General features: G+C 41.6%; 4 protein-coding genes and 1 long non-coding RNA gene across 13 annotated transcripts in view; 2 read left to right on the top strand and 3 right to left on the bottom strand.

The window, feature by feature from the left end:
- Positions 1-21,231: 21,231 nt before the first annotated feature.
- LOC126475338 (ubiquitin-conjugating enzyme E2 variant 2) lies at positions 21,232-79,828 on the bottom strand. The gene is made up of 4 exons (XM_050103137.1): positions 79,596-79,828; positions 71,796-71,938; positions 22,955-23,080; positions 21,232-22,680 (listed from the first exon to the last, which is right to left on the bottom strand). The coding sequence occupies exons 1-4, from the start codon at positions 79,618-79,620 to the stop codon at positions 22,540-22,542; spliced, it is 435 nt and encodes a 144-aa protein (XP_049959094.1). The 5' UTR covers positions 79,621-79,828; the 3' UTR covers positions 21,232-22,539.
- A 2,811-nt stretch (positions 79,829-82,639) lies between these two features.
- LOC126475339 (protein arginine N-methyltransferase 7-like) lies at positions 82,640-221,325 on the top strand. Of its 2 annotated transcripts, XM_050103138.1 has the most exons (9): positions 82,640-82,966; positions 110,083-110,232; positions 144,344-144,565; positions 168,408-168,637; positions 190,459-190,782; positions 206,903-207,245; positions 215,959-216,195; positions 216,290-216,447; positions 220,724-221,325. In XM_050103138.1, exons 1-9 carry the CDS (start codon positions 82,778-82,780, stop codon positions 220,980-220,982), a joined length of 2,112 nt encoding a protein of 703 aa, XP_049959095.1. In that variant the 5' UTR covers positions 82,640-82,777; the 3' UTR covers positions 220,983-221,325. The 2 variants fall into 2 exon arrangements, with proteins under 2 accessions (XP_049959095.1, XP_049959096.1); XM_050103139.1 differs by lacking the exon at positions 110,083-110,232.
- Positions 221,326-221,961: 636 nt separating this feature from the next.
- LOC126475340 (15-hydroxyprostaglandin dehydrogenase [NAD(+)]-like) lies at positions 221,962-320,322 on the bottom strand. 4 transcript variants are annotated; one of them, XR_007586705.1, is made up of 7 exons: positions 320,149-320,322; positions 319,810-319,933; positions 307,919-308,025; positions 286,359-286,532; positions 278,793-278,947; positions 222,169-222,382; positions 221,962-222,071 (listed from the first exon to the last, which is right to left on the bottom strand). XR_007586705.1 is itself a non-coding variant. In XM_050103142.1 (6 exons), the coding sequence occupies exons 1-6, from the start codon at positions 320,239-320,241 to the stop codon at positions 222,277-222,279; spliced, it is 759 nt and encodes a 252-aa protein (XP_049959099.1). In that variant the 5' UTR covers positions 320,242-320,322; the 3' UTR covers positions 222,033-222,276. The 4 variants fall into 4 exon arrangements, 2 of the variants coding, with proteins under 2 accessions (XP_049959099.1, XP_049959097.1); XR_007586706.1 differs by lacking the exons at positions 221,962-222,071; positions 222,169-222,382 and adding exons at positions 238,852-238,891; positions 239,045-239,136; XM_050103142.1 differs by having other exon boundaries at positions 222,033-222,382.
- Positions 320,323-320,934: 612 nt separating this feature from the next.
- LOC126475341 (WASH complex subunit 3-like) lies at positions 320,935-351,793 on the top strand. 5 transcript variants are annotated; one of them, XM_050103143.1, is made up of 4 exons: positions 320,935-321,184; positions 346,923-347,024; positions 348,437-348,484; positions 351,601-351,793. In XM_050103143.1, exons 2-4 carry the CDS (start codon positions 346,967-346,969, stop codon positions 351,786-351,788), a joined length of 294 nt encoding a protein of 97 aa, XP_049959100.1. In that variant the 5' UTR covers positions 320,935-321,184; positions 346,923-346,966; the 3' UTR covers positions 351,789-351,793. The 5 variants fall into 5 exon arrangements, 4 of the variants coding, with proteins under 4 accessions (XP_049959100.1, XP_049959102.1, XP_049959103.1 ...); XM_050103145.1 differs by lacking the exon at positions 348,437-348,484 and adding an exon at positions 347,117-347,155 and having other exon boundaries at positions 320,936-321,184; XR_007586707.1 differs by having other exon boundaries at positions 320,941-321,184; positions 348,418-348,484.
- Positions 351,794-506,898: 155,105 nt separating this feature from the next.
- Positions 506,899-576,716, bottom strand: part of LOC126474043 (uncharacterized) — a 223,932-nt gene continuing 154,114 nt past the window's right edge. Inside the window, exon 3 of the long non-coding RNA XR_007586561.1 lies at positions 506,899-507,636. This is a non-coding gene — a long non-coding RNA (uncharacterized LOC126474043). The remainder of the gene's footprint in view (positions 507,637-576,716) is intronic.

Here is a 576,716-nt window from a genome sequence, read left to right on the forward strand (position 1 = left end):
CCATCTAATCTTCAGCATTCTTCTGTAGCACCACATTTCGAAAGCTTCTATTCCCTTCTTGTCCAAACTATTTATCGTCCATGTTTCACTTCCATACATGGCTACACTCCATACAAATACTTTCAGGAACGACTTCCTGACACTTAAATCTATACTCGATGTTAACAAATTTCTTTTCCTCAGAAACGCTTTCCTTCCCATTGCCAGTCTACATTTTATATCCTCTCTACTTTGACCATCATCAGTTATTTTGCTCCCCAAATAGCTAAACTTCTTTACTACTTTAAGTGTCTCATTTCCTAATCTAATTCCCTCAGCATCACCTGACTTAATTTGACTACATTCCATTATCCTCGTTTTGCTTTTGTTGATGTTCATCTTATATCCTCCTTTCAAGACACTGTCCATTCCGTTCAACTGCTCTTCCAAGTCCTTTGCTGTCTCTGACAGAATTACAATGTCATCGGCGAACCTCAAAATTTTTCTTTCTTCTCCATGAATTTTAATACCTACTCCGAATTTTTCTTTTGTTTCCTTTACTGCTTGCTCAATATACAGATCGAATAACATCGGGGATAGGATACAACCCTGTTTAACTCCCTTCCCAACCAATGCTTCCCTTTCATGCCCCTCGACTCTTATAACTGCCATCTGGTTTCTGTACAAATTGTAAATAGCCTTTTGCTCCCTGTATTTTACCCCTGCCACCTTTAGAATTTGAAAGAAGAGTATTCCAGTCAACATTGTCAAAAACTTTCTCTAAATCTACAAATGCTAGAAACGTAGGTTTGCCTTTCCTTAATCCATTTTCTAAGATAAGTCGTAGGGTCAGTATTGCCTCACGTGTTCCAACATTTCTGCGGAATCCAAACTGATATTCGCAGAGGTCGGCTTCTACCAGTTTCTCCATTCGTCTGTGAAGAATTCGCGTTAGTATTTTTCAACTGTGACTTATTTAACTGATAGGTTGGTAATTTTCACATCTGTCAACACCTGCTTTCTTTGGGATTGGAATTATTATATTCTTCTTGAAGTCTGAGGGTATTTCGCCTGTCTCGTACGTCTTGCTCACCAGATGGTAGAGTTTTGTCATGACTGGCTCTCCCAAGGCTGTCAGTAGTTCTAATGGAATGTTGTCTACTCATGAGGCCTTGTTTCAACTCAGGTCTTTCAGTGCTCTGTCATCCACTTCATGCGGTATCGTATCTCCCATTTCATCTTCATCTACATCCTCTTCCATTTCCATAATACTGTCCTCAAGTACTTTGCCCTTGTATAGACCCTCTATATACTCCTTCCACCTTTCTGCTTTCCCTTCTTTGCTTAGAACTGGGTTTCCATCTGAGCTCTTGATATTCATACAAGTGGCTCTCTTTTCTCCAAAGGTCTCCTTAATTTTCCTGTAGGCAGTATTTATCTTACCCCTAGTGAGATAAGCCTCTACATTCTTACATTTTTCCTCTAGCCATCCCTGCTTAGCCATTTTGCACTTCCTGTCGATCTCATTTTTGAGATGTTTGTTTTCCTTTTTGCCTGCTTCATTTACTGCATTTTTATATTTTCTCCTTTCATCAATTAAATTAAATATTTCTTCTGTTACCCAAGGATTTCTACTAGCCCTCGTCTTTTTACCTACCTGACCCTCTGCTGCCTTCACTACTTCATCCCTCAGAGCTACCCATTCTTCTTCTACTGTATTTCTTTCCCCCATTCCTGTCAATTGTTCCCTTATGCTGTCCCTGAAACTCTGTACAACCTCTGGTTCTTTCAGTTTATCCAGGTCCCATCTCCTTAAATTCCCACCTTTTTGCAGTTTCTTCAGTTTTAATCTACAGTTCATAACGAACCCACAGTCACTTCATCCACTCTGCGTTCTTCGAAAAGTTAAGATCTCTCATCACACTTTTAGCAGTCCTCCTCCTCTCTCTCAGGACATGACACTGTCCCACCACAGAGGCAGATGTATATACTTAGGCCAGTATATTAAATCAAGTTAGAGATGCGTGCTTAGAGCTGAGGCACTGCACTGCTTGCGACAGCAATTGAAAGTGACAGATCATTATTTAACATTGGCAACAGCTAGTGGTAAGCAATGGTGGCCTATGTGACCCTAGACCAAGCAGCTCATGTGAGGCTGCAAAGGAAATTTCCATGAAGCCAAATGTGGGACTCATTACATACAAGCTGTGTGGTCGACCACCCCTTGATGTCATTGTCAGACTCTCTCGAAGGTACAGAGGACACAAGAGGCAGTATAAATAGGCCCCCCTCACCATACTGTAGAAGGGCAGTACCACCACTCGTCCGTTGGGTACAGACTTAGGAAAATCTGCACCAGCCTCAGCCGATGTAGGAGTTAGCCATCATAGAAAAGAGCCATCAGAATGTTCTTAACTGGGAACTTGTAGTTATTGCAGATAGGTTGGAAATGTCAGCAGTACAATCTTGAATTTTAGTACAGAACCGTCTTAGAACATTCTACCTTGTATCCCATGTTAGTATCCATTTCTGTGCTCTGCACCACCCAAAGCTTGCCTTTTCAGCAGTAGTCAGAGAAGCAGCAGGCAGCCCACAGTCACTTCATCCACTCTGCGTTCTTCGAAAAGGTAAGATCTCTCATCACACTTTTAGCAGTCCTCCTCCTCTCTCTCAGGACATGACGCTGTCCCACCACACAGGCAGATGTATGAATTTGGTATAAGATTGAAGCAAGGTAGAACATGTAATAGGTACTGCTTAGTAGCAAATATACCTATAGTCATTTGTCAAGGAATCTCATAACAATTTTGTTTTTCACTGATGTAACTGGAACTGTAGCACTGCACCTTCAAACTGCAATTTTTCTCCCTGTGTTAGCAGCCTCTGTCAAAGATTACTAATAAACAGGGTTATAAAAAGCATTTCCAAGTTTCTGAATGTTACCTGCCTATCACCAAAATAATAAATCTAACAAGTTCCCTGCTCCCACTCCAGCAGTAGAACAGCTTTGTATTCCGTCAACACATCCAATAGTGTCTTTCCCCCTTTCTCCTTTTCTCCTCCCCCAATCAAACCTCCCGATTGCACCTAGCTGCCCTACCCTATCCCCACCACATCCTTACAAGCTCCCAAAGGCACACTTTACTTATCCTGTTGTGCCTCCCCTCTCGAACTACCTCTTTATCTCCATCACCCATAGTGCTTCTCCCGTCAGGCACTACTGTTCACAGTCCAGCTTGCGGCCAGAGACAGTAGTTTTGTGTCTGTGTGTTTGTTTTGTCTATTTTAGAAAAAGGCCTTTTGGCCAAATGCTCAACTTGTATGGCAGTCATTTTGTTGTCTGTCTGCAACTCATCATTTCCTCTATATGATTAATAGCAATCCGTCCATTTCATAATATTGTTGTTATCCCCCTTGGATTTTCCATTGTTTGATTTTAACAATCACCCAAATTGTACTCTTTCAGTTAAATACATTGCAGACATCATGTACATACTGCAAATATGAAGAATTGGTATATTCACTGGTTACACACAGTTCTTCGATAATTTTAAGTTTTAATTGGTTCAAAATTGAACTTTTTTTTCCCTCCATCCTTTCCCTCTTCCACCTATGGCACAGAGCAGCTAATTTCTGTAGAAACAAAGCCTTTATCATATACTTTAATAACATTTCTGCACCTGGCATACCTAATCTATTTATTTGTTATTGTAGAGATTAAAAAGACTGCTTCAGTTGAAAAGTTTTTTTTTTTAAATTTGCAATGCTTAGACGACGGGCGGTTTTGGGATATTACATGGCCGTCATCAGGTGTGATACTGAAAATAAACCAAGAGACTTTTACATGCAACAGTACACAGGAGGAAACAAAAAAGAAATAGCCAAAGCTTTTTTAGAAAATGTGGTAAAACATAAGTCAGTGCCAAGGTGACAGCAGACAATACAACGGACAACTAAATGGGCAAAGTAGTACGGAATTAACACTGAGACATTTACATTTTGTGCTGTGACCTCAAGTGCTGCAATGGAGAGTATAGCATGTAGTGTGCCTTCAGCAAGCACTGAGCATGGAGTAGCGCAAACGAAGGAGGATATAAACCATTTAAAAAAATAGTAAACCAGATTGGCAAAAATATTGTCACCTATTGACTGGAAGAATAATGCAGGATCAACTAGCCAGGCCATTCACAATTTCAATTAGCAACTTACATGCAAAAGGAAGAAACATACCACAAAGCTGCATGAAAAGCATTAAGAGTACATTCCGAGTGATGAAGAAACATACTGAAACAGGAGCAGTACAGAACTGTAGTAAATCTCCTAACTGGAAGCCAGCAATTTGAAGTTTGTGAAGAAACTGTAGAACACAATGAAATATTTTCCAAGAGTCGCATGCAAATTTTAATTTAGTGGGGACGCATGTGGCATGGAATAACACATCAGTCATGAGCTAAAAGAACATACACATATGCCACTCCAATTAAAAGCAGTTTGCTGCTAGCCAAAATGGAAGGCAGCTAAACCTTAAAATTCCTGTCAAAAATCCCTATATTATTTAATAGCTAGCAGCAATAGCAATTAAGGAACACACTGAAAATAGGAACTATACAGCACGGTAATAAAACTGCTAACTAAAAACTGGTGACACAACAAGGCTGATGTAAAATAAGATGAGACATTTAAATTTACATCATGAATGATACGTAAAGTTTAATTTAGTGAGGACACATTCATGATCTAAATTTGTCTCAATGTCTTGTGTAAGGCTCGTTGAGGTGCTGACTTTTAGTTAGCAGTTTTATTTTCTTGCTGTATTGCTCCTGTTTTCAATGTGTCCCTTAATTGCTATTGCTGCAATCTATTACATATTATAGGGGTTTTTGACAGTGGGGACATTTTCCATTATGCATAGTAGCGAGATGCTTTCCAATAGGAGTGGTCTATGTGTATGTTCTTTTAGCTCATGACTATGGCACACTATTCCTTGTCACCATATGCATCACGATTCAATCAAAATTTGCATGCCACTCAAGGAAAAAATTTGTTGTGTTCTATGGTTTATGCATAAGCTTTAAGTCACTGGTTTCCAGTTAGGAGTTTACTGCAGTTCTGTACTGCCAGTGTTTTAATATGTTCCTTTACCTCTCAGAATGTATTTCAAACACTTTTCATGTAACGTTTTAGCATGTTTTTCCCTTTTGCACATAAATCACTAATTCATATTGTGAATGGCTTGGCTAGTTGCTCCTGTATTATTCTTCCTGTCAACAGACAGCTGTACTTTTGACAGTCTGGTTTACCACTTTACTTCGTCTTTCATGTATGGTGTTCCATGCTTTGCGCTCGCTGTTGGTGCACCATGATCTATACTTTGTGGCGCTTGGGATTGCAGCACAAACTGTAAATGTACTGGTGTTCATTTCACACTTCTTTAATCATGCAGTCATCTGCTGTATTGTCTGGCGGGTTTGGCATTGACTTATGTTTTACCAGCCTTTCCCAGTCCTGGTTTCTAAAAATGCTATAAGGTACTTCTTTTTTTTTTCTCATGTGTAGTATGGCATGTTAACATTATTTGTTTCGGTCTCTTGTTTATCTTCAGTATCAAGCCCGATGATGGGCTTGTAATAGCCTGAGAGCAGCCGTGGTCTAAACATTGAAAAATAAGGAACTTCCAATTGGAGTGGTCTTTTAAACCTCTATATCATGGCCAGTTGCAGATGTTCCTCCAGCAGGATTGTTTCTATTTGTTATTGATTGCACTTTAAGTGTATTTTTTATAATTAATAAATTTAATCAGAGTAAATTTGTTTCTCATGTTCGATACTTTATTATAAATCCATCGCCACATGGTTTCCCAAAATGTACTGTACAAAGAGGCCATTTTGACTCCTCCGGGTACACCAGTGCTGCTTATTATTTCATAAACTGTTCATACGGTGGTCATTTAAAGCTGTACTGTACATATAGTTGATGTTTTCATCTGTGGCTGCAATTTTGGGGCATCCTTTGAGTGTTTTATCTTCATCCTCAAGAGAAGCACGATTGAAACTTTATTTGGCCACCAATTCATTAATTGCTGGAAATTAAGGAACAGACTTCCACAAACTTGACCCTACTTAGGATGAACTTCTGCTAGTGATAAACAATTCAAAATAATGACTTTTGTGTCTGCACAGAATTTCAATTTACCGTCTTGAACAAAATTCCAGTACAGCTATCTTAAGAAGCCGTAGCAAAAACTATGCCACAGATTAAGTTGACAACTGTCTTGTGTTATTTTTACAGCCTATACAAACATAACAAAATTTCTTTACTGTAAATATTCTCTCCGTTCCAGGGCTAAGGCTTTCCACTTTGACCTCATCATATGTGGTGCAAGGATTATGTGGCATGAGCCATCAGGCAATGAAAGAAGAAATGTTCAACACTAGAACACCAGGAGGAATTATTTGACCCTTCATGAGATTTATAAAAAAATCCACAACATGATTTAACACAATGTAACTGGATGGATAAAAAATCTACTCACCAAGAGGCGGCAGGAGAATACATATATGAAAACAGATATTACATATGCAAGCTTTCCTCCTCCTTTTGGCAGAAGGGTTGAAGGGGATGGAAGAGGAGTGAAGGAAAAGGGGTAGAGTTCGGAAAAGTCACTCAGCACCCCATGTCAGAGGAGACTTACTGGATGGGATGAGAAGGAAAGACTGATTGCTGGGGACTGCACAGGATAAGTTTTAAAACCTGGGAGCTCAAAGGTGGATGACAGGGTAATAAACAAGACAGAGATTACTGCTAAAACCTTGTGCACAAGTTAATAAGAGTGAAAAGCTAAGGGCATTGTATGTGATAAGAGGTGGGAGGGGGACAACAAAAAATAGACAGGTCAGAAGATTAAAGATGTAGAAAATTAAAATGGAATGAAGAAAGGTATAATTACTGCGAAAAAATGTTGAAATACAAGAAATTACTGTAAATTAAGGCCAGATGAGTGGTGAGAAGCAAGGACATATTGTAACACCACCAGTTTCCATCTGCAGAGTTCTCACCACCAACCGGGCCTTAATTTACATTAATTTCTTTTGTCTCAGTGGGACTGTACTTACTTATGATCATACTGTACATCGTCTATATCACCTGTGGACTTGTGGCTAGACAGAAACATTTATGGAGGTTTTGTACCATGGGTGGGGGGGGGGGGGGGGCGGGGGGGGGGGGTCTTGCAACACGCATTGGTATCCTCCTTCAAAAAACCTTAGTTGAATGTATATGAATCCTTTGATCAACTACACCTATACCATAATTTGTGGCATTGTAGAAAGTAACAGTTTCTGGTTTCTTCTTTCCTTCTTTGCTCACTGCTGTTTCACTATGTAGTGCACTGACATCCAGACCTCCCAATATCAGCCAGTCAGATCAGTACAAATCATTGTATATTGAAAGAACATCAACCAAAACTCTGATATAGTTTGTGCTATGTGCTGTTGAGCACGATAACACGCATAAATGTTAAGTATTAAGTAACATCTGACTTACGGAGCACAGGAAAATCATAACTGTGAGCATCCATTGTACAGCGCTCCCATTGGGGGAGTCGATAGAGCATTAGTTTATCATTCCAACAGTAATAATAATAATACTTCTGCACATATGATGGCAATTATTTATTTATTCTTCTCTTCCAGTTATTTATGTTTATTCTGTGAAACTCAAAATACTCTGTGGATTTGCTGCTTACAAATAAACAAAGAGAAAGGGTAATGCCAAGACATGTGGAATGACAAACTAACACTCCACCAACTTCTCCACGGGAGCTCTACACGACATAACTCACAGTTATGCTTTTACTGTTCCCCATTGTTCAGCTGTTATTAGTTACTGTTTACACATGTTCTCCTGGACAACAGCACGTAACGCAAGCTATATCAAAGTTTTGGTTGATACTCGTTCGATGTACAATGTTAGGCACGGATCTGCCTGATTGACTGACATCTGGAGGGTTGGGTGTGACAATAATGACACACTTATTCTTCTTCTCTTGGTATGCTGTCAGGTGCACTGTATCTTATCAGCAATTTTCATGATGATGATGAACTGTAAGTTAGAATTATTGTTATTCAGCTAGTGGATATTTTTCAGCTTCAAGAGATGAAGAACAACATAATTTCCCAATGGTTAGTTGTCTGGTCAGCCTTCCTTCTTAACAAGATATGGGAAAGCATTGTGAATGTACCTGGATGCCATATTTATAGCTATACAGAAACTACAGTCTTTGTGTGTTACCTTTTTTTTTTTTTTTTTTTTTTCATAAACTGGTTCTAATTGCACCTTGTAATTAGCTGCTCATAAACTGTAATATTCTTCTAATAATTTCTGGGTATGCAGCCGGAGTCGACGGGATCCGGCTGCATACCCGGAAATTATTAGAAGAAGAAATACACCGGGAAAATTTCAGAAGTCACAACTGTAATATTTTCACTAGGGCAGTCACAGTGGAGGCAGTTTCGCATTAACATGTTTCATATTTCAGAAAAAAAATGAGTTGAGCTCAGCATAACCTTTCATTGAAGTGGAGGAATCTGGTAAGTTTACTGAATCTCTCTCATGTCATTTTATCCTTGATGAAATTAAACCCATAAAAATGTGACAGAGGTCATCTGAGGTATCTTTAGAACACAAAGCACTTCTGGCCTACACAACAGCAAGCACTGTCTCCAGTTCCTTCAACTATATTGTTCCTTATTTCATTCAGAGCATTTGATTGTATATTTTTTATGATACACGGTACTGATTCATCAAAAAGAAGTCTTTTCTAAAGGCAACAGCATGAGTCATCCATTTGGCAGCAGGCACATGCCATGGGCCCTCCTCTCCTTCAGGGCATTCAAAGCAGCCCTTTTTCCAGGAGGCGGATTGTTTGCATTATCCCATTTCATTCCATCTCTAGCTGCCATCTTCACTATTGTGCCATTGAATCCTGAGACCGTTGTTGAAAGAACTGAGATGGCAAACATCTACTGAGTGTAACTACCTCTGTGTGTCTCTATCTTTATCAGTTGCCACTGTTAGAAAATAACCATCTGTATTCAACAAGTCACTTTCTAATTCAATGCCAGAGTCCTCCAGTATATGCAGAATCTCTTCATTACTAAGAAACCGTTGAAGAGACATAATTGAAAATGCCTTTAAAGGTTAAAAAAACATTAACTGATAAGGTAAATAACAGTGGCAATGGACAAAAATGGAAAAGTATCTGATAATACATATCTCATCAGAGTTAGAGGTCACTGACCAAACAAAATCCACCACCATTACCTCTGTACTTATGAGAATGGCAATATTATAAAATGAAGTAGTGCAAAGGGTCAATTGACTAGTCCTGCTGTTCTAGGTCTAATTCATGAAATTTCCACAAAATTGTGAAATTCCTAAAATTGCATTAAAATATTATAAAGAATAGGAGGTATGAGAAAAAGTAAAAAAGTTTTATGGACAAATGTTAAAAACTGAAATCATTATTGTGGAAACAGAAGTTGAAAGGTTTCTTGAACCCTTTTGCTGTTCCAAGGAACAACACATTGGCATTAATGGTCAGTATATCTGCCACGGGCATGGAGGACACAGAATTGATACACACTACTGTTGAGCGACTACTTAATGTGTAACTTGAGCTAGCTACATATCTTATATTGAGAAGGGAACCACAATATGCCTGTACCTACCTTACAAAATTATATATACAAACGTTTATTTGAAACAGTAGGAAGCCCAGATTGAAATATGAACAGTATTGTGAGAAAGGTAAGATTGCTGCTTGCTGTAAAGATGACGTATAGAGTTGCAGACATACACAACGGAAAGATTGTTACACCCTGAGCTTTACACCACAGCTTTATTCAGAAAAGAAAACACACACACACACACACACACACACACACACACACACACACACACACACACATATATATATATATATATATATACCTAAAAACAAAGATGATGTGACTTACCAAACGAAAGCGCTGGCACGTCGATAGACACACAAACAAACACAAACATACACACAAAATTCAAGCTTTCGCAACAAACTGTTGCCTCATCAGGAAAGAGGGAAGGAGAGGGAAAGACGAAAGGATGTGGGTTTTAAGGGAGAGGGTAAGGAGTCTGCAGACAAATTTGAAAATGCCTTTAAAGGTTTAAAATCCTTCCCTCTTGTGTCTGTATATGTGTGCGTGTGCGAGTGTATACCCGTCCTTTTTCCCCCCCTAAGGTAAGTCTTTCTGCTCCCGGGATTGGAATGACTCCTTACCCTCTCCCTTAAAACCCACTTCCTTTCGTCTTTCCCTCTCCTTCCCTCTTTCCTGACGAAGCAACCGTTTGTTGCGAAAGCTAGAATTTTGAGCGTACGTTTGTGTTTGTTTGTGTGTCTATCGACCTGCCAGCGCTTTCGTTCGGTAAGTCACATCATCTTTGTTTTTAGATATATTTTTCCCACGTGGAATGTTTCCCTCTATTATATATATATATCTATATAAGGAGAAAAATACATTCTGGGACACCCTCAGGGAGACTATTGAAAAAATCCCAAGAAGAAAGGAGCTGATTATCATGGGAGATCTGAATGGAAGGGTAGGAATTAGAGAATCCTGTAGAATAGTAGGAAAACATGGAGAAGACGAATATAATGACAACGGGGAACGATTGATTGCAATTTGTGAACAATTTGATCCAAAAATTACCAACACATTTTTCAAACATAAGGACATCCATAAATATACTTGGCAACAGAACACTAAAGAACTTCGTTCTATAATAGAGTATATTATCATTAGGCAAACAAGTAGTTTCAAGGCAGTAGACGTCAGATCTTATAGAGGAGCCCAGTGTGGATCAAACCACTATCTAGTAAAAATGAAGTCTTTCTGGCCATGGAAGAATGCAAGGAATGATACAAGTAATATAAATAAAATGAACCAAACTGAGAAAGATGAAAATTTATCTTTTAATATTGACAGCCTACAAGACGAAAGTATCAGAACACTCTTTGCGGCCAGGATGGAAAGGAAACTGGTTGAATCATTTGAAGGAAGTACTGAGGAAATATATAACTATATAAAAACTAATGTGAAAATCATAGCAACAGAGGTGTTGAGTAAAAAAGATAGCAACCAGAACCGTGCAGCAGAGTGGTGGTCAGAGGAACTAGAGGTCCTCGTTAGAGAAAAACGAAAAGCGTTCCTTCAGTGGTTGAATGATAAATCAGAAGAAACAAGATCAATATACAAGGAAAAGAAGAATGAAGTCATGAAAAAAATAAGGATGGCAAAAAATGAAGCATGGGAAAGAACATGTGCCAAGGTGAATAGCAAATTAGGATTTGGGAGAGCAAAAGAAGCATGGTCAGTATTAAAAGGGCTTCGACTGGATACTAAAAGCAAAACTAATCTCCAACTAATAACACAAAAGGAATGGGAAGAGTATTTCCAAAAATTATTCAATGAGGACAGAGAACAATATCTAGAAGAAGGAACAGCTGGAGAAAAAGGACATGAAGTTGATGAGATCCAGATTTTAGAAAGTGAAGTACTTCAGGCGTTGAGAACAGGAAAAAATGGTAAATCACCGGGACCAGGCAATATCAATCTGGAGTGTCTGAAATATGGGGGTGACAAAATTCTGAAAATGATAACACAGCTCTTCAACAAAATGATAAATGGAGATTCAGTACCCAACGAGATGAAGCTAGGTTACATTAATACAATATTTAAGAAAGGGGATCGCAAAATTTGTTCAAACTATCAAGGAATTTGTGTTACAAACACATTAATGAGAATTTTTGCAAAAGTAATTAAAAACAAACTGGAAAAAAAATTTTAGAACCCAAGAAGAACAATGTGGATTCACGGCTGAGAGATCATGTGTAGACCATATTTTCACATTAAGACAGATTTTGGAGAAACACAGGAAAAAATCAAAAAATATTGGATTAATTTTCATAGATTTAGAAAAAGCGTATGATACTGTTCCAAGAAAATTACTTTGGAGAGCACTACATATGGCAAACATAAACCCTTCCTTGATTAAAATAATACAACAGACGTATAAAGATAACATTTGCCAAGTGAAAGTTGGTAATAAACTTTCACAGAAATTTAGAACAAGCAAAGGCCTTTTACAGGGCTGTCTCATGTCACCATAATTATTTAAAATCTATATAGATATTAGTCTTAGAACATGGTCTCGTAAATGTAACAGTATGGGATTAGAAATAGGAGATGGAGTTTACCTGCATCATTTATTGTTTGCTGATGATCAAGTAGTCGTAGCACAAGATGGGGAGGATATTAACTATATGTGCAATCAACTAGCAGTAGCATACAAAACTTGGGGTTTGAAGATTAATTACCAAAAAACAGAATACATGACTAATGATTCAGATGAGCTATACATTGAAGGAAAGAAAATCAAAAAGATGAACACTTTTTTTATTTGGGATCCATTTTAGAAATGGAGGGAAAATCAGTCAGAAATCAATAAAAGAATTAGTAGCGGACGGAGGGTCATTGGGATGCTTAACTCAGTCTTATGGAGCAGGAATGTGATGAGCAGAACTAAAAAAATTAATATACAAATCCATATTAGAGAGTGTAGTTCTGTATGGAACGGAGACCTGGACAATTAACATGAAGCACATTAAAAAATTACAAGCTCTAGAGATGGACTTCTGGAGAAGATCGGCAAGAATCTCCAGGGAAGAAAAGATAAGAAACACCGAAATAATAAGGAGAATGGAAATAAAAGAAAGAATATATGACGTTATGGATAGGAAGAAATTACAGTGGTACGGGCATGTACAACGAATGGAGAAAACCAGAATACCAAAATTGATACTGGAGTGGGAACCGGAGTGGAGAAGAAGAAGAGGACGACCAATGACCACCTGGCTCCAAAATGTACAGCACACAATGAGGAGAATGGGTGCAGAGGAAGAGGACACACAAGATCGAAACACCTGGAGGAATGGCCAAACTTTCAGGAAACATTCCTCACACACAAAGAAAGAAAATATGTTATGTGGACATGTGTCCGGAAACACTTACTTTCCATGTTAGAGCTCATTTTATTACTTCTCTTCAAATCACATTGATCATGGAATGGAAACACACAGCAACAGAACGTACCAGCGTGACTTCAAACACATTGTTGCAGGAAATGTTCAAAATGTCCTCCGTTAGCGAGGATACATGCATCCACCCTCCGTCGCATGGAATCCCTGATGCAGCCCTGGAGAAAAGCGTATTGTATCACAGCCGTCCACAATACAAGCACGAAGTCTCTACATTTGGTACCGGGGTTGCGTAGACAAGAGTTTTCAAATGCCCCCATAAATTAAAGTCAAGAGGGCGAGGTCAGGAGAGCGTGGAGGCCATGGGATTGGTCCGCCTCTACCAATCCATCGGTCACCGAATCTGTTGTTGAGAAGCGTACGAACACTTCGACTGAAATGTGCAGGAGCTCCATCGTGCATGAACCACATGTTGTGTCGAACTTGTAAAGGCACATGTTCTAGCAGCACAGGTAGAGTATTCCGTATGAAATCATGATACCGTGCTACATTGAGCGTAGGTGGAAGAACATGGGGACCAATCAAGACATCACCAACAATGCCTGCCCAAACGTTCACAGAAAAATCTGTGTTGATGGCGTGATTGCACAATTGCGTGCGGATTCTCGTCAGCCCACACATGTTGATTGTAAAAATTTACAATTTGATCACGTTGGAATGAAGCCTCATCCGTAAAGAGAACATTTGCACTGAAATGAGGATTGACACAGTGTTGGATGAACCATTCGCATAAGTGTACCTGTGGAGGCCAATCAGCTGCTGATAGTGCCTGCACATGCTGTACATGGTACGGAAACAACTGGTTCTCCCGTAGCACTCTCCATACAGTGACGTGGTCAATGTTACCTTGTACTGCAGCAACTTCTCTGACGCTGACATTAGGGTTATTGTCAACTGCACGAAGAATTGCCTCGTCCATTGCAGGTGGCCTCGTCGTTCTAGGTCTTCCCCAGTCGCGATTCATAGGCTGGAATGTTCCGTGCTCCCTAACACGTCGATCAATTGATTCGAACGTCTTCCTGTTGGGACACCTTCGTTCTGGAAATCTGTCTCGATACAAATGTACTGCGCCACGGCTATTGCCCCATGCTAATCCATACATCAAATGGGCATCTGCCAACTCTGCATTTGTAAACACTGCACTGACTGCAAAACTACGTTCGTGATGAACACTAACCTGTTGATGCTAGTACTGTAGAGCAACGAGCCACATGTCAACACAAGCACCGAAGTCAACATTACCTTCCTTCAATTGGGTGAATCGAGGAAGTACAGTACATACTGACGAAACTAAAATGAGCTCTAACATGGAAATTAAGCGTTCTGCTTGTGTCTGTATATATGTGTGTGTGTGTGTGTGTGTGTGTGTGTGTGACTGTATACCTGTCCTTTTTTCCCCCTATGGTAAGTCTTTACGCTCCCAGGATTGGAATGACTCCTTACCCTCTCCCTTAAAACCCACATCCTTTCGTCTTTCCCTCTCCTTCCCTCTTTCCTGATGAAGCAACCGTGGGTTGCGAAAGCTTGAATTTTGTGTGTGTGTTTGTTTGTGTCTATCAACATACCAACGCTTTCGTTAAGAAGCTTGCTTTAAGAACACATGAAATCTACTTCCTGCCGGAACGTAACTATCATGTCGCATTGAACAAAAGCACAAAAGCAGTAATCCCGAGTGGGGTGAGGAAGGAGGAGGGATAGCAGGAAGTGGATGGAGGTGAGAGAGGAGAATTGTCTGGCAGAGTATGTAGGGACTAGATGGCAGCAGGATAAGGCTGCCAGGTGCAGTGTTGGGAGGCTGTGGGGGAAGGAGGGAGGGGGGATCAAAATTGGGGAGGAGCAGAGAAAGAGAAAAAAAAACCAGTATGTACACTGCCAGAGAGTAGCGCACAGTGAGGATGAGGGGACATGAATTTGGAGGAGGTGATAGGTCAGAGGGGGTGGAATGGTTGGGTGGAGAGTGTGGGGACAGTAGGTTGAGGTTGAGATAATTTTCAGAGCAGAGAATGTTTTGTAACGATAACTCTCACCTAGACAGTTCAGGAAAGCTGGTGGTGGAGGAGAGAACCAGATGGTCCACACCACTGAAATAAAGCATGTTATGTTCAGCTACATGTTGTGACACAGGGTTGTCCACTTTGCTCTTGGCCACACTTTGGCAGTGACTGTTCATCCTGGTGGCCAGCTGGTTGGTAGTCATACCTATAGAAAAAGTTGTGCAATGATTGTGGCAAAATTGGTACATGACATGGCTGCTTTCACATGTGGCCTAGCCTCTGATGGGCTAGGATAAGCCTGTGACAAGACAGGAATAGGAAATGATGAGAGGATGGATTGAACAGGTCTTGCAGCTGGGTCTTCCGCAGGGATGTGATCCTGTAGCAAGTGGTTGGGATTGGGAGTGGCACAGGGATGGACTAGGATGTTGTGGAGGTTGGTAGGTGATGGAATATCACTTTAGGAGGAATGACAAGGATTTTGAGCAGGGTGTCCCTTATTTCAGGGCATGACAATAGATAATCAAAGCTGTGATTTAGCTGTTCAAGTCGGGTAGGATATTGAGTGATGGAAGGGAATGCTTCTTTATAGCTGGTTCTTGGTAGTGATGGTGGGAGGATTAGGGGTACATGGGGTTATGGCGCAGAAACCCGTTTGCAGACTAGGGCTGGTGGTTAGTGCCTTTCTGTGAAGGCCTTTATGAGACCTTCAGCTTACTGGACAAGCGAATTTTCGTCACTGCAGATACGCAGCCCCTGGGTGGCAAGGCTGTAAGTGAGGGACTTTTTTTTGTGTGGAAGTGATGGTAGCTGTTGAAGTGCAGGTACTGTTTGTTGGTGGTTTGTGGGTTTAACGTGGACAATGGTGTGGATGGAGCCATCAGAAAGGAGGAACTCAATGTTCAGGAAGCTGGAACGCTGAATTGAGGTGGCCCACATGAAGTAGATGAGAGGGAAGGTGCTGAGGTTGTCAAGGAATGAGGATAGGCGTCTTGGCCCCGAGTGCAGATCATGAAGATAACATCAATTAACCTGAACCTAACTAGGGGTTTGGTGTTTTGGGGGACTAGAAAGGTCTGCTCTAAATGGCCCCATAAAGAGGTAGGCATAGGAGGGTGCCATGCAGTTGCCCATGGCTGTGCTGTGGATTTGTTTGTATATATGTTTTATCCTTATTCCTTCACAACTTTTAACATCTTCTCTCCCATCCACTCGGAGCTTCTCAACTCAGCATGCCACCTTCCTAGACATTCACCTCCTCCTTACACAACACAGGGACGGAGTACCTGCATTGACAAGAACTGCCTAGCCCAGTATGCTGAAGGTCTCACAAAAGCCTTCACAGACAGGCATTCCCCCAGACATAGTCCACACACAGATTTCCTGTGCACCCCCCCCCCCCCCTTCTGCCACAATCCCTCCACCATCCCCTTAGACCAGTCACAGCACCCCTTAATCACCCAATACCATATCGGACTGAAACAACTGCATCCCATCCTTTTGAGGGCTTTGATTACCTACAAGGTGTATCCCGAAAGTACGATTCCCAACGTTGTTTTCTTTAAAGTAGATGTGTTTAGCCAGGATAACTGTGCATATGCAACAGATCTACAACCTGACAATCAAATGCCAGCCTGACAGGCAGTACCCTGAAAATGGTATCTTTTATTTGTTTGTTCTCCCGCCGTCTGGGGTTCGGTCAGTGGTCTGAATCCTCAATGCACAAAACACAGTATCCACTGAAATTCATCGTCAACTCGGTCAGGTCTAAGGACAGATCATCATGAGCAAAAAGAGTGTGTGTTACTGGTGTAGGCTTTTTTCTAAAGGTCATGAAAGTATCCATGATTAAGAGTGCAGTGAGCCACTGTCCCTTATCAATGATCACCTGGTTGAGCTGGAGTGGCAGAGCATCCTGGAGAACTGTTACTTCACGATTAGGGAGATCGGCAGTCACTTTCCGTAGATATTGCAATCCTAGGTGCATGAAATAGTCACTAAGCACCTACTATTCAAGAAGTTGTGTGTCAGGTGGGTGCCTTAAAACCTGACACGTAAGTACAAAACAAAATGCTTTGGAGCAGCACGGTGATAAGCTTTTTTTTATTTTTATTTATTTTTTTTTTTTAATTACACGTCAAGTTCCATAGGAACAAATTGAGGAGCAAATCTCCTTGGTCACGGAACATGTCAGTACATGAAATTAAAACACAAAAGTAATAACAGATAAAAATAAAATGCTTATGATCCCGAAATAAGTCAAGCCATAAGTTTAAGTAAACGCAATCAACAATACAACAAGAATCAGCTTAATGTTTCGAGGAACTCTTCGACAGAAAAGAATGAGTGACCCATGAGGAAACTCTTCAGTTTCAATTCGAAAGGGCGTGGATTACTGCTAAGATTTTTGAATTCCAGTGGTAGCTTACTGAAAATGGAAGCAGCAGTATACTGCACACCTTTTTGCACAAGAGTTAAGGAAGTCCAAAGGAAATGCAGGTTTGATTTCTGCCAAGTATTAACTGAGTGAAAGATGCTTATTCTTGGGAATAAGCTAATATTGTTAACAGGAAATGACAGAAATAAATATATATATTGAGAGGCCAATGTCAAAATACTCAAACTCGTGAACAGGGGTCGACAAGAGGTTCAAGAACTTACACCACTTATTGCCCCTTTTTTTAGCCAAAAACATCCTTTTAGAATGGGAACAGTTACCCCAAAATATAATACCATACGACATAAGTGAATGAAAATAAGCAAAGTAGACTAATTTCGGTGTCGAACGATCACTCACTTCAGATACCGTTCGAATAGTAGAGTAGTAAAAAGGCAACATTAAATCTTTGAACAAGATCCTGAACATGGGCTTTGGTTGGTTGGTTTGGGGGATTAAAGGGACCAGACTGCCATGGTCATCGGTCCCGAACATGGGCTTTCCACGACAGTTTATTATCTATCTGAACACCTAGAAATTTGAACAGTTTAGTTTCACTAATCATATGTCCATTCTGTGAAATTAAAAAAGTCAGGTTTTGTTGAATTGCGTGTTAGAGTCTTACTGTGACTTAGCGTTAGTTTATTTTCTACAAGCCACGAACTGGTCATGAACTGCACTATTTGAAACTGAGCCAATGTTGCACACAACATCCTTTACTACCGAATTAGTGTCATCAGCGAACATAAATATTTTAGAGATACCCATAATCCTAGAGGGCACATAATTTATATACATTATGTGATCAAAAGTATCTGGACACCCCCAAAAATACGTTTTTCATATTATATGCATTGTGCTACCACCTACCGCCAGGTACTCCATATCAGTGACCTCAGTAGTCATTAGACATCGTGAGAGAGAGAATGGGGGCACTCTGCGAAACTCACAGACGTCGAATGTGGTCAGGTGATTGGGTGTCACTTGTGTCATACATCTGTACGTGAGATTTCCACACTCCTAAACATCCCTAGATCCACTGTTTCTGATGTGATAGTGAAGTGGAAATGTGAACGGACATGTACAGCACAAAAGCGTACAGGCCAACCGCGTATGTTGACTGGCAGAGACAGCCGACAGTTGAAGAGGGTTGTAATATGTAAAAGGTAGGCATCTATCCAGACCATCACACAGGAATTCAAAACTGCAACAGTATCCACTGCAAGTACTATGAGAGTTAGGCGGGAGGTGAGAAAACTTGGATTTCATGGTTGAGCTGCTGCTCATAAGCCACTCTTCACGCCAGTAAATGCCAAATGACGCCTTACTTGGTGTAAGGAGCGTAAACATTGGACATTGTGTGGAGAGACGAACCATGGTACACAACATGGCGATCCGAGGGCAGGCTGTGGGTGTGGCGAATGTACAGTGAACGTCACCTGCCAGCATCTGTAGTGCCAACAGTAACATTCGGAGATGGTGGTATTATGGCGTGGTCATGTTTTTCATGGAGGGGGCTTGCACCCCTTGTTGTTTTGCATGGCACTATCACAGCGCAGGCCTACATTGATGTTTTAAGCACTTTCTTGCTTCCCACTGTTGAAGAGCAATTAGGGGATGGGGACTGCATCTTTAAACACGATGGAGCACCTGTTCATAATGCACAGCCTGTGGCGGAGTGGTTACACGACAATAACATCCCTGTAATGGACTGGCCTGCACAGAGTCCTGACCTGAATCCTATAGAATACCTCTGGGATATTTTGGAACGCCGACCTCGTGCCAGGCCTCATCGACACCTCTCCTCAGTGCAGCACTCTATGATGAATGGATTGCCATTCCCCAAGAAATCTTTCAGCACCTGATGGAACATACGCCTACAAGAGTGGAAGCTGTCATCAAGGCTAAGGGTGGGCCAATACCATATAGAATTCCAGCATTACCAATGGAGGGCACCACGAACTTGTAAGTCATTTTCAGCCAGGTGTCCGGACACTTTTGATCACACAGGGTAAACAAGGAACATGAGTGGCCCCAACATTGATCCCTGGGGGCACCCCCCACTTGACTGTTTAGGAGTGTGGAAATCTCGTGTGGAGATGTATGAGACAAGTGACACCCAATCTCATGACCACACTCGAAGTCCCTGAGTTCCGAGGGGCACCCCATTCTGCTCTCTCACGATGTCTAATGGCTACTGAGGTCACTGATATGGAGTACCTGGCAATAGGTGGCAGCACAATGCATCTAATATGAAAAATGTATGTTTTGGGGTGTCCAGATACTTTTGATCACATAGTGTATACTCCATTTTGTTTGCTTCATTTGTATGTTATTAATATTAAATTCACTATCTCTTTTACTAGGCCTTGTGTTTCTGCCTATTTGACCCTTTGCTGCCATAACTATTTCTCTCTATCTCCCAACATTTTAAAATCCATCTGCCTTATACAAGACGACTGGTCATTCCTCCATCAACCCAATTAATACGTCTTTGCAAAAAGGCACAACCAGGACACACTACAGCTCAGACAACTACCAGAGGAGTTCACAAACTCATTTACTGCAGAACAATAAAAAATGTTTAGTTGAGAAGTATGAGGCTGCCATATCTGGAATGGGATACAGTGTTGCATCCAGCAGCCATTTTGGTAGTTTCACGATGTCGTCTCACGGATGAAATAACATACCACTAGCATAAAATAACCAGATTAGTGGATTTCTAAGTTGAGAGAGACACTAATTCTATGAGGAGAAACTGCACTGGTACTACAATATAACTATCACCTCTCCTTCTCCTTCTCTTGTGTCCCTGTGTGCAATATGCAACACTTCTGGCCTGCAACAAGGTGGTACTGCATTTCTGTTGCATTCACTTCTTCCTCTCCCTCCTAGCCATCAGTTGCACTTCCCTCCCAATCCCCATCTCCTGTGTCCTCTTGTAAACTCAACCTCATCCCAGCTGAGCTGATGCCTCAGTAACATGTTGTCATCCAGGGCAATGTAGCTCTGACAAGGGGAGGCCGCCAATTGTGAAATTCAGATTCGATTAATATTGCGCATAATAAAAGCTCATGGCCAGAGGTGTAATGTGGCAAAGCACCAAGATGCACTTCTCAGCTGTTGTCGAGAAAATCGACAGTTAAAAGAAACCGTTGCGGTGAAATACTCTCTACGATTCATAATTCTTTACAGCGTCGTGGCGCAGCAGTAAGCGCTCGGGTTCGTAATCCGAAGGTTGCCGGATCGAATCTCGCGCTATGCAACCTTTTTTTTAGTATTTGTTTTTTATAATTCAAATATATATATATATATGTATATATATATATATATATTTTACAAAAAACTAATAATAATAAAAAATTGCATGGCGCGGTTTCTTTTAACTGTCGATTTTCTCGACAACGGCTGAGAAGTACATCTTGGTGCTTTGCTGCTTTGCCACATTACACCTCTGGCCATGAGCTTTTATTATGCGCAGTATGAATCGAATCTGAATTTCACAATTGGCGGCCTCCCCTTGTGTGTGTGTGTGTGTGTGTGTGTGTGTGTGTGTGTGTGTGTGTGTGTGATGAGTTTCACACCCTTCAAGTTATCCCTTCTTATTGTTTCTCTCTTTCTTTCATTCTGATATTTTCTTGCAAGTAATAAAACAAAGTCAGCAATCAAAAGACAAGAAAAGTTTGAAGTATTTGCACAACTAGCTTACTTTAATGTAACAACGAAAACAATTACATTACTGAACAAGCAAAGGTGACAGATCACATAATGCAACTAGCTAGCTCTCCTTGAACCTTTAAACAAAATCTTCTGCCATGCTAATTTAAAGCAATAAAGAAATTGGAGAAGATTTACAATTTTAATAAAATGTCGTCTTCAGTTATCAGACACAGACTTATTCATTATGAAAATAAGTATTGCATTTGTATGGAAAACAACATTTTTATTTTCCTTCTTCCAATAGTGATGACACTGAGAACTTCATCAATTTTCATTCTACATACAAAAACCTTGCTGAAACAAAGTAGTGGGGCCATGCAAGTGTTTATTACATTCTTTAAAAGAAATAGCACAATAACCACAGTCACAACCTATTACAATTAAGAAAGGCTGTATTTATATTCTGCAGTGAGGAAATGAGCCTTACATATATCCGATAGAGTCCACTGGCATGCAATCATTCCTGTAACTATTACATTTCACAATTAACATAACAATTTTTACTTTGGAGTTAAAACAATTATAGCAGCCTGGTTTTTAACTACTATGCACATGAATCTCATTTGCCAAGAGAACAAAATGGTTAAGTGTAACAGTTTAACATTGAAGTTCAAGTCCACGTTCAACATATATTTATTTTTCAGTCATAGTTCAGCTGCAAAGCAACTGGTGACAATTCCAACAAATAAATCCATTCTTACTTGGAGTATGTGTACATATTTAAGACAGAGTATCAGAAATGTTATTCATATCTAATTATAATAAATCTAAGTACTATAAAAAAGGTGTCCTGATATTGCTGCATAATCAAATATAGAAAAGTAAACACGACAAGCCAGTGTATCACATAATACTTCCAAAGACTATAAAATTAACAGATCTCATTTCAATCTTGGACAGTAGGCCAGGCTTCACTTGCAACTGGAGATTGTGTGGGGATTTCTGAACTCTAAATGGGTTTAATCTCATTTACAGCAAAATTTAATGAGGTAAATAACACCAAGAAAAATATACGAAGGCCCAACACTTTCTTTTTTGTTTTGTTTTTTTTTTGTTTTTTACACAGAATTACAAACTTGCTAAGAAATATCAGCATTTCACAGTGCTCGCTATTCACTTATGCAACATCTTTACAGCAGTTCACATTCAACATACTGAAATAATGTAATGCAGGTTTCTTCTGGACTGGTGTGAACATTTAATATTATTAACATCACCCTTTTCTCCTCTCCATCCACAAAATACTTGCAGTTTGCCTTCACAGCAATAGCCATTTGCTAATACGAACTGCCCTCTGGAGGCTGTGATAGCTTCATGTTTTCCTTTAGTGTCATAATCCTGCGTAGCTCTTGAAGGACAGTCTTGATTGTATAATCTCGCTGCCAGCGAGCAAGCACAGGAACTGCTCTACTGTCAACCTACAAAATTTGATGCTGCAGCTTGATAACTTGATTTGGTGAAAATGACAATAATTCAAAAATTATGAGGTCACATTACAGACAGAACAGCAAGGAAATTGGTAACCAACAAAGCAAATTAAAAAGCAACATATTTACTCTGAACTCATTCCACAGAGGCCTCAAGTTCATTCACTTTGACATTTTTCATTCACCAGCACTACATTCTATAAAATCTGTCACATTAACAACTAAAAATTATGATTTATTTCATAAAAAATAAAGTGTTTCTTACCACACCATTCGTACTATTGACACAGGTCATATTTATTCTTGAAATAAACCTGGCACTAGGGCATTCGTCAGGATACCTCGCTCCACATTCAATTTTCAGGCTGTACATCCTGTTCTCATAAGGAGTCTGCAATTAAAAATATTGTATACGATTTAAAAACATAAGCAGTATTTAACATTGATGATAATAGCTGCAACAAAATTATGAGTTACAGATAGAAGAGCATGGTCTGGCATATAGTTATTTTCTATGTATAGCCTGGCCCATTCTTAATTACATTTCCTGCTGTTCACTAATAAGTAAAGTACATACAATTCTCCCATGTCATTCCTCACACAAGTAATATTTGGAAAATAGTGCTGCCATGAAAAACAAACAGTTATTAAAAACCAGAACACAGGAGTGTTGCTGAAACATAAGAGAACATACGAAAACGTCTCCCATTGTTTCTCACAGTTTACAGCAACATTTTACTGTATAAATCTACAATTTGACCTTTTCCTTAAAAGAAAGGAATGAATTACCCTATCGAGAAAGGTAATAGCAACCATATAACACAGTTTCCTTCCCGTCACACAAACCATGGACTTGCTGAGGTGGGGTGGCCTAAATGCCTCAATGATACAGATAGTCGTACCATAGGGGCAACCGCAATGGAGGGTTGTCTCTGGAAAGGCCAGACAAACATGTAGTTAATGAAGATGGGTAGCAGTGTTTTCAGTAGTTGCAGGCACTACGGTCTGGAGAATCTACTGATCAAACCTTGTAACATTAGCCAACAAGGAAACTACAGATATGATTTTTCCTGAGGACAGGCAGCTCTTGTGTATGGCTCAATGTTGATGATATCCCCTTGGGTAAAATATTCTGAGGATATCTAGGTAGGGACTACTCAGCAAGATATTGCCAACAGCAAAACAACTAGTATTCTGTGGGTCAGAGTGTGGAATTAAGTAGGCAGGTTAAAAAATTTAAAAAACAAAATGGATATGTTAAAGTTACACACAGTGGGAATTAGTGAACTCTGGTGTCAGGAAAAAGAAAGAGGACTTCTGGTCACCTGACTACAAAATCAAATAAATGCAATGTGGAAGTAGGTCTAATAACAAATAAGAAAATAAAAATCCACAGGGAATTCCATTAAAAAAAGGAACGTAAAAAAATAGGGACTGGAGGGAAAGAGACCTGGGACACTGGAAGGTTTCAAATTGACTGTATTACAGTAAAGGAGAGATTTTGAAACCAGATTTTAAACTGTAAGACATTTCCACAGGCACATACGGATGCTGACTATAATTTATCACAACTACCAGTTCAACTATTTTAGGTTTTTTTTCCTTTCTTTTCTTTTTGACTATTATGGTACCCATTCCTTCCTTGGCCTTCCTCAACCTCTTTTCCTGACTGGCTTAAAACTTGTTATCTGGAGAGGAAATCTTTTCTCATTCAATCCTTTCTCCTATTTTATTTAGGATATGAAATAAAGTAATACTTGTTTTGTAAATAAAACTGCCTTTTTTTGGTGCCAAATATTTCTATGCTTGCTGTGGAGTATGGCCACACAAACAAAATTGAAATACAGTAAGTTTATCCTTAATTTTCTAATATTGAAATCTATCGTTCTTGTGCATCCCTTTACTGCTCTTAGATAGGACATCCCTGTTGCTTCTATGACCCTTTTTGGCAGTTATTTTTAACCCACCATTCACATCTATAAGCAAGCATTGGAACTGCATTGGCTTGTAAAACTTCCATCTTGTTCCTTTCCCTTTTTTCACCTATTTATTGTTCCACATCTATTCCCAAAGAATCTTAAAAAGTCTTCATCATACTCATATATAACATCACAAAACAAGTAGTTAAAAAAGGTTGGTTTGCTCTATTATTCTACTGTTAATTACAAGTTTTGGCCTTACAGGATGTTCTCCTTTAAAACACATTGATTTTGTCTTCCTTTCTGAAAGCATCAAACTGTACGCTTTAAACCTTCTATAAGACATGTATTCCCCCTTGTAGGTCACCTACGAACAACAATTTCTTAATTAAACTGCTAAAAATCTCTTTTCCATTTCCAGATGCCATCATCTGATTAAATGTTAAAAAGTGTGGGTGAAATGCTCTATCCCTGTCTAGCTCCTTTGTTTGTGGTTATAGCCCATGTTAGAGTACCATTTACATCTAAAATTACAGCCCTGTTTTTGTAGATTATTTGAAACATACACTAGGTATTGTGGGTCTCCCCTTTTCCTCATAAAACTCCTCAGTTTTCTTCTATCAACATCATCGAAGGCCTGAATAAAATCAATGACTCTTAAATGGGTTTCCCTACTACTGTATACTTCGTTTTTTTATTATTTGTTTATTATAAATTCTGCATCTGTTGTCAACTTACACCTCTGAAATCTCATTTGTTCTTCACTTAATAAACTCACAGCTATAACCATTAATCTTGTGTATAATATTCTTTCATCAGCTTTGTGTGTGGTGTCCAGTGAGCTGATTTCTTCACAGTCCTCGCAATTGTTTGCTTGTGACCATGCTTGCAGAAAAGTTCCATTTCTCCAAAACATATTAAATAAATGTTGTAGCCTTTTCTAGTGGGGTGCCTCTATATTTTAGCAGTTCAGGATTTATCCTATCTACAGCAGTAGTTTTCCTATTCTTTGTGGAGTTGAGGGCTTCTCTTGCTCATCCATACATGTTTCATCTACACATCCTATTACAACTTCATCCTACAATTTATTGGTTATGAACTGTAAGTTAAAACCCAAGAAACTGCAAAAAGGCAGGAAATTAAGGAGATGGTATGTGGATAATGCGAAAGAACCAGAGATTATTGAGGTTTAAGAGGAAGTGTTAGTCAATGTTAGACAGAAAAAGGACAAGGGAATACAGCAGAAGTCAAATTAACCATTTAAGATTGAGAGATGAAACAGTGAAGGTGGCAGAGGATGAAATAGGTAGAAAAAAAGGCCTAACAGAAATCCTTTGATAACACAGGAGAAGTTGAATTTAATGGACAAAAGGACAAAATATAAAAGTGTAGCAAATGAATCAGGTGAAATAGAATACAGGTTTATAAAAAATGACACACGCAAAATGTACAATTTGGCTAAGAAAGAAAAGCCGTAGGGAAAATGTAAGATGGTGAAGCATGTTTAACTAGGGGGGAAGATACATACTACATACATGAAAATTAAAGAGGCCTTTGGAGAAAAGAGAAGCAACTGTATGAATATCAGGAGCTCAGATGGAAAACCAGTACTGAGCAGAGGAGGAAAAGCTGAAAGGTGGAAGAAATACACAGAAGGGCTCCACAAGAGAAAGGAACCTGAAGACAATGTTGCTGAATGAAGAAGATACTATGGGAAGAATTAGACTGAGCACCAAGAGATCTACGTCCAAAAAAGGCCCCTAGAGAAGATTATGTTCCCTCCGCATTATTGATATCTTTGGGAGTGCCTATAATGACAAAACTATTCCACCTGGTGTGCAAAATATGAGACAACTGAAATATCCTCAGACTTAAAGAAAAATGTAATAATTTCAATTCCAAAGAAGGCTGGTGCTGACAGGTGTGAATATTAACAGACATAAGGACTGTAAAGTGGCACAGGTCACACCAACATTCTAAACAGAAAAATGAGTAGTTAAAGACCCCTATCATTGACATCCATTAGCAGTAGGATTTTGGAACATACACTGAGTTCGAACATTATGAATACCTTGAATGGATGTGTCTATTGTCACACTGTCAGCATGGATTCAGAAAATGCTGTTATTGTGAAACACAACTAGCTCTTTATTCACATGAAGTAATGAGTGCTATCGGCATGGAAACTCAAATTGATTCCATATTTCTAGATTTCCAAAAAGCTTTTGACATCATTCCTCTATCAAATTGCGTGTCTATTGAGTTTTATTTCAGTTGTGTTATTGGGTTTGTGATTTCCTATCAGGAAGGCCACAGTACGTAGCAACCGACTAAAATTCATTGAGTGAACCAGAAGTGATATCTGACATTCCTACACAGGTTTTGCTCTTTAGGGAGCAAAACAACTAATGATTGTTATCACCAATCCCACACATTATTCAGTCTGTATACTGAGTAGGTGGTGAAGCAAACTAAGGAGGAACTAGTAAAGACAATAAAAAGTTTCGGGATAAGAAATTAAAACTTTGAGGTTTGACAGTAACATTGTAATTCTGCCAGAGACAGCAGAGGGCCAGGAAGATCAGACAAATGGAATTAATGCTTTGAAAAGATAACAAAAGTAACACAAGGGTAATGAGATACCAAAATTAGTGGACAAGTTTTGACATTAGAGTAATGAAAAAAGTGACAATGGCCAAAGTAGAGAAGATAGGAAATGAAGACCGCTCATAGCAAGACAAACATTTCTGGAGAAGAGAAATTTGGTAACAGTGAATATAAATTTAAATGCTACGAAGCTTTTCCTGATAACGTATTTGTCTGGAGTGCAGCCTTGTATTGAAGTGAAACGTACATGATAAACAGTTCAGACAAGAAACGAATAGAAGCTTTTGAGTTGTGGTGCTACAGAAAAGCTGATAATTACATGACCAAGTCTAATTATAGTACAAAAGTTCTGGGATGTACAATGCCAGGATTCCGGTTCAGCAAAGCTGCAGCTGCAAGATGTGCCATTGGATTATCAACTAAATTCTTGGCCACAGTTCAGCAGTGACTGTTCATTGTCGTGGACAACTGGTTGGTTGTCATACTGACATAAAAAGCAGTGCAGTGATTGCAGTAGATTTGGTATTTAACATGCTGCATTCACAGGTAGCTCTGCCTCTGACAGGGTAGGGTACGACAGTGATGACTGGAGTAGGAAGTGCTGGGTGGGTGAACTGAGCATGTCTTGCACCTAGGAGTTCTACAAGGATATGATAAATGTGGCAAGGGGTTGGGAGTGGCATAGAGATGCGACCAGGGTGTTGTGTACGTTGGGTGGTAAAGGAACATGCTTTAGGAGGAGGGGGAAGGATTTTGCATAGGATGTCCCTCATTTCAGGGCATGATGACAGATAATCAAAGCCCTTGCGAAGGATATGATTCAGTTTTTCCGGTCCACGGTGATACCTGGCGACGAGAGGGGTGCTCTGTTGTGTCTGATTCTTGAAGGTGGTGAAAGGATTAGGGGTGTGTGAGGTTCACGCACGGGTAATCTGTTTGCAGGCTAGGTTTGTGGGGTAGCACCAGTCTGTGAAGGCCCTCATGAGACCTTCTGCATATTGGGCAAGGGAGTTCACGTCACTGCAGGTACACCATCCATGGATATCCAAGCTGTATATGAGCAATTTTTTGTGTGGAGGGGATGACAGCCATTTAAATGCAGGTACTGTTTGTGGTTGGTGGTTTTAGTACTGTCAGAGATGTGGATGGTGCCATCAGAGAGTAGGAGGTCAACATCCAGGAAAGTGGCATATGGAGTTGAAAAGGACCACATGAAAATGTTGGGGGAAGAGGGTGATGAGGATGTGAAGGAATGAGGACAGGTGTCTTCGCCCTGTGTCCAGATCATGAAGCTACCATCAATAAACCTTGGATGCTAGGAAGGTTAGGTCTGATACACAGACATCTACAAGTGAGGGCACTCCAGCCTTAGGGCAGAACTCCTGTCCTCAGAACCAGCAGTGCATGGTTTTTATTTATTACATAAGTGTACTGTCTGCAAGAACGTGAAGAACTCATTTCTGATAAGAGTACAGTGGGTGGAAAAGTTAGTTCATTACAGCAGAAACATATTTAGTCAATTATGACACTCTCCCTCGGCAGTTACATTACATTTTAACTCTGCAAGCCACTGCCCATGTGTGGCAGTGAATAAATATTGCTCAGATAGTCCTTGTTTCTCATATTTTTCTTTAATGAATAATGTAAGAAACAATTATTTACCTGTACACTTCAGTCTAGACCCAAATTTATTTTATTCACATTGACATTGTGTAAGAGTAGAACTGCTCCATGACAACTAAGAATTTTCAGAAAAGACCATTTAAGTCACCAGTACCTTTTATTTAAATATTTTCCTACAATTTAGAATTTCTTTTCTAACTCTTTTGTTACTCTTGTTTGCTAAGAAATTCATTCAGGAAAGCGACATTCACCTACACTCATGATCATAAATTAAGGATAATTGCAGAATGTGGTGCCACACAATGTGGCACTACACAAAACTCGTGCTAATAGCATAGGCACGTAGGGAACACACACAACACAGATCTATAAGTCCATGGTATTGGTGATAAGTTGAGAAAACTGTCCCGAAACACATGCGCTACAAAACGCCCGTTTCCTGTGCATGTACCCTGACATCAATATGGGATATGATCACCATGCACATGTACACAGGCTGCACAACGGGTTGGCATACTCTGGATCAAGTGGTCGAGCAGCTGGTGGGGTATAGCCTCACATTCTTGCACCAGTGCCTGTTGGAGCTCCTGAAGTGTCCTAGGGGTTTGAAGACATGCAGCAATATGTCGACTGAGAGCATCCCAGATGTGCTCAATGGGGTTTAGGTCTTGAGAACAGGCAAGCCACTCCATTCACCTGATATCTTCTGTTTCACGGTACTCCTCCACGATGGCAGTTCGGTGGGGCCGTGCGTCGTCATCCATCAGGAGGAAGGTGGGACCCACTGCCCCCCTGAAAAGGCGGACATACTGGTGCAAAATGACATCCCGATACACCTGACCTGTTACAGTTCCTCTGTCAAAAGACATGCAGGGGTGTACATGCACCAATCATAATCCCACCCCACACCATCAAACCATGACCACCATAAAGGTCACTTTCAAGGACATTAAGGGGTTGGTATGTGGTTCACAACAGATGAAAACCCAGCGAGAATCACTCTTCAGACTATACCTGGACTCGCTTATGAACATAACCTGGGACCACTGTTCCAATGACCATGTACTGTGTTCTTGACACCAGGCTTTATGGGCTCTCCTGTGACCAGGGGTCAGTGGAATGCACCTTGCAGGTCTCTGGGTGAATAAACCATGCCTGTTCAGTTGTCTGTAGACTATGTGTCTGGAGACAACTGTTCCAGTGGCTGCGGTACAGTCCCGAGCAAGGCTACCTGCAGTACTCCGTCGCCGTCTGTGGACACTGATGGTGAGATATCAGTCTTCTTGTGGTGTTGTACACTGTGGACGTCCCATGCTGTAGTGCCTGGACACGTTTCCTGTCTGCTGGAATCGTTGCCATAATTTTGAGATCATACTCTGTGGCAAGACCAGCCTCCAGTCGCCCTAGTATTCTACCCCTCATAACGTCATCAATATGTGTTCTTTGAGCCATTTTCAGCACACAGTCACCATTAGCATGTCTGAAAACTTATGCACACTTACTCGCTGCACCATACGTATGTGGACTATTGCCAGCGCCACCGTGCGCCGACCGCAGGTCAAATGCACCGCATTGGTCATACCCCGAGGTGATTTAAACCCGCATCCAACCACCAGAGTGTTGTTTCACCATGTATCAGCAATATCCTTAATTTATGAGCATGAGTGTATGTAATCAAAGTTTCCTTCACTTTCCCAGTGCTGAATATGTAATGTATCATGAATGTCTTTAATATGTGGAACAATTAATAAGAAATGTTTGTAGATGTAGTAATGCACTCGCACAAAAATGAGGTAAAAACAATGTTTATTTCATGAAAAATATGCATTAAATGCAAGCAATAAGATGATTTTTCACTTGTAGTTTCACAATGTGCTTACAAAGGTTACCACTTTTTCCAGATATTACAATACCTCTCAAGCAAACAATGGGAAGTCCACAATGGAGTAATAACCATTTCCCTAAATTGCTTAAGACAAATGCCGGAATATTAGCTTTGAAAAAAAAAGGCACTATTAGTCTAGCCAGCATCATGTAAGAGCATACATCATGTAAGAACATAGGTGTGTGTGTGTGTGTGTGTGTGTGTGTGTGTGTGCGCGCGAGTGCTTCTTTAAAGAAGTGTATAAGGCGGGGAAGAATTGTGTAAACCAACACTGTAGGTTACAGAATGTGAATTATTACTCTGCAGCAGCGTGTGCGCTGATATGAAACTTCCTGGCAGATTAAAACTGTGTGCTGGACCGAGACTCTAACTTGGGACCATTGCCTTTCACGGGCAAGTGCTCTACCAACTGAGCTACCCAAGAAGTCTGTGAGTTCCGCGGTGTGCCCTATTCTGCTCTCTCATGATGTTTAATGACTACTGAGGCCGCTGATACGGTGTACCTGGCGATAGGCGGTAGCACAATGCACTTAATATGAAAAACATTTGTTTTTGGGGGTGTACGGATACTTTTGATCACATAGTGTTTTAGGTATTATTGTATGCAAGGTTTTTGGAACACGTGGCTCCTTCTTCTGGTATGCGGGTTGAAGGGGAAGGAAGAGGGGTGAAGGAAAAGGACTTGTGCGGTTTAGGAAAAGGGGCAGATTTGGAAAAGTTGTCCAGAACCCAGGGTCATGGGAGACGTGCCATACAGGATAAGAAGAAAATACTGATTGTCGGAGGCTGCACTAAACGAGATTTGAAAACCTGAGAGCTTAATATTGGAAGATGGGGTAATATTGATATTACCCTACCCAATCCATCTTGAAGCTCTATGGTAGCGCCAATATCACCCAGGTATTTGAATCATGTCTGGTGCAGCCCCCAATGTCAATATATATTCTTGGGGTCTTTTCCGAACTCTACCCCTTTTCCTAAACCTCACCAGTCATTTTCCTTCAGCCCTCTTCCTTCCCCTTCAAGCCTCATGATAGATGGAGCCATTGGTGTGAAAGCTTGCATACAGAAATACCTTTTATGTGTGCTCTTCTGCCGCCACTTGGAGACTAGATTTTTTTTTTTATCCAGTTACATTATATTTTCAAAAATTGATTATTTTCATTGGTGTATCAAGAATACAGTTAGCTATAATGCATCAGAATTTACAAGAAGCTATAAACAAGAAAATGTGAATTGACATTTTGTATTCGAGTGTGCAGTTTTATGTATTGTAATTTTATGGAGAGGGTTTTTCTTTGATATGTGATGTATGCATCATTAATTTTAATTTGAGGACACAATTTTAGATTTTAATCTTCTCTCATGACATTTATTATTATTTATAAACCATTTTCAATTACTTGTGCTTGGTAAATTAGTGAAACACATTTTAGGAGGAACTGGTTTAATTTAAATAATTAATTTCTGAGGAATTGAGGAACATTTGGTAAATATTTAAATCTGTTCTGCAAAATGAAATATTCATTTGCTAATGATTATGATTAAGGCAATACAGAATATAAGGTGCTTAAATAAACAATATTTTGTGCTGAGTCCGACATACATTCCAGAAAGTAATTTCATTCCTGCATCTGTATACTAACAGGAGTCTCATAACTAAAGGTACAGACACATTGCATGCAAATACTTATAAAAAAGGTAACTTAAAACACACCCACAAGAACCTAATGCCTGGAAAATATGGTGAAAAATGTAAAGCAAATAAAAATTCTGACACTGTGCAACCTAGTGAATGAAAACCTTCTTTCAGTTTGTTTTTAGATTAACACAATAAAGTGACATTACAAAATAAATTTCATGTTAGCTAAAAATGCATTTGGGAAAACTGCAATGACCTATTTTGGTAACTTAGAATGACTTCAGTGAACCTGGAATACATGTCATGAAAAAAGTAATTAAACTGGTATGCCTGTGGTCATATTTGGCTGAAACACATTTAAGTTACAGAAACAAGACTTCTTTAACCTTTCTTTAGTTGGCATTGCAGTATGACAGTCATCTTCAGTTTCTTCGTTGCAAAGGATCTCTATTTTCAGAGATGGATCTGTTTACCACAAAAAACATGTATTAGAGGTCACCTGATGATAGTTCAAATTGAGCATAGCCAGTACTAGTCGAAAGAGGGTGAAGTTGGAGGGAAAACTGTTCACATCGGACACTAAATAAATAAGCAAGCTTGAAAAATGCCAAACAGAAAAAAAGGGGCAAATAAAATCCACAATTTTCTGGCCTACAATATCTCAAAATGAATATATATTATACTTGGCTTGCTCATGATAGTTGGGTACAAGAGGACTTTTCATTAGCTTCTGAACATTACAATGGAAGCATACAAAATAAACTGCTATGAAACGTAGCACAGCTGGAAGACAGGCACGAAAGCAAGCAAGATTCCTTTAACCTGCTGGTTACCAGGCAAGCAAGGGCAGATTGAAACTGGAACATGTACTACACCTCTCACTGCTTCACCTTTGGGGAGGGGAGGGGGGGATGAGAGCTAATAAAAAGTTGCAGCACACAGCAATAATAAATACACCATATCAGTCAACAGTTGTGACATCTTTACATTTATAGAGAGTATGATTTGTAAAGTCATGTTTCCCATGAGCAAGTGAAGGAAGGCAAGTTAGAGTAGTCTCACTTGGATTGAGAGGGAGAAAGAACGAAACGAACTAAAAGTTCAAAGGAAAATGTGACATTTATGGTGCAAGGTGAGCAGATAGTGAAGATGAAATTAGTGTGGGTACACTGGAGAAGATTTTGTCATGTGAATTACTGTGCATTATAAAAGAAGAGAGTAAGGAGGAGAAGTAATACCTAATTCAGAGGCTTCGGGACGTTGTATTGGAATTAGTCAAAGACAATGACAAAAAATTGGCTGAAACATACTTTAAAAACTTCTAAAGAAAAGAATAAGTTGATTAATGACTTTTTAAAGATTATTTCATAAACAACAACAAAAAACTGTTGGAACAGAATAAAAAGATTGCTAATATTGAGGAAGTGACTGTCAAATATGCTTAAAAGACGGTGGAAAAAATAAACAAGTTTACAGTTGAAAAAGTAAAATTGTGTATTATTCTTGATAAACCAATCACAAAGAGACAGTCCTTGTTCAGCAAGGAAATCAGACTGAAACACAGAAAAAGCAATAACCCCTATACAAGTAGCTTTTATAGAAGAGGCGGAGTGCAGAAAGCTGGATTCGAAATGAACCAAAATGTAACACAGTATGAGAAAGGGATCCTAAATATAATACACAATACACAATCTGCTCTATAACTTAAATGAAACACAGTTCAAGAATTTGTGGTATAGAATATAAAAGTAGCGCAGGCAAAAGTAAACAACATTCAGCCTAAAGTAAGCGAAAACATTGGACATCCTTATCTTGTTGCTGAACAAGTGGAAATGATAACTGATGTAAAATTAAAAAACACTGCCTCATAGAGAAACAATTTTTCAGTAGTGAAACATAAAAAATGTGGTCCACACGGTACATGAAATGAAGAAATTCTGCTATCTTGGAAGCAAAGTAACGCATGGCAGATGAAGAAAGGACCACACAAAAAACAGGCTAGCACAGGGAAAGAGGGTATTTCTGGCCAACAGAAGACAGCCGGCATCAACTATATGCCTTAATTTCAGGAAGAAATTTCTGAGAATATACATTTGGAGCATAGTATTGTACGGATGAGATGCATGCACTGAAGGAAAACTGCAAAAGAAAAGAACTAAAGTGTTCAAGATATGGTGCTATAGAATAATGTAAGTTATTTTGAACTGATGATATAAGAGACGAAATGGTTTTCCAGAGAATACGTAACTAAATGAATATGCGGAAAACATTAACTAGAAGAAGGTATATGATGATACGACATGTGTTAAGACATTGGTACAAGAGGGAGCAACGGAGGCAAAAGCTGTGGGTAAAGACAAGGATTGGAATATATTCAATAAATGAAGACAGTGGGTGTACATGCTACTCATAGGGGATTGGGACACGAAAGGAAGAGCCTGCAGACTATTAATGAAGGTCCAGACATATAGGGGAGAGGGTTGAAGACTTCTTAAGTAATAGAACACTATAGTTGTCCTGCAGTGCCCCAGGAAAGTGTGATAAGATGACTCATTTACAATCGGGAGGACAGAGCAAGAGCAATCTGTGACTGTTTGCTGATGATGCTGTAGTACACGAGTACATTTTATTGTCGAGGGATTGTAGAAGGATGCAGGATGATTTAGAAACAATTTCTATCTGGTGTGATGAATGGCAGCTTGCTCTAAATGCAGAAAAAAATCAAGTTTATGCAGATGTGTATGAACAACAATCTTGTAATATTCAGATTCAGCATTAGTGGTGTGATGCTTGACACAGTCATGTTGATTAAATATTCAGGCATAACACTGCAAAGCAATATGAAATAAACGATCATGGAAGACCACTAGTAGTGTAGGTGAATGGTCAACTTAATTTATTGGTAGGTTTCTAGGAAACTGTAGCTCACCTATAAATGGGACCACATACCGTATTTACTCGAATCTAAACCGCACCTGAAATTTGAGACTCTAAATTCAAGGGGAGAGAAAAGTTTTAGGCCGCACCTCCAAATCGAAACAAAGTTGGTCCATTATAATATGAGACACAATTTAGGTCGAATGAATGACAATACAGCTACAGTAGTTTGGTTCAAGTCGTAAGCTTAGCAGTTAAGCTTTCCCAGGTAGCCAATGCGTCAGGCGTTCCGTCCGTATTTATACGGGTACCCTTTTTTTTCACGTGCTTCGTCTAATTTGAATAGATTGCTTATTTTTCTTTGATCTGATAAGTGTCGTTCTCTTTGTTATAGGTGTTTACACCACTCTAAGCTGAAAATGGATTACTGTACTGTGTCATGCGTTGTTTGTCGCATTCTGATAATGAGTGTTTACTGCCTGTCGCCACTCGCGACATGGCTTTGTTATGTGCATGCTACCGCCGCTTACAATAAAAAGAGAGAGAGAGAGAGAGAGAGAGAGAGAGAGAGAGAGAGAGAGAGAGAGAGAGAGAGGACTCGTCTCATTAGCAAAACAATGGCAACAGACTGCTATTTGTTGTTACTTACACTGCTGCTTTCTGTGATAATGATCAACAAGAACCAAATAATAGACTGCGTATGATAGAAGATGTTCTGAACAAGAGTTTAGCGAAAATTTTTCTCAGTTTGAAAATCTTTGCAGACAGAAATTAGAGTCATCTTAGATTTAAAAATGTAGTCAATTGCCGTGCTTCATTTCTGACAGTATCACTATTAGGCATAAGAATAATATGAATATAAACATGACATGATATGTCATGTTTGCTGATGCCTCACTCTAGTTTCGTTGTTTATTAGGCAGACAGGATTTAAATGAGATAGCAGCAAACACAAAAGAATACATGGCAAAATGTTTATATTCGTATTATTCTTATGGTGAAGAGAATACTGCATGTGATTCACAATTCATAAAACTCCCTATTAGCAACCATCTCTTCTCACAGGTAGGAAAAAATTCAGAACATAGAGTTTCCCATATTGACAAACAAACATACCAAACAGTCTTGCCAGTCGGATTTTCGTAGTACACTGAAATGCTGCTACATTCGAAGATGAACAATACGAATTTTGTATTTACTTCGTTGGATAATGTATGAAAATGCAGTGGTCGAAACTCGGGGCGGAGAAAAAAGCTCGTCTTCCACCTTTTTTTAAATTTATTTACTGACGCAGAAGTTTTGGCGCCAGTAATTACCTTTGTGCCTGCAAAGCATGCCTGTGTAGCGCTACATATATTCGACAGCAGAAGTTAGCTGTGGCGGCACCTACCAACATTTTACAGAACTTCTGCTTACTTTGCACTCGATTCTAAGCCGCAGGCGGTTTTTTGGATTACAAAAACCGGAAAAAAAGTGCGGCTTATATTCGAGTAAATACGGTAGACAATACTAGTACAACCCATTTAAGAGTACTGCTGGAGTATCTGGGACCCCCACCGGGTCAGATTAAAGGAAGACATTGAAACAATTAAATTCATTTCAGGGGCGTATTGCTAGATTTGTTATCAGCAGGTTTGATCAACACATTAGCACTATGGAGATGCTTTGAGAATTCAAATGGGAATCGCTGATGGAAAGACAACACTCTTTTCATGAAACACTATTGAACAAATTTTCAGAACAAGCATTTGCCACTGCCAATGCACATTTTCCATAAAGATCACAAAGAGAAGATATGAGATACTAGGACTCATACAGAAGCACATAGAAAGTTGTTTTTCCCTTGCATCATTTGCATGTGCGACAGGAAAGGAAATGATTAGTACTGGTACAAGGTACCCTCCGCCACACATAATATGGTGGCTTGCGGAGTATGTACGTAGATGCAGTTGTCTTAATCTGGAGGGCGTGTCTCCAGAAAAAATAACGGACGTAGGGTGCTTGCTCAGAGTGATTCACATGATATTCTAGGAGGGCTGGAGGGAAATGAAATACCTCCCATGGCCTGATCAGGCAAGAGAAGTGGTAAACTACATTACACAAATTCGTTGGCAGGCTTCAGTCCCTTGGGTTGGACGTGGACTGTGTGATTAGACTAGAATCATGTAAGAGGTAGTGACAGAAGCGCACATAGTGGGCAAGTGGCAGCATTCGCCATCCATTTAGAAGATAGATGTGAATGTTAAGGCATTACCCTTAATGGTGGAAATGTAAATGAAATGTGTGCAAATACATTTAGAAAGGAGTAGCAAGACTAGGTGGTCTGATCAAAGAGATGGAGGAATGAGCCACAGGAGAGGATGTACTGGTGGGCCGCATCAAAACAATCAAAAGCCTGGGAATATGAAGAGGTAGGGGGAAAAAAGGAAGAGGAAATGGAGGTGGGGGAGGGAGTAACTCCATAGTTGACAAAAAGTGGACATATAACCTGAAAATAGTGCAAAACTGTTTTCAATGGAAAATGAAATAAATGAACAACCTTAGATTAGGTAAAAATGGAAGAAACTTCACAAAAACAGAAGTAATACATGGAGAAAAGTGAACAGTAACAAAGAAATGCCAAAGGACATAAAGGAGGAGTGTGATAGTTGTTATTGTCAAATAAGGAAGTTTTCCCCAACAAACTAGGTCGATGATAAACATCTATTACAAGGAAGGTGGGAACTTTCCCTTTTGAACACAAAGACATCTACAAATCTTTCTCACCTTTTATACACATTCTTCTAGGAGCATTAATTATGACTTGGTCTGTTTCATTTACCACCTGGTCTTCTAATGATGTGGTTTGCTCATTGTAATATCAATGTGTCCGCTGAAATCACTGTATCCTTTAGTGCTGCTGACTTCTTCTGCACCCACTGTAATTCTATCTCCGCAACTTATTCTTAGCATGTTTCTTTAGAATGGCAACTGTTGTTGTTGTTGTTGTTGTGGTCTTCAGTCCTGTGACTGGTTTGATGCAGCTCTCCATGCCAACCTATCCCGTGCAAGCTCCTTCATCTCCCAGTACCTACTTCTGAATCTGCTTAGTGTATTCATCTCTTGGTCTCCCTCTACGATTTTTACCCTCTACGCTGCCCTCCAATGCTAAATCTGTGATCCCTTGATGCCTCAGGACATGTCCTACCAACCGATCCCTTCCTCTAGTCAAATTGTGCCACAAACTTCTCTTCTCCCCAATCCTATTCAATACCTCCTCATTAGTTACATGATCTACCCATCTAATCTTCAACATTCTTCTGTAGCACCACATTTCGAAAGCTTCTATTCTCTTCTTGTCCGAACTATTTATCGTCCATGTTTCACATCCATACATGGCTACACTCCATACAAATACTTTCAGAAACGACTTCCTGACACTTAAATCTATACTCGATGTTAACAAATTTCTCTTCTTCAGAAACGCTTACCTCGCCATAGCTAGTCTACATTTTATATCCTCGATACTTCGATCATCATTAGTTATTTTGCTCTCGAAATAGCAAAACTCATCTACAACTTTCAGCGTCTCATTTCCTAATCTAATTCCCTCAGTATCACCCGACTTAATTCGACTACATTCCATTATCATTGTTTTGCTTTTGTTGGTGTTCATCTTATATCCACCTTTCAAGACAGTGTCCATTCCGTTCAACTGCTCTTCCAAGTCCTTTGCTGTCTCTGACAGAATTACAATGTCATTGGTGAACCTCAAAGTTTTTATTTCTTCTCCATGGATTTTAATACCTACTCCAAATTTTTCTTTTGTTTCCTTTACTGCTTGCTCAATATACAGATCGAATAACATCGGGGAGAGGCTACAACCCTGTCTCACTCCCTCCCCAAACACTGTTTCCCTTTCATGTCCCTCGACTCTTATAACTGCCATCTGGTTTCTGTACAAATTGTAAATAGCCTTTCGCTCCCTGTATTTTACCCCTGCCACGTTTAGAATTTGAAAGAGAGTATTCCAGTCAACATTGTCAAAAGCTTTCTCTAAGTCTACAAATGCTAGAAACATAGGTTTGCCTTTCCTTAATCTATCTTCTAAGATAAGTCGTAAGGTCAGTATTGCCTCATGTGTTCCAACATTTCTACGAAATCCAAACTGATCTTCCCCGAGGTCGGCTTCTACCAGTTTTTCCATTCGTCTGTAAATAATTCGCGTTAGTATTTTGCAGCTGTGACTTATTAAACTTATAGTTTGGTAATTTTCACATCTGTCAACACCTGCTTTCTTTGGTATTGGAATTATTATATTCTTCTTGAAGTCTGAGGGTATTTTTCCTGTCTCGTACGTCTTGCTCACCAGATGGTAGAGTTTTGTCATGACTGGCTCTCCCAAGGCTGTCAGTAGTTCTAATGGAATGTTGTCTACTCCCGAGGCCTTGTTTCGACTCAGGTCTTTCAGTGCTCTGTCAAACTCTTCACGCAGTATCATATCTCCCATTTCATCTACATCCTCTTCCGTTTCCATAATATTGTCCTCAAGTACATTGCCCTTGTATAGACCCTCTATATACTCATTCCACCTTTCTGCTTTCCCCTGTTTGCTTAGAACTGGGTTTCCATCTGAGCTCTTTATATTCATCCAAGTGGCTCTCTTTTGTCCAAAGGTCTCATTAATTTTCCTGTAGGCTGTATCTATCTTACTCCTAGTGAGATAAGCCTCTACATCCTTACATTTGTCCTCTAGCCATGCCTGCTTAGCCATTTTGCACTTCCTGTCGATCTCATTTTTGAGACGTTTGTATTCCTTTTTGCCTGCTTCATTTACTGCATTTTTATATTTTCTCCTTTCATCAATTAAATTCAACATTTCTTCTGTTACTCAAGGATTTCTACTAGCCCTCGTCTTTTTACCTACTTGATCCTCTGCTGCCTTCACTATTTCATTCCTCAAAGCTACCCATTCTTCTTCTTCTTCTTCTGTATTTCTTTCCCCCATTCCTGTCAATTGTTCCCTTATGCCCTCCCTGAAACTCTGTACAACCTCTGGTTCAGTCAGTTTATCCAGGGCCCATCTCCTTAAATTCCCACCTTTTTGCAATTTCTTCAGTTTTAATCTACAGTTCATTACCAATAGATTGTGGTCAGCGTCCACATCTGCCCCTGGAAATGTCCTACAATTTAAAACCTGGTTCCTAAATCTCTGTCTTACCATTATATAATCTGTCTGATACCTTTTAGTATCTCCAGGATTCTTCCATGTATACATCCTTCTTTTATGATTCTTGAACCAAGTGTTAGCTATGATTAAGTTATGCTCTGTGCAAAATTCTACCAGACGGCTTCCCCTTTCATTTCTTACCCCCAATCCATATTCACCTACTATGTTTCCTTCTCTCCCTTTTCCCACTGTTGAATTCCAGTCACCCATGACTATTAAATTTTCGTCTCCCTTCACTACCTGAATAATTTCTTCCATCTCATCATACATTTCTTCAATTTCTTCGTCATCTGCAGAGCTAGTTGGCATATGAACTTGTACTACTGTAGTAGGCGTGGGCTTCGTGTCTATCTTGGCCACTATAATGCGTTCACTATGCTGTTTGTAGTAGCTTACCCGCACTCCTATTTTTTTATTCATTATTAAACCTACTCCTGCATTACCTCTATTTGATTTTGTGTTTATAACCCTGTAATCACCTGACCAAAAGTCTTGTTCCTCCTGCCACCGAACTTCACTAATTCCCAGTATATCCATTTCCCTTTTTAAATTTTCTAACCTACCTGCCCGATTAAGGGATCTGACATTCCACGCTCCGATCCATAGAATGCCAGTTTTCTTTCTCCTGATAACGACGTCCTCCTGAGTAGTCCCCGCCCGGAGATCCGAATGGGGGACTATTTTACCTCCGGAATATTTTACCCAAGAGGCCGCCATCATCATTTAACCATACAGTAAAGCTACATGCCCTCGGGAAAAATTACGGCTGTAGTTTCCCCTTGCTTTCAGCCGCTCGCAGTACCACAACAGCAAGGCCGTTTTGGTTAGTGTTACAAGGCCAGATCAGTCAATCATCCAGACTGTTGCCCCTGCAACTACTGAAAAGGCTGCTGCCCCTCTTCATGAACCACATGTTTGTCTGGCCTCTCAACAGATACCCCTCCATTGTGGTTGCACCTACGGTACGGCTATCTGTATCGTTGAGGCACGCAAGCCTCCCCACCAACGGCAAGGTCCATGGTTCATGGGGTAGAGGCAACTGCGGCACTATAATTATCTGCTACTGGCCAGATATGGTAAGATGTATTTTAGAATTAGAGTCTAGATAATGATTTCTCTTTTTAGAAAGAAGTAGATAATGCAGCATGTACACTGCCAAGTTCCAGTCTCTTTTCACTGTGTTGTTTATGTGGATATCAAATTTCAATTGCTGATGTCACTAAATATGAAATTTGTATCAAGTATGTAAACTCTTACTTGAAGTCAACAGGATTTATTTTAGCTTCTGGTTCTTCTAGGTCACTTAACAATTTTTGTGTGGTTTTGAGTAGTTCAGAATGCTTACTCATTTTGGTGCATCCCTCTTTTCTTAAGCCTTCTTTTTAAACAGATATTTTAAATTAAACAACAGCTACATGCCTGTACTTAATGCAAATCTGCTGTAGGCGCATGGAATACTTTTTATGCTGACACATTGTGACCTTTCTGGAGAAAAATGCTGCGTAGGAAATAGAACGCAATTTCACAAATAGTTATCTTGTTAAACTCAAGTCACTTTTTTGTCCATAAGATACAGAAGGCAGGATATTTGTAATCCAGAATGATGCTGTATTTGTGTTGACTTCTATAAGGCATTTGATACAGTTTCACTTTGTCATCTAATGAACAAAATATGAGCTATATAAATATTTCAAAATTTGTGTTTTACGTTTTTACCATTTTACAATGGTGGTACCTTTGAGTACTGTCTGGCCTTTTAATTACTTACTGATCACCAGTTCTCAGTACCACAATTTTCCTATGCAATGAATCAAACTGTATTAGAATATACTAAGGGAACAATTCAGGGTACATTAGGAAGGTAATTACATAGTTACTGAATGGATTTCAGCAAATATATTTTTATTTTCATTGCCGCTGAGGGTTTGATCTAGACTGAACTTTTCTTTTCCTACAGACCTAACATCTTCATATGTTCATTGCAAAAGTGGAAAAATACATTACTTTATTTCCTACTCTTATATCCTTTGGGACAAATTTCTTCCTTTTGTTGCATGTATTGAGTTCTGCCAGAACTTGCCCTGCAGCTGAGGTACTGATATGCTTTGCATTTGTCTGACCCACGAGTCCATTTGCAACATTTCCTACAATCTGGAAATGGATTCTTTCCATACAGATCACATTACAGTTCTTACATATTTTTCTCTACTTTTAGCCTTCCGGGAAAGTAAAGAAAAATTTATCATGGCAATGTCTTCCATTTTTGAATTGAAATGTCAGATAAATTTAGAACTACCCATCCTCCTAATGCGTAATTTTCAAATCCTCTCTCCAGTCCTTAATTTTTCCCTTAATAAATATCGAATGCAAGAATGCAGCCTTTCTGGCCTCCAATAGGCAGTTTCTAACTGCATTACACAGGTTTCATTGTAGTGTTTCATTGAATTTCTCCCTTTGAAGGAAATGACTCAGTTATTTACACTCCTCCTGTCTTCTGTAAACTTTGGTCTCAAGTACCTTTCTAAATTTGCTCAATCCTCCCCACCACCACCACCACCACCTACACTTTCAAATAAACTGATTTTGAGCTCCACTGGTGGACATGCTATCAAACCTGTTTCAATAACTGCTCCAAAACTTAACGCTTTTTCAAAAATCACGTAAAAACCTAAAGCTGCGAGAAGAAGGTATATGATGATACGACATGTGTTAGGACATTGGTACAAGAGGGAGCATCGCTTGCATCAGTTTCGTGGTCTTCATCATGATGCCTCCTTATGACCATTAGCATCAGGTAAACCTTCGAGAAGAGCTGCAACAATTTTGTTATTTGTCAGTATAGCCAATGCACGAAAAGTGATACTTTCCTGTGCAACAATAATGACAACAAAGAGAATTGTGCTGGCACTAAAAAGGAGCCTGACCTTAACGCTAGCAAAACGCAACAAAAAACATCAAAGAAATGATGAACTATGCTTCTTTAGCAGTACATGAAAATGTACACATGGCCAGATGATAATTTGAAGTACTACTTTGTATCAGTTCATTTCACAAATAAAAACTACAGAATTAACAAAAGATAACGTGCAGACAGCCACAACTAAAAGACATTTGCACATTAGCTTTCGGCCACGGCCCAAGTCAGAAAAGGAAACACTCACACAAACACACACACAACTGCCATCTTCAGCAGCTCAGACTAGAAAGCAACTGTCATGTAGAATGGAGATGCAATCTACAATGGGCACGGAAGGGAAAAGGATAGCAATGTACAGGTGATGGTAGGGGAGTGTGTGTGACAGTGTGCAGGGACTAGAGTGCCAACAGCGGCAGCTTTAGGAGGCTTTGGAACAGGAAGGTAGGGAAGGGGAGGAGACGGGGAGGAAGGGGGGGGGGAGGAAACAGGGAGCTAAAAGGGAGAGAAGCGAGGAAAGGCAGGCTGGTGTGCTAGTAGAGGGGGGGGGGGGGGGGGGGGGGGGGGAAACAGGGAGCTAAAAGGGAGAGAAGCGAGGAAAGGCAGGCTGGTGTGCTAGTAGAGGGTGCACACAAAGAGTGTGGGAGATGAGAATATGGAAATGTTCCAACCTGGAGTTTCCATGGTTTGAATTAGGGTCATTCCATGTCAGTTCAACCAGGGGCTCCAGCTCATAGTCTCAGATTTGACTGAAATCAGCACACTAATTCTACCATGTGTGGAACACTCGTGTATTAGTTTCCCCTGCCAATTAGTTCCAGAATTATAACTTGTGAAAGAAGGTGGTGTGACCCGGAAATTGCAACCCACATCTGGCAATCTATCTTCAGACCCAACTTCAGGTCTTAATAACTTTGAAACTATTCCACACAGTCCAGTGAAATTTTTACAACCCAGTAACATCCATTTAGAGAACACACTCCATGAATCAAAACACCAACAACATATTTCTGAAGGAAAATAAAAAATTCCAAAATGTGATTAAAAAATGTAATACATTAAAGGTACATGTTGTAGGTGCCCTCTATGCCAAATATAATTCACTCAAAAAGGGTATAAATTTTTTTGTGGTAAGCTTAATGTGGCCTAAACACACACAGAACTCATCATGCCCATATCAGTCACACAAACAGAGTTACAGGCACATGAAAATACAAAAATTTGAAAAATTACCTGGAAAACGTGGATTTTTGGAAGTAGCACAAAAGGGACAAGTGGTATCAAAGCCAAATTTCACAAACGGCATAAGTAGACCATAATGATACATATCTCAAAATTTCAGCATGTTATTGCAAGACATTTGTGTACAATGGAAGTTGACAAGACGTATTTGGTGATGTGGCCAATGTTTGAGAGGCAGCTTGTTTTTTCACATATGCCATGTCAGAGCGAATGTGGGCATGAAGTGCAATGGCATCATGAATTAAACAGTCACTAAAAACACACAGGTTCATGACAGACACATCACCTGATTCACCTCTATAGTAAATCACAAATGGCTGGAGAGTTGCTTAACTGTTGTCCCAATGATATCATTGGATGGCCTCTTGAATTATAAATGCATAATTTTCAGAAAAGTCTAGTATTACTATAATTTCATCTTGTTTCAAATTATCCTTACAAAATTGGAGATAAGCCAATTGTGCTGTTGCTGTGAAGCTGAGTGTGGTCTGTTTGTCTGGTTTTTGACAACACATTTCAACAAAATATTCCACTGTACTTTGCTTTGTTTCAAGACTTGTGCGATCCATGTGTGTCCATTGTTTATAAGAAACAAGTTCATTGTCATCCATAAGGAGTTCACCATACAGTTTGTTATTCATGTGTTCTGTAAGATTTGCCTTACCAGGACACTTTTCACACCCGTGTATCATGCACTGGTAGGAACTGATGTCACACAGTAGCATCTCCATTGCACCTTTGTAATCCAGACCAGAATCCTTTATAGCAGCAAACATCAGCTTAGCATTTTGATGGGTCTCACATACACAAACATTGTGTGTGCCCCTTGCACTTACAGGCACAACCCATTTTGGCCGAAGATTGAAAAAAGATGATAAACTTGGTATTGGGATACTTTTCCTTGACTTCTACATATAGTTCTGATATGTTGCATAACAACAGTCTTTTTTGCATCTGTACACGTACATTTCCCATTATCACCGTTACATAGTCATTTTTTCAGGCATTATTCGACTGTAGTCATTATTTTCATAAAACTCTGTTTTTTCATGTTAAGTCCCATGCACTGATTCACTTTCAATACTGATTTTATATCAATTTCTCTGCGGCTAAACTTCACTGTCTTCTTATGAATCCGAAATGGATCAAAACAACTTCTTTGTAGGAAAGAATCCTTATCCAGAAACACTTTCATATGATGATAAACACTGAAGTTTCCTGGAACTGTACTTCTTGTGCCCACAGGGTGAATCCCGGATCTCCATAGCAACATATCTTGGTCTGAATCATCCAGATCATGTAGTACAAAGTGAATGCCACATTTTGTTCCTTATTTTGTTTTATGACATTCAGATGCTTGTGCTCTACCAATACTGCAACTTGTTTGAACAAAAGCACCACTAGTACACTCTTCTGCCACCATACTGACATTCCACAACAGTACTGATCAGTCTGAACAATCTTAAAAACATGAGTAACTTGTAATTGTTGCTTGTTTCCTCTGTTGTTCCTGCCTAACAATGACTCATTCTGTCACTGAAAACTACCATTGTTTAGCTTTCTGTTGCCTAATGGTTTCCAACAATTGCTGCAGCTTTATCTGAAACAAGCTGCCTGCATCATCACTATTACTTGCTAAATTGTGTTAAAAGAAACGTAACCAAATACATCTCTGTCAACTTTCATTGTACACAAATGCCTTGCAATAACAAGTTGAAATTTTGCCACATATTATATTATGGTATACTTATGCAGTGTTTGAAATTTAGTTTGGATATCACTTGTCCATTTTGTGCTATCACACTTCGAAAATCCATGTTTTCCAGGTAATTTTTCAAATTTTTGCATTTTCATGTGCATGTAACTCTGTGTGACTGATATGGGCAAGATGAGTTCTGTGTGTGTTTAGGCCACATTAAGCTTACCACAAAAAAAATTTATACCCTTTTTGAGTGAATTACATTTAGCATAGAGGGCGCCTACAATATGTACCTTTTAACGTATTACATTTTTTAAATCACATTTTGGAATTTTTTATTTTCCTTCAGAAATATGTTGTTGGTGTTTTGATTCATGGAGTGTGTTCTCTAAATGGATGTTACTGGGTTGTAAAAATTTCACTGGACTGTGTGGAATAGTTCCAAAGCTATTAAGACCTGAAGTTGGGTCTGAAGATAGATTGCCAGATACGGGTTGCAATTGCCGGGTCGCACCACCTTCTTTCACAAGCCATAATTCTGCAACTAATTGGCAGGGGAACTTCAAATGTTGTACATGGGTGTTCCACACTTGGTAGCATTGGTGTGCTAAATTTCAGCGAAATCTGAGACTATCAGCTGGAACATTTTCTCAAATTGGTTGAATTGACATGCAATGACCCTTTAACAAAAGAGCTACATGAGATGTGAATGGAAGCTAACCTCCATCACATCTATGCTAGTAAGTACAAAAGTGGCTAACAACTGTATGACAGTAAACAAACCCCATAAGGTCTCTCTGGCTGTCACAGAAGATCACACATACTCTTTGAACACTGAATGAGATCTAAATGGTGGTGACGTGTATCCAGTTCAAAATAAATATGTACTTAAACACACCAACAGCCCAATACAAGGTCTGTTCAAAAAATTCTGTAACCTCTGTAATTACATGCGAATGATGTTTTTAGGTGAAATGAGGTTGGCATCCCTGCACACGCCTGTGTGTAATGTGTAACTGCTGGAAGTTTTATTACTGTATGCCTGTTAGTTTTTGTTCTGCCTGTATTGAGTACAGTGTCGTGTTGCAGCACAGTTTGCGGATTTCGGGATGACAGAGTTAGAGGAGCAATGCATCTGCATTAAATTTTGAGAGAAACTCAAGAAGACCTTCACAGAGACACACCAAATGATGCAGGAAGTCTACAGTGATGAGTGCTTAAGCTGTATTTGGTGTTACGAATGATTCACATGGTTTAAAAATGACCAGATGGAAGTTAAAAGATGACTACCTTTCAGGATGACCTTCAACTTCTACTGACAAAAGTTGTGGGTGCCAATCAAAGACTGACTGTCCGAGAGATTGCAGAAGAATGTAACATTCCACTTGGATCACGTCATGAAACCCTGACACAGCATCTTGGAATGCATCATGTTGCTCCCAAGTTCTTCCCATGGCTCATTAGTCAAGACCAGAAAGACTTCTGCCTCGCAATCTGTGAAGATCTTCTGGATTGTGAAAATGAGAACAAGATGTTCCTTAACACTTTGCCGTCCGCACATCTTGTACAAATTTATTCGCCTGGCACCGGCAGTGCTAATTCATCTACATCTACATCCACATGGATACTCTGCAAATCACATTTAAGTGCCCGGCAGAGGGTTCATAGAACCACCCTCACAATTCTCTATTATTCCAATCTCGTATAGCGTGCGGAAAGAATGAACACCCATATCTTTCCGTTCGAGCTCTGATTTCCCTTATTTTATCGTGGTGATCGTTCCTTCCTATGTAGGTCGGTGTCAACAAAATATTTTCGCATTCGGGGGAGAAAGTTGATGATTGAAATTTCGTGAGAAGATTCTCTCGCAATGAGAAACGCCTTTCTTTTAATGTTTTCCAGCCCAAATCTTGTATCATTTCTGTGGTACTGTCTCCCATATTTTGCGATAATACAAAACACGCTGCCTTTCTTTTAACTTTATCGATGTGCTCCGTCAGTCCTATCTGGTAAGGATCCCACACCGCGCAGCAGTATTCTAAAAGAGGACGGACAAGTGTAGTGTAGGGAGTCTCCTTAGTAGGTCTGTTACATTTTATAAGTGTCGGAAAAATGTAAAAATGATAATATTTGTCTGAATCGGTTGCGGGACATAGTTTTGCGAAATATAGGTGTGTCTATCAACTGATTCGTTGACCAATAATCATGGATCCTTGCTTTTTTTACAATTTCCATAAGGATAGCAAGCGCAAAACTATTTTCAGGTCCCATAACGTCCACAAATTTGGCATTTTTTAAATCCAGTTTCCTTCTATTGGAATTTTGACTGTAGTACTCGTTGGTTTTGTTGCTAATATATTCAAATAGACCATTCCCAATATATAATTCTACGATATCCTCGACATTCTGTATATCTTTGGGAAATATGTTTTAACCCAGAGATCCTCCAAATTTATTATTGGTCCTCGGCAAATCAAAGTCTGACCACTGTGCACCATGTTCTTCGTCTGATTCTACCGAATCAGTTGGCAGCCATAGTGTTTGCTAAATTCTTCTTGGACGTATTTCACTATCACCCTACGATTCTGCTTCACTTTTCATTTTTTTTATGCCCAATGTCATCTTCCCAATCAGCCAAGTCGTCAGGCATGTCAGATAAGACGTCCGCGCATTCATAGTAAATAATCCTACTGCCTCTTTTGTCCACCACTATGAAAGGGCACAAGTACTTATAAAAACAAAAAACTTGTTGAAAAGTGTAAACAAAACACCAACAGAATGCAAAAGTTACTGAAGCGCTGTTGCCGGCCACTGCGCGATACTATGCTCACAATACCACTGTGGTGTCGCTGGCCACAGGGCGATACTATGCAGATGACATCACTGTGGCATTGCCGGCCGTTGACCGCTATCTTGCGCACAACACCACTGTGGTGTCGCCGGACGGATTAGTGTTAAGAGAATCGCAACTGGTGATGAGACATGGGTTTACAGTTATGATGTTGAGGCCAAGGTTCAATCTTCACAATGGGTCGGGAAAGGTTCCAAAGTATGCTCATCAGCTCACGTCAAATGTCTGATTTTGAAGGATTAGTACACCAGAAATTCATGCCACAGGGACAAACTGTTAATCGATGGCACTATTGGGACATGTTGCGATGCCTGCGAAAAAATGTGAGAAATTGCCTGAAACATGACTGGACACTTCATGGCTCTTACATCATGATAACGCACCCCATACATGAGAAACCGCCTGAAATGTGGTGAAACAGTTCATGGCTCTTGCATCACAGTAATGCATCCATACATTCATCCCGGTTGATGTGCTGCTATTGCACAAAAAACGAAATCACTGTGCTGCCTCATCCTCCGTACTCTCCAGGCTTTTTCCTTTTATTATTATTTTTTTAAATTTCCAAAGCTGAAAACCCCGTCGAATGGATATAGATTTGCAACAATAGACAAGCTTAAAGAAAAGTCACAGATGGTGCTTCGCGTGATACAGCAAGACGTGTACAAAGACTGCTTTGGGAAGCAGAAATGGAAACAGGAGTGGTGTATCAATTGTGGAGGAGAGTATTTTGAAGGAGACCATGGACAATAAGGGAAAGGTGAATGCAAAAAATTTTGGAAAAAAAGTTCCTGAAATTTTTGAACAGACCTTGTATGTGGGAAATGTGTGTGCAATCAGAATAAATATGGATCAACAGAAATGGTACTTAAAACATACCAACAAGAAATGAAAGGTTATCCGATATTTCCTCAAACTAATCATGAATTGACCATGCTTATAAAATAAAAAAAATTCAATCTGAATGGAAGCGTATCAACACTTGTTATTCTTGTGTATCATGTTCTTTGTAAAGCAGGAAGTGGGGGATGACAACTGTTTCACAAGGCATCCTCCATCTTCCGGCTAGTTTTCGCCAAGAATAATGAAGATTCTGTTGTGATTTATTCTGATAAAGTGCTATAATTATACAATAATACTACATTTCTAGATGTGGAGGTGTTGGTGTAGATGTGAAGGTGTTGGTGTATAGCCTACTACTAACACTTCTCTTGATATTCCAACAGCGAAAGTACACCTGCTGTTAAAAGAAAGTCGAAAGTTGTACAGCATTATTGTATCCATTGTAGGTGACTACTGGTGTGTGTGTGTGTGTGTGTGTGTGTGTGTGTGTGTGTGTGTGTGTGTGTGTGAGAGAGAGAGAGAGAGAGAGAGAGAGAGAGAGAGAGAGAGAGAGTGTTGGGAGGTTGGGGTCAGGGGGGTCTCAATCTTGGTGCATGAACGCTGTTTCCCTCTCTCTTACACCACCAATGATATCAATGAGCTCAGCTTCACCATTCAACTGATAAACCATTATCATGAACAGTGTCATACACCTTCTCTCCATGCCTAACTGCAGGGAGGCTTGAAATATAATCCAGGACATTCTTCCCCTTACTGGCAGCATGAAATGGATGACTATACAGACCTTAATAAAATGTTGTTCCTCTCTGAATAAAGTCATTTGCATCTTACACACACATCTTTTCTGGTCTATTATGGGTAGTGTACGGTGAGCATGTCAAGTAGTTATTTGACAATGCTTCTTGCAACTTTTAATTTAGATAAGTTACTCCCCATTTTATTATTAACAAAAATTGAATTGAATCTCTGTGAAGATGGTAGTGCTTTACACCAACAGATGGTGCTTGTTGTATGAATGTTACTTGATGAATCATAGTGAACACATTCCCACAGTGGTTTGTCTGTTGCTGACTAGTGTTGCTGTGGGGGTGCACTTCTTCCAAGCAAATAATTTTCATAAATTTAACCCACCTATAATTGGCAACTTAATAAAATTTGTCAGCCAAGGTTTTTTCAATGTATTCTTATGTTTTCACCCAATGAAAGAACAAAAATAATTAATATTATCTCTAAATTTTAATTAGGGATATTAAGAAACAGTCTTCTAAGTTTAATTTCCTTCAATTTAACACTTTGGGCCCTGAGCCATAGCACATGAAGCTCTACCACAATGCCTAGCTGTTTTTAGCATATTTTAATATGCTACAACTCTTGCATGGTTTTTGTTATAGTAATGACATTACCCTTATTGAAAAGCCTGAACTTTCTAGTTTGAAGCTATGTATAATACTCTGTTCTTTTAATTAATATTTGCTTTCATGAAACTTTCAATTATAGCATTATTTTTGAAAAGATGAAAAATTGGTCAAGGATATATGCACTTAATGCTCAGAAGGAAAACTACATCATTTTAAACAAGAATTTCAAAAATTATTTATACTGCTTGATTTATATACAGTAACCTCCTTTGGCTTAATTTTAAGATGCAATTTTGGTCTTTGTATGATACATTTTGAAATACGGTCATTTGCACAATGCCACTTAGCATTCATTGCACTGGTAGCTTGTGTCTTTGCACCACACTTTCCCAGTAAGCTTTTTGCCTCTCAGAGAACACACTACACATTGTTTTTGCTTCTGTTTCTTGCCTATTTCTGTCTCAATCTTTTCCAGAAAATGGTTTCCAGTTGATAGTCTGGAGAGTCCCGATGTAGCAGGTTGTGGTTCGAGATCTCTGCTGTCTGCACAGATAGTTGTCATAAACTGTGATGTTGTGAGGCATTTTCCAGTTACCTTTGCGTACAATATACTTGAATTTATTATCACCATTAGTATTATGTGGAATGACAGCTTTCTCCACCACTTCATAGTTCGATGCTCAAAAGCCCCGTTTGATAGTCGTTGGTCTGTTAAGTCAACACCGAACTTGTTTTTATTATAGTCCACCACACAGATTGATTTTGACTTCTCCTGCCTCTCTTATCAATATACATCACAATCTCAGCAGCGTGCCTTGTACTTATCATGCGCACACATCTTTTGTCCTTCCAACAGAATGCCAAGATATTTCCTTTACACCTAAAAATTAGTTCACCTAGCTGAAGTCTCGGATCTTTTATAGCAGAAGGTAATCCCTGTCTAGAATTTTTTGTAGTTCACAAAAGAGCAATTTTTGCAGCTTCCAGTTCTGAAGCAAGGACTGGACCGGTGTAGAGCCTGTCTGTAAACAAAGTGTAACCTTTTCCTCAAAATGTACAGTTTTATACCATATTTATTTGGCTTCTGTGGGATGTACTGCTTGGAATACACATGACCACAAAATTTCCAAATGCCTTCATCAACTGTAATGTTTTGAGAGGGTATATATGCTTGCTGGAAATTAGCAGACGCCATATCCAGGAGGGGTCTCACCTTGTGCAGTGGGTCACAGCCAGCTTCTCCTTTTTTTTTCTTAACAACTGAATTGTCACTGATATGAAAGTTCCTCAAAATACAAAGAAACCTGTCGCAGTTCAGGATGTTTGGACAGAAATTACATGACACAACAGGATTTTTGGACCAGTGCTCTTGTATACGGGGTGTCACACTTACACACATATGGACAACAGTTGCCAGAAACTTTCTTATCTCTATGAGAGTAACTCCTTTCCACTTTGACAGCGAGTAGGTAGGAGAAAGGGAATTTGTGCTTCGTAATTTCCTTATGCTTTGTTGTGCATACAGATTAGTTTGCTGCTTTATATGATTCACCATACTGTCTGTAAATAAACACAAAAAGATGTCTAGAGGTGTGCTATTCTGGTATAAACTAGTAAGGTTGCACTTTCCAGAGTGTCCTGAGAATAGACAGACATTTGGCACATGATCAGTAGTCGTCCAGCCTTCCTCAGAATCGGTACGGCGTGACGTTTTCGGTCTCACACTCACCCTTGGTCACCCATGCACTTCAGGTGTGGTATCAGCAGCAACAATGGCAATACACGCTTCTGAAGAACTTGGGCGCTCGCTCTCCTCGTCTGAATACACCATAATAGCAGTATTTGCAAATAAAATCACTTACTATAGCAGTTACATATTGAAAGCCCTTTCAATTGAAGTCTGAATAAAAATATTGCATATCTTGTTATCTGCATTGTTTACATGAAGACTCAGAATCTTCTTCTTGAATATAGTCTATGTCGTCATGAGAATCAAGCAAATCATCATCCTCTGAAAAATCAACATCACTTTCTTCAAACTCACGAGCGATTTCATCTTCCGTCAAACCACACTTCGCCATGACGCACGTGTGGTAGAATATTTCTGCTCGTAAAGCCTCGCAAGGTTCTCCCCTGCCCAGACTTTCCTGCACCATCTAGCATCAAATACTTCAACTATAGCCTCTGCCATGCCTCCCAGACCATTGGGAGCCCTACGAACACGTAAAGGAAGAAAGGGGAAGATCAAGCACACACGCCCGAAAAATTACGGGCGTCGGATTTTCGGGCTGTTCAGGCACACCCGTATTTTTACGGGTGTTGTCTTGTAAGTGTTATTGGTTTACACACTGCTTAGTTGTTAATATTTAACTTTGTATACTGCTCTCTGCTTTTTTTAAGGGAGTCATTTAAGAATGGAGTAAAACGTGGACACGTTTTCCCCCAGAGTCAAGCCCTCCACGCCAGTGGAGTGTCTGACACCAAGATTGCTGAAACATTGGGGGTTGATCCAAAAACCTTTTGACTTTCTGTTAACAGAGGTTATGGTAATGTTAGTGATAGTAATGGAGTCGCATGACCAACTAAACTCACACCAAACATTAAAAACAAACTCAGACGTGTTGTAAAGGAAAAAATTGGGGTCAGTTGTCGGGCAGTTGCCACGTCTGAATTTCAGGCACTTGCTGAAAGAATACATCTGATGGTTTCTGCGATGTCAACTCTGATGGAAAAAGGAAAAGGATGCACATTTTGTTTACAAACAAGTCTACATTACAGTTTTATCCAAATTCCAACAATCAAAATGTCCAAGTCTGTACAAAAGAACCAGAGGAAATTTCTCCAGTTCACAAACAAAGGAAGAGTTATGACAGACTGAATATCTGTTATGGAAAAGAAGTGTTTTGAGATAACATGTTTTATATTTCACTGGCAGAACCTGTGGCAATGGAAAAACTTAAATGCTTGTGGTTGATGCAGTGGCTGCAAATGGTAATTATTATTTGGAAAGTACTGTTCTCATCTATGATCAAGACATACAGGAACATATGGTCTTCTTCCAATCTAGACAGTGCCGTTCCTATGAAAATAGAGCAACAGGTCACACAGTAGAAAACAGCGTATCTGGAAAGAACATTACTATTGTTTGGGATGAATGACCTGGAAACAGACGAGACCTACGCCCTACAGGGCACCTGGGCCACACTACTGTGTTCTGGAGAAACTGAACTCACATCATCCCTGAAGAAACCGCAATTGTGGCAGAGAGTTCTGTCAAACAAGATGAAGCATGTTTTAATAATCAGTGACACTATGCAATATACCAAAAAAGTGAACAGGTGACTGCCCAAATCATTCATTCAGGAGTAGAAATGTGGTTTTGTAAACAAAAAAAAAAACCCGGACCAGTGTTCTTACTTTAGAGTTATAAATTCCTACACGTTTTCTATAACATAAAACAAAAGTACTAATACTCTGCAAAAAGAAAGCAGCATAGGATTCGGTAATTTCTCTAAACTTGAGACCAATTAAATTGGTTTTGAATTTACGTGCAATTCAATATACCATAGATCTAAAGGGATTAACCACATAAAATGTAACGTAAAAATATACACTATGCGATCAAAGGTATCCGGACACCTGGCTGAAAATGACTTACAAGGTTGTGATGCCCGCCATCGGTAGTGCTGAAATTCAATATGGTGTTGGCCCACCCTTAGCCTTGATGACGGCTTCCATTCTCGCAGGCATACCTTCAATCAGGTGCTGGAAGGTTTCTTGTGGAATGGCAGCCCATTCTTCACGGAGTACTGCACTGAGGAGAAGTATCGCGGTCGGTCAGTGAGGCCTGGCACGAAGTCGGCATTCCAAAACATCCTAAAGGTATTCTATAGGATTCACGTCAGGACTCTCTGCAGGCCAGTTCATTACAGGGATGTTATTGTCATGCAACACCTTCTCCACAGCCCGTGCATTATGAACAGATGCTTGATCGTGTTGAAAGATGCAATCCCCATCCCCGAATTGCTCTTCAACAGTGGGAAGCAAGAAGGTGCTTAAAACATCAATGTAGGCCTATGCTGTGATAGTGCCACGTAAAACAACAAGGGGCACAAGTACCCCCCCTCCCCATGAAAAACACAACCACACCATACCATCACCGCCTTTGAATTTTACTGTTGGCACTACACACTTTGGCAGATGAAGACACCGGGCATTCGCCATAACCACACCCTGCCATCAGATCGCCACATTGTGTACCATGATTCATTACTACGCACAATGTTTTTCCACTGTTCAATTGTCCAATGTTTACGCCCCTTACACCAAGCGAGGCGTTGTTTGGCATTTACCGGCGTGATGTGTAGCTTATGAGCAGCCGCTCAACCATGACATCCAAGTTTTCTCACCTCCCGTCTGATGTAGTTTGGAATTCCTGTGTGATGATCTGAATAGATGTCCACTATTATACATTACGACCCTCTTCAACTGTTGGCAGTCTCTGTCAGTCAACAGACAAGGTCGGCCTGTACGCTTTTGTGCTGTATGTGTCCCTTCATGTTTCCAATTCACTATCACATCGAAAACAGTGGACCTAGGGATGTTTAGGAGTGTGGAAATCTCGCGTACAGACGTCCGACACAAGCGACACCCAAATGACCACGTTTGAAGTCCGTGAGGTTCCACAGTGTGCCCCATTCTGCTCTCACGCTATGTCTAATGATTATAGGTGGTAGCTCAATGCACCTAATATGAAAAATATATGTTTTGGGGGTGTCCAAATAGAGAGCTTCTGTGAAGTTTGGAAGGTAGGAGACGAGGTACTGGCAGAAGTAAGGCTGTGAGGACATGTCGTGAGTTGTGCTTGGGTAGCTCAGATGGCAGAGCACTTGCCCACGAAACGCAAAGGCCCCGAGTTCGAGTCTCGGTCCGGCACACAGTTTTCATCTGCCAGGAAGTTTGGAATTAATATTTTAGACCCTGATTTTCATTCATACTACCTGCCGTTAAGAAGCAGTCCATTTGTGAGACAAAGTGAGAAGGTATCTCTTGTCAGAAATTTTGGATTCTCAGTAATTGTAATTTTTTATGTTAAGCATCAAAACCTGAATAATTTACATTACACACACACACACACACACACACACACACACACACACACACACAGAGAGAGAGAGAGAGAGAGAGAGAGAGAGAGAGAGATTTCTATCTGTAAACCAGAGTCAGTTATGGTAGGTCGAATATTTGCGATTGAAAAGAGGGTTTTTGAGGTAAGATGTTCTACATCTACATCTACAAAGATACTTTGCAAGCCACTGTATGGCATGTGACGAAGTGTACCCTATGCTACTACTAGTCATCTCCTTTCCTGTTCCACTTACAAACAGAGTGAGGGAAAAACAACTGTCTATATGCCTCTGTGCGAGCTCTAATTTCTCATATATCTTAGTGGTCCTCACGTGCAATGTATGTTGGCAGCAGCAGAATCGTTCAGCTGTCAGCATCAAATAACGGTTCTCTGAATTTTCTCACATGTCCGTGGGTCTTGCCACCCACCTGGCCTTAATTTACATTAATTTCTTCTGTCTCGGCATTTCTTCACTTTAGCTACTCTTTGCTTCACTCCGTTTTAGTTTTCTACATCTTTCATTGTCTTTCCCATCTATTTTTCACTGCCCACCTCCCACCACTGTCCCGTACAATGCACTTAGCTTTTCACTCTTATTAACTCATGCATGATGTTTAAGCAGTAATCTCCGTATGCATATTAACCTGTCTTCCACCTCTGTAAGCTCTCAGGTTTTCAAATCCTGTCCGATGCAGTCCCCAACATCAGTCTTTCCTTCTCATCCTTACAGTAAGTCTCCTCTGACCATATGGTTCTGTGTGACTTTCCCGAAACCTACCCCTTTTCCTAGACCTCTCCAGTCCTTTTCCTTCACCCCTATTCCTTCCCCTTCAACCCTTCTGCCTGAAGAAGGAGCCACTGGCTCTGAAAGCTTGCCATTTACAACTGTCTTTTATGTGTGTGTTCTGCCGCTGCCTGGTGTGTAGATTTTTTTATCTATCCAATTAAATACACACATCAAAAATAGTATTGCATTACACCGGTTCCCAGAACTCCTAACGATAGAAATTGACCGTGTATATTGTATTACAGACACAGACCCTTTGACTGTTCACTTACGTCACTAAACCTGCCCAAAGATGTAAACAACTATACATGAATAGCACCTATTAGACGGAGTGGGTCTGACAGCCGATCAATTCCAGCCATTCCACCAGGAAGGAGGTACAAGGCTCATGTTGTCTGTAGTTGAACCATGCCCAGACAGTCAATACTGTGGTTTGATCGCACCTGCATTGTTACTTCGTGCCAGGAAGGACTCTCAACAACGGAAGTGTCCAGGCATTTTGGAATGAACCAAAGTGGTGATGTTCTGATATGGAGGAGATACAGAAAGACACGAACTGTCGGCGACATGCCTCACTCAGGCCGCCCAACGGATACTACTGCAGTGGATGATTTGTTGGTTAGTTTAAAAGACGGGGGAAGGGACCAAACTACAAGGTCATCGGTCCCTTGTTCCTAATAAAATAATTCCACAAATGTGAGAATAAAAGAGACGAGTCACATAACACAAAACGGAAAGAAAGGAAAGACCACAAGAACGAAGGAAAGGCAACAAACACTAAAAGGAACAAAAGAAGACAAGAAAACAACAGAGAGATGCAAGAAACAGTTAGATGAGAGTAAAACAAAGAAGCAGATTACAGTGGCTGGCCAACCATGAAAATAAAAAGGAAAAGCCAGGCACCATGCAACACATCAAAACCTCTACCCTAAAAGTACTAGGGTGGAGGACACAGAAGGACAAAGAACATGTACTAAAAGTAAGATTGAAAAATAAAACCCACCCTCACGGATGAAACATAAAACCAAATCAGCCAATGAGGCGTTGTCTGCTAAAATCAACGATAATGAGTCTGGCAACCGAAGGCAAAATCGCAAGGCAGCCGAAGGACAGAGCTGAAGAATATGTGCCACTGCAAACCAGGCACTGCAGTGACACTAAGGTGGGTCTTCACGGTGCAGGAGGTAGGTGTGGGTTGCCCAGACACGACCAATGCAGAGCTGGCAGAGAACCACGGAGTCCCTGCGAGAGGCCCTCATCGAGGACTTCCACAGATTTGTGGTCCCCTTAATGGCTTGCAGTTTGTTGTGCATACTGAGATTTTGCCATTCTGTCTCCCAAAGCTAAAAAAACCTCGTGGAGTAATAACAAACGGTGGTCAGTTGTGGGGATGCCGATCTCCAGAAGTGGTTTCCGTGCAGCCTGTTTGGCCGGCCTATCAGCAAGTTCATTTCCTGGGAGTCCGACGTGACCAGGGGTCCAGACGAACACCACTGAACGACTGGATCATTCCCGGACCTAGATGGACTCTTGGATGGACACTACCAAAGGATGACAACGGTAGCACTGGTCGATAGTTTTCAGGCTGCTCAAAGAGTCAGTACATAAAAGAAAAGACTCCCCAGGGTACGAACGGAGATACTGCAGTGCACGAGAAATGGACACCAGCTCTGCAGTGAATGCACTGCAGCCAACGGGTAAGGAATTCTGTCCAATATGGCCACCATGAACATATGCAAACCCATGTGACCATCACCCGTTCAGCCATCAGTGTAAACCACTTCAGAGCTCCGGAACAAGTCAAGGATTGAGAAGAAGTGACAGTGGAGAGCCGCAAAGTTAACGGAGTTCTTAGGGCCACGTGAAAAGTACAGATGAAGCTGCGGCCGAGGCGTACACCATGGAGGCGTAGGTGAACGGACCGTAAGTAGAGGTGGTAAAGGGAAGGAATCCAGTTCGGAGAGAAGGGACCACACACGAACCACAATTGTTAGCCCCGACCTGTGCCACTGATGCGGGAGATGGATTGCTGCGGGCGGGAAAAGGAGACGATAATTTGGATGCTCAGGAAAAGGCTGGGGGTAATTCTCCGCAACAAATGATTGAGCAAAGAGCTCAGCAAAGTGCTCGAGAATTGCATTTGCGTCAGTAGATAACACGCCATTTATGGTAACACGCCATTTATGGTAACACCGGGAAAGCCTGTTGGGGCCCGGTACCTGAAAAGACGTTTGATATTTGCTTAGACTTGGGAAGGTGGCGCATGACACCCAATGGTCGAAATGTGTTTCTCCCAACACTCCTGCTTCCATCGTTTGGTAAGTTGGCGAATGTGGGTGTGGAACCATTTAGAGGCTATGAGGTGCTCCAGGGAAGGGTGCCACTTATGCTGCTGTAGAGCTCGTCGACGTTCCTTAATTGCGTCAACGACTTCCGGCGACCACCAAGGGACTGCCTTACACCTCAGGCACCCTAAAAAGAGAGGGATAGCATTTTCTGCCGCAGCAAAAACTGTTGTACTCAACTGTTCAACCATCGCATCGATGTTATTGTGTGGGGAAGATTCAATGGTGACAGCAGAGGTGAAAGTTTCCCAGTCCGCCTTGCTTAAAGCACATCGGGAAGGTGTCCATGGGCATGACACTGGGGCAATGACAGGAAGATGGGGAAGTGGTCACTACCTCACAGGTCGTCATGTGCTCTCCAGTGGATAGGTGGGAGAAGCCCTGGGCTGCAAAGTGATAAATCAATGGCCGAGTAACTGCCATGAGCCACACTGAAGTGTGTGGCAGCCCCAGTGTTTAAGAGGCAGAGGTCGAACTGAGACAGTTAAGTTTCAACACCTCTGCCTTGGCCAGTAAGCATGGTACCACCCCATTAGGGGTTATGGGCATTAAAATCTCCCAAAAGTAGGAAAGGTTTAGGGAGTTGATCAATCAGTGCAGCTAATACATTCAAGGGCACTGCACCATCTGGAGGAAGACATACATTGCAGACAGTTATTCCCTGCACCATCCTTATTCTGACAGCCACAGCTTCAAAAGGGGTTTGAAGGGCCGCATATTCACTACAGACTGAGTTTAGGACATAAACGCAAACTATACCTGACACTCGATTATAGTAGCTACGGTTCCTGTAATATCCCTTATAGCTGCGGAGGGCAGGGGGCCACACTGCTGGGAACCAGGTTCCCTGGAAGGCAAGACAGATAGCAGTTGTGAAGCTTAACAGTTGCTGTAGCTCAGCTAGGCGGTGGAAAAAACCACTGCAATTCCACTGGAGGATGACGTCATCATGAGACTGGGAAGGCATGGAACATCAAATGAGGCAGTTTATGCCTCAGAGTCACCTGTTGCCACCGAATTACTGCCTGAGCAGTCTATATCCGTTGTGTCTCAGGGTCTGGCGAGATCCAAGTCCTCAGCGGATGCCAGAATCTCCACCCCATTCTCAGACGGAGAGCTTGTAGGTAGTGGTGGTGGTGGTGGTGGTGTGGGTGTCACCACAATTTCCTTGGTCTTAGGGAACTTCTTTTTGGATTTCTCTCGCTGCTCCTAGGGTTTCCCTGGCTGGAAGGACTTCATTGGCTCAGTCTCCAGGAATGAGGATGAGAGTGAAGCCCTACAACCAGCTGCTTTTGAGCTCTTCGGCCACTGGTGGGTGTCGTCTTTCCCACTAGCAGAAACCTGGGAAGGGAGTGACCCAAGGGACCCCTTCCTAGCGAGAGAAGCCGAACACGACTTACGCTTCGGCTTAGAAGTGGCGACAGGCATCCCCGATGGGTTGGGGGGGGGGGGGTGGTGGTGTTGCTCCTGAAGTACGTGGTGCAGTACAGAAATTCCCCCTACCATCAAGGGGGCAGGTGTAGTCTTCCGGCTCTGAAAGGCGACTGGGGTTGGCGAAGCTGATGGTGCCAGAACTGATGTAGCAGCGGCGTAAGACGATGTCATACGTACAGGATGCAGGTGTTCAAATTTTCTCTTAGCCTCAGTGTAGGTCAGTCGATCCAGGGTCTTGTGCTACATGATTTTCCTTTCTTTCTGGAGAATCCTGCAGCTTGGCAAGCAAGGCGAATGGTGCTCTCCGCAGTTGACACAGATGGGAGGTGGGGCAAATGGAGTATTGGGATGTGATGAGCGTCCGCAATCTCTGCATGTGATGCTGGAAGTACAGCAGGAAGACATATGCCAAACTTCCAGCACTTTAAGCAACGCATTGGGGAAGGGATATAGGGCTTTACATCACAACGGTAGACCATCACCTTGACCTTCTCGGGCAATGTATCACCCTCGAGGGCCAAGATGAAGGCTCCGGTGGCAACCTGATTATCCCTAGAACCCCGGTGGACAAGCCGGACGAAATGTCCACATCGCCGCTCTAAATTGGCACACAGCTGACTGCAAAAGAAGGTCCTGTGAAATATGATACCCTGGACCATATTTAAGCTCTTACGGGGCGTGATGGTTACAGAAGCATCCCCCAGCTTGTCAAAAGCGAGTAACGTCCGTGACTGGGCAGAGGATGCTGTTTCAATCAAGACTGACCCAGATCTCATTTTGGACAATCCCTCCACCTCTCCAAACTTGTCCTCTAAAAGTTCAACAAAAAACAGAGGCTTCATCACCATGAAAGATTCCCCATCAGCTCTCGAACATACAAGGTACCGGGTCTATCTGTGCATTGAATTGAGCTCATGAACGCTTATGAGACTGCCGGTGGTTGACCACCAGCAAGAGATGATGGATTATGCTTCATCGCGGGTCATCCGCTCTAATGCCACCCACTCCGACCAGGGACCCTCCCCACCGGCGCCACCCAGCCTCAGAAAAGGCCACCTGGCAGGATGGCCACTGCCGCGAGTCCTGATGCCCAAGGGGGATGGGCACCTACCACTTGGCATACGTGGGGAGTTAACAGTGCAGGCATTAGCAGAGCCATCCCTGTGTGGTCAGGGAGATACAACCAACAGGGTACATAGCAGCCCCACCACATCGGACTGGCTACCGTGCTGGACATCAGGTGCAAAGGAGTCCACGGTCATAGTCAACGCAGATAGCAACACTGCATAGTGCATGGTGGAAAACACACCCAGGAAGGTGGCCTCGCCAAAGAGATGGAGAATGAGCGAGACTGAAATGCGACAAGAAAGTGGGCTTAAGATCTCAATGCACGATGGACACGATGCACCTTGTAAGGCGCCCTTCCCCAATTGGCTCGCTCTTCGGGAAAATTTGGAAAAATGGATGTCAGACCCTACAGGGGACAATCACATAAAGGCCGAAACGTGTGAGACTCCTTTTAGTCATCTCTTACGACAGGCAGGAATACCTCAGGCCTATTTTAATCCCAGAACCCGCGGGGGGCGGTGGGGGGTGGGGGGGGGGGGGCAGTGGATGACTGCTACCTACAGATTATAGCTCGAAGGAACGCTGACAGCAATGCCACCATGTTGAATAATGCTTTTCATGCAAGCCACAGGATGTCATGTTATGACTCAAACTGTGCGCAATAAGCTGCATGATGTGCAACCTCACTCCCGACGTTCATGGCGAGGTCCATCTTTGTAACCACGACACCATGCAGTGCAATACAGATGGGCCCAAAAAAATGTTGAATGTGTCGCTCAGGATTGGCATCACATTCTCTTCACCGATGAGTGTCGCCTGTGCCTTCAACCAAACAATCGTCGGAGACGTGTTTGGAGGCGATCCAGTCAGGTTGAACACCTTAGACACACTGTCCAGCAGGTGCAGTGAGGTGGAGGTTCCTTGCTGTTTTGGGGTGACATGTGGGGCCGACATACACCACTGGTGGTCACAGAAGGTGCTGTAACTGCTGTACGATACGTGAATGCCATCCTCCGATCGACAGTGAAACCATATTGGCAGCATATTGGCGAGGAATTCATCTTCATGGATGACAATTCGCGCCCTCATTGTGCACACCTTGTGAATGACTTCCTTCAGGATAATGACACCGCTCGACTAGAGTTGTCAGCATGTTCTCCAGACATGAACCATATCAAACATGGCTGGGATAGATTGGAAAGGGCTGTTTATGGATGACATGACCCACCAACTACTCTGAGGGATCTACACCAAATTGCTGTTGAGGAGTGGAACAATCTGGACCAACAGTGCCTTGACGAACTTGTGGACAGTATGCCATGACGAATACAGGCACGCATCAATGCAAGAGGATGTGCTACTGGGTATTGGGGGTACCAGTGTGTACAGCAATCTGGACCGCCACCTCTGAAGCTCTGCTGTATGGTGGTACAACATGCAATGTGTGGTTTTCATGAGCAATAAAAAGGGCGGAAATGATGCTTATGTTGATCTCTATTGCAATTTTCTGTATAGGTTCCAGAACTCTCGGGACCAAGAAGACGCAAAACTTTTTTGATGTGTGTAATTTTGTCAGACGACTTCACTGTCACACTCAACTTTGACCTCAATAGAGACAATAATTTTGTTAACTGCAACGAAACACTAACCTTCCACTGGCCTCTAATCTGTTTTTCTGATGTAAGTCCATGACTCACTAAACATCTCAGAGCTTTCCACTTTTGGTTCTAAAGTTTAACTTTATTACTATTATTTAATTGGCATATTCAAGAAAAAAATTCTGTATATTCAGGGTAAATCACCTACACCTTGCACCACAGACATTGTGGAAATGAAAAGTGCTCCTGGTGGGCCGTTTTCACAGAACGGATTGGTAGTCAGGGGCTTACACTGTTAGCCAATCAACTGACTGTAATAATACTGAGAATGTGTACTTTTTGTGCAAACATACAATTTTTAAAATGGAACAGTCTTTCTGACATTAACTAACTAAATGTAGGATAAATTAAAACATCAGTGGTGTCTGTTGCAGGATTCTAGTGCGAGTCGTTTATGAGATATCGTTTTTTGAAAAGTTTCCACACCACCACTTGTTTGTGCCATTCAACCTGAGTAATTGCTGGTTATGGCGATGTTAAGATTGCTGGCAGTGTGCTTGTGCACTCCTTGAGAGCACTGAAATTTGCTAATCAGTTTGTGAGAGACAGTCTAAGCAGCAGGTCGTGAGTAGACGATGGGATTTACCAATGCAGGAAAAGCCGATATGCTCATGCTGTACAGAGAGTGTAGGAAGAATGTAGTTCATTCTTGTACAGTGCATGCAGCATGGAATCCCAATAGACGTCAACCATCTCAGCAATTATTTGTCAGCCTCTTCAGTCAGTGATGTGAAAGTAGTAGTGCAACACCTAGACAACGAAACAGAAAGAAACAAGTGATGACAGAAGAGGGGAAAATTTATGTTGTTCTTGCTGTTGCAGTTGATTTGCATGTTAGCTCCAGTGCAAATAAATGAGGAAGTAGCACGAGTCAGGCAAGTGCCCTACACATTCTTCACTGAAATAGATTCCATCCCTATTATCTCTCTCCATCAAGAGATACATGGAAAAGATTATGAGGATCATGTTAACTTCTGTACATGGGCATTACAAAACGATACTCCAGATGTATCCTGTATCTTGTTTAGTGATGAAGCCACATTTACCAACCATGGCCAGGTAAACTGCCAGAACATTCATTACTGGTCTGCTGACATTCCCCATTGCTTCGTCTAGAGGAAGTTCAGTGTCCATGGAGTATAAACATGTAGTATGGGATAATGAACCATCAGCTTGTAGGTCCATTTTTCATAGATGGAACACTGAACATGCCCAATTATCGCAGTCTGCAAACAAACCATCTTCCACGTATGCTAGGAGACATGCCTCTGCAGACCAGTAGGAACCTGTGGTACCAACATAGAGCACTAAGTACAACAGCATGTCTTCACAAATTGTTTCCACATCGTTTGACTGGATGCACAGGACCTGTACCTTGGCTGGCCCATTCAACTGATTTGTAGACTTTTTTCTGTGGGAAAAGCTGAAAGATGGTGTCTATAGGACATACCAACTACACCTGATGATATGGAACGATGCATTATTGCAGCCTGCTTGGACATCTCTGCACTGAAATGCTAGCAAGTGTGCAACAGTTGAATGCAGCTGGTCTGGATAAATCTCAGCTTAAATATGGAGATTTGGGCTTAGTCCAGCATCTCAGTAAATTGTGCAATATCTGTTGGCAAAAAGGCAAGTTCCAAGAGACTGGAGATGTGGCATTGCTGTTAAACTACCGAAGAAAGGAATTCCAGCCAAATGTACTAATTAGAGATGTATCACACTTCTTTCAATACTGGACTAAAAGTCTTTTGCCTCGTTCTGCTAACAAGAATACAAGACACAGCAGATTGTAGACTACGTAAAGAGCAGGCTGGCCTTCAAAGAGGGAGATCTTACTCTGAACTAACATTAGTTCTGCAAAATGTAATAGAGCAAAACACCTAAACTTCATTGATTAAAGAAAAAATTGTTTGATAGTGTGCACCAAGCATCGTTGTGTAACAATGCAAGCCTATATGGATTCCTGACCACCTCACTGATGTTTACAGAAACCTGCCTATAGAGCCGAGTTGCTGTGTAACAACAGATGATGGGAACATCCCTTACTTTAGTATTCTGACAAGCAGCAGACAAGGGTGCACTTTGTCACCATTCCTTTTCATAATATATCTACATCTATATCCATATTTGGTACAGGTCTCACACACTTTAGCATTTATTCTAGAGTGAATCACAAGTGATCTGTAAGCAATCTGCTTTGTAGACTGACTGCACTTCCCCAGTATTCTACTAATAAACCGAAATCTACTACTAGCATTATTCATGACTGAGGCTATAAAGTCATTCCATTTCACAACCCTAAAGGGCTAACCCAGGTATTTGTATGAGTTCGCTGATTCCAACTGTGAATCAATGACTTTTTGTTTTGTGAAGTGTACAATTTTACATTTCTGAACATTTAAAGTAAGCTGTCAATCTTTGCACCATTATGAAATCTTATCAAGATCTGAAGCTCCTTTCAGACAGTACTCCATTATAGATAATTACATCATCTGTGAAAATTGAGACTAGGATAGTAAGGTCATTAATATACAACATAGCAGGAAGGGTCACAACACCCTTTCCTGGGCACACCCAAAGTTAATTCTACATCTGATGATGACTCTCCATCCATGATAAAATGCTGTGTCTTTCCCACCAAAAAGTTCTCAATCCAGTCAAACTTCACTTGATACCCCATATGCTCTAACTTTTAACAATAAGCATTTATGTGGTACTGTGTCAAATGTTTTACAAAAAGCAAGAAATAAAGCATCTGCCTGACTGCCTTGATACAAAGCTTTCAGTTTTGTCACATGGTAAAAGTATGGGTTGGGTCTCACATGACTGATGTTTTTGGAATCCATGTTGGTTGGCATGGAGGAGATCATTCTGTTCAAGTTACCTCAAAAGTATTGAGCTAAGAATATGATCTATGATTCTACAACAAATCAATGTCAGGGAAATTGGATAGTAGTATTGTGGATCATTTCTAATGGGGTCAATTTACACCAAGTGGTCCAGCACTGGCTGCTTGACCATGTCAGAAAAATTTTATATTTGCTGGGTGAATTCCCCAATGTTTAGTGGTCACAAACATTTAAAAAAAAAATATTGTTTATTATTTTGAAATGGCAGCCATATTTGTTCCAGGCCGCATGTGTTTTTTCGTATTTGCAAGCATCTACGTTTTTTACAATTATTCAGTAGTGGATTGTTCTAAGCCTTTCAGATAAAATGCATTTAGTTCAACACACTCTGGGCTACAAATTATCATCATTATCACTTCTTCTTCTTTCTTGGCTCTACAGCTCATGATGAGCCTTGGCCTCTTCTACAATTTCCTTCCATCTCTCTCGGTCCTTTGCCAATACTCTCCAGTTTCTATAGCCTATCTTCCTAAGATCTTCAATTACTCCATCTGGCTCTTGGTCAACCACGTCCTCTCCGCCCTCCTGGCTTTCCTTGTAATATTCTTTTTGGTACTTCTGTATCATTCATGCGAGCCACATGTCCCGCCCACCTCAGTCTGGATGATTTCACTATCCTTCTGATGGGTTGGTCTTTGTATATGGTATACAAATCATGGTTGTATCCCCTCCTCCATCTTCCTCTTTCACAGATTGGGCCGATAATTCGTCTAAGTACCTTTCTTTCAAATGCATCCAGTGTTTCAATATCTTTAGTTGTTAATGCCCAGGCTTCAGAGGCATATGTAAGCACTAGTTGTATAAGTGATTTATACATAGTTAATTTCGTGGTATGAGTCAGGAGCCTTGAGGATAGAAGTCTTGTTAGGGCAAAATAGGCTCTGTTGGCCAGTATTATTCTCTGCTTAATTTCAAAGGAGATATCATTTAGATGTGTAACTGTCGAGCCCAGATACTTGAAATGTTCAACTCTCTCAAATGTATAATTGCCCATTGTTATTGCATTTGGCATATTTTCTCTATATGCTTTTCCAGCCGCCATATATTTTGTTTTTTGTTCATTAATAATTAACCCCATGTTCCTACTGGCCTGTTCAAGAGCTGTAAATGTCTCTTCCATTGCTTTTTGGGTTCTTGCTATTATATCTACGTCATCTACGTAGGCCAGTATTTGCACCGATTTATAGAAGATCGTTCCTCTGTTCAGAAGGTTTGCGTTTCTCATCACCTTCTCCAGGGCGGCATTAAAGAGAAGGCATGCCAATGCAGCCCCCTGTCGCACTTCATTTTTAATACCCAATTTGTTGGACATCATTCCTCCTATTCTTACACTACCTTGTGTTTCGCTCATTGTCATTCTCACCAGCCTTACCAACTTTCTACAGATTCCCAGTTCACCTAGAGCTTGATATAACTGCTCTGTATTTATGCTATCATAAGCTGCTTTGAAATCTATAAAGAGGTGATGCGTGCCAACTCTGTATTCATTTGTTTTTTTTCCAGGATTTGTCTTAAGGTGAATATTTGATCTATGGTTGACTTCCCAGGAAGGAATCCGCATTGGTACGACCCCGTCTCCCTCTGTATGATTGGGAGTATACTGTCGAATAGTATATTAGAGAGTATTTTATATCCCAAATTAAGCAGTGTGATCCCTCTGTAATTGCCACACTCCATCTTATCTCCTTTCTTATATATGGGACATATGATACCCTGTTTCCATTGTTGGGGCATTTTCTCCTCTTCCCACATTCTGGTGAGCATTTTCAGAAAGCTTCGTTCCAGCTCTCTGCCTCCTTGCTTAAACAGTTCTGCTGGAATACCATCTGTCCCTGCCACCTTGTTGTTTTTCAATTTCTTCATGGTAGTTTTCACTTCTTCTATATTTGGTGGGGTAGTGTTGTTGTCTGCGTCCTCTCCCCTATTTGTGTCTGTTTGGTTCTCTGATACAGTTATTCTAGGGTTGACGAGACTATCAAAATAATCATTATTACTTAGCTGAATGTATTCGTTTTGGAATAATGATCAAACGTTATTTCTCGCAGACCTTTTGTTGAATGTTTCTTATGTTTTTCAAAAGGGTCCATGCAAGACTGACCAAAAAGGCGATGAATTTTTTTTTTTAAGTATTTCATTTCATTTCATGGTACTTGCATGTTGATTTGACCTCTGGGCCGACTCGTAATTAGAATAACACTTTTTCTTCTTCACTGTAATCTTCGATTAAAGTAATGTCTTTAGGATACACTCCGTACACACTATTATGGCATGCTTCATTAATAATAACACCAACAGAACACTGAGACACCATTTTTCAACTGCACACTTCAAGAACTTCTAGCTAAATAAATGTTAGTAGACAATTGTTGGTGTAAGGGAGAAGACAACAATCTGACTTGTATAGGCTTGCAAATTAATTGTTAGCCTGCTGAAACAATTACCACAGCATTGTTTTTACAAATAATCATTAGCTAGTGTAATGTGGTGCGTTACATTATGCAATTGGTATACTTTATATACTTTATTTGATTAGCCTACCAGATATTGCAGATGTTAAAAATGTATTTTTGACTTGTGTTTGTAATCTTTTTTCCATGACTTCCAACTGAATCTCAAAATTGAAATTCATACTGAAGTTTGATGTCATAAAGGCCTATTAACTGTGAAATTTTCAGATTTTGATCTGGTCCCCCAGCAAAGATATTGCAGGTCACAAAATGGAAAAATTAAAAAAAAAATCCATTTTTTAAAATAGTGTATTTTTTAAAGTGTAAGCTGCTCACAACTGACACACTATAAAAAGTAACTATACTACACAGTGTAATAGCAAAAAAATATTAAAGCTGAGAAATTAATCTTTCTTTGGGAAACTACTGTTCAAAAATAGAGTTTTTTTTTTATTTGTGGCTGTTAACTTGAAACTATTAAAAATATATTAAAGAATACATCCAGGTAAGTGATAATGATGTTAATTTGTAGCCCAGAGTGTATTGAACTAAATGCATTTGTCAGCTGCGGTGACCATGCGGTTCTAGGCACTTCAGTCCGGAACCGCGTGACTGCTATGGTCGCAGGTTCGAATCCTGCTTCGGGCATGGATGTGTGTGATGTGCTTAGGTTAGTTAGGTTTAAATAGTTCTAAGTTCTAGGGGACTGATGGCCCAAGATGTTAAGTCCCATAGTGCTCGGAGCCATTTTTTTAAATGCATTTTATCTGAAAGGCTTAGGACAGTCCACTACTGAATAATTGTAAAAAATGTAGATGCTTGCAAATACAAAAAACACGCATGTGGCCTGGAACAAATATGGCCACCGTTTCAAAATAATGTATGTGTGTATATATGTTTGTGACTACTAAACATTGGGGAATTCACCCAGAAAATATATAATTTTTCTGAGATGGTCAAGCAACCAATTATTCTTTTCTTGGACCACTTGGTATGGATTGACCTACTACTCCTCTTGTAGCAGTGTAGAGTTCATAATAAGAAAAACTATTGACAACTCTAACATAGGCATACATTTGAATGACCAAGCTAGGCTTAAAGATGTGGATTTTGCTGATGACACTGTTCTTCTGGCGCAAACAGCACAAAGTTTACAATTAATGACAGCTAAGCTGCATGGAATGTCCAGTTCTGTAATGTTAAAAATAAAGAGTGATAAAACAAAAACAATCTAGATTGAAGTGGAAGTGATCTGCTCAAACTGTAATGTGTAAGATGGTACTACAAGATGCTGCCCTATTTCCATGTCTCGGCAGCCTTATCTGTACTAACGGGTACGTAGATCCAGACAACACAATAAAAACTGGGAGAACTTCTGCAGTCTTCCAACGAATCTGATCCATGTGATAGTCGGACTTTGTAAATATAAACCAACAGTTTCGGGTGCAGCCTAGTCCTCTCTTATCATCGTACCAATGGCCAAATATGCAAGTGAAACCAGGAAAATCAGCATGTGAGCTCAACATTTTTCACCGACGCTTGAAGTGAATTTTAAAGAACAACTTTTGCTACCACATTTCAAATTTTGACGAGCTGAGAAGAAGTGATTCATGCAGTCTGCATAAAATTCTTGCTGGAAGAAGGCTGAAGCTTGCAGGGCACATTATCTCATAAAAGATGGAAGAATCCACTAATCAGCACTGTTGGGAAACCAATGGATGGCTACAGAGGTAGACAAAGACTTTGTAACACCTGGAAACAAAAGTATCTTCACTGCATGGACATGAACTGGGAGGAAATTGATAACCTGGCAGCTGATTGAGTACACTGTAGAAAACTTGTTGCCCAGTATGCTGGATAGTATTCGAGGAACTAAGGCTAAGAAAGATTCACACATATGTGAATGACAGTCACTGAATGTTAATTGATCTACGTCTGTTTTGATGAATTTATCTGAAGTTGTGCAGTGTCTGTAATATTACTCTTCACTATCCCACAAATCAGCTTAAGTGGGTGACAGAGCAATTCTCTCCGCAACTCTACATTTGTAAAACTTTTCTGGTCATTCCAGTTATTAAAGCAAGAGGGTACAATACTCACCACATTCTTCTGGAGACAAATGTAGCTCACTCACATGTCTTCAGTGACATTTAAATACCAAAATCTACAATACGGTACTCATCTTGAAGAACAGAGAAATCACGGAATTCATCTCACAAAAGGAGTAACAATAGATTCTAACCTCCATGACATAATATATTTTAACCCCCATGATCCCACCAAACACTGACAAAGGAGATCGGAAGCCCTGGACCAAGCTGTCAACTGATGTTACTGGGAGACATCTGGTGATCACTGTCAGTACTACTGTGAGAGCAGTATGCTTAATCTATGTAACAATAATACTGATGATGACACATACAAATGACTAAACAGTCCCAAAGGAGAATAAAATGAGTTTACATGCAAGAATTGAATGAAATAATTGGAACACAACAAGAGTATTTCAAACACGGATTGGATATTAATATAAATTTCAGTAATTTGGTAATAAAACTCTCTAAGAGCCTTGTGTCATTATCAATGACAAAAACAAGCGATAAACAAAGTGTTCTTATTGAATAATCACTGCATAAACTATTCAGACCCTCTACTTACCCGTGGTGGACCAATTATCATTCCAGTCCAGTGAGTCAATGTCATATCATCATCATTTTCTAATCCCCAACTAATTGTTCCATCTCCCACACCTTTTTGTCCTTGTTCCAATTCCTCAAGAAGACGGAAGTTTCGAGGAACAACTGTAAATAGATGGCAAGCTTATTACCATAATTGTGACCTGCTGACTTCAGGTGAGTTCACAATCAAATCCTTTGGAAAACTTTAGTAGGATATAAACATTATTTAATAAAAATGTATAGGTGCTATTCAGCAAATTCTCAGTGCAAAATCAGTTCATTCGATGACACTGCACATATTTTTTTAGTATGTAGAAATACTTTAGCACAAGGGGGCAAAATCTTTTGTTTCATCTGCCTATCAACAATTTACATCATGTACAGAAATGTGGTTCCTCCTCTTCATGAATATAAATTCAATTTGTATTTGACAGTACGTCATTTCACACTGTTCAAGAAAATGTATAACTGGTACTCCCAAATAAGATTATTCCCTGATTCATGAGTGTCATAACTGGTGTAGCCAGTATCAATTCAGGCAAAATAATAATAATAATAATCTTGGATTCCAGATGTTATTGAATTTAACTTAAGTTAAAATTTAGGCCTAAGTAAGAAATCTCTATTTTTTACATTTGTCAAAAAACTTTCTAGCCCAAGCAACAGCCCGCCAAAGATAACACCTCGGCATCATTTGCCACATGTGATTTCCGGGAAAAACTTGAAACGCTGTATCTCAGAAACAGTTCTAGATTGTTTTTGTTTGAAAGCTAGCAACTTGACTATTTCAATCATGTCCTCGGGTTTGAAAATATGTGACAAAGTTCTCTCACTGTAGCCTTCTGATTTTTTTCTATATGAGAATAAACAAACAAATAACAAACCACAGAAAAAACACTTTTTTCATACATGTGATTGCCATTATCTTAAATTTACACAAATCATATACATTATAAAACATCAAAATGCAGTTAGTGTTGCTACAGTAATAACAAATTAAATGATCTTATGGCATTTATTGGCCGGGATATCCCCTTTGGGGTTCGGCCACCGTATTGCAAGTAGTTTTAGTTGATGCCACTTCGGTGACTTATGACATTCAGCACAATATGTTCTATTATGCTACCATATGATTTCCATACACCACACATCACGATATTTATTGAACACTATTTTGTCACTGGTTCCACCATTTTGTTTAACCACCCAATTAATTATTCACTGTGTACACTTCCCAGGAGTCACTGCACAGTTACCAACTCCATGACACAACACAAAAGCCGCCACCACCGTAAGTGCACTTTCATTGTACTACATTCCCTGAAAGGCTAACTTCCACTTTTAAACTGAACAGGTTTTACTAACAACTGAAAATTTTGCCATAGATTAAACCCATTTCCATTAATACTTTATCACATATAAACTCTTGTAAAATCAAAAGCTACTCTTATCTAACAGGAATTTTATTTCTTCTGAAAGATGAACAAGAAGCACATTTTTCAAACATATTAAACGATCCAGAATGGGACTTTCACTCTGCAGCGGAGTGTGCGCTGATATGAAACTTCCTGGCAGATTAAAACTGTGTGCTGGACCAAGACTCGAACTTGGGACCTTTGCCTTTCGTGGGCAAGTGCTCTACCAACTGAGCTACCCAAGGTAGGAGACGAGGTACTGGCAGAAGTAAAGCTGTGAGGACGGGGCATGAGTCGTGCTTGGGTAGCTCAGTTGGTAGAGTCCTTGCCTGCGAAAGGCAAAGGTCCCGAGTTGGAGTCTCGGTCCAGCACACAGTTTTAATCTGCCAGGAAGTTTCATATTAAATGATTCCAAAATATATGTGAAAGTTCAAAAACTTACTGGTCAGAAGTGTGAAACCTATGTGGATTCTGCTTAGAACTGAAAATAGCTAGTCAATGCACTAAAACTGTATTTAGTTGCATCAATATCTTCCTTAGATATTCGGAGAGTCTTTCCTCTTGCACCAACAAGAACTGACAAACACACAATTTTTAAGACCTTGCACCCACAATTTTTAAAATCTTGCAGACCAGAAGTGAGCACTGATGGCACTGTTGCTGTCTTGGAGCTTGAAACTTTTATCAATCAGCCAGTCCAGATGGTAACAAAGTTCAAAAAATTTCATTTAACTCTTTATTGATGTCTTTAATCTCTCCAAACCATCAGTCAGTCACAGTCACACAAAGTCCACAAACATCCCCTTTTGCACATTGTGAATCTCCATATTCTCCTACTGTTTCTGAGGTCCTGCCTGGAGAAATGAAATTTTACTCAATTTCATTCTTTAAAGTTCATGCAATATAAGTTGAATTTCTTTCACAGGGGTAGTTTGGTTGGACCACTTTTTGCTTTGCTGCTGACTGAATTCTTTTACTTCCTCTTTGGACAACAGGATGAGGGTTGTAGATGAATTCTGTACTGCAACTGTCACTACATTTACATGCAACACATCTTCCAAAAGATGAAAACAGAATTTTGAAAACAGTTTTTTGCTGTCACATTTACATTTTAAGGTCTGAGGTGGATTTGCTAGCCCTGTTAAATATGGCACCTGGAAAACGGGCATAATCACTATATCTCTCTAATCAAATGAGGTGTAAACAGCTTCAGTCTAAAATTTCTACTTATCCTCCATTGTATGAAATCCCTCCATATTACCCCAAAAAAAATTAAAAACAAGACGAAATCTGACAGCCCAAGCACATTTCAAAACCGGTTGAGTTTAGATGGCATGGAAAATCAACTGCGGAATTGGAGCAAAAACCAAGAACTATGAGTGTATTTCCAGAAACAACTTTGAAATGTTTACATGACTATCCAGAAGCGGTATTGGGAAATCGGTTTACAAAATCCAGTTTTGGGAGGCCTTTATAAACAAGGTGTGTATTTGGGCTGGAGAGATTATGTTTTGTAGCCTGCTTCAGCAGGCCCCTTCCTGTGAACAGCAGCACTGTCTACGTACTCCATTGGCACAATTCAAACAGTTGTTGACAATTTTTCAAGTAACTGGAAGCAGCATCAAAAATAATGACAATCTTATCTGCTTGTGACTGCAATTGTTGAAGAACAGCAATGCAAGTTCCAAGACATGTCCTGTGTCATAACTTTAACACTCATGATCTTGTTTTGAAAGTATGTCTTTCTTGCAAAACCTGAAACTTGGTTACTGCTCCAATGAAACCCTTGATATCTTGTGGAAAAATTACAGTTATCAGATCTCAGCAAATCCACAGTGAAGAACTAAACATAGTTCTTCAGCCCAACCACATCTGTTCATTTGCACACTGTGTCATTGTTGCAATTTCTTCTGATGTTCGTGAGTCCTCCCTCAGAGGGATGTTACTACATTCCTGAAACGAACAGGTCTCTTGCTTTAAATTATAGATTACTAATGACTTCACACAACCAACCAAGATGTCATACGACGTGTCCAAGGAAGTTATTCAAAGTTTTACCACATAAAGACCAAAATTTGCATAAAACATACATAAAGAAACATCTATATGTGAGAGTGGAACCACCCACTTAGGTTGTACTGCATGAACTTTGGATCTTCCAATGTGTAATATAGCATACTACTCCTTGTATATAGTAAGAGTTCTCTGATACTGTGGATCACATATCTTTTCACTTTCATCACTTTCTGTTCTTTAACTGTTATAGTGTTATTCTTGTATGCACTCTGGTTAGAACAGTCCAATTTATCTTCCAGGTAAAATTAAAGTGCAATTTGAACTTGTGTTTATTTTGTAGGATGACCATAACAGGGACCTGACCTTTCAAACACTCCCCCAAAGCTTCAGTAATTTCTCTGTGCTATCTTAATTACTTGACTGGAAATACGGAAGCGTCCGATCCCGCCCATCTGCTTTGACCCATGAAGTCACAAATATGGCGGAAACAAAAGCAAACACACACACTTTCCGCAAGAAGCCTATTGACACTAACGGGACAAGCGCGGGAAATGGGGTGTTTTGGGTGGGGGAAACTAAATATAAACAAATTTAGACACCTTGCGTAGCTAAAACGTGTAAGTGAAGACAGCCATGCATGAATACCCACCCACCTCCCCAGGGGTCGTAACCCCTGCAACCCATAGAAGATAAAGATGCTTCAGAAGCTGATTAGTGTTTTTTGTCTTTAAAAAAAAAAAAAAATCTCACAGGATAGAACGAACAGATCAGAAAAATAAATATAATAAACTAAAACAGAAGTTGCAGGAAGCAGATAATTAAAATAAGTAATAAGTGGGTAAAAAAAAAAAAAAACACCACACACACACTCAGGAGATAGAATGACCAGATCAGAAAAGTAAATAAAATAAGATAAAACAGAACTGGAGACAGCCACACTCAAACCAAACTCCGCGCCGTCATGACGTCACACACGACAACACCCTTACACGTCACGGGTCAAAGCCGACGCGTGGGATCGGTCGCTTCTGTCGAGCCACTTGACTTCACAGACCACAGCACCTTAACTGGAATAAAACTACCACAGATGACTGATTCAGGGAATGTAATTCTTCCTCTACAGATACTCTGTGAAAACATTTACAATACAGAAAGTTATTATTGGAACCATCTAGAGATCAAAACAAAGACTCTTGAAATGAGCAAACTTAATCCCAAACTGAAGAAAGTTGTTTTTTGCTAGTATTACACATCACTGTTTTATGGATATGCAGTGATACTCACAAAAACTTATAGGGAAAGAATTATCTGAATGGTCTCAGATTTCCTACAGGGCTCAGCCCTGCAATAAAGATATTTGCTATTAACAGCTAAAAAATAATCTAGCAATGAAATACTGCAACAAACAAATTGTCAATAAACAACTGCAACAAAGAAATTAGCAATGAACAAATGCAGTAGACAAATTAGCCATGAAACTTAGATTACACTATATTCAGCTTTCCTTCCATTGATGCAAAAATGAGATGGTCCTTGTGGGTGTGGAACATGTCAGAAATTATAACATAAAATCATAGATCATTTGAATATATACTCACTTAGCTGATCATTTGCCAGGAGACTGTCAAAATATGTCAATACATTACAACAAAATGGAACTGATATGTTACAGAACTAACACACTGTCAGAATGAAAGCACTTTATCGTTAACAAAATACTTAATCTTGACTGTTGTGATCAAATGCTGTCAAAACTTTAATCTAAAATGACATTTTTACTTAAGTTGGTCTAATAGTTCCTGTTAAGATATTCACCTATTGAGCAGGAGTTGTCTACCGAAAAGGCTTTCAAACACTGTTTAAACTGTGCTTTATCTGAAACCAAGTTTTTAATCATTGCTGGCAATTTATTGAAAATGTGTCTTCTGAATATTGGACACCTTTTTGTACCAAGGTAAGTAATTCTAGCCCTACATGTGGATTGTTGTTCTTCCTAGTACTGAGCAACTGGTGGGAAATAGACATATATTATTTGCAACAAACTTCGTTATGGAACAACTATACTGAGAAGTAATGGTTAGAATACCTGGTTCCTTAAACAGGTTTCTACAAGATGTTCTTGGATTTATACAGCAAATGAGCCTTTATTACACACTTTTGCACTCTCTATGGTATGCCCTTCCCAACTGAATATATTCTTGAGTTGTAACCCCAGAAATTTAACACTGTCAACATCTTCAATCTGCATGTCTTCATATGTTATACACATGCCAGAAGGATATCTTACAGGTTCTGAACTGCACATGGTAGGTCTTTTAAAACTTTAATGACAGTTTAATAGCTTTAAACTAATTATTAATACCGGTGAAAATTTGATTAGCAGCCAATTCTAAATCTGTACTAGACTTCCTACTTATTGCAATGTTTGTATGATCTGCAAACAAAACAAACTTAGATCTGGTAATGTAACAGACGAGAGGTCATTAATATACACAAGAACAAGCAATGTACCCAAGATGGAACGTTGAGGAACAATGCATGGAAATACTTCCCAATCAGATAAAGACTGATTGCATACTCCACAAGTATTACTGTTGGTTAGGTAAGATTCAAACCATTTTGCAGCACTACCAATGACACCATAACATTCGAATTAACTTATGAGAACACTGTGATTCACACAAAGGCTTAAAACAATAAAACGACAAAATCTATTACACTGAAAAGTGGGAGGTCTTTTTTTCAGGGCATGTGGTTTTTTAAAAAGGGAGGGAGGGAGGGAGGGGAGGGGAGGGAGGGAATGATGGAATTGGCATTTAAAACAGTTTTCTTTCTCAAATTAAAAATCAATCAGATGACTACAGCAAGAGAGGTTTCACACACACATCTCCAGGCTAAGGGCATAATTCTAATCATAATTTTTTTTTAAATGTAGAATTCTTGCAGAGATACAGCGTCTTCATATTTTTCCCAAAAATGGTGCCCAAGATGACATCTTTGGCAGCCTGTATCTCAGGTCAAGAATTTGTGTTTGTGTGTGCACATAGAGGGATGGTGGGAGGCAGTTTCTTGTTTTGTCCTAAATTGTAATGTATGTTAAATTCAATAACATCTGAGACTAAGAATGGATCCACCCTATCTGAATTGATATCTTCAAAAAGCATGTTATGTATTTTGTGTGTTATCTATTTTGAACTAATGATTTGTAATGTATTACCTAGGCAATTCCTACACCACCGTGCAATGGTCCTTGGATGAATAAAGATAACAATAACAACAATAATAATAATATGGGATATAGTAGTAAACATTTCAGTAAAAAGTAAATTACATACAATTGAAAACAAGGATGAAGCACACAGTGATCAGTAACACAAATATACGTAAAATTCATTTATTTTGCGATGCAGTTCTAACAAAAATAACTTCAACTGTATCTTAAGCAGTCGTCTAGTACATTTAAAACGAAACCGCGTCACCAATGTTACCCTTAATAAGGTAAATGAAAAACGCCGTGGGAATAAAAAATTGGATTTTTGTAATAAAAGTTAAATTTTATGGTTATGCATCCCAAGTTATTGCTTTACACATGAACATCAAATGAAGTTTCTGACTGCGAAATTACACTGCGTTGTAACTGAGCGTACTCCATTCTTACGCAATCATAGAAAGTATACAATTTCGCCTCTAGCAGATAGTAACTTCACATTATAAACTTTGAACTTGTTAGTTTTCAAACGACACTTCACACAGTCGGCCGGAATGTCACTGTCAGGATTAAGAGAGCACAAATAGGAAACAAGTTAATACCAAAATAACTCTCGTTACACACTTACAAACCTTTTATCAAGATAAATATATTTATTTGCAGTTTAGCCACTAATCGGCCAGGAGCTACCATTGATACACTCGATGAAGTACACCTTTTATCAATAAAACTATTGAAATAATGCAACAGTAAACTATTTGTACAGGTTAAATCGTATTTAACATTATCAGGCGTCACCGAGTCTGTGATTGTCAAAGCAGACACGGAAACATTACAACATGACAGTCAAACTCTGGAACAAATCTCTTAGCCTGGGAAGAAGTAGCACGATCATCTGCAACGAATGATGGTGGTTGCACGAAGTGAAACTTAACGTAGGGACTTTTCAATAACGATGCAGTGTGGCACTCTGCGTTAAGTGGATTAATCATGTGAATATTTAATACCGTTCTACGACATTTACGTAGAAATACCATAATTTTACGTTCATTTGGTATACGACGTGCTCTGTAGACACACACCGACAAGTTATATCAACGAATTATGTGAATTACAGTACAAAATAACACACTGTTCTTACCCACACCGCCTGTGGAAGTCGCCATTTTTCCAGCACAAATATAAATAGCTGAGAACCAAGTGTTCAAAATAAAATATAGTGCACTTAAATAACACTGGCTGAGAGTATTAGGAGACCTTCAAAAACTGTAACCTAAAAATCAATACATTCATACAATTTCTTAAACACCTAAAAATGAATACATCAACCCTCCTACACCCTATCTGCCAAAGATCATGTACACTACGGAATACAAAGATATTCATACACAACAAAACCTGAACAGGTCAGTGACGATAATGGTGTCATCTACTGGTAGGGACTTCAACAAACAAAGATCACATACAGCTGCGGAGCTATTGGCCGCAGTCTGAAACTCTGAGCTAGTGATGGGCTAAACTGCGATTTTCCGATATCAGTGATTTCTGTGAATGCTACTTTTCAGTATCTGTTATTCTTAACTGTGATTTGTCGCAGTTAAGAATCGCAGTTAAGGAACCTAAGTCGCGTATCCCTCCGCCACTGCTACTTCTGCTACTTCCGCGATTTCTGCGACTTCTGCTACTTCTGCGACTTCTGCTACTTCTGCGATTTCTGTGACTTCTGCTACTTCTGCGATTTCTGTGACTTCTGCTACTTCTGCGATTTCTGTGACTCGTGCGATTGCTGCGACGTACCACCGTATGAAAAAGTTACATCTGTCCACACAGAAAATTGCATCTCAACAAACCTGTCATTGGTAAGTATGTTTTACGTTTATTCTTCCGTTGGCTTTAATTTTGTATTAAAGAAACAACTGTGAAAATATTAATAGTGTAATTAATATGTAAGTAGCCGCACAGTACCGTAATAGTTCGTGTTTAGAAAATGAATTCTAACATATTGTTATGTTCATAGGTACCTGAACTACATTTCAGTCACTCAGTAAAGTGATAATTCAAAATATCATTGTCAACAGATCTGAAGAAATTGCCAGTCTTTAGACCGTTTTCGTAAGACGACAGGTTAGTTTCTAAGCGTTTTGATGGACTTAATTACTTCAGTGAGATCGTTCTTGCGAATGTGATATAGCAAATATTAGCAAATGTGATATAGCAAATATTAGCAATCTACTCTGTCAATTATATTGCTAGTAATTAGTGACAGCAAAAATTGTTTAATAATCCTTGTGTTTTTGCAGACGCAGTTCTGACTGATTACTGGTTGCTGTACATATCTATCCACATCAAGGCTGTTGAGAGAGACTCGTGAAGATTCAAGACAGCTCTTAGAGGATTTGCAGTTTAAAAGTGAAATAATTATGAAATAAGTGTATGACTGATTAAAGTGTTTTATTGAAGTTGTTGTGCGATTTTAAAGGAATAATAAATGTTAAATACATTGAGTGAATAATAAAAATCTCATTTTCCACATGTTAAGCCGTCCTATACCCGTAATTTTCCGCCACTTATTTATTGGTAAACACTTGTTGGAGAGTGACATGCCCCCCCCCCCCCTTTCTCCACAATCTTGGTGTGACACTGACCTGTAACATATCCCGAAGTCTACAATATGCATTTTGAGGCTGTTGATATGAAAGTGGGAAGTACAGATCTTCCAGTTAAATCAGGAATAGCTTAAGTGCATTACTTGAAAGTGACACAGGAAAAGCTTACTTATGTAGGGGGTAGTAGTGTCGGCAAAAAGTTCTTGTGTGTGAAGTTGCCATGTAGAACACCAGGTGTAAAACTTTTCTCCCGAGTCTTGAACTGTGAGGCATTCATATGACTGTTTTCATTTCTCTACACTTATACAGATGTCTGAGTTCTGCTGTGTTAACATTGCAAAGTCCTGTAGGCATGTGGAGTATTAACCAAAACTGTCATATTGGAAGCAGAATCAAACACATTTGTTACGTTACTCGATATTTTCAGGAGAAAAAGGCAATGTCGCTTCTTATTAATATAATACATTCAGAGTCACAGCAGTATTTGACCAACCATAACTGATGCTGAATGTGCATGTCGTCATATAATATGAAGAGCTTATTTCAATAGTGGTACAAGTCCATTACCTACACTTTTCTGTCTATAATGCTTCTGAAATTAGTGATCCAAACAAACATAAATAAAGGCTCATCTCTAGCAAGAAGCCATATGGTGAATATTTCTGGTATCTCAACTGCAGATTTTTCAGCACTCATTTAACTTTACGACTCTATATCTCAAAATTAACAAAAATGGACTTGTACCACTATTGAAATAACCCCTTCACATGCACACACAGCACATCGATCTCGTGAGGCACAAGGCTCTCATAACGTACATACGTCGGTCAACAGATGACACTAGGAGAAGTATGTTAACTGCGCTTTTTAGTTGCTACTTGCGACTCTTAGTTGCGATTTGTCACAGAAATCGCAGTTTGACTCGGTAGCGAATAGCGTAGTATGAACTTTGCTCAACAGATGGCTGTGCTAACTGCGCTTTTTAGTTGCTACTTGTGACTCTTAGTTGCGACTTGTCACGGAAATCGCAGTTAGACTCCATAGCGTATCGCAGAGATGGACGTAGTACGAACTTTGACCCACAGATGGCACTGTTAACCGCGCTTTTTAGTTGCTACTTGCGACTCTTAGTTGCGACTTGTCACGGAAATCGCAGTTAGACTCCATAGCGTACCGCAGAGATGGACGTAGTACGAACTTTGACCCACAGATGGCACTGTTAACCGCGCTTTCTAGTTGCTACTTGCGACTCTTAGTTGCGACTTGTCACGGAAATCGCAGTTAGACCCCATAGCGTACCGCAGAGATGGACGTAGTACGAACTTCGGCCAACAGATGCCACTGTTAACCGCGCTTTTTAGTTGCTACTTGCGACTCTTAGTTGCGACTTGTCACTGAAATCGCAGAAAGCAGTGCTAAATTCGACCAATAGATGGCTCACGTCTTTCAATGTGAAATACTACTTGCGACTGCTAACTGTGACTGAAATCGCAGTTAGATTCTGTAAAGTTGCTACTGTGATATCTGTGACTTCTCAGTCACTGTGATTTCTAACAGATACGCGATTTCCTGCCCACCACTACTCTGAGCGTCTGTAAGTGTAAACTGTAAACAGACGGTTGCCGGTGCGGAGTAGGCAACGTGAGCATGGATTTTGTTTGCTTCCTGACCCACATCGATACATAACACGATAGATTACATAACTTTCAAGATATTTATGTTTTTACGTTTCCTGTCAATATCACCGAAACTGTACGGCGGTAATAATCGAACAATGAGTGTATTTACCAAAAAGGTTAACCCAGTTACAGGAAAGGGCGAGTGGATATTTCACGACGAAAATTATGATTTTCACCAGGAAATAGCGCGTTCAGCATTTGCAGATATGCTCCACGATACTGAAAGGGTAAGATTTTATCTATTGTCACTGAAATGATTATCACCTATTTGTACATAGCCTATATAGAAGTCTAAAAGTAAGTCATGTAAGAGTTACTTAAAAATAGAAATTTAAAGAGATTTGCCTCAATCCTTTAAAATTCTTATATAACTACACACATCTAATTACTTTTTTGAAAGCAACATCTTATTATCTGAACACAAGAAAAACAGCTCAATAAGTAATCGATTTAATAAGAACTATTCATCTTCTACAGTCTTTGTTAATCTCATAAAAGCATTTGATCTTTTGAACCACTTCTCCCTTCATGAATCATGGAGGTTCATGACGTTGAAGTGGAGTGGCTTGCGTGCCTCACTGTAGGTGCAACCATGATGGAGGGGTATCTGTGGAGAGAACAGACTAGCCTCGTGAGGAGGAACAGTAGCATTTGGCTGATTGCAATCTGAATGATTGACTGATCTGGCCTTGTAACACTAGCCATTGTGGTTTTGCTCTGCTGTTCCTGCAGACTTATGGAAGTAAGGGGAAACATCAGACATTATTTTTACTGTGTGGCTTAATGATGAAGGCATCCTCCTGAATAAAATATTCCGAGGGTAAAATAGCCCCTATTCGGACCTTTAGGTGGGCATAACTCTGGAGTATGTCATCAAGAGAAACAAAACTGGCCTTCTGTGGGTTAATGTGTGTCATGTTGAATCCTTTCATCAGATAAATAGTAAAGTGAAATTAAACAAATGCTGTGGGATTTGGCGAAGTGAGGTGACAGCAAGAGCAAGACGTGATCAGAGAAATACAGGACTAAAATACAAAATCAGGTAATGCTGGAGAAGCCTAGGCCTAAAACTGGATAATAAAATGGGAATATGTCTAAGCTACTGTTAACAGCATAGTGACAACACTGTAGTTGCCAAATAGGCACAAAGGCAACTCTCACCACGGTAATAGGACCTTCAAGTTCTTCTGCTGTGGAATGCCACAGAAGTTGAAGAGACAGAAGAAATGTACAGTTTTATGAAAGAAATTATTCATTTAGTTAAGGGACACAAAAATTTAATTATGCTGTGGTACTGGAAAGGAAAGGAATAGAAGTAAGAATAGTGGGAGAACATGGACTCGAGGAAGGGAATCGAAGGGGAAGCCACCTAATCTCATTATTTTCAACATGTTTGCATAAATAATGGTATTTGATGTCAATGTGCTTGATATGTCTGTAATGTTCTGTGTTTTTAATCAGGCAAATAGCACTTTGATTGTCAACATGGAGTGTTGATGGTTTGTCTAACTGAAAACCAAGTTCACTGAGAAAACCATGCAACCAAACAACTTCAGTAGCAGCACCTGAAGCTGCTATGTATTCGGCCTCCATTGATGATCTGCCTACACATTTTTGCTGCTGTGACCACCATGTCAGAGGCCCATCTGCTAACAAGCTCACATAAACTGTTGTTGTCCGACGAGTGTCACAGTCACCAGCAAAGTCAGCATCTGAGTAGACCACCAGTCCAGTAGAGTCAGCTTTGTACTTTGTGGTCAGTTCCCTGGTCAACTGTAGATACTTCATAATCCTTTTAACAGCATGCCAATTATCGAGACCCAGATTATGTAAAAACCTACTCACTATGCTCACAGCAAACGTGATGTCTGGCCGTGAGACAGTTGCTGTAAACATTTAAGCTGCCAATAAGGTTTGCTTTCCATCTCCTTAACCTCATGGCAGGAGACCGCCCTCTGTGCAACATGGTTCCAACATCAAAAGGAGTGGAGTTGGTTTTGAATCATCCATGTTGAACTTCTGAAGTAAACAACTGATATATCTTTGCTGGCCTATATAGATGTATTTTGTAGAAGGGCTGTGTTCAATTTCCAATCCATCAGTGTGGGATCCGTACCAGATTGGGTTGACGGAGGAGATAGAGAAGATCCAAAGAAGAGCGGCGCGTTTCGTCACAGGGTTATTTGGTAACCGTGATAGCGTTACGGAGATGTTTAGCAAACTCAAGTGGCAGACCCTGCAAGAGAGGCGCTCTGCATCGCGGTGTAGCTTGCTCGCCAGGTTTCGAGAGGATGCGTTTCTGGATGAGGTATTGAGGTATTGCTTCCCCCTACTTATACCTCCCGAGGAGATCACAAATGTAAAATTAGAGAGATTCGAGCGCGTACGGAGGCTTTCAGACAGTCATTCTTCCCGCGAACCATACGCGACTGGAACAGAAAAGGGAGGTAATGACCATGGCATGTAAAGTGCCCTCCGCCACACACCGTTGGGTGGGTTGCGGAGTATAAATGTAGATGTAGACACAGAAGTATTTTCCATTGCCCACAGTAATTTCAAACATTGATCCTAGTGCTGTCAAAACATTTTCCAGTATTTTTGGAGACTTTCAAATAAGCAAGCCATCATCCACATAAAGTGCCAGGCAAAAATCAGTGTCATCTGTTAAAACGTGGAAAACACATTTGTCCACATTCAGTTGCACGAAACCAAACATTGTCAGAAACTGTACAATTTTTTGATTCCAACAATGTGGCAATTGTTTGAGTCCATATAGACTCTTCTTCAGTTTGCAAACATTATTTGGGCCTTCTGCAACAAAACCTTTTGGTTGCTCCATGTAAACTTCTTCTTTCAAACCCCGTTCAGGAATGCAGTCCTAACATCAAACTGCCTAATTTCCATATCTCATGAAGCTGCTATGGCTAATAAAACTCTGATTGAATCATATCGGACCACAGGAGAGAATGTCTCTTCATAATCAATGCCTTTTCGTTTGAATAACCTTTTGCACGTAATCTAGTTTTAAAGTGATCAGTTTTTCCCTCAGAATTCTGCTTCACATGATAAACCCACTTCTATGTAATGACTTGGCAGAAAATCCTAAGAAATTTTTGTCTTATGTCAAAGTGGTAGGTGGATCAAAACAAAATGTCCAGACACTCTGTGAAAAAATGGTACTGAAACAGAGGATGACAGGCTAAAGGCCGAAATACTAAATGTCTTTTTCCAAAGCTGTTTCACAGTGGAAGACTGCACTGTAGTTCCTTCTCTAGATTGTCGTACAGATGACAAAATGGTAGATATCAAAATAGACGGCAGAGGGATAGAGAAACAATTAAAATCCCTCAAAAGAGGAAAGGTCGCTGGACCTGATGGGATACCAGTTCGATTTTACACAGAGTACGCGAAGGAACTGCCCCCCTTCTTGCAGCGGTGTACCGTAGGTCTCTAGAAGAGCGTAGCGTTCCAAAGGATTGGAAAAGGGCACCGGTCATCCCCATTTTCAAGAAGGGACGTCGAACAGATGTGCTAACGTCGATCAGTTGTAGAATTTTGGAACATGTATTATGTTTGAGTATAATGACTTTTCTGGAGACTAGAAATCTACTCTGTAGGAATCAGCATGGGTTTCGAAAAAGATGGTCGTGTGAAACCCAGCTCGCGCTATTCGTCCATGAGACTCAGAGGGCCGTAGACACGGGTTCACAGGTGGATGCCGTGTGTCTTGACTTCCGCAAGGCGTTCGATACAGTTCCCCACAGTAGTTTAATTAACAAAGTAAGAGCATATGGACTATCAGACCAATTGTGTGATTGGATTGAAGAGTTCCTAGATAACAGAACGCAGCATGTCGATCTCAGTGGAGAGAAGTCTTCCGAAGTAAGAGTGATTTCAGGTGTGCCGCAGGGGAGTGTCATTGGACCGTTGCTATTCACAATATACATAAATGACCTTGTGGATGACATTGGAAGTTCACTGTGGCTTTTTGCAGATGATGCTGTGGTGTATCGAGAGGATGTAACAATGGAAAATTGTACTGAAATGCAGGAGGATCTGCAGCGAGTTGGCGCATGGTGCAGGGAATGGCAATTAAATCTCAATGTAGACAAGTGTAATGTGCTGCGAAAGATAGATCCCTTATCATTTAGCTACAAAATAGCAGGTCAGCAACTGGAAGCAGTTAATTCCATAAATTATCTGGGAGTACGCATTAGGAATGATTTAAAATGGAATGATCATATAAAGTTGATCCTAAGGAAATGCAATCTGAAAACAAAGGAAGTAGGTTACAGTACGCTTGTTCGCCCACTGCTTGAATACTGCTCAGCACTGTGGGATCCGTACCAGATAGGGTTGGTAGAAGAGAAAGAGAAGATCCAATGGAGAGCAGTGTGCTTCGTTACAGGATCATTTAGTAATCGCGAAAGCATTACGGAGATGATAGATAAACTCCAGTGGAAGACTCTGCAGGAGAGGCGCTCAGTAGCTCGGTAAGGGCTTTTGTTAAAGTTTCGAGAACATACCTTCTCCGAAGAGTCAAGCAGTATATTGCTCCCTCCTACGTATATCTTGCGAAGAGACCATGGGGATAAAATCAGAGAGATTAGAGCCCACGCAGAAGCATACCGACAATCCTTCTTTCCATGACCAATACGAGACTGGAATAGAAGGCAGAACCGATAGAGGTACTCAAGGTACCCTCCGCCACACACCGTCAGGTGGCTTGCGTAGTATGGATGTAAATGTAGATGTACATCTAACTGCCTTACGGTTGTGTGGTGATGGTACTAGATCCCAAGTTTTGTTCTTTTTCAGGGATGTCATTTTCTCTTCCGTTGCTTGTTTCCACCGTGATGACTCTTTCAATGCCATTGCTGCTTCAAAAGTTTGAGGTTCAAAGATAACGGCAGAGCAAGCTATATCTTGGTCCCGAAAATGAGCAGGTGCTTGCAGATTAGGCCGATCTCTCAAATACATCTTTTGATTTTCTTTCGTTTGTTCACCGGTATCATCCTCTTCAGATTCCTCTTGAACATTTTCTGCAGCGTGGTCTCCCAGGTAAAATTCAGTAATCTTTGTTCTGTGTTTAAGCTATGGGTTTGTTCTTCATTGAAAGAGACATTGCAGGAGACTATAATTTTCTTTGACTCCGATTGTAGAGGCGATAGATAGTTGGTACTATATCCATCATAGCCAACCATGATCAATTTCTTTGATTTAATATCCCATTTTGATCTAATTTTATCAGGAACATGTATGTATGCTGCTGATCCGAACTTCCTCACATGTCTCAAAGAAGGCAGTTTTCCAAACTATTTTTCGTTTGGCATAACATTGTCGTTTGCTTTACATGGTTGGTGATCTAAGATATATGTAGCACAGTTTACTGCTTCTGCCCACAATTCGTGAGACAAGTCAGTACTTAATAACATGCAATGGACCTGTTTAACATAGTGTGTGCACATTCAGCAATGGATCTGTTTTCTCGTTCAAATCGGCCATTCTGCTGTGGTGTATAGGGACTTGTTTTTTCATGTATTATACCATTTTGCTTGAAATAATATTCAAATTGCTTATTTATGAATTTGGTTCCATTGTCACTTCTAAGAACTTAGATATTGTTTCCAGTTTGTCTTTCAGTCAGTCTCTGAAATTCCAAAAACACAGGGAAAGTATTATGCTTAATTTTAAGAGAATACACAAACCTGTATGAAGTGCAATCATACTTGAAAACTATGTACAATTGTGCACCTCCAAGATACGGTTTTCTCACCCATCCACTCAAATCTACATGAATAAATTCACTAGGAACTTTCAATCTTGATTCAAAATTTTAATTAAAAGATTTTCTTTTCGTCTTGCCATACTAAAATGGTTCACAATGAAGATTTTCAACTTTCTTCATATTGAAACCAGGTATTAAGTTCAGATCAGCCACATTCTTGAGACCACTGAAATTACTGTGCCCAAGTCTCGCATGTCAGATCTAGGTGGAATTCAGGGAAGCAAGATTAGCCTGTAGTTTATATGGACGTTTAAACAACATTTGACAACACTGATTGTTCATCTTGATTCCTGTTGCAATTAGACATGAACTGTGAACTTCCATTCTCTTGTTGCCAAAAATAACTTTATTTCCTCTTTTTGTGACTGCTCCCACTGAAAATAAATTTTTCTTTAGCTTAGGAATATATAATGTGTTTTCCAAAGTGCGACATTGCCATTTGTCCTCAACTAATGACAATACTTCAATTGATCCAATGCCTTCTGCTTTGACGATAGAGTTGTCTCCAATTTGAACAAATGACTCCTCTCACTGAATTGGGTTAGATGTGTTGAACCACTCTTTGTGTGACATCATATATTTTGACTCAGCACTGTCAGCTAACCAAATGTTTTCGCAATCTGGAGCAAAAACATATGCATGTTCTGCATTCAAAGCATGGTGCTCAGACATATCAGTTTTCATATTAAGTTTTGCCAAAAGTTTTCTGCACTCAGATTTAAAATGTCCTTTTTTGTGACAGTAATAACATTCAATCTCTTTTCTACTGACCATGTTAGACGCACTGTTGTTACTGGTATTTAAGCTCAACCTGCGTGTTGTGTCTACATTAACTGTTGCGACGGTTGTTGAGCTTTCATCACATTGTAAAAGTTTTTGTTCTTCTTTCAATAACCTTAAAGTCAAATTATCGAACGTTTGTTGATCTTCAGCACACGAGTCCCAGGCAGTTGAAAAAACTGCAAACTTTGCTGGCAGACTTACCAAAATTTTTGCCATTTTGTCAGCTTCTGTAACAAGTTCCCCAATATCAGCTAACGCTTATGCCAGGGACGCAACTTGACTGATGTGTTGTGCAATTGTGTCTGTTGGAGACATTCTATAATAAACAAATTTCTGCTTCAAGGCCATTTTATTAACTGCGGATTGCTGTTCATGAATAGTCTTTAGTCTGGCCCACATTTCCACTGCATTTGTGCATGCCATAACATATTGCAATTGGTCAAATTCTATCGCAGTAGATAGAACGAGCATCGCCTTCACATTTAAGTCGTCCCAAGCGGTTTGACACTCACTAGCTTCATTTGGCCTCAGTTTCCCCTCAACAATATCAAGCACTTTTTCAGCACGAAAAGTATTTTGCAACTGATATTTCCACAACTGGAAATTTTTACCGTCAAATTTCTGGATACTGTAAGTTTTCGGTTTATCTATTTTCGTGTAGGCTGAATATAAATCTAACTCATAATATTCAGTTGAAAATGAAAACGAAGGGTAGCAATGAATTCACAGAACAGAAACAAATATCATGTGTATGCATTTGCCTGGGCCCATAACCTGATGTCTTTAATTGTGTTTGGCAGAAAATTACAGAACAAAATATGGTATATTGGAATAAAAATAACTTATTGCTCCTTTCTTTCACCAGAAACACACACTCACACACACATATATATATATATATATATATATATATATATATATATAAAATGGAAGGAAACATTCCACGTGGGAAAAATTATATATAAAAACAAAGGTGAGGTGACTTACCGAACGAAAGCGCTGGCAGGTCAATAGACACACAAACAAACACAAACATACACACAAAATTCTAGCTTTCGCAATCAACGGTTGCCTCATCAGGAAAGAGGGAAGAAGAGGGAAAGACGAAAGGATGTGGGTTTTAAGGGAGAGGGTAAGGAGTCATTCCAATCCCGGGAGCGGAAAGACTTACCTTAGGGGGAAAAAAGGACAGGTATACACTCGCACGCGCACACACACACACACACACACACACACACACACACACACACACACACACACACACACACACATATCCATCCACACATGCAGACACAAGCAGACATAGGTCTTTAAATATGTCTGCTTGTGTCTGCATGTGTGGATGGATATGTGTGTGTGTGCGCGAGTGTATACCTGTCCTTTTTTCCCCCTAAGGTAAGTCTTTCCGCTCCCGGGATTGGAATGACTCCTTACCCTCTCCCTTAAAACCCACATCCTTTCGTCTTTCCCTTTCCTTCCCTCTTTCCTGATGAGGCAACCGTTGGTTGCGAAAGCTAGAATTTTGTGTGTATGTTTGTGTTTGTTTGTGTGTCTATCGACCTGCCAGCGCTTTCGTTCGGTAAGTCACCTCATCTTATATAAAATAGAGGGAAACATTCCACGTGGGAAAAAATATATATAAAAACAAAGATGAGGTGACTTACCGAACGAAAGCGCTGGCAGGTCGATACACACACAAACATACACACAACTGAAGAAATTTCAAAAAATGTAGGACGCTCATAATTATTGAGATTCTTGAGAGAGCCAGCCATGAATAAACCATTCCCTCTGGTGTGCAAGGCATATGAAACAGTTGAAATGGCCTCGGACTTCAAGAGTAATGTAATAATTCCAATTGCAAAGAAGGCTGCTATGGTATGAAGGTGTTTGTTTGTTTGTGTGTCTATCGACCTGCCAGCGCTTTCGTTCGGTAAGTCACCTCATCTTTGTTTTTTTTATATATATATATATATATATATATATATATATATATATATGTGTGTGTGTGTGTTTATGGTGAAAGAAAGGAGCAATAAGTTACTTTTATTCCAATATACCATATTTTGTTCTGTAATTTTCTGCCAAATATATAATGAATATAAATATCTGGTGTACTCACAACATTTGGGGGGGGGGGGGGGCGGAAGCACCTCAATACAACAAGCTCACTGCTGTCAACAGGTTGTGTATGTTGAATAGATGTAGAGAGATGGAAGGTTCCAGGTTGTTTATGTAATGGTAAGGCAGAAATTTTTAAATGAGGTTTGTAACTGGGACAAGGGGAAATCCGGGATGGAATAATGATAGTGTCATTTGTAACCGTTCTGGGACAGATCTGGGCTCTGTTTGTAATTTGAAGTATGAACTGCAGATTACAACTGAAGAAATTTCAAAAAATGTAGGACGCTCATAATTATTGAGATTCTTGAGAGAGCCAGCCATGAATAAACCATTCCCTCTGGTGTGCAAGGTATATGAAACAGTTGAAATGCCCTCGGATTTCAAGAGTAATGTAATAATTCCAATTGCAAAGAAGGCTGCTACTGACAAGTGTGATAATACTGAACCATTAGTTTGATAAGCCATGGTTTGCAAAATATTGAAAGAAGCTAACCATGTAGATCAGTTTGGGTTCTGGAGCACACAAGCAATATTAATGGTATGAAGGTCCGCCCCCGGTAGCTGCGTGGTCAGAGCGACTGACTGTCAATCCTAAGGGCCCGGGTTCAATTCCCGGCTGGGTCGGAGATTTTCTCCGCTCAGGGACTGGGTGTTGTATTGTCCTAATCATCATCATTTCATCCCCATCGACGCGCAAGTCGCCGAAGTGGCGTTCAATCGAAAGACTTGCACCAGGCGAGCGGTCTCCCCGACGGGAGGCCCTCATCACACGACATTATTATTATAATGGTATGAACATAAGATAAAGAAAGGCAAACCTTCATTTATAGTATCAGTAGATTTAGAGAAGGCTTTTGACAGTGTTGACAGGAATACATTCTTAGAAATCTTGAACCTAACAGCATTAAAATACAGAGAGTGCATCATTATAATTTGAACAGAAAACAGACTGCAACTGTAAGAATTGAAAGACATGAAATGGAAGTGTTTATTGAGAAGGGAGTGGGACCATGTTGTACCCTACTGTCTGTGTTGGTTGATCTGTACATTGGGCACATGCTGAAGGAAACAAAGAAGAAATTTGGAACGGGAAGTAAAATTCTGGGAGGAGCAATAAAACTAGCACAATGACATGTCCTCGGTGCTCACCACCCACCTGTATTTATGTTAATTCCTTCCATATCAGCATTTTTTCGCAGTAACTACTCCTTTCTTCACTCAATTTTAGTTTTCTACATCTGTCATTTCCCGACCTGTCTGTTTTTTTGCTGTTCGCCCTGCTACCTCTGTTATATACAATGCACTTAGGTTTTCACTCTTATTAATTCATATACAATGCCACTGAGTCCAAAAGCTTGTAAAAGCTAAACCTTTTTGTGTCACTATTCTCCTGCCACCACTTGGTGAGTAGATTTTTTATCTATCCATTTCCATTGTTTTTGTTGTTATAATTCATGTTGTTGGATAAAGCAAAGCTCTTCATTCCAATCCTGATGGGCCAGTTGGGACCGACCAACTGCTGTGACATCCTCTGCCAATGGCATCACTGGATGCAGTATGGAGGAATGTGGGGTCAACACACAGCTCTTCCTGTCTTTTTAATCTTTATTGATCTTGGAGGCACTTCTTCTCATCCTATACAAGTTCTCCTACCAAAGAAAAATCCCTGGTAGTACTGGGAAGCAAACCTGGGTCCTCTGCATAGTAGCCAAACACACTGATCTCTCAGCTATGGCAGTCAGACTGCTGTTACATAATCTGGAAGCTTATTAAATAAGAGGTATTTGCAGTGGATGCCTCCACTCATATCTCTGCAACAAGAAGCAACTGACTAAACTCATATCCCAATAAGGAAGATAAGTTGATTTAGAGAAAGAATTAGTAACCTGTTGTATCTTACAGAGCTCCAATCTGGGTTCTCTCCTCTTCCTGCCCTAAATCAGTAACCTAAACAAAAATTTATCATTAACAATTCCTCTAGTGTTTGCTGGTGATACGAACCTGCTGTGCTGCAAAAAAATCACTCATTATAACTGCCCTAATTGATATCAGTGATAAGCTTCTGTATTGGTTCTATAACAGTAAACTATTTTTGAATGAGTAAAACTGCCTTCGTGGTGTTTAGCCTCTCACGGGGCAATGGAATCCACATAGAGATCATGTCTTTCCATAATGAAATAATAGAGCTGGTAAAAGAAATGAAGTTTTCTTTGAGTATAATGGAAATTCCAGGTAGGAATATCAACAATAATGGAAAACTGATAGATTGCTACTCACTGTAAGGATGACCTGTTGAATTGCAGGCTGGCACAACAAAGAGACTGTTACACATTATAGCTTTTAGCCAAAGCCTTCTTCAGCAAAGAAAACACACATACATTTGCACAAGCAAGCAGATTTCACACACACACACACACACACACACACACACACACACACACACACACACACACACACACGACTGTTACCACCAGCAGCTCCAACTGGGATGCAGCTGTCATGGGAGTAGCAATCTGGAGTGGTGAGGAGAAGGGGGAAGGACAGCAGGGTATGGGTGGGGGGGAGAGAAGTGCACTGTCTGGCAAGGCATGCAGGGATATAGAGACTGCCAAGTGCAGTGTAAATGAGGTAAAAAATGGGGAGCACGAAAGGAGAGGAGGAGAGAAGGGAGAATGTTGGGTGGGTACATTGGCAGGGGGCAGCATACAAAGAGGGTGAGGGAGTTTGAAAAGGGAGGAGTTGATTGGATGAGGGGGCCAGAAACTGTTTGGTGGAAGCTGCAGGGATAGTAGATCACCTTAGGTTGAGGACAGGATAATTCTGGGAGAAGAGGATGTGTTGTAAGAATAACTTCCATCTGCACAGTTCAGAAAAGCTGGTGGTGGAGGGCAGGGTCCTGACGGTCCGGGTTGTAAAGCAGCCACTGAAATCAAACATGTTATGTTCAGCTGTATTTTGTGCCACAGTTTGGTCTATTTTGCTCTAAGCCACAGTTTGGCAGTGGCCATTCAACCTGGTGGACAGCTGGATAGTAGTCATACCAATATAAAAAGCTATGCAGTGATTGCAGCAAAGCTGGTATATGACATGGCTGCTTTCACAGGTGGTTCAGCCTCTAATGAGCTAGGATAAGTCTGTGACAAGAGTGGAATAGGAAGTGCTGGTTGGATGAGTTGGGCAGGTCTTGCACCTGTCTCTTCCACTGGGAGTGGCATAGGGATAGAATAGGGTGTTGTGGAGGTCGGTTGGGTGACAGAACACGACTTTAGAAGGGATGGGAAGGACCTTGGGTAGGATGTGTCTCATTTCTGGGCATGATGATGCCCTGGCGACAGATATGTTTCAGCTTTTAGAGTCAGGTGGTGGTAATGAATGACAAAGGGGGCACTCTTTTGTAGCTGGTTCTTGGGGATGGTGGGACGGTTGGGAGTATGTGGGGAAATGGCACAGGAAATGTGTTTGCGTACTAGTTCTGGAGGATAGTGCCTGTCTGTGAAGGCCTTTGTGATACCTTCAACATACTGAGTGTTAAATGATCCTTGGATTGTCACCCATGGAGAGTGAATTGAGACATCAGGACAACAGTAGATTTGTTCAATGCATTTATTTATTCCAGCCTGGTGGAGGCATCCAGTTGCCTCTCATGTGAAACAATAGACATCTGGCATTGTTAACAGCAGAAAGAGTGGGGCCGAGCATGTGTCACTCAAATGCCGCTGTCAGTGAGGTCTCCAGCTGTGAAGGTGGTGACAGCGCAGTACTACAGCTGACAATGGCCGTGAACTTCCTCGAGCATGCGGGTGGCTCCCTCATGACTCAGGGCAGGCTGCCCTGTTTTGTGGAACAGTGGATCCTGTACTGCATACCGGGATGTTACTCCAGGTTTCATTGGCTTAGGGTGTAGGCTGTTGTGCTGAGGCAAGAATGATTTAGTATATGACTGGCTGATTGCTTACTTGCCCCAGACTATGTTCGTTTAGGGCTTAGGGCATGTGCTCTAAACACTTCTGTGGTGGCAAGTGAGGAAAGTCTTCCATCCTTCCACTAGTGTATTGCAGTGTCGGCTGTTGCTAGACAGTGCCCAGCTGGCTCTGCTTTGCAATGCCAGTCGATCATGTTTTGCTCTGCAATTCATGACCTGCAGTTGGCTCTGGTGTATTTTCTGACCAAATACAGTTGATATGTTACATTGCCCTCCTTTTTATCAGGATCCAGGCCCTCAGGTCAACCAAACTAGATTATTCTTTGCACTAGAGTTTCTGGTAACTGGCCCTTCTGGCCCTGCTTCACCTCTTAAGAATTATTCTAACAATTGGTTCCCTTAATCTTACACATTTCCAAAGGGCCCCCTGCTCTGCTTCTTAACTCAAACACCATGGAACTTACTTCATTAGTAGGCTTGCTGCACAATCACTTCTAACTCTCTATTTCCAACTTACAAGCTAAAATGAAGCAGTTATTCATAATACTGGTGCGTTCAGATTCCTTCTGCTGCTTTTATGCTTGGGTATCCAACCCACTGGAATCTGAACTATGGCTTGGTCCGAGCTTAGTCTTGTGCTTCGTCTGCTATGTACCAACACAAGGACTGTGCTCAGTATAATAAGTGCCATTGTTGTGGCTGACATGATAATAGTCTTTGTTCTCTCTTTCTGGTACTGATTTCCCTGATAAGAATTTACATGCTGCAATAAGGTTTCCAGGGAGACTCATCCCTTCTGTTGGTTCAGAAGCGCGTTTGTAGGCTGCATTAAGTCCAGCCCCAGACTTTGATTTAAGCCAGTTAGATTTGCAGTATGTAGCATTTCCATGGGCTTCTCCGGCCAATACAAATGAGGCTTCGAAATATTCAGATGAGTTACACCTGAAATTGTGGTGAGCAGGTACAAAGTAGGCCCCATTATCTCACACACTGTTCCATTTAATAAGAAACATCTCCCGTTCAATTCTTGCCTCTTTGCTGACCTAAGTTTCCAGTGCTCGAAACAACTAGCCACTACTACCATCTTGCCAAAGGTAAGAGTACAATCAATGCACCTTGACCTGCTGAGAGTACAATTCTGGCTCAGTCACATTCTCTTACGTCCTTTTTTTCCCCATTAGCAGTTTCACTGCACAGGAATCCTGCCGCTCTCATATGCTACCAGTTTCAACGTTACAACCACACTAGAATGTCCTGTTGAAACATTGCCAAACGTGTTCCCAGTGGTAGGGATGCACCAGAGGGTGACTGCCCTCCTCCTCCTCCTCCTCCTCCTCCTCCTCCTCCTCCCTGCTGTATCAATTGCAATGATGACCATGCAGCCTGCAATGATGACCATGCAGACTCATCCCGAGAATGTCCCATGTATCTTGATGAGCAGGCCGTCTGGGAGATCTGGGTGAAGGAAAAAGTGCCTTAACATGTCACTCACAAGTTGTTGGCTAGTCAAAAGGCCTGCATTTTACCACCTGGCACATACGGTGCTTTTCTTGCTACACCTTGCTCTATGAAGGACACAGCTATGGAGATTTGTGACCTCAAATTCAGCACAGTTGTAAAATCGCCCAGTGTCATGGTAGCATCCTAGTCTCCTCCTCCTCCAGCTGTGCAACAAGCCATCACGTCTTTGCCTCTGGTGCCAAAATCACCTGCTACACAACCAACAGGCTGGAAAGAACAGAAGGAATTTTCCCCACAAAGACTTCTTATGTCCCTCCAGCCATCAAGCATCTGAGACTTCATCTGTCAATTACAAAGCTTCTAAAAAATCATACAAAAACTAACGGTCTTCTCCTTCACCAACTCACAGGTCTTCAACAGTGTTGCCGCTTGATACTCTCACCTGGCTGACCTGCGTTTCGCCGGTGCGCACCGCCACCTATTTTTCTACCCTGGAATCTGCAAGCTGACCTAGTGAAAATGCTGTTCCCTCCGTAGATCTCATGGAACAGGATCCTCCAGCCTCTGCACCCTGTAGCAGTGAGTCTTTGATGGCCGACACTCAGCAGCTGCCGAAGTGACAACCCTTAATTTTTCCTTCCTCCCTTTACGCCATCAAGTGTCTGCTCTAATGGAATGTTTGCAGCATTAGATCTGAACAAGGAGGAATTACGACTGCTCTTGGAATTGCAGTGTTCACTTGTTTTCTGCCTCCAGGTAAAAGAATTGTCTCTTCACGACCGCTTTGACCTCTTGCATTTCATTCTGGTCTGCTTTGAGCTTCCCCCCCAAGGACAGCATGCCATCTCAATGTGGGAGTCATGCTGCTCATCCAGGATGACGTTCACAGTCAAATCATTTCACTGAACATCCTGCTGTAAGCTGTTGCATTCCGCATTTTCCTTCCTCGCTTCATCTTTTCTCTTTCTGCTGTCTACATACCTCCCTCATTTGGTGTCACTAGGGAAGACTTCCTCCAGCTTATTGGTCAACTCCCTCAACCCTTTCTGCTGCTCGGTGACTTTAATTCACACCGTACCCTCTGCGGCTCTTCCAGAACCTGTCCAAGAGGTGCCCTCTTGGCTGAATTTCTCAGTCAACTCAAACTCATCTGCCTTAACACTGGAGCACCCACATTCCTTTCAGACACTATGCACATCTATTCCCGTTTGGACCTCTTGTTCTGCATTGCCCAGCTTGCTCGCTGTCTTGAGTGGTCTGTTCTCTGTGACACATACTCAAGCGACCATTTCCTGTGTGCTATCTGTTTGATGACTCCTGCCCCACCTTCGTGTAAACCCAACTGGCAGCTTTCTAAGGCTGACTGGAGGCTTTACTCTTCCATGGTGATTTTTTGCTGAATAACGTTTCTCCAGTTGTGATGACCAGGTAGAATACCTTACAAACATTATCCTTACTGGTGCACAATGTTCCATTCCTCATACTTCATCTTGACTGCACCGCATCCCGGTCCTTTGGTGGCGTGAGGTATGACGCAATGCAATTCGCGCGCGGCGATGTGCTCTCCACTATTTTAACTCTCATCCTACAGTGACGAACTGTATTAGTTCACAAACAGTTGTGTGCACAACGTCGTTGCATTCTTCGGGACAGTAGACAAAGTAGCTGGATTTCATTTGCTAGTTCCGTTAACAGTTATACTCCCTCTTCCTTCATGTGGGCCAACCTCCAGCGGCTCACTGGGACCAAGGTCCACTACCAAATTTCCACCTGACTGTAGCAGATGATGTCATTGTGGGCACCATTGCTATCTCCAACACTTTACGCTGCTATTTTGCATAGATTTTGAGCTCTACCCTCTATCATTCTGCCTTTCTCCATCAGAAATAAGTGGACGAGGCTCGGGTGATACCCTTTTCTCAGAATTGTGAGTGCTACAATGCTGCTTTTACTATGAGGGAGGTAGATCATGCTCTCATTTCATCCAGACCTTCCACCCCAGGGTCCAGACACTGTTGACATTAAGATGATGTTGCAGCACCTTTCTTTTGTGGGCAAGCACTTTTTGCTTCATATGTACAATTGCATCTGGGCAGATGACTCGTTTCCCAGATGCTGACGTGAAGCCACTGTCATACCCATGTCAAAGCCTGGTAAGGACAAACACCTTCCTTCTAGCTACCGCCCGATTTCTCTCACCAACTGTGCTTGCAAGGTTCTCGCAATTTACTAATCACTGATTCTCGCAATTTACTAATCACTGCAAAATGTGTATTCCTAGCGCACCGTACTGCAGTTGACCATCTCGCCACTTTGTCAAGCCTTGTCGTGAACTGTTTTCTGTGGAAATACTAGACTGTGGTTGTGGTTTTTGATTTGGAGAAATCCTACACCACCTGCTGGTGGACTGGTATCCTCGATACTCTCTACATTTGGTGGTTCTGAGGCAGCGTGCCCTGTTTCCTTCAGAACACCTTTATCCAGGAAAGCAGGATGTCAGTGCTCTGTCCTGAGCGTCGTCCTCTTTGCTATAGCCATTAACCTACTATGGCCTGTCTCGTGCCAGGCATCTGTGGCTCCCTTTTCCTGAAGGATTTTGCGATCTATTGAAGTTCTCCATGCACTTGTCTCTTTGAGTGTGCAGTGTTACGTGGCTTTATGCTTAATTACAGACTTACTATTTTATCAGTTGATTTGTTTTCACCACGTAACGCCTGCTGTTTACGTCCTCCTTCGTTGCTGAGCGATGTATCACTTTTCATTCTGACGCCGCAACTCTTCCTTTCCTATATCTTTACAACTTTTTATCTATATAAATGATGAACTATTGGTTTTCCCGTTTAACAATTTTTTAATAACTGTGGAAGTATTACAGGCATCAGGCCCCACCTAATGTGTCACCCGCCTATACGTTTTACGTGAACCTTTCAAGACTCGATCAATCTGTTTACAAAGAGAAAGCAGAATATCTCTTCGTTTGACGTTGTCCAACAACGGCCTAGGAAGCTTGATGCCCTCGTGGCCCAGGCTCTTCCATGGCTCGTGGTAGTTTGCAGCATTCGTTTTATTCCTTGCCCACTTGCCGCTACGTCGAACTTTCGTGATGACCATTGGGCAACGTCTTCCATGTTACCTGCAACATAAATAAACTTTCTTCCCACAGTATTTCTGAAAACCCAAAAACAAACTTAAAGAACATAGTAATAATAACTGTTCTTACAATTATTCGTATAAGTCTTGGTCGATTTAATGAGGGGTGGGACAGGCCTAAGCCTTGTGACACCACAAGTGGTATCTTCAGCGATGTCTCGATTGTCTTTACTCATGGTGCACCGACAATAGCGTTCGGCTTTTCTACTGACAAAACTGTTTGTGTGAATTTGTGGTGGCACTATGGATTTCTTCCACCATCTTTACATATTGGGTCTGTTGTTTTTCCATTCGCTGAACCTATGAAATTTCTGGGGCTCATGCATGATATGAAACCACCTTGGTCCTCCCACATGTCGTATCTGGTGCTAATGCTTCTGGTAACCTCAGCAATGGTATTCTTGTTTGACACAAATTCACTCTCTGTGCTCACTGTATTCAATTCCACACATACTATTTCACGTCTATCTGGCTATGCCTCCAGGCATAATCCGTATCACTTCAGGAAGGGGGGGTTACCTTCGTAATCTCAGATGTTATTGAATTTAGCATATGTTAAAATTCAGGATTAAGTGAGAAACACACATTTTTTTTGTTTTCTCCAAAAAAGTCCTGCCCTGAGATACAGGTCTCTGAAGACGACACTGTGAACACCATTTTGAAGATGCAAATTTTGGAAATTTTAAAAAAATAAGAAGACTCTGTTTCAAAGTGAAGATGTTTCCAGTGATGACCTTTTGTGTTCCAAATGTTCTAGCACAGTAACAATAATGATAGTGTCTGAACAAGGTGAAGCCCCCCATGGTGCAGATGATGTAGATTTTGCATCAGTAAAGGAAGAATTAAATAGCCTGAATCAGTCAACTAGAGGTAGATGATAGTCCTGTTAAGAAACTGTGGTCAGTGAAGTCGAGTCGTAAGCTCTACGCACCAAGAAAGTGCAGAGAAATTACTAAAGATATGGATGAATACACTACAGCAAAACTGACCACATTCTTCAAACTAGAAATTCCATCTTCAGAAGAAAATGAACTGAAGCACTCTTGCAGCTCTTGCCTGGAATTTTTCACAAATATCAGTTCAGCTGTTGAATATTATGCATCCTACAGCGAAAAGGTGCAAGTTTTAACTATTATTCCAGAGACATTTTCAAAGAACACAATTTTGAACCACATTCCATCAGTATCAAAGTACATGGTAGACAAATCAAGAAATGTGAGGTCTGTAAAAGGAGTCTTTGGAAGGCCAGATCCCTATTTTGGTCATTCTGCAGAAGCAGCTCAAGTTCAGATAGTGCAGTCATTTTATCTGGAAGATAAATAGGAGTGTTCTCACCAGAGTGCCAACAAAAAGGCATTATAACTGTAATGGTTGGAGGTCAAAAAGTTGTGAAAGTGAAGAGGTGCATGGCTCAAAAGAATAAAAGAAACTTTTGCAGTTTATAAGAGCAACTACACAACTTCACATATTGGAAGATCAAAATTTTATGCAGTACGACCTAAGTAGGTAGTTCCACACCTACCTAGAGATGTCTGTTTATGTGTGTACTGCACGAATTTTGAACTTTGTGTGGTAACTTTGAAGACCTTACTCAAGCGTGTGACATATGACACCTTGGTTGGGCATGTGAAGTCATTAGATGTCTGTGACGTAAAGCGAGAGACTTCTTTATTTCAAGAATGTGGAGCCTGCCCTGGAGAGGGAGGACTGTTTTTACTGACACTTGGCCTGGAAGATGTAGCAGATAAGTCTGCAAAAATTATGTATGTGACATGGGAGGAAAATAAACTAATTAAGAAAACTGTTGCCTTTGACAGTTTCATCGATGAACTTGGTAAATGGTCAGTGAAAGCAGTAACACACCAGCATATGAAGAAATTGTAACAACACATTGCAGAAGTGAAAGGGTGTGTACAGGCAGAAGAACTATGTTTAGTGCTTCACTGTGATTTTGCTGAGAACTGGTCTGTAATCCTCCCACAAGAAGTACAAGGGTATCATTGGAGTAATGACCAGGTCTCAGTTTTTACAGGAGTGACATATTTTCAAAACAAGACCACAAGTGTTGCAGTTATAAGTGATGACACAGGACATGACTTACCACATGGTTTGCTAGCAGTGCACAAAATTCTTCAACTGCAGACAGGAGCAGAGAAGATCATCATTATTTCTGATGGCGCTCCTAGTCGATTTAAAAATCATTACCACCTGTTTGAATTGAGTAAGTCGCTTGTGCCAACTGACTGGGTATACAGTGCTACTGGTTATGGGAAGAGGCCTTATGGTGGTGTAGGGAGCCTGCTAAAACACCATGCTGCAAAACATAATCTTTCCAGACCAAATACTGCTGCAATTCAGAATGCTGAGGCTTTTACGAGAGTTGTGAAATCTTATGTGAGCAGAAAAAAAGAAGAATGATCCAAACGAACTACTTCTGTGAAAGGAATTCAGAAGACACATTTTTGGACTCAGAGTGATGGATGAACTCATATTGCACGCATTTTAAAGAGCAAGAAGCCCTCGGACGTTGGCGCGCCAGGTACATATAGTCTGCGGCCGCGAGCTCGCCTCCAGTTCACCACCGGCAATGGAGGGTGAAGCTTTGACAATGCCAGCCACTCGTGCTGGCGAAACGTCAGAAAAATCATTAGATGAACGTCGGCCGAAGAACCCGAGACAGAAGCCAATAGGCAGTTTGTCATAATATCCTATGACTGTAATATCAAGAGTCACTCCTGGAATTGGCTAATTCATACAAAAACCCGGGCATAACACTCTGTAGGGGTATGAAATGGAATGGTCACATAGGCTCAATCACAGGAAAAGTAGATGGTAGACTATTTATCGGTAGAATACCAGTTAAGTGCAGTCAGTCTACTAAGGAGATGTGGGACCTGTCCTAGAATGTTGCTCAGTGTGTGGGACCCACACCAAGTAGGGCAACTTATACAGAGAAGGGTGGCACGAATGGTCACAGGTTTGTTTAATCCATGGGACAGTGTCACAGAGATACCGAAGGAACTGAACTGGAAGACTCTTGAAGATAGATATAAACAATCCTGAGAAAGTCTATTAATAAAGTTTCAAGAATTGACTTTAAATGATGACTCTAAAAATATAATACAATTCCCTACATATCACTTACATAGGGATTGTGAGAATAAGATTACAGTAATTACAGTACACTCAGAGGCATTCAAACAGTTACTACATTCATCACTACAAACCGCTTGTTTCCAGTAAACTGCTGTCCAGTGGTGTCGCTCTTTACACAACCTCAAGCGTCACATAGCACTGACTAGAGAAATGTGTGGCACATGAAGAGCTGCTTGACCACTGCATGTCATTCTTTCTGACTCCCTACACACAATCATTGTAATAGCTGGACTGCTGGTAGACTTTGGAATTCATGAGTGAGTCTGCCCACTGATTTTATGCAATTTTATGCAACCATCCTTTGCAATGCTTGACAGTCCCTGTTCATCAGTTCTTGAGCTCTGCCTGGTCTTAGTTTAGCTCTGATTGTTGCTTTGCTTTTTCACTTCACAACCACTTCACCAACAGTTGACCCGGGCAGGTTTGGAAGGACAGAAATGTCCATGATGAATTTACTCAGGTGGCATCTAATGAGTAGCTCACTTTTGAAGTTGCTGAGCCCTCCTGACCAACCTGTTCTGCTGTTATTGCCTCTCTGCTGACAACACGATACTTTCTGCCTCTTTTTCTACTGTCAGGTCTGCGTTTTGTAACACATAGTGGTCAGTTCTGCATTACATAAAAATGCCCATATAATTTTGATCACTGCATTGCAAATAAATATTTGTTCACACACTTCAGAAGTCCTGCGGGATGCCCCTTCCAATTGAGTTTATTATGAAGTTGTAACGCCAGGAATTGACACTTTTAGTCTGTTGTATGTATCTGTCATATTTATTCAAATACTAAAAGGAAACTTTTTACAAGTTCTAAACTGTGTGTAGTATACTTTTTCAAAGTTTAGTGAGTATATTTTTTCAAAGTTTAGTGAGAGAGAATTGGCAAGGAACCATTCAGTAACATCCATGAACATTCCATTAACTGGGCTTTTAATAACTGTAATTTTTTTTGTTATTTATTGCAATGTTTGTTACACTTGAAATCTAAAGAAACTTGGCATCTGGCAATGTTACTGATGAAACATTAGTAATACACACAAGAAAGGATAGCTTAATACAGGGTTCTATCCTATGGACATCCTTTGTTTCTTGTAAAAGGGATATATTGTGAACCATGTTCAGCATTTCCTACTACACCATAATATTCTAATTTTTTTTTTTTATAAAAGTAACGTGATTTGCACAATGAAACATCTTTGATAGATAATAGAAGGTACCAGGAGCCTGTAATTTATTGCCTTACACATAAAGTACTTTGTTACTGGGGGACTTTAATATTAGAAACCGAACCGTGATTTTGACAATATACACTGTCCACTCACGTTAATATGACCACTTGTCAAAAGCCTGAATGAACACCTTTTGTAGAGTGGACATGCAAGAAGAGAGTCAGTTAAGTTGTAGAAGGGGATGTGGAGGTAGCCGACTCCAATGCTGTGGCCAGCTGCACGAGGTTTCTCGGTTGAGGCCCAATCGAGATGGTCCCACAGAATCTCGATTAGGTTTAAATCCAGTGAGTTTAGTGGCCAGAGGAGGATGGTAATCTCAACCTGGTGCTCTTTGAACCACGCACCTACACTGTGAACTGCGTGATAAGTTGATAAAGTGGCACTGTTCTGTCAGTAGATGCATTGTGCTGAGCTAAAAACAAATTGCATATAAGGTGGAAATGGTCCCTAAGGTTAGATGCATCATTGTATTGATCAATTAAGCCTTCCATAATGATGAGATCACAAAGGAAATGCCACGAAAACATTCCCTAGACAATAATGCTTCCTCCTCCGCCCTGGAGCCTTCTGACAATTGCTGCAGGGCCATATACATGCCGACGACCATCTGTCCAATGGCACATACGATGTAATTCATCTGAAGAGGCCACCTGTCGCCACTCAGTAGACAGTGAGTTGCAGTACAAGTGTGCAAATTCCAGCCTTTGTTGCCAGTGAACAGCACTCATTGTGGGTGCATGAACCAGGCACCTGCTGCGGAAGCCCATACTCGGCAACATTCACTGAAAGATCGTTGAGGAGATACTGTTGATAGCTGCTTGGTTCACATAGGTGGTCAGTTGCCCAACAGTTGCATGTCTATTTGTCCATATACATTACCACAGCTGTCATTCACTCCTTTCATCTATGACCCGTAGTGCACCACAGTTGCCTTAGTGCTGGTTTTGATTGTGCCATTTTGTCATATGCAGTATACTTTAACAGTAGCAGCATACAAACAGTTTACGAACTAAGCCATTTTGGAAATGCATCTACCATTGACCCAAAAGGCTATGATCATGACCTTTTGGATGTCATTTAAATTGGTCCATTTCTGCATTACAACGACTGCAATGTTTTCCATGTATCCTGATGCATGTTATATACCTTCCATTGCTAGTGCTGCCAACTGCTCTCTGCGAGTGGCTATTGCACACTGAAGTCAAACATAGGTGGTGATCACATTAGTCTGACTGGACAGTGTATGTCAGTAGTTTGCTGGTTAAAAATGCACTTGTGTATTACCTTCTCTAAAATTTTTGAGCAGTGTGTAAAAATTAAAATTGGATGGAAATTTGATGGTACTGTTTCATCCCATTTCTTATACAGAGCCTTAACTTTAGCATATTTCAGTAAATTGGGAAGTGTTCCAGGGATAAATAATTGTTCTGCAAATAATAAATATGTTACTAAACTTGTGTAAACACCCTTTAATTTACTTTGTTGATATGATACAGTAACTACTAGAGTTTTTCATTTTATATATTTTATGGTGAACATTACTTCTTGTGTAGTGAAGGCCATATTCATATTACTGAATATATTTGTAGTGGCTGACCTGAATTATCCCATGGCAGCAACAACTGAACTTTACAGCCCTATTTTTTCATTAACAGTTACAAAATATTTGTTAAAATGTTTTACACTACTGCACAAATTTGTTATTAATGTAGCAATTTTTCTTGTAGCTCCCATCCCATAGAATAGATGTTAACGTTAATATGTCAGTCATTGAAATAATTTTGTAAAATACGTATGTAGGTATCAGATGTTTTTTACACAGCACCTTTACTGTTTTCCATGTAGTCTTGCATATAAACTTAAGTCACTGTGGCTGAAAATCCACAGTGTTGTTGTTTTACTGCTCTTCCCACTTCACTGCCTCCAAATTTAGCACTTTTGTTCAATAAATTTGATTTGAATGCATCTTTTATACATACCCATTGGCCATACAACAGTCAGTAATACGTTTCATCATCATTATTATTATTATTATTATTATTGTTGTTGTTTTTGTTTTTGTGATTTGAAATCTTCAGCTTGTAGATTTCACATTTATATACACTGATCAGCCAAAACATTATGACCTTTGCTCACCGTTATGTTGGATTCTGCCTGACGGCTTTGTGGCCACGTGACACAGTAACAGAAGTATGTAATCAGAGAAGAGACAGATGTGGGATCACCCTAGTGAAGATAAGGGCTGCAAATGGGGAAATCCATTGAGATAAGTGTCTTTTACAAAGAGATTATTATTATTATTATTATTATTATTATTATTATTATTATTATTATTACACAGAACCTCTGAATGAGTATGCTGCTGTCATGAGTATCTGTGGAAAGAGGTAGTAGAACAGTGAAACTACTGCTAGGCGCTAAATGGCTGGACGGCCACGTCTCTTCACAGAAAATGGAGTTCAAAGGCTTGTCTTATCTTTAAAGTAGGATAGATGGTGATCTGTGGCATATGTGCCAAAAGAGCATAGTGCTGGGGCATGCAAAAGTGTTTCATAGCTCACCATTCATCATATATTGTTGAACATGGAACTCTGCAGCAGACCACCATACTTGTTCACATGTTGACCCAACGACATCATCAGTTATGACTGTAGTTGGCACGGGGGATTCGACCATCAATCAATGGAGATTTGTTGGCTCTTCAGGTGAATCTCATTTTTGCTACACTAGATCAACTGTTATCTACACAAATGTTGCCATCAAGGTGAACATTGGCTCAAAATGTGCAGCGCACCATGGATGCAGGCTGGTGGGAGCAGTATATGTTATGGAAGACATTTTGCTGCACTTGCGTGGATCTGGGGTTGTAATCGAAGACACGCTGGCAGCCGTGAACCACCTGCATCCCTTCATGCTTGATGTCTTCCCCAACAGTGATAACATCTTTCAGCAGCATAATTGTCTGTGTCTCGGAGCCAGGACCAAGCTACAGTGGTTTGAGCAGCATTATAGTGAACTCATATTAATGTCACCAAATTCGCCTGATGTGAATCCTATACAACCCATCTGGGTCACTATCAGGCGCCAGCACCATGTACGCAAGTCAGTGGCCAATTATTTATGTGAATTACATGACCTGTCCATAGACATCTAATGCCACATACTTCCAAAAACCTACCAACAAACTGTTGGATCCCTGATATGCAGAATCAATGATGTATTTCATTCCAAACATGGAAAAACAAGCTATGAATCAGGTGGTTATAATATTTTGGCTCATCAGTGTATAGGTCGATGACTTGTCAGATCAAATCAAATATTGGCATTGCTTCAAAAAATCATTTGTATGAGGTGAGATAGAAGCATTTAGCTACTTAACCCTAGCACCACTAAGCTCAGATCTGTCACATGGATGTCTGGGGGGGGGGGGGGCAGAAATTGTCCTCACATTCTTTTAACCCTTTTTTTTTTTTTTTTTTTTTTTTTTTTTTTTTTTTTTTTTTTTTTTTTTTTTTTAGATGAACTAGGGATTTCTTTACTAGGTTGAAAAACACTTTCCCACTTTCCATAGTTATCAGGAACATTATAACATATACAAAAACAATAAATAAAGTAATGAATATGAGAAATATTATTATATTTTATCATGAAACTAACACTTTCATATACATCAGACTTATATTAAGAAATCATGAAAGAACTTACAACAGCAAACCACTTCAAATAAGAACACAGAAAATCAAAGTCAGAAATTACAATTGAGTTTTTCCTTCCTACTCACTTTCACTTTCAATTTTACAACCTTTGCATATGATTGTTTTTGCAGAATGAGTGGAACACACATACTTGGGACACCTGCAACAAACTATAGACACTTTCATCATCTTGTCTTTTTCCTTTTTACAGTTTTTACTCTTCAAACATATGTGACATCTTTCTCTTGAATAAAATTCAACAGATTGAACAGTTGCAGTAATGCTGGGCAGTGTTTTCCCTAGAACACTTTCGTATTCTTTGTTCTCTCTTTCACAGCTGGCCTAAAGAGCTGTTGACCTAATTCTAGCAGATACAGACTTCTTACATTATGCTTCTTCTTATTCCAGTTTGGGTTGTTTATCATGAAAATTGTTCCAGCATTGAGACAGGCGATATATATCAACGTGCCTCATTTTACTGAATGATAACGCTATATCGCTGTCTATGCACCCTTTGGTTTCATTGTAGTAGAGACTGATGTGTCTCCCCCCCCCCCCCCCCCTCTGTCGACTCATCCCCCTTGTTATCATTGTGTTGTATGGAAAGAAGTAGGAGAATCTTGGTAGGTTTCAGTTTGGAGATGTATGAAACCAGGGTAACTGGTGCATTGCCTACTTTCGGATATGTGAATAAGAACTTATAGGAAAATAGCTTTCGACCTTGTGTCTTCTTTAGCTGTTCTGGTATGTGTTTTCTGTTACTCTTCAATGTTCCCACCAAAGTTAACTTGTCTTCATTGTAAAGCTCCTCGGCTAGGTCTATGTATAATAGCGATCTGTTGTTATGTTTCTTCCACTTCCTGCCATCAGATTCACAAAGCGTCTAACAACTGCCTTTGCACGCCGGTTCCTCGGCAGGCCGTTTATCCTTCCCTGCGTATACCTCCATTTTTAGAACGTACCGGGTGTGTGCACCTGATAACATCATAATCAATATGCCATACTTCCCATGCTTGTCTTTCATAAAGACATTAAAGGGACATCTTCCTCAAAATAGGGAGAGCATTTCATAGATTGTTAGATCTGTACTTGATATGTAGTATTTCACATACATTCAGTCAGCTTTGTCGAAAACTTCACGAAGGGGGCAAAACTTATCCTTCTTTCATCTCTTGGTTCTTGTTTCTTTATCATCAAATCTAATCAGGGACAGAAGTTCTCCACATCGAATACGACTCATTGTAGCTGTGCAGATATTCTTTCCCAGTACTTTCCCCCATAAGTTCTCAAGAGGCAGAGGTGTCCATGAGTATCAGAATGCCAATGAAGGCATACATTTCTTCTATGTTTGTAAGTTTTAAGTTCTTATTGTGAGCTTCTTGGTTTGTATAGACCATGATAATCTTCATTATTTGAGGAACTATAAACTTTTTGAAAGATTCTGACACACTAGAGGTCAAGCCTTCATGAGTCAAACTTCACGAAAATTCACTATATTTTGTACTGACCTGCGTACTTGCCTAGGAGGCGTAGTAATATATTCCCTACCAGTTTTGGCTATAACAATGATGCTGGAAGCAGCTGTGTCCTGTTCATCAGGGGATGAACTCTGTGAACTTCACTCATTTTCTGTTGCTGTGTCACAACTGTATCATCTTCTTCTGGTTTACTTTCATTACCTTCACTTGTTTCATTTATTATAGCCAACACCTCTTCATTTGTGAGAAACCTCTGATACTGACGAGACATTGTATTAGAACTGCTAGTGTAGTTGCAAAAACTACCCGCACTTAAATATAATAGACACATCTAAATAATTAAAAAAAGTTAAAAAAAAAAACCCATGACAGCACATACTCGAGATATTTTTCTATAACTACCTAATTCTTGCTTCTTCACTCCAACGAATCAATATGTTACACAAATAAAAGAAATACTGCAGGCAATTTTTGCCCCCACCCCCACCCCAGTGGTGCTAGGGTTAATTACTATTAACTTAACCAATTCACTTTGTTTATAACTTTTTTTTCATACAGAACCAGAAATACTATGAAGGAATAAAGTTGGCTGTTCAGAAAATGCACCGTCAGGGAAAGAAGGCAAATGTCCTAGATATTGGTACAGGAACTGGGCTGTTAGCAATGATGGCAGCGTCGTGTGGAGCTGACTCAGTTGTTGCATGTGAGGTATTAAATTACAGTATTTATTGCACATAAGAAACACAATTTCTTTGTTGTGATTTAGCTGTCTTACTGCAAAATATAAAATCATCAATTTAATTATTTTTTGTCATACTAATGTATGGTATGCATGTCCAACGTATAAGACTAGAAGAATGGTATAGAGGTATCAATAGAACGAAGTTCTGTTTCACTGATTATGATGCTCTTTAGTAGCACCTTTAGCAGGGAGATGACCATGTAAGACATAAATCACTATACAAGTTTCAGATTTAAGTTAATCTTTTGTGAATGTTTTAATGTATAGAGATGGCGCAACCTTACTATTTCTTGTGAGATCTGAAATTCATTTTCTACAGTTAAGTCTTTGAGAAGTTACCCTGATTGATGGCACGCTATTGAGAAATACTACTTGGAACTATTTTGTTTTACTGTGTGCATGACATCTTGTTCTTCATTTATTAATTGTCATATTTTACAGTAGAAGACTATGTCACATATTTATCTGCCCAAAGAACTTAATGTACCTGCTATTAGAGTAGAAGCTCAAAGCTTATTCAGCTCCCTTCCTTTCCTTCCAGTTTCCTCTATCCAGCTAACACTGGATCGGGAATGGTGTGGTTATTCGCCGGTTTCACGGAGGACCATACTGTTATATGGCTATTATTACAATGGGATCGCCACTCCCAAAGGTATTTTACACCTACTGCTAGCTCCTACTGTATGCACCTAGTGTAACTGCACAGTCAAATGTGACACTGTTGTTCAAATGTTTGCATATTGTGTATCTGAGGCGGTACGTGGGAGCTAGTTCAGTATTTACGTAGGTGGATGTAGAAAACACATCTGGTCTGGCCAACAGACCACCCTCCTTTTGTTAATCTGTGATGTGGATTCAAACCAGGGCCAATGTTCCGTGCCACTGTCTCCAAAATCCAAAAGCTGGGGATGAAGGCCAAATGGCCAAAGCAGTCTGCTGTGAAGCCATTGGTGCATGTGACCTTTTTGATGTCAGATGGATCTGATGATGATCATACCATTCCTTTTATGGTTGTTGACATCTACCTGAGGAAACCAGTGAGTTTCTCAAGTGGACCCCCCCCCCCCCCCCCCCCTCCATTGCCGTCTTGCTAGCACAGCAAAATGAGAAGGGTAAAGACAGACTAAAACGTCACCCTTAAAAATGGCTTCCATACATTAATGGTTTCAGAACACATGCGGCGGAACTGAAATGGCAAATACAGGAAGACCCTCTGTGCTTGTGTTTGCAGGAAATGCCCTTGTCATAAGAGGCTGTACACTCTATCGTGAGGATAAGTTGACTGGCGAAATAGTCAAGGGAGCGGTTGCTTTGTTTGTTAATAATGCGCACCACTTCTCTGCTCTCCACTAGCTACTAACCTGCAAGTGGTTGCAGCTGAGGTTCACGCATGTGAGAGGGCCACTGTTTGCTTGCTACATTTACCCCCACGTGATGTGACTGACTCCGAGGCTGTAGCAGGTCTCATAGAACAACTCACTCAACCATTTCCCCCACCTGCGAGGCTTCAGTGCATATCATACTGTGCGCGCGGGCTCTTCTTCCCGTGGTGGCACATTGGAGTGTGAATGTATAGTGCGAGAGAACTTACTGTCCTCCCCTTGTTTCCACTCACAATAACTAGACGGAACAAGTTGTCTGGTACAATTGTTTATTTCATTAAACGCTACAACTTGCACAGGCAGCGCGCCAACTGCGGCTCCTGGCTTAGCTGGAAGACATACACGCCCGTCCGCTACGGGGTCTCGCAGCTACCTGCCTGGCCGTTACAACGGCTAATCCTACCTGCACGCACAAAGGACATGGGCAATCCACTTCTGCACGTAGGTTGCAAATTCTTCCAACAGGGAGCAGACTATACTGGACAGTCTGACCTGTCCAGTTTGAAGCTGCCACTAGATGGCAGTTGGAGTGAGCAGCAGAGTCCAAACATACTCCCACTCTAAAATGAGTTTCTCATTTTACAAATAACCAGAATATTAACAAACAACAAAACCAAAACAAGTAAACAATAAAAATATGACTAGACACAATATCAATGCACATAAAACATGAATACATGAACATTTGGGATGCCCACATCACCAAAACACGACTGTCATGCTACGTGTGAAACACGATGGGTACTAACATGCAGGACACAAAACAATAAAGTATTAATATTATACTGCATAAAAACATGAAATCAATACTAACAGCAGTTAGTCCACAAGAAACATCCACAGCTTCCCAAGCTGATTTCATGAATTATGAGGTTATTCCAGTAAATGGCAGTTTGGCAGTGGCTCTGTATCATATACCACTACACAGATCTGAGGGATCACTTAAGTGATTCACTGCTTAGGTAGGGGACACAATTTTGCTATACGAGATGCATTCAAGTTCTAAGGCCTCCGATTTTTTTTCTCCGGACTGGAAAGAGATAGAAACATGCGCATTGTTTTAAAATGGGGCCGCGTTCATTGTCAATACGTCCCAGAGATGGCAGCACCGTACGGCAGATGGAATTTTACCGCCAGCGGCGAGAATGAGAACTGTTTTAAATACTTAAAATGGTGACGTTTTCCTTACTTGAACAGCGTGCAATCATTCGTTTTCTGAATTTGCGTGGTGTGAAACCAATTGAAATTCATCGACAGTTGAAGGAGACATGTGGTGATGGAGTTAGGGATGTGTCGAAAGTGCGTTCATGGCTGCGACAGTTTAATGAAGGCAGAACATCATGTGACAACAAACCGAAACAACCTCGGGCTCGCACAAGCCGGTCTGACGACATGATCGAGAAAGTAGAGAGAATTGTTTTGGGGGGTCGCCGAATGACTGTTGAACAGATCGCCTCCAGAGTTGGCATTTCTGTGGGTTCTGTGCACACAATCCTGCATGACGACCTGAAAATGCGAAAAGTGTCATCCAGGTGGGTGCCACGAATGCTGACGGACGACCGCATGGCTGCCTGTGTGGCATGTTGCCAAGCAATGTTGACGCGCAACGAGAGCATGAATGGGACTTTCTTTTCGTCGGTTGTGACAATGGATGAGATGTGGATGCCATTTTTCAATCCAGAAACAAAGCGCCAGTCAGCTCAATGGAAGCACACAGATTCACCGCCACCAAAAAAATTTCGGGTAACCGCCAGTGCTGAAAAAATGATGGTGTCCATTTTCTGGGACAGCAAGGGCGTAATCCTTATCCATTGCGTTCCAAAGGGCACTACGGTAACAGGTGCATCCTACAAAAATGTTTTGAAGAGCAAATTCCTTCCTGTACTGCAACAAAAACGTCCGGGAAGGGCTGCGCGTGTGCTGTTACACCAAGACAACGCACCCGCACATCGAGCTAACGTTACGCAGCAGTTTCTTCGTGATAACAACTTTGAAGTGATTCCTCATGCTTCCTACTCACCTGACCTGGCTCCTAGTGACTTTTGGCTTTTTCCAACAATGAAAGACACTCTCCATGGCCGCACATTCACCAGCCGTGCTGCTATTGCCTCAGTGATTTTCCAGTGGTCAAAACAGACTCCTAAAGAAGCCTTCGCCGCTGTCATGGAATCATGGTGTCAGAGTTGTGAAAAATGTGTATGTCTGCAGGGCGATTACGTTGAGAAGTAACGCCAGTTTCATGGATTTCGGGTGAGTAGTTAATTAGAACAAAAATCGGAGGCCTTAGAACTTGAATGCACCTCATAGGCCTCTTAATCTGCCCATTAGCAGTTTTTACCATTACCACACGCACACACTTATCAGAACCGGGAAACAGCTGGTCAATGACACCCAGCCTCCACACCAAGGGAGGCAAATTATCCTCCTTGACTAGCACATGATCGCCGATCTGGGGTTGCCATGCTCCTTCCGATGTCCATTTTTGCGTTGCTGCAGGTCATTTATGTATTCTGTGGACCACCGCTTCCAAAAGGACTGGTGCAACTGCTGCACAAGTTGCCATCAGTGCAACCTGTTGGCGGGAACCTCAAGGACAGAGGGTTCTGGATGAGCACAAAGGGGCTGTCTGATTAGGAAATGACCAGGAATGAGAGCAGCAGGAGAATCTAGGTCATCAGAGAGAAGACATAACGGCCTTGATTTCAAACATGCTTCTATCTGAATTAATACAGTAGTCAGTTCTTCAAATACCAGCACTGCATTGCCGATGACACGTTTGAGATGCGATTTCATGCATTTTATTCCTGCCTCCCAGAGTCCACCAAAGTGAGGGGCATGAGATGATTCCTCAGCATCAGCATTAGCGAGATGAGCCCTCCTCACATGTCTTGTTTGATTTAAATTATTGGCATTTACTTCCAAATCCCTTGAGGTGTTATCCCTGAACCTGATCAACTCAAGGGCCTGACATTTTGTTTCCAAAAAATCTATTAGTTGATTTAATGTGGTGAATGTTGACCCAGACATCTTTACCTCCCACTCAAGACGTTCTGTGGGTCGCATACTGGACAGAATCTCTTCCTAAAGAATAACTTCATGAAGTGGAACATCAGGTTTGAGAGCTTCTAAGGCCTTCAAATGGCTGCATACGTGATTAATTAGTTGCCTATAATCGCTCGCTGCGCCGTGGCCGACTGTAGGCAAGGCCAACAAAGCCTTAGCATGTCTGGCTGCAATTATTTTTGGGTTTTTATACCTCTGCGTAGTAAGTCCCCAGGCTATCGCTAGATTTCCTGCTGTGACAGGTATATGTTTCAAAAGGTCTTTAGCTTCACCTCGCAAAGACGAATTAAGGTAGTGAAGTTTTTGAACGTCATCGATTGAATTGTTATTCATGATGAGACTCAAAAACGTATCCCTGTATGATGACCACGCAAATTTGGCAAGTTAATAGCGGGTAGTTTCAAAGAACTGACACTGCCTGATGGATTCGAGCCCAAAGGCTGCGGAAGCTGGATGTACCTCTTCATTGAACCCTTGAGAGTGGATTCAACAAAGTCCCCACGAATCCTCGAATTCTGCCCTGTCCTTACTGTGATCTGCTGATTCATCTTCAATTTCCAGCCGTGTTTGAGACGACTCAAAATCAGTCCGAATCCGAATCAATCAATTTAATTTTGATTCCAACATTTCGATGCTGGTACTGTCTGCAGACTGCAGAAAGCTCGCTAAGCGCGCGAGAGCGGCCTTTGCTACACCTCCCTGCTTGACTAATTTTGTTTTCTCTGAGGGCTCCATTTTAGGACCAGGAAGATGATAGCAGGAAGCCAACAGTTGCACTTACCAGGCTGCAGCGGCAGTACGAGGCAGTACGGACTGGAACAGCAGCGGTGTCACGGGCACTGGCAGCTGGCGTGGTAGGCGCTACAGTCTCCGGCAGTGCGAAGTTTCGGCGGGAGCAGGAAGTGACGTCACCGATGATGCTGGCACCGACACGTTTCTGTGCCTCTCGGGTTTGAATTAGAGACACATTACATGTTCACAAATATGTCCCCGATCGCCGTTGTTAAGGCTGTTATTGTCGAAGTCCCGAACAGGCCTTGGGACTCGATAGCAGTCAACAACAAAACCGATAACGTGCGCAGCTCATACGTGGTTTTTTAGAAGTTCACAAATACCCGAAAACAAATCCGCACGAACGTAAATTCCGCGTGCTCACTATTCCGGCCCGGAGGACCAAAAAATGTGCGCGCGGGCTCTTCTTCCCGTGGTGGCACGTTGGAGTGTGAATGTATAGTGCGAGAGAACTTACTGTCCTCCCCTTGTTTCCACTCACAATAACTAGATGGAACAAGTTGTCTGGTATAATTGTTTATTACATTAAACGTTACAACTTGCACAGGCAGCGCGCCAACTGCGGCTCCTGGCTTAGCTGGAAGACATACACGCCCGTCCGCCACGGGGTCTCGCAGCTACCTGCCCGGCCGTTACAACGGCTAATCCTACCTGCACGCACAAAGGACCTGGGCGATCCACTTCTGCACGTAGGTTGCAAATTCTTCCAACAGGGAGCAGACTATACTGGACAGTCTGACCTGTCCAGTTTGAAGCTGCCACTAGATGGCAGTTGGAGTGAGCAGCAGAGTCCAAACACATACATTGTAGGCTTCGACCTCTGCTTGCCTTCAGGGTTGGATATCGGAATGTCTTATGACGTCTTAGGAGCTGTGCATCCTTAACAAAGGCACTCCAGCTCATTTCTGTGCTGCTGCTCGATCATTCTTAGCTATTGACCTCTCTCTCTGCTCTCCATCCCCTGTTGGCTCTGTTCAGTGGGAAGTCACTGACAACTTTCATTTTAGTGACCAGTTCCCACTTCACATACCTACTGGATGGAGCTCTCCCTGAATGGACACAGCCATGATGGATGGTCGGCAGAGCCAACTGGATGATGATCGGCCAGCGGGCTGTGTTTGAATGCCATGACAGCGTCCAGGAGTGGGTGGACCACACTGCGCTAGTCATCCTCCATGTTGTGGAGCTCTCCATCCGAAAGTTCTCTCCTCATCATCCTAGGAGGCTCCCTGTGCCTTGGTGGACTGATGAGTTCTGTACAGACATGCCGGTCAGACGTGCAGCTCTGCGATGGTTTAAGAGCCGTCCAATGGCGGAAAACCTCACAGCCTTCTGATTAGTGAGGGCAAAGGCCTGATGCATCATCAAGGAGAGCAAGAAAAGGTCATGGCAAATGTTCCTGGACTCTGTGAACTATTCCACCTTTTCTACTGCAGTATGGGAAGCCATCAGGAGGATTTCAGGTAAAGGCAGTTGATTACGTAAAGCAGCATTGTTGACTCGATGGTATCTCCAGACAACACTTGGAGACATTGCACAAACAATGGCAGAACATTTTGCGCTGACTGCTGCCACTGCCAGCCAGGATCCAGCGTTCTGTTGTTACCATTCAACCATGGAAACAGGTGAGCTGGACTTCAGGTTTAACAACTTGGAGTCCTACAATTGTCCATTCTCCATGTGGTAGCTGAATTGGGGTCTGTCTGCATATCATGATACTGTACTCAGTCACAACCAAATCCATTGCAGCATGCTTCGATATTTGTCAGCAGCATCAAAGGAAGTCCTCCTTGAATGTTCTAACCTTATATGACAGACAGGCAACTTTCCCAACTTGTGGAGGGAGGCAATTCTGATACCTCTTCTCAATCCAGGAAAGGTTTGCACATGTCCCAGTAGTTACCGGAGCATCACCTTAATGAGCTGTATAAGAAAGACGTTGGAGTGAATGGTTAACCATCATCTGGTTTGGATGTTGGAGACGGGGCAGTTCCTAAGTCGCTCACTGTGTAGATTCAGGAGATTTTGATTCACTGTTGACAACCTGAACTTGCTAGAGGTGACTGTTCAGCAGGCTTTTGTATGTAAACAGCATTGTGTAGGTATATTTTTTGATATCAGTGAGGCATACAACTTCAAGCTTTTGTGGTTACCACACCAGGAGAACCTGAAGGCATGGGCCCAGAAGGCACTGAACATCTTGAGGTGTCTTAAGTTACAGGTCTTGGGGAGTTGACAGGGTGCATCTGCTCCAGTTTTAAAGGGCTTTTGTTCAATCGCAGCTGGACTAAGGACACACAGCGTACAGGTCAGCGATTCATTCGTGCCTGAAAATCATTGACGCTGTACACCATGAGGGCATCAGGCTGTCCACGGCTGCGTACAAGACCAGCCCCTTACTTAATGTTTGTGCTGAGGCTGGTGAACCAATAACATTCAGCGACAGCTTCTCAGGGTACACCAGGCACGCCAGCTCCTAGCACTCCCACTTCCCTAGCATACCATACTGTGCCTTGTCCAGTTGTAGAACACCTTCATACAAATCATCCACAGGCAACGAGATCATTTGGGATCTGTGCAAAATGTGTGCTGGTGTCCCTTGAGGTGAGGCACATATAGGTTAAAATCTGGGATTTTAACCGACTGCCATCCAGGTTACTTCAGAGGTCTACAGTAATTTTAGATTTAGTGCAGTACAGGAGAGATTGCACTCTTGCTTCTGATTTTAATGTGATATTTCCTGGCATTATAAATGAGCACCGCAACTATTTATCTTTCTTAACAGATGGGTCTAAACAGGTGGACTTTGTTGCTTGCTCTGTTTTCCCAGACTGTGCCCTCAACATTCGGTTGCCCCCAGAGTTCACTGTATGTGATGCCGAACTATCTGCTATCTTGAGAGCACTGGAGCAAATTAGTTGTGCCATGCGTACTAAATTTCTCATCCGTTCTGACTCCCTCAGTGCCCTGCAGTCTATGCAATGCTTGTATCTGATAAAGTAGGTCAGGATATCCAGGCACCCTCCTCCAGCTACAGTGGCTGGGGAAGACGGTGTCCTTTTGCTGAGTGCCAGGGCATATGGGCATTGTGGGGATCAAAAGGGTGAATGTGGCAGCTAAGGAGACGTGTAACGATTCTCAGCTAGCTCAGTATGTAATCCCCCTGCATGCTATCACCTCGCTCTTAAGATACACAGTCATGCATCAATGGGATGCTGGGTGGCTGGAAGTGACAGACAATAAGTTCGCTCTAGTAAAGGTCACAGTGCGGCCGTGGCATACTTGCTTCCATCCACATCAATGGGATGAGGTCCTCCTTACTCATTTTCACCACAGCCCTACGATGCATGGCTTCTTGCTCCAGCGAGAGGACCCTCCAATGTGCAGTGCTTGTGGTGTACCGTTACTGTGTGCCACATTTTATTAGACTGTGTTTTATTTTCCGACCAGCGGGTCATGTTGGGTTTGATTACGGATCTGCTCCCTATTTTAAGTAACATTCAAACGAATGTTGTTAGAGTTTGAGTTTTGTGAATTGTCAAATATTTTTCCCAAGATTTTAGGGAGCAGGTTTTCATGTGGTAACAGGGTGGTTATCCCACCCATGTTTTTTGTTGGTGGTCAGCCAGTTACATTTCTCTGTGCCTATCTTTTAGCTCCTTTGTCATTTTACTCATGTTGTAATCTCATATATAGCTCTTTTTACTTTTTCTCTATTGTTTTAGCACATGTGAGATCAAGTGTTTGTATGGTCAGTTCGAGTGCATGAAATTTTATGCCAATTCATTTATTTTAAGGAGTGTAATGATAACCTTTCTGATGAGTGTGCATAAGCTCCAGCCACACACACACACACACACACACACACACACACACACACACACACACACAGACAGAGAGAGAGAGAGAGAGAGAGAGAGAGAGAGAGAAATAGCTGACAGGCTGAAGCTACAGTACTCACTCCGTTCTGGTGGAAAAGGCAGTTGAAATTCATTTGGCAAAGAATTTAATTAATAAAAGTATCTCTCTCAACCTGTACAAATCATGGAATCTCACACTTTCTTTAATAAATTGACAAAGGCATCATTACAGTGCAGCTAAATAATGATAGATCGACCCCCCTGTGGGTCCGGGGGTAAGAATAGGCCCATGGTATTCCTGCCTGTCATAAGAGGTGACTTAAAGGAGTCTCCAACATTTCAGCTTTAATGTGATGGTCCCCTAAGGGGTTTGACCTATACTTTTCAAAATTCTCTGTTAGTGCGTACCATTTGGGGAAGGATGCCTTAGGTGGTGTATCATAAATCCATCTTGCCTTCAGATCTGGCACACTCGATATCGTCATGGAGTTGGACTTGTACCGAGCTTCCGGCCACTTTGGCTGCAGTGTGCTCCAGGTGGCATACAATCCCTCCACTGTGTGCTTCCATCTTCGCCCTCATGATACAAATGGATATTTGACACCCGAAATCCAGCACGGTAGCCAATCTGTTGTGGTTGGGTCATCATGTACCCTCGTGGTGGTAGCCCCCTGACTACACAGGGATCGCACTGCTGATACCTGAGCTGCTACCTCCCCACATATGCCGAGGACTAGATGCCTATCTCTCTGGGGCATCGGGACCCCTGGCAAAGGCCATCCTGCCAGGTGGTCTTTGGTGTGGCTGGGTGGCGCCCGTGGGAAGAGTCGCTGGTCAGAGCGGGTGGCATCAGGGCGGATGACCCGCAATGAAGCGTGGTACATCATCTCTCACTGGTGGGCCTCCACCAGCAACTATTTATCTTTCTTATCAGATGGGTCTAAACAGGTGGACTTTGTTGCTTGCTCTGTTTTCCCAGACTGTGCCCTCAACATTCGGTTGCCCCCAGAGTTCACTGTATGTGATGCCGAACTATCTGCTATCTTGAGAGCACTGGAGCAAATTAGTTGTGCCATGCGTACTAAATTTCTCATCCGTTCTGACTCCCTCAGTGCCCTGCAGTCTATGCAATGCTTGTATCTGATAAAGTAGGTCAGGATATCCAGGCACCCTCCTCCAGCTACAGTGGCTGGGGAAGACGGTGTCCTTTTGCTGAGTGCCAGGGCATATGGGCATTGTGGGGATCAAAAGGGTGAATGTGGCAGCTAAGGAGACGTGTAACGATTCTCAGCTAGCTCAGTATGTAATCCCCCTGCATGCTATCACCTCGCTCTTAAGATACACAGTCATGCATCAATGGGATGCTGGGTGGCTGGAAGTGACAGACAATAAGTTCGCTCTAGTAAAGGTCACAGTGCGGCCGTGGCATACTTGCTTCCATCCACATCAATGGGATGAGGTCCTCCTTACTCATTTTCACCACAGCCCTACGATGCATGGCTTCTTGCTCCAGCGAGAGGACCCTCCAATGTGCAGTGCTTGTGGTGTACCGTTACTGTGTGCCACATTTTATTAGACTGTGTTTTATTTTCCGACCAGCGGGTCATGTTGGGTTTGATTACGGATCTGCTCCCTATTTTAAGTAACATTCAAACGAATGTTGTTAGAGTTTGAGTTTTGTGAATTGTCAAATATTTTTCCCAAGATTTTAGGGAGCAGGTTTTCATGTGGTAACAGGGTGGTTATCCCACCCATGTTTTTTGTTGGTGGTCAGCCAGTTACATTTCTCTGTGCCTATCTTTTAGCTCCTTTGTCATTTTACTCATGTTGTAATCTCATATATAGCTCTTTTTACTTTTTCTCTATTGTTTTAGCACATGTGAGATCAAGTGTTTGTATGGTCAGTTCGAGTGCATGAAATTTTATGCCAATTCATTTATTTTAAGGAGTGTAATGATAACCTTTCTGATGAGTGTGCATAAGCTCCAGCCACACACACACACACACACACACACACACACACACACACACACACACACACACACAGACAGAGAGAGAGAGAGAGAGAGAGAGAGAGAGAGAGAGAGAGAGAAATAGCTGACAGGCTGAAGCTACAGTACTCACTCCGTTCTGGTGGAAAAGGCAGTTGAAATTCATTTGGCAAAGAATTTAATTAATAAAAGTATCTCTCTCAACCTGTACAAATCATGGAATCTCACACTTTCTTTAATAAATTGACAAAGGCATCATTACAGTGCAGCTAAATAATGATAGATCGACCCCCCTGTGGGTCCGGGGGTAAGAATAGGCCCATGGTATTCCTGCCTGTCATAAGAGGTGACTTAAAGGAGTCTCCAACATTTCAGCTTTAATGTGATGGTCCCCTAAGGGGTTTGACCTATACTTTTCAAAATTCTCTGTTAGTGCGTACCATTTGGGGAAGGATGCCTTAGGTGGTGTATCATAAATCCATCTTGCCTTCAGATCTGGCACACTCGATATCGTCATGGAGTTGGACTTGTACCGAGCTTCCGGCCACTTTGGCTGCAGTGTGCTCCAGGTGGCATACAATCCCTCCACTGTGTGCTTCCATCTTCGCCCTCATGATACAAATGGATATTTGACACCCGAAATCCAGCACGGTAGCCAATCTGTTGTGGTTGGGTCATCATGTACCCTCGTGGTGGTAGCCCCCTGACTACACAGGGATCGCACTGCTGATACCTGAGCTGCTACCTCCCCACATATGCCGAGGACTAGATGCCTATCTCTCTGGGGCATCGGGACCCCTGGCAAAGGCCATCCTGCCAGGTGGTCTTTGGTGTGGCTGGGTGGCGCCCGTGGGAAGAGTCGCTGGTCAGAGCGGGTGGCATCAGGGCGGATGACCCGCAATGAAGCGTGGTACATCATCTCTCACTGGTGGGCCTCCACCAGCAGTCTCTAAGCGATCGAGGTCTAACCACAATGGCAAGAAATACAATCCAAGATCACTTACCTCCCTGGCCACTCCATGGGAGGAACGTATGGCTAAAGAAGGCAGTGAAGTTTATTCACCCCGGTACCTCGTCTGTACACGAGTTTATGGTGAATCATTTATGTCGACGAAGCCTCAGTTTTTTGTGGAGCATTTAGAGGACAAGTTCGGGGAGGTAGAGGGCTTGTCCAAATGCGCTCTGGGTCAGTTCTAATCAAAACAGCATCCTCCGCCCAGTCACGCAGGTTGCTCACTTGCGACAAGTTGGGGGATGTTTCAGTTACCATCACGCCCCATAAGAGTTTAAAGATGGTCCAGGGTATTATATACCACAGGGATCTTCTTTTGCAGTCAGATGATGAACTGCATGGCAACCTAGAACAACGAGGTGTTCACTTCATCTGGCGCGTCCATCGGGGTCTGAGGGATAATCAGGTAGCCTCCGGTGCCTTCATCTTGGCCTTCGAGGATGACGCCTTACCCGAAAAGGTCAAGCTGATGGTTTACCGCTGTGATGTGAAGCCATACATCCCTCCTCCGATGCGGTGTTTTAAATGCTGGAACTTTGGGCATATGTCATCCCGCTGTACCTCCGGTGTCGCGTGTCGAGATTGTGGACGGCCTTCACATCCCAATACTCCATGTGCCCCACCTCCCATCTGTGTTAACTGCAGAGAACACCATTCCCCTTGCTCTCCGGACTGTAGGATTTTCCAGAAAGAATGGAAGATAATGGAATATAAGACCCTGGACCGCCTGACCTACACTGAGGCTAAGTGGAAATATGAGAGACTCCATCCTGTGCCAATGACATCCATCTATGCCGCCGCTGCGACAATGGTTCTACCATCTCCCGCTTTGTCGCGTACATTTGGCTCTCTGATCCGTCAGAATCCACCTGCCCCCTTGATGGTGGGGGTACTTCACTCCCGTCGCTCCTGCTCCATCTATTTCTGGAGCAACACCCCCACAACCATGGGGGACATCAGTTCCCACTTCCCAGCCGAAGAAGACTTATGCTCCTCTCGCCAGGAAGGGGTCCCTTGGAGCCATCCCTTCGCAGGTTCTGACCAGTGGAAAATCAGACACCCGCCAGTGGCTGAAGCAACCACAGGTCGCTGGTCGTAGGGCTTCACAGTCCTCGTCCGTCCCTGAGACTGATCCAGTGAAGCCCTCCCAGCCAGAACCACCGAAGGCACACCACAAAAAGCAGAAAAAGAAGGCTCCCTAGAATCCAGACATTGCGGTGGCACCCATCCCACTGATCCTTACAAGCTCAGCATCTGAGGATGAGGTAGAGATTCTGACATCCGCTGAGGACCTAGATCTCGCCAGACCCTCGGATACAATGAATGTCACTCGCGTGGGTACTCAATTGGTGACCCAGCAGTGTAATCTGCCTCCTCAGTCCCTTCATGTCTTTCTCAGCCATGGACAATGTCATCCACCAGTGGAACTGCGGCGGTTTCTTCCACCACCTTGCTGAGCTCCGACAACTTCTCAGCCTTCACCCTTTCCTCTGCATTGCTCTTCAAGAAACTTGGTTTCCGGCAATGCGAACCCCCCCACCCCCCGCCCTCTGTGGCTATTGGGGTTATTATAGGAACCGGGCAGCTTATAAAAGGGTATCTGGTGACGTCTGCATCTACGTCCTTCACTCCCTTCACAGCGAGTCTATATCTACAAACACCTTTAGAGGCTGTCGCTGTTCAGGTGTGGATGCCTCAGCCTGTTACTGTCTGCAGTCTGTATTTTCCACTGGATGGTGATGTCCCACAGCATGTCCTGGCTGCGCTGATAGCCCAATTGCCGCCCCATTTTCTGTTACTGGGCGATTTCAACGCAACAGGCCGAGGCGCCACCGTTAAGCATGTATTGGCACAGCTCAACCTTACCATTTTACCATTTTAAATGATGGTGCTTTCACACATTTCAGTGTGACGCATGGCACGTACTCAGCCATCGACCTTTCGATCTGCAGCCCTAGCCTCTTACCATCTGTCCGATAGAGCGTGCACGACGACTTGTGCGGTAGTGACCACTTTCCAGTCTTTCTGTCACTGCTGCAGCATCACTCTTCTGGGTGCACCTGTAAATGGGCTATGAATAAGGCTGACTGGGACTTGTTCTCCTCCATTGTCACTATTGAGCCTCTTTCCAATGATGCCATTGATGCGGTGATTCACTCGGTCACCACCGGCATCTTTACTGCCGCAGAATCTGCCATTCGCTGTTCTTCTAGGTCCCCTCGGTGGAGGACTGTGCCTTGGTGGTCGCCTGAGATCGCTGAGATGATTAAAGATCGCAGGCGGGCACTCCAGCATCACAAGCAGCATCCCTCATTGGAACACCTCATCGCCTTTAAACGGCTCCGTGCGTGGGCCCGCCGCATCATTCGCCAACACAAGCAGGAGTGCTGGGAAAAGTATGTCTCCACTATTGGCCTCCATATCTCTCCATCGCAGGTTTGGGCAAAGATTAGGCGGCTCTATGGCTATCGGATCCCCATCAGTGTCCCTGCGCTTTCACTGAATGGAGCAGTTTGTACTGACTCCGACACAATTGCAAACTGCTTAGCAGAGCATTTTGCCCAGAGTTCCGCTTCTGCGAATTACCCACTGGCCTTCCACTCCATGAAAGAGCGGTTGGAACGACGGAGCCTTTCATTTCACACTCACCAGCCTGAATCCTGCAATGTTCTGTTCGGTGAGAAAGTGCCCTAGTCGCTTGCCCTGATACAGCTCCCGGGCCAGATCGCATCCACTGTCAGATGCCCAAACACCTGTCAGTGGGCTGCCAGCGATGCCTCCTAGACCTTTACAACCGTATCTGGGTTGGGGGTGAGTTCCCGTCGCAATGGCGGGAAAGCACTGTAATCCTCATTTTGAAACCTGTCAAGAATCCACTGGAGGTGGATAGCTACTGCCCCATTAGCCGCACCAATGTTCTTTGTAAGTTGCTCGAATGCATGGTGAGCCAGCGGTTCAGTTGGCTACTTCAGCCTTGGGGCCTTCTGGTTCCGTCTCAGGGTGGGTTCTGTAAGGGCCGCTCTGCCGCCAGTAATCTTGTGTGCCTGGAGTCTGCCATCCGTACGGCCTTTGCCCGCCATCTTCTTGGACATGATGAAGGCATAGGATACGACATGACAACATCACATCCTCTCTACGCTTCATGGTTGGGGTCTTCGGGGTCCACTCTCGATTTTCTTTCATAATTTTTTTGTCGCTTCGTTCCTTCCGCATGCAAGTTGCGGCCTCCCATAGTTCCTCCTGAGTTCAGGAGAATGGGGTCCCACAAGGATCTATCTTAAGTGTCTGCCTCTTTTTAATTGCAATAAATGGGCTCGCTGCGGCGGTGGGAATGTCTGTCTCAGCTTCCTTGAATGCTGACGACTTCTGCCTATACTATATCTCCACTGGCATTGCGGCTGCTGAACGGCAGCTGCAGGGCGCTATTCGCAAGGCACAGTCTTGGGCTGTAGCGCATGGCTTCCAGTTTTTGGCTACCAAGACCTGCGTTATGCATTTCTGCTGGCGACGCACTGTTCACCCTGAGCCATGGCTTTATATTGACGGCAAACCTCTTGCTTTGGTGGAGACACATCGATTTTTGGGTGTGGTTTTTGATGCCCGGTTGACTTGGCTCCCTCATATTTGGCAGCTTAAACTGATGTGTTGGCGGCATCTTAATGCTCTGCATTGCTTGAGCCACACCAGCTGAGTAGCCGATCGGTGTACCCTCTTACGGCTCTACCAGGCGTTAATTCAGTCCTGTCTGGATTATGGGAACCTGGCTTATGGCACTCCTCCTTGCGGGTCTCTCTCAAGGAGTCTGTTGTTCTCTGCCGACTGCGCATTGGGCACACCCGTATGACGCACAGCCACTTATTGCGCCATGAGGACCCACCTCTATGTCGCTGCGGATCCGCTTTGACGGTGGTCTGCATACTGTTGGCCTTTTCCCTTTTAACTGCGTTCAGGCAGACGTTTGTGTTGCCCGATAGGCTCCCTGCCTTTTTAACGGATGACACTGCCATGGTAGGCTTAGTTTTGTGTTTTATTCGGGCAGGGGGCGGGCTTTTCTCACTTGATCTAAGGTGTTTTTTTTTTTTTAGTCTGGCCTCGAGCCTACGATTTTAGACTGGGTTATTTTAGTGTGTTTCTTGGTGGTTGGCTTTTCCTTTTTGTATCTCTGATCGGCCAACCACTGTCACACTCCGTGTGATTTTAATTCCTTTTGTCTGGTCTCTGTCTGAGTCTGTCTTGTCCTGTGTCTTCTCTTGTAATCTCCATTGTTCGTTTTTATTCTTTGTGGGTCTTTGAAGTTTTTGGAAAAAGGGACCAGTGGCCCTAGCAGTCTGGTCCCTTCAATCCCACAAACCAACCAACCAATGATAGATCAATATCCCAGCATGGACCAACCATATATCTGCAGATTCAATTTATGCATACAGTTTTCTTGTGTTCAACATCCTAGCAATTGTATCTGTGATTTGAATGATATAATTAGCTCTGTAGCAAGTGCAGTAGCTTCAGCTTGACAGCTCACTCTCAAGATGGCTGAAAGGTAGACAGCCGCAATATTACAAGAAGAAGAAGAAGAAGAAGAAGAAGAAATAGAGTTCATGCAGCTGTGCTCTCGAAATTTAATGGATGAGTTATGGCTTCTTGAGAACACGAAGATGCACATAAAGTATCTCTTCAGGGAGCAAATGGTTTTAGATAAATTACAACATTTGTGAGCAAGATTATTCAGGTCTTTAAGCTGTTTATTGAGGTACTGTGGCCATAGCATAATTGCAAAATTTGACAGGTTAGTACATTTTATGAAATCAACTTCCATGTGTAAGATTTAAGAGAGGCCAGTTCTGCTATCGTTAAGGAAACAAGCTGGTTTACCCATCAAAAATTCGACAAGATCTCTGTGACATCCTACAACTCAAGGAAATGGATAGATGGTACAATAGGGGCCAAATCTGTTTGGGTTTGTCAGATGCTCTCAGTTAGACTGATTGCAAAGTTTCACAAACTTGGGGTAACTTCACAGCAAGAAACTGTTATGACTGCTGAATTTCTGAACTTTTCTCTTTTCCACCAGAAGTGGAAACCAAGTGGTGCAGTTCCTTAAAGGCCTTAAGGACATCCAAAAATCCATAAGAAAGATGTTCTTCTGTGACCAATAGGGAATAACATTGGCGCTCTAAATCACGATTGTGCTGAACACTTAGCTTCAGTATTAAGACTTGTACTGGCAAAATATGTTCATCTCCTGTGGAATTCTGTAGACGTCATTGGCAAACTTAAATCACTGAGATTGAACAGTTCCGATTTATTAGTTAACTTTGATGTGGTTTCCTTAGTCACCAAGGTCCAACTTTCGGAATCTGTCCATATTATTGCCATTTTTTATTTTTTATTTTATTTTTTTAATATAGAGTTTCAGGTTTATTCAAAGATATCCTGATCTCGACATACTTTTTATTTGATAATGAACGTTTTGAACAGAGTGACAATGTTTCCGTGACTGGTCCCTTGTCCACCCTCGGCAGCAAATCTGTTTACCTAGTACTCTGATGAAAAGATGCTGGAACCTTCTTGTTTGAAACCCGTAGTATTTTGAAGATATGTTGATATAGCATTTGTGGTGTGGCTCCATGGTGAATATAAATTACAAAACAATTTTAAACCACCTAAATTCCATCCATGCAAAAAATATAGTTTTCAATGGAAATTGATAAGGAGGAATGCCTTCCATTTTAGATATTATGGTTCATTGCAAAGATGATGGATATCATCTTGGGACTTGCAGTTAATTGGAAGCTAACTTACACAGTTTTATATTTACATGCAAATATGCGCCACCACACTTCTCATGCATTGAGTGCCTTCACAAGTTTGGTTCACAGAGCACATAGCACTGTTGATGAGAATAGTCCACAGTCCACAACAGATACATAAGGTGCTACAAATAAAACCTAAGGTAGGCGTAACAAAGAAGACAGAGATTTAAATGCATGGCCTTCCCACTATATATGGGAACCAACTGTTAAAAATAGACCAGATTCTCACTAAACACAAGTTAAAGTGATTTTTGAGCCCTCCACCAAAGACAGCAGGCTGGTATTTAGAAGATCCCCTACAGTGTGGCCTTTTCACACATTGGGCAGACGCATACAGTCCAAAAAATGCATTTAATACTGTAGATACACTGAGGTAATACACTCCAATAATTCGGGTGTGGCAGAGCACTGCATTGGCACGGTCACTCTATGCAATATGAAAATGTTGAAATTTTAGCGTTGACTTCATCTTTTCGGGACTTGTGGCGAAACAGGTAGTTGAAATTCTTTTGGCAAAGAGTTTAATTAACAGAGATAGCAGTTTTGCCCTGTAAAAATAATAGAATTCAGAATTTTCTTTTATAAACTCGCAAAGATATTGTTACAGGAAGCTGATAATGATACATCAGTATTCGTGCATGGGTTGACCACAGAGCCACAGATTGAATTTTGCTGCCAATCAACATCTCTGTCAGTTTGAAAATGAAAACACTCTAGTGTTGTTGCATCCTTGGGGGACTCGATGGTGAAAGAAACTGTGGGAATTCTTTTGACAAAGAATTTAATTAACAGAGACAGCAATTTCAGACTGGACAAATCCAGGATCCATAACTTTTTTTAACTCTCTCAGACCTAAATTTTTTACAGAATAATGAAAATTTTCCTGTATGTTCTAATGCTCTTAGGTGATTTTTTAATTATTTTAGATGCGAGATTTATACAAAAGTATGTACCCATTTTCAAAACATACTTTGTACACTTCGCTTCATTTTATGGACTAAACTAACTAATTACTAAATATTCTCAATTGTAATAAAAAGTAAAATATCATTCAGTAATAACCATGTAAAATAACGACACACATGAACATAGTCTCTGTCAGCTGAATACAGACTGCAAGCACGATGGGAGAGGCAACTGGGTGGTGAGGGTAAGGAGGAGACTGGGGTGGGCAGGGACAGGGATAGTTGGGTAAGGGGTAGGGGATGGCAAAGTGCTGCTTTTGGGAACATACAGGAACGAGGTGGAGAGAGGGTAGGGCAGCTTGGTGCAATTATGAGGTGGGGGGGGGGGGGGGGGTGGGAGGGTGGTGGTAATGGAAAAGGAGAGAAGTAGAAAGACAGAAAGACTGGGTGCATTTGTGGAATAGTGGAATAGAGGACTGGGTAGTGCTGGAGAGGGAACAGAAAAGGGGCTATTGCTTCTCTGTTCTTATTCCAGCACTACACAGCCCTCTATTCCACCAATGCACCTACAGTCTATTTACTTCTATCCTTTCCCATTACTCCCCCACCCCCCAACCCCCCTCCCCACACAGACTTCATCTAACATCCGAACTGCACCTAGCTGCCCTACCCTCTCTCCACCTTGTCCCTGTACACTCCCACAAGCAGAACTTCAACACCCCTACATACAGGCCAGCTGTTGTGGCCAAGTGGTTCTAGGCGCTTCAGTCCGGAACCGCACTGCTGCTACGATCACAGGTTCTACTACTGTCTCGGGCATGGATGTGTGTGATGTCCTTAGGTTAGTTAGGTTTAAATAGTTTCTAAGTCTAGGGGACTGTTGACCTCAGATGTTAAGTCCCATAGTGCTTAGAGCCATTTTTGAGCCCTACGTGCACACTGCTATCCCTCCCCCTCCCCACCACAGCCTCCTCCTTAACCCCACTACCAGGTTGCTTCTCCCATATGCACTGCTGCTCGCAGTCTGGATTCAGCTGCCAAAGACTGTGGTCATGTGTGTGTTAGTTGCATTTGTGTGTGTTTTCTAATTTTGACAAAGGCCTTATTGGCCAAAAACTCACTTTCTGATGGTCTTTTTGTTGTACCTATCTACGACTCAACAGTTCCACAGTATTGTGAGCAGCAACTATTGTTTTCTACATCTACATCTACATTGATACTCCGCAAGCCACCCAGCGGTGTGTGGCGGAGGGCACTTTACGTGCCACTGTCATTACCTCCCTTTCCTGTTCCAGTCGCGTATGGTTCGCGGGAAGAACGACTGTCTGAAAGCCTCCGTGCGCGCTCTAATCTCTCTAATTTTACATTCGTGATCTCCTCGGGAGGTATAAGTAGGGGGAAGCAATATATTCGATACCTCATCCAGAAACGCACCCTCTCGAAACCTGGCGAGCAAGCTACACCGCGATGCAGAGCGCCTCTCTTGCAGAGTCTGCCACTTGAGTTTATTAAACATCTCCGTAACGCTATCACGGTTACCAAATATCCCGGTGACGAAACACGCCGCTCTTCTTTGGATCTTCTCTGTCTCCTCCGTCAACCAGACCTGGTACGGATCCCACACTGATGAGCAATACTCAAGTATAGGTCGAACGAGTGTTTTGTAAGCCACCTCCTTTGTTGATGGACTACATTTTCTAAGCACTCTCCCAATGAATCTCAACCTGGTACCCGCCTTACCAACAATTAATTTTATATGATCATTCCACTTCAAATCGTTCCGCACGCATACTCCCAGATATTTTACAGACGTAATTGCTACCAGTGTTTGTTCCGCTATCATATAATCATACAATAAAGGATCCTTCTTTCTATGTATTCGCAATACATTACACTTGTCTATGTTAAGGGTCAGTTGCCACTCCCTGCACCAAGTGCCTATCCGCTGCAGATCTTCCTGCATTTCGCTACAATTTTCTAATGCTGCAACTTCTCTGTATACTACAGCATCATCCGCGAAAAGCCGCATGGAACTTCCGACACTATCTACTAAGTCATTTATATATATTGTGAAAAGCAATGGTCCCATAACACTCCCCTGTGGCACGCCAGAGGTTACTTTAACGTCTGTAGACGTCTCTCCATTGATAACAACATGCTGTGTTCTGTTTGCTAAAAACTCTTCAATCCAGCCACACAGCTGGTCTGATATTCCGTAGGCTCTTACTTTGTTTATCAGGCGACAGTGCGGAACTGTATCGAACGCCTTCCGGAAGTCAAGAAAAATAGCATCTACCTGGGAGCCTGTATCTAATATTTTCTGGGTCTCATGAACAAATAAGGCGAGTTGGGTCTCACACGATCGCTGTTTCCGGAATTCATGTTGATTCCTACATAGTAGATTCTGGGTTTCCAGAAATGACATGATACGCGAGCAAAAAACATGTTCTAAAATTCTACAAGAGATCGACGTAAGAGATATAGGTCTATAGTTTTGCGCATCTGCTCGACGACCCTTCTTGAAGACTGGGACTATCTGTGCTCTTTTCCAATCATTTGGAACCCTCCGTTCCTCTAGAGACTTGCGGTACACGGCTGTTAGAAGGGGGGCAAGTTCTTTCGCGTACTCTGTGTAGAATCGAATTGGTATCCCGTCAGGTCCAGTGGACTTTCCTCTATTGAGTGATTCCAGTTGCTTTTCTATTCCTTGGACACTTATTTCGATGTCAGCCATTTTTTCGTTTGTGCGAGGATTTAGAGAAGGAACTGCAGTGCGGTCTTCCTCTGTGAAACAGCTTTGGAAAAAGGTGTTTAGTATTTCAGCTTTACGCGTGTCATCCTCTGTTTCAATGCCATCATCATCCCGTAGTGTCTGCATATGCTGTTTCGAGCCACTTACTGATTTAACGTAAGACCAGAACTTCCTAGGATTTTCTGTCAAGTCGGTACATAGAATTTTACTTTCGAATTCAATGAACGCTTCACGCATAGCCCTTCTTACGCTAACTTTGACATCGTTTAGCTTCTGTTTGTCTGAGAGGTTTTGGCTGCGTTTAAACTTGGAGTGGAGCTCTCTTTGCTTTCGCAGTAGTTTCCTAACTTTGTTGTTGTACCATGGTGGGTTTTTCCCGTCCCTCACAGTTTTACTCGGCACGTACCTGTCTAAAACACATTTTACGATTGCCTTGAACTTTTTCCATAAACACTCAACATTGTCAGTGTCGGAACAGAAATTTTCGTTTTGATCTGTTAGGTAGTCTGAAATCTGCCTTCTATTACTCTTGCTAAACAGATAAACCTTCCTCCCTTTTTTTATATTCCTATTAACTTCCATATTCAGGGATGCTGCAACGGCCTTATGATCACTGATTCCCTGTTCTGTACATACAGAGTCGAAAAGTTCGGGTCTGTTTGTTATCAGTAGGTCCAAGATGTTATCTCCACGAGTCGGTTCTCTGTTTAATTGCTCGAGGTAATTTTCGGATAGTGCACTCAGTATAATGTCACTCGATGCTCTGTCCCTACCACCCGTCCTAAACATCTGAGTGTCCCAGTCTATATCTGGTAAATTGAAATCTCCACCTAAGACTATAACATGCTGAGAAAATTTATGTGAAATGTATTCCAAATTTTCTCTCAGTTGTTCTGCCACTAATGCTGCTGAGTCGGGAGGTCGGTAAAAGGAGCCAATTATTAACCTAGTTCGGTTGTTTAGTGTAACCTCCACCCATAATAATTCACAGGAACTATCCACTTCTACTTCACTACAGGATAAACTACTACTAACAGCGACGAACACTCCACCACCGGTTGCATGCAATCTATCCTTTCTAAACACCGTCTGTACCTTTGTAAAAATTTCGGCAGAATTTATCTCTGGCTTAAGCCAGCTTTCTGTACCGATAACGATTTCAGCTTCGGTGCTTTCTATCAGCGCTTGAAGTTCCGGTACTTTACCAACGCAGCTTCGACAGTTGACAATTACAATACCGATTGCTGCTTGGTCCCCACATGTCCTGACTTTGCCCCGCACCCGTTGAGGCTGTTGCCCTTTCTGTACTTGCCCAAGGCCATCTAACCTAAAAAACCGCCCAGCCCACGCCACACAACCCCTGCTACCCGTGTAGCCGCTTGTTGCGTGTAGTGGACTCCTGACCTATCCAGCGGAACCCGAAACCCCACCACCCTATGGCGCAAGTCGAGGAATCTGCAGCCCACATGGTCGCAGAACCGTCTCAGCCTCTGATTCAGACCCTCCACTCAGCTCTGTACCAAAGGTCCGCAGTCAGTCCTGTCGACGATGCTGCAGATGGTGAGCTCTGCTTTCATCCCGCTAGCGAGACTGGCAGTCTTCACCAAATCAGATAGCCGCCGGAAGCCAGAGAGGATTTCCTCCGATCCATAGCAACACACATCATTGGTGCCGACATGAGCGACCACCTGCAGATGGGTGCACCCTGTACCCTTCATGGCATCCAGAAGGACCCTTTCCACATCTGGAATGACTCCCCCCGGTATGCACACGGAGTGCACATTAAATTGTTACATTCCATCCTGGATTTTCCATTGTTTAGTTACAGTATTCAATTATACAGTATAATATAGTGAACCAACCATGTCTTTGTATTCTTGTGGTCACGAGCTATTGCACATTGCTACATTGACTTGCTGATATTTTCATAGTGATGCCCAGTACTCAGCAGCACTTGCACGTGATGAAAAGGTTTAACATTCACAGATTTCTACCTCAGGTTTCCATTGGGAAAATACTTCTGTTACAGCTAAGACACAATAAAAGTTAAGGATACAGGGTACTTGTCCGGCTCAATATTATGTAAAAATCAACACATTTCTTTCAGGCACTGTTTATAATGTATATGTTTTACAGATTTTTTGTTGATATCAGGTAATGCAACACACTTTCAAACAAATTAGAATCCTTTTGAATATTTTTTAACCTGTTTAGGGCTATTAAATAAAATTACAAAGAAACTGACAATTTTTTTTTTTTTTTTCCAAAATGCTTCCTCAAAATGAGGTACCATTTAATCCAATGTTATACATTTGAAGGAAACCAAATTTTTACCAGATATGCATGACATGGTGGCTGAGGTATTAGACCTATTTAATTCCACCTATTATGTATATTACAAGGATAAAAAATATCACATCTTACATTGTAATTTATATATTTATTTTCCTAATAAAATGTTATTTTTTCTATAATTTAGTTGATTCTGCAATAAAGCTTTGGTCTACTAAATAAGTATGGACTGTTGCAAGTTACAGAAAAAAATTAGAACAGTGCTTTATAAATTTTAGGAAATATATTTGTACCTTAATTCTGAAAAATACAACTTGCGAGAAATTGTGAATGAAGATATGAGTCCAATTAAACTGTGCCTCAGAACATTCCTGAAGCATAGTCTTCATCCTGCAGCATTTCTTCATCTACAAGCTTCCTCTAGGCATTCCTTTTAGCACTTCTTGCTTCTTGGATAACTTGAAGAGCAAATCTTTCAGCTTCATGCAACCGTTGTCTGTCACAAGCAAGCAGTTGATCTTCCATATTAGAGCCACATTTTATGCCTAAATTTCTCAGGACCAACCATCCTATCACTCGATCATTGAAACATATCATTGCATGTAGTACACCAACTTTGAATGTATTTAGTCCTACAAAAACATTCTTGGGTAATCTTTCCCTTATGCAATGGTTGAAACTTTCATTTGTATTCGGAGTGTCCCCAGGAATACATATACTAAGCAAAACAGGTTCACTCAGATCTCTAAAAGTTGGTTTTATTTCATTCATAACAGGCTCAGGAAGAGAATGCTTATGATGGTATATTTGACCATTTTCTTTTGCTTTTTGGTAACCACACCAAGAATCTGCTGCTTTAGGGCAAAGTCCGTGAACAGGGTGGTCGTCTGTGGTCAACTTATGAAAGTAGGTGGCCCATACAGCTTTTCTCATTGCTGTAACATCATTCAGAGGTGCAGTTTGTCTAATGGCCAGTCCATAATAACTCTGAAGGAGGTCTATTTCAGTTTCTGTCAATCCGCCTCGGCCAGACAGGGATTTTCCATTAGATAGCAAATTTCTTTTCATTTCTCTTTGTAGCTTCCTCAATCTAGCACCCATCCTCCTTTGCACATGTCCACAACACTCCAGTTTTGTCACCAAGGTATCACCATAAACATTGAACTCATTAATTTCGTTTAAAGCTTTAGAGTCCCCATCACCTAGGTACTTCGTATATCTAACATTATAAATGGGCACTGACCTGTGAAATATTTGTAGAGCTCCATCACACTCCCTATCTCCACTGTAACCATCATAATTCTTAGAACACTAATGTTCAATATGTTGTACAGTGTTACCATGGCAGGAGTGGCAGTATTTAGATAAGCACTCAACATCAACAACTTTCCCATTCTCCAGAGAATTAGCACTTACAACACCGTTCAAGGAAATGTCCTTGACATTGCCATGTCCCATCAAGTGCAACAGCAATGTCCTTGGTTCCACTTACAGTTACAGTTCCTTTTACTGCACGTTTCATAGATGCTTTAGACACAACTGCCGAGGCACCTAAAAGTATTTTTATGTACTTGCTGAACCTAATGGAAGGAAGAGGAAGGTCCACCAAACCACAAAAGGTTTGGGCAGCTTTTTTTCCTTTTCACATAATTAATGAGGAGGTACTGAATAGAATTAGAGAGAAGAGACATTTGTGGCACAACTTGACTAGAAGAAGGGATCGGTTGGTAGGGCATATTCTGAGACATCAAGGGATTACCAATTTAGTATTGGAGGGCAGCGCGGAGGGTAAAAATCGTAGCGGGAGACCAAGAGATGAGTACACTAAACAGATTCAGAAGGATGTAGGTTGCAGTAGGTATTGGGAGATGAAGAAGCTTGCACAGGATAGAGTAGCATGGAGAGCTGCATCAAACCAGTCTCTGGACTGAAGACCACAACAACATCATTTTGATTTAAGCAATATTTGTGCAGGAAGCCTTTAAGGATAGGGTTTGTAAGTTTTGTGAGGAGGAATATTGCAATGAATGCTTCACATAGATCCATGTTAAACCGACTTTTTTGGTTACTTTTGGACAAATCCCAGCTGTTGTTAGAAGTTGTTGTTGTGGTCCTTTCTTCTGCATTCCTGTGATATGGAACCTTGTCTTGACATGCTGTTCTACACTCCTGGAAATTGAAATAAGAACACCGTGAATTCATTGTCCCAGGAAGGGGAAACTTTATTGACACATTCCTGGGGTCAGATACATCACATGATCACACTGACAGAACCACAGGCACATAGACACAGGCAACAGAGCATGCACAATGTCGGCACTAGTACAGTGTATCTCCACCTTTCGCAGCAATGCAGGCTGCTATTCTCCCATGGAGACGATCGTAGAGATGCTGGATGTAGTCCTGTGGAACGGCTTGCCATGCCATTTCCACCTGGCGCCTCAGTTGGACCAGCGTTCGTGCTGGACGTGCAGACCGCGTGAGACGACGCTTCATCCAGTCCCAAACATGCTCAATGGGGGACAGATCCGGAGATCTTGCTGGCCAGGGTAGTTGACTTACACCTTCTAGAGCACGTTGGGTGGCACGGGATACATGCGGACGTGCATTGTCCTGTTGGAACAGCAAGTTCCCTTGCCGGTCTAGGAATGGTAGAACGATGGGTTCGATGACGGTTTGGATGTACCGTGCACTATTCAGTGTCCCCTCGACGATCACCAGTGGTGTACGGCCAGTGTAGGAGATCGCTCCCCACACCATGATGCCGGGTGTTGGCCCTGAGTACCTCGGTCGTATGCAGTCCTGATTGTGGCGCTCACCTGCACGGCACCAAACACGCATACGACCATCATTGGCACCAAGGCAGAAGCGACTCTCATCGCTGAAGACGACACGTCTCCATTCGTCCCTCCATTCACGCCTGTCGCGACACCACTGGAGGCGGGCTGCACGATGTTGGGGCGTGAGCGGAAGACGGCCTAACGGTGTGCGGGACCGTAGCCCAGCTTCATGGAGACGGTTGCGAATGGTCCTCGCCGATACCCCAGGAGCAACAGTGTCCCTAATTTGCTGGGAAGTGGCGGTGCGGTCCCCTACGGCACTGCGTAGGATCCTATGGTCTTGGCGTGCATCCGTGCGTCGCTGCGGTCCGGTCCCAGGTCGACGGGCACGTGCACCTTCCGCCGACCACTGGCGACAACATCGATGTACTGTGGAGACCTCACGCCCCACGTGTTGAGCAATTCGGCGGTACGTCCACCCGGCCTCCCGCATGCCCACTATACGCCCTCGCTCAAAGTCCGTCAACTGCACATACGGTTCACGTCCACGCTGTCGCGTCATGCTACCAGTGTTAAAGACTGTGATGGAGCTCCGTATGCCACGGCAAACTGGCTGACACTGACGGCGGCACTGCACAAATGCTGCGCAGCTAGTGCCATTCGACGGCCAACACCGCGGTTCCTGGTGTGTCCGCTGTGCCGTGCGTGTGATCATTGCTTGTACAGCCCTCTCGCAGTGTCCGGAGCAAGTATGGTGGGTCTGACACACCGGTGTCAATGTGTTCTTTTTTCCATTTCCAGGAGTGTATTTAAAACTTTTTCTTGCACGAAATGTTTTTCTCGCAAACTCAACAATATAAACAATTTCCGTCATATGTAAATGTTCCAGGATGGTCAGCTAACCACGAAACGACGTTTCTTTAAGTGGGCGGCATTGTGCTCAACACGTTACACACTACATGTTGTAAGAATGTTCAGTAAATAGAAAACTAAACTGAAACAATGGACATGCGACTAAAAGCTTACTGGTTTAATGTAATTGTTGCTGACGCGTACTTAACGGGGGGGGGTGGGGGGGCATTGACCCCGGCTGTCTGTTCCTGTTCCTCTTCTGTAATGTTTTCGCTTGGCAGTGGCCTCTCAGTTAGCAATTGCATGCAGTTCTAGGTCGTGGTCAGCCTGTGAGACATCAAAAGTAGATAGAGCTAGAGAGCAACCGTCTAATTTTTAAAATATTGTAAAAATAGAGCAAAAATATGCATCATCAATAGTTTTTAGTTAAAATATGTAATAACCAGTGAAAAGGAGCCAAATATGCGACATGCAAATGCATATGCAGGGTTTTTACGCTTCGGGAAATCCGGGAAAAACCAGGGAATTTTTTTATCTGGGAGAAAACTGGGGAAAACCTGGGAATTTTTTAGAATTTCAGGAATTTTTCATTGTTTTAGACTTCAGTTAAATTTTTGTAATTTTAACTGTTGAGAACTGATAAACAGCAAAATGTGTCAAAGGCTTTACGGAATACTTCATAACAATAAACCGCTGCCGACGAGTATGACGTCACATCTGTTTACATTAAGTTGAGTTGTGTATAGGCAGTACCTTCTCCCACTTTCGGATAAGTGTGGCTGTTAGCTGTATCAGCAGTAGCAACAAGCAACCAGAAAAAATTTTCCTGGCGCGCCCATGCTGCCAGGTTGCCGCATGCGCATAGCAGTCTGGGTTGGAAGGGGGACGGGGTTATTCTTCACATAGGTCGTGTAGGCGTTTAGTGATTTCGCTATTTCCTCTTTCTTTACACTTCAAACATCAAATGAAAATGTAATGGATTTCACATTATTAGTTTCAGTTTTCTGATTTTATTATTTCCACGTTTTTGGCAGTCAGTCGCCTTGCAGAACAATGAAGTTTGTTTTGTCAGTTTGTTTAATTAATGTGACTTTTATTATTTTTTTCCCCAGAGGCAGTCAGTTCATTAGAAACAATGTGCACCTTTTCATCTTCTGGCACATATGGCATTATGCCATAATAATGAACCAAACAGTACTGTGGTACCCCAAGAAAATTTGCATCCAGAAAAGAGCACTGAAATGTTAATATCAGGTTGGGACCTACTTCATTGTGATTCTGGACATATGAATGTGCACTTTAAGCTGAATTATAGATTTTAGTATGGTGTACAAAATTCCGATGTTCTTGGAGTACCCTGTTTCTTTTGTGACATCATAGAAAATCTCTTAATAACACATATGTATGAACATATGGGCTTCTCGCGTCATCGTAGCTGCCCACGACAGCAATGCCTGTTTTCTGGCACACTCTGGCAACTGCTGAAACAAAGCTATTTCTAACAGGTCGCGACAAAATATCGCGAATGGTGCTTTGAAAAGCGTTAGTTTCTAAGTAAATTTCATTTTATGTAAGATTAATTTGGTTAAAGTGTGCCGAGTGTACAGTGAATTTCTTAAATCACAGAGTGTTTGACTCTCATTTAAAACTTGACACATTGACGGCTAGCCACTTCGAAGAATTTTGAGCCCAGAAGACCACACATTAATGTCATTATTTAAAATTTTAATGGCACATTTGATGTTCCTTAAAGCGTAACACATGCAAAAATGCCACTATTTTATGTGAAAGCTTAGCTTTTCTTATGGCTTACTATGCTTCAAGACCAATATTATATGTGAAAGCCTAATTTTTCCTATTTGTGTGTTCACAGTGCTTAACAATGATGTTGCTATTGGCTGACTACGTCACATGTCCTACGCTCTCAATATCTGCTGTAATTGGGTGGCGAGATCATGTGACATGAGATATGACTGGCTTATAAAAGCACATTGCAGTCTCGATGTCAATGCTTTGGAAACTGAAGTCCTGGTATCTAAACTTTTGTAATAAGAATACAAAAAAAGTGCAGGGTATCATAATATGAAAATATGCTGCATAAATGTTGCTGCATATCACAGATCTTTCCAGTTCTTTTCTGAAGTTCCACGCTGCTGTACAAAACCTTTACCATTCAAAGTATTGATATTTTTGCAGCTCCAAGGGAAAGTATCCTGTCAGTTATCATGGAAAAAGTGCCATTTTTCCACCTTGGAAGAAGTGTATTTTCACATGGGAAAAAGTGCATTTTTAACTGAGAAACCCAGGAATTTCTTTTTCTCGTCCGTGTATATACTCTGATATGATCTGGTCTCCAATTATCATAATCATAAATTTTCTCATTTGCAGCCGATGGTATGACTGATATTATTTCAATTAGATTTGCCTTCTTTAAGGTTTTATCTCATTTAGAATTAATGAATATTTCTTACACTCTATTGTGAGGCTACATTTATTTTGCTAGAAAGGTAATGTCAGAATGTTTTAGCGGTGCTCAGAAATCAGTTCAGTTTCAGCACCTCCACTCAGGCACAGGTCAATAGAAAAACCTGAGCTGAAAGCCCATGACAGAGCTATAAGACAATACCCTTCACATTCACTGACAATACCTGTTTGACAATTACATATTAGAATACATTCTCTTTCTGTGCAGTTTTACATACCACTGGTATCATAAACCTTTGGTTTGAATTACATCTCAGTTATAAAGTAAATGGACAGAAAAAAAAAATCTACTTGTAAAGCCACAGCAGGAGAACACACGTATAAAAAAAGGTTTTACTTAGGCAAGCTTTTGGAGCCAGTGGCTCCTTTTTCTGACAGGAGGGCTGAAGGGAAAGGAAGAGAGGTGAATGGAAAGGACCTGGAGAGGTTGGGGAAAATAACAGTACAGCCCTTCTTAGCACATTTCAAGGAGCGAAAGTGCCCCCAGTGATAGTGTGTATGCAATAGGCAATAATCTGTTGTACGCAATCTGCTGGTATAAACACCTTCCAATGTTCTCAATTTATGTTGTTCCTTTAGAAAAAAATGTGGTTATACATCTTAGAACGCTCTGAAATTTTTCTGTTCTGTTCCTTAAGCGGTTCTTGTTTTAAACAATTCCACCTGGAGTTGTTGGCTTGTAACCTAGGCATACTTGTACACAGGTTGAGAAAGAAATGTCTATTTATCCTGGCGTGAAGGAGTAATATTTTAAAATCAGAGGATTTCTCCATCAATTCATTGTATTCAGGTAGACACGCGGGTAATCGTGATAAAGCATCAGCTAATCAAAATCAAGTGAGTCTCCATCGAGCTAGCCTGTCGTGTAATAGCTTAAAAGTTGTTAAGAAACTTCATGCTTGTTGCCGCAGAAGATGCCGACATGCTTGCCGTAAACAGTTAAGAAATTTCTTCAGTGCCCACACAACTGCTAATGCCTCCAACTCTGTTGTGTAGTATGATCTTTTACACTGTAATACAACTCAACTTTCAAAACCAATTACTTATTTTTCAGTATTGCCTTGATTGCCTTGTTTCTTCAAATTGGAAGAGACAAGCACTCAGACCATAAGACAATGCGCCTGTCGCTAGATAGAAATCCTTTAACAAAGTCTCACTGTTTGATAATTGGTCTAGTACGAGTGTTCGGAAAAAAGTCATAAGTCCTAGAAAGAACTTTTTTTTTTAAGGGGAAAGACAATTGCAAATCGAATCTGTTCTTCTCCAGATCAGGTACAATGCCAGTCGGTGATTCTACCAAATTTAGGCTTACAGAGATTTGCAGTGACTTCTGCTTCTGCATATTTCGTTAATACTCACTCTGTTAATTCTAAATGCTATTCCCAAGTAGTTACGGTAATTATAGTACTATCCTTTCCCATAGGTCTGGAACCAATATGGTGTCCAAAGCAGTAATGAATACTCCAGCACTTACATTTAACCTGAATGGTAGTACACGAAACCAGTGGATCTGACCTGTAAATATAAATACAGATACACAAGACTCTCACTAATCTGGCCCTCAGTAGTCCGGCCTCTCAGTAATCTTCTGCACATCCAAAAACACGTGCACAACGAAGTATCGTGGGCAACAGTACTTGGTGAAACAATGCTTTATATACTGTATTTGGAATTGCAGCTTTCTTTGCAGTTCAGAATCATGTCTTCTAAAAGGAAACTCATTATGCTAGACCTCGCAGAAACTTGAAATTTTAGATAAGTTAAATTTAGGTTCTTTGCAGAAAGCCATTGCTGCTGAGTTCAGTGTTGAATGAGCAACTATTTTTGACATCAAAAAGAAAGATGATGTTATTGGACAGTACTCAATATAAATGGATAGTGAGTTGGGAAAACGGAATGTTATGCGAAAGAGTGAGAATGAAGAACTGGATGTAGCTGTTTATAAATGGTTCATACAGCAATGCAGTAAAGGAATTCCATTCAGTGGCCCGATTATAAAGGAAAAAGCAGCTGCATTTAACAAACAACTTGGCGGTAGTAACTTCTTTGCAGCAAGCGAAAAAACGACATAGCATTCGACAGCTGACAGTCACTGGGGAATGTTGCTCAGCTAATGATAAGGATGCTGATGAATTTGTAAGCAAGATATGGAAGATAATATAGGAAGAAGATTTAACTGCTGATGCCTTGTATAATGCTGATGAAAGAGGTCTCTTTTAGAAGATGCTTCCTTCAAAAACATTAGCTGCCAAGAACGAGAAGGAAGCGTGTGGTTACAAGCAACAGAAAGAGCACGTAACATTAATGGTGTGTTGTAATGCAAATGGGAGTCATGAACTACCACTTATGGTGATTGAAAAATCCCAACATCCTCATTGTTTTCAACACAATGATGCAAATATTCTACCACTGCAGTATTGCGCTCAGAAGAAAGTGTGGATGGACAGACAAATATTCTCTTGGTGGTTCAATGAAACGTTTGTACCAGCAGTGAGAAAAGAGCTAAAGAAGAAAAAGTTTCCACTGAAAGCTATCTTTATAACTGACAATGCTCCCAGTCATCCTTCAGATGTTTCTCTAAAGTCCGATGGTATACATGTACAAGCACTCTTTCTCCCACCCAATGTGATAGCCGTAATTCAGCCCATGGACCAGGGAATTTTGGAATCAATTAAATGTCATTACCGACATTCACTTCTCGTCTCCTTGCTGAATGAAAGTGAAACCAACTCTACCGAAACTATACTGAAGGTGTGGAAAGCAATTAACATACATGATGTTGTTTTCCAAGCAGCCGAAGCATGGGATAAAGTGGAGAGTGCTACAGCAATGAAGAGCTGGAGAAAAGTGTGGCCATCCATTGATACCGAGTTGGATCCAGTAGTGAGTGACTTCCACCAGTATCTTGTCTCCTACCTTCCAAACTCTCCTGCGACTAGCACTCTTAGGTGAAAGGATATTGTGTGGACATGGCATAGCCACAGCCTGGGGGTTGTTTCCTGAATGAAATGACTCTGGAGCAGAGTCTCCACTGATATAAATTTGCAAAGGTCAGAGCTCAAGTCTCAGTCTGGCACACAGTTTTAATATGCCAGGAAGGTTCAAATTAGTGCACACTCCACTGCAGAGTGAAAATTTTATTCTGTGCTGTCCTTGCATATAGACTCAAAGATCAGCCAAACAACCACATTCTCTCCCCATTTCAAATGACATAATCTCCTCAAAAAGTGCCATCATTCTGGGGTCTCAGTTTCAACCCATCTGTGATCTGTCATTTCCGAAATATGTATGACTTTTCTGAATCCTCTCAGACGATTGTTCTTATGAATCTCATCTCGGAGTTTCCTAACCCGTAACTTTGTCTAGATCCATTATTCAGTCCAAAAGCCATGAAAGATTAACCTGTTTTACAGTGTATTAAGATCTACCCCTGTTATCATGGCATACTGAATAACATAGAGGACCCTGCCATTGTGCCTCAGTTGTGTGTGACCAGTTACTTGATGAGAATCTAATCTTCTTCACAACAAAACAAACAACAGTCACAAACGGCCACAATAACTGTCATAAAAAGATACTATGACTGGGAACGCAGATATTTTCATATTTGGATAAATGTGTACATAATTCCTGTTGGTATTTGGAGTTAAAACAGTCTGTCCCCCACCAGTCTGCATTGAACACTCAACACATACTATTGTGCTTGTAAGAACTAAAGACAGTGATTAATAGATTTTTGTTTGTTTGGCTTAAAATGGTATAGTCAGAGAACACATTCAATTGATTTAGGTGGACATTATTTTTTATTCACCTTATAGATAATCTGAATGTATAAGAAGATTCCTATAGCATAATACCATTGACAGTTGTGTAGAATACAGTGTAACAGTGTTGGTCAAATGTCTAATATTTTTTTTATATATGCTATTCTATTAGGAAAGAAGACATCAAAAAAGGTGTGCTGAAATCGCAACAGTGAAATAAAATTACTTAATAGGAAGAAAAGAATGAGAGTGAGAATGTGTGTGAGACATGTATGTGTTTGCAATTTTTAGTAATGTGTAGATCTATTATAGTAATTTTGTTTCTCTTTTTTTTTCAGGCCTTTATTCCAATGGCACACTGTGCAAAACGTGTGTTAAATGAAAATAATCTCTGTGACAAAATCAAACTGATTATGAAACGGTCCACAGACATAACAGTTGGAGCTAAAGGGGACATGGAAAACAGAGCAAACATATTGGTAACAGAAGTTTTTGACACTGAACTCATTGGAGAGGGTGCTCTTGGTACTTTCATACATGCACATGAACATCTTTTAGAGGTACTGATATTGCAAGCAATAATTTCAAAAATTGTCATATATGAAGGGAATCACTGATGAACATTGATTATAATGAACATTGGTGATAAGCTGAAACTGTGTGCTGGACTAGGTCCTGAACCTGAAGCCCAGCCTTTACTGGGCAATTTACTGCCAGTTGTATGGTTTCAGTCCACATCACAAACTGGCTCAGAGCTTCTGCTTGTCATGAAATGTTCATCATATCTTTCAAATGTAACAGAGTCTTTTACACAGTATAGTAGCACTAGCAAATCGAGGAGAAAGGACACTAAGAACATTTGAACCAAACTAAAGCCTCAGGAATGTCATTGAGTTGACAGCTTTTTACAGTTTGACAGAGTATATTCTTCAGTGAACATTTATGAGAAATGTAAAAACATACTTAACTTTAGAACTTTACCAATGCTGTGGTTAGGCTGAATTACACATGCTCTCTACAGTAAATGTGGGTCCAGTTGCATTTGTAGAAGAGGCACTCTGAAACTTTTAATGTATGGAGAAGAACCGGTGAGAAATTGAAGTTACATTTATTTCATGAGGCATGCTCACACAGCACGGTTGGTTACACGCGCCTGCAAAAGACAAGGATCTTCAATATTCACTGCTTGCTGTTTCAACATCCTGTCTTGTCAGCCACCTGGACAAAGTTTGGCTGTCAATTTACACAAGGCTCCATAAATCTTCCTTTCATTCAGTTTCTCTGCTGCTTCCCTCATACAGAGATTCTTCAACTTATAATGCTTTAACAAAATGTATATGTTAGTATTTTGCGACACCGATTTTCCAGTTTCAACAAATTACAAGGCGTGTATATGACTGTGTAGTCTGGCAAATAGTTTTAAGTTGTCACAAATGTTGATTAGAATATATTCTCTGCTAAAGAGTAGAACTTGTTTTCTGATTGTTGTAATATTCATCCTAGTGTCTCATTTTTAACAGTATGTGTGTTTGGGGGGGGGGGGGGGGTGGCAGGAGCACAAGAGAGGGGGAGAGGGAGAGGGAGAGAGAGAGAGAGAGAGAGAGAGAGAGAGAGAGAGAGAGAGGAGGAGATGACAAAGAAAATTTAAGGTTATGTAGATCTCATAGGAGTGTCCTCTTTATAATAAATAAAAAATTGAGGTTTTTGTTTGGGACTGGTTTCACAACCAGACAAGTTATTTTAATGAATAATAATTCTCCACAAGGTTTATCAATAAATGGAAAAATATTCTTTTTATTTTATTTCTGTTTGCATTACTGAACATCTTCAGTTGCAGAGTCATATTCAAATAGAAAATACATATTAGTGCAAAGTTTAAAAAACATAAACAACAAATGTTGTATTAAGGAAAAAAGCTCTTACTTATCCACAAGCCATGTGGATGGTTATGCTTTGTTCAGAAACAATGAACTAACCAGTTAACATTCACAGCAGTATAACTATAAGTAGTTAACCTAAGTTGTAATGAATGTTGTAATCAGTTTAAGTATAATTAGAGAACTATAAAGTTTTTAATTTGAAACAGCAACCAGCCATCAACTGCACATGGAAACTGATTTCAGTAAAGTAAAGGAACAATCAAACAATGCAAACTCCAGGTTGGAATATCAACAATATAAGGTCAAGTTAGATTGCTACTTACCGTAAAGATGGCACCTTAAGTTGCAGACGGGCACATCGAAAAGACACTTACACATTAGCCTTCAGCCACAGCTTATGTCAGAAAAAAAAAACACAAACACACATTCATTCACACACACACACACACACACACACACACACACACACACACACACACACACGACCACCATCTCTGGCAGCTTGGAACAGAATGCAGCTGTTACGTAAAATAGAAGTAGCAGCCTGGAAGGAGCGGGGAAGGGTAAGGGATAGCAGGGTACCGGTAGGGGGGGACAGAAGACCTCCAATGCTAAATTTGTGATCCCTTGATGCCTGAGAACATGTCCTACCAACCGGTCCCTTCTTATTGTCAAGTTGTGCCACAAGCTCCTCTTCTCCACAATTCTATTAAATACCTCCTCATTAGTTATGTGATCTAGCCATCTAATCTTCAGCATTCTTCGGTAGCACCACATTTCGAAAGCTTCTATTCTCTTCTTGTCCAAACTATTTATCGTCCATGTTTCACTTCCATACATGGTTACACTCCATACAAATACGTTCAGGAACGACTTCCTGACACTTAAATCTAAACTTGATGTTATCAAATTTCTCTTCTTCAGAAACGCTTTCCTTGCCATTGCCAGTCTACATTTTATATCCTCTCTACTTTGACCATCATCAGTTATTTTGCTCCCCAAATAACAAAACTCATTTACCACTTTAGGTGTCTCATTTCCTAATATAATTCCCTCAGCATCAGCCGACTTAATTCGGCCACATTCCATTATCCTCATTTTCCTTTTGTTGATGTTCATCTTATATCCTCCTTTCAAGACACTGTCCATTCCGTTCAACAGCTCTTCCAAGTCCTTTGCTGTCTCTGACAGAATTACAATGTCATCGGCGAACCTCAAAGTTTTTATTTCTTCTCCCTGGATTTTAATACCTACTCCAAATTTTTCTTTTGTTTCCTTTACTGCTTGCTCAATATACAGATTGAACAACATCGGGGATAGGATACAACCCTGTTTAACTCCCTTCCCAACCACTGCTTCCCTTTCATGCCCCTCGACTCTTATAACTGCCATCTGGTTTCTGTACAAATTGTAACTAGCCTTTCGCTCCCTGTATTTTACCCCTGCCACCTTTAGAGTTTGAAAGACTGAGAGAGAGTATTCCAGTCAACATTGTCAAAAGCTTTCTCTAAGTCTACAAATGCTAGAAATGTAGGTTTGCCTTTCCTTAATGCTTCTTCTAAGATAAGTCGTAAGGTCAGTATTGCCTCACGTGTTCCAAAATTTCTACGGAATCCAAACTGATCTTCCCCGACGTCGGCTTCTACCAGTTTTTCCATTCGTCTGTAAAGAATTCTTGTTAGTATTTTGCTGCTGTGACTTATTAAACTCATAGTTCAGTAATTTTCACATCTGTCAACACCTGCTTTCTTGCTCACCAGATGGTAGAGTTTTGTCAGGAATGGCTCTCCCAAGGCCGTCAATAGTTCTAATGGAATGTTGTCTACTCTCGGGGCCTTATTTCGACTCAGGTCTTTCAGTGCTCTGTCAAACTCTTCACACAGTATCGTATCTCCCATTTCATCTTCATCTACATCCTCTTCCATTTCCATAATATTGTCCTCAAGTACATCACCCTTGTATAGACTCTCTATATACTCCTTCCACCTTTCTGCTTTCCCCTCTTTGCTTAGAACTGGGTTTCCATCTGAGCTCTTGATATTCATACAAGTGGCTCTCTTTTCTCCAAAGGTCTCTTTAATTTTCCTGTAGGCAGTATCTATCTATCTTACCCCTAGTGATATATGCCTTTACATCCTTACATTTGTCCTCTAGCCATCCCTGCTTAGCCATTTTGCACTTCCTGTTGATCTCATTTTTGAGACGTTTGTATTCCCATTTGCCTGCTTCATTTACTGCATTTTTATATTTTCTCCTTTCATCAATTAAATTCAATATTTCTTCTGTTACCCAAGGATTTCTACTAGCCCTCATTGTTTTACCTGCTTGATCCTCTGCTGCCTTCACTATTTCTTCTTTCAAAGCTACCCATTCTTCTTCTACTGCATTTCTTTCCCCCATTCCTGTCAGTCGTTCTCTTATGCCCTCCCAGAAACTCTGTACAACCTCTGGTTTAATCAGTTTATCCAGGTCCCATCTCCTTAAATTCCGACCTTTTTGCAGTTTCTTCAGTTTTAATCTATAATTCATAACCAATAGATTGTGGTCAGAGTCCACATCTGCCCATGGAAATGTCCTACAATTTAAAACCTGGTTCCTAAATCTCTGTCTTACCATTATATAATCTATCTGATACCTTCTAGTATCCCCAGGATTCTTCCATGTATACAACCTTCTTCTATGATTCTCGAACCAAGTGCTAGCTATGATTAAGTTATGCTCTGTGCAAAATTCTACCAGACAGCTTCCTCTTTCATTTCTTATCCCCAACCCATATTCACCTACTATGTTTCCTTCTCTCCCTTTTCCTACTCTCGAATTCCAGTCACCCAGGACTATTAAATTTTCATCTCCTTTCACTACCTGAATAATTTATTTTACCTCATCATACATTTCATCAATTTCTTCATCATCTGTAGAGCTAGTTGGCATACAAACTTGTACTAATGTAGTAGGCATGGGCTTCGTGTCTATCTTGGCCACAATAATACGTTCACTATGCTGTATGTAGTAGCTTACCCACTTTCCTATTTTTTATTCATTATTAAACCTACTCCTGCAATACCCCTATTTGATTTTGTGTTTATAACCCTGTATTCACCTGACCAAAAGTCTTGTTCCTCCTGCCACCGAACTTCACTAATTCCCACTATATGTAACTTAAACCTATCCATTTCCCTTTTTAAATTTTCTAGACTACCTGCCCGATTAAGGGATCTGACATTCCACGCTCCGATCTGTAGAACGCCAGTTTTCGTTCTCCTGATAACGATGTCCTCTTGAGTAGTCCCCGCCCGGAGATCCGAATGGGGGACTATTTTATCTCCAGAAATTTTACCCATCATCATTTAACCATACAGTAAAGCTGCATGCCCTCGGGAAAAATTATTGCTGTAGTTTCCCCTTGCTTTCAGCTGTTCTCAGTACCAGCACAGCAAGGCCATTTTGGTTAGTGTTACAAGGCCAGATCAGTCAATCATCCAGACTGTTGCTCCTGCAACTACTGAAAAGCCTGCTGACCCTCTCCAGGAACCACACGTTTGTCTGGCCTCTCAACAGATACCCCTCCCTTGTGATTGCACCTACAGTATGGCCATCTGTATCGCTGAGGCACGCAAGCCTCCCCACCAATGGCAAGGTCTATGGTTCATGGGAACTATATGAAATAAAATCATCATAACATCTGAATGGTTTGCAGTAGCAAGTTCAAACTGCATGGTTGGCTGCAGGGCACAATCGGAATTGGTATGTGCTTGCGCACGTGCGTTGTTATTGTTGGCAATTTGCATGTGAAAATGTCACGCAGCATGCCTGAGCATAGAGCACTTGTGAAGACCTGCTATGTGAGCAGTAACAACCCAATTGCAGCTCACAGGAAGTTTGCGACTGAGTTCAGGCTGAAGACAACCGGCCCAAGTGTGCTAGCAATCAAGAATTTGATTCACAAGTTTGAGAGAATAGGTAGTGTTCTGATGACAGTGTTAGCAATGTCAGTCATCCAAAAAGGGGTGAAAAATGCCTGAAAACATCGAGGTGACACATCCTATGTTTCAAACCAGTCCCAGGGAATCAGTCAGACAAACTGCACCACAGGTGGTAATCAACCAGTAGACACCGCAACAACTTGTTGTTGAAGACCTGCATCTCGTCCCATACAAAATTCAAACCCATCAGTTATTAAGCCCCAGAATCACAGAACAGCAGTTGTGCTTCACCAACACTATTGTCCACAGAAGTGACAAACAGAACATTGATGTGAATATGGTTTGGTTTAGTGACAAAAGCCCACTTTCAGTTGGATGGGTCCATTAATCAGCAAAATTGGCACTTTTGGGGGACTGAGAGCCTGCATTTCACAGTTGAAAAGTCTCTTCATCCTCAACTGGTAACTCTGTGGTGTGCAATGTCTAGTCACGGAATAATCGATGAGGTATTCCATGATGGCATGGTGACTGCCGAACGGTACGTGCAGGTTTTGGAAGATGATTTCATCCCCATTGTCCAAATTAACCCCGATTTTGACAAGATGTGCTTCATGCAAGACAGAACTCTTTCCCATTGAAGCAAGAGATAGTTTGATGTCCTGGAGGAACACTTTCGGGACCGCATTCTGGGCTCTGGGGTACCCAGAGGTCACTGGAAGGGACCTCAATCAGCCACCATATTCTCTGGATCTGAGCACGTGAGAGACCTTATTGTCAGGCTATATTGAAGACAAGATGTACAGCAATACCTCAAAACCATTGCTGAGCTAAAAACAGACTTTTAGGAGGTTATTGACAGCATTGATGTTCCGACACTCAGCAGGTCATGCAGAATTTCACTATTCGTCTGTGTCACATCATCACCAACGATGGCAGACATATCGAACATGTCATAACCTGAATCTAAATATCTGCAGAGATGTTTATATGTTGAATAAAGTGTGTGCAGCCTGTAGTTTGTAACTAATTTAAGTATTTTTTCATATAGTTCAAAAATTGTCACCCTGTACATGACACTACTGTTTTCACAGGTGGTCTGCCTGGCCTCTGATGGTGTAAGATAGACCTGTGACAGGACTGGGATGGGAAGTGTTGGCTGAGAGGATTGGACAGGTCTGGCACAGGGATATGATCCCTGTGGCAAAGGGTTGGGGTTGGGAGTGGCATAGGGGTGAACTAGGATGTTGTAGAAATTGGGTGGCCAATGGAACTCAGCTTCAGGATTGGTGGGAAAAAATCTTGAGTAGGTTGTCCCTCATTTTGGGTCCCTGGCGAAGGGTGTGGTTCAGTTGTTCCAGTCCAGGGTGGTATTGGGTGGCAAAGGGAGGGTGGTGAGAAGACTGAGGATGCAAAGGGAAATGGCATGGAAGATCTGTTTGTGGACTAGGTCTGGGGGACAGTGCCTGACTGTGAGGACCTCGTTGAGACACTCAGCATACTGGGAATGGCAGCCGTTGAAATGCAGGTACTGTTTGTAGTTCGTGGGTTTAATACGGAAGAGGCATAGATGAAGTTGTCAGAGAGTAGGAGATCAATGCCCAGGAAGGAGGCATGCTGTGTTGAAGAGGACCAGTTGATGCGGATGAGAGAGGTGGTGTTGAGGTTGTGAATGAATGAAGGAATGGCACCTTGGCCCTGAATTCAGATCATGAAGATAACATGAATGAACCTGAACCAGTTCAGGATTTTGGCGTTTTTGGGAGGCTAGGAAGGTCTCCTTTAGATGGCCCATACACAGGTTGGCATAGGAGAGTGCCATTCGAGTGCCCATGGCTGTGCCACAGATTTGTCTGTATACCTTTCTTTTAAAGCAGAAGTAGTTATGAGTTAGGATAAAGTTAGTATAGTGGATCAGGAATGAGGTAGTGGGATTGAAGAATGAAGGACATTAGGGAAGATAGTGCTCAATCGCAGTGAAACTATAGGTATGAGGGAATTTGTCATGTAGGGACATGGCGCAACAGTGACTAGTAGGCATCCAGGAGGTAAAGGGGTGGGGATTGTCACGAGTTGATGAAGGAAGGGGTTGGTATTTTTGATGTGGCAGGCTATATTACAGCAGTTGATTGGAACTGTTGGTCAGTGAGGGCCGAAATTCTTTCAGTGGAGCAACAAAGCAGCATTCAGGATTGGTGAGTTTGTGGATTTTGAGGAGTCTGTATAAGACGGGTGTGCGAGATGCCATAGAGGTGAGGAGGGAGAAGGTTTCAGGGGAGAGATTTTGGGAAGGGCCCAAGACTTTAAGCAGTGATTGGAAGTTACATTGGACTTCTGAGATGGGATCACTCTGGTATAGTTTAAAGGTGGGTGAGTCAGATAATAACTTTCTGCCAGGTAGTCACTGTGATTCATAACAACAGTGGTGGAATCATTATCTGCAGTTAGGATGATTAGGAAAACGAGGTTGTCTAAATGTCGCTGTCCATATTAAACCCACCAACCACCAACAGTACCCTCATTTCAACAACTTTCATCGCTTCCACAACAAAAAATCGCTCCCATACAGCCTTACCATCTGGGGATGGCATATCTGCAGTCACAAGAACCACCTTGCCCATTATGCTGAGGGTCTCACTGAGAACTCATAGTTTGGTAATTTTCACATCTGTGAACACCTGCTTTCTTTGGGATTGGAATTATTATATTCTTCTTGAAGTCTGAGGGTATTTCGCCTGTCTCATACATCTTGATCACCAGATGGTAGAGTTTTGTCAGGAATGGCTCTCCCAAGGCTGTCAGTAGTTCTAATGGAATGTTGTCTACTCCCAGGGCCTTGTTTCGACCCAGGTCTTTCAGTGCTGTGTCAAACTCTCCAGGCAGTATCATATCTCCCATGTCATCTTCATATACATCCTCTTCCATTTCCATAATATTGTCCTCAAGTACATCGCCCTTGTATAGATCCTCTATATACTCCTTCCACCTTTCTGCTTTCCTCTCTTTGCTTAGAACTGGGTTTACATCTGAGCTCTTGATATTCATGCAAGTGGTTCTCTTTTCTCTGAAGGTCTCTTTAATTTTCCTGTAGGCAGTATCTTTCTTACCCCTAGTGATATATGCCACTACATCCTTACATTTGTCCTCTAGCCATCCCTACTCAGCCATTTTGCACTTCCTGTCGATCTCATTTTTGAGACGTTTGTATTCCCATTTGCCTGCTTCATTTACTGCATTTTTATATTTTCTCCTTTCATCAATTAAATTCAATATTTCTTCTGTTACCCAAGGATTTCTACTAGCCCTCGTCGTTTTACCTGCTTGATCCTCTGCTGCCTTTACTATTTCTTCTTTCAAAGCTACCCATTCTTCTTCTACTGTATTTCTTTCCCCCATTCCTGTCAGTCGTTCCCTTATGCCCTCTCTGAAACACTGTACAACCTCTGGTTTAGTTCTTTTATTCAGGTCCCATCTCCTTAAATTCCGACCTTTTTGCAGTTTCTTCAGTTTTAATCTACAGTCCATCACCTGACCAGAAATCCTGTATCTCCTGCCATCGAACTTAACTAATTCCCACTATATCTAACTTTAACATATCCATTTCCCTTTTCCAATTCTCTAACCTACCTGCTCAGTTAAGGGATCTGGCATTACACGCTCTGATCCATGAAATGCTTGTTTTATTTCTTCTGATAATGACACCCCCTGAGTAATAGCCTGGAGATCTGAACTGGGGACTACTTTACCTCCGGAATATTTTACCCAAGAGGATGCCATCATCATTTAACCACAAAGTAGAGCAGCATGCCCTCAGAAAAAATTACAGCTGTATTTTCCCCTTGCTTTCAGCTTTTCACGGTACTAGCACAGCAAGACCATTTTGGTTTATGTTACAAAGCCAGATCAGTCAATCATCCAGACTGTTGCCCTAGCAACTATTGAAAAGGCTGCTGCCCCTCTTCAGGAACCACATGTTTGTCTGGTGTCTCAAGAGATACCCCTCTGTTGTGGTTGCACCTACGGTACAGCTACCTGTATTGGTGAGGCACGGATGAGAGGGTACATGACGATATTTCAGTGATTACAAAACTGAGTCAGATCTACAAAGGACTTGGCAGTGTGAGCCCACTTATCAGTATAGGGTTGCACCTCTCTGTCCTCGGTGCACTGATTCAGTTGGGAAGAGCATTATAAAGATGATGTATCCTCGCTTAAGACAATATGGCTCAGAGCTGTTTTACTCGTCCTTGATGTACTGGCACTGTGACAGAGTTGGTATTCCCGTGGTCCTACATGTTCTGTAAGGGAGTGATCTCGTGGTCTTTCTGGTCATGGGAGTATCTCAGTATCACACAGACAATTCATAGAGACACATTCTACCTGTGGACGAACATTGTCCTATTGAAAAATGGCACCACGAGACTGTCGCATGAGAAGTAACAGATGAGAATGGAGGACGCTCGTGACATATCATTGTTCCATCAGAATTCCCTCTTTGACTATCAGCCATGAGCTGAAATCATACCTAATGTTTTCCCCCACCATGACACCAGGAGTAACACTGCTGTGTCTCTCCCAAACATTCGAAGAATATGACCTGTCCCCGCTGATGATGTCCTGGTCAAGGTTCCACAGCAAACAGCCATTTGTTTTGTAGGATTAATGGGATGGTAGTTCCCTGTTTGGCTGCTGCTAGTCTCCAATTGTTGGTTCATGATGACATGGAATGTAGAAAGGAGTTCATTACTTGTTCTCTGACGGCAGGCACAGACACGTAAGTGTTTCCACGGGCTTGGTGCACACTACGGTGACTCGTGTGGTAGTCAGAAGTGGTTGACTGGAACCTTGATGATAAGTATGGCTGCCCTCATGTTGCATCCAAATGCCCAACAACTCTAAATATTGCGTAATTCAACCATCTGGCCAAATAGAGACAACAAGAAGGCCCTTTCAAATGATGTCAGTTGCTGATAATACCATCTGTGTCTTCACAGTAATCATTCAACATCTTACACTGTTTACAACCATTATTCCCTACAAGGTTGGTAAGAACACTAACCCAGTCAGGTCTAATGCACTCTTATGGCTGTTGTACCTGTCATAAAGAATTGCGGCTCTTAATCATTTACATACCCATCAATTGTGTGCACGTGTGGGAAGTTACATTATCATCTGACCACGTATTCTGGGTGCTTCACTTATTTTATCTGGCAGTGTGCATTTCAATTGAAATTTTATGCTGAGACTCCATGTCATGTGGGAAGTAAAACTTAAAATAAACTGATAATCAATATGTACTCTAAATCATCCAAGAAGAAGACTGTAGGATATACTGTGGGTGAAATACTGCTATACATTAGAAGAATTCATGTAAGATGAACTTACAAATAAAAAAGGGTGTAACGTAGATTTGTTGACTAACAGTCTTCCATAAAAGAACTGCAATGTCTAGTCACATTAATGTGAACACCTGTCAAAAGCATGGAAGGTACCAACAGGGATGTGGTGTCATATTGGTTCCAATGACATGGGATCCGCTAAGTTTCTCAGTTGAGGATCCATGGCACAAACAGCCAATCTAGGTGGTTCCACAAATTCTTGACTGGGTTTAAAGCTGGGGAGTTTGGTGGCCGTGGGAGTATCTCCTTGTGCTCTTCAACCATGCACATACAATGTGAGATGTGTGACGTTTTGCATTGTCTTGCTGGTAGATGACGTCGTGCTGAGGAAAAACAAAATGCGTGTAGAGGTGGACACGGTCCTCAAGGATAAATGCATACTTCAGTTGGTCCATTGTGCCTTCCAGAATGACAAGATCACCCCAAAGAATTCCACAAAAACATTCCCTAGACTATGCTTCTTCATAGTTGCATGTTGTTTGCATTCAAACATTTCACGCCATACACACCACTGTTGACCTGCCTGATGGAGCATAAAACATGATTTATCTGAAAAAGCCACCTGTCGCCACTCAGTGGTTGTCCAGTTGCGGTGTTGGTGAGCAAAATCCAGCTTTCGTTGTCAATTAACAGCAGTCAGCATTTCATTGTCAGTGAACAGCAGTCAGCATGGGAGTGTGAGTCGGGCACCTGCCGCAGAGGCTCACATGCAGCAACATTCGCTGAACGGTCATTGAGGAGACATTGTTGGTTCATCTGGGTGGTCATTGCTCAACAGTTGCACATTTATTTGCCGGTACACATATCTGCACCCATCATTTCCCCCTGTCTTCTATAGCCTGTGGCGCAACACAGTTGCCAGTTTGGATGGCACCATTTTGCAATGCAAGGAACATTTGAATCATGGTGGTTTAAAAACCAAGCCATTTTAGAAATGCTTCTACCCTTGGCCCAAAAGCCAATGGCCCCCAGCGGGTTATGGGGTTAGAATTGGCCCGCAATATTCCTGCCTATTGTAAGAGGCTACTAAAAGGAGTCTCCAATGTTTCAGCTTTTCTGTGATGGTTGTCTCTCGGGTTTGACCTCCATCTTTTCCAAATTTTTGTTGATAGTGCAAGCCATTTGGGGAAGGATGCCTTACACGGTGTTTTTTGTTTGTCCATCATGCACCAAGATCTTGCATGCTACTTATTGTCATGTAGCGGGCTCTGCACCCAATGTCTTATGGATTGCCTACTTCTCGTCTCCTGTGCTGTCCCATCCTTCATAACTACAACAATTCTGGACCATTTCAGCACCTGAAATCCAGCACGGTAGCAAGTCCGTCATTGTGGGGTTGTCATGTACCCTCTTGGTGATATCTCCCTGAAAAGACAGGATTCGCACTGCTGATGCCAGCGCTGAGACCTCCCGGCTTATGCCAACAAGTAGGTGCCCATCCTTTATGGGGCACTAAGATTCCCAGCAATGGCCATCCCACCAGGTGGCCCATGCTGAGGCTGGGTGGCACCGGTGAGGAGAGCCCCTGGTCGGAGTGGGTGGCATCAGGGCGGATGACCTGCAATGAAACGGGTTAAATTGAATCAAGCTGGTGGTCGCTTGACCCCGGCTGTCTCAAACAGAATAAGGAATGGTTTTGGTGCTGTGACCTATGATTTCCGATCATTCCCCTCCCTGGCCACACCTTTGGAGGACTGTAGGGTGACCAGGTTTCGCAAGCTGTATTCGCCTCAGTACCAAGTTTGCAGCAGGACTGATGAAGCGACCTTTCAGGCAATGAAGCCACAGTTTTTTGTCGACCATCTTGAATATAGGTTTCGGGAAGTGGCAGCATTGTCCAAAATGAGCAGCGTGTCAATTTTGATCCAAGGAGCCTCCCCAGCCCAGTCGTGGGTGTTGCTCTCCTGTGACAAGCTGGGTGACATCCCTGTCACGATTACGCCCCATAAAAGCCTTAACATGGTCCAGGGTATTATTTTCCATTGTAGCCTCCTTTTGCAGTCAGATAAAGAGCTACATGCCAACTTAGAGCAACAGGGTGTCCACTTCGTCCTGCTCCATGCCCGAGCCCAATGCCTTATTCGCCGACAGAAGCAGGATTGCTGGAAAAGATATGTCTCCACCGTACACATCCATACCTCTCCATCGCAGGTTTGGATGAAGATTAAGCGACTCAATGGATATCAGACCCCCGTCAGCGTACTTGGGCTTTCCCCGAATGGAGCAGTCTGTACTGAATCAGACACGATTGCAGAACTCTTAGCAGGGCATTATGCTCAGAGTTCCACTTCTACGATTTACCCGCTGGCCTTCCGCTCCCTGAAAGAGCGGTTGGAACATCGGATCCTTTCATTCCATACTCGCCACCCTGAATTGTACAATGCTCCATTCAGTGAGTGGGAATTCCAAAGTGCCCTAGCTGCTTGCCCTGATACGGCTCCCGGGCCAGATTGCATCCACTATCAGATGCTCAAACTCTTCTCGGTGGACTGGCAGTGACACCACCTAGACCTTTTCAACCGTGTCTGGGTTGAGGGTGAGTTACCATCACTTTTCAACCGTATCTGGGTTGAGGGTGAGTTACCATCACAATGGCGGGAAAGCATTGTCATACCAGGGTTGAAACCTGGCAAGAACCCATTGGAAGTGGACAGCTACCACCTCATTAGCCTCACCAACATTCTGCGCAAGTTGCTTGAACGCATGGTGAGCCAGAGGTTGAGTTGGATACTTGAGTCTCGGGGCCATCCGGCTCTGGCTCAGGGTGGGATTCGGCACAAGGCCCGAAAGACTGAGTCCCTTCTGATGCCCTCTGCCAATGCTTTCTTTCCATCCTTGCCATGTTTCACAGCTCTGACGTAGTCTATACTGATGGTTTGATGGTTGCTGGTTGAATTGGTTGTGCTTTTAGTCTTGGGGATCGATCTGAATAATGCTCATTGCTGGATGACTGCAGTATTTTCACTGCAGAGCTGGTAGCCATCTCTTGAGCCCTAGAGTATATCCGCTAATGCTCAGGTGAGTCCTTCATTATCTGCAGTAACTCCCTGAGCAGTGTACGAGGTATCATCCATTGTTTTCCTTGTTCTTGTATGGTGATGGCTGTCCAGGAGTCCATCCATAATCTTGCCCGTTGCGGCCGCTCTGTGGTTTTTGTGTGGACCCCGGGTTATGTCGGCATCCCCGGTAATGAACTTGTTGACAGGCTGGCCGAACAGGCTATCAGTGAACCGGCCCTGGAGATTTGGCCTTTCGGAATGTGATCTCCAGTCAGTCTTGTAGCAGAAAGTCCTTGGTACCTGGGGTGATGAATGGCACACCCTACCTTCACCCAATAAACTTCGGGTAATCAAGGGGACTACAGGTTTGTGGCACTCCTCCATGTGAGCCTCCCGCAAGGACTCAGTTGTTCTCTACCAGCTATGCATTGGCCACACCTGGCTGGCGCACGGTCATTTACTGCGCCGTGAGAACCCACCTCTCTGTCGCTGTGGATCAGCATTGACAGTGGTCCACATCTTGTTGGACTGTCCGCTTTTAGCCGCACTCAGGCAGATGTTTGCACTGCGTGGTACGCTCCCTGAACTTTTAATGGATGTCGCTGCAATGGCAGGCTTAGTTTTCAGTTTTATTCAAGCAGGGGGCTTTTATTGCTGAATCTGAAGGTTTGTCTCTTTTGTGTGCTGAGTCTGGCCTTTGGCCTACGGTTTTCAATTGTGGTTTTTTAGTGTGTGTCTTGGTGGTTGCTTGCTTTTTCGCTTCCATGGTTGGCCAACCACTGTAAAACTCTGTGTGCTTTTAATTCCTATTTTCTGCTCTTTGATTGTGTCTTTCTTATTCTGTGCTGTCCCTTGTCCTCTCCATTGCTTGTTTTTATCCCTTGTGGATGTTTCATGGTCATGGAAAAAGGGACCTATGGCCTTTGAAGTCTGGTCTCTTCAACCCCACAAACCAACGAACCAACTGAAAGCCAATGATCATGGCCTTTTGGATGTGAGACGAACCGCTCCATTTCCATATTACTATGACGACTGTTCTGTTTCTCACATTCCCTTAACATGCTTTACATACCCTCTCCTGCCAGAGCTGCCACTTGTCTGTGAGTGGTTCTTGTACATTGACTTCAGACAAAGGCATTGGTCACATTAATGTGTCTGTACTATGTATTTTAGAGTTTGGTTACTGTTCCTGGAACTCCTAACATACTCAAAATGGTGAAGTTTTATCTTTTTTTTTTTCTCTCTCTGTCTCATGCGTATTAATAAAAAGATTTAAAAATTTACACATAGGCTAACAAATTATGGAGTAGCTGATTTTATGGGATATCAGAAAAATGTCAACCCCCCGCCCCGTAAACCATGGACTTTGTCGTTGGTGGGGAGGTTTGGGTGCCTCACTGACACAGGTAGCCATACTGTAGGTGCAACCACAATGGAGGGGGATCTGTTGAGAGGCCAGACAAACATGTGGTTCCTGAAGAGGGGCAGCAGCCTTTCCAGTAGTTGCAAGGGCAACAGTCTGGATGATTGACTGACCTGGCCTTGTAACATAAACCAAAGTCTGATCTGGCCTTGTAACATAACCCAAAGTGACTGTGGTGGTACTGTGAACAGTTGAAAGCAAGGGGCAGCTGTAATTTTTCCTGAGGGAAGGAGCAGCTCTACTGTATGGTTAAATGAGGATGGCATCCTCTTGGGTATAATCTTCTGGAAGTAAAATAGTCCCCCATTCAGATCTCTGGGCTACTACTCAGGAGGATGTCATTATCAGAAGAAATAAAACTGGCATTCCATGGATCAGAGCGTGTAATGTCAGATTCCGTAATTGGGCAGGTAGGTTAGAGAATTTGAAAAGGGAAATGGATGAATTCCCAAAGTTCGATGGCAAGAGAAACAACTTCTGTTCAGGTGAAAACAGGGTTATAAATATAAGAACCAAAAAGAGGTAATGCAGAAGTAGGTTTAATGATGAATAAAAAAGTAGGAATGCAGATAAGCTATTATGAACAGCATAGTGAAAGCATTATTGTATCCAAGATGCACATGAAGCTCACACCCACCACAGTACTACAAGTTTATATGCCGACTAGCTCCACAGATGAGGACGAGACTGAGGAAATGTATGATGAGATAAAAGAAATTATTCAGATAGTTAAGGGAGACGAAAATTTAATAGTCATGGGAGACGGGAATATGAAGAGGAAGCCGTCTGGTAGAATTTTGCACAGAGCAGAATTTAATCATAGCTAACACATGGTTTAACCCTTAACTACTATGGTCATTCACAGGAACACAATTACTATGGAAGGGTCTCACAGACCACATTTTTCTATTTTGTATATCAAACCAGAATTTAGCTGAATATATATAGTTTCTTGACTTCCAGTCATTCATTACACTTGTTAGAGGTGGCTTTTGTAGAAATTTGATTTTTTTTAAACACTGCGGTATTTTAAACACTTTAACAATTAAAACAAAGCGACATCTGGAGTATATTTTTATTTTATGAGTTACGAAAATAACAGCAAATAGTTAGCTCTCTACTCACACACAGATTTTCATCAGAGGAATTATATTACAAATTTGCAGTATAACTAGGTGGAAAAATCCGACATGACTTACGATAAATTGTGTGCGAAGTCAGCTTTCAGTTTACGACTCACTTTGCAATGTAGAGCGAATATTTCAGTCCATAAATCTATGAATGGAGAAACTTTGCCACCATTTTACTTCTAAAATTACAAGTAAAAACTAAATACTTGTTCTCATGTGCCACTGAATCATACTTTAGTCAATTTCCACCTGCAAACACTTCACGCAGACCTTCCTGTAACACTCCAAACAAATCAGAACACCACGCTGTTGACATGGATATCTTGTTTTCCTCTTCAGACGAGGAGGGCAAAAGGTGCACGTTTTTCGATTTTTGAATTCTTCTTTTGGTGTCTGAGGCTCATCTTGCAAGTGAAGACATCTCTCTCACATAACACACATTGCACGGAAGGCCCAGCTTTCCCCGCCACAGAGAAACAGTAGCATGCAATAAAAATGTGGCATGCAAACACTATGGTACGTCTGTGAGACCTTTCAAGGCTAATAATTATGAAACAAAGAGCACCAACAATGCAAGAATGCTGGCACGTGTAGCGTGACAGCCAATAGGAAGGTACATGGAAGAGTCCATTTGGCTTTGCAGGGGTGTGAGAAATATCTCGACACAAAAATCAGTAGCGGTCTGAGAGACGGTCGATAGTAGTTAAGGGTTAAGAATCATGAAAGAAAGTTGTATATGTGGGAGAGATCTGGAGACACCAGAAGGTTTCAGATTGATTATACATGGTGGTCCATTGATCGTGACTGGGACAAATATCTCACGAATAAGCGTCAAATGAAAAAACTACAAAGAACGAAACTTGTCTAGCTTGAAGGGGGAAACCAGACGGCTCTGTGGTTGGCCCGCTAGATGGTGCTGCCATAGGTCAAACGGATATCAACTGCGTTTTAAAAAAATAGGAACCCTCATTTTTGACCTGTGGCAGCGCCATCCAGCGGGCCAACCATAGCGCCATCTGGTTTCCCCCTTCAATCTAGACTAGTTTCGTTCTTTGTAGTTTTTTCGTTTGATGCTTATTTTGTGAGATATTTGGCCTGGTCACTATCAATGGACCACCCTGTATAATGGTAAGACAGAAATTTTGGAACCAGGTTTTAAATTGTAAGATATTTCTAAGCACAGATGTGGACTCTGACCGCAATTTATTGGTTATGGACTATAGATTAAAACTGAAGAAACTGCAAAAAGATAGGAATTTAAAGAAATGGGACCTGGATAAATTGAAAGAACTGGAGTTTGTAGAGAGTTTAAGAGGGAGCATTACAGAATGACTGACAAGACCAGGGGGAAAGGAATGCAGTAGATGAAGAATGGGTAGCTTCAAGAGTTGAAATGGTGAAGGCAGCAGTGTGTTAAATATGTAAAAAGATTAGGGGTGGTAGAAATCCTTGGATAACACAAAAGATGCTGAATTTAACTGATGAAAGAAGAAAATATATAAATGCAATCAATGAAGCAGGTGAAAGGGAATAAAAATGTCTTAAAAATGAGATTGACAGGAAGTGCAAAATGACTAAGAAGGAATGGCTAGAGGGCAGATGTAAGGAGGTAGAAGCACGCATCACTAGGATTAAGATAGATGCTGCCTACAGGGAAATTAGAGAGACCTTTGGAGAAAAGAGAACCACCCTTATGAATATCAGGAGCTCAGATGGAAAACCAGTCCTAAGCAAAGAAGGGAAAGCAGAAAAGAGGGACTATACAAGGGAGATGTACTTCAGGGCAATATTATGGAAATGAAAGTGGACATAGATGAAAATGAGATGGGAGATATGATGCTGCTTGAAGCATTTGACAAAGCACTGAGAGACTTAAGTTGAAACAAGGCCCCGGAAGTAGAGCACATTCTATTAGAGCTATTGCTAGCCTAGTCGAAATAAGGCCCAGGGAGTAGAACACATTCTGTTAGAGCTACTGCTAGCCTTGGGAGAGCCAGCCATGACAAAATCTTCCATCTGGTGAAAAAGATGTATGAGACAGGTGAAATACTTTCAGACTTAAAGATGAGCATAATAATTCTAATTCCAAAGGCAGAAGGTGTTGACCAGTGTGAAAATTACCGAACTATCAGTTTAATAAGTCATGATAGCAAAATCTGATAGAGATTTTTTACAGAATAATGGAAAAACTGGTAGAAGCCGACCTTGGGGAAGATCACTTTGGATTCTGGAGAAATGTACAAACACATGAGGCAATACTGACCCTATGACTTCTCATAGAAGATAAGTTAAGGAAAGGTAAAACTGCATTTATGGCATTTGTAGACTCACAGAAGGCTTTTGAGAGTGTTGACTGGAATACTCTCTTTCAAATTCTAAAGGTAGTAGGGGTGAAATACAGGGAGTAAGAGGCTATTTACAGTTTGTACAGAAACCAGATGGCAGTTATAAGGGTCGAGGGGCACGGATGGGAAACAATGGTTGAGAAGGGAGTGAGACAGTTTATAGCCTATCCCCAATTTTACTCAGTCTGTATATTGAGCAAGCAGTAAAGGAAACAAGACAAATTTGGAGTGTGAATTAATGTGCAGGGAGAAGAAATAAAAACTTTTCTGTTTGCCAATGGCATTGTAATTCTGTTAGAGACAGCAAAGTACTTGGAAGAACAGGTGAACAGAATGGACAGTGTTTTGAACGGAGGATATAAGATCAACATCAACAAAACTAAAACAAGGGTAATGGAATACAGTTGAATTAAATCAGATGTTCCCGAGGACATTAGATTAGGAAGCGAGACACTTAGAGTGATAGGTGAGTTTTGCTATTTGAGAAGCAGAATAACTGATGATGATCGAAACAGGGAGGATATAAAATGTAGACTGGCAATAGCAAGAAAAACATTTCTGAGGAAGAGAAATTTGTTAACACTGAGTGTAGATTTAAGTGTCAGGAAGTCCTTTCTGAAATTATTGGCAGTGGGTGTAGCTGTGTATGGAAGAGAAACATGGGCTATAAACAGTTCAGACAAAAAGAGAAGAAAAGCTTTTGAAATGTGGGTGCATCATGTAACTAATGAGGAGGTACTGAAAAGAATTGGGGAGAAGAGAAATTTATGATATAACCTGACTAGAGGAAGGGATCAGTTGGTAGAACACATTCTGAGAGATCAAGGGATCACCAATTTAGTACCGGAGGGAAGTGTGGGAGGTAAAAATCATAGAGTGAGTCAAGGAAATGAATACCGTGAGCTGATTCTGAAGGAAGTAGGTTGCAGTAGCTACTCGGAGATGAAGTGACTTGCACAGGATAGAGACTGAAGACTACAACAACAACATCAGAAGAATGAATTATGTTGTAAACATGGAAAAGCTCTGTACAAGGTGTTTGTCATCTTTGTAGAATGCTAACCAGAAGCAAATGCAAAAACTGTCATTTTCAGCACTATTCTGTCGCTGCAGATAAGGTGCCTGGATTGCACAAAAAAAGTAATAATCTTCAAACATCTGCCTACATGGCGCTTAACAGTAGGAAAACTGGGAGATTTGAAGTGCTGTTGGAACATTTATCCTCTCAACCACATTCGAAACAATCTAACCTACCTTATTCAAACAATGGAAAATCCAGGATGGAATGTAACAATACGAGAGAAAGAAAGTTGCTACTCACCATATAGCGGAGATGCTGAGCCGTGATAGGCACAACAAAAACATTCACACAATCATAGCTTACGGCCATTAAGGCCTTTGTCAGCATTAGACACACACACACACACACACACACACACACACACACACACACACACACACACACACACACACTCAAGCAAGTCCAACTTGCACACACATCTGCAGTCTCAGAGAACTGAAACTACACTGCGAACAGCAGCATCAGTGCATGATGGGAGTGTCGACTGGGTGGGGGTAAGGAGGAGGCTGTGTGAGGGAGGGGGAGGGGTAGTATGGTGGAAGTGGCAGTCAGTGAAGTGTTTTTAGATGGTGGGTAGGAGGGAAGGTGCGGAGGGGGGAGGGGGTAAGTAGCGGAAAGGAGAGAAATAAAAATAAAAGAAATTAAAAGACTGGGTGTGGCGGTGAAATGACGGCTGTGTAGTGCTGGAAATGGAACAGGGAGGGGGCTGGATGGGTGACGACAGTGACTAACGAAGATTGAGGCCAGGAGGGTTATGGGAATGTTGGATGTATTGCAGGGAAAGTTCCCACGTGCACAATTCAGAAAAGATGGTGTTGGTGGGAAGGATCCATATGGCACAGGCTGTGAAGCAGTCATTGAGATGAGGGATATCATGTCTGGCAGCGTGTTCAGCTACAGGGTGGTCTACTTGCATTTTGGCCAAAGTTTGTTGGTGGCCGTTCATGCAGACAGACAGCTTGTTCGTTGTCACGCCTACATAGAATGCAGCACAGTGGTTGCAGCTTATCTTGTAAATCACATGACTGGTTTCACAGGTAGCCCTGCCTTTGATGGGATAGGTGATGTTAGTGACCAGACTGGAGTAGGTGGTGGTAGGAGGATGTACGGGACAGGTTTTGCATCTAGGTCTGTTACAGGGATATGAGCCATGAGGTAAGGGATTGGGAGCAGGGGATGTGTAAGTATGGACAAGTATATTGTGTAGGTTCAGTGGATGGTGGAATACCACGGTAGGAGGAGTGGGAAGGATAGTGGGTAGGACATTTCTCATTTCAGGGCATGATTAGAGGTAATCGAAACCCTGGCAGAGAATGTAATTCAGTTGCTCCAGTCCCGGATGGTACTGAGTTACAAGGGGAATGTTCCTCTGTGGCCGGACTGTGGGACTTAGGGAGGTGGTGGGAGACTGGAAAGATAAGGCACGAGAGATTTGTTTTTGTACAAGGATGGGAGGATAATTACAGTCAGTGAAGGCTTCAGTGAGACCCTCGGTATATTAAGAGAGGGACTGCTCGTCACTTCAGATGCGACGACCACAGGTGGCTAGGCTGTACGGAAGGGACTTCTTGGTATGAAACGGGTGGCAGCTGTCGAAGTGGAGGTATTGCTGGTGGTTAGTAGGTTTGATATGGACGGAGGTACTGATGTAGCCATCTCTGAGGCGGAGGTCAACATCTAGGATGGTGGCTTGTTGGGTTGAGTACTACCAGGTGAAGCAAATGGGGGAGGTTCTGGAGGAATGTGAATACGGTGTCCTCACCTTCAATCCAGATAGCAAAGATGTCATCAGTGGATCTGAACCAGGTGAGGGGTTTAGGATTCTGGGTTTTTCGGAAGGATTCCTATAGATGGCTCATGAATAGGTTAGCATAGGATGGTGCCATGCGGGTGCCCATAGCCGTACCCCGGATTTGTTTGTAGGTAATGTCTTCAAAGTAGAAGTAATTGTGGGTGAGGATATAGTCGGTCATGGAGACTAGGAAGGAGGTTGTTGGTTTCGAATCCATAGGGCATCTGTAAAGTTAGTGTTCGATAGCAGTAAGGCCATGGGCATTATGAAATGTTAGTGTACAGGGAGGTGGCATCAGTAGTGACGAGCATGGCACCGTGTGGTAAAGGGAGAGGAACTGTGGAGAGTCAGTTGAGGAAATGGTTGGTATCTTTTATATAGGAGGATAGGTTCTGGGTAATAGGTTGAATGTGTTGGTCTACGAGAGCAGAGATTCTCTCAGTGGGGGCACAGTAACCGGCCACAATGGGGCATCCTGGGTGGTTGGGTTTATGGAAAGTGGGAGTGCAGGGAGTAGTAGGGGTAAGTAGAGAGATGGACTCTGGGGAGAGGTTCTGGGATGGGCCTAAGGATTTGAGTAGTGACTGGAGATCCTGCTGGATTGCTGGAATGGGATCACTGTGGCATGGTTTGTAGGAGGAAGCATCTGACAGCTGACGGAGTCATTCTGCCATGTAATCCTTGCGGTTCAAAACTACGGTGGTGGAGCCTTTGTCTACAGGTAGGATTATAAGATCGGGATCAGTTTTTCTGCAGATGTAAGGTTAGTATGCATGCTGAGGGATTTGGGGAATGATGGTGAGGCAAGGTTCGAGGATAAGAAATTCTGGAAAGTTAACAGGGGGTGGTTTGGAGGCAGTGGGGGTGGATCATGGTTGGATGGAGGAGTGAACTGAGTTAGGCAAGGTTCAATTTTGGTCTTTAGTTGAGTCTGATTGGTCGGGTTGGTGGCGAAAAAGTGTTTCCACTGTAGGGACCGGGAGAAGGAGAGGTCTTTAACTAGTCCTGCATGGTTGAATTTGGGAGTGGGGCAGAAGGTGAGGCCTTTGGAAAAGACTGATATTTTTGTGGGACTAAGGCTTCTGGAGGAAGGTTCATCACTGTGTTGCAGGTCTGTTTAGGATTTGAGTTCTGTGTGGTGGTGGGAGGGAGTTTCGGAGGGTGGGATAAGTGTAGTAGGTCTACAAGACAAGGTTTGTCAGCTATGAGGGGGTGTGGGGGAAGTTTGGAGGTTGTAGTAGAAGTGGTGGACAGTGGTGCTCTGAGGTGGGAGTAGGAACTGAGCAGGATGGAGAGCTTTTTGAGGTGGCGTTGTGCACATTGCTCAAGTTCCTGGAGGGCAAGAGTTTCAGTGTGTGTTATGGGTTCCAGGAATCTGGGGTTACATGGCAAGAGAATTTTGCAGATGGAGAGAAGGTACTGCAAGGAGGATCGGGCTTTGTTGATATGGTTTTGCAGGACTATGTTGGTGAGGGCTAAGGATTGGCGGAATCTGAACAGGTGGAGGTCAGATATGGGTAGTTTGATGGTAAGGCCATTAGGGGAGATTTCAAGAAAAGTTTCCTTATCCCTAGCCAGATCCCAGTCCCACATACTGTTCCTGCATTGTTACTTCGCTCATGAAATCCCCCCTAATGGGAGGATGTTTCTGCAGATGTGGAATGAAACAAAGTGTGATCCGTGAGGTGTTCGAACCTCATGAGCAAACAAAATGTGAACTGTGAGGTGTTCATCATAACTTCCAGCTTAGCGAGCTGCATAATCTTCATGATCTAATTTGTGAAACATCAGAATGTGGTATACTTTTTTCTTTAGCATAAAGTGTAAAATTTTCAAAATCGTTGGTTTTGCCACATCTAACACATTGCTTAAATGACGAGTTGATGCAATCGGTATGTTGTGCCATTTCTAATTTAATTGGCATCAGGTCAGTGCACATGGGAATTCAAGCAGATTGCCAGAGACAGTGTTTCCTCAAAGAAACAAACACAGCTTTTGCTCACCTAGCTTAAATTTATCACTTCCAAAGAAGGCACATTTTAACTGATAATGAGCATTTGAGGAAATGGTAACTCATGGAACCACCAATCTCTGTGCATTACTGCATGTTAGTGCTTACAAGTTCTTCAATACGAATGCACAATGATATAATTGACTAATGTCAATGCTAATTAAATTGGAAGGGGGAGCATGTCGAATTTTTTCTTAACAATTATTTCTCAGCACAACCTACCCTGATACACCCTTGAAGGCTTTTGAGACTTTCTGACCTCCCTGTACACATTAAGTCACAGATGATAGACTACAATTAAATTTCAGATATAATCACAATTAACATGATAAATAATTCCAATAGATAAACTACATCCATTAAATATATATTTCATTCTTTGGAAGCACTCATTAATCATTAATGTTTATTCATATTTCCAGAAAGACTGCATTGTAGTTCCATCATTGGCCATTATTTATGCACAAGTGGTTGAAAGTGATTTTGCAAATGGATGGAACAAGTTGAGTGACTGGTTCGAAAATGGCGTAAGCATACAAACACCTAAACGCCATGCTACCTGTCCAGGAGCTGCAGCTGTGCATGATATACAACTGAGCCAGTTTTCACAGAAAGAATTCACAACTATAGTTGCACCAACACGTGTATTGAGGTAAGACAGAGAAAGACAAAAGTCACCATAATTACTTAAAGGGATTTTATTGTTACATAATTATCCACATCAAGCTACTTATAAGATTGTGTGTTTCATAATCTGTGTAAGTTAACTTTATTGTGCAGTTGACTGTTACCTGTTTCATTTGGTGTTAAGGTATAAATGTGTTCTTTAGCGACCACAGATCTTGGCTTTCTAATTATGACTAATTATCTGAATTTAAAGTAAGTCTGACAATATTAATGATGGAAGAAAAGCATCTACTTTCCAGCCCCAACCATGAAACAGAAGTAACAAAAATAGGGATGACAGACCCATAGGTAGAAAACATGTTAACCTTCAAGTTTCATGGAAAGGTACATGAACAAAGAGTTAATTATTGTAATACGGGTTTTTGAAGTTGAATTCTCCCTCAGAAAACACTGCTATAGCACAGCCACACAGAGCTACATCCCCAGTGTGACACAGTTCGGCCAATAGAGATGTGAGGAAAATTCATGTTCAGCATAAAGGAAGTGGGGGTGGGGGTCGTGCAAAACACTTAAACTATCTGATGGAGTAAATTAAAACCAAATTAAATCTTGCTTTTATAAGTACAGGCAAGTATGTATAACTTCCAGAAGGTGGTATTCTAAGTCACATCCAGCTGTGAGAAACAGGCGACGAGGAAACTTTAATTCATTTAAGTCCTTGAAGAGTGAAGACTCCTGAGGATATGAAGAAGAATCAAGTGCTTATGAGAAGAGAAGTGTATTTTGTCTCAGGAGCACATGTAGTTCGTTGTCAGACTTGTAATCTGGATTAGTGAAGGCGGCAGAACAGAAAATGCAATGTATTATTTTGCAGAGCTAAATGATAGGTTGACTGTAGTTACTCTCTTTATTTTATCATGCAGACCATACTACATTTTTTCATAACATGAAACATTATGAAATTAGCCAAAAAAGTCATCAGTGATTCATTTCATACTTTGTGAATAGTGAGCAGAATGTCATTCTCCAGCATAATCAAATAGGAAACATGACTGAATCTGATGTAAAATGAAAGTATTTCAGGCTTCTATTCTAATTGCATTGGTTTTCTTAATATATGTCAGTGACCTACCAAAATGTTTATTTTTGCAAGTAACACGTCAGTGTGAAAAACATGAAATGGAAAGTAATTGATGGGCTAAATAGGGCAGTAGGTAACATTAATTCATGACTTATGAATGAGGAATATAACTGCAGCAAGCTCCATTCCATAGTCTCTGCCACTGAACTCTCATGATAAGGGAGTGCTAGTACCATAGCATGATTAAATAATCAATGCAGTTAAACATGTTATTTTCTTAGGATTGAAGACAGAAGAGAAGCTGCCTTGCACATCACACACTTGAGGAGCTTTTACAGAAGCTGAAAGCTGTCAGCTTCACTTATGAGAATGTTGTACAATATCATTGACTTAGAAATGCAAAAGACTGTTGATTTTTCTTATTTTTGCCCTGTTATTTCTTATGATAACCATGTTCTGTGGCAATTCTGTGCATTCGCAGTGACTATTTTTAACCCTGAAAAGAATTGTCAGGGCATTGTTCAAATGTCTTGAAAGTTTAACTCTGCCTTTTTTGTATGTATGTTCAATAATTGTATTTGTAATTAATAATATCTGGTGTAAGGAGTAATCCTCATTCTGCCAGAGGCATTATCAAAAAGGACAGACTGGACAGAGGTTCAGGGCACCCTTTTAACCTAGAATTGAGAAACTGCCCCTGAAAGGCAGAAGAATCAGCAATGATCAACAGCATGAGGATGCAGAAGACAGTGGAAACCACTGTCTGCAAGGGGCCCCAAAAAGGAATGTGACTATGAGAAAAAGATTGAATCACTAATGGAAGGGTAATGTCTTATGAGTGTGGAATGTTGGAAGTCAGAATACAACAGGAAAGCTAGAAAATCTGAAAAGAGAAATGCGAAGGTTCAATCTAGTTTTAGTGGGGACAGTGGAGTAAAATGGAAAGAAGATAAAGATTTGAGTTCAGATGAATATAGGAGAATATCAACAGCAGCAGAAACTAATGTAAGGGTGAAGGATTTGTCATGAATAAGTTGATAAGACAGAGAGAGAGAGAGAGAGAGAGATAGTTAATGTGAACAGTTCAGTGATAGCATTATTCGTATCAGAACTGACAGCAAACTAAAACCAACAACAATAGTTTAGTTGTACATGGCAACATCACAAAGCAGGAGATGCAAGTTAGAGGAAGAGTATAAGGTACTGAAAATAGTATGAGGTGCTGAGAACCATAAGGGCCCAAAAGCACATTCAGTCAGGCCCATTTGAAACTGAATATCTACATCTAGACTCTGCAAACCACTGTGAAGTGCATGGCAGACAGTAAGTCCCCTTGTACCAGTTATTAGGATATCTTTCCACTCCTTTAACATATGGCATGCAGGACGAATGGTTGTTCAAATGCTTCTGTGCGTGCTGTAATTATTCTAATATTGTCCATATGATCCATATGTGAGTGATATCCAGGGGTTTGTAGTATATTCCTAGAGTCATCATATAAAGCCAGTTCTTGAAACTTCGTTAGTAGATTTTCTCAGGATAGTTTACCTTTATTTTCAGGAGTCTTCCAGTTCAGTTTTTTCCGCATCTCTGTTGTGCTGTCCCACAGGTCAAACCTGTGACCTTTCGTGATGCCCTTCTCTGTATATGTTCAGTATCCCCTGTTAGTCCTATCTGGTACAAGTCCCACACATTTGAGCAATATTCTAGAAATGGTAGCATGAGTGATTTGTAAGCAATCTCCTTTGTAGACTAATTGCACTTTCCCAGTATTCTACGAATAACCAGAAGTCTACCACCTGCTACACCCACGACTGAGCCAGTGTGATCATTCCATTTCATATGCCCACAAGATGTTACACCCGGATGTTTGTATGAGTTGTCTGATTTGAACAGTGACTCATTGATATTATAGTTTTATGTTTTTTCATTTTGTGAAGTGTACAGTTTCACATTTTTGAACTTCAAATTTACATTTTTGAACTTGCCAATCTTTTCACCACTTTGAAATCTTATCAATATTTGACTGAATATTTACATAGCTTCTTTCAGAGAGTACTTCATTATAGGTAACTGCGCCATCTGAAAAAAGTCAGGTTACTATTAGTTATGTCCACAACATCAACAGCAAGGGTACCTACAAACTTCCATGGGGAACACTCAAAGTTGCTTCTGCATTTGATGATGACACTCTATTCAAGATAACGTGCTGTGTCCTTCCTACCAAAAAGTCTTCAGAAGAGTCACAAATTTCACTTGCTACCACATATGATCAATAAGTGTGGGTGTGGTACTAGTCAAATGCTTCTCTGAAATCAAGAAATACTGCATCTGCCTGACTTTGGTCCAAAGCCTTCAGTATGTCATGTGACTAAAGTGCAAGTTGGGTTTCACATGATTGATGTTTTCAGAATGCATGCCGGTTGGCATGGAGGAGATTCTGTTTGAGATATCTCATTATGTTTGAGTTCAGAATATGTTCTAAGATTCTCCAACAAATTGATGCCAAAGATACTGTATCTTAGTTTTATAGATGACTTCTACTATCCTTCTTGTAGACAGGTATGACCTGTGCTTTCTTCCAACTACTGGGCACTGGTGCCAACACCCTCCGTCCCCAAGGGATCTATGATAGATTATAGATTACAGTTAGAAGAGGGGCTAACTCAGCCACAACTTGATTGTAGAGAGAGATTCCGTCGGGCTCTGGAGCTTTGTTCAATTTTAACAATGTCAGTGCTACAAGGATTAAATTGGCACAATTCTCCTGTGTTTTCCTTGGTAAAGGAACACTTGAAAACAGAGTTAAGCATTCCAGCTTTCACTTTGCTACCTTCAATTTCAGTTCCTGTCTCATTCACAATGGACTGGACACTATCAGTTGACAATATTCTGCTGTGGTAGTCATTGAAGGCTTCACACATTGCTTTCTTGACAGCCAAATGTGTTTCATTCAGCATCTATTTATCTATAGACCTATGCTTTGTTTTGCACCTATTATGCAGTAGTCTCTGTTTGTTTAGAAGTTTCTTTACTGTGACTATATCATGGAGGGTCCCTTCCATTATGAACTATTCTACTGAGTACATATCTATCCAGTGCATGGTCAAGTATTCTTTTAAACTTGCACAATAGTTCCTCTACATGTTCCTGCCCTGTACTGAAAGTTTCAAGTACCTCATTGAGATATGACACAACTGATTTTTTTTATCTATTTTACTAAACTGATATATCTTTCTGCTTGTTTTAGTTTTCCTTTGTACATTGGTAATTATTGTTGCTGCAGTTGCGCCATGATCTCTTATACCAGTTTCAGTTTCAGAGAAGGCATTTAGTAATGTTCTGCAGGATGTCTTATCATGCCCACCACTAACAAAACTAATTTCCTCAGTGGATTATTATATGATTAAAGTCTCCATCAATCATGACAGTATGATTGGGGAACTGAGGTTGTCTCTAAAGTTTTTGGTTACATCAGCCTGTTGGACAATAGAAGAAACCAATTACCATTTTATCACCACCCCTGATACTGATTATTGCCCAAACAGTCTCACATGCAGCTTCAATTCCTTCCAGAGAAATTGGTGTGACAGCTTTTAATGAATGTTCATGTGTACAGTGTGGGCCTACATCACAGATAAACCTGACTCACAATAAGAGCAACAAATGCTGGAAGCATTCATACATACTACAATCTCAAAATGGATGACGGTGTGCTTGAGGTCCTTATGGTTCTCAGCACCTCATATAATTCAGTATGCAAAGGGATGTCAAGATTTGCAAGAGGTATTTACCGATGACATGTAGTGGTTCTAACAAAAGAGACAAGTGAAATGGTACCACAGGCATACTGATTTAAGAAACATGTTGAAAACTTACTGAATCATGGCATTCCAACAGCAGCGATAACACAGATGGGGGCCTCTGAACCATTAGAGGAAAAAAATTGGTAATGTACTAAAGACCCTCAAGAAAAACAAGGCTCCAGGAGATAGTGGTATCACAGCTGAGATTCTCTGTTTCGGATGTGAAACATTGTTGGATGCTTTGAAGCTGTTAATATCTACCATTTGGACAGCAGAAGTAATTGCTGCAGAATGGAAGGGAGCAATTATGTGTTTCATCTTCAAGAAGGATGATGCTGAGGGATTTCATTACTTGAAGCTGCATATAAAGTCTGAACAAAGCTGCTGCTAAACTGCATGAAACCATTAGCTGAAGCAGTTATTGGTCACTATCAATGTGGCTTTGTGCCTGGATGGTCAACTCCTGACCACCTTGAGGCAGCTGATAGAAAAATTTTACAAGTTTGACCAGGTATTGCACCTCATGTTCATTGATTTTTGATAAGCTTATGACAGCAATGACCGCTTCATGTTATGGAAAATGTTACGGGAGTTTCACATCCCATCGAAATACATCTGACTAATTGCAACTTGCTACTCTCAGTCAACTGGTCAAGTGCGGTTAGGCAGCCATCGCCACCATTCAGTATATGAAATGGATTGAGACAAGCCGACCCATTGGCACAAATACTGTTCAACTTGGCCTTACAAGAAGTAATCTGTGACACTCATTGAACAGCAGAAAAGGAGATAGTGGGAGCAGACACAATCCCGGAATTTGCTGCTGATGTAGGGAGTCTTGGTGACACCCTGGAGCAAGTATGCACTGACACTTCCCGATTTCTCTACACTGCAAAGAAAATTGGGATGGAGGTGAATGAGGATTGAACCAAATATCTCATTGTATCAAACCGTCAAGCTCTCCTTCCTTCTGTTCTGTTTGATGGGCGTACCCTTGAATAAGTTCAAGAATTCAAGTACCTGGCCCTTGTACTGACTTAAGTGAAGTGACAAAAGAAGTGCATCAGTGAATAGTAAATAACAATCACATTTTCTTTATGCTGAACAGTTTATTCAAGTTATGACTGATATCACAGAAGAACAAGATCCAACTGTACATGACACTAGTAGTGTAACCGGTACTTTTATGTGGTTGTGAAACCTCGGCGACATCAGCAACAGAAGCAGCAATGTGTTCGTGTGAGTGGAAGGTACTTTGAAATATCTATGGACCTGTCTACAGTACCATAGAGGATAAATGTGAATGAAGAACAAAAGAAGACCTATACCAGTGGTTTTGAAATCCACACATTGACTTAATATTAGGGCATAAGAGGCTAAAGTGGATGGACCACATCCTTCAAGCTGATAGATCCCTCCCATACTGAGTTCTCCATCCTCACCCTGCTGGGACCGAGCGAGGTAGTGCCGTGGCTAGCACATTGGACTCACATTCGGGAGGACGGTGGTTCAAACCCATTTCCAGTCATCCTGATATAGATTTTCCGTGATGTCCCTAAATCGCATCAGGCAACTGCCGGGATGGTTCCTGTGAAAGGAGATGGCCGGTTTCCTTCTCCATCCTTGACACAGTCCAAGCTTGTGTTCTGTCTCTTATACCTCGATGTCAATGAGATGTTAAACCCAATATTCATTTCTTCAACCTGCTGGAAAACAGCCAAGGGGATGTCCAAGGACACAATGAACAATGAAAGGATTGATATTAACAATCCTTACAAAAGTGGAGCTGACAGTGGTGGATGATGAAGCTAGAGACAGGTAACAGTAGATTATCATCTGCAATAAATACTTCCTCTATAAAACTGTCTGACCTCTTTTTTTTATTGTGCTTTTTGTAATGTGTTCTTTTATATTTTTTTTTATAGAATGATGTTTTGTCTCCCCTCATAGAGTGGTTAATTGATTTGTTTTTCCATTGTAGGTCTTAAAGGCATGTTGAGTGCAATAAATGATGATGTAAATGAAGATGGTAATCTAATAATTGTGGGTGAGTGGAACACTTTCGTAGGGGTAGGAATAGAAGACAGAGTTATTGGGTAATATGACCTCAGTAGTAAGACTGAGAGATGAGAGAGGCTAACTGAGTTCCGCAATCAATTTCAGCTAGGAATAGCAAATACAGTGATCAAGAATCACAGAAAGATGAGTTATTTCTGGAAAAGGTCTGGAGACACAGATATATTCCAGTTGTATTATGTGTTGCCAGATGCAGATTCTGAAATCAGACATTGGTTTGTAAGGGTTACCCAGGACCTGATGTAGACTCGGATCACAATTTAGTGAAGATGAGGAGTAGATTGAAGTTTAAGAGAATCATTAAGAAGAATCAAAGTGGAAAGAAGTAGGATACGGAGGTCCTGAGGAAGGATGATGCACATTTGAAGTTCTCTAAGGCTGTGGATACACATTAATGTGACCACCTGTCAAAAGCCTGAATAACAACCTTAACAACCTTCTGCAGCATGGACTGCTGCAAGATGTGCAGGAAGAGTGTCAATGTGGTTCTGGAAGGCACTGACAGGGATGCGGGGTCATGGCAGCTCCAGTGCTGTAGTCAGCTCTGTTGAGTATCCACGGCACTAATAGCTTGATCTTGGTGGTCCCACAGATTCTCGATTGGGATTAAATCTGGGGAGTTTGGTGGACAGGGCAGTACAGTAAACTCATCCTGGTGCTCTGTGAATTGTGCATTTACGCTGCTAGCACTGTACCATATCACACTGTCCTTCTGGTAGGTACTATTGTGTCAAGGAAAAACAAACTGCATGTAGGGGTGTACACAGTCCCCAAGGATAGATGCGTACTTATGTTGATCCACTGTGCCTTCCAGAATAATGCAATTACCCAGAGAATGCCACGAAAACATTCCCCAGACTGTAACAATCCCTCCACTGACCTGGACCATTACACCGATTGTTGCAGGGTGCTCGCTCTTAGACATTTCCTACTGTACATGCCAACAGCCATCCGACCAGTAGAGCATAAAAGATGATTCATCTGCAAAGGGCACCTGTCACCACTCCGTGGATGTCCAGTTGCAGTATTGGCATGCAAATTCCAGCCATCATTGCTGATGAACAGCTGTCAGCAAGGGTGCATGCACCAGGCAACTGCTGTGGAGATTCGTTTGCAGCAATGTTCGTAGAATGGCCATTGAGTAGACATTGTGGATAACCTCTTGCTTTATCTGGGCAACGAGTTGCTCAACAGTTGCATGCCTATTCACCCACACACATCTGCACAGCTGTCATTCGCCTCTGTCATCTATGACCCATGGTGCACCACAGATTGTCTCAGATAGCATTATTTTGCCATGCATTGTATACTTAAATGAAAGCAGCATGTGAACAGTTTACAAACATTCCTGTTTTGGAAATTCTTCCACCTTTTGTCCAAAAGCCATTGATTGTGCCCTTTTGGACATCAGATAAATTGCTCCATTTCCGCATTGTGATGACTGCACTGTTTTTCACATCCATTTTATATACCCTCCACTGCTTGTAAAGCCACCTGATGTCTGTGAGTGGTTATTGCACGTTGATGTGACGCATAAGTGGTGGTCACATGAATGTGAAAGGACTGTGTTCTTCGTTAATGAACACTAATCAGCAATTCAGTTAAAGAGGAATGGACGAAACTAAAAAGAACATTCACCAAAGTAGAATAGACAACTATAGGTACAAGGAAGGCAACCATAAATAAACCTCCAGCAACAGAAGAAATACTTCAAGTGATCAATGAAATGAGGTGGTACAGAAAAGTTTGAAAAAAGGCAAGAATATCACAACATAAGCGCTTATGATTTAAATAAATAGGAAATTCAGGAAAGCTAAGGCAAAATGGGTGCAGGGAAAAATGCAACAAAATTAAAAAAGAAATGCTTGACAGAAGGACTGATTCAACATGTAGAAAAGTTGAAACAACTTTATGTGAAATTGAAAACAGAGGCCTCTATATTAAGAGCGCAAGAGGAATTCCACTGTTAAGTGCAGAGCAGAAAGTGAATAGATGTAAAAAAACTGGCTGATGATGTGATAGAAGAAGTAGTGTGAATCAATATCGAAGACTTTGGAGATCCAGTATAAGTGTCAAAGTTTAACAGAGCTTTGGAAGATGTGCGGTCAAACAGGGTGAAAGGCACGGGCAACATGCCTTCGGCATTTCTAAAATCATTGGTGGGAAGTGGTTTTATTAACTGTTGAAGTTGGTGTGTAGATTCTATAATACTGGAGACATACCATCAGACTTTCCGAAAAAATGTCATCCTCACAGTCCCAAAGATAGCAATGGCAGATAAATGAAAGAAGTGCTGCACAGTCAGTTTAACAGCTTGCTAACAAGAAAAGTATACTGAAAATGGAATAGAAAATTGAGGATCTGTTAGATGATAATCAGCATGGCTTTAGAAAAGGGAAAATACCAGAAAGGTAGTTCTGATGATGCAGTTGATAATGAAAGCAAGATTCAAGAAAAATCAAGACACGTTCATGGGATTCATTGACCTAGAAAAAGGGTTCTACAATGTTCAACGTTGCAACATGTTTCAGGTTCTCGAGAAAATAAGTGCAAACTACAAGGAAATACACCTAATACTGAACCTAGGGGGAACAATATGAATGGAAGACCAAGAATGAAGCACCTGGATTAGATACATGTAAGACAGGGATGTAGTCTTTTACCCTTACTGTTCAATCTGTACATTGAAGAAGTAATGAAAAAAAGAAAAGAATGGTTCTGGAGTGGAATTAAAATTTAGGGTGAAAGGATATCAAAGGTAAGATCTGCTGATGATATTGCTTTACTCAGTGAAAGTGAGGAATAACTGCAGGACGAGTGAAATGCAATGAACAGAGTAATGAGCGAACACTAAGAATTGAGAGTAAACTGCATAAAGTCAAAAGTAATGAAGAGTAGCAAAAATGAGATTAACAATAAACTTAACATCAAAACTGGGTACCACAAAGTAGACTGCATTGAAGAAGTAATGAAAAAAAGAAAAGAATGGTTCTGGAGTGGAATTAAAATTTAGGGTGAAAGGATATCAAAGGTAAGATCTGCTGATGATATTGCTTTACTCAGTGAAAGTGAGGAATAACTGCAGGACGAGTGAAATGCAATGAACAGAGTAATGAGCAAACACTAAGAATTGAGAGTAAACTGCATAAAGTCAAAAGTAATGAAGAGTAGCAAAAATGAGATTAACAATAATCTTAACATCAAAACTGGGTACCACAAAGTAGACTGCATCAATTCTACCACTTCGGAAGCAAAATGACAGCTGAAGTAAGGAGGACATAAAAAGCAGGCTAGTACAAGCAAAGAGGGCATTCCTGGCCAGAACCTAATAGTATCAAGCTTCAGCCTTAATTTGACGAAGAAATTTCTGAGACAGTGCATTTTGAGCAAGCATTGTAAGGAGGTGAATCATGGACTGTGGGGAAACTGAAAGAGAAGAAAAACAAAATCTTTGAGATTTTGTGCTACAGAAGGATGTTGAAAATTAGATGAAGTAATAAGGTAACAACCAAGGACATTCTCTGTAATTGGTGAGGAGAGGAACAAGAAGAGGAGATAGGTTGACAGGACATGTGTTAAGATGTCAAGGAATAATTTCCATGTTACTTGAGAGAACTGTAAAAGGCAAAAACTGTCTTCTCCAGAAATACATGTAACCTGAAGACAACATAACAGCAATAACTACAAGCCCAGAAACATGCATGTCCAAAATTGCATGTCATACAGAGACTATACTCCCACAAAGTGGTAAAGCTATTGCTTACATCATAAAACATAATTAAAGAATAAAACTAGTACTTACCAAAATTTCACATTGGAAATCACCAGCTAGTGAGGCGATCTGATGTTTGTCAAATGAAAATATGCTGTCAGCGCACATCACTGTTTACACTATTAAGTATGCTGGTGCCTGTGATCAGTAGAAGTAAGAATAGTTAAAATCCAGAAATAAAACCAATTGAATAAAATGATAGGCCGTGATACAAGCTGCATGCTGACTGTTAGGAAATGAAGAGTGTGAACACCAGGAAAACAAGGCAGGTAATGTGTACGCTGAGGTTGATGTATGCTTGCAGCACAAACAGCCAATAAGCTACCACAGTTACCACAAAATTAAGAAATGCAGCAATGAGAAATAAAGGAACATAAAGGACACTATTGCAAAGTAAAATGTGCTGACATACATTAAAGCCCTTGTGAGACCACAAGTACATGATCATTTGAACAGTAATAAAGTTAATGCATAAACATGTTTTGAACATACATGACAATGAAAGAGACTAGGGTGTGGGTCATCATATAGTGAAAACCACACTGTAACTGTCTTCACAAAATATACAAAAGAGAAATGAACACTTTTGCACAAATAATGTATATTAGAATTTTGAGGGATGATCAACTGGCAAAGGCTACAGGCAAGCAAGATGCAGCTAGCCATTCAGTAAACTTCCATCCTTGAACTCTAGATATTTAAAGATGTCTAGTTCTTCCCGAAGATCGAACTTTGGGCCTCTGAATTCTCTGTGCAAAATAACTATCTTTTTCCAATTTTGGGGGGTATGGGTGTTTTTGTTCTGTACAGGAGATCCTTTCTTTATTTTATTTATCCTTTCATTGTAATTTGGTACTAGTTTTTACATGCTATTGTAGGCATTTGTTTTTTGTTTGTTTCTATTTTTTTTAACTTAAAATTAGCTCTTTATTTTTAAACTTTTTCTTTGTAATTTTTTAACCAATATTTTTTTTAAAATTTCTGTTTCTTGATTCTTAGATGTTTATCTTTAAATTTTTATCTCAAATCTTGAAATCTGTAATGACTCATTCCATCACATGGCCCCTTGGAACCAGAGAATAAAACATAAATCATGGTGGTACAATGTTGCTCCTGTAGAGGTGTCGTGGACCAAAGGAAAAGTGGAAGGGAAATGCCTGTAGAATAGAAAAATATAATGAAGATGATGAATGATGATCTTAAGAAAATACTCCCATTCACAGTGACACTTTATAGTCTAGTGCTGCAATTACAAATAAAAGCTAATTTCATCTATCTTAAGATGAAATTTCCTTTGTACTAGAGTGAGCTTGAGAAGGCAGAAATTGTAGGGGAAGACAGAGATCAAAATGTATAAAGAAGTAATTGCGTATGCTTGGTGTAAGTGCTCCTCTGAGATAAGGGATTGGCACAGGAGAAGAAATCATGACAGATTAGATCAGAAGAATGAAGATTACCTCCATGCCCTTAATGATTGAAGACAACCCAATGGCACAGATCAAGGCATCTGAAACAGCAAATTGTCTATTTTAGACCCTTCATTAGATTTCTACTCAGAGGACTGTTACTAGATTTGGGAAAGGTAAAGCAGATTGATTGTATGGTGAAGGTTATCCATATTTGACACTTCAATTAAGACATTTTTGAAATCTCATGATAGTTTCAAATCTGAAGAGAAAGACCTTGTTTGGTGCTGATATTGGAAATTATCCCCAAATTTTTCAAATGAAGTTAGTATAAAAATTTCTCAATATACATTCCATATCATTTCTGAATTAAGCCTTGAGGTTTTGAAAATATTTACCATATTTTTTTTCAGGAGCTCACCAACTGCTGGGACTGATGTATGGTACCGTGTCCCAGTAAGATGAAGCATGAGATAACATCTTTGCCTTTACAAAAGATGTTTTATGTTCTTTTGTAATGCTATGTTCTGATTTTCTTAGTTTTTTGCATGTGATATAATGTTTACGGGTAGTTCAGTGCCTCGACATGCTGCAGATAGTGTGCCCTATGGCACATGGAATGGTGGTCTGATGCAATGTTTACATAATTTTTTGTTTAAAATTCCTCCACAAAACGGATGAGATACCACTAGACTATCTTTATCTTTCCATTAATTATTTCCTTTTCAATTGTGATCATATGTATAAATTTTTGACAGTGCACTCCTAACAACTGCTTCTTTTCCTGCTGTGGTATTTTAAATACTGAACTGAGGAGGGTCACTCTTAAGCACAGGACTTGGATCCAAGCGGAGCAGTGTTCAACCCTCCCCTTTTAGACATCCAAGTTCAGCCTTCCCATTGTTTCCCAAAACTGATTAAGGTGAATACTAGGGTGACTTGTGGAAAACAGTCAATTTTATTTCTCTTTGTTTTCCTATTTGGACTGGTGTCCATATCTAGAGATCTAGTTCAGATTTTATACTGAAAAGTATAGTTGGTTCCCACCATACAGCAGAGATGCTGAGTAGCAGAAAGGTACAACAAAAAGAGTGTCTGAAAGTTAGCTTACAGCCAGCAAGGCCTCTGTCAAAAGTAGACAACATACGCACATGCACACACTATTGCAAACACAACACACACACATATGACCACAGTCTCTGGCAGCTAGAGCCACACTGCAAGCACCAGAGCATTATGGGAGAGGCAACCAGGCGGGTGTAACGAGGAGGCTGGGGCTGGGAGGTGGAGGGTCAGGGACAGTAAAGTGCTGCTAGGAGTGTTCAGGGACTAGATGGAGAGTGGGGCAGCTAGGTGCAGTTGGGAGGTTAGACAGAGGGTTGGGGGAGGGGGGGGGGGGGGAGGTTGCAGAAAAGAAGAGAAGTAAAAAGACTAGTTGCGTTGGTGGAATAGAGGCCTGTGTAGAGAGAGAAGCTCTTCAACAAGTCCTGCATGATTGAATTTGAGGTTGGGGCAAAAGGTGAGACCATTGGAAAGGACTGATACTTCTGTGAGGCTAAGGCTTTTGGAGGAAAGGTTCATGACTGTGTTTCGTGTCTGTTTATGATCTGGATTCTGTGTGCTGGTGGGAGGGAGTTTTGGAGGGTGGGGTAAGTGTAGTAGGTCCGGCCACAGAGGAGCATTCCCCTCCTGACTCATACCACCCAGGATTGGAGCAACTGAATCACATTCTCCACCAGGGTTTCAACTACCTCTTTTCGTGCCCTGACATGAGAAATGTCCTACCCACTATCCTTTCCACTCCTCCCACAGTGGTATTCTGCCGCCCACTGAACCGACACAGTATTCTCGCCAGCCCACACAACCCCTGTTCCCAGCTCATTGCCTCATGGCTCTTATCCTGGTAATAGACCGAGTGCAAGAACTGCCCCATTCATCCTCCATCATCAACTACTCCTGTCCTGTCACAAATATTAGTCTTTGGATCTACAAGCTAAGTTGCAAACACTGTGCTGCACTCTACGTGGGCATGACAATCAACAAGCTGTCCCCCCCAGGGGCTCAGCATTCATTTGCTGAGTACGGGCTTGGCGACCCCGGGGTCCTGAGCTGGGGACTGGTCGGCGCCGCCAGTCTCCTGTCACCGTAACCACCGGACATGCTTCAGCGACCACCGTATGGCGCGGCGGTGGAATGTTGTGTGCCGCGGGGAATGGTAATCTTGGCTTGACCGCCTGGATTGCGAGGAAGGCCAACCTCTATAAAAACCCCTCAATCTTCCGGTGTGCTCCACACCTATGAGATGAGATGCATGGCTGTTGAGGTGGAACAGTCGCAAGCGGGCAACCTCTGGGGCACCTGCCGCAACCCAGTTGTATAAGGCTTACTCAGGCACGCGGGGCTCTGTCTGAGTGGACCTTTAGTTCCCTAGCTGCTCATGGGACCGCAATGGACCCTTCGACCTCTACATTTCCCCCTACCAGTGGCTTGGGTGGGCCACTGGTAGGAAAACACACCCCATCGAAGAAGTGACTTCGTGCTGCGAGTCCTCCAGCGCCTAGTGTTGATCGAGATTTATCAGACTGTCGTAACAGAGCACTTGCTGATAATCAGAATGTGTTTTTGATTATTAAACGGAAGGAGGGTAGCTTTGAGAGGGTTTCTCCCTTTTACATCCACAAGGGTCTTGAGGGAATTGCAGGAACACTTAAATCTGTGAAGCGACTGCGCAATGGGACTCTCTTAGTTGAGACATCTAGTTCCCGTCAAGTCGCTTCTCTTCGGAAAGCAACCTGTCTCGGTGAGTACACTATCGAGACCGAGCTCCACTCCACTCTGAACTACAGTAAGGGTGTTGTGACATGTAGGGACTTGGTGGATATCCCCACAGACGAGTTAAAATCTGAATGGGCTGATGAAGGTATTGTTGACATGCAGCATATTATGAAACGAGTCGATGGGGACCTAGTCAAATCCGACTCGTTTATTCTCACTTTCAGTTGCCCACGACTCCCAGAGCATGTTAAAGCGGGGTTCTTACGTTTGCCAGTAAGGCCATATTTCCCCAACCCAATGCGCTGCTTTAAATGTCAGCGCTTTGGGCATACTACGTTGGGGTGCAATGGGATAGCGACTTGTGGTAAATGTGGTCAGCCTGCCCATGAAGGAGCTGATTGTTCATCGCCTGTGAAGTGCGTGAATTGCTCTGGGAGTCACCCTGTCTGGAGCCGGGTCTGCCCCATCTATCTCGACGAACGGAAGATACAGGAGATTAAAACATCTAAGCGCATCCCCTATGGTGAGGCCAAGAAGCTCTTTAAGGCCATGCAACCTCCTGTGTTTATTACATCTTTCGCTTCCGCTCTGAAAAAACCGGTACAAATGGCCACTGTTGCTACGCAAACGGAGGTTGCTAGTGTTAGCACTAATACCTGCGTTTGCCAGTGCACTTGTGCTGCTGCGGTTGTTTTGCAACCTGCGGCTCTCCCCGCAACGTCGGACAAGGCTGTGGTTGCTGACATTGGGGTACTTCCTCCCTCTCCCCATGTGGGGCCTTCTGCCCAGGCGAGTAATGCTCCAACTGTTGACAAGGCTCTGCATTCTAAGCCCCCCAAGACAAAGACGCCGAAGCTGAAGGTTTTGCCACCTGAGGAGACTAGTCAGGGTCGGTCCGATGACGAGGCCATCGTACTGTCTGACATCTCCCGTGGGTTGTCATCGGAGCTGATGCACATTGATGTCGACCGGGGGCGATCTTCTCGCCTCAGGAATAAATCTCCAGCCAGTATGGGCTCTCCTCCAAAGCACAGAGGCAGGGTGAGAGTTCAGCCCCCCTGATCCCTGGCTCCCATATTTCAGTGGAACCTGAATGGGTTCAGGACACATGTGGCCGAATTACAACTCCTTGTGCGAGAGTGCCCTTTGTGCTTATGTCTCCAAGAGACACATTTTCGGGCCACTGATGCTCCTTCTTTACGGGGCTATACTGTCTATCGGAAAGATGATCTGACGGGGGAAAGGGCAAAGGGTGGTGTTGCGGTTTTTGTCCGTGACATGCACCACTCATCTGAGCTCCCTCTCGTTACAGACTTGCAAGCAGTTGCAGTTGACCTTCTTGTGGGTCGGAGGCTCACAGTCTGTTCACTTTACTTACCACCTCAGGATGCAATAGACTCTGAGGCTCTCGCAGACCTTATTAGCCAACTCCCCCGCCCATTTCTTCTTCTGGGGGACTTCAATTCTCATAATGTCTTATGGGGCTCTTCGACTACTTGCCCCAGGGGTCGCATTCTGGAAAGCTTCATGATGTCTGAAGAACTGTGCATCTTCAACTCTGCTGCTCCCACTCATTTCTGTACAGCTTCTGGGTCGTCATCAGCTATTGACCTTTCCTTTTGCTCTCCAGCACCCGCGGATTCTGCTGTGTGGGAGGTCGCTGCTGACCTCCATTCTAGTGACCACTTCCCCCTTTGGATTCGCCTCCTGGATGAGGCTATGGCATTACCAGTGCCGCCCCGGTGGCACCTCTGCTGAGCTGACTGGACACTTTTCAGCCAACTGGCTGTTTTGGAACACCGTGCCAGCGTCCACGAACGGGTAGACCATGTTACAGCCGTGATCTCCCATGCTGCTGAATTGTCAATCCCACGGTCATCCGGTCATCCCAAGAGGCATCCTGTCCCTTGGTGGACCACTGAGTGCCGCTCAGCCATCCGAGCACGCCGTGCAGCTCTGCGCCGCTTCAAGTGCCGTCCCTCAGCTGACAATCTTGCGGCCTTTCGGGTGGCAAGGGCCAAAGCGCGGCGCGTGATTAAAGAGAGCAAACGACGGTCATGGCAATCGTTCTTGAACTCCATCTCCCGCTCCACTAATTCTACGAAAGTATGGGAAGCCATCAGGAGGATTTCCGGGAAACGCAGCCAACTACCTGTCACAGCATTGCTGCATCAGGGAAGTCTTCTCACGGCGCCGAGAGACATTGCCCAGACACTGGCCATGCATTTTGCTGCATCTACCACCACTATTAACTGTGATCCAGATTTCTGCCGCTACCGCACTGCCATCGAGAGGGGTCACTTGGAATTCAGGTCTCCAACTTCTGAGCCCTACAACTGCCCCTTAACAATGTGGGAACTGGATTCGGCACTGTCTGTGGATCATGATACTGCGCCTGGTCATGATCACATCTGGTACGGCATGCTGCAGCACTTGTTACTGCCTTCCAAGGAAGTTCTCCTGAATTGTTTTAATATGATATGGTTATCTGGCATGTACCCTGACTCGTGGCAGGAGGCGATTTTGATTCCCCTTCTCAAACTGGGGAAGGACCGAACGCATCCCAGTAGTTTTCGGAGTATTGCTTTGATGAGCTGTATCGGGAAGATGTTGGAACGCATGGTCAACCGTCGCCTGGTTTGGCTGCTCGAGACCAGGCAGCTCCTTAGCCTCTCTCAGTGTGGCTTTCGGAGATGTCGTTCAACTATAAACAACTTGACCCTGCTTGAGGCGGCCATCCAGCAGGCCTTCCTGCGTAACCAGCATTGTCTAGGTGTATTCTTTGACATTCATAAGGCGTATGACACTACTTGGCACCGCCATATCCTCAATCAGCTCCATGAGTGGGGCTTTCGTGGCCGTCTCCCCATCTTCATTCGGTCCTTTCTTTCCCACCGCCTCTTTCGATATAGGGTTGGTAATGTGCTATCTGATTTGTATGTGCAGGAGAATGGTGTTCCTCAGGGAAGCGTTTTAAGTGTCACCCTCTTTGCCGTCGCCATTAACAGTATCACTTCCACTATCAGGAGTCCTGCCCAATGCTCCTTGTTTGTGGACGATTTTGCTGTTTTCTGTTCTTCCTCCAGTCTTGTCACTGCTAGTCGGCAGTTGCAGCTTACGATACAGCGATTAGAAGCATGGACTGCAAAGATGGGTTTTACCTTTTCTGCAGACAAATGTGTGTGTGTGTTCATTTTAATCGTTCTCGACGTCTTTTTACCTCCCCTGAATTGCGTCTGAGGGACACCATTCTTCCTTTTAGCGATACTGTGCGGTTCCTGGGCCTCACTTTTGATTCCAAGTTGTCGTGGTTGCCTCACCTTAAAGACCTCAAGGTGCGGGCCCTGAAGGCACTGCAGATTTTGAAGTGTCTGAGTCATCGGTCCTGGGGAGCAGATCGGGCGCGTCTGCTGCAGTTTTATAGGGCTTTCGTCCGATCGCGTCTTGACTATGGTTGCACCGTGTATGGGTCAGCAAGGCCTTCGTATCTGAAGATTCTTGACGCAGTACACCATGAGGGTATCAGGCTGGCCACTGGTGCCTTCCGTACCAGTCCCATCCCCAGCCTGTGTGCTGAGGCAGGGGAACCGCCGCTCACCATCCGGTGGAAACTCCTCATGGTGCGACAGGTGTGTCAATTCCTTGCCTGTCCTACCTCCCCTGCGTACCCTACCGTTGCCCGACCGCCTATGGAACGTCTCTTTTCCAGTCGTCCCAGGGCAACGAGACCATTTGGGATTCGTGCCAAGCATTTGCTTGAGTCCCTTGGTGTGGAGCGTGTGGCCCCCCGACGACGAGGTTTTACTCGCCTGCCTCCCTGGTTGCTCCAGAGGCCCAGCATCCTTTTAGACTTGTCGGAGTACCGGAGGAGCTGCACTCCTGCATTTGTTTTTACCTCCTTATTTTATGATATTTTAAACCAGCATCCCAACTATGTACCAGTATTTACGGATGGCTCTAAACAGGGGGACTCTGTTGGTTGTGCTGTTGTTTTCCCTGATCGAGTCGTCAAGTTACGGCTTCCTGCAGCGTTTACCATCTTTGATGCCGAATTGTTTGCGATCTTGCGGGCTTTGGAGCAGATGAGGTGTGTTCCCAGTCTTAAGTTCCTCATCTGTTCTGACTCCCTGAGTGCCCTTCAGACCATGCAACACTTGTACCCAACGGATACGGTCGTTCAGAACATCCATGATGCCCTCCTCCACCTGCAACGGCAGGGGAAGGAGGTTTCCTTCTGCTGGGTGCCGGGGCACGTGGGTATTAGGGGAAACGAACTGGCGGATGTGGCTGCCAAAGATGCGTGTTCCCTCCCTCACGTTGTTGAAAGTGCCATCCCCCTCCATGCTGTTACCTCCCTCCTGCGTTTTCGCGTTATGCGTCAGTGGGAAGAGGAGTGGCTGGCAGTCGCTGAAAATAAGCTGCGTCTGGTCAAGGCCACCACGCGGCCATGGCGTACGTCCTACCAGTCATGCAGGCGGGATGAGGTTCTCCTCACTCGCCTCCGCATCAGGCACAGTCCCTTAATGCATGGTTTTTTACTCCGGCGGGAGGACCCCCCAATCTGCAGTTCTTGTGGCGTCCAGATCACTGTCTGCCACATTTTACTTGACTGTCTTTTACTCTCTGACCAGAGGGCAGTGGTTTCTTTGCCACCGGATTTGCCCTCTATTTTACAAGATGACGCAACGACTGTCGTTAAGGTCTTACAGTTTTGTGTCCTGTCCAATTTGTTGCCTCGGATTTTAGGGAGAGGGTTTTAATGTGCTGCTGGGTGACTGGCTCACCTAGGTTTTAGGTAAGAGGTCAGCCAGTCACGATTCCCTCCTTGTTTCCCTTCGGTTTCTGTTCTCTTTTCCTTGTGTTTCCTTTCCTTTTTAGTGTGTTCCTTCTCCTCTTGTTTTGCCTCTGTATGTGAGGATTTGGAACTGCGTCAGGTCTGTGTCTTTTAGCCGTTCTCCTTGTTCGCTGTTCGTCTTAGTCCCTTCACTGCATGTGTTCCCATTTTTATGCGTTTGGGCGCTGATGACCACGCTGTTTAGCGCCCGTAAACCTCAAACACACACACACACACACACACACACACACACACACACACACACACACACACAACAAGCTGTCTCTCTGCATGAATGGCCCCTGACAAACTGTGGCCAAGAAACAAGTGGACCACCCTGTTGCTGAGTAGGCCTCCCAACATGACATCCTTGATTTCAGTGACTGCTTCACAGTTTGTACCACCTGGATCCTTCCTACCAGCACCACATTTTCTGAATTGTGCATGTGGGACCTCTCCCTGCAATATATCCTGTGTTCCAATAACGTAGCCTCAACCTTTGTTAGTCATTGTCCATACCCATCCAGCCCCTTCCCTGTTCCCATTCCAGCACTACACATCACTCTATTCCACCAACACAACCAGTCTTTCTACTTCTCTCCTTTTCTGTGCAAGCCCCGCCCCCTTGCCCCGCCCCCCTCCCCCCTGCCTCCAGACTGTACCATTTAACCTCCTCACTCTCCACCTCATCCCTGCATGCTCTCAGCAGCACTTCACTGTCCCTAACGCCTACCATGCTATCCCTCTCCTTCCCCACCCCAAACTCCTCCTTACCCCCACCCGGTTGCCTCTCCCATAATGCCCTGCTGCTCGCAGTCTGGCTCTAGCTTCCAGAGGTTGTGGTCATCTGTGTGAGAGTTGTTTTTGCGTGTGTGTATGTTGTCTACTTTTGGCATAGGCCTTGTCGGCCGAAAGTTAACTTTGAGACAGTCTTTCTGTTGTGCCTTACTGGGACTCAGCATCTCTGCTATATGGTGAGCAGCAACCATCCTTTTTATTATATTGTTACATTCCATCCTGGATTTTCCATTGTTTAATTTTGAGGTTCTATGCTCTTATTTTCCTTGTTCTTCCTAGAGACTGATGAGTGAGAAACTGCTACTTGACACAATAATCACATATCACTGCCTGAAACTCACTTTCTGCAAGAAATCGAACCTCATATCTGTTTGAAAATCTGGAGATACATGTTCTCAACCAGTTCGCTCATGCTTATTCCTGTACAGGATTGCTTAACTTTGACAAGCCTGCCAGCCATATTCAAGTGACTGCTTGATGTCATCAGAGTTTTCTGATGACCACAACTCTAACAGGAGAGCTTCTTCTGTGATTTTCACCATGACATGTCACAATGGCCAAATGAAATTGATTCGCTAGGTTACCAAGTACAAGTATTTTTAAGTCAAGTGCAGGGTCAGAGAGCAGATATGTCATCTCTGATGTAGGCTATTTGGGAAATTATCTTGGTAAAAGTCATTATATAATTACAGTTAGAAGTGCAAGAAACATTTTGGACCACAATATCAATTATGCAATTGAAGGTGGCATCACAGTCATTGCAGGGAATGCTTCTCATTCGTGCAGTGTATTAATGCAGAAATGAGTCATTCAGAAGAGAGAAGTGGTCACATGCTTTCATTTAATTACATCTGAAAGCAATAGTAAATGACCTACCTGGCCATTGTGGTCAAATGCTGACAATTAAACTTGACAAGCAGTTAAGAAATATCATAAAAGAAAAATAACTACATCAGAAACATAAACAGAGACTTGGTGGCTTTTCCTTCTGCCCTTCTTTCTTTCTCATTCATCATGGGATCTATGGAACATGACGAATGACTGCAAAGCAATACAGCATGTAGTTGTCCTTAAACAAGAATGCTCCTGAAGAATAGAGAACGTACATAAGTCTAACAATATAATGAAAGTCACTAGTGGGAGCTTTACAATTTAAAAAATAGCTATATGTAACAAAGTTTATACTGCTACATGAAGTTGCTGGTGGTAGTTGTGTGTGTGTGTGTGTGTGTGTGTGTGTGTGTGTGTGTGTGTGTGTGTGTGTGTGTGTGTGTGTAATTTTTTTTTTCCCCCTACAGTTTTGATTGGTCAGGTCAGACACAACTCCATACTACAAGTTCCACCAAAGTGGAGGTGAAAGCTGAGGTTTCTGGTACAGCACAAATGGTATTCATGTGGTGGGAGTTACTTATGGACGATGAGGGCACAGTTAAACTCACTTGTGCTCCAGCATGGGCACATCCTGATGGTGTAAAGCAGCCTTGGCGGGACCACTGGATGCAAGCAGTATATTACTTGCCAAAGGAGTTAACTGTTACAAATGGGGAAACTCTGACACTGTACACTAGCCATGATGAGTTCTCCCTCTGGTTTGATCTATTACCATCTGCAGACACTATTAGGTAAGACCACATTTATATTAATACAGCAAATAAGTACACTTTGTTGCAGTTGCTACTGAACTACAACCAGTTTAATATATTTAATAAATTCTAATCAGTTGCAGATTGTAATTTCTTGTAGTTTTTTATGAACTTTGCTCCAGGCTGTAAAATTTACCAGCCAAAACTGAACAATTTCATCATGGTAGCTAATGATAATAGAGATTAGGTGTTATGCTTAAGGATAGTCCCTACTAATCCACTTCTAAAAGTGCTTTAGCTCATTAGCTACAAGCTGCTTCTGTTTGAAACAATTATGCTACCTCAGAGTAAAAGTTACATAAATACAGTACCTGAACTTAAATGCAATCTCTTTTTTTTTTAAAAAAAAAATCTGCATTATGCAAACACTATTTATTTGTTTCAACATGTATAAGACATTTTCTGTAGGTCAAATTTTATTTCTGTGTAGTATAATATGAAGTTTATAATCATTAACGTATTGTAGGCCTGAAAATTACAACATGAGCATTTTGTTTGGTTTGTTTCAATTGATCACCTCCCTTTTTGTTGTTGTTTGACAGCATGTCATCTGCAAAGTAGTCACAAGAAAAATTTTTTGTGCGTTTCTGAAGTACTGTTTTGTGGGTAGTGGTAATTTATGCTACTGTACTTAGTTCTTGTGTCATGTTGCATATCTATGGTGGATCTCTCTTTCTACTGCTATTGAGTACACTGTTTCCAAACTGTTGTTTACAACATTTTGCACACAACTTTACTTAGCACATGTTTTGAGCAGACGTTTCTGTCTCCATACTCATTGAGAGGTGCTATGTTGTTGACGCTGCTCTCCTGTTTATGATTGCCTTGTGTTTAATGTGGCACTAATTTTGAATGTTTCAAGAGAACTGTTATGAATAGTTCTCTCTCTCTCACCCCCCCCCCTCCCCTCACCCCCCCCCCCTCACCCCCCCTCTCTGCGGGTTCGGGGGTAAGAATAGGCCCGCGGTATTCCTGCCTGTCGTAAGAGGCAACTAAAAGGAGTCTCAAACATTTCGGCCTTAATGTGATGGTCCCCTAAAGGGTTTGACCACTACCTTTCAAAATTTTCTGTTAGTGCGTACCATTTGGGGAAGGACGCCTTACGTGTTGTATTATATATCCATCTTACCCTAAGATCTGGCACACCCAATATTGTCATGGAGTTGGCCTTACACCATGCTTCCAGCCACATCAGCTGCTGTGTGTTCCGGGCAGCATACATGCTCTCCATTATGAACTTCCATCTTTGCCCTCCTGGCATATATGGATATTCGACACCCGACATCCAGCACGGTAGCCAGTCCGTTGTGGTGGGGTCGTCATGTGCCCTCTTGGTGGTAGCCCCCTGACTACACAGGGATCGCACTGCTGATGCCTGAGCTGCTACCTCCCCACGTATGCCGAGGAGTAGATGCCTAACCCTCTGGGGCATCGGGACTCCCAGCAAAGGCCATCCTGCCAGGTGGTCTTTGCTGTGGCTGGGTGGCGCCCGCGGGGAGAGCCCCTGGTCGGAGTGGGTGGCATCAGGGCGGATGACCCGCAATGAAGCGTGGTACATCATCTCTCGCTGGTGGGCCTCCACCAGCAGTCTCTAAACGATTGAGGTCTAACCTCAACGGCAAGCAATTCAATCCAAGATCATTTCCCTTCCTGGTCACTCCATGGGAGGAACGCATGGCTAAAGACAGCACTGGAGATTATTCACCCCGGTACCTTGTCTGTACTCGGGTCGATGGTGAATCTTTTATGCAAACTAAGCCTCAGTTTTTTGTGGAGCATTTAGAGGACAAGTTCGGGGAGGTGGAGGGCTTGTCCAAAATGCGCTCTGGGCCGGTTCTCATCAAAACAGCATCCTCTGCCCAGTCACGGAGGTTGCTCACTTGTGACAAGTTGGGGGATGTTTCCGTCACCATCACTCCCCATAACAGTTTAAACATGATCCAGGGTATTATATTCCACAGGGATCTTCTTCTGCAGTCTGACGATGAACTACGCACCAACCTAGAACGACGAGGTGTTCACTTCGTCCGGCGCGTCCATCGGGGTCCGAGGGATAATCAGGTAGCCACCGGTGCCTTCATCTTGGCCTTTGAGGGTGATGTCTTACCCGAAAAGGTTAAGGTGATTGTTTACCGTTGTGATGTGAAGCCATATATCCCTCCTCCGATGCGGTGTTTTAAATGCTGGAAGTTCGGGTACATGGCATCTCGCTGTACTTCCAGCATCACGTGTCGGGATTGTGGACGTCCTTAGCACCCTGAGACTCCATGTGCCCCGCCTCATATCTGTGTTAACTGCGGAGAACACCATTCCCCCTGCTCGCCGGACTGTAGGATATTCCAGAAAGAAAGGAAGATAATGGAATATAAGACCCATGGACCGCCTGACCTACCCCGAGGCTAGACGGAAATACGAGCAGCTCCATCCTGTGGCAATGACGTCAACCTACGCCGCTACTGCAACGACGGTTCTCCCATCATCACGAATCGGCTCTAAGATCGGTCAGCATCCACCAGCCCCCTTGCTTGTGGGGGGCACTTCACAACCTGTTGCTCCTATTCCATCTACTTCAGGAGCAACACCCCCGCAACACTCGGGGACATCAGTTCCCCCTTCCCAGCCGGAGAAGCGTAAAACTTCTTCGGCTCCTCTCGCAAGGAAGGGGTCCCTTGGGGACCCCCCTTCGCAATTTCCGACCAGCAGCACAGCAGACACCCGCAATTGGCTCAAACAACCACCAGTCCCTGGTCGTAGGGCCTCACGGTCCTCGTCCGTCCCTGAGACTGACCCTGTGAAGCCCTCCAAGCCTGAACCACCAAAGGCACAACGCGAGAAACAGAAACGGAAGCAGAAAAAAGTCCCCAAGAATACCGACATCGCGGTGGCACCTGACACACCGCTTCCTACAAGCTCTGCGTCTGAGGACGAGGTGGAGATTCTGGCGTCCGCTGAGTACCTCGATCTCGCCGGTCCCTCAGACGCCGTGGATAGCGCTAGCACCGGTGCTCAATTGGAGGCAGCAGGTGACCCAGCGGTGTAATCTGCCTTCAAAGTCCCGTCACGCCTCTCTCAAACATGGCCAATAACATCCTCCAGTGGAACTGCGGCGGTTTCTTCCACCATCTAGCTGAGCTCTGACAACTTATCAGCCTTCATCCTTTTCTCTGCATTGCTCTGCAGGAAACTTGGTTTCCAGCAATGCGAACCCCCGCCCTCCATGGCTATCGGGGTTATTATAAGAACCGAGCAGCTTATGCAAGGGTGTCTGGTGGCGTCTGCATCTATGTCCTTAACTCTCTTCACAGCGAGTCTGTCCCTCTACAAATGGCTTTAGAGGCTGTCACTGTTAGGGTATGGACGCCACAGGCTATTACCGTGTGCAGTCTTTACCTTCCACCGGATGGTGATGTGACGCAGCATGAGCTGGCTGCGCTGCTGGCCCAATTGCCGCCACCTTTCTTGTTACTGGGCGATTTCAATGCCCACAACCCTCTATGGGGTGGGACTGTCTCCGATGACCGTGGTCGTGCCGTGGAGCATTTGTTGGCTCAGCTCGACCTTAGCCTCTTGAACACTGGTGCTCCCACGCATTTCAGTGTGGCCCATGGCTCGTTCACGGCCATCGATCTCTCTCTTTGCAGCCCCGGACATGTCCCATCCCTCCACTGGAGAGTGCATCCTGACTTGTGTGGTAGTGACCATTTTCTCATCTATTTGTCACTGCCCCAGTGTCATTCTTCTGGCCGCCTGCCCCACTGGGCTCTCCACAGGGCTGACTGGCCGGCTTTTACTTCCGCTGCAACCATCGAGTCGCCCCCACAGAGTGACGTTGACGAGGTGGTCCGTGTCTTAACCACGTCAATCATTTCGGCGGCAGAGGCTACCATCCCCCACTCTTCTGGACTCCCTCGGAGGAAGGCTGTACCCTGGTGGTCGCCAGAGATTGCTGAGGCTATTCGCGACCGTAGGCGGGCCCTCCAGCGTCATAAGCGGCACTCGTCTCTAGAGACCCTCATCGCCTTTAAGAGGCTCCGTGCCTTGGCCCGCCATCTTATTGCACAGCTTGAGCAGGAGTGCTGGGAGAGGTATGTCTCATCCTTGGGCTCCCGTGTCTCCCCCTTGCTCGTGTGGTCCCGGATCCGGCGGATTTATGGATACCAGACCCCTATGGGTGTCCCTGGGATCTCCTTGGACGGCGCTGTCTGCACAGACGCTGCCGCCATTGCTGATCGCCTTGCTGCACACTTTGCTAAGAGCTCTGCGACTGCAGCTTATCCCCCCGCCTTTCGCTCTCTAAAGGAGCGAGCCAAGCAGACGCCGTTATCATTCCACACGCGTCATTCTGAAAAATACAATGCTCCTTTCAGCGAGAGGGAATTCCTCGCTGCCCTCGCCGATTGCCCTGAAACGGCACCAGGACCAGACTGCATCCACGCACAGATGCTGAAGCATCTCTCCAGGGACTGCCAGAGACACATCCTCACAATCTTTAACCGCATTTGGAGCGAGGGCGTGTTCCCGTCGCAATGGCGAGAGGGTGTTATTGTCCCCATCTTGAAGCCCAGTGCAGACCCACTGGCGGTGGACAGCTATCGTCCCATTACCCTCACCAATGTTTTGCGCAAATTGCTCGAACGTATGGTGGGGCGGCGTTTGTGTTGGGTCCTTGAGTTGCGCGGTCTCCTCGCTCCATCCCAGGGTGGCTTCCGTCGGGGCCGGTCTGCAGCGGACAATTTGGTGCGGCTGGAATCTGCTATCCGTACGGCCTTTGCCCGACATCAGCATCTCGTTGCAGTATTTTTTGATCTGCGGAAGGCGTATGACACTACATGGAGGCATCGCATCCTTGCTACGTTGCATGAGTGGGGTCTTCGTGGTCGGCTCCCTGCTTTTCTGCAAACCTTTTTATTGCGCCGCTCTTTCCGGGTGCAAGTCGGTGCCACCTCTAGTTCCTCTTATACACAGGAAAATACAGTCCCGCAGGGCTCGGTGTTGAGTGTCTCCTTATTTCTAGTGGCCATTAATGGTCTGGCTGCAGCCGTGGGGTCGTCGGTGTCTCCTTCTTTGTATGCCGACGACTTCTGCATCTCCTTTAGCTCCACGACTATGGGAGTCGCCGAACGCAGGCTGCAAGTAGCCGTTGGCAAGGCAGCATCATGGACTCTGACTCATGGTTTTCAGTTCTCTGCGGCCAAGGCTCGAGTTATGCACTTCTGCAGGCGTCGGACGGTCCACCCTCATCCTGAACTTTACCTCAACGGCCACCTGCTTGAAGTGGTGGACACATGCCGCTTCTTAGGACTCGTTTTTGACACCCGGCTCACATGGGTTCCTCATATTACTCAGCTGAAGCAATAGTGCTGGCGGCACCTCAACGCCCTCCGCTGCCTGAGCCACACATCTTGGGGTGCGGATCGCTGCACGCTGTTGCGATTGTACAGGGCCCTTGTGCAGTCCAGGCTTGATTATGGGAGCCTGGCCTATGGGTCTGCGTCACCCTTCGTGTTGACGTTGTTAGACCCCATACACCACTGTGGGGTTCGGCTTGCAACTGGCGCTTTTCGTACGAGCCCCGTAGATAGTGTACTGGTGGAGGCCGGGGTTCCCCCGCTGCGGATTCGCCGCCATCGACTGCTCGCCAACTATGCTGTCCACGTGCATTGCTCGCCGGGCCATCCCAATTGTCGCCTGCTTTTCCCTGCCATGGTCCTCCATCTGCCCGAAAGGTGACCTAGGTCCGGGCTTTCCATAGCTGTCCGCGTCCAGTCCCTGCTGTCAGAACTGGGGTCATTCCCTCTTCTGCCTCCCTTCCGAGTCCATGCACCTACGCCTCCCTGGTGTTTGCCCCGGCCGTCCGTCCGTCTGGACTTGGCACAGGGAACCAAGGACTCGGTTCCGCCTGTGGCCCTCCGTCACCGTTTTCTTGCGCTCCTCGCCTCATTTTCGGGCTGTGAGACTATCTACACTGATGGTTCCCTGGTTGATGGTCGCACTGCCTACGGTTTTGCTCACGCTGCCCATGTTGAACAGCGCTCCTTGCCGGCTGGCTGCAGTATTTTCACTGCAGAGCTGGTGGCCATATTGCGCGCTCTTGAGCATATGCGTTCCAGCTCAGGTACGTCCATCGTCATCTGCAGTGACTCCCTGAGCAGCCTCCAGGCCATCGACCGCTGCTATACCTCTTCTCATCTGGTGTCCTCTATTCAGGAGTCTGTTTCCACCATTACCCGTTCTGGTCGTTCGGTGGTCTTTGTTTGGACGCCAGGTCACGTTGGCATCCCGGGGAACGAACGTGTTGACAGGCTGGCCAACGGGGCGATCGACGCCCCAGCTTTGGAGATTGGCCTCCCGGCTCGTGATCTGCAGTTGGTGTTGCGCCGTAAGGTGCTTGGGCTGTGGAATGCTGAGTGGCGTGGCCTGACATCCCTGAGTAAACTGCGAGCTGTTAAAGAGTCGACCGATGTATGGCAGTCCTCCCTGCAGGCTTCTTGCAGGGACTCTTGTCGTCCTGTGTCGGCTCCGCATCGGCCATACCTACCTGACGCACGGCCATCTTTTGCATCAGCAGGATCCCCCCCCCCTGTGTCGGTGTGGGTCCTGGCTGACGGTCGCCCACATTCTGTTGGAGTGACCCCGACTGCGCACCCTCCGGCAGTCTTTTAATCTCCCGGGCACTTTGCCTTTGGTTTTATGCGATGATGCCTCCATGGCTGACGACGTTTTAAATTTTATCCGTGGTAGTCCATTTTATCGTTCCATTTAGGGAGGTCCTGCACCTTTCCTTTTCTGTGTCTCTTGTCCTTGTGTCTCTCATATTTGGTTGCAGATTTTAGTGTGTAGTCGGCTGGTTGACTCTCTTCCCTTTTTTTGTTCTCGTGGTCAGTCAATCAGTCTCCGGCCATCTTCTTTTCTTCTGTTTCTTTCTGTCTGGTGTTCATCTGTACTCTTCTTGTCTGTAGTGTTTGTTGCTGCATTTGTGTTCTCTTAGTGCCTGGGGGGGAGTCTCCTTCCCCCTTTGGTTTTTTATCTGCTCCGCAAATTTTCGGCTCACCTGTTTTTGGAATGGGGGACTGATGACCTTCGCTGTTTAGTCCCCCTTAAACATTCCACCAACCACCGTGGGCGCGTGCACAGGTGTGTGTGTGTGTGTGTGTGTGTGTGTGTGTGTGTGTGTGTGTGTGTGTGCGCGTGTGTGCGCGCGCGCGTGCCTGTAAAATGAGAGAGAGAGAGAGAGAGAGAGAGAGAGCTGGAAAGTACTGTCACTTTTTAGGGTTGTGAGGTGTCGAGAGTATCTTGTTTTGAAATTTCTGCATGTTTGGCCAATGTAGACAGATTGGAATGAATGACAGGTTAACTGATAGATTCCAGTTTTGGGGAATTGTACTGTGGAAGTGTTTTTAGTGTTCAGATTTTTCTACACAGCATTGTTTGTGTGGAATATTTTTAGTCCTAATTTGGTTGTTTTTTTAAGTATGTTACCCACCCTGTGGGCATTCATTTTCCTGTATATTAAAATGTGCCATGCTGTGTTCTTTGTCAGATGTACCTGGTTCCGTGTGTTTGTCAAGTGTTTGTGTTCCTGGTTCTCTGTTGTGGCCAGTGTTTTTCAGGGTTTGCTCGTTTTTCATTTGCTTTTCAATTTTTTTATGCAGTTTCTGTAGTATTTGTGTGTTAGACCCTTTCTCTACGGCTATCAGGTGTATTGTAGTTGGTTGGTTGGTTTAAAAGGTGGGTGGGGGGGAGAGGGATCCAACTGCTTAGTCATCACTCCCTGTATTGTGTTTAGTTGCTGTGTGTAACCCTTTCTCTCTGGTTATCAGGTGTACTTTGTTTAGTTGCAGTGCATAGTTAAGTTTATCCAGTGGAGTTCTGTTGAGCCTGTGTATCATGTATCTGAAACTTGAGAGTTTGTGTGCCTAGGAGTGAATGGAAGAGTTGTGAATGGTTGTACTGGTGGCTGTATGTTTTCTGAATATTCCAAAATTATGATAGTTGTTAATTTTGTATGTAGTAATGTCTAAGAAATTAAGTTTCATTTCTACTTATAAACACTAAGAACACCTACACAGACAAATTCTCCAAAGCTGGAATTGGTCAATTAACCTGCAGTTCATGCCAATGTGCCTACATATCCCAAACATGCATAAATTTCAGAGCCTTAAAAGGTAACAGTACACACTCGTCTTTTGCAAATCATCTCATACAAGAAAACCACCATCCAAACAACATTGAGACTGAACTTAAGATCCTCAGAGAAAGCAATAGTCACTGTCAGAAATGCGCAGTAAAGGAGAACTATCACATACAAAAGGCAATAATACAAGGAAAATAAGGCTTGAATGAAAATACAACACTGTGCAACAAAATTCTATTTGGAACACTCGGTGAAGTACCGGGTGATCAAAAAGTCAGTATAAATTTGAAAACTGAATAAATCACGGAATAATGTAGATAGAGAGGTACAAATTGACACACATGCTTGGAATGACAGGGTGTTTTGTTAGAACAAAAAAAATACAAAAGCTCAAAAAATGTCCGACAGATGGCATTTGATCACGATACACCTGCGACTTCAGGCAACCCCAAAGCCAATAATTGCACGGACTGAGGTCTGGGTACCTGGGAGACCAAGCATTACAAAAGTGGCAGCTGAGCACACAATCATCACCAAACGACGCGTGCAAGAGATCTTTCATACGTCTAGAACCACTCCCCCCCCCCCCCCCCCCCAATAAAACCCCATGTCATTCCAAGCATGCGTGTCAATTTTTACCTCTCCATCTACATTATTCCGTGGTTTATTAAGTTTTAAAATTTATACTGACTTTTCGACCACCCGGTATACTAAGGTACTTCCCCACATAAAACATAATAATCAGCCAGTCCCAAATATCTAAAAACACCTGTTTTCTCAATCCCCCCCTCTTTCCAGCTCTCTCTCCTCATCATCATTTCACACACACACACACACACACACACACACACACACACACACACACCACACCACACCACACCACACCCACCGCTGTGGGCATTTTCATGTCACCCTCCTATCCCAACCTCTTTATAGCCCATCTAGAGGAAATCTTCATAGTATCTGGTTCAGGTTTATGAAGATATCTTCATGATCTGGACTCAGGCTCAAGATACACTTTCCTCATTCCTTCACAAACTCTACAACTTCTCTCCCGTCTTCTTCACTTGGTCCTCCTAAACCCAGCATGTCATCTTCCAGAAAGTTCCTCTCCTCTGATGACTTCATCCGCACACCTGTCTAGGTTAATCATGCCAACCACAACAGTACCTGCATTTCGAGAATGCGCCATCATTTACACATAAAAAAGCTCCCCCCTTACAGCCTGGCCATCTGAGGATGGTGTATCTGCAGTGACTGGAACTGCCTTGCCTAGTAAGCTGATAGTCTCGCAGAGGCCTCCTCCAACAGGCACTTTCCCCAGATCTAGTCCAAAAACAAAATGTTTGTGCCATATCCCCATACACCCCAAATCTTCCCACCAACCCCAAGAATCAGCTACAAAGAAGCACCCCCTTTGTCACCTGATACCTCCCCGGTCTGGAGCAACTGAACCAGTTACTTTGTCAGGGCTTTGACTATCTATCATCATGCCTTGACATGAGGGAAATCCTAACCAAGATTGTTCCCACCACACCTAAAGTGGTGTTCCATTGCCCAACCAACCTCCACAATATCCTTGTCCATCCCTATGCCATACCCAGTCTCAAATCCTTGCTGCAATGATCATAATCTTGTAGAAGATACAGGTGCAAGACTTGCCCAATCCACCCACCCAGCACTGCCTATCCAGTCCTGTCAAAGGCTTATCCTACACCGTCAGAGGCCGAGCCACCTGTGGAAGTAGCCTTGTCGTATAACAGCTCTGCTACAATCATTGCACAGCTTTTTGTATTGGTATGACTACCAACCAGGTGTCTTAGCGGTATGAATGGCCACTATGTAAGTATGGCCAAGCAAATCATGGATCATCCTGTGGCACAACATGCAGCTGAAAATAACATTCTTGATTCCAGTGGCCCAGGCCATCTGGATCCTCCCCTCCACCACCAGCTTTTCTGAACTGCGCAGGTGGGAATTATCCTCATAAAACATTCTCCACTCCCAGAATTATCCCAGCCTCAAAATATGGTAACCTACTGTCCTCACACACTTCATCCAACAGTTCTGCTCCATCTTACCTATCACTTCCTTCAAATTCACATCCCTTCACCCTCATTGTGTGCTGTCCTCTGCCAATGTACCCACTGTTTGTTTCCCTGTCTCTGTTCCTCTTCTTTCTCATTCCCCACCCCATACCCTCCTGGCACTTTGCCTGGCATCCACGTCCTGCTGCCATCTAGTCCGTGCACTCTCCACTCTACCCCCACCCATACCCTCCCATGTCTCCCCATTTGCCGCCCCAATCCAGATTGCTACTTTCATTCAATTTGAGGGATACTTTATGGCTGCAGTGGCTGGAGATAGTGGTCATTTGTATGTGAGGTTTGTGGGTGAGGTGTGCCTGCTTGTGGGAGTGTGTGTGTGTGTGTGTGTGTGTGTGTGTGTGTGTGTGTGTGTGTGTGTAAGAAGACTTTGGCTGAAAACTCAATGTGTAACAGTTGTTTTGTGGTGCCTGTCTTCAGCTCAAGACATTTGTCCTCACTTTACCCCAGAATATGTTGCCATAAAATACCAGTGAATAAAAATAAGGAAAGTCAACATTTTTACATTTTCATTTCCAAAATCTGATCTTATTCATGATGCAAGAGTTGCAGAGCTTAGACATTTAAGATCGCTAACATTTGACCTTCAGTTCAGGTTCTTATCAATCTAAACCTAAAAAATTGAGAATATTCTGTTTCATTTGTTGATTTAACATCATGCATTATTTCTGATTGTGTGGTGAGGCCTTGTGTAGTACTGATTTGCATGTATTGCTTTTTATTTAAATTAGTGAAGTTCATTTTCAAACAACCAGTTATTAACTTTTAAGAACACATTATTTACATTTTCACAGTTTGAAGTTACTCCATGAGGTGGCCTAGAAAAATAGAATGTCACCAGCATTCTAAATATCATAATTCCAGTGCTTTGTGATAGTTGCAAGAACAATGTGCAAATAGGAGATGGAAAGTGCAAATGGTATCAGGGTTGCCACAAGTTCTGGAAATCAGGGAATTTCAATCATGTCAGGGAAATCAGTGAAATATCAGCAGAATCTGGAAAAAAAAGCCCTGGAAAAATCTTGTCCTCGTCTTAGTAGATAAAATGGTTTGTTACTGAGATGTCATGCATGATCGCTGGCTGGGCGCAGCTGAGTACATGCGCCACATCCCTACTCCCTCATTCTTACTGCTTCTCCCATTCCTACCACTCCCCTCAGCTTGCAGTCAGCGCTGCCCCACTTCTTGCTAGTAGCATAGCAGCTGCTGATGAGAGGCAGGGAGGTGTGAGGAGTGATTTGTTTGGATCTGATCCTCAGAGATTGTTGACGCAGCAGCCGGAGACAGCAGTCATGTCCGCATGAGCTGTGTTTGAGTGATTGTGTGAATGTCTGTGTGCTCTTGTTTTCTGACAAACCTATGGCCAAAAATTTAGCTATGAGAGTGTGATTGTATTTTCGACATGCCTGTCCATGGTTCAGTGGTCATCTTTACGGTGAGTTGCTGTGTGTCCTCATTAGTATTGATTCTCAGAGTATTTGCGCAAGTTATTTGTTGCATGGATTGATCACTGTGGTCTCATTTCATCAACATGGTGTCTGTGACATGTGAATAGCTCCCCATGTAAGTGAACTTCCACGATGGGCCAAAATTGCAGGCCATTTCTGCAGGTATCTCTAATGGATCGGGCCAGCCAAACTGAAGCCAATTGTTTCCCACTAATGTGTCAGCCCTGCCCATCAGATTTTGTCTCACCAATCTGCCCGCAGGCTAGGTCTGTTTGTGTGTGGCATAATGCGGCAGATTTTCGTGGTTTATCCATGGACGCAGGACTGTTATGCTCCTCAGCAGGCCAGAGGCCAAGGGTAATGGATTTCAGGAATGGCAGCATTCTCACTGCAACTACATTGTACAGTGCAGTGTACATTTTATTTATTCTAGTACATTTTGGCTTCAAAAGTAGTTTATATATTAGAAAACAAGGACGATAAGAAAAAGAAAATTGTGGCAGCTGCTGGCAGTTTGTACACTATGTACTCATATATTTCTCGAAAGAAAAATCACACAGTACTGGTAAAATAATAGACATAATGCAGTAGGTAATAACCACAATAACGAACGTAGCATAACCAACATTTTATTGGTGGTCACCTATAGCATCGGTGTACGCAACTCTTCCCCACCTTATACACTTCTTTCAATGAGCCCACTTTTTTCTGAGGTTATTTCTGAAATCATGAAGGTATTTTGAAACTGTCTTGTGACTCCAAGGAAATGCGTGTTTTTGTCACCAGATGTGTTTCTTTTTATTGAAATAAAATAACAATAATATACCATTTGACTTCCTTTCACTATCTAAAAACAGTTGATTACAAAAACTGTTGATGTTAGTACTTAAGAGTTTTGCTAACACGGGGAGAAATACAGAAGTCCTTATACATTTTTTTCTCAACTTGCATCTTTACTTACCCTTGAGAACTTGAAATTTGTCAGGGAAAAATGCTAAAACGTCTGAAAATAAGGGAAATATCAGGGAATTTCACTTGGGGAAACCTGTGGCAACACTGAGTGTAGAACAAAGAAGAGAGCTGTGTAACAGGGTAGTTCCTTTTCCCCATTAATCTTTAGCACAGTCTTGAAGACCATAATGAAGCACATAAAGAAAATGGAAAAAGAAGATATAAAGCTCTTCTGTTTGTAGATGATGTCACTAGGCTGGAACTAAAATGGAGGTAGAGAGGAAATTTGATATGTAGAACACTACATTCAAAGAGATAGGGTTAACTGTGAGCATAAATCAGAGATTAGGATTATAAAAGAGTAGAGCACCCACTCGACGTGAGCTATTTTTCGGGGAAGAAGACGAAGAAAGCGAATAATTTTACATATTGTGGTAGTGCTGTGGCAATGTTCAGGCTCTGAGAAGGGTAACTAAAGAATCAAAATTCTTCAATGTAATAGGAATACATGTTTGGAATAAGTACATTCCTCAAAGAGCTAAAGAGATCATATTAAAAAAATTCCTTCTGCCCTTTGTGTTCTATAGTCTGTAGAGCTGTGTTGCAACTAATAGACACACAAGTCAACTACAAGCCTGTGAAATGAAATCCTTGAGGTCTGCTCTACAAAAGACAGTGAGAGACAGTATTAGAAATGACCACATAAGAGAGACTGGTAAGGGAAAATGGCCATGGAGGAATGCCAGAGTGCAGTGGGACTGAAGTGATTTGCATGGTATCACTGAACGATCACAGTGGCCCATGACAATCAATAACACGCATCCATACCACAGACATTAGCGATGTCTTGCTGAATCCATAGCAACAGGTGACAGGTGCTGAAGAAGTCATGCCCCTTCATTCAGCACAGCAACTCCTACGCATGGAGGCCAATATAGTCGAGTTTGGAAGGGCTCAGCCTCAGTTCGTGACCCATGCAGAAGCAGTCAACATCATCAAGTAAGGCTAAAGTGAGTAAAGGTGAGCAGATGACATTACAAAAACATGCAAAAGCAACATGGATATGAATAGTGAACGCTGTATCGAAAAGTTGAGAGGAGACTCATATCCAGGCAAGCAGTGTATGTGAAATTGTTGATGACACACACACACACACACACACACACACACACACACACACACACACCTGCATGCATGTGCTCATTTGTTTTTGCATATTTTCATTCAATAATGTCATATGGAATAATGTTCTGTAGTAACTCATCTGTAAGAAAAGAAAGTCTTCATTGCTCAAAAACATGCTGTCAGAATAGTATCTGATGATCACCTGTGATCATCTTGTAGGCATCTGTTTAAGGAGTTACTCATTTTGACTAGTATTTCACAGTATATTTATTCCCTTATGAAGCTTTTTGTAAGTTATACACTGCAGTTCAAAAGGAACAGTGATGTACAAATTACAATACCATAAGAAAGAATGACATCAGTGATGTCACATTGTCATCTTTAGCACAGAAAGGGGTGCACAATGCTGCAACAAAATTTTTTATCGCTTACCTGGTGATACATAGCAAAGTAAAATTTGAACATAAACTGAAAAAGTTTCTCCTTGACAACTCTTTCTATTCTGTAGAAGAATTTCTATTATTGTAACGTCTAAAAGATAATAGGAATTACTAACTCACATCTGTACCTTGTTAGTGATCAGCCTGTAAGCATATTTACAAAATAATTTGTGATGTGAATGACTCATTCCACATCAGTACAATTTGTCATGCACATGATCCGTGGAACATGAAACTCACTAACTGCGTAACCTGGGTGGAAAGGGGGCTATAATCAGCTTAGTTCGTGAATTTTTCCCATTTGGTCAATTTTAATAGAAGATGAAACAGTTTTTATTCCCTAATACAACTTGTAAGATTTCACTTTAAAACTGTATTAGGCTGCTTGTGCATTTAAATCATGCAGGAAGATCACATTACTTTTATTCTACGGGTACATTGTTTTTTTCTGTCTAATATAACTTCAGTAGGATAAAATGGCAACCAACAACATTGTGTAACCAACTAGTTTACCTGCAGACAACATAATTTTATGCGGACGTGAAGCATATCCACAATACTAAACAGCCAGATTACCTCTTTAATTTTGAAGACTTTTCTTAATTAATCAGGTAAGTTTGTGTTCCAGTGACACATTAAGTCTCAACTTTATGATAATAAATACAGGCCTAAGTAATGACTTAAAATTTATACCAAGTCTGAGATTTGGACGAGGGTCTCCTCCTCCCTAGGCGGATGCACTAACCACTGCATCACCCTGGCTATATTTGTTAAATTAAGAAGTGATATAAATTCTTACTTGATGGATATTATACTCATGGCAGAATCAGTAAGTACAACTTTTAAATTATAATTATTTGTTAGAACATCATCTACATAATACATTTTGCTTGAAAGATCTAAGTATCAAATTTTGTGATTCTCATCAAAATGTTTAAATTGCCCTCATAAAAAGAAACAGCTGTCCTCTTTCAAGTGTAAATCGTATTAAAAGTTTTCACCTTTTCGGTAACCAGTGTGGACCTGTTATGGGCTATCCGTTCAGTTGTTCCACTGGAAATGTGATGTGCAAAACACTATCTAAAGGATGAGCCAATCTTCAATCCGTAAATGGTATAAAATGTCAAGATTCAAAACAGTGGTTGAAATTAAAAATTCCTAGCTAAAATTGTAACCTCTTTTTGTTTCTTATAAACCAGGTGTTTGTAACATGACACTCAAACAGTTCTGTTATGCTTCCACAGGACACATGCATGACTCTGTCTCCTCGAGGAAACGACTTCTTTTAAATTAAATTGGCTTGCACCTCTGCATTTCCTTCCATCCCAGTTTACTTTTCCTGGATACAAGTATAATTTATGTAATTTGTTGTACTCTCATTATCACAACTGAGCAAGACAGTGCAGTTGTAAGACATTGGACTCACATTCAGCTTCGAATTCCTATCCAACCATCGAGATTTGGGTTTTCCGTGATTTCTCCGAATTGTTTAAGGTCAGTGCCAGAAGGCTCCCATGAAAAGGACACATCCAATTTCCTTCTCTGTCCTTCTTTAATCTGAGCTTTTGTTCCATGTGCAGTGACCACATTGTTGTTGAAATGTTAAGCCCTAAACTTCCTCACGTGACCTCGTAGTCAATTTTCATCATTTATGTTGTTAGCATTATTCTAAATTATTTCTGATTAATGTTAGAACAGTTCTTTCAGAAGAAAAATATTCCAGTTGTAAAATGTATTGGAAAGAAATGGTATGTATGTAGCTCATGTTCATCTACCATATTCTCTCCTTCATTAGTGCTGTTTGTGATAAATATTTATATATGCGGTCAACATAGTTTTCACTGTGAATCTTTTGTGCTGAGGCTTCAATTTATGTTTTATTTTTCTTTGTACTAGGCATGAAACAAATTCTTTACGTCCCATCTGTGATTGTGGTTTACACGTGATGGCCAGTCGAACCAGAATTGGCTGTATGAATGACAAATCTCGGCGTAGAAAGTTCATGTCCGCATTGAAATCTGCAGACATTGTCGACAAGATCTGTCTCTGCTTGAGTGATGGTTCCCTCCTGGGTCCTGTTGCAGCCAGCCTGGGAGCTAGACATGTTTATTGTGTTGAAACATACAATCTTGCACGACAGTTTCTGCATGATTATTGCATAAGCAACAATCTGGAAGATCGTGTGACCATAGTGGCATCATCAGAAGATTTGTTAAAAGTTGAAGGTCTTGCCAAGCAGGTATGTATTTCATTATGAACTGCAGATTTGTATATTTATTATTTACTATGTCTGTAGGCAGTACTTGGAAATTTCACACTCTGAAGGTAATTTATTCCGTCTACATATCACTTGATGTTTATGTCATTGTACTTGGAGAGTACTTATCCCTCTTTGTACATTCTGTAGGGGATAGACTTGTATTACCTGTCTTTGACTGTTATGGCATCCTGGCCCGGCGAGTCTGAAAGCCCGCCAGAAGGTGTGCACCTTGATGACGGCTGCCAGACAGCACTACTGTGATCTGCAAGTGTTGCTGTCCTGTTTCAGTGCTGGCTATGGAGACATGCCTGCTCTGCTGTCCTGTCAGTGCCCACTACTGCTGTTAAAAGCCAGCGTCGCAGCCACTCAGTCAATCAGTTGTGATTTCATTGCACTATTGTATTGATCTTGCTACACATTGATGTTTTGATTTGTGTTTGCTATGCCCTAGCCTTTTGGATCTTGGTCTGCTCATGAGTCTTGTTCATCCACCATCCCATCTCCATTGTATACCTTTCTCTCATTGTTGTCCACCTGTTTACTCTCTGATGGTTCACTGTTGCCAGTCGGCCAGTCTCCGGAGGCTCTTGAGTTGATTCTGGTCTTGTTCGATTCCGGTCACTATGATTGGCCATGAGATAAAAGCTTAGCAGTGTCCCACGGACACGACTTTTGGAACAGTAGCAGCAACAGCTGCACCTCCAGCAGCAGTGACTTACTCTATCATGGAATTTAGATTTTGTCAGATTATCTACAGGTTCAGGCGTCCCAATCCACATCAAGGTTTGTGGTCACTTTTCCAGACGGAGTACCACCCATCTGCAATTCCAACATTTAACAATGTCTAAGAGGAATGGGTAACATATACATATTTACAATGGCTGAACCGGCACTTGTTGATAGGGGTTCTAAATGAAGCTCTCCAGTGGTTGCTCTGCCTTTTATGGACTTTCCCAGAGACATTTTTTTTACTTAAGAAATTGGCTCCTTGAGGAGCTGTGTTTTTCTTACCACTTTTAGGAGACAAGGACAGAGTCGATGATTCTTTGATTTACTTATTATTTCAGTCGAGTAATGTATCACAGTAATATGCCAGTGCAAATATATTTAACACTGCCAATGGTGTACATAAATGCATATCCAACGTTGCCATTAGCTCTAGCTCTCTCATCATTAATGGCAAAGTTCACCAAGGGTGGAGGGACTGATGATTTTGCAGTATAGGCCTTTTCAAAACTACAATCATCATCATTTAGCAAAACTCTAAGGTGGAACTAGGATATGGAGTGGTGGTGCATGGTTGAGAGGCATTAAAAAAAAAAAATTATTTACACTTAATTCAACTGACAGTACATCCCCAAGGGTGTGCTCCCAGTTCCCATTCACAATCAGATCAATCATTTAAAGAAATACAGGATACAGTCCATCAACAATTAAAATACCAGCACAACTGAAAAAATCTCCAGTACTCCTCGCTGCTTAACCTTCAGCTTGAACAACTATATCAAGAATAATAGATTTATATCTTTAATGAATTTACTTTAAAATGAATGATAACTCTTTGAACTACCTTACAAATAAACTCAAATCATTCACTGAAAACAATCGGGTATCACGCGCTCTTGTTCCCACAGTTATCTCCAGCACAAAATACCAGAAACCCTCAAGTTGTTTTCACACTATAATAATTATTAACCACCAGAGGGAAGTATGCCAAAATTTACAATAATTAACATTAATGTTATCTGCACTGTCAACCAGTGCAATAAACAGAATGAGATTTTCACTCTGCAGCAGAATGTGCGCTGATATGAAACTTCCTGGCAGATTAAAACTGTGTGCCCGACCGAGACTCGAACTCGGGACCTTTGCCTTTCGCGGGCAAGTGCTCTACCATCTGAGCTACCGAAGCACAATTCACGCCCGGTACTCACAGCTTTACTTCTGCCAGTATCTCGTCTCCTACCTTCCAATCTTTACAGAAGCAGGAGATTGGAAGGTAGGAGACGAGATACTGGCAGAAGTAAAGCTGTGAGTACCGGGCGTGAGTTGTGCTTCGGTAGCTCAGATGGTAGAGCACTTGCCCACGAAAGGCAAAGGTCCTGAGTTCGAGTCTCGGTCGGGCAAAGTTTCAGTGCAATAAACAGTTTACAGAAATCTCCTATCTGCTGACCAATGACGAACAATACACTTTTGAATAGATCTTGTCTCTACTGCCAAGCAGGAAGTAAACACAGTTACATAAATTGTATGAGCACTGGCTCACAGCAAATTTACACAAATTCCAGGTCAATAATTGACACCACAATAACCATCTTCATAAAAAAAAATTAAAAAAAAATTGCAACTGAATAAGAAAATGGGTCCCCAAGACACACAAGAGATCTCTCATTACCCAAAGACTTCCTTATCACAAACTGAAGCTGATGGGTACCAGCTCAAAACTGTCTGTTGATAATAAGTCCAACCGGTGGGTCCAGCTATGCTGTGGCTCGATATGTGACAGATCCCTTGTGTGGCACAACTGCATACTAGTTGCCTGCTGTCTTAGAAGAGACTGCCACATCGACGGCTGTAAGCCGACCCCATAGCATTGCCAATCTTTGCAGTGGCACAGTATGTTATTCGCACAGTGTGCACAGTCCATGCTGAGAACAGCAATGGGAGTTTTGTTGAATCAAGCATGTGTTGTGAGGAGATAGTACCATCACAAAACTCAACTTACAGGGATAATATTTTCAGAATACTGAAGCACGTTGTATGAATTATATCTGCTATTAATTATAGAGCATCCGGCAGGGATGTCTTAAAAAAATTTGGCACTTAGATAACTGGTACACAAAATGTGTATCCAGTCAAGTGCTGTATCATTACTAGTTTTTTTCTTCCCCCCCCCCCCCCCCCCTCAAAAAATCGTGCCACAACATTAATGTATCTGTCGACAGTGCCCCTAAATGATAGCCAACAAAATATGTGTATTACCATATACTATAGATTAACTTCCAAAATAGGCAACATTCTTAAGAAAAGGATTAAGTAGCCTATGCACCAAGGGGACAGTAGGCAAGCTAGAATTTGGTTAACCACAAAGACTAGCAGCCCCTAATAAATTAAAATAGAGTTAATAAGATCAGCTGCAAAGAGTGTGGATCGTACTAGACAGGGAAAAACAACTAGATCAGTGTGTACTGAACAACAGAAGCTGGAATCAACAACAAAATGGATCCACCTTTTGCAGCATTGTCTGGAAACCAGACACAGTAATGCAGTAGAAATAGTAATACTCTGCTCTGGGCACAATGGGTCATGTGGTGCTGCTTGATTCCCAGTACTGCGAGTTTTTCAGGAAGGGTCTTGTGGTGCAGCTTGATTTTCAGTACTGCAAGCACGCCACAAGGCTCTTCCCGAGAAACTGCCGAGTGAACAGAGTTGTATAACTTCCACTCTTTCATACTTCCATACCTCAGTGACTGCCCAATCCACTTTTGTTAAGGTATGTCCCATTGTAAAAGGACTTTCTGGTAATTTCTATGATTGTATATGTATTATTTTGTATATGTAGTTTTAGCAGCTCATTGACCTGCTCATATTGTATAATGCACAGCTTGCTAGAGTGAGAGAGGTATGTGAGACAAACTTGGATCAGCAGGTTAATGACCCTGGGCTGGTACACCAGACATCCTGATCATGCTTTTTAGGCAGTTTTCTATGGCTAATTTAGACAGATGCTAAACTAGTTCCTAAATTTCTCCACAGAGAATGTGATACAGAAACAGTTCAAATGCAATAACACACGGAACAAAGTTGAAACAGTTCACATACAGGTGGTGTATATGACTTCCCTTACTTACGTTACCTAGACGATTGTGATCTCAGTAAGGGCATCATGGCACAAAGTTAAATAACAAAATAAAATTTGCTAAATCTTGAGGATGCAGTCCTCGGGTCAGATGGGATAAATCGTAGGGAAAAGAAGGAAGAAGTAGTATTGGCAATTAATTGATGTAATGGTTGGTTGTAAATTCATTTCTTTGTTCATGTTTGTACCAGTATGTATAGCATTAGACAGTGTTCTACTAACCTGAAAGATAAATCACAAAAATAAATAAGCTGTAAAAAAGGTGCAAAAATGTTGTTTTTCCAAGAAATAATCTTCATTAAGTGTCCACAGTGAATAATACCACGTAATTTTAGTTGGTTAGTAGAAAGCATTAAATTTTCTTGTTTTAATGCGTAGAATGAACACACCTCAATCAGTCTACTCTGATGTATAGTGTAATTTGCCAACAGCCATACCGCATTGGTAACACTTATTCTCATCCGATCACCAAAGTTAAGTGCTGTCAGTCTTGGGTAGCACTTGGATGGGTCACTGTCTGGGTGTGCTGAGTGCTGTTGCCAAGCAGGATGCACTCAGTCCTTGTGAGGCCAATTGAGGAGCTACTTGACTAAGAAGTAGCTGCACCGGTCACGAAAACTGACAATGGCCGGGAGAATGGTGCGCCTTCCCCCACCCCTCTGCCATATCTGCATCCAATCATATCTTAGGGCTGAGGATGACACAGCAGTCGGTCAGTACCATAGGGCCTAAAAGGCCTGTTTGGCCCCGTATGCACATTCAGTGACGCGTTAGGGTTAAAGATGACACGGTGGTCGGTCAGTACCACTGGGCTTACAGGGCCTCTTCAGACAGTGTTTGTTTTGTCCATATAGTGTAATGTAACAGCTCTGAATCTCATGTTAAAGTACACAGTACACAACTTTTAACGAATTACTCAATACGCAGCTTGGGTTTAGACCTCATTTCATAGCTGTTATTTAATTTTTTTATGGTAGAGTTGTAAATTATAGACCAATCAGTGTCATAAACAACATCCAAAATTTTAATAATTGGTAAATACATATTTCTGAGTTTATAATTAGATAAAACAAATGGTTAAATCTGAAGGAATACTAACTCTCTTTCTAGTGCAGTTATTTTCATACAAAATTATTGTTTTAAAGTTCCAAAGTTGAACACTAAAATAACAGGAATGTGTAATAATATATTACAAAGTACAAATTAACACACTGAACTAAAAAAATCATAATTGTTAAGTGAGGACATGTGTAAAAGTTAGTAGTTGAAATAATTATGTTATTTAGTAGAAAAATTGGGTGTTTTAGACATAATTCTTTGCCATTCATACTTTTATGAAATTTTCAATGAAAAACAATTTTTTAAGAACACAAACCATTAAACAATTGTTTTGCTATGGTAGAACATGCTCTTACACTTGAGGTTTTGTGAATTAGTAATTTTTCATTATAACTTTACAAAAATATCTGTTCTGATAATGAAAATGTAATGTAATTAGATGAATAAAAAAATCTACTCACCAAGTTTTGGCAAGAGAATGCACACGTAAAGCTATTTAAATCTGCAAGCTTCTGGAGCCACTGGATCCTCCTCCTCACAGTAGGGTTGAAGGGGGAGGAAGAGGGGTCACTCCTCTTTCTTCCCCTTCAACCCTTCTCCCAGAAGGAGGAGCCGCTGGCTCTGAGAGCTTGTGAAGTTAAATACCTTTATGTGTGTGTTCTCCTGCTGCCATTTGGTGAGTAGATTTTTCATCTATCTGGTTACATTTATATTTTCAAAAATTGATTATTTTCGTTGATGCATTCTAGTAACGAGATTGGCATAATGGATTGTTATGTTTCTATATAAGGGTGGTGCAAGACCAAATGTGGTGGTATTTTGTGTGTGAATGTGTGTGGGGCAAGGTTGGGGCTTAGATATTTTTGTTTGATATTTGAAATTATAATATCAAAGACTCAATGTGTATTTATCAGCAAAATGGAATCAGTTATCGTCAAAAATTGTGAATTTTTCTGTTGCATCATGAAAGAATAAATGAGACGAATAAGTACAAATATTGTCAGCAACATGTAGTTATCATCCAAAGCCTTCCTCAGGAAAGACAACATAGACACTTTGACAGGCAAGCACTCCTCACCCACACTAGACCAGCACTACTGGTAGCTCTGATCGTTCAGAACTGCTGGTGGTGGCGGCCGAGAGTGCGTGAGATGCGCTTGCCTGTGTAACGTGTCTATGTTTTCTTTGCTGAGGAAGGCTTTGGCTGATAACTACGTGTGTAACAGTCTTTTCACTGTGTCTGTCTTCAACTCAAGGTCGTCTTTACGATAAATAGAAATCTATCCTATTCCTAATGTTGTTATTCCAATGTAGAGTCTCCATTGTACAAAGATTGTCAGATTGTTAATTATGGTGAAGAACTTCGGATATGTTTATTTTTTTATGGAAGATATGTATTAATTGTACTTTTGTTCAAAAATATCCAATTAACATACAGCATGTGATCATATCTTGGGTTGTCGTACCAACAAAATCAGCTTCTAAATCATGACATGACCAATATTTTTGCAAAAGTTGAATAATTGTTTGTTGAAATTATCAGTGATATTAGAATAGAAAGATTACATAAATAATGGGCATACTGTAAATAAAACAAACATGCAGCTGCAAATCGGGTATAAATTGAAGGATGTGTAACATGAGATAAAAGAAGTACATGTGTTACAAATGTCCAGTTAAATTCTGCACCCTCCTGTACTAAGCTTGCATATTAAGTCACTTTAGTTTGGTCACTTAAATGAACCCTAGAAACTAAATCTTTACACCTTCAAGAAAGCAGGTGTGTGTGGTTTTTTTTGCTTTGGACATTTTCACGTCAATTATCTCAACTTCCTTTCATTCAGGCATAGTTTCATCACCTTATTAGCAGGCTTTGTGTGTCTGCTCTCTTCACTTCTGCATTCCCTCTATGCTCCATATTGTAGTGCCCATTCACAAATTCCTTAAAGCACGCATGGAAATGTCACATGTAGTCAGATTTTCCACAAAGCCACACATTAGTATAGCTTGCACAGAGATCAAGCTGTCATGACGTTAAGTGCTAAAAACAAGTCAGCAATTCCTGCTTTCTCTGTGACCGCAGGATTATACACCTTGGCAGTGAACAACATGAATGATTGGAGCAGGTGGGAAAGAAATTTCTATGAAAATAACTTCTTTTAGAGGACAAATACTCATTTCTAAATTAATTGAGTGAGTATAATTAACAATCATACTAGACCTTGTGCAACACAAATTAATAAAGCTTGACATGTTACGAAAAAAACTATTACTCTTTCTGATAGGTTATCAGCTACACTGAGATTCGATGCCCTGATATTCGAAGTTGCCAACACATCTTTTCTTCTTGGTCTCAGTAGCAAGCCTTTCTCAGCAGTATCGAGAATGTAGTTTTTAATTCCTGTTTTTTAATTTTCTCCACTATTTTATGTGATTTAGTCTCTTTTAATGTACAGCATATTTCATTTAATGCTGTATCACATTTGTTCATGTTGTGATAGATAATCTTTTTCCAATGTCAGAAAAAGGCAGCCTTATGTCATTAGTTAAAACACTCATGTGTCTTGTACACCAAGTTGCCATATTATACCTCCTTTCTTAGAATCACTTTCTCAGTCTGCTGCAGCACACAGCTGGTTGAAGTGTGCAGCTGCATGGCTTCTCACTGCTTGAAAGCACATGTCTCCATGAACTCTTCAGCTTCTGTTGACAGCATTAGCGTTAACATCGTATGTGCTGTCATGCACAGATACAAATTTGCCTCCAGTTTTGTACAGCATGCATCAGCAGATTGGGAGAAGCCAGGTGGGCAGCCCGCACAACTCTGTCAATTCTTATTATGTGCTAAAAGGAATATGTAAATAAGCACTAACCTTCTCCCCCAAATGCAGTTGATTCTGTCTCATTAGTTGATAAATAAGTTATCTTTTGTTTTACCACATGACAAAAATAAAAACTGTGCAAAGCAATTTTGTCTGTTTACTTTGTTCTTTTATTTTTGTGTTTTATATGACACAATCACATGAGCATTGTACTGTGCAATAACTGTTTTTGACCACCCAGTGGCTGTCTTCATATAGTTGATAGGTAAAAAGAAGAGATGAAGAATCATCTTAGAATTTATAAAGTCTCCCAAGTTTTATTTTTATAGTAGGTTCAAATATGGCTTGTTTAAAATCTACAGTCAAGCTCCTCACCAAGGCCTTGAGAGCCCATGGGATGTCGACCAGCTGCTTCCTCAGCCGACTACGATACAGAAGGGCATGCCACTCTCCCGGCCATTTTGCCAACTTTCCAGACCATGGAGCTACTACTTTCCATTAAAATAGCTGCTGAATTGCCATCACAGGGCTGAGTGCACCCCATACCAGCCCTCCCACCGAGGAAAAATCCTTGCAGTACTAGGAATTGAACCTGGGTTCTCCACGCGGCGGCCATCTAGGTATGCTGACCACTCAGCTACAGGGGTGGACAAACTCAATGAGCACCAAATAAATATAAATAGTTCATCATTTTTCGTTGTATGTACTGCTATTTTGCTTTTACCGGTTAAATAATACTAGCTATATTTAATTTTTTGGCATTACATTACAAGCAAACGGCTGTGGTGTTCATTCATATACAAGCATAGTCCTGTGGCACAGAAAAAAAAATATCCTTTCTTTCAAAGTTGCTCGCTGAAAAGGTGAAGAACCAATCTACTGAGTAAGTGTTTTTGCCTATTACTTTTATGAATTTATGTAATTTGAAATATGACCTTTTCTCATATTTTAGGTGACTATAGTGTTTGGTGAACCTGCCTTCTTTTCATCTATTCTCCCATGGCACAATATCTACTTTTGGTACCTGAAAAATGAATTGAATCAACTTATAGCTGACACAGCTAATATCATTCCATGCCAGGCCAGTATATGGGGAATGGCAATAGAATTTGACCACCTGTGGAAAATAAGATCACCTCTTCGTACGGTTGAAGGATTTTCAATGATTAAGTTTGATGAATTAATAGATGTAAGTGTTTCAGCCCTGTTAAGTCAATATGTTAAACAATAAAGTAAACTGTAACACAGTAGCAGTTTTATTGTACAATTTTGTTTTGTTGCAGGCTTCCAGAAACATTAGTGACAGTCAGATCGAAGCTCATCCCCTGTGGGAGTATCCTGGACGCCCTATAACTTGTCCATTCCATGTAACAAAATTTGATTTTGCACAAAAATCATTCAGCGATAATATTGAAAAATCCGGACAAATAAACTGTGAATGGTTTGTAATTTATTTACTCAACATTTGCAATTTTTCATTGTTTCTCATGAGGTGTAAAACACGTGTAATGAATATAATTAGCCTCCCCATGGTGTAATCAAACCTTGATATATCAAAGCTCTAGGGAAGGCCAAATTCATCTGATATATAAAAAGTTTTCAGTCCATGATTTTTTTTGTTACTGTACTGTGATTTCATCACATTTGTGTGTGATATAGACCTTTCTTTAGTTTTGGTAATGTAAAATCAAGGAATATTGTGAACCATATTGTTGATTTTTTCTGAAATAACAATTTATAAGCTTAAAATAAAATACCTTTGTTGCAAAAAAATTAAACTCAGTAAAAGAATATGTAGCATGTACATTTACAGAAATCATTGTGTTTAAAAGTAATCTGTAATTTTGGCTTGCTTTAAATCTTTGGTCACCTGTGAGTCAATTTCATTGTCTGGAATTGTGATTGCTGAGAATGGATTATCCTCTACCTCCTCACACTTCTCCATGTACACTCTGATGGTGCCAAGAACAGCTTTGGCCTGCCTGGACATCACTAGCAGTGCTTCTTTGACTTCCTCTTCGTCATTGTTGCCATCTTCTTTTTCGTTCGCTGTCTTTGTGGAGTCAACAGTCTTGACTTTTGTTAGTGATCCTGCTACTGCAACATCATTGTTCCCAGCCACGAAATCTTGAAAACGAATGTGAACGGTGTTGAAGTGAGTCACCACTTTCATCCATTCGGACTGACAGGGGGTGTCTCCTGTAGGTATTACATAAAATAAAAACTTTAATCAAAATCCCCATAAATCAGTGTCAGAATCAAGCTAAGATTGTACATGTTTAAGTATTAAACCCATCAGCTGCTCGTTTTCAGCTGTCATAAAAATCCACATTTTCAGAAGCAATTGATCATCATTTGCTTCTTCACATTTCCCCACATTTTCTCCAGTATCTCGTAGCATCTAAAATTGTGATAGTTGTAGTGTTGACATCATCAATATTGCAGACTGTCATTCAGACCAACTTCATACCTGTAGTTTTCTTTGCCATTTGATTATTCCTTGTTCTACGGGCTGCAATTTCGACGTAGTATTAGGTGGTAAAAACTGTACTGTCATGGATTTTAAAAAGAGGATAGCATTGTGTACACTGCAATTGTGCACAAACAACACTACTTTCCGTTTTCCTATCAAAATCCTTTAACCAGTTTTGAAAACACTTCTGAAGTCATCCACACTTTCTTATTCACAGTGTACTCCACAGGGAATGACTTACACGAATAAAAAAAACCTCATGTTTTTTTTAGGTTTTCTGATTATAAGTGGCTCGAGTGTTCTGTACCTGTCATATTTGGTGCTAACGTAATGGTAACACAATCTTTGCTTTGCTTGCCCCCGTGACATTTTCCTCCTCAGAGTGTCAAATTTTTGTCTGGAAGACATTTGTAAAAATGTCCAAGTTCATCTGCATTAAAAGCTTCATCCAGTTTGTAATCTTGAAGGATCCTTTGCAATTCTAACTTCCATTTATCTCAAATTTTGTTGTTTATACTGGCACTTTCCCCATTCACTTTTCACAAAACAATATGTGTCTTTTCCTGAAATTTTCTAACCACCCCTTACTCACATGAAACATATTGTGTGCCTTTTCTTTCAAAATAAGTCCACTGATGTTCACATTATTGTTCCTCTGTTGGCACTTAATGCTGTTCTAAATCAGGGAAGTCAGCCTTTCATTGTTGTTTCCGATCTGTCCCTTCATCTGTGGTAATCATGCGGTCTTCATTCTTGATTATTGTCGAGTGTCCTTGCCAGAATCCCAAAATCTGCAGCTCTGTCTTTATTTTTCTTCACTCCCACTTTCACTTCGTCAGTTGACTTTTGCTTTTCAGTGATTGTCAGTCTTTTCTGCATATAGTCCATGGTTGACACTTACAGCTCACACTTCCCTATTTGTGTGCACTTCAGTGTACAGAGGCACTATTTGAAAGACTTTGAAGTATAGAGATGACTTCAGTATAAAGAGTTTTTGTCCATTGAACTTCATGTATATAAGTAAAATCTGCCTTCTTGAGCTTTCCAAAAACTTTGATATAACAGCAGGTTTTCTTCAAAATATCAAGATTTTGGGCTTCCAAGGGAAGGGAAGTCTTTGACATATTGAGGTTTGACTGTATAAGTTGCTAGCACAGGTGATGCGAAAATACTTGAAATGGTATTTGGAGGAATATGTGGGTAGAAATAAGCTTCAAAGACTTGAGCTGTTGATAATTGAGTAAAGTAAGTAGTGTCCGTGATCATTAGATTGTATATCTGAGTCATGCTTTAAACTGCTCCATTATGTTAGGATAACAGATACTGTTCATGATAGGTGATCCTGTGGATGGCACTGTTAATCCAACATCCCTTTTGCTACACAAACAAAATATCTCACTATGACCATCCACGTTAATTATTCACATTGGAAGCATTATCCATAGCCAGAGAAAGCAAGCAGAGCAACATCCACTGAAAGTTTGTCCAGGACTGTAGTGCTGGATTCCCATGCTGTTCCAACGTTAATTGAAAATGAAAGCTACATTCATCCAGGATTTATTAAAGGGACTGTTGATTTATAATCAGTCTTTTTTAAAAATATCTTACTGATGATATTTTTACAGAAATAAGATTCATCAGTGGCACAGCCTGATTATAGTTTTGATGTGAAGCTGCTCCTTCTTTTTCTTTTTTAAAGCTGTATATATGTCACCTAATATGAATAAGAATTGAGCATGAGGCCTCTGCACTCTGCCTTCAGGGGGTTGTCATGGGTAAAGAGTAAACAGTGCATGCAGTGTTCATATCAGTTGAGCTTACAATTGAACTTATGTTGTTCGTTAATTGATCTCTTATTTTACTCCTGGCAGTCCTTGAATAATCTTCACAATATTTGAATTATGTGTCTGGTATTGCTTACTGTTGAGCTCTGAACAGGGTGTCTTTAAATGTAAGTTAAATATTGTTGGAACAAAATGTGACAATTGTGCTTGCAATGTCACAGTAAGTGGCAGTAATGGCAACGCAGTATGTTTTTTGCCAAATCTCTATTTCAGTGTTCAGGTAGATCATATTTTCAGCTGATTTGGGTGACATGATATAATATGCTGCCTTCTAAAAAAGAGGCTCAACAAGATGTGAATGTCATTCTTTGACCTATGTGATCACTCGGCATAACACCAGTGAGCCACATTTGGAATGCATTAGCCCAAGGACTGGAGTATCTACAAATATCTTCACTGAAAGAATAATGGAAAGTGTGTCAGGTATCGCTTGGAACTTTGATGAATGACTTGTTCCTTTACTGCCAGTGTTGTTGGGGACAAATTCCCACCATGTCTTGATGTAGTGCCATGCATCCTATCACACATTTATGTGAGATTACTGATAAAAGAGTTCTCCTGAAAATCCTGGTCAGGACCAGGGGACTAATATTATTTATAGTTTAATTTTGAGACAATATGTCGCACACCATTGTATGGAATCCATTATTGTGAATGTGGGCTTCATGCAACATAGTCCTGTACTTGGTAAATTCGATCATGTCTTTCATCTGTAGTAACAATGTAGTTGATGCAGTGTCAGTACTTCATCCATTTTCTTACAATCTCAGCAATTTTCAACAGAATAAAACAGCAGCAGAAGAACTGTAGGTGCACTTCATTGTTTTTGTTGATGTTGTTTGTGTATGGGGGCTGGGGGGTTGGCATGCGCACACATTTGATAGCCAAACAACAATAGGTGTGTGTAACACTCAAATCATCCTTTGTACAGTTTGTAGTTCTATGAGTTTACAACATTTTTCTTATCACCAACCAGGATTTTATTTTGTTGCAGCAACAACATATGCAGGGACTCTTTAATTTTTTTATTTTATTTTATTTGAAAAGTTAAGCCACTGTTGGGACATCTAGGATTACCGACACCATTCCGTGCAAACACCCCCCCCCCCCCACCCCCCACCCCTAATCAATAACATTGTCAGCTGTGATAGAAGTGTTCAATGCAGTATCCACTGATTTCTTTTTTTTTTCACACAGCACCAGTTCTCCATGTGTTTTGCAATTTTTTCAATGTTAGTGTATGCCATAACAGAGCCTGGTGTATGTATATTCCATTGTTATAGAAAAATGTGTTTCCAGTTTTTCCCTTTTGCAGTACTTGATATGTCAATGTTCATCTTTAATTCAAGCTACTATAAAACATATGAAACCAAACTACTTTCATTAATTAATTTTTATAGGTCTGGAACTTGCCATGGTATAGCCCTTTGGGTTGACTGGCATTTGGATGCACAAGAAGAAAATGTTATTTCAACAGGACCAGTGTGTGTACCCAAACCTGGAGAACAAGTGTCGTGGGATATTCATACAAGACAAGGCATTTATTTTATGCCAGTCCACAGAACAGTGAAAAAAACTGATGTTCTCTTCTATAAACTTAATTTTTATTCAAAATCTGGAGAAATGATATTCGATTTTCAGATAATGAGTGAAAAGTGAACTAAAGACTTATAGTCAGCACACATTCTTGAGCGAAGTTCCTGTATTGCAGCTCTTGTACGATGTTACTTGTTCTTAGTATATACAAACAAAAGCTGTTTCACAGCAAGCATGTGGACACACGCAAATACATACTCAGTTTAACACAGAAATTAAGAGCAAACTGATCTGCATATGTTACACGTCATCATTGTTAATAGTTTATATAATTAAATGTGAACTGAAATGTAATTACACTATCTGTTTTATATGTACATTACACATGTAGTATAAATCAGTGATATATTAATTAAAAAACTGTACCACCCACCTTTTTATACTTGCCGATATTTAGTTATTGATATTTATGACTGTGTAAATTAAAGTTATTTAATGACAATTGCCCTGTTTCATCATTGATGACATTATGTCTGTTTACTGCCTATTTCTTTTGGGTTCACATGTCTACAACTGGCAACATATCTGCAGTATGCAACACAATACATCCCTCATATATTACAATGAGCAGCTTATTTCCCACAGCATATATGATGCTTCCTTAGAGACTATAAGGGTCACTTCTGCTGGTAAGTATGATAAAACAGTTGGCAACTTGTATGCAGACTACAAGAAAAATAATTTATTATTATTTTGCAACAAAATACCAAAGGAAACTGTTAAAATTGGAATAATGGACTATCATCAGTAAGAAAAACTTTACTTACTCATTGCACTTTTACATTCTGTTTCAGCCTCTTGGAAAGGTTGCAAGTTAAATTACTTGTACAATATAACACACCCATCCTACTTATTCAAATACTATAAAATAACCTGCATAATATATACAAATGATACAAGTGAGTGTGTGGGTGTGTTTGAGGGAGGGGGAGAGACTGACCATAAGTAAGTATAAATTTGTAAATAATAATAATAATAATAATAATACAAAGCTTAAGGCAATGATGTAAATTTAGGAGACCTGATATCATCAGGTGAGGGAGCCACAGTGATTTTGCTGTATTATTTATTATAAATGTTAATGTTTTGATCACATTTTATAAGAACACTTAGACAGTAACTGGCTTCAGTTCACTAGCAATCACCTCAGATCTATGGAAACAAACAAAAATTGCCTTTCAGTTAACGTAAAAACCACCTCAAAATTTTTTTGGAAGTAGTATTAAAACATTATTAGCGCGTGACTTACAGAATTATCGGTCCTGCAAAGATGGTCTGTTCATCTGTTCACAATAATAATAACGGGCACATTCCTCAGAAATGTTCACCTTGGATCATGCTGTGCGCTAATGATGTTCTACTGGCTGCTGAAGCCAAGAACAACCCTTAGCAACCGGTCCAAGCTTGGAAGAACCACCTTGGAACATTTTGGGCTATGCCTCAGAATAAAGAAAACCATATACCTGTCAACAGATGCAAATAATATGGACTCAATCAAAACTGACAAATAGAAATCTGCCACTGCCAGTAAGTTGCTCGTTGCCTGAAATCACAAACTGTATTATCAAAGCATGGCTTAAATGGTGGACAATGACTGGTGTGCTTCTGGGCTGACTCAAGTTGAAAATATACTGCTCTGCAGTCCATTTAGTTCCCTTATACAATTCAGAATGCTGGCCTACAATAAAAGAAGTGGAGCAAGAATTTGCTGTAGTGGAAACAAAAATGCTTCAGTGGACATCAGGTGTTACACTTCTTGACTCTGTGATCAATTACAAAATATGCAGGTGGTACAGAGTGGCACCTTTCATTGAAATGAGAGAAAGCTTTCATGATAAGGATGTTTACTGAGAGCAAACTAAGATTCGACAGTAAAACACAGGTTTTTATTGAAAATCTGTGATAAATTACTTATCAAGAGACGGGGGTAATGAAAGCTAGGTATACTTCATATAGACCTCAAGATGCCAGGCCTCCACCCTAACCAACCACAAGATCCCATCAGGTGGATATGAGAGCCAACAGAGGGGAACCTGCTACATGGTGGGATAAATGTTGTGGAAGTAGAAGAAAGTAATTAATCTGAGTACATGATATCATCATCCTAACTTACCATATTTCTGCAGTAAATGTACATGGTCAAAGATGATATACAATTTCGCAAGCCTATATATTCTACATTAATGAACCCAGAAACTGGGGTAAATTACGCATAGGAGTATTTAGTGATCATTTTCAAAACCGCCAATTTCACATGGGTACACCCATGCACATAGCTCATACAACTTGAGGTACCGTTTACAGTTACATTTAGGATTACAGTTTACAGTTTCCTCTCACAAATGTTCAATGTGCAACAAACATACAGGCAATTGCCAAACTTCTCCCCCACATTTGCGAACATATCTGGAATTATTGCAGTCACTGGTGGTGCTATGCAGCTTTACAGTTCAGCCAAAGTTGTTGGAAGGGGAGCACATAGATAGCATCTTCCACAAAACCTTACACGCAAAACAACATATACACTATGTGATCAAAAGTATCCGGACACCTGGTTGAAAATGGCTTAAACGTTTGTGGCACCCTCCATTGGTAATGCTGGAATTCAATATGGTGTTGGCACACCCTTAGTCTTGATGGCAGCTTCCACTCTCGCAGGCATACGTTCAGTCAGGTGCTGGAAGGTTTCTAGGGAAATGGCAGCCCATTCTTCACGGAGTGCTGCAATGAGGTGAGGTATCGATGTCGGTCGGTGAGGCCTGGCACGAAGTCAGTGTTCCAAAACATCCCAAAGGTGTTCTATAGGATTCAGGTCAGGACTCTGTGCAGGCCAGTCCATTACATGGGTGTTATTGTCGTGTAACCACTCTGCCACAGGCCATGCATTAAGAACAGGTGCTCAATCATGTTGAAAGATGCAATTGCCGTCCCCGAATTGCTCTTCAACAGTGGGAAGCAAGAAGGTGCTTACAACATCAATGTAGGCCTGTGCTGTGATAGTGCCATGCAAAACAACAAGAGATGCCACCCCCCCTCCATGAAAAACACAACCACACCACTGCCACCAAATTTTACTGTTGGCACTACACACATTGGCAGATGACGTTCACCGGGGATTCACCATACCCATATCCTGCCATCGGATTACCACATTGTGTACCGTGATTTGTCAGTCCACACAATGTTTTTCCACTGTTCAATCATCCAATGTTTACACTCCTTACACCAAGCGAAGCATTGTTTGGCATTTACCGGCATGATGTGTGGCTTATGAGAAGTCACTTGACAAGTTTTCTAACCACCCTCCTAACTGTCATAGTACTTGCAGTGGATCCTGATGCAGTTTGGAATTCCTGTGTGATGATCTGGATAGGTATTTGCCTATTACACATTCGACCCTCTTCAACTGTCGGCGGTCTGTGTCAGTTAACAGATGAGGTCGGCCTGTCTGCTTTTGTGTTGTATGTGTCCCTTCATGTTTCCACTTTACCATCACATAGGAGACAGTGGACTCAGGGATTTTTAGTAGTGTGGAAATCTCTCGTACAGATGTTTGACACAAGTGGCACCCCAATCACCTGACCAGGTTCTAAGTCCGTGAGTTCCGCAGAGCACCAAATTCTGCTCTCACAATATCTAATGACTACTGAGGTCGCTGATATGGAGTACATGACAGTAGGTGGCAGCAAAATGGACCTAATATGAAAACCACATTTTTGGGGGCGTCCGGATACTTTTGATCACATATTGTACCATGAAGTCAGTTGACCATGAAGGCCAATGATGCAATGTGAGAGCTGCTCACTCCTTATGGCCAATCCATGTTCGAGGCAGCCCACTGTTGAGAAATGCTCTTGCACACAGGTCAGTGCAGTTGTGCTATGTCCTGTTGTAAAACAAAATTTTCAGTATGTTTTTATAATCGTGTAATGAGCTCACAAGCTAGCTGCACCAGGGAGACCATTAACAGCAACCACATGAACTGAAAACTTACGTATATAGCCTAGGTACACTTTATTTAGATGTGCAAGTTGGTGTCTTCATTCATGCAGAAAATATAGTTCTGTGAACTATTTGAAACACCCAGTACGTAGAATATCGAGAGATGTTCAATGTTAGTACAAGTGAAGTGATAATGTTCTGCTCTGTAGATTGGCAGTTGAATACAATGATTTATGTTTGTAAGTGCCTCACGTGCTCTATGGCAGTAAGAGCACTGGAATGATGGTCACAAACATGCAGAATTGATGATCACAGCTTTCAATGCCCTTGTGAAGGAATGATGTAGTGCCATATTCCTAAGTGCTATGCCCAAGGGTGAATAGAATGTTACTTCATAATCCCCACACGTATGGATAGAAGAGCAGAAATAAGGCTAGTGTAAAGAAAACCGATCTCCTACATATGTATCATACAAGGAAACTTCAAAAAGTTGCACATTATCATGGCAGGCCAAGTAACTGTTACTGAATATTGCACACTGCACTTCAAAGTTACACAAATACACGACTTTTTTTTGACATAGTCACCAAGTATCCTATAAACAATGGTTGGAACACTGTACCGATCATTCAATCCCTTGATGATGATGATGATAACCAACTTCTGTTTCACATAGCCATGCAAGAACTGTTATGTAAGTGTCCTCATTGTTGCAAAATCTCACCCTCCCCCAAATAAAAAGATATTCTTTCAGCTTGTCTAAAAGATTAAAATCTCATGGTGCAAGATCTGGACTGTATGCCTCACCCAGTTCTGTGAATCATGGTTAAATTATTGGCACCATTTCACTATGAATGGATGTGACATTGGATTTGGTCCATAAACTGCCAAGATTTAACAGAGAATCTATATTCAAATTATACTTTTGCTCACAAGAATCTTACTGTCCATTGTACTTCAGTTTCGAGTATATCTCCAATTTCCATGCAATTTCACTTGTGAACAGATGTACCTGTTACCCAAATGCATTAAAACTATGTCTGCAGGAAACCGGCATGTGTACACTTCACTGACAATGTTCTGTCTCTGTTGTGTGGGACAACATGTGTAATTTACTTTCTGGAGTTCCTACATACTTATGATGAAACAATGGAAAAGTATAATCCCTGAAATACATATAAAATCTTTCAGCCCCTAACATATTGTTATTAGCAGTTTGAGCACCAATAACTTACTAGTTGATGACTGAGTGCCTTAAAATAATTTCTGGCAGTTCAAGCCTATTCTATTTTTGTTTCTGAAAACAAATATGACATAGCACTTTGTATCCTGGAGCATTCACGAAATATGGAATGCTCACAATTTCCTCTTCACTGCCATCAGCATGTATTACAAGTACCGAGTGTAGTACAGTGGTCTTCTACTCACACCAAACAAATGATATAGTTCAGATGAAATCAGTGAATATGCTTTGTGCGTCACTGGATGTTGCAAGCAAGTTCTATGCATGCTGCTCGCTGTGAAGAAAAAGCCACACCCCCATTTATGGATCATCCTTTTCACTCATTCCACAAGAGTGTGAGCTCCTACACAATCACATCAGAAATGCTCCCACGAGTCTCATTCATGTTTTATGAAGAGTCTAGACATGCACTTTCACTTGCCAGCACTTTCATTTGCATGCTCTTATGTCTCCCCAAGGGTTCTGAATATTTTGTTGGATATGTTAACAGTATGAGGCTGCCTAAGTGTACTCACATTATGAGTGATAGTGTAAGTCCCTCGGTGTGACACTTATGTCTTTATAAAGTAATGTTTCCAGCAGGACCAGTTTCTAATACTCATGTTAACAGTGTTGCAGAGATGGTTCTCAAAGCACAAGCTCTTCTAAACTGACCTGTTTACCCTAGACATCAAGCCTTGCAAAAAGTAGTAAGTAAACAGCATGTGCACTTTTTTAAGCTTTATTTGGTACAATAGGACTAGAATTAACAATCAGTTACACAACAGGTACAATGTTTTAAATAATGAGAAAAATTTGGCTTCCTCTTGCAAAATAATTTGTCAAGCATCAAAAAAGCCTGGAATACAGTAATATTTTATCAAATTATTGTTCAGTGTTTTGGTACAGTCTGCTTCGAGACACAATTCGAAGTTTGCTCCTTTTCTTTTACTAGAAAACAGTCAAAACTGAATTTTAAAGCAAAGCATTGCTTATTTTGTGTAGGTAGCATGAATTGGTACTAGTTGCTTTGCTACAGTTTATACTTATCCAGAAATGTTTCATTCTGTTACAAGCTTGCTTTCTACATCAACTGCAATACAAGTGTCTCGCATCTGGTAACATCCAGAAATGTTTAGAGACATGATTATAAGACTTTCAAAATGCCATTCGACATACATTCCAATCTACATGGACAAAGCACCTAACAGTTCGCTACATTCATAAATTATATCTTAATTTACTGTAAAATCTTTACAAAACATATTTCAACTTTTGATATAAAAACATTGCATGGACTAGTCAGTTATCAAAACAACTGCTGAGTATATTACAAACAGAATAGAAAACGTTAAAAATGTATCTGTATACATAATACAGAGCCAGCAATATTTGTACTTACAAGACATAGCCCTATAATTACATTTTTGTATATTTTACTGTTGTTTGATACTTATAAAAAACCATCAAAGGCAATTTTTCCTCCAATATATAGTTAAAAAGAGTTTAAGTACATACTAGTGCATGATTATATGAAATACAACAAAAAAATTCCAAAGCAATTAATTTCCAGGAGTGTGCTAGTAGTTACAGTGTGATATCCATTATTACAAAAAGTTTAACCATGAAAGGTGTCTTCTGAGGTATTTCAAATCTCATATTTGTGGTTTATTTGAAGTTTAGTACAAAAGTTCATGTGCTTTTGTGAGAGCAGGATGGTTATTGATCCCTTATTAAATAAAAAGGCACACATTCATTTTGATATTATTAGTGCCCTGTGAGGCCTATAATCAACCAGGTCTACTAGGTTGTATTTATACAAAACTGAAATTGAAATAGTCAGGAAGTATAAAACTCAGCCACCATAAAAATATATCAAGAGTAACACAAGATTTTCATATGCTTCAGGTGCAACACGTTGCTTTTATTTATTTTTTTAATTTATCGAGACTGTTTACTTAAGAGAAAGGAGGATGTGTAAAAGAAAAGACTGGCTAAGAACTGCATTCTGATTTTACATATCAGATGTGAAAATCATTACACACTGATGTTTCCCATTATATTCAGTCTTCTCAGATGCAAATCTGATAAAATACTTCTATCAAACTAACTAATCATCCTTCTGATGAACACAATTGTATCTACATAAAAGAATTCTATGAATATTACTTATATAACTAAATGCAATGGAACTTAAAATTAAAACATTAAGTCACAGTAAAGCCTAGCCTAAAAGTTCACAATTAAAATTAAAGCACTGATATTTTTGTTGGCCTTTTGCCAATCAGTCATGCAAAGTGTTTAATAGATTTAGTATATATTTCATGCATTTTAACACTGAAAGCACTACTGACAACCATGTGCCATCTTCCTCCCCATGATTCTTTTTTCTTACAATAAAAGTTATCAATGTTTTATTATATGTAACATTGAATAGTTATATTGACAAGTAGATCAGCTAATTTGCCCCCAGGTTTGAAAGCTTTTGTGGTTCCCTCTCCTCTGGATGATAATTAGAAATTTTGAATCAGTTTACACGAAACAAAAATTACAGTTAGAAATATTTAACAGCACTTAAAATTATTACTAGTTAAATCTTATTCATGTTAGCTTTTCATGGTATATACACAAGTTACTCTCTCATAAAATTACTGTTCTTTGGGTTAAACTAGAAAACCAGTTAATAGTGTGCATCAAGCTGGTTGTTTTCATTGTACGTTTAGGTTAGATGGCCTTGGGCAAGTACAGAAAGGGCAACAGCCTCAACGGGTGCGGGGCAAAGTCAGGACATGCGGGGAACAAGCAGCAATCGGTATTCTAATTGTCAACTGTCGAAGCTGCGTTGGTAAAGTACCGGAACTTCAAGCGCTGATAGAAAGCACCGAAGCTGAAATTGTTATAGGTACAGAAAGCTGGCTTAAGCCAGAGATAAATTCTGCCGAAATTTTTACAAAGGTACAGACGGTGTTTAGAAAGGATAGATTGCATGCAACCGGTGGTGGAGTGTTCATCGCTGTTAGTAGTAGTTTATCCTGTAGTGAAGTAGAAGTGGATAGTTCCTGTGAATTATTATGGGTGGAGGTTACACTAAACAACTGAACTAGGTTAATAATTGGATCCTTTTACCGACCTCCTGACTCAGCAGCATTAGTGGCAGAACAACTGAGAGAAAATTTGGAATACATTTCACATAAATTTTCTCAGCATGTTATAGTCTTAGGTGGAGATTTCAATTTACCAGATATAGACTGGGACACTCAGATGTTTAGGACGGGTGGTAGGGACAGAGCATCGAGTGACATTATACTGAGTGCACTATCCGAAAATTACCTCGAGCAATTAAACAGAGAACCGACTCGTGGAGATAACATATTGGACCTACTGATAACAAACAGACCCGAACTTTTCGACTCTGTATGTACAGAACAGGGAATCAGTGATCATAAGGCCGTTGCAGCATCCCTGAATATGGAAGTTAATAGGAATATAAAAAAAGGGAGGAAGGTTTATCTGTTTAGCAAGAGTAATAGAAGGCAGATTTCAGACTACCTAACAGATCAAAACGAAAATTTCTGTTCCGACACTGACAATGTTGAGTGTTTATGGAAAAAGTTCAAGGCAATCGTAAAATGCGTTTTAGACAGGTACGTGCCGAGTAAAACTGTGAGGGACGGGAAAAACCCACCGTGGTACAACAACAAAGTTAGGAAACTACTGCGAAAGCAAAGAGAGCTCCACTCCAAGTTTAAACGCAGCCAAAACCTCTCAGACAAACAGAAGCTAAACGATGTCAAAGTTAGCGTAAGGAGGGCTATGCGTGAAGCGTTCATTGAATTCGAAAGTAAAATTCTATGTACCGACTTGACAGAAAATCCTAGGAAGTTCTGGTCTTACGTTAAATCAGTAAGTGGCTCGAAACAGCATATCCAGACACTCCGGGATGATGATGGCATTGAAACAGAGGATGACACGCGTAAAGCTGAAATACTAAACACCTTTTTCCAAAGCTGTTTCACAGAGGAAGACCGCACTGCAGTTCCTTCTCTAAATCCTCGCACAAATGAAAAAATGGCTGACATCGAAATAAGTGTCCAAGGAATAGAAAAGCAACTGGAATCACTCAATAGAGGAAAGTCCACTGGACCTGACGGGATACCAATTCGATTCTACACAGAGTACGCGAAAGAACTTGCCCCCCTTCTAACAGCCGTGTACCGCAAGTCTCTAGAGGAACAGAGGGTTCCAAATGATTGGAAAAGAGCACAGATAGTCCCAGTCTTCAAGAAGGGTCGTCGAGCAGATGCGCAAAACTATAGACCTATATCTCTTACGTCGATCTCTTGTAGAATTTTAGAACATGTTTTTTGCTCGCGTATCATGTCATTTCTGGAAACCCAGAATCTACTATGTAGGAATCAACATGGATTCCGGAAACAGCGATCGTGTGAGACCCAACTCGCCTTATTTGTTCATGAGACCCAGAAAATATTAGATACAGGCTCCCAGGTAGATGCTATTTTTCTTGACTTCCGGAAGGCGTTCGATACAGTTCCGCACTGTCGCCTGATAAACAAAGTAAGAGCCTACGGAATATCAGACCAGCTGTGTGGCTGGATTGAAGAGTTTTTAGCAAACAGAACACAGCATGTTGTTATCAATGGAGAGACGTCTACAGACGTTAAAGTAACCTCTGGCGTGCCACAGGGGAGTGTTATGGGACCATTGCTTTTCACAATATATATAAATGACTTACTAGATAGTGTCGGAAGTTCCATGCGGCTTTTCGCGGATGATGCTGTAGTATACAGAGAAGTTGCTGCATTAGAAAATTGTAGCGAAATACAGGAAGATCTGCAGCGGATAGGCACTTGGTGCAGGGAGTGGCAACTGACCCTTAACATAGACAAATGTAATGTATTGCGAATACATAGAAAGAAGGATCCTTTATTGTATGATTATATGATAGCGGAACAAACACTGGTAGCAGTTACTTCTGTAAAATATCTGGGAGTATGCGTACGGAACGATTTGAAGTGGAATGATCATATAAAACTAATTGTTGGTAAGGCGGGTACCAGGTTGAGATTCATTGGGAGAGTGCTTAGAAAATGTAGTCCATCAACAAAGGAGGTGGCTTACAAAACACTCGTTCGACCTATACTTGAGTATTGCTCATCAGTGTGGGATCCGTACCAGGTCGGGTTGACGGAGGAGATAGAGAAGATCCAAAGAAGAGCGGCGCGTTTCGTCACTGGGTTATTTGGTAACCGTGATAGCGTTACGGAGATGTTTAATAAACTCAAGTGGCAGACTCTGCAAGAGAGGCGCTCTGCATCGCGGTGTAGCTTGCTCGCCAGGTTTCGAGAGGGTGCGTTTCTGGATGAGGTATCGAATATATTGCTTCCCCCTACTTATACTTCCCGAGGAGATCACGAATGTAAAATTAGAGAGATTAGAGCGCGCACGGAGGCTTTCAGACAGTCGTTCTTCCCGCGAACCATACGCGACTGGAACAGGCAAGGGAGGTAATGACAGTGGCACGTAAAGTGCCCTCCGCCACACACCGTTGGGTGGCTTGCGGAGTATCAATGTAGATGTAGATGTAGATGTAGATGTACGTACAATATTTCGATGACCAACACAGCTGTCTATTTCAGGTGCTCTGCGTTTTACTGCTGTGTATACCTGCTGCCTGGACCAGTCTGGTTAAGAATCCAGGCAGGAAGCACACATAGCAACAAAGCTCCAAACACTGTGGTTGGACTCGTGGCAACAGGTATAAATAACAGCAAAACTCCCAGCACCTGAAGAAGACAGCAGGGTCTGTCTTTGAAATATTGTGGTTAGAATTAAAATAACAATTCAGCAGAACATCTGGAAGCACATGAGTAATCAATCATGCAGAGAAAACCTGAGGATTACAAATCTAGTAACATAATTTTGATAAAATTATGCAATGAATACTTTAATAAAAACATTTGGAAAAAAATCCTGATGTAAAATGTACAGAAAATAACCAAATTAGATGGAGAGTAAGTGAATTGTGTAGATCATGTTTGAGAATATGAGAGAACAAGAGAAAGAGAATTTAAGTTCATAAGGAAGCTATTTAGTAAGATATAGTGCCCTACCAATAACAAGATCACTAGATACAGAGCCCAAGTTTTTATAGAGGAAGAAAATTGTCTGTGTCCTATGGAAAAGCCATTTATCTTCGGAAACAACAGAAAATCAAAATTGTGATAGCTCATATCACCAGAATACAAGTATTGTGTTCTAACAACTGTGACAAATCTTTCGTTAACAGAAATACTATATTTGCTATTTGCTTCATTTTTATAGTTAGTTATTCTGCAAGGAAATACACAAATGAGATTGGACAGACACATTAAGAATAAACACCAAATGATGAGTTTTTCGGATGAGCATTTTCTTCCTTGGAATGAGAGAGACAAAAGACAACAGCCAAGAACACTGTGAAGGGTAATCTGTAACACTTATAAAGGCTGTGTGCACTGAAATAATGCAGTACCTAAATTCATTGCCAATGGATGATGAGAGATAGCATTAAGTAATAGTGCAAACACACACATAATGTTGCTCTTAAATAAACAGACAGAGGCTAACTTTTGATCAGAACTACACTAGTAAGCATGTCAAATTTAATATACAGTAACAATGCTGGTTCCCAGGTGTCTCTTAATTTGCTTGAGATGTTCCTCAGTGCTGATTTAAATTGTTTCTAGAATTTAGTTTTCTGTAATCGCATTCCTGAATTTTAAAATACACTTTCAATTAAACACAGAACCACCACCTGTTGTTACATGTGAAGAGAATGTTACAGTTGTTGCACAACATCTATTTATTACACTTGCATTCATGTGCAACATTCTAAAATTCCTATACTGGTCAAAAGAAAATGTCATATATGACCTAACATTCTCTGGTTGGAAGATATAGATGTTATGAATTATTTAGCTAGATAATTTGAAACACATACTAGTAAGAACACATCAGTTCATGTAATAAATGGTACAGTATCAGGAAGTTTACATTATTTCTGTCATTTAATATTCATTGACTTGGCTCTGAGCACTATGGGACTTAACATCTATGATCATCAGTCCTATTCATTGACTTGTGCACAACTTAGTTGACCTGTAATTCTCAATGTTATGGTGTATCAAGTTATCTGGAAAGAAGATTTTGTATCACCTTAGAGCCTTTCAATAAATCACATATGTGAGACACACAAATATCAGCAACATGTAAAAGAAAATATGACTCTGCCGAGGCCTGGTCTGGTCTGTTCTGTTGTACCACTCATTCAAAATTTTATGTACAAAGTCACTTAATACAATCAGATACATCAAAATATCACTTAACTGAATTTCAACCATTTTATAATACTGAAGGGACATACCACAGCTACAGACTTTGTGGTTTTATACAACTTTCCAAAACTATAGAAGCCAAAACCAACTCCTATACTTGAATGTTGGAAGACCTACCAGATGAAAATATTGCCTTAAAATGTACTTTTACAAAATTCTATGTGAAATACACAACTATATAAATTTTGAAAGAAATGAATGCACTTTCAACTTATGGTGAAAAAACAGCAAATCAGTGAAAGAGATACACACACCAATGGATAAAATATTAATGGAATAGCGAATATGATACTGAAAGGGGAGAGCACATGAACAACCTTCCCCTCCTGAAAGCACAATATGTGTCTTCAAGACAAATTACTAGAGTGCAGAAGTATATCTTAATTTAAAACCTGAGAAAATATAGTTATTTTTTAAATCCGCATCAGCATTATACTGCAAACAATGCACATTCCCATAAGTTATTTATTTTAATTTACTGTTTTCCACTTTAAAATTATAACATTTCTTTTTTTTTTCCACACAAATCAGTTATGTAATATCACATTTCACAAAACAAATAGTGGGTAGGTTTTACAAAATTTTATAGAAGCTGTCTTCTGTACATATGTGCTAATTTCAGATGAATCATTACAAGAGATTTTAAATAACTGGGAAGACCAATTAACCAAGTAAATCACATGAGTTTATGCAGTGGATTTATTGAACCACACACTCCATTCATTTTATTTGAAAATCTTGTCCAGTGTTCTTTTCTGTGCAGTTCTTGTTTCATTTTCATTCCTTGTCTTGGCATGAAACGATGAGAATATAAAGTTACAGTTTCAGCTGGAAATATATGTAATGAAGCATTGTTAAAGTTGAAGGAAAGTAGTCCTGCTTCTGATGGACAACCAGTATTTTTTTCTTTTGAGATATATAAGATGTTACAGAAGATATTAATCTACCCATCTTGCTTTACATAACACACATGCACAAATAACACTATAAATACAGGCTCAGAAAATAGTTTCCTCTCTCTTTGAAATATGTCATGCACAAAAACACCATAGTGGCTAATAAGAGAACTTGGTTCCACTACTAGCTCACAGACCTCGAAGGGTGAATATTATTATTAAAAAAAAAAGACCATTTTTTAATGCACAAGGGTGTAATTCTACACATGTCAGTTGGCAGTGCTACTTTTGGTAATTTATCTTTTATATCGGTGAAAAGTATAAAATTCAATTCTGAATACTTCTTTTCATAGCTGCCACCAGGCATTACAATCTCTCTATTGTGTTGTCTTTGATATGCATCAGCAAATGCTTCATAATGTGAACAGTGGGTACTGTGTACCACTACTGTTACAAATGACACACTATAACTCATTACTCTTATCATAAAAAATTCTTATTATGAAAGTTGCTAGTTAGAAAATCTTCAATAGACAACTGAAGGAGGACAATAATGTAAAAAGGATAGCTAGCTACTCACTATATAGAGGAGATGTTGAGTCGCAGACAGGCACAACAAAAAGACTGCTGAACAGGTAACCTTTCATTCAAAAGACCTTCTGAATTAGACAAAACACACACACACACACACACACACACACACACACATTCATGCAACACAACAAACACGCTTATGTCCACTGTCTGGCTGTCATCAACCAGACACAGTGGTCGTGTGTGTGTGTGTGTGTGTGTGTGTGTGTGTGTGTGTGTGTCTGTCTAATTCACAAGAAGGAATTCTGGTTGAAAGCTTACTTGTTTACCAGTCTTTCTGTTGTGTCTGCTTGTGACTCAACATCTCCACTATATGGTGAGCAGTAATCTATCTTTTTTATAATACTGTCATTATTCCATCCCGTCTTTTTCACTGATTGATTTAAACTGAAGGAAGTAGAGCATAACTATATTGTCAGGATGCTCATTATTCATTCAAGTCAGTGACTGTCATATAGATATCATTATTTTTAATCTCATCTTATTCCTGCATATTATTCGGCACTGCTTTGTTTATCAGTATCACTGTTTACACACTTATCTTAATAATTTCCAATTTTCTCCTCAATTTCCCTGTATCCCATGAGTTAAGTCGAATAAACTGATCTTTGTGCTGTTTTTAGGCATATCCTTGATCAGCAGCATATCACCTCAAAAACAGGCATTCCATTATAAAATACTACATATCAAATTTATTGTGTGTACTGCAAAATAAATATTTTAGTTGGGCTTACTTAAAGTTATGCCTAGTAAGATTGATGCTAGATACAATACAGTCAATGTAAAACTAATTTGGAAACACAAAAGATACCATGTATCTGTGAATCTAACAGAGAATTACAGATTTGCTACTTTCTTCTGGTATTCTGAATAAGACTTTTGAGATATTTAACAGTCCCTCTTATTCAGTATACTATTATTTATGTTTACATCTGCGACATGCAGCAGTCACAGATTAAGAACATTATAAGTCATACTAATGAACAAATGTAAGGGTTACTCTTTTTTTATTAAAACACAGTAACAATTCACACTTACACAAATACTAATGTGATACTGTGATAATGCTACATGGTCAACCTATGCATCAGAAAATTCTACCACCAAACAGAAATTAACCTAAAATTCAACATCAAGGATTTTAATTCTGAACATGCAACTTTTGGCATGTAAGTTAAAGAGGACCTGTACTTTCCAGTCTCATTATTTATACTTTCCTGTCACTGGATCAGTACAACAACCAAAACAATGTCTTCTCATACTCGGCAAGGTGAAGTGACTATTGGGCCATAGTGCAAACTAACTCTGACTCATGATTAGGTACAGTCACATTTCAATTCAAAGTAGCACATGATGTTACCTCACGGTGCAGGCATGAAAAGTGATTGCGAAAAATATTTTAATGGGAAGCCGTGACAACATGCTGTTAACTTCATAAATTTTATGAGAAGTGTGTGATAGCTCCGAGAAGGCATCAGAATGTAAAAGCAAATGTTGAAAAGAGAAAATTGAGCTAGTCATTCATGTGCAAATTACCGAAAGAGGGACACGATGTCAATTAGAGCAGGATTCAAGTATCTACCCCAAAGCAGAATACACAAAACGCATGAAATAAATGTTTCACTGATGATAAAGATAACTGCACTATTAGATAGAAAGTTCTGCAACATTATGAACAGGACAAGGAAATATCCTTTTTGCAAAAACTTCAAAACTTTTACTGCAAAGACTTTGGACTTGCAGGCTAGCAAAGAAACACTGAGTAAAAACTGTTCCATCTACAGGATTTGATCCCATAAGGTGGCAGAATTAACTATTCATATTGTATGGATGAGACTACACACTTGCAAACACAGCATACCATAATAGATTTTTATGAAAAATTTAGCACCAGAATTAAAAGCAGCCAGTGGTTTATTTAGATCAACTGTGGCTTCATTCCTACTACATTGTGACTTCTCTGTGACTGTAACAGGAATACTTACTTCATAGTATCAAATAAAACTGGACAGAAAAAAATTACAAATATTTGGAGACAATGACATCAAACTATAGGCACTAGTTAAGGAGCACCAATGTTCTCCTATTCATTCCATTGGAAAAATTTTCCAAGAAAATGATTCCTTCCTACTAGCGCCATACCATCTAGGCTTAAATCCTACTTCTGTCTTATGTCAATCACGACACTTCCTAACCTGAAAAAAATATTGGCTGATGCTTTTGCTGCTAATAAACAGACATTGTGTGTCATCTAGCATGGTACAAGCCTCTAGAGAGGACACTACTTCAGTGAATTGTGCATCAATTTCACTGCTTTTGTATGCAAGCAGCTTTTCAGTTGACCTCACAAGGTCAACAAGAGCTCCTTCCACCAGAGAAAAATTTGAGGTAATCAGCAGGACAAAAACTGGGACCTCAGCATTACTGGTCAAAAAGTGCCAATATCTATACCATGTGGTCAGTCTACTTTTGGTCTTGTGTCATTGCGTATCACTGTTGTGACATTAAGAGAATGTAAATGCCAAAAAAATACGTTATGGCTATTGGAGGACAGATACTTAGATGATTGAGGAAACTGAAATACAACAAAATCAGGTTGCACAGATCTGAACGAGAGCTGGCACTATCATCAGCAACTGAAACACATTAGTGACTTAAACAGCAAATGACAAAACAAGAGACATAACTGTGGAAACTTGCAATGTCACTGGAGATACCAGTGTTTCTCGAATGTAATGTGCTGCCCCCCTAGCCAAATAATACTCTACTCAAATTTCTTTGTATGCTTGCTTATCAGTTTAACAGGCTGACATATTTATGCAACCCCCCCCCCCCCCCTCTCTCTCTCTCTCTCTCTCTCTCTCTCTCTCTCTCTCTCTCTCTCTCAACAGGATGACCCCACCTCCTCCTCCACTGCAATAATTTTATACTCCTTCATTTTATACTCCATTTTATGACCCTTCCATTTTATGACCACCTTGCATTATTACTTTCTTTAGACATGTCTGACAGGTAAATCAGCCTTGGGAAATACAGTCAAGCTTTCACTTTAATGGCGTAGAAAGTGACTTAATAGGTTACAATTTACTGGGATTTGTGTATAAGCTAGAATTATCTTAAATGTAGCTCTTAATAATATTAATATCCTTTTCTGTAAAATTCAGTACTTTTGTAAACAATGCAGATAATTAGCAGCTGAACCATTACACTACACAAATTTGGACTAAAAAGATCATCATCAGAAGTTACTTCTAGCTTATTTATTTATTTATTTGTTTGTTTTCATAAAAGAGGACAGCAGCAGTACTAACAGTCTGAACACAAAGTGGCCTCTTACAGAAGAAAATATCGGTGACTTATTCGAGGTAAATTACATGTTTAAGCACTATCCCTTTGGCTCACTGAATAATCGGTAAGTCTTTCCTTCCCAAAATGGTCCAATGCATCAACAAAATTCCATGTTTACCCTTATATACTTCTAGCTCCCATCACATGTACACAGCAAGTTGGTAGATTGTAATCAAGTCCTCTCTTAACCAATATTGTTATCAATTCTAGAAAAAAGGTGAACAATCATTCTGTTCTTTCTTAAGTGTAACATACAGTGCATAAATATCAACAAATATACAAATGTTTAGGCCAAATTACATAATGTACATATGATAAATGTGACTTGAATGAAAAGCCACAAAAAGCCCATAAATCTGCAAAGCTCTGGAAGAAAATTGTGCATAATATTTGTAGTGTGTCAGATGCACTTCAACAGGCTACTTGTGCAATTAAACTTGTCATAACAGTAAAACCACTGTTTACTGGGTAGTAAAATGTATCTCCCGTGCTGGCTGGTTCTTCTCCACCATCCAAACAGAACCACTGGCTGCCTTCTGCAACAACTGTATCAGCTCCTTTGCCACATGTTCTGCCCTGCAGATTTTCACAAATATTATGTGAACATTATTAATATACACAATGTTAGAATGTTTCACAATGCAAATGTAAGATGTAATTGGCAGGTATATCACAATCTTCTCTTACAAATTGTGAAAGTACATGTAGTGTCCAGAAGATAATACTTACAAAGAAGAAGTTCATTGTAACAATATCTAAAATGAGAGAAAATAACTAGTAGGCAACTATGTGTATGCAACAGTATGCTCTTTCATTGAGACCTAGAACAAATGAAAGTGAAGATTTTTGATAACTAATTGGTAAATCAGGACGGACAAGTTACGAAGTGCCTATACCAAAATGAAAAACTAATTACTTGTTCAAAATGGGAAACAAAGTAGTTATGGAACACAGCCTATGAATTTTCTAGACTCAAAATTACAGTCATACACTACAATTGGACTAATGGGGACACATGACCCTCCCAAACAATATCCAACGAGCGTTACTTACAGACACTAGAAGTATTTTTAATAAAGGACACAGTAGCTAATTTGTTTCTTCTCCAGCCACACACAATTTTACTGCAATTGCACTGTGTGCAATGGACAAATAGACAGATATAAAAAAATGGAAACTGGAGTAACACTATCACACAGGTATGATAAGGCTAAATTACAAAGACATAGGGACATTATCTACAGACTAGAAAAGAAGGCAATGTGGAGGGCATTTCAGGGAAATAATCTGACAAATGTAAGAAACAAGAGCTAGAAATGGGCATAAGGAATCATTCGTGTGAATCTTTCACTTTTGGATTCCAATTCACCTGCTGTTTTGCCTTCAATGTATTTTTATTGCTTATTTTTCACATACTACTGTTCCATTCTTTCTTCCAGACCAAATTTTCAATATTCTTCATGTTCCATAATTATCTGACTCTCCCTTTCAACTGAAGTTTCTTCCAGGTACATGAGAAAAGCATGTTTGTTTTATCTAGGTGCCTCCAGTATCCATTTTCATCAGAGTCCAGAGGGTAACAATGTTCACTCCTTTCTTAGTTTCTCCATCTGCATTTTTCACACTTTTCTCTGTTTTACGAAGTCTGCTGATAGCGTTGAGACCCATTTCCTTATTCTAAACCAATATATTAGGTGTTGTGTTAAAACACACTTTAGTTCCAGAGGAATGTATGTACAACATTTTTAACCAACAGAAGAGAGTTTTCTAGGAGTCGGAATGCATATTGTACATCTATGTCTATGCATACTTATTTGACCTTTCATTTTCCACTTTTCTTTAATGTTTTCCCTCATTCCAATTTAGTCTCTATGAATCACATGTTAACAAACATGTTTTAGAGTGTGCTCATCAGCCTATTTCTTATGTTTGTCCTTTGTTTAATCTTCTCCAAGGAGATTTTTAGTTTATTCTCTCAGGCATTTCTATAAGATGGTTTATCTTTTACATTGCTAGGGGGAGGAGGGGGCTTTGGAACGGCAGAACTCCCACAGACAGGGCCACCAGGGTGGCGGGCAGTTGGGACATAGGGAATAGCTGTCTCTCCACAGGTTTTCAAATTGTGATCCCTTCAGCCACTTATGGAGGTGGAGGTCATACTGTGTTACAGGATGGGCGGAGGGAGGGAGAAAGATGTGGCTGGAAGAGAGCTGGTATCTGGTCTGAGGTGGAGGTAATGACAGGGCCACTGACTGCGAACTGCAGTTACGACTGGAGCTGTTGGGTTGGCAAGCCATGCGAACGTGTCCAGCCTCGATGTTGAACAGCTGACAATGCTTTGCTCCATCCTGTATGCCAACTGAACATGCACGCCCAGACACAGCAGCCTCATATGTAGGTAGGTGTGTATGCAGGATGCACCTGCTACTTAGGACATCGGAGTTCTACAAGGATGTGATGTGTCTGCTTGTGCAGAATTTTGGCTGGACTGATCCCACTGATGGGAACAGGCCTGATGAGCGAGGATCAATATGTCACAAGGAAGCTGTGCAAGACATCCGAGATTGATGACATCTACAAGACTTCCCACATCGACCAGTCTACACGTTGGTGGTGGGATGAAAAGTGACAGTGGTCATATGATCAAGGCCATTGTGGCTACAGAAGGTTTTGAACTCAGATAACAAACTGGGGCCATTGTCTGACACCAGGGTACAAGGTACCCTCTTCAATGGCACAAATCCTCTCACAGCACAGATGGTGGCAGGGGTGCATGCATATGACAGACATTCAGTTCAAGAGAGTGTCTACTACCAGCAACCACATAGAGCACCCTAGTGGTCTTGCAATATCGACATGGACAATCTTCCAAGGCTGGTCATGGTGGTTCCACAGTGAAACATGTTGAGCTGTGAACACTTAACTGTGGGAGCGGGCATGGCAGGAGCAGCACAGACTTTTAATGTAAGCATCAATGTCAGGCCAGTATAAAAGTACCGCCCCAAAGTGATGCATGGTGGAGCTGGAGGATGCAGCGGTGAAGTGTGGGTGGAATGACAACCCACAATGGTCCTCCACGGCTAACATTAAGGTGCTTTCTATGCACTGAGCCAGTATCACAGCGCAAAATAATTGTGGAAAAGTTATTTGACATGAGAGGAAACATGCTGACCAACACTTCTGGACTAATAACAAAACCTTGCATAACTGGGTCACAGAACAATGCCAAGGTGACCTTGTACACTGCCAGCAAGAATTTGCTCAAGGTGGTTTACAGCTGTTTCCTTTTGATTGAATTCCACATCGCAGACAAGACGGAGGCAGGGTAGGGCACCTGTGTTGGTATGTTGGGTGATGGGGCAAAAATATATTTCATAATGATACCCAATTAAAAACAACTGTATTGCTGCAAACTTTGTGCCTTCTTATCTCGTAGCTTGCCTTCTCTAGTAGCTTAGGCCGAGGGCTGAACAAGGAAATTAAGGGTTTGTGTTCAATCAACAGGAAACTTACTGCCATAAAAAAAAAGAAGCTTCTTAAATCATAAATGAATGCTGAAGCCTTCTCTTCAATCTGGGAACACATGAATAGCGCAGCATTTAAAATTTTGGAGACAAAGGCTATTGGGTGCTGTGAGCTATCTGACAACTTGTGTGACAAAATCACCACAATGTAATTCTGGGACACATCCATCGCCAGTGTCAGCGGCAGACCAGGTATGTAAGGCATCAGACATAAAGGTGACTTGAGACCATCTTTAAGGTGCTGAAAAGCCTGTGTGAATTCAATGCCCTCCTCATGTGGCTGATTCAAAGGGTGTGCCATCTGTGGCACGTTGAGAATAAATGTGGTGAAGTATGTTATTTTCCCTCGAAATGATTGCACCAGAAGGACTATCAACTGCTATCAAGCCTCTTCAAGCAATTGGATACACACATCCTTTAAACCAATTTATGAAAAATAGTGGCCCCCACCTAGTTTAGACAACTCCTCTAAGCGAGGCAGTGAGTAAGGATCAATGTCACAGTTTGAGTTAACTGTGGACTTAAAATCACCACAAATATGTAATGAGCTGTTCACTTTTTTAACGAACTCTATAGGCACTGCCCACTGACTGATGGAAAATGGGGATGTAACACCTTGGTAGAATGGGGAGATAATGCCTTGGTCCTGAAGCCATGCAAGTTATGCCTGAACAGCCACGTGAACTGTAAATGGAAGTGGTCAAACTCAGCAAAATTTAGCACAGCCAAAGGCTTCAAAGAAATATGACCCATAATGTTACACGCAAACCCCATCATTGGTTCGAAAATCTCCTCAGAAGACATCTACAGTCTGTCAAGATAGGAGAAAGATACTGTAGCAGGCACTAATTTAAGTTAGTTCCCTTGATTAAAGACAAGACTATGCTGGCACTTTGCTGGAACTCCACAGATTGAGCAAACAGCATCAAAGCCAAAGTGACTTTCTGCTGTGGTAATAAGGAAACTGCCAGTTCTGCAGTGTACCCATATTTACTGCAGCATTTTCCTCATGCTGCTGTTGAGCACATGGCCGTCAGGCAGGTCGCTGACAGATGACAGCCAGATGATCGCTCTTGCCATAGGTCCAGCTGTTTGCTGGAAGATGCAGGCTTCAACTGCCAGACAGGACTGAAGGTTTTTGATGTGTGTGATGTATGTTGCAGTGCTGAGGAGGGAGGGCATTTCAGACCTCCCCAAACATTACAGAAAAGACCATGCAATGCTGAGGAGGAAGCAGAATCATCAATGTACTTGAGTCTCTCATAAGAGGCTGGAGATCCAGAGGCCCATGAACTCGGGTGAGACTTAGAGCAAAAGTAGATGATGATGAGTTGGAATTGTCAGTTGACCAATGCTTACAATAGTGGCTAACAATCTGGGAAACCAGAGCATCATTTGTAAAAACCTGTTGAGCTTCCAAAGCAACTTTGAAAGATTTAAGCAATCTGAAGTGCTTCACCAAGATTAGGATCAGATTCAGCTAAAGCTTTTTTGGTGACCTTCCTGTCAGGAGTAAGCTACACAACCACATCTCAAATCAATGAATCCGCATAGGAGATCTAAAAAGTTCTGACACGTGAATTTGCACTTGCATGCACGACCCAGCAAGTCAGCAGCCCAAGCTGCGTATCACTGTCCATGTTGTTTATGACAGTCATTAATCTGGAGCCTAACCACAACAAACTGCCTCTGCTGAGCATAGTATTCAGGTAACAAGAGCACAGAGATCATTGCAAGACAATTCACTGGAGTCTGAGAGTGGTTTCAGTTTTTGCACCATTTCATATAAACAACTACTAGTAGACACTAGTAGACAAAACAAAAGCACTGTGCTGTCTACCATATATATATATATATATATATATATATATATATATATATATATATATATCTAAAAAGAAAGATGATGAAACTTACCAAACAAAAGCGCTGGCAGGTCGATAGACACACAAACAAACACAAACATACACACAAAATTCTAGCTTTCGCAACCAATGGTTGCCTCGTCAGGAAAGAGGGAAGGAGAAGGAAAGACAAAAGGATATGGGTTTTAAGGGAGAGGGTAAGGAGTCATTCCAATCCCGGGAGCGGAAAGACTTACCTTAGGGGGAAAAAAGGACAGGTATACACTCGCACACACACACATATCCATCCACACATACACAGACATAAGCAGACATTTGTAAAGGCAAAGAGTTTGGGCATTTTTTGGGCAGAGATGTCAGTCGGGGCGGATGTACAGAGGCAAAGATGAAGTTGAAAGACAGGTGAGGTATGAGCGGCGGCAAATTGAAATTAGAAATTAGCGGAGATTGAGGCCTGGCGGATAGCGAGAAGAAAGGATATGCTGAAGGGCAAGTTCCCATCTCTGGAGTTCTGACAGGTTGGTGTTAGTGGGAAGTATCCAGATAACCCGGACGGTGTAACACTGTGCCAAGATGTGCTGGCCGTGCACCAAGGCATGTTTAGCCACAGGGTGATCCTCATTACCAACAAACACTGTCTGCCTGTGTCCATTCATGCGAATGGACAGTTTCACAAAATCAGCAGAAACAAAGCTGATTAAAAAGGAGGAAATGCAAGAAAATTGACAGAAATCAATCTGATGTAAACTGCATTCACTCTCACCCATAATCACATGCACAATCACATCATGGAATAAACTGTTGAAAGTGTTCAGATGTTCTAAAACTGTTAAACAAAATGAAGTAAGACGACAGGAAAACTACAATTAATTGACATGAATATGTGGCTGGCTGAATACTTACATAAAAACATGGATTAGCCAGCCACCTTGACATTAAAACCATCACCCTAAATTTTAGAGAACAAGTTGGACAATTCACAAAATTTTACCACTCATATCACATTCATTTGGTGGTCAGCTAATACTTCAACAAATGTGCAGCTGCCCTTTGACTCAAAAGTAAAAACCAGTCTATTAAAATGTGGTGCACTGTGATTTGTATGCCACATGCACCACACACTGAAAGGTACTCTTGCCAGAGCAAGATGACGTATGTTGTATGGCTGTAACCCACAAATAAGGAGAACTGTGCAGGACCCCTTACCTTAGAAGTGATATTGTTTATGACTACAGCTAAGAGAGTAACAATTAATATGCTGCCCTGATGAATACTGTTTTCCTGCTCAAAACAATTCAAGAGCAAGTCACTAACTTGGGACTGAAAAAAGCACTTAGAGAGGAAGGACTGTGTGAAGATGGGGAGGTGGTCACAAAACCCCCATTGGTGGAGCTGCCCTAGAATACTCGGTCTGCAAGTAGTAACATATGCCTTACTTACACTGTGTTCAAAAGTATTCAAACACCCCCAAAAACATTGTTTTTCATATTAGATGCATTGTGCTGACACCTACTGTCATGTACTCCAGATCAGCGACCTCAGTAGTCATTAGATGTTGTGAGAGAGCAGAATGGGGCGCTATGCAGAACTCGTGAACTTCGAACGGTGGCCAGATGATTGGATGTAATTTGTGTCGTACGTCTGTATGTGAGATTTCCACACTCCTAAACATCCCTAGCTCCACTGTTTCCACTGTGATACTGAAGAGGCACGTGATACTAAAGGGGCACGTACAGCACAAAAGCGTACAGGCCGAGCTCGTCTGTTGACTGACAGAGACTGCCGGCAGTTGAAGAGGGTTGTAATGGGAGATAGGCAGACATCTATTCAGACCATTACACAGGAATTCCAAACTGCATCAGGATCCACTGCAAGTACTATGACAGCTAGGCAGAAGGTGAGAAAACTTGGATTTCATGGTCGAGCGACTGCTCATAAGCCACACATCATGCCTGTAAATGCCAAAACGACACCTCGCTTGGTATAAGGAGCGTAAACATTGGACAATTGAACAGTGGAAAAATGCTGTGTGGTGTGACAAATCACGGTACACAATGTGGCGGTCCGTTGGCAGGGTGTGGGTATGGTGAATGCCAGATGAACGTCATCTGCCAGCATGCGTAGTGTCAACAGTAAAATTCGGAGGCGGTGGTGTTGTGGTGTGGTTGTGTTTTCCATTGAGGAGGCTTGCATCACTTGTTGGTTTGAGTGGCACTATCACAGCACAACCCTACATTGATGTTTTAAGCACCTCCATGCTTCCCACTGTTGTAGAGCAATTCAGGGGTGGCGATTGCATCTTTCAACATGATCTATCACCTGTTCATAATGCACGGCCTGTGGCAGAGTGGTTAGACGATAATAACATCCATGTAATGGACTGACCTGCACAGAGTCCTGACCTGAATTCTACAGAACATCTTTGGGATGTTTTGGAATAGTGTACTGCATTTGGTCATGACCAGGTGCAGTATCACGAGCCTCAGACAGTGCCAAACCCAGCTCCCACATGGAGATTAGGCAGCTGTAAGACTCAGAATTGTTCGATCTAAACTCCAACTGCTGCCGCCCCCCCCCCCCCCTTCCCTCCCCCAGTCTCGTGGTAGCAGCGGAACACCTCTGCAGCTTTGCAAGAGCACTGACAAAGGCAGGTTTTAGATTAGTACTGACACCAGAAACCACAGTTTGTGTAGAGGCATCAACAGTTGGAACAGGCTTTTTACGGGCTGAAGCAAAAGATGTAGTACAAGCGGGAGGCTTCATGGCCTTATACTAAGTATCCCCGAAGTCTTCCTTAAGTGGCGAGCCTCCCGTATCTCACCCTGAGGGTGTGCAAGGTTGGCAGCCCATTCAAGTCTTGAATGCATATGTTCTGTGGACCTGCAGTGGTAGGGTGGGGGAGGTAGTGTTGCATGTACATTGCAGCTATTAGTTGTGTCATTGCCTAATTCTTGTGTAAGCTGAGTGTAGTGAAAACATTTACTATTACAGAGAAAGCACTTTTAGTGGAAGATGTCTTCCATGCAGGAGGAAACTTTACAGAGCATGTCAGGCGGCAATTTAGAGTGTGATTTCCTGCTTCGAGGTGTCCACATCATGACACTCTAAGTGATTTAATTCGCAAATTAGAGACAGCATGTTCAGTTCATGATGCATCATAAACTGGTTGGCCGAGAATTTTCACACTATGGAAGCTTGACGACATTTCGGACATCATGTTGTGGAGTCCAACAAAGTCAGTGAGGAGATTATTGCAAGAAGCTAAAGAGTCTCATACAACAGCACATCAGGCCAAATCCAAAGAACTGGGGATGTATCTGTATAAAATTACTGCTTTGCAACAATTAAATTGTATGGGCCATGTGAAACAAACAGCACATTGTGAATGGCTCCAGCAATTTGTTAACCAATATGGGGTTGGTGTTTTTCACTGATTAGGCTTGATTTCACCTATCTGCGTACATTATTTCCCAAAATTAATGAATTTTGTCATCAGAAAACCTACATGCCTTAAGAGAAATGCCATTACATGCAGATAAAATTCGCAGATCTTTTTTGATACTGCTGTCACATCTGATGTCTATCATTCCCAGATAATTTATCCATTTCTTGACCTGCTGAACAAAAATGAGCTGAATCATTCATTTTTCCAACAAGACGATGCTGCTGTTCATGCGGCTCACCCATTCCTATGACTTTTACATGAAATCTTTGGAGACACAGTAATTTCAAAAGGACTCTGGCCCCCATGGAGACACAGTAATTCCAAAAGGACTCTGGCCCCCACATTCACCGGACCTGTCTCTGCCCAACTATTTCCTTTGGGGTGCAGCTAAAACATTTGTATGTCAAAATAACCCAAAGACAATAGATGAACTGCAGACAGCGATAATTGATTATTGCATTCAATTACACGTGAAGCACTGCTACAGTGTTGAAATAGGCCTTCAAGAAAGAGGAAAACATTTCCAGCACCTACTGTGATAATGGTGAGTGCAGTGTATTTAATTGTAATTAATTAATTTCACTGTTTTAAGGGTAACAATGTTGAACCCAATCTTCTGAATAACTGCAGCCATTAGCAGTGAATCCCAGCCCCTACCTTATACAACGACATGAATGTGCTGCCAACCTTAGGCAAGGCACATGGAGCGCGCTGCTGTAGATCTTCTTGGCCTCACCAACAGGATGCGCTTTGTTGTTTTAATATCCTGCATCTTCTTTTCTTCAAGAGAGATGCTGCTGTCTCTACTCCAGATAGGGTGGTCCCCAGAGCAACTTAACATGTTCTGGAGGAAAGAAACAAATGATGCATCTCCGGGAGCTTTACCCCATTTACCCCTAGTGGATTCTCCCTTACATCCCAGTGAGTTTGCCAAAAGTGCTGGGACTTAAAACAGCGCATCTGGTTCGGGACATAGGGCCATGTGCTTAAGTGAAACCTGTCTTGAAAAGCTCTGGGAGTTTCATGCTATTGAAGGTACAGATAAAGGAGCTGGATTTTACCAAATCTCCATCCACCCTTTTCATGACGTTTTGCACATTGACAATACCTTCTGGAGACCACTCATCTTTCCATTCTTCTTTGGGAATATCTATAAGATCTCTACATGACAACGCCTTTGGTGTAGTTCAGTGTTTATGTAGTGCCACTTCAATTGCATATTCTCAAAGGCATTTGGCTTTCCAATGTTCATAGCTTGTTGGAAACTACAAGTTTCAACCAACAGTGCCCCATATTACAATCGTTTGACGGATTTCGAAGTTCTTTGAAGTTCAGCGATTCCCTCTAAACCTTTTTGGATGTAGAAAGGCAAAACTTTCTCAAAGGTTCCCTCTTTCTGTTTAGCTACTAACAATACATTCCAACTAGCAGAACTCTGAAAAATTTTTGAGCCTGGAGGACTGGCAACACAAGCTGTCTTGTTAGAGTGCCCTCCGCCACACACCGTTGGGTGGCTTGCGGAGTATCGATGTAGATGTAGATGTAGATGGTACCTGCCAGTGGCCCCTCCATTCTGCTGGGACGTGGAGGAGAAAATTTTTGAGGGTTCCATCTCAGTCCCAAGTGCAGCTACAGAAAAAATGGTCCATCCAAAGAGAGCTCTGTGTGTCTAGGTAAGCCTTATACAACTGAGGTACAGTAGTTTTCCCAGAGAGTGCCTCCTAAGGACTATTCTACCTCAACAGTTATGCACCTCATTGGCGTGCAGCATACCTTTGATTGAGGTGTTTCTTATAGAAGTTTCTACCATCACTGTGATCTGGGTGGTTCAACCAAGATCCCCATTCTCTGTTGCAAAAACATTCCACTGCCACAGAGCACAGCATGCCCAAAACTTATGGCGACAGGGCTTGCAGACTTACCAGCCCCAACTCAGAAACCTCAGTGTCACCAAGCCCATACCCAGCTAACATATGCTGAGCCCCTGGAGACCCGACTGACATATTTGTTGCTAATGAGACGAGAACTGGAGAAGAGTAGCCTACTGCTCTTGAGCTGCAAATTGCTGCTCTTGTAGCTGCTGCTACAATGACAGCTGTTGCTGCCACAGTTACTTAAACTTGGCATCCATATACAATATCCAGAAGTAAACATGTCACTAGAACTTGTTGCCACTAAAGTGTTTGCATGCGGCACGAATGCGTACTCAGGGTACAAAGCCATGGTGGTTGTGAGTGGAGTGCTGTATTAACACCAAGAACATAAGCCAAAAAGTCAATGATACAGATATTACAATGGTTTTTATTAAGGAGCCACCAAGATTGTTGCATTATCTGCCTGCTGAATCTCAGAGGCAAGGTCAGTCAGTTTCCTAAATCCTAAAGTGAATTTTAAGAAAAACTGTAATCCAATTTTTTATTTTATTTTCAAGAATCTCCTGTATATTAAGTCAATGAATTGAAATTTTATGCCAAGAGACAATATTCTTCTATTTTTTTCCTATGTTCCAATGGTACAGCTCCTAAACATTTTGCCTGATCTTAAGTTTTGTCATGTCTAAGCAAAGAATTTCCAGTTTTCAGAGTCTTCTTGGGACAAATAAAATTTATCTTAACATTCTTAAGATAATAACTGAATCACATATGGTACCTCTCCATACTTTGATCTTCATAATTTGCTTTTTTGTTGTTCTGAAGACTGCAATATGGTCAATCTGCTTCTCTCTGTTCAAGTTACTCAGAAGCCGAAAAGTCTTGTGGTGGTATATTGTTACTGATCATCATCTATTTCTTCTAGTACCTGGTCACTTCCTGTCAACCACTCCAGGAGCCATAATTTTCTTTCCTTTTCTTTCTAGCTTCATCCTCTTGTTTATGAAGTAATGAATGGGCCCAGCACTAATATAATTATGATACTTTGAGGTTTCAGTGTACCTTTTCAGTTACTTTGTTTATACTCTATGTGATATTTGGTGCCTATTGCTTTACGCAGATTTACAGTCAGAGCTGAAGATGAAAAGTTATCAGGCTGGTTATGAATTAGTTTGTTTTTTTACATAAACAATAAGATGTATTTTTATATCAACCACTTTTAAATTAACATCCCATCTCTAACATTTTTCTTGTGTGTAAATTCTGTCCCTGAAATGTGAGCCAGGAAAGTGTGCAAAATACTCCTCTATACCTGCAACAATATTTTCATTCAATTTGGAACATTTCCAGCCCCAAATTTTGTAAATGTAGGAACAGATGGAAGTTAAATGGGGTCAAAACTTGCTAACAGGGTGAACGTTCCTATAGAAATTACTGATATACTTCCATACAGTTTTCTCATTCATAAAATATGGTAAAGCTAATCACTCACACAAAGGAGACAGATGTGTGGTGCACACAAAAATGTAATGCGGAACAGCATTCACACCAGCTTTCACACTATTGCTCTTTTTGCAATGGATACTCACACAGATATCCAAATATAAACTCCTGCAGGCACAGCTAGAGTGGTTATCGATTACTGAGAGCAGCTGTCAATTATTGAGAGCTGCTGCCCGGTCAAATAGAGGTGGGGTAGGAGTTACAGAAAGAAGCAAGAAGGGGGCTGCAGGATAGTGTGAGGCAGATATTTCAACAGGTGTCTCAGGGGCTGCGCAACAAGACGACACAAGTTCAGAGGGTAGATAGTATGGAGGAGAGGGTATGGTGAGAGGAGAGGGGGACGGTGGAGAGGGAGAGGGGGAGGGAGAGGGGGAGGGGGGAGAGAGAGGGGGGTCACATTGGGGGGGGGGGGGAGTGGAAGTGGGAGCGAGAGTGGTGGGAGAAGGCAGTACAAAATTTGGACAAGGAAGGAGGTGTGGACAAAAGAGAGAAGGGTAAAGGTAACATAAAACAGTGGGAAGTTTGCAGAGGTTTATGCCAGGGGGTGGCAACAGTGCAGCATATGCTGGAGAGACAATTCCCACCTTCGTATTTTCGATAAATTTGTGCTGGAAGGGAGTATCCAAACGACCCGAATAGTGAAACAGCTGTGTAGGACATTTGTGTTGTGGTGTGCAACAGTTTTGGCAACTGGATGGTCAGGTCAGAGTTTGGTCATAGTTTGGCAGTGTCCATTTATGCGAGAAGACAGTTGGTTACTCGTAACGGCCACATAGAATGCTGTACAACAGTACAGTAATTGCTGCATTGGTGATGTGTAACATGGCCACTTTCACATTTGACCCTGTTTTTTATTGGGTAGAAGAGACCTGTGATGGGAGATAGTGGGTGATTGGATGGGAAGGCTCTTGCTCCTGGCTCAACCACAAGACAATGTGCCATGGGGCACATGACTGAGAGCCGGATTGGAGTAGGGATTCACAAGAACACTCTGTAGGTGGCTGTGCGGCAGAACACTACTTCGGGTGATGTGGGTATGTTTTTGTGTAGATATCTCTCACTCTAGGCTCAACAAGAGGTAGTCAAAGCACTGCTGAATGATTTAGTTGAGCTTTTCAAGGCCAGTGATTCTGGGTGATCAGAAGACTGATAACCAGTGGCTGATTAACAGGTTTATTGGTTTCAGAATAGGAAATGGCACAGGAGATCTGTTTATGGATGAGCTGTGCCATCTCATCTTGTGACAACAGCAAACCTTTTAACCAGCTGCCAACCAGCGCTACTCTGATCATCCTGGCCTTGAAAAGTTCAACCACTTCCTTCACTGGGGCTTCGACAAACTCTTGTCATACCCTGAGATGATGGATAATTCTATCAAAAATCCTAACCACATCACCCAAAGTAGTCTCCCACCCCCCATCCCTCCACACTACAGAATATCCTTGCCCATCCCTATTCCAAACATGCACCCCATGGACCATTCCCTTGTGGTGAAGCCAGGGCAAGACCTGTCCAATACACCCACTCACTAACTACTTCTGCAGTGCATCAAGGGCATTTCCTATCCTATCCTATAAAAGTAAAGGCCACATGTGAAAGCAGCCATATTGTGTATCAGCTAAGCTGCAATTACTGTACAGCATTTTATGTAATGACAAGTACCCAACTGTCTACTCGAATGAGAGCCCATACCAAACTGGAGCAATCAGCAAACTTGACCACTCAGTTGCCAAACATGTTGCACACCACAACATAAATGATTTCAGCAGCTGTTTCACTATGCAGGCCATTTGGATACTTATTTCCAGCACAAGCTTCTCTGAGCTATGCAGATGGAAATTCTCTCTCCAGGATATCCTACACTCTAGCAATACTCGTGGCCTAACCTCCACTAACTGTTTCCCACTGTCTCGACTCACTTTTTCCCTTCTTTCTTCTGTCCACACCTCTCCTTCCCTGTCCAGATCATATACTGCCTTCTCCTATCATTCTTCCTCCTCCCCTTATGTGAGCATTCTCTCTCTCTCTCTCTCTCTCTCCCCCCCCCCCCTCCCCCTTTCCACCTCTCTTCCTTTCTCTTTCCTCTCCTGTCTCCCTTCTTCATCTCCACCTTCCTCTCCCCCCCCCTCCCCCTTTCCACCTCTCTTCCTTTCTCTTTCCTCTCCTGTCTCCCTTCTTCATCTCCATCATCTCCACCTTCCTCTCCCCCCCCCCCCCCCTCTATACCCCTATGCACTCTACCCTCTGAAATCCTTTCATTTCGTTGTGCAGCCACTTAGTAATCCGTGAGAAGACCTGTCTTTCACTATCTCCCTACCCCCTTCTTGCCTCATGCATCTTTCCCTATCTGTTCCCCACCTCCAGCAGGCCAGGCAACTGCTCTCTATAATCAAAAAAACAATATTCAGTCTCTATGCAACTGCAGGAATGTGCATTTGGATGTATGCATGGCTGTGTCTGTGAATGTGTGTACTTTTATCAGAACAAGAGCAAGAGCTCAAAAGGTAGCGTGAATATTGTTTTCTGTCACATGTTTCCATGCGCCACACATAGGTCTGCTATAAGCGAGTTGTTGCCTTTCCCATACTTTACAAATTGTTCCATGCATGAATTTCAGTCTGCTCATTGGCAGACCATTTGTAGTGTCCTGATGACAGTTGATTGGTAATTTTACAATCAATCCTCTTCTCACATATTTTATCAGCCAGGCAGTACTGAAGACTTAAGTAGTAATTGGCAGTTATTGCTTCACACTTTAGTCAGCAGTCAATAAGGAAAATTCCTTTAAAATCACAAAACAAATAATTTCCCATTTCTGGTGTAAGAACACCAGTGTCCATCTACTGCTTTGATTACTGATTCATTTTTGGCTGAAGTGGTGGACCAATGTGGCATCCACAGAAACAAATCAGCACACTTATTTATTTATTTATCGTGCCAAAAGTATGTGTGTCTATAAATATATATATTAAGTGTTGACATAATTTTACACAAAAGAAGACCAAAAATTGGACACTTCAAGTGCATTTGGTGTAGCTCTCATAAGGTCTTGCATGGTGCAGGTGGTTGGTGATGAGGAACACTGAAGGAAATGGCTGTTAGTCTGCTCAATGCCACACTGGCACAGAACTGAGTCCACAGAAAAACCCCAAGTCCGCAGATTGGTCTTGCATCTCGTCGTGTTTGATTGTAACCTATTGACAGACCTCCTTATTGACCACTTCTCTGAATGTCCAGGGGGAAATTCTTCCTTTGGAGCCATCCATTCTCCCAAATACCAACATTTCTCCCATCATCGCGAGATCCTTGCCATATGTGGATTCTCGATGAGGGCCTCAGTAGTTGTCAAGAATCTCTCTCTCAATTTCAGCCTAGGGTGTGCGGGCTGACGACCATATAGTGGATGGGCTTCCTTCGTTGTGGCCTTACTTTTCTCATATCTCGCAGCTACCTCACGTCTGATTTCAGGAGGAGCTATGCCAGCGAGGCAATGGAGTTTGTCCACAGGAATAGGTCTTAAGCAACATGTGATAATCCGGCAAGACTCATTTAGAGCCACATCTACATTCCTGGCATGAATGGACTTGTACCATACCGAACATGCATATTCAGCAGTGGAATAAATAGAGCAAGTGCGCTTGAGCGCACAGTGCATGGATTAACACTCCATGATGTACCTGTCAATTTTCGCACTATGTTATTTCTCGCTGCCACTTTCTGTTTGGTGTTTAGGCAATGCTTTTTTTATGTTATCATCGATCCAGAGTTACTCCAAGATATTTGGGAGCGGGATAATGTTCAAGTATGATGCCTCTAACTCAGTTAGACCATTTTCAAAATGGTTCACACATTGTTTTTGCATTTACTTTTTGTCAGAATTTGGAAAATTTCATCCATATTGCGAAAAAATCTCTCACAGTTAATCTTTCTTCTAATATGCCATTCATCATCTATTTCTTACACATTTAATCAGCTTCAGGTTACCTTCCATTAGGAACGTGGATGCACTCAGCAACTGTGATCTGATTTATAAATTATAGAGTGCAGCAATCAGTCGTCCTTTTTTTGCAAGTATTATTTGGCAAATCCAGATTTCGGCTAGTGCCCATCAATTATCAATGCTAAAAAATTCAAGTAGTACATGATCAGGCGATACTACAAAACGTTTCAACTCGTGGAATAACCTATATGGCTTATACATTAGATTACATACCACTATTTTCTAGTGTCATTGCATGTCAGTTCCCTGTTGTTTGGGCGACAGTCAATTCTTTGAATACTACTGTATAATGAAGGTAGGTTGGGGGGGAGAACACTTCATTTGGCTGTATGGTGCCCTCTATATGAACTATGTAATATATAACACTCAAAGGAGAGCAGTTATGGTCTCTAGTAAAAGAATTTCAAATTTGCATAGGAATTACATAAAATAAAACATAAGTAAAATTATTTACATTGCTGTCTGACTTATTTCCACATTTTCCAGTAAACACAGAAAATATTAAAAAAAATTTTCAGGTTCTCTCCTTGCAAGTCAATTGTTTTGTTATTCTGTAAACACATGTAACATCAGATGGGTAAAACCTTTTCCAAAAATATATTTACAAGACACAAGGAGTCACATGCTATATGCTGCAACTATTATTAGAACTGATTTGATTTAAATGTTTTTGTCTTTTATACTATTTTTCTCTTTATTTGAACATAATGACGGGTATATTGTTCCTCTTATTTACTGAGTGGTTCGTAGATGGCACCAATTGTAAGCAAGATGGGTAGGTGGTGTGACTTGGCATTCCGTTACAGATGTAGACAGTACTAGTATCTGCGTCACTTCAAACAGATTTTAATTATAAATACAATAAAACCAATACACTGAATTGCTGTTATTAACAATGTACATGCATCTAAACTGATGTACCATGGAGAAAGTTCTGCAGGTTCAATGTTCTATAACCAATGTTCTATAACAACCATAGTACTCGTACAGTATTATGTTAATGGCTGCTACATAATGGCAAGACGGCAGGAGCTACTTCGTTCCTCCTGGGTCGAACCTTATACTGTTTCCTAGCAACAAGTTTTCAAACAATTCCCAGAACAGTGCATTTTTCATAACATTGACATGCATTGAGACTAGAAAATAGTGGTATGTATTCTAATGTATAAGCCATATGGGTTATCCCACAAGTTGTAACTTTTTATAGTATCACCTCACCACGTACTACTTGTATTTTTTTAGCATTGATAATGGCTAGGCACGAGCCAAAATCTGGATTTCCTAAATAAAACCTGCAAAAAAGGACAACTGATTGCTGCACTCTATGATTTACAAATCAGAACACAGTCACTGAGAGCACCCACATTCCTAATGGAAGGTAAATTGACGAAGATTTTGCCCAGCTGGGCCGGCATTGCATGTTACAGGTACAAGAAGCTCAAGATAAAACTGGCAGTCACCATCCAGCATATACCATTCAAAAAAATGTGCATTTCTAATAGCTCATGCCAAAGTACGTACAGTCACAGTTCAACAACAAGAATACAAACAGTTGAATGGCATGATGTAGGCAGAAATGTGAAGTGGTCATAATGAAAAATGAGATTAGGGCTTTGTTTTTGAAAAAACAAGTGATCAGTAATAACTTACATGGGTCACATTTTGAACTTGCCAATGTACTTTCGCCTTTAGCCTTCGACACAGTCATACATATGTTAGGAACATAGTGGATAACGCAGTACATAAAATAAAACAAAGACATCATCATAAGATTCTGAGCTTGGAAAATAGGGCAACAGTGAGTAATGAAGATTGTATATCAAAGTTCAACTAGTTCCCAAGAGTGTTGAATTTGACTAACATTGTTCTTGATCAGAGTGAAATGGAAATGCTTAGTAAGTGTTTGAAGTATAATGTAAATGGGAAAGTGGACCGCAGGGCTATAAAAGACATGGTAGTCCATACTAAGTATGCTACTGACTCATTGAGAATGCTAAAACTTTATCAGAATAAGATTAGTTTAGCGATTAATAATATTATTACAAATGAGATTAATAAACATCACCCCAATTCTATAAAGGAGGAGACAGTCGTTGAAAGTATCAATTCCAAGCTTTTCAAATAATAAACTCACTGAAAAGTAAAAGCTCTTACAGAATTGATGGCATTTCCAGCAAGGTACTTAAAGCTTGTTTCCCACAGATAAGTAGGATTCTCAGCCATGTATGTAATAGCTCTTTGGAGCAGGGTGTTTTCCCCGATAGACTGAAATATGCCATTGTAAAACCATTGCATAGAAAGGGGGATACGTCAGATGTCAACAACTACCGCCCAATCTCTCTCCTGACAGGTCTATCAAAAACTTTTGAGAAAGTGATGTATTCAAGAGTAGCCTCCCATATTTGTAAAAATAAAGTACTAACAAAATGTCAGTCAGGTTTTCAGAAAGGCTTTACAACAGGAAATGCTATATACGCTTTCACTCATCAAATATTAAATGCTCTGAATAACCGGACATCACCCATTGGTATTTTTTGTGATCTCTCAAAGACCTTTGATTGTGTAAATCATGGAATTCTTTTAGATAAGCTAAATCATTACGGTTTGAGGGGGGCAGTGCACAAATGGTTTAATTCATACTTAACTGGAAGAATGCAGAAAGTTGAAATAAGTGGTTCATGTAATGTTAAAACAACAGCTGATTCCTCAAACTGGGGGGGGGGGGGCTATCAAGTACAGGGTCCCACAGGGTTCGGTCTTAGGTCCTTTACTGTTCTTGATATACATTAATGACTTAACATTCCACATTGATGAAGATGCAAAGTTAGTTCTTTTTGCTGATGATACAAGTAGAGTAATATCATCCAAAAACCAAGAACTAAGTGGTGTAATTGTAAATGATGTTTTTCACAAAATTATTAAGTGGTTCTCAGCAAACGGACTCTCTTTAAATTTTGATAAAACACAGTATATACAGTTCCATACAGTAAATGGCACAACTCCAGTAATAAATATAGACTTTGAACAGAAGTCTGTAGTTAAGGCAGAATTTTCAAAATTTTTAGGTGTGTCCATTGATGAGAGGTTAAACTGGAAGCAACACATTGATGGTCTGCTGAAACGTCTGAGTTCAGCTACGTATGCTATTAGGGTTATTGCAAATTTTGGTGATAAGAATCTCAGTAAATTAGCTTACTATGCCTAATTTCATTCACTGCTTTCTTATGGCATCATATTCTGGGGTAATTCATTGTTGAGTAGAAAAGTATCCATTAATCAAAAACGTGTAATCAGAATAATTGCTGGAGCCCACCCACGGTCATCCTGCAGACATCTATTTAAGGATCTAGGGATCCTCAAGTATATATATTCACTTATGAAATTTGTTGTTAATAATCCAACCCAGCTCAAAAGTAATAGCAGTGTGCATAGCTATAACACCAGGAGAAAAGGATGATCTTCACTATGCAGGGTTAAATCTGACTTTGGCACAGAAAGGGGTAAATTATGCTGCCACAAAAGTCTTTGGTCACCTACCAAACAGCATCAAAAGCCTGACAGATAGCCAACTAACATTTAAAAATAAATTAAAAGAATTTCTAGATGACAACTCCTTCTACTCATTGGCTGAATTTTTAGATATAAATTAAGGGAAAGAAAAAACAACTTAAACATTAGTGTCATGCAATATTTTGTGTAATGTAATATCTTGTACAGACATCTTTTATTAACCTGACACGTTCCACATCATTACAAAGTGTCGTATTCATGATTTATGGAACAAGTATAAATCTAATCTAATCTAATCTGAAAGCGATGCCATAGTAACTATGGCAGACAAAGGGGGAACAACTGTGATCATTGCAAAAGATGTCTATATTGCTAAACTCTAAATTTCTCTGAAGATAATAATATTAAGAAAATCGATAAGGATGTAACGTCCGAAGCCCAGAAGAAATTGCTTGCTCAGTTAAAAGCCTTAGTGAGATAATATCAACAAGGGCGGTACAGAGGCTAAACGTTATGAACCCCGTCACCCACACTTAGGACACAAAGTTACGCAAAGAAGGCTATCCAATATGCCAGGTAGTGGATGTTAGTAGTAGTCCTTCCTACAAAGTTGCTGAAAAATGCCTATGGTTTCTTAAAACTCATTATACATTCTATAACCAATTTTCTATTAAAAATAGTTTCGAACTAATCAATAAAATTAGAAATACCCCACAATAATCAATGAAATGAAATTTGTTTCTCTTGATATTGTCAACTTACACACAAACATACCTATTGATAAAACTGTGAAGGTAATTCGGCGTAATTTAATGGAACAAAACAAGCTTTCCATGAGGGAAGCACATGAATTCATTGGGCTACTTACGATAATTTTGAAATTTAACTACTTTAAATTTAATGGAGACACTTATTCCCAACAAGGCAGTTTCAGTATGGGGAGCAATATATCTGGAACACTCGATGACATCTTTATCAATTATCTAGAAAATCGATTCTTTTCTGAAAATCCTTCATCGGCAGACAAAATTGTATACTACTTTAAGTATGTAAATGACACACTGCTGCTAATACAGTGTAATGATGATGTCATTAACACTATAGTAGCCACATTTAATAACTTGCATCAAACGATTAAATTTACATGAGAGAGATCTATCAATTCAGAATGAAAATAGCAGGCACACATTTGGTATCTTTCACAAAGAGACCTGTACTGACTGCATTGTGGATTTCACTTCAAACCACCCACTTCAACATAAATAGGCATTTTTCAATTTTGCTATAAATTGGTTGTTCAAAATTCCATTGTCAAAAGATGAACACGACGATGAAATGGCAACAATAAGGCACAATGCAAAAGTGAATAACTATCCACATGACTTTATAGGTACTATATATAAGAACATAGCTAATAAATAGAAAAATAAGATGACGCTTTACAATAATACAGCTTCTAAAGAAAATACTGAGTTTGTTAGTTTACCTCACTATGGAAAAATGAGTACAAGGATAGCAACTATCTTTAGAAAGGACAATGTGACAGTGTCTTTTGCAACAGGATGTATTTGCAACACACTGTATATACAAAGAACCTATCTCACACTTCTGGATTTCATAAAATTGATAACCCGGACTGTAGGGCCTGTTATGTTGACCAAACAGGAAGGAGGCTGGAAATTAGGTTTGGGGAACACGTCGCGTTGGGCAGAAAAGATACCATGGGGAAATCGAGTGTGGCTGCTCATATGCTTACAACGTAACATAAGTTGCCGACTTTGGCATCTAATGTGAGGCTGCTGCGTAAATGCGAGAAGGGCAGGTTTCTCGACCTCCTAGAAGAGCTGAAGATCTTTTGCCATCACAAGAATGCCAACTGCAACCTGATTAATGATCAGGTTGTTATGAAAATGCACTGTTCTGGGAATAGTTTGAAAACCTGTTGCGAGAAAACAATATAAGGTGTGACACAGGGGGAATGAAGTAGCTCCTGCTGTCACGCCATTATGTAGCAGCCATTAAAATACAATTGAACCTGCAGAACTTTCTCCATTGTAAGTTAGTTTAGATGCCTGTACATTGTTAATAACAGCAATTCAGTGTATTGGTTTTATTGTATTTATAATTAAAATTGTTTGAAGTGACACAGATACTAGTACTGTCTACATCTGTAACGGAATGCCAAGTCACACCAACTATCCATCTTGCTTACAATTGGTGCCATCTTCAAACCATTCAGCAAATAAGAGGAACAACATACCCATCATGATGTTTAAATAAAGAGAAAAATAGTATAAAAGACAAAAACATTTAAATCAAATCAATTCTAATAGTTGCAACATACAGCAGGTGCCTCCTTGTGTCTTGTAAATATATTTTTTAAAAAGGTTTTACCCATCTGACGTTACAAAAAAAAATGGCTCTGAGCACTATGGGACTCAACTGCTGAGGTCATTAGTCCCCTAGAACTCAGAACTAGTTAAACCTAACTAACCTAAGGACATCACAAACATCCATGCCCGAGGCAGGATTCGAACCTGCGACCGTAGCGGTCTTGCGGTTACAGACTGCAGCGCCTTTAACCGCACGGCCACTTCGGCCGGCTGACGTTACATATGTGTTTACAGAATAACAAAACAATTGACTCGCAAGAAGTGAACCTGAATTTTTTTTTTTTTTAATTTTCTGTGTTTACTGGAAAATGTGGAAATAAGTCAGACAGCAATGTAAATAATTTTACTTATTTTTTATTTTATGTAATTCCCATGCAAATTTGAAATTATTTTACTGGAGACCACAATTGCTCTCCTTTGAGTATTATACAGGGTGATTCAAAAAGAATACCACAACTTTAGGAATTTAAAACTGTGCAACGACAAAAGGCAGAGCTAAGCACTATCTGTTGGCGAATTAAGGGAGCTATAAAGTTTCATTTAGTTGTACATTTGTTCGCTTGAGGCGCTGTTGACTAGGCGTCAGCGTCAGTTGATGCTAAGATGGCGACCGCTCAACAGAAAGCTTTTTGTGTTATTGAGTATGGCAGAAGTGAATCGACGACAGTTGTTCAGCGTGCATTTCGAACGAAGTATGGTGTTAAACCTCCTGATAGGTGGTGTATTAAACGTTGGTATAAACAGTTTACAGAGAATGGGTGTTTGTGCAAAGGGAAAAGTTCTGGACGGCCGAGAACGAGTGATGAAAATGTAGCACGCATCCAGCAAGCATTTGTTCGCAGCCCAGGAAAATCGACTTGCAGAGCTAGCAGAGAGTTGCAAATTCCACAATCAACTGTATGGAGAGTCCTACGAAAAAGGTTAGTTATGAAACCTGAATGTCAACTACCCGAGGCGATGGATCGGCCGCCAGGCAGCCCGTGACAGAGCACTTCATCACTGGCCTCCAAGAAGCCCTGATCTTACCCCCTGTGATTTTTTCTTATGGGGGTATGTTAAGGATATGGTGTTTCGGCCACCTCTCCCAGCCACCATTGATGATTTGAAACGAGAAATAACAACAGCTATCCAAACTGTTACGCCTGATATGCTACAGAGAGTGTGGAAGAGTTGGAGTATCGGGTTGATATTGCTCGAGTGTCTGGAGGGGGCCATATTGAACATCTCTGAACTTGTTTTTGAGTGAAAAAAAAAACCTTTTTAAATACTCTTTGTAATGATGTATAACAGAAGGTTATATTATGTTTCTTTCATTAAATACACATTTTTAAAGTTGTGGTATTCTTTTTGAATCACCCTGTATGTTACATAGTTCATATAGAGGGTGTCATACAGCCAAATGAAGTGTTCTCCCCACAGCCTACCTCCATTATACAGTAGTATTCACAGAATTATGACTGTCGCCCAAACACCAGGGAACTGACACGCAATGACACTAGAAAATATTGGTATGTAATCTACTGTATAAGACACATAGGTTATGCCACGAGTTGAAACATTTTATAGTATAGCCTGATCATGTTCTTCTTGTATTTTTTAGCATTGATATTTGATGGGCACTAGCCGAACTCTGGATTTGCCAAATAAAACCTGCAAAAAAAGATGACTGATCGCTGCGCTTTATAATTTGTAAATTTAAGCAACAGTGGTCTGTGATAATGTTGTACACTATGTCAGTGTTTTCATTTATTAATTCAGTAATGTGAAATTTTTCACAAGGATCACCCTGAAGAGAAGTATAACCACATCTGAATTTGACAACCAGTCTCTTAAATACAGAAAATGAAGAAGCATTTTTGTTATAAACCTCTTCCCACCTCATATTAATTTCTGTTGATGTCAAACTATTTAACTCACAAATATTCATTTGAACAAAACATACACACAACTACTTTGAAAAGCTTGTTTGCAGATGAAAAGCTTTATAAACAGAACTTGTTTGCAGATGAAGTTGACACTTATCTTACATTATTGTGGAACATGTATAAATGTGATGAAAACAAGATTTCACTGATATCATTTCTATCTTTGTGCCTGTTAGAGCAATTTTCTCATTGCTCCTGTACTATAATCTCTTAAGATAAACTGTTACTATTCTTTTTGTGTGCTCTCAGAACAATTTGAGGTCAAGAACCATTGTGTTCACAGGCATATTACTCCAAAGATGATTTCTCCTGCAAACCAGTGTGAAGTGCATGATAGAGGGTACTACACATTGTACCGATTATTTGGGCTTCTTCCTGTTTCATTCACATATGAAGCACAAGGAGAATGATTGCTTAAACACCTCTGTATGCACTGTAACAAAATTATGAGAAGGAAAGTTGCTACTCACCACATAGCGGAGATGCCAAGTCACAGATAGGCACAACAAAAAGAGTTTCACACTAACAGCTTTCGGCCAATGGCCCTTGTCAACAATAGACACACACACACACACACACACACACACACATATATTCATGTAAATACAACTCACGCACACGACTGCAGTCTGAGACAACTGAAACAGTGGTGTTTCAGTTGCCTGAGCCTGCAATTTTGTGTGTGTGTGTGTGTGTGTGTGTGTGTGTGTGTGTGTGTGTGTGTGTGTATTGTTGAGAAAGACCATTGGCCGAAAGGTTTAAGTGTGAAACACTTTTTGGTGTGCCTATCTGTGACTCAGCATCTCCGCTATATGGTGAGTAGCTTTCTTTCTAATAATATTGTTACATTTCATTCTGAATTTTCCTCTGTATGCACTGTAATTTATCTAATCTTGTCTTCACAATATTACGTTATCAACACAGCCTAACCCTAGATGACATACTTAAAACATCTTCTTGAAACAAAGTTGGCTTTCATGGGACAGTTTTCGTCTACCCTCAATTATCTGAGAGTTCAGGTTCTTCAGCATTTCTATGATGCATTCCCATGGATTAAACAGACCTGTAGTCATTTTGCAGCACTTCCTTCTGTGTATTCAGTATCCCCTGTTAATTCTATTTGGTATGTATCCCATACACTTTCGCGACATTCCACAATGGGTCGCATGAGTCATTTATAAGCAACTTTCTTTGTAGACTGCATTTTATTAGTATTCTATCAATTAACTGAACTCTGCCACCTGCTTTACCTGCAACTGAGCCTTTGCTATCTTTCCATTTCATATTCCTACAAACCGTAATGCCCATTCATATGACTGATTCTAATTGTGACTTACTGATACTATAGTCATTTTTGTTTTGAGAAGTGCATAATTTTACATTTCTGAACATTTAAAGCTAGTTGCCAGTCTTTCCACCACTTCGAAATCTTATTGAGATCTCACTGAATAGTTATGCTGCTTTTTGGAGACAGTACTTCCGTACAGACTGAGTCACCTGCAAAAAGTTTGATATTATTAGTATTGTCTGCCAGGTCATTAAAAACCACTTGAACTGCAAAGGTCTCAACCTACTTTGTTGAGGAAGCTGAGAATTTAATTGTGATGAAGATAGGAGTTCAATAATAGGAAAGGAAGAGAAGAAAAAAATAGGAGAACATGGATTGTGGGGAAAGCAATGGAAGGAGAAGCTGCTAGGTAGAATTTTGCACAGAATACAATTTCATAATGCTAACAGTCTCAGGACTGAAGACCATAACAACAACAACACTTAGGGTTGTTTCTTTTTTTTTCTTTTTTTTTTTGGGGGGGGGGGGGGGCGGCTTGCACATATGGAAGGCAGCTGTTGAAATCAGAATGTTTCAGACAGATTTCATAACTGCAAGACAGATATTTCGAAAACAGATTTAAAGCAGCAAACCATTTTCAAAGGCAGGTGTGAATTCTGAGCACAGTTTATTTGTTACAAACTGTAGACTAAAACTGAAGAAATTGGAGATTGGCAATGAGACCTGGAAAATTTGAAAGAACAAGAGGCTCTCAAGGGTTTCCAAGGGAGCATTATGCAATGAAAGAGAAACGATAGACAGATTGTATACGATCCAGGACAACCAGAAGATCTGGGGAAAACCCAGGAATTTTTTTCTTCTGGGTGAAAACTGGGAAAAACCCAGGAATTTTTTTGAATTCTGGAAATTTTTCATTGTTTTAGTTTTCAGTTACATTCTTGTAATTTTCACTGGTAGGAACCAATACTCTAAGAAAGGATATTACTGTATCTCACTATTGCAAAATGGCTCTGAGCACTATGCGACTTAACTTCTAAGGTCATCAGTCGCCTAGAACTTAGAACTAATTAAACCAAACTAACCTAAGGACATCACACACATCCATGCCCGAGGCAGGATTCGAACCTGCGACCAGAGCGGTCGCTCGGCTCCAGACTGTAGTGCCTAGAACCGCACGGCCTCTCCGGCCGGCTCACTATTGCAGAATAATACTTCAGCAACAAAACGTGAAAAAAAAAAGCTTAAGTTGCAAAGGAGATGTGCCATATACAACAACAAAACACAGTGTTCCTACAAGCATCTGCCAGCAGCAGTGTCAGAGGCTTTAGGAAGACTATGCAATGCTTCATAACAACAAATTGGCGCCAATGAGCAGAATGTCACAAGTGTTTACATTAGATTCATTTGAGCAGTTGTGAGTGAGCTCATCTGCATTCGCAGTTAAGTCACGTGAGAGTAATACCTTCTCCAGCTTCTGGTTACAGAAAAGTGGCTGTTAGCTGTAGAAGCAGTAGCAGCAAGCAGCCATATGCTACCAGGAAAAATTTTACTGGCTCGCCCACGCTGCCAGATTTACATATGCACAACAGGACCAGATCTAGGGGGCAGGGGCAAACTGGGGCATCTGCCCAGGGCGGCAATTTCAGGGGAGGGGGAGGGGGTCAAATTCATATTCTTGAGGAAAAAACCTGGTTTCACAAAGCGTGTAGCATCCAGGGCATGTTGGTCTGTCAATTATTCATACGTTTTTGAAACAGATCCCTGTTGGTTTTTGAACAGTTCTGAACAAGTACTAAATTGATTTCTGAATGAATCATAAGAAGATTTTTGAATGTGTGCGCAGTGCACATGATGTCTCTGGCAGGGGACTCCCCGTCACATCTAGAAATAAACTTTCCTGCAGACAAAAGGGGACAGGGGCTGAGCCGAACGGATGAATGCCAATCGCTGTTATGTGGTTGACAGGGTTTGCAAATGATCAGTGTTGTTATAATTCCTAGCAAAATCCATAGATTCATACTACCAGAGTGGAAATAAATGACTCACAGGAGTAACAGGTAAGAAAGTTTACATATTGTCTTCTTGGTGAGAAATTTTGACACAACATTTTCGGCCAGATCACTACACTAATAAGGGCAAGTTGTACAGTCCCCAGCTAGCAGCCGCTTAAGTTCTATTCCGGGAGTGGTGCAGAAAACGCGTTGTACAAACACTAAATAATGCCTAACCAGAGAATAGACATGGGATAACTAAATCGGTGATTGTCGCAGGGTTAGTGAAGTTAACTGGAGACTAAGTTTTGATGCTGGCAGGAATAGTTACAGAATTAGTGAAGACAAGATTGATTGTTAGAACGAGGAAGGAGAAGAAATGGGGACATCATGCAAATTAAGGAAGAATATAAAAATTTCGTACTACTACTTTTTGATCTCATGCTTGAGAAACTGGAGTGTATGAATGAAATGTGAAACTATTTCCTAACACAAAGCTTTTTGCTGGTAGTTCTTCATGAATTATATTCTGTCATGCTATAAAAATGACCATTTATGCCAAACCAGTCTCGTTTATTTGGTGCTGCAATAAGAGGCAGGCCTATTTCATTTTATCTAGAAGGCAGTGACAAAATACAAGTAATCAGGTCAAGAAACCACACCAGTCTTGGGTATTGTTTGTATTAACAGCTTTTTCAGCATCAGACAACGAAATTTCATTTATGAAGCAAAATATTTGATGAACTTTGATGAGGCAATAAATTCTCTCCCAGAAAGGAAAGCACACCATGTAAAGGTGTAGCAAGATTAGAGAGAAAAAAATGCTAGGACTTAGGTTTGAAGGAATGTGTATTGTTGTGCTTGTCTCGTATTTACTGGTTTTATGTATCCTATATTTAATTTTATGTCACACTAAACAGCAAGTTATTAGCTAATAGGCAAAAAGAGTGAAACTTTTCTGAAGAGTTCTTGTTCTCCTGGTTACAAATAATCCCATCCAGTAATAACTACAAGTTTTTGTTTGTTCGTTAAAAAAAAAAAAATAATAATAATAATAATAATAATAATAGCAAGGGCAGGATGTCAAACAGGCAGGGAGCAGGAGGGCATGACAGGACATTTTAATTTCCACTGTCCTGAATATAGCTTGATGGCACCCATTACAAAATTATACGTTTTGAATTCCACAGAGTGAAATACAGTGACGTGCAATAGAAAAATGCTGTGTGAAGAGTCATGGCACTGCACTTTAGCAGACTTAAGACCAAATAACATCCCTTACACTTCCTCAAACACATATGTTTTATCAGACTCTTCAAAAAGATGTACACTACAAAATGAACATATTTTTGAAAAGGCAATTTTTTTAAACTTTTGGTGTCCTACCTAAAATGCTTTGGAGGGGGCACTATCTAATATTGCCCCAATTTGGAAAGATCATAGATCTGGAGCTGATCTACAGACCAATTTGAGTTGTAGTGGGGAGGTGGCTATTCTCCATGTGACCCGTCTTTATGTTTAGTGATTTTGCTACTTCCTCTTCGTATATTGCTCTCATGTCAAATGAAAACAAAACGAATTTCTGTGGCCAGGAGCTATCAAGTGAATTAAAATACATTCACATAATATTGGAATACAGAATGGACAGTGTCTTGAACGGAGGATATAAGATGAAGATCAACAAAAGCAAAACGAGGATAATGGAATGTAGCCGAATTAAGTCGGGTGATGCTGAGGGAATTAGATTAGGAAATGAGACACTTAAAGTAGTAAAGGAGTTTTGCTATTAGGGGAGCAAACTACCTGATGATGGTCGAAGTAGAGAAGATATAAAATGTTGACTGGCAATGGCAAGGAAAGTGTTTCTGAAGAAGAGAAATTTGTTAACATCAAGTATAGATTTAAGTGTCAGGAAGTCGTTTCTGAAAGTATTTGTATGGAGTGTAGCCATGTATGGAAGTGAAACATGGACGATAAATAGTTTGGAGAAGAAGAGAATAGAAGCTTTCGAAATGTGGTGCTACAGAAGAAAGCCGAAGACTAAATGGGTAGATCACGTAACTAATGAGGAGGTATTGACTAGAAATGGGGAGAAGAGAAATTTGTGGCACAACTTGACTAAAAGAAGGGATTGGTTGGTAGGACATGTTCTGAGGCATCAAGGGATCACCAATTTAGTATTGGAGGGCAGCGTGGAGGGTAAAAATCACAGAGGGAGGCCAAGAGATGAATACACTAAGCAGATTCAGATGGATGTAGGTTGCAGTAGGTACTGGGAGATGAAGAAGCTTGCACAGGATAAAGTAGCATGGAGAGCTGCATCAAACCAGTCTCTGGACTGAAGACCACAACAACAACAACATCGGAAGGCTAAAATATGTTATTAGTTTCGTATTTTATTTTATTTCCACCTTTCTGACAATCGAGAATCAATCACCTTGTGGAAAAATGATGTTATTTTTGTTGGTCTGCTAAATAAATGTGGCTTTTATTAATCTTTTCCACTCAGGCAGTAAATTATTTGAAATGAAGTATTTAATTCCGCACTATTGCCTAGTTTCAGCTGTTCAAATGGTTCAAATGGCTCTGAGCACTATGGGATTTAACTACGGAGGTCGTCAGTCCCCTAGAACTTAGAACTACTTAAACCTAACTAACCTAAGGACATCACACACATCCATGCCTGAAGCAGGATTCGAACCTGCGACCGTAGCGGTCTCGCGGTTCCAGACTGTAGCGCCTAGAACTGCTCGGCCACTCCGGCTGGCTTCAACTGTTCGCTGCTTTTAAAGTCCACATTTTCATCTTCTGGCACGTATGGCATCATGCAATAATAAAGAACCAAACGTAAGATAATACGGTGCTGGTACTCCAAGAAAATATACATCTGAATCTGGACATACAACTGTACACATTAAGCCACATTATGCATTTTAGTATGGTTCAAGAAATTCGGATTCTCTTGGAGTATCCTCTAATGTCTTGTTTCTTTTATGACATAATGCTGCTCATTTTTGGAACACCCTACAACCAGCTTAGAGACAGAAGTTATGACACTTTCTGCAGGACCTGACCATCATTTTGCAGGACAATGCTCAAGCACGTACAGCGCAAGCTGTTACTGACTTGTTTGACTGATGGGGCTGCTAAGTACTATACCACCTACTGCACTCCCCTGACGAAGCCCTCATGAGTTCAACTTGATTTCTAAACTGAAGGAAACACTTCACAGCATTCGCTTCAGAACTGCTACAAATTCGTCGGACAATAGACCGTGCCACTCGAAGCGTCAACACAACTGGCACTGCTAAGAGTATCCTATGACTTCCACATCACTGGCAATGGGTTATACACAATGCTGGTGACGGCTTTGAAGGTCAGTAAAACTTTGAAACATTTATCGATTTTGTACGAGCTGTAAATAAATAGTTGCCACTATTAAAGTTCCAACCCTTGTATATAATTTTCTGGAAATACTTATTCATTAAGCAGCTTTTAGTGGTTCCATGATATTATTTTTTTAAATACATTAATACTGTGTTCCACCATCCACATCTTAAAATAATATGGTAATGGTTTTGGGAACTGTTCAAGGTAGTCATGAAAAGATCTTAAATCTGTTGCTTTTTGGCAGTTTTGTTTAGTTATTTGCAAGTTCCACAGATCATACTTGCGACCTATTGCTATAATGTGGAATGAGTCATGTTTTTGAATAGGCATGTACCCAATACATATTTTCTAATGGTGGCACTGTTATATCACTTTTGGTTAACAAATGTGACACTTTTCAGTAATGTTGTATGTTTTTGTTTCAGTACTATTTTATGTTTTCCATTGCACTGGTCCAACACATTCAGTTTCCAAATTCCTGATGAGTATCTAAAATAAGTAATGGTTTTTGTTCACTGGTGTTAACATGCACTCATAGTATTAGTTTGTGTAAAGCAATGTGATTTGTGTATATATCTTCCAATACTATAAGATGACTGTAAATTTTTTTGTAATCCTTTGAGGGCACAAAATGACTGGACAGATTTTAAAATTATATTCTGTTGAAGCCAAACCATATTTTCAAATTTGTCCTGTTTGTAAACAATAAGAAACAGTGGAAAGAATGAAGGTGCCACTCATCATCTTGCTCAGGCACTGAATTAATCTTTCAAAGACTCTTCTTCCTCAACAGAAATGTCAAGAGTCTCATGATCCTGAGTCCAAATCAAAAAGATATCACCAGTGAACCTGAACCAGACAGAATTGAGGATCTTTGATAGCGGGAATGTTTCCTCTAGGTGGTCCATAAACAAAGTGTCGAACAAAAGTGCTCTGTCAATGCCCATGGTAGTACAGTGGATTTGTTCATACATCTCCATCTTGAAGAAGAGCAAGTACTAGTTGTGGGTAAGGATATAAACTGCCCACGAAAGTACTGCATCACCTGCATATCTGAAGGCATGTGGGTTTGGATTTGAGGGAAGCTAGAACTAGAAGAATAAGCCTTATGAAACAAAAACAAACAAAATCTTCAATGTAAAAAAAAAAAAAGGCAGTCTCTTCAAAAGTGCTGCTGGGTAACATTCACTATTGTACTGTTCCAACTTGGGCTGTGTAACATGCTTGGCTCCTCCTCAAATACTTTACAGTGCTTGAGAAGTTGCTGTTCAAGCCTGAGAAATTCTTCAACAATGACCCTCCTAAGATTGGTGGTGTGAGGAGGATTCTTGCAAAGATGTAAGTTTCAACTGGCCCATAGAATGCTCAATCAGTGCCTTGTCAGCAAATACTGCAGCAAGCACTTGCATTTGGTTGACTCTCGCCTCCCAAAGGAAGGTGGTCCTAAGGTGGGCATGGTGTGCTCCTGCATATTGCCTTTCACAGACAAGTCTGTCATCAGATTATTGACTGTAAGTCTGGACAATAGGTTGAAACATCCTTTCTACTACGGAATCACTCTCAAATTACCCTTGATACAATGAGATGCATCTGACATCCATACATAATACTGTCCCAATATATGAGTGACTCACTTCTTGCTGAACGTTGATACTGCAAGTGCGGCCATCTCTACACATTTCCATGATGATAATCAGGCATCAAACAAATCTTGTACTGATCAGTGATGATAACCTAATGCCAATGACACATGTTCCATTCCAGGTGTTCCCTTACCCACCTCCTCCACACAACACAGTGCTGAGGGATTAGCACTGTTGTCCATAATGGACAACTGAAGGACAACCTGATGACGTGTTTCCAGATTAACACAGTACTCCTAGTTACCTCATAAAAGCTAGCACCCACTTCTGTTGCATCATCCCTGGGGCATCTAAGAGTAATAATTTATAGGTAAAAATCATCAGCTAATGTTGTTGAGTGCAAGTGACCACTATGCATCATATATTAAACGTTTCACTGACAGAAGCTGAATATTCAAAATGATGTCACTCTGGAATTGGATTTGAGGGAAACTAGAACTAGAAGAATAAGCCACTTGGTGGGTGACCTCCCATGCTGGTAACCTTCTTGCCACAAAGTGACAATGAGCACGCAGTCGAAGTTTGTTTCTCTCTCCCGTATCAGCTCAGCCCTGTTCACCCCCTCCCCCTCCCAATAGTTCTCCATCAATTCTCTTTAGCTTGATTCACCTATTTACATACCTGCACCTACTTGACTCTCTACATAGCCTTCATCCTCCCCTTTTGTTCTCAATCTATTCTAGCTATTTCATCATGAAATAGGGGTGATTTCTTCTGAATGTGCCATGATGAGCTCGCTGGGGCCACATTCCTTAGACATCCCCAGATACCCCTTGCCCCCCCCCCTCCCCCCTTCCACCCCCACCCCCCCAACAAACACACACACACAGCGCTAATGCTTTTTGGTTCTCCACATTCTCAAATAGAGCAGTTACAAGTTCAATCTTTTGATTTGGCATTTGTCACCCTGCCATTTACCACTTCAATTATATGATGAGTAGATATCTTGATTCTTCCCATCATCTGTATTTCAACTGAGAATTTCCAGAACATATTAACAATAAAACAATGACACAGCTTAAAAGAATCTATAAATGCCATTTAAGAAGTATCATAGTAGCATGCCATAATGTCTAAACAAACTGGATTGTGTTTGTTAATTCCGAGCATACAAATAAATTTGTATAAAAAAAAGAGCTATTTGGACTTCCTGAGGAGACCAGTAGAGCCCCCACAGGATACTGTGGCTGATGTGCAGTGACCAATATTTGTCCAAAGTGCTGAGTGAGTTCATTCATTTGTTCGGAAGGGCAAGTCGACATTTTCTTCCAACTTTTGAATTACCGGTGATGACAGAATCGAAGTCCTGCAATCTTTCTCAAATGATTTTAGAGAAAATATTTGACAAACAAATTTCATTTTTGTGTTACTTATAGCTTTATATGTCAGCTTCATGATGATGTGCCCATCATTAATGGTCACAGTTATTGTGGTATTGGCATTTATTATCCAAAATAGTTTGCAATGAAAAATAGGAGTCACTATGATTTTGCATTTGGTGTTTTTTCATATTATATGTTACTGCATATGAAATTTAGCTAACATACTTAATTTTTCTTTAGAGTTGGGTGGAGGTCTCTATCTGTCACCAATTTCAAGAAAACTGATCTGATTTAGCACACTCATTTGCGATTGCATAAGCCAGCGATAAAGCCAGAATGAAATATCCACAATATTCCTCATATTTCATAAACAGTTTGAGATATCAAAATGATATTTTGGCAAATGGCTGCAGGCAAAGAGGAGAGTTTTTTCCATATGTTTATTATGCAAAACTTCATTATCTACCACATTATTCCACTAACTACAGACTTTTTCAATGAAAGAATATAATTTTAAGGGTCATTAATAGCCGATGAAATGAAAAATGCTGTGTGTTTTGGAACAACAAAAGTTAAGACATTACACTGAATAAACCATGGTTTCAGAATTTTCTCGCAACAGTGTCTGCAAAACATGTTAGTGAGGTGAGACTGAGTGAACTCCACTGTGTTTCGGCAAATGAATCAAATTTTAACATGGCAGCAAAATAAATGTAGGTTTTACTCAAAATTCACCACTCACGATGCTTCTCTGCAAGCTAGAAATGGTTAACAAGATAGAAAAAATAAATTGCTGCTTTTGTTGCATCTTCAGTGGAATTCTTGTTAGACACTAGCTACAGCAGACATAACAATAAATCTTTGTGAATGGTCACCATGAAAATGTCGGTGTGGAGGAGCTCCACTGAACATTTACAAGAAATGTGAGCATACGCTTCAGTTTACAATGGCACGCCCCCTTCAGTGCTTGGCATTTTCCCAGGACCACCTGACCGCAACGCCACCACTACCGCTCTTTCCACATGTGCCCTACCAACTGCACATCTACTGGGGACATTATTCTGCACACACTCTAACCTCTGTATTGGATTAGATTATAAAATTCAATGTCTTGACCACATGTGATGTTATTAACACTGATAACCAGTTTTGGCTTTAAACATGATAAAAGTCTAAGAATCAGAAAATATACGTAAAAAACATATCAATAGAGTTATAAAACAAGAATTTGGTTGTTAAATGTATCAATACCACAGAAGGAAAGTTGCTACTCACCACATAGCAGAGATGCTGAATCGTGATAGGCACAACAAAAACATTCACACAATTATAGCTTTCGGCCATTGAGGCCTTTGTCAGCAGTAGACACACACACACACACACGCACACACACACACACACACACACACACACACACACACACACACTCACGCAATCGCAACTTGCACATATGTCTGCAGTCTCAGAGAACTGAAACCACACTGCGAGCAGCAGCACCAGTGCCTGATGGGAGTGGCGAATGGGTGGGAGTAAGGAGGAGGCTGGGGCGGGGAGGGGGAGGGATAGTATGGTGCGTGTGGCGGCCAGTGAAGTGTTGCAGTTTAGATGGAGGGCAGGAGAGAAGGTGCAGAGGGGTTAAGTAGCAGAAAGGAGAGAAATAAAAAGAAATTAAGAGGCTGGGTGTGACGTTGAAATGACGGTTGTGTAGTGTTGGAATGGGAACAGGGAGGGGGCTGGATGGGTGAGGAGAGCAACTAATGAAGGTTACGGGGATGTATGGCAGGGAAAGTTCCACCTGTGCAATTCAGAAAAGTTGGTGTTGGTGGGAAGGATCTGTATGGCACAGGCTGTGAAGCATTCATTGAGATGAGGGATATCATGTCTGTCAGCGTGTTCAGCAACAGGGTGGTCCACTTGTTTTTTGGCCACAGTTTGTCAGTGGCCGTTCATGGGGACAGACAGTTTGTTGGTTGTCATGCCTACATAGAATGCAGCACAGTGGTTGCAGCTTATCTTGTAAATCACATGACTGGTTTCACAGGTAGCCCTGCCTTTGATGGGATAGGTGATGTTAGTGACCAGACTGGAGTAGGTGGTGGTAGAAGGATGTACAGGACAGGTTTTGCATCTAGGTCTATTACAGGGGTATGAGCCATGAGGTAAGGGATTGGGAGCAGGGGCTGTGTAAGGATGGATGAGTATATTGTGTAGGTTCAGTGGATGGCGGAATACCACGGTAGGAGGGGTGGGAAGGAGAGTGGGCAGGACATTTCTCATTTCACGGCACAGCGAGAGATAATAGAAACCCTGGTGGAGAATGTAATTCAGTTGCTCCAGTCCCGGATGGTGCTGAGTTATGACGGGAATGCTCCTCTGTGGCCGTACTGTGGGACTTCGGGAGTTGGTGGGAGACTGGAGAGATAAGGCATGGAAGATTTGTTTTTGTTCAAGGACGGGAGGATAATTACGGTCAGTGAAGCATTCAGCAAGCCACCTTCCTAGATGTTGACCTCCACCTCAGAGATGGCTACATCAGTACCACCATCCATATCAAACCTACTAACCACCAGCAATACCTCCACTTCGACGGCTGCCACCCATTCCACACTAAGAACTCCCTTCTGTACAGACTAGTCACCTGTGGTCATCGCACCTGCAGTGACGTGCAGTCCCTCTCAAAATATACCGAGGGTCTCACTGAAGCCTTCACTGACCGTAATTATCCTCAGTGTTTGTAATATAGCTAATTACAGCTGTGCCTTCAAGCACATTAAAATAGTTTTTATGCTTTTAGCTTTTATGTTTATAATATATTCATTCTTTTTATCACATGAGAAATGAGCTGATCTTTAGCTTTTATATGTATTAAATTTAGTAAGTATATTTATAAATTTAGATTCTGCCACACATTAGAAATATATGACAGGTATTCCATTGTGCACCTTCTAATATACAAGGGTTGTCCAGAAGGTGAAGGATATTCTGGCATAACGAAATAAAAACTAAATGTCAAAACAAAATTTCATTTACAAAGTTACGGTACCTTAATTTATTTTTCAATGACGTCACCATAACTGTCAGGGCACTTATTGTAACATGGGACCAATTTATCAATTCCCTTGTTGTACTCCTCTACTACCAACGATCTGAGCCAAGACATCACTGCTTGTTCGAGGTCTTCATCATTTGCAAACTGTTTTCCACCCAAAATTTCCTTTAGTTTTGGTAACAAGTGAAAATCACTGGGTGGCAAGTCAGAGCTGTGAGGAGAATGTCTGAAAATTTTCCACTTAAGACACTGAAGTTATTGCTGTGCTCGAGCTGATGCAAAAGGCTGCATATTGTAGTGAATCAAAAACACCTTTGCCAACAACATTCCACGACACTGAAGACTCGTTCATTGCACTTCTACCATAAACGTTCTTCATTTGCCAAGAAATTTCGATAGGACCAACATTTTGTGGATTCAGAAAATGAAGGACACTATGCACTTTGCATTTGGTGTGATTTTTGATGGGTGTTGGTATTAACAAACATTACAGAACAAAGAGGCATGGCTTGTTTGCCAACAAAACTCAGCTCACACTGAGTTGGGGGAAGAAGCTAACTGGCACACTTGCTATTGTGGCAGTGCGATCTGGCACTGGGTGTAGTAAACAATCATTCTTTACTTTCTGGATGACCCTCATTTGTCACATATATATATTTTTTCTATGTTACATACATAGAGTTTCATCCATCTGTAACTTATATTTATCAGCACTCTTGATGCTCATCATTGTAAACTTTATTTTATAAGTCAATATAATAGAAGGAAACATTCCATGTGGGAAAAATATGTCTGCTTGTGTCTGTATGTGTGGATGGATATGTGCGTGTGTGCGAGTGTATACCTGTCCTTTTTTCCCCCAAAGGTAAGTCTTTCCGCTCCCGGGATTGGAATGACTCCTTACCCTCTCCCTTAAAACCCACTTCCTTTCGTCTTCCCCTCTCCTTCCCTCTTTCCTGATGAGGCGACAGTTTGTTGCGAAAGCTTGAATTTTGTGTGTGCGTTTGTGTTTGTTTGTGTGTCTATCGACCTGCCAGCGCTTTCGTTCGGTAAGTCACCTCATCTTTGTTTTTATAATTATTTTATAAGTCCATTGATATGATTTTGTTTATATTTTCTCAAATTTAGATATAATGAGTGCAAAGCCAAAACTGATTATCAAGACACCAATACACAGACTTCTATAAACTAAATTTGTAAACAGCTTCTGCATTCTTAAAGTCTTTCATGGTAGCATTGGTAGGATGCCTAACTACAATCTTCTTGATATACATACAAGCCATACCATTTCAAACAAAATTCTTGAACTTTCAACAGCTGCTTCTGCCATTGTCTTTAGGAGCACTACTGACTGCTGCTGTTTGCACGTTAATCTGCTTCTAAAGGTAATGCAGCAACATCTTGTAAGTTTTTGGAGGTGGTCTGAAATGTCACAAGTGCAAGGAAAGAAGTTTGGCAACTTCTGGACCCTTTGGTCCACAGAGAGGCATGAACTAAAATGTTACTTGATTGCCACTTATTTCTATTGTCAGTCTTGTCACCAAGTGATTGAGAACAGGTAGTTGTAGAAACAGCAGCACAACGATGCCAGTATGTGTAACATGATGGCTAAGCAATTGTTAGTAGTGCCAGTTCACCTACTTCCCAACTGTCAAAAGTCTGTCAGGGCTATTAGCACTGAAGTCGGAGATTTGAAAGCACAACATCAATAATTTGCATCATTTGTTGAGATTGAGATTTTCACTCTGTAGCGGAGTGTGTGCTGATATGAAACTTCCTGGCAGATTAAAACTGTGTGCCGGACCGAGACTCAAACTCGGGACCTTTGCCTTTCGCCGGCAAGTGCTCTACCAACTGAGCTACCCAAGCACGACTCACGCCCCATCCTCACAGCTTTGGAAGGTAGGAGATGAGGTATTGGCAGAAGTAAAGCTGTGAGGACGGGGTGTGAGTCGTGCTTGGGTATCTCAGTTGGTAGAGCACTTGCCCGTGAAAGGCAAAGGTCCCGAGTTTGAGTCTCGGTCCGGCACACAGTTTTAATCTGCCAGGAAGTTTCATTTGTTTAGATGTTTAACAAGCAGAAAATAGCCCAAAACACCATAAAGATTAATCCCTATGTGGTGTCACTTCTACAGTGGTGCCTCTAGAAACTCTCAGTTCTGTGCCTTCTCACCTATCTAGTTTCCTTTGGTACATCAATGACACTTCCTTGATGTAGCTCCAGTTTCATAGGGAAAAGGATCACATACACAGTGTTAATCCTAATATTAAATTTAACCAGTGAAGTGGCAAGCTACCTCTCTTGGATGCACTGGTTGAAAAAGAGACAGGCATCTGTTTAGTTGATTTTTGTATATAGGAAACCAATCGACACTGACTGTTACATGATTGTAAATAGTTTCCACTGGTGGAGGTGAGGAAAAAAGGTAGTAGTGATGGTGATGGTGATGATGATGATGATGATGATGATGATAATAGTAATAAACTGTAACAATATTATGAAAAGGAAAGTTGCTACTCACCATATAGTGGAGATGTTGATATAGTGAGTAGCAACTTTCCTTTTCATAATATTGTTCCATTCCATCCTGTATTTTCCATTGTTTAATAACAACCTGTCTTCAACAAGATGGCAAGATGGTACATGGAATGAAGATGTTTTATGATGGTAACTATCTGCAGTGGAGTCTGAAAATTTGCATTGACGGTTGTGTTAGGGAAAACAGTTACAGCAAGGCAGCAAGGAAGACATTATGGATGTTTCCAAGTGCAATAGCGCCCCCCACAGAACCAGCAGAGTCTATGCAGATCAAACAATTCACATTGCCAGTGACTTTTTTGTTGAAAGAACACACACACACACACACACACACACACACACACACACACACACACACACACAAACAGGGAACTGGCGAAGTCAAGAAGTCATTCATAGTTGCGCACTGGCTAGTGAAACCACCAGGTAAGAGTGCCTTGCTCCACAGAATTAAACTGTAATTAAATGAAGTTTAAAACAGTATACTGTAAGGCAAGCTGTTCCAACACTGCCCCATGGGGCACAGGTGCACCTGGCACCCCTCTGCTCACCCATGGACAGTTGCAGTTAGTATAGACACCAGCCAGATAGCTCTATTGTACATTTTCAGCATATGCATGAGCTGGTTGGTCACTCCTTGCACCAGCGAGCACTCTGCTAGGGCAGTATGATCACAAGGGCTATAGCCCGGCTGTTAGACTGCAAGCACATCACTGTTTGCCTGTCTGTACACATGTGCCCATGGGCACCTGGATGTCTGCTGGCAGTCACTTGAGTTGTAACAGCCTAGTGTAAAGTAGCAAGTATAAAAACTGAGTACAAGGGTGCTCATCTTGAATGTCAAATTATTATAAGTGATACAATGCAAGCAACGACAGTTTCCTGACAGATAATAAGATTTGCTGAAAGTATTATCCTACGATTGAGGTTGAGTATGAGGTCAAAACAAATTTCCAGTTTTGAACAGCTACTTTCCGAAATCTCAATAGAGTTTAGGGTCCTTGTGACGCCTATTAAATTTTTGCCAAGTTGCCCTGGCCCACAATTACTACCACGTACTTTTGATTATTTTTCAATATATCCTATCATAAAATGTATGATGATTATTCATTGTTATTAGCAGTAAATAAATTTAAGAGACAAATTAATATCTGAATAATTATTGGAAAAATACAAATCATTTACTTTTCCTCAACAGATGAATTAAAATGAAACTCACGTTTGTGATACCCCTCCTGCTGTATCTCGTTGCCACGCATTCTCATATTCAGGTGACAGCAGCTGTTTCCTTACATCTTTCACAAGGTTTGTGTCAGTGGCACCAGGGCAGACAGCAAGTACGCGTACACCAGTTATCTTCTCATGGTAAGGGTCCTGAAAACACCAGCAAGTCTTCAGTCAACTGTGTGGTGTTTAGAACAGTGTTCCAATTTGGAAAAAAAACATCAAAATTCCAGAATGTGAAATAGTGAGATCACAGTTCACATATATTTATGTGCCTCAGACTGATCAAACAGCTGCTGGTGACGTATTTGCTGTATTATAAAAAGGTTTCTCACTGTCACTCCCTTTAAACTGTTGTTTTCAACCTTTTGAAGCCAAAATACCTATTATAATTTTTATAACAATGAAAATAATCAATTTTTGACAATATAATATAAATAGATAGATAAAAAAATCTACTCACCAAGTGGCGACAGGAGAACACTCATATAAAAAAAAAGTTTTACTTATGCAAGCTTTGGGAGCCAGTGGCTTCTCCTTGCGGCAGAATGGTTGAAGAGGAAGGAAGATGGGTGAATTGAAAGGCACTGGAGAGGTTTGGGAAAAGAAGTAGAGTTTGGGAAAGTCACCCAAACCCCAGGTCAGGGGAGACTTCCTGGACAGTTGACTTCCCTATCTGGGGCCAAACAAAGCATATCATCATGCACCATGTGCTCAGCATAGGATTCATGATGTGTACTAGCGACAAATTTACGACAATGGATCAACCCATGTAATTCTGCAGCTAAGACTTTGTAAGATTGGTTTGGACGTTTCTGACAATGGAAAAATCTACACACGACACAATGAAATGCATTCTGTCACAGTAATAGGTTGAGACAAGCTTGCATATTTCATCAAATGATAAGTTGGCTGGTTCTTGCAAAGGCAAACATTGGCACAGCAATTGATAAATGTGCCGCAAAAGCCAGAAAAGAAAGAGAGCCCTACACAGGTTGCATTGCTCATGGGAAAAACCTGGAAATGTGGGCATAACCACTTCTTGCAGGAGGCCCTATATCCAGCCGATTCATCATATGCTGGAAAGGGTGATGGTTGCACTGGCGAGAGGGTAACCAGTTGTGACTATACAGATGCCACTTGACAGAGCTGTGGTGATAGCCTGCTGTTTTTCCACAAAAGCTTGCTGCTGGGCAAAGATACACTGGAGTACTTCTTCCATTGAGATATTTGTAGAGTGCTTTAGCAGTGACACTATCATGCAGAAAAAACATAACCCTCGCTCGTCACCAAGTTTGCTAAATAATAATTTACAGAGCAACACAATGAAGTACAGGTTGTGCATAACACTGGACAACAGTAATACATGTTAGAGAATAGGCCGAGCTCATTTGTGATTGCTTACTTAATCTGTTTCTCTGGTGGCTCACCAGAGCACACTGGGGGAGTGGGCGCTGTGAACTGTATGGACGTATGATCTCTGAAATCGCAGGCATAATGAGTGAAGGGGTAAATCAATCATGAATGTTGTGATGTGCTGAGCCATAACTACTGTTCAGATCTGCAGCTATTTCATCCATCATCACACAGTGATTTTCCATCACAGGGGCTTCAATTGCTACCGTAGATTCTGTTGCCACAATGTGACATGCTTGACCAGGCACTGAGCTTCTGTCACAGAAGTCACATGTTTTCCGAACTTTCTGCTCCACTCATACACTTGCTGCAGTGATAGACATACATCACCATACTGGACCTCGGTTTGCCAACAGAGTCCAATAGGTTTTGTACCTTCACTGCTCACGAAATGTATGACAGAATGCTGTTCTTCCTTGGTGGATGTTGCAAGCAGGGCAGCCACTTTGAACTGGTACTACTATGGTCGTATTTTGCTTGTCTGTAGTATGCTGCAGTCTGTAGGAAATTCCTTACATCACTGGTAATAATATGGCCAACTTGCAGAACAACAGTGTGAAATGTCTATTTTTAATTGCACTTTGAAGGTTTTCATTTGACTCCCCCTCGTACACAGATAAATTTATCTTAATGTTCAACAGCAATACGTCCGAACTTCAGAAATTTGTAAAATTCTATTGTTATACATGTAGATGAATAACTTACATTATAAATGTTCATATTCTCTACTGCTGCATTTACATCTTCTTCTGTCTCACTTGTACAAGCCCACTACAAACAGCTAAATGACTGAAACTTCCTGGCAGATTAAGACTGTGAGCTGCACTGGGAGTCTAACCTGGGACATTTGCCTTCCAAGGTCACATATTAAAATACTTAGTAACAGAATCGCTACAGCATGCTATGCTCTTCGAATTTTGACTGCAATGTGTGATACTACATGTGTCAGATCTGTATATTTTTCTTATATCCACTCTGTTATTACTTATGGAATAATATTTTTGGGAGTCAACAGTAAAAATATTCGAATAGTTTTCAAATTGCAGAAAAGAGCAGTTTGTATAGTAACCAAGAGTGGCAGTAGGGTTCACTGCCTTAAACATTTCCAAAAGCTGGAAATCCTACCTCTCCCCTGTGAATACATTTTTCAAAGTATTATGTAAAAAAAAAAAAAATTACTGCTATGTTAAAAATTCTTTAATACACAGCTATGAAACTAGAAACCAATACAATCTGCATCTAGAGAGGAAAAATAAAGTTAAAACTCAGCAGAGCTTGTTGTACAATGCCGTTAAATTATATAATAAATTACCCCAAAATATAAAAGATATTGACACAATTGGGCAGTTCAAAACAAAACTAAAAGTTTCCCTCTATTATATTGTTATGTATGTATGTATGTGTGTATGTATGTATGAGTGTGTGTATCTACTGCTGGCAAAGCCCTTAATAGCCGAAAGCTATGATTGTGTGAATCTTTTTATTGTGCCTATCGCGGCTCAGCATCTCCACTATATGGTGAGTAGCAACTTTCCTTCTCTCATATTGTTCCATACTATCTATTCCTTCCCTTTACGTATATGAAGTGTTTTTATTACTATATAAAAATCAGCATACAGTAAACTCTCTCCACTTCAACCACAACTACAGCACTCACCACAAAGAGAATTTTAAACTCCCAACAAACCACTTTACCTCTATTCCCAAACACCACCATGTATTAATTTTAAAATTTACAATAAAATAAAAGGCAGTAACATATTTAACCTGCAGCTTGGTTCACGGAAGAGATTACTTTTTACCCTTGTGGCGGAAAAGTGTTGTTATTCTATTGAAGAATTCATTGAGGACAGTTTCAATGTTTTTACAAGGTAATTATACATTTTAATTTTGTAAACTGGAAACTGCAGAATGCATTTATGTAGCAGTATCTCTGAAATGTATATAAAATCGTGTGTTGGGAACCACACTCTTCCTGTTGTATATTAATGACCTGGCAGGTAATATTAATAGTAACAGCACACTTTTTGCAGATGATGCAGTTATCTATAATGAAGTACTGTCTGAAAGAAGCTGCATAAATATTCAGTCAGATCTTTATAGGTTTCAAAGCAGTGCAGGGATTGGCAACTTGCTTTAAATGTTCAGAAATGTAAAACTGTGGACTTCACAAAACGGAAAACATAGTATACTCTGAATATAGTACCAATGAGCCACTTTTGCAATCAGCCAATTCATACAAATACCTGGATGTAACACAATGTAGGGATATGAAATGGAATGATCACACAGACTCAGTCATAGGTAAAGCAGGTGGTAGACTTCAGTTTGTTGTTGGAATGCTGGGGAAGTGCAATCAGTCCACAAAGGAGACTGCTTACAAATCACTCGTGCAGCTGGTTCTAGAATATTGCTCAAATGTGTGAGGCCTGTACCAAATAGGACTAAATGGGGATACTGAAAGTACACAGAGAAGGGCAGACCAAACAGTCACAAGTCTGTTTAATCTGTGGGAGAGAGTCACAGAGATAACTGGCAGACTTTTGAAGACTGGCGTAAACTATCCTGAGAAGGTCTACTAACAAAGTTTCAAGAACCATCTTTAAATGGTGACTATGAATATACTGCAACCCCCTATGTATCACTCATATAGGGATTGTGAGAATAAGGTTAGAATCATTACTGCACACAACGACATTCAAACAACCATTCTTCCTGTGCTTCATATGTGAATGGAAAAGAAAGAAACCTTAATGACTGGTACTCTGGGACGTACCTTCTGCCATGCACCTCATGGTGGTTTGCAGAGTACACATGTAGATGTAAACTATCTTAGTTGTCTTAAAAAGTATTTCTTATTTTAAATTTTGACATGTATTCTGTGCCTCAAATCAAATGATTTGAAAATTGTATGTTGTGAGATAAGTAAATCACATTTCACATTTCCACAACCTATGGAACTGGAAGATAGGAAATGAGATACTTGTGAAAGTAAAGCTTTGAGAGGGAGGGTCATGAGTCATTCTTGAATACCTCAGTCAATGCGTAATTGATCACAAAAGGCAAAGGTCACAGGTTTCAGTCACACAGTGTTAATGTGTCAGAAGTTTCAAATCAGCACACACTCTGCTGCAGCACAGTAATCCATGCTGGGAACTAAATGACTGTCAATGACAATGTCTTTCAAAAGAAAGCCATGAACATACACATTTACCTTTTTTTAAAAAATTAAGAAAAGTTGAAATTCAAAGATGCAAACATCTTTACTGATAACACTTAGCATATTACAAAATACAATGGAAAAAAAATTAATAAAACTAACAAGCCACCTCAAGGATCATATGATTCCCATATGTCCAACAGTTTACAATAATGGTGTCAAGAAGATGAAAGTTATGTATTGAACCATAACAAGATATTTCCTCACAGTGGAACCACATAACTGCAGACATCAGACAAATTTTTTCCTTGTTAAATTTTAAGTGTTTCTACAATGAAAGAGTTATACAGGGACAGGACAATAAGACTGTATCAGTACAAATGGACACTTATTGCTGAACATTTGTAACTGAGCTTCAGGACACAAAAAATTATGCTATGCAGATAACTGTAGGAAATGGCAGGAAAGGAATTAATATCAGAGGTGAGGGGAACTGAAATGAAAAGCATATAGCAGAAGGTAGCAAAACAAGATGAAAACACTAATGACAAATAGGAAGCTGTTCCAGTGTTAATATTTTATATGTAGAATATAATCACTGCCCAAGAGTGCAATTAGTTAATTTTACTGCAGAAGAAACATAAATTATTGACCTATCTCAAAAGAGTGATTCATGGTATCTGCAAGGCCATAAACAGATAATGCAAAGGTAAGGAAATAAAACATTAAAAATTGTTATAAAACCATCATATGAAACACCAATAGTTTAAAAAAAAAAGCTTCTTTATTTTATTTATGCATCAAGATGTGTTTCATCTTTTTGAAAAGATGTCTTCAGGGGCATCATGGATGTTAAGGAAGTTACAGATTTAAAATAGTAAGGTACTTAAAGATCAGCATCTTATTCATTATTTGTAAACCAAGCAACTTATCGTCGTGTGGAAAACCAGTTGAAAGCTTCTAGCTTCCAGTTTTCTATGTCAGAAGTGTGATTTATTTTTGTAAGTGTTGTCTACTTTCCCAGTTTTTGCTGGTGTGTGTGTGTGTGTGCGTATTTGTCTACTGTATGACAAGTTAATGTAAACAGTGAGATGCTAGTCATATTCACTTGGGTACTCAGTAGTAGCTTCTATGCTGCCTTTGTTTTGTATAAGTGATAATTTTCTTGAACAGTCTGCCTGACTGAATATTTGGTTGCCATGTTCTTTCCCATTTTGAATCTTACCTTTTTGTGTATTATTTTTATGTCTGCATGCAAGTGGTCAATTTTTGTTGGTGGTTAAGCAGTTAAAGGATATCATCACATATCTGGCCCAGTATAGTATACTATAGCTATCTGTGGTGATACTTCAAAAAAACTTTACAACATACTATACTGGATCAGATACATACACTAAAAAAGCGACAAAAGCACATGTATACGCACGCACGCGCGCACACTCACACACACACACACACACACACACACACACACACACACACACGTGCGCCCACACACACGCGCGCACAAGCACGCACGCACGCACACGCGCACACACACACACACACACACACACACACACACACACACACACACACACACACACACAGAGTCAAACAAGATAAGCAAAAACCAGGAAAATAAGACTACTACACTTAACAAAAGCAAATGACACTCTAGACACAGAAAACTGGAAACTTTCAACTGGTTCTCCATATGAGGGAAAGCCGTTTGGTTTACAAATAATGAAGAGATACTGATTTGTTACTACCTTTCTATTTTATTATATAAATATATAAAACTATGAACTATTTTAAATCTGTAACTTATATGTGTCAATGAAACAGCATATATTATTTGCCGATGCCCACTGAAAATGCCTTGTTTAAAAGACAAAATGCTTTAGTGTGCATAAGAAAAATACAAACTTAATGTTCAGCCCTTAAAACGCATTTTTCTTGTAAATTATTGCAATTTATATACAGCTGCTGCGAAAATGGTCACCACAAGAAACACAAAAATTTATTTTTGTGATATAAATAGTACACAAAGTTACTTTGCAGAACTTAAAATTTGGCAAAAGTTAATTAAAAATGAACAGTTATTGAGATTTGAGGAAGTCTTCTCGGGCCATCAGTTGAGTCATTGTTGTGTTGTCACTACATTTCAGTAAGTTTCCTACTCATCATCTTAATGCAAAGAGTCAAGTTTATGTCCAGTTTGTTCCTTTATAGCTGTTAAACCACAGACTCCTCATGTGATGCCTCAACAGGTGGGCCAAGCACATTGTGTACAGAAGAGGTGTGGCCAGTGGTGCAAAGACCCCCAGCAAAGGTGTAGGGGAGTCCGGATGTAGAATCCTTGAGTTGCTAGTCTATCCCATCCACTCCACCTGCCATGCCATCTCTTCCAGAGGCACATGATTGGCGCACTTGCTCGGCCCTCAACAGAAGAGTCTGTGATCCATTGGCTATAAAGGAATAAACCAGACATGAATTCAATACTTCATCTTAAGATGCCGAGTAGGAAACCTGTCGTAACATTGTAACAACGTGATGCCTTAACTCGGGTGATAATCTCAGATGAATGAAATTCATCAACAATCCATGCTTTGAAGTACAGTTACTGAGATATTATTTTACAAAAAAAAAAAGTAAGAGCTAATAATAACTGCAAGAAAATGACATGCCTGCTACAGATTTCTTCAGTGTAGTTCCTCTTATAAAAGACAGTATGAAAGCAACTAGTGTGAACTGGTGATATTATTTTTTATTGTTCCCATGGGGGATCTTTTAGTGAGGATGAGGCAAAAAAGAGAGTAACAGAGAGAAAGATATCTACCAGACTCACATCACAATTTCAGTACTGGGATCTCCAATTTGCTAAAATAATGACTTATCAAAATGTTGTCATTTCAGTAAGTTTCAATTACCAGAATCCCCAACATATTGTGACACTTGTGAAAGTGAAGAAGTTCCTAGAGTAAAGGAAGAAAAAATACTTACCCCAAATGAACGTGTGAAACCAACTATTGCATGTTTAGTGGCAGTGTAAATGGGAATGCTTACATATGGCTTTACAACAACATTTGAGCCAGTATTAACAACAGTTCCTCCATTGCCACCACGGTCTTTTCCCATAAAACGCAGAGCCAGTAAGGTACCACGAATGACTCCATTCTGCAAGAAGAATACACCACTCATTTCATAGACAACGATAAAAAAATTTAATACTAAAAATTGTTATAAAGTGGGGGTGGGGATGCAGATAGTGGTAGCAGTAGCCATAGTAGAAATCGCACAAAATAACTTGGCCCAAGCACAGAAACACATTCCTGTTCTCAGTTCTGGGGGAGTGTACCCTTTTGTTCTGAAGGGGAGCCACCTCTGCTTATGATCCCATACTGAGTTGTATGCTTTGTCTCTTGAAAACAAACACACTTTACCCACTTTAATGTGGCTGTTGGCCAACATGCTACACTGCGGGAATGGCAGTGTCAGTTGCTCTGCAATCTCTCACACATCATGTTACGAAAATTATTTGACAAAAAAGTTGATTTTGGCCTTATTCTTATTCATCATCTTCATGGTGATTTGTCCATCATTTCGTTAATGATGACAGTTACTGTGATATTTCGAAATTAAGTAACCCATCACACTAAATTAGAATAGACTGCCATGAAAAATAGGAGCCTCTATGAGTTTACATTGCTGCACATTAAATGTAGCTGGCATACTGAATTTTTCTTTAAACTTGGTAAAAGATCTATATCTTTCTTCAGTTTCAAGCAAAAGGACTGAGCATAATACACTAACTTCCACTCCCGTGCGCAAATGTTACTGGGAGAGAAATATTCATATGATCCCTTTATCTCATACATGGTTCAAGATACTGAAATAAGTTTTTGGTAAATGACAGCACACAAAGAGGAGAGTATTCTGCCATACCGTTAGAATGTTTCTCATCTATGACAATATATAAGGAGCTAGAGTTTTCTCAATGAGATAATGTGATTTTTTAAAGATCATTGATAGCTGGTGAAATGAAAATTAGCACAAGTTAGCAATGACATGCTTGTGATTAGCCTTCAGCTGCTCAATTGTCCCTCCCCAACAGTGTGATGGCCACTCGCAGTGGAGTCCTTCCATTACTGTTGTCCTCTCCCCTACCAGGCTGTCTGTGCAGGTACAGGCCAAGTTATTTTATGCACACTCTAGTGACCCTTTACAAAGAAGCAAACCCAAGTGGACATAAAACAAGAATTCTCTCTGGTATAAATACTAGGTACACATGTGCAAATGGCATTTGATGGTGTTCAACTAGTTTTCAGTTTTTCAGCAAACTATCAAAGGAACCTCATTCTCTCTCCACTTCAGCATAAGCAGTACAGAAAGCTTGCCTCTGATATCTTGTTTACTGTTTTTGGTATTGACATGAGTTCCGTGAATGATAACGTGGTACAAAGATAATGTTATGTTGCTAATAGAAGAATGTAGATGTTATTTGTGCTTCTATGAGCCAATAGATCCAGTGCACAAATGCCAAAGGAAAATAAATATGATTGGTGGAAAATTTACAAAGCATTCAAAGGTCCTATTGGGGACATGAAGAAGAAGATAAATTCAATCTTTGCTTGCACTAGGTGGGACTAGAGTGAGTGAGTGCGAGGTTCATAGATCACTTCAAAGTAAACAAATTTGAATATGTATCTGTTATGCTGATTAAAATCAAAACTATGAAAGACTTGGTAATTATTGTTGCTTAAATTCATGCTATCTGTAATTACACAGTTTATGTATCACTGTTATATTAGAGATTTTTCATGATAAACAAAAATGGGTTACCCAGGATCATGCTGCATGACTTCTATAATAGAGTTTATTAAGTAGCTTATGTGGCAGGTCACATCCATACTTCAAGTTTCATTTATCATATTTTATTGCTGTTATCTTCCTTATACATACTGCAATAAAGCATTGAAGCGCTTTGCGTATGTCACTGCAGATATCAGAAACTGCAACTGTTGGCATTCAAAGCAATCAATAACCTAAATGTTTCCAGTCGCTAATAACCATAGTGTAAATGCTAGCCATTCTTTATGTTGTTAATCACTAGTTAGTGTTCTCCATTTAAATTTTCTCCTCAGCTGTAAATAGAAGCCAGAAAAAAGTGTCAACCAACATATGTGCAATGTTTTGGCTAATGCTAAGCAAAGCTGCAACTGCAATTCAGTGTTAAGTGCACTATCACCATGCATTTCACATTTACATACCAATTGATACACCTAATTTATTCCGCAAATTCAGTGCAGTAAGGTTATCATTGTAAATAAGTGTTGTAAAATGATTTTTCTATTTGATGATGCATGGCTACATTAGTGTAGGAATTAACATACGCACTTCAGTACACTGAACATTTGTGTGTTTTGTGACACGCTATCTATTACCTTTTAAATAAAAATATATTCAGCTTATTCCATATCAACGAGGACCATTTCACTTGAATCTGTGGAAGGTATATTAGCGTGTTTAGTCTTCTTTGTAAATATTTATTGTGTATTTTTGTTTTTCTGATATGGTCTACAAGCTGGAGGAACTTCTCACTGTGTATCTACTGGAATGAAAAGTACATCTAATGCATCTAATCTAATCTTTCCAATCCCAAGTAGTACATTTCTGGCATTGTTTGCAAATGTGCATTCACTTGTGTTTGCTTTGGTGTAAAGGGTGGATTAATATGAAACAAAAAATAACACTTCTTAAATTTATAGAAGAAAATCTCTCAATTCCAGATAAACACATAGGAGAGAGAGAGAGAGAGAGAGAGAAACGCCATGAGAAAAAGGCTGGGGATGTAAGACAATCAGGAACAATCCTATGGGGCATTTGAGCTCTGGGAAATACATTACTAGTGAGAGGGTACTGTATCTCGCAGGAACAGCAAACATGCATATGCAGAAATTGTAGAAATGGAGAAAGATATGGAAACTAGACAGATAAGATCAACTTCCCACCTTGAAGACAATTGTATCTAACTCTAACTAATATAATTCACAGCCATCATTTTCTACAATCCTGTTCCAGCATTTGGTGGACACACAACACAATGGAAAGCAATAACTGTTAGAAATGAGGATGCCATTTATTTAAAAAATAAGCTATTTCTTAAAACATTTCCTTTTAAAATGCTTCAAGCTATTTTTTAATTCCTTCAAAAAAAAATAGGAATTGCCAAGAATTGTAAAATACGGGTATGTCTCAACAATGACCTCTTCATGCGAGCCATTTCCTCATGTTTGGCAACAAGGAGATATGGTAGACAGACATGTCAACTGAATACCTAAGATGTAGCAGTTATTCACTATGCATTTCGCAGTTTTGGAGTGAAGCCTTTGTATGAATGTGATGGTGCATTATCGTGGGGGCAACAGACTACTAAATGGGACATGACTCTCCAAATTTATTGCCAAAGTAACGGAATATCTCATTGTAGTATTGTTCAGTGACAATTTTTCCTTTTTCTAATAAGTCTTTGAGAGCGACACCCTTAGCATTCCTACAACATCACTGCCATGATTTTCCTACCCATGGGATTGTCTTTACCTTTTTTTGCTGCAGATTCACTGGAAGTAACCCACTGTTTTAATTGTTACTCGATTTATAGGGAATGACAATGAATCCAGAATTCATTGCCAGTGACAACCTGATGCAAAAAGTCCTTTAAATTTTGTTTATACTGATCAAAACATGAGTTGAAGTTGAAAGCCATGCCCTCCTGTTGACCACTGGACCATCAAATTTTTCATTTCCAAGGTATTACCTACATTAGCAGTTGCCATTTCTAACAATACATCTATGGACTCTACTACGAGGGTTGCCCAGAAAGTAATGCAACACATTTTTTCTGTTCAATAATTCCTTATTGAACGTAATGATAATTACACACAAGAGAGAATGTTGTTTTATCTATACACCCTATTTTTCCACGTATCTCCACTCTGTTCTACGGCCTTCCTCCAGCACGAAACGAGGGTGTGCATGCCCTGTTGGTACCAATCCTTGCCCAAACAAGTGGAAGCTCAAGAGGGCTGGGTCAGGGCTGTAGGGTGGATGGGGTAACACTGCCCAGCCCTGTTTTCCGAAGTGTTCAGCAGTTCTCAGACTTGTGGGGCCGAGTGTTATCACGTTGTACCAAAACATATCCTGGGTTGCTGTGGCGCTGAAATTGCCGGAAGTGGGTCTTGAGTATTGTTAACGTGTTGACACACTCGTCTGAATTAATGGAACTGCCTCTTGGCATCACTTCAATGAGAATCACACTTTCACAGTGCCTGAACATGATGATCATGACCTTACTGGCAGAAGCAGTTTTTTTTAATTTTTTCTTCTGTGGGGAGTGGGAATGGCACCTTTCCAAGACTGTCGTTTTGTTTTGGGCTCAAAATCGTGAACCCACGTTGCATCACTTATCACAGTCCAGGACAAGAAGGCCTTCACCTCAGCTTCAAAATGTTGCAACAAATCAAGGCAAATGTTTTTTTCTGTTTTGTAGTAACCAAAACCAACTGCGGGAATGCCTTGGGCTGCAGATCGGAGCCGCCAGGTGGGGAAGCCGCTGGCGGTGGAGCACGCACCACTGGGTAAAGACAAGGACGAGTCGGACGACAGACCAACGACAACTGACAACAATCGACCATGACCGATTAGGACCGACACAATAAGGAAGAGATAAACAATGGAGGCTTGTGGAAACCACAACACCAAACTACAACAGTAAATCCACTCGGAACCAGAGCCAGGCAAATGTCAACAACGAGCAATGACCAGAACGCAGTACCACCGAGATAGAAACGAAATCCAGAGCAAGTAGCAGACTGACTGTACTTGGGCAGAGTGGGTCCCTAAATATGAAACCGGAGGGAGTGGCTATTGGCCGCTGTCCGCACATAGCGTAGCGGTGGCGCCCTCGCTGCGCGGAATAGCCTCCACGGAGGTTGAGCCCTCTATGGGCTGACCACGTCCATTTGTTCTGGGGCGTGTTCGATTTCCGTGGCGGAACGTACTAGGTGTTTGATTTGTGATCCACCGTTAGACACCGCGTGACCCATCTTGCATGCATTTTTGAATATCCAAGAGTGCAGATAATTGCAGTCACACTTCCTTTGCTGATTGACAGATGCAGCACCAACTGCCGAGTCATAATGTGTCTGTCCTCGCAAATGACATCAGCTCGCTGCAACATGTCAGGTGTGACAGCAATGGATCGTCTCCCCGACCACTGCAAATCATGGAGCTCCACCGAACCACCTTCTGACCTCATCCTCCATGCCCAGTGACTAACTGTACTTCTGTTGGCAGCCAATTCTCCACAGACTTAGTGCAAGCATTTCTGAATATTTCCCACAGTTTCTTTCTCTGCAGTGAGAAATTCCATGATGGCACATTGCTTGTAATGTACACCACCAATAGACGCCATTTTCAAACTGCCCTGCAGGTCTTCAATAAATTTATCAATAACCACTTCTGTTATGTCTTCGGCAGTGCCCACGAAAAACAAAAAAGATGTTCAACCATTTTTATATTTGTTTAACCAGTATCTATCTGTTATTACTCACGGTGAAATGTCACTATAAACAGCAGTAATTTCATTTTTATCTAATCTCACATTTTTCCATCCAGATCTAGATTTAGACACAGAAAAAGGTTAATGGCTACCACGCCTGTAAATTTTTGTTTTTGTTTTAACGTTGTCTAACATACATGGTGGCTGTGGTGTAACATGATGATTCTGTAAAGTAACATGTTCCACTTTTAACCAATCAAGCCGGCAAAGATGTTCATGGAAACCTGAAGCATTGTTTACATAGTTAAATGTGGTACATCCCACTGTGTGTGCTTCAGTTTGCTGTATGTGCAGATTGGGTGGAAGAGACATCAGCTCAGAACATTGACAAGGCATGGAGGCCTGCTTATGCTTCAGCACTGTGGCATGACAAATCCTTGGAAATCACAGAGCAGAGGCATAGGTGACAATGTCAACAACAGAACAATTGAAGAAGATATAAAAGCTGTCATTCTCTACAGTCAAACCTGTACAGGAATACTTGTTGCAGTCTATGTTGAGCTACCAGTTATGAGAGGTCTGCTTCACCCTCAACTGAAACTGTAGTAGTGCAATGGAAATGTAATGCTTATAATACAGAAGAGTTACTGCAAAAGTGACAATGTCAGTTTAGTAGTTCTCTTTCAGCACCTGCTCACTGCAAAAGGTGAAGAAGTCTCACGTCATGGTCTAGTAGCACTACATAGCAGGTCCACTACTGCGAATAACTTCAAGAGCAGTGGCTACAAGATATTCTTAAGGTAAAAGTTGGCACTCATATCAACCAGGTGACAGATTGTGCATGGAGTGTAGCACTTCATACCAAAGCCACATCCATCACACTCCATGGCACCTGACAGTAACATCAACCAATGACACCTGTCTTACTGAACAACCCCGGACACAATGCAATGTGTTACTCTTTTTACTGGGTCCGAAAGTAGTGATTACTAACAGTTTTCATTTAAACTGTATGGCAGAATGAGCTATTATGTCACTCTTCTCTTCAGAATTGTCTTCTGGAGAATGTATCATCTTATATTACATAGTGGCCATTTCAGATTGATTCCTATGAGTTGTCTGCAAGTTAACAAATACAGTACCATAATGATTTGTTTTCTATTTTTTTAAATAGCTCCACAACAGTACTATTTAAGACAGCACTAGAAAATCTTAACAAAATGCAGAAAAAATTGTAGAAGATCAACATTGGATGCAGAGGACAGCAATTGGTTGTTAACATAAGTGTAAAATAATGGACATAAATAGGTAAAAAGACCCATTATTGCCCTATTCCATTGTTACTGTATAATCACTGGAAACAGTCACACCAATCAAATATCTGGGAGCTTGTGTGCAGAGTGATTTAAATGGAATGGCTACATGAAGCTTATCGTACGGAAGGCTGATGTCCACAGGAGAAATCATCCAAAAAGGGAGTAACTTACAAAAACCTTTTTGATCGATATATGAGAGTTGCTACTCAGTCTGGGTCCCTCGCCAAGTAAGACTGACAGAGGAAATAGTGAAGATTCAAAGAAGGGCCTGGCATTTCATCACAGATTTTTGCAAGTGCAAAAACATCACAGAAGTGCTAACCCCAATCCAGTGGCAGATGCTATAAGAGGGGCATTACACAGCAGGTTTGTGATGTGGTACATCCATTCCTGAACACTTTTTGTTCAAGAAGTGCCAGATGGTTATACAGCATCCATTTTGGAGGCTTGCTTTCAGAGGCTGCTCCATTTGGTGAATGGATACAATGTATGAAATTTTACCAGAATGTAGGTCATCTACAATTTACCAAGGTGTATGGCTGCCGGTGTTGAAAATAAATGGTAGCATTCTTTCATCATTTTCACCATCAACTGCTTTAATGTCTTTAGGTAGGAGGGGGAGAGCATAAAGGCAGCATGTGTTATTTACACACACAGCCATCCCTCCTTTGCCTGTTTCACCACTAAGGTCCTCTTTATGGTGGAGAGTGTATCCCCTTAGTTCAAGGGCATCAGAGTTTAAAATATGCGCCCTAGAAATATAAATAGTGTGTTTCCTGTGTTGGAAGTTGAATTACTTCACAAGTGCCTCTTTAATTAATTCTGTTTTGGTACATTCACTAGTGTAAGTGTTTTAAAGCTCTGCATGTAACAACCCTTTTGCTGAAATTTATGGAGTCATGCAGCACTTTCATAAATGGTACTCATGAAAGACATACCACATTATGCAGCTGTGTACCTTGATATGATAAGAAAGCACTTCCTATGTATTTCACCAACTAAAGTTCCTGCCATATCACACAAGGCATTCTGGATATATAACAGTGATAGTTTATCAATTATAACATGCTGTCACTCACATTTGTGACTAAAAATATCTTTTGGGAGCTGGTCTGTGCCCATAATTTCATCTCATATCTGAGGTGTGTTTTCAAGGTGGCTTAATTCAGGACTTTTCTTGTTGGGCTGGGTATTACTACTATCCAAAAACACACCCAAACCACTGGTAATTTTTTTCCTTTTGATGATATAGGATTCATCAATGTTCCCTAAGCAACTAGTGATATATAAACACACAGGGAAAAAAAAAACTGGTCATCTGCAGGAGGCATCACGCTAATATTGTGTAGCTACACTTCTATCCTTGATAATGGACTTGATTCAGGTACGATGAGTTCACAATTTTTTCAGGTATATCATAAGCAACCAAAGCCACTTGATGAGCAGATATTTTAGAAGTAAAAAATGTGGGGATGCTGACTGCTGCATTTTGCACACTGTTCCGAACAGTCCAGAGCAATTTCTACGGGATTAAGATTAGGCAGTTTAGCAGGTCAGTGAAAGAGCTACAGTGTGTCCCACTGTTGAACAAACCAAGTAGTATGTATATGTGCAGCTCTGTAAACACAGCATATTCATCATGAAAAACACAACACTTGGTCACTGAGAATGATGAAACAAAAATCTTGGTTCCTATCAATAATACATGAATGAGTAGGCACAAGTCATAGCACGAAAAACACCACAAAAACATCACAGAACAACATCCAATATGAGCTATGTTCTTAAGACACTGTGTATTAAATACCTCATGGGGTCACTGATGCATTTGATGCCTTCCATCATTTAAAAAGAGGGAAAATCACAACTTCTTGTGATATAATACTATGTTTCCAGTCAGCTATCGTCTTGTTTCTGTGTTGTTTTGTCAATTGAAGATGTGCAGGTTTAAATGCCACTGTGAGCAATGTGAACAAGGTACCCGAATCCAGAGGCCATTGTATGCAGCTGACTTTGTAATGTTTGCTTGGAATCTGGTTGAGATGAACCTGCATTCAGTATTATCATCAATCCCTGCTGAATCTGAAATTGATTTTCATTGAAAATGTGAGAGACAATGCTCTAATCTCTGTTGGTAGGATTTTTTAACCACTGTTCTTACACCATGTCACAATGCTGCAAGTGATATTGGCACACTTTGAAGTTGAGAGTACTTTCTGATTATACATATATTTCATCAATCCCAACTGTTAGGGCTCAAACTTCATCCCCTGTGACTCACACAGCTCTACTGGAACATGCACAGAGCTTAAGATTACAGAGGACTGGCTGCACTCATCAGCATCCAGCTCAGAGCACTGGGATTTCCAAACTCATACCTATGCAACACTGACTGAGGTTTCAGAGAAGCTCGCCATTTGGCATAAACATGAAAGCACAAGGGACTTGCTGAACGCTTATGGGTGTGGCGAAGAATGCCCTCCAGCTCTTTCTTTTATCTGCTTTTGTATTTTATCTCTTCACTCATTGCCATCACTTACAGAATCCTAGACAGACAAACAAGACTTCAAATAAAATCACAAGAGATTTATAAACAACTACCTTTGTGAATGAACTACACTTTTTTAAGGTTCTCCATATTCTGAGATCTTCCACACAAACTAAAATGGTGATTCTGTCTTAAATTACTTCAGATACATATCCTCATGTACCAAAATTTTGTGATCAATTTCAATGACTCCAACACAATGATTTAGTCCTACAAAATAAAATATTTTTCACATATGTTGGGTCAGGCACCCATCTTTACACCAAGCAATGTTCACCTGTAGGTCCTCCTGTGTTTTGCAACCATTTTTAACATTGCAAATACACACATCAAAAAATGTTTTGCATCATCTCAGTTCCGAGAGCTCCAGAACCTGTACAGAAAACTGGAATAGAGATCAACATAAACACCACTTCCACACTTTTTATACCTCATGAAAACCACACATTGCATGTTGTACGAACGTACAACGAGACCTTCAGAGGTGGTGGTCCTGATTGCTGTACACACCAGTACCTCTAATACCCAGTAGCATGTCCTCTTGCATTGATGCATGCCTGTATTCATCATGGCATACTATCCCCAAGTTCATCAAGGCACTGTTGGTCCAGATTGTCCCAATCCTAAATGGTGATTTGGCGTAGATCCCTCAGAGTGGTTGATGGATCATGTTGTCCATAAACAGCCCTTTTCAATCTATCCCAGGCATGTTTGATAGCGTTCACGTCTAGAGAACATGCTCGCCACTCTAGTTGAGCGATGTCATTATCCTGAAGGAAGTCATTCACAAGATGTGCACAATGGCGGCGCGAATTGTCGTCCATGAAGACAAATGCATCACCAATATGCTGCCAATATGGTTGCATTTCAGTCGGAGGATGGCATTCACGTATCGTACAGCTGTTACTGCACCTTCCATGACCACCAGCGACATACATCAGCCCCACATAATGCCACCCCAAAACAGCAGGGAACCTCCACCTTGCTACACTTGTTCGACAGTGTGTCCAAGGCATTCACAGCCTGTCCGGGTTGCCTCCAAACACGTCTCCAACGATTGTCTGGCTGAAGGCATATGTGACACTCCTCGGTGAAGAGAACGTGATCCCCATCCTGAGTGGTCCATTCAGCATGTTGTTGCGCCCATTTGTACTGCACTCCATGGTGTCGTGGTTGCAAAGATGGACATTGGCATGGGCATCAGGAGTGAAGTTGCGCACCATGCAGCCTATTGCACACAGTTTGAGTCGTAACATGATGTCCTGTGGCTGCATGAAAAGCATTATTCAACATGATGGCATTGCTATCAGGGTTCCTCTGAGCCATAATCCGTAGGCAGCGGAGATCCACTGCAATGTGTAGCCCCTGGGTGGCCTGAGTGAGGCATGTCATCAACAGTTCCTGTCTCTCTGTATCTCCTCCATGCCTGAACAACATTGCTTTGGTTCACTTTGAGACACTTGGACATTTCCCTTGTTGAGGGCCTTTCCTGGCACAAAGTAACAATTCGGATACGATCGAACCATGGTACTGACTGTCTAGGCATGGCTGAACTACAGATAACACTAGCCGCGTACCTCTTCTAATCCCTTTTGACATCTGTGGATGATTCAATCCTACTGATATGCCTCATTACATTTAGGGCTGGTGAGGTCACTAGGAGTGGTAAACAACACAGCACATCCGGCCAGCATGTCACGTGGGTGTTTGCTGGCCAATCTAGGTGATGTGATGCCAGGCTCACTTTCATTTCTGTCTGAAAGTTAATGGGTACATTTCCGTAACCAAATGAAATACTAATTCTGCACAACACTAGTTATTCTTCAGATTGTTCATATTAGAACTGGGCCTGCTTGGAATATGAGCATAGTGATGTTCTGCCTACTACTACTAGGTTTTCCTTTGGCGACCTTTGATACCATTCGACCACATGATTGATTTCAGCTCCACCTACGAATGATTTCCTCCACCACAACAAGTGGTGTCAATGCTGATTGTTTTCATTATAGTTCTGAAAAATTCAAAAGCTCAGTAACCCATATGAACCAAATATCATTTATTTTGATTTCAGTGTGTTCAACAAAGTATTAATAAACAACTTTTGTGATACAAGTTTGACACTTCAAAATTGCAGACAAAAGAGGTTATAATTCAATTTGATAGCATGGTTACCATGGATATGTTTTTAAATTGACTAACAGCTGCAATCCCTGCCACCTACTTTGTTTTTGTAGTCAGCACTGAATATGCAGACAAGTAACATTCAAAGCACACAATGCGGTGAACTTTTTCACTACCCATCAGCCCTCAGTTGCACTATATAGCATAGCAATTAGCCTCACTGTCAGAACCTTCAGAGTTTTTTCTTTCAGACATTCATACTCTGTTGACAACATATGTCACTAACATGCATGTGGCTGCAGCCTGATTAGAATTTTTGTTACATTGTAAATCAGACTCGAAGCCATGCTTTAAGTACTGAGAAGGAAGTGCAAATTTGTGTGCAACTGTGGACTATCATGCACAGAGAAATTAGTCAGGAATTTTCTCAACTGCCTCACCACTGATGAAGATGTATTCACAAAGACCTTTCAGCAGTCAGATCATTGTTAGCAGAGATATTGTGAATAGTTCATGCTTTTGAAGTTCTCAAGCTGCCCAGCAAGCATTTTCCACTGATTCTGAAGTGTGTGCAATGACCCCAGTGATGACCAACGAAATCTAACAGTACTTTTCTTCTGCTCCTAATATGACAATCATCTCTCAACCAATGATGCACCATGAACCTCTTACTGCTCCTCCTCGCATGGTTCAAGGATATCAGGCAGGATATACTTGTTATTGCCTAGTTGTCCTGACTATAGCTGTGCATTCAGGCCAGGACTGCTCTCTTTATAACACTGAGTGCTGACACACAGCAGAAGTACGTCAGAGTTTGACAGGTGCCTAGCCATGTGTTTTTATGATCGAGATCAACAAAACTGCAGGTTGTGGTCATGCACTGGCTCCAAAAAAAGCACTGTTTATACAAAGAAATCAGAACTGTCCCTGTTACATTCTTGTATATACAAATATGTATATCTCTATGATGAATCAATCTATGAACTTTATAATTGGTTTTCAATGTGCATTTCATATTGTGGGCTTGCAGGCATCATGAAATTCAGTTGTCAACTCAAACAAAGCTCTCTGAAGTTTAACTAAGTAATCAGAACAGTACCTTTCCTGTGGTTTCAAATCTGTCTGTAGAAAATATTTTTGGACTTAATGTCTATTCAGCTTTTCTATCCAACATACTGTTAATGCCAACCAGCCTTCATGGGCATGTCAAGAAACTGACACTTTATGTTCACAATTTGTGCCATTATTTGAGCCTTGTCTAGGGACAGTCCTAAATTTTCAGGCACACATTGCTTTAAAATCTTCCGCAGTAGTGCATTTTTTTAAGATCACCGTATTACGTTGTCCTTTTGCGACAAAGTGAAATTGGAATTAGGCTGGAACAACAGCAATTTCCCTTCAGTCAATGGGCCTCTCTTTCAACGGTCATACTTAAGCCTGGTGACAACCTCCATCAGTGTGGCGACTAAAATTACAATCAATGAAATGGATTCCTATATCTTACCTGAAACTCATTAACTTTTTCAAATTAGCTGGTGGTCAGTTCTTTTAGAAAACTAATCCAATGGAGGACTTTCTCCAGCTTCTGTAACCAAGGACTCAGGTCATGAGTGAACCTGCTACTTTCCAAAGGTTTTCAGAACAGTCGATAGCATATACACTGATGGGGACAAAAGATCACAACACCAAGAAGGAGTTGTGTGACAAACTAAACCTTGTAGGCATTTTCCTACATCTGAAAGATGACATCTATTCCAATGTTGTGCCAGTCGCATAAGAGCAACGCTAATAGCACCAGTATGAGGATGCGAATCAGGTTTGCTTTAAATACACACTGTAACGGTCTTGAGTGTTAATTACCTTTGAGATTGGACATGTTGAGCTGATGTTTGCCAAGAATGCCTTTAAGATGACACAAACACCATTATCAACATCCTACCAAGACTGAACAAGGTCATGAAATAGGGTTGCAAGAAGTTGGATGTTCTTACTGGGATACTGCAGAATGAGTCAGCAGGAATGTAGCCACCATACATGATTGCTGGCAGTGGTGGCCACGAGAAGATACAGTCACAACAAGTTCAGGCTCCAGACAGCCACAAGACACTACGGAAAGGGAAGACCATCACATTTGGCATATGGCTTTGGTGTATCATACTGCATCTACAGCAGCAACGTGAGCATCATTTGGCACAACAGTTACACAAGAAACTGTTAAAAATTGGTTACGTCAAGGACAACTATGAGATAGAAGCCCTGAAGCATGCATTCCACTGACTACAAAGCACCGCCATTTGTGACTTCAGTGGTGTCAAGTGAGGAGACAGGAGGGCAGTGTAGAGGTCTGTTGTATTTCCTGATGAAAGCTGGTTCTGCTTCAGTGCCAGGAGGCCAGTTGAAGACCTGCAACCAACCTGTCTGTGTGCTAGCATGCACATTCACATGACACCAGGAGCACTCTTGTGGTTGTCACCACACACCCTGGAAATCTGAACATCAATCTGGTAATTTGACCTCTTGAGCCGCCATTCATGAACAACATTGCAGGGAGTGTTTTCCCACATGATAATGCTTGCCCAAATACCACTGTTGTAACCCAAAATGCTCCACAGAGTGTAGACATGTTGGCTTTGCCTGCTTGATCACCAGATCTGTCTCCAATGGAGCACATATGGGACACCCAAGGACAACAACTCCAACATCATCCACAAACAACATTAACCGTCTCTGTATTGATCAACAAAGTGCAAGAGGCATGGAACTCCATCTCACAAACTGACATCTATCACCCGTATAACACAATGCATGCATGTTTGCCTGCCTGTATTCAACATTCTGGTGGTTACACAGATTATTAATGTATCAGCAATTTCACAGTTGCAATGGCTTATCTCATGTTTACATTAACCTGTGATCTTGCAATGTTAATCACTTAAATATGTTTTCTAGACAAATGTATTCCCGAAATTTCATTACTCTACATTATTTCTTGGTGTTGCGAGTTTTTTTCCATCAGCGTATTCCTGAGTAAATACACTATTTTCACAACATCCCAGTTATGGGATGTACAAATTAAGAAAATCTCTGCATTTTGTGTCATGTTTTAGTGGCTCTATTTAAAAACTGTCTTAAGTACAATTTTTCTAAATGTTCATTTTTTCAACCTTCCATCAATTACCAAGGATATGTGATCAGTAAAGAAGAGTTACAATCCACACAGGAATATGTTGAGGCAAATACAAGTATGTCCATTCCCAAATCTGTCAAGATCTCTGCAAGATTACCTGTTATGCCTGATATATTCCTTGGGGAGCTCTTATTGCCAATTGTTAAAATCGGCTGCATTGTGTGTTCCTTTTCAATGGACCATAGCTCGTCTGTAATCACTGAGAACTGTGAAAACTTGTGTTATCAATGTATCAGCCTTGGTTGCCATTGGCTATGGAAATGGATGCCTCCCCTCACAGTACTGGTGCTGTCCTTTCCCATAAGTTACTAGAAGTTTCAAAAAGCCTACACCTTAGAGCAGCCTCAAGAACCTTATCTGCAAATAGAGAATAAAGTGCTAGCTATCATTTTTGGAATGAGTAAATTTGGCAGTTTCCTTTATGAAAATAGTTTTCACTTAGTTACCATCAACAAGCCTTTGCTACCTTTGTTTGCACCCTAGGCTAAGCTGCCAGAATGAATAGCTTCTTCTTCTTCTTCTTAGCATTCCAAAATAAACTTTTAACTCCAAGGTACACGCCACATTTACAGACTATCAGACGCACCTTAATTTTTAAGAATTTTTTAAAAAAATAACATTTTTACCATTTTTATTACTAGAGTGTACAGCCAGACTAAAAAAAATTCTTAGTTTATAAAACTGAACGGACCGTTAAAATCCCTGAAAATCATCTGAACTTTCTTCTTCTTCTTCTCCTCCTCCTCCTCCTCCTTCCTCTTTGTCGTCATTGTTGTTCTCTTCTTCACCACCATTGATAATGTTACTTCCGCTGCACTTTTTGAAAGATTTAACAATAATTTTGGCCCTCACTCTGGACCATGACTGCTGTATCCACTGACGCACTTGTTTGATTGTAAGTCGTTCTAAAGCTCCCTTTGGTGTGAATTCATGTTGGGTTTCATCTATCATCCATTTGTTCCATTCCTATGTCATGAACAATTTACTTATCAAGACATGAAGACGTTTCAATTGTGAAGTCCTCACAGAATAACAGCAAGCTCTGTATTTCCCTGTCTCAATTTCTCTTTCACAGAATTTTTCAAATGACTACTAAACTGACCTAACACAAGAAGAAAACTCCTCTTCAATATAGTACCTTTCCTTCTCTCCCACACTCTCCTTAATTACATACCAGCTTCTTCCATCCAACCATTATCATGTATGTGAACTCCGCCCGGTAATATTTCAGAAGGTTTTGGCATTGTTTTGTGCCTGAAAATGATTATTGGATTAAGTTTAGAACCATCAGCACAGCATGAAAGGACAGCATTGTATTGCTTTTTTCCATGTCCATTTGTTTTTATGGTTACAGTTTTAGCACCTTCCATGGCAACAGTTTGTTATTCAGCACATCAAATGTCAGAAACGTTTAGTCTATATTCATTATTTGGCTTAATTCCACACTGGTTTTCTTTTGGTGTTGGATAATACAGTGATGAGAAGATAACATTCTTTCTTCATACTCTTGTGGCATTTCCTAGACCAGTAGCACCAATCAACTACATCCTTAAAGTCCGCTAAGTTCTGGTGTGGCGCTAGCTTACAAGCATGTATTTAAATCATTTTTGTATTAATTCCAATACCATTTTGATGGCATCCTTTAATCCATTTTAATACATCATCTAGTTCTGGCCACTTTCCATTTAGTCCTCTGTTTGTATATTTAGTCTTTCTCATTTTTTCATTTCTTCTTTGCTAGCCCACCAATCGCAAATGGCGTTTCCTGTTGGTGGAGGGCCAAAATGCCACTCAGCTCCTCTGTTTCCATGTTATTCTGCATATGCTATTACTTTCAGTTTATAGTCTCCATTGTATGAATAACTTTTTTTTCCATTATGAAACTAGCTACTAACAAAAATATTGCACTGTTACTGATAGCACAAATCACATTCAGTTCAAGTTCAATGGCACTGTAGACTGCAATGACGCATCATAGGTTGGACAGCGTTCTGGGTTTGTGATGGCAAGGGTGGGAGGGAGGCAATGTTAGCAGGCATGTGAATCCCTACAACTCATGTTCATCGCATCTGTGCACTGCTGCGGCCAGCTGACTCCAAAGTTTCCAGATAGAGATGGGTTTCCCATGGCATCAAATATATGAACTGAACAAACTGCGCCAACTGAAATTCACCTATACTTGCTAAGGGTGCATGGAGATGACACAGTAGGCACGAGTAATTGCAAGGTGGTGGATACTGCAAGTCAATAGTGGTGAAAAGAATGTGCACAAGAAGCCATACCTTTTCGACCCTGTTCAGCTTTCAGTTCTCATAATGATCTGTGTATTTCTACCCTTCAATTGTATGCACAAAAATGTTGGCTGTAACGACCTGCGCCAGACACTGTGCAACCTTGGTTATTTCAAAGTGTGTGTGAGATGGGTCCCACAATTACTTCAACAAGATGGGGAAAAAAATCATCACATGGATATTTTTCAGGGCTTGTTGGACCAATAAGAGGCTAAGGTGGCAATTTTCTGATCATCATCACTGCCAATAAGATGTAGTATCACCACTACAAGCTGGAATCCAAAGACAGTCCACAGAGTAATTATCTGCAAATTCTCCAACAAAGAAGTTGAAGACAAAGCCAATTTCTAGGCAAAGTGATGTGCACAGTCTTCTAGTATATGAAGGGTGTGGTTCTTATTTATGTCTGTAAGTCTAACACAACTGTCAATTAATACCACACTGACTAGGCTGAAAGCTGTAATTTCCAGAGACAAGCAAACACATAAATCCCACTGGCAACAATAATGTCAGGCTGTACAACAGAGCTGGTACTGTTTCCTATAAGCAGGGCATGAAGGCTCTTGACAAAAGTGCATAATGAATTGTGGGAGCTCTGTGGAAAAATGATAGTATGTATCTGAAATCTTACTGTACTTAATGTGCTGCTGTGCTTTCTTTCTTTATCTTTCTAGTTTGCATTAAAATAAATTGGTGGCATTAGTTTCAAAATGATCCACATAGGATACTGGAAGACAGGATTTGTAGAGAGGAGGATAGGGCTGCAGACAGTGAATTTAAGGTCATAGGGCAGAGGAGGTGGTACAGAAATAAAAGATTTGTTACAAGGACAACTTCTGTCTATGTAACTCAGAGAAGCTGGTGTTGGAAAGGGGGCAAGGATCCAAGGGCACGGATGTGTAGCAGCCACTGAAATCTAGCACGTTGTGATCAGCATTTATTCTGCCACTGGGTGACTATGACTAACTATGAACTTGCTTGTATATCTTCTCTTTAGATGATGATAATGATGATGATGATGATGATAAGGAGTTATGCATATGGTCTTGGCAACCTACATCCTTACACACAACTACTTCACTTTTGATGGGGAAAGTTATACAAAAATAATCCATCCACAGGCATCCCCATGCCAACCTCTTTGTGGACTATTTAGAAGAAACCATTCTACCCATCCAAAATCTCTGATCAGTTGTCTGGTCCAAATTCATTGGCAATATCTTCACAATCTGGACCTTGGGCCAAAACAGTGTCCCAGTACCTCCACAGCCTCGACACCATCTCTTCCATCTAATTCATCTGGGCCTTCTCAACATGAATTCCTGGATAGTCACCATCTCTTCAGTGGCTTCAAACAAACCTCTGTTCACAGCAAGCTAACTGGCCACCAACAGTACCCACATTGTGACACCTATCATCCCCATCACCCAATACGTCTGCAACATGTGGTCTAGTAGTCCGCGTTGCGACCTCTAGATTGCAGGATGCCAGGTTTGGTTCTTGGCCAGGGTGCAGATTTTCTTTGCTTGGAGATTGGGTGTTCGTCTTGTCCTAATTATTTCTTCTCATTATCATTGACACACATTTAGCTGAAGTGGCATAAAATAGAAATATTTGCATCAGGAATGGCTCTGAGCACTATGGGACTCAACATCTTAGGTCATAAGTCCCCTAGAACTTAGAACTACTTAAACCTAACCAACCTAAGGACATCACACACACCCATGCCCGAGGCAGGATTCGAACCTGCGACCGTAGCAGTCCCGCGGTTCCGGACTGCAGCGCCAGAACCGCACGGCCACCGCGGCCGGCCTGCATCAGGAGGCCGAACAACTACATACAATGTCTTCTGGCCTACAATGCCATATGATCATTTCATTTATTACTGAGTATTATCCTGTTGTAGAACAATATAATCGTATCATTCACCAGCCTAATTTTACTCATCCTATACTCATACATTCGTCTCTGTCATCATCCTCTTCCCCTTTTCTATCTTACCCTGCCTACAGCCAGAAGGTGGTGACCTATGGCACATTTTTATACTGGGTACCTGCTCCCTGTCCCTCGTGGCTATTAGTCATTCTTCCCTAGCCCTCCCTCCTAAACACCATCTCCTTTCTCCCTTTATGCACTCCATCTGACAATCACTCACCACAGTCAAGCTGCAGTGCCAGCACAATGTAGTGACCAGAAACATTGTAGCAGAGCTATGTATGTTTATTGACAAAAGATTCGTTCAAAAGCTAGTAACAGTCTGTCTTGTTTAAGTGTGGGCTGACAACTCAGCACCTCACTTATGTGGTAAGTTATTATCTGTATTTCTTTCATCATTTATATTCCACCAAGGAATTTTCATTAGCGCATTTGTATTCAAACCTTATATAATAAGTAACAGCTGATTAATTTGATTAACGTAAGATACTGAGCACACATCAACATTTTTCATTGTTAAATTGGTTGTTTGCTTGCATATTTGGAACTAAAAATTTGCACATTTTTCAAGTCCATATGTATATCATGCATATTAATGTCATCTAGGTTACAGTGACATATGAACTGTTACCATGCACATCTCAATGCACTGAGTATCAGCATCATGGCAAGGATGATGCAACTACTACTTTCCCACTTAACTGCTCATGTGAGATATTGTGTACTGAAACCCATGCAAGAAAAGAACATGCTGTAATGCTGCATATACACCATGCGATCAAAAGTATCCAGACACCCCAAAAACATACTTTTTCATATTAGGTGAATTGTGCTGCCACCTACTGCCAGGTACTCCATATCAGCAACCTCAGTAATCATTAGACATCATGAGATAGCAGAATAAGGTGCTCCGCAGAACTCACAGACTTCAAACGTGGTCAGGTGATTGGATACCACTTGTGCCATACGTCTGTACGCGAGATTTCCACACTCCTAAACATCCCTAGGTCCACTATTTCCGATGTGACAGTGAAGTGGAAATGTGAAGGGACACGTACAGCACAAAAGCGCGCAGGCCGATCTTGTCTGTTGACTGACAGAGACCACAGACAGTTGAAGAGAGTCATACTATGTAATAGGCAGACATCTATCCAGACCATCACACAGAAATTCCAAACTGCATCAGGAGCCACTGCAAGAACTATGTCAGTTAGGTGGGAGGTGAGAAAACTTGGTTTTCATGATCGAGCAGCTGCTCATAAGCCACACATCACGCCGGTAAATGTTGAACGATGCCTCACTTGGTATAAGAAGTGTAACCGTTGGACAAGTGAACAGTGGAAAAACATTGTACGGAGTGATGAATCACAGTACACAATGTGGCAATCCGATAGCAGGGTGTGAGTACGGGGAATGCCTGGTGAACGTCATCTGCAGCATGTGTAGTGCCAATAGTAAAATTCGGAGGTGGTGGTGTTATGGTGTGGTTGGGTTTTTTATGGAGGGGACTTGCAACCCTTGTTGTTTTGCATTGCACTATCACAGCAAAGCCTACAGTGATGTTTTAAGCATCTTCGTGCTTCCCTTTGTTGAAGAGCAATTCGGGGGTGGCGACTGCATCTTTCAACATGATTGAGCACCTGTTCATAATGCACGGCCTATGGTGGAGTGGTTACATGTCAATAACATCTCTGTAATGGGCTGGCCTGTGCAGAGTTCTGACCTGAATCCTATAGAACACCTTTGGGATGTTTTGGAATGCCGACTTCGTGCCAGACCTCACTGACCGACATCAATATCTCTCCTCAGTGCAGCACTGCGTCAAGAATGGGCTACCATTCCCCAGGAAACCTTCCAGCACCTGATTGAACATATGCCTGCGAGAGTGGAAGCTGTCATCAAGGCTAAGGGTGGCCCAACACCATATTGAATTCCAGCATTACCGATGGAGGGCGCCATGAACTTGTAAGTCATTTTCAGCCAGCTGTCCGGATACTTTTGATCACATAGTGTATCTAAGACTTAAAAAATACGTTTGATGGGATTCTCTGAAGTCCACATTTACAAGGAAAGACTGAATACAGAATATTTTACTTTAAATCAAGAGATTATTTTCCTTTGTTGAATTTTAGGAAAAAAAAAAAAAAAAAAAAAAAAAAAAAAAAAAAAAAAAAAAAAAAAAAAAAAAAAAAGAATGTAATTGGAAAAAAAAACCGAATGTAATTGACAAAAAACACACACAGAAAATTATTTGCTATATATTTTCCAAGCTACAGTTTTCCAGATTTGTCATTGTCTTCCCCTCACACATTATAAAATTTGTGCTGTTATTCGACAGCTTACAAATATGAAAGCTCTTATTTACAGATATAAAGACTTTCCCTGGAAACACTATTAGTACACACTTCTGTGAACATTTACCATGCAGAAATCACTAATGTTACAGGCACTATGAAACATACTATGGAAATTGTAAAAGCATAGACAAGAAACAAAAGTTATTGACATTAAACAGTTACGTACATCCAAAATACAATAACAGTTTCTGAAGGTGCTATCTTTTTGTAACTCTTAAAAATAAATAATTACTGATATTATATTTTACCAAGTTGACATCTACTTCCAGCTCCCAAAATCTGTCATTCATTATTCCAGCATTGTTTACAACAATGTCAAGGCAGCCAAATTCAGAAATTGTTGTCTGAAAAGATTCTGTAATGAAACATAGTGAAGTCACTGATTACTATCAGATTTGATACAAAGTATTGTAGCTTTAAAATGTGCATTCCAATTGTGGTAGGTTGTGTGTGTATTTCAGCAGTTAACTCCATGGTTGATGAAAGCTACGAGTGTTGTTTGAAAATGTAACCTACTCACAACAAGAACACTCAACTCCTCCTTTTCAAACACAAATTTCTGTTGCTTTTATTTTCCACATTCCATTTATACGAAGATTCAAACATTTTGACATTACATAGATATCATGCATTATGTACAACAACCAAAAGGAAAGACAACAATGGTTCACTAAGATTATTCCGTCATTGTGGGCAAAAGACAGACTAACATTAGTTCTAAGAGAGATCTGCTAAATGGTGTGAATCATGTATGGAGCATTCATTGAGTCTCCTAATGACTCAGTAGATTTTCAAATACATGTGACACCCAAAACTGTCATACTGTTGACATTTTAGTGGCTGCCATATTTCTCATTGACCCTCGGTATTAGAACTGGGTTCTTTAATCTGTATCATGCAGTGAACTATTTTTTTCTATATGAGTAATCATCTACAAGAGATGCATGTTACACTGACTCCAGAATGATTTGAGAAGAGCGGAAGGATTTGAATAACACTCTTTCCAAATACAAAACATTTTAGAACAATTGCTTCAACTTATTCAACAGTGATGACCATACTGGAATTTTGTCAGTTTCCTTTGATAGCACTGTGCTGAACCAAAAAGGGATAGTTCTAAACTTAATAAGATGTATCTAGTTAGTGTAACTATATAACATAATAAGAAAAACTTTGTTTAGAGTGAATCTAGGGTAGACAACCACTGAGACTCAGTGGGATGGCTCAATGGAGGTACAAGTAAAATATCACTACCTAGCAGCAAGTAATGTTACAGGGATAGGTGTCACCAGAAATTTATTCGGAGGAGGAGGCAGTCTTTAAAATCGCCATATTTGGTAAAAATGAGTTGATCCATTCGAGCCATGTCATGCCACAAGAACTAAATTTCAAAGGTGTGCAAAGAATGTATTATATTCCAGAGAATTGATGGTTACCTACGGTGTAGGAAAATTCTGTAATGAATAAATAGTCTGTACTCAAGATAGAGAGGGCAAATGCCACTTCTTGACCTATCAACCCACTTACAGATGCTTATGGTTACAGGGTGCATTGGAGTTGCATATAGGATGCAAATACAAGAAAAAAATACTGTGTCACATTTTAAAACAAAACCTACAGTTATAAGCACATCAAATTCAAGTTGACAGGGCTATAACAAAGTGACAGAATATGTCACATTTTAACAGAAACAATAAATAATGAACTGGATGTTACAAGTCTGTTGGCATTTGGCAATGAAGTAGCTTTCTCCACATGAAGAAATGAAAACCAGATAAGGAGAATTGCATGACACTATGTACGATGCTGTGGTATATCGAGAGGTTGTAACAATGGAAAATTTTACTGAAATGCAGGAGGATCTGCAATGAATTGACGCACGGTGCAGGGAATGGCAAATGAATCTCAATGTAGACAAGTGTAATGTGCTGCGAATACATAGAAATAAAGATACTTTATCATTTAGCTACAATATAGCAGATCAGCAACTGGAACCAGTTAATTCCATAAATTATCTGGGAGTAGGCATTAGGAGTGATTTAAAATGGAATGGTCATATAAAGTTGATTGTCGGTAAAGCAGAGGCCAGACTGAGATTCATTGGAAGAATCCTAAGGAAATGCAATCCGAAAACAAAGGAAGTAGGTTACAGTACACTTGTTCGCCCCCTGCTTGAATATTGCTCACCACTGTGGGATCTGTACCAGATAGGGTTGAAAGAAGAGATAGAGAAGATCCAACAGAGAGCAGCGTGCTTCGTCACAGGATCATTTAGTAATTGCGAAAGTGTTACAGACATGATAGACAAACTCCAGTGGAAGACTCTGCAGGAGAGACACTCAGTAGCTCAGTATGGGCTTTTGTTGAAGTTTCGAGAACATACCTTCACCGAGGAGTCAAGCAGTATATTGCTCCCTCCTACATATGTCTCGCAAAGAGACCATGAGGATAAAATCAGAGAGATTAGAGCCCACATGGAGGCATACTGACAATCTTTCTTTCCACGAACAATACGAGACTGGAATAGAAGCGGGAACCGATAGAGGTACTCAAAGTACCCTCCGCCACACACCGTCAGGTGGCTTGCGGAGTATGGATGTAGATGTAGATATGTAACTTTTCAGAAGGGGAATGTGAAGTGCTATGTTGTAAATGACCCCTGATTTTTTGACACTAGCAGTGCATTACAATTACTGACAGTTGTGGACTATGTGAACATTACTGTGGACCACCTGCATCCCATACTGCTTAATGTCTTCTCTGATGGTGGTGGCATCTTCCAGCAGGATAATTGTCCATGCACATGGCCAGAATCATGGCACAGTGTTTTGAGGAGCCAAATAATCAAATCACATTGTTCTCCACCGAACATGCCTGATCTGAACCTGATGGGGGGCATCCGGGGTACTGCTGGGCAACAGACACATGAACATAAACCACTGGGCTATAATTTAAGGGAACTGTATGACCCATGAATAAATATATGGTACCACATACTTATAGAAACCTACCAAAGACTTGTCTAATTTATGTCTCACAGGTTCACTGCTGTACTGAATTTCACAGGTGGAGCAATATGCTATTATACAGGTGGTCACACTGTTGATAAGTAAGCCGTAACATAATATGCTGTTGTCAGGTACTCGAGCAACATTGCTCATGCAGAAAAGACAACATTAATGAGGCGTACATTTTTGAAAATCGTTTTACTGTTTGTCAACACACACACACACACACACACACACACACACACACACACACAGGATTTACTTTGCACTGTTTTCACCATGTGGATCACAAATAATATTTGTTTCAGACAGAGACATTGACACATGCAAAAAAGCTGTTCTTACATATACAAAAGACTGCAGCCGTTTGTGTAACAATATCAGGATTCTTCATGAGGATTTTGCACAGTGAAAACTTGTGGATTTACATCATTTCTGCTTGTTATAGCAAAATATATGCTTCAGTGAATCTCCCACACATCAGCAAGCCATGAAGCCCCCATATTACAAAAACCTACTTCCCTAGACATTTTAAAATATGTCACTTTTAAGCCTTTCTACAAGGGTGAGTTCACAGATGTCAATAACTACCAAACAATCTCTCATTTCACTTTTGAGAAGTTAATGTACTCCCATTTTTTCACTCACCTATGTAATAATAAGATACAATGAAATGACAATAATCCTGGAATACCTCCTAACATTGTGTTGGACCTCCTTTTGCCTGGCATAGTGCAGCAACTTGACATTGCACAGACTCAACACATCATTGGAAGTTTGCTGTAGAAATACTGAGCCATGCTGCCTCTACAGCCATCCATAATTGTGAAAATGTTACTGGTGCATGATTTTGTGCACAAACTGAACTCTCGATTATGTCGCATAAATGTTCGATGGGATTCATACTGTGTGATCTGAGTGGCCAAATCATTCACTCAAACTGTCTTCAAACCAATCGCAAACAACTTTGGCTGAGTGACAGTTGTTTGGGGACATGCAGTCCACGGATTGCTGCAAATAGTCTCCAAGTAGCTGACCATAACCATCTTCAGTCAATGATTGGTTCTGTTGGATCAGAGGACCCAGTCCATTCCATGTACACACAAGTCCACATCATTATGGAGTCACCACCAGATTACACAGTACCTTGTTGACAACCTGGGTAAATGGCTCCATGGGGTCTGTGCCGCACTCTAACCCTACCACCAGTTCTTGCCAACTGAAATCAGGACTATCAGACCAGGCCACAGTGTTCCAGTCATCTAGAGTCCAACCAATATACTCACGAGCCCAAGAGAGTCACTGCAGGCAATGTTGTACTATTAGCAGAGTCACTCACATCATTTACCAGCTAACGTAGCCCATTAACAAATTTTGCCGCATTGTCCTAAAGGATATATTCATCATACATACCACATTGATTCCTGCAGTTACCTCACACAGTGTTGCTTGTCCTTAGCATTGAAAAACTCTATGCAAACATCACTGATCTCCGTCATTAAGGAAGCCATGAGCCACTGTATTGTCCTTGGTGAGAGGTAATGCCCAAAATGTGGTATTCTTGTCACATTCTTGACACTGCGGATCTCGGAATACTGAATTCCCTATCAATTTCCAAAATGGAATGTCCCATGCGTCTAGCTACAACTAAAACTCCACATTCAAAGTTTTAATTCATGTGGCCACAGTCATACTAGCAACCTTTTTACATTAATCACCTGAATACAAATGACAGCTTCGGCACAGCACTCCCTTTTATATCATGTACACACCATACTACTGTCATCTGCGTATATGCATATCGCTATCCCATGACTTTTGTCACTTCAATATATTTAGTCAATAACAGGTTGTATATCAAAATGGCCACTAGGATGTACACTGATCAACCAAAACATCACAACAACCTGCTTAATATCATAATGTCCGACCTTTGAACACAATACAACAATGATTCTAACAGCACTGATTCACCAAGTCCTTGGTAGGAATCGGGAGGTTGGTGGCATCAGATGTTTATGCACAAGACACACAATTCCCATAAATTACCAGCCAGTGGTCCATTGGTGTGGCGCTGGGGCCCAACAGTGGCCTAGTTATTTTCCATTGGATTCAGATTAGATGAATTTAGTGGTGAAGACATCAACAAGAGCTCTCTTTCATGCTCCAAGAACCACTTAAGTAGGATTACTGCCTTATGACAACTGTCACCCTGCTGGAAGATGGTACCACTGTTAAGGAAGACATCAAGTGTGAGGGGACACAGGTGGTTGTAGTAATGTCCACGTAGTTCACGGTTGTTAAGGTCCCTTCAATTACCACTACATTTCCCATTGGAGGCCATGCGAATTTTCTTCTTTGCATAATATGACCTCCACTACTCTGTGTCTATGTGGCAATGCATCTGGACACATTCAAGATCACGGTCTAACAGGAAGCATGATTAATCTGTCCAGGTGACTTCTTTCAATAAATCTATAGTCCAATCTCTATGATCCAATGCACACTGCAGTCTTAACTGATGATGATGTTGGATCAACATGAGAATTGCTAGAAAAAGAGAGAGTGCTTGAGAGCTAGTGTAAATCCTGTTTTCTATTTTGTGTTTCTGTGCTCCATACACTGATCTGCCACAGGTGAGTAGTTGCCTTTCCCTAACTTTACATATTGCTCCATCCATGAATTTCCATCACTGTTATCGCAAAAGCTACATTTTTAAGATATACAAGCAAAGTACCCATGGTTTAAACTAATCTCATATTAATCCCTTTCCCATCCTTCTTGCTGTCCATCTCCTCTTCTCACTTCTGACAATTTCTTCTTTTCCCTTTTTGTCTACCACCTCCTCCCCCTACCTGCTTTCATCTCTTCCTACTCCCTTCTCTCTCCAAATTATCAACTCCACCCCAATAGATAGTTGCCGGTTCTTATCCCCACAGTATTTCTTTCCAGATAGTAATCAAACAATGGAAAATCCAGGACAGAATGTAATTGTGCCTATCTGCGACTCAGCATCTCAGATATATGGCAAGTAGCAACTTTCCAGATAGTAAGTATTATGCGTGCTAAGTTAAAACGCACTTCCTTTCGTCTTTCCCTCTCCTTCCCTCTTTCCTGATGAGGCAACAGTTTGTTGCGAAAGCTTGAATCTTGTGGGTATGTATGTGCCTGTTTGTGTTTCTATCGACCTGCCAGCGCTTTCGTATGGTAAGTGTGTGTGTGTGTGTGTGTGTGTGTGTGTGTGTGTGTGTGTGTGTGTGTGTATCTATATATATATATATATATATATATATATATATATATATATATATATATATATATATATATAACTTACCAAACGAAAGCGCTGGCACGTCGATAGACACACAAACATACACACAAAATTCAAGCTTTCGCAATAAACTGTTGCCTCATCAGGAAAGAGGGAAGGAGAGGGAAAGGCGAAAGGATGTGGGTTTTAAGGGAGAGGGTAAGGAGTCATTCCAATCCCGGGAGCGGAAAGACTTACCTTAGGGGGAAAAAAGGACAGGTATACACTCGCACACACGCACATATCCATCCACACATACAGACACAAGCAGCCTGCCAGCGCTTTTGTTCGGTAAGTCACCTCATCTTTGTTTTTATGTGTACATTTTTTATAATACATATGGGTATATCACTCTGCACACATTTGGTACACTTCCGATTCAACAACTGAAATGTAGTTAAGTTACAACAAACCTCAGAAGGCTGACACTGCTTCTGCATCTGGAGAAACTGCAATGGGAATACAATAGTACCTAACTATAGGGCAGTTAAGAGCTCATATTTCATATTAACAATACAGCATTTCATTTTGGTCAGGCATTTGAATCAATTACTTTTGCAGATGATACACATATTGCCACTTCATAAAGTGAGGAAACAAATAATGATATTTTGTGAAAGTTATTAACTGGCTTTGCAAATATGAGGCAGCATCAAACTTGGGGGTGGAGTGGACAATACAGTTCATCTGCACAGATTTTATCAACTATATATAATGAATGAAGCATGAAGTTCCAAGTTACTGTCTATAATTGTTGATGAAAACACATTATACATACATCTTGTGAGTCCAAAAAGTTATGAGACTGTAAAAAATAGAGTAAGATTAAGATGGTGGTTTTAACACTTCAGATATTCTTCATCATCCACCTCCCCCCCCCCCGCCCCCCCCCCCTCCCTCACCGCATCCCCCAACTCACCCTGTTCATACAACCATGTGAAACTGTCAGAAAAGTCCTCTTTTGTAACGGTCATCAACTCGTGCATCACATTTGCACCTGCTTTGGTCTTTGTGAACCATTAAAGAGTCATTCCACACTTCGTTGTTTTGTGGTAGGTTTGTATTTGTAACGAAGTCTCATCACCTATGATGATTCTTTTCCAGAAAAGAATGTCTGCATTTTCATTTGAATAAAATCACAACAGGCATCCCAGCACTGTCAGTTCTGTTCAGAACTCTCAAGATATGCGAGACAAACTTTACGCACATTTCTCTCTTCTTCAAAGCATTCTGGAGAATATCTTGAAAACTTGATTTGGTGATGCACAAAGCTTGTTGCTCCACTGTGATTACTGTCAAAATATTGATGATACACTGGTTGCACATCTATTAGTCCACACTTAGGCAGTAAAGCCTGAGCATAACTCTGGTCACAATGCTGTGTTCAGAAGCCCGTAACCAAGTATATCTCGGCCCACAATTTTCGAAGCAGGAGACGCCTGTCACTCAAAAACTGGGCTCATTTTCTGTAAGAACAATGTACGGACATCTCACTACCTGGCCCATGACAGATGCTGCCTTTCGTTGTCAATTTCTAGAGCAACATTGTAAGAAACAGTGGTGAACATAAGAGTTGTCATCACAACTAACTGAGCCAATGCATACTTGCACTGTCATGAGTTTGATGCATATACTCATTATGTTTTGCTGTAACACTGTTACAAATGTCAAATTTGTTGAATGATCAAGAAAATTTTCAAAACTAATGGGGAAGTATTCAATCATTTTGGATCGGAGGGAGAAATATTCGATTGGGAAGAGTTTGACAAAGATTCATATTGAGGTAAATGTCAATCTGCTTTAGAATTTTAATCGCTGCTTTTGTTGCTACAGACACTGCTGGTATAATTAGTTTAGTTTTGTTTTATTTGCCTTCAACTCATCTTTTTTACTGATGAATCTCATGACAAAGCATCATCCAACATGTGATTCCAATATACACATGAATTTGCTCAAGAACTCCTCACACTTTTTTGTAAGAATAATTTCACTTTCTGCCATCATTATTACAAATTTTTTACCGTGTCAAAGAACTACAGTAAATATGAAAAACAAACCTTAAGCATGGTCTATTTTAATATGTATTAATCTTTAAGATACATCCCCATAAATGTGCCTATAATATTTTAGATAATAGCATAAATGGCTGGGATTCTGGGAGTGGGAGGGGGGGAAGGTCATACTTTACTTTGTGTAGCTCAAGAGCAGATATTTCAGTAGGAAGATCTTTAAGTATGTGCTCAACCTTTTTTTTTTCCCTTACTTTTCTTGCTCAAAATTGTTTCAGTGGATATGCGCCATCATCAGCTGGCATATAAGCTTGCAATTAAGATTATCAATTAAACCACCTAGTCAAATAACTGCTAAAACACTTAGAGTAATTAATGTTGAATTGCGTATAAATTGGTAAGTTAACATATTTTCATTCACTGACATCCTTTGGGATAACATTTAGGAGTACTCCTCAATTCTGCAAAAAGTATTCACTGCACAAAAGAAAGTAATGAGAGAGTAATAATGATCTTTACAAATGCGCAGTTGCCATAAACCTACCTCAATCACGGGTCAGTAAAATAAACTGTTACAAAGCTACAGCATTTAGCCATTGAAGTAAAATGTCAGAGTAAGAAAAAGTGTTTTCATATGTAAATTAAAAGTTTCTTTCCTGAACTATTTTACTTCTGGCACTGGAGAATTCTTGAGCAGTAGTACGTTGTCAGATATGAATTGTAAGTGCCTCTTTTTTTTTTTTTTTTTTTTTTAATTTAAAGATCTTTATTGCAAAGTTTCTTGAACAGAATTACCAGGTTCAACAATACAACAGCCATCTTCAGAATCTCTCATTCTGCTGCACTGCAACAAGTAATGACATGTAAAAATAATATTTGTCAAAACTCATTATTTTACAGGGTTCTAACTTAGCGCAGTGCGGTAGAATGACAGATTTCGAAGATGGCTATTGTGCAGCCAAAACTTAATTCTGTTTAAATAAAATCAAGACAATTACATAAAAATTATATGCATCATATGATTGCCCTCCAAATTATCATTATGTATCTAATTCCACAATTGCACACATTTAAGTGTAAACTTATGTTGTGCTCACCACCTCCCCTGCATTTCTTGTCCTTTATGTGTGATATCACACTGTGTAAGGAAAAAAAAAGTGAGGCATCCAGAAGAGGAAGAGGAAATGAATTTAAACTTCACAGGTTGATAGGGTATGCGATTTTATTTTAGTGATTACAATATCGAGTTAAACGAGTAATTACTTGCACAGGCCTCCGTCAAAAATGTTCAATATCCCCATATAGTACTATTTAGTATGGGTCCCTTGTACTGGAGCAATATTCGTAGATGGGATGCACACATTTTGTAAGCTGTCTCTTTGTTGATTGTCTTCATTTTCCCTGTATCCTGCTAATGAAATGAACTTCAGGTGATGTTTGGTGTTTAATTGTGTTTCAGTTTTATCACGACACACAATAATGACTTGAAAAATTATGTAATACATGCACCAAAAGAAGTGGGTGTGCTGGCAGGGCATGCTACTGAGACTAGTGGTGATTAAATTGGTCCTGGAAGAGAGATGGAGGAGGGAAAATTGAGTGACACACGCACCACAGACCAAACCAGTGGCAGTAAAGGAAGAATGGTGTCATCAAATAATGTACATGGCATTCAAAGATAGGTTTTCGAGTATGGAAAGTTGACAGAACACATCTCCTGAACTTCTTTGATATGACACCACTTCTGCAAGAAATACAAAGGAGGAACACATTGCACAAACTATTAGATTATAAAACTGTTCCTAACAAACCAATTTTATTGTTTTGTAATTAGCACTTGCAAATTTTTGTCACAGTTCCAGTAATGAATGAAAGGTCAAATATTACATCTCAGCTGACGCATACTTTTGTTAAAATCCACCCTGAGAATGCAGCATTTTTCAACACTTCATGGGACATTTTCAACACCTAAACAACAACAGTTGTTTTTATTTTTAAGTCAACAAAACATATATTAAATATTGATGTACTAGTTGTATAACATATCTGTGGTTGCAAATGCAAAAAATTACACATAAATATCATTGTTCTTTCCTGCAAACATCACAGATTCAAAAACATTTACATTTAGTCCTTAAATAATCATAATTTCACAATCGAACTTGCCCTGTAAAACGGCTTAATCATCATCACATTCAGACAATTTGTTCAGTGTAACTTTTCTCGCAACCTCCAATTTAATTTTTTGTTTATTTTCCAGATTTGATTTTCTTCGGCCCCAATCATTTTTCTGGCTTACCAATGATTTTCTTCTTTCTTCTGCCAGTTTTGGCTTTTCCATATGCCTTTGGAAAAGGACTGATATCTTCACCTAGGTCTCATTTACTTGTGCTTGATTGCAGTCCTTTGCTTTTGATGTTGTTGGCCTAAGACTACACAACAAAATTGCTGGATTTTGTTTGCTTGTGCTAGGTTCATATTCAGTTGTGCTGTTTCCTTCCGGAGGCACGAAACCTACTAATGCATCCATGGTGTATGTTCAGTCTTATATGAAAGTAACTGAATGAGTATCTTATCCCTAATACAAAATATATATCTGTCTGATGTTTCCTTTTATTAACAGCTGTTGCTCTTGGGTTTCAGGTTTCCATAAGGGAAGCAGATAACATCCCTGACCCAGTCAAATTTGTTATTTTGTTTGAGTCCTTACTACTATGTATGCTAGAGCCCATTAGTTTTGCATTTTGTAAGCAAGATATATTTGTTTGTCAGTGCATAGTTAATATTTCTAACTTTTAATAATGTAATTGTAACATTTAAATTCCTCATCTTTGAAAACTTGTATACCATGAGTGAAGCTGGTGCTTGATTACTGTCACCCAGTGTAATATTATCTGCATTCATGTTTCTCACCCTGTCAAATGCACTACACTAGACATCCCAAACAGATCTACAGCAGTTTAAAGAGACATGCCATATTTTCCTGCTTTCATGGCGTTTGCGATTTTTTCCTCACTCACTTCTGATTTAATACAATTCTCTCTATAATTTCATAACATATTACCCAAGTCAACGGGAAAGCAACTTACTTTGGACCTATTACTCCACATAGTTATATATTACTGCCCAAATAAATTATTTTGATGGGCTGCAGGTACACTTCAAGAGTGTTGAAATCTAGGCCCACAGGTTTATTGAAATCTTCCCCAAGTGCAGCCATCAAGATTAATGCAGTGTTGTACTTACTTTACAAAAAGTGTTTGAAGTAGTGTATGGAATTTTAAATACAGCAGCTCCCAATAAATGGCGAGGATGAGTATGATGTGCCTCAGTTACCTTGGTGTACAAAAATTGTGCTATTCAAAAACTGTGTACTTTTCACAGCATCACACCATGTTTACGTAACAGTACAGCACAGTCAGCAACTGTTCGAATAAGGAACTGTCAACCAATTACACAGAGGTTGCAGTGGTGAGTAACTGAAATTGTTTAACGGTGTCCGTATTTTAAATGTGGCACCATCCCCTCCCTAACCCCTACTGGTTAGTCTCCAGTCTTTAAAACTGTGGCACATGCTCATTTTGTCTACTTCGAAAACGAGAAAAATATTTTGCTGACGCTCTTTGTATTTCACTCACTCGCAAAAAGGACGGATTTTAAATTTGACAGATGAGTAAAAAATGATTATGATAAGGTGGCTTCTACACTACTAGACTGTCATTTTATCACAAGCAGAACCGTAAATATTGAAGTATTTATATGTTAAGCATGCAAAAACGTCGAGCGATCGCAATACTCAAAATGTAGCAAACCTTCGTATTGGGGGTAATCCGTGACATCACACTGACAAAACAGCACTTTGTCTTTGCCATATTTTTCTTCCAACCGTTGAACAAGCTGCTCCCCTGCCTCAGCATTTATATCGCATATAGAAACCTGTAACATTGGTGTTATGTTAATCTTTGTATCATGGCGTTCCCCCACACTAACATTACAATATGGAATTCTATCTCAAGGATCGAAGTGCTGATACAGCACTATTACGGTCTACGCGTCGTCGGTTACACTACACGCTTAATGTAGAAATTTATTCTTCTTGCAAAAATACATCAACAAAATCGAAGCAGGTCCCAATTTACGCAATTCATTACCTTCACCCCATGTTTCAGCAACTCCTCGCAGTAAGCGCGACCTATTCCTGCAGCTCCTCCTGTTACTAGAGCTACTTTCCCTTTCAAATCCATGTCAATATTCTACCAACTACAGAGACACTAATATATGTACATATTTTGACAGAGTACCGGTGTTTCATCTGACAGTACTCGTCAAAGCCTTTAACTGCCAAGATATTTCACGCTACGATGACGCTAGAAATATAGATTGGACGAGATATTTGACATTACTACTCCTTGACCGTATCCAAAAAATAACAATATCACTCATGTTGCATTAGTTACACTGGATCATTTTTTACAATTGCGTGTATCAAGAACTCTTGCAGTATCATACAAAATTCTACTAATCAATCAGCAAAACAACAAAGGAAACCGAAGAAAACTGTTTTGAAACTGTATGTGATAATTTTATTCCTACGAAAGAAATATAATTTGATTAGTGATCATCTATAATTTTTTCTCACTGCTTCAAATTCGTAAGTAAAAAAAAGAAAATGTTAAAAATAAACGAAATAGCAAACGTTGACTTCTTTATGAAGCGCTATCAGACATTACGATTTATGCATCCGTTTGCATCGTCATCATACTTTCTTACTCCATAATTAGTCACACTAATGTCAATTACTTCAACAGCGTTTGCCGTACTACGTCTTCCTCATTTCTGGTGAAATGTGCAGATGTCGAGGTGAATGAGAATAATCGATACAATCGCCAAAACATCGACGCCTTGCATTAGGGAACAGTCATATATCCTACAACACACATTAATACAGTTAGTGCGCGTTCGTACAAGCAGAAAGGGTTTAGTCTTGTTTGTGAAGATCGCATCCGATTCGCGCTTGTAGTTCGGCAACGAAACATCGATACACTCCATAATCGATACCTTGAGGCTTGAACTATTCAAGAAGTTCCCGTGAGTGTCTACGAGATGGCATCAACCGCATCAGAAACTGTTGCGATTTACAAAAAATTTAAAGAATTACCCATATTCGTAACAGAAAACCATAATGAGGTATGTGGAAATGTGAAACTAAATATTAAAAATATTGAATTCCATCCCAAATTCACTTGACAAGAAATATTCAAAGACATTATTTTGTAACCACGTGTTGCTCAGCGACATGTAAATAAGATTTCGTAATGATTATTAACCAGTGACTACGGCGTGGACCTGTATGGCGAATGTGCGCGGATGCATTGAAGGATTTATGTTATGGAAAATGATGAATTATGGGGCTACTGAATACAGATATGTAACCTAGCTGACAGCATAATCACGCTGGGATATGCGTAATTGATGTGGGTTATCTGTTGTCAACAGAAAAGTGCACATCTTTATAACAAGGTGGCTGATCATTGAATGTAGGTGATTCAATAAATTTGATACGGAATTTCAGGTGATGATCGGCATAATTTTATTGAAGCAACCTGTTTACATACTGACGTGCAGATTATTTATGTACAAAAAACATCAAACGTGGCGAAATAGGCAAAGTAATTCTTAATACTTATCCCTGTTTATATTTCACGCAGACACTATATAAATCTATGCAGAGATGTGTATTGAATGTATGTAGAGTGAGGAGGGATTGAAAGAGTCGTTCAAAATGTGAAGACCAAGAGTGATTGGAGCTCTAGTCAATGCAAATGCCTGGAGTGACCTGTGTGTGTCGAGGCCATGCTATGTACCAACCGCTTAGAAATCGTAAAAAAGAAGGAAAAAAAAAGGCTGCTGTGGTTGACATGATGTAATTTGGTTTAATTTTTGCATCATGAGTCACCTCCCTTACACCCTCCCGCGCTACCTCGACCGCACTCCTTGAAAGTCTGACTGCAGCTTAATATAGTGCTGCAAATTATATTTTCTGGGAGTAATTATACTATTGTGACATGCATTTAAAAGAAATGCAAACTTCTGAAAACGATGCGTGCATATAAAGACGAAGTTTCTTAATGGAAACTTGGCCTAATGGTTGGGTGTAAATGTGTTTTTAAGTAAACTGTAAGTAAATAAGTGACTGCCATTGGCTTCAGTCAATTTATTTCCAACATTCAAAAATTAAGTAGAAATAGTACATTTGGTATTTTGATCAGTCGTCGGATGTTATTCGGATTAAATACCGAAAGTTTTGACCTCAACATTTGTAATAAACATGGCTCATTAACATAATATTTTGTTTTGTTGATAAGAAAAAACTTCACTAGTTGTCAGGTGGAAAAAAAAAAGAAGAAATTAGTATGTGTAATCAGAAGTAAACTTGTTGTGAAGAAAAGGAAATTGCACTTTGAAAGGTATAAGAAACAGACAGTGGAGTGCTGTGGTTTAATATTTAAGTGATTTCATTTGTTGACTTGTTATTCATACTTTGGTACCAGTAAACCTATAATGATGTGCAAGCAATTTATCCCTTTCCTGTATATGATGAGACACTTGTTACACACAACAAGGGTGTCAAACGCAGTGCACATAATCTCATAAGCCACACACAAATTGAATGTAGCCATTATCAGTGATTGTGTAAGCTAAGTATCAGTGCTGTTTGGGATTGATATCCATTAGGCAGTTTACTAAAACTGATAAACAGAACAGAACAGTGCTGTGTAATAATGTGAGGAAGGTAGTCTTAAGAAAATACTATCTCTGTGATTGTGAAAGAAAATTACTCTTTATGTTAGTTGTGCTTATAGTGTGCCTTTCTATGCTTGCACTACCATTGCTTGGAATTTTCCCAATGAATCTGTTACCCTTCTGTCCATGTAACCAATAATCTTGTTTGTTCCCTCTTCTTATTGCTTTGCTAGTACACTGTACGTAGATAGCTATGTAATTGAAGATTCTGAGATAGGTGGTGGTTCCCTTCAGCAATTATTTTTTGAGTATGTGTAAGAGTACCATTAATTAGTTTGTTGAATGGTGATTTTAAAATAAAAAAAACAGTAATGTGGTGCTAAAAAGTTTAATGACACGGAAAATGGTTTCCTTTGAGCTTTTATATCTAGAACAGCAATTGCAGGGTATAGACACAAAAAAATTATAAATGCTGGTACATGGACCGTTTGTCCACAATAAATTGACTCTTCACATGGTGACGGTCAGCAACAGCAGGAGGCATCCCTTGCCCCCGCATTGGGACTCCTGCGTACAGTAATACTTTGTACTAATGGCTGCAGCAGGATATTCAAGACTTTGAAACAAAGGCCTCTTTGATCCACCAAGAAATGAGACTTCAATAATTAAGAAGGGAAGGCACTTGTTATAATTATATTTTGTTATTTTTTCTGTAGGCTTGTCCTGCTGTGCTTTTTTTCAGTCACCAGCTTGTGTGTCTTTTACACATAATTCATGTTGGACATTTTCAAGTGAGCTGTTTCTCTTATTTCTGAGATCAGTTTTCTTATAAGTGAATCAAATATTTGAAGTAAAACATGTAAGTAAAAATATGCATTTTTGCACACAGCAAGACAGGTGGGATAATCAGAAAAGAATGTAGTGGATGGCAGAAACAAAGAAAGATCTGCTAATTCTATTGGAATTAAGGATGCTGTTCAATTTATATAGTAATATGATGAAGATATATTACAGTTTAACATCTTGGCACAGAGGTTATGTAATATTCCAATATTCACATTTTTATTGAATTCTTTTTTGTTACCACTTTTATCATTGTCTGAAAATTTGCTATTAAATACATTCGTAACTGATTTCCCAGGTTAAAGTAGTGGCATTTATTTTCTCCAGAGCATCAATATTTGTTGGTGAAACTATAGTAGGAAATTACAATCATATTGTGTTAGGGACTTCCAAATATGAAAGGAAATCTACATGATGCTGAGAACCTCACTGGTGAACACTCACACACCAGTATTCCCTGAAATGCTGAAAGGCATACACTTCTGAGTATGGCTTATCCCACCAAAATTTACTTACAAAGTTTCAAGAACCAGTTTTAAATGTAAAATCTAGAAATTTACTTCCCGCATCCTACTTACCATCCCTAGAGGCAACAAAGACAAGATTAGACTCATTACAGTGTGCGCAAAGGCATTAAAGCAGTCTTTCTTCCTATGCTCATTATGTGATTAGAATGTGAAGCAGCCTACCACGGTATTTTGTTTTATTTTCTCTGGATAGACCCCACAGACTCAATAACCCCCATTGTTGGGTACCTTCTGCTATTCACTAACTCAGTTTTGCAGAGTACAGCCTTCGTTTATGAGACTTTACACATATGGGTAGTACAAATATTATTCTGCTATACCAGCATAGACAAAAATTGGAAACAGAACGACAGGGAATGTAAATGTTGCATTATAGTAATTGCAATCTTAGAAGTTTTGCCTTTATAACAAGTGATAATAAGTGTCAAAATTTGTTGTTGAATCTCCTGAACATTTCATTTGGTTAGATTTTTCTATGCATTGCAAATGGGACTCAGAGTTCCTGTGGCTGAAATTCCTGTCGGTTTTTGCCTTGCAGTTACACTGCAGACCTGCAATACCCAGTGTGATGAGGTTTTCTGCCTAAGTTGTATTACTCTCTTGGCTAACACTAACTGAAATGCCTTATGTTAGCAAGAGTAGATAAATTTTTCAGTAGTGTGTCCATCACAAGTACTGACTATTTCACATTCAAGTAGACAAAATTTACTGATTCATCAGCCAATGGAAGGGATTTGTCCTGAGTATGGTATAGGACAGTTGTGAGCATAGGAAAAAACTTAGGCTACTAATCCTATTCCAAATTGGGAGAAACCTTAATGTGTGGTACAGCAAAAACTGTCCTCTGTATCTGCCTTTGATGTAGATCTATGTAGAAGTAAAAAATCTCCAGATATTAGAAAACATAGTAAAAAGATACCATATTAGTCACTGGTCTTACACATTTTCAGAATATTTAGACTCCCATATGTAAATTTCACTTTATTCTGACTTTTGTATTAAAAAGTTCTTGAATTAGGCAGCATTTAAATAGCAAATATTGCTTTAAATTATTTAAATGTGTTGATTGAAGTATCAGATTAAAATAGCAAATGAGTAGCGTGAAAGGAAGGGCTATGGCTACTTTCAGTGTAGCTGTTTTCTCCTAATACGCACCTAGAAATATAAAATCTAGATCACTGCTAGTCGTAATTTGTTATTAGCATACTTTACAGAAGTAACCTTCAGTGGCTGCTTCTGTCTGTTAATGTATAACTTAACTTTTTCCACATTCTTGAAACCCCTCATTTGTAAATGGATTTGTAGAAAGTAGTATGTAAATGAAAGAATGAGAAATACGGTACAAGCATGCCTTGTAGATGTCAGATGGCACAGTGTTGACTTAGGAGAGGTATTGAAAGGGGGAAAGGATTAGTCTCTGGGAAGCAGGTTTCCCTCACCATGAAATTTCATCTTATGCTGGGGATATTTCCAGGATCAGAAGGATTATTTCACCACTGTAGCACTGAAATTGGAGTGGGTCATATTCCAATGCAGACTGGATTAGTGGAATCATGGCTTTGTTTCCTTCCATTATTTATAAATTGAATAAGACTTGAGCTATTATGGATAATTTACACCATAGTTGGCATGCATAACATACGCTGTTTGGGCGAGTTCCAATCTATAGTTATGATCCCACACATGTTGCATGCTGCAATTTCTGTCACTATCTGCCCCCATGTAGTGTTAACCAGTATAATCAGCAAATACCAAATGATTGTTGCGAGTGCTATTGTCACTATGTGCAGTCTTGACTCCTACATATTGAGAATGATATAAACAAAATTGCTATATTGTTGAAGTATTAGAACTAGAATTACTATCTCCTCAAATTAACAGCTTGTACTGTATTTCAGCTGTTCGGTGCTCAGATACATGCGATGAGAGGTTACATGGCCTTACAGGATAAAGCTTCCTTGGTGCACACATTTGGTAGAAATTAAAATTTCGTGTATTGGTCATGCTTTTTATATGTTTGGTCAAAGAGTTGTTGGTTAATAGACCTTAGGGATCCTAGTTGATGCTTCGTGAACTTTCATACAGTCCTCAGAAACATATCCAGATCAACTTTGATTCCACACCACAGTGTTTTGACAGTGTAATTTCAGTTGTTCAGACTTTAAACCATACAGAATTTTTTTTTTTAAGGAGCTTTGATGGTGTACAGTTTCATAATCCCTGATAATGTTCACTTTATGTACCTAATTTGTTCTGCAATATTCATTTCAGTCTTCAAGTATTCTGTATTTGTCTCAAAACAGAAATTGTCACAAATTGTAAAATATGATAGAAGCAGAGACAGAAACAAACAGATGGGTAAGAGGAAATACAAAATTTTAGCTTATAATGGTGATGGTTACAGAACTGGATGATGGCACCACTTGGTGGTTCAACACATACTGCCAGATTCGTGAAAGGGGCCAACAGAGATGTCCAATAGGTTTTTTTTTGGGGGGGGGGGGGCGGGGGGGTTGACTCTGTGGAGCAACTTTATTCAGGAGCATGGCGTTCACCAATACGGTGTTACATGTATTTGGAATAGCCGCAAACAATAATGCATGTACCCTAATGTGTTTTGTTCTTCATTCACTTCTACAACCAGGTCAGCTGACTAGAATATTGCCCAGAATAGACTGATTTAAGGACTTTATCTGCGATAATGTTTGTAGATTTTAATCATTCAGGTTACATTTTTAACCACTTGGAGCTCAACATGGGGGACTTAATTTTAAATTTAAAATTATTTTTTTCCATAGGCTTAATTTTTGAGAAGCAATTGCCCTTGATTACTGCAAGTAGAAGATGCATGAACCAGGGGAATTTACAGGGTCTTGGTTTGGCTATGGTAGTATTATTTGTAGTGATGGGAAACGAGATAACATGCCTCAAGAACTTCTCATTGCATTTCTTGAAATATGTGCCTCTTATGACTCCAGGGGATTAAGTATGATTCTGCAGCCCTGTAAGAGACAGAGGGTAACAGCAGGCTTGTATGTTGGGGAGTGGGCCTATAGGTTGGGTGTCAGTGGGTGTGACATTCTATTTATTTATTTATTTTGGTTCCAATTATGATGAAGAATTCTGCCTCTGAAACTTACTTCCAGTTTATTTATTTATGTATTTACAAGCACCAAGGTCATGGAACATGTCAGTAAATGATATTACAACATAAAACTAGTAACAGATAAAAATAAAATGTTTATGAACCCAAAAGAAGTCAGTCCATAAGTTTTTGAGAGGCCAATGTAAAAATATCCAGACTCGTGAACAGGGGTCGACAAGAGGTTCGTGAACTTGCATCACTTATTGCCCGAACCACCTGTTTCTGAGCAAAAGTATCCTTTTAGAATGGGAAGAGTTATCCCAAAATATAATACCATACGGCATAAGCGAATGAAAATAAGCAAAGTAGACTAATTTTCGTGTTGAGTGATCACTTACTTCAGATACCGTTCGAATATTAAAAATGGCAGAATTAAGTCTTTGAACAAGATCCTGAATGTGAGCTTTCCATGACAATTTGCTATCTATCTGAACACCTAGAAGTTTGAACTGTTCAGTTTCACTGATTGCATCTCCACTGTGTGAAATTAAAACATCGGGTTTTGTTGAATTGTGTGTTAGAAACTGTAAAAACTGATACTTACTGTGATTTAGTGTTCGTTTATTTTCTACAAGCCATGAGCTTACGTCATGAACTTCACTATTTGAAACTGAGCCATTGTTGCACACAACATCCTTTACTACAAAGCTAGTGTCATCAGCAAACGGAAACATTTTTAGAGTTACCCGTAATACTAGAGGGTATATCATTTATATAAATAAGGAACAAGAGTGACAGTGTCACTGATCCCTGGGGCACCCCCCCCCCCCTCCTCCCGCTCTCCTTCCTCCCCCCCCTCCTCCTCCCCCCATTTGACTATACCCCACTCAGACTTCACATCACAGCCATTCTCAACACTGTGAACAATGAACTCTTGCTGTCTGTTGCTAAAGGAAGAGGTGAACCAATTGTAAGCTACTTCCCGTATTCCGTATTGGTCCAACTTCTGGAGCAATATTTTGTGATCAACACAACCAAACACTTTAGTTAAATTGAAAAATATGCCTACCATCCGAAACCTTTTATTTAACCCACCTAGTACCTCACAGAGAAAATAGAATATAACATTTTCAGTTGTTAAACTACTTCTAAAGCCGAGCTGTACATTTGATAGCAAATCATGTGATATAAAATGATCAATTACCCTTTCATACACAGCCTTTTCAATAACTTTAGCAAACACTGATGGCACAGGCATATATCTAAATTAATTGCCTACATTATCCCTTTCTCCCTTTTTATAAAGTGGTTTTACTACTGAGTACTTTAATTGTTCAGGAAACTGGCCATTCGTAAAAGGAAAAATTACAAATATGGCTAAATAAAGGCCTAACATGTGCAGCACAGCACTTAAATATTCTGCTAGGCACTCCATCACATCCATGAGAGTAGAATACATGAAATCTGGTAGGCCTGCAATGCCAGACACAGTGTGATTAAAATTCAGTCATATCCTGTAATGTGTATCGTTTGTTTGGTACGATTTGGGAAAAGCTGTACGAAATGCAATATTGGTAGTGAATATTTCACAGATCCCAAAAAAATAAAGTGCAAGGACATGTTTAGCTGCATAAAATAAGTTTTGAAAGCCAAACTATAATAGGCATGATTTATACCATTTAAACGACTATAAAATATTTTGAGGCAGTCGGGCATAAACTGGTAGCTCTTTCTGTTCGTAAGCTACTAGTTAATGTATGACTAATGACAGTGTGTTGCTAATTTTTGGAGAGAGAAAGTTGTTTTTAAATATGTGGTTCAGGGATAAAACCTTTATATGTTGTCATAAGTATGGTGTACTTTCAATTATATTTCTGTGTAATAGCCTTCTGAATCTCTATTCTATCTTACGATACATCCATTATTGTAAAACGTATTCGGGCACATAGGCTTCTCTCTATCTCTCTATCTCTCTCTATCTCTCTATCTCTCTCTGAGGTGTTGTTCAAGACAAGACAGTTTGTCTTCACTCAACATGCTCCGATGACAATGCTGTATGCTAACAGTAAATGTTGCTCAATGTTACTGTGCACTGCTGACACCAGTTGTTACGTACGAGAATGGTCCATTCCCCATTGACACTTTCAAAATCAGGATGCCCACTCACGATGATGAGCAGGATGTTGCATGCAAAGAATTAGTTCAGAGGCAGTCGAGGAATCAGAAATGCATAGATATCAACAACATATTTCATTTAGCAAGATCTCATACAGTACCTGCAGGCACCATCTCGATGGTGTGTGAAACAACAGGTGACAGAGTGCGCCTCACCAAAATACGAGGTGACTTGTTTGGCAGCAGTCGGGACAATATTGCTGCGTGGGAAGGTGACTTTGCTAGAATCCCAGTGCGGACAGCCTTGCAGTGCGTGGCTACATAAGGCATTCCTCCAGCAACAAGGAGCCAGTCAGCTGGCAGATATGGTGGGTCAGGTGCCAGATGCAGCCAGGTGTGGACTGCAAGCCCAATACCCCTTCAAGATACCCAGGAGCAAGTTAATGACAGCCTAGTGGGCACCCGAGCCAAATGGTGCCTGTAGGTAGTGGAGGCAGTGGCGAGTTGAGGATGAGGCTGGATTATCAGCATTGAGCTGATGGCTGGCTGACATGGAGTTCTTCTTAACATGGGCAGCAGTAAGACACAAGTACCACTTTGTCAGGAGTGGGACACGCCCCTGGTCATATATGTGGCTGAGGCAGTACAAAGTACAACGTCAGGTTGTGGCATGAGGTAACTCCTCTCGCCACTGTGATAGTCTTGTCTCTTGCACCATGCCACCTCAGCATTATTACAGTCCAAACAGCTCACCTGATCATGGGTTGTGAAGTCTGCTAGGAAGGGTATTGGCACAAAAATTAAGATACAGAGAGGAGGAGGAAGAGGAGATTAGTCTTTAACATCCCATTGACAATGAGGTCATTAGAGCTCGGATTAGGAAAGGATCAGGAAGGAAATTGGCCATGCTCTTTGAAAGGAAAATCCTGGCATTTGCCTGAAGCAATTTAGGGAAATCGCAGAAAACCTAAATGATGATGTCCAGATGGGGGTTTGAACCTACGTCCTCCCAAATGAGAGTCAAGTGTGCTAACCACTGTGCACCTCACTCGGTAAGATCCAAATAGGCTAAGTTTGTATTTGCATTATTTGGTCTAATACACAGTGAAGCAGAAGTTGTTCTATCCAACTTTGTGTCTCTTGTCTTTCCTTGACTAAGCATTTATTATTCTGGGTAGAAAATTAAGTTAAGACAAACCAGAAGCTGATTCAATGAAAAAATGGAGATAGCTTTGCTCAGTGGATGGCAATAAAAAAAGTCATTACTGTGTGTGAATGGACTTGTTTCACTACAATTTTGTGCAGATGTTCTCGCAGACCAACAGAAAATTCAGCTGTTTAAGGCAGTGTATTGTTATGAGCAATAGTTAAGTCAGAAAGTTAATTTTGCACATGTAGCAGTCGCAGTTGACACCGTGACAGCTGTAACTGGGTGATACACAGCATAACCTGATAGCTGCAGTCCCAGGAAGTAGTTATCACAATAGCAGTGATTTCTTACCCAGGTGGAGAGGGCAACACAGTTCAATAACTCTCAGTATACTTTATGTGATCGTGGAGAATTTGGCTATTTTTCTCAAGACTCTGGAACAAGACAGATTTCTCTTCATATTTATTTGTGGATATGTGATAACCTCCTATACTAAATTGCTGCTACTGTGATGTTTTCCCAGATAGTGTCTATCTACATCTACATCGATACTCCGCAAGCCACCCAACGGTGTGTGGCGGAGGGCACTTTACGTGCCACTGTCATTACCTCCCTTTCCTGTTCCAGTCGCGTATGGTTCGCGGGAAGAACGACTGTCTGAAAGCCTCTGTGCGCGCTCTAATCTCTCTAATTTTACATTCGTGATCTCCTCGGGAGGTATAAGTAGGGGGAAGCAATATATTCGATACCTCATCCAGAAACGCACCCTCTCGAAACCTGGTGAGCAAGCTACACCGCGATGCAGAGCGCCTCTCTTGCAGAGTCTGCCACTTGAGTTTATTAAACATCTCCGTAACGCTATCACGGTTACCAAATAACCCTGTGACGAAACGCGCCGCTCTTCTTTGGATCTTCTCTATCTCCTCCGTCAGACCGATCTGGTACGGATCCCACACTGATGAGCAATACTCAAGTATAGGTCGAACGAGTGTTTTGTAAGCCACCTCCTTTGTTGATGGACTACATTTTCTAAGCACTCTCCCAATGAATCTCAACCTGGTACCCGCCTTACCAACAATTAATTTTATATGATCATTCCACTTCAAATCGTTCCGTACGCATACTCCCAGATATTTTACAGAAGTAACTGCTACCAGTGTTTGTTCCGCTATCATATAATCATACAATAAAGGATCCTTCTTTCTATGTATTCGCAATACATTACATTTGTCTATGTTAAGGGTCAGCTGCCACTCCCTGCACCAAGTGCCTATCCGCTGCAGATCTTCCTGCATTTCGCTACAATTTTCTAATGTTGCAACTTCTCTGTATACTACAGCATCATCCGCGAAAAGCCGCATGGAACTTCCGACACTATCTACTAGGTCATTTATATATATTGTGAAAAGCAATGGTCCCATAACATTCCCCTGTGGCACGCCAGAGGTTACTTTAACGTCTGTAGACGTCTCTCCATTGATAACAACATGCTGTGTTCTGTTTGCTAAAAACTCTTCAATCCAGCCACACAGCTGGTCTGATATTCCGTAGGCTCTTACTTTGTTTATCAGGCGACAGTGCGGAACTGTATCGAACGCCTTCCGGAAGTCAAGAAAAATAGCATCTACCTGGGAGCCTGTATCTAATATTTTCTGGATCTCATGAACAAATAAAGCGAGTTGGGTCTCACACGATCGCTGTTTCCGGAATCCATGTTGATTCCTACATAGTAGATTCTGGGTTTCCAGAAACGACATGATACTCGAGCAAAAAACATGTTCTAAAATTCTACAAGAGATCGACGTCAGAGATATAGGTCTATAGTTTTGCGCATCTGCTCGACGACCCTTCTTGAAGACTGGGACTACCTGTGCTCTTTTCCAATCATTTGGAACCCTCCGTTCCTCTAGAGACTTGCGGTACACGGCTGTTAGAAGGGGGGCAAGTTCTTTCGCGTACTCTGTGTAGAATCGAATTGGTATCCCATCAGGTCCAGTGGACTTTCCTCTATTGAGTGATTCCAGTTGCTTTTCTATTCCTTGGACACTTATTTCGATGTCAGCCATTTTTTCGTTTGTGCAAGGATTTAGAGAAGGAACTGCAGTGCGGTCTTCCTCTGTGAAACAGCTTTGGAAAAAGGTGTTTAGTATTTCAGCTTTACGCGTGTCATCCTCTGTTTCAATGCCATCATCATCCCGGAGTGTCTGGATATGCTGTTTCGAGCCACTTACTGATTTAACGTAAGACCAGAACTTCCTAGGATTTTCTGTCAAGTCGGTACATAGAATTTTACTTTCGAATTCAATGAACGCTTCACGCATAGCCCTCCTTACGCTAACTTTGACATCGTTTAGCTTCTGTTTGTCTGAGAGGTTTTGGCTGCGTTTAAACTTGGAGTGGAGCTCTCTTTGCTTTCGCAGTAGTTTCCTAACTTTGTTGTTGTACCACGGTGGGTTTTTCCCATCCCTCACAGTTTTACTCGGCACGTACCTGTCTAAAACGCATTTTACGATTGCCTTGAACTTTTTCCATAAACACTCAACATTGTCAGTGTCGGAACAGAAATTTTCGTTTTGATCTGTTAGGTAGCCTGAAATCTGCCTTCTATTACTCTTGCTAAACAGATAAACCTTCCTCGCTTTTTTTATATTCCTATTAACTTCCATATTCAGGGATGCTGCAACGGCCTTATGATCACTGATTCCCTGTTCTGTACATACAGAGTCGAAAAGTTCGGGTCTGTTTGTTATTAGTAAGTCCAAGATGTTATCTCCACGAGTCGCTTCTCTGTTTAATTGCTCGAGGTAATTTTCGGATAGTGCACTCAGTATAATGTCACTCGATGCTCTGTCCCTACCACCTGTCCTAAACATCTGAGTGTCCCAGTCTATATCTGGTAAATTGAAATCTCCACCTAAGACTATAACATGCTGAGAAAATTTATGTGAAATGTATTCCAAATTTTCTCTCAGTTGTTCTGCCACTAATGCTGCTGAGTCGGGAGGTCGGTAAAAGGAGCCAATTATTAACCTAGTTCGGTTGTTTAGTGTAACCTCCACCCATAATAATTCACAGGAATTATCCACTTCTACTTCACTACAGGATAAACTACTACTAACAGCGACGAACACTCCACCACCGGTTGCATGCACTCTATCCTTTCTAAACACCGTCTGTACCTTTGTAAAAATTTCGGCAGAATTTATCTCTGGCTTAAGCCAGCTTTCTGTACCAATAACGATTTCAGCTTCAGTGCTTTCTATCAGCGCTTGAAGTTCCGGTACTTTACCAACGCAGCGTCGACAGTTGACAATTACAATACTGATTGCTGCTTGGTCCCCGCATGTCCTGACTTTGCCCCGCACCCGTTGAGGCTGTTGCCCTTTCTGTACTTGCCCAAGGCCATCTAACCTAAAAAACCGCCCAGCCCACGCCACACAACCCCTGCTACCCGTGTAGCCGCTTGTTGCGTGTAGTGGACTCCTGACCTATCCAGCGGAACCCGAAACCCCACCACCCTATGGCGCAAGTCGAGGAATCTGCAGCCCACACGGTCGCAGAACCGTCTCAGCCTCTGATTCAGACCCTCCACTCGGCTCTGTACCAAAGGTCCGCAGTCAGTCCTGTCGACGATGCTGCAGATGGTGAGCTCTGCTTTCATCCCGCTAGCGAGACTGGCAGTCTTCACCAAATCAGATAGCCGCCGGAAGCCAGAGAGGATTTCCTCCGATCCATAGCGACACACATCATTGGTGCCGACATGAGCGACCACCTGCAGATGGGTGCACCCTGTACCCTTCATGGCATCCAGAAGGACCCTTTCCACATCTGGAATGACTCCCCCCGGTATGCACACGGAGTGCACATTGGTTTTCTTCCCCTCTCTTGCTGCCATTTCCCTAAGGGGCCCCATTACGCGCCTGACGTTGGAGCTCCCAACTACCAGTAAGCCCACCCTCTGCAACTGCCCGGATCTTGCAGACTGAGGGGCAACCTCTGGAACAGGACAAGCAGCCATGTCAGGCCGAAGATCAGTATCAGCCTGAGACAGAGCCTGAAACCGGTTCGTCAGACAAACTGGAGAGGCTTTCAGTTCAGCCCTCCGGAATGTCTTTCACCCCCTGCCACACCTTGAAACGACCTCCCACTCTACCACAGGTGAGGGATCAGCCTCAATGTGGGCAGTATCCCGGACAACCACAGTCGTAGTCCGATCAGGGGATGCGTGGGACGAGCTGGCCGTCCCCGACAAACCCCCATCCGGACCCCCACAGTGATGCCCATTGGCAACAGCCTCAAGCTGTGTGACCGAAGCCAACACTGCCTGAAGCTGGGAGCGAAGGGATGCCAACTCAGCCTGCATCCGAACACAGCAGTTGCAGTCCTTTGGGTTGAATGCCACTCATCTTAGCAGTTTGTGAACCAGCATCATATATATTTCTGGAACAAGTGAAAGGCCATCACAGCAGATAAGTTATCAGGTCACAGTTTTGTTGTCCTATTAACAACAAAACAGTTTACCCACTAAAACATTGAAGATGTGCTACAGAATGTACAGAACAAAGAAAACTGTGGAGTTTCTTCTAGATAGAGAGAAATGTCTGAGTACAGGGAAATAACATAATTGCTGAAGCACTCAGGGATCTGGTGGAGGAAGCACTGTGATTTGCTGTGCAGGCCTAGAGTCTGCTACCAACTATCTGTCGCATAGGGTTGGGAAGTGAGGGGAAAATGAGTGGTTAGAACAACAATCTACAATTCTTCAGATTGACAGCTTGATCACAATAGATACGTTGCCAGACATGTGAACCTTCAGATGCTACTAAGAACAGAAAATTGTGTGATGATACAGGTTCCTTGTATATGAAGAAGACTGCAAACAAATGAACATGATGAAAAACACATTTGTTACAACATACGAGTATGTAGTGTTTATTTCTTTATGAACAATTTCCAGTCTTAATGCAGACTCTGGTGGTGCGCCCCCCCCCCCCCCCCTCCCCACACACACAGGCTGAGTCACCAAGAATAACTCTGAAAGTATGACAGGAGCTGAAAAGTTTGTGGAGCACAAAAGTTGCATGAGACAACGGGGGCCCTAACATGACGGTGGTTTTTTGCTGCTGGGTGGGGTCGCTTCAGAGATATGAAGGTCAACTTTTACAATCATCAGGCACCAGAAAAATCCTGTGTTCTTTGGAGAAGGGAATCTAATGTGTTATGTTGCTGTCATCTGTGTTCTTACTTCCAGAATAGGTTCAGGAGATTACATACACTTTTACCTGACCTTTCTGAAGGCTACTATTCTTTACAAGTAATTCCTAGAAGAATATCCTCAAACATTCTCAGTGGGGCATCTGTGGATGTCTTCCCATTTTTATTGTTCTCTTTCTACTGCAGCTGTACATCAGCTGTTCTGTTGGGGTAATCATGACAGACTATATTGAACAAAGAACATTGCCTTCCATCTTACATAACGAATTATCACCGTCTCTGACTTTGTCATTAGTAGAATACGTAACATCCATGGTACAGAGACCATTGCAGCGGCACCAGTGTTGATTTCGACCATTCAGGACACGTTTTAAATCCAGCATTGTTGCAGGTCGAGAAGAACGTTCGAAGTGTGAGTTATGGTCTTCGTATTTGCAACCTTGGGTGGATTACTGCTACTAAATTTTTGGATTTTGAAGACGCTGCTGTCTTAAGTTCGTTGTTGCTGTTCAGCCTGAGGGGATTTGGTCTGCCACAGGACTAGCTCCACAACTATAGCTGGAGTCACAAACGATGGCCGGCGAATTCAGGCTTGTTCTGTGCGCCAACGTCACGATTTCTCCGACAGCCAATGAGCGTTCAGTAGTGTTCTAAGCGCTCTGCTGTGAATGTAGTACGGAGTGCGAGCATTAAACTTCATCGTAGCGAGTTATTTACTGAATTTTTATTGTATTTTTCCGATTTGTCATCGATGACGGTGATGGCAACCAACAAATTCTACGTAAGCAAGCAAAGACATAATTTGCAGGATATACGTTTTCTTCGAGCGCACAGCACCTGTATGCGGGTACCGTGACAGTCACGTGGAACCGGCAACAATGCGAACCACCTCCGCGACATGACCTGTGCGAACCGCCGTCGTTCATGAATCGGACTACAGGCATTGTTGTGAGGCTAGTGAACCGCCACGATCTGTACAGTGGATGTTGCTGGTAAATCAAGTGTACAGGTCCTTGTTCCAGACACATTCATCTACGTGACGTACACGTCAGTGTACCGTTACGATTGCAAACTTTCAACATCCACAGAGAAATAACGGAAAGTGTCAATAACACTAAGTTCAAATTTCAGAAAGTGACCATTTGAAGAAAACTGCGCAATCACCGAAAAAGCTGGCACAAAAAGCAGTGAAGAAGTGAAATCGGTGAATGTGTCCAATCCCAATCAGACTGCAATCTCTGCTGACAGTGAAATGAGAAGCAGTTGTGTACGTGTAAAAAGGAAGGCAAACACTGAAATTTGGCCGCCTCAAGCAAAGTATTTCAGTCTATAACAATCAAAAAAGGAAAAGATTATTGACGTAATAATATAACAGTACACTGATGGACGAGCTTTCAAATTTGCATTACGGTGCGCGTAAGACAAGATCAACCAAAATAACGATAGGACATTTCTATGCAGTCACTCCCCTTCGGCTCGTTCGAGTTTAGTTAAGAGCTAACTGCATGAAAGGGGAAAGGCCACATGGAATCTCCAGTTCATGCTCGGCCTGTTAAAACTTTTACAATCATTTTGGTTTCTTCCATGACAGTTTCGTATTGTGCGGCTCAGTGACTCAAATGTCAGACTGTGGAACTAACAGTGTCGGTTACGATCCTGGTTAACTGTGGGATTATGCTGTCATTTATTATTTCTTCACCTCTGGCAGTTTTTATTAATGCGATAACCGCGAGTTTCACCGTGGTTCGGAGTCCGCCTAAAACTGGTTTATACAATATTACTATAACTATTCTCGATGCCAACCTACTTTTGTTGATTTCTTTTGACAATGTCGCTTTAGAGTGTTAGGATAATATAAGGTCTCTTTTGTTTTAGTCGTGCCTGAAGATGGTCATTACAGACTGAAATCGATAGTTTAAAGACAGTGTTATGTGATGAGTGGAATAAAAGAAAAAAATAAAGCAAAGCTCCTCAATGTCTTTAGGAAACAACTCTTCTTAGTTGATGTTAATCATTACAGTAGGCCTAATTAATAAAATAACGCAGGGCTGGTTGTGCTGAAGGACTCCTTGGCAGCAAGTCCTTGAATAGAAAACAGTGACCTGTAAAAACACATGTTTGGAAATAGGCTATTTAATGGAAGTACGAACTCTTAGATTTTTATAGTGTTTCAGTTGGAGTTCAGTAAGGGTGTGATGTGACGTAAAGCTGCAGAATTCTAGAATGCATATTTTCTGACTTCATGCTAAAACAAATTTAACGTCACTACAGGGAAATGAATTATTCGTTGGCATTAGAAGCCATCAATTTCTCATAAGCTTTCTATATCAGGAAGTTTAAAAAAACATGGAGTTCTTCATACAGTCCTATTAAATTCGTGTTACACCTTTTTCAATAGACTTAAATTGACCATGATTCATTAATGGATCCCAAAAGTTGATTGCGTCCCTGTGTTTCTGCACGATAGTCTCTCGACGTATCATAGATTATCCCCATGAAAAAAATTATGCAACAACAAAGCACGTTTTACTAACCGAAGTGATGCACACCGGAGGCGAAATGAGCAATGCAAAACCACCTGATTGGCGACTGGCGCCCATTGATTGTAAGATCGTTGAAACCTGTGGTGACAGGTATTCAACAGTGGACATCCGCTCATGAATTCTTAATTATTTTTGAACAGAAGTGCTGTCTTACGCATTTCAGAATATAAAGTCAATTATGGTTGCTTTCTTAAACACACGCTTCTGAATACAGACGAAATGAAGCATAAACATGTTTCAAAGTGTGTGACCTATACTGGACGCTTGCACTTCTGCACTACTAACACATGAAGCATTGGAAGATTCGGGCGGTAGAGACCTTTCCCTTTGAACTGCAGAAGCCTACAGTGTTAGTAGCTAGTGCAGATTACCGAATTTATAATTCTGAGGGCAGCCGTATTTATTGTCACGAAAACAATTGTCTCAGATTAGTCATTGTGAAATTCAGGATTTTTGTCGAAAACTGTACGGTTGATTTCCCAGAGTAGATTTGACCTTGTATTATTATTATTATTATTATTATTATTATATACAAGGTAGGTCACTGATGGTGGCAGGGATAGTAAAACTGGCAGCAACCTAGAAACACTGAACATCTTCAGTCATTAAGACTTTGATATGAGGCGATTCTGATGTGGCAGTGATGACTTCGGGAATAGTAGGAAGAGTAACTATTGATAGCTCGAGAACTTTTGATGGTAGTTTTATGTAGATCTTCAGTAATAATAAAATAAAATAGATCTCTAATGAAGTAGGAAACTGCTGTGATTGAAATAACTATGTTACCAAAACAGGAAAATTGTGTATTGCTCATTTGCGTTCTGTTTCCCGTTATAGGAGGTACTGTATCTGGACACATTGAGAGACACTAAGCTACGTAACTTCCTTGTATGATGACGTCCGACCTTATCCTTCTGGTGATGGCAGAATTCTGCTGGACAGACTTCCAGTCTAATAGGGCGAGTTATGTGATGAACTCTTGATCATCCGAGTGGTGGCGTCGGCATGTCGCAACGTTTCGATGAGTTTCGAACCCATCATCCTCAGGCGAGGTGTCGGGATGCTGCGCTGCACATATCTATATACCGGTAGTTACTTGACCGCTGTCCTCTTCTGCAGGGCGCGCCGGTGGTGGGGTATCGCGGCGCGGCTCTGGTACGGACGTTGAGTCCTGGTCGCTGTAAATTCTGTCCGCGGACACCGCTACCCTCAGAACGGAGCGTTCCTGATGTATTTCTCAATTGCGGAATGCTACGCTGCGCTAAGTTGAAATCCTCTATCTCGGTTGAGCAAATTGTTGTGGAGACGTATTTCCACTGCCTTCTTGAAGACGGAGTCCCAGAATCCGTTGGCACTGCATGCCTTCTTCGTTTTTTCAAAGACGAAGGTGTGCCCTCCATTAACGCTATGCTCTGCTACTGCGGACTTGCTTATTTGTCCTTAAGTGCACGTTTCTGATGTGCTCCGTACAGCGATGTGGTATACACCGTTGTATTTGTTCGATGTATGACCTTCCACATTCACACTCGATACTCTAGATGTCCGGCGTCTGTAATCTTAAAGGGTCTTTAGTCGAGCCAAGTATGTCCTTTAACTTTTCGCGTTGCATGGAAGAAGGCTTTTACACCGTGCTTTTTCAGTATTCTTGCGATTTTGGCTGTTTATGGGCCACAATAGAGCAGGAATGTCACACGATTAGCTTCGTCTTCTTCCGTCTTGTCCTCCCGCCTTTTGTCTGTCTGTAACTCGCGTCTTGTCTGCTTCTAGGAAAGTGGAAAGTTTCCTGCAGATGCTGCAACTCCTGTGGCGCACCCCCCCCCCTTTCTCGCAGATGGACCTTGTTCCATGTACCAAAGTGTTCAGTGCCGAGTTGCGTTGTGCTGGATGGAGGCAACTCCGAGCATAAAGATAAATATCCGTGTGCGTCTTTTTCCTGTAGACCGAGTGTTCCAACGTACCGTCTGGATTCCTCTGGATTTAGATATCCAGGGAGGTTAGCCATACGTTCTTGTACTTCCATGGTGAACTTGATATTTTCATGTATGCCATTGAGATGACGTAGAAGCTCCTACAGGTTTTCCGTGCCTTGTGGCCACACCACAAAAATGTCGTTAACGTATCTATAGAACGTCTTTGGTTTTAGGCGGGCGAGTTATATCTGCAAGTGTATCCTTCGTTTCATAACAGCCCATGAAAGTCGCGATTCACGATCTGTTACCTCTATTAAGTCGCTGTGAGATCACAGCTGCTGTACTCATCATCCGTACCTCGGGCATGGGTGTGTGTGTTTGTCCCTAGGATAATTTAGGTTAAGTAGTTTATAAGCTTTGGGACTGACAACCTTAGCCGTTAAGTCCGATAAGATTTCACTCGCATTTGAACTTCATTTACAGAAGATAAATAAAGCACAAAAGTTGGTTTACAGCGTTTCTTAAAACGTCGTTAATAAAATATATTGTGTGGACACATAATCGATAGTTTTTTTTAAATTATAGACTTTTTGAAATATGTGTTCTGTCCTGCTCAAATCATCCTTTATGAATTCATAAGCTGAATAGTAGCACAACATGTTATGTTCAAAATGACCACAGGCAGCGACAGTACACACTTCCAGTCTGCTATTGAACGACTACTGCAACGTGCTAGCATTTCAGCAGAGATGTCCGAGTGGGCTGCAGTAATACGTCATTGCATTTCATCGCGTTTAGTTGGTATGCCCCTGTAGACATCCTCTTTCAGCTTCCTCCCCAGAAGGTAGTCTACGGGCATCGAATTCGGGGAACGGACCAGTCAAGTTACAGATCCTTTGCATCCAAGCAAATGATATGGAAACAATTCGTGAAAACATGCTGTAGAGCTTCGTGCGCTAGATGGTCTATTAGTAGGCTGTGATAACTTCTGCGCGTTTGGTATTTCGTCTGTGAAAAATGGGCCTGTGATCTGTTTCACCATCTTACACCACACGCCTACACTCCATGGATGCTGACGTTCCACCTGATGAAGCCAATGGGGATTTTCAACCGTCCAATTGTGTGTGTTTTGGTGGGTGACCTGGCCATGATTGGTAAATACGGCTTCGCTACTAAACAAGACGCGTGATACATCTGGAGTATAGTGCATTAATTCCCATGTCCAGAAGTTAATACGATTCTCATAATAGTTTCCATGCAGCTCTAGGACAGAGATGTGATAGGAATGGAACCTATATCGATGTAGAATGCTTAGGACACTTGGATGACACATGGGATTTCCTTTATGCAACTGCCCGGGAGCTAACGTGCGGATCAACTGCAAAAGCAGCTAGAACATTAAATTCCCCCTCTTCTGTTGTCACTTGTTTCCTTCTGATACGTTGTCGAGGTCTTACACTACCACTTTCACGGAACTGGTTGAAAAGTCTGATAAATAATTGCCGAGATGGATGACGTCTGTTGAGATATCTTGGAGCATACACTGCACAAAAACGAACTGCATTATGGTTGTGTGTGATGTCCTTAGGTTAGTTAGGTTTAAATAGTTCTAAGATCTAGGGGACTGATGACCTCAGATGTTAAGTCTCATAATGCTCAGAGCCATTTGAACCTCTTTTTTTTTTAACTGCAGTCTTCGTAAACTATCTACACAGCATGAGCATGTCGACTTTTCCTGCATTGGTAAATCCCATCGTTCACTCACAACCTACTGCTTGTACTTCAAACACTGTCAAGCAAGTCGCAATACACTCAAGGAACACACAAGCACACTGTAAACAAACATAACAACATCGTGCCTAGCAACTACCTAGGTTGAATGGCACAAACAAGGGTTGGTGTGGGAACTTTCCAAAGTACGATATCTCGTAAACAATTCGCACTACAATCCTGCTACAAACACCAGTGACATTCTAACTTAGCCTACTTTTAGTCTCTTCATATCAATAGGCACTGTTCCATTTAATAAAATGTCGTTTGCACAAAAAATACTTTCTAAGTATTATTACAATGTCTTGATTGGCTGATAATATGACCCTCTGACTGCCAGTCCATTCTCTGTAAACCACATATCAGCAGTACTTCTAATTTGTGCAATATTTGAGGTTCAAACTTCAGGTGATTCGCCGTGCATTGCGGAGTTCGAGCACAAAAGTTTCAAACAACGGGTTGACAACATGTTGTTGTTGTTGTTGTTGTTGTGGTCTTCAGTCCTGAGACTGATTTGATGCAGCTCTCCATGCTACTCTATCCTCTGCAAGCTGCTTCATCTCCCAGTACGTACTGCAGCCTACATCCTTCTGAATCTGCTTAGTGTATTCGTTTCTAGGTCTCCCTCTACGATTTTTACCCTCCACGCTACCCTCCAATACTAAATGGTGATCCCTTGATGCCTCAGAACATGGCCTACCAACCGATCCCTTCTTCTAGTCAAGTTGTGCCACAAACTCCTCTTCTCCCCGATTCTATTCAATACCTCCTCATTAGTTATGTGATCTACCCACCTAATCTTCAGCATTCTTCTGTAGCACCACATTTCGAAAGCTTCTACTCTCTTCTTGTCTGAACTAGTTATCGTCCATGTTTCACTTCCGTACATGGCTACACTCCATACAAATACTTTCAGGAACGACTTCCTGACACTTAAATCAATACTCGATGTAAACAAATTTTTCTTCTGAAACGCTTTCCTTGCCATTGCCAGTCAACATTTTATATCCTCTCTACTTCGACCATCATCAGTTATTTTGCTCCCCAAATAGCAAAACTCCTTTACTACTTTAAGTGTCTCATTTCCTAATCTAATTCCCTCAGCGTCACCCGACTTAATTCGACTGCATTCCATTATCCTCGTTTTGCTTTTGTTGATGTTCATCTTATATTCTCCTTTCAAGACACTGTCCATTCCGTTCAACTGCTCTTCAAAGTCCTTTGCTGTCTCTGACAGAATTACAATGTCATCGGCGAACCTCAAAGTTTTTATTTCTTCTCCATGGATTTTAATACCTACTCCGAATTTTTCTTTTGTTTCCTTTACTGCTTGCTCAATATACAGATTGAATAACATCGGGGATAGGCTACAACCCTGTCTCACTCCCTTCCCAACAACTGCTTCCCTTTCATGTCCCTCGACTCTTATAACTGCCATCTGGTTTCTGTACAAATTGTAAATAGCTTTTCGCTCCCTGTATTTTACCCTTGCCATCTTCAGAATTCGAAAGAGCGTATTCCAGTCAACATTGTCAAAAGCTTTCTCTAAGTCTACAAATGCTAGAAACGTAGGTTTGCCTGTCCTTAATCTTTCTTCTAAGATAAGTCGTAAGGTCAGTATTGCCTCACGTGTTCCAACATTTCTACGGAATCCAAACTGATCTTCCCCGAGGTCGGCTTCTACCAGTTTTTCCATTCGTCTGTAAAGAATTCGCGTTAGTATTTTGCAGCTGTGACTTATCAAACTGATAGTTCGGTAATTTTCACATCTGCCAACACCTGCTTTCTTTGGGATTGGAATTATTATATTATTCTTGAAGTCTGAGGGTACTTCGCCTATGTCATACATCTTCCTCACCAGATGGTAGAGTTTTGTCAGGACTGGCTCTCCCAAGGCCGTCAGTAGTTCTAATGGAATGTTGTCTACTCCCGGGGCCTTGTTTCGATTTAGGTCTTTCAGTGCTCTGTCAAACTCTTCAGGCAGTATCAGATGTCCCATTTCATCTTCATCTACATCCTCTTCCATTTCCATAATATTGCCCTGAAGTACATCGCCCTTGTATAGACACTCCATATACTCCTTCCGCCTTTCTGCTTTCCCTTCTTTGCTTAGAACTGGGTTTCCATTTGTGCTCTTGATATTCATGCAAGTAGTTCTCTTTTCTCCAAAGGTGTCTTTAATTTTCCTGTAGGCAGTATCTGTCTTACCCCTAGTGAGATAAGCCTCTACATCCCTACATAAAATTATGTTATTATTAACGTTGTGAACATGTTGAAGTTGATTTGCTACAAAGAAATAGGGTTTGCTGTGAAATAAGGTAATCGGCTCACAAATAATAATGTATTTAGATTTATTAGGAGCGGCAACATGAAAAAGAATGCTCATAGAATCATACCGGTGTCGGAGCAGTGCAAGCAGGTCGGTCTAGCCTGCGAGTTGCCTCCAGCTGCGCACGTGTTTATCTAACCAGCGTTGCTGGCGCGATGATGCATAGCATTTGCAGCCGCGGTCCAGTGAAGGTCTAGTTTCCGAGCGACTCGCCATCGCAAGTGCAGCTAAAAGGTTCTCTTTGTTACACTGACGTCACAGGTCTATGTAAATAATAGCCAAGTCTCCCTCTGAACACGCTTTAGAAATCTTTTGCGTATGCTTCCAAGAATAGCACAGGATGCGTTGTTCCTAGCGATCCTAATGGTACAGCCCGTCCCACATGCGAGACGCCTCTGACCGCACATACGTGTTCACCAGCCACTGCGTCTACCTGGCGGTCCAGCGCAGGCCTAATTGACAAGTGAGATATGTCTGCATAGCGATTCACCCGTGCAGCAGCAGCTAAAAGGTTGTCAGTGTTATAAGGATGTCTCATGTCCGTATAACTAACAGCCAAGACTCGCTCTGAATGCACTATAGAAATCTTCTGCAGTGCTTTCAGAAACTGTTAACGAAAATAGTCCAGAATAACACCAAATGCATTCTTCCTGATGCTCCTAATGGCAGAGCCCGTCCATCACGATATCAACCCCTCATAGAAACAATAAAGTTTCGCAGAAATAGTTAACGGTCGCTTTTGTTGCCCTAACAGGACCTGCTTACGAAAATAGCTCAGAATAACACCGATAGCTATCGTAAGTGCAACTTGTTCGTCTAAAGTATAGCTACACAGCCCGCCATAATGGTGAGGGGGGGGGGGGGTACACATGTAATGACATGATGCAGACTACACACATCCTCAATACCTCCAATTTCTTAAAAGTGGCGACATGAAATAGAATGCATATAGAATCATACTGGTGTAAATGATGTAATGTGATGTCATGCAACTGAATGCGAAACAGTCTGTCATAAAATAAATAAAGTATTTCACTTGTGTATAGAGGTGGAATGGGACCTAAAATTGAATCTCGGGAGACCCCTTGTGAAATTGTTTCCTATTTTGAAGCTTAATTTCCTGTCTGTGACTTTATAACTAATCTTTCTCTTCCATTGGTCAAGTAGGACCTGAACCATTATAATAAAATGCCACCTAATTCATGCTGTCCAGTTTAGAGTATATCGAACGATAATTCACTCCATGAAAGACCTTTGATGAGTTACACAAAGTTACTGTGGCAAGCGGAGAGTTTTCTAGAGATGAGCTAATTTTTTTTCTCAAATTTCATGTTCTTTTGATTTTTTGAAACTGTAACTGACTTTTTGAACTTTCATTAAATTTTTGTATGATTTTTGAATTTAGATTGCGACAACCTTTTCAAATACGTTAGAATGTGCTGGAAGAGGAGAGATTGGATGATAGTGTCACTTATGTTCTTTTGCTCTTTTCTGGAATAGTGGTTTAAATACTGCGGGTTTCAAAACATCTGGAAAACAACTTTATATTGTGGATAGTGGCTACACCATCATTTTACCAACTGCTTTTCAATAATTTGTTAATTGAGAGACTGCAGCTCCAAAGGTCTCAGATTTGATCTGCGAACAGCTCTAGGATTTTTGTCACTTATCACTTCTTTCGCATCTGGCAACGTTTGTTAATGTGAAAAAAATTAAGTGGCACCATTATTTGGAGTCCACGTTAAACTGTACCCCTCTATAATCGGCTGGTTAAGTCAGTTCAAAGATCGAAGGATACCACTGGTTAAGGAGCGTTCGTCAAACGATTGTCAACTACATGGTTAAATTTGGTTAATGGAAATCTAAAATGTACCGAAAAGTGCTAAAGCGCTGTTTACTAACCTCGGCTGGAACAAACAAGCTCATTTACTATACCGGTCTGACTCAGTTCATTACATTAAGCTGGCACTGCAAACCTAGTGGAAAAAGGATGAGGTAACTTACTCAACCTAAGAATGTCGCCATCTCCAGAGATGGAGAGGCACCAAAAAAAAATCAAACTGAATGACTGATGAGTCTTCCAAAATGGAATCCATGGTCGCTACTCTTCCAGTTACTTTTGAGAGGATTAATATGCGGTTGAATTCTCTCTCCGATTACAACACTGATCAGTTGGTGAAGAGTCTGTATTACATTCCGAGTACAGAGTATTGCATAAAGGATGATATCGCTATTATCAAAGGAATCATGTGGTGGTATCAATGTTTAGTGTAAATTGGCGATGTATTGTGAGCTACAAGTTGGTATCAAAGTCATAGTGTAAACTGAGGATGTATTGTGAGGTAAAATTCAAGAAAGATTGAAAGAAGCCGTGAGATAGACTGACATAAATATCAAAGGCAGTTCAGTACAACACATTGTATCTCAGCATTTTCGTCTTCGGTGGCAGCAGTGGGGTTTACTCCAGGGTAGCTCGTCCAATGGGGATGCACTCGACCTCCCTCTCCACCATCCATCACCCTGTCTCTCGTCAACAGCCATCACTAGTCAGTCTGTGATCTGAGGTTACCATGAGCTCCAGAATTTGCTGTAGGTACCACTTTCTCTCTGATTAGGATCAGTTCCACGTTTTTATTTCTGCACGTACATATGTATCCTGAAAGAACGTGATAATGTTTCTTTCATTTTGTTCCAGTCAGCTTCGATGAAGATGTAACACCCATCCACACAATTGTGTGGATGGGTATTGTTGAAGAAGAAGAAGAAGAAGCAATACCTACTGTGGAGTTCATTGGAGGTAAGTAATCTAGTTGCTGCATCTTCAGTCGACTGATATACAATTCCAAATAAATAACTTGCGGTGGTGTAACTTTTTGTTGCTATCCGCAGGGGAAGGAGAAGAAGAACTGGAGGTGGAACTGGTTGATGGTGAGTGCATTTCTTTTAAAAATTTTTTTCCGAGCTAGTTTGCTTTTGATGTCCTCCACGCAGCGTCCATTATTGGTTATTCCTAAGTCTAGGTAGTTGAATTCGTTAACTTAATCTACTTCATGACCAGCAATCCTGATGTTAAGTTTCTTGCTCACCTCATTTCTGCTACTTCTCATTACTTTCATCTTTCTTCGATTTATTCTCAAGCCATATTCTGCGGTCCTCGGGCTGTTCATTCCATTCCGCGGATCATGTAGTTCTTCCTCACTTTCACTTAGGATAGCATTACCGTCAGTGAATCGTATCATTGATATAAATTTCAACCCCACCTCTGAACCATTCTTTTATCTCCATCACTGCTCACTCGATATACAGATTGATCAGTAGGGGTGAGGACTACATCCATCTCTACACGCTTTTTAATCTAAGCACTTATTATTACCTCTTGGCTCTTGCACATGTTGTATATTACCCATCTCTCCCTATAGCTTACCCCTATTTTCTCAGAATTACGAACATCCTGCCGCATTTTTGCATTGTCCTACGCATTTTCCACGTCAGCAAATCCTATGTACATGTACTTACTGTTTCTTTAGTCTAGCTTGCATTATCAGGTGCAGCATTGGAACTGCCTCTCTGCTGCCCTCACCTTTCCTAAAACTAAACTGATCGTCATATAATGCACTCCCCAATTATCTTCTCCATTCTTCTGTATATTTTTTTTGTCATCAAGTTGAGTGCATGAGCTGGTTGCGTGACAATTCCCTAACTTGTCAACTCCTGCAGTCTTCGGAATTGTGTGGACGATATATTTTTTTAAAAGTCAGATTGTATGAAGTCGGACTCAAACATTCCACAAATCAACGTGAATAATCGAATTTTTGTCATTCCCCCCTCCCAGTGATGAAATGTTAGCCCTCCCCCCCCCCCCCCCCCCCCAAAGCTCTCTTTAATTCTCAGTCTAATACTGGATCCCATTTCTCTGCTATGTCGACTCTTGCTTCCTCTATCATGACATCAGATAGGTCCTTGCTTTCACAGCGACTCTCAATGCACTCTTTCTACCTATCCACCCCCACCTCTGCATTTAGTAGTGAAATCACCATTGCTGTCTTAATGTTATCAATACAGTGTTTAATACCAAAGAATTTGATCCTGCATACTTTCCACGTTGAAAATACTTCTGAACCTTTCGAATCATGCAAGTGTTGCAATAAATTTAACTATATACACTCTTTTCGATGTCGTCGGTGAATGAGGTGGTGTGGGGTCTTACAGCCCAGGATACTGAGGATGAAGAGGAGGAAGAGATGGAGGCGGCCACTGGTAAGTGCATTACACTATGTGGGTTAGAGGACGAAACACTGAAGTTCACATTTTACTAGAGGTTAGTATCACCTGGTTCGAAATTCAGTCAAATGATTCAGTGGACCTGATGCAATCAGTTTAGCTCCTCCTTATGACAGTGCAGTACAGATACAGTTTATCACGTGAAGTAACCCCAGATGTCAAACTAGAGGCATTACAGAATCTGCACTGTAAATTCTTTGAATCCCAGTTACAACCCTCAAATTATTCGGAGTTAGGTGAAGTGTTCATTTTAAATTTATCTTTCATTATATCAATTCTATTATTATTATTATCACCAACATAAAAATTATTCCTATACCTCGTCTACACCGAAACTGTGCATCTTCATGTCTTCCTCTTTCAGTCCAACCTATTACTCTTACACTTCGAGGCATAGGCTAAAGCAAACATATTTTTCATATAACAGAGAAAGTCGATGTTATTGAAAGTAAAGGAACTGAATATTAGGAACTTACTTGAAACTTTGGAAGGGGGGGGGGACGGAGGTAAATGCTTATAAAGTTACTTACATAGAAAAGTAAGTGAAAAATGATGCTAATGAAGAGTGCGTTTGCTGCCCTGGACGCCTTCGTTACTGTGATATTTCGTTTTCTGGTGCTGCAACTTCATTGACATAACAGATGATGCACTGTAACTGCCTCGTATGTATGTGGTAGCGCACATGAATCGGGTAAATATGACTATCCCTAGATTTCCATTTCACATAGTGTTGTTATTTTCATAAGTCATTTGAATCTCAGCACCTGTTGGTGCTGGAGTCAATAGTAGTTAAGTGCGAGATGGGTGAATTTCCTGTTTTCACGTATGTGTGATTTTAATGCATTATAGAGAAGGTATTATCTGAGTTCTTTTTTCTTTGTATACGTGTATGGCAATGCATGTTTCGAATTCTTTAAGTTAAGTGGTCTCCATGTACGATCAATCTATACTTCAATTTTCAGGTTCATCTAAATCCACATGGATACTCGGCAAGCCGCCGTAAGATGCGTGGTGGAGGCTATCCTGTACCTCTACTTGTCATTTCCTCCTTTTGATCCATTCGCAAATAGAGCGATGGTAGAACGACTGTCTGTACGCTTCCATATGAGATCTAATTTCTCATATCTTGTCTTCGTGGTCCTTATGTGCAATGTATGTTGGCGGCAGTAGAATCGCTTAGCAGTCAGCTTCAAATGCCGTTCTCTAAATTTTCTCTATAGTGTTCCTAGAAAAGAATGCTGTCCTCCAGGGGCTTCCGTTTGAGTTCCCAAAGCATCTCGGTGGCACTTGCGTTCTGTTCGGGCCTACAGGTAACAAATCTAGCTGCCGTCCTCTGAATTGCTTAGATGTCTTCCTTCAGTCCAACCTAGTACGGATCAAAGACACTCGTGAAGTACTCAAGAACATGTCACACCAGCATCCTACATGTGTTCTCCTTTACATGTGAACCGCTCTTTCCTAAAATTCCCCCCAATAAACTGAAGTTGACTATTTGCCGTCCCTACTGCAGTTCTCACACGCTCATTCCATTCCATTTCATATCACTTTGGAGCGTTACGCCCAGATATTTAAAATGACTTGACTGTGTCAAGCAGGACGCTAGTAATACTGTGTCTGAACATTACAGGTTTGTTCTTCCTACTCACCAGCGTCAAATTGCATTTTTCTGCATGTAGGGCCACCGGTCATTCATCACACCAACCGGAAATTTTGTCTAAATCGTCTTGTATCCTCCTACAGTCACTCAACTTTGATGCCTTACCGTACACTGCAGCACCGTCAGCAAACAGCAGCAGCGGACTGCCGTCCGCCAAATCATTTATGTATAAACACAACAGTAGAAGTCCTATCGCACTACTGGCGATATCCTTGTCTCTGATGAACACTCGCCGTCGAGGACAACATATTGGATACAGCCACTCATGTATTTCTGAATTTATTCCATATGCTCGTGCGTTCGTTAACAGGCTGCGCTGGGCCACCATGTCAAATGCCTTCTGGAAATCTAGAAATATGGAAGGGCATGCTGATTTTAGCACAAGTGATGCTTTCTAAAACCATGCTGATTCATGAACATAAACAGCTTAGCCTCAAGAAAGTTGATTATGTTTGAACTAAGAATGAGTTCAAGGATTCTGCAGCAAACCAAAGTTGGGGATATTGGTCGGTAATTTTGTGGATCCGTTATTCACATTTCTTATATACTGGAGTCACCTGCGCTTTTTTCCAGTCACTCCGTCCTCTGTGTTGGACGAGAGAGAGAGAGAGAGAGAGAGAGAGAGAGAGAGAGAGAGAGAGATTCATGACAAATGCAGACTGGGTAACTGACCAATCCTTGTAAAATCGAACTGGTAAGCCATCCGGAGCAGATGATTTGTTTGTTTTTCAAGTTGATTCTCTATGTCTGGTATACTTATTTATATGTCATCCATATGTGGGTCTGTCAGAAGGTCAAGAGACTGCATGTTTGTGTGGTTTTCATGCGTGAACGATGTCTTAAACGTGAAATTTAAAACATAGGCTTTGGTTTTGCTATCTTCAACTGCCGCACCAGACTTGTCAACAAGTGATTGAAAGAATCGTTTGACTCGCTTACCGATTTTACATATGGCCTGGATTTTCTCAGCCCCCTGCCAGATCTTTTTCTAAGATGTGACGGTGGTAGTTAAATGCTTCACGTATTAATATTTTGCTAGCTGTCTAATGGCTTACGAGATCTTGAGTCGATATATAAATGTGCTTGATTCGATTATTCTTTTCCCTACAGCTTACCGACAGCAAATATCAGTCAAATTATACATCATCCTCGTTTTCCATTTATGTCGACAGTACTTGATTCCTAAACATACAGCTTACATGTGATATTGTTTAGTGCTCCTTGCAGTTACGGGTACTGATAACTGCAAGCGAGGTTCATTACAAAAGAGATATTGCCTGACACGAAGTGGCCGGGTATCTATGACAGGGTCTGCTAATACACAGAAAATTTGTTGAGGATTTCAGTGGATAACTAATATTGTGACTATGTGATGCATAGAACTAATTTCATTCTATCTTCATGCTATTAATTTATTTATTGATTTTTGTTTCAGAATCTATACCAGACAGCCCAGCGTCGCCATCACCGCCTCCACCATCGCAGAACCCACCACCACTACCACCACCACCACCACCACCACCACCACCACCACCAAGGTGGCGCATGCTCCCTGAGGAGTATGTAGATGAAGGCAATGATGTTGATGTTATAATCTCATACGAAATAATAAATATCGATTAAAAGGACTATATTTTTTATCTATAAACAAAAAAAACCTTCTCCCCTAATACCCAACATATTCTACAAGACGAGTCCCTTACAACAGAGTATACCACCGCTACGCATCTGTGTTAATTTCATCGTAGCCTGCCTGCCCTGGAGTAAACCCCACTGTTGCCACCGAAGACGGAAATGCTGAGATAGAATGTGGTGTACGTAACTGCGTTTGATATTTATGTCAGTCTACCTCATAACTTCTTTCAGTCTTCCTTGAGTTATACCTCACAATACATCCTCAATTTACACAATAACTTTGATACCACTACATGATTGCCTTGACAATAGCAATATCCTCCTGTCTGTAGTACTCTGTACTCGGAATGTAATAAAGACTCTTAACCAACTGATCAGTGTTGTAATCAGAGAGAGAATTAAACCGCATATTAACCCTCTCAAAAGTAACCGGAAGTGTAGCGACCATGGATCCCATTTTGGAAGACTCATCCGTCATTCAGTTTGATTTTGTTTTCGTGCCTCTCCATCTCAGGAGATGGCGACATTCTTAGGTTGAATAAGTTACCTCATACTATATCACTAGGACTGCAGTGCTATGTTGATGTAATGAACTGAATCAGACCGGTATAGTAAATGAGAATGCTTGTTCCAGCCGAGGTTAGTAAACAGCGCTTTAGCACTTTTCGGTACATTTTCGATTTCCATCAACCAACATTAACCACGTCATTGACTATCGTTTGACGAACGCTCTTTAACCGCCGAATTCATCCGATCTGAATGCCAGTTACACTGCTCTGGCCGGGAGCTGCTTTCTATGGCATGGTAGCTACAGCATTGACAGGGAATACGGTGCACGTTTCGTTTGGTGTTTGTATCACGTAGTGCCAGCCCCTTGTGTTTTACAACACTAGTTTAATGTGGCCTTGGTTAGACGCCTGCTACACTGTCGCTGTGGAAGATGAGATTATCAGTACACCTTCAGATAGCAGAGGCAAGTGCTCTACAATACCGCAAGCTCATCCAGTTCCCATATGTCGCAATGCCTTTCACGTATTTTGTCAGTGATAAACACCGCCTCTGTGTTTTATTTCTGCCTTTCTGTGTGTTGTGTGAGCTTTACAGTTTACATCACACGATGCTCAGCTTTCTGTGAGAGCCACAGAGTCAAAATGTGTTACTGTCGGTTTACCTGCAGCTGACACAGAGCTTGAAGTCTTGAAGTGTATGGTGGTGATGTAAATTGATTGATTGTGTTACAACCGAAAAAACTTTGTATTAAACTGCTTATGAAGGAGGAATACAGGATTCCTCTCGTGTGATTGATAGTCTGTTGGATAGGACCTTCCTTCAGTACAGACGCCAGAACTTTGTGCAGATCTGTGCGAACAAGTTCGAGCACTGGCCTGCAGCCCAGTGGAGCGATACGTGTATACGCAATATGCTCTGTGACAACACGTGGACGGTTATTGTTGTTCGGTAAGAGAGAGAGAGAGAGAGAGGGGGAGAGAGAGAGAGGGGGGGGGTGATAAAATCTTACGGATTCTATTACAAGACAGGCTCTCACGATTTGTTTTGTAAAACCGGACCTGCCATAGTGGACAAAAAGCTTAGTTTTCTTCAATTATAGCTTGTCGGTGTCAAACAAAAAATGTTTGTGTTTCTTGCCCACATGTGAGCCGATGGCATGAAAAATTGTATTTGCTAATGGTATTTATGTTATTTCACGTGTCTAAAAGGATTTTATTACACATATGCATTACAGTTTACTTACAGACACTGAACGCGAGTGGTGCTCTCAGGATGTGTAGTTTATCCATCAATCTGAAAGAAACTGCTTAACATAGATGTTTTTTTTCCCCTCGGTGTTTAAATTCCCTCTTTTTCTTTGCTCTGATGACATTTATTATAGTCGCAATTTTATTACAGTCCCGCGTTTAGAACGGTGTGGTGACCATGTTCTGTTCTGGCTCTGAGCACTATGCGACTTAACTTCTGAGGTCATCAGTCGCCTAGAACTTAGAACTACTTAAACCTAACTAACCTAAGGACATCACACACATCCATGCCCGAGGCAGGATTAGAACCTGCGACCGTAGCGATCGCGCGGTTCCAGACTGAAGTGCCTAGAACCGCTGGGCCACACCGGCCGGCTGACCAAGTTCCGTGAGAGGTTGTGGCTGCCCCTTTACACAAACAGCCCGCAGTCAGGATAGGTCTGAGTTTTGCTCTGAAGGGTGCGAGCGTTGTGCAGCTTTTGCTGTCGATGATACCCCAGTGAGCCAATTCAGGTGCTCGCAGATACGCATTTTAATGAAGACGCTGCAAACCATTTGTACAGTTCTCTGGAATTTCGTTGTTGTTCCAGATGGGACCGATCTTTCTGAGAAATACGTTTAACAGATTGTAAGGAAGAGCTGTGTCAACGTTAGATGAGTGGTTTTTTTTTTTTCATCACAGGACAACAGGCTTATTAATGGCGTTCGAGACGTGCGTGTGTGCATCAGGTCGCCATCGCACGAGGGCCCCCTCACCATTGAGGGGGGCTGTGTTGCTGTACTTTAGACGAACAAGTTGCCCTTGGGATGGCCATCCTTTTCTCTACTATTGCTTAGTTAACTCAAGGCCGGCAGTGTTTGAGGTTATACGGGGTGCCCGGTGCGGGCAGCGGTGGCAAGGTATTTGGCCGTAGCAGTTGACTGAAAAAGACTGTGTCCTTCCTGTAATAACTCCTCATGCAGTTTGTGTTCAATGACAAAGGGTACCTGTGCACTGGGGATGGGAACAGAAGAGGCTGCGGGTATTTGCAACGTGACAGGATGTGCTTATCGGATGCTGTGTGCCCTGGTGGGATGCTGTCCCTCCAAACAACAAGAACACTTTCATAAGTAATGGTGTTTTTGCAAGGACGCACAGACATACGAAGGCTTTTAGCGGTGAGAACGTTTACCGTTTCGGAGACATTTGTTTAAAGCAGGACGTCCCGATTTCCGGGGAGGGTAGTATCGGATCTCTCATTAGGACCATCAGGAAGATTGCATTCGGTGTTATTGTGGACTATTTTCTTTAACAGTTCCTGAAAGCACTGCAGAAGATTTCTATAGCGCATCCAAAGGGAGACTTGGCTGTTATTTACATACACATGAGACATCAGTTTTACACTGACAACCTTTTAGCTGCACCTGTGTGGGTGAGTTACTACACAGACATCTCTCGCTTGGCAATTAGGCTGGCTCTGAGCACTGTGGGACTTAACATCTGTGGTCATCCGTCCCCTAGAACTTGGAACTACTTACACGTAACTAACCTAAGGACATCACACAGATCCATGCCCGAGGCAGGATTCGAACCTGCGATCGTAGCAATCGCGCGGTTCCGGACTGAGCGCCTAGAACCGCTCGGCCACCGCGGCCGGCGGCAATCAGGCCTGCGCTGGACTGGCGGATATGCGCGGTGGCTGGGTAAACAGGTACGTGCGGGCAGAGGTGTCTCGCGTGTATAACGTACTGTCCCGTTAGGATCAATAGCAACAATACATCCTGTGCTATTATGGGAAGCATTGCAACAGATTTCTATAGTGCATCCAGAGAGACACTTGGCTCTTATTTACATAGACCTGTGATGTCAGTATAACGTTGAGAGACTTTTAATTGCTCTTGCAATGGTGAGTTGCTTGGCAATTAGCTCCTGACTGCAGGTACGGAGGCGTCTGGCAAGCTGTACCGACGAGCTCACGCCGCCCCGGCGTGCGCGACTTGGGGTGTTTGTCGGGAACAGTTCGCTGATATGTCGAGGTTGTGTTTCTTAACGATAGTTCGAAAGCGTTTTTACGTGCAATCAGTGTTTGTGCACTACATTATTTCGGCTGTTTAAGCGTTTTGAGCGTGCTTGCCGAGCGTTATTCGCGCATTATTTCGCCAATTTTACACGTAGTAAATGTGTCTGTTACATTATTTTGTGAACATGTCTATAGGCTGTGTAATGCATTAGTTCGACAGTTTACAATTAGTGAGCATGTCTGCAGAGCGTTATACACGCATTATTTCGGTAATTCATGAGTTGTTTGCGTGTCTGTACATCAGTGTACAGTATTATTTCGGAGACTTACGAGTAGTCTGCAGGTTTGTAGGCTATTTACTGGGACCCCAAGAATCCTAGGGCGAGTGTTTTGTATCAGCATAATAAATAAATAAATTACATTAAACCCATCCATAAATAAATTGTTCCAATACAAATAAAGTACATTCCTTCCTCTCCCCAGCAGTTGGACACAGACTGTCCTTTTTCCTGCAGTTTTTCTCCAGACAACCATGGGATGGCAGCGCCCTCTGATGGCACTACTGTGTACTAGGTCAGTAGGAGTTACTGCCTATGAGAACTCACTCTGGTTAAATAAACACTGCATGCAAAATAAAGACTTATGTCTGTCCTGTCCAACAGCCCACCACAGGCTGAGTCCTTTTCCCACCAATTCCAAGGCAGAGGTGGTGGTTGAATGATGTAGGTTAGTGCAGGTATCTCAACTGACCTTTTTCGCACCAAAATTTTCCCGCCATTTTCTTAGGTTAGTGGAAGTAGCTCAATTGATTTTTTTCCCCACCAAAATTTGAACTTCCCGTCATTTTCTTGGGGAGGGGGGGGGGGGGGAGGAGGGGGTTAGGTTAGTGGATGTGTCTCAATTGATCTTTTTTCCGCCAAAATTTGAACTTCACACAATTTTCTGGAGTATAGTGAGGGGAGAATAGCCCAATTGACCTATTTTCCCACCAAAAATTGAACTTCCCACTATACATCATTGCGAGGTTGCCACATCTATCGCCGCCATCTTGGATCCGCCATTTTTAATAAATGTGACAATAATGCAGGGTGGAGCGATGCCCTTGTTGCCCTACTACTTTGGCTAACTCTGCTGGCACATTCAAGCTGCCTCACAGTGTTACTACTGCTGAAATGTTAGTTGCACTTCTCTCATCAGTTGCTGTTCTTTTCTGCTGGGTTATTTTATTCTTCACTTTTCCAGATTCTTGAACTGTTTTATATTGTTTGCAAGGACAGATAGAGGAGAGTGGGGCCCAGCCAGGATACCTTTCAGCATAAAACTGTGCTGTTACTCAAATTGGCGAGCTCCACCATAAACTAAAATCATATCAACTTGATCGACTGTCATATACGGTGTGAAGCTCTGGATTGCTGCAGGAGCGATTTGTCCTGTTGCTAGAACGGCAGAGCATAGATGATGAAGTAATAGCGCACAGGCACGAACTGTACCTGAGTCACATATTTGTGTACATTTGGTGTAGTAGATCCAACGTTTATCGAACCTTTCGAAGAAACGGTGGTTCACGACGCTGTTACGCTGGTACTGTTTGGCCAAGTTCCACAAAAGCCGTGTCTCTGAAGTCCTCTTGAAAGCCTCTATGCAGTGCCATAGAAAAAGTACATCATTCAGTTAAAAAGTCTTCGTCATAATTTGGCAACAATTAACGTTAGATATTGTTTGTGTATGTCAGAAAATTTGATGTATTGTCCTCTATAACTTAGCGAACACTGCACCTCGACGTAATTACTCGTTATGGATAACATTATGACCACTGTCCACAGCGAAATTGAATGTCGCTTTCGCAAATGGCTGATAAAAGGCATCTTGTTATGGCCGGGCGCCTGGGACCGAGCATCTCGGAAACAGCGAAACTTATCGGCTTTTCGCTTGCTACTGTTGTATTACGGAAAGCGGTTGAAAAATATGGAGGTCTGAGACTTACCTGCTCTATAAAGCAAGCCGGATATGTGGCGACGTCTGGCAAATGTGATGATAGAAATACTGGCGCATTCTCTAATTGTCAGGTGCGATGGTGCATCCCATCCGGTCCAGGGCATGCATTTTTCCTGTACGATACCTGGGAACTGAAAGAGCTCCATCCAGGCATCTATCTTCCTTCATTCCTCAGTGCAATATCGGGGCGTCGTGGTTTCTATGAACAAACAAAAAAGAGGACGCCCATTTCATGTTAAGTTATTTTCGCCTCACATCGCACTATGAGAGATAATGACTTGAGGGTATAATGGAAGGCACAATGATAGCTGTGAGCTACGTGAACATCATTACAAACCACCTGCATCCCTTAATGCCTTACGTCTTCCCCTATGGGATGGCATCTTGGAGCAACATAACCGCCTCTGTCATAATTCCAGAATCGTACTACAGTTGTTGAAGGAGGATGACAGTGACCTCACGTTGATGTCGTTCACCAAATCCATCTGTTCTGAACCTGATGGAAAACATCTGGGCTACTTTTGGGCGCCAGATCCATGCCCACAAATCTTCGGCCCCCAATTTACGGTAATTGCGTGACCCATGCACAGACATTTGGCGCCACATTTTTCGGAAACATACCAATGATTTATCGAGTCTACATGACGTAGAATCGCTGCTGTATTCAGTTCTGTAGGTGGACTAACAAGTTGTCAAAATGTTTTGATTCAACAATGTTTGACCGAAAGTAGACGTTATGTAATGAGGCACTTGTCTTTCTGTGAACTCTATTTGCAATAGTTCTAAATTTATAGCTGTGTAAAAAAATTTTGAAAAGTGAAGCAGTAAAAAAAAAAAAAAAAATTAAGTAATTTGTCAAACTCTTGTTGATTGGCTCTTGCAGTCTTATTCTACGCATTCTAAATCACTCTGTCTCTATGATTTTAACTTGATACCTCTTAACGGAAATCCTATCTTCTATAACCTTATACGGCAGTTTTTTTGTATTGTTTGAACCTTCACAACCATACCCTTCTTTAATTAAAGAAGAAGCGAATGATAAAACGTATAAATAGAAAACAAACAAGGAAACAAACACCTCCCAAACAGGTCTTGAAGGTGCAACCGGACCGACCGGTCGCCGTGTCATCCTCAGTCGTGTGGCGTCACCGGATGCGGATACGAAGGGGCACGTGGACAGCACACCGCTCTCCCGGCCGATGTTTCCTAAATCAGCGTTGACTCTGTCAACAGGCCAATCTATTTCAGGTAGTTTATAATGTTCGAACAGAATAGATGTTCCCCAAACCCTGCAACATATCGATGTTTATCACATGGGGCTGTAATTTAGTGGATTACTCTTGTTGCCTTTCTTGAACATTGGTGTCACCTGTAAAACTTTCCAGTCTTTGCATGCGAATCTTTCGTCGAGCGAGCAGTTGTATTATTTTTCAGTATGGAGCCTGTTGCATCAGCGTACTGTGACGGGAACCTAATAGGTTGGTGGATCTGTTTGTACCGAAATAGTGACCTCAGTATTTTTCTTATTTTAATTTTCTCGTATAACCATTATCGACCTCTCCCTTTGCTGTAGAACAGAATGATAACAGTAGTTCACCGTTTTCTGAGGTCAAAGGAGACCCGTGATGGTTTGACATATCGCAACTATTGTAGTACTCTTTGAAGGACATGACCATGTTGTACTGTAGGTGTCTACATCTATACTTAATCTTGGGAGATAAATAAGTCAGTTTAAAATAGAAAATACCGTTTTCTGCGAAATACGAACGGGAAAAACTGTGAGAAGTTTCAAGCTCGAAAAGCTACCCCCTCATTGTTTGGGACCTTCAGAAGCGATATGAGGTGCAACACAGAGTGAAATGACGTCACAGAGTTACGAATTATCCGGTCTGGATGCGTAACAGTGTGACAAACTGAAGAGACGAGGACTGCCTTAGCTCAGTCCTAGGCTGTTAAAAAGTCCGTTCCATCGGCCTTTCTGAGGGGTTTTTTGGAGGTCTCCCACGTTCATCCACTCGAATGTTGGCTCTGCCTTAACACTTTCTCCAACCGACCCAAAAATGTAACTGAAAAAGCACATTTTATTCAATTGTAGCTGCACAGCCAACGTTAAAAACAGAGAGAACGGAAGTAAAGTAAAAAATCCATTAACGTCATAAGATGCAAAGTTTCGGAAGCAAACTGCTAAGAAGTCATCAAAGAAAATAAGTGTCTTTTAGAGTTTATTTCCTGTTTCTCCACTTTGTGAATGTTGAAGCGACATTTTTTTTTAAATTGACATTCAACAGAATGTTTTCAGTTGTTCTGAATTCTTGTATTTAAGATTTATATGTTCAGTATCAACCTAACATTATTGGAATTTAATAAAGTTTTGCTCAATATTCTATACCTATGTTTCACAACTCATTGGTTATCCAGCACGCAATCGTCTCATAATAAGATTGTTGAATGAAAAAGGTAGCATTCATTTTCGTAGTGCCAATATCAAAATATTGCGTAAGTATTGAAATATGCATAACCTTTTAAGTTTCAAGGTAATCTACCTTAAAAGTTCTACGTTTGAGACAGTTTTGTTTTAAATAATTCCTGTCCAAATCAGTATCTAGGGAACGACACGTTTTCACACTCACCGAATCAGTTGTAGTGAAAATGACAATTTTAGAATTTTGCCCTGTTGGAACTACTGTACTCAGTTGAATTAGCAAGCTCCGGGTGGAGCAGGTGCAATATTGCTGATATTTGATTTAGGGGCTTAAGTCCATGTTCCAGGGCATAATTGTCTGTGTAACGTTTCGTGTTCCACTGCTGGAGACTTAATCAGAGGCTTTAACGACTCAGAAACCTTTTACAGACCCGAAACAAACTCAGCAAGTCGAACATTTTTTATGTACCCACACAACGGTCGGTTCTTGACGTCATCAGATCGCTGCCTAAGACCGCGGAGTGGGCCGACGTATGCTATGGAGCTTGTAGTGGGGAAAAGTTGGCGCTGTTTGTGTTATTTAGTACTATTTATTATTATTGTTATTTATTATTATTATTATTATTATTATTATTATCATCATCATCATCATCATCATCATCATCATCATCATCATCATCATCATCATCATCATCATCATCATCATCATCATCATCATCATCATCATCATCATCATCATCATCATCATCTAATAATTACTACGCTAGGATGTAGACAGATGCTGCAGGAATTCAAAAGCACAAAAACAATTTCAACAAAAAAGGACGAGGATTGAAATTAGACAAGTTGTGGGCCCTAGTGCTAAATAAAACAAACATCTCCAACTCTTCTCGAGCATAAGCTCCACAGCATACGTCGGCGCCACTCCGTGATCTTAGGCAGCGATCTGATGACGTCACTGACTATTGCGTGGATACATACGAACAGTTTAGCTTGCTGAGCTTGTTTCGAGTGTGTAACAGCTTTCTGAGTCCCCAGCAGGGAAGACGAAACGTTAGACAAACAATTATCCCCTGGTCCAATGCCTTATGCCCCTAAATCAAATATCAGCAATGTTACTTCTGCATTGCCTGGAGTCTGCTAATTGAACTGCAGTACTGCAACTTGCCCGTTCCTCAGCATGTCGGTATTGCTTGTCGGAGTCTTTTCCTCCAGACGCCATTGATCAATATTTAGCAGACGACAATCGTAATTGTTAATACCAACGAATGCTCTTGCTCCAATCAATTTGCCAACATTACTGCAATGCTTGTGGATGCAAGCGCATGCTCGTTACAGTTTATTATCAGGCCTACAGTTTCTATACCAGAGTTGCCTGCGGGACAAACAATTATTGAAGTGTTGTTTGAATCTTCCAGAGATATGGTACATTTCTTCTAGTGTCCGTAAATTTATACAGTTCAACTGACCTGCAATACGCCTTTCAGTCAGAGGATGATCCTCAAGCATTTTCTGTGACCCCCTTATCCATTACAGAACCAGGTGACGCTGTGGTAGGACTGTGAACTTGCATCCCGGAGGACAGCGGTTCAAATCGTCCTACCATTCTAATTCAGATTTTGTGTGAGTTCCCTAAATTACTCACGGTAAATGTCGGGATGATTGCATTGAAAGAACACGGCCTATTTCTGTCCGCAGTTTGCGTGTGTGCTCCGTTTCTAATGACCTTGTCGTTGTCAGAACGTTAACACCTACACTTCCTTCCACCACTTTATTCCATTGCAGTGTGGATCGTGCACGCGTACCACAGTAAGCATGACGCTTGCTCTGTGGGAATGTTTCCTTTGAGCTGGTTAAGAATTGAGGAATAAATTTAGTATTACGCATTTGATTTGTAAATGTACCTGCTGCCCGTTATTGTTGACGCCATTGTACTGTAGAATAATAGAACACTATTAATACCCGTTTATTATGACATTTACGGTGACTATAACTCTGAAATGTCGGAATCAACACGAATTCCACTCGTTTGAAACTCAGCTCGCTCTGTTGGACCATGAGATCCAAAAGGTAGTAGACAGCGGCTTTCTGGCCAGCGTTCCTTGATTTCTAGAACCCATTCTATATAGTTAATTTCTGTCACACACAGAACAAAATATAAGCGTATGCAATACGTAATCGGCTTTCTGATGCATTGAAAACTAGCAAACAGAACTCAGTCAGGAATTCACAGCGGGGAGAGATTTAGATTTCAGTGTATCTACGGGCGTACCCCATGAATCTGATTTAGTAACATTACTGCCAAAGATTTTTTTATGTCATAATGGATAGCGTTGGAAGTTGCACGAAATTACAGAAAGAGCAGTGGAGGACAAATGGTTAGTGCAGGTACTGGCAGTTGGCTCCCAACATAAAGAAATGCAAGTTCCTGCAAGTAAATAGGCGGTGAATCACTGTAAAAAGTAACAACGGCAAACGATAGAGGAGTATGCGTGGGGAACGGCACATGTTTTAACCGGATGGCGAAAAAGCAAGCGCTAAGGAAGATTCAGTGAAAGAATGAAATACTGACGTTGGTCGAGTTTGGGAGAAATTACTCTAGCATTGTAGGTTTTGCTTCGAGAAGGGAATTAGTGTTTAAAGTGACGCCGAAGATGCTGTCATCCTAGGAAGAAAATAAGCCCGAATTAGAAAATGTTAGGGAAGGAAGCTGGTGTCATCCTTTTCAAACCAACTATGGAGTTATTTAAATTCCTCATTTTAGGGAACACACAGAAAACTAGAATCAGGATATCCGCCGGGATTTGAACTGTCGTCCTCCCAATTGCTACGCAGTATCGCCCAGTTTCGCCTCATGATGACGGCCTCCTTCCATTTCTGAGGCGGTGGGTTCTCATAAAGTGTTTGTGAAAACTATTTCGTTTGGTAACCATATCAGTTGTTTCTTCTTCTTCGTCTTTGTCATTCACAATGCCAGGAGTTTCAAGTTATGACAGGGAGTGTTGTGGTTGTGTTAAGCGTTATGTATGAAATAGAAAGTGTGTCCCTGGAGTTCGGGCCCAGTGCTGCGTCCCCCTCGCGCTCGTAGATCTTTGATATTACTTGAAAGTTGAAAATCATAGGAGACGGGGAAAAATGGTAGTTAATATATGTCCATGGGGTACAGTCACAGTAACGTTGCTGCACTAATTTTAAACATTTTTATTCCGTTCACTAAATGCATGTGCTTACATACAGCAACGAAACTGCTGACAGTGCTTTCGAGCGTCCTAATATCACCATCAACTTGGCAGTTGTCGACGTCAGTTTGGCCATTGTCGTCCTTATTAAGTAGGATTAAGAGAAACGGAAACGATTTGTAGAAGGGCTGTTTCGTGTACCCAACGCTATGACATTGAAGAGTTGTTCATCCAACACAGGGAAGAATATTATTAAAATTAAGTGTGCGCTCGTTCTGAGACGGGTCAAAAAACACAAGTATATTTGACAAAAATTAGTCACCTGCAGGAGACATCACATTAACTCAGTGTAAAACTCCCTCTGGTCCTGACAATGATCGCAGTTCGGCGAGGAAAATAGTTCACCATGTTGTTTAGGTGTGTGCTATATCTAGCTGAAGCCATTCATTGATGGTTAGATCCCATATAGGTACCAATGTGCGAATGTTTCAATTGCTATATTTCACGTACTGTTCCAAATAGTCCCAGACATTTTCTATGGGATTAAGATCGGGTGATATAGCGGGCCCCCTGAGGTACGATATGGTGGCCGACTGTTTATCAAACTGGGAACCGCGTGCACACAACACTTTAAACGATGCTGTTGTTATCTTTGAAGACAGCAGTGTTCACAGCATACTCATCATGGAGATGTTGAAAGAAGGGTAACACTTAGCTACTGAAAATGTAGAAATAAACTTCTTGCTTCATGTTCACGGTAAAATGAACAGTGGTTGTCCGTGATCATGTGTTAATGTGTTGCAGCACACTGTAAATATAGCACCAATATTGTGCCATTTCTCTTAGAATGCAACCATAAATCGCATTAAAAGTACACCATTTCTCCTCAAAAGCGTGCTGGTGTGTAAATAAAATGGACGAAAACATTTTTTTTTATCACTCTCCGCGGTAACTAGAAACCAGTGTCGAGTGCTGAGATGATGCTCAGCTGTGCTACGATCAGCTCAGAGAAGGGATGCAGCTGTCTGTTTTCTATTGCTCGTGCTCTGTTGTGACGGCATTCCCCCCCCCCCCCCCCCCCCAAAATCACTATTAGTGCTACATTGCTCTAGCTCAGTATCTTTTTCTGAAAGTGCTTGTAAAGTATTGTGCCAGTGTAGAGTATGAGGGACTATAGACGTAATGGTGCCATGGCCCAGTGGTGCTTACTGACTCGCAGTGGATCGGTTTGGGTTCGATTCCCACCGTTACCATCAATTTTGTCCATTTTATTTCATTCCTCGCAATATCAAGCTATTAATTCTAAAATTTAAATAGTTCAGTTTATATATGTAAAATTTATATATTCAATTTATTTACGATTACTACCCTTGCAGGTGAAAAGGCTACAGTTAGCGCTTAAAAAAAAAAAAATAAAAAGAAGAAGAAGAAGAAGAAGAAGAAGAAGCGAGCACCCGAGGAAATTTAGTGTGAAAGTGTTTGAAACGAGTTGTTTCTGCAGGTGTGATTTTTGCAAAGCATCTTCTTTTATTTCCATGTCTGCTATTTGGCAACAATGACATGGGAGTACAGGGAAAATGACAGATCTAGGACAAATTATAGCATTAATACAAAAATGTGACGGAAATCATAAACATATAAACAACATACTTGATCTTAGTGCTTTACATAAAACCAGTATCGCAGCAATATTAAGTCTTGCTCACACAGTCTGTTCAATTTTTGTAAATTTGTAGCATATTTGTAAAATTTTGCACGAACTCCCGCTGAAAATGAACGCGTGGGCCCAAGTCACGGCACGGAAAAGCTCCCCCAAATCGTAACAGTTTCGTTCACAATGTTCTCTCGAGAATTGTTTGAGATAGATTTGCATTCACTGCAGAAACAGTTCTTGTCCAGTTTGAAACTGATGGTCATTTACAAGGTTTGCCGCTCGTCTCCGGTCTCTGTTGGTTAGGAGCTTCTTACGACCACTCTTCGTATACTGTGTTACCTTCGTATACTGTGTTACATGGCTGCGAGTCTACACTATTCCCTGTAGATACATTGCGCAGTCTGCATTCATACATCGACAAATCTGACAGCTTTATTTACTATGTGGTCATGTGCACGTCCAGACAAGATATCTCCTTTCCGCTATTCTGTCACCTCTCTACTTTTTACTGCGCTGCTGCCATACAACTGAATGGCGCATACACATCACATTATATTTTGTGCTGGTAGTGAACGACAGCTCGTCAAGTATTCAAAAAACAGTATTATTTCCCCGCCAAAGCTGCTAATAAATATCACTTGCAGTCCTCAGACCTTCGTCATGTATCATAAGACATTTAAAACGACTTGCATTGTGATATGAAACCTGTGACGTCAATTAGCATAAAAGTTATTATGTGTCACTATTATCGCGTAGTAAATTGTACTACGCACACGTTACTTCACTATCATAACTTACGTCAGGGATGGAGCATCATATGACCGCTTGGTGCTATCTACAGTGATCCAAAGCGGCCAGTCTGCTATTTTAAGAGGGTCACTAATGCTGTATTGTATCTGGTCAATTTCTTACTGTCTTATACGAGGGAGTACCAAATAGTAATCTCTCGAAGTTTTTTATGCAAAAAATTTAAAGCTTTTAAGTTAAACAAACGGTATTCATATTCTACATATTTACAGCCTTCTGCCGCTGGAGGGCTCCGAACTGTAGCGTGTAACAAGGCAGTAGGTCCGCACCCGGTAACTGAGTGGTCAGCGCGAAGGACTGTCAATCCTAAGGGCCCGAGTTCGATTCCCGGCTGGGTCGAAGATTTTCTCCGCTCAGGGACTGGGTGTTGTGTTGTCCTAATCATCACCATTTCATCTCCATCGACGCGCAAGTCGCCGCAGTGGCGTCAAATAGAAAGACTTGCGCCAGGCGAGCGGTCTATCCGACGGGAGGCCCTCGTCACACGCCATTATTATTATTATTATTATTATTATTATTATCGTGTAGGGCCTCCGTGAGCACACAGAAGTGCCGCAACACGACATGGCATGAACTCGACTAATGTCTGGAGTAGCGCTGGAGGTAATTGAAACCATGTATCCTGCAGCGCTGTGGTTTAAATGGCTCTGAGCACTATGGGACTCAACTGCTAAGGTCATTAGTCCCCTAGAACTTAGAACTAGTTAAACCTAACTAACCCTAAGGACATCACAAACATCCATGCCCGAGGCAGGATTCGAACCTGCGACCGTAGCGGTCTTGCGGTTCCAGACTGCAGCGCCTTTAACCGCACGGCCACTTCGGCCGGCTCTGCAGCGCTGTCCGTAGATCCGTAAGAGTACGAAGTGTGGAGGTCTGTTTTGAACACCACCATGCAAGGCATCCCAGATACGCTCAATGTGTTAACGTCTGGGAAGTTTGGTGGCCAGAGGAAGTGTTTAAACTCAGAAGAGTGTGCCTGGGGCCACTCTGTAACAATTCTGGGCGTGTGGGGTATTGCATTGTCCTGCTAGAATTGCCCAAGTTCGTCGGAATGCTCAACGGACATGGATGGATGCAGGAGATCAGGCAGGATGCTTACGGACGTGTCACCTGTGAGAGTCGTATCTAGATGTATCAGGGGTCTGGTATCACACTAACTGCAGACGCCTCACACCATTACAGAGCCTCCACCTGCTTGAACGGTCCCCTGCTGACACGCAGGGTCCATGGATTCTTGAGGTTGTCTCCATACCCATACACGTCCATCTGCTCGATACGCTTTGAAACGAGACTTGTCTGACCTAGCAACATGTTTCCAGTCATCAGCTGTCCAATGTCGGTGTTGATGTGCCCAGGGCGAGGCGTAAAGCTTTGTGTCATGCAGTCATCAAGGGTACACGACTGGGCCTTCGGCTCTGAGAGTCCATACCGATGATATTTCGTTGAATGGTTCGCACACTGACACTTGTCTATGGCCCAGCACTGAAATCTGCAGCAGTTTGCGGAGGGGTTTCACTTCTGTCACGTTGAACGATTCTCTTCAGTCGTCGTTTGTCCCGTTCTTGCAGGATCTTTTTCCGACCGCAGCCATGTTGGAGATTTGATGTTTTACCGGATTCCTGATACTCAAGGTACACTCGTGAAATGGTCGTACGGGAAAATGTCCACTTCACCGCTACCTCGGAGATGATGTGTCCCATCGCTCGTGCGACGACTATAACACCACGTTCAAACTCGCTTAAATCTTGATAACCTGCCATTGTAGCAGCAGTAACCGATCTAACAACTGCGCCAGACACTTGCTACCGACCACGGCGCCATATTCTGCCTATTTACATATCTCTGTATTTGAATAGGCATTCCTATACGAGTTTCCTTGGCGCTTCAGTGTAGTATGTCGGTGTGTGACAAACAGTGAGCTGTATTCGAGTTCCGAACTCGAAGAGTTCGTCCACTCATGGAGCACCCACTCCTTGAGCGTGAATATCCCAGATCTCACACGAACGCCGCGACACCTGCAACAATCCGACGCTTTAGGCTCCCTGTCATCGATCATCCTCCATACACTCACGACATGGTCCCATCCGATCTTGATCTGCTTCAGAAACTCAAAGGACGCCTTCGAGGTCTTCACTTTGATAGTGACGAAGGCCGTACAAGCACACGTGAGGCTGTGGGTCCAAAGCATAACATTCTACATTGTCAACAAACTGGTCTCTCGTTGGGAGAAATGTGTTCGTCGCCAGGATGACTACGTTGAAAACTAAATATGTATTACTTGAAGAAGAAAGAAGTACAATGTTTATAATGTTTGTTTTATTTGAAAAGTTTTTTGTGTTTTCAGGTAAAAAAATTCGGTGGTATTACTTTTCAGCACGGCCTCGACTGTACTAAGCAATTGACATGACACTAACATCAGAGTAGTTGCGGCTTTTACAGAAGCTTGCTGTGAAAGTTTCTTCCTGTGCCACATATGCGATTGGAACAGGATGGTGATATGGTGCGCGTGGTACACAATTGAATTTCTTAATATATAGAAAACTGTAGCACTCTTGCTAGACTACGTTGTCGTTTGTCCACACTTCTTAAGTATATGTATGGACACAGTCATAGCGCACTTAAAATCAAGTTAATTACAGTTGTATTAGTAACACCTAAAAATGTGGGTAACCACTGTTGCTTCCTGAGCAGCCATTTTGCTTTAGTGTTGGTGAACGTGATCCGAAATTTTTGGATGTGATGTACTGTGTGACTTTTATTTTTGCTCTGCGTGTTTTGAGAGGCAAGTGCATTTATTTTCGAGGCGGCAATAGACCTACGACTGCATCTTTTCGCAGTTCAGCAGAAAATGCATGTGTCATATGAAATTTATTCGAAAGTAAACAAGTAACAGCATGGTAATGTGAAGATTTACAGCAAATTTGTTTATCGTTTTCTAAAATTGTTAGGATTCGTATAATTTTACTTGTGACTTTGCAACAGCTTGTATGTATGTGATAGCTGTCTCTGTTTGTGATGTATTAACAGCAAGAAGGAAAAGCCTTACATCGTCGTATATTCGACGTTTTGCCAGTCATTTGCTTTGTTTTGTTGTACTGGAGTGATTGCATGACAAGAATAGGCTCCAGTAATGCTATCAAACCCTGTCAATACTTAGTTGCACATCATAGGATTCTCCATCGCTCCTCTGACCGACGTTGTCTTGCTGTTAAATATAATGTATCCAATGTACAAACTACCTTGAGCAGCTGTAAAATTTGTTGGACTGAAAAATTAACTGCAATTAATACAGCAGCAAGTATTCATCGTAAAGGATACATTCGTTGTTAGCCAAGCGTACTAATGAAAACGTTGAATGTACTGAATAATATTGGAAACTGATGCAGTGCACTTTTCCATTAACTTTGATGCCGAAGTATTTTTGCAGATTTTTAACTAAAGTCCTACGGAAGTGTGGCACATTGGAATGATTATTAAAGATTATTGCTTTACTTCTTCTGCAGGACAAGCGATATTTTTCGTTCTTCGGTATGCCTTGTATTCGTCGTGTCAGAGACAGAGAAGCAATGCAGCGTTCACTACGACTTACTTCCGTAGAGGCCTCTCTTACTAGCTAGCTTAGTACTTTTTTTTTTTTTTTTTTTTTTTTTTTTTTTTTTTTTTTTAGCATCAAATCAAAATTCCGGCACCCTGCGTTTGCTCTTACCACACACACTCTACGTTAAACTTTTTAGTTGCGTTTAGTAACACACACCTTCGTTATCGCTAATGACAAGAATCGTACTGATCGGGGATGGCTAATCAGCCCTAACGGATAACAGAAAATGGGGTGATCAGTTTGGAAACTAATTCCTGTTCACTGTATCCCAGATGAATGGAGCATCACGCGATAGCAGTTGACGGCAGAACACAGGTAAGTACGCCACACCCGGGTATTGGCATGTTAAATGAACTACTCTGACAGTTCGCTAGCGTGATGGGAATATGTTGTCTTGATGAAGGCAAACTACTCTAAGGGGATATTGTTGTCGAGCAAATGTGTGCTCACAGTGGGTCGGCTCATCCTCATCACTAGAAATATCATCATTGACGGACGAGGGCAGCTGCGCTGGCCGGAGTGACCGAGCGGTTCTAGGCGCTACAGTCTGGAACCGCGCGACCGCAGGTTCGAATCCTGCCTCGGGCATGGATGTGTGTGACGTCCTTAGGTTAGTTAGGTTTAAGTAGTTCTAAGTTCTAGGGGACTGATGACATCACCAGTTAAGTCCCATAGTGCTCAGAGCCATTTGAGCCATTTGAGGGCAGCTGAAACAGGGGCTATTTCATCTTATGTAAACATTCCTCGGACGAGGACACCGCCGCCAACTGAACTATATCCTATAGGGAAGAGGGTTGCTTCACTTCGTGTTCTTTTCGATACATCTGTAATCTGCCATCGTCGTGTAGAAACATATACAGCGCTCAGTCATTGCAGCAGACCTTTTCATGTACTCTAAGCGCGCAGTAATGATGTTATCTGTTTTTCCAGCTCTATGTATGCTCTAACGTTTAATGGATGAAGGTGCCCCAGTGGAACAGTTGCTTCTATATTCCACAGCATGGAGGTAACCATGAGTTGGGTACAGGATGTTCGGAAATACCCATTACAAACTTCTAGGACTTGTAGAGGAGAGTGAGTAGATAATATTTTGAATCGGAACGCATGTCCGAAAACGTACCGTTTCCGTGATACAACCATTTGGAAACATGTTGGTAATGCAACCACTTTTACAAGTAATTGATTAGGCGTGATCAGTACATCACTTGTTTTAAAGTCCCACTCACTAATAGCCAAAGAAATTGCTCGTGTACTCGTTGACGGACACTCTTCAACCTGATACAATACGGCCTCTTCCAATTTGTGTGCGCGATGTCTCCTTGGATCACCATAGTCACGCACGTCTGCTGACGCTGAAGGCACCATTTCTCGAAACCGTTGTGTAATTGTGGCGAAAGGGGTATGCGGTGGAGTCGGACGTTGTGGAGAACGATCTCCACTAAAGCGACGAGCAGCTCTTTCATTACCATGAGCGTCCCCATTCAGAAGAATCATGTTGGTCTATTCTGCAAAGGTGTACTCAACAATGTTGCACTAACACTCACAAACCTATGAATGAGGCTCGAACTAGGTCAGAGAGGTAGGATTGACGTCAAACGACATCAGTCGAAGAGACATAACCACCCCCCCCCTCCCCGCCCCTCCACTGCTACCCTATTGCATATCTATCTAGTAAAAATGTTTTCAAACGGCTGTAGCACGGAAACATTACGTATCCGGATGTGGGTTCCTATTAAAAATATTATGTATTCACTCCACCCTGCAAGTCCTAGAAGTTTGTAACGGGAATTTTCGAACACCCTGTTGATGGCCACAAAACAAGTTATCTGCCTGCAGCCCCTGTTATCCAAGGTTCGTTAACCACGGTACTTGATCCAGGCGTTGCTACTTTTTACCGAAAAATCGTTCTCCCACAGATGATTGATCTTGGGGCCAGTTAAAAACCCAGTGCCAGCATGTGGGGAAACCTAACGAGTTTAAACCCGATGCCTGGGGCATTCTGCTGGTGGCCATTAGATTTCCAATAGAACCATGGTCGGTTTCCATAGTGGAATATTCATGTACTATCCACTCTACATGAAAAGAGATCGTAGCCGTCGTCGAAATCTTAAATCGGAGGCGTCATCACGTTATTCATACTCTCCAGGAAGTAGCTCCACAACGCTCATGGAATATGTAATCTGTGGCGAAAAGAACATTTTATATAGATGTCTTCCGAACGCCCTGACACTGCCCGACTAGATTCGTAATGGCATATCGCTTCCCTGTTTTTCTAAAACGTACAGTACCTTTTCCACCAATCTGCTTCTGTATGTCATGATCTGATACAGAGGGGAAAAAATAGCTCCCAGTCACATTTTCGAGGTTCTGTTGAACTGAGAGAATTTGCTCAGGCAATGCTACCCAGCGAAATGTCTGAAAAGTATATGTGGCTTGTTATGGAAACAAACTAAATGTGAGACAGCAGAGGAACAGTTTGGAAACGATGATTGATTATGTCTACACCTATAAATGGTTCTATATCCCACAAGCTGTGAGTATCACTTCCCACTGTTCTTGTTTCAGTTGCGAATGGCTTGAAGAACGGTAGCTGGTAAGCCTCTGTATATTGAATTCCTTTAATGTTATCTTCATGATATATCATAGAAGGAAGCAAAGTACTGGTTGACTCATATGAAACCTATACTTTGATAACTTTGACAGTAAACCACACCGTGGTCCAGAACGCATCTCTTGCTGTGGCTACCATTGCAATTGGCTGTGCATCTCCGTTAGACTTTCGCGCTCTCTAAATGAATCTGTAACGAAACATGCTGCTCTTCTTTGGATCTTCTTTATTTCCTTTATCAATTCTATGTGGTGCAGATCCCATTCTGTAGAGTAATATTAAAGTACTGAGTGAACGATGGGTTTGTAATCTGCTTCCTTTGTTGATGGACTATGTTTCCTTAGGATTCTCCCAATGAATCTGTATGGCATCTGCTTTACACCCGATTAAGTTTATGTGGTAGTTCCACTTTAAATCGATCTGTACACATACTCCTAGCTATTTTATGGGTGTAACTGATTACAGTGATTGTTCCGCAATCGCTTAATTGTGCAACAATGGGTATAGGTCGCACAGGATATGGTGGCCGATGGGTATTGAACCAGTTTTCGTCCAAAGCCCTGGACGAGTTCATTCGTTTGTTCAGAAGGGAATGCCGACAAGCGTTTGCCAGCTGACGGAATCGACGTGCACGCCCTGCAACATTTCTCAAACGATTTTACAGAAACTCAAAGCAGTTCCTTTTCGCTTTATTTGTAGCTTTATATGTCAGGTTCATTATGATCATCTCATCATTTCGTTAATGGCCATAGTTATTGTGATATTTACATGAAAGTAAGACACTGCGCGAAATTCTAAAAATTTTGCAATGAGAAATACGGTTCGCTATGATTTTTGCGTCTGATGCACATCAAATGATATGTTGCCGCCTGTGAAATTTAGCTGGCATGTAAACTTTTGCTTTAGAGTTGGCTGGAGGTTTCTTCCTGTCACCAATCTTGTGAAAACTGATCTGATGTAACACATTTGCGATTGCATGCGCCAGCGATAAAGCCAGAGTGCAATATCCAAAACATTCCTCATATTTCATAAATTGTTTGAGATATCGAAATAAGATCTTGGCAAATGGCAGTCAAAGAGGAGAGTATTTTTCCATGTGGTCATTATGCAAAACTTCATTCTACCGTGGTATCCCATTAACTACAGGCTTCTCCGATGAAAGAATGTAATCCTTAAGGGCCATCGACAGCTGTTGAAACGAGAAATGCTGTGGATTTTGAACAAGAAAAGTGAAGTCATTACACATGTATTGTGTACTGAGGACGTCCTTTCGCATAAGATGCTGACCTCACTTTGCCTCAGTTCCTCATTTAATAAACTTGATAAAACACTGTTTCAGAATTCTCTCGCAGTTGCTGGCCATTAAAATAGCTACACCACGAAGATGACGTGCTACAGACCCAAAATTTAACCGACGGGAAGAAGATGCTGTGATATGCAAATGATTAGCTTTTCAGAGCATTCACACAAGGTTGGCGCCAGTGGCGACACCTAAAACGTGCTGACATGAGGAAAGTTTCCAACCGATTTCTCATACACAAACAGCAGTTGACCGGCGTTGCCTGGTGAAACGTTGTTGTGATGCCTCGTGTAAGGAGGAGAAATGCGTACCATCACGTTTCCGACTTTGATAAAGGTCGGATTGTAGCCTATCGTGATTGCGGTTTATCGTATCGCGACACTGCTGCTACGTTGGTCGAGATCCAATGACTGTTAGCAGAAAATGGAATCGGTGGGTTCAGGAGGGTAATACGGAACGCCGTGCTGGATCCCAATGGCCTCGTATCACTAGCAGTCGAGATGACAGGCATCTTATCCGCGTGTCTGTAACGGATCGTGCAGCCGCGTCTCGATCCCTGAGTCAACAGATGGGGACGTTTGCAGGACAACAACCATCTGCACGAACAGGTTGACGACGTTTGCAGCAGCATGGACTATCAGAGACCATGGCTGCGGTTACCCTTGACGCTGCATCACAGACTGGAGCGCCTGCGATGGTGTACGCAACGACGAACCTGGGTGCACGAATGGCAAAAGTCATTTTTTCGGATGAATCCAGGTCGTGTTTACAGCATCATGATGGTCGCATCCGTGTTTGGCGACATGGCGGTGAACGCATATTGGAAGCGCGTATTCGTCATCACCATACTGGCGTATCACCCGGCGTGATGGTATGGGGTGCTATTGGTTACACGTCTCGGTCACCTCTTGTTCGCATTGACGGCACTTTGAACAGTGGACGTTACGTTTCAGACGTGTTACGACCCGTGGCTCTACCCTTCATTCGATCCCTGCGAAAACCTACATTTCAGCAGGATAATGAACGACCACATGTTGCAGGTCCTGTACGGGCCTTTCTGTGTACAGAAAATGTTAGACTGCTGCCCTGGCCTGCACATTCTCCAGATCTCTCACCAATTGAAAACGTCGGGTCAATGGTGGCCGAGCAACTGCCTCGTCACAATACGCCAGTCACTACTCTTGATGAACTGTGGTATCGTGTTGAAGCTGCATGAGCAGCTGTACATGTACACGCCATCCAAGCTCTGTTCGACTCAATGCCCAGGCGTACAAGGCCGTTATTACGGCCAGAGGTGGTTGTTCTGAGTACTGATTTCTCAGGATCTATGCACCCAAATTGCGCGAAAATGTAATCACATGTCAGTTCTAGTGTAATATATTTGTCCAATGAATATCCGTTTATCATCTGCATTTCTTCTTGGTGTAGCAATTTTAATGGCCAGTAGTGTAGTTAACAAACTAGGCGACAATAAATCGCTGCATTTTCGGGGGAATTCTTTTTAGCTACTAACCAAAGAAGAGGTCACAGATCTCCTTGAATGGTCACCATGCAAGTGTGGGCGTGAAGGGGCCCCGCTAAATATTTACAGAAAATGTGAGTGTAGGCTTCAGTTTAGACTGGCACTGCCCCTCCAACGCTCGGCATTTCCGCAACGGCGCCTGCGCACTGCCCCGACCACTACTGCTATCTCCACGCGTCTGCACATCTACCGGCCACAGTATTCTGCGTGCACTACATTTCTGTCTGTCTCAACATGACAATGCACCCTGTCATAAAGCAGCATCTGCGGGGCAATGGCTTTTGGGCAGTAGTATTCCTGTAATGCGCTGGCCTGCCAAGAGCCCCGATCTGAATGCAATGGAACACATTGGGATAAAGAAGAATGTCGGCTTCTCTCCAGACCCTAGCGTCCAGCGTTACTGCATCTCTGGTTTTGGTTCTTGGGGGTGAATGGGCTGCCATGCCTCCAGACATTCTTCTTAAATTTTGATTCTTTTATGATGTGTTTCTTCTCACAGCATTTACCTGACAACGTGTGTGAACTACAAAAACCCAGCCAGAAAGAGAATCGTTACTGCTATATCCCCTTGCTTTCCTTAGTGCATTGGTCCAATGCTTAAATTTCTTCCTCCTTTTTTCTGCTGTGTGACAGCATTATTTATTTCATTTGTTTGTGGTCACTGTAACTTTGGAATATTTGGCAACTTTTCATGTAAGTACCTTTAGTTACTGTTCAGCAGGACCGAAAGAATATACACATGTGTCTTAATACTGAGTATCTTCGAAAATTTTGTCAGCATTTCGTGTCGTTAAACTAAGTCACGGCGTGACTTGTCACATGAAACATATCGTCCACGAAATTCTTGCCACAGATGAAAATCGCGATAAGCACTACAAAATCCCAATTTTTAGTAGTTAGCGAACTCTAAAACTCTAGCAAAAATAATATTTAAGTAATCCAATTCATGTCATCTGGACATGGGAGCCATGCAGTTGGACGTATGTAGGTTTACGTCAGTTACTTCGGGAATCAATGACTATTTCAGTTACGTTGTTCACACATATACTTCACAACCGTGTCACAGAAAAGTTCGATGCCCGCTGTGGCCGAGCGGTTCTAGGCGTTTCAGTCTGGAACTACGTGACCGCTACGGTCACAGGTTCGAATCCTGCCTCGGACATGGATGTGTGTGATGTCCTTAGGTTAGTTAGTTTTAAGTAGTTCTAAGTTCTAGGGGACTGATGACCTCAGATGTTAAGTCCCACAGTGCTCAGAGCCATTTTTTGAACAGAAAAGTTCAATGTCGCTCACCTCAAAGATAAAAAGTGTTGTTCTATGGGCCTTAAGATGTAAACATTCGATTTTATTTATTTGTCGACAATGGGTTACTAATCCGCTGTTCAGGTGTTGAGCTGATCCTGCTACTTGGTCTCCATAATCCGTAAAGGTTACTGTATCCTGTCAAAAGATTCTCGCAGGAAGCGCTCCAAAATGGCTGATGCTACACGAGAAATGGGAGTTTTAGAGCGGTGAAAAAGTGATAATGAGATTTGTTGAATGTCTTGTAATAACTAGCTAATTTTGGCTATATAACTTGATTAAATATATCACTTACAAAGGAAGCTCCTTGTGTTAGACTTAAGGATTAAGATCATGAACTCAATTGGAAGGAGCAAAGTTCGAATAAACGTCCGGCCACGGTTTCACCAACTTCCTTCAGGTAGGTGCTGGGATGGATTCGTCAATAAGGCCGCAGTCGATTACCTACTCCATCATTGTGCAACTGTGGTTGTGCTGCGTTCCTGCTGTCTTCGATGTACTGTCGTAGTGTTCCAACATCTTTCAGTGGAGACTCGTTTGGAATAATGTATTTTTAATGTTCTTTCGGTAGTAGCCAACCTCTGTTTAATATCTGTTCATAGATACTTCACACTCGTTAAAGTGAAATGGAGAGCACGTAGTGGTATATAAATAAGGGGGTCCCTTACGTTAGACTATAGGCTCAGCTGTAAAGTTACGAAAATAGCAATTCTCAAGGCTGTCAATTCAACTAAGTACCTGGTTTTTAAAATTACGAACAACTTTAGTTGGAAAGACCACATAGATAATATTGTGGGGAAGGCGAGCCAAAGGTTGCGTTTCATTGGCGGGACACTTAGAAGATGCAACAAGTCCACTAAAGAGACAGCTTACACTACACTCGTTCGTCCTCTGTTAGAATATTGCTGCACGATGTGGGATCCTCACCAGGTGGGACTGACGGAGGACATCGAAAGGGTGCAAAAAAAGGGCAGCTCGTTTTGTATTATCACGTAATAGGGGAGAGAGTATGGCAGATATGATACGCGAGTTGGGATGGAAGTCATTAAAGCAAAGACGTTTTTCGTCGCAGCGAGATCTATTTACGAAATTTCAGTCACTAACTTTCTCTTCCGAATGCGAAAATATTTTGCTGAGCCCAACCTACAAAGGTAGGAATGATCATCAAAATAAAATAAGAGAAATCAGAGCTCGAACAGAAAGGTTTAGGTATTCGTTTTTCCTGCGCGCTGTTCGGGAGTGGAATGGTAGGGAGATAGTAAGATTGTGGTTCGATGAACCCTCTGCCAAGCACTTAAATGTGAATCGCAGAGTAATCATGTAGATGTAGATGTAGTTTTCAAGAATTTAGAAGCTTTTCGCTCCAGAAAAATTAAGAATAAAATGATATAGAGAATCATATAAACATAATAGCCACACACATACAGATTCAAAGTAAGTTCTTTTGTACAATGAAGGTGGTTTTGCATCAGTAGAATATGTGAAAGTGGGGGACACGTACAGCTATTATAGACGAGGTGTTGTTTAATTGCTCTGCTTCAGTGAACAGGATGATATTAAGTTATTCTCTTAGTTTCATTTAAGATATACTAAAATTTTGTTTTAGAGCACCAAAGTTCAGTTTTAGAGGAGGATAGTTGCCTTTCTCGTGTACGAACAGTTCGATATGATAAGTTTCTCCATACGTGGAGACCACTGCTGCAAGAGGTAAATGTGCGTTGCAATTCAAACTGCGCATGCAGTCTCCACTTGTGCTAGATAGGTAAAGTGTATTTTTCGATGTTTGCAACCATTTATTAAATAGAAACATTTTTCGTACTGTTCGTTGTAATGTCCATTACAGCTGTCTAGCTTGTTTTTAAGATAGTCCATTCGCTTTCTTTCCATAAGTTTTCCTCTTATTAATAAGCGATTGATCATAGTAGTTGTAATTTGAAATAAAGCAGCCCAGATCATGCTCTAGGTTTGATTTGCTGCAGCAGTGACAGTCACTGTTTCTTTGCTTCCTGCACTTCTGATGTAACGGACCCATATGGATGCAAAATCGGAAAGTATTTAGAGTCCACCATATCGTAATTAAGCAAAAAATTAAATGTTTGCAGAAGATAAAGACACTGCAATAATAGCACATTAAGCATAGTTTTAGGAATAGTTGTTTATAAAAATTTTATGGAGATCAATAAATGGTTTCTATCCCATTCTTTGTCGTGGATATAATGACTAGCAGGTAGAAAAGATTGACAGTGTTTAATTCTTGGGATGAAAACTTGATAATAGATGCACTTAGAGCATATCACAAAAACTCCTAAAGAAATCTTAATTTACAGTCGGATGTTAACAGACTTGGGGGGTACAAAAATAAAAAAGGCATACTTTCATTCCATAATGTCATATGGGTTTATATTTTGAAATAAGTAATCAAGCTCAGCTAAAGGGTTGGTGTCTAGAAGCGAGTAATACAGATCATATCTGGTGTGAATTCAAGGATGTCCTATAGAGCACTGTTAAAAGTAAACAGGAGATAGATAAATAAGAGGGATGTGAAATGAGAGCACATGTCCCGAGAAACTGGAAAACTTTTTGATGCATTTTTCGTAAACAATGCCTGATACTGGTTCAAATGGCTCTGAGCACTATGGGACTTAACATCAGAGGTCATCAGCCCCCTAGAAGTTAGAACTACTCAAACCTAACTAACCTAAGGACACCACACACATCCATGCCCGAGGCAGGATTCGAACCTGCGACCGTAGCAGTCGCGCGGCTCGGGACTGAAGCGCCTAGAACCGCGCGGCCACCAAAGCCGGCATTCCTGATACTCTTTATAGAATGTAAACAAGGTCCTCATGTCACGGTTACATGGCACTCAATAGTCCGAGAGCGACTACTGGCCCATATGTTGCGGAATGGGCCAACTGTTTGAGTTATCAGCGGCGTGGCTTTCTATTCACAGTGTATAGCGTATATGCAATCCGGTAGGCCTGCAACGCCAAACAACCTCGATGAAGATTCAGTCACTTCATTAGAGTCGTATCATGAATAGGGAAGAGCTGTGCAAAATGAAATCCTTGTAGTGCTTGTTGGTGGTAACAAAGACGAAATTAGGGACTCAATTTTCTGTGACATCCGTGAGAAGTTATTAAGTGTAATGTCGTATTTGTTCCTGGTATATTAGCTATGCGAGGGCTGACAAAAGGTCGTAATTTTGCATCTGAAAAACAATGAACTATTTGAAGGCAGTCGGGCATCAACTAGTAGCACTAATAGTTAATCTTTGTAAACTGGGTTTAGTTCCATGGCATTTACTTTTGTAAGGAAACTGTTCTTGCCATGTTAACTTGTAGCAGATGTTCCACCTGACTGAAAATGCAGATATTTAACACTGTATGTCCGTATGTCCAACTGCATGTGTGATTTCTTGTTTTGCGTCTGTACAACCACATTTGAGTCTATAAGCCACAGCTTAAACTTGATAGCTGTGTTCCTAGAGAGCAATTGTTACATTAACAGTACAGTGATTTGCATGTAGAGTTAAGAGATTGCAGCAGAATTAAACATTTCCTGAAAGGCTTTTAGGTTCTTGAGAATTTGACTGTATTTCTGGAGACACTGCAATGGGGCAGATTTCCTTCGCTATTAGGTACTATTTGTTAATGTATTTATTCTTTAATGGAACTGTTCATAAATAATGCATCTCTTTGGTACCAACATCTCAATTCAGGGACCCAGCATAGAAGGAAGAATGATATGCATAAAGATTTAAGAGTTGCTTACTTTTGTTGAGAAATGGGTCCATTATTCAGGATTACCCATTTTCAATAACTTGCAATAGGTAAAAAAAAAGATTAGCTACCAATGAAGTATAGAGTAAGAGGAGCTTAAAGAATTTACTGAGAGCAAACTACGAATACTCTATTGGTACATTTTTTAGTTGAACCAATTGATGTATATACAGTCAGTACCAACAATATTAGTTAACTTTAGTGTTGTGTAAAATCTGACTACTGCATATCTTCAGTGCAGTAATGTGATCAATGTATAAGTGTTGTGAACGGATTACCTATTTCATGATGCATGTCTAGAATAGCGTAAGAATTATTTCATGCTCTTCAGTGAATATATGTCTGTATATGTTTATGACAAGTTTCGTATTAACTTGTAAATGAAAATATGTTTCAGATTTTGTACTTCTTCCACATCCTTGCAGACCATTTCACTTAGGATCTGTGGAAGGAATATTATCTCATTTTGTAAATTAATATTAAATATTTCTGTGATATGATCTACATCCCTGCAGATCTCCCTTACTGTGGATCTATGAAACAAAATTTATCTATCTAACAGACCATTACATGTCAGTGTGGGTTCCAGGAGGGTTGATTGGCTTCAACTATTGTTGTTGTTGTTATGTTTCCCCATTCAATATCACAAACCTGTATTAACTAAAATTAATACTTCATATGATCTACACAGATCGTTATGTCACTGCAAAAAAAAAAAAAAAAAAAAAAAAAATCTCAAAAACTTTTATTGTAAGTATGTTAAGTATGCTGAAAGCCAATTTGCTTTCTGATCCAAAAAGAAGAGGAAAAAGTGATGTTAGGTAATGCAAGCAATGTATAAAGTTTAGAAAACTTTAATGGTTAGTTTAATTTTGAAGCCACTGTTCCTTATATATTTCAAGACCTTCAATTACATTTATAGAAATTAGAAGATTTTCAAGAGAACATTTAATTTTGTACAAATGGATTTTTGATTTTTGAAAAGAAAGTGAAATATGTGCCACAAATGTAACAAAGTCAATAATAACTTTATCAAATGAACAGAGGTCTTAAAAGAGTACAGAATCTTCCAAACTTTCAATTGTATATCCTGAAGAAAATGTAACCTCAAAAACACACACAATTAAGTATCTGCCATAGCTAAGTTTAGAAACTGTTGCACCTAGCATCATTGCAACTATTGGATACATCATGTCAATTTGTAAATGTATTTCACTCATTTCATCTCATCACTATGGTGACATAGTGTCATCTCTCATTCCTTAGAAAGTGATCAAAAGTGAACAGTACAATTAATACGTGGTGTTGACACACATTTGTTTCATAGATACCTTTGTAGTGCACAGATGTGGTAGGTTTTGTCTTGCACTTTGAAAGGAACTATGTCCACAGCTATAATACTAGAAGAATACAAGAGATTCGTTACTCTTCACTCAAAATGTCTATTGCTTAGTAATACCTGCATTACAGCTCATAAAAATATTCGAACCAAGAATGCAGAATATATAAGAGAAAGCAAACAAATATTTAAATTTAACTGCAATTTTTCTTTTTAGACAATTCCACATACCCAATATACAAATACATAATTAAAATAAAGTACAGTCATGTGTTGTTGTTGGCTCAGAGACTCCAGAAGGGTAGGTTCAGTGGCATATGTAAAAACGTATGCTCTTGCTTTTAAATTTCAAAATGTTTCTCTAGTAATTTATACAGTGTAGAAAAGTGATATATTACTTTTATATAACAGTGGTGTTTACTTATTTACAAATGGACATTGTGCAACTAAATATAAAAATAAATCAGTTACATATACCCTGCTTCTCATTCCTGTGAAAAAGATCCCACAATTGATCAAATGAACATGACAACAAAATATAATTTTTTTATGGGAAAATATCTTTCTCTTTTGTATTGGTCAAATTAAGCAATACATGTACCACAACATACTAACACCACAAAAGGTATAATTACTCAGAATTGCTTACACTGAAGTTTGTGTTTACCAGCACCACAGAGAAGTTTTACTTTCAAAATCATTGTAATAATAGCACCTTTAGATGGTTTGTATAACACCATTATTAGGTAAACACATTCTCCGTCTAGTGTTATGTGGCAGAGATCTTAGATCTGGAAGTTACATCTTAGTTTAGATCACCTGATCATTTTGACCATTTGCCTATTACGGGCTATTTTCTTTACCTTTCTCTCAAAATATATTGTTAACTGCATTGTTAAAATATTTGGTTTTGCTAGTGCTGTATTTAATCTGAATATGTGGTATTTTATTTTGAAGCTGAATATACTGCTTGCAATAGAATCACAGCTCTAATTTCGAAATTCAGTTATTAATGTGTCATAAACATTTTCCTTCTTCATTTTAATTTTGTCAGCAGTTTCCAAAAATGGTGTTGTTGGGGAGTAATAATCTGTATTTGGCAACAAAAATTGTAAGTGTATGTTGCAATCAAAAGCAAGTTCTTACCACTGACTTCAATTTCAAATGTGGTTACTGGCATCAAATCATTGCTGAAGGTTCACCTGCTCTTTAGGCTGAAGGAATAAAGGAAAAGTGAGGCATTTTTGAATGTTACAGCATTATAAAATTCTAAATATTATTCTGTAAGTTTGACAATGACCTATGACATGAAACTAAAGAAACTATTGACCACTGAAATAGGAGAAAATTATACTAAAAATATTACAGTGTAGAGATACAATCTTCCGTGCAAAATGAAAGGTTCAAATTTCAAATTCCAGTTCAGGCTACAATTTTACTGTGTCAGGGAGTTTAAAGAGTTTGATATTCCATTTAGTTCTGAACCAGAGGCTCAATGTTACCCATCTATTTTTATCTATGAGCAAGTGATGCCCCTTTTCAAACTCTGTCACCAACTGATACCTATTATACCAGTAACCCCCCCCCCCTTCCGTGATTCTTAAAAAATATATCCAACGCCCTTGTATAAAACATATCTCCTGAACTATGTGTTGTATAGTTATGTAGATTTTCTGGTACATTCATTGGTGTATCTGGATACTATCTGAAAATATGTTGTGAATGAAGATAATAGTAAAGAAGTAATAAATTAAAATGTCATGCTTTATGCTGAAGTTTCAGTGCAAGAAGAGCGAAAATGTAGTTAGCTATAAACCTTATTTTCTTCATTTTGTGTGTGTGTGGGGGGGGGGGGGGGTGGTTATCAGAGCAAGAAACGCTAGACGAATATAATCTACCTCAAGACATAACATAAGATTATACTTCTGATGGGCAGATTGTGACAGCATTTTATTGTTTTAAATCTGATATATTAGTATATGAAATATTGTAAATCAAATCTTTGTTGTCCCTGAAAGCTGTTAGACAGACAACCTTAATTTGGACCATACATGTGCATAGAGCTAGCCATTTAGTAGTATAGATAAATATTGCAAACATCTGCTTGCTATCTCTTAACTTCAGATTGTACTATTGAGTTTCTGCTTGCTCACTGCAGCATCCTTAAATATGCTCATAGAATTCTAAGTTTTTTAGTTATTTAATTAGCAGCAGAATACTTGCAGATCAGTGGAAGATGCATCTTGTCTCTCACCTAGCAATTTGTGGTTTTTTGATGGGGTTAGTAGAACTGAGTTTCTGTAAACAGCAAGATAGGGAATTTACATATTACCATCCACCATGAAGGGTAATGTTTCATTACTATACTTTTACCGGGAATTCAGTTAGATCGATTCAGTGAAATGGTACAGATGGTTGCTGCTACCCAAACTCATTCTCAACATATATGTATAGTGCTGAGAAGATCTTTGGGTTGGGTTGTTTTGGGGGAGAAGACCAGACAGCAAGGTCATCAGTCTCATTGGATTAGGGAAGGAAGTCGGCCATGCCCTTTCAAAGGAACCATCACAGCATTTGCCTGGTGCGATTTAGGGAAATCACGGAAAACCTAAATCAGGATGGCTGGACATGAGATTGAGAAGATCTGTTCTGAGGTTTGTTATGCATCAAAAATTAATGAGCAAATATTTCATTTAAATTTCTTTATATTTAAGAATCAAGGCTTATCTGCACAATTTCAATGGTAAATCGAGTTATTTAGAAAAATAACATTATGCTGTCATCATTGCACAAGTGATAAACTCCTCTTCTGTCAGGTTTGTTCCTTGGCCCCCATCACCTCTACATCCTTTCCTCTATTTCTGGATCATGTTATTTAGTTAGCTAAATGTTCCATAGATCATGCACAGGGTAGCTATCAAAAGCTGAGTGAAAGTCAAAAATTTCCACCATTTCAGTGGTATGGGGCTCCATTAGAGAATGTGTGATACCATTCTAAAATTTCTTCAGTGTCCACATATTAGTTATTTCACCAAAGCCCTGTGGGAAACATGCACTTTTGCATCATTGTCTTCCAGAACACAAGATCACTGTTCATGGAATACTACAGGTACGCCCAGATGCCAGTTCTGTAGCACATAACACTAAAAACTTCACAGAAAGAGCAGAAACTACAGACACATTACTTCACAGGAATTTAAGCTATTAAAATATGAGATATAGTTTAGAGAGTTGTGATGAATTTTGTTATTCCGTAACGCTGAGTTTTCTCTTCTAAGTAACAATTTGCATAACCACAACACTGGATAACATGGACTCTGACACTCTGGTTATCAAGGATTCTCCATAAGTCATACTTTCGTCCAGTAGGTCAGCAGGATAGGTTCTTGCAAAATATTCATGTATAGTCTCTAGATATTATTAAAGACAAAATGTCAAAAAGAATGTTTTTCATAAAATGTTACCAGCAGATCACCTTTCTGTAAGGATAATTAGTAGCATCTTAAGTTGATGATAGTATTTATGGGGAACTAAGGAGGAACTAGCAGTAATGTCATAAAAAATTAAATAGTACAGTATAAAATGCGGTCATTAATAAGTATCTCAGGGAGTGATGTTCTGCCTCTAAACAGCTTTTCAGTCTCATGCAACCCATTGGTTATTAGTACATAAAATGACCGACTCTTTTCATCTTATTCGACCTAAAGGGGGGGAAAAATGGAAGAGTACCAATGAAAATACGGCTTTTCATATGCATTGTGGAATATTAGATCCAGATCATGGATGATAAATGGGTTGTAGATGTGGACTAATCCATTGTGCTGATATATGTTTATTCTGTATATAATATGAGCACAACTACAGTGGTAGCTACCATGAAGAAGATAAATAGGACTGACTTGATGTGTGATACTCGAATTTCGTACATTGTGAGAAACAGGAAAACATGGGGAAAATTTGTACTGTAGCAGTTCACTCATTGTTTACAGAACTAGATGACAAAATTATTCAAATGGCTCTGAGCACTATGGGACTTAACTTCTGAGGTCATCAGCCCCCTAGAACTTAGAACTACTTAAACCTAGCTAACTTAAGGACATCACACACATCCATGCCAGAGGCAGGATTCGAACCTGCGACCATAGCGGTCGCTCGGTTCCAGACTGTAGCGCCTAGAACTGCGCAGCCACTCCAGCCAGCACTAGATGACAATTTCATTGAAATGCTTGTGAATCAGTGCATCTGTAGTCTCATGTATTGTTTCTCAGGATATAAGCTTCAAAGTTAACATATTCATATTTCCCCCTTTGGTGACGCTATCACCCACGTTTTTCTTCATCTGGTCCTTATTGGTGAAATAGTTGCCATTTGTGACAAAGATATTGTTTGCCTGAATGTTACTTAAAAATTTTTGTGGTGTGTAAGTATTAGATGTATGTGACAAGAGTTGAATTTATTGGCATCGGATTTTTCATGATAATTTATAGATTCTTCCAATTCTAACTGTTGGATATTTCTGATGAAAAGTGAAATTGTGTTACTTGCTATAAGAAGAAAAATACAAATTCAGTTCTATACAAGGTCTTGAATACTGTGTTTGTGATGCGTTCTCCGGAGGAGAGACAGGTAGTTCAGCTTCAGATTCCTTTGCATGAATGCAGGGAAACAGTGACACCACAAAAATTAATATTTTTCATTGCTGTCTTATGAGTTCTAGTAGCAATTTACACATGAATCCTATTGAATTATCAGATGGTGATCTTAAAGGTGGAAGGTATTAAAAATTATAGTGAGTTTAGAGGTACATAGGAAATTTATAACAAATACAAAGTTTTAGAATTATCAACTGAGTAAGGATGATGGAAATGCAAAATCTTGAGTCAACATTTCCTGTCTGTTGTTGGTAAACTGATTGAAAACTCTTTCATAGCATAAATTATGTAGCTTTATTGCAGAATACTTTTTAAGGAAATGACAGCAGACTGAGTAAATGAATTATCAGACTGGAGTAGTTATGAAATATGGGAAACGTATGTAATCATATTGATCATGACCATGTTTCTAGTATGATAGTGAAGTTTTATGTATCCTGCATTAGTAGTGTATTTACTTATGACTCTAACACGTTTTTCAAGAACATCTTTTCCAAACACATATTCAGTCATATTGTCTCTAAACATAGGGTTAAAGGATGAAAATAACTATAAACTAACATCATAGTTAATTTTGCACTCAAAAATTAAAAAAAATAGTGTACCACAGAATAGTACCTACTCTCCAAGAAAAACTTGCAATTTGCAATTATACTTGCAATTTGCAATTATATTTCATGAGTTGCTCTTTTAACTGAATGTGCTGTACAAAGAATTTCAGCATAAGTACTATACAAGTGGTTTCTGGTTTATTTTATTTGCAAAGTACTTTGTTTGAATGTTCCAATATTGGGACTGTAGCACAATGAAAACCGTTAAACAGAAGGGAAAACATTTTCAGTAGACTGAAAAATAGTTCCGATGTCCACTCTACCGGTATAACTTACCTCATCACAATGTTATAACGAACACATACCATGTGAAATATCACAGTGAGCCCCATAAACATCAGGTGGCAGATGTAAGAGTAACAATTAGCAAGGGGTGTGGGTTGTTGAAGGTATCGAGGGCATGCCAACTGCACAGCATCATTTGAGTTGCTAGAGGATTCATGTGTAGACTGCAGAAAGCTGTAATAGTGGCCGATGTTGATATACGTATTCAGCTGGGAAGTAGATGCTTCCATTCACTCAAGGTGACACACAAGCCTCAAAGAAAAAAAAATCAGAAAGAAAAGAAAAATACAGACACGAGAAAGTTTGATACTGACAACTTAAGAAAAAATGAGACAACCTGGAAACTCCCTGAGGCGTTGACTACCAGAATACAATAAATGCTTAAGGTAGTTCAGTAGAAGGTAAATAGAATGTAATAAAGACGAAAATATTTACTTCTAGACAGGTCATTAAATATAGCAGAGTCGGAATTGAATAACTATGTGTAACTTGGCAAGAATCGCTTATCAGTTTTATTGTGAAGTATTTGTGTGTTTATTGTGGCCCCGTGTAGCGCACCATTTATGCAGTTGAAGATTTAGGTAGTTTAATATTGCATGTCATTTGAATGTGCTGTCGGTTGATTCATCAATAGACAGTTAAAAGTAAGCAAATTTTTTGAGAAAGTTTTTAACTGGTATCGTCATACCTGCCGATATTGCAGTTATCCTCTTTTTCTGTCATCCGATTTAATGAATTTTCTCAAAATGGTTAATTGGTTCTGGGCACGTCTTTTTAACAGTTATTTCAAAATAATTTTTGACGAAATCTCCGTCCGTAAGTGGTCAGCAACTTTTTTCTATAAGGCGAGATATTTCAAAACTTATTCCTGTTCCAGTTTCTGAATCTATAACAGGTCTTCTGAACCTTGCCTGCTGACATGTCAGTTCTCGTTTCAAGAAAGAAATTTTTTGTTAACATTATTTTTTGTGACAATTCAGAAAATGCAGAATGCAGACTCTCGTAGGGTCTCCTCAAGCTGTATTGTTTTGGGAGGGCTGCAACACTTTTGCAAATAAGACAAATGATATCATTCAGCGATTGCACAAAAAATATTTATTTTTAGGTCTAGCTTTTCTGAAACTCGCTTCTCGTCCTGTAATTCGCGCTTCCTGCTTGTTCCTGCTTTATCCATGCTAAGTTTATTTGAGACCTTCTCCAGGTGGGCACAATGAACCTTCGCAACAACGCCTATCAAAAGGAGAACAACTATGTTCGTATGCAAGAAAAACGATAATTGTGTACAGTTTTTTACATTACTATTGGCCGATCATCGTGTAGTAAATGTTTCCAGGTTTATAGAAATATATAAAATTTTCACATACCTTCGTGGCAAAAAGTTTGTCGCACTGGTGTGTAGGCTGGTGAAGCTTACTGACGCAAGGTATGTACTACAGATTATATGAACGAATGACGACTAAACTATGTCGCTCCCTGCAGGCCTGCGCGCCGTTCTTGTTGCCACGACTACATTGTTGCTCAAGTGTACAAATCCAAACATAGCGTGCGGTGAGAAAAGTTATTACTCCGAATTACGATCATCCTGCCCACATGCCACCTAGACTGGTGTGGCTCAAAAGACCCAAGTTGTGCAAGGGCTCGCAGTCTCCTTTCTGGGAGGCAATACAAGATGAACATTTAAAAAAAAAATTAAAAGAACGAACGGTGAAGGTCGGGCCGTTATCAGATCAGTGCCGGTCCGCATGCAGCCAACGGGCCACGGTCTGTACATCCCTGGTCTAGACGAACAATAATTGGGGAACTTACCTGTATAGGACGACATCTTCTGGCAGTTAGCTTCTACGTTCTACTTATCTCGACACGCCGTGAGGTAGATTCCGGCACACCCGTTATGAGTGTGAGTGTAGCAATCATCAGATGGCAGGCACCAAGTCAATGCGGCCGGGAAAACATCCTGCAAGAACGGAACCAACGACGACTGAAGAGAATCGTTGAACGAACAACAGAAGTGCACCTTTCCGCAAATTGCAGTAGATTCCATTTCTGGCCATCAACAAGTGTCAGCGTGCGAACCATTCAACGAAACATCATCAATATGGTCTCTCAGAGCCGAAGGCCCAGTCGTGTACCCTTGATGACTGCATGACACAAAGCTTTACGCCTCGCCCTGGGCACATCAACACCGACATTGGACTGCTGATGACTGGAAACATGTTGCTAGGTCAGACAAGTCTCGTTTCAAAGTGTATCGAGCAGATGGACGTGTATGGGTATGGAGACAACCTCAAGAATCCATGGACCCTGCGTGTCAGCAGGGGACCGTTCAAGCAAGTGGAGGCTCTGTAATGGTGTGAGGCGTCTGCAGTTAGTGTGATACCAGACCCCTGATACATCTAGATACGACTCTCACAGGTGACACGTCCGTAAGCATCCTGCCTGATCTCCTGCATCCATTCATGTCCGTTGAGCATTCCGACGAACTTGGGCAATTCTAGCAGGACAATGCAATACCCCACACGCCCAGAATTGCTAATGGTGTAGGGCGTGTGCAATTGGAGTGAGATTGGACCCCTGATACCTCAGGATAAGACTCTGACAGGTGATTTAAGCATCCTGTCTGATCACCTGCATCCATTCAGGTCTATTGTGCATTCCGACGGATTTGGGCAATTTCAGCAGGAAAATGTGGCACCCCACACGTCCAGAATTGCTGCAGAGTGGCTCCAGGAACACTCTTCTGGGTTTAAACTTTTCCGCTGGGCACTAAACTTCCCAGCCATGAACATTATTGAGCATATCTGGGGATACCTTGCAACGTGCTGTTCAGAAGAGACCTCCACCTCCTCGTACTCTTACGGATTTGTGGGAGGCTTTGCAGGACTCATGGTGTCAATTCCATCCAGCACTGCATCAGACATTAGTTGAGTCCATGGCACGTCGTGTTGCGGCACTTCTGCGTGGTCGCGGGTTCCTACACGATATTAGGCACGTGTAACAGTTTTTTTGGCTCTTCAGTGTATTTGGCGCAAGGGAAATTGTAAAAATAACGTTGGAAGATTTTTTTTAAATGCACGGTGTAAATTTAATGAACTGTGTATCAGAAGTGACTCGCCAAAAAACAAGTAACAGCAGGAAACACTGGCGGGAAAATATACTCGTATTTCCTCCAACCAGTGGTAGAAAACCGATGAACGCTGATATCCCAGAATGAACAGAAAATGGTATGCTAAACTTAAAAGGGGGTGCACACTCGCGAAGTTACTGGATTATCTGTTTGGTTTAACTTATCACTGACCACTAGAGGAGACAAAAGAAAATAGCGTAGGGTCTCATTACCATCTTTTTCTATGTTTGCCAAGAATTCTGGAATTATGCATCACAGACTTCTCCATCTCCTCGGGGATTTGGCGAGACATCTGAATTTAGGTGTTCTGTATGTCGCATACATCGGTAAAGGTGAATGCTGGGACTGTTTCTTGAAAAGAACGCGACCTATTTTTTTCGTACTCAGCCTCAACTGGAGACTGTATTGGGTCTGTCTTGACCTCATTACATAGGAAAAGTTAAACATTTGTCTTCCTTTCTTTCCGAATGTTTGTAGGACATCTCGAATCCTCTGTGAGAAGAATACAGTGTCTTCTGAATAACAAAATGTTTGGCCATTATTAATTCGCATTTCTTCTATCTGTCCGGAGTAACAAACACTATTCTCTCCCCTTCGTCTCCTCTCTTTCACTACACAGTAATAAAGTTACAAATCGACTGATAAGAGGATTAACGTCCTTTTTGGCTACTTCACTGGGTCGCCTGTAATCACGAAGACGTTTTTACAGGCTTCTACAAAAATATGGAAAAACCGCAAGAAATGCATGCTTCATCATAAATGCAGTTGCTAGCGAATCCTGCAGGTTTCGCTTATGTATTTTACAACGAACAGCACCTGTGTAATGTTCTCAATATGTTGCAAGTATCAGTCGTGGTCATAACAGTGTTCTGTGTAGTTCTGACTGCATTGTATCGGAGCTAAGTGAATTAGAAGGTGAGCACATCGTTGGTGCTCCTGTGATGGGTTCTTCCATAGCCAAGGTAGTCGAAGTGTTTGGTGTATCAAGAGGCACCATATTGAAGATTTCTACTACGCACAGGGAAAAACGGAAAAATATCATCCGCTAAGTCACAACGTGGACGAAAGTGTGTGTTGAGTGATCGTGACAGTCATTAAACAGTGCTGAAATGAAAAATACGACAGCTGCAGAAACCACTTCAGAACTGAATGTCGCACTTGTGACGTCAGCATCAAAAAAACACTAAGGGAGCAGCAAAATCAAGGACCTTCAGAACGAGTTGGAAATCCAAAACTACTTACCAATGATACAAATGTCCGTAACAGGGAAACGTGGTGACGAGGCCACGAAACATCGGCTATGGAGTAATAGGGGTCGCTCACTGCTGTGGTAGAAACCCCTACTGTTTTGTCAGCATATAGACCGAGGACATGTGTGGTGTTGATAGACCAATAAAACATTATTCAATTATTTATTATTCAATTATTTATTATTCAGAATACAAATTGTTTCCGTATCTTTTGCTATGTCTGGTGGCTATGTCATCCAGAGATGAACCACTGAATCCAACAGGGCACTCAAAACTGCCGAGAATGTTGCATCAGCTCGATGTGAAAATCGATGCTACCCTGGTGCAGCGGTTTGTTGTCAGCTGGTACGCCCTGTTGGTAGCCTTACTTGGGGATAGTGTTGACCACGATGTGTATGAGTTACACGTCATTTTTGGGATCGACATAGTCCTTCTCAGATCATTGCCCATGTTGTCCCCTCAGATGGATCGAAATCTGAGATGCCTAGTTTCGCGATGAATGCTGGACCTTCACTCGCGATAACAATGGTGAAGTCACTGATGACAGTGCCACTAAAACAGAGTTATTCAACACGGTTTTCCGAAACTCCTTCACCAAAGAAGACGAAATACGTATTCCCGAATTTCAATTAAGAACAACTGCCAAGATGAGAAACATAGAAGTAGATATCCTCGGTGTAACGAAGCAGCTTAAATCACTTAATAAAGGCAAGGCCTCCGGTCCAGGTTGTATACCAGTCAGCTCCATATTTAGCAATTATGTACAAACACTCGCTCACAGAAAGATCCGTACCTAAAGACTGGAAAATTGCTCAAGTCACACCAATACCCGAAAAGGGAAGTAGGTGTAATCCGCTGAATTACAGGCCTATATCACTAACGTCGATTTGCAGTAGGGTTTTGGAACATATACTGTATGCGAACATTATGAAGTATCTCCAAGAAAATGATTTATTGACACATAGTCAGCACGGATTCAGAAAATATCGTTCTCGTGAAACACAACTAGCTCTTTATACTCATGAAGTAATGAGTTCTATCGACAGGGGATGTCAAATTGATCCATATTTTTAAATTTCCAGAAGGCTTTCGACACTGTTTCTCACAAGCGTCTTCTAACCAAGCTGCGACCCTATGGAATACCGCCTCAGTTGTGCGACTAGATTCGTGATTTCCTGTCAGAAAGGTCACAGCTCGTAATAATAGACGGAAAGTCGTGGAGTAAAACCGAAGTAATATCCGGCGTTCCCCAAGGAAGTGTTATAGGCACTCTATTATTCCTGGTCTATATTAACGACATAGGAGATAACCTGAGATGCCGTCTTTGATTGTTTGAAGATGATACCGTCTTGTTAAGTCATCAGATGATCAAAACGAACTGCAAAATGATTTAGATAAGTTATCTGTATGGTACGAAAAGTGGCAATTGGCCCTGAACAAGGAAAAGTGTGAAGTTATTCACATGAGTACTATGAGTACTAAAAGAAATCAGCTAAATTAAGATTATGCGATAAGTCACACAAATCTGAAGGCTGTAAATTCAACTAAATATTTAGGGAGTACAATTGCAAATAACCTAAATCGGAACGATCACATAGATAATATTGTGGATAGAGCAAACCAAAGAATGCGATTCATTGGCAGAACACTTAGAAAATGCAACAGGTCTACTAAAGAGACTGCTTACACCATGCCTGTCCGCCCGAATCTGGAGTCTTGCCGTGCGGTGTGGGATCCACATCAAGTGGAACTGACGGATGACATCGAAAAAGTACAAAGAAGGGCAGCTCGTTTTGTATTATCGCGAAATAGGGGAGATAGCGTCACAGACATGGTACGTGATTTGGAGTGGCAATCATTAAAACGAAGTCGTTTTTCGTTGCGACGGGATCTTGTCACGAAATTTCAATCACCAGCTTTCTCCTCCGATTGCGAAAACATTCTGTTGGCACCCACCTACATAGGGAGAAATGATCATCTCGATAAAATAAGAGAAATCAGGGCTCGCACAGAAAAATTTAAGTGCTTGCTTTTCCCTCGTGCCATTCGAGAGTGGAAGGTGGTTCATTGAACCATCTGCCAGGCACTTTATTGTGAATAGCAGTGTAATCACGTAGATGTGGACCTGGTCTGTTGGTACATTAAGCCGTCAGACTCTTGCAATGCTGGAGTTTTGAGGCAGCTACCTTTTCGGTAGACCCTGGACTACCTATCAGTGCTGGGTGCTGTGCTACTTCAGTACTTGGTGCTGAACTTCATCATCTGCATCTATGGACTGCTGAACTTCTCATGAGGCAGCAAGTGAAAGACCAGAACAGTCTCACACACAAGATGTTACTGTGCCACAATCAGAGAATCAAGTGTGAATGACATGAACACCATCGATTCTACTGATCGAGTGCTCTAAGCTAGTGTCAATGGAGTATTTACGTCGCCGAGGCGAGTCTCCGCTCTACGATGGCATTCATAATGGCTGAATCAGTTCTTCATTTGCTTAACACATTTGTTATAGTGTCTGTATACTGTCTGATTAAACTCCTGCTTGGCCATGTTGTGTCCTGCCTAGTGTCGCATAACATTACCAAAGTAGCTCAGACTATGCTCATCTAATCATTTTCTGATGAGCACGCCCGCAGTTGCATGCAATATTGTCGAGGCTGCTGTCTTCCTGACCAAGTAATAGCATGTAAATGTTTACGCTTCCCAGCTGGCAGCTGCTGTTACTTCAGCATTACCGAGTAACGCCGACTGTTCGAACTTAGAAAATTTTATTCTGCCATTTCCTTACTAATTTGTCACGTAACATTCCCCTCAACTCTAATAAAATTCGTCCTGAATTTTACCGTTTTCTATCTGTTTAGTTAACTATCTCACATATTTACATCTGCTTTGAACCTTTTGCTTGTTTAAGCACTCAGAAAGTCTTAGCCTAGCTCAGCATTATTTTTCTAACTTGTTTGTTTATCCACTGTACTCAAAAAATCTCTTAGTAGTACGAATCCATTCCCAAGGAACTTCATGAATGGTGCTCCCCTTTGCATGATTTATTCTCTATCTGAAAAGGACGTAGCCTGCACAAATCAAGGCTAGTATCATCACAACACTAGTTGGTTGGTGCACCGACAGTAACGGTATTTTATTTGCGCTATTCTTGATACTGATCGACCGAAATTTGTTCTTTTTCTGCAATTGTTAATTCATCTATTGCCTGTAGTGAAGTGGGGTCTTAAGTATTACTCGGGAAGGTTAGGTTTTGCATGGGTAACATGTAATAGGTTTCTCCGCCCAATACAGCGTCGGTCAAGTTCCCATACTTATCCTGCTACCTGTAATTGCAGCAGGAAGGTGAAACTTTTTCCAGCAGTGTCACACTTGGTTCCATTTGCTAATAATCCACTTTGTTTAAAGTCCAATTTTGTCATCCTTATAGATGTCTGATTATTGTAGCAGTCTACTATTACTGTCTCTGTCTCTGCCAATCTGCTGAAAATGTGATTCGGCATTGATACTACTTTTTTACACTCTGGTGTTTCCAGTTTACTAGGAGCAATTGAATTTCACATGATCGCTTGCCAGTTCCAACCACCTGTGCTGCACAAACGGTAACTATCTCCTTGACACAATTACCAAGGTCTCCTATTGACATAAAAATATGTCTATCTCCTTGTTCTGATGTAAGTAACACTTCATTAATGTGCTCTTGTACCCACTTATCTCTAATTTTCCACCTGACTGAATACAGATGGACCGTGAAACCTTGGTAACGAGAATTTAAACATGTAATAGGAAACTGTATGTTAATATACACTCTACCTCGATCTGAATAAATCTTAAATGCAGAAACATGAACAAAGGACGCCACATTACTGTTCATTAGTGGCACAACATGTGTCACTGTTGGGAATTCTTGTTTTGTTTGGAGGGATCCCAATAAAAACAGCTATGACATTAACAACGTTGTACTTAAATGTCCACGTGTGGCATGGTGTATCATTTCTTGTACCCTTTCAGTTTCTATTCTCGCATCTCCCAAGCTATTCAATAGTAGGCTTAGCAGTGTGGCTATTATTAGCTTCACATCTGACGTCCTTAACTGATGCTGTATATATTTCAAATCTTTATTCAGTGTTTCAATCGTTCCTTTCATGTACTGTTGCAACTCGGTTGTTATTTTGAACATAGTTCTTGTTATGTTTAACACTCCCTGTTCTTTATTTGTAATTGATATTGTATACCAACTAACGGCTGTTCTTGTGTTCCTTGCCATTTCTTGTACTATCCCTATCGTACTGCAGATAATGTATCATCATTATCTGCTGTTCCCCATATATGGTTTTTAATAATTTCCCACCAGCATCTAACCAATTTCTTTTGTTATGTACTAGCATTTCTGGGATTATCGCTCTCATCTGCTGAAACTGAGTCCGAAGATTCTCATAGAAAAACTTCAATTCCCGGTGTTCGTTCTGTACATCAGATAGCATTTTCCCTTTTTCTGCTTCCATAGACACATTTATGAACATATTGTGGAAGCGTCGATTTTCTTGTATTACCTCCTAGATGTCAAACGTCAGTTTTAACAAGCACTAGTGGTTTGTGAGAAGTACCTGTAGTTGTGAGAACATATTCCAGTGGCTGGATTTTAATCACCTATGTATCGCGTAAGTGCAAGAACATTGTACCCTTGATACTATATTGTGACATCATCTTCAACACCACCTAGGAGAAAGGAACTACTATGAATCCTTCCTACCTGCTTAGGAAAGATTGTGTCTCTCAGAAAAACTGCTATAGCAAGCTAAAAATATAATATTAATTCAGGTAACTCAAAACAAAATTAAACACAATACATTGCTATTTATCATTTACCCCAAGACCTAAGTTCACGAGATATGCTCTGTGCTACTCTCATTCCATGTGATCGTGTCCTTTCCTGCAGTAACGGTGCAGGTATTTTCAGTAATGCAGCAGTTGTATCCTTAAAATGTTTAACTCGATTATCATGAACAACCGAAGTTTTCAACGGTAACTGCAGATTGGCGCTGACCAATGAAGTCACATCTACTACCTGGTACGGTCCTTCAAGCATCATCAAGAATTTCTTAGTTTTACCCTTTGGGGTATACAGACTTGCTGCGAGAAACCATTGGCTTACTCTGTACTGAGGTAATTTATTTGTGCCCTGCCCAATATGCTTTGACACTCCAATGCCTCTGTACTTGCATGTTTTACTCGTTGCAAAGGACTTTCAATGTTTTACGGGATTGCTTCACATGGATCATTCTGTGTTCCTATCTTCAGCTGCACTAAATCAAAAGGTGACAGCATTTTTAGCCCATACACTGCTTCGTACAGTGAAAGAGCTATCCCTGTATGGAATTTTGAGTTGTATGCACTTACCACATATCCTAATTTCAATCTCGATACTTGCAACACTGCAATGTTCCTACTAAGCATATCCACATTCGTGTGCTTGACACTTGGCTTCTGAGCTTTTTCATATTGAAACTTGTTCAATTTCAGTGCCCGTCTTGTTAATAGACTTGAAGGGTATTTTAGTCCTAACAACCGTTCCAATAGTGGATGATCTGTAACTACTTTAAATTTACAGCCATATAGGGAGCAAGAAAAATACGAAATACCATATACCAAAGCTAAAATCTCCTTTGCTGTAGTAGAATAATTGTGCTCAACTTAAGTCAGCTCGCAAGATACGTAAGCTACTGGATGTTCTTTGCCATCTGCAGTTAGTCTAAAAACGACACCCAAAGCATCACCGTAACATAAATTCTTTAGTAACATCAGGAAAGATTAGTACAGGATGTGAAGCCAGTCTCTGCCGGCCGGAGTGGTCGAGCGGTTAAAGGCGCTTCAGTCTGGAACCGCGTGACCGCTACGGTCGCAGGTTCGAATCCTGCCTCGGGCGTGGATGTGTGTGATGTCTTTAGGTTAGCTAGGTTTAAGTAGTTCTAAGTTCTAGGGGACTTATGACCACAGCAGTTGAGTCCCATAGTGGTCAGAGCCATTTGAACCATTTGAAGCCAGTCTCTCTTTCACATTTTGAAACCCTGCTTGACATTCGGTTGACCACTGAAGTGTAACACATTTTTTTCGATAATCTAGTCAATGACTGTGCATTTATGCAAAGCTTCTGACAAATTTACACTAATAATTTGCTGATCCAAAAAATGATTGTAATTGCTTAGCTGCTTGTGTAACTGAAAAATCACGTCCATTCTCACTCCATCTTCGCTAGTAATATGTCCCAGATAAGTAATTGTGACTGGGAAAATGACATTTGTCGATGCTGAAACTGGGACGAGCTATTTTCAACCTATCAATGACTTCACTTAAGCGTTCTGCGTGTTCGTCTAGATCTTTTAAAATAAAGGAAATTATCGAAACAGACCATGCATTTTTTCGGTTTTAAACGTTGAAAGATTCCACGTAACAAGCAGTGGAAAGTTGTAGGTGCCTATTTAACCTGAAAGGCATCTGCTACATTACTAGTAGATAGTGGTGTAAAACCTGTTTTCGACCTGTCTTGTGGGGACACTTCAGTCTGGTGATACCCACTCATTAAATATACTGTAGAAAAGAATTTACACTTTCCCAGGTTACCCAAAGTTTCAATTATATTTGGACGCATATATGTAACATTTACTGTATGTCGCAACATAAACTATATTTTCTTGTTCCATTAGATGACTATTTTTCGGCACGATTACAATACTTGTTGACCAAGGACTTTCACTGTGCTCTATTATGCCTTCTTTAAGCTGTTGATCTATGAACTGTTCTATTAATGGCAGGAGATGTTTTGGCAACCTATTCTGCTTGCGGTGCACTGGTTCATGACCATCTGTTGGAATACGATGCTTTGTTATGGGTGTAACTGCTAAAGGACCTTCTGAACCAAACAAATCTCTAGGCCCAGCTAATAATGACTCCATGACTGATCGATCATTACTCTTTAAGTGACTAGTCTTGTTAAATAACTCAGATATGTTGAGCTTTTGCTTGTCATTATGCTCTATCTCTGACACATCGATATCTTCTTTATTGAGTACCTGTAGTGTAACTACTACCAATCCCTTTGGAAGACTTTCTTCGTTCATTGCAAAATTATCCAACCTTATTGGCACCATAACCTGCCCATTTATTTCCCTAGCATGTGTTACACTTCTTCGCATAAAACAGTGCTGTTTAACCAACATGTCAATTCTTGACAGAGGCTCTATTAACCATAAAGCTTGTTGTGCAACATCGGCGTGTATTGTAACCGAAATTAACTTTCCTGTGCGTTCTGGTATTCAGTCAAGTGAAACAACGTTTAATGTACACATACACAGTTTAGTTGGTACTTCCTTGGCAACGGGTGTACCTTGTGGCAAAGGAATATTTGCAACTGTTGCACTCGTCAAAAGCGAATTCCCGTTTAATTGAACAGTTTGTCGCCAAAGGTCGATTTGAGCATGTTGCCTAACCAGAAAGTCTAGTAGAGTATTGCAGAAAATCTCAACTCCGCAGTTGCAACACTTCCATTTGTTACTGAGACCATGTGTTTCCTACCCGAAACTGGAGCTACGCTGTCTCCACTGAATCTATTTTGTTAATCCCTATTGCGCACAAAGTGTATTTCGGCGTTTTCGCTCTCCTCTTGTCCACAAGGTCCAGATTCTCAACTAATACATGTACCCCAGTATCTACTAAAAACTTATACTTCCTTTCATTTATCCAAGCTACTAAGGATGTAGAGGCTTATCTCACTAGGGGCAAGATGGATACGGCCTACAGAAAAATTAAAGAGACCTTTGGAGAAAAGAAAGCCACTTGTATGAATATCAAGAGCTCAGATGGAAACCCAGTTCTAAGCAAAGAAGGGAAAGCAGAAAGGTGGAAGGAGTATATAGAGGGTCTATACAAGGGCGATGTACTTGAGGACAATATTATGGAAATGGAGGAGGATGTAGATGAAGATGAAATGGGAGATACGATACTGAGCGAAGAGTTTGACAGAGCACTGAAAGACCTGAGTCGAAAGAAGGTCCCGGGAGTAGACAACATTCCATTAGAACTACTGACGGCCTTGGGAGAGCCAGTCATGACAAAACTCTACCACCTGGTGAGCAAGATGTATGAGACAAAGCGAAATACCCTCAGACTTCAAGAATAATATAATAATTCCAATCCCAAAGAAAGCAGGTGTTGACAGATGTGAAAATTACCGAACTATCAGTTTGATAAGTCACAGCTGCAAAATACTAACGCGAATTCTTTACAGACGAATGGAAAAACTGGTAGAAGCCGACCTCGGGGAAGATCAGTTTGGATTCCGTAGAAATGTTGGAACACGTGAGGCAATACTGACCTTACGACTTATCTTAGAAAATAGATTAAGGAAAGGCAAACCTACGTCTCTAGCATTTGTAGACTTAGAGAAAGCTTTTGACAATGTTGACTGGAATACTCTCTTCCAAATTCTAAAAATGGGAGGGGTAAAATACAGGGAGCGAAAGGCTATTTACAATTTGTACAGAAAGCAGATGGCAGTTATAAGAGTCGAGGGGCATGAAAGGGAAGCAGTGGTTGGGAAGGGAGTAAGACAGGGTTGTAGCCTCTCCCCAATGTTGTTCAATCTGTATATTGAGCAAGCAGTAAAGGAAACAAAAGAAAAATTCGGAGTAGGTATTAAAATCCATGGAGAAGAAATAAAAACTTTGAGGTTCGCCGATGACATTGTAATTCTGTCACAGACAGCAAAGGACTTGGAAGAGCAGTTGAACGGAATGGATAGTGTCTTGAAAGGAGGATATGAGATGAACATCAACAAAAGCAGGATAATGGAATGTAGTCGAATGAAGTCTAGTGATGTTGAGGGAATTAGATTAGGAAATGAGACACTTAAAGTAGTAAAGGAGTTTTGCTATTTGGGGAGCAAAATAACTGATGGTGGTCGAAGTAGAGAGGATATAAAACGTAGACCGGCAATGGCAAGGAAAGCGTTTCTGAAGAAGAGAAATTTGTTAACATCGAGTATAGATTTAAGTGTAAGGAAGTCGTTTCTGAAAGTATTTGTATGGAGTGTAGCCATGTATGGAAGTGTAACATGGACGATAAATAGTTTGGACAAGAAGAGAATAGAAGCGTTCGAAATGTGGTGCTACAGAAGAATGCTGAAGAATAGATGGATAGATCACATAACTAAGGAGGAGGTAATGAATAGAATTGGGAGAAGAGGAGATTGGGGCACAACCTGACCGGTTTGTTGGACATGTTCTGAGGCATCATAGAATCACGAACTTAGTATTGGAGGGCAGCGTGGAGGGTAAAAATCGTAGAGGGAGACCAAGAGATGAATACACTAAGCAGATTCAGAAGGATGTAGGTTGCAGTAGGCACTGGGAGATGAAGAAGCTTGCACAGGATAGTGTAGCATGGAGAGCTGCATCAAACCAGTCTCAGGACTGAAGACGACGACAACAAGCTACCAAACAATCCAACTCTGCATGTGTTTGTACAGCATTGTTATTTACTGCGAACGTTTCCCGATGGAAGTAAGATTGCTGTTGGTGTTTAACTGTGTCTTTTTTTTCGAATTGTGTTTGCCCAGTTTCCTAATGTCACAATCCCTAGCCTTATGCCGAAACTGTTGGCAATTATGACATTTTAACTGGCGACACTGCGCCTTTGAATGCCGCTGCTGACCGCAACGGTAACATTCTTTACCAGATCTGAACACTTACATTTAGAACGCACCCTAGTTGCACTACCAAATCCTTGTAAATGTGTAGCAGTGTTAAGTGCTGTGAGCATATCCTCAGGGTTTTCCATTCACAACCATCGTGAAACATCCGCGGGGATCCCTCTGAAATACACGTCCAACGCTTATTTTCCGCTTCTGTGACAAAGACTCCGTCCACATCTGGCTTGTGCGTTAGTTCATACGGCTGTTCATTGATTCACGTATTCAGACAGAAAATGATTTCGCTGTTGCATTCTCCTTCTGTGTTAAACTATTGAATTTCTCCCTAGAAAGCCATGTACTGTTCTGTTTTCTGTATCTCTGATGCAAACTCTCCGCTAACTCAATGAATATGGATACCATATTAAGCGCTTCATGATACGAGATACAGGTTTTTGCCTCACCCGTGATACTTATTTTGGCCATCCACAAGTATGTATCATCTGATCAGCTGCTTAAAGCAGCCACTGCTAATACAGCCTCTGTAAACACAGTAACGGTCTCTGTTGTTTTCTCAGAGAAGGAAGTTATGAGGTACACGACTGAGGGATTAACGGGTGAATGGGGAACATTTACTAGAGCTTTAACATCATTCAAGCCTTATTGTGGCTGCTTTTCCGCCAATAAAGCTTCTAGCTGCTGCCTTAACTGTTCATTAAATTCTTTCTGTTGCTCATTATCCCCCAGCAATTTGGAAACTTCCTAATAAAGTGTCAATCGCCTCGTTAGTACGAGCTGATCATTTCTGTGCAATTTTGTGCGATTTACCTTTCTCTCTTTTACACAAATCAAACTAGTATTACTAAAAAAAATAAATCAATACCACAGTTGCAAGAATAAAGCAATTACATCTACTTACTACATCTAATCATTAACCAGTGACACTCTGAACAGCTCTTTACCACGTGAACTTATTGTTTACAGGTACTAGAAAAATGGCTCTGAGCACTATGGGACTTAACATCTATGGTCATCAGTCCCCTAGAACTTAGAACTACTTAAACCTAACTAACCTAAGGACATCACACAACACCCAGTCATCACGAGGCAGAGAAATACACGTAGTACAATCCTGTCACATAGAGTACTATGTCCCATTAAACTAAAGTTTTATAAAATGTAGGAACAAGATACTCTTGCTGAATACTTCTCCAGAATTGCGATAAATATGCTGGTTCTCTCGCTCTATACAAGATAACTTACAATTGAATCTCAATGTAGACAAGTAAAATGTGTTGCGAATACATAGAAAGAAAGATCCCTTATCATTTAGCTACAATATAGCAGGCCAGCAACTGGGACCAGTTAATTCCATAAATTATCTGAGAGTAGGCATTAGGAGTGATTTAAAATGGAATGGTCATATAAAGTTGATTGTCGGTAAAGCAGAGGCCAGACTGAGATTCATTGGAAGAATCCTAAGTAAATGCAATCCGAAAACAAGGGAAGTAGGTTACAGCACGCTTGTTCGCCCACTGCTTGAATACTGCTCAACAGTGTGGGATCCGTACCAGATAGGGTTGATGGAAGAGATAGAGAAGATCCAACGGAGAGCAGCGCGCTTCGTTACAGGATCATTTAGTAATCGCGAAAGCGTTACGGAGATGATAGATAAACTCCAGTGGAAGACTCTGCAGGAGAGACGCTCAGTAACTCGGTACAGGCTTTTGTTGAAGTTTCGAGAACATACCTTCACCGAGGAGTCAAGTAGTATATTGCTCCCTCCTACGTATATCTCGCGAAGAGACCATGAGAATAAAATCAGAGAGATTAGAGCCCACACAGAGGCATTCCGACAATCCTTCTTTCCACGAACAATACGAGACTGGAATAGAAGGGAGAACCGATAGAGGTACTCAAGGTACACTCCGCCACACACCGTCAGGTGGCTTGCGGAGTATGGATGTAGATGTAGATAACTTCAGAGTTTTTAAGTCCTAACCTGGACGTAGCAAAGAATACATTGTTTTAGAGAATAAAAACAGTGGCTTCTATTTGACTCAACCTCTGTGACAGTTGCTGATGTTGGTGTAGCTGGATCGTTGCCCTCCAACTTTTATTTGCACTGGCCTGGAGATCTTCTGACCGCCAGTTTGTAGAGGTCGCCCACTGCCTGGCTTTAAACCCCTACTGTTTTGGCAGGAGTCAGATCGAGGAGCTGTGTGACCTCGCTAGACGCAATACAACTGTATTCAAGGTTATTCCATTTATTACACAGAATACAAGTCGTTGCCGTGTCTTGTACGACGGCTGGTGGCTACATAATCCAGAGAGGAATTGCTGAATCCAACAGCGGACTGCTTCATCTCTGAGTGGAAATCGATGACACCAGTTACGGCCTGTCGCCGGGCGCTGACGAGGCAGACACGTCTCGACATGTGTGTTTGATTCACATGCCGTTTTTGGGAGTACTCTGCCCCTCCTACATCACTCCCAATGTTGTGCCGATGTATGATGCTGTGATGTCGTGCTGAATGCTGATCCTGGCTCGCTGGTGTGGTAGTTTTCCACACTTGTACGACACTGGAGTTTCAGGGCAGCTTCTGCCTTGGATTGTAGCTGTGTTGGTAGACGCTTCGATTACCCATCAGTGCTGGGCGCTGCGCTGACTTCAGTACTGGATACTGGACTTCATTACCCACAGTTATGGATCGCTGATCTTCTCTTTAGGCAGCTAGTGTAATAGCAACACTAGAACAATCACAGCAATATCTCACACAAGATGTTACAACACCATTACTATAGAACCGAGTGTGAACTATATGAACGCCGTCGATCCAACTGATCGAGTGCTCTAAGCTAGTGGAGGTAGAATATTTATGTCGTCGAGGAGAGGCTCCAGTCTACGACGTCATACTTAATGGCTGAGTCGGTTCTGCTCTTCTCGAGTTGTCAACGGTCTTCAGTCGTGCTACATTTGCTTAATGAATTTGTTACAGTGTCTTTACTGCTTAGTCAAACTCCTGCTAGGCGATGTTGCGTCCTACTTAGTGTGGTTCAAATGGCTCTGAGCACTATGCGACTTGACTTCTGAGGTCATCAGTCGCCTAGAACTTAGAACTAATTAAACCTAACTAACCTAAGGACATCACACACATCCACGCCCGAGGCAGGATTCGAAACTGCGACCGTAGCGGTCGCTCGGCTCCAGACTGTAGCGCCTATAACCGCACGGCCGCTCCGGCCGGCCTACTTAGTGAGTCTTGCATAAAGTTACAAGAGTAACGAAGGCAGCTCGGACTGAGCCTATTTGACCGTTTTCTGCTGAGCTCGCTAGCAGTTACAAGAGTGTAAGAGGTTGCTGCCTTCCTGACCAAGCAACGGCGTAGAAATGTTTGTTCCGCCCCTGGGGTTGTCACTTCCGCGTAATTAACGCCGGTTGCTCGAATTTAGAAAATTTTACTCTCCCATTTGCTTTCCAATTTGTCGCATAACAGAGCTGTGGAAGAAAGCCATTTGGTCGGATGAGGCTTGTTTTACACTGTTTCCAACTACTGGCCGAGTTTACATCCCAATAGGAAAACGTGGCTGAGGTTCGATAATGATTCTGATAGCAGTGCCAGACGACAGAGCTACTGTTCATAAAGCTGCCATCATCCAGAACTAATTCCGTGAGCACGAGGATGAATTGTCAGATCTCCTCTGCCCACCACAGTCATCTCATTGAGCCTTTGCGGTCTGTTTTGGCAAGAAAATTACGTGATCGGTATCCACTTCTATCATCGTAGAAGGGTAGAAGGACGGATCCACAAAATTACAGACCAATAGACCTTAACATCGGTTTGTTGCAGGATTCTTGAACATATTCTCAGTTCAAATATAATGAATTTCCTTGAGACAGAGAAGTTGCTGTCCATGCATCAGCACGGCTTTAGAAAGCATCGCTCCTGCGAAACGCAACTCGACCTTTTTTCACGATATCTTGCGAACCATGGATGAAGGGTATCAGACGGATGCCATATTCCTTGACTTCCGGAAAGCGTTTGACTCGGTGCCCCACTGCAGACTCTTAACTAAGGTACGAGCATATGGGATTGGTTCCCAAATATGTGAGTGGCTCGAAGACTTCTTAAGTAATAGAACCCAGTACGTTGTCCTCGATGGTGGGTGTTTATCGGAGGTGAGGGTATCATCTGGAGTGCCCCAAGGAAGTGTGGTAGGCCCGCTGTTGTTTTCTATCTACATAAATGATCTTTTGGATAGGGTGGATAGCAGTGTGCGGCTGTTTGCTGATGATGCTTTGGTGTACGGGAAGGTGTCGTCGTTGAGTGACTGTAGGAGGATACAAGATGACTTGGACAGGATTTGTGGATTTGTGATTGGTATAAAGAATGGCTGCTAACTCTAAATATAGATAAATGTAAATTAATGCAGATGAATAGGAAAAAGAATCCCGTAATGTTTGAATACTCCATTAGTAGTGTAGCGCTTGACACAGTCACGTCGATTAAATATTTGGGCGTAACATTGAAGAGCGATATGAAGTGGGACAAGTACGTAATGGCAGTTGTGGGGAAGGCCGTTAGTCGTCTTCGGTTCATTGGTAGAATTTTGGGAAGATGTGGTTCATCTGTAAAGGAGACCGCTTATAAAACACTAATACGACCTATTCTTGAGTACTGCTTGAGCGTTTGGGATCCCTGTCAGGTCGGATTGAGGGAGGACATAGAAGCAATTCAGAGGAGGGCTGCTAGATTTGTTACTGGTAGGTTTGATCATCACACAAGTGTTACGGAAATGCTGCAGGAACTCGGGTGGGAGTCTCTAGAGGAATGGAGGCATTCTTTTCGTGAATCGCTACTGAGGAAATTTAGAGAACCAGCATTTGAGGCTGACTGCAATATAATTTTACTGCCGCCAACTTACATTTCGCGGAAAGACCACAAAGATAAGATAAGAGAGATTGGGGCTCGTACAGAGGCATATAGCCGTAGAGGTCTGCGCGGATGCGGATATCCGAGGTATTTGTTACTTGGCGGATAAAATCGCGACCGGCGCGGATATCCGCGGGTCATCTGCGGATAATGAGCAAGGCATCTGCCCAGTACGTATGTTGCAATGTTAGTTGAAAACTTCAAGTCTGTTGACATTCTTGGAATCTTGCAGCGCCCGGGTAGAGCGGATGTCTGTTGTCCTCAGCCCCTGGCTACGACCGACGTAGCTGTACCCAAGAGACCTGCACCTAATCCGTTTCCACGACCGTGTCATTTGTGTGGCCTGTGAAGTGCTCTTTGGGTGGCAAACCTGCCCACTGTCTGCCAGACAGGTGCCCGTTGCAATTTTCCGCTGCCTTCAGTTAGCGCTTTGTGGTGACCGAGTGACAACGTGCACCGTAGCAAATATCAGTGAGAGTTCTTTCTTCAAATGAACACCACATCGATGGATACAATTTCATGTGAGGTGAAAAAAGGTAATTTCACATTAGTGAAGGAAAACAAATTGAAATCGCCAATTTGGAAAAAATTCGGATACGTATTTGATGGCAACGAAAAGATAGAAGATATAGTGGCTTGTTTTGCATGTAAAAAAGTATATTCCTACACTGGACATAAAAGTGGAACATCAAATTTGCTAAAACATTCCTGTGAGGCTGGACAAAGTAGCATAATTACTTATTTAAATACCAAGACAGACGTTAAAGTTCCTAAGATTCCGCCAAATTTGAAGACAGAGCGGTGGCACGGCGGGCCATGTTATTAATTACAAGTGGGACTTCAAACTACGGCTCACGACCACCAACAAGCTGTGACTGCGATAGCGCGTGAAAGATTATTCTGATCACATTGAAAACTTACAAAATATTCAAGTCATCCAAAATAATAATGTGTCTTTTAATTTACCAGCCAATTAGTAAAGATAAGAGCTGAAATTCGTAACAAAATTGAACATTTTAACTGTAACTCGGTATTGCTTAACAGGGAACAGTACCTAACATTTGAAGTTATGGGACAGTGGTTTTTATATAGACATCTTGAAATCGTTTGCAGTTCCATTAAACACTGAAAAAATTATTTTTTTAACAATGAAAGTATTAACTGCGAAATCTACTGCAAATTTTGTCTTAGTAATTTAGACCAATGTTGAGGTGTTTTAAAGTGTGAAAAAATTTGTTTAGTTGAGAATGAAACAGATATTTCATTTATCGCTAGGTCTTAATTCGATAAACCAGCCAAAAGGTGAGTTTCGAGATTTCAATCGTATTTTTAGCTAAAGCTAAATGGACTCCTAATTTCTATAACCAGTGATTTTGTTGTCACTCTCAGGAAGACGAGTTATTCAATGTGCTAGCAACAGCTTAAAACCTTCTTCATTTTCAGATGCCTTGGCACAAGAGCAGCGAAATATAATTGTTTCTATACACGTATTTTCAACATTTAATACTATTACATTGAATTTTATTTTTTTAAATAGCGTTTCCAATCTCACGAGATCCGAGCCGCTACTGTGTGTGCTCCGGAGCGCCAATGCTTTCGTGTTTGGAATGGTCTGCTTTAGAGTAGGTATAGAGCATCTCCTGTGATTTAAGAAGTCAAAAGTAGTTAAGTTGTCGCAGAGATGGCACCCCAGCAATAACTATGTCATTACATACCATAATTCTAAGTACTACTGTCCATTACTATTAATTACTCACTCAAAACTTAAATATATGCGGATGCGGATAAGAAACTTGCGGATGCGGTTGCGGATTAGGACCTTGAGGATGCGATGCGGATGCTGATTGCACTTTTCTTGTCCGCGCAGACCTCTTCATATAGGCAGTCATTTTTCCGTCGTTCTGTTTGGGAGTGGAACAGGAGAGATGATGCTAGTTGTGGTACGAGGTACCCTCAGCCACGCACCGTATGGTGGATTGCGGAGTATGTATGTAGATGTAGATCGTTACCAGAACCTGCTACTATTTTGCAGGAATATTCCCTTGAAAACCATTCTCGCCCTGAACGCATCCACTCAGAGGCGACAGGAAGCTGTTTTGAATGCCAACGGGTTTCCCACACCGTATTGGGTATGGTTGTGTGTTGTGTTTTTGGTGTTTCCATACTTTCGTCCACCCCTCTGTTTCTCATCAGGATATAGGCAAATTCCACAAGATCTAGACTAAATTAAGAAAGCGACTCCTTAAGTTGGTTTCTAATTTTTACTGACTGTTGCGGCGTTTTGTTGATGATGTTGAAGTTTGTGTGCTTTTTATTTGACTAATGAGTAATCCAAAGTATAACTTAGCTTAGTCGTCATTTTTTGTGTAAAGCAAGCTCAGAACGTAGATAAATAACAAGCTCTCTCTTCCGTTATACTTCAGCTAGCGGCAGCTTCGCTTTTTCTCCATGAAATGTGATAAATATTGGACTGGTACTTCATGGTATAATTATTTCCGTTTCCGTCAGTGTAGTTAATTTTCCATCAAATTTTGTCACAAAAGTTAAAATATTTCTGCATTGGTCTTTGACTTTAATTATACACATGCACTTAGGAAGAATTCGTGAGCCTTTGTCATTGCTGAATACTTACTGTTCACTACTGTCATTCTTCAATGAATGGCATTTCAGTTACATCCCACTGTTATATACATTAACTGATTTACTTCGAGCCAAGAAATAATAATTTTTCACCAGTGCTCGCAACAGTGCTAATTTCCAACTAATGCGGATATTCTCCATATGTTTGATGGTCAAATTTCCTAGGATGCTTTCAGAAAGTCGTGCTGAGGACATCACATCATCACCTCTGAAAAGTGACCAAACTAGATCTACATGCAAAGGCACGTAGCACCTGTCCTTGCAGACCGATCATATTTGATGTTTACCAAGTTGTCATATACAGGGTGATTTACCTAAAGCTTGCAACGCAAATATTGCGGAAATGGAAAGTGTCATTGATAGTCAGGGGCCCGCATTATTAGCCAATCAACATACTTTGATATTACCTGTACTTATAAAATATATTTTCATGCAACTATAAACTTTTTAAGTGGACCAATGCTATTGACATTAAGAAGCTAAAAGTAGTGTAAATTAGAATTCGTGGTGTTTGTTGCAGGATTCTAGCGTAGGTCGTTTATGAGTATTGTATTTTGAAAAGTTCACAAACCGGCACTTGGACAGTATCTATGGTAGCACACATTAAAGAACAACACAAACGCATACATTAGTCATGTGGATCTGACTAGTAACAAGACATCTGACCATCACAGATTGTGTTCAAAAAGATGACTGACAGCGGCAGTACACGCTTCCAGTCTGGTATGGAATGACCGCAGCATACGTGCTAGCATTCCAGTGGAGATGTCCGAGCAGGCTACATTAATACGTCTTTGCATATCATTGGGTGTAGTTGGTAAGTCCATATAGACAGCGTGTCAGCTATCCCCACAGAAAAAAGCCTACAGGCGTCAAATCCGGGATACAGTCCGGCCAAGATACAGTTCCTATGCGTCCAATCCAACAATTCGGCAACAATTCGTGAGGACGTGCTGCAGTATTTCGTGCACTATGGGTTGGACAGCCTTCGTTGTGGTACCACTGGGTCCCCCTAGTCTGCAGGGGAACGTCTTCTAGCATCTGTGGAACATGGTCTGTTAGGAGGCTCCAATCATTGTGTGCGTTCAGTGTTCCATCTGTGAAAAACAGACCTGTGAGCTGATGGTTCACTACCGGAACCACCCTTTTACATGCTGTGGACGCTGATGTTCCGTCTGACGAAGCCAACGCGGATTGTCAAAAAAGCAACAGTGCATGTTTCGGTAGCTTACCTGGCTATGGCTGGTAAATGGGGCTTTATTACTAAACAAGATACTTCATAAATCCGGTGTAACCTATCTCATTATCCATGTACAGAAGTTAACACGATTCTTATAATCGTTTTCATGCAGCTCTCGATGGGGAGAGATGTGATATGGATGGAACCTATGTCGATGGAAAATTCGTAGGACACTTGCCTGACTCACGCTACATCCTCATGCGATTGCGCGGGAGATAACGTGCAAATAGCTGCAAAAGCTGTAAGAACATTAATTTCCCTCTCTTTCGTCGTCACTTGTTTTCTCCTGTCACATTGTCTAGCTATTACATACCACTTTTACGTAACTTGTTGAAGAGGCTGATAAATAAGTGCTGAGATGGCTGAGGTTTATTAGGATATCTTGCCGTGTACACTATACAAGAACGAACTACATTCTTCCTACATTCTCCTTACTCTACGAGCATATCGTCTTTTTATGCATTGGTAAGTCTCATCGTCCACTGACGACCTACTGCTTCGACTGTCACACACTGACTAGCCGGTCGTAATGCACTCAAGGAACATACACGCTCACTGTACGCAAACATAACAACATCGTACTTAGATTTAAAACAGCCGACCCGTTGCAAAGGATAAAGTAATCTTTACCTAGGTTTCGATAAGTTTAAACCTATCTTCTTCAGAAGTCGGCACTATTATATTAACATGGAGTAATACGTCATTGCCATTTTTACAAACGTCTCCGTAGCTCCATTAGTCACAATCAGATATAGCCCTAAGAGTAGGGTTTTTGCAACGGGTCGGCTGTTTTAAATCTAATTACGTGGAACCGTTGCTGTTACGCAGCTATGTTTAAAACATCGTACTTAACAAGTACGTGGGTTGAATGGCACAAACAAATGTCTGTGTGGAAACAGTGGAAAACACGATATCACGTAAACGAGTCACACTAGAATCCTGAGAATCCTGCAATAAACTCCACTGACAATCTAATTTACCCTAATTTTAGTTTGTTAATGTCAATAGGCATTGTTCCATTTAAAAAGTGTATATTTGCACAAACATACTCATTTCACGTATTATTACAACCTTTTTATTGACTACTAATATGAGCCCCTGACTATCAGTCCATTTTGCAAAAACCACACATCAATAGCACTTTCCATTTCTGCAAAATTTGTGGAGCAAGTTTTAGATGATTCACCCTGTACGTGTTGATTTCTCAAAACTTGTATTGCTGTTTTTCTGGAATAACTCTTAAAGATGCTGAAGAATCTAAAAACCCACAGAGTTTGGCCTATTCGTGTTCTGTGGTATTTTTTTCCTAGCGCTATTAGTTCAGTAATGTTTGTAGTAGTTCTTGTTGTTGTTGTGGCCGTAAGTTCAAAGAGTGGTGAAGCGTTAATGCTCACAGGGACAATGCATTCCATAAGTCACACATGATCCCCGCCAGCACTAAATGGTATCTCAATGAGCTCAGTACTCGTTTGCTGGGTGTGGGCTTGGCGAACCTAGCCTTCCTGAGCGGAATAAGACAGTCTTCCTGTAATTGCAAGCTCCGGAAATGCTTCAGCGACCATCGTGTAGTGTGACAGTGTAACTTCGTGTATCACAGGGAACGGAAATCATCGTTTCAACCCCCGGATAGCGAGGATGGTCTCCCCCAATTCCAAGTTGTTGTACACGCCAATGGGACGAATGGCTGTTCAGGTGGAACAGTCGTTAGCAGGCAACCTTCGGGGAACCTGCCAAACCTCAGTTGGACAAGGCTTCCACAGACAGATGGGGCTCTGTCTGGTTGGACCTATATTTTCCTAGCGGTTCATGGGACTGAGATGGAAACCTCGAACGTCTCTCTAAACTTAAGGTGGAATGGGTATGCTGCTGGTGGGAATCAACACTAAAACTAACAAGAGGGCTTGTGGCGTCAGTCCTCCTGACATAGGAATTAATTCAAAGACTTCTGTTCTTAGTACCAGCGAACATGCTGCTAGTCAGAATGTGTTTTTAATAGTTAAAAGGAAAATTTTACCTTTCTACATTCAAATTTTGTAGAGGGCATTGCTGCACTTTAAAATCTCTAAAGCGAATGTTAGTCGAAACTTTCAGTTCTCAACAAGCAACGAGACTTCAGAAAGCTGAATGTCTTGCCGAATATTCAGTCTAAATGGAATGCCTTGAACTGCAGCAGAGGTGTTGTGTCATGCAGGTATCTTGTAGATATTAAAAATGCGGCTTTATGTACACAAGCCTATGCGCTGTTTTCAGTGTCAGCACTTTGGACACATCACTCTAGCATGTGAGGGAGCAAACATTTGTGGCAAATGTGATACAGCTGCCCAAGACAGTGGCATTTGTTCCTTCCCTCCACAGTGTGTAAACTGCCCTGGATATTACACTGAAGTAGAGACTGCAGCGTCTACCTTAAAAAAAAGAAAGGTGCATCACTTCAAAACATCGAAGCACTTCCCCTACGGTGATGCCAAAAAGCTTATGAGGCCTTGCAGCCTCCCACATTTACCACAACTTTAGCTTCAACTCTTGAAAAGCGAACTCCAGCGTCGATGCCTCTAAACAAATCGAGACTGCTAGTGTCCACACAGCTACCTGCATTTCTTAGTGCACTTGCAAAGGTGCTATTATTTTGGAGCTTACATCTCCTCCAGAATATCGGAAAAAGCCATGGCTGTGAACACTGGGGATCTCCTGGTACATTCAAAGGCAGAGTCCAGTAAAAAGACTAGCACTGCCACTACTACTGTTGCAGTCATTCCTATAAAGCCTTCTCAGGCAAACAAACCAAATGAGAAGTGTCAACTGCAGATAAACACATGTCAAACCATCTCGACCTTAATCTGTCTGACAGTTCTCACGATTCTGCTTTGGAGCCAACGGAATATGAGGGGCGCCTAGGTCAGCAATACAGCCACCAGACTAAATCACCATCTGCAGCATGATCCCCACCCTGATGAGAGACAGTGTGTAAGAAAAATCTCACCGATGAAATCGCTCTCATACTGCAGTGGAACATCAGTGGTTTAAAGACACATACGGAGAAAAATGGCTCTGAGCTCTATGGGACTTAACATCTATGGTCATCAGTCCCCTAGAACTTAGAACTACTTAAACCTAAATAACCTAAGGACATCACACAACACCCAGTCATCACGAGGCAGAGAAAATCCCTGACCCCGCCGGAAATCGAACCCGGGAACCAGGGCGCGGGAAGCGAGAACGCTACGGCACGACCACGAGCTGCGGACTCTCATACGGAGGAACTGAGGTTACTAGTCCAGAAGTGTCCCCTGTGCTTGTGTTTAAGGGGAACACATTTTAAAGTTACTGATGTCCCTACAGGGCTATCCCCTCAACCACAGCGATGACGTTACTGGTGACAGGGCCAATGGAGGGGTGACTGTGTTCATCGATAACACACACCGTTCGTGGTTACTGTCTTGCAAGCAGTTGCAGTTGTTCATGTGAAACAGAGGATCACAGTTTGCTCACTCTATTTAGCTCCACAAGATCCAATAGACTCCAAGGCTCTCACAGGCCTTATAGAACTACTCCCTCGGCCATTTCTCCTACTGGAAGGCTGCACAGTGGGAAGTAACTGATGAACTTCATTTCAGTGACCACTTTGCATTGTGGATTCACCTATTTGACTGAGAAATACTTGAAAGGAACACTCTGAAATGGACCATCAACAAAACTATCTGGATGCTGTTTATCCAGCTGGCTGTGTTTGAATATCGAGGCAGCATCCAGCAAGGGACATCACACGTGTGATCCACCATGTCGCTAACTTATCCATCCTGAGCCGGCCGGAGTGGCCGAGCGGTTCTAGGCGCTTCAGTCTGGAACCGCGCCACCGCTACGGTCGCAGGTTCGAATCCTGCCTCGGGCATGGATGTGTGTGATGTCCTTAGGTTATTTAGGTTTAAGTAGTTCTAAGTTCTAGGGGACTGATGACCTCAGCAGTTAAGTCCCATAGTGCTCAGAGCAATTTGAACCTTATCCATCCTGAAGTTGTCAGGTCATTTCAAAGGCAGCCTATCTAGGAGGACTGATGCATACCGATCAGCAATCTGGGTATGGATTGTGGTACTGTGACGGTTTAAGTGCCACTCGACAGAAGAAACCCTTGTAGCGTTTCGAGTTGTGAGAGCCAGACCTGGACACGTAATCAAGGAGAGCTCTCACTCGCTCCACTTGTTGTACAAAAGTATGGGAAGCTATCAACAATAGTTCCAGTAAATGCAGTCGTTTACCAATAGCATCGGTGCTGAAGCAGAGGTGCCTCCAAACTACAAATGGATACATCGCTGAGAGAATGGTAGAGCATTTTTTCAAGGATTGGTACAAGTGCCAGCCAGGATCTAGCATTTAGTTGCTGCTGTGCGGCCACGGAGAGAGGCGAGTTGGACTTCAAGACCCAACAATCCTGTCTTACGAGTCTCCTTTCTCCATGTGGGAGCTGGATTCGGCACAGCGCTTGTGATACTCGCCCAGTCACGACCAAATCTAGTACTGCATGCTGCAACATTTGCAAGCAGCGTCTTGCATGTTTTAATTCGATGTACCACACAGGACACATTCCCAACTCGTGGAGAGAGGCAATTTTGATACCTCTCCTTAAACCAGGAAAGACAGAACGTGTCAGAGTAGTTCCCAGAGCAGCACTTTAGTGAATTGTGCTGGAAAGACATTGGAGTGAGTGGTCCTTAGCCTCTCTCAGTATGGATTAAGGACATGTCGCTCCATTGTCGACAGCCTGAGCATGCTAGAGGCGACTGTCCAGCAGGCTTTCCTACATAAACGGCATTGTACAGGTATGCTCTTCGACATCAGTAAGGCGTATGACGTGACCATCATTCTCGGAAAGCTCCACCAATGGAGCTTTCGTGCCCACATCCCCATCGTCATTCGGTTATTCTTATCAATGCATTTTTTTTTTTGGGTATCGAGTTGGCGACGTGCGGTCGTATAGTCTTGAGCGGGAGAATGGTGTTCCCCAGGGAAGTGTTTTAAGTGTTACATTCTTTGCCGTAGCTGTAAACAGCAAACATCTACATAAGGAGTCCTGTACAGTGTTCCTTATTTCTGAATAACTTTGCAGTTCTGTGTTCAAAATGGTTAAAATGGCTCTGAGCACTATGGGACTTAACAACTGAGGTCATCAGTCCCCTGGAACTTAGAACTACCGGGTGATCAAAAAGTAAGTATAAATTTGAAAACTGAATAAACCACGGAATAATGTAGATAGAGAGGTACAAATTGACACACATGCTTGGAATGACATGGGGTTTTATTAGAACAAAAAAAAAACGTTCAAAAAATGTCTGACAGATGGTGCTTCATCTGGTCAGAATAGCGAGGAATAATGTTGTGAACAGCACTGTAAAACATGTCCGGAGTTATGGTGAGGCACTGGCGTCGGATGTTGTCTTTCAGCATCCCTAGAGATGTCGGTCGATCACGATACACTTGCGACTTCAGGTAACACCAAAGCCAATAATCGCACGGACTGAGGTCTGGGGACCTGGGAGGCCAAGCATGACGAAAGTGGCGGCTGAGCACACGATCATCACCAAACGACGCGCGCAAGAGATCTTTCACGCGTCTAGCAATACTTTGTTGTTTTTTCTTTTTTGTTCTAATAAAACCCCTTGTCATTCCAAGCATGTGTGTCAGTTTTTACCTCTCTATCTACATTATTCCGTGGTTTATTAAGTTTTCAAATTTATACTGCCTTTTGATCACCCGGTACCTAAACCTAACTAACGTAAGACATCACACATCCATGCCCGAGGGAGGATTCGAACCTGCGACCCTAGTGGTCGTGCAGTTCCAGACTGAAGCACCTAGAACCGCTCGGCCACTGCGGCCGGCAGTTCTGTGCTCCTCTTCCAATAGTTTGCAGCCACTAGTCAGTCGAAATTTATAGTACAGATGTTAGAGGAGTAGGCTGCGGAGTCGTGAGTCAGTTTTCTCCAGATAAGTGTGTGTGTGTGTGTGTGTGTGTGTGTATGTGTATGTGTATGTGTATGTGTATGTTTGTGTGAGTATGGGTGGGGGGCGGGGGAGGGGTTCATTGGAATCGTTCTCATAGTATTTTTAATCTATGTGAGGGAGACCATTCTCGGTTTCTAGGGCTCATTTTTTGCTCCAAACCGTCGAAGTTACCACACATGAAGGGTAGGACTCAGGGAACACTGGACATCTTAAACTGTCTTTAATCACAGGCTCTGGGGCTTGAGCAGGGCACTTCTGCTCCAGTGTTACAGGGCTTTCGTGCGATCGCGATGCGCAGTGTACGAATCAGCGAGAACTTCTTACCTGAAAATCATCGACGCTATCCACCATGAAGAGCTCAGGCTGGCCATGGGGTCTTACAGGACCAGTCACATACCCAGATTCTTTTCGGAGGTTGGAGAGTCGCCACTCACCACCCGGTGATTTTTAATCCTTTTATGCAATGTGCAGCTTGTATCCTAAAATTTTGGGGCGACTTTTTCAATGTGTTATCACGGTGACCAGCTCATTCGTCCTTTTTGTAAGTGATCAGCCAGACACACATTCCTGTGAATCTGTTTTAATTGACAGCTTTAGAACATCTGGCCATTTTAACACGATCTTACAAGATGTGAGGTTAGTGTGATTGTGCGGGTGATCATGGGTGAGATTGGGAGAGAATGATTGTAGTTTTATCTCAGATTGCTTCTTACTTCTTGTTTTAACAACATTTGTTTACCCTCCATACTGCCTTCCGTTAACGTAATGACGATTTCTTGATGCATCACGATGTTCTGTCAGCCGACCCATTCTTTTAGTCAAGTTGTGCCGCAAATATATTTTCCTCTCAGTACCTCCTCATTTTTTATTCGATCCACCCACCTAATCTTCAGTATTTTTCTACTGCAACACATTTCAAAAGCTTATATTATGTTCTTGTTTGAAATGTTTATAATCGATGTTTTCGTTTTGTACTACACTCCAAATACCTTCAGAAAAGACTTTGTAACTTTTAAATTTATGTGCGATGTTAACAAAGGTCTCTCTTTCAGAACCACTTTTATTGCTATTGGCAGCTGGTTTTTATATCCCCTCTACGTCACCCCATCGTCAGGTATTTGTACCCCCACATGACAAAACACGTCGACTACTTTTAGTATCCTATTTCCTTATCTATTTTTATCAACATCACCTGATTTAAGTCTATTACATTCGTTTACACTTGTTGTACGTTTATTATTGTTCGTTCTACGACTTCTTTCAATACATTACACACTACTGGCCATTAAAATTGCTACACCACGAAGATGGCGTGCTACAGACGCGAAATTTAACCGACAGGAAGAAGATGCCGTGATATGCAAATGATTAGCTTTTCAGAGCATTCACACAAGGTTGGCGCAGGTGGCGACACCTACAACGTGCTGACATGAGGAAAGTTTCCAACTGATTTCTCATGCACAAACAGCAGTTCACCGGCGTTGCCTGGTAAACCATTGTTGTCATGCCTCATGTAAGGAAGAGAAATGTTTACCATCACGTTTCGGACTTTGATAAAGGTCGGATTGTAGCCTATCGCGATTGCGGTTTATCGTATCGCGACACTGCTGCTCGCGTTGGTCGAGATCCAATGACTGTTAGTAGAATATGGAATCGGTGGGTTCAGGAGGATAATACGGAACGCCGTGCTGGATCCCAACGGCCTCGTATCACTAGCAGTCGAGAAGAGAGGCATCTTATCCGCATGGCTGTAACGGATCGTGCAGCCGCTTCTCGATCCCTGAGTCAACAGATGGGGACGTTTGCAAGACAAAAACCATCTGCACGAACAGGTTGACGACGTTTGCAGCAGCATGCACTATCAGCTCGGAGACCATGGCTGCGATTACCCTTGACCCTGCATCACAGACAGGAGCGCCTGCGATGGTGTACTCAACGACGAACCTGGGTGCACGAATGGCAAAAGTCATTTTTTCGGTGGAATCCAGGTTCTGTTTACAGCATCACGATGGTCGCATCCGTGTTTGGCGACATGGCGGTGAACGCACATTGGAAGCGTGTATTCGTCATCGCCATACTGGCGTATCACCCGGCGAGATGGTATGGGGTGCTATTGGTAACACGTCTCGGTCAGCTCTTGTTCGCATTGACGGCACTTTGAACAGTGGACGTTACATTTCAGATATGTTACGACCCGTGGCTCCACCCTTCATTCGATCCCTGCGAAACCGCAGGATAATGCACGACCGCATGTTGCAGGTCCTGTACGGGCCTTTCTGGATACAGAAAATGTTCGACTGCTGCCCTGGTCAGCACATTCTCCAGCTCTCTCACTAACTGAAAACTTCTGGTCAATGGTGGCCGAGCAACTGGCTCGTCACAATACGCCAGTCACTATTCTTGATGAAGTGTGGTATCGTGTTGAGGCTGAATGGGCAGCTGTACCTATACACGCCATCTAAGCTCTGTTTGATTCCAATGCCCAGGCGTATCAAGGCCGTTATTACGGCCAGAGGTGGTTGTTCTGGGTACTGATTTTTCAGGATCTATGCACCCAAATTGCCTGAAAATGTAATCAGATGTCAGTTATAGTATAATATAGTTGTCCAATGAATACCCGTGTATCATCTGCATTTCTTCTTGGTGTAGCAATTTTAATGGCCAGTAGTGTACTATACGTTCTTCGAATTTCTTTGTCGTCTCTGAGAGATTTCTAGTGTCACTGACAAAACTCAAAGTTTTTATTTCTTCTCCCTAAACTTTAATTTTTCCTAGGTTTCCTTCATCGTGTGCTAAGTGCACAGACTACGTATTGTCGGGAAGAGACTACAGGCTTTGCCGGCCGGTGTGGCCGAGCGGTTCTAGGCGCATCAGTCTGGAACCGCGCGTCCGCTACGATCGCAGGTTCCAATCCTGCCTCGGGCATGGATGTGTGTGACGTACTTAGGTTAGTTGGGTTTAAGTAGTTCTAAGTTCTAGGGGACTGATGACCTCAGATGTTAAGTCCCATAGTGCTCAGAGCCATTTGAACCATTTTTGAACTACAGGCTTTTCTCAATCAGTTCTTGACTATATTTTCTTTTTCATATGCTTCGACTCTTACACCTGTAGTCTGCTTTCTGTGCAAGTTGTGGAAAATTTTTCGCTTCCTGTATTTTATCCATGGTACCTTCAGAATTCCACAGTGTGTATTCCAGCTAGAATTGTGAATAGCTTTTTCTAGATATAGGTTTGCATTTCTTATCTGTCTTCTAAGGTAAGTCGTAGGTTAATAATGCCTCACGTGTTCGTACTGCTGTTCTCTGAGGTTTGCTTCTACCAGTTGCCCCTTCTCCAGTAAATAATTCGTTTTAGTATTTTGACTCCATGACTTATTAAAGTAATGGTTCGGTAATATTCACATCTGTCGCACCTGCCTTTTTTAGAATAGGAAGTATTACATTCTTCTTGAAGTCTGATTAATACGTCTTGCATATCAGATGGAAGAGCTTCGTCATAGCTGGCTCTCCCAAGGCTGTCAGTAGTTCTGACGGAATGTCATCTGCTCCAGGGGTCTTGTTTCGATTTAGCTCTCTCATTGCTTTGTCTAATTCTTTTCGCAGTATCATGTCTGTCATTTCATCTTCATCTACTTTCTCTACCCTTTCTACAATGGTGACTTCAAGTTCATTTCACTTGTATAAAGCCTCTATATGTTCCATGCATCTTTGAGCTTTCCCTTCCTTGCTTAGTTTCGGATTTTCATCTGAGTTTTTGATGTTCATACGGTTGTTTCTCTTCTCTCCGAAGATCTTCTTAATTTTCCTTTAGGCGCTATCCGTTTTTCCCCTAGTCACGCATTCTTCTATAAACTTTGCATTTGTCTTCCGGTAATTCCTGCTTTGCATTTTACACATTCTGTCAGTCTCAATTTTAGATATTATTTGCTAGAGTTTTATATTTTATCCGTTGACCAGTTACATTTAATATCTCGTGCGTCATCCAAAGATTTCTGCTGGGCCTCGCCTTTTGCCTGGGTAGTGGTAAGGCCTTATAGGACCAAACTGCTGAGGACATCGCTCCCTAAGCCTACACACTACTTAATCTAACTTACGCTATGGACAACACACACACACACCCATGCCTGAGGGAGGACTCGAACGTCCGACGGGGAGAGCCGCACAAACCCTGACAAGGCGCCCTAGACCGCACGGCTACCCCGCGCGGCGCCTTTTGCCTGTTTGACCCTCTGCTGCCGTCACTATTTCATTTCTTTAAGATACCCATTTGTCTTCTGTTGTATTTCTTTCCACTGGTTCAGTCAATCGTTTTGTAATGCTACGTCTGAAACTATCCCTAACTAGCGATTCTTTCAATTTATCCAAGCCTCATCCCCTTTGTTCCTCCCTTTTTGTGATTGCTTCAGTTTTAACCTGCAGTTCATAAGCAATTAATTATGATCAGCGTCCATATCTGCACCTGTAAATGCTTTGCAGTTCAAAATCTGGTTTCAAAATCCTTGTCTTATTATCTGAATCTATCTGAAACTTACGTATATTACTAGATCTTCTCTACGTACACAACCTTGTTACATGAGATTTAAGCCTCGTAATATCAACGATTGCGGACCATGCAGAATTCTTCTACGAGGCTTTCGCCTATTTTTCCTTTTCATCCTCTTCCTACCATTGAATTCCCCCACTATAACTAAACTTGGTTACCCGTAACTATCTGAATAATTTATTTTCTCAGATCGTACATTCTTTTTTAATGTCTTCATCATCTGCGGAGCTAGTGCGCATATAACTACAATCTTGATCACTGTAGAGGCCGCTGACTTTTATACAGGGCCGACCGCGGTGGCCACGCGGTTCTATGCGCTGCAGTCCGGAACCGCGTGACTGCTACGGTTGCAGGTTCGAATCCTGCCTCGGCCATGGATGTGTGTGATGTCCTTAGGTTAGTTCGGTTTAAGTAGCTCTGAGTTACAGGGGTTTAGAAGCTAGATTAAGGAAAGGCAAACCTACGTTTCTAGCATTTGTAGACTTAGAGAAAGCTTTTGACAATGTTGACTGGAATACTCTCTTTCAAATTCTGAAGGTGGCAGGGGTAAAATATAGGGAGCGAAAGGCTATTTACAATTTGTATAGAAACCAAGTGGCAGTTATAAGAGTTGACGGGCATGAAAGGGAAGCAGTGGTTGGGAAGGGAGTGAGACAGGATTGTAGCCTCTCCCCGATGTTATTCAATCTGTATATTGAGCAAGCAGTGAAGGAAACAAAAGAAAAATTAGGAGTAGGTATTAAAATCCATGGAGAAGAAATAAAAACTTTGAGGTTCGCCGACGACATTGTAATTCTGTCAGAGACAGCAAAGGACTTGGAAGAGCAGTTGAACGGAATGGACAGTGTCTTGAAAGGAGGATATAAGATGAACATCAACAAAACCAAAACGAGGATAATGGAATGTAGTCGAATTAAATCGGGTGATGCTGAGGGAATTAGATTAGGAAATGAGACACTTAAAGTAGTAAAGGAGTTTTGCTATTTGGGGAGCAAAATAACTGATGATGGTCGAAGTAGAGAGGATATAAAATGTAGACTGGCAATGGGAAGGAAAGCGTTTATGAAGAAGAGAAATTCGTTAACATCGAGTATAGATTTGTTAGGAAGTCGTTTCTGAAAGTATTTGTATGGAGTGTAGCCATGTATGAAAGTGAAACATGGACGATAAATATTTTAGACAAGAAGAGAATAGAAGCTTTTGAAATGTGGTGCTACAGAAGAATGCTGAAGATTAGATGGGTGGATCACATAACTAACAAGGAGGTGTTGAATAGGATTGGGGAGAAGAAAAGTTTGTGGCACAACATGACTAGAAGGAGGGATCGGTTGTTAGGACATGTTCTGAGGCAGCATAGAATCACGAACTTAGTATTGGAGGGCAGCGTGGAGGGTAAAAATCGTAGAGGGAGACCAAGAGATGAATACACCAAGCAGATTCAGAAGGATGTAGGTTGCAGTAGGTACTGGGAGATGAAGAAGCTTGCGCAGGATAGAGTAGCATGGAGAGCTGCATCAAACCAGTCTCAGGACTGAAGACCACAACAATAACAACGAGTTCTAGATGACTGATGACCTCAGATGTTAAGTCCCATAGTGCTCAGAGCCATTTTTTTTGTATACAGGGTGGTTCAAAAGTAACTGTAAACACTTCGTGGATGTAATGTATGCATCAAAATATGAAGAAAACGTTCAATAAAGTTTTGTCTGAAATTGCTTTATTTCAGAGTTATGCAGCAGAATAGGGATCACAAGTGTAACACAAACAAAATAACATGAATTCCATTCAGAAAGAACTCAATTCAACGCAACTACGTACTGTGCGTTTACCCTACGCTCTGTTCAATATGATGCCCATGTAGACGAAGACAGTGACATGCTCGACACCTTTCCGCTCACGTAATGCTGCAGGCTCCTTTCATCTCATTCCGCACAGTTGCAAAGCTATTTTCAGTTCGTTGCTGTAGCTGTGCTACATTCTCAGTTGCAACGCCATACACGAGCTCCAATGATAGAAGCTCAGGGGTTAAGATCCAGAGATATGGCGGGCCAAGCAGAGATACAGCTAACGTATAGTAAAACAACACGCTTTTCATTTAGGTATAGAAGTTTATACTTAAAAAACTGTGACATGTGTGGATTACTATCAATCGTTTGTAATAAAACGTGTTTTGTGTACTTCCTGTTCAGTTTCATTCTTCGGACAATACACGTTTTAAACTCATCCAGTCAATTATAACAAAAATTGCAATTTTAGGATCTTGGCCCTCCAAAGTTATGCGTTTTGGTACCTATAGATTCCTTGAAGTTACAGTTAGTACATTCGTAACAAGGGCCATCGTAAACGACATGACTTAACGACTATGATTGCGACTATTCCGAATCCACTAATCGCCACTTCATGGAAGCTATAATCGTAGATGCCAAAATAAATTCCTTCCTTTAATGACACTAAAGTCCGTAACGATCTTATGCTAGTAAGTAAAACTAATGATACTGTAACCTTCTAAGCAGCTTAGTAGCAATAATGAGACATCCACAACTGTTTCTTGGATTGTTCATGGTAAAGAAAATCCATTCCAGCCTTAACGTCACTTCTAATCTTAAATGTTTTAGTTTAGTGTCCATGTAGCTTCCATTACTTGTTACAGTAGCCCTGAAGATAGGACTAGTATCCTGAAACGCGGGTATCGTACATGCTTTAATAGAAACAAAATAACTTTGAGATTACAACTACAGCGGGTTTAACTCGCCATGAACAGTTATTAACAACAGTTTAATGTGGAATGGATCTGCAGTTTTCATGTAATTATTAAATAAGGCAATTACTTCAAGAATGAATTTTCATTCTACAGGGGAGTGGGCGCTGATCTGAAACTTCTTGACAGATTAAAACTATGTGCCTGGCCAGGTCCCGAACTTGGGACTTTCTGGTTTGAAAGGTAGATGATGGCGTATTGCCTGTAATAAAGCTGTAATGGGGAGTTATGAGTGGATAGCTCAGTCGGTAGAGCACTAGCCCGCGAAAGGCCAAAGGTCTCAGGTTCGAGTCCCAGTCAGGCACATAGTTTTAATCTGCCAGTAAGTGGCCTGTGCTGTTGACAGACTTTCGGATGACGTTTTAAGCCTGCCACCGGCTTTAAAGGTATAATTTTTCCAGCGTATCGAGGGTAGTTTGAAGTCACCACCGACTATAGTTGTATGAGTGGGGTACCCACTTGAAATGAGACTCAAGTTTTCTTGGAACTGTTGAGCAACTATATCTCCTGTAAAACGATCCAATTAATACTTTAGTCCAATTGCCAAGTATAGCCTCTAACCATACTATTTCGCAGGAACTATATTCTTCAATTTCACTAGAAGGTAAACTACTTCTGACAGCAATAAATACTCCACCACCAATTGTATTTAATCTATCCCTTCTGAACACTGTTAGATGGTTTGAAAAAAGTTCGGCTGAACTTATTTCCGGCTTTAGCCAGCTTTCCGTACCTATAACTATTTGAGCTTCTATTAGGACAACACACTACCAGTCCCGAGCTGAGAAATTCCGCAGCCTGGCCGGGAATTGAACGGAAGGCCCCGTGATTGAAAGTCAGCAATGTTAATCACAAGACCACGAGCTGCTGAAATTTGCGTACAAGGCTCACTCCCAGTGAACTGTACATTTTATCAAAACACGTAGAACAGAAGTTTGAGTTTTTGTAGTGCAAAAAGAATTATTTCACCTTCAGTAGCTTCACGTAGAAGATTCTTCTTGGTTTCCCATCGCCTTTCTTTCCTCCCCTCTGAAATTTGGTAGTATTTATTTGAAAGTATAACCGCTAAGCAGAATAGTTGCTAAGTAGAGTCAGTTCATTTACGCATTGTGATTCCGCTGATGCTGTTTGATTTGGTTAGGCATTATTGGTATCTGGGCTTATTTCTGTGTAGGTATTTTTTCTTTCTCTCTGAATATTTATTTGCCACTGACATATCAAAAAGTTTCGAGACCCTTTTTTTAATTATATGTAACAGAGAACTCAAAATGTTCTAAGAGAATAATAAAATCATCTTTTAATATTGCTACTTTTAAACATGTACATTTAGTGCGAACAATAAATTCACGGATCAAATAGATGTACTATATGAATTGGTTTCTCACAGGTATTGCCTTTCATTTATCGCTGCATTGGATCCAAGCACCTTCCGTTTACTGGGAACACAATTATACACCTGGACTCTCATCCGGACATGCTGATTCCAAAATCCATGCCGGCAGACACTGTCTGGGACAAATATAAACTATTCAGGTAAGTGCTATTTAGTTGATAATGTTAAATCCTACTCTTTCTAGCGGACCGCACCATATGTTTAGGGTAATTTTCGCATGACGGCGTAACTGTTCAAGTATTCGAAAAGTATCCACTTCATTTTATGTTGTCCCTTCATTTCGTGTTGCACTCTTCTATATTTTACGGTTGTTACTCTTTACATTGATTCATCGGTGTGATCCAACATTAATGGATTTCTGCGCCGTTTAGCAAAATAAATTACGTTTTTTCCGTTCAGGGAAATTTGCAGTATTCTTTTCTTTTCCTGGGCTTTTCTGTGTTTCCTTATTTTATCAATCAGTTTAAATATTCTATCATCCACAGTTTATTCACAGGTATCCTTCTTATACCTATGTTTGTCAGTCTAACTTCTGTGATACTATTTTTAGGGATTGAAATAAAAGTGCACCGAAATGAAATTAATGTGTCTATGAAGACAAATGCAGAAAATAGTGAGAGTGAAACGATGAGTCAGGTTAGAAAATGTGTTGAAGTACTTACGACGATTGCTCGGGGTAAGTAGGAAATTCGGGTCCGAATTCCGATGGAACAAAGCATTTTAATTGTCACTGCATATTCTTTACATTTGACGTCTTACAGTCCAATATCTGAGTTCGGAACATCTGTCCCATTATGATGTAACCCAGTGTCTCATAGTATTTTCCAAGTTTGTTTCCTTCAAATGATGGTGAACAGTGTGCTTTCTATTTCTGTCGACTTAGCTATTCAGGCACAATTCACGACCCTTCCTCGCAATTTCAGTTCTGCTAGGAGTAGGCAAGCAAGGTATGCAGGAAAACTTATGTGCAGCTAAAACTCTTGGTGAAAGATTGCAGCTGGGAAAGGGGGTCTTGAGAAGCGTGTGGATATTTTGTGAGCTTTACGAGGATTTCCCGTGGAAGACCATAATTCGTGTTAGAGTCCCAGTTCAAACGCCCAGTTTTAAGCTCACGGGAAGTTTCATGTTAGCGGCATGGGAGCTGATTTAGCAAACACAATTTGCTGCCATGACCCTGTTGAATGAGACCACTGGCAATTGTCGAATGTGTAAACATTCACTTGTAGATTGATATTGATACATACAGTGAACAATGCTTTTAGGAGACGCCTGAGATGTGATATTTGTGTGAGCATAATCGTAAAGGAGTAGTTGGCTGACTTGAAGTGGGCCGAATCGCCACCACTGTTGGGAGTCTCTTTGATTGCAGTGAGTGTGATACCACGGTTGAAGAAAGAAAGCATACAGAGACGGCAAGCGAAGGAGTCTGAAACGTCCTTCGGATTGGTGTTTCTAAATCCCGTTCAACTGTAATTGTAATCTTAAATTATTTACCACAAAGAAACATGAGTTTCCCCGGAGATGGTAGAGACGTGTAACAACAGACTCGCCAAATAGGTTGAAACCTCTTCGCAACCACTTGGTGTACAAGAGGTTTGCGGTAGCAGCTCTACCATGGTTGTTCTGTTTATGTACTTCTCTGTGTACGTATACGAAATTCAGCTGCCACTTTCGTTGCAGCGGTTATAACACTGCCGGCTGCTATTAAATTAGCAGTACACCGATAATGTTAGTCGTGTGACAGGAATTCGATTTGACCGTGAGTGTGTATAATTGGTAAGATATCTATTTTCGTCTCTCGGAATATTGCTATTGAAAGAGAGCAACAGCAGAATGAACGGGATTCGAACCAAGATTCTATTAGTTATAAATTAACTGCAATTACCTACAAGGAAACGGTTGCCAGCCTGTTTAGGTAAAGTTGTATCAAGTATTAACACCGCTTGTAAAGAAAACTAGCTACTAGTTGATACTGAAATTCTGTTTTGCAAATAAGACACAAGGCAGTAACGTAATCTATCACGCAGTGTATCAGTGGTGTGGCATGAACGGCACAGAAGTAATATTAAATGTTTTGACAGCAACTGGCTCCAGTAACACTATCTATATATTAGCTATATATGCATGAAAATATAAACACTATTACTTACAAAGGGGTACAGTAATTATATCTTGGCCGGCCAGGGTGGCCGTGCGGTTCTAGGCGCTACAGTCTGGAGCCGCGTGACCGCTACGGTCGCAGCTTCGAATCCTGCCTCGGGCATGGATGTGTGTGATGTCCTTAGGTTAGTTAGGTTTAAGTAGTTCTAAGTGCTCAGAGCCATTTGAACCATTTGAATTATATCTTGTGTGGTCCTTCAAGTTCCTAGCTAGTAAACTATGTCTGAAAGATCTCAGTCTTATTCGTGTAACTTTAATACTGTAATAGAATTTAAGCAAAACGCTTTAGATCATCTCTTTTCAGTTGTATTTCTGTGAAACTTTAACCTATCTTTCGTGGAAAAACACGTGGAGTACTTCAAAAACAATTTACTACTCCTCAAAAGTTCAATAAAATACGATAGTCGGAAACATTGCACCACATGGAAAAGGAACGTACCTCCGTCAATCACTAGAGATTATATATGAATCTTCGACACAAAGTTTAAACAATAAGCATTATTATTCTGATAAGAAACAAAATAACTGGTTCATGCAATTATACAAGATCCAGCTGATAATTTGAGACGAAAGTGGTGCCTGTGGCAATCTCTTGTGGCTTCTCAAAAAGGCGGCAACAGTACTCATGGCTCTTGATGTATTCCTGCAAATTCTCTCCTTACCGTTTGATTTTCGTAATATTGAGTTAACCAGTGCATGTCATGAATAATAAGTCAAATTGTTTCCATATCTGAGGCCGTATTATATAATCTTTCTGCTCTTCTTGCCTCGTGCAGCACACAGGATGGAAGGAAAACTTTACACGGTAGTCGCTGACTGACCCTTAACAAAAAGAAGCCTTGTAGTTCGACCGCCAATTCCACCTTTTCTATTCTTGCCGTGTGGGGTTCGTTGCAGAAGGACTTCCATCAATGTTTTATGTGATGGCAAACCAAAGTACCCTCTGCATGTACTAGTATTACTAGTAACGTTTCGACACTTTCGTTCCTTTACAGAACACCGCTTTTAAAATTACATTCACAGATTAATTATATGGACATAAAATGGCTCTGAGCACTATGGGACTTAACTTCTGAGGTCATCAGTCCCCTAGAACTTAGAACTACTTAAACCTAACTAACCTAGGGACGTTACACACATCCATGCCCGCGGCAGGATTCGAACCTGCGACCGTAGCGGTCGCGCGGTTCCAGACTGTAGCGCCTAGAACCGCTCGGCCACTCCGGCCGGATGTATGGACGTAAGTAATGAATAAAACATTTATTTCAAAAACACTTCCATCAAAGAACATGGTTGTATTGTATGGAACTGGGGGCCTAGAAACGACAGAGAGGCTTCGTCGATGCCGTAGCCCTCAGTGGTACACAACCCCACAACAGGCTACAGCAGTCCACTCACCCCACCGACGCCTCACACCGAACGCAGGATTATTGTGCGATTCGGCCCCCACAGTTCCCCCTCCGCCCCCCCCCCCCCCGCCCTCCCAGGAACGTCTCACATCAGACGAGTGTAACCCCAATGTTTGCGCGGTAGAGTAATTATGGTGTACGCGTAGGTGGAGAAAGTGTTTGCGCAGCAATCGCCGACATAGTGTAACTGAGGCGGAATGAGGGGAACCAGCCCGCATTCGCCGAGGCAGATGGAAAACCGCCTTAGAAACCATCCACAGACTGGCCGGCACACCGGACCTCGACACCAATCCGCCGGGCGGATTCGTGCTGGGGACCGACACGCCTTCCCGCCTGGAAAGCAGTGCGTGAGCGCCGCACGGTTAGCTGGGCGGGCAGAGCTTGGCTACACAAATGTCACGTTAAGTAGAAACAGGGAAAGAAGGCAGCTAAGATAAATATAGGCAGTATCGATAATACACACACAAAAAAAAGTTTTGCATCACCTCGGTTCCGAGAGTTCCAGAACCTATATACAAAACTGGAATAGAGATCAACATAAACATCATTTTCGCCCTTTTTATTGCTTATGAGAACAACACATTGCAAGTTGTACCACCATACAGCGAGACCTTCAGAGGTGGTGGTCCAGATTGCTGTACACCCCGGTACCTGTAATACCCAGTAGCATGTGCTCTTCCATTGATGCATGCCTTTATTCGTCGTGGCATACTATCCACAAGTTGATCAAGGCACTGTTGCTCCAGATTGTCCCACTCCTCAACGGCGATTCGGCGTAGATTCCTCAGAGTGGTTGGTGGGTCACTTCGTCCATAAACAGCCCTTTTCAATCTATCTCAGGCATGTTTGATAGGGTTCATGTCTGGAGAACTTGCTGGCCACGCTAGTCGAGAGATGTCGTTACCCTGAAGGAAGTCATTCACAAGATGTGCACGATGGGGGCGCGAATTGTCGTGCATGAAGATGAGTGCCTCGCCAATATAGTTGCACTATCAGTCGGAGGGTGGCATTCACGTGTCCTACAGCCATTACGGCGCCTTCCATGACCACCAGCCGCATACGTCGGCCCCACGTAATGCCACCTCAAAACAGCAGGGAACCTCCATCTTGCTGCACTCGCTGGACAGTGTGTCTAAGGCGTTCAGCCTGACCGTGTTGCCTCCAAACACGTCTCCGACGATTGTCTGGGTGAAAGCATATGTGACACACATCGGTGAAGAGAACGTGGTGCCAATCCTGAGCGGCCCATTCGGCATATTGTTGGGCCCATCTGTAGCGCGCTGCATGGCGTCGTGGTTGCAAAGATGGATCTCGCCATAGACGTCGGTTGTGAAGTTACGCATCATGCAGCCTGTTGCGCACAGTTTGTGTCGTAGCACGACGTCCCGTGGCTGCACGAAAAGTATTATTCAACATGATGGCGTTACTGTCAGGGTTCCTCCGAGCCATAATCCATAGGGAGCGGTCATCCACTGCGGTAGTAGCCCTTGGGCGGCCTAAGCGAGGCATGTCATCGACAGTTCCTGTCTCTCTCTGTATCTCCTCCATGTCCGAACAACATCGCTTTGTTTCACTCCTAGACGGCTGGTCAATTCCCTTGTTGAGAGACCTTCCTGGCACAAAGTAACAATGCGGAAGCGATCGAACCGCGGTATTGACCGTCTAGGCATGGTTGAACTACAGACAACACGAGCCGTGTACCTCCTTCCTGGTGGAATGACTGGAACTATTCGGCTGTCGAACACCCTCCATCTAATATTCGCTGCTCATGCATTGTTGTTTACATCTTTGGGCGGGTTTTGTGATATCTCTGGACAGTCAAAGGGACTGTCTGTGATAAAATATCCACAGTCAACGTTTATCTTCAGGAGTTGTGGGAGCCGGGGTGATGCAAAACCTTTTTTGGTGTGTGTAGTATTATATGGTCTCGAGTAACGATCATCAATAATTCCACCACGGCACTTACATTTAGTACACGGGGCTGCCACTTCTCGACGCAGAAGCTGGGCTTCAAGTCGAACTGAGTTTGGATGATAGATACTGACAAGTCATTTCATGCTATTTTTGCCCTGTGCCAGAGTAAGTGGCGACTGATTGTATGCTTAGGCAACACATTACCAGATGTTTTCAGTGGGTGTGAGATATGATGAACGTGGTGATCGAGTCAACAGTCGAACACCCTGTGTACCGAGGCAGGACGGGACAGTACGTGCAGATACGGTTTTGCGTTATACTGTTGTAAGGTAACGTCTCAGAGATCTTGGAGATAGTGTGCAGTCATCAGCCGCAACACGTTATACATTTAGCAGCTGCTGTCCAATGCACCGGCTATGCAAACCAGAGACGATCGTGTTGTGTACGCAGTGGCGCCAAATACCATCACGCCAAGTGCTGGTTCCATATGATAACCAAGAATGCAATCCGGCAATGTTAGTTGTCGTCGGAGCTTCCACGTATGGATGCGTGCATTGTGATACTGTATGCAGAACTGGCAGTTGTCTGAAAAGGTTACGTGTTGCCACTCCTGTCCCTATTCCGGTCTCTGGGCACCTCTCTTTGCTGCCATATGAAGGGAAGCCACATAATAATGTGTGTGTGTGTGTGTGTGTGTGTGTGTGTGTGTAATCTTATGGGACTTAATTGCTAAGATCATCGGTCCCTAAGCTTAAACACTACTTAACCTAAATCATCCTAAGGACAAACACACACACTCATGCCCGAGGGAGGGCTCGAACCTCCACCGGGATGAGCCGCACAGTCCATGACTGTAGCGCCTGAGACCGCTCGGCTAATCCCGCGCGGCGAGGGGAAGCCACAACAGAGGTTGCCGTCTTCATGGTCCCAGACGCTCCAGACGTCGCCGCACTGTCCGTGTGGATATACGAAGTGCATTCTAGTTAAAACAACTGATTTTTTTCTCAGCACTGGGAACGGATAGAAACATTCGGTTTATTTTAAAATACGTATACACTAATTGTGAATGCGTGACAGAGATGACAGAACTGCAAGGCAGACAGAACTACAGCGGCAGCGTCTAGAGTGAGAACTGAATTTGATACTTCACAAGGAGACGTTTTCATTGCCACAACAGCGTGTAAGCATTCGTTTTCTCCTTTTGCGTGGCGTAACATAGACATCGCCATTTGAGTAAGTCATACGGTGATGGTGCCATGGATATGTCTAATGTGAGTTCGTACGTGCGACAGTTCAAAGGAGGCAGTACGCCGTGTGAGGAGAAACAAGACAATATCGTCCTTACACCAGCCTGTCTGACGACGTGATCGAGCAAGTGGAGAAAGTTGTTTCGGAGGATCGCCGAATGAGTGTGGGACACATCGCCTCCACAGTTGGCATTTCCGTGGGGAATCTGCAGACAATCTTGCATGCAGACTTGAAAATGCGAAAAGTGTCCTCGTTCGGGTGCCACGAATGCTGACGGACGACCACAAAGCTACGGGCGCGGCTTGTTGCCAGACAATGTTGACGCGTGATGATAACATGAGCGATTGTGATAAGGACGAGACACAGTGGCCATTTTTCAGTCCTGAAACGAAGCGCCTGGTTGCTCAATAGAAGCACACAATTTCACAACCACAGAAAGTAATTAGAGTAAGCGCCGATGCTGAAATAATGACGGCGGCCATGTTCTGGGACAGCGATGGCGTAGTGCTTGCTCATTGTGTTTCAAAGAGCTCTACGGTGACAGGTGCATCCTACCAAGAAGATTTGAAGCGCAAGATCCTTCCAGCATTGCGTGAAAAATAGCCAGGAAAGGCTGCACGTGTGCTCTTTCACAAAGACAAATCAACAGCGCATCGAGCGCACGCCACGCTGCAGTTTCTCCGTGATAACAACTTTGAAGTGAATTCTCATGCACCCTACTCGCTTGACCTGGCTCCTGGCGATTTTTAGCTGTTTACGACGATGAAAGACAATCCTCTATAGTTGCATATTCACTAGCCGTGCCGCTATTGCTTCGGCATTTTCCAGTGCTCAGATCAGACACCTAGAGAAGCGTTCGTCACGGGCGTGAAACCATGGCGCCGACGTTGTGAAAAGTGTTTGTTGCTGAAGAATGACACAAGTTTACAGCTATGTGTGATTAGTTTGTGCGAAAAAAATCGGAGGTGCTATAACTTGAATGCACGTCTTATATTTTGCTGCAAATTAGTCCATACACAGGCTCAAGGTGCGTCATGTGGCTATGTGGTGGTGCACGGCCACTAGTCGGGTGGGGCCACTGAAATCGTGCGCTGCGTTGAGTATTGCGTTCGTGAATCCATCGATTCTGTGTTCCCATGACAGGCCAGGGATGCCGACCAATATCGCTGAACGAGAAACTGCAATCACGATATTTGACGATCCTGCCGCTCTTGAACTCCGACTATCCTCCTTACAAGAGACATAAAACAATCTTCTACCAAAATGCAACATTTTAATGAGATTTCTGGCTGAGAAAACCACTGCACAATCTTTCCTTAAATACAAAATGTAGATGACGTCACTCCTGCCTACCAAGTGGTTGTAATTAAAGTGCAGCTATTTGTAGAGGTCCAATGTGGGCTGTAATTATCATTTTGCAGCGAAACTTGGTAGATATGCTGATGAATTAATGCGAAACAAATTTACGCTCTAAAAAAAATTTGTTCAAATGTTGGCCACCAGGTGCAAATCTGGCGCTGTATGTAGGACAGATATCTATCATTTGAGAAGCCATAACGTGAGTGAACAGTATAGCTTTCGAGAAGAGGGACCGTGCACTATTAGTGAAACTGTTTTATGTGAACGGCAGCAATTACAATACTGCACTGAGAGAGTATCTCGCAGACTGAAAGGTCTGAGGAAGGGCCCGACGTCGTTATATGGTTTAAAGATGATGATAATTAAATTCGAGAATACGGCTGAGCTTGGTGTGACACCTGGAAGGGACAGCGTCCCATCCTGGTGGAGGTTATTTACAAGATTGCTGTTGCTGTAACTGAACATACAGCACGTGCCCCGGGCAGTGTTGGTGCTCGTGCAGTGTCATCAGAATTGTCCATCCCATCGTCGACAATATGGATAGTTTTGCGGTTATTTTACACTGCTACCCGTACAAGACCCAGACAGTGCAGCAACTGAAACCTCATGGCCCGCAACAACGTTCTGTATTTGCTCTTCAGTCTTCTGGCAAGTTGATGGCATGTGGCCTGGCAATATTCTGTGCGGTGGCGGGGCACATTTTTCATTACAGGGTGCAGTGAACTTTTGAATTTGGGGTGTTGTTAAACTGCGTGTTGTGCTTGAAGAGCCATCGCACTCGCCGTATGTGGCTGTGTGGTGTAGATTCACAACCACATTTATTCTCGGTCCGTTCTTCTTCGAAGAGAATACACCCAGATGGCCTATCAGGTGTACTGTGACGTCTCCACAGTATAAAGACTTGTACAGTATGTGATTCCTCCTTAGGAAGAGCGCAACTCTGTGTGGAAACTATAGTTTTCATGCTAGACGAGGCAACACCTCACGTCGCTCGCCCAGTCAAAGATCTGCTCAATGCAATCTTCCACGAATGTGTTATCTCCAGAGGTTTTCCAGATGCATGACCTTTAAGATCACCTGATCTGAATCTTTCTAACTTTCGGCTCAGGGCCATCTAAAAAAAAAAAAAACGCGTCAGCCAGGGGCATGTTCGGTCTGTACCTGTTCTGAAGGCCAGTATACACGAACACATTGCTCAGATTCCACCAGAACTTCTGGGACCAGCTGTTGATCACGTCGTTTCACGGATGCAGCATCTCATCGACGTCTGCTGTGCTCATACTGAACAAATAGTATAAGCGGCAGTTAATGATAAAATCAACATTACACCTTTCTCACTTGTTATGCCCACAACCCATTCTTAATCTATTATAGATGAAAACATTTCTATACGGCTTTCTCACATTCACAGCGCCAGATTTGCGTCTGGTCCCCAAAAATAGAACTAATTTCCTTCCAGCATAAATAGCTTCCACATTAATGCATTACAATATATACCAAGTTTCGCTACCATACGGTAAATACAGCCCACACTGGACCTCTGTGGGTAGCTGCATCTTAGTTACAATCACCCAGTACTTTGTTCGGTTACACTGGAATACTATAGTGCGCGTCATTTACGACGGCGGCCGAGTTTAGGTTCGTTCTGCGCATCTGACGTTGCAAAACACAGTCAGCCAATGAAAAGAGAACGACGTTGACAGAGTTCGACTGCAGTGCAGAGCACGGACGAGTGGCTTCAGTTTTAGAAACGTTCAGTCATAAATAAAGTAATTAAACAGAAGCAATGTCTTGACAGCACACTTTCTTTTATAGAAAGTTTGGAAAAAGCATTCTTTATACCAATTGCTTCATATTCTATTAATTAATTCAACCAAACAAGCAATAAGCCTCCTAATTCAGGCGATAGCAAGAAACGGTGTTTGTATCATTCTCACGAACCGCTTTTTCGCAATAAAGAACAGTGGTAATTGTTTATTTCCTGTTGCACTTCGACGAAACGTGAATAATTCATAGTCATGCCAACAGTGTTTGTCGGTATTTTGCATGATCATTTAAAGTCCTGCACGTGTTGATTCGTTAGCGTAATGGTTAAGGCATTTGGAAGCTACGCGAAAGGTTGTGAGTTCAAACTTTGTCCAGTGCTTAGTATTTTCTTTATTTAAAAACAATATCGAAGTGTCTTACTTCATGAATTTTATTCGTTTGATTGTAATTTTTTGAAATTTATAGTTCTTTGTCTCTTCATTATTAGGTTTTCGGTTTTTCTAATTTTGTCCTCCAATATTTCTTTCACAGCAAATGAAAAGGCACACATACAATATTCATGTTATCTGTTTTGTTTGTAATCTTCTCTTCCGCAGTCGCTGTTTTACTATTCATATTGAGATATATTCTTTGCGACAGTATTAAAAGTATTATTTAGAGCAGAATTTCGGCTCGTACGTTGCCGAGCTACTTGATTGTCTGACGCAGTTCTTTGCTTCCCTGCTTTGGCAACATCATCATATTCAATGTTTTCGTCAACTGATCTATGTTTTAGCAAGTATTTGCTGTCCGTTGTGAGAAACACAAATTTTTTGCGCACTGCACCTCACTGACAATATATTTTAGTTTCTATGTTTTATTACGTCCACAATTCACTTTTGCGTACTTCGCCAATTTTGTTTTAATCAGGACTTTTTAGAAAAAAGCGAAATGACTCTGGTATAAATAAAACTTTTATTACAGTCGCGAAAGACGGAATATTTCTCAATATTACATGCGACACCTATCTGGTACTTACATTAAATGAGATATTGTTATACAGTAAATTTTATATGAAATTTAGGTATCTTTTCCACATTTCATTCTCAACATTGTGGCAACTAAAATCGACCATACGGAAAGTTCAAATGGCTCTGAGCACTATGGGACTCAACTGCTGAGGTCATTAGTCCCCTAGAACTTAGAACTAGTTAAACCTAACTAACCTAAGGACATCACAAACATCCATACCCGAGGCAGGATTCGAACCTGCGACCGTAGCGGTCTTGCGGTTCCAGACTGCAGCGCCTTTAACCGCACGGCCACTTCGGCCGGCGATACGGAAAGTATACGCTATGGACTTTTATCTCTGAAAACTCTTCAAAATTTCATGCAATGGTTTACTACATTTAATGCTGCACAATAACTGCGTTGAACATCGAAACAAAATTGTCATTTATGGGGGGAAGGTATCAGTCAAGAAGATGTGTAAAAATCAAATTTTTGGGCCAAATAGTTTTTGTGAAAACGAATGATAAGTGTGTCAAAGCAGTCGGAGCACCTTGTGTCAGCACAGGCGAGCAGTGCAGTGATGACAAAATCGCGCACGGCGCGGAATGCGGGGGAGCGCGTCTCTGTAGCAGCGAAAGGGTTAATGCGGCAGTGGTGGCTTTACTTCATAAACTGCGCGCTCCCCCCTAAACGTAAGTTTGAGAACTGTACTATACTATGGTGCTGCTTCTATTGGTGCGTGCGTCGTTTGCAACTGGCAACGCAGCAATCTCCCGCGTCTGGGCGAGCATGCGCGAGCCGCCAAGATAAAAGAATTCAACTATAATCATTTGCAGATCCAATGATGTAGTACACCTCATGCCAGTTTGACATTTGTTGCATGCCGCCTTCATGGTTTGAAATGCCAGCAATGCAGATCTGACGGCGTCTAGAGACAACGAAAGAAACCAATTTCCCGTAACCGTACTCCGCACTGCTGCTAGCACCAACGTGACTCTCGTATGCTACCCTGTGAGGCGACGCCCATTGTTTTATCAACGTCATATTCAGCCGTAGGCGGGGCGTACAGCCTTGGCGGCCTGTGCGAAAGACTCCCACGCCAAGTCTTTTGTCTTCCTGCGCCGGCTATCCCGAGATGCCGCTTCCCGTCTGTCTCTTATTACATTGCAGGATCCGAACACACCTGGTAATAAGTGATCTGACAAATGGCTAAGACAGATTAGAATGAAGCGAATATAGAGAACGAGGTTTATCGTCTTCGTATTGCGCAAACCTACATCGAATAACGGTGTTTGGTTTCTTTCTTGAGAAAGAAAATTTGAATTACGAAAACAAAACGTGTAACACGTTGGTGTGTACTTAGTGAAGTGGCTTAGTGGTTAAGACATGGAAACTTCATTGGAGAGGCTCCTGGCTGAAATCCGCCTACAGCAACCCAGATTTAGGCTTTCGGTGATCGTGCAAAATGGCTTAAGGAGGACCCTAGGATGATACTTTGAAAAATAAGCGGCCTGTTTTCTCTTCGCGAATATTGCTCTTAAGTATTTCTCCATCACTGAAGGCTATCTTTCCGGGGGATCAATACTCTTTTCCTCTATTTCATAGGCCCAGTCAGAGCGATGTACCTGCTGTTTCTTCTGAAGTGGTTGGGGGTCCTTCCTTCCTTGTACCCACCCGAACCTGGCATAAGCTCCCTTATTTGGGGATTACTTACCCATAACAAACAACTTGAAGTACCTCACCCTCCTTTTCTACTACTTTATTGACTACTTCAGTACTTCTCTCCTTTCACTTCACCTCATATTAAGGCTGCACCTCCCCCCCTTCCCCATCCCATGATACTCCAGCTTTTCCACTACGAGTCCTCCTGTCTATTTCCCCTCCAGAACTCCTTTTCCTTCTTAGCGTTGGCTTATCGTTTCTATATCAAGCTTATTAGTAGGATACCCTGTCCTATTCCTTTCTCCCCTTGAAACAGTGACAAGCTAGCCCAAAATTATCTTAGTCTGTGCATAGTCTGTAGATGTGTATACACACACCAAAAAAAGTTTTGCATCATCCCAGTTCCCAGAACTCCTGAAGATAGACGTTTACTGAGAATATTGTATCACAGACACAGTCCCTTTGACTGTTCAGAGATGTCACTAAACCCGCCCAAAGATGTAAACAACAATGCATGAGGAGCGAATATTAGACGGTGGAATTCCGACCGCCGATCAGTTCCAGTCATTCCACCTGGAAGGAGGTACACCGCTCGTGTTGTCAGTAGTTCAACCATGCCTAGAAGGTCAATACAACCGTTCGATCGCGTCCACATTGTTACTTTGTGCCAGGAAGGGCTCTCAGCACAGGAAGTGTCCATGCGTCTCGGAGTCAACCAAAGCGATGTTGTTTGGACATGGAGGAGGTATAGAGAGACAGAAACTGTCGAAGACACGTTTCGCTCAGGCCGCCCAAGGGCTACTACTGCAGTGGATGACCGCTACCTATGGATTATGGCTCGGAGGAACCCTAACAGCAGCGCCGCCTTGTTGAATAATGCCTTTCGTGCAGCGACAGGATGTCGTGTTAAGACTCAAACTGAGCGCAATAGGCTGCATGATGCGCAATTTGACTCCCGACGTCCATGGCGAGATCCATCTTTGCATCCACGACAGCATGCAGCGTGGTACGGATGGGCCCAACAACATGCCGAATGGACCGCTCAGGATTGGCGTCACGTTCTCTTCACCGATGAGTGTCGCATATGCCTTCACCCAGACAATCGTCGGAGACGTGTTTGGAGGCAACCCGGTCAGGCTGAACGCCTTAGACACTCTCCAGCGAGTGCAGCAACGTGGAGGTTCCCTGCTGTTTTGGGGTGGCATTATGTGGGGCCGACGTAACGGCTGTACGATACGTGAATGCCATCCTCCGACCGATAGTGCAATCATATCAGCATCATATTGGCCAGGCATTCGTCTTCATGGACGATAATTCGCGCTGCCATCGTGCACATCTTGTGAATGACTTCGTTCAGGACAACGATATCGCTCGACTAGAGTGGCCAGCATGTTCTCTAGATATGAACCCTATCGAACATGCCTGGGATAGATTGAAAAGGGCTGTTTATGGACGACGTGACCCACCAACCACTCTGAGGAATCTACGCCGAATCGCCGTTGAGGAGTGGGACAATCTGGACCAACAGTGCCGTGATGAACTTGTGGGTAGTATGCCACGACGAATTCAGGCATGCATCAATGCAAGAGGACGTGCTACTGGGTCTTAGAGGTACCTGTGTGTACAGCACTCTGGATCACCACTTCCGAAGGACTCGCTATATGGTGATACAACATGCAATGTGCGGCTTTAGTGAGCAATAAAAAGGACGGAAATTATGTTTATGTTGATCTCTATTCCAATTTTCTGTACAGGTTCCGTGATGCTAAACTTTTTTTGATTTGGGTATTTGTGTGTGTGTGTGTGTGTGTGTGTGTGTGTGTGTGTGTGTGTGTATATATATATCAGAGAGAGAGAGAGAGAGAGAGAGAGAGAGAGAGAGAGAGAGAGACGTGTAGTACGCACAAATCCCACACCTCCCCTATAAAAGTTAAACACAAACCCACACACAACACATCGAATTATTACAAAAGTTAACAAGAATCATATTTAGTCTATTAGTCGGTCAATACTGATAATGGTGATATCGCTGTCCATGATAAATGACACTTTAAAAAAAAAAAATGATTCACATACAAACTGAACGTCTGTTTTTACCATATGATGGTAAGTAACCTACCTGTTTGGTCAGTGATTTTACAGTAAAGGATTATTTAACAGTTGATTAAATAACAGTTGACAGTACCTGTTTACACACTTTGACCATTAACAACTACGTTTGTTGTTGCTGTGCCGTGCGGGATTAGCCGAGCGGTCGCCGGCACGGTAACTCAGCGTGTTCGGTCAGAGGGTTAGCTGCCCTCTGTAATAAAAAAAAAAAAACTGAGCTGATCGATCAACGATGGACTGAAACGGGTGTCTTGCGACGTCCGCCCCGAGCAGATACAGAGAACGAAGACGAACAAAATAAGATTAAAAAAAAAAAAAAAAAAAGCTGTCTAATGTGCTGTAGTCATGGACTGTGCGGCTAGTCCCGGCGGAGGTTCGAATCCTCCCTCGGGCATGGGTGTGTGTGTTTGTCCTTAGGATAATTTAGATTAAGCAGTGTGTAAGCTTAGGGACTGATGACCTTAACAGTTAAGTGCCATAAGATTTCACACACATTTGAACATTTTTTTTGTTGCTGTGTTTCTTTCTATAGTTAATTTTAATGGTGTTTTATACTGCTTTAACATACCAGTGTTATATAATCACTTTTCTTTTACCTGTTTCTGGTTCGACCAAGAAAATTGCTTTGGGGTGTGGTACATTTAAAACTTTGAAAGGACCGCTACATCGATTGAAAACTTGTGTGTTTCGTTCTTCGAAAGTGAGCTATGGTGAACGTCCTTAAGTAGTACGAATTCGTCCACATCAAAGTTAGGTGTCGTAGCTTTTTCTTGTTTACGCAGCCGTTTACCTGCTGCTCGTTGTAAATTTTCTTTTACAACATCGTCTAAGTTGGCTCCATGTACGTTATTATCATCGTCTGGTCATTTAAATACTTTCCACATTGGCTCGCGCAGGAATTTACCTTGCATTATTCGATGGGAGGTAAACCAGTAGATTCGAGGTAAACCAGTAGATAAGTGTGGAAGTTCATTACATATTACTTGGAATTCTGGTATTTTCTCTGCCTAATTTGTATATCTGAACGGTATTCCTACATACCCTATCAATTTATTTCGTGGTACATTCGCAAGAGTTACTTCGCGCGTGGTATTTCGAGATAGCAATGTGCCTAACATTTTCCCATACTAAAAATCTTTAAAAGTCTTATTCTCAAACTGTGGGTTATCGTCTGTCAACAAGCTACGTGGCTTTCCTATCTCCGAGAAATATTCCTTTAGACATCTAATCACCTTCTTTGTGTTGGCATGCTTAATGGGATAGAGTTTAACATATCAGCTAGTACAAATATATGTTACCTCGCTCGCCCCCTCTACTCGTTGGTAATTGCCCGAAGAAATCAGCAGCCGTGAGCTCATGCAAGCCTTTAGGTATTATCGGATATAACTTATGCGTTATCGCTTGATTCTTATTTTTCATTTTTTGGCAAGTTACACATGTTCCCAGTACAGACAGTACTTTTTTACTAAAGTTCTTAAAGTAGTAAAATTTATCGTATATTGAACTCATTTTCGTACCCCAAAGTGTCCATTCCCTTGATGAATAAACGTAATTAAATCAGCTTCTACAGATTTCAGTATACACAGTCTCCATTTGGGTTTAATTTTTTTTACTCTCCAAAACAAATCTGTCTTTCTAGAGTTTTTCCACTTTTGTAGTAATGCCCGAGAACACTCGCCGTAAGTACGTTGGATGCGCTTCCCCAACTAGTTTAAATTTTAGAAAATGCTTATAAATGTTCATTCCGCTTCCCAACTTTAATTTCTGTAATAGTTCTGTTGCATGGAAAGATTTACCTTTAAGTTGACTTTTTGTTAATTCCGTTCTAGTTTTTGCCAGTTCGTCCCATAGTTTTTTAAACTCATTGGTGGTGTTAGTGACTTCCTCCCCTGAAAGCTGCCCATTTCCTAAAGTGAGTGAAGTTTCCTGAAATTCTTGATCTAACAGTCCTTGCATTTTTCTTCCAAACCTGAATGTATCTCGTATGAATAAAAGTAATCTGTGTAGTCGCTTCTCTATTCTAAAATTTCTCTGCACGTTTGCGCATCTGACATCTAATCTTTTATCCACTTACATTTTGTTTCTGGAAAGTTGCGTAAACTATCTACGTCTGTATGCAACACTTTAATGTGTTCATGTATCTCTTCGCGAACTAAGTCACATTGTTTCAAGACTTCGGTGTGTATTTCTTCTCTTAACAAGTTGAATCTTTCATGTAGCTTAATTCCTAAATGCGCCCCTAACGCATCATGAGTGTCTGTAATCTGAGTTTCTAATTCTTGTCGCAGTCTGTTTTGGTTTTCCATTACTTGCTCACGAGTGTTTTTAATCTGATTTTCTAAGTGTGAAAAATTTCATTTGACTGCCTCTGTATTTCTTCCTGTCTTTGTAATAACATTTCCATATTAACCTCAGTCAACATTTTCCTTTCTATCACCGGCATAAACAAAAACACAATTATTGCCGAATCACCGCACTACACCTACAAAAACAATTTTGAAATGAAACACTGGTCTAGCTCCCCCGTAGTGGTATTGCGTGCTGGCGATGGTCTGGCCGTCGATGAATGTGTGATGACTACTCAGTGGTTTAGACTACATGCTGGCGTCGCGATGGTGTAGACCGTGCCCTGGCGTTGGATCAGCCGTCGACGGCTGCGTGCTCGCTCTTGGCGGGCCGTCTACGGCTGCTTGTTTCGTCGTTTTAGAAGATGCTGTAAGCCAAGGTGCATCGACTTTATTGTTTATGCTCTACATCTACATCCATACTCCGCAAGCCACCTGGCGGTGTGTGGCCCTTGGTAGCACGTCTTCTCCATGCTGATTTATTGCAGAATTTCTTCCTTTCCATCGGTATTTTGTCTGCCACTTTTCACTTATAACCATAAGGTCGCCACGTGGGGTGGTGTTAGTATCTGATGACTGCTGTATTTAGCTAGTGTGTCGATGTTTTGACTGCTTGAGCAACGTTTTTCCTAGACCGATTACTCCGTGCAGCTACACCTAACACCACCGCCTTATCACTCCTTCATTAGATTGGTGTAGATATTCAGCCTTGAAACTCTAGTGATTTACCTCAGGCTCCAGCTATGCTGTATCCTGTTCCTCCTCGGCATCGAACTTCTTTCTTCACTGCCGAGTTCGGGTCAATTCTAGTGTCTGATACCACCCGTCATCTTTGACCAATGACGTAATGTGTGATGTTATTTTGTTTGTACCGCAGATTGCTGTCGATGAACGTTAAATGATTTCTCTGGATTTCCTCGTTGCGCTTGTATATTAAAAATTCGATGTAGATTGTTTTGTTTTCATCTCGTAATTTTGTTTTCGGCAGCTTTTGTTAATGGAAGTAGTCGTGATTTGTAAGTAGTCGTGATTTGTAAGTAGTCGTGATTTGTAAGTAGTCGTGATTTGTAAGTAGTCGTGATTTGTAAGTAGTCGTGATTTGTAAGTAGTCGTGATTTGTAAGTAGTCGTGATTTGTAAGTAGTCGTGATTTGTAAGTAGTCGTGATTTGTAAGTAGTCGTGATTTGTAAGTAGTCGTGATTTATAAGTAGTCGTGATTTATAAGGTCTTGATTTCTCACGTTGTTCGTTATGGAGGAGTCAGTTGTTTTTACTGCGAAAATTCTGCTTCAGAAAATGAAAGACCGTAAATCAGCTACAAAATTTTTGCAATCATTGGGCGTCATTGCGGGGAAAGAGAAGGATTTCAGTGTTGCAAGGCCATTTTGATGAATACTGCTGGAGGAAGAATATTCCTAAAGGTTATTGTTTATTTCTTGCATTTATGAAAGTAGCCAGCAAAATGTACAGGCCTCGTTTTGTTAGTTATGTGTTGGTGGGTCTGATACTTTTTTCTTGTTTTACGTTGCGTCTTTTATGTTACTGTATTGTGCGAGTGCTACTTTTTTGGTTTCTCGGGAGGGAGGTTTTTCTGTCGTTTTAATATTTTCTGGGTACAATGGTAGGCTGAGGGGTATTGCTGTGTCTTTGCCGGAGGATTTATGTGATTGACTCGTGGTTTCATTCTTTTTATTATTTTAAAATTTTGCGTCTGATTGAGGGCGGGAAGAACTGATTTGAGTGGTACCTCATTCGTGCCTGGACTTTGTGTTTCTTATTATTTTTCATCACTTATTCTGGATTTTGCTTCTTTCGTTACAGTTTGACCTTCTAACATTATTATTTCTTGTTATGTTCTTATTACATTCTTGTCTGCCTCGATCTTTGACTTCTTTGGAAGTTCATATGCGGTAAGTTTCTTTTTATGTAGCCACTATTATGTTTTCCTTTTTGATGTTTTTGCTACACTTGTCTTATTTTTACTGTCACACATGGTGTATCGATTTTACTGAGTGTTATTTGGAGCTACTGCAGCTGGTGTGACTTTCATGTAGTATAGTTATCAGTTACAAGGTTTGGTCTTTTTTGCATTTTATTTCTTTGCGTGTGCAGTAATGTGTGTAAAGATTTTCATTTTTTGAAAGTCTAGTCCTATTCTGTAGTTCACTAACAAGATCATTTTTTACGCGCGTTTCTGATATGTTATAAGATTTTTGCGCAACAAACAGTAATATTGGAATGGGTAACTAGAAATGACCTCCTACGTAGCTTGCTTCTAGTTATCGATTCCAACTATTCGACGATTCATTATTTAGATCGGTTTTGCAGTACGTGTGGAAAATAGAACAGGCTCTGCTAACGATATACTGCGCCTTTCACATTGCTGGCAACAGGTTCTATACAACGCTGTTCTATTATATTACATAATACATGCACTCGTAATTGCTCTCGTGTTCTTATTTATTTCAGTCTTCTTCAATTCGTTTAAATGAAATTAGCACGTAAATAATAGTCGCGTTAAATGTATTATTTTATGGCATTCTACATTCATTTGTTTACGAGTATAATCCGTTCTATTCATAGATTGTCCATTGCAGCATCTTTGCCTTACGTATGACGTCATTGGTCAAAGCCGACGGGTGGTATCGGACACTAGAATGTATCCCAGATTTCTGTAAGTACAGTGGCTATAAAACAAAACGCTGCTTCTCTACTTACACAGCGAGTGCATTGGTTCCAGTTAACTCTGTATTTTATCACAAACGTTCACAAAAAGTTGCATGGCAACCAATTAATATTACTGTCTCAAAGACTTCTCGTTAACATTCTGTCTGCCTGTGAATAGACACCGCACCTGTCGAGTAATACTTTCCCACAGTACGTGGCCCAATGTGTACAAACTAACTGCGATCACGCACATCTGTACTCTAACCTCTATATTTGACGTACGTGATACATGCCCGTCTACGAATGGCTCGGGTCACTAAACACGTCTGGTGTACGATGTAGAGCAAAGTATAAGGAACGTGGTCGAAATGCATTTACTGAATTACAGAACGAAAAAAATCTTTCAGGTATTTCTGTTATCATTGCTGTTAGACTACGTGAATTTGCCTCTAGCGATTGACACAGATAAGGAGGTAATCGCAGGAGCGTGTAATGGAAGTGTAATGGGGCGTCTTATGGTTCATGTTGTATGTTACCAACTCAGAGATCTGTATTGGTTGCCACATCATATGTTTCTCAGATGACCTTAATATCTATTGTGTGTTCATTATAAGAACAAATCTTATGTAAACATTGCACCATGTATTCTTCCGCGTTTGCTGGACTCTCATTGGATTTCGTTTCGCTTGGAGCGTAATCAAAGCCGCCTAGAGTACAATCAAGTACGATAATGGGTATACGTTTCATGCTGTGTGTTTCGTGCGCATGACAGCGATAATAAAGAACAACAGCTTTACCGGCGCATTTAACTTGGACAGCACTGGTCAGTCAGTCAGTCAGTCCAACTAACCTGCAGTGATGTGAGTAGTTGCAGTTACGACGTAAAAAGAGACGAGAGAGGAACAATATAGCTTAGAATGAAATTTAATTTTTAAAGAGAATAAATTAATATTCGGCAAACTCCAATACTGCACGCTGCTTAGGGGACCAGACGGAAAACATAAATGCACTCGTTCTTAGCTAATATAGTATTGTAATTAAAAGCAACAGTGATGAAAATTCGTAAGTTAAACACGGCTAATTTCCCTGCGCGCGATATTTGTGTCGCAGAAGCGTATTGCAGAATTCCACTGTGTTGTTATATATTGAAGCCATTAAACGTATTATTTATAGCCAGTCGTCTGGTAATCTCTGAACTCCTTCCATATTCAAATTCGAGAAATAGATTTCAGTATTGGAGCAGTAATCTGCTACACTGACGACTAGTAGATCTGTAACAGAATCCACGAAGCCATTCAAGCGCACATTTTCTCCTGTTCTTTTATCACGTGCCGTTCTACGTGCCGGCCGAAGTGGACGTGCGGTTAGAGGCGCTGCAGTCTGGAACCGCAAGACCGCTACGGTCGCAGGTTCGAATCCTGCCTCGGGCATGGATGTTTGTGATGTTCTTAGGTTAGTTAGGTTTAACTAGTTCTAAGTTCTAGGGGACTAATGACCTCAGCAGTTGAGTCCCATAGTGCTCGGAGCCATTTGAACCATTTGAAGCGTTCTACGTCCCGCCAACGATTGGTAGTAACGTGCGACAAAAACTTCGTGCATTAGTTCCAGCACGTCTGGCAGCTTAAATGTCTTGTTATTTCTCGCGACAGATTCCTTAACTTGGCTCCAGATCAGTTATGTTCTATTTGGTTCATGTTGGAGTAATACGGTAATTTTGCGTACAGTATTTTATTAGAAACAAGAAGACGTGCATTTTTCATTACAATGATGATATGTGTTAATTAGCATATATTTAATGAATTTTACATTTAAAAGATTTAGGTGTTCTAAACTGAACGAAAAAAATAAAGACAAAAACGAGATTTGAACCATCGATCCATAGTTCGCTTGTTGATCCTTCCACTCAGATTTTTATTACAGAGGCCATCCACCTCTCTAACCGAACACGCTGAGCTACCGTGCCGGCGTGATTCAGCTATACATCCGGTTTACAAAGCTCTTAACTTCACTAAATATATGGTTCAAATGGCTCTGAGCACTATGGGACTTAACATCTGAGGTCATCAGTCCCCTAGAACTTAGAACTACTTAAACCTAACTAACCTAAGGACATCACACACATCCATGCCCGAGGCAGGATTCGAACCTGCGACCGTAGCGGTCGTGCTGTTCCAGACTGAATCGCCTAGAACCGCTCGGCCCCACTCCGGCCGGCCACTGATTATACTTACTCAGAAAACTTCAAAGCTGATTCTTCCTGTAAATCTGTGAAAAACATTAAGAACGACCTGTTTGTCGCCACGTTTTAACGGCGTTCGACGCGCCTGTTTCACCACGGAAGAGCAAGCAGCATCAGCCATTTGCACAATACATACCAACAGCGCGACAATCAGAGCAAAACATTAGAGCAGTGCTTCCCAAACTGGAGGTCATTATCCCATGACGGGTAAAATTAAATTTTCTGAGAGGCAAAAACCGAAGTGTTCAGTTGTGTTCAGGTCGCAAAACTAAATTATTTTCAAAACATCACTGATATTGTCACTACTGTGTAAGGCTGTGATACTTATTACATAACTTACCAATAATGGACTTTGTTTAAAAAATACAGTCATTAATGCGTGACACAATGTGGTAGAGATTACAGCTTGCAAAATGAAAGTATGAAAATCATTCATCTCACATACTCCACATGCTACTCATGCACTTTGTGCTTTTCGTCTGTGGCAGTATAATGGGGACATATACAGTGTGTGGGGAAAAATATGAAAACAGCAATAACACTACACGTTACCATACCCAATGCAGTGTAGGAAAACCTCTGGCGTTCGAAGGAACTTCGATTCGTTTCGGAATGGGTAAATACAGATCTTCCACGGTTTTCAAGGGAATCTTTTACCATTTTCCTGCAAAATAGTGGCAACTTCAGGTATCGATGACGGAGCTGGATAGCGATCACGAACCCTTCTCTCGAAAGTAGATCACAAAGGCTCAATAATATTTGAGATCTACTGACTCTGGTGGCCAGTGGGGATCCGAGAATCATCCTCGTGCTCACAATGTCGTTCCTTGGTGATGAGAGCAACTTTCAGTTCTGCGATGATTAAGGCCTTTTTTCGATATTAGCAGACTTCTCTTCGACAGGTATGCCCTTTTTGCCAGCGTTACTCTGATTGCACTGAGGGCTACTGGTATGTAATACATAAGCAGGATCTACTTCCAAGAGCCTAACAACATCAGTGTACGTGTGCTACGGCTGCTGACCTATCATTGCGTATGTGTTTACATCAGGCCTATTCTATTGATGAACAAAGTATACTCTTGCACAGTTCAAGCTGACACTCGGTGCGGTGGGAGCGACCGTAAATGGCAAACGTAGAATGTCAGCTTGTACTGTTCGAGTAGTACGAGTGAAGTTGCGAATACATCGGATCAGGTCTAGACAAAATACTGGCAAGAAGGAAAAAGGCTTTTATTTCAGAAAAATTTTAAGTTGAGAGTTTCACGGAACTTCAATATGCCAGCTGCCACAGCTGGAGTGAGTGATTCATTGTTATTCATACGTTTTTCTATAGCATTTGAATGTTCAGTCAACGGTTGTAGGGAAAAAAACCGCTATATATTGTTAGCGCAAAACTGTTTAATAATACTTACATGGTACGTAGTGAAATATCGCTTAGCAGGTGCGAACCACATCAGACTGACTACGGACAGCCCGCATCTCGTGGTCGTGCGGTAGCGTTCTCGCTTCCCACGCCCGGGTTCCCGGGTTCGATTCCCGGCGGGGTCAGGGATTTTCTCTGCCTCGTGATGGCTGGGTGTTGTGTGATGTCCTTAGGTTAGTTAGGTTTAAGTAGTTCTAAGTTCTAGGGGACTGATGACCATAGATGTTAAGTCCCATAGTGCTCAGAGCCATTTGAACCATTTGACTACGGACACAGAGTGTATACAGTAAAGAGAGCCATGAACGGTCACAGGCTAGTTCGAAAGGGGAGAGAGTGCGGTGCACTGAGAAATTTGAATTAACGGACACCCGAAGAAACACGTCTAATATTTCACGAAAACCTACTTAGAAAATTCAAAGAGCCGGTTTTCAAGAAGGAATCTTCGAATGTTTTTGATAATATTACGTATCGTTCTTATAAGGACTATTAAGGAAAAATTAGACTAATAACACCTCGCATTTCCCCTCTCTCCATCCATGAAAAGAACGAGAAGGGTCTTTAATATGTGGTTCAATGAGAGATCCCTTTAGACAGGTATACAAGTGAATGAACAGTTAATTAGGAGGCGGAGAAAAAAAAAGTCTCAGTGCTGGGAGACTAGGTGATATAAAGAGTGCTATAAAGATAAGTGCTCTTAGAATATGTTGAATAAATCCAGGCTATTTTCAGTGAGATGCCTTTTTATTATTTCATTTACCAGTAAGAAATACGTCACCGAAGCTAAAATAAACTTTTTTTCACTTTAGTGTTCTCGACGGTGTGATATTCCAAAATTCATTAGCCGGCCGCTGGTGGCCGAGCGGTTCTGGCGCTACAGTCTGGAACCGCGCGACCGCTACGGTCGCAGGTTCGAATCCTGCCTCGGGCATGGATGTGTGTGTTGTCCTTAGGTTAGTTAGGTTTAAGTAATTCTAAGTTCTAGGGGACTTGTGACCTCAGCAGAGTCCCATAGTGCTCAGACCCATTTGAACGACCAAAATTCGTTAATTGTGTACGTTGATTACAGATTAAGGGACTATTTCCAAACACATGTTTTTACCAAAATTGAAAACAAGTACATAATCTCACCAGCAGCGCAAAGCCGTGTGTTCGAAGGTTTAACAGTGATATTAGATGCACTTCATGTAAGCCCATACGTAATATGAGAGATGCGTACGCCAGGGCTTCTCAAAAATAAATTGTGGGGAGGCGGGGTGGGGGGGGGGGGGGGGGGGGGCGACAGGCACGACGCCCTGGGGTCATGAAAAAGTAAAAGGGTTTTCTGTAATTATTAATCTTATCCTTCTGTTTCAGTAACAGTATTAGTATCGTTGTGCCGTAGTAGATATCGAATTGTTTTCTTTATTGCGCCCTTTTGTCAGCTAGTTTCTCCAGTGCTGGAATATTCGGGACTCTCGTCAGGTTCCAATAATCGCGCTCACGGACTAGCAGTGTGAAGTTCACATCATGTGTGCGAACGGTTAATAATAGTTAATCAACAGTTGCTCATTTTCAGGCACAGTGTTTATCTATTTAGAAGTTTGGTGCACGAGATATACAATGATGCGTAAAACCTTAGGATGCAAATAACTTCCGCGTGATGTGTTACTGCCACGTAACACAGCTCGATGAAAATTAAACCATACATAAAAAGAAAGGAGGAAAGAAATACAGTAGAAGAAGAATGGGTAGCTTTGAGGGATGAAGTAGTGAAGGCAGCAGAGGATCAAGTAGGTAAAAAGACGAGGGCTAGTAGAAATCCTTGGGTGACAGAAGAAATATTGAATTTAATTGACGAAAGGCTGCAAAACACTAACGCGAATTCTTTACAGACGAATGGAAAAACTGGTAGAAGCCGACCTCGGGGAAGATCAGTTTGGATTCCGTAGAAATATGGGAACACGTGAGGCAATACTGACCCTACGACTTGTTTTAGAAGCTAGATTAAGAAAAGGCAAACCTACGTTTCTAGCATTTGTAGGCTTAGAGAAAGCTTTTGACAATGTTGACTGGAATACTCTCTGTCAAATTCTGAAGGTGGCAGGGGTAAAATACAGGGAGCGAAAGGCTATTTGCAATTTGTACAGAAACCAGATGGCAGGTATAAGAGTCGAGGGGCATGAAAGGGAAGCAGTGGTTGGGAAGGGAGTGAGACAGGGTTGTAGTCTATCCCCGATGTTATTCAATCTTATTGAGCAAGCAGTGAAGGAAACAAAAGAAAAATTCGGAGTAGGTATTAAAATCCATGGAGAAGAAATAAAAACCTTGAGGTTTGCCGATGAGATTGTAATTCTGTCAGAGACAGCAAAGGACTTGGAAGAGCAGTTGAACGGAATGGACAGTGTCTTGAAAGGGGGATATAAGATGAACATCAACAAGAGCAAAACGATGATAATGGAATGTAGTCGAATTAAATCGGGTGATGCTGAGGGAATTAGAGTAGGAAATGAGACACTTAAAGTAGTAAAGGAGTTTTGCTATTCGGGGAGCAAAATAACTGATGATGGTTGAAGTAGAGAAGATAAAAAATGTAGACTGGCAATGGCAAGGAAAGCTTTTCTGAAGAGGAGAAATTTGTTAACATCGAGTGTAGCTTTAAGTGTGAGAAAGTCGTTTCTGAAAGTATTTGCATGGAGTGTAGCCATGTATGGAAGTGAAACATGGACGATAAATAGTTTGGACAAGAAGAAGCTTTCGAAATGTGGTGCTACAGAAGAATGCTGAAGATTAGATGGGTAGATCACATAACTAATGAGGAGGTATTGAATAGAATTGGGGAGAAGAGGAGTTTATGGCACAACTTGACAAGAAGAAGGGAACGGTTGGTAGGACATGTTCTGAGGCATCAAGGGATCACCAATTTAGTATTGGAGGGCAGCGTGGAAGGTAAAAGTCGTAGACGGAGACCAAGAGATGAATACACTAAGCAGATTCAGAAGGATGTAGGCTGCAGTAAGTACTGGGAGATGAAGAAGCTTACACAGGATAGAGTAGCATGGAGTGCTGCATCAAACCAGTCTTAGGACTGAAGACAACAACAACACATAAAAAGAACAGCTACAGTATATGAAGGACGTAACTGAACGAAATACGCATTGAGACGAACAGAGATGACACTTCTGTTCAAAGACACTAATTACGCTGAAGTTACCGCGATTCACGATGATCCCCTGGACATCACAAAAGGCGGTTCAAATGGCTCTGAGCACTATGGGACTCAACTGCTCAGGTCATCAGTCCCCTAGAACTTAGAACTACTTAAACCTAACTACCCTAAGGACATCACACACACCAGTGCCCGAGGCAGGATTCGAACCTGCGACCGTAGCGGTAGCGCGGTTCCAGATTATAGCGCCTAGAACCGCTCGTTCGCAGCGGCCGGCACTAAAGGCGGGACACAGATTTTAATAGGGAGTGTGATCACCACGGAAGGCAACGTGCTCTCATGCTGGTCACAAGGTTGGTAAAGAGTTCTTGTGTTAGGTTGCTCCATTCCTCTTCTAGCACGGTTGAAAGCTGGGGGATGGTCGTTGGTCCTTTTGGACTGGATGCATTACGCATCCCACACGTGCTCGATGGGATTCAACTTGGGGAATGAGCAGGCCATCCCATTCTCCGAAAATCCTCTCATTGCAAGAGCTCCTCCGCTGCGCTGTTCGGTTGCTCGTTGTCATCCACAAAAATGAAGTTAAGCCCGAACGAACCCTTGAAAAGACGCGCATTGGATAGGAGTACAGTGTCACAGTAGCATTGACCAAAGATCTGGAAGTCAGTACGCCCACGCAACAAACTGCCTTCCCACACCATAGTATCTGGACCACGAAAACGATCGTGGGTGCATTACATGTTCCCATCTCTGGCTCATATGAGGGTGGGTAATGCACCCAGGAACATTGTCGAACATGATCGTTTTGGTGATACTGGTGTGATGGTTTGTGGAGGCATAAAGTTTCATGGGCGCCAATGTTAAAAAATATATCGGGTCAACCACTTGTTTATAGTGTAAAACACTAAGATTGACGCGTTTCGGAAGTCAAGTTTCCATCATCAGAATAATAAAAAGTAAAAGAAACTGTTAAACCTCGGTAAAATGGAACATGCACCAGGCTCAGAGACAGGACAAAGATAAAAAGCTGGATCTACTAGAACAGCTGGAAATTACGATACATAGCGAGTATAATCAAAACACGCTGAATGAACAACTAACTGGTGATACAAATAACTTTTTCAAACATTCCATTGGTTTCTTTTAGTAACTACATTTTTAGCAATGGGCAGGATATCATCATTTCATGAGGTCCTTGGAACATGTGTATGTTATCTGTTTGCATAGACATCTCTGTGACTTCCTTGTTTACTTGCGCGTGAGCTCACTCGCGTTTCAGTGTCATGTTTGGCTACGTGGTGTGTGGTATCAACGAAGACGCACGGGCGGTTTACGACGATACAGGAGAGAGCCATGTGGTTAGATGTTGAACACCATAGGCGACACCTTTTTAGAGTTTTTTATATTTTGACAACTATGTGGAGATGCACCTTGGAAGACACGGCTGCAACAAGGGAAGTAGCCACGATGTTTTAATTTTATTATCAATTTTATTGTGCCTGGTGCTTGTCCCATTTTAGCGAGTTTTAACAGGTTCTTTTGCTTTTTATTATTCTGATGATGGAAGCTTGATTGTTTTACACTATAAACAAGTGGTTGAGCCGATATATTTTTTAACATTGACATTCACAACCACGACCTCTCATCCAGTATGGATAAAATCAAAATTTCATGGGCGTACTGACCTCCAAACCTTTGAACGCGGTACACACACCGGTCAATATTATTGTGACACTATAGTCCTTCTTTCGTTCGTCTTTCGGCGGCGACTTCATTCTTATGGATAACAGTGCGAGACCCCATTAAAAAGCGTAGGCAGAGGAAACTTTTCGAACGAGAGGATAAATGGCGATTGGACTGACCTGCCTGTTTCCCTGGCTTAAATCCCATCGAGCTTATATGGGGAGGCGTATAGCATCACGTTCACATAAACAAGGTGTAACCAAACAGCGGCCCACTAATTGTTATCGTGCGGCTCGACAAGGCATTCAGAATTATTATGTAACAATTTATACCTTCTACAAAGTGGCCCCCGAGGCAAAACTATTGTCCACCCTTGGAATACGCCAACGACCAACGAGCAACTGTCAACTGCACTGGTTTGGAAAGGAACGCCCTAAACACAAGTACTCCTAAGCAGCCTCGTGGCGCCGGCCGATGTGGCCGAGCAGTTCTAGGTGCTTCAGTCCGGAACTGCGCGACCGCTACGGTGGGGTTCGAATCCTGCCTCGGGCATGGATGTGTGTGCTGTCCTTAGGTTAGTTGGGTTTAAGTAGTTCTAAGTTCTAGGGGACTGATGACCTCAGATGTTAAGTCCCATAGTGCTCAGAGCCAACCTCGTAGCCAGCATTGCAGCAGGTTGCAGAGCATGCTTTTCTGTCCGTGGTGATCACACACCGTATTAAGAACCATGTCTCGCCGTCTGCAATGTGCAGGGGACCATTAAAAATAGCATTGACTTCAATGTAATTATTCTCTTTGAATAACAGTGTCATTTGTTTTCGTTTCATTATGTATTTCTTTCTTCTGTACTATACTGTAGCGGTTCTTTCTGTGTATGATCCAAGTTTCATCGAGTTTTGTTTGTTGGTAGTGAGGCATCATGCGGAAGTTACTTTCGTCCTTGAGGTTTGCAAATCAGTATAGATTTCTATGTAACGGAGTCCCGCAGAAATGGGAAAATGCAATAAAACTTTCTGCAATTTGGAGTAACTTTTGTTTCCACACATAGTGAAGACCAACCTTCGTGCTTGATGTGTGATCTATGCTTAGCGAATGAAAGCCTGAAATCTAGAAAATGGAAAAGACATCAGCTTACAAAATATGCTCCCTTTTCCAATGAACCTGTAAAGTATTTTGAACAGCTATTTATACCATGTTGAATATGCAAAAAAGTCTGCAGATTTCGTAACACAGTTTCAAGCATTTAGCCTACTGAATCTTCGCATAACATGCTAACGCAAACCCCACTGGTACTTCGCCTGCTAATTAGGAGCGCCGACCAGCGATAGCATGCACTTTCTTATTAGTTAGGCTCTGTAGGAATCAGCATGGGTTTCGAAAAAGACGATCGTGTGAAACCCAGCTCGCGTTATTCGTCCACGAGACTCAGAGCGCCAGAGACACGGGTTCCCAGATAGATGCTCTGTTTCTTGACTTCCACAAGGCGTTCGATACAGTTCCCCACAGTCGTTTAATGAACAAAGTAAGAGCATATGGACTATCAGACCAATTGTGTGATTGGATTGAAGAGTTCCTAGATAACAGAACGCAGCATGTCATTCTCAATGGAGAGAAGTCTTCCGAAGTAAGAGTGATTTCATGTGTGCCGCAGGGGAGTGTCGTAGGACCGTTGCTATTCACGATATACATAAATGACCTTGTGGATGACATCGTAAGTTCACTGAGGCTTTTTGCGGATGATGCTGTGGTATATCGAGAGGTTGTAACAATGGAAAATTGTACTGAAATGCAGGAGGAACTGCAGCGAATTGACGCATGGTGCAGGGAATGGCAATTGAATCTCAATGTAGACAAGTGTGATGTGCTGCGAATACATAGAAAGAAAGATCCCTTATCATTTAGCTACAGTATAGCAGGTCAGCAACTGGAAGCAGTTAATTCCATAAATTATCTGGGAGTAGGCATTAGGAGTGATTTAAAATGGAATGATCATATAAAGTTGATCGTCAGTAAAGCAGATGCCAGACTAAGATTCATTGGAAGAACCCTAAGTAAATGCAATCCGAAAACAAAGCAAGTAGGTTACAGTACGCTTGTTCACCAACTGCTTGAATACTGCTTATCAGAGTGGGATCCGTACCAGATAGGGTTGATAGAAGAGATAGAGAAGATCCAACGGAGAGCAGCGCGCTTCGTTACAGGATCATTTAGTAATCGCGGCAGCATTACGGAGATGATAGATGAACTCCAGTGGAAGACTCTGCAGGAGAGACGCTCTGTAGCTCGGTACGGACTTTTGTTGAAGTTTCGAGAACATACCTTCACCGAGGAGTCAAGCAGAATATTTCTCCCTCCTACGTATATCTCGCGAAGAGACCATGAGGATAAAATCAGAGAAATTAGAGCCCACACAGAGGCATACCGACAATCCTTCTTTCCACGAACAACACGAGACTGGAATAGAAGGGAGAACAGATAGAGGTACGCAAGGTACTCTCCGCCACACACCGTCAGGTGACTTGCGGAGTATGGATGTAGATGTAGATGGTTCATTGAAACATATTGCGAAGAGCTTGGCACAAATATAAAATGATATATTCAGAGAAATCAAAATATAAATAGTCTGAACAATGATTAAAGAATTGTCCTACAGTGTCTACGTAAGCACTTTACTTACAGCTAAAGAATCTTAACTTATCAACTGTAGAAAAAATAAAATATCGAAAATAATTCAATAAAGATTTGGAAAAACACACCCGAAGGGTAGCGTGTTTATACAACCTCAGATAGTACACTAATTTCATGTACACAGGTTACTACGCGTATAAAATAAAAAAAAGGGCTTCTTATATAAAAAGGGCTTCGTATGTTTGAGGATGAGAAAAACAGGAGCACATGTTGGAGGAGGCACCTTCAATTTTACAAGGTTTCCAGTAAACGGTTTTGTTGTGCTTTGAAAAAACTGGCGGGAAAATAGCAAGTGGTTTACATCTCCTCCTATCTTCTGCCAGTCATAGAAAAGGGTATCTTTGATGGCTATACGATGAATGTGTGCTTATAGGTGAACACATTGAGTGGGATGCTATCTTGTGTGTTATAGAGAGGTTTTTGGATGAGCCACGCTTACACAAAAAAAAGTTTGATGCAAGTGAATCTGTGCAAGATCTGTTTTTGAGGTTGATTTTTTGAATAGCTTAAGGTAAAAATCACAAAATGTAAAAAGTGCTCAGTTTAGGATTCAGAGTGTCTAGTCTCGAATACGAATCTTTTGTCAACAACTATTGCGTTACCTCGCACGGCATTTATGTCTAGTGCTCGAACAACACAATATTTTGTGGTAACTCTGTGTATTGCCGGTGTCAAACATCAGGAAAGGTGGTAAGAAAAACCATCAGGATGCAAAATGTTCTTCTGACTAACGTAAAATGAACTGCAGAAGTTGACAGTACTACACTGTGTTCATCATAAGAACAAACCTGATGTAAACACTTCACCATGTATTCTACAGCGCTTGCTGGAATCTCATTGGAATTCGTTACAGGTGGAGCGGAAGCCAAGCTGCTTCGAGTACAGTCAAATACGATAAATAGGTATACGTTTTATGCCGTGTGTTTGGCGCACATCGACAGAGCGATAACACAGAACAATAGCTTTACCAGCGCATTTAACTTGCATAGCACAAGCCACTCAGTTAGGCTGGGACAATATAGCTTGGAATGTCATTTAATTTGTAAAGAGACTGAACTAAGGTTTGGCAAAACAAATACAGTACACTTCGTCTTGGACCAGACAGAAAACACAAATGCTCTCGTTCTTAGCTTACATAGTACTGTAATTAAAAATAACAGCGATGAAAATTTCTAACTTAAACACGGGGTAATTTTCCTGTGTGCGATATGTGCGACGCAAAAGCATATTGCAGGGATTTCACCATATAGTTAAATATTGAAGCCACTGGGCGTGTTATTTATAGTCAGTCGTCTGGTAATCTCTGAACTCCTTCCATATTCAAATCCGAGAAATACATTTCAGTGTTGGAACTGTCATCTGCTACACTGATGACAAACAATCAATAACAGAGTGTACGAAACCATTCAAGCGCCACGTTTTCTCCTGTTTTTTTTTAAAAAATTTTTTTATGACAAGCCGTTCTACATCCAGCCAGCGTTCGGGAGTGACGTGCGTCAAAAACTCCGTGCATTAGTTCCAGTGCGTCTGGCAGCTTAGATACCTCGTTATTTCTCGCGACAATCGCTTAACTTGGCTCCAGATTAGTTGTTGCCTGTTTGGTTCATGTTGGAGCGTTACGGTAATTTTGTGTGCAGTATATTAGAAACCAGAAGACGCGCATTTTCATTAAAATGAAGAATAGACATGTGTAAATTAACATATACTTGATAAATTTTACATTTAAAAGATTTGGGTATTCCAAGCTGAACGAAAATATGGAAGACCAAGGTGAGATTTGTACCATCGATCCATGGTTTGTCTACAACGCTACCGATTCAACAACACATCTGGTTTTCAAAGCCCCCCTTAAAACTAGTAAATATACTTACTCAGAAAACTTCACGGCTGATTCTTTCTGTAAATCTGTGAAAAACATTAAGAACAACCTGTTGGTCGCCACTTTTTAATAGTATTCCACGCGCGTCTTTCACTACGGAGCACGAAACAGCATTCGGCCATTTTCACGTTGCGTTTCAGAGCGACAATTAGAGTACAACAATAGAGAGACAGAAACTATACACTAGTTTTGAAGTAAAAACCACACAGCTAAAATATGACTCACAAAAATATTGATGGCTGGTAGTAGATAACGTTAAAGCTTCATTTACTGTAATATAGTAACAAGATACTTCATAGATAAGTAGGACCTACTTCCTAGAGCGTAACACCACCAGTGTACGTGTGCTACGGCTGCTGACCAATCAATGCGTGTGTATTCGTTTGCATCAGATTTATTCTTATGGTGAACGGTAGAGTTGGACAACACGATTCTTTTTCCCGATTCGATTCCTACGATTCAATCTCACATTGCAAATCGATTCCTAAGATTCGTTCACGATTCTTACGGAATGCAAAAAGTTCTACATCTTACTCACAGATGGCAGGACATATCTGAAATTGTCAATGGGGTTAGAATCGAACTGTCTCATGATAAGATATGCCAGAAATAGTTTATTTATGAGTAAACATGCATATGACGTTACAAGTGTGATGCTCGATTTATACGTGTAATGCCTTAATTGATGAAAGGTCACGTTTGATTTGATTGCATCTATTGTTTTATTTCAGTATGCCAGGAAAGAGGAGTCGATTTGTGCGAAAGGTGGTGCAAAATTACGTGGTATGTCAGCGTCTGTTTTATAGTAACAAAATCTAGCAGTGAGGCAGACGTGGTTTGGCTCATATCATCCTATGTTTTTCTGTGCTAAGATGTCTTCCCAAGTCCACATCACCCTTGTAATTCATAACGCAGCTGACAGTCCTCCCACAAGGCAAATTTAGCTTAACTTTCATTTCTTCAAAATACAAAGCATAGGTATTTTGCTTTTAATTTGTCTGAGAACTTGTCGCTGTCACTACTATTTACGTGAGAAGACGACACCGCCAAGTGTGAACTTGGTTTTCACGAGTAATATTACGCGGTCCACGAACTTCGTTTGTTCGTTCCAAGCTTCCTTTGTTCACACGCATCCTCCACTTGACTGCCATCTGGCGGTCGTAATCATTCGGCACGACTCGGCATGATTCGGAAGTTGCCTTCGAAGCATAGCGTACTAAGAATCGATGAATCGTTGGAACTCGGAATCGTCAAGACTCGGAAACACGCAATAGTTCTTACGAGTCTTTTGAACGACGATTCGTCCGTATCACGATTCGATTCTTACGATTCTATATTTAGAGTCGTTCAAATGAACGACTCATTCACGAATCGCCACAACTCTAGTGAACGGAGTATAGGGCTAATTTACGTATACCCTTCAGTCTGAGTGACACTCATTGCTTCTGATGAACAAAATCGATCTAATTTTTCTGTTGGCCTTATCGCCATCGCAGAGGACAATATCTAGGCAGAGAAGCTGTAATCCTGCAACCAGGTAAACTTGGCGAATGCGGGAATTTGCGCAGCCACAGAGCGCAACAGTCGCATCCCGACTACGTTTCCTGTGCGGCAGCGAGCTGCCACACGAAGAAGGGTGCAGAGGGGTCGTGACGAGTTACGTCGGGCGACGATTGATGCATGTGCGAGCTGACAGTCATAAACTACGGCAATTGCGTTTCGGGTAACGATATAAATTTCCCAAATTCGGCGCGATAGCATCGTGACGGCGCGATACGATCGGGCCGTGGGGCGCCATTAGCATTGGGAACCTGTTGCTGGGCCGGCTAGGGTGGGGCGGCGCGGAAGGCGCTGCTGCAGCAGCAGCCAGCAGGTCTGGCCGTGTCTCGCCGGCGGACGGCGCGCTCTCTGCCGGCGTGCATTACTGCTGGCTGCATCTGTTACCTGTTAGAGATGTTCTCCAGAATTTAATACTGCAATCGTATTACGCCTGCCTCGGGTGGAAGTTTCATGGGCGCTTGATCGGATGTTGTTGTTGTTGTTATGGTCTTCAGTCCTGAGACTGGTTTGATGCAGCTCTCCATGCTACTATATCCTGTGCGAGCTTCTTCATCTCCCAGTACCTACTGCAGCCTACATCCTTCTGAATCTGCTGAGTGTATTCATCACTTGGTCTCCCTCTACGATTTTTACCCTCCACGCTGCCCTCCAATGCTAAATTGGTGATCCCTTGATGCCTCAGAACATGTCCTACCAACCGATCCCTTCTTCTGGTCAAGTTGTGCCACAAACTCCTCTTCTCCCCAATCCTATTAAATACTTCCTCGTTAGTTATGTGATCTACCCATCTAATCTTCAGCATTATTCTGTAGCACCACATTTCAAAAGCTTCTATCCTCTTCTTGTCCAAACTATTTATCGTCCACGTTTCACTTCCATACATGGCTACACTACATACAAATGCTTTCAGAAACGACTTCCTGACACTTAAATCTATACTCGATGTTAACAAATTTCTCTTCTTCAGAACGCTTTCCTTGCCATTGCCAGTCTACATTTTATATCCTCTCTACTTCGACCACCATCAGTTATTTTGCTCCCCAAATAGCAAAACTCCTTCACTACTTTGTGTCTCATTTCCTAATCTAATTCCCTCAGCATCACGTCAACAGCCCCTTTAATGTGAGCATCTCAAATCACACGTGTACCGTCTGATCGGTGCTCTAACTGCACTCAAAATCGCCACAAAACGCGTGCATCAACAGAAATGATTACGCTGATTTCGATCTTCAGACGAGAAGTGCAAATAGGTCTTCACCATAACGACAGAAAAAAACTGTAGATGTTGTCAGAAAGGAGAAGTGGGATGTAAGAAAGTTGGGCTACTTCCGGCAAGCCAACTTCCACGGAAGATGTTTCTCACAAGGGAACCTCACCATCGTACCCCGCTCAGATTTAGTTATAATTTGGCACAGTGGATAGGCCTTGATAAACTGAACACAGATCAATCGAGAAGACAGGAAGAAGTTGTGTGGAACGATGAAAAAAATAAGCAAAATATACAAACTGAGTAGTCCATGCGCAAGATAGGCAACATCAAGGTTGGTCTCAGTTCAGGAGCGCCGTAGTTCCGTGGTTAGCGTGAACAGCTGCGGAACGAGAGGGCCTTGGTTCAAGTCTTCACTCGAGTAAAAAGTTTATTTTCTTTATTTTCGCAAAGTCATGATCTGTCCGTTCGTTCATTGATGTCTCTGTTCACTGTAATAAGATTAGTGTCCGTGTTTCGCGACCGCACCGCAAAACTGTGCGATTAGTAGACGAAAGGACGTGCCTCTCCAATGGGAATCGAAAACATTTGATCGCAAGGTCATAGGTCAACCGATTCCTCCACAGGAAAACACATCTGATATATTCTATACGACACTGGTGACGGCATGTGCGTCACATGACAGGAATATGTTGTCGACCCACCTAACTTGTACACTTGGCGAATGGGTAAAAAGATGCTTCTACCTTGCCCGATTTAGATTTTCTTGTGGATGTGATAATCACTCCAAAAAATGTGATGAAACCATATGAGTTTGTCACATAAACTGCAGCAAATGAATGCAACAGGTTCACAGTCGCACATTTTTCCCTGTGCTCTGCCAAAACATATGTTTTTAACGTTATCAAATTTTTCTGTGTGTAGACCGTCAAATCCTGCATATGTCCTAGCAAATCTGAACATGTCCTGGAATTTTGGAGAGCGCAGTTGATTATGTGTGAGTGCCTCAACTTTGATAATTGCCTGAAAATAAAAAATTAAACTTTTCACTCGAGGGAAGACTTGAATCAAGGACCTCTCGTTCCGCAGCTGCTCACACTAACCACGGGACCACGGCGCTCCTGAGCTCACATTATCCTTGATGTTGCCTATCTTGCGCATGGACTACTCAGTTTGTATATTTCGCTTATTTTTTTCATAGTTCCACACAACTTCTTCCTGTTTTCTCGATTGATCTGTGTTCAGTTTTTCAAGGCCTATCCACTGTGCCAGCTTATCACTAAATCTGAGGGGGGTGCGATTGGGAGGTTCCCTTGTCAGGTGATGTCGCAGTTCACTGTATGAAAGTTGAGTGTGTGTAATGCCGCCAGGTACCGTAACACTCTACAGATGGGAGCACTGGCACGGTTCTGGGTTCAACAAGTTGCATGCAGGGGTTGGACGAAAATTTGGAATTGTAAAATGTAAACTTTCACGATCCGCAATGTCACAGTTAATAAAATTTTCCGGGTTATTATGCCGTGGTCTAATGGATTTAAGTGGGTAACTCAAGTGCGGGCAGCCAAAAGCCGATACCATTAAGGATTATAAAGAGAGCCCATAGACTGTAAAACAACCCAGGAATTTCAATAGGAACGAGGAGGGCGTCGGACTTAATGACATCTGGATTCCTGCGCCGAAGACGATGTGTACCAGTCTTCCAAAATATGACTCTCACCACTATGGGACTTAACTTCTGAGGTCATCAGTCCCCTAGAACTTAGAACTACTTAAACCTAACTAACCTAAGGACATCACACACATCCATGCCCGAGACAGGATTCGAACCTGCGACAGTAGCGGTCGCGCGGTTCCAGACTGTAACGCCTAGAACCGCTCGGCCACTCCGGCCGGCATAATTTTCTTGTCGACCTGTCTGCACTGCGGCTTTGTTTCCTTGGTCTCTACCACGTGCGCTCTACAACAAAAGCCACAGAAATAAGTGTATTAAGCCGACCAATTACGAAGGTGTGATGCAGATCAGTTTCCTCTTGTACAATGCAGAAGTTTGTCAGGATACACCAGCTGAAGAAAGCTCCATCAATTGCCACTTAATTTGGGAATAGGTCTTGAAACATCACGCCCGATCCCCAATCTCACATTTCGTTCTATGCCCTACACGTCACTAATCGTACTACTGATTAGCAACTGGCAATACGTAAGATGATATACGTAAATAGTCACAAAGCTGATGGCCCATAATTACGATCTCAAGATATACTGAAAATAAAGAGGTAAGAGCATTACACTGTAAATGGAAAAAAAAAATTTGAAGCGCCGCCAACTGAAAGCATCTAACTAAAGTTAGCCCCAGAAAAACAGAGTCCTTGGTTGAAAGCATACTCTGGCATAATCATGCTATGAAATTTTACACTGGTCATGGTGCTATATACTAACACTTGTGAAATTCTCAACACTAACGTGAATATAATTGTGTGATATGTGCTTTACACTAAAGATTAGGTACGCGACAACATGCAGATTACAGAACAGTAGATGACTCCCAAAGAACAGAATAAAGTGTGAACTCATTGTGGTCACTAGGATAATGTCTAAGAAATGTGCTACCATCAATATTAAGATACAATTTCTTCTATTGACACTATTCGACCAGACACCCTCAAGTCCAGACCTTACACCCTACTCTCTTCTTGCACTTGAAATTTGTGGGAAGTTCCTATGGGACCAAACTGCTGAGGTCATCGCTCCCTAGGCTTACACATTACTTAATCTAACTTAAACTAACGTACGCTTAGTACAACACACACACACACACACACACACACACACACACACACACACACACACACACACACACACACACACGCGCACGCGCGCGCGCGCCTGAGGGAGGACTCGAACCTCCAACGGGGGGAGCCACGCGAACTGGGACAATGCTGCACCGCGCGGCTCTTGCACTTGAAACGATACCTTGGTGGACAGTCTTTTGGAGGTGATGAGAAGTTTTCATAACATCGTTCTTACACTAGTTTTATTGCTACGTGGAGAGCTCCCATGCAGAGGGTTTTAAGAAGCTGGTGCAACGTTACGAAACGTGCTTAGAAGTGAACATCGATTACGTCAGAAAGTAGATTTATAGAAAACTAAAACCGAAGATACAAAGTTTTTGTAATAAAATTTGTTTTAGGAAGAGTTTCATCGAAACAGTAAGTTTTATATATTTATACCTTTGCTTGTGACTCCATCCAGCTAATTTACATGGCTTCCACAACGTAATAAACCGAATTATACTTTACTGAAATCCCGGTAGTTCCTCAGTGTTTACTGTTGGTGCTTCCACACCCCTCGTAACACTCTCAGTAGAGAATGTTCTAATGAATGGTAAGTAAGTGTTACTTGTTAATTTAAGGTATGAGAATTGCAAATGATGTAGCATTTAACGGCATCATAGCATGTATGAAGCTGTGGATAAAGTCTCACACTTTTGCATGAGTGTCACTTTCACTCTCACCACTTCATTTCAAGCATTTTCAGATCAGTGACGCCGTATCAATCATCACATCTCCCTGATCATCTCTGTTCTGAATACTTGGTTCGTTACAAGATCAACATAGGTAACATGGACTCTGTTCCTTTCTATTGTGCTAGTCTTTAGATTCATCTCGACTTTTTGACTTACTTCAAAGTCCATGGCAAGGAATAGTTTTCATTGTACTACATACTTAGGTTTCTTTCTGCCCCATTCGCTGTTCTTTCACGTATGATCTACGTAATAGATTTAAAACTTAACTCCGCCCGAACAGGCCGTGAAGACCCAACGATACCGACCGGCCGCCGTGTCATCCTCAGACCACAGACGTCACTGGATGGGGATATGGAGGGGCACATGGTCAGCACACCGCTCTCCCGGCCGTAAGTTAGTTTACGAGACCGGAGCTTCTACTTGATGGTCACCCATCCAAGTGCTAGCCCAGGCCTATACCGCTTAACTTCGGTGATCTGACGGGAACCGGTGTTACCACTGCGGCAAGGCCGTTGGCATAATAGATTTAAGCAAGGGCTATACAGAAAAACCTTGTCTGGGGCGTTCAGGGATGTGCTTGCCTTCCATTTACAGGTACTAAGGATATGGGCTAAAAATGTGAAGAACTTATTCTTAAAATATGGCGTTTCCGTCTTCGATCGCTATTCTTTATTTTCAATGTCATAACAGCGAACCGAGTGTTCTGTACGGACAAGTTACTCTGTAACTACAATATATGATCTGAAGATGGGCAGCTAGCCCGAAACCGGTAACTGAAAATAAAGAATAGCGATCGAAGACTGAAACGCCATATTTTATTTAATGAACGATCGCGGAATTCCCATTGAGACAATCATGTCTAGTTTTCAAAATATCCACGGGTGTGCTGCCGGTCTATAGCGTCCAACGGGCACAATATTTCGGCGATCATATATGTCGCCATCATCAGGTGAACTGACGGACTGAGCTCCTGTGAACGTGCCGGCACGGAGATACGTACGCTATGGCTGCTCAGAGGGAACTGGGTTCGGTCGCGGCGGCGGCCGATTTAAATACCCTCCGCCCGCGGCGCGCTCCCTCCGCCGTCCCCGCCCCGCGCCACGGTCGCGCGGTGGAACAGATTGCGACGGCGTCTGAGATGATGTCGGTGTGATGGCTCTGTCCGCCGTGGTCGTCACAACTATACGTTTGCTCGATTTACTCTTGATTAACCCGATCGCTGGTTCCCAAGCCTTGCTAAGATTATAGCCACAGTCACGGTTTATGAGGTCATCATTGGTGCGAATTTCGATGGCCTCTCTAACAACGCTGTCCCAGTATCTCGACGTCTGTACCAGAATCCTCGTGCATATTTTGATTATCAAATACGCCGGGAGAAACTCAAGAATCACATCATGTCTAGTTTTGATGAACTTATTCTTGTCACGACTGGACTGACACGAACAGTAGTACTAGTAGTAGTAGAACAAAGAGAAAAAATGACGAGAACTCCTTAAATGGGGAAGTGGATGTGGTGTTTTCTGCGTTGTGGCAAATGTCGAGCACTTTAGGGCACTCGACCTTTCATTGCTGGATATACTCATGCCGCTACACAGTTTCCAAACCCGGACTGGCGACAGCCGCCAGTTCTGTGACAATATTCCCTTGGCATGCTTCAGCGAGCGCATGAGGCACGAAAGTGGAACTTTGTGTTTCGGGAGAATCTCCACTTAATCGCTCATATCGTGAGGGTAGTAACTGCGTCTCAGTCAAGGGGCGCTTGTATGGTGGCCGGATGAGCGACTATTGACAGGAACAGCCATTAGAGAGCATTATCTATGGCACCTACTGCGTCCCAACTGTATTAGGCTTGTCCACATCAGGCGGTGCTTTGTCTACATCACCATTTATTCACAAACTTCTTGTAGAACTTTTGTGACACGTACCAATTCAAGCGAAAACTGTTCGATTGTTGAAGGTGGTGTGTCAGGAATTATGCACACCCGATTAAAAAAAGAGAACCCTGTTGAACGTTTCCCTAAGGTAAATAAAACAGTTAATAAAAGTTACGGGTCACAGCTCCCTTGACAAAATGGGATTGTTAAAAAAAAAATAGGTAGGAGGATTCGTGTGAAAAAGTGTCACCCTGGTATATAGACAGAGATTTGTAAGGTCTATCAGGTAAATCAGAAAGAGTAAAGTGACTATGTAATGGAAACACCTACTTTGGTCCATGAAACCAACTTGTTAAAGGATGAAAAAGAAGATGACAATAAATTTATGCAAACTTGCTCAGCACACTCAACTTCAACAAAGACTTAGTCACTTACATAGATTTCATGAACAGACTGAATCATTCACTGTGCCAGCGGAGTATGCGGTGCTTCGATGGCTCCCGGCAAATGACAGTTGTGTGCCTTACAGGGTTGAGAACCTGGGTGTCGGTCCAGCACCCAGTTTGAATCTGCGAGGGACTTCTGTCTCGTGAACAATTCGACAGCTTGTTTTTAAAGTAGTGTTTTGAAGTAACTGCGTTCATGCAGTCTAAATATCCTTCGAGGTTATGTTTTACGAAGGTGGAAAGTGCAAACTGAAACCTACGTTGGATTGTGATTCGATTGTTAATTCCTCGTAGTATTTGGAAAATTATTAATCTGACTTCGTGCCTTAAACTTCTAGGTAGCATTTATGGACGCAGCTCACCAGAAGAGAAAGTATGGCGTGTTTCAGAGATATCAAAGTACTCGTCCTTGTAGATATCGAAACAAAGGAGTTGTAACATTTAGATATAAACTGACTTGTCCACTGTTGCCACTGTCAAATTTGAAGCCATCAGTCATGCGCAGCGCGAAATTTGAAGTCTCTCCTGTGCTTCATTTATCGGGTTGGAATCAGGGCGTTATAGGCTACAGGTGTCAATCTATTCGATAAAACTTTTTTGAAGATTTTTATATATCTGGCACAGAAAAATTGAGAGACAATATATCTTTTGGTTGACTGATTTTTTTCCAGTTTTGTGTGTAGCAGATATATTTTTCTTCTTTCCATGCAGTCAGTTTGAATGTTTTACACAAATTTCGCCTATTACGTAGTTTCAGCGGTTATCAGTTCTGTTGTCAAACGACAGCAGCACATACATTAAAATATGAAACACGAGGCTAAAAGTGAACTCGTTTGGTGAATACTACTTATATTTCTTACATGAAATCTAAGTTTTCCTCAGTTCATTGCCCCAGGGTCCCCATTTCTTGATGTTTTATGACGCCGCGAAGTAAGTACGGTATTTAGAGAATATTGCTTTTGATATGAGCCACAACGTGCTCAAGAACCGCCCCCTGATCACGGCATGTGGTTAAAACAAAGAGGTCACTGCGTGCCACGATAGCTGGAATAGCTGTTTCCATTAGGCTCTCGCAATGTGTGTTATTAGAGATTGTTAAAGGCACTTTGAGCTTAAGTACAACTTGTCACAAGCCTGCCTTTCTTCGTAAGGTCTCATAGGCTGCTAGTTAGGGATGATAGACTATTCCACCGTATAAAGTACAGATTGCGATGGTTAATTTTATCGATGAGAGTGCTATGTCAGGGTGACGAAGGCTGAGCATTTACCCGTCATTAGAAACATGGTACCATCCAGGAAAGATGATGAAGTTTGATGATGCCCGGTATTCATTATATAAGGTATTCTGAGGCAGTTTTTGATTGCGGCTGTTTTTGGAAGCTAGCGATTTTTGGTATATCGTCAGGATCTTTACTACTTATTTGTAGAGAAATGATCGCTGATTTTGCTGTTCGCCTTGTGCTGTGCGCTACGAAGCAGCTGAAGTAATCGATTTCGATGCAGAATGTTAACTGATATCTGCATCATTGTTCATGGTTCACTCATATACCATTAACTGCCCTTGCTTGTTAAGATTAGATTTATCACCTACAGAGCTACTTCTGTGCTCCACAAATCTCAGTTCGCTATATGCTGCTTATTTGCACTCTTTCATACTCTATTAATAACAGTTACATATGAGACCTCTGCACCTATCCGCATTTCGGTTTCTCGGTGGTCCGTAGGCGAACAGAACAGCGGAATCATTCTAGACTTAACTAATAAAAACTACGTTGTTGCATTTTTTTCGCTGTGACTGTAAGAAATATGTACATCTTTTTAATCTCTGTTGTTAAGTTTAAAATTATGCACACATTACATTTCTGAGAACTAAAACAAAAATCAACGAAATTATTACAACAATGTTTGAATGAATAATTGTGAAGTAGACAAGAGGTTGGACCAGCATTAGTCTACTATCTTAGAGAGTGCTCTTGTTTAAGTAATACCACCTATGTAACAAATTCGTCTCCAGTTTAAAGTCAGTTTTGAAATAAGCAGTTGTTTTCTTTTACCCATCACTTTAGGGAGAAGCCGGGGGTGAATATCATTAAATGGCTATGACTGAATTAAGGTTTAACAATGATAAACTTTAGTATTGCATGGTGCAATGAAATTAATACTTTCCAAGATATAAAATGTTTATTCTGGAAAAACATTGAAATAACTTTGATAGAATTTACAACTAAGTTTTGTAACTCTAGCAGTCGAGCAGACTCGCACGTCTCGCGAAAACAGAGGTCAGGTACGTAGGTAGTGTCGCGCTCTGCAGTTATCTGGGATAAAATATAGGAAGCAGAAGGTTACACACAGCTTACACAGACGTCAGACTGTAGTTACGAGTCGATGGACATGAAAGGGAGGCAGCAGGGGATGATAAGGGGGTGAGATGGGGTTGTAGGCTATTTCCGATGTTTCGGCTCCAAAAGGAATCGTAATTTGTTGGCATAAAATAGGTCCGTAATTCTGCAACGTTTTGACGTCAGTGAGATAGGCCTGTAGTTCTGCGCAACTGCCCTGCAACAGGTCATTGTTGCAGCGATCTCTGAAAAACTCTAGAAGAGAATTTAGATCCTTCGCATGTTTAATAGCATGCTATCGGGTAATGTTTCATATCATCTGGCTTTTCCTTTCTCGTGCGATATCAACTGTTTTTCAGCTCAACGCTCACTCACTTCTGTTTCTGCTATTTTTGCGTTCGTGAGAGATAGAAATTAAGAATTAAGTTTGTAGTATTCTGTGACAAAGCAGTTTCGGTGACAATAATTTAGGCTTAACTTTATTACCTCCATTTCCCGTGCCATATTGATCAACGAGTCTCTGGACTGTCGCTTTGTTATTGACTGTACATAGGACTAAAATTCTTTACAAGTTTTCTCTTCCAGATTTATTGACCTATTCTCACATAACTGACCTTACACTTCTGTTGACTTCCTTTACTATTTTTATTATTGTTATTATTTCTCTTGGCTCATTAAAGAACGCGTACAACCACTTCTTAGATTTAGCCTTATTTTATTTCGTAGCTTCCTACAGCTTCATCTTGTCATTATGGGTCTATCATTGATCTAGTGTCCAACATTTTCTTGATTTCATACCTCAATCGGTAAAAATGGACGCCTTGTAGAACCACTTTGTTGTCCGTCTGTGAGTCTGTCCGTCTGTTAAGACCTTTTTTTTCTCGGGAACCGTTAGATGTCTTAGGTTAACATTTATGGCAAACACTAAGGCTTACGGTCCATTGGCGGTGTAACAAAATTCAAGCTTCTAAGTAATGCAGTCAAAAGATACGGCTATTTATGTAATATATTTTGATACTCTCAAACTCATATAAATTTATAGATGAACTATCTATAAACATACCATGATTAAATCTGTACGGAATTGCCCGCTACGGCCGCAGGTTCGAATCCTGCCTCGGGCATGGATGTGTGCGATGTCCTTAGGTTAGTTAGGTTTAAGTAGTTCTAAGTTCTAGGGGACCGATGACCTCAGATGTTAAGTCCCATAGTGCTCAGAGCCATTTGAACCATTTTTTTGTACGGAACTCTCAAAGCGCGAACCCTACTCGCATTTGTTCAGTTTTTTATTTTCAGACTTCTGTCTGTTAGTTGCTTGAACGTAAAGTTACAAGAGTCTGTATCTTGCCCATGCAGTTAACCGGTGAATCAACAGCGACTTACATGACGTGTGTGTGTGTGTGTGTGTGTGTGTGTGTGTGTGTGTGTGTGTGTGTGTGTGTCGACTAGCAATCTTCCTTACGGTTGTCATGTCGTGTTTGTGATGCTGAAGATATTCTTTGTTAACTGTGAGACGTTCATTCTTCCTGCATTTCCATAAAATTCTAGATACCTTTTCCGTGCAATGAAACTGAATCGTTCCGTTGGGGAAAGCAACTTTTGTACACCCAGATATCGACTTGGAACTTGGGTCCGAAAATTTTCTTTGATATTTGCCGCTCCGTTTTCTGGATGACATTAAAGCCAATGTTAGATGACTTATCAACTGCTTAGTTTGCTTCTGGGAGTGTGACTTTTTGGTAATAGCGTAATTCGTCTACATCTACATGACTACTCTGCAGTTCACACTTAGGCGCCTGGTAGAGGGTTCTTTGAACCACATTCAGATTATTTCTCTACAGTCCCACTTCTTAACAGCGCCCGGTAATAATGAACACTTAATCTTTCTGTACGAGCTCTGATTCCTCTTATTTTATTATGATTATGATTTGTACCCACGTAGGTTGGTGACAATAAAGTTTTACCACATTCAGAGGAGGTGGTTTGTGACTGAGATTTCGTGAAAATATTTCGCCCCAAGGAAAATCGCCTTTGCTTTAATGACTGCCATCCCAACACGCTTATCATATCCGCGCCACTCTCTCTCCTATTTCGCGTTAATACAAAACAAGCTGTCCTTCTTTGAACTTTTTCGATGTCCTCCGTCAATCCTATCCGGGAAGAATCCAATAGAGCACAGCAGTACTCTAGTAGCGGACGAACAAGCGTAGTGCAGCCAGTCTCTCTTGCCTCTTCTACGTGTTCTGCCACTAAACCGTAGTACTTGGTTTGCCTTCCCCACAACATTATGTATGTGGTCTTTCAACTTAATTTATTCGTAATTATAAATCCTATGTATTTAGTCGAAGTGACAGCCTTCAAATTTGTGTGATTTATTGTGTAGTCGAAATTTAACGGATTTCTTTGTGCACTGATGTGGATGACTTAACACTTTTATTTATTCAGAGACGACTGCCACTTTTCGAACAATTCAGGCATCGTTTCTAACCATTTTGCAATTTATTTTGATTTTCTAATGACTTTACTAGATGGTAAATGACAGCATCAGCTGCAATCATTCTAAGAGGGCTGCTGAGATTACCTTCTAGATTGTGATAACGTAGGCTTTCCCGGCGTAATAAATCTTGAAAGTCTCTTCGGGCTTGCTGCCGGATCCTAAAATCAACTTGACTCGATATTTCGGTGATCGAACTGGTCGCTATCTTCTGCTGATTAGTCCCGCAAATCGACGTCCTATATAGGCACCGTTCAGTACACGGCGCATGCGCCGCCCATTGCGGTTTCTGTCTTCCAAGACAGAGAGGTGGCGCCGCCCTTAGTGAAACACTGCTGGCAACGATATATCGCAATCAAGGCCGCACCGAAGAACGTTCAGTTTTGATGCGAGATAATACAGGATTCCACGTCTTGCTAAGAGGAAACCCATTGTCTCTGTTGATTAAATTATCAGCCAACCTAATTTCAATCGCCTCTTTATAGACACTGTTCCAAAAACCGGAAATGTTGTCAACTACCACAGTTTCATCAAAATTGATACTGTGTCCCTCATTTAGGCAGTGTTCTGGTACTGCCGATTTTTCCGGCTGTTGTAGCCTCGTATGACAGCGATGTTCCACACACCTGTCATGCACTGTGCGAATCGAACGGCCAATGTGAGCTTTCCCACATGGGCACGGAATTTTGTACACACCGGGTTTCCTAAGCCCCAACTCGTCTTTCACAGAGCCGAACAGAGCCCTAATCTTCGAAGGTGGACGGAATACACTCTTAGTGTTAAAATTCCTTAAAATTCGTCCAATCTTAAACGACAAGCCTCCAGCAAAAGGAAGAAAGGCCACAGATCTATGTTCCTCTTCATACACCTCCGGAGATGGTCCAAACTCCACAGCCCGACGCAGTGGCGTCCTTAGGACTTTGGTTCGGAGAGCATATCCCATTTCCGATGCAGACAGCTTAACCCAAGAACTGGATACACCGAGAAGCAGATTTTGTAGCGACTAACTCCTGTATCCATCATGCGGCTCTTTATTTGCTCATGATTATTTCTTGCTAAGATATCAAGTATGTTTTCGCAACCATTTACACTTGGTTGGATTCCTGAACTAACTGCTCAAAATAATTTTCGAAGAAGGCATTTAATACAATTTCTGACTAGGTTTTATACCTACCACCGGCTTTGTATACATATTTTCGCCAACAAATCTAGGGCAGATTGAAGTCAGCACCACTATAATTGTATTAGTGGAGTACCTATTTCAAGTAAGACTCAAGTTTTCTTTGAACTGTTCAGCAACTGTATCATCTGAGACGGGGGTCGGTAAAAGGAACCAGTTATTAATGTTAGTGCAATATTCTGTCGGTTCTTGTTGGCTCTGAGCACTATGGGACTCAACTGCTGTGGTCATAAGTCCTCCAGAACTTAGAACTACTTAAACCTAACTAACCTAAGGACAGCACACAACACCTAGCCATCACGGGGCAGAGAAAATCCCTGACCCCGCCGGGAATCGAACCCGGGAACCCGGGCGTGGGAAGCGAGAACGCTACCGCACGACCACGAGATGCGGGCCTGTCGGTTCTTGGAGGAACGTAGACATACTAATAACTTGAATAATCAGCATTAATGGCCGGCCGCGGTGGTCTAGCGGTTCTGGCGCTGCAGTCCGGAACCGCGGGACTGCTACGGTCGCAGGTTCGAATCCTGCCTCGGGCATGGGTGTGTGTGATGTCCTTAGGTTAGTTAGGTTTAAGTAGTTCTAAGTTCTAGGGGACTTATGACCTAAGATGTTGAGTCCCATAGTGCTCAGAGCCATTTCCAATCAGCATTAATGTTCCACAATAATATTTATTTAATAGTTCGTTATGAATCGGTTTTTGGCTTCTTAAGCCATCGTCAGATAACTTAATCCTGAACAGATAGGCTACACAACTTCAGCGAGAATACATAGCTGTACAAAGACTTGTTCAAAGATATGTGACATTTTATGTCTATACCGATGCATAATACAAACATAATGCAATATCTAAAGAGCCTCTGAACAAATAAATCGTACATTACAGTATATTCAAATATCAAAACTGTATGGATATATAAGCCAAAAATGTTGTACAAGTGAGTAATGGCATAGGCTACTACGTCATAAGGACAAACTGGTGAATGTGACGAACACACCGAAAAAAGGGGGGGCGGCAGGAAAAAAAAAGTTTGAGATGTGGGTGTGGAACAATTATATCAAGCTTATTATCTAATGGTGAGAGAAGTAATATCTGAGCCGGCCGCGGTGGTCTAGCGGTTCTAGGCGCTCAGTCCGGAACCGCGGGACTGCTACGGTCGCAGGTTCGAATCCTGCCTCGGGCATGGATGTGTGTGATGTCCTTGGGTTAGTTAGGTTTAAGTAGTTCTAAGTTCTAGGGGACTGATGACCACAGATGTTAAGTCCCATAGTGCTCAGAGCCATTTGAACCATTTTTGAAGTAATATCTGACTCCTGCTAAATTAGTATGGGTGGGTAATGGAACTACGTTTGGTCATTAAGGACCAGGTCAGGATTCTTCGATTGGTGTTTATTATTGGCCAGATTTCCAAGTATTGTTGGTTTTCTCCCTTTAGTTCCTGTATGGAGTACATCACATTTGACATCACATGAATGACATTCATTCAGAGCATGTTCAGCAAAGGTGGAATCTTTATTTTTCAGTCTTCAACTCCTTTCAAGCTCAGTCTGTCTAGTTGTTACAGCCCTATATGATTGACCTACTTATAATTTACCATACAGATTGCAGGAAATTCTGTAATTTCCACTCTGTTCTGAGGTTGAATCTTTACTGTTGAACAAAAGGGTGGGCAATACTATTCCCAGTGTAAAAATCTGGAGTATGTATCCTGGACTTTAATTTCCTGGTAAGAATCCAAGAATCTACTCACATATAGCATCGGGGCCCATTTGTTATCAGTGTGAGTTGTGATGTCTGACGTGAATAGAGAAGTGCTGTTATCATCTGTCTCTTCTTTTTGCCGAGTATGTTGTCAATTAGAGTAAGAACATAACCATTGCTGCACGCTATTTCTTCAAATTATTTTCGGTTCATTTTCAAAATCTGGTTAGTTGCTGGTATAGATAATAGGCGATGCACCGTGGTGTGGAATGCTGGATGTTTGTGCGTTGTGGGATGCTGGGAAATAGCTGGTATTACTGTGTATGTAGACGTACTGAAAGTGGATCTCGAATACTCTTTGACAGATTGATAAACTAACGCAAGAAGGGGTTATCAGTCCTTCAACATCTCCATATGTATCACCTATGTCTCTGGTGCCCAAACCAAGGGTGGAGGCTGGAGGTCGGTTGTTGATTACAGAGCACTAAATTGTAATGTTGTTCTGGAGTAAATCTCCCTGCCCGATTTGCACAATTGCTTTCGATGGTTTCCGAGGGCTTGTTTCTTTACTGTGTTACATCTGTCATGCATACCGTCAGGTACCCCTTATCGAGGATTCGAAACCATTACCTGCGTTCTGCACCGATTGTAATTTGAATTTAACTGTGTCCCATTTGTTTATCTACAGGTGCAGCCATTTTGTAAAGATTCTTAGATTTTGTGTTGGGTGAGCTGAAATTTAGTTTCATCTACTGCTATGTGGATGATGTGGTTGTGTACAACCACAAATTTGAAGATCATATTGACAATTTACGTTAGGTATTGGAGAGGTTTAGGTAGTGCAACTAGTCTTACTGTTAAGCTTGGGAAAAAAAGGTTAATTTGTCGAGTTCGGAAATATCGTTCTTGGGACATAAGTGTCAGCATGTGAAGGTCGACAAGGAACGTACCAAGGCCATCAACGATTTTCTCCAGCCTACGAATAAGGCAGATACTGCTCGATTGATGGGATGATCAACTTTTTCCGTAAGTTCATTTCAGGATTTGCTCAACTGACATCATCTCTTGAAGTGCTGCATCACAAGGGTATGCTGTTCAATGGATGGACAGTCAGCGATCTGCTTTCAGTGCCTCGAAGTAGGCTCTTAGTACAGCAGTCACATTAGCCATTCCTGAATTTGAGAAAGATTTTATACTTCAGACGGACGCATCTAACTCTGTACTGCGGGCTCTCTTGTTGCAGGAGTATGATGGCAAGCGACGTGATTTCGCACGTGTGTTCAGCGCCTTATCTATTGCAGAGGCCATTTATTCAGTCTGCGAGTTAGAAGCTGTGTCAGTATTGTATGCTTTAGAGCAGATTAAATTTTATTTAGAACATCGAACCTTTTTGCTTTGAGGCTGATAGTCCCTAGCTGGGTGTCGGCTAGGTCATGTAAGACCGGACGCATAGACCAGTAGGCCGTTCATATTTCCGCACTCCTATTCACTGTTAGACATATTCATGGCACAGAGAATGAGCTGGCTGATACCCTTAGTAAAATGTTTAGACAGTGAGCAGGATGCGAATTATATACAGCAGCCCACAGAATGTAACTTTGCTGTTCTCAGCAAACTCCCTGAGTTATTCCTGGATTTAGCGAACCACAGGAAAAGGCCCCAAGTTTAGTAGTATTTGTCAACAGCTTATCCAGAGGGTCGAATTACCAGGCTATAGCTTCAGTAAACGATTGCTTTGCTACCGCACTAGACGGGATGATAAATTGAGAATATGTCTATCAGCTAATTTAGTGCCGGCTGTTTTCTGCTGTTTCCATCAGTTAGTCTGCAGGGGAAATTCGGCGTCTTCAAGACTAAAGCTAAGGTTAAGGAGCATTTAACTTGGCCAGCTCTGTATTCTGACGTCCGCAAGTTAATGTTAACGTGTCAGGAATGTCGGTGTCTGAATCCCAGTCCGAATACTAGGCAGGGGTTTTTATGCAGTCTTCCCGAGATGAGAAGCCCATGGATAAGTTGAAACTTCCTGGCAGATTAAAACTGTGTGCCGGACCGAGACTCGAGCTCGGGATCTTTGCCTTTCGCGGGCAAGTGCTCTACCGACTGAGCTACCCAAGCACGACTCACTACCTGTCCTCACAGCTTCAATTCTGCCAGTACCTCGTCTCCCACCTTGAAGCTGTGAGGACGAGTCGTGAGTCGTGCTTGGGTTGCTCACTCTCTATAGCGGGGTACGACGATCAACACTAATACCATTACCTCTCCCGTGAAAATTCAGCTGCTGCGAGAGATGATATGGGCATCGGACGTCGAAATTGCACTATTACAGGAAGTACACTTCGCCACATTTCCAGACGTCGCGGGATATAACACTTATCCTTCTCCTGGTGACCACCTGGGACGTGGCGTAGCCATCTACTCCCGAGAAGGCATTCCGGTGGCTGATTTCGCATACCTACCATCCGCCAGAGGCATCGCCATCACCGACATGGGGACGCGTATTGTCAACATTTCTCGCTTCCCACGCCCGGGTTCCCGGGTTCGATTCCCGGCGGGGTCCGTGATTTTCCCTGCCTCGTGATGGCTGGGTGTTGTGTGCTGTCCTTAGGTTAGTTAGGTTTAAGTAGTTCTAAGTTCTAGGGGACTTATGACCACAGCAGTTGAGTCCCATAGTGCTCAGAGCCATTTGAACCATTTTTGTCAACATTTACTCTCCGTCAGGCTTCACGCATAGACGCGACAGGGCACACTTCTGTTCAGAAGAAATCGCCCCATCGTTTCTTGGAGCTCTGACCATTACTTACTTGGGGGTGATTTTAATTGTGTCATGCACCCTAAGGATTAAATGTCCCCCTAGAACACCTGTCAAGAACTGCGTCTTGTCATCCGTGATCTGTTGCTCCGCGACGATTGGGAAGTTCGGCATGGTGACGCACCTGAACAGACAAGTCACTGTGCAAGCCGCCTTGATAGTATTTACGTCTCTCGGGAACTCACACCTGCAGTCCAAGGTGCATAACTTTGGTCCTTGGCCTTTACGGACCTCTGTGCCTGCATCTGCAAAAATTCTGCTCCCGCAACAAGTGGTCTGGCGCAGTCGTGCACCGTGGAAGCGAAACAACTCCCATCTTTATGATCCCGAATGTCTTCAACGTGTTACCGAGACATGGACCACCTGTGGACGACGCTTACCTAAGTACTGCACAACCTTCACTTGGAGGCTGGATTGTGCCAAACCTACCACTCGACGTACCTTGATTCAGTATACCTAGGAAGTTGCCACGTGCGCCGGCACACTACCGACTATTTCTACGCCGTTCTCAGCGGCCTGGACGCCCAGCCGCCCACCCTGAAACCCAGAGGGAACGCAGCAGGATTAAGGCACAAATTGTAACGTTGACACACTGTAGCCTGCAGGGGGCGATGGTGGGGACCTAACGTCAAGATTCGTTGGAACAGGAACATCCCACCATGCATATTACCACCTCCGATAAGAAGCACCGACGACAACGACTCATCACCGAGATCTACACCTGTCGCGCCCAGCAAGTCACTTGCCAGGCCGAAATTGTCAGTGCCTTTGTAGACCACTACCGCACAATGTCCCACGAGGAGACTGCCAACAACCGCGCTGAGGAGTTTGTGTTACCACACGTAACTCTCACCCTCGCCATCGACGAAGTGGACTAGCTGATGGAGCCAGTTACGCGCGACGAAGTCCACGATGCAATCAACAAAGGTGCTCTGAATAAGCCACCTACTGTCGACGGATTGCCGATAGAATTTTAACGCGCTTTCCTCGGTGGACGACGATGTTTCATGAGCTGATGACGATGGGGAACGACGTACCGCCATCCTTTGTCACGGGAATTATTATACCCATCCACAAACCGACACCGGGAATGACGACAGCACATTACCGTCCCCTGATTCTGCTTAAGGCAAACTATAAAATTCTTACACGACTCCTGGCGACGCGATACCGCAAGATACTGCCTAGCATTCTATCCGTCGAATCGCTGATTCAGGTCAATGGCCGTGTGGCGGGACCAGTAACGATCCGGCGTTCCATAAAGCAAGGTTGCCCACCTTCGACCCTACTCTATGCCATAAACCTGGAGCCACTCACCGGGAGTCTGCCGAGCCACCTTTCTGGTCTCACTTTTCGGTGTCGTGCGTATGCAGGCGACCTCCTCCACTTGGTCCGCTCGAGGAATGAAACATAAACGGTGCTTGATTTGATATCAACGTACGGAACTGCAGCGGACAGTAACATGAATGTGGCTAAATCCGTGGCGATGTCCATTGGACGCGGCCTCTCACACGACGACTTAGCACTTCTCCCGTGTGTACAGCAACTATACGATAACTTGGTATCATTTTCGCCTTTACCGTGCGCCGCTCCGCTGCCATCAATTTTCGGCGTACACTCTAAATTATACTTTCTCACAGCCGGTACGCTCTTTAAGGTCCGTTACGAAACGCTCACCCTCCCGACGCGAGCGGGAGAGAGCGGGAGGCCTCGGCCTTGTCAATGTGCGAGTCCGAGCGGCGTCCTTGTGCATGTCCATCATGCACAAGCAGTGGAACGGGGGTGCCTTCCTTACGCGCAGCTTGCTGGAAATTCTTATGCCCGCGAGCATAACGCCACCAATACCAGTCGGACACATCAAGCACCATCTGACCCACATTTCTGATTTCATCGTCGACTTCAGTTACGCTCACACACACTTACCGAACACGAGTTCTGTTCGACATAAAGATCCTTACACCCCACTGCTTCGTTACATATCCAGTAACAACATCGAACTCGGACATCCATCGACACGTTGATCCACGGTTTGGCGTCATATCCACTAGCTTTTTCTTCCCTCCAACATTCGGGCAGCATGGTACCACATCGCATGTGGAAAATTCACCACACATCAACGTCTTCACGCCAATGGACTAACGGACTCTCCTCTTTGTTCAATTTGCCTCCTCATGGGTGACGATGTCCACCAACAGACTTGTGTTGCCACCAGCGACGTCTGGAAACTTGGCCGACAGTTCTTTGCCTGTTACCTCCGCGTTCCGCCGGATTCTATTGACCCATGGACTTTCACCCATCCTTAGGATACTTATTTCCCCGCCATCAAAAATCATGCGATTGTATGGGTCAAAGGATGGACGATCACCTACATGTATAATGATGGCGACAAATCACGCAGTGGTTTCTGACAGTACTTACAAACCGCCCACAGTGAAGTTGAGCACCGACCGCGCTACCGCGCCTTCTTCGCCAATTACCTACACGCGATCTTTACGTCACCCCCGCTCAGCTGGATGGTGCCGCACGCGGACGACACTCCAGCCCCCCCCCCCCCCCTTCTCCTCCTGCTGACATCTGAGACTCTTCGCGCTTCTTTGTATATCGTAACTCACAGTGGAGTGGGCGCATGGTCACGCGCCTCCTTTCTTTTATGCAGTATACCAGAGCATGCTGGTCATTCCCCCCAACTCGACTGTCCTCTCCTCTTTGGCTTCTACCCTCCTTTCGGGCGCTTCTTCCCGGTAGAGGTGCCGGGGACACAATGGCGAGGCCTCGCATGTTGACCCCTGCCCACTCTGCCTCCATGCTCTATCTGCCGGACAGTTGCCTGCAAGTCTCATCATACTCCCGCACCTTCTTCCCTTTATCTATTGCCTCTCACTTCTTAGCTTACTTCAGTATTATTGTTATTATTTTTTCGGACACCTCGTTAATAAAGACTTTTGCTCGCCTTGTTCGAGTGTAATGTTTCTTGTTGATTCCGTCGGAAGAATGGCATTTCTACTGTATTTATGCTTGTACAAATACAGATGTTTTGTTTTCCTTACCCTGTTCCCGGTAAGAAAAAACCAAAAAAACTAAAGGGGAGTGATTCAGGGATGGGAAGGGGGAAGCATCGTGGCCAGGCCTCGGGTTTTCGACCCCTGCCCACCCTGTCTCCACCAACTCAGAACTGAAGACTACTCATTTTTTTTTTTTTTTAAGTTGCATCTGGAACTTTAATTCATACGTCCTAGCTTCAAATAAAAATGATCGGTAAAGCACTTGTCCACGAAAGCCAAAGGTCCCGAGTTCGAGTCTCGGTCCGGCACACAGTTTTAATCTGCCTGTAAGTTTCATGTCAGCGCACACTGGCTGCAGAGTGAAAATCTCATTATGGATAAGTTATGTATCGATTATTTGGGTCCATTATGGGGTACGAGAAATGGTAGCAAATGACGAGTTTGAGGTCGTCAATGAATTTAGTCGTTTTTATGGCTGATCCCCATTAACACTAAGAATGCGGACTTCACGATACACCTTTTGGGAATCACATTTGCACGTTTTAGTCCACTAAGAGTTTTAGTTGGTGGTAACGCACCTGCTTTTGTTCCCAGGGAATTCAGGCATTCTTGCTTTCAGAATGCTGGTACACTTGTCACCGTGGTTCCCTAATATCCCATACCCTTCCTTTTCTGAGCCAGTCAGTCGCAACATATAAGGCAACCCTTATAATTTACCACAGTAAAGATCAAAATAAGTTGGGTGAGTCACTTAGCCGGCCGAAGTGGCCGTGCGGTTAAAGGCGCTGCAGTCTGGAACCGCAAGACCGCTACGGTCGCAGGTTCGAATCCTGCCTCGGGCATGGATGTTTGTGATGTCCTTAGGTTAGTTAGGTTTAACTAGTTCTAAGTTCTAGGGGACTAATGACCGCAGCAGTTGAGTCCCATAGTGCTCAGAGCCATTTTTTTTGAGTCACTTAACTGGGTATATTTTGCGTTGAATATGGCAGAGCACGAATCACATAAAGCCACTACAGGAAATTTGGCTGTAGCCTATCCCATTAATTCTCCTATTATCAGACTGCGGGGAGTAAATGATCTCCTTCTGAGAATGTGGACGCCGCCACCATCAGAAATAATCGTAAGACAGGTGTAACAACATTAAACTGGCTAACTGCCGGGAAGCAGAACGGTACAACCGCGGGAGGCGTCCTACCTCTTTTAAAATTGGCGACTTGAGCCTCGTTGAAAGCTTCGAAAGGCCAAGTAGGGTTGCGGAGAGGATTATGGGAAAGATGCGCCCGAGATTTGTTGGGACATTCCGAATTGCTGAGATGTCCCGTCCAGTCTTATTTGTGGTTGAAAATGTGGCTACGGGGCAGCGAACTCGGATTCATGTAAGCCAGATCAAGGCTGCATGGCCACAGGACGAGGTAGTTCAGTTTCGAGCTGAGATCAGTCACCTTCCATACTGCCTTTAAGAGGACGTCGATAAGCCAGTTCGGTGCTGGTTCTACCTCGAGTGCGACAGCTCGATTTGATTTTGTGTGCTATCATTCGCCTAAAGTTAGCAGCGTTCGCTCTGGTGGCGCCGCCGTAGATGGCGAGGCTTCCCCGAGTGGTGGGCCGAGGCGCTCGTGGCGAGTCCTGCGCCATGGCAGTGATTTGTTGTCGGCATCACTCAACGTTTTTGGAATTGGGCGCAGAGTGTAGGGGAGCCGTGCTAAGGGTCTTCTAGGTGCAAGGGGCAAACCTCATTCTCACTCAGCTGTGCGCAGCCTGTGTATCCTCGCTCCCGGGATCACTTGTGATTTGCGTGATACAATGCTGCCTTGGCAGAGCTGAGTCATTTGTTGGACGTTGAACTTACTTGGTTATTTGGGGACGCGGTCTGACATGGAACACTATGAAGTATGGTGGCCGCAGATGACGGGGTCGCTTGAGGAAGCTGTTGATCCAAAGTGCTGGACGCGTCGTTTGGCAGCGTGCTGTTTGCAAAAGGAGAGCATCACGTGTGTTCAGTGCGTGAGTTGTTCCTTGAAAATGAGCTGCTTGCCTGGGCCACTGACGCCGCGTGTTATTGTCCTAATGATTCACTTTGAATACTATTTGTATATTTTATTGTGGTTTTAATTGCCAGTTTCTGATGGCCACTTGCTCTCTGCCAAACTTCTGAGTTGTTGAACGTTAATTTTAGCACAGACTGTAAGTTGTGGAACTCACATTTCTTGTTTACCTCATTGTGAACTTTTGTGCACTGTCACTGTCACAAGTACATAAGCTGTTGGTTGTAAATCATTTGTGTGCTGTGGTGCAGGAACTGCTATTGAGTTTGGTGTAAAGTTTAGTTTAGTTAAATTCACGAAGTTGAGGTTTTCCAGTGGTCCAGTGTTATTTAAATGTTCTTAAAGAGTTCGTTATCTACTGTGAAGATCAGAAGTCGTAAATTTTATTTGTTGCTTAGTAGTTTTAAGGTTCCTATTTTAAAAGATTTTGTATTATCCAGAGACAAACTTACAGGTTTCATTATTTAAGGTCTCGATGCTCAGTTATTTAAAGAAATCCTTGGAATTTCATTATGTAAGCTATCTGTCCCCCCCATGAACCATGGACCTTGCCGTTGGTGGGGAGGCTTGCGTGCCTCAGCGATACAGATAGCCGTTCCGTAGATGCAACCACAACGGAGGGGTATCTGTTAAGAGGCCAGACAAACGTGTGGTTCCTGAAGAGGGACAGCAGCCTTTTCAGTAGTTGCAGGGGCACCAGTCTGGATGATTGACTGATCTGGCCTTGTAACATTAACCAAAACGGCCTTGTTGTGCTGGTACTGCGAACGGTTGAAAGCAAGGGGAAACTACAGCCGTAATTTTTCCCGAGGGCATGCAGCTTTACTGTATGGTTAAATGATGATGGCGTCCTCTTGGGTAAAATATTCCGGAGATAAAATAGTCCCCCATTCGGATCTCCGGGGGGGGGGGGGGGGGACTACTCAAGAGGACGTCGTTATCAGGAGAAAGAAAACTGCCGTTCTACGGATCGGAGCGTGGATTGTCAGATCCCTTAATCGAGCAGGTAGGTTAGAAAATTTAAAAAGGGAAATGGATAGGTTAAAGTTAGATATAGTGGGAATTAGTGAAGTTCGGTGGCAGGAGGAACAAGACTTCTGGTCAGGTGAATACAGGGTTATAAATACAAAATCAAATAGGGATAATGCAGGAATAGGTTTAATGAATGCGAAAATAGGAATGCGGGTAAGCTACTACAAACAGCATAGTGAACGCAATATTGTAGCCAAGATAGATACGAAGCCCACGCCTACCACAGTAGTACAAGTTTATATTCCAACTAGCTCCGCAGATGACGAAAAGATAGATAAAATGTATGATGAGATAAAAGAATAAATTTAATAGTTATGGGTGACTGGAATTCGACAGTTGGAATAGGAAGAGAAGGAAACGTAGTAGGTGAATATGGAATGGGAGTAAGGAATGAAAGAGGAAGCCGCCTGGTAGAATTCCGCACAGAGCATAACGTAATCATAGCTAACACTTGGTTCAAGAATCATGAAAGAAGGTTGTAGACATGGAAGAAGCCGGGAGATAATGGAAGGTCTCAGATAGATTATATAATGGTAAGACAAAGATTCAGGAACCAGGTTTTAAATTGTAAGACATTTCCAGGGGCAGATGTGGACTCTGACCACAATCTATTGGTTATGAACTGTAGATTAAAACTGAAAAAAAATTCAAAAAGGTGGGAATTTGAGGAGATGGGACCTGGATAAACCGAAAGAACCAGAGGTTGTAGAGAGTTTCAGGGAGAGCAATGGGGAACGAATGACAAGAATGGGGGAAAGAATACAGTAAAAGAAGAATGGGTAGCTTTGAGAGATAAAATAGTGATGGCAGCAGAGGATCAAGTAAGTAAAAAGACGAGGGCTAAAAGAAATCCTTGGGTAACAGAAGAGATACTGAATTTAATTGATGAAAGGAGAAAATACAAAAATGCAGTAAACGAGGCAGGCAAAAAGGAACACAAACGACTCAAAAATGAGATCGACAGGAGGTGCAAAATGGCTAAGCAGGGATGGCTAGAGGACAAATGTAAGGATGTAGTGGCATATATCACTAGGGGTAAGATAGATACTGCCTACAGGAAAATTAAAGAGACCTCTGGACAAAAAAAAAGAGAACCACTTGCATGAATATCAAGAGCTCAGATGGAAAGCCAGTTCTAAGCAAAGAAGGGAAATCAGAAAAGTGGAAGGAGTATATAGAGGGTCTATACAAGGGCGATGTTCTTGAGGACAATATTATGGAAATGGAAGAGATCGTAGATGAAGATGAAATGGAAGATATGATACTGCGTGAAGAGTTTGACAGAGCACTGCAATACCTAAGTCGAAACAAGGCCCCGGGAGTAGGCAATATTCCATTAGAATTACAGTCAGTCTTGGGAGAGCCAGGCCTAACAAAACTCTACTATCTGGTGAGCAAGATGAATGAGACAGGCGAAATAGCCTCGGACTTCAAGAAGAACATAATTATTCCAATCCCAAAAAAAGCAGGTGTTGACTGATGTGAAAATTACCGAACTATCAGTTTAATAAGTCACGGTTGCAAAATACTAACGCGAATTCTTTACAGACGAATGGAAAAGGTGGTAGAAGCCGACCTCGGGGAAGATCAGTTTGGGTTTCGTAGAAATATTGGAACACGTGAGGCAATACTGACCCTACGACTTATCTTAGAAGATAGATTAAGGAGAGGCAAACCTACGTTTCTAGCATTTGTAGACTTAGAGAAAGCTTTTGACAATGTTGACTGCAATACTTTCTTTCAAATTCTGAAGGTGGCAGGGGTAAAATACAGGGAGCGAAAGGCTATTTAAAATTTGTACAGAAACCAGATGGCAGTTATAAGACTCGAGGGACGTGAAAGGGAAGCAGTGGTTGGGAAGGGAGTGAGACAGGGCTGTAGCCTCTCCTCGATGTTTTTCAATATGTATATTGAGCAAGCAGTAAAGTAGACAAAAGAAAAATAAGGAGTAGGAATTAAAATCCATGGAGATGAAATTAAAATTTTGAGGTTCGCCGATGACGTTGTAGTTCTGTCACAGACAGCAAAGGACTTGGAAGAGCAGCTGAACGGAATGGACAGTGTCTCGAAAGGGGGATATAAGATGAACATCAACAAAAGCAAAACGAGGATAATGAAATGTAGAATTAAATCGGGTGATGGTGAGGGAATTAGGTTAGGAAATGAGACGCTTAAAGTAGTAAATAAGTTTTGCTATTTGGAGAGCAAAATAACTGACGTTGGCCGAAGTAGAGAGGATATAAAATGTAGATTGGCATTGGCAAGGAAAGCGTTTCTGAAGAAGAGAAATTTGTTAACATCGAGTATTGATTTAAGTGTCAGGAAGTCGTTTCTGAAAGTATTTGTATGGAGTGTAGCCATACATGGAAGTGAAACGTGGACGATAAATAGTTTAGACAAGAAGAGAATAGAAGCTTTCGAAATGTGGTGCTACAGAAGATTGCTGATGATTAGATGGGTAGATCACATAAGTAATGAGGAGTATTGAATAGATTTGGAGAGAAGAGAAATTTTGGCACAACTTGACTAGAAGAAGTGATCGGTTGGTAGGGCATATTCTGTGGCATCAAGGTATCACCAACTTAGTATTGGAGGGCAGCGTGGAGGGTAAAAATCGTAGAGGGAGACCAAGAGATGAATACACTAAACAGATTCAGACGGATGTAGGTTGCAGTAGGTACTGGGAGATGAAGAAGCTTGCACAGGATAGAGTAGCATGGAGAGGTGCATCAAACCAGTCTCTGGACTTAAGGCCACAACAATAAGCTATTTGTGGCCGATTCTGGCTAGGATTAATATTTTATGTTTTGCATCTTTTACAATGATCCTTCTCTCTGTTTTAGTTGTGCTTTAACTGTCCAAGGGGCCAATTTGAGAATCCATTCCTTGTGGATCGGAACTGCATCGTTGTAAAATTAAAATTCTCTCCTTTACTCTAAGAGTAGTTTTGCACTAAAAATACCGCCAATGCATTATCGTCCTTTTCAAGAACCTATTTGTTCTTCTAATAAAATTGTAACAGAGATACAGCGTAGCCTATTATTTAAGATAGTACTATAGATTTTGTAACCTGTGTTAACGAGGCTAATTCCTGTGCTGTTGTTTGAGTAGCTTCCGTTGCCTGTCTTGAATGTGGAGAAAATTTTAGCTTTTACATTGAATATTATTTTACGTAATTTTCTAGTTTAAAATGAAAAGAAATGGTAGATAACACAAAGTAAGTAATGGTATCATACTTGCAACGACCCTATGTAACTTTCAATATGATGACAAAAGCACTTGGAGAAGTTACGTGTCGAACGGTTGTCTTCCACCTGCCGACCGTTGCTAGCAAATGAACCTGGCACCTTTAAATGATGACACGTTGGCTGTTACAGCGAGCTGAGCATCGAGAACTGGATGTTGCCTGCCGCATACGCAGGGCACCTGTCCAACCTGGTGTGGGTGAAGCCGCCGTGGGCAAAGCAGATGCAGGACGGAGCCTCGCAGTTCGTCATCGGGCGCGACACCGCCACGGGAGAAATCAGGTCAGTTTGCGAAGCCGCTGGCCACTGCCGTGCCCCGCACTGTTGCTGATGTCGTCACTCCCCCTGACAACTGTCTCTCCTAACAGTCCGTGTAATCTCACTGCCGTTACATGATAGAGAAATGAAACACATTTAACGTATACATTTTTCTAGGCAGAGAAATCGGCGGAAATCTGAGAAGCTCTCAGAGAGCGCGAATGGAACCACGTCGTAGGGGCGGAACATAGTTTTTTTCAATCACAACCTGTGACGCTACATGAAAAGTAGACATGAACAGCGTGGGATACGTGAAATATGTTTCTATTTTAGGTGTAATGTCTTTTTATTTCTTCCCTGTTCGAGAAGCTGTTCCCTGTTATGGAAGGTGTGACAGAATGTGCACGCAGTGGTGATGGAACGGTAGTACAATGAATAAAAATAATATACAGGATGAAAAGTATTTAAACCGACAAACTCTGGGAGGTTGTAGGGGACATCAAAAACAAATATTTTTCCCTAGTGTCATTTTTTCCTATGACGTGTATTTAAACCCGTAGAGGGAGATTTCTCTGGCGACAAATTAATTAAACCAACAAACACTTTTCCATTTTTTTATGACCAAGAGACAACACATTAACACAACCCAATTTCAATTACAGTAGATTTTCAAAAATGCCTCCATTGACACGTAAACAAAGGTTGCACAGTCGGATTATGTTCCGTCCGACACGGGCAAAAATCCCAGAAGTACCTTAATTGTTCCTGCTGCTGCTACTACCCGGGCAACCAGATCCTCTTCTGATGCAACAGGAGTCGCTTAAAAAAGGTTGCGCATCTCTCCCCACACAAAAAAGTCCAGAGGGGACATATCTGGGGATCGAGCAGGCCATGGTACAGGACCACCTCTGCCAATCCACATTTCTGGGAACCGTCGGTCCAGGAATCGACGCACACGACGACTGAAATGCGCCGGCGCCCCGTCATGTTGGAACCACATGTATTGTCTTGTATGGAGCGGGACGTCTTCCAGAAATTCTGGCAATGCTCTGGCGAGAAAATTGTAATACTGCCTGCCATTTAATGGCCTAAGTAGCAGGTACGGCCCAATTAAACAGTCCCCAACAACACAGACCCACACATTAACGAAGAACAGCACTTCATGAGCGCTAGTAACTGTGGCATGTGGGTTATGGTCTCTCCAAACATGCGAATTGCGCATGTTGAAGACTCCATCACGCCCGAACGTTGCTTCATCGGTAAAGAACACAGAGGATGGAAATGTAGGATGCATTTCACACTGTTCCAGGTACCACTGCGAAAACTGTGTTCTGGGTGGATAATCAACTGGTTCCAGGTTGTGGACACGCTGTAAGTGAAATTGACTTAACAATTGCTCTCCAAGGACTGTTCTTACATTCGTCTGATTCGTCCCCATGTTACGTGCAATTGCACGAGTGCTGACTGAAGAATCCCGCTCCACATGCTGCAAGACGGCTTCCTCAAATTGCAGCGTTCTTATCGTGCGACGGCGTCCCTGTCCAGATTATCTGCTAAATGACCCGGTCTCACGCAGACCTTGGTACACAGCAGCAAAGGTCGTATGGTGCGGGATACGGCGATTAGGATATTGTTGTTGATAAACCCGCTGTGCAGCTCGCCCGTTGTGGTGCGCTACGTAGTACGCACCAACCATATCAGTGTACTCACTCCAGGGGTATCGCTCCATTAGTAAACAGAGACAATGCACTACTACACTGGTGGACAGCAGTTGCCTACCACTGAAGAGCGTAATACGGCCTCCACCGGTTTAAATAATCCTCATAGGAAAAAATTACATTAGGAAAAAATATTTGTTTTGATGTCCACTACAACCTCCCAGAGTTTGTCGGTTTAAATACTTTTCACCCTGTAGGTTGCTTTGTGACGCTACCCGTAATTAGATATTCCACTCAGCTCTTACAACAACATGAATATCTATTTTGATGTCTAACATACTTGACCTTCATGGATTATCTTCAGAGAGCAAATGGAAACAGTTTGTTTATGGAAAGTAGTTTCCTGGACATCTCCTTGCACTACAATAAACTTTCGCGGTTCAGTTTTAGCGGTAGCTGATGGGGTTTAAGGCATAATAATTTCTTGGTATGGTACGTAGTGAAAGACTTTTGGATTATTGAAATCCCCAAGAACCTGAATCCTAGTCAAAATTTTTTAGACTTAGAAATTTTCTAAGTTATGTTATAGAATTAACGTCCTCAAATAAAAAGTCTCATATTCTAAGGCGTTTATACAATTCACATACAGACTTCCACTAATTATTACTAGGTTTGAAAAGTTGTAAACTTGTACAAGGCTTTTTTCTAATTAGTTATTTCTCTGAACATTTTTTCGTCTTTTGAATTGCGACGGTAAAACATTCTGTTCAAGAAACGTCGTTCTATTCGTAAACGAGTTTTCCTTTCTCTCCCTTTCTTTCTTTTGCTCAATTTTCCCCATAAATTCTACATCAGCGACTGTTGTAGACTGGGGGCGTTTATTTTGATACCAATCTTGCTGCCGTTAAAAAACACTAATAAAGGTGTCTCAGTCCGACAAATGCGTGGGTTCTAAGGCAGCACACACATAATGGAATTAAGACAGAATACTGAATAGTAAATACATTACACAACTTTGGCAACGCTGGCTGCAGAAATTGTAGAATGCAGGTTTAACTTACCTTTTCTGTTTTGACTACTGTGCCAGGAAGACAAGCTAAATAATGTTCTCCGAACCAAATTCGGAAGAAAACAAACTTCTGTCTTGATATGCTATTCGAAGAACAATTCTAAACTAATAGCGCTCAGTTAAATATCTAGGCAGGTGGTCTATGACGATACACGATAATTCTATTCACTGTTCTGCTTCTACTGAAGACTAACCACTATCTGTCCATCGCGCAGTGTTTCTATCTCACACGACAATTTGAAAACACGACGAACGTTCTGCAGTAACTACCTAGCAACGCTATGACTGACTTACAGCTTGCAACTTGTATCTTCTGCTCGTGCACGGTTACTTAAGCGCACGTCTCTTCCTAGTGGCACTGCAGCTCCAGGGGGGCACGATTGTCGCGGGCAGCGTGATTGGTTTGCGCGCAGCGATATTCCTGTTATGGGCGGATGTCCACGGTACTTCTGGAACCACCTGTCGCGAACTCTTCTTGTGTGCTATCTCAGTGCAACACAATGTCCACATCTCATTCTTTTCCCTCCTTATCGGCTTCGTCTGGGTATCTAATTTTGTGCATCTTCGTTAAAGTCACTGTCTATGCAACGCGAAACGGACATTAGGAGTTGGCGTCTCTAAACTGCAGGGCACCAGATGGAATGGCGTTGTTTACATATTACGAGCAGCTGCATGTGAACGTCTTTCAGGGCAGCTGTCAGATACAGAACGGCCCTCACTTATTATTTATTTATTCGAATAGGCATTTTACAGAGCAAGCTAAATCTCTGTTTAAATTCTGCTTCATGCATTCTTCTTCCTCTTCACCGACATTCGTTTCATATGTTCTGATCCTGTGTGATGGATAGCCGGACATTTCATTCACACGGGAAATGAAAACTACTTTGTGAGTGTTTGGATAACTAAATCATTCATAAGTACATGTCATACACTATAGGCCATAAAAATTGCACGACCATGAAGACTGCATGCAATAAATGTTAAATTGCTATCAAGACTACTGATTATTTGGATATGCAAATGATAAGCGTTTCAACACAACCGCACAAGATATGTTGGAGTAACGCCGTCTACATTCTGTATGTAAGGAAAGGTTACGCAGCGAGCTTCTCATCGAGAAATTGCTTTTGTGTGCTAGTTGTTTGTGAGAAAATTTCGTTGTGAGGGACCGTCAGAACATTTCCGATTAAGTGCGTTTCACACCGTCTATGCAACTTTGCTCGTCTTCGATGCGGGTATACAAGCACCGACATGTAGGAATGGGATTAGTGTGGCATTCATGTCTTTTCGACTTGCTTCCAGTGCACAAGGAAACTTGAACTATGGCGACGCTATTACAAAATGCGTCCAAACAGGATCGACATGCTGTTATTCCTTTCTTGGCTGCCGAAGAACAAACTCCGGCAGGCATCCATCGGAGAATAAAGAATGTGTATGGGTCAGTGGTGTCACCCATTGTCCTCGTCCCAAGACATTCAAGAGCCAGCTATCTGCTAGTAAGGTGATGCTTATCTTGTTGTTTGATTACCGGGGCCCATTGTTTATTGATTTCAAGGAACCTGCTATTATCTCGTCCGATAGATTCTGGAATGTTATTTCTTAGTGTGAAACACCTACCATCTAGAAGTAACAGTAAAGAGAGGAAAGTAAAAGAATATCTGCAAGTTTATCGTGGGCTTATTTTGCGAGATTTAAGCTTCGCAGAACTTCTGAAGAAATTCCAGACAGAACCGTTCTGGTGAGAAGCTTACTCAGAAAATATTGATCGAGAACATCCCAAGACAGGAATGAAAGAAAAACAAAGATTCGTGTTTAACGTCTCGTCACCGACGAGATCATTAGAGGTGGAGGACAAATTCCGACTGTGGAAGGATTAGGAAGAAAATCGACAGTGTTCTTTGCAAAGGAAACATCCCGGCATTTGCAAGTCTGAGATGAAGAGGAACTAAGAAACTGCTGTCCTCCGGAAAAATTGAAAAAAAACAAACCATTCCGAAGTATATGGGATCGGTATCAGGTTAACGGGAATTCTCAAGATATCCCAAAAGACCATGCACGTCGGCGTATCTTGCCTTCTCTGTTCAGTGATAATATGAAATTTATATGAACTGGGTAAGAATCAAATGGCAGATATATAGTTAAAGGTTCCTTTGGCGCTAAAATGCAGGCTTTTATCATGTTACAAATCCGGAGCCTACCGAATCACAACTAATTGCATTGGCAGAGCACATTAAGCTGCTGTCGCCGTGTGCAGAATGATTTCACACTAGCAGAACGACGCTTTACCCGCAAGGTTTCAGTATTTTATGTGACACGTCGCTAATGGCACGTTTGCTTTCGGAGCGAAACACACATTAGAAAGCGCTTATGGAGATATGATGAGTGATTTAACACACGACGATGTACCGACGAAGCTAATCCAGGTTTATATTTGTTTCCTACCCCTCTTAGTGAAAGTCCATGACATTAATTATTTATACGGTTGCCGGTGAATTCATAAGCAGAGCATCGTAACTTCCAAGGATTGTAGCATGCTTTATAGTGCGTCTTCAGTCCAGTGCCTTAACTGCAGGACTATTGTAATTTGAATAACTTTATGGGCTTCATGGCCTATCGCAACATGATGTATACCGGTCGGACCTTGATTTATAATGGGAAGGTGTAGGTGCTGCCGATCTCGATTTTTGAATTGATTAAAATGAATAATTGTACCACCCTTCACCTTTCGTATTCATTCGAAGAATAATGGCCTAACAAAATTTCTTAATAGCTTAGACAGACAGTTTGTACAATTAATTAATACTGACATATGCAAACAAGTTGTTATAGAGAGATGACAGCGAAAAGAGAGCATCACAGCACAGACCTAACTCACGTTGCCGCGTAAGAAAAGTGTAAGAAAATCGAGCACGGCTGACACCATTAGCCGTGCTTGTTGACGCGTTAGGTCAGCGAAAATCGCGATCAGTACTTTCATTTTACACTTGGGGTGGATATTTGACTTCCAGTATTTTTACGCTACTGGCCATTAAAATTGCTACACCAACAAGAAATGCAGATGATAAACGTGTATTCATTGGACAAATATGTTATACTAGAACTGACATGTGATTACATTTTCACGCAATTTGGGTGCATAGGATCCTGAGAAATCAGTACCCAAAACAACCACCTCTGGCCGTAATAACGGCCTTGATACGCCTGGGCTTTGAGTCGAACAGCGCTTGGATGGCGTGTACAGGTACAGCTGCCCATGCAGCTTCAACACGATACCACAGTTCATCAAGAGTAGTGACTGGCGTATTGTGACGAGCCAGTTGCTCGGCCACCATTGACAAGATGTTTTCAATTGGTGAGAGATCTGGAGAATGTGCTGGCCAGGGCAGCAGCCGAACATTTTCTGTATCCAGAAAGGCCCGTACAGAACCTGCAACATGCGGTCGTGCATTATCCTGCTGAAATGTAAGGTTTCGCAGGGATCGAATGAAGGGTAGAGCCACGGGTCGTAACACATCTGAAATGTAACGTCCATTGTTCAAAGTGCCGTCAATGCGAACAAGGGGTGACCGAGACGTGTAACGAATGGCACCTCATACCATTACGCCAAGTGATACGCCAGAATGGCGATGAGGGATACAGGCTTCCAATGTGTGTTTATCGCGATGTCGCCAAACACGGAAGCGACCATCATGATACTATAAACAGAAACTGGATTCATCCGAAAAAATGACATTTTGTCATTGGTGCTCCCAGGTTCGTCGTTGCGTACACCATCGCAGGCGCTCCTGTCTGTGTTGCAGCGTCTGGGGTAACCGCAGCCATGGTCTCCGAGCTGATAGTCCATGCTGCTGCAAACGTCGTCGAACAGTTCGTGCAGATGATTGTTGTCTTGCAAACGTCTGTTGACTCAGGGATCGAGATGTGGCTGCACGATCCGTTACAGCGATGCGGATAAGATGCATGTCATATCGACTGCTAGTGATACGAGGCCGTTGGGATCCAGCACGGCGTTCCGTATTAGCCTCCTGAACCCACCGATTCCATATTCTGCTAACAGTCATTGGATCTCGACCAGCGCGAGCAGCAGTGTCGCGATACGGTAAACCGCAATCGCGATAGGCTACGGAAACGTGATGGTCCGCATTTCTCCTCCTTACACGAGGCATCACAACAACGTTTCACCAGGCAACGCCGGTCAACTGCTGTTTATGTATGAGAAATCGGTTGGAAACTTTCTTCATGTCAGCACGTTGTAGGTGTCGTCACCGGCGCCAACCTTGTGTCAATGCTCAGAAAAGCTAATCATTTGCATATCACAGCATCTTCTTCCTGTCGGTTAAATTTCGCGTGTGTAGCGCGTTATCTTCGTGGTGTAGGAATTTTAATGGCCAGTAGTGTAATGTGTATTTTTGTTTGAGAGAGAGAGAGATATGGGAAACGATTGCCATGCTCTACACAGCCACCAGCCTGCAAATTTGTTATGACTGTCGAACACTGAGCCTCCGATCAGTATCAATATCTGTAAATTTTTGTAAATAGCAAATGGCTATTACATTTTTATCACTTCGCTACAGAAACACTATCCAAGACGTATAAAATTGTACTTTTGCTTTCAGTTCCTTTATTCTGTTACAGTGTCATCCCTAGGTTTTTAGAGTCGTTGCAGACCGAGCATAAGCCCAAATTCAACAGAATTGTGGAATTAAATATGCCATAGCCATCACGATATACATCTCAAATTATTTAGTAAAATTGCAGGAAAACTACGTCAGCATGACTGAAAAGGGAGTAATCCTACTTCTAGCGTATGTGAGACCAGATATTTTGTCTTTCTGGACATTGAATTGTAGCTAAAACTAAAAATCTACGTTTCATTGTTGATTTACATCTAGCTCTATATGAGTAGTCTGCAATTCACACGAAAGTGCTTGGCACAGGGTTCATAGAATGACTTCCAGGCTGTTTCTCGACTATTCCACTCTCGAATAGCACGTGAGAAAAACGAATACCTAAGTCTTTCCGTGCGAACCCCGATTCCTCTTATTTTATTCTGATGTTCATTCCTCCATATGTAGGTTGGAGTCAACAAAATATTTTCACCTAAGGAGGAGGAAGTTTGGAACTGAAATTTCGGGAAAATACTGGATGACAAATGTATATCACATACATTTGTTCACCGGCTATTAAAATAGGGTAGCGGAAACCTGTCAAAAAACTGACTATTTACCCCTCGGAGTCTCTCAAAATATGCAAAGGTATCGCCTAAGTCAGGCTTTTCGTAAGTGATTTGTAGAAATACTGATACATGAGATGAAATCGTATTTCTCGAAGAGAGGGCCGCTGGCAGGAAACAGTTCAATACGATTATTTATGTTACTTGCTTCTCTCTTCCTCCGCATTGGAAGAAATTAAGCATCCAAAGTAATAGGAACGCGATTGTCACTATACGAACTTTCATTGTTACTTGCAGCCTCGGTTTTGTAATCCATTTTTGCTGTGCGTGGACATCAACAACGTATAAGGTTATTGACGAACGTCGAAAACCTTCGTAATGTTTCATTAACATATATTTTATTCAAATTAAAGCCCACAGTCATTTGATAGTGGATATTGAAACGTTGGAATTATAGCAGGTTGCCTATTTGCTCTGCAGAAATAACGTGCATATCGAGGAAACGTTCTCTGCAAAACAGTCCAGTCGCTACGTCCTTACAACTCTGCAAGTATTTCACTAGTTAATACTTCGGTTGTGCTTTCCCACGGGAGCGTCCACGATACATGCATCAGTGCATCATAGATTCCCAGCACCGCTTGGTAGTCTGTGGAAATGTTTCTACACTTTAGTAATCACTCTAAAGTACAAGTAACGTAAACTGAAGAATACAGAACGTGATTTCCAGCGCTGACTAGAGACACCAGTATTTCCATATCCCGCCCGTCCAATCTTACTGAAAATAGCAAATCATGCTAATGGGTTTTCTGACATTTCTTTGTAGGAAATTTTCATATTTCAGGCTGAAAAAAGCAAACAAATTGCCTTTTGTTCCAAAATACTGGTTTTTATTAACCACTTCACGGATTACAAAGCCATCATATAGTAACAACTAGCATTCATAAAGACATTGGGACTCAAGAAAGCAACTGTACAGAACTTTGATCGTGATATTAGCAGGAAACGTGAGTCCTAGTGGTCAAAACTCATGTTATCTGCCAACCATGTTACGAACAGTTAAATTATTTTTTACTATAGCGTTGGACAACTGGATTGGCAGATAAGTTGAGAGTACACAAATTATAATGTACATGGTAGCTTCTGTTAGACAGACACATTCCAATACAAACATCACATGGGCTCTAATTTATAACATACCGCACTCATTAAAACAGGATTATTGTTATTTATTGCGCTTCGCAGACACAGGACTATTACTATGTAATAAGCTATAGCGGAGTAAGGGTACAAGGGTATTAAAATACAGTTTACAGACTGTGTGGTACAAAAACAGTACAAAATGGATACGAAGTATATTAAAGTACACTGGTTATACGAACGTAGTATAAAGCTAGTCTATACATTGTAATATACGTCCAATATAGCAGTCTCATGTAAAAAAAAAAAAAAAGAAACGATTTATCAATATGTGTGGTTCAAAGTACGCTCATAGATTATAAAAAAATCAGGTTATGATCTCAAAATTGCTGTCATTTCAAAATATACTGACGAAAAAAAAAAAATCTTAGCTCAAAGAGGGAGTTGTGCGACACAAATGAAAATTCGTAGACGTCTTTATGCATCAGAAACATGATATCCATTCAAATTTCGCGCCAGTCGCATAAGAATGGCTCTAGTAGTGCCAATATGAGGGTGAAAATCAGCACGCTGTAACGGTCGTGAGCATTATTTACCTTTGAGATTGAACTTGGTGACATGATGTTAGTCAAGAATGCCTGTAAAACGACCAAGACACAATTATCAACCCTTCACTGAGTTTGAACGAGGTCGTATAATAGGGCTACGGCAAGCTGGATGTTCCCTTCTGCGATACTGCAGAAGGACTTGGCAGGAATGTAGCCACTGTACACGATTGCTGGAAGCAATGTGCACGAGAACGTACAGTCGTAAGAAGACCGGGGTCCGGACAGCCACGTGGCACTGCCGAGAGGGAAGACTATGGTGTTCAGCGTATGGTTCTGGCGCATCGTACCGCATCTACAGCAGCAATTTGAGCAGCGGTTGGCACAACAGTGACACAACGAACTGTTACGAATCGGTTAGTTGTAGGACAGCTCCGAGCCAGACGCTCTGTTTCGTGCATTCCACTGACGCCAAACCACCACCATTTGCGACTTGATGGTGTCAAGCGAGAGCTCATTGGAGGACAGGGTGGAGGTCTGCTGTGTTTTGTTGTGAAAGCTGGTACTGCCTATCTGTTAGTGAAGGCCATGTTTTCGTTAGGAGGAGGTCAGCTGAGGGATTGCAACCACGCTGTCTACGTGCTAGACACTCTGGACCTACATCTGGAGTTGTGGTCTGCTGTATGATTTCCCCTTGACACCAGGGGCACTCTCAAGGTTATCCCACGCACCTTCACTGCAAATCTGCACGTCAGTCTTGTGATTCGACCTGTTGTGCTGCCATTCATGGACATAATTCCAGGGGGTGTTTTCCATTAGGATCACGCTCGCCCACATACCTGTGTAGTAACCCAACTTGCTCTGTCGAGTGTCGATATGTTACCTTGGCCTCCTCGATCGCCAGATATATCTCCAATCGAACACGTACGGGACTTCATCGGACGACAACTCCAGCGTCATCCGCAAATAGCATTATCCGTGCTTTTACTGAGCGATCAAGTGCAAAAGGCACGGAAGTCTATCCCACAACCTGACATCCCGCACCTGTACAAAGCAGTGCATGCACGTTTGCATGCTTACATTCAACGTTCTGGCAATTACAACGATGATTAATATACCAGCATTTCATATTTGCAATGATTTATCTCGAGCTTACATTAACCTGTGGTCTTGCAACGTTTATCACTTAAACATGTTGCTTAGACTAATGTGTTCCCGAAATTTCTTTATTCTGCAGGAATCATTTTTTGATATTGGAATTTTTTCCGTCAGTCTATGTAACAAGGCTAGCGATGTTTGTAATGGCAGTCACGTGGTTGTAGAGCTTGTGTCATGTGTGATATGGATGGCGTGTCAAGAATAAGAAGACTAGTAAGAATATATTAATCTAAGCACCTACAAATACTCAGAGAAAAACTGATTCTAGATGATTGTAGAACTGTTACATTTGACTAACGTAATACGGAATGATGCTTTTCTCGACTAACATATTCTGTTTGATTAAAAATATCCGGACAACGAGAGGCGGACCCACCAGTATACAAGTACCCGTGAAGTAATGTGTTGTCAGTAGAGAACCAAACAGCAGGGTGGATCGGTCAGGAGAGCGCAGTGACCTCGAACATGGACTAATCATGGGATGTAACAGATTTATCAGGGGCATTTCAACACATGTAAATCTGTCTAAGTGGACTGTTGGTGATGTGACTGTGAAGTGGAAACGCGAAGGAATAACCATGACTTAACCAAGACCAGTTATATGTCATGACTGACGGACAGGGACCGTCCAACGTTGCGGAGTGTGATTGTAAAAAATGATTTTAAATCAGCTGAAGGAATCACTCCTGTGCTCCAAAGTGCTGCCAACAGTCCAGCTAGCACGATGACTGTGGGTAGGGAGTCAAAAAGGATGGGGTTCAGTGGTCGAGCAGCTCCTTGTCAGACACAGTCAGTGTTAAGCGGCACTTGGAAGCGGTGTAAAGAGCAATGTACTTGACAATAGACGACTGGAAACGAATGATTTGGAGGGACGAATCACGCTAGATCCTGTGGCAATCCTAGGGAAGGGTTTGGCAAATGCCTGGAGAACGCTGTCTGCCATCATGTGCAGTGCCAACAGTGAAATATGTAGGAGCTGGTGTTACATTAGGGGGATATTTCTCTTGATTGTGGTGTGGTCCCCTTAACACAGTTAAGAAAACACTAAATGATTATGAAGATGAACACATATCACAGCCTTGTCTACTGTGTACACTAGCGAAAGAGTTCAGAGAGGATGACTGTATCAGCATGACAATGCACCCTTTCATAAAATATCATCTGTGAGGTAATCGTTTGTGTACAACAGCATTCATGAAATAGACTGCCCTGCCTAGAGTCCCGATCTGAAACCAATGGAATGAATTAGAACGTCGACTTCCCTCCAGATCCTAGAGTCCAAAGTCACTACTTCTCTGGTTTCGGCTCCTGAGGAAGAATGGCTACCATTCATATATAAACATTCAGACAGCTCATTTGAAGTGTCCACATCAGAGTTTGAGCCGGCATGAAGTTAATGTATGGGCAAATCCCTTATTAATGTCCACCCAAAGATATCCAAATACTTTTGATCGGGTAGTATACGTAATGTAACGACTGCCTTAGACAGAACAAGGCAATATTTTTTTGTTAATTTCAGACACACTGTGTAAAGTTATACTGATCAGAAAAAGTGATGGATCCAGAAGAACAATGCGGATTGCATTCATTGTTGGCAAGCAGGTAGATGGCATCACATATATGAAATGATTAAACTTCATACTTTGAAGTACCAATACTTATTGCAGTACTCGGTGAAAAAACGTATGTGTTAGTATGGCGTAGGTCACCAGGGTTGTGAATACCAGCATCCAGCCGTTGCGGCAGGTACAAGTCTCGGATGTAGTTCTGCGCTACCCCATCCCATGCTGCTTGAAACGAAGTGCACATTTTCTGCAGATTTATGACTGGAGATGGAATTCAGATGGAATGCTTCATGGTACTTCACATGTTCTCCATCAGGAAGAGATCGAGCGATGGGGCTGGCCATGAAAAGATATTCATACCTCCAAGGCACGCTCGGGAGGTGGCAGTGGTATGAGAACGAGCGTTGTCCTGTTGAAATACGGCATGGGTCTGGGCGTTCATGAAAGACAGCCACCGGTTGCAGGGCCTCGTTCACGTACCCTTAGGAATACTAACGATAAGCAGGCATCATAGGATACCATTTACCACACCATCATACCAGGCTGACGGACGTTTGACAGCAGACCCCAAACCTCTATTCGTGATGCTCTCCACTGCACCTCCAAGGCAGAAGGACTCGTTACGAAATATGATCTACAGCGAGTCTGCAGGATCCCGTGCCCTTCGGTGCGAACACCTGGCGCGTCGGACGCGACATCTCAGCATGTGTGAGAGAAGTACTGGTGCGTGCGGCGAGCCCTGCGCCCGGCAATCTACTGCCAATGGTGCTAACACGTATAGGGTGCTGTGTAGAAAGCAGGCCAACCAACTCAATCCCCTATTGTTGCCAGAGCCTACATGTAGTGCATGCTGACTTTGCTGTTTCCATCACGGCCAACAAAGGGCGTTTGTGATGTCTGTAAGAGCGATGTGGCACGCAATACGACGACAGGATCACCCAGGTTCCCGCAGCTCCACGATGTGGCTCCTGTCGAACTTGTCTAACTGGGTAACCTGCTGTTGAACATATCGGGTGGGTATAGTGCTCGTTCAGGGGGTGCTCTAGTGACACTACCGGCTGTCGTGCTGGCCGGCAAGGCCGTTTGGGGTCCTCTTGTATCAAACGAGGACACTATAGGATATCGTTCCTCATATCATCACACCATGCCAACACATCAGAGAAGTAGTGCGTTATTGCCCAGAGATGACCAGGGAGATCCTCCCGCCGGAGGTTCCAGTACTCCCTCGGGCATAGGTGTGTGTGTGTGTGTGTGTGTGTGTATGTGTGTGTGTATGTGTGTGTGTGTTGTTCTTAAAAAAATGGTTCAAATTGCTCTGAGCACTATGGGACTTAACATCTGAGGTCATCAGTCCCCTAGAACTTAGAACTACTTAAACCTAACTAACCTAAGGACATCACACACATCCATACCCTAGGCAGAATTTGAACCTGCGACCTTAGCGGTCGCGCGGTTCCAGACTGAAGCGCCTAGAATCGATCGGCCCCAAGGGCAGCTTAGATGAGACATTGAGACACCTAGTGTACAATACTAACACAAAGATTACTAGCGTACCTTTGTATTTCTTTAAAGTATCTTATAACGTTAGAAGCGAACTTGATTTCTAATACTGTGGCTACCTACGGGACTTCATCATACACTTACAGAAAAGGAAAACAGGAGAACAACAAAGGAAGATGAAACTTCCTGGCAGATTAAAACTGTGTGCCCGACCGAGACTCGAACTCGGGACCTTTGCCGACTACCTTCTGAGCTACCGAATCACGACTCACGCCCGCTCCTCACAGCTTTACTTCTGCCAGTACCTCGTCTCCTACCTTCCAAACTTTACAGAAGCTCTCCTGCAAACCTTGCAGAACTAGCACTCCTGAAAGAAAGGATACTGCGGAGACATGGCTTAGCCACAGCCTGGGGGATGTTTCCAGAATGGGATTTTCACTCTGCAGCGGAGTGTGCGCTGATATGAAACTTCCTGGCAGCTTCTGTAAAGTTTGGAAGGTAGGAGACGAGATACTGGCAGAAGTAAAGCTGTGAGGACCGGGCGTGAGTCGTGCTTCGGTAGCTCAGAAGGTAGTCGGCTCGCAGCCGTGCTAGCGTGCGGAGCTGCTCCGCGCGCCGTCCGACGCTCCGCTCTCGGTGGTGTTTACTTCCGCGTCGCGGTGTTTGTGTCTATCGAGTCCAGTACTAACGTACACCATGGCGCACTCACACCGCCGTGCAACGATCAAAGTAACGTTTCAGGCCGAACATCCACGACCCAGAGATTTCGAAGTCGAACAGTTCATACGTGAGGATCTACGTTTGAACCCCCAGTACGTAATCGGCATACATTTTTCCATCACTGGAAGTGTTGTCTACATCAAGATGTCGACGAAGGAAATTTGCAATGACCTAATTCACCGTCATGCCACCGGACTGAAATTTAAACACTCTGATGGACATATGGGTGCTGCGACAGTCGCCCATGCTGGATTCGGTCTCCGGACATTGCGGGTGTTTGAGCTCCCGTTCGAGGTGCCTCAGGATGTGGTCATTGCCGCTTTCCAACCATATGGCATCGTCTTGGGTCACGTCGCGGAGAAGTGGCAAACATTTACGACCTACCCCGTATTAAATGGCGTCCGGCAAATAAAAATTGAGCTGACGAAACATGTCCCATCGTACCTCCTGATTGGCAGTGTGAGGGCCATCGTGTATGATGGACAGCCACGAACGTGCGCAGGATGTGGCCAGAAGGGACATGTACGTTCCGAATGCTTACACCGCCGTTTAATACAGACGCCGTTACCTGAAGAGATCCAGGCTTCGACGGTCACGTCCTTACCCATCACCTACGCCAAGGTTGCACAGGACCCCGTCGTACCCATCTCGATTGCGCCAGCAGCATCGTAAACGCCACCCGCCGCAGCACAACGCGCCGAGGACACAAGCACGGCGTCACCTCCAGTGATCGCTTCAGGACCGTCCGGTTTGCAGACCGAAACCGATGTTCCTGTTGGAACCATGGACGTCGACCTCGGTGTCGTGCCGACGTCTGCCTTTGTCCAGACGGGTTCGGCGTCAGACGACGGGCGACCACATTCTGATTCAGAAGGCCACATCAGAAAACAGCGGTCGCCTCGCAAACACAGGAAACGACGACGAACGCCTTCCGATGACGCCCTTTCTCAGACGGCCCCACGAGATGTCGACCTGATGTCTGACGGTGATCTCCCACATTGCGTCCAGTCACGCGATGTTGCTGCAACAGGCGCCCCTCCTGTGACGCCTAGTCTCCCAGCCAGGGACGTGTCCTCGCCGTTGTCAACGAATGATGACGGCGGTCCCCCTGCCACTCATGTTGCGGAATCCACAACACCCGTTTTGGAAGTACGTGACCGTCACATGTCCACGTCGTCAGCTTCCTGGGCCGATGACGTTGAAGAAGAAGCGGAACAGACTGCCAGCGTGTCTGCACAGGAGTCCACCTCGGCGACACTGGGGCTGGCGCCCCGCCAGTAATTATCACCACTGCGGGACCACCGGCGGGTCTCCACCTGCCGGCTACTTCTACCGCACGTTCTGCAAATACTGAGGATGGCCGTACACAGAAATATCGTATCGCCACGATGAATCTTACCACCATTCGTGCCCCCCATAAACTGGCCATGTTCAGAGACACTATTTACTCTGCAGATGTGGATATAGCACTCTTACAAGAGGTGTTTGTGGCTGACTTCCTAGTTCCCACCGGATACAACGCCCATGTTTCCCCCGCATCCGATACCGGTAGCGGCGTCGCCATCCTGCTACGCGACGGGCTCCCTGGAGAGGACGTCATCTACCTCCCCACTGCGCGAGGTATGGCCCTCACACTGTTCGGCGTGCGTATTATTAATATCTACGCTCCGTCCGGCACTGGCCGCCGTCATGGCCGACAAACTTTTTTTGCCGAAAGCGTCACACCCCTCTTCGCCGGTCTGCAGGACGATTTGATACTCGGTGGGGATTTTAACTCGACACAAGAGCCCGCGGACCAACTCCCGCGACATTCCCCTTGTGCATCTCTCTCAGTAGTCATCGACCGTCTCCGACTTGTTGACACATGGAAGAAGCTCCACGGAATTCAACCGGGCTATACATTATACACCTCTCACTCGTCAAGCCGCATAGATCGCATCTACGTTACCCGCTCCCTTGCTGATGGCACACGTCATGCGGAAGTCTGGCCCTTGGCCTTTTCAGACCATGATGCGTACCTCTGTGACGTCACTCTCGCCCGACAGCAAGTGTGGCATAGTCGTGGTCTGTGGAAACTCAATGTCGCTCACCTGACCTCCTCAGACTGTCGCCGTATGGTCGAAGAAGCGTGGGCACGCTGCCACCATCGTCGAGAAGCCTATGACTCCACCTTATCATGGTGGCTCTCCTGTGCAAAGCCGACCCTCAGGAAGACTCTGATGAGTTTTGGGAAGGAATTAAAGGCGTGGCAAACTCATACCCTGCACTTCTACTACACCATTCTACGTGACTGTACGACGATGTCTTTCTCGCCAGCCCGGCAGTCGATGGTCCATCGCACGAAGGCGCAGATCTCCTTGATCATGCGGCGTAACTTGGAAGGCATTGTAGTCCGTTCTGGAGCTTCTAATCGCATCCCTCAAGAACGTCCGTCGATGTCCCACCTCCTTCAGGAAAGACAACGACGACGACGAGTTCTGATCCAAGTCCTCACTGATGTGGAAGGGCGCCGGCACGACACCCAACAAAGCATCGGTCGTGCTCTCCATGCTCATTTTGCCGGGCTATACGCAGCCGTACCGCATTCTGCAGCACTGATCACAGAAGTCGCTCAGCTTACTACGAACACTCTTCCGGAGGATGGAGTGCATGACCTCCAAGACGACGTAACCACAGATGAAGTGGTAGACGCTATCAAGGCGGGTTCCGATAACAGATCTCCTGGACCTGACGGTATACCCATCGAATTTTATAAAAGTTTTCACTATTTGTTGGCTTCCACGTGGACGGCACTCGCACAAGAGCTGATGTCACCGATGACAGTGGTCCCGAGCGCCTTTCTAGAAGGAATTATTATCCCCGTACATAAACCGCGCGGGTTATCGAGGGTCCAGGACTATCGACCAATTACTTTGCTCAACAGCGACATGAAAATATTCACACGGCTACTGGCATCGCGACTCAAGAAGGTCGCACGTTACGTCACATCCTGCGACCAGACTTCCCTAGGAGGCGACAACAACATCCGTACGGCCCTTTGCCGTTACAGAGACATGATAGCATTAGCGCATTATCAGCGTCTCCCTGGCGCCTTGGCTTCACTGGACTTTGGCCAGGCTTTCGACCGTGTTGACCACTTCTATTTACGGACAGTTCTTCAGCATATGGGTTTTCCTGGCGGTATTGTAACAGTGGTTATGCGCCTGTTGAGTAGTGCAACCTCTAAAATCATGTACAATGGTCGTCTTACACCGTCCCTGCTCATCGCACGATCTGTACGACAAGGATGCCCTCTTTCCACGATTTTGTATGCTTTCGCCGTGGAACCCCTGCTCCAGGGCATGCGCCAACGTTTGGAAGGCATGGCTGTGCAAGGCCACCGTTTTTGTTGTACAGACTAAGCAGACGACATAGTACTATATCTGCGCAGTGAAGATGAAGTACGAGCAGCACTGACATGGGTGGCGACTTACGGCGAAGCGTCGGGGAGCTGCCTCAACGTGTCAAAATCCAAGGTCCTGCTCATTGGTGAGGGCTTGCCGGAGAGATGCGCTGCCCCCCTTAGTATCGCCGCCACCATTCGGTGTCTTGGACTTGATTTCACAGCAGACCTGCGCCGCTCAGCGACTATCAACGGTAGACGCTTGCTGCAGACAATCCGAGCAAATCTCGCAGATCACCGGCTACGAGCTCTCGACGTTATCCAACGCGCGCACTACGTGAACATGTATCATGCTTCCCGTATACCACACATGGCTCAAGTACTACCAGTCCCAAATCTCCTGGCGCGACGACTGTTGATGGCTTTCGGCTCCTTCGTCAGCTCGGGGATGTTATTCAAGGTGCAGTATGAATCCCTTGCACTGCCACGAGATCGTGGCGGGGTGGGACTCATCCACGTGCCGACTCGTGTCAAGGCACTATACGTCAGCTCCCAACTAAAACTTTGGCATCGTTGCCCGCAGAGCCTTACTAGCCTCCTGCTTCACAACTTCGCACCGGCCTCCTTGTCCGCCCCAGTACTGGTATCGACCATTCCAACCCCCTTTTATTACATCCAACGATTTTTCCTGGAGTTCAGTTATATCTACCGGTCCTTACCACTTACACGTTTGTACCTTACGAAAACAGTCTCCGAATTGTTACAACAGTGCCGCCCGTCCAACCCCATCGAACGTAAGTATCCACAGTACGTGTGGCGACACATATGGAAGGCGATCCATGCGCGTTTTCTCGAATCAGACGTTCAATCAGCGTGGTACATCACCGTGAATGGCAAACACGTTAACCGAGATCGTCTGCACCGCACCCATCTCGCCGATTCATCCCTCTGCACCCACTGTGGCGTGGATGACACGGATGTCCACCGGTTCCACTGTGGCACAGCGCTAGACGTCTGGACACTTGCGCGGCGAATTTTGGCGTTTCTTACTCGCCAGACACCGGCTCAGATCGACGTCCACATGCTTTTGTACCCCGATAAGACTTTCTACCCCTCCGTCAAAACTAACTCTGTGAATTGGATCAAATGGTTCAAATGGCTCTGAGCACTATGGGACTAAACATCTATGGTCATCAGTCCCCTAGAACTTAGAACTACTTAAACCTAACTAACCTAAGGACAGCACACAACACCCAGTCATCACGAGGCAGAGAAAATCCCTGACCCCGCCGGGAATCGAACCCGGGAACCCGGGCGTGGGAAGCGAGAACGCTACCGCACGACCACGAGCTGCGGACGAATTGGATCTGTGGCCACACGATTCGCTATCTTTTTACTTCTGGCGACAAGTCTACGCTAGGATATTGGACTTATCTCAACGAACGACACTGCGTCCTGATACGCAACCCACGCTATAAACAATATTTTTCCAAATTCTTACGGAGCACTTTCGATGACCCACCTAGTAGCTGGAACGTCCAAGTCCTGAGAAGCTGAAAACTGTATAAAACGAACCGAACTGAATAGATCTGCTACCCAGAACCCACGCCTACGCCATGAGAAGACACGTTTGGACGAGCTGGCATGCTGTAGGCGGATACACTTCAGGAGCTCCTGTAAGAACTGGACTTTAACTACAAGTCGCACGACGACTTAAAAGCTTTTCCTTATTTCTTCCTCATAGTTTGTTCTTAAAGGAAAAAGAAATTTGATTTTGGCTTTGAGAAACTTTTATTTTTGTTCCAAAAGATTGCTTCTTCGCCAACAAGACGAAGGAGACTCATTTTTGTTTACTGGAAGGAGAAACCAGTATAATCGGAGTCTTTGTTTTCTTTTGAAAGAAAAAGAAAAAAAACCTTATTTATTCCTCACAATTTGTTCTTAAAGGAAAAAGAAATTTGAGTTTGGCTTTGAAAAAAAATTTTTTTTTGTTAAAAAAAAAAAATAGATGGTAGAGCACTTGCCCGCGAAAGGCAAAGGTCCCGAGTTCGAGTCTCGGTCGGGCACTCAGTTTTAATCTGCCAGGAAGTTTCATATCAGCGCACACTCCGCTGCAGAGTGAAAATCTCATTCTGGGAACAAAGGAAGATGAATAAAATGTTCTGACACCTTGGCATATCCAAAGTGATCAGAAAACGTTAAAATACTAAAAATATCAGGTCAACTTTATTGCGCTTTCTAAACTTTTTTGTGAGTTTCACTCGGTGTGTGAAAAGTCCATATGTAAAGCAAAATAAAAAAACTGAAACTGAAGAAATTCAGGCTGCATGCTGAAAGCTGTTAAAGGGGCCTTGTCAAGGTACTTCTGTAGGCAAAGCAAATATCGGTCAAAAATATTTTACTTTTGTTCCTGAATTAGACGTGTCCAGTTTTCAAAAGCAAACTTAAGCTTTGACTGGTATTTGTGCTTCAGTTAGAGAATTCATTTACTGAAATAGGAATCGTAAGAGAAATTCTAAGTTACAGCTGCCTCCGTAGCGGAGGTTGCTAATGCACGACTCGGTGCTGTCAGTTGACTAAGAGCTAGTCGGTTCGAATCCGGTTGTTGAGACACGTGATCGTCATCAGTATTTGGTCGGCAAAGTATAGAGAGATGTTGGCAGTGAGTTCTTCATCGCCAGGTTTAACACCACAAACATCTTCGCAGTCTTTTAAGCACTTAGGGTAAGTCTCACTGTTGATGGCAATCGAGCGTCGGATGTCGGATGAGGGTGTTAAGCGCGTTGGCCCCCTTGGTGCTATTGGAGAGGAGTAGGGTATGTGCCGACACCAGGTTCACCCTCTCCCTTTTATCACTATAATAAACGGACTCATCACTATAATAAACGAACGTGCTCCATACTGCACACACAACCAATATAGTCACCTACACCCAACAGATGAGCTGAAGACACAGCTACCATGCACCATGTAGAAAGGGGCCATGTGTGTGTAGGACGGAAACAGTTTTCGATTAGAAGCCGGAGCAGCTCCTGAGAGTCTCACAGCCGTCAGTACCACACTGCTCTCTATTTATTTATCCACTGTTTCATTCCCCTATCTTTATCCGTCGTTGTTGATACGTCAAGTGGACGGTTGGACAGGGGGAGTCTCGACCTTTTTCTGATAATTCCGTTTTTAACGGGACACTCAAACCTGATCTTTCTTCATTGCTTGGGGACTGGGAAGGGAATTAGTGCTTTTATTTTCAGAAATCTAATATCATAACTGCTGTGTTATAAGGATGGTTATAGTTTGATAGTCTTCACATTAATATAACGTCACATATACTTGTCTGCTTTTGAATAGATGGACTGCATTTCCGTGAGTCGTTAGTGATTGCGTAGCACATTAACTGAGAAGCTGCATTAAACAAAGCTTTCAAACTGATAAAAAGGTTATCATCACAGAGTACTTCCTCTGTTGGAGAACAGTAGGCTAAGGAAGTGGCATTGGTCTGTTTAAGGAAACACCCTGGAATTCGTCTTCAGTAATCAAGGCTTCGTGGCTGTGCGGGTAAGTGTCAGACTCCAAATCCAAGAATATGAAGCTCAAAAGTTCAATACTCAGCCATTCCTGGAAAGTTTTATTACAAATCCGCCTCTTTCCTCTCGACAATGGTCTGTTAAATTGAAAAATGCCAGGTTGTGCTATGGTTCGAAGTTGCCGTTAAACTGTGGATCCCTGTTAACTATATGGTTAATCAATTTCAGAGGCCATGTTCAGTAAACCACTGTAACCTTTGTGTCGTTGACATCTTTACATTTGAAGATATCATCAATCCTCTTCCATTATATGAACAGGAATCTGCTTGAAGGTTTGCTTCTTTTTGCGTTTCAGAACACAACACATGTTGAATTGATAGCTACCAATCTATGCCACTTGGTGAGTTCGTTTCTGCTGGCTAGTGTACGCTTTTCCTTGTTGAAATAGTGCTACTGCTCGCCATATAGGAAGTCTCGCCCTCTGGATGTTTCCACAGCCGTTGACAGCACTGATTTGCCCGTAAGACAGGCTACTGGTCATTTTGGAAAGTTGTCCGTTTCGCTGCGACGGTAAATTGCTGCTGCGTGATCAACCCCTTCTGATAGCGGCGCAAGCCGAAACACCTGAAATTAAAAAAAAATTTAGTTTTAATAACACTTGGTTCAAGAATCATGAGAGAAGATTGTATACATGGAAGAGGCCTGGAGACCCTGGAAGGTTTCAGATAGATTATATAATGGTAACACAGAGATTTGGGAACCAGGTTTTAAATTTTAAGGCATTTCCAGGGGCAGATCTCGACTCTGACCACAATCTCTTGGTTATGAACCGTAGATTAAAGCTGAAAAAACTGAAAAAGGTGGGAATTTGAGGAGATGGGACCTGGATAAACTGAAAGAACCAGAGGTTGTAGAGAGCTTCAGAGAGAACATTAGGAAACGATTGATAGGAATCGGAGAAAGAAATACAGTAGAAGAAGAATGGGTAGCTTTGAGGGATGAAGTAGTGAAGGCAGCAGAGGATCAAGCGGGTAAAACGACGAGGGCTAGTATAAATCCTTGGGTAACAGAAGATATATTGAATTTAATTGATGAAAGGAGAAAATATAAAATTGCAGTAAATGAAGGAGGCAAAAAGGAATAAAAATGTCTCAAAATTGAGATTGACAGGAAGTGCAAAATGTCTAAGCAGGGATGGCTAGAGGACAAATGTAAGGATGTAGAGGCATATATCACGAGGGGTAAGCTAGATACTGCCTACAGGAATATTAAAGAGACCTTTGGAGAAAAGAGAACCACTTGTATGAATATCAAGAGTTCAGATGGAAACCCAGTTCTATGCAAAGAAGGGAAAGCAGAAAGGTGGAAGGAGTATATAGAGGGTCTATACAAGGACGATGTACTTGGGAACAATATTACGGAAATGGAAGAGGACGTAGAGGAAGATGAAATAGGAGATAGGATACTGCGTGAAGATTTTGACAGAACACTGAAAGACCTAAGTCGAAACAAGACCCCGGGAGTAGACAACATTCCATTAGAAGTACTGATAGCCTTGGGAGAGCGAGTCCTGACAAAACTCTACCATCTGGCGAGCAAGATTTATGAGACAGGCGAAATACCCTCAGACTTCAAGAATACAATAATTCCAATCCCAAAGAAACCAAGTGTTGACAATATGAAAATTACCGAACCATCAGTTTAATAAGTCACGGCTGCAAAATACTAACGCAGGGGCAAAGTACAGGGAGCGAAAGGCTATTTACAATTTGTACAGAAACCAGATGGCAGTTATAAGAGTCGAGGGGCATGAAAGGGAACCAGCGGTTGGGAAGGGAATGAGACAGGGTTGTAGCCTATCCCCGATGTTATTCAATCTGTATATTGAGCAAGCAGTAAAGGAAACAAAAGAAAAATTCGGAGTAGGAATTAGAATCCACGGAGAAAAAATAAAAGCTTTGAGGCTCGCCGATGATGATGTAATTCTGTCACAGACAGCAAAGGATCTGGAAGAGCAGTTGAACGGAATGGACAGTGTCTTGAAAGGAGAATATAAAATGAACATCAACAAAAGCAAAACGAGGATAATGGAATGTAGTCGAATTAAATTGGGTGATGCTGAGGGAATTAGATTAAATGAGTTTTGCTATTTGTGGAGCAAAATAACTGATGATGATCGAAATAGAGAGGATCTAAAATGTAGACTGGCAATGGCAAGGAAAGCGTTTCTGAAGAAAAGAAATTTGTTAACATCAAGTATAGATTTAAGTGTCAGGAAGTCTTTCCTGAAAGTATTTGTGTGGAGTGTTACCATGTATGGAAATGAAACATGGGCGATAAATAGTTTGGACAAGAAGAGAATAGAAGCTTTAGAAATGTCGTACTTCAGAATAATGCTGAAGATTAGATAGGTAGATCACATAACTAATGTGAAGGTACTGAACAGAATCAGGGAGAAGAGAAATTTGTGGCACAACTTGACTAGAAGAAGGTATCGGTTGGTAGGACATGTTCTGAGGCATCAAGGGATCACCAGTTTAGTATTGGAGGACAGCGTGGAAGGTAAAACTCGTAGACGGAGATCAAGAGATGAATATACTAAGGAGATTCAGAAGGATGTGGGTTGCATTAGGTACTGGGAGATGAAGAAGCTTGCACAGGATAGAGCAGCATGGGGAGCTGTATCAAACCTGTATCCGGACTGAAGACAACACCAACAACAGTTTTAATGTTAGTCATTGCTCACTTTCCCTTAACAACAGAGTCAGGGTAGTTCTTGACAAACAACCGCTTGTTACGATGATGAGTATGTGTTTGAAAGGACTGAACATCTATGGTCATCAGTTTCTTAATCAGTCCCGAGGAGGAAATCTGAGGCCCAATATGCCTGCTTCTAAGGCAAATCCCATGAGAAGGTGTGAGAAAATTTCTTAAATGTATCTGAGGCGAGACATGGATGCCAGCCCGATATTTTCCCAGTGGGATGTGAGAAACCGCCTAAAAACAGCGTCCAGTCTGGCCATCTCAGCAGCCCTCGCCGTTAACCACGTGTAAGATTAGAGTCGGGTGAAGCTCGTTTCCCCGTGTCTACATCTACATCTACATGAATACTCTACAAATCACATTTAAGTGCCTGGCAGAGGGTTCGTCGAACCACCTTCACAATTCTCTATTATTCCAATCTCGTATAGCGCGCGAAAATAATGAACACCTATATCTTTCCGTACGAGCTCTGATTTCCCTTATTTTATCGTGGTGATCGTTCCTCCCTATGTAGGTCGGTGTCAACAAAATATTTTCGCATTCGGAGGAGAAAGTTGGTGATTGGAATTTCGTGATAAGTTTCCATCGCAACGAAAAACGCCTTTCTTTTAACGATTTCCAGCCCAAATCCTGTATCATTTCTGTGACACTCTCTCCCATATTTCGCGATAATACAAAACGTGCTGCCTTTTTTTGAACCTTTTCGATGTACTCCGTCAGTCCTATCTGGTAAGGATCCCACACCGCGCAGCAGTATTCTAAAAGAGGACGGACAAGCGTAGTGTAGGCAGTCTCCTTAGTAGGTCTGTTACATTTTCTAAGTGTCCTGCAAATAAAACGCAGTCTTTGGTTAGCCTTCCCCACAACATTTTCTGTGTGTTCCTTCCAATTTAAGTTGTTCGTATTTGTAATACCTAGGTATTTAGTTGAATTTACGGCTTTTAGGTTAGACTGATTAATCGTGTAACCGAAGTTTAACGAGTTCCTTTTAGCACTCATGTGGATGACTTCACACTTTTCGTTATTAAGGGTCAACTGCCACATTTCGCACCATTCACATATTTTTTCTAAATCGTTTTGGAGTTTGTTTTGATCTTCTGATGACTTTATTAGTCGATAAACGACAGCGTGTCTCACAAGCAATGTCTTAATGCTCTCAGCTATCTGCACGGGTACAATGCATATTACTATGCTGAGCAAGGTCCGAGTGCGGATAAGTTGCTTCTAAAGGTCTGTATTAGAGTATGAGGTAGGTACTTTACTAGACAAATCCCAAGCCCTTTTTCCGTGAAGAAGCTATCAAAAAATTGTCATCCGGCTGTTCCTTAGTGCTGTTCTTCCCCTCGGGTCATTATTAATGTAAGAAATGAATATTTATAGCAGAGCGGTTAAGTAATTAAACGTGTTTGTTAGCATATCTTTCACGCTCTCATATTTACTTATTTTATTTGTGAGCCCTAAAGGAATAATATTTCCAGAAACTAGAAGAATCTGGAGAGTAAATGCTGATTATACTTCAGTTTAACAAGAATCTAATATCTTTATGGCTGCTTGTGTTATGTGCGTTAGATCTTCGATAACTTACACTTGTCATTCGTTGGCGGATATTTTCTCCTTCACATTGCTAATGTATTACCATTTTATTTATTGACCAGTGCCAGATTAGGACCTCCAACTTTCGCACAAATCGGACGGAATCCTTCGAAATTTACGGTTTAATCATGCATATGTTTACGTGAAAGTTTAAAACAACCCGTCAGAGTGTATAAATTATTTATGTTATGTGTAGCTCTGTGGCTTAGGGGGCGTCAGAAAAAAAATCTGGGATCAATCGTCAGTGGGTGCTTGGATTTTTCTCTGTCACGTGTTGCTTCTTTTTCGTCTTTTGCAACCATTTACATACGTGAAAACCACCAAGTTGCACTATCTTGGTATTCAGTTCAAAGGTCGAAGGAAGGCAATAGCATATCACTTCCAATAGGACCGTGCTAGTAACAACTCGCAGGTTTACTGTCAGATTTGCATTTACAGAAAATATAAATCATTGTGGCAGGACGCTTTTTTATTGAAAGGAATGTCAAGAAGAGTCAAGGAAACTATTAATTCCCCCTAAATATGCCTAATGAGCATGTCAGTAAAATTAAAGAAAGTAGAACTTGTATGTAGGCATTCGACGGTCGTATATTTTTAGTGTATCTTACGCAACGGAATAAGGTAGGGAGTGGGATAACCGCAGAGTGAAACAGTATTGATACATTTTGTGCATCTCGCCAAACAGCTTACTGTGACCTGCGCAGTGTAGAGTTATCCTGTATCATTTGGACAGTTAGGAGAAGTGCCCATGCTAAATGTCAGTAACCTGTGTTGTTACTATGTACGAGTGTGGAATGAGAGGAAGTGAAAGGACGAAAGAGGAAGGGAAAGATGAAGCATGGTACTGGTACATAGCCTATTCCTCTAGAATAGTTCCAAGGTGACTGCTGAACTTACTTTCACTAATCACAGTCAAACGCCTCGCGTATCGTCATTCTATGGAGAGATAATAGGATTCCGTGCAGAACAATGGCACACAGGATCGGGACTGGTTTCCGCCCTCTTTTCTCTTTGTACAGGTGAAATACTGGTGCTGAAAATTCTATCAGGTGTCCCCACGTTGACTGGTCGAAACACTGACCTCCGTTTGCGACATCACCTATGATGCAGCTGATTTTCTCTGTCATTCACAAGAAACTGAAATTTTGAAGTTTGCAGGTATAAAATACAGGCAGCGAAAGGTTATTTAATTTGGACTGAAACCAGACTGCAGTCGTAAGAATCGGACATGAGACGCACATCGTAGTTGATGCCGAATAGACACAGAATTGTAGCCTATCCCAGATGTTACTCAGTCTGTTCATTGAGGAATCTGTGAAGAAAAAGATCTCGAAAGGGAATATAGGTTCAGGGGAAATACGTAAATACTTCGTTTGGTGAAGACGTAGTAATTCCGTCGTAGACGGCTTGGAAGAGCAGTTGAACGAAACGAATAGTACCCTGAAAAGAGATTTATAAGATGAACATCAAAAACAATAAAACTAGGATGATGAAATGTAGTCGAACTAAATCTAGCGATTCTGAGTGAATTCGGTTAGAAACTGAGGCACTGGAAGTAGTAGAAGGCTTTTGCTTTTTGCGCAGTAAAATAATTGAAGATAGCTGAAGTAGAGGGTATAAAAATATAGACAGGGCAAAAAATGAAAGAATTTCTGAAAAAGAGGAAGTTGTAAATATCTAATACCATTTTAGCGGTAGGAAGTCTTTTTCTGAAAATATTTGCATGGATTGTTACCTTGTATGGAAGTGAAAGAAAAAAATGGCTCTGAGCACTATGGAACTTTTAACATTTGAGATCATCAGTCCCCTAGGACTTAGAACTACTTAAACCTAACTAGTCTAAGAACATCACACACATCCATGCCCGAGGGAGGATTCGAACCTGCGACCGTAGCCGTCGCGCGGTTCCAGACTGAAGCGCCTAGAACCGCTCGGTCACAGCGGCCGGCGGAAGTGAAACGTTGACGATAAATAGTTAAGACAAGCAGAGAAGACTTTGAAATGTGGCGTTACAGAAGAATGCTGAGAATTAGGTGGGTAGCTTGAATAAAAAATGAGGAGTTACTGAATCGAACTGTGGAAAAAAGAAATTTATAGCACAACTTAACTAAAAAAAGGATCGACTGATATAGCCGGGCGCGGTGGCCGTGCGGTTCTAGACGTTTCAGCCCGGAACCGCGCGCCTGCTACAGTCGCAGGTTCGAATCCTGCCTCGGGCATGGATGTGTGTGATGTCCTTAGGTTAGTTAGGTTTAAGTAGTTCTAAGTTCTAGGGGACTGATGACCTCAGATGTTGAGTCCCATAGTTCTCAGAGCCATTTGAACCATTTTTTGATCGATTGATAGGACATGTCCTAGAGTCTGAAGGAATGGTCAATTTGTGAATGGAAGGATGTGTAACGGGAGACCAAAGTTCGAATACAATAAACAAGTTCAAATGGCTGTAGGATGCAGTAGTTACGCAGAGATGAAGAGGCTTGCACAGGATGGATTAGCTTGGAGAACTACATTAAGCGAGTCTTCCGACTTAAGACCACAGCAACAAAACAGGAGAACAATCAATTCAAATATCACTAGAACCGTATAGATTATTTTTAACTTTGACCGAACCTGGATGCCTTCGTTAGATTCAGCTATAGGTATCATCACCTCCAGATATGAATCAGATTGTTTACAAAACAGTTCCAACGCTCCACGTGCTTTTATGAACGATGTTACGACGCCCATTTCATTAATGAAGTGATGAAATCGCCGCATTAGTTTGTTCGTGAATCGTGTAAACTATGTGAAAACATGGTTTGATGGAAGACATCCACAAAGATAACAGAACATCACCTATCAAGGTTTCCGCGCCTACTCTTCATCACCAACTTCGTCCAGATTTGTGGTAATTGCTAATCTCGGCCAGAAATGACAGCGACAGAAGTGGGAACTTCAAATGGACAAGCGTTTAGAAGAAACACATGTTGCTGTGGTCTTCAGTCCTGAGACTGGTTTGATGCAGCTCTCCACGCTGCCCTATCCTGTGCAAGCTTCTTCATCTCCCAGTACCTACTGCAGCCTACATCCTTCTGAATCTGCTTAGTGTATTCATCTCTTGGTCTCCCTCTACGATTTTTACCCTCCACGCTGCCATCCAGTACTAAGTTCGTGATACCTTGATGCCTCAGAATATGCCCTACCAACCGATCACTTCTTTTAGTCAAGTTGTGCCACCAACTCCTCTTCTCCCCAATTCTATTCAATACCTCCTCATTAGTTATGTACTAGGAAAACAAAGACGCAGTACAAAGGAATCATCCGAATGCGGCAGTAATATGTAGACGTGCTGTACGTGTATAGACAAACGAGTGATTGCAGTTTCAGAAAAATTGGATGATTTATTCAAGAGAGTGAGAGAGAGCTTCACAAATTGAGCAAGAGAGTAACGTGTTGGGCCACAACTAGCCGTTATTCAGGCAGTTATTCGGTTTGGCGTCGATTGACAGAACTGTTGGATGTCTTCCTGAGGAATGTCGTACCGAATTCTCTCTAATCGTCCAACTCCCGAGCTGGTTGGAGGGCGCTACCTGTAAGGCTCCAAATGTTTTTAATTTGGGTGATATCCGGCGACCTTGCTGGCCAAGGTAGGGTTTAGCAAGCACGAAGACAAGCATTAGACACTCTCGCCATGTGTGGGCGGGCATTATCTTGCTGCAATATAAGTCCAGGATGGCTTGGCATGAAGGGCAACGAAACGAGGCGTAGAATGGCGTCAACGTACCGTTGTGCCGTAAGATGCCATGGATGACTACCAAAGGGGTCAAGCTATGAAAATTAACGTCATCCCAGATCATCACTCCTGGCTGTCAGGGAGTATGGCAGGCGACAGTCATGCTGGTATCCCATCGCCATTCGGGGCGTATCGAGACACGTCCTCGCTGGTCATCGGGGCTGTCATCGCTGACCATCGGTCGTCAGTGCGAAGCGGGACTCGTCACTGAAGACAATGCCACTCGAGTTAGTGAGATTCCAGGCCGAAGACGCATACTATACGGTGTGTGGTGGAGGTACCACTACCAGTCACTCCTTTCCTGTTCCACTGGCAAATACAGCGCGGGAGTAACAACCACCTATATGTCTCCGTACGAGCAATAACTTCTGTTAACTTCGTGGTCTTTGCTCGAAATGTAAGTTGGCGGCTGTACGCTGGTTCTGCAGCCGGCTTGAAACGCTGGTTGTCTAAATTTTCTCAGTAGTGTTCTTCGAAAAGAACAACGCCTTCCCACCAGGGATTCCCATTTGTGTTCCCTAAGCATCTCCACAACACTGCAAAGTTGTTCGAACACACCGCTAACAAATCTAGCAGGCCGCTGCTGAACTGCTTCGATGTCTTCCTTTAATCCGACCTGGTACGGATCCCAAACACTCCAGCAATACTCAAGAATGGGTGTACTAGTATCCTGCACGCGATCTCCTTTACAAATGAACCACACTTTCGTAAAATTCTCCCAATAAACTGGAGTCTACTATTCGTCTTCGCTATTGCAATCCGCAGATGCTCCTTCCATTTCATACCGCTTTGCAACGTTACGCCTACTTAATCGACGTGCCTCTGTCAAGCAGCACTAAGAAGCTTTTTGTTTCAAGGAATATGAGTAGAGAGTTTAAGAGTCGTGGGATCCAATCCCTCTGTGGAAACATTTTTTTATTTTAATTTCAATTATTATGTTACTTAACTGCAAATAATCCGAAAATATGAACAAAGTAACCCACTCCAATACAGTGCAGTCTGCTGTAATCCTTTCCACAAAATCCTGCCAACGGTCTGTGCATGATTACAAGAAAGTACTGGCTTTTCCAGACCGATTCCAGAAACTGTGGATCATTTCGCGTCCAAATATAGAAATGTCGTCATTACTTCCTCAAAATCTAGACAATTTACAACTGCACTATACAGAAACCTTTTGACTGAGATAATGAAGACCTATGTGCTGAAGAACAAATTGCTTCCATTAAATGGATACTGGGGAAGACAAACAAATGTACAATTATACGACGAGATATTTCAAGATGGAGGAGGATTGCCGTAGTGCGTTATTGAAGTGATTCCCCTCCCCTCCTTTCAAATGCACTCCGCTAGGGCAACCCTGCGATGCCTGTTTTTGTCGTCAGTTAAAGAATTTGATCAAAAACCTTCAAAACTACTTTTATCTCCTCGAGAGAGAGGAAAAGAAAACACATCCCGAGAAGAGTCCATCAGAATACTTTCCATTGTACACCAGCAGCCATCCTCTCCAAAATTTGGCGAAATGATCCGTTACGAGTGGATTGCAGCCAAATTGTGATATGAGAACGAACCTTTCATGAATGTAAACCAAGTTAGTTTTTCTATAGAGACTTTAAACAGCCGTGTAATAGTACAAATGCGGCGTTTATAACGTGTGTAAAATGCCGAGAGAATTACTGCTTACCATGTTTTTACGATGACTGTCACCATAGCACTGCAGCACGCGTAGTTCATCAAATTCAAAATAATAAAAGTATCAAATTTTGCGTAAGTTCTTGCTTACGCCTTATAATCCCTTATATGAATGTGCGGTGTATGTTCTTTCAGACATGTTCGAAAGAACAGACACCAGACATTCATATAAATTGACAGGTCTCGATGGGCTGTGAATCCTTCGACATGCAGTGGAAATCTAAAATTAGCGAGCACGGAGAATATGGACGGGTACTGAGGACAAGTGGTGGAGCTAGGAGGGAATGTGCGTCGTCCGAGGAGCGTGCAGAGGTAGTCCGCGCATATGCGATTAACGCTGTGTGTGCGGGTGGCGCAGTGGCTAACGCAACTGCATAGTAAGCATGAGATCACAGGTTTGAATCCCAGTCCAGCACACATTTTCACTCGTCGCCGCTTATTCCACATAAAGTCCCGATGCAGCTGATATCGTCATCACCTTTCCTTTCCCCCATCCAGATTTAGGTTTTCTGTGATTTTACTAAATCACTCCAGGAAAATGCCGGGATGGTTTCTTTGAAAGCGCACGGCCTAGTTCCTTCGTCGTCTTTGACACAGTCTGAGGTTGTGCTACGTCTCTTATGACCTCAATGTCGACGGGACTTTAAACCCAATCTTTCTTCCTCCCTTCCGCTACGCCAACCCCTGTCTGGAACCTACCCTAACAGAAATGGGTGTTTTCATTTTTTTCAATTTTTTTTAACTCTTGGCTACTGGAACGCCTGTTTCAGTTACTTGGCATTTCTACACTACTGGCCATTAAAATTGCTACACCACGAAGATAACTTGCTACAGACGCGAAATTTAACCGACAGGAAGAAGATGCTGTGATATGCAAATGATTAGCTTTTCAGAGCATTCACACAAGGTTGGCGCCGGTAGCGACACCTACAACGTGCTGACATGTGGAAAGTTTCCAACCGATTTCTCATACACAAAAAGCAGTTGACCGGCGTTGCAGGGTGAAACGTTGTTGTGATGCCTCGTGTAAGGAGGAGAAATGCGCACGATCACGTTTCCGACTTTGATAAAGGTCGGATTGTAGCCTATCGCGATTGCGGCTTATTGTATCGCGACATTGCTGCTCGCGTTGGTCGAGATCGGATGACTATTAGCAGAATATGGAATCGGTGGGTTCAGGAGGGTAATACGGAACGTCGTGCTGAATCGCAACGGCATCGTATAACTAGCAGTCGACATGACAGGCATCTTATCCGCATGCCTGTAATGGATCGTGCAGCCACGTCTCGATCCCTGAGTCAACAGATGGGGACGTCTGAGAGACAACAACCATTTGGAAGAACAGTTCGACGAAGTTTGCAGCAGCATGACCTATCAGCTCGGAGACAATGCGAGCGCCTGCGATGGTGTACTCAACGACGAGCCTGGGTGCACGAATGGCAAAACTTCAATTTTTCGGATGAATCCAGGTTCTGTTTACAGCATCATGATGGTTGCATCCGTGTTTGGCGACATCGCAGTGAACGCACATTGGAAGCGTGTATTCCTCATCGCCATACTGGAGTATCACCCGGCGTGATGGTATGGGGCGCCATTGATTACACGTCTCGGTCACCTCTTGTTCGTATTGACGGCACTTTGAACAGTGGACGTTACATTTCAGATGTGTTACGAGCCATGGCTCTACCCTTCATTCGATCCAAGCGAAACCCTACATTTCAGCAGGATAATGCACGACCGCATGTTGCAGGTGCTGTACGGGCATTTCTGGATACAGAAAATGTTCCACTGCTGCCCTGGCCAGCACGTTCTCCAGATCTCTCACCAATTCAAAACGGCTGGTCAAAGGTGGCCGAGCAACTGACTCGTCACAATACGGCAGTTACCACTCTTGGACTGTGGTATCTTGTTGAAGCTGCATGGACAGCTGTACCTGTACACGCCATCCAAGCTCTGTTCGACTCAAAGCCCAGACATATCAAGGCCGTTATTACGGCCAGAGGTGGTTGTTCTGGGTACTGATTTGTCAGGATCTATGCACCAAAATTGCGTGAAAATGTAATCACATGTCAGTTCTAGTGTAATATATTTATCGAATGAATACCCGTCTATCACCTGCATTTCTTCTTGGTGTAGCAATTTTCAAAAATGTTCAAATGTGTGTGAAATCTTTATCGGACTTAACTGCTAAGGTCATCAGTCCCTAAGCTTACAAACTACTTAACCAAAATTATCCTAAGGACAAACACACACACTCATGCCTGAGGGAGGACTCGAATCTCCGCCGGGACCAGCCGCACAGTCCATGACTGCAGCGCCTTAGACCGCTCGGCTAATCCCTCGCGGCGTAGCAATTTTAATGGCCAGTAGCGTATTTCTGGCCAAGCCGTGCGTATCCCATAAATTCACACGACATCGACGAATTCGAGTCGGTGCGGTCCTCTTGTAATACCATTAGAACTTGGTGACATGTTCTCAACCTTAAATACACTCCCTGCCCTAGAGCTGCTATACACGTATCGGTGTACGTAATGAGTGCTTGCAAAAATCGTTAGACTAGGAACAAAGGCTTGTTGAGACGTCGACGAACTGCGCGGACGGCCAGCGGGTGGCCTGCAGCGCGGCGCGCACTCTGCTAAAAATATGCCCGCTGCATCAGATTCCCGCTTCCAACAGCGGCGGTTATGGTAATGCAGCTGGTCGCTTCCTGTCCTCGTTGCAGCTGCGCTGGCTGCGAATGCCTAATTAAATCAGATAAATGTTCGCGTAATTGAGCAGGAAAGTTTTATGTTTTGCCAAATTAGAGGCATCGCTGCGTTAAGTATCGGCCCAAAGTAATTTGCATTCGGACATAAAACAAGACGGAGCGGATTTAAAGCAGGACCTCAGCTCTGAACCGGCAGCTGCCGAGAAGCAGGTAGTTTGTTCACAGCTAGTGGACAACTGTTTCTTCCCCGTGAGATCTGAATTTGTTAAATAAGTTAGTGGCTGGACGCCGGGTCCCCGGCGGTCACAGCAGCTCCTGTCTGCTTAAGGCAGTTTGCCACCTTGTTCCGCGCCATTAGAATGCCGACTGAAAAATTGCTAGGGTGAGATTCCGTCGCTGTTCGGACTGCAGATTATACACAGTGGGTACGTTATAGCCTCGTCTCTCCTAGTATCCTATAAACGTTACCAGTGGAAATAGCGTGAAAAGCGAAGATAAACATTTCAGCAGTCCTAGAGGAAATCTTTTATATGTACTGGAGATGTCTACTTTTCTTTATTTTCTGGCAAAACTTCCGACGGACATTGCATCAACGAGAAAATATCTGACTGCAGGGGGCTTTGTAATGTAGATTGAAAGGGAAGCGCCACTGTATCAAGTAAGTCACAGCGAGCGCTCTACTACAGGGTGAAAAGTATTTAAACCGACAAACTCTGGGAGGTTGTAGGGGACATTTAAACAAATATTTTTCTCTAATGTCATTTTTTCCTATGGGGATTATTTAAACCGGTGGAGGCCGTATTACGCACTTCAGTTGTAGGCAACTGCTGTGCACCAGTGTAGTAGTGCATTGTCTCTGTTTACTAATGGGGCGATACCCCTGGAGTGAGTACACTGATATGGTTGGTGCGTACTACGTAGCGCACCACAGCGGACGAGCTGCACAGCGGGTTTATCACCAAAAATATCCGAATCGCCGTATCCCGCATCATACGACCTTTGCTGCTGTGTACCAGTGTCTGCGTGAGACCGGGTCATTTAGCAGATTACGTGGACAAGGACGCCGTCACACGGTAAGAACTCTGCAATTTGAGGAAGCTGTCTTGCGGCATGTGGAGCGAGATCCTTCAATCAGCACTCGTGCAGTTGCACGTAACATGGGGACGAATCAGACGAATGTAAGAACAGTCCTTCGAGAGTAATTGTTACGTCCATTTCACTTACAGCGTGTCCACAACCTGGAACCAGTTGATTATCCACCCAGAGCACAGTTTTCGAAGTGGTACCTCGAACAGTGTGAAATGCATCCTACATTTCCATCCTCTGTATTGTTTATCGATGAAGCAACTTTCGGGCGTGATGGAGTCTTCAACATGTACAATTCACATGTTTGGAGTGAGGATAACCCACATGCCACAGTTACTAACGCTCATGAAGTGCGGTTCTTCGTTAATGTGTGGGTCGGTGTTGTTGAGGACTGTTAAATTGGGCCGTATCTGCTACCTAGGCAATTAAATGGCAGGCACTATTATAATTTTCTCGCCAGAGCATTACCGAAATTTCTGGAAGACGTCCCGCTCCCTACAAGAGGACGCATGTGGTTCCAACATGACGGGGCGCCGGCACATTTCAGTCGTCGTGTGCGTCGATTCCTGGACAGAACGGTTCCCAGAAATGTGGATTGGCAGTCCTGTACCATGGCCTGCTCGATCCCCAGATATGTCCCCTCTGGGCTTTTTTGTGTGGGGAGAGATGCGCAACCTTGTTTACGCAACTCCTGTTGCATCAGAAGAGGATCTGGTTGCCCTGATAGTAGCAGCAGCAGGAACAATTCAGGATACTCCTGGGGTTTGTGCCCGTGTCAGATAGAACATGATCCGACGGTGTAACCTTTGTTTACGTGTCAATGGAGGCATTTTTGAAAATCTACTGTAATTGAAATTGGGTTGTGTTAATGTGTTGTCTCTTGGTCATAGAAAAATGGAAAAGTGTTTGTTGGTTTAATTAATTTGCCGCCAGAGAAATCTTCCTTTACTGGTTTAAATACTCCTCATAGGAAAAAATGACACTAGGGAAAAATATTTGTTTTTGATGTCCCCTAAAACCTCCCAGAGTTTGTCGATTTAAATACTTTTCACCCTGTATAGCTGGAACAAAACAATGAGGCTGCAGCTAAAACATGATCAATTTCATAAATTTAACTTTTAATTTCATTGTTTTGATATTAAACAATGGGTACTTCATGAACTACATTTCGAAAGAAATAATGCTTATACTCGAAAAGACCCCATTTCGGGCCGATACTTAACGCAGCGATGCCTCTAATTTGGGAAAACATAAAACTTTCCTCTTCAATTACGCGAACATTTATTCGATTTAATTAGGCATTTGCAGCCAGCGCAGTTGCAACGGGGACAGAAAGTAGAACCTGAGGATAACTATTGAAACCATACGTGTTGTGATATTAAGTCTTCCTCTTCATGTGATGTGAGACTCTCTAGTTCTAAATGCATCGCTCGCCGTACCGGCAACACCGCAAAGTGACTTCTGCAGAATACGCTAGGGACAGGGGTTGCGTTCACTGAAGTCGCGTCTGCCAACGCATGAAGATGGAAGGAAGATTACGGTTTAACGTCAATCGACAGCAAAGTCATTAAGACGGGACACTAACTCTGATTGTTTCAAGCATGGGGAAGGAAATCCGCCGGGCCGTTTCAGAGAAGCCACCCCGGAATTTGCTGAATCCATCACGGAAAACCTAAATCTGCATAGCCTAACTCGGATTTGAATCGTCACCCTCCCGAATACGAATTCTACGTGCTAGCCAGTGCGTCACCTCGCTCGGTCCCAACCCGTGAAGAAATTAAGAAGTAGTACCTCATGACACCCATGACTATATATGCTAGGTGGTTTTTTCTTGCAATTCAGTTCACCAACACATTCATTATCTATTTTCCATTTTCGCGAAATGTGATTAACAGTCACTATCTGACGGAGAATTGCTGACATGCATGGAAATTATCTGCACCAAACTGTAGGAGAGCCGCAAGACAACAAAAGGAACATGGTGTTGTTGTTGTTGTCGTCGTCGTCGTGTCGTCGTAATCATCATCTCGATCTGATACGATGGAAATTACAGCCTGCTTTCCATTGCCTAAAAGTTTTTCTCCTCAAGACAAACCATCTAGCATGAAACCAAACAATTCTTCCTCATAGCAGCAGCAGCACGTTGCATAAACACTAATCTCGAAGTAGATTCCATACATCATGACCTTTGCCACATTGTTTTTGTTTATCGTCTAAGACGATTTAAAGTAATGATACCTGATGGTTAACTTTGCCTGCCTGTATGCTGTAGTGGGAACTGGGCAGTTTATATGGACCATTATTTCCTCCCAGATTGGAGTGCAGACTAACGTGTACGCTGGTTCTGGAGTATTGCAGTCCTACGAGAATGAGCAACAGAGACCAACCACTGACGCTTTTGTGGCACTCTACAGTCATCTCAATAAAAGTTTCTTTCTGTATCTTTTCGCTAACCCCTGATCAGACCAATTTTAAGCTGCCCATCCGTCCCTTCACGTTTTCCAATTTTCCGCAACATTCGAACTTCCAGTGTTTAATTCTCTCGTTTGGGGAATGTTCTCCTTATTGTCCGTTTCCCGCTAAACTGTTAACTACTTTATATCCGTTGTTTCTTGAAAAGGAAGAGGTCATCATGAGGAGATTTTTTTTTAGACAGGGCAGGGTACCGTGATAGTATGACTTGATAGACAGGTGGCAGCTGGTTTACAGAAGGGACAGGGAAACGGTAGGCATTTACGACATATAGGTATCAGTCGCCCTGAGGATTACGTTGAAGCTAGCCAATTCATGTAAGCAGTATCTCTAAAAACACACTCTTCTTGATATTCACGTTTTTATTTTTATTTTCGACGTACCTGAAGTTGAAAGTAATGTTCCTTGTAATAATAATAATTATTATTATACAAATTTGACCGTTAAAGACCGTGAAAACAGTTATTTCTTGCGCTTCTGGGAAGTCTTCTTTCTCTCAGTCCACACTTCTTTCATTCTTGCGCTGAAGGCGGCTTTTCTCTCTTCAGACCATTTAATTCTAGAAGTCGTCTTAATTTTCACACCGAAACCCGTGAATGAATTCAGTTTTTTTCTAAAAAGGTTTCTGTTAAATATTGTTTCCTGATCTATGTCCATTTCTTTTAGATCTCTTTCTGTGTTGATAAACCATAAATTTTTATTTTTTAGATTTGCGATGTACGAAAATATTTGTTTTGTAAGCCTATTCGGGTTCATCCTCATGATGTGAGCATAAAAGGAGCATCTTCTTTTTCTAATTTCGTCTGTAATTTTGCTGCACTTCGTATACACTTCTTTGTTGCTTTTTAGTCTGTATACAGACTTGCCTTGATCATCTGTTATTTTCCTGTGTCCAAGAATTGTCCTCACAATTCTTCTTTCACGATTTTCTATCTGTTCTGCGTATGTAAAATTTGCCAGTGTTTCTGATGCATATAGTATCTGCGGTCTAATGACAGTCTGGTAGTGTCTGAGTTTAATGTTTTTGGATATACATTTTTTTGAATACATTTGTCTGCAGTAGTGAGTTGCTGTCTCTAGTTTTTGTATTCTAGCCCTGCAGGCTGGATGACCTATTGCCACAGGCTGAATTAGTTCACCAAGATATTTAAAATGTTTAGATACCTGTATTTTCCCGTATTTCGTAGTTATTTTCTTTGGTGGATTTTTGATATTTGTAATGATTTCTGTCTTCTCAAATGAAATTTGCAAGCCTGCTTTTCCAGCAGTTTCTTTAAGTAATTCTATTTGTTTTATTGTGTCTTTTTGCGTGTAAGCTAAACAGGCGAGATCGTCAGCGAAGGCAAAACAGTTGGTTTCAATGGCTTTGTAGCACATCCCTCCAATTTGGACTTTCTCAACTCCATGTTTTTGCGTGAGTTTTCTCCATTCTGCTATGACTTTATCCAGAACACAGTTGAAGAGTACCGGGGACAGCGCATCTCCTTGTCTGACGCCGGTTTTGACCTCGAAATGCCGTGAAATTTCTCCTTGGAATTTTACTTTTGCTGTTGTATTTGTTAATGTTTCTTTGATTATGGTGATTGTTGTTTCATCTATTTCATATTCTCGAAGTGTTTTGATGAGTGTGTCCCTATCGATTGAGTCATAAGTTTTTTTGAAATCAATGAATGTTATGAAATATTTCTTGCTCCTTGTAGATAAATAGTTCATTGTTGTTTTGAGGTTAAAAATTTGTTCGGCGCAGGATCTTCCAGGTCTGAAGCCAGCTTGATATTCTCCAAGTTTTCCCTCTATAATTGGTGATACACGATTCAGCAGGGCTTTTGATAGAATTTTGTATGGGACTGGGAGAAGCGATATTCCACGATAGTTGTTAACATCCCTTTTGTCACCTTTTTTAAACAAAGGGTGAATTAGGGCAGTTTTCCAGTGACTTGGGATTTTCTTGGTTTCCCATACTTGTTCAAGTTCTTTGTGTAGTTCTTCTACTGATGTTTCTCCCCCAAGCTTGAGCATTTCTGCTGTAATTGTGTCTTCTCCACATGCTTTCCTGTTTTTGAGATTTTTGATTATGTTTGTGATTTCCTCTCGTGTCGGAGGTGTTGAATGTGTTGGTAATGTTTCTGGTTGCGTAAAACTGAGAGTCTGGATGGGTGTTTGGCAGTTTAGGAGTGTCTCAAAATATTCAGCCAGGATTTCACAGTTTTCAGTATTGTTGGTGGCGAGAGTCTTATTATTTCTCATAAGGTTTAGGCAAGGGGACTGGTCTCCTCGGAGTTTCTGGTTGAATGTTTTGTACCAAGCTGCCGTGTTGCATTTCTTGAAATTCTCTTCGATTGAGTCCAGTTGTTGTTTTTCATATTGTCTCCTGGTGTTGCGAATAGTTTTCGAGGCATTCTTTCTGGCTTGCGTAAAATCATCAAAGTTGTTTTCAGTTTTATGTGAGTTCCACTTTTTCCAGGCTTTAAGTCTTTCATGCAGAACTTCATTATAGTTGCTGTCCCACCACGGGTGTCTCGGTTTGCTCTTTTTTGGAAAGGTTGTTTCTGTTGCCTCAATCAAGTTGTTCTGAAATTCTTGGAGGTTTTGTGAAGGGGGAATGTCTTTAGTTTTTTCTGAAAATCCTTGAGGTTAGAGTTGGACTTAAGGTTGTAATTTCTCAGGGTTGTAAGACCAAAATTTATTTTATTTCTGTTTTTATATTCACCGTTTCTGCTTTTCTGTTTGTTTTGTGGGATCAGTTTAGTTTTTATTTTCGTGAGATAGTGATCGGAGTCGAGGTTTAGAGATTTTCGGACACGTGTGTTCAATATTTCTTTTTCACATTTGGAGGAGATGGCAACGTGATCTATTTGAAATTCTCCGATACTCTTTATCGGAGATACCCAGGTTTTTTGTTTTCTGGGAAGATGTTTAAAACGTGTTGACATTAGCTTGAGTTTAAACTGCTTACAGAGCATAATTAACCTTTCTCCATTTTTGTTGGTTCGTTTGTGTGCGGGAAAGTTGCCGACAATATCGCGGAATTTCTTTTCTTTTCCAATCTGAGCGTTAAAATCTCCTAGAAGTATTTTTGCATTGTTTTCTGGGATTTCTGATATATGATCCTTAAGGTTTTCCCAGAATTCATCTGTTTCTTCCCTATTTTTAGCATTATTATTGTCATTTGCGGGAGCGTGAACATTGATTAATGTGTATTTTTTATTTGCACATCGAAAAGTGAGGAAAGATGTTCTCGATGATGTTGACCAAAAATGTTCGACAGAGTTCAGAATTTTTGTGTTTACAGCAAAAGCTGTGCCAAGCTGAGGGCATTTCTTCATTACAATTTTTCCAGGTTTTCCTTTAAATATTCTGAATTTGTTTGATTCAAATGTGTTTTCATCAGTGAAGCGAGTTTCTTGTAGCGCCACAATTTGTATGTCTTCCGTGTGTAACTGGTCTGTAAGGTGCTTAAGTTTTCCCACTTTGAGAAGGGAGTTTATGTTGAGAGTTGCTATGTTGAAGATTTTTCTGGGTTTAATCTTGTTGGATTTGCATGGTGTTGCAGACTCCCCAGAATCCATGGGTCTGCTTGCGTCGTTGCCGACGGTGGATTGGCCACCTGGGGTAGTTTCGTTATTGAAAGACATTTCCATCATACGTTAAGATTGTAACTGTTGAAATTCTTCAAAGTTGGGGAGATTACTTGCGTAACCTACCAGGAATACGACTAACGTTGTTAGCGTTAGAAGGTTTCTTGAAACAGTCGCCTCTAACATGAGGAACAGACGCTGCCCACAAGCCGCCCAATCTGGGTACAGACGCTTGTAGTTATAGATTTTTGGTTCCTCCGCTCTCTCAGCCGTTGGGAGTTAAAAATTCCTCATCCGCCTATGAGACCGTTGACCGGTTTTCACCCGTAACCCTAGGCAGGGGCCCTCACAGGGTGCTACCATCCGGAGCCAGATGGACCCAGGTTTTTTTACGAGGTTGTTACTCCTCCCCCTCCTCCTCCCTCATCACTTGTAAGATGAGGATCCGGGCTTGGGACCGGCAATGGCGGAGTTTGTAATAATTATACTATATAATATAATATATTTTATATACTGTTTATATATTATCTATAAATAATAATTTTTATTTTAGTAATAATAATTTTTATGTATTATATAATATTATATATTCTAATATTATACATGAAACGACCGATTAGCACTTTTTACGTGGCAGATAGAGCAAGAAACAGTTCTGTAAAGAAATCACTCCCCTTAGGATTAAAATTGTCATCAGTAGAATAATAATGTAATTTGTTTCATACCTCTCGTATCCCGGATGTGAAATTTCCCAGTAAAAGGACAACACTTGAATGAAATGGGAGGCAAGAAAATATAGTGGAATTATTTGAGCAATACGATCTATCATTTTGAAGCATGGGTTTGAGCTACGGGACTGAGCAACAAGAGGGGAATTTAATGCCAGTTGTTGCGGCACGTTATGTGCTCTCCTTGTGCTGACAACCGGAAAGTTAATTTTATATGAAAGAAGTGCGCGACGGTATAATGAATACACATTGTGTGAGAACTGAGCAGTCGCGTTGCGCTGAGTGAAGGAGAAACATGAGCTGCGCATATAGAATAAATCTGGCACGAATTTTCTTATTCGCTGGATACAGGCAAGAAACTTTGAGAAGAATAACGATAAAACAGCATGGAGTACATAAAGCACTTCTCTACTATCAGTACAGATTTCACAGCAGCTTGTGAAAAACAGTTCAAAGTTACGGAAGATTTTTGTTAGATTATGTTTTCATTAGCACCGTCTCATTCGACGTTGGTATTTGATTGGATATTGCATCTACGGAATCCTATATCTACTCGATTGTAGAATTGTAACTGGTGTAAGTTTGAATATGTTGACTGCTTTCGAACAGGATAAAGGCTTAAGGGCACGAATCTTTATTGATGACTTGGAACATTGTAATTATCTAGAAAAGTCCGTAGACACTATGTCCCGAAATGCCGATTCAACAAATCGAGCTGTTATTCAGGTGGATCCTGTAAAAACTATGGTAAAACGTCGTTTTTGCTATTTCCGAGTGATGTGTATTAACTATCACGAAGCATGTCCATCTTGACGTGATGAAACGTTGGTTTAGGTCGCAGCGCAGGTTAGAAGAGGGGAAAGAACGGTTCTGTACTCAAGAACTTGGAAACCACACTATACTAACGTACAAATGTCCAGGAGTATCAAATTCGCCCGTATGCCGAATTTGCGTCTGTCATTTATTCTCATGGGGTTTCGCCAAGGGCGTGTATACCCCCTCGTCTACACTAACGTTGGCAGGCATAGCACCACAGACACAGAGAACATAAGACAATATATGTTAAAGAGAACCGTGCTAGAACAGGGCGTTCAGTTAGACATCTAATGTATGTATTTCTGTTTGCTGCTGAAGACGATAACAAAATCTTACAAGACGTTATAATAATTTGCAATCGCTCTGCGCACAACAAATAATGACAACGAGGACAACAACAACAACGACGCCGGCCGCGGTGGCCGTGCGGTTCTAGGCGCTGCAGTCCGGAACCGCGAGACTGCTATGGTCGCAGGTTCGAATCCTGCCTCGGGGATGGATGTGTGTGATGTCCTTTGGTTAGTCAGGTTTAATTAGTTCTAAGTTCTAGGGGACTGGTGACCTAAGATGTTTAGTCCCATAGTGCTCAGAGCCATTTTTGAACGACGATAACGCATAATTATCTTGCTCTTATATGGTACATGTCTTATTTGGTAGTTTTTTTATAGACAAGCGGTTCTCAAGCTTCTTGGCGACGGAACCAGTTTGAAATACTAAATATTTTACGGAGCCCTAAAATTAGCAAAATCTTGTTTTATGTTTATTCGTTACTTATAGTCTTTCATAATCATCATGGAAGAATAGGTACATTATACGCTACAGACTTCAACAGCATCATACAAAACAACTCATAATAATACAATAAACATAATAAAATTGTACTGATTCCACTGTTAACTGATAAAATTGTTTCCATGTAATGGTAGGTATGATGTTTTCTTATTTTTGATCAACTGTTCAGTGTTAGGCACGAAAGAAGAGAGCTGAAGATGCGTATCAGGTGCAGATCCAGTCTGTTGCGGTATTTTGTCTTCGTAGCTGCATATGCTGAGAATGTTGTTGGGAACGGGAGAAGAACAGCCAGAGCCTGTAAGACAAGTTGTGAATATTCATCATGAACCCTGTAACAAAAATCGTCAAGTGACATTGTTTTGAATAATGATTCCAGGCTTAAATCTGATATCATTTCTGAAAGGGATTCATAGGTTTCGTTTGATATTTTTGCTGGCCTCTGAAACTTTGGTACAAAAGGATTCCGAACTCATGAATTCCTTTTCAGTTTTGTGTTCTGCCCTTCAGCAACATTCATCTCAAAAGAGGCGCGTATATCGTTGAGATATTGGACCAATTCTTCAAGAATTTTATTTGATAATTTTGCTGTCTCACCAATGGACACTAAACTCCGCACGAAAAAACAGGCTATGAAGGCCCAACGGTACCGACCGGCCGCCGTGTCATCCTCAGCCCACATACGTCACTGGATGCGGATATGAAGGGGCATGTGGCAGCACACCGCTCTCCCAGCCGAATGTCAGTTTACGAGACTGGCACCAACGGACTCATTTAGTGTTAAAAAGCTTTCTAATTCTCCCTTACAGCACAAATAATCCAAAAATGTTTTTTTGAAGGCGTTAATTTTTTATTAGTATTAAAAGCTGTTGTCTACTTTTCTTGTAAAGACAGATTTAATTTTCCCAAATACATCTGCCAAAAAGGCTAGTCTGAACAACCAAGTCACATTGCTCAAATAATCTTTTAATTTGAAAGAAACATCTGTCATAAAAGCTTGTAATTCAGCTCTTAGTTCGAATAATCTTGTTAAGATCTTACCCCGAGATAATCATCTATTATTACTGTGGAACATTAATTTTAGCTCCCATAATCTTCAAACAATACTGAAAACAATCGACACTGAAGAGGGCGTGATTTAACGTAATAAATTAGTTTTACTGCTTCATCAAGAACCAATTTTAGTAATGCCGTGATCTTCTTCATTTCAAGTGTTTATCCAGTCAGGATACAGCGGCTGTAAATACACTTTGGCACTTAACTGTTCATCGGTGACACTACAACTGCTGTTTTACCAGTCATTGTCCCATCTGTACAAATATCGATACAACAGTTCCAACTTCCAGCGCCCGGGTTCCCGGGTTCGATTCCCGGCGGGGTCAGGGATTTTCTCTGCCTCGTGATGACTGAGTGTTGTGTGGTGTCCTTAGGTTAGTTAGCTTTAAGTAGTTCTAAGTTCTAGGGGACTGATGACCATAGATGTTAAGTCCCATAGTGCTCAGAGCCAACAGTTCCAACCGAGATGCTTTCATTAAAAAAAGTTGCTAATTAAGTTTTTTCTTTTCCGACTGTGTTAGTTGGCAACCATGCACAAGTAAGCACAGTCGTCTTCTAGCGAATGTTTATAAGTATATTGTACAATTATCAGCAAGATGACCAGTCTAGCAACACTTGTCGACTCATCCATTTGCAAGACGAATTTGTTGTGCTGAGGGCTACCGACTACTTCTTGTTTGATATCGCCTACGGGATTGTTAATTCAATGCAAAACAATGTCGTTACAAAGTGGTATTGTAGAAAAATGCTTTGCAGATTTCTCATCCAGCATACGTTGTGTGATGCCTGCCGCATATGGTCTTATTAACTCTTTGAAGCACTCTGGCTACAATTGTGTACATTAACTTCCAGTGTGTCTTACCTGCAAAAGAAGCATTTTTTTCCAATAGAAACCTGAGGTCAGCATTTGTGAATGTTCACCCTTTTTGTCACGTGTAAGTTCTGCCAACTGTTGGGCATCAGTATGAAAATATCAGCAAGTCAATGTAGTAGTGTGCAACAATTCGTGACCACTAGAATATACAGATGTGGTTCGTTCGCTGTTGTCCATTGTATAATCGAATATTGATGCTATTTTGCTTGGTAATTATTGAATGATGTTTTTACTTCTTATTACAATAGAGAATATTTCATAATTAGTTATTTTACTGTATAAAATTAAGCCAAGTGTACAAAGTATGTTTTTTGAACGAGTACATATTCATGTAAAAATTTTGCATCTAAAATCGTTAATAAATCAACTATGAGCATATCCACATAAAGAAAAATTTTCTTAGGTTCAGAAAAAAAGCGTTAAATAGTCAGCGATAGGTTCAAATGGCTCTGAGCACTATGGGACTTAACTTCTGTGGTCATCAGTCCCCTAGAACTTAGAACTACTTAAACCTAACTAATTTAAGGACATCACACACATCCATGCCCGAGGCAGGATTCGAACCTGCGACCGTAGCGGTCGCGCGGTTCCAGACTGCAGCGCCTAGAACCGCTCGGCCACCCAGGCCGGCAGTCAGCGATAGGGTGCACTTCGATTGCTTATGCAGTGTGATAGCGAACAAAACACAATGGCCGGCCGCGGTGGCCGAGCGGTTCTAGGCGCTTCAGTCCGGAACCGCGCGACTGTTACGGTCGCAGGTTCGAATATTGCCTCGGGCATGTGTGTGATGTGCTTAGGTTAGTTAGGTTTAAGTAGTTCTAAGTCTAGGGGACTGATGGCCTCAGCTGTATAGAAAGTCTCATAGTGCTTAGAGGTATTTGAACCAATACACAATGCATTCGTAGCTTTCATTCACAGCCTAGGCACATACTTTACAGTTTTTTGACTTGTTAATTTGCTCTTTCTTACGTATAAAAATTCTTCATTCTCGTCTTTTCAGTTGGCGGGTATAGTTTCTAAGATTTGGTGCAGTTTAGCAGGTGACATTGAAATATTCGGAAATAGCTTGTTACATAACATGTAGAGATGCGATCCGTAAGATTCAGTTAATCCTGGATTGATGTAACATCCACCACACTTTCTTTACTTTCTTTTTGTCACCTTTAGCGAGTCGTTAGATATCTTACTGCTTCAAACCGCGGGAGTTGAAGTCGTTACATCACGTTCTTGATTCTTTTTGTCTTGATCGGAAATCTTTGAGGGTGATTCCAAGTTCCAGGTGAACCATCCTTGAACTTTCGATGCAACATTTTGTTGCAACACTTTCAAGCCAAAGCTCCATTCTGTCTTTTAAAACCAACACTTTAATTTTACAATATGACAAACATAGAATCGTATCGCCACAAGATACTGAACTTCACAGCTTGAGTCGAAAATGAACGCGAATTGAATATACTGCGGTCCGATAAGGGTGTGTGGTTTCGCTGTGCCGAACTGGACTGCATGCTGCAATCCCAAGCTCGAATAGCCGGCCGGAGTGGCCGTGCAGTTATAGGCGCTTCAGTCTGGAACCGCGGGACCGCTACGGTCGCAGGTTCGAATCCTGCCTCGGGCATGGATGTGTGTGATGTCGTTAGGTTAGTTAGGTTTAAGTAGTTCTAAGTTCTAGGGGACTTATGACCTCAGCAGTTGAGTCCCATAGTGCTCAGAGCCATTTGAACCATTTGAACCAAGCTCGAATAGAAACTGCACTCCTTGCTCCACAGGTTATATAGCTCCAGGCAGTGAAGCATAGACAGCGAAGCGATGAAATCCTTCGAGGTGGCTCGAAGTGTTTGTGGATGAGAGAGAGATGGAGAGAGCATATTGGAATGTTTGCGGCGTGTGTATATCAGAGAGCGTGCAGGGAGGGAGGGGAGAGAGAGAGTGAGAGAGAGAGAGAGAGAGAGAGCGTCAGCACGTCCCCTGTGTGTGTGTGTGTGTGTGTGTGTGTGTGTGTGTGTGTGTGTGTAGTGAGGAGTATCGAGTCACCACATACCTGCTCATTCGAGCTAAATTCTTTCTTTTGTAGTTTTTTGGATCATAGTATTAGTGTAGATTTATTATGTTGCGTGTCGTCTCATTTTGAGCTATGACGCACATAGAGAAAAAATTATTTTTGTATAACCAACATCCATATGATATTTGTAAGAGTCGTTTTTGTAGTGTGTGGTAAGATTTGATCTGCTATGTTCTTTAGGTGAATATCATTTTGGTGGATCCTCGCAAAGGCCTTGTGGAGCCTTAGAGCTCCTCAGAGGACACTTCGACTATTGCTGATTTAAAAGGTTCTCTCTTTCATTTTCAAGGATCACGAGCAGTTGTAATACTGAAACTGATATCCATTCAACAGTAATCCATATAATGTCACTAAAGATAAAAAATACGTGTTGACAACTGTCTACTCCCTACGCGGCAACACTAATATTAATACAAATAGAAATCGAATCTGGGACTCGAGCAATAACAGTCTGTATTTACAGTAATTCTACAACGCACAAGCACTCGAAACCAGTTGCCCGAAGCTGTGTATAGGCGATGGAAATAGGGAGGACTTTAACCTCGCTTTAGCCCAAACTAATATTACAGACATTTAGTCCACTTGATATGAGTTAATCTATAAAAAATGACGCTCTTGTTATTAAATACTGTTGGAAAAATTAAAGAACAAGTACTTCAGATATTCTATTAAACAATGGCAGTACTGTTTCCCTTGTACAATTCACGTTCCAAAGGACAAACTGAGAACGGATAGGATTCATATAATGACGTAAACAGTCATTTGGAAGTAAGTAAACAGCGTTCCGTTGACATTCCAATCATTACAGATAAAACACAAGATGTGGGAGGAAATCATCTAAGTGCTTGTGTAAGGAACCATTGCAGAATTCAACGAATTGATGTAGGAAAACAATGAAATACCTAATTTCGGGTGGACTGACCGAACTCGATTACAAGACTAGTACCTCAATCACTTCGGCGTCTTGGCTATCAGTTCTTTACCTACGTACTGTATGCGAATGTAGCTGGAAAATGTACGGTTAGAAGTTGCATGTTGTAGCCTGCACAATGCTCCGTACTTTTTACATGCGTGTGTAGTTTATATTTCGTGAGTCTTATATTCAGCATGTCATGTGTTTTCCATACAAAAATATTCACGAGTGTATTAGTGCTAACCCCTGTTTTAATTCATCTATCATTACATCTCACCTTAACTGTATAACAAGGCCATTTGTCCCGCAGCTGCTTGGGAAACTTTGTGGATACTTTCTTTCTTATGCAACATTGAACTTCGCTGCACTGGATGTATGTTTCGCTCAAATGTTATTTGATCCTCCTTGGTAATAATTTCACAACGGCATTATGATACTGATAATCATTATAATTAACATCATGGTCAAATTTAAAATCATTATCAGCATAAAATTTTTCACTAAGATAGCAGCACTTGCGCTCAACAACAAGATTAAGGTACACAAATAAGGTCCTTTCTGAGAAGGAACTATATACAAATCAGATTACACTTTGAAAGTAGCCTGACAGTAATGGTTCAGAGTGCTGCGTAATACCTCCCACATTGCCAAGAAAAATCACCAGGGAGCAACGGACGTACTTTCAGGGGGCGCAGTAAAGAAAGTTCATATCTGCTAGTTTCCAGAGTTCCATTGTTGATCATCTGTGCTTGATTTCAACAAGGCGTTCTTCCTAATACCAGCTATGCGAAATACTCGTGGAACTCTTGCGGAACAATCGATTTTAGAGATTCAGAACGTGTACCTCTTTGTATAATTGAGGATAGTGTACAATGATCGTCAGATTCTATTAATACACATTGTTGTAAACGTTACCTGGTGTGCTCGATTTCTTCTCGGCGTTTTGTTAAGAGTTGCTAACTCTTCAAGCTACAGTTTGCAGATTAACTGAAGAACTTCTTCAGACTCTGGAAGATCTTGGAGGGATTATACCCATAACTGTCAGGCAAAAAAGTAGGCCATATTTATGATGTTTTCCTGTATCTATCTTTGTAATTTCCTGGATCTCTAAGCAATTCTTCGTCACTGTCAGAGGCGCCAGTCGCCGTAAGCTTTCCTTTCTTGCGTGAAAATTAATATCACACTTATTTTGAAGATTTATAATAGGAATAGGAGTATGGTACTCAAGGCAGTCCTGCGGCTGGCAGGATGCACCGTTTCTCTTACTGCTAACTTTAACTTTTAGTCTTCTTATCGATGTACACGAAGCAGAAACGTGCAACCGTAAGCTCGGAATAGTGACATTTCGCTGCTATGTACTGTTATTGCGTGGATATCCATCCGTGTGATCGAGAATAACGGCATGTCAATGCCAATCAGATGTCTTCTGCTTTGCAGTCTACCTACCCCAGGTAGCAATTATATTTGTTTCCGAGGTGCTGATCCACATCTCGATGTCAAGTTTTTATTTTTTGAAGGCTGAACCAAATATCCTGTTCCATCCATGTGAGCTAGTGCTGCATCTATTAAAAGTTTTTTCTAGTCATTAAGTATATCTAAACTGTTTCCATGTGATTCTAGACTTCCTGTAATTCTGTTAAAAGTTCAGACGCAATTCTAATTGTCCTTCCTTATATTTGGAAGAGTACAGACTGTGCCGGTCTTCTTTAATGGATGCGTTAAATTACTTGCCGTTTTTTAAACAGTTTGCACACAGGGAAATGTATCTCATATCTCGATGATTGCTCCATCATTTTCTCTGAGTTTTATGTTTCAAAACTTGATGATCGATAAAACGAAATTTCTGTACTCGCTTTGAAGGCTTCAGTGTCGGGACTCCTACAGACGATTTGATAGAAATCGCGGTGGACGCAGCCGACGTGTCGCAATGTTGCCTGAGGTCTGACGTATTACCGCAGACGAAGGCTCCCGCCAGTCTTACTGCATTACTCCCTTGCTCGGCACTGATGACGCGCACGTTGCCATGCCCAGCCCCGCCCCCACCACCCCCTGCCTGATTGGCGACTGCAGGCGCCATGTCGTCGCGGCGCCGACCACGCCCCCTCTCGCAATTAACCCCTCCCGCGCAATGACGTCATCGTCATTAGCCCCTTCTCTCCCCTCCATCAGGCTCCCTCTTCGATCCCTCGCGCAATCACTATAAACATTACCGTCCCCAGTTCGGATGGCAACTACACTGTTTTAATGACTGCTCGCTGCGCTTCTTGAGTCATTGATAAGGCAGCGATTGTTCACAGTCCCGGTTTGAAGCCCGGTTTCCGCACGACGTCTCCTCCCCACGGAACGTCAATTGTGAAAGCCTCGCGGTAGCACGTACAGCGTCCCGCTGGAGATCTTAATTACCGAGACGGACTTGACTGTCAAGTTACCAGCAGTCCTACTCCCACGTTGTAGTAGCCGACGTAGCTTGGCTTTGAATAACACCCCAAACGTACTGCTCATCAGCGAATCTTTCTCGAAATTATAAAACTGCACTATGATTACAGAAGCCGAGCATGTGACTTATTTATTAAAGAAAGCATCATGCCACTTTTACAGAATACAAATATGTTAACAGTTTGATAAATAAACAAGAGCACTAAGCATTTGAAATTAATTCTCGATTTGGAATCACGTTCATGTTGACATCGTGTTTCGCTCCAAATTACCTGATGTAAAATACGTGCAGATCTCTTGAATGAGGCAAGATGTTAGCTGATGCTACGACCGTGCGGCAGTGTTGTCGACTTAGCCCTCCTTGTCAGCGAAGTTATAAACTTGAATGGGTGGTCAAATATAAACTAACAGAACGGAGGCAGACTTACACCTCTACTAGATTACAGAAAACATAAAAAAATTTGTTGATCCGCTTTTAATCTTATCAGCGAATAAAACTCGAGGAAATAAATAGCATGTGGCGTACACTGAACACAACGAATAATCAATAAGCCGTTAAATTAAGGATTCGAGGTTCTTATGGAAATTAAAAAGTAATTTGTAATTTGCGTTTATGAGCCGCCCCCCCCCCTCCCCTTTCTGCATAAGTAGACACTAAAAAAGGTGCTTTTTTCTGCAAGTTGTTTTAGTTTTTAACTGTCTAGTGTACATACAGCTGATGCGGATAACCTTTCCCTCCTCCTCTTTCTCATCGTTTTAAACTATTTCGGTAATCGATAAAGCAGGTGTTTATGCAGATGTTATTAAACAATGAATATCTCAGTAATGAATGATAACTATCTTGATATGTTATTACGTGAGAGAAACGTTTAATTTTTAATGGCTACGGATGTAGATTTATGATATGTTTATAACATTCCGTCCGCCTAACAGCACCAAGAAGAGGGATGAAAGGAAATAAAACCATATGTTGCTAAACATTTTTAAATTATGCAAACACTTCTGTTTAAACGATATGGAGAATTAATAAATGAATGAATGATTTAAACTAACGACCATTAATTTAAAAATGCCATGCTAATGTCCTTTATTTTTTCTCGATTTGAAACTTCTTAACAGAGGCTGCTACATGTAGGTTTTGTTCTTTTTTCCCTTGTAGCACTGAAGACTTTAAGTCATGTAAGAAAATCCCCATTAGTTTTTCACTTCCAGTGACAGAAGAAAGAGGTTAGAAAATTAATTAGCATGTTTCCTTCGAACACACTCTTCTTTCAACTATATTAGGATATGCATGCCAACCAGATGTCACCCTCCAATGATATTTTTTTTTTCAAATCAGAGTAATGTGAGGTAATGCGTGCTGACCCAAACCTAATTTCACACCTCAATAATATGACTCAACTAGCTTAGCGCCCTCTGCTTCGCTCGCGTAGACTGTATTGTCTGCATAGAATTTGTCTTTTGTTTTTCTTTAATCGAATTTTTAGATTTCCTATAAACTGCAACACCTTCTAGACTTTCTAAACTAATTAAGGCCATATGAACATGGTTTTCCTGATTGTATCTCTGATGAAACAGCAACTATGGTAGCTGGAGTCCATGATTTTTGTTACTCATGCCTTTGACGTTCTTGTGGTGACATTTCCATAGAATATTCCACTCTCTAACGCATATTACTTTACACCTAATCGAGAAGTGAAGTACCAATTTTCATAGACTTAGCTTCAAATTTTTTTATGTATCAAAATATTTTCTTAAAAATTTTTATCCTCTATTTCACCCCATTAAGTGTTGAATTTCCAAAAACTATATCTGAGTAGTCAAATCCCGATCTTTATATCTTTGAAAATGCCTTAAAAGTTCTTTAATAGTGATTATTTTCAAAAAATAGCAACATAGTTTCAAAAAACCTTTCATCCCCTATTTCACCGCTTTAGGGGTGGAATATCGAAAAATCCCTTGTTAAACTATGCCTACAGTGTAAGATGAAAACCCTCTCCAAAATTCAAGTTTCTGTTCTTAGCGGTTTGAGCTGAACGATGATTAGACAGTCAGTGAGCGAGCTAGCTAGTGAGTGAGTGAGTAAGTGAATCAATCAAGTCCGTCAGTCATGACATTGCCTTCCTATGCAGAGTGTGATGGGGAACAATAAACTGTAATTCAGGCGATACTTCAACTTTTATTGCTTAGCTCAGTTCACTGTAATAATATACGTCTGCATCAAGAATGGTAATTTCTTTGTCAATACTTGCTTTCAAATCGTTAACGTCTTTGACAAGAGGTTGGTGAACGTGTTGTTCGATATACGCTCGGATAAAAGAGTCAAACAGTATAAGATCAGGTGCCCGCCAGTGGAGGGTACTGAGGCACATATACAAATCCCATGCGTACATTCTGTTCAGAATGACTGTCGTTTTGAAGAAATCGTGCAGTGGCGTACCATTATACTGCAAAAACGACAGCCGGCAGGTTTTGAAATATTTGAGGTACGAGGTACAGATCTACCATGTTTGTTCTATTAACTGGCTACTAGAGAAAAAATTCTGATGGTGCGTGAATCATAGGAGAACACAGTATATTAAATTTTACTTAACTTTCGCGGTATGGTGTACCATTTCTCGTGGATTGTGAAGATGTATCGAGCGCAAGTCGCAGAAATTCTTTACGTTGACTGTTATGCATACTTGAAAAGTTGATGAGAAGCCGGATGGGAATGTTGAGATTCCACTACGTTTTGACGAGTGGCGTTCTTGACGTGTTCTGGCGATGTCGAACATAAATTTTTGATTATTCGTTAAATGTCTCGCGTTTTAAGTAATATGTTCCTCCCTCAGACATGAGAAACATGCTTCCTCTGTAATCTGCAGCGGTTCAGTTTGCCCTTTAGTTAACTGCGTAAAACATTTGTAATAACACAAGGGTTGATGTGTAGACGTTTCCAAAGTACACAGTGCACTGTCGTTGAAGGGATTCGCGGTTCATGTGACACTATTTGAACAGAGTCCTTTAAAGAACAATGGTAAATAACTCGTAAGCACTTGATGTCTTTATCATTCATTCAACGTCATTGAGTATGATGGGTAACATCCAACCTCCTTGAAATATCTGTACCACTTACGTAATGACGGTCACGGCATTGGTTCTTCGCTTATAGGAATCTGAAGAGATTATTTCATTAACTTCATATGTAATGTAATTCCGGTATAGTTCTTCAAATATTGCTCTCTCTCTCTTTTGCTGCCGCCCTTGCACTGAACTTCAGATCATTGTAACAAATGTAAAAACAAATACTTGCTTTGATGCGTGAGATAGGCAGTAGTCGTTCTTCTGTAATTTCTAGGGACCATGGGTTCCGTTGTAAAGTACCATTTCGGATGCTTCGTGTTTCCTAGTGTTCTTCTAAGCCTTTTCAGGAGCCACAGTAACCGCAATGCTTAATCCATGAGAGAAGCGGTGAAACTTCTGCTGTTGTCTAAACACAGATCTTGTAGAAACACAAACGTTATGCTTGTAATTTACGAACGTGACTTACGAGACGAAAAAGACATGTGTTTGAATCATATGAAATATTAAAATGAAAATAAACTGAGAATGCAAGTTCTGGGCACTGTTATATCAGACAAAGGATTGCAGTGAAAAATTCTGACTGCGGAGGGCTAATGAGTTTTCCACGTTTTGCCGGCATGCTCGTTGATTTACATTAGCATCCGTTGTTGAACTTACAAACAGCTGTAAAATTAAGTACGATTTATGCAATATACTCTCTCTCTCTCTCTCTCTCTCTCTCTCTCTCTCTCTATATATATATATATATATATATATATATATATATATATATATATATATATATATAATTTAGCTGTCAGTTACACAGATATTTTTATTTCGATAAAACAACTGTGCAACTGCCGACTGAAATTTATACTGCATTTGCTGGAAAATAACAGCCATGAACAAAATTGTAGATATAACAGGGTACATAATTAATTTTACATGCCTTATGCCTCCTGAGTTCGTTCGTATCGTTTCATAGTGGAATATTCCAAGCTCATTTCAGTGCTAAACCCATCGAAGCCATCCCCCACATTTGGTACAAAAGTCAGAAACGAGAGGCAAGAAAACAAACACTACGTTCAGAGATATTTCACCAGAAGTTAGAGCGTAGACATGTGCCCTTGAACGAAAAACAAATTAACATTTTAGAACGTTCGCCAACTAGAAAAAATGAGATGAGCAATATACTTCGAACCAAAATGCAGTCATACCACAAACGGCATCATTGAAAACAAAGATAACTCGAAAATCAAACGCTTAGAGATCTGCTGCTTATTTTCCGTTTATGAGGCATACTGAGGGCGGAAGAGCGGTTTACCTTTTCTAGTATTTGGTGGATTGGATTTCATCAAACTATAATGGTCTGACGTTTATTTCCGAGGTCTCCGAATGTGACTTTGTGTCTGTAACGGTGATATTTGTTCGTTATTTCGTATTAATGATTGATGAAGATGTAACTGATTTAAGTAAATAGCTATAGATGATCGTTAGTGCTGTTTAATTTGTAGCAAGAATTTGTTCTGCATCACAAGGAAAGTCGCTATACGATCGTTCGGAGACTCTTGATACTTATTAAGAAATGTAACTCGTTATTTTTTCCGCAGTATGGTTTGGCAATGTTCGCTACTGCAGTACTTCAGTACATTTCGCGATACGTTCCAGTCATTCCTCAACTCCAACTATTGTTAAAAACTAAAAACATTTTTCCGTTTTACTAGTACCTGGTTAGCCATAGAATGCTGCAGTCAACTCAAACCTTGACTGCATCGCAATAGACCCTCTAATAACATTTTTGCAATAATACGTTGTACTGCCCGTTAAGTGATTATTGAAGATCATGAACGGTACTAGCCTCATTTTAGGTAATTCTTGTTGTTTGTTACTTTCGTAGAGAAAAATTTACTTCGACGTGACCAGAGTTCGTGCAATTGAGGGCTATTACTGGTTTCATAACACAGTACGTTTTATAACTGAAGAATAGAAATGTCTAAGTGCGAAATCTCACATTTGTCAGGAGAATCAAAAGACAATATATCTCTTTTTTGTACATAACTTACTCGTATCCGAAAAACTGAGAAGCTATTCGGATACCATAGTATTATGTTCTTCACCTCATCACTGCGATAACTAATGAGACTAATCAGAAAATAAATAATTCGATAAGAACGTGCCATATCAGACAGTTGACTGGTTCTAAGTGCCAGTTGTGTCAAATGCCATTTTTTGTGATGATGCAAGCACTGAAATACAAAAGTAATGTTTTAACTAGTAGATCAGTAGTCGTATCTTTTCAATTTTTTACAAGAGAATAAGAAAACTGAATTCAAGCAAGAAATCTAACATCACTGACTCCTGTTTCTTACACAGTTCCATTCTGGGGATCAGATATCGCAAAATTTGCTATAGAACTCCCTTTGCTGCTGAAAAAGAAACGGCAACATTGTCAACTGATCTTTCGGTTTCGTAGTTGATAAACATGGCTGGTCTTCCAGATGAAGTACGGCATGCCGTACATCAGCCAATGTCTCCCGTCTTCATTTTTTTCATTCATCTCTTTCAGTGTATGAATTTTTAGTAGCTATTTGAGATGGATTAGTATGTGACGCTTTGATCGTTTGGCATTTGGAGATCTAACGCGCCTGCATTGACAACAGTGTTTTAGCAGCATCTTTCAAATAAAAGAAGTCAGTTGTATGCATTGGAATTACGTGGAATGGGTTCACAGATGTAGCTGACTCTACATTCTTGTGTAAATCTAGCGGGGCGAAGATACTGACCCATGCCACTTGAACTACAGTGGGAAGCACTACCTTATTTTTCGGCGGATAAAACGACCTTGAGATACGACGAGGAATAAATTTTGGTCAAAGATACATAGTTTTCCTGATGCTCGTCTAATAAGACGATACCCAAACTATCAATGGCCTGTAAATTAGTTTAGAACAGCGATCATTGGTATAGTAATGTTCGCACTGATTCTGGTAATGATCTTGAGTATTAATAAAACGGCGTGTTGGCTGTTGAGATGTACCCGCTCTGTACTAATAAACAACTGGTACGCTTGCACTCGTCATGAGGCAAAAGCCCCTTCAGCATTGTCATGGCGTTGTAGAAGCACTTGCCAAATAACGGAACTCGTATATACAGCTAACAAGTGTTCTTGTAGGTTCTGTTGTGTGTTCATACCGTTTGCACTGTAAGTGTAATCGGCGTAAAATTTGTAAAGTGTGTGCCTAATGATAGAACTAACAAAAGAACGAAATACAAAGCAAGATTCAAATTAAAGGTCATAAAACATGCTAAAAGATCGAATAACTTTGGTGCCACAATGGCTTTCGGTATTACAGAGAAGAGGCAAGAGATTGGCGAAAGAATGAGGATGCTATTTGAAAAAAAAAAAAGGGCAATGAGAAAGTGTTCTATGAGGAGAGGAATAAATTGCTGGGCAGATTTAGAAAACAGCATTTGCAGAAAGGATACAAGAACAAAGGCAGAACTACTATGTCGTTACAAGAAACGTGGTCAGGGCTTATACACTGAAGTGGGCACGAGCCAATCCAGAGCATGGCAACAAATTTAAAGCAACAGTAGGTTGGTGCAGTTGTTTCACGAACAGAAAAAAATCTGGTAATACGGCAGAAAACAAAAACTGTGCAGAAATTACTGAAAGATATTGACCACAAAATTAAGAGTTTTCATAAGTTTGTTCGTCAAATGAGGATAAAATGCAACTTTCCCCTATCTCATGTTGGAAAAATGGACGAAGCATCGATGAACTTCGATATGATGAATGACACAGCTGTGGAAAGAAAAGGCGTAAAAACTGTCCAAATCAGAAGTACAGGCCATGAAAAGACCAGCTTTACAATAGTACGAGGCATTTTTGTACATTTTCACGGAAATGGGTGGATACACTAGAATGCAAAGTTTTGGATGGAAAATGAGTGGCGGAAGCGACCTAGTGCTTACGAAATCAGTCAAGTTTGTTGGTGTGGAATACATATCGCAGTCACATAACTGAGAATAACAAAACCACATAGCACGAAGCAATACTAAGATTGCTGCTATACCACGTGTTTCGAGTTAGATGCTGCAACATTTAAACGTCGCTCTGAATAAACCATTCATAGACCACATGCGTGAACAATGGAGCAATTGGATGATGAGTGGCGAAAAGTCGTTTACGACAGGTGGAGCTATGCGGGCTGCATCACTTAATGTTTTATGTGATTTCGTGATCAAATCATGGGAAGAAGTGAAAATGGAACCAGTGATCAAATCCTTCAAGGAGTGTGGGATATACAATGCTATGGAAGGCACTGAGGACGATTTGTTGTGGGATACTGATGACGAAGCGGAAATCAATTCACAAGGTGCAGAATGGGACCCATATGACGAGCTTCTCAACAATGAAAGTGAGGATGTGCTTGAGACTGTTTTACTTGGATGATGACTGTGAGGATTTCGCAACGTTTAAAATGCATTGGTGAGTGACTTATTTTATAATGGTTTTAAATTATATAACTTTCAATCTATGTTTTGACAAATCCGATTTTGGGTGCATTTTCTCATGCTTCAAATATCATCTTATCTGCCGAAATATGCGGTACTTGGCACGAAGACCATGACTATCTGGTAATGAATTTTTGAAACATTTTATACATAATTTGGCAGTTAGGACAAGTCTAGGCAAATGCCACAGAGTACCGAGAAGGCAATAGAAACGAAAACTCATTGTGGAAAAAATGGCACTTAGAATGTTTGAAACTTCTACTATTCAATTATTTATAATATTCAGTTTTGTCTTATTGAACATCATTTTGTATTTGTGTACTACCAACTTGTAAACTGATTATGTTTAATTCCTAAATTTATTAGAAAATTTTTATGTTGAAGTGCAACTACAAACCATTATTGACATTACAGGTAGTAAGTAGCCAGTTCTTCACACGAATCAGCGAACCTTTATTAAGGTTATCTTTTGAGTTATTTCTTTGCTTACATTGTCTGTGTGGTTTGTCTGAGCACATTGGAAACCAACAGCGGCAATACTTATCAGTTTAGGTTAACAGAAGATGACTGGAATGGTAAATCAGTACTTTGGATAGCGTTTGGCTATTACTCGTTTCACCGTCGTATTGTCAACAGAAACTAAGTATCCTTTTTTTGCGAAAGGAATGTAGCATTGTTGTTCGAACTAAAAGGTCAAAAACTGTTTCAGTGATAACTCTAATGTTGGTTGTCTCGTAAAAGTGTGGATCCAAACTACTGTTCACAGCTGTCCTGCGTGAAAGCTGTGCTTGTATTACATATCAGAGAGACTGACTGTGATCTGTTGTTACTTTATTGGAAAAATAGGTTCCTGCCTACTGACAAATAGTCCTGAACCCTGGCGCCATAATTTAGTGGATATAAATGTTCACCGCACCTGCTCTAAATCCAATGTATACAACAATGAGTTGTTTAGTGAAGAGCATTACACTTGCTAACGTGTATATCTCACTTTTGTTTTTACGTGCTTTAAACTTTGACTTTTATAATGTCTACGGTACGAAGATGAAGAGTTTCGTTGCATTTCTTACCAAGAGTCCGATATGTTTTCTTAAATTGTGGAGTCAATTTCTTAGAAATGGTAGCTTCTTTCAGATTGTCAGATTATTATTCACGATATAACCACAAGAGCACGGACCGAGAAAGACAGGTGTACGTGATCGGCCGGCCGCTCTGGCCGATCAGTTCTAGGCGCTTCAGTCCGGAACCGCGCGACTGCTACGGTCGCAGGTTCGAATCCTACCTCGGGCATGGCTGTGTGTTATGTCCTTAGGTTTGTTAGGTTTAAGTAGTTCTAAGTTCTAGGGGACTGATGACTTTAGATGTTATGTCCCATAGTGCTCAGAGCCATTTTTGTACGTGATCGAGTGACTAACAGGTATTAAAAAAATGGTTCAAATGGCTCTGAGCACTATGGGACTCAACTGCTGAGGTCATTAGTCCCCTAGAACTTAGAACTAGTTAAACCTAACTAACCTAAGGACATCACGAACATCCATGCCCGAGGCAGGATTCGAACCTGCGACCGTAGCGGTCTTGCGATTCCAGACTGCAGCGCCTTTAACCGCACGGCCACTTCGGCCGGCTAACAGGTATTAAGTTTTCCACCAAATCTTTCTTCTGCTGAGGAAATATCGGGAAGTGAACGTCACAAGGAAACGTTGCTACTTGTTATGAAAGATCCTTAAATTACATCACATTCCTAGTTAGAAAAGGTGGAATCTGTTTACCCTATAGCAGTGGTCCACGGAGAGTTGTAATTCTTATCTATACCTTTCGAATTTCATCGTGTATCAACAATAGACGTCCTTTGAAGCAACAGAAAAACATTCTGTGTACTTTTTTGAGCACTTCTGGAGCACGATTATTCCTAGTCCTAACTACTTTTTTTGATTTGTTTTTGCGTGCAAGCGAGTCCTGCTTTTGGAACATAGATTAGGGGTACTTTGTCAACTCAGTTGATATCGTTGATAAGATACTCTTATAGCATATTGTCGCTCCACGCCTGGGAATCCAATGAAAATGTTAATATTTGGATATGTAATGCCAGTCTGTAGCTCTTATTTTAAAAAGTGTAATTTACCAAGAATGGGATAATTGGGACGTTGTTCTAGAATAATCCTTTGAATAAATAAATAAAGTAATCTACGAAATATATGACAAGGACGTTTGAACTGTAGATGTTGTGAAGTGAGAGGAATTTAAAATGACAAAAGCTTTCAATTGTTACCATGTATGTCCAACCTGAAGATTATAGCTATTAGATCGTTTTTCAGTGGTATGAAGGATAACTTTTTGTTCCTTCATAAGTCTTCATTCACTGTGCGGCAGTGGAGCAACAGTCTTCGTCGGTTTCTCGCTCAACCACTCTTCTTATTGGCGCGATTGCATCTTTCAATCATCTTTACGACGCGCAATCGATAAATTAATCGAACGGAGTTGGACGATTAATTAGATAATTACTGCGATGAGACTAAATGATTCGGACTACGTTCGTGTGAGTGTCGCCAGGGTATTAGCGTGTTTAGTTGCCTACGTGTCCTGCGGTAACTGCAAATCGATGGCCGTTTGCAGACATGATAGGCCATCTCGGAGGATTTAGTAATACCGGCAGTCTCTTACGCTCAGCTCATAAATACAGATTCCAGTTATTTCCATCTTCTGAAAACACCGAGCACATTTTTACGTCAAATGCTTCTCAGCAGTAGCCGAAAGTTTTACAAAATTCGCTAATATGTAAAATGTCGTACTGAATGAACCTTATGCATTGCCTCTAGACGAACCTCTTCTCGATTTTTATGAACCATTTAGCGCATCTATTCATATTCGCAGGTCACAGTTATTTACTTCCATTAAGGTGGTATGTGTATGAATTATGGCCCCGTAAATTAAAATAAGAGGAGATATTCTAAATTTTTATTTCATATTTGTTTTACTTCTTTACTAATGTTTTTTTTTTTTTTTTTTTTTGACCTGTCACATACGATAAAAGAAGAGGTGATGTACTGAATTACACTATTTTTCATTTATTTGCTGCTTTATTACTTTGACCTGTCACTTGGTATTTTAAATAATGATAATTTATGAAAATTATTTCCCATCAGTAACAATGTAAAATAACAATTTTACAGGCACACTATTTATACGGCTGCGGCAAGTAGACCTGTATCATATTAATAGGAAAGTAAGGAAACGAAGAATAAAAACAAATAGTGAAGAGGAGAAAAATGAGAAAAGGGGGATGGGAAGCTCCATCCTCCCTCCCCCTCACCCCCCCATGTCAGTGATAGACCGGAAACATAGACAGAGGATTGAGCTTCCCTACAAAAGACTGTCTCAGTTTCTATTTCATTCCGTGAGAGTTCAGACGAGTGCTAATGAGGGCACCGTCATCGACTCTAACCAGTAACAGCATTTTATAACGTGTAGTGGTACATTTTACTATAAAGCATAGCAAAACGTCTCACTTCCCTTTTACTAGACCAATGAAAGACGTGCGTGTGAAAAACTTGACGTTGATTAGTAGTAACGTAAAGAGCGTCTACTGTTTCCGCGTTTCCTGGAATTTATGCGCAGGTATCAAAAAGAAAAATGCAGGCACATCGCAGAAAGCGACGACAGATGTGTAATATGGACTGGCCAGTGAGGGGTCACTTGCAGTTTGCAGTCGTGCTTTGGTGGGGTGGGAGGGGGGGGGGGTGGACTGCAAAGGAGGAAGAGGCCTGTCGATAATGGTAGAGCACTGAAGAAAAATGAATGTTGTTATACAGACTATATGCTATGCTATCTCGAGCTAAGTATGAACTTACAGTTCTGGTCAAGCATTGAAGCATCATGTATGAATATGTTCTCTGGAAAAATTTGTTAATTATCAGTTTTCTAGGCGCTTCAGTCCGGAACCGCGCTGCTGCTACGGTCGGAGATTCGAATCCTGCCTAGGGCATGAATGTGTGTGATGTCCTTAGGTTAGTTAGGTTTAAGTAGTTCTAAGTGTAGGGGACTGATGACCTCGGAAGTTAAGTCCCGTAGTGCTTAGAGCCATTTGAACTATTTTTTAAATTACCAGTTGTTGTGAGCTGAGAAGCTATTTGCATATAGAAGAGTTACGAAAACCGTTTATTTTTTAATTCGTAGTGGGTTGTTTAAATGTAGAAGCTCTCTTATAGCGCTCGTACCTCTGCAAGCGGAAAATAAGTCAGCGGTCAAATACGTCGCAGTGCATAGTAGGACCACAACTTCAAGAGCAAGCAAGACGGTGATAGGGAAAGTCAGTAAAGAAGGTAACTTTTATTACGAGGAATGGGTAAAGACCAGGCACTTCGCAATACATCGATCGCTTAAAATCAACCCACAATAAGAAGTACCACCTCAAACGGAAGGTGCAGCTAGTGATGGAGTATACTGAGTGATCATCGAGATGGAAAGTAACTTTAAGACTATATGGAGACTTTCGTGTATACGCTATATAATGAGTAATAGATCTGGTAGATGGTCACATCCCCAGAGTGTCACCTCACACTTCAGGACAGTATACACTGGCTGCGAGGGTCAGATACTGTCCATGTGACCCTAGTCAGGGCCGAAACTGAGTGCTAGATGTACCGGGTGATCAAAAAGTCAGTATAAATTTAAAAACTTAATAAACGACGGAATAATGTAGATAGAGAGGTAAAAATTGACGTACATGCTTGGAATGACATGGGGTTTTATTAGAACAAAAAAAAACAAAGGTCACAAAATGTCCGACAGATCTCTTGCGCGCGTCGTTTGATGATGATCGTGTGCTCAGCCGCCACTTTCGTCATGCTTGGCCTGCCAGGTCCCCAGACCTCAGTCCGTGCGATTATTGGCTTGGGGTTACATGAAATTGCAAGTGTATCGTGATCGACCGACATTTCTAGGGATGCTGAAAGACAACATCCGACGCCAATGCCTCACCATAACTCCGGATATGCTTTAAAGTGCTGTTCACAACATTATTCCTCGACTACAGCTATTGTTGAGGAATGATGGTGGACATATTGAGCATTTCCTATAAAGAACATCATCTTTGCTTTGTCTTACTTTGTTAGGCTACTTATTGCTATTCTGATCAGATGAAGCGCCATCTGTGGGACACACTTTTTGAACTTTTGTATTTTTTTGGTTCTAATAAAACCCCATGTCATTCCAAGCATGTGTGTCAATTTGTACCTTTCTATCTACATTATCCCGTGATCTATTCAGTTTTCAAATTTATACTGACTTTTTGATCACCCGTTCCATAGACCAGCATACATTTTTCATTCCTCTCACTTACAGGAGCTATGTTCCCAGAAACATTTACTTTTGTTTGATAGTAATAACAGATGTTATATAATATAAAGTAATAAATACAAGCGGCGTTCAGTAAGTAATGGCAACACACACACACATATATATATATATATATATATATATATATATATATATATATATATATATATATATATATTTAAGCAGGTTGGTTTTATTCAGAATTCCAATTCACCATATTATTTCACAACTTTTTTTGGCTACAAAACCCTGTTTTTCAACATAATCGCCGCTAAATGCGACGGCCTTACGCCACCCTACTGAGACTACCTGTATGCCCTCATGGTATCGCTCTATTGGCCGACGTCGGAGCCAACATCTTGCTGCATCATCCACGTTACATGAAGTCGAAAGTGTATCGTGATCGACCGACATCTCTAGCGATGCTGAAAGACAACATCCGACGCCAATGCCTCACCATAACTCCGGGCATAACTCCGCGGAGCGCTTCCTTCATTAGGCCAAACAGATGGAAGTCGGAAGACGTAAGATCCAGGCTGTAGAGTGGATGAGTAACGACAGTTCTATGACATTTGTGAGCTTCTTTTGTGCTCGCAGACTTATGTAAAGCCTTGCGATATCATGGAGAAGGATAAGTTCGTTTGCATTTTTGCGCGACGAACACGCTCGAGTCATTTCTTCAGTTTCCAGAGGGTAGCACAAGTACGCTTCATAGTTGATTGTTGCACCGTTAGGGGGCATATCAAACAGAATAACCCATTCAGAGTCCCAGAAGAGCATCGCCATTACTTCACCGGTTGAAGGTGCGGCTTTGAACATTTTCTTCGGAGAAGAGATAGTGTGATGCCACTCCATTAATTGCCATTTTGCTTCCGGTTCGCAGTGGTGAACCTATGTTTCGTCGCCTGTGGTGATGTTCGACAAGAAATTGCCACGGTCAGCCTCGTAACTCACAAGCAGTTCCGAAAGATAGTCCTTTGTTGCCCTTTATGGACTTCCGGCACACACCTTTGAGTACCCCAACTAATAGACCAATGTGTCAGCACTAGCAACAGCTATGTCCAGTTGTGCAGCGAAGTTTATAGTTGTGATCCGTTGATCACCTCTAATGAGACTGTCCGCACGTTCCAACATTGCAGGAATCGTAGTTGTGCGCGGCCGGCTGGCCCGCACGCTGGAAATCGGACAGATTTGCTCGACCTTCTTGCGATGATGACAGTCGCCTCGCCCAACGACTCATCGTGCTTTTGTTCACTGCCAGGATTCCGTAGACACTCAGCAAACGCCTTTGAATATCTGCGATGCTCTGGTTTTCCGCCGAAAGAAACTCAATGGCCGCTCTCTGCCTGGAATGCACCTCCTTTAGAGATACCATTTTGAAGGCTACGTATAGCACCACCACCTATAGAAACTTCATGAAACTATAGAGGCTGAAGCGGGAATATTCTACGATGCCTCACAACAAATACCGCATCTTCTCAATCGAAATTGGCCGAGAAAAAAATTTGCTGCATTACTTATTGAATGTCCCTCGTACATATAACTAACAGAGCACGGACCATTTTAATATTTGGCTACAATATTATAGATTATAAGATAATACTACAGACTGTAAGACAGGTAGCTGTTGTGTACTAACAAATTAACATAACATAGGTGTACGGAATCTCGTTTTAGCCTGAATACATGTAGAGTCGTTTAAAATTTGTATATTTCTATTTTCTGTAGAATTAAGCAGCAAGTCAACATCAAGAAAGCGAGAGCAGGAAGCGAGTGCGTGATCACTAACCTGTATGCCACTGTTCCGGTTACCAGCGACACATTGAAGTTATGACCCTTCCAGGAGATCCACGAATACCGAAGAAACGATGCACACTGTAACAGGATATTTAACCTAATCCTTTAATGGAGATGAGTGAGAAGATGTTGACAGTGCTATCAGTATGCTAGCCTACGAGAATACATGACCACCTTCGTGGCTGGAGTCGCTTAAATCGTAGTACCACGACATCGCTAAATTGGGACTCGTGGTACGAAGGAAGAAACATTAGGGTCTTGAAGTCTAAGAATTTTTTTTTGTCAGAATTTTACCGCGAAGGGCTGTAGCGACGGCAGTGCATAGTTGGTTACTACCAGATTGTCCATCAGTGTAGTCGATTAACTGGAAAAAAATCTTTCCTTTCTGCTAGGAGTTCTTAAGAAACCGTTGGAGAAACGTCTTTCGGAGGGGAACTTTAAACTCGGTGTTGCCTTCCGAGAACAATAGTCTGTCAGCAGTAACGTGTTTCGGCCTCACAGCTCAACAAAGGGAAGTACGTGCCTTAGTGCCAGGGTAGATGTATGCGGTGTTTTCTTTTGGAGAGAAAGAAGAAGAACTATTTATGTACTTTATGAAAATGAAAAATTAAATACTCGGCATAGCTTTTTACATATCAAATTTTTCTATCCGGAGGTACGATATAAAGGGTAAGGAGCTTTACACATTGGACACGCCATACCTGACTTAAGAGTTACTAAGAAATACGACATTTTGTTTATGGGATATCAAAAGCTCATATGAGTATTTAGAGAATACGCTGATTTTACGTACTCGATACGGCAGGATTTTCCCGAAAAGTTCGAACATATAAAACGAGAAACCCTAAATTACGTTCGAAACAGTCATCCAATTACAACAATTATCATTACACTATACATTTCACAATATTGCTAAGAAGCGGATAGGAGGTGACTGAAGAGAACGAGTAGGTGCTTAATCGGCATATTGCACTGAGTTTTAGTGAAACTATCCAACGCAGACTCCGAGAGCCCCAATAACTAAAAGTAACGCTTCTACGCAGTCTAAATAAATTTTCATAACCGATGTTTGGCCAGAAAGGGAAAGAAAATGCTGGCACATTGTACGTTGGCACCTGGCGCCGCTAGATTTGTGATATTCGAAAGTAGCAGGCCGAGTGCCGGCGTTGGGTCTCAGTCTCTGAGTTCTTTGTCATCGTCATCTACACAAACACGATACTACGCTCCCAACGTATTAATCATCACAGTAACATACAATAACAGACAGACATAAAAACAACTGGCACGGGAGGCACAGCAGAGGCCTCAAATCGCAAAGACTACTGTTGGCTCGATCGACAAAACAGTCAACTTGGTCTGCTAAATATATTTGTTTGTACGGCCATTTGCGGAAGTCACGTCTGTTATTCAAATAGGAATACTGTTTCTTTGTAAAATTATCTGTTTGGAAAGGCTTATCGCCAATGAAACTGCGTGCAAAGTTGTGAGAGTTAATGAATAGATGGCTCATTTTTTTAAGGTTCCGTACCTCATTAGTAAAAAGGGAATCCGTAGGGGATCGCTTTATTGTCCGTCTGTTAAGACCCCATTTACTCGGGAACACGTTGACATATCAAGTTAAAATTTATGTGAGGCAAAAATGGTTCAAATGGCTCCGAGCACTATGGGACTTAAAATCTGCGATCATCAGTCCCCTAGAACTTAAAACTACTTAAACCTAACTAACCTAAGGACATCACACACATCCATGCCAGAGGCAGGATTCGAACCTGCGACCGTAACAGTCGCTTGGTTCCTGACTGCAGTACCTAGAACCGCTCGGCCACCACGGCTGCCTTATGTAAGGCATCAAAGTCTATAATCCTTTAGCGGTATAAAAAATATAAGCTTCTATGTCAATGCAATGAAAAGATACGGTCATATATGGCACAATTTTGACACCCGCGAATACAGGGTACTTCCCGTTGACCTAGAATCATAAAATTTGGCAATAAGCAAGGGCGCACAGTACAAGTAAGTGGAAAAAAACTAAAATTGTTAATTTATAATTATATCTCACAAAAACATCGTTTTTGTGTCATTTTGTATCCGATTGTCTGTCTGGCCGTTGTGTTAAGACTCCTTGTCAGTAACGGGTAGACGTATATCTTGCTAGCATAAATATCGATAACGGGCCAAAATCGTCGAGATTATCGATTTCCGGGATGCAGGAGCTATCTGGTATACACAATCAAGTTTGTACGGAATTCTCGGTGCTCGAGTTCTACTCGTACTTATCCGAATTTTTTAATTACGAATGTTCAATTGAATTTTTGAGAATATTGTAATCAGCGATCAGATGTATGAAACGGCTGACGACATGGGGGTATCGGAAGAAGGACTACGGTGCAGTTTACCTGGAGAATTACGTTCAAGATATGTTTATACTAGATAACTTTCTCCTTCTAAAAATCGTGCTGTACTACGTTTCGGACATTAGTACAAGTTTTCCGCCTGTCCACACCACTAACTGTCCAAAATTGCTCTTTACTCTGACTGATAACAACATACAGTCGTAAACAGAGATTAATTCACATTCCGCAGAACTCAAAATAGCCGAAGAGCGTGTTGGCGTTGTTCACCGTCTATAGCCATTAGAGGATGAGAGTGTGTACCGAGAGATATAGCCAACGATTTTTCTTGCGCTTCATACACGGTTCGAAGAACAGAAAATAGTTAACACTGAACTATCAATCATCATGTGCCTTACAGCGAAATAGCCCTATATAAAAAAAACCGACAAATAATTAGTCATCGCGAGGAGACGTGAAGCTAATACAGCGTAACACCGTTCTTACGCTTAATAATAGCCCCAAATCGACGTGGAAGAGAATTCACAAGTTTCTTCGCGTGTGCCATGTGCAGCTGTGGGGATCTTGACTGCTGCAGTTCACCGGTGTTCCAAATAGTCATAGATATTCCCTATGGGATTACGATCGGGTAATTAGCCGAGGTGCGATATAGCTGAAGGTGTATGCTTGCCAATCTCTGTTGATATTTTCTCTATAGGTGTTACTTTAATATTACTTAACTGTAAGTACTGTATTTCACCCATATGGAGATTATGAAGTAATACTAAATCATTGTTCAAATTATTTATATTGAGAGTTATCTGTAGGTATGGTAAGTCAAATAACCAAAAGTACGGTAGGGTACGCCAGTGTTTGTCAAACCAGGAACTTAGGCAGGCATCTCGATGAATACGGCTGTTGTCATCTTGGAAGACGGAAGTCTCCTCAGCATAGTCATCAGATGTATAGAAGAAAGATCGAGAGTTGGTCACCGAGAATGTTAAAGTAAACGTTCTGGTCCATGTTTACGGCAACCGGAATGAGTTAGCCCAAGACGTGGTATGAAAATCATCTCTTAAAACCACCTCTGGCAGGAGTCTCCTCCTTGACGCACAGCGGCTTAAACGCCTCATTGCCCCGCCGGTGCACTCGACGCCCATCATAATTTTGAATCGCTACTCCGCATTATTGTGACCAAGATAGATACAAAGCCCACACCTACTACAGTAGTACAAGTTTATATGCCAACTAGTTCTGCAGATGATGAAGAAATTGAAAAAATGTATGATGAAATAAAAGAAATTATTCAGATAGTGAAGGGAGTTGAAAATTTAATAGTCATGGGTGACTGGAATTCGAGTGTAGGAAAAGGGAGAGAAGGAAACATAGTAGGTGAATATGGATTGGGGCTAAGAAATGAAAGAGGAAGCCGCCTGGTAGAATTTTGCACAGAGCACAATATAATCATAACTAACACTTGGTTTAAGAATCATGAAAGAAGCTTGTATACATGGAAGAACCCTGGAGATACTAAAAGGTATCAGATAGATTATATAATGGTACGACAGAGATTTAGGAACCAGGTTTTAAATTGTAAGACATTTCCAGGGGCAGATGTGGACTCTGACCACAATCTATTGGTTATGACCTGTAGATTAAAACTGAAGAAACTGCAAAAAGGTGGGAATTTAAGGAGATGGGACCTGGATAAACTGAAGGAACCAGAGGTTGTACAGAGTTTCAGGAAGAGCATAAGGGAACAATTGACAGGAGTGGGGGAAAGAAATGCAGTAGAAGAAGAATGGGTAGCTTTGAGGGATGAAGTAGCGAAGGCAGCAGAGGATCAAGTAGGTGAAAAGACGAGGGCTAGTAGAAATCCTTGGGTAACAGAAGAAATATTGAATTTAATTGATGAAAGGAGAAAATATAAAAATGCAGTAAATGAAGCAGGCAAAAAGGAATACAAACGTCTCAAAAATGAGATCGACAGGAAGTGCAAAATGGCTAAGCAGGGATGGCTAGACGACAAATGTAGGGATGTAGAGGCCTATCTCACTAGGGGTAAGATAGATACTGCCTACAGGAAAATTAAAGAGACCTTTGGAGATACGAGAACGACTTGTATGAATATCAAGAGCTCAGATGGAAGCCCAGTTCTAAGCAAAGAAGGGAAAGCAGAAAGGTGGAAGGAGTATATAGAGGGTCTATACAGGGGCGATGTACTTGAGGACAATATTATGGAAATGGAAGAGGATGTAGATGAAGATGAAATGGGAGATACGATACTGCGTGAAGAGTTTGACAAAGCACTGAAAGACCTGAGTCGAAACAAGGCCCCCGGAGTAGACAACATTCCATTGGAACTACTGACGGCCTTGGGAGAGCCAGTCCTGACAAAAATCTACCATCTGGTGAGCAAGATGTATGAAACAGGTGAAATACTCTGACTTCAAGAAGAATATAATAATTCCAATTTCAAAGAAAGCAGGTGTTGACAGATGTGAAAATTACCGAACTATCAGTTTAGTAAGTCACAGCTGCAAAATACTAACACGAATTCTTTACAGACGAATGGAAAAACAAGTAGAAGCCAACCTCGGGGAAGATCAGTTTGGATTCCGTAGAAACACTGGAACACGTGAGGCAATACTGACCTTACGACGTATCTTAGAAGAAAGATTAAGGAAAGGCAAACCTACGTCTTTAGCATTTGTAGACTTAGAGAAAGCTTTTGACAATGTTGACTGGAATACTCTCTTTCAAATTCTAAAGGTGGCAGGGGTAAAATACAGGGAGCGAAAGGCTATTTACAATTTGTACAGAAACCAGATGGCAGTTATAAGAGTCGAGGGACATGAAAGGGAAGCAGTGGTTGGGAAGGGAGTAAGACAGGGTTGTAGCCTCTCCCCGATGTTGTTCAATCTGTATATTGAGCAAGCAGTAAAGGAAACAAAAGAAAGATTCGGAGTAGGTATTAAAATCCGTGGAGAAGAAATAAAAACTTTGAGGTTCGCCGATGACATTGTAATTCTGTCAGAGACAGCAAAGGACTTGGAAGAGCAGTTGAATGGAATGGACAGTGTCTTGAAAGGAGGATATAAGATGCACATCAACAAAAGCAAAACGAGGATAATGGAATGTAGTCGAATTAAGTCGGGTGATGCTGAGGGAATTAGATTAGGAAATGAGACACTTAAAGTAGTAAAGGAGTTTTGCTATTTGGGGAGCAAAATAACTGATGATGGTCGAAGTAGAGAGGATATAAAATGTAGACTGGCAATGGCAAGGAAAGCGTTTCTGAAGAAGAGAAATTTGTTAACATCGAGTATAGATTTAAATGTCAGGAAGTCATTTCTGAAAGTATTTGTATGGAGTGTAGCCATGTATGGAAGTGAAACATGGACGATAAATAGTTTGGACAAGAAGAGAATAGAAGCTTTCGAAATGTGGTGCTACAGAAGAATGCTGAAGATTAGATGGGCAGATCACATAACTAATGAGGAAGTATTGAATAGGATTGGGGAGGAGTTTGTGGTACAACTTGACCAGAAGAAGGGATCGGTTGGTAGGACATGTTCTGAGGCATCAAGGGATCACCAATTTAGTGTTGGAGGGCAGCGTGGAGGGTAAAAATCGTAGAGGGAGACCAAGAGATGAATACACTAAGCAGATTCAGAAGGATGTAGGTTGCAGTAGGTACTGGGAGATGAAGAAGCTTGCACAGGATAGAGTAGCATGGAGAGCTGCATCAAACCAGTCTCAGGACTGAAGACCACAACAACAACAACTCCTCATACAACAGCTACTATCTGGTTTCTGTGCTGTTTCGCCCACTGCAGGAGTGCAGCTTCCTACTCGCAAGTCATTCGGAACAATGGCCTTTTGCGAGGACCCAGACTCCAAATGCTCATTGGATGCAGTTCCCTTTGCAATAGTCGCATCGGGAACCGGTTGTGATGGACCAACATTCACTGGCTGCAACATTTCCCGTCGGGTTTGAAACGCTTTGTTATCGGTGAGGCGTAAAACTCGTCTTCGGTCTCTTTCGCTTTGAATATTTTAACTACTACAGCTCTCATACCCTGTTACGTGACTGCGACTGATAGACCATTTCTTGAGGCCCTCTGGACAATGCGCGTTCGTACGCCAACGGATCGGGCGATGGATATGTGCAAGTTGAAATACGATATCTCGTTTCTGGAATTTTCTCCCATCTCCACATTGACTCTCGTGAGGAAGAAAGGACAAAAAAAGAAAAGAAATTAGAAATTTATACGGACGATATATTGAGAACAAGAAGACAAGCGCGCTGACTGAACTCTACGATAATCCACAATGCCTGGGAGACACATGACAGGCTCCAGCAATAAGAGGTGCATGCAGTTCGATCTTCTTCACCTATCTTTTTTTCGGCTGTTCTGCGTTCGAGGTACGCCTAGAGTCATTACTTTCTCAAAAAACTGGACCAGTGTTGAGGGTTGTCAGATACTGACTTGGAGGTTATTTTGTTCCTGTCTCGTTGACAGTATCTTTCCCATTGCTTCACCAATAGTTTTTTTTCAACAAACAACGATCGTCCAATTTGCGTAGCGACTAGTTGGCACTTACCGCAGTTACAACACTACACTACGCCACTCCACCACCATTCCATCGCCAAAGCATGTTATAAAGCTGCCACCTGATATTCCCCACCCACGCTAATAAGATTGATGCAATGTCGATGTTCCTCTGATCGTATATTGGCAGATGTAACAAAGTGGAAGGAAAGTTCAACAAGCGTCTAGTCAGTGGTAAGTTACGCGCAGTTAGTATGTATTTGTAAGACGCATCTGAAGATTTGTTTGACCTCACGTTCGTAGAAGTCTTGAGTGTCTATATTCTTAGTGCCGAAACATATTGGAGTAACCCTATAGCCGTTGTCTAGAAATTAGGTGGGTCGATTTTGAAGAACCTCCCGCTGCTCTATAAACTGACCTGGTGGAGGTGAAGCTGCAGGTATGTGTCTGAGGTTTCGAGCGTCGGACAGAGGTCGAGTAATGTGGTGTTGTCGGCGCACGGGAGGAGACTAATTGGAAGTGCCAGTTAGACATGACTCCAGTGTAGTAGTGGTGCAATAGAGAAGCAAATAACGAATATCGGGATATACCTGCAGTCAAATGGAATATATAGAAGCTGGTGTAACAAGTGATTCAATGCGTAATCTTACTCAGAACTTCTGCTGAACACGGATCGAGAGTGGAAGTACAGAAGATGCTGCAAAACTCTGAGTAAATAAATGCCCTATAAACAGTATCGTAATTATTATATTTTGGCGAATTATGTTGGAAGCCCGATCTCGTGTCGCGGATTTTGTAGCGGTAGTAGGTCAGTGTAAGAGCAAGAAAGGAAGACTGCATCATCCAAGTCGAAATGAACTAAAATTTTTTTGTAGTAGAAAGTTAGATGAAAAGAATCTGTGGCTTGACAGTTTTGTTTTTTGAACAAAGCACGAACGTAAAGTGTCGTAAGTGGCTGGAGAGGAGCATCAACTGCAAGTATCAACACCGAAAGTGATGCAAAATATTGAAGACAGCTCTTCTGGTGGCCAGGAACTGTGAGCGGAAGATAATATCAGACCGCTATCACTGGCCTCTCCGTGAAACAATTGTTGTTGAATCTAACACAAGGAGCAGAGAATTAACGATACATATACAAATATTTTGTGCATAAAGGGCTCCACTGATGATAGATAAACCAATAGACAGCTGTGGACCTCCAGATCTGTGATGGCGCGACCTTGACCACTTCGTCAAGTAATTGGCATTGTGTTCTCATCATTCGAATCATGAAATAGACTGCTTGAAAACGCACAAGTCTGTTGTAACTAAGATGACTTTTGAAGTTCTGACCATAAGGATGTCCGTTGGCTTTTTGCGAAGCTCATGCTAAAGGTATGGAGAAGGTAAATCTGTTCCTCCTTCAATCCTGCTTGATAAAGAATGTAAAAACAATTTTTGGCGTGAATCTTCCTATAGATAAGGATGATATATTTCATCGATTATTATAATATATACAGAAACAAATGTAATTGTTATTATTTTGTAATCTTAGACTAAAGCGTCAGTTTTAAGTAGATAAGACGCTATAGTGTCAAATTTCATAGTAACAAGATTTTGATTACTGACAACGATTGTTAAGTATAGAGAACAGCAGAACACTGCTATTCAGTAATTAAATAAAAATTATTGCATTTGATCACAACGTTAACGGCCATGATTGAAATCAGGTGCAGGGAATCTAAGAATAACAATGGGAGGGCCTGGGCGCTGAATCCATTACACGGGTTTAATTATTTGTAACAAGGCAGCTGGTCGGCTCCCTCTCACCAGGTGGACAGCTGGTAATCGGAGTTTGCCTGTGAACGTGGGTAACAAACATTTCATCAGACGTAGATATCGACTGTGCACAGAAAAAAGTACACAGTAGTTGATGTGATTGGCCGATAGACAAGTAAAGAGTGGCCTAAAAGTACCAGTTGCAGAGTCATAAAATGACTGATCAAAATGTCATAAAGTTGAGAGTATCTTTTACTTAGAATAGGCAGAAAAAATAGCTTGGAGTTGAAATCCCATCGATGTCGCGGTTTCTAGTGGCTCAGCACAAACTTGGAGTGGTTGAAGACAGAGTGTGAGAGTAGGAATTTGCCAGAAGTGGTTTATAGAAACTATGGGAAAATGAAGTAAGGTGCCATGTAACACCTATGTATTGATTACTGTGCCCATTATGACCACTTTGCTTTACATTTACTTGCCATACAGTAAGTACAACACCTGACAGTTTCCGGCCGGAGTGCCCGGACTGTTCTAGGCGCTACAGTCTGGAACCGCGCGACCGCTACGGTCGCAGGTTCGAATCCTGCCTCGGGCATGGATGTGTGTGATGTCCTTAGGTTAGTTCGGTTTAAGTAGTTCTAAGTTCTAGGGGACTGATGACCTCACAAGTTAAGTCCCATAGTGCTTAGAGCCATTTAAACCTGACAGTTGTACTCAGTCAACAAAATACAACGCATAAGGCATTGTTCATAGTTGCAAAACGCATAATTATACATACGCTTCGTGCAAAGTCTGCTACAAAGTGTGCAGACAGTCGCGGATAATTCAAAAGTTGCATCACAGCTCTCTTCCGATAGTTACTATATCTCAGATGTACGCTATCTGATGGTAAGTATCCGGACACCGGTACGCAATGCGGAAATCACCTCTAGGTGTCTCGAGAGGTGGATCCGCCAGTGTAGAGCGACAGCAGGACGGCTCAGTCGAGAGAGCTCGGTGACTTTGAACGTGGACTAGTCAGCTGAGTAACAAATCCATCAGGGACATTTCCGCCCTTCTAAAACTGCTAAAGTCGATTTTTGGCGGTGTGACTGATAACTGGAAACGCGAAGGAACAACCACATCTAAAGCAGGGACCAGACAGTTCTCATGTACGAGTACCGACACTCAGCGACCGTCAGCCCTGCCGAGAGTGACTGTAAAAAATCGCATGAAATCAGCGAAAGTAATAACTCTGAATTACGAAGTGCTACCAGCGATCCAGCTAACACAGTGACAGTGCGTAGGGACTTAAAAAGAATGGAGCATAATGGTCGAGCAGCTTGCCATAAGCCACACATTTATATAGTCAGTGCTGAGCGACGTTTGAGGTGCTGTAAAGAGCGACGCATCTGGACAGTGCCTCACTGGAGTGCTGAATAACGCTGTAGTCTGAGGATTTCCGATGGAGAGATTTGAGTTTGGCCAATACCGGCACAATGTTATCTGCCATCATCTGTAGTGCGAATAGTGGAGGAGATGGTGTTAAGGTAAATGAATGTTTTTCATAGTTAGGATGTGGTACCCTTATTGCGGTGAAGAAAATGGGTAGATGCGGAATGTTATGAACACATTTTGCAGCCCAGTGTGTCCCATACTGTAGCACAACAGTTCAGAGACAATCACTGTATTAACATGACAATAGAGTCTGTCGTAAAGAAGCATATGTGTGAAAATGTTTCCTGGACAATCGCATTCCCGAAATAGAGTCCCGACCTGAACCCAATGGAACAATTTTGGGATGAGATAGAACGTAGACTTCTCTCCAGACCCCAGGGTCCAGTATCACTTACGTTCTTTGGTTTCGGTCCTCGGCGAAAAATATGCTGCCATTCATCCGTAGTCATTCAGACACCACCTTGAAAGTGCCCTTAGCAGAGCGAAAGCCGTCATAAAGGCGAAGTGTGGACACATTACATATCATTGCCAACTAATAGGTGTCCGGATACATTTGGTTACGTAGTGTATATCAAATAAAAGAAATCTGCAAATACTCGGCAAAGAAAAGAGTATACATTATCAACGCATTACGTTAGAGACTAAACAGTTTGGAGATTTCCAGGCTAGGGGGAATGACAGGCCAACGCTCTTTGATACACAATTGCAATCAAAACTTACGACTCAGTCTTCCGGTGGGAGTAGATATGGAGGGTGGAGAGAGTGCTGATATAATTCATAATTATACTTTTTCATGTTTTCATTACAAGTATTAAAAACTAATCGCGGCATAAGATGATGATTTCAAAAAGAAAATTTAAATATTCATTTTTAAAAAAGAGATTTTACTAAAGTGCTCAGTAACTCGTATCTCTTAAAACTCTCAGATACCTATTTTGCTTTAAAATGTAGCAGGAGATATTAGAATTAGTCAGTAATTTTGGAGTGACCGTCTAAGTATTTCCATCTTGTGAAAAAGAAGTATTGCACAGTCATAGATTTCATAAAGCAGGGAAAATCTAAATCCAAACGAATACAGGAAATCTATATAACAACAGATCAGGAATTCAGGATGGCTGTGAGGGACACACGTGTATTCAGGGGATTCTTTGATGACACTGATCACTATTTAATCTGCAGTGAAAATGGTATTGTGAAGCCGAAAGTGCAGGAGGTCAGGTCCATGTATAGGAGGATAAGAGTGGAGAAACTTCAGGATAAGGAAATCAGACACAAGTACATAACAGTGATCTCAGAAAGGTACCAGTTAGTTGAATGTAGTCAATTGCAGTCACTGGAAAAGGAATGGACAAGGTACAGGGACACAGTACTAGAAGTGGCCAAAGAATGTCTTGGAACAGTAGTGTGTAAAGGTAGGATGAAGCAAACAGCTTGGTGGAATGACACAGTCAAGGCAGCCTGTAAAAGGGAAAAGAAGGCATATCAAAAATGGCTACATACTAGAGCTCAGGTAGACAGAGAAAGTTATGTTGAAGAAAGAAACAAAGCCAAACAGATAATTACAGCATCCAAGAAGAAATCTTGGGAAGACTTTGGAAACATGTTGGAGACCTTGGGTCAAGCTGCTGGAAAACCATTCTGGAGTGTAATTAGCAGTCTTCGTAAGGAAGGTAAGAAGGAAATGACAAGTATTTTGGACAGGTCAGGAAAACTGCTGGTGAATCCTGTTGATGCCTTGGGCAGATGGAGGGAATATTTTGTAGAGTTGCTCAATGTAGGTGAAAATACGATCAGTAATGTTTCAGATTTCGATGTACAATGGGACAGGAATGATGATGGAAAGAGTATCACATTTGAGGAAGTGGAGAAAATGGTCAGTAGATTGCAGTGCAATAAAGCAGCTGGGGTGGATGAAATTAAGTCGGAACTCATCAAATACAGTGGAATGTCAGGTCTTAAGTGGCTACACAGGATAATTGAAATGGCGTGGGAGTCGGGACAGGTTCCATCAGACTGGACGAAAGCAGTAATCACACCAATCTTTAAACATGGAAACAGAAAAGATTGTAACAACTACAGAGGTATCTCTTTGATCAGCGTTGTGGGTAAAATCTTCTCAGGCATTGTTGAAAGGAAAGTGCGAGTATTAGTTGTGGACCAATTGGATGAAAATCAGTGTGGGTTTAGGCCTCTTAGAGGTTATCAGGACCAGATCTTTAGCTTACGGCAAATAATGGAGAAGTGTTAAGAGTGGAACAGGGAATTGTATGTATGTTTTATAGATCTAGAAAAGGCATATGACCGGGTTCCTAGGAGGAAGTTATTTTCTGTTCTACGTGATTATGGAATAGGAGGCAAACTTTTGCAAGCAATTAAAGGTCTTTACATAGATAGTCAGGCAGCAGTTAGAGTTGACGGTAAATTGAGTTCATGGTTCAGATTAGTTTCAGGGGTAAGACAAGGCTGCAACCTGTCTCCACTGTTGTTCATATTATTTATGGATCATATGTTGAAAACAATAGACTGGCTCGGTGAGATTAAGATAGGTGAACACAAAATAAGCAGTCTCGCATATGCGGATGACTTAGTTGTGATGGCAGAGTCTACTGAAAGTTTGCAAAGTAATATTTCAGAGCTAGATCAGAAATGTAAGGACTATGGTATGAAGATTAGCATCTCCAAAACAAAAGTAATGTCAGTGGGAAAGAGATATTAACGGATTGAGTGCCAAATAGGAGGAACAAAGTTAGAACAGGTGGACGGTTTCAAGTACTTAGGATGCATATTCTCACAGGATGCCAACATAGTGAAAGAATCGGAAGCGAGGTGTAGCAAAGCTAATGCAGTGAGTGCTCAGCTACGATCTACTTTCTTCTGCAAGAAGGAAGTCAGTACCAAGACTAAGTTATCTGTGCACCGTTCTATCTTTCGACCAACTTTGTTGTATGGGAGCGAAAGTTGGGTGGATTCAGGTTACCTTATCAATAAGGTTGAGGTTACGGATATGAAAGTAGATAGGATGATTGCAGGTAGTAGTAGATGGGAACAATGGCAGGAGGGTGTGCAGAATGAGGAAATCAAAGAAAAACTGGGAATGAACTCTATAGATGTAGCAGTCAGGGCGAACAGGCTTAGATGGTGGGGTCATGTTACACGCATGGGAGAAGCAAGGTTACCCAAGAGACTCATGGGTTCAGCAGTAGAGGGTAGGAGGAGTCGGGGTAGACCAAGGAGAAGGTACCTGGATTCGGTTAAGAACAATTTTGAAGTAATAGGCTTAACATCAGAAGAGGCACCAATGTTAGCACTGAATAGGGGATCATGGAGGAATTTTATAAGGGGGACTATGCTCCAGACTGAACGCTGAAACGCATAATCAGTCTTAAATGATTTTGTTGATGATGATGATGATTACGAAGACATACTCCCTTGAAAATGTGAAGTAAATGTAAAATTTTAAAAACAAATTTGAAGTGGTCGCGATGACTTTCTATAAAATAAAAGGAGAGCGACAGTTTGAAAAGGTTGAGGGCCTCAGAGTTAAGCTGTTTACTTTCCCTGGCGCTATGTTGCATCTTTCCTCACTATATAAGAAAATATTAGATATCTAACTATTGACGTAAGTGCCAGTTTCCATCTACAACCATACTTCGCATACTACTGTGAAGCACATGTTAGGGGTACCCATTCTACTACTTACTAAGGCTTCTTTAGATTCCGTTCGCGTACTGAGCATGGGAAAAGTGATAACTTAAATGCTTTTGAGCACGCTATAATTAATCTTGTCGCTTAAAAATGTAAGGAATGCTATTTGTAGATTCCTCACTTAATACTAGGTTTTTAAACTTAGTAAGTAAGCGTTCGCAGGATAGTTAGCATCTGCCAGTTCAAGTTTTTCAAAATCTCCTCAACCCTCTGTCACAAATCAAGAAAACTTGTGCCGTTCTTTGTGTGCGCTCAGAATCAGTTGTGTCTAGTATGGATCCCACATGTTTGAGCAGTATTGTAGGATGAGTCGAACGGGTGTTTTGTAAACAGTCTCCTTTGTACAATGATTGTATTTTCCTACTATCCTGCCAGTGAACCGAATATTCTAGCTGCTTTACCCAAGACTGAGCGTATGAGATCATTCCATTCCATTTAATTTCCCTACGAATTGTTACACCCAAGTGTTTGTGAGAGTTGACTGATTCCAGCTGTGACTCACTGATATTATGGTTACAAGAAACAATGTTTTTTTCGTTGTGACGTGCACAATTTTACATTTCTAGACATTTAAACAAGCTGTCAGTCTTTGCACCACTTTGAAATGTCATCAAGATTTGATTGAATATTTGTGACGCTTTTCTTCGGACAGCACCTCATTATAGATAGCTCCATCATATTCAGAAAGTCTGAGGTTACTTGTTAATGTTGTCTGTCACGCCACTAATATTCCGGCACAACCCGAACAGCAAGGGCCCCCACATACTTTCCTCGGACATACCTGAAATCATTTCTATATCTGTCGATGACTCTCCATTCAAGATAACATGCGCTTGCTTCCTACCAAGAAATCCCCAGTCCAGACATAAATTTTATGTGATAACCCAGATGATTGTTCTTTTCTGAATAAGCGTTAGTGTAGTCTCGAGTCAAATGGTTTTCGGGATGTTAAAAACTGCTGCATCTACCCGACCGCCTGGATCCTTGGCGAATTGAGCTTCATCTGATCGGCTTTTTTGGAACCTGTCTGTTTTACTAGGTACATCACATTTATTGGATCACTACCTTCTGTTATGCTTATGAGCTTTGATGGCAGCGGCAACGCGTGTGCCACGGACCCCAAATAACGCCGTTGGGGAGCCATCCTGATGCGGCCCCTTTCAACCGCCGTCCATTACTTAGGATAGCTCGGAGTACGTTCCAAGGCTCGAACGTCTTGCTCGCTTGCATGCTATGGGTACTCAGTAGGGCTGATGACAAGTGACCTGAGATGCTACAAAAGCACCCTCATCGAGCAAAGTGGCGGGGTGGTAGCACACTGTGCTTGGTCGATGCGGGAGACCAGTTCCACGTTCGACTAGCCACGTTTCCATGGTTTCCCTAAATAGTTGAAGGTGAATGTAGGGCTATTTCCTTTTGAATGGACACGACTAATATTCTTCTTGTTCCTTCCCCTTTCCGAGTTTGTGCTGAGGCTCTAATGACCTCACTGTCGACAGTGCATTAAACTTTAACCTTTTTACAAGCAACCACAAGTCCATGGATTCTTCCAGAAATTGTATTTAGCCGATGTGGAAACGATGGCTTGTTTTCCTATTGTACCTATCACCTGTAAGTTGGTTTAGGGGAACAATCTGATACATATAATCAGAAAGTCTCGTTCGCTAGTTAGATTTTACGTTGAATACATCGCGGAATCAGCTTGTTTCGTAGCTCACATTTCTCCAGAATCACTTCCGCAGTTCCATTTGACTGGGAAACAGCGCCCGTCACTATATAAAAAAGAGAGACGGTCGGTACTGCAGAATTACGGACCAGTATCGCTTACCTGCGTTTGTTACAGGATTCTAGAACATTTTCGATGCTGAAATACACTTTAAGGGCAAAACCACGATGCACCACGAAGGAATTATCGGAACAGGACGGAAATCAGTATATAGGACGTACATGTGCCGACAACCAAATGATTACAGTTTCACAAAAATTGGATGAACTCCACAAATTGGGCAAATCAGCAACGTGTTGGTCCACCTCTGGCCATTCAGCAAGCAGTTATTCGCTTTGGCATTGACAGGGTTGTTTGATGTCCATCTGAGGGACATGGTGCTAAATTCCGTCAAACTGGCGCGTTAGATCGCCAAATTCCCGAACTGGTTAGAGGGCCCTGCCCATAATGCTCCAAACGTTCTCAACTGAGAAGAGATCCGGGACTCAGCTGGCCAAGTTAAGGTTTTACAAGAACGAGGAAAAGCATTAGAAACCCTCGCCGTTTTCGGGCGGGCGTTACCTTGCTGAAATTTAAGCCAAGGATGGCTCGCCATGGAGGGCAACAAAACGGGGCGTAGGATATTGTCGACGTACAGCTGTGCTGTAAGAGCACCGCGGATGACAACCACAGCAGTTCCACTTTGAAAAGAAATGGCACCCCAGACCATCACTCCTGATCGCCGGACCGTATGGCAGACGAAAGTCAAGTTGGTAATCCAGCGCTGTCTGGGGCGGCTCCAGACACATCTTCGCTATTCATCGGGGCTCGTTTCGAAGCGCGACTCATTACTGAATACGATTCTGCTCCAGTCAATGCCGAAGAGTGTGTGGAGACGCCCCGGACAGTGGTAGGATACCAACCTGGCCGTCGTCCGCCATACGGCCAGACAACCAGCAGTGATGGTCTGGGGTGCCATTGCATTTCATAGAGGGACTCCTTTGGGTGTCATCCGCGCCACAGCTTTACGTCGACGATATTCTATGTCGCATTTTGTTGCCCTTTATGGCAAACCGTCTTGGGCTTGCATTTCAACAAGAAAATTCCCGTCCGGACACGGCGAGAGTTTCTACTGCTTGTCTTCGTGCTTTCTAAACCCCCACCTTGGCCAGAAAAGTCGCCGGACTTCTCCCCAATTGATACCCCATAATGCAAATACGAGGAAACAGTTTATTGAGGTAAGACACTATTTAATGCATGATTATTGTAATCAATGACATTGCAGAAAAGCAAGTTTCAACCTGAAATAAGACGAAGAAAATTTTTGTACTGGACTGCGACCCGTTACTCCTACGCAGCAACCACTGTCCTATTAAATAACCATGAAAGATCTTAAATTTGGTTTCACTCACTAGTAACAAAGTGTGCGCGTGCTTAAAATGGAAATAATGTGACGAAAAGTTCAGTAGGTGACTGGGAGTCGAAACCAGCCACAGCTGTTGTTGTTGTTGTTGTTGTTGTTGACAGCACCTGGAGACACATTTAAAATCACGATTATTTTTCACCTGCAGCTTGGTGTCACATGCTGTAGGGTAAAACGACATGATTGAAGGTTTTGTGTCAGACCAGAATTCGAACTCGAACATGTGGATTTCGCGGAAATCTTCAGGAATTTGGAACCTCGGGGAAACGAAGTAAAGTTGGAACTATACCGTCCAGAATGGGTCAAATCCCACAAAAGGAAGATCTGAGTTCGAACCCCAGCCCAGCACCAATATTTTCAACATCTGAGGTTTAAGAAATTAGCCCTCTGGGACCTTACATGATATATGTAAATGTCGTGTGACTAGGGCCTCCCATCGGGTAGACCATTCGCCGGGCGCAAGTCTTTCGATTTGACGCCACTTCGGCGACTTGCGTGTCGATGGGGATGAAATGATGAGGACAACACATCACCCAGTCCCTGACCGGAGAAAAATCTCCGACCCAGCCGCGAATCGAACTCGAGCCCTTAGGATTGACATTCTGTCGCGCTGACCACTCAGCTACCGGGGGCGGACACCTTACATGATGACTGACTCATGAATAAAATGAAATTTCCGTCGTAGGAAAGCTTACTGGCGACGGGTTCTAATTGTCGCGACTTCTGTCTCTGCCATGGCCCAGCCAACACCGACTTTCCTCCAGTTGATAGCGAAGGGAAACCATGTTTGGAACCATGGGGAAATCCTGCTTGTTCAATTGGCGTTGCCAGAGGCGAAGAGGGTTTGTTCGAGCTTCTTAGAAATAGTTGCCTGGAATGTGAATCGAGCCAAGTAGGAAAGGTAAAAGTTTGAAAAAAATGGTTCAAATGGCTCTGAGCACTATGGGACTTAACTTCTGAGGTCATCAGTCCCCTAGAACTTAGAACTACTTAAACCTAACTAACCTGACATCACACACACCAATGTCCGAGGCAGGATTCGAACCTGCGACCGTAGCGCCTAGAACCGCTCGGCCACCCCGGCCGGCTAAAAGTTTGAGAGCAGGAGATTAGAAATAAGTCTGACAGGGATTGCTTTCCAACCAAGCCATTAGTTATGTTCTTTCGTAAAAACAGCAGAGTGCAGACGGACGTTCCAGTAGAGTAGCAACAGTTGATGCAGATTCCTTAGTCATTTTTTCATATGGGGACCACAAGGTGTCTTAGTTGTTGGCAACAGATGCCAACGGCGGTGGATACACCCCTGGGACTCAGTTTTTAACACAAAACATCTTCTTAATGTTATCAGATACGTGACATCACGTTTTGTGGACACACACTGGTGTTTGCTTCACATGATTTTGTTAGGAGCAACCATCATTTTCCTTTTGAAATTAATACACGGTGGATCAAATCCCCATCTGGTCGTCTTCATTTGAGTTTTCCGTTATTGCATTGTGTTAAGAAGAATGCTGGTATTTTTCCTTCGAAAAGGCATAGTCGTTTCCCTTCTCTGTTCTTCCCAGTCATACACTGAAGAGCCAAAGACACTCGTACACCTGCCTAATATCGAGTAGGGCCCCAGCGAGCACGCAGAAATACCGCAGCACGACCTGAACATAGACTCGACTAATGCCTGAAGTAGTGTTGGAGGGAACTGACACTATGAACACTATAGGGCTATCCATAAATCCGTAAGAGTACGAGGGGGTGGAGATCTCTTCTGAACAACACGATGCAAGGCATCCCAGATATGCTCAATAATGTTCATGTCTGGGGAGTTTGCTAGCCAGCGAAAGTGTTTAAACTCAGAAGCGTGTTCTGGAGCCACTCTATAGCAAATCTGGACCTGAGAGGTGTCGCGTTGTCCTAACGGAATTGGCCAAAGTCCGTCGGAATGCACAATGGACATGAATGGATGCAAGGTGATCAGACAGGATGGTTACGTACGTGACACCTGTCTGTAGTCTTATCTAGAAGTATCAGAGGTCCGGTATTACTCCAACTGCATACGCCCCACACCATTACAGAGCCTCCAGCAAAGTGAACAGTGCCCTGCTGACATGCAGGGTCCATGGATTCATGAGGGCTCAGGCTAGGCGTAAAGCTATGTGTCGTGCAATAATGAAAGCCACACAAGTGGGCCTTCGGCTCCGAAAGCCCATATCGATGATGTTTCGTTGTATGGTTCGCACACCGACACTTCTTGATGGGCCAGCATTGAAATTGCAGCAATTTTCGGAAGGGTTGCACTCTGTCATGTTGAACAGTTCTCTTCATTCGTCGTTGGTCTCGTTCTTGGAAGATCTTTTTCCGGCTGCGGCGATGTCGGACAGTTGGTGTTTTACCGGATTCCTGATATTCACGGTACACTTGTGAAATGATCGTACGGGAAAATCCCCACTTCATCGCTACCTCGGAGATGCTGTGTCCCATCGCTCGTGCGCCGACTATAACACCACGCTCAAACTCACTTAAATCTTGATAACCTGCCACTGTAACCGATCTAACAACTGCGCTAGACACTTGTTGTCTCATATAGGCATTGTCGACCTCAGCGCCGTATTCTGCCTGTTTACATGTCTCTGCATTTGAATACGTATGCCTATACCAGTTTCTTTGGCACTTCAGTGTAGCATCTGGTTCATCTCTAAGGACTACATCAGCGAAAGGATGTTAATCCTAATTACCACTTCTTTCATTATCTTTTCAAACACTGTCTGTTGAATTTAAGAATGATTGCATTTCATCACGTTTGCCAACAGTCGGATGGACCATAGTGAAAAACCTTACATCGTCCTTCATCAAAGCCCGTTGGTCTTCCTGAAAGTGGCCAATAATTCCTGTCGAATAATAAACCTGGAAGAGCAGGTGAACGGATTGGACAGTATCTTGAAAGGAGGATATAAGATGAACATCAACAAAAGCAAACGAGGATAATGGAATGTAGTCGAATTCAATTAGGTGATGCTGAGGGAATTAGATTAGAAAATGACACTAAAGTAGTTAATGAGTTTTGCTATTTGGGAAGCAAAATAATTGATGATGGACGAAGTAGAGAGGGTATAAAATGTAGACTGGGTATGGCAAGAAAAGCGTCTCTGAAGAAGAGAATTTGTTAACATCGAGTATAGATTTAAGTGCCAGAAAGTCTTTCCTGAATGTATTTGTAGGGGGTGCAGCCATGTATGGAAGTGAAAGATTGACGATAAAAAGTGTAGACAAGAAGAGAATGGCAGCTTTCGAAATGTGGTGCTACAGAAGAATGCTGAAGATTAGATGGGTAGATCACATAACTAATGAAGATGTACTGAATAGAATTGGGGAGAAGAGTAATTTGTGGCACAGCTTGACTAGAAGAACTGTTCGGTTGACAGGTCACGTTCTGAGGCATCACGGGATCACCAATTTAGTATTTGAGGGAAGCGTAGAGGATAAAAATCGTTCAGGGAGACCAAGAGATGAATACACTAAGCAGATTGAGAAGGATGTCGGTTGCAGTAGTTATTCCGAGATAAAGAGGCTTGCACAGGATAGAGTAGCATGGAGAGCGGCATCAAGCCAGTCTCTGGACTGAAGACGACGACGACGACGACGACAACAACAATCCTACATGGAACGGGAAAACCATTTTCTTCCGTTATGTGCTGCTAGCAACACATTATTAAATCTAAAGATAACAAAATGTCACAAATGTTGGATTCTTTTACTGTTTCACGCTCCGTTTCCCAAAGCTTAGAAAATGTACCTCATAATCTCCAACTAAGCCAAATTCAATAAGTTGATGGAAGAACAATTCTATAACCTCAAATAAAAAAATCACGATTTATAAATATTCTTCTACTCGTAGAACCTGCGTGACAATACAGCAAAGAAAATCTCCACGAACTTACGCACCAACCTACTTTTTTTCAGACAATTTTACCTGTAACGGTAGGCTGCATACTTCAGAATTCTTCACATCATACGCTGCGTGAGAATAGGTCAGTGACAATAGGTCACCACGTCCTGGCTACACAATTATATGAGATGGAAAGCGATTTCAAACAAACAGAGAGCGGACAGTGCTCGATTTCTTGGGATTACATTTGCACTGCCATAAATATACCGCGGCAGCTGAAGTGGAAAGCAGCACTTCCTGAAGAAATTTCCACATCCTACGTTGTACCCAATCGTGCTGATGGCCATTGTGTGGTTTTATTTCACTGGTGATTATAAAATCAAGCCGAAAGTACACATTAGATAGTCAAAGCAGCTGGTGACTGACGATGTGGAAAAACCAGGAAACAGGCTGTAATCCACTTCCACGTAGTCAGAATTCCCATCCAATTCGCAGAATCCTTTGTTGTGACAAAATCATGAGCCACCGATACGTGCCGTCCGATGATCTGTTGAAATGATTTTAGCATCGTATGCTTAGGGTCTGGGTTCGATCCACACTTCAGGCAACAACTTTTAAGAAGTACGAACAGATACTCTTCGCCTCCGGTAACGGCAATTGAGCAACGCAGGATTTCCCCGTGGTTCAAAAATCAAAGTTAAACTTGGTTTCCCTTCGCTACCGACTGAAGGTTTATGCTGAGCCATGACAGAGACAGAAGTCGCGGCAATTAGAAACTCTGTCACTTGTAAACTTTTTTGGAAATTTTATTTCATTAATGAGTCAATCATCATGTAAGATCCCCAGGCATTTATTTCTTAAATTTGAGATATTAAAAATATTGGTGCTGGGCTGGGATTCGAAATCACGTCTCTTTCGTGGGGTTCGAACCCTTCTGCGTGATATACTTCCATCGTTTCGTCGTTTCCCGAAAATTCCAAACCCCCACGGTTTTCGCGACACCAACGTGTCTGGGTTCGAATCTCCTGGTCTGATACAAAACCTTCAATTATGCGTTTCAAGCTATAGCTTGTGCACAACAAACTACAGGTGAAAAACAATCACGGTTTCAAATGTATCTCCATGTGATGTCGGCAACAACGATTGGTGCCCGTTTCGAGTCCCAGTCAGACACAGAACCTTTCACCACATCATCTCATGTTGAACCATGCCAGATCTAGCTACTGGTGAAAAAGAATGCAATAGTTAATGTCTGTTTGTGTTAGTCAATAACAGTCAGCACAGATACTTTGGTGTCGTTATTTCCAGTCCAGGCGTGAGAACAGCTCGCTGTCGTTGAAATAATCCGATATTTAACGTTTGTTCGTCCCCAGAAAACTAGAAAACGGTGGCTATATGTGTCCTGTTTGAATTCCGGGAAAGCAAAACTTTTTCGGCTCGTCGTCGCGGTTTGTCGTCTCACTACTGGTGAAAACATTCGGCATCTGACATCTGATTCTGCTTGTTTAACAAGTCACTTAGCTGCTAGATTCAAATCCCCATCTGACACAAACTTTATACCACGTCATCTCGAGTTTAAAGATTCTCACGCCTTGTTACTTGGGGTGGAAATCACATTCAAGACCTTTCGTGGTCAGTTAACAGGGACAATGGTAGGTGGTTAGGAGTCCTGGGTGCCGATCCAGTACAAAAGTGTTCATGTTATTTCAAGCTGAAACTTGGCTTTTGGAATGTTTTAAATAAATTTGAGTTTACAAACGTTAAAGACTGTCTCATCTCTAATAAACTGTTTCCTGATATTTGTATTGTCGAGGTGTCAATTTGCCTCTGGACTGACAGCGATACAGAGCAATGTTCTCAACTGCTCTCTTGTAGTAACAATTTTGTATAATCAAACGATTGTGCTGTAAAGACATAAGAGGAGTTGTAAGACAGTTCCGTTATGTAGGTTGCCATGCGAATCGCATGGAAGACAATTCAACGTTCGGTTTCTTTGGAGCATGATAGTTCATCCGTTGTTATAAATTGAAGCGCACATTCAAGAACACATCTAAAAATTTCTTGCAGGTATTTCTAAACACTGTCTGTCATAGATATCACCCACTGGAATGTAGCTGTGGCTCAATCCACTTTCTAGAGTTTGTGTTTGCATGTAGAGCATGTATTACGGCTATAAGTTAGTTTAATCTGCATTGCCCCTACACTGTATCCAACATCACATATTTATTTTTTTCCGGGCTGAAGTTTCAACTGTTCAGATTTTCGATATGTCACTAGAAAATTGTGTAAAATTGCTTCACATTTGATCTCCGCTTCATGTAACCAAGCACTTTGTCCGAGGGCGGTATTTTGTCATTGCCATTTATCATTTATAATGGGTTTTGGTAAAATAATCTCTTTAATCTGGCACATATACTAATACTGGTGTATTATTTTCCCGTGCAATCAAAGATAGGGCCGATAGTACTTACCACTGTTAAGTTGCCAGTGTGGCGCTAAGGCTTAAGCAGCTTTGTTGTATATAAATGACTGTTGTCCGAGTCAAGGAGGAAGAGCAGCAGAATGAGGAAAAACAACGTTAAGTCCTTACTGTTTTTACGTACACCCTAAAAAGTAATTTGAGTAGGAATTATCGTATCATTGCGAATGTTTTGCAGTTAATATTTGTTTTATGAGATATGCGATTATTCTTGCATTTGTTTGATGTAATACGAGTACATCGTTCCGAATGCGTAAACCAGGGCCTCTGAAGCATGTCTGTTATTCTAAATTTATTAACATTCTCCTCGCCTTCTGCGCATGTACCGTTTGTTATCGGTTGCGGGATGAATTTGTTTTGGTCGATCATGTTCTGCTCTGATCATTGAAATAACAAACCGAGCTAATAGACGACGATGTGAAATGAGACCTAGGGAAATAAAATATATCACGTCTTAGCTTTTAAGTTTTCACTTAGTTTCATCTGTATATCTATTTTACAGGAAGCTAAAGTATTAATATTCACTTCGCAAAATGTATTGAGTGAGCCGCCGTTAGTTTCTTCTTAACTTTCTCGGGAAGCACCTAAGGAATATTCATTAGATGTGTGCGTCAGCGAATTATATATGTTCAATCGATCGCATGTTATGCACTTTAAAGCTACGTCTTGCTATTCGTTTTGCATTTATATCAACTATTCCGCATAATAGCTTCATTATCGCTACTCTATAATCGGCACCTCCTACGACCTCTGAAGTGCTACGTGCCGCATACGTTGATGAAGCGCGCGCCCCTGCAATGTGTTTGTACTTGTCCAGTGTCGTTCTCGTAATCTTCATTTGCATAACCAGTCTTCTTCTGTGTTAGGAATGTTCCTAAATTAGAACTCTGTTGCATTTCTTCTAGAATTTTCTTTTTACACTCACACTAAAAAATCTTTCAGTGCTTCGGTAGAGATAGCTCTAAACTGTCTGAGATTCAAGTCGCCCAACCGAATGAAAATTCAATTTGTACCTGACTCGGCCGTGAGCAAGTACCTAGAAATTCGTTGGATCTCACTTGGAAAAATTACAAGATATACTTATCAGAGCTGCTAGATAGAGATTTCATCTTTGTTATGCGTTCGAAGTTTTATTTCTTTACCGCTGGACGAGCTCATCGGAAACTAATCGTACATAAATTATATGTCACTGTCTTTCGAGTTTCTTTTTTTCCAAATGCAAGTGGTTAGTTGATTTTGGTATTATTTCGTGGCACACTAAATTTATTGTATGTCTAAAAGAGTTGGTTGTTTCGGTCAAGGTTAATTTATTATTCTTTCAATGAATTACAGGCTGTATTTTAACAAACGAAGCACTGTTATTATCACTGTTACCACAGTGATTTGCAAAGGTCATCTGCTAAACTACTGAAATTGTTGTGAACGCGTATTCCCGTGCTATTCGTTGAGAATTTCTGTTTTGGTGCATTTATTGTATTTTTCTTCTGAGTACAGTATGTCTTTTCCTTAAACAAGTGCTGCCGCAATACTGTTACTTAGGAAAACATTTATCTCGGTTTGAAAGTCGTTAGAAAATTACATGACATAAGATTTGAAACGGTTATCCACTTTCAGTATTCACGGGCACAAAACCAAACAATGATTCTTTTAAGGAAAAATCTGTTGGATACGTAGCGTCAAATGTAACTATCCAAGAGTTTCCGTCGAAACAGACAGACGTAAACAAATATGGTAAATATTACTAATGAAAAGAAACAGACCACAGTCTTCCACCTCCTTTGCAGTCGTCCCTTGCAAATAGACAACCCTTCCAAATGATTTCAACTGCAGGTTTTCTTTTACGTATTCTCATCGTGGCTCATGTCCCGCATCCGTATTTTAGGTTACTCATACACAGCTTGTAGGTAGTTCTCGAGAACTGACACTTCCTTTGTTTGTTTAACGTTAAATTTTATGTATTTGGTAAAGGTTAAGGAAATTTCTGGCACTTTATTGGTACAGGATGACGGAAGTGGAACAGGCCCGAAGAATGTTTTCAGCATTTCATGAGTATGTCATTTAGACAGCAAAGAGATAACTAGAAACCAGGATTTCGTGGATATTTTCAGCACGTTAGGAGAGCAGCACACAGCGCACTTGAGCCCTTGCAACATCATCGCTTGAACTCCTTTCCTGTGACCTGTAGCTGTGGAGCGACTGGAAGGGTGAGATCCCCTAAAATAATTCCCATACATGGGGCAAGCAACAATGAAAGACTGCAAACGCTACTGCTACCATCCGTCATCCAGACCCGCTTCATGTCTCCCATAATTTGATTAATCGCGCAAAGCTCTGAATTAACTTCATTTCCAGCATCTTATGTAAATAGCGTTTAATCTATTCATTAAGCAGGATGCTTGTTTTGCG

Source organism: Schistocerca serialis, chromosome 4 (assembly GCF_023864345.2).
Source record: "Schistocerca serialis cubense isolate TAMUIC-IGC-003099 chromosome 4, iqSchSeri2.2, whole genome shotgun sequence".
NCBI classification, from domain to species: domain Eukaryota; kingdom Metazoa; phylum Arthropoda; class Insecta; order Orthoptera; family Acrididae; genus Schistocerca; species Schistocerca serialis.

Coding starts and splice junctions, on each gene's coding strand:
- LOC126475338 (XM_050103137.1), bottom strand. CDS start 79,620: ATGGCGACTTCCACAGGCGGTGTGG. Junction 23,081..71,795: donor TGATAATTGGTCCACCACGG/GTAAGTAGAGGG, acceptor TTTTAATTGCAG/ACTCCTTATGAGAACAGGAT. Junction 22,681..22,954: donor TCAATAGTACGAATGGTGTG/GTAAGAAACACT, acceptor CAAATTTTGTAG/GTTGACAGTAGAGCAGTTCC.
- LOC126475339 (XM_050103138.1), top strand. CDS start 82,778: ATGTTTTTACGTTTCCTGTCAATATCACCGAAACTGTACGGCGGTAAT. Junction 82,967..110,082: donor TGCTCCACGATACTGAAAGG/GTAAGATTTTAT, acceptor TTTTTCATACAG/AACCAGAAATACTATGAAGG. Junction 168,638..190,458: donor GCACCAACACGTGTATTGAG/GTAAGACAGAGA, acceptor TTCCCCCTACAG/TTTTGATTGGTCAGGTCAGA.
- LOC126475340 (XM_050103140.1), bottom strand. CDS start 320,241: ATGGATTTGAAAGGGAAAGTAGCTCTAGTAACAGGAGGAGCTGCAGGA. Junction 286,533..307,918: donor TGGAAGTAGATGTCAACTTG/GTAAAATATAAT, acceptor TTCTTCTTGCAG/AATGGAGTCATTCGTGGTAC. Junction 278,948..286,358: donor GTTTCACACGTTCATTTGGG/GTAAGTATTTTT, acceptor TGGTGTTTTCAG/GACCCTTACCATGAGAAGAT.
- LOC126475341 (XM_050103143.1), top strand. CDS start 346,967: ATGGGTATTGTTGAAGAAGAAGAAGAAGAAGCAATACCTACTGTGGAG. Junction 347,025..348,436: donor TACTGTGGAGTTCATTGGAG/GTAAGTAATCTA, acceptor GGGGTCTTACAG/CCCAGGATACTGAGGATGAA. Junction 348,485..351,600: donor AGAGATGGAGGCGGCCACTG/GTAAGTGCATTA, acceptor TTTTTGTTTCAG/AATCTATACCAGACAGCCCA.